Here is a 428,080-nt window from a genome sequence, read left to right on the forward strand (position 1 = left end):
AGATAGATTTCAAAGTTCATATTTATGTACGTTAGGACAAAAAAGGGCCAAAGTCAATTTTTTTAAGTGCCAGGAAAAGCAATTTAAGTTTAAGAATTTTTACAAATCTTACTTCGGATTTGTGTAGCATTAGAACATTTTAGAAACTTTTAGTTCATTCTGGGAACTACATGTAAAAAGCAAAACAATATGGTCTCGAACATTCGAGAAGTAGAGATCACACATTTTCGCATATTCCACGCAGCCAAAATGATACGAACGTTTTCGTTTCAATTAAACCGGCACACTCGTAGAATTTCTAGAATGGTCTCGATAAGAATAATATGGTAATGAGCTTTGCATATGGCCTGGCACACGTATGTTGTGTCTGTGCTGTGCCACTTGTGAAAACTATCATGAAAATAACATAGCCTACCCATTTTCTCCCATAAGCTAAGGATTAAACATATTTATCCGCCTCTTGCATTAAGGATTGCAGTTATCAGAAAATATTCTGGTAATATTTAGAAGGTTAACAACTATTTTTAACGGGCTTGATATTGTAACCACTAAGGGAGAATGTTTTTTTTCAGTCCTACTTTTTCTATCCCTCGTAGTTCGTATCAAAATTTACTACTGAAAAAAGTATAGACGGTATTTAAGAGGTTTACAATAACTTTGAACGGATTTGATACTATGTTTACTAAGGGAATTTTAAAAGTTTTTGTTCTTTAACCCCTAATTTTTCCAATCCTGGTAGTAATGGTTGGCCGTATGAATAATTATTTCAGACAAAATAATCATATGATATTTAAAAGGCTTATTATATCTATGAATGGATTTGTTAATGTGTTTACTAAGGGAGTTATTAATTTATTTTTTGTCCTTCAACCCCAACTTTTCCAGTCCTTGAGCTAGTGGTTGGTGTTTTAAAAAACCTTAGGATGTATCAATGGAGTTAAAGTGATTTTTCTGTTTTTCGAAAAAAAACCTTTTCCAGTTTTGTCTATCAACCACCTTAACTGAGATTTTATAGCTTCGCTGGGTTTTATTGTTGGTTCATCTGTGCAGGTTTTTTTTTTTTTTTTCAACCTCTAATATAGAAGACGTACATCAAAAGAAACGTTATTCCTCTGTCTGATTATCTCTGCTCCGTTGAAAAATTTCTCGTAGCAGCGCTAGACTTCATTTATTCTTCGGATTCATTTTTCCACGTCATATTTTGTCTTTGCGATACTACACGGAATCGCGAAAATTCTCTCTTACGCGTTGGAATTTTGTCTCTATATTTTCAATTCTCACACTTCACTGTTCCCTTTTCACTTCCTACTTCTCAATTTTCTTCTTTTATCCATGCCCTTTTATTTATAAGAAAGGCAACTGATGCATGCACATCACGCTTCGCCTTATATATATAGTAGTCATCCCCACCACCCACACATACGGGGTATCCCTAGTAGCATCAAAAGTTAGTGAAAACTTTATTTTTTGGAAAACGATAGCACATTATTCATCGACGCTACGAATCTGAAAAAACCTTTCTCCCACGAAAATAAACTACGACAATTGTGCGTTTAATTTTATGTATCAATTTTTTTTTTTTTTTTAAATTATCAACTACTTAAATTTGGGGTCAATTTTGTACTGTTTGGGAGAATGAAAGAAATATTGTTAAACTATAGGCAGAAGGTTAATATTTTTTCTGGGGAAAAAAAATGGTTTATTAAAAACCTACAGTCATCGCTTTGAATTCCGAGATTTCTTTTCCGCTGTTTATGTAATATATGAGTAGCTTTCCACACGTATTATGCTGCAGCTTTGAGAAGCGGGGCGACGGAATACTACCATATCGGAAGACTACCATAATGGCAGTATTCCGCCTGGCCTCTTCGAAAAAGGCGGAAAAGTACCATACGTCCAAAGGACGAAACGTAATTCTGCCATATTTTCTTACACACTCCATGGAATGAGTAGTGTATAGAATACTCGGTAGGTAGCGCTGTCAACCCTCTAGCTGTTTCTCAGGTTAACTTTAAAGATTGCACATAGAGCTTTAGACGGTGATATCTTCAATAACAAATCACTTCCAGAACGAGAAGAAAGAAATGTTTTTCAAAAATTTATTATAGGTAGCACTCTATTCTTATTACGACGAATTAAAAAAAATACATGTTGTACCTAGTATTCCATTCTACCAAAATCTTATACATTCTACGGAATGAGGAAAACGGCCTTACTCATAAAATTATAAGGTAACTAGCTTCATAGAATTTACATTTCTGCACACTGGAATAATTGAACGCAATTCAAGGGTTTTCTTATGTAAAGTTTTCATTATTAGGGTAACTGAACACAAACTCAGATATTAAGGTTTTTATTGTTTATAATAAATTATTTAAAGTCTCCATAATGTGTTTTTAAGATGCTGAAATGCGAGGGAAATATTTTTGTTTAGTGTAGTTTGTTGGCACAGGGCAGGCAGCACAGGCGCTCTAAGGGAGACATAGGCTCGTACATCGAATGTTGATGGGCTTTGCACAGGCTTGCAGTCTTTCAAAAATAAACTCTGCTGACATTTAAGTTTTTTTTATATTATAAAATAAAAATATATTATTATGCGTAGCATATTATCCTGCTTCATTAAAATTGTCAGATCAAATTGAAATTCAGTTTTTTTGTGCCTTACAGCATATTAACACAAGACATACACTGATACATATCAATGCGACAAAACACGAAACAACACTACACACAGATATATGAAGATTGATAAAGTTCATGTTAACCAATTGGTTAGTTTGGTTTTCACAAAAATCTTAAACCGAAACTAAAATGGCGTATACAAAATAAATATGTAGATTACATTAGTTTAACCAATGAATATGTGTACCTACATTATTCAAAGGAGTTATAATATTTTACACATTTTATAGTTACTTATGGTTTTAAAAGTGTCACTAATTCTGAAATTGCAAGTTGGAATTCTTAATCCAAACCGAGTCATTAGTCTTAACCAACAAAAATGGTAATAAAATGTATATACTAAAAAGTGCATCACTGACTCAGAGACGTTTGTTAACTTGAAAATCAGATCCGGACAGCTGAAATATCTTGCTGAATAGTTTCACAAACATATTTCCCAATTATATATTTTTTTCATCAGCATCTTTTCTTGATCAATTCTGGTTACAGTTGGAAAAACATTTATCAACTATTAAAGAGTATTTGAGATAAACTACTAGATACTTTGCGGAAAACCTAATTCCATGAAATTGCATTTACAAATTTGACTGAAAAGAGTCTATTTGTAAGATAATAATAAGATTATGTTGGAAAGTATCAAAGGCTTTGCTCATTTTGAAATAAATAAAATATTTTATTTACATCTGGATTTATACTAGTACACGCACATATGTTAAAAAAAAAGCGTGTGTTAAAGCCGATATTCCTGACTTAAAACTATGTGGTTTTACAGAAATAATATTTCTAGGAATAAAAGTCATGTGCCTACAAATATTTTTGTCAAAAACTTCTAAAATAATACAATAATTCTTCAAGAAAATATATACCGATAAATGGTTGAACACGCAACATCGGTATACAACCACTCATTGACTGATACACACTTAATTTAAATATTTTATGTACAAAAGTAATTTTTTAAAAAAAAATTGTTTTGAATTTTTGTTTAAGCTTTATTTATAACATTGTGGAATGATAATGCTACAGTTACTAAAAACTAAAACGCTACAAAACTACAAAAAATATTTTTGCAAAACTCCGTTCCCCCGGAGAAACCCCCGGAATGGCCACCGCATGGGGAGCCCAAGAAAAGAAACGGGCTCCCCATTTGGAAGCCACCTGGTAGGTTTTTTTCTGTTCCACCCACCAGTAGGTGTATTTGGTTCATCCTGGGGCAGGGGAGGAGGGAGGGGGATCCGGGGATCCGATCCAGACACCTTAAGGCTTCGCTTCATCACCCATGTTGGATTACGTCACTTCCGCCGGCCATACACGCACGAAAAAGTGTCCCGTTACGTTCATCAGCCATGTACGCACGAAAAAATGTCCCGTTACGTTCATCAGCCATGTACGCACGAAAAAATGTCCCGTTACGACGGACAGACCAGCTCGCCAGGACGTCTCGCTATGAAAAGTATTAGGCGGTAATAAACAGCCAGGAGGTAACGAATATAAGCCTACTTCTACACGTGTTATGAACGCCGGATACATACGGCCAGGCAACCGTGTGTTTTGGCGCGCTCTACTTCCACGACGCGCAACGGCACCGGCAAGTTTTTATTACTACCTCCTCTCAAGTTCTGATCTCCTAATACTTCACAGCAGAGAAGCGCTGTTGGTCGGAGCCCGTAGGTACTTCCTTCGCACGCCTAACCTAACCTAACCTAACCTAAACTAACCTCACCTAACCTAATCCATATGCTAATCTATGCTAACCTAACCTAAACTAAACTAAACTAAACTAAACTAACCACACCTAACCTAATCCATATGCTAATCTATGCTAACCTAACCTAACCTAACCTAACCTAACCTAACATAACCTAACCTAACCTAACCTAACCTAACCTAACCTAATCCATATGCTAATATATGCTAACCTAACCTAACCTAAACTAAACTAAAATAAACTAAACTAAACCTAACCTAACCTAATCCATATGCTAATCTATGCTAACCTAACCTAACCTAATCCATATGCTAATCTATGCAAACCTAACCTAACCTAAACTAAACTAAACTAACCTAACCTAACCTAATCCATATGCTAATCTATGCTAACCTAACCTAACCTAACCTAACCTAACCTAACCTAAACTAAACTAAACTAAACTAAACTAAATAAACTAAACTAAACTAAACTAAACTAAACTAAACTAAACTAAACCTAACCTAACCTAACCTAACCTAACCTAACCTAACCTAACCTAACCTAACCTAACCTAAACTAAACTAAACTAAACTAACCTAACCTAATCCATATGCTAATCTATGCTAACCTAACCTAACCTAAACTAAACTAAACTAAACTAAACCTAACCTAACCTAACCTAACCTACCCTACCCAAACCTAACCTAACCTAACCTAACCTAATCCATATGCTAATCTATGCTAACCTAACCTAACCTAATCCATATGCTAATCTATGCTAACCTAACCTAATCCATGCCAATCTATGCTAATCCATATGCTAATCTATGCTAACCTAACCTAACCTAACCTAATCCATATGCAAATCTATGCTAACATAACCTAATCCATGCCAATCTATGCTAATCCATGTCAATCTATGCCAATCCGTATGCCAATCTATGCTAATTCGTATACCAATCTATGCTAACCTGTATGCCAATCTATGCTAATCCGTATGCCAATCTATGCTAATCCATATGTTAATCCATGCTAATCCATTTGCCATTTTGTATTTCTAGTAATTTCCACCAACTTCGAATCGTGACGTCACCGTTGCAATTTTCGTTACGGTCGCCATCTTGAAAATCCGCAATTTTTTGTTAGAAAATCGGGAAAATTTTTAAAAATCATTTAAAAAATTAAATAATCGAATTAAATAAAAATCTTAAAAACCACTGTTGCAGTTATTGTTACGGTCGACATCTTGGATTATATAAATGTTGCATATTTCGTTACACCCGCCATCTTGGTTGAGTACCATATCATTCTTACACTTTTCGTTAAGACCGCCATATTGGGTCCTATTAATGTTACAATTATCGTTATGGTCGCCATCTTTAAATTTAGACACCATCTTGAAAATCTTTATTTATTATCCGATTTTAATGAAAAAAAAGTTCAAAATTCATCAAAAAATTAACTTAATAGAATTCTGTTTATATCGATTCCCGTCCTTGATTCGAAACCGGCGAGGGCAAAAAATATAAAATCAACAGATCCTTCCTCCACAGAAGCCACCTTCAGACTGACCTACCTCCACCAATAACAAGGTATTTACCATCAGCTGGTATGACGTCACCACACCTTTGACCTTGACCTTTGACCTTAACCTTGAAATTTGACCTTGACCTTGAAATTTGACCTTGACCTTGAAATTTAACCTTAACCTTGAAATTTGACCTCGACATTGATCTTTGACTTTGACCTTGATGTCCATCACGGATCCGTCATTTTATGTTCAGTACATGCTAGTGGTCATTGCCACCATCATGTTTTCGTCTGCTGGAGGTCACCATATTGTGTGTACTTGTCTTACCATCATGCAAATTCTATTCTAACATGCTACAGTGCAGTAATAATTTATTATTGCTGAGGTGCCCACCATCTTGAAATTTGACCGCCATGTTGAAATCATGTAATTATTTAGTTAGAAATGCGGGAAAAATTCCAATAGTCTCCGAAAAAATCAATTATTAATTTACAAATTGAATCGATGGATCCATGTCCACGGTTCGATTCTTGACCAGTGACAGTTGTAACTAATTATTAAATAAATTTTAAATTCTTTTTTCCGTTACCTTTCGCGGAGTTTATTAATCATAAGTCAATATACCTAACCAAAGAATTAATACAGTGACGATAAGCCTATCATGAAAGTCTAATTTTTGAATAATCTGAATAACCTATAAGCCGTTCATGTACAAAACCGCACATAAAGAACAATTGTCTTCAGTCCATGAGACCGAGTCATGTCATTATCAGACGTATAGGCTAGTCATTTCAGGACCACATGACCTTCGTCGTTAGCTAATGATATTCAATTAATCCATCGTGACATTTTTATACATTCTAAAGGAGCAAGTAACCTTGAAAAATATTTTAGTAACACCAAGAGGTGATAAACTAGTAAATATTCAATCACTACATTTTGTACTACGCGCAATCAACAAAAAGGAAGCACCATCAACGAAAAGACAGCACCGCCAACGAAAAGGCAGCTCCGCCAACGAAAAGGCAGCACATTTGGAAGCAACGACAACGAAAAGGCAGCAAAGACAGCAGCGACAACGAAAAGACAGAACATTTGGAAGCACCGACAACGAAAAGGCACCACATTTTGGAAGCACCGACCACGAAAAGTCAGCACCGCCAACGAAAAGGCAGCTCATTTGGAAGCACCGCTTTCGAAAAGACAGCACATTTGGAAGCACCGTCAACGAAAAGGCACGGACCGCAAGACCGGGCCATGAACAATGTCAGTCATATAGTCCATGAACACAGTACACACAGAAAAACGAAATGTACACCCAGTACACACAGGAAAACGTAATTTACACACAGGAAAACGGAATGTACACACAGTACACACAGGAAAACGGAATGAACACACAGTACACACAGGAAAACGGAATGTACACACAGTAAACACAAGAAAACGGAATGTACACACAGTAAACACAAGAAAACGGAATGTACACACAGTACACACAGAAAACGGAACGTACACACAGTACACACAGGAAACGGTACGTACACACAGTACACACAAGAAACGGAACGTACACACAGTACACACAGGAAACGGAACGTATACACACAGTACACACAGGAAACGGAACGTACACACAGTACACACAGGAAACGGAACGTACACACAGTACACACAGGAAACGGAACGTATACACACAGTACACACAGGAAACGGAACGTACACACAGTACACACAGGAAACGAAACGTACACACAGTACACACAGGAAACTAAACGTACACACAGTACACACAGGAAACGGAACGTATACACACAGTACACACAGGAAACGGAACGTACACACAGTACACACAGGAAACGGAACGTACACACAGTACACACAGGAAACTAAACGTACACACAGTACACACAGGAAACGAAACGTATACACAGTACACACAGGAAACGGAACGTACACACAGTACACACAGGAAACGAAACGTATACACAGTACACACAGGAAACGGAACGTACACACAGTACACACAGGAAACAGAACGTACACACAGTACACACAGGAAACGAAACGTACACACAGTACACACTGGAAACGTATACACACAGTACACACAGGAAACGGAATGATCACACATACAGTAGCGGAAACACACAGGCTTAGTTGGAAATCAGAATACAAGAAATAAAAACATTAAATTTTTACTTTCAATATTTAATTACTTCTCAACATTACACAAATACAAGTAAAAGAAGCCATTATTGTATGTAGCCTGCTTTCCTCAGTTCTTTGAGTATGAAGGATATTTCTTTGATGCACGAATAGTTTCCTTCACAAAGCGAGCCATGTAGAAGTCTTAGCCGGTCAACCATTATGTTTGGATCTTTCCATGATGTGTAATCAATCTCTTCTACCACCATCTTACTTGCTTGTTTATTATAAATACTGTCAATATCACAATCATCCCAGTGATCATAATAAGCATTATCAGATTTATTTATTATAACACGACGTTTCCAACGTTTCGGTCTCAGGACATCGCCACATTCTTCGATCTTGTCAGCTCTAGGTGCTTCATCACAGTCTATACCTTTGTCAACAGCCTCAGAGTCACTGTAACAATCACTGTAGAAGACATCCTCTTCACCCAGATTACCGTATGAATTCGCTATCGATGATGTCGAAGTGTCTTCATCGCCTTCATGCTTCCTTTTTAGGAGTCCATCATTTTTACAAAGAATGGAGGATCTACTGAATATAGGCTTGAATGTATTCTCACTTTTCACGGTGTTGATACTGCCATTAGTTTCAGTCTTCCCGAAGCCATTAGCATCCTTCAATTTATGTTCTTTCTCACGATCGGGTGAGCTAATACCATCACGCTCAGGACAAGGAAAATTATTGTCGTAATGCAGATCACTCTTCTTTAGTCTAGTGGATCCATCAGTGTCCTCTATGCCGTAAGTAGTCTTGACTTTACATGTTCTACCATGTCTTTTTAAGCTGTCAATTCGTGTTAACAACCTGCTACAACGATTACAGCTTAACATGTTGCGTAGTGGGTTTCTAGCACAATAATTCTTCCCATGACGTCTAGCATTCCTTCTCATGGCAAAATCCTTGCCACATAACTACAGCGGCTTCCTTTCGATTCAGCTGCAGATAACAAACCACGATCCATGGTAGCTTCTGTGACTAATGCCAGATGCAAACTAAGAGTTTTAAATTAGATCCAATACTTAAATAGAAATTTTTTCATATTTCATCAGCGAGAGTTAATTTATCTCATACAAAAGTACTTGCTGCAACTAGTTCTGCTTTTCAACAACTGATGACGTCACGTATTGCTTGCAGGTAAATAATATTTAGTTCTTTAATGCAGGATGTGGGATGCTCACTAACGATCGCAAAAGAAAGATGGCTTCGCTAGACTCCAAGGAAAAGGAAGTTCGTCTTGCATGTTGGTGCTCCACAGATGTCTCATGGAGTAATATTAATTTGACTGAGTAATGATATTTTTTAATTCCACCTGATAAAAATATTGCAAGTTTTGATTTAGTAGCAGAAATTATCGAATTAAATGTAACTCCAAATAAAATGACATGTCTCATTAAGAGTAAAACTCCTTCATGGAGAGATCGGTTTCTCAGAATAGTCAGATACACTTGAAGAAACCACAGGAATGATTGCAAGAACACGGGAAAAACCATCAAAATATTGATAAGAATAATCAGGAGCACACGGAGAAAAACCATCATAATATTGACAAGAATTATCGGGAGCACACGGAGAAAAACCATCATAATATTGACAAGAATTATCGGGAGCACACGGAGAAAACCGACATAATATTGACAAAAATTATCGGGAGCACACGGAGAAAACCACCACACATTTTCTTGGATATCATTAAATTTAAAAAAAAAATTAAAAATAAAAATAAATTAATAAAAAATTTAAAACAAAAAAAATCTACAAAAAAAAAATACACAAAATTCTGGCTTGTACTAAAACTCTATCTTTGCTCATCAATGATAGAGTTTTAGTACAAGCCAGAATTTTGTGTATTTTTTTTTGTAGATTTTTTTTGTTTTAAATTTTTTATTAATTTATTTTTATTTTTAATTTTTTTTTTAAATTTAATGATATCCAAGAAAATGTGTGGTGGTTTTCTCCGTGTGCTCCCGATAATTTTTGTCAATATTATGTCGGTTTTCTCCGTGTGCTCCCGATAATTCTTGTCAATATTATGATGGTTTTTCTCCGTGTGCTCCCGATAATTCTTGTCAATATTATGATGGTTTTTCTCCGTGTGCTCCTGATTATTCTTATCAATATTTTGATGGTTTTTCCCGTGTTCTTGCAATCATTCCTGTGGTTTCTTCAAGTGTATCTGACTATTCTGAGAAACCGATCTCTCCATGAAGGAGTTTTACTCTTAATGAGACATGTCATTTTATTTGGAGTTACATTTAATTCGATAATTTCTGCTACTAAATCAAAACTTGCAATATTTTTATCAGGTGGAATTAAAAAATATCATTACTCAGTCAAATTAATATTACTCCATGAGACATCTGTGGAGCACCAACATGCAAGACGAACTTCCTTTTCCTTGGAGTCTAGCGAAGCCATCTTTCTTTTGCGATCGTTAGTGAGCATCCCACATCCTGCATTAAAGAACTAAATATTATTTACCTGCAAGCAATACGTGACGTCATCAGTTGTTGAAAAGCAGAACTAGTTGCAGCAAGTACTTTTGTATGAGATAAATTAACTCTCGCTGATGAAATATGAAAAAATTTCTATTTAAGTATTGGATCTAATTTAAAACTCTTAGTTTGCATCTGGCATTAGTCACAGAAGCTACCATGGATCGTGGTTTGTTATCTGCAGCTGAATCGGAAGGAAGCCGCTGTAGTTATGTGGCAAGGATTTTGCCATGAGAAGGAATGCTAGACGTCATGGGAAGAATTATTGTGCTAGAAACCCACTACGCAACATGTTAAGCTGTAATCGTTGTAGCAGGTTGTTAACACGAATTGACAGCTTAAAAAGACATGGTAGAACATGTAAAGTCAAGACTACTTACGGCATAGAGGACACTGATGGATCCACTAGACTAAAGAAGAGTGATCTGCATTACGACAATAATTTTCCTTGTCCTGAGCGTGATGGTATTAGCTCACCCGATCGTGAGAAAGAACATAAATTGAAGGATGCTAATGGCTTCGGGAAGACTGAAACTAATGGCAGTATCAACACCGTGAAAAGTGAGAATACATTCAAGCCTATATTCAGTAGATCCTCCATTCTTTGTAAAAATGATGGACTCCTAAAAAGGAAGCATGAAGGCGATGAAGACACTTCGACATCATCGATAGCGAATTCATACGGTAATCTGGGTGAAGAGGATGTCTTCTACAGTGATTGTTACAGTGACTCTGAGGCTGTTGACAAAGGTATAGACTGTGATGAAGCACCTAGAGCTGACAAGATCGAAGAATGTGGCGATGTCCTGAGACCGAAACGTTGGAAACGTCGTGTTATAATAAATAAATCTGATAATGCTTATTATGATCACTGGGATGATTGTGATATTGACAGTATTTATAATAAACAAGCAAGTAAGATGGTGGTAGAAGAGATTGATTACACATCATGGAAAGATCCAAACATAATGGTTGACCGGCTAAGACTTCTACATGGCTCGCTTTGTGAAGGAAACTATTCGTGCATCAAAGAAATATCCTTCATACTCAAAGAACTGAGGAAAGCAGGCTACATACAATAATGGCTTCTTTTACTTGTATTTGTGTAATGTTGAGAAGTAATTAAATATTGAAAGTAAAAATTTAATGTTTTTATTTCTTGTATTCTGATTTCCAACTAAGCCTGTGTGTTTCCGCTACTGTATGTGTGATCATTCCGTTTCCTGTGTGTACTGTGTGTATACGTTTCCAGTGTGTACTGTGTGTACGTTTCGTTTCCTGTGTGTACTGTGTGTACGTTCTGTTTCCTGTGTGTACTGTGTGTACGTTCCGTTTCCTGTGTGTACTGTGTATACGTTTCGTTTCCTGTGTGTACTGTGTGTACGTTCCGTTTCCTGTGTGTACTGTGTATACGTTTCGTTTCCTGTGTGTACTGTGTGTACGTTTAGTTTCCTGTGTGTACTGTGTGTACGTTCCGTTTCCTGTGTGTACTGTGTGTACGTTCCGTTTCCTGTGTGTACTGTGTGTATACGTTCCGTTTCCTGTGTGTACTGTGTGTACGTTTAGTTTCCTGTGTGTACTGTGTGTACGTTTCGTTTCCTGTGTGTACTGTGTGTACGTTCCGTTTCCTGTGTGTACTGTGTGTATACGTTCCGTTTCCTGTGTGTACTGTGTGTACGTTCCGTTTCCTGTGTGTACTGTGTGTACGTTCCGTTTCCTGTGTGTACTGTGTGTATACGTTCCGTTTCCTGTGTGTACTGTGTGTACGTTCCGTTTCTTGTGTGTACTGTGTGTACGTACCGTTTCCTGTGTGTACTGTGTGTACGTTCCGTTTTCTGTGTGTACTGTGTGTACATTCCGTTTTCTTGTGTTTACTGTGTGTACATTCCGTTTTCTTGTGTTTACTGTGTGTACATTCCGTTTTCCTGTGTGTACTGTGTGTTCATTCCGTTTTCCTGTGTGTACTGTGTGTACATTCCGTTTTCCTGTGTGTAAATTACGTTTTCCTGTGTGTACTGGGTGTACATTTCGTTTTTCTGTGTGTACTGTGTTCATGGACTATATGACTGACATTGTTCATGGCCCGGTCTTGCGGTCCGTGCCTTTTCGTTGACGGTGCTTCCAAATGTGCTGTCTTTTCGAAAGCGGTGCTTCCAAATGAGCTGCCTTTTCGTTGGCGGTGCTGACTTTTCGTGGTCGGTGCTTCCAAAATGTGGTGCCTTTTCGTTGTCGGTGCTTCCAAATGTTCTGTCTTTTCGTTGTCGCTGCTGTCTTTGCTGCCTTTTCGTTGTCGTTGCTTCCAAATGTGCTGCCTTTTCGTTGGCGGAGCTGCCTTTTCGTTGGCGGTGCTGTCTTTTCGTTGATGGTGCTTCCTTTTTGTTGATTGCGCGTAGTACAAAATGTAGTGATTGAATATTTACTAGTTTATCACCTCTTGGTGTTACTAAAATATTTTTCAAGGTTACTTGCTCCTTTAGAATGTATAAAAATGTCACGATGGATTAATTGAATATCATTAGCTAACGACGAAGGTCATGTGGTCCTGAAATGACTAGCCTATACGTCTGATAATGACATGACTCGGTCTCATGGACTGAAGACAATTGTTCTTTATGTGCGGTTTTGTACATGAACGGCTTATAGGTTATTCAGATTATTCAAAAATTAGACTTTCATGATAGGCTTATCGTCACTGTATTAATTCTTTGGTTAGGTATATTGACTTATGATTAATAAACTCCGCGAAAGGTAACGGAAAAAAGAATTTAAAATTTATTTAATAATTAGTTACAACTGTCACTGGTCAAGAATCGAACCGTGGACATGGATCCATCGATTCAATTTGTAAATTAATAATTGATTTTTTCGGAGACTATTGGAATTTTTCCCGCATTTCTAACTAAATAATTACATGATTTCAACATGGCGGTCAAATTTCAAGATGGTGGGCACCTCAGCAATAATAAATTATTACTGCACTGTAGCATGTTAGAATAGAATTTGCATGATGGTAAGACAAGTACACACAATATGGTGACCTCCAGCAGACGAAAACATGATGGTGGCAATGACCACTAGCATGTACTGAACATAAAATGACGGATCCGTGATGGACATCAAGGTCAAAGTCAAAGATCAATGTCGAGGTCAAATTTCAAGGTTAAGGTTAAATTTCAAGGTCAAGGTCAAATTTCAAGGTCAAGGTCAAATTTCAAGGTTAAGGTCAAAGGTCAAGGTCAAAGGTGTGGTGACGTCATACCAGCTGATGGTAAATACCTTGTTATTGGTGGAGGTAGGTCAGTCTGAAGGTGGCTTCTGTGGAGGAAGGATCTGTTGATTTTATATTTTTTGCCCTCGCCGGTTTCGAATCAAGGACGGGAATCGATATAAACAGAATTCTATTAAGTTAATTTTTTGATGAATTTTGAACTTTTTTTTCATTAAAATCGGATAATAAATAAAGATTTTCAAGATGGTGTCTAAATTTAAAGATGGCGACCATAACGATAATTGTAACATTAATAGGACCCAATATGGCGGTCTTAACGAAAAGTGTAAGAATGATATGGTACTCAACCAAGATGGCGGGTGTAACGAAATATGCAACATTTATATAATCCAAGATGTCGACCGTAACAATAACTGCAACAGTGGTTTTTAAGATTTTTATTTAATTCGATTATTTAATTTTTTAAATGATTTTTAAAAATTTTCCCGATTTTCTAACAAAAAATTGCGGATTTTCAAGATGGCGACCGTAACGAAAATTGCAACGGTGACGTCACGATTCGAAGTTGGTGGAAATTACTAGAAATACAAAATGGCAAATGGATTAGCATGGATTAACATATGGATTAGCATAGATTGGCATACGGATTAGCATAGATTGGCATACAGGTTAGCATAGATTGGTATACGAATTAGCATAGATTGGCATACGGATTGGCATAGATTGACATGGATTAGCATAGATTGGCATGGATTAGGTTATGTTAGCATAGATTTGCATATGGATTAGGTTAGGTTAGGTTAGGTTAGCATAGATTAGCATATGGATTAGCATAGATTGGCATGGATTAGGTTAGGTTAGCATAGATTAGCATATGGATTAGGTTAGGTTAGGTTAGCATAGATTAGCATATGGATTAGGTTAGGTTAGGTTAGGTTAGGTTTGGGTAGGGTAGGTTAGGTTAGGTTAGGTTAGGTTTAGTTTAGTTTAGTTTAGTTTAGGTTAGGTTAGGTTAGCATAGATTAGCATATGGATTAGGTTAGGTTAGTTTAGTTTAGTTTAGTTTAGGTTAGGTTAGGTTAGGTTAGGTTAGGTTAGGTTAGGTTAGGTTAGGTTAGGTTAGGTTTAGTTTAGTTTAGTTTAGTTTAGTTTAGTTTAGTTTATTTAGTTTAGTTTAGTTTAGTTTAGTTTAGTTTAGGTTAGGTTAGGTTAGGTTAGGTTAGGTTAGGTTAGCATAGATTAGCATATGGATTAGGTTAGGTTAGGTTAGTTTAGTTTAGTTTAGGTTAGGTTAGGTTTGCATAGATTAGCATATGGATTAGGTTAGGTTAGGTTAGCATAGATTAGCATATGGATTAGGTTAGGTTAGGTTTAGTTTAGTTTATTTTAGTTTAGTTTAGGTTAGGTTAGGTTAGCATATATTAGCATATGGATTAGGTTAGGTTAGGTTAGGTTAGGTTAGGTTAGGTTATGTTAGGTTAGGTTAGGTTAGGTTAGGTTAGGTTAGCATAGATTAGCATATGGATTAGGTTAGGTGTGGTTAGTTTAGTTTAGTTTAGTTTAGTTTAGGTTAGGTTAGCATAGATTAGCATATGGATTAGGTTAGGTGAGGTTAGTTTAGGTTAGGTTAGGTTAGGTTAGGCGTGCGAAGGAAGTACCTACGGGCTCCGACCAACAGCGCTTCTCTGCTGTGAAGTATTAGGAGATCAGAACTTGAGAGGAGGTAGTAATAAAAACTTGCCGGTGCCGTTGCGCGTCGTGGAAGTAGAGCGCGCCAAAACACACGGTTGCCTGGCCGTATGTATCCGGCGTTCATAACACGTGTAGAAGTAGGCTTATATTCGTTACCTCCTGGCTGTTTATTACCGCCTAATACTTTTCATAGCGAGACGTCCTGGCGAGCTGGTCTGTCCGTCGTAACGGGACATTTTTTCGTGCGTACATGGCTGATGAACGTAACGGGACATTTTTTCGTGCGTACATGGCTGATGAACGTAACGGGACACTTTTTCGTGCGTGTATGGCCGGCGGAAGTGACGTAATCCAACATGGGTGATGAAGCGAAGCCTTAAGGTGTCTGGATCGGATCCCCGGATCCCCCTCCCTCCTCCCCTGCCCCAGGATGAACCAAATACACCTACTCCCACCGTTTCTTTTGGTAGCCTGACTTGTTGCAAGGGATTGTATTCCTACTAGAGAAAATGCCACCATTTTATCTGGGCAATCCGCCTTGGAGGAGCCGGGGCGCGAACCCGGGTCCTACAAGTCACAAGGCAGGCGCTCTACCACCAGAACCAGAGTGGTAGAGCAGATACCAGCAGTCTTCTTAACACTGATATGTTATTACACGAGTTTACTGTAGTTTCGTGTGTCATTAACACGTGCAGTACGTGCAGTAACATCTAACCTCGGTAACGAACAAATTTATGTGTTCTTATGTTGTTCGTTCAGCATGAATTATGTAATTTCATAACAGTGATATATAATTTGTATAACTAGTCTGGCAATTTTTTAGTTACTTTACTGTAAACAAACTTACAATCCCGCTGACAATAATTGTATAAAATATAGACTAGTAAAAACATATGTAAGAGCTTGCACTGTCGATGGTAAAGTTATTTTGAAATAGATATTAGATATTAAAAGAGTGTGTTTAGTTAAAATATGCGTGTGCTTACAAGCATGAAGTTATTGTATAAACATGTTACTGATTTGGTTTTAAAGCCACAGAAAAGTTAACCTTTTTATATTACTTATGGCTTCATTTTTTTACCGTGCTTAACTTGCGCAGCTAATACTGTAAAGCTATTCAAACAACTGTTTGCAAATAACTAAATATTGGCGGTACTGGGGCAACACACAGCATAACTGATAACACTATTTGAAGTGATACATTTATTTTCATGTTAATGTACAAAGTAACAAATATGTAATTTTACATGAATATTTCTGTTCCATTTACAAACAAAATTTACGGTACACAACGGCAAACAGAATAACTCAACGATGAAACTTTACAGATAAAAATTGTAAAAACAACGGCTATACAGAGACGCACTGCTGAACCCAGCTATGTGAATAAACAGTGATGCCAGTACAGACGAACACCGTGAGCAACAGTTGAGCGACAAAACAGATATTTTGAAAACCACAACGATGATAGCGCAGACTAACACAGTATATGATTCCTAAGAGAACAGTTGCGACGTTTCGGGAAAGAGATCTTACGGCACAACCAGACTGATGTTTGTCATGACATATAGTTTAATTAGTAATGGCGTTTGTCCGAAACTACATCTTGAATTAATTTACCTATTATTTAAAATGTTATTTGTCCGTGGAAATTTTATTTGATGTACTATACTGAATTTGTTGATATTCACATAGATACTGACTTTTTTAAAACAGATTTGTGTTTTGTTTGTTTTATGTGTACACTTCTGTTAACAAGGCACAGGTATTAGTGCAGAGAAGCCTATTCAAAAGAGGAACCTATTTCTGTAATAACAAGTGTCAAGAGCGTAGTAAAAAAAAAGGGGGGGGGGGAAGTAGGGTTGCCAGATTTATTTAGACAAAGAATTTTATTTTACAAAAATTACAATGGCAGGAATTTCAAAAACTAACCTAAAAATGTATTTTCAAGCGTTATCTTTGTAAAAGAGTTTCCGGAGGAGGGACTGGCTTCTGTCCTCCTCTTTCACAAATACTGGCTACACCCATGGTAAATGTGTAAAAAAAAAATCACCTGTAGTTACACGCACTAGTACACGATATACTCAAAAGATGAGAATTAAAATTTTGGAGATCGTAGTTTTTTTTTTAGTTGTACTTATAATATTAGATGTCAATAGTTTTTAAAGACATGTGATGATAGCCTACATTTTGTACTATAGTCTGAAACTATGTATTTGTACTTTTATGCAATAATCGTACTCTCACGCCTGTAGCATAAGGAATCACTACAAGACAATCTGAAGACGAGAAAAGATACACTATCGAAGTTTATGGACCGAGTCGTAAGACACTATATTCGTATTCCAGAGAACATAGGTTCAAATCCCGACTGGTGATTGTCAGATCAATTTGACGTGAAACGTCTTAAAAATCATAGCGAAACATATGGGTACCAGAAAAAGTCTGACGAAAAGGCCTGTATCATCTTGATTAAATATTTTCCCAACTATATAGGCTTCAGCCTGAGACGCACTTAAGTCTTACTTACCTAGACCTCCCAAATACATTTAGTTTTAATTTAGGTTCGGGTAAATAAATTTCTGTTCAGTATAGCTCACGACTCAGATGTGATAGCGCGGTGATTCGTGTGATTGTGTTTAGAGAACTGACAACACTGGGCAATACAGATTGTACGTTCACCAAAAAACTTTAATTTTGATATTATTCCTTCGGTATCTCATTTATCATATCACAGGCCAATGTTAAACAAAATTTTCGTCGAATATTAAATGAAATTAATAGTAAGCTACCATTTAAAGTGTCTGTTTTGAATTAAAATTTATTGTACGTAGTCAATTTCTCGTTTTTATTGCTTTTATTTTAAACCATTACACAGGACCGCAACGCGCGTCAGGTTCGGAGCGGGCTGGCGGCCACGCACGGCCGCTGACGTCACGCGTCGTCCAATGACGTAAGACATGCCAACCTTGCCTGGCCGGATTAGAAGGGTCCTCGCTACCTACCCCCCCTTTTCCCCTCTGCTCCCCGCGCATCGTCCCTCCTCGGGCTATTGTCATCTTTAGCGGCCTGGGAATTCCGGGCCTACAGAGGCCGCCGCGTGGAGTGGCGTGAATAAACGTCGCCATTCTCGATGTTTCGGGCGTCGGGTCGGCCCGGGATGACGTGACTCGTCACGGCCGCTCTCATCGGTTCGAGAAGGGCGCCACGGGACAGAGTTTCTACAACGGCACGCAGACGGATTAGCTCGGCAATGCTGAGCTCTTCCGTTTACGTCGTTCCGTTTGCGACCATTAGAAGCCGAGTCCTTGGCTGCAGTGGTAGTCAGGTTTGTTTATGTTCTAAATACGTTAATAATTGTTTCAGGTACTACAATTCTATTCGTTAATGTTTATTATTTATTTAAATTCTGCCCGTGCTATGATTTATAAGTATAATATATTTTTAAATTACGTTATTTTTTTGGTAACATTGAAAAGCAATCTCATTGGTCCCATTCGTTACGTTTCCGTGCATCGAGGAAGCAGCAGACGCAGGGGGCTTAAAGGATCCCTCGGTGTAGGTGAGACGTTAGTTCCAGTTTCATTCGTGCATCATCGCGGTTGCGAGGCGAGGCGAGAGTCTAATCGAGAATCCCCCCCTCCCCCCTTCCATTCGTATAGTTCGAACCGCGCCTGGCGAGTCGGTTAAACGAAGACTCGAATAGCGTTGATGGTCGGGCCGTCTCGGCAATCTCCGGTCCCCGCCGCTCCTCGCGATGACCGGTCGGAAATTAGCTTCCCTTTCCTTTCCCCCCGTTCAAACCTTCCGCAACGGCCGGGCAAAAAAAACAAATTAGGATCCTAAATTAGTTGGCTCCATAATTTCGTGAATATGCTCATTTTTTTTAAATGAATTTATAATATTGTGAATTGCTTATAAAGTGTTTTATAAATTTAATACGTATTTAAGTAATAAGTTTTAAACAATTAAAGCAAAATTTTCATTGGAGGCTTGTAGATGCGAACTTTAAGCCTATTTGCGGAATTTTGGTTCTTTCTAAGCCAAATACTTTTGAGGTTTTTTGAATTCCTAATTTTTGAATTTTTGAGAAATTAAACGGGAAATTTTCCCTCAAAAACGGAACTTTTTCCCTCGAAGTAGAGAAATTTTTTATTTTCAAATATTTTTGAGATTTGTGGGAGAAATTTTTTTTCCTAAAAAAAAACTGGAAATTTTGGCGGATTTAGGGCAAAATTTGGGTAATTTTTGACAAATTTTGAAGGTCAACGTCATCCAAGATGGCCGCCGTGACGTCACAATCCACAGCCTGAACCCCGGCACAAGCACCGCAGCCGGAAGCCAGTCCTCGGAAATACTTTACTATACTACTCACGCGCGTATTAGAATGCAACGCCGTGTCAAAAATTCCAGAGCAATCGGTGAAGAACTTTCGGAGGTTTAAGATTTCGAACGAACATTTACATCAATGGCGGCTTCAGGATGACTTTTCGGGAGGGGCTATCGCACAAAGAAAGGTCGCAGTTGCAAAAAATGAAAGTGGTCATATATTGGCTTTGGAATGTTATTTAAAAGTTATACAGGTTTCAAATACAGAACCTTAGTAGCTCCATGCAACTTTTGATGAGATAAAAGTTCAACATATGAAATTAAATATTTAAGTAAACATAAATATACACTAATCAATAAAATTGGTCTCGGGAGGGGCTATAGCTTCTGGAGCCGCGCTTGATTTACATTTTTATTTATGGACAGAATGTGCAAAAATACGCAATTGTGGGAGCAAAATAACTCCTCCACCCGACACCGCCGACGTCTGTAAGCAGTGGTACCCGCCCGGGGCTTGCATTGATCTGCCGGTGGTTCGAAGCGTGGGCGGACTCCTTCACGGGGAGGGGGAAGTGTTGTTACCTGAATGCTTCAGTGGTCCGCGGACAAAGGGGGTCGCAACTGAATAGGCGGAATATGACAAATAAAACAACCGTGCTGTTGAGTAATGCCGACATCAAAAATTAAGCTTTAAACATAAAGAAACCATAGAAATTTCTTGAACACAATTACTTAAAAAAAAAAAAACCTTTCGGTACAGTCTGCAGGCGTATGTAGATTTCGAAGAATCTATTTATTCTGGAAATATTTTGGAAACTTCTATATCTTAAAACGTGGCATCTGCATATTTAAATGAATTTAATGAAAGGATAAAGTATGGTTTAGAACATTTTATTAATGCAACTGCAGCTTAAAAGTAATCTATAACATCTCACTGGTTGTAAATCTATACTATTTTAAAACTGTAACTGTCTGTTTGTATGTTTGTTCGAGAATCACACAAAAACTTCTTGATCGTTTTTGATGAACCTTCTTGTATTTAAAAATGTATGATATATTAAAAAATAAAATAAAAAATAAAAACTGGTATACATGTTATCTCGATACGATGACGGGTGCAGGAGATATAACAATAAAAACACCTTTAACCAAGTGTAACGAATATAAGGTGAGCTTCCATTTCAAATTAGTTCGTGTTTAAAGGAGATCAGGATTACAAATTTAAACTTTATATGGTTTTTTTATGAGTGAAATGTGAATATTTCTTATATTTTATGTTGTGTTTTTCTTTGGTTAAAAGTATTGGAACTGTTCACGAAAAAAAATCGTGACAGTGGTGCAATATCAGCATTATCCTGAAGTCGCCACGAGCGAAGTCGCATGTTATTGGCTAGTATCTAGTAAATGCGTCTCGCCAATGCCACCCAATGCGTTGTGGAGAAACAGAGACCATATCGATACTGTTAATGCAATAGGTCGTACGAAAAATTTACCGTTTATATATACATTTTTTATTTATGAATTTAATGCTTTAAAAGTTAAATTATTAGTTAACATGGCAACAGCGGAGGGGGGCAATATTAATAGTATAATAATAAAACATAAGGAAATAATTTTTGACGTGACAACGTCTAATAAATCGATGAACGCCGGCTGCACACACAAAAAAGTGTCCCTATACGCACATTGTTCCGTTACACTGTGTCCCGTTACGCTCATTGTACGCTTGCGCCGCATCTATCTCTCTTCCACTCGACTGTTTATAAAGTGAAGTGAAAAGTTAATGTGGTTTTCATTGCTTATTACAACAACAATTTCGGCAATAAAAGTTAATTATTCTTGGATTTAAAAAATCTGATTACTAGTATAATTTCAAGTTTTTATTCTTTAATTATTTAAAAAAATGATTCAATTTTATTCATAAAGTATGCAATCATTTCATCAATGTTTTGTTATGACGTCACGTTAAACTATCGTCCGTAAACCGACTTTACAGACAACCAATTTTTAAAAAAAAAAATAAGACTGTACTTAGATATAAAATAATGCATCGCAGTGTCGGCCGGGAGACTTAAACATGTTATGATTTTTTAAATGCTCTTATACATACAGGGATGTAGCCCGGGGCGGGGGGGGGGGGGGGGGTCCGTGGGTTACGGACTCATCCCATAAAGAATTTAAATATGTATAATTTATTTGCTTTAAAAATTATAAAATCTTATTTTACTATTAATATTAATAAAATAGAATAAATATTTAGCATATGTATTGATTTTCATTATTAATTAAAATTTATCTCGATTATTTTAATAAATTAAGTAATTAATTTTATACACGTGTTTATATTAATATTGAATCATTTGTATTTTTTTTATTTTATTGAATTTATAGTTTATCAACCGTATTTATAATATCACTCCACATCTTTTATTATTTTATTTATATTAATTATTTGTATACAAAATTTATATATATTTATATATATATAACTAGCCAACCTCACTGTTTTACAAAATTTAAATGTAGCTAACCTAAATTAACCAACCATCCACGCGACTTTAAAGTAATTATTTCAGAACAGAGCCTCCATTTTGAACAAATCGGAGTTCCAGAGAACAACAAACTCTCAAATCTCTATCGGAATTGTGATTCCGCCAGGAAAGGATGTGGCGTAATCAGGGGCTTAGCCAGGGGGGGGGGGGGGTTAGGGGTTCAACCCCCCCCCCTTAGCACCGAATCTTTAATTAATTTCTTATTCATCACTCAAACAAATGTCATATTAAAATTAATAATTTTTTTACCATTATAATATTTAAATTTAAGTACCGAAAACTGCTAAAATAGCACTATTTTACACCTTAAAAACCAAATTTTCCCGGGGGAGGATCCCCGGACCCCCCGCTTTAATACGGGGGGGGGGGGGGGGCATGCTTCTTATCAACACCCCCCATACACAAATCCTGGCTACGCCACTGGGCGGAATACTTCAGACAGTTTGTGACGTCATTCCGATACCTACCTACTTAATTCCGCTAGCGAGTGTTCAAAAATAAGGTTTAGCAAATCTCTGTTGGAATTAAGCCATTCCGCTAGTCAGATTATTCCGACAGCGTCAGGAATAGGCCCCCTGAACGCAGGGCCTTATTAACCCTTAGGCTAATTAGGCGGCAGCCTAGGGTGTGAAGATCTTGGTGGGGGGGGGGGGGAAGGGGGCGGGCTGAAATCGTGTCTTCGCATGCACTATTAATCCAGCATCATTGCATCTACCCTAAATATTTCAAGTAGACCGAGACAAAACACTAAAACTAAATGCGCTGTGAACTGAAAAAAGCTCGGGACTCCCTGGTTTTAACAATAAATTTTGAAATTTTAAAAAGCGCGCGTAAAACAAACACTGGCTTGTAACCTGGCGGGGGCGCGTCCTCATAATTAGCTTAGGGCGGTAAGAACTCTTGATCAGTCACTGCCTGAACGTTAAAGATGTGACGTATTGAACTCGTCTGAATTTATTGTTGCTTGTGATGTGATTGTTGGTATGCCGACTTCCGTGGCGTAGTCGGATTCGGATGCACACCGGCTTACGGTGCGAGGGGATGTGGGTTCGAGTCCCGGGTAAGGCATGGGTGTTAATCTATGTTCGGACATTTGATTGATAATATGATAATAAAAACAGTTCACTGCGACTAAGAAAAGGCATTGAGTGCAGGTCGTGGGCGGAAGCTGATTACCATTCGAACAATTAAAAAAAAAAAAAAAAAAAAAAAATGTTGGAATAGAATATATGCACCGTTCATCGATCGTCGTTCAATAGTCAATCATAATTTCATATGAGTGAAAGTGCTTTTGTTTGAAAACCTGATTGTGTAAGCTCATTGTTGCGCAGTTCACTCCAGTGTCGTCGACCTTGTGTGCATCTTGTACTGGATGTTGGGAGCCAATAAGCATTCAACCATTAAAAAAAAAAAAAAAAAAAAAAAAAAAAAAAAAAAAAAAAAAAAAAAAAAAAAAAAAAAAAAAAGTACGGTGGTTGGGTTGCGTGTGCCGTGTAGCGACTGACTTCAAGCAGCGAGCGACCCATAGTATAGCCAAGAATGGGGGTATATTTGGATGTAAACGCCACAACACCGTGTGAAAAATCTGTTATAGATGCAATAACAATTACTGCAGCAGAGAACTGGGCAAATCCTAGTTCCAGTAATGCGTTTGGCAAACTTGCACAAGATGTTATCAACAACTCGAGAAATTATATTGCAGAAATGATCCATGGAAATCCTGAGGATATAATTTTTACTTCTGGTGGAACAGAGGTTTGTATTGTTGCTTTTAATATTAACCTTAACATCTAGCAAATTGGAACTTTTAACTTATGAAATGTTAGTTTATCTAGGAAAGGGCCTTATCCGTAAAACAGTAGATAAGAATACCTATACGATAATGCATTTGTTACTTCCTGACATTTTATAATCATTCTATTAAACTGGATTGCTAGTTAAGTACCTAGTTTACTGATGTAATTTTTGGTTAGGTTGAACAGTAATTCTGTAGCAGAGTAACTTTGTAATAAAAATAAATTGAACATTATTATCTTCCGGACATATTTTCCAATCATTCTCTAAGGAGGTGTGATAGTTCAAGTAGGTAGTTCATAATTTTAATGTGTGGTTAAGTTAGGTTATCTACATTAGAATACTGTAAAATTGTAAGAATAGTTGGTTAGGTTAGCAACATTAAAAGTACTATAATTGATAATTTCTTTATAAGTTACACCTAAAAGATAAAAATAAAATTCATGAATGAAATATCCTAACATGTTATCTAATGATTCTGAAGAAGATAACTGCGATATTTAAAGTAGTTCACTGGTAGTTTACAGTTGTAACAATTACGTTAGCTAGGTCAAATCTAGAACGTGATTCCGGCAAGTGCAGAAACAAAATGTGTAGCAAAAAAAAATTGGGAAAATGAATGATGTCATAAGAGTAGGTGATAGAATCAAATCTAGTAGCTTTTTTGGGGATCAGAGAAGTAGAGAATAATGATGTTTGATTGTTTGGTTCATAGTGGTGGAACATTGCTGTGCAGTTTATAAAGTGTTTGTGCTGTAAATGTGAAATTAATTAATTTTTTTTTGTTTGAATGTGTTGTGCAAAAGGGATGGTGAGATGAGAATTGCTAAATGCTTTGCAGTAAAAGGGGTAATTGTTTATAGTGTGGATGTGAAAGGTGAGTGTTGCAAACATAGAAAAATAATTAATAAGTAAAAAAATGTAATTAATGTACGTTTGCAGGTCATCAGAGTACGAAGTACCTACTTTTCACCGTAACCCAAGCGTCAACCCTTTACAGGGATTTTTTTTTTTAGCATGGAATGAGATGTGGAGCACTGATTTATGTGCTTTAGCATGTAACCTGACATAAAAATGTAATTTTGATTACATTTGATACATGTGTGCGAAGACATTACTATGCGTACGTTCATATGGGCCAAGCGGGTTTTTGGGTATCAAATTGTAGACAATTGTCCCACCTGGTCTAATGTATATTGTGATACCTATACATACTTAAACTAAAAAAATTACAAAGTTTCTTGACAAACATTTTTTTTTTTAATATCTTAAAAGTAGACTACAGTCCCAACCAGTCTACTTTATTTTGCGATACTGGTATTTAACTTGTTTAAAATTGGACTTTTTGAGATAATTTTATTTTTTTTGTATCATTAATTAGACTACAGTCCCACTCGGTATAGTCTATTTTGCTAGTGGAAACGATGCTGCCAAAAGTTTAAAGCTACACAGACATAATTTCTTTGTTAATGAAATATTGGTATTGCTAAATACACCCTCTGGGGTGGGGGGTAGGATTATAATCTGGGTTATGTATGAACAGAGAAAGCATTATATTAAAAAAATGAAATACGTGAAAAATAGTGTGCTTATTGTTCCCCACCCAAAACCCCCCCATTTTCCATGCTTGTCCCACACAAGAATGTAGGGGTAGTAACAGTAGCGTAGCCAGGATTTGTGTATGGGGGGGGGGGGTGTTTAAGAAGCATGGTTCCCTCCCCCCCCTTCCCAATTAAAGCAGGTGGTCCAGGGGTCCTCCCCCGGAAAAATTTTGATTTTAAGGTGTAAAATAGTGCTATTTGAGCAGTTTTCGGTACTTAACTTTAAATATTGTAGGTAATGGTAAAAATATTATTAATTTTTTAATAAAAAAATTATTTGAGTGATGAAGTAAGAAATTAATTAAAGATATTTTAATCAATCCAAGTGCCCTGTCCACGTCCACTCAAAATCATAAATCATGCTCGAAGCTTGACAATACAAAAAAAAAAAGAATAAAAATTGTTGGGTTTTGGCAGAACTGGCCTATTCCTGGACACAATTACTTTAGCTGGAAGAGTTACCCAGTCACCACCTGCTTATAATTACTGCGCTGGTTAAATACAATAGGTGTAAGATATTTGAAAGCTTAGGACCCGTCACGGCATCACAACCTTATAGCTTCTGCTCGCGACAGGTGTAGGGGAAGGGAAGGAGAATCGGTAGGGCTCGCTTACTCTTCCCCTCCAGTGCAGTGGCCGGTGATAGCAGTAAGACACCCAGGCTTTTAGCTAACCGGCTTTCAGATAAAAAAAAAATAATGGCAAGGGGGATGGGGGGGTTAGAACCCCTAACCCCCCCCCTGACTACGCCCTGGGTAGTAATAATGTAAGCAATACCATATTGGGGATATCATCAATAATGTCATGGAATCAGGATTTAGTATAGTTAAATTATGGTGAAATAGGGGGAACAGTTGATTGAGTTGGTAGATGTTGCATGTCTGTAAATCTAGTAAATTCAAATTATGCATTATTTTCTTTACTCCTAATGTTACCCCTTTACACTCCTTAGGGGATGAATTTTGCAATTAAGTAAAATAATATTTTTTAGTTTATTTTTACCATTTAGTTTACATAGAACTTAATTAGTTTCGGAGGTTAGATTTTTTAAAATAAATTAAAACTTACCGCTTTTTCATCCCGTTAAAAGATGAATTTTTATAAATTCAAAAAATAAGCAATACGTAACTTTAGATGCAGGTTTTTTAGTATCTTACTTCTAGTTCTAATTGAATTGGAAGTGTTCCATTTTTTGGTTTCAAAAACACCTGCCTCTTCTACCAGAGTTTGAATAAAGAAAAATGGTAGAACAGTGGTTGGTAATTTTTGTATGTGTATATTAGTACCCAATGTTTTTTTATTGTGCTTGATTAAAATCAAAGTTTAAATAATTTATCTTAAAACAATATTCACCCCTTTTTCACACATTATGACTGGAATTTCGCAAAATGGTAAAATTGTAGATGGTAGTTTTTGCATATTTATTATTGGTAGACAAAATATTTTACTGTGCTTAATAATTTAATTCAGAGATATAAACATTAATCAAAATATAAGTTACTTACCATTTTTTCATTTATAACAGGTTGATTTTAACAAAATATAAAAATTTTGGTTAGAAGTTGTATTAAATAGTGAGATATAATTATTAATCTTAAAAAACATACTTATCTATTCCTTTTTCACACCTTAAGGGTTGAATTTTTCAAAATATAAAAATTATGATTGGTAGTTTTTGATACAAAAAATCATTAATTACACTTAATTAAATACGGAGTTATAATTATTAAACTTTAGATCATACTTACCCCTTATTCATCCCTTAGGGATTAAATTTAAAAAATACAAAAATTTTGGTTGGAAGTTTTTGTATGGTCATTATTGGTTCCCAAAATCATTAATTAAACTTTATAAAATTCGGAGATATAATTATTAATTTTTAAAATATACTTACTCCTTTTTCACCACTTAGGGGTTGAATTTCACAAAATAAAAAATTATGGATGGAAGTCTTTGATGGTCTTTATTGGTACCCAAAATTTTATTATTCATTACTCCTAATTAATTTTGGAGATATAATTATTTCCTTTTAAAACATACTTACCCCTTTTTCACATCTTCAGTCTATATTTTTGTGTAAATAACCATTTGCAATAGTTTTTCCATAATGTCATCCAATATACAGACTTTTTGCCTCAGACAGTTTTATTATTAGTATAGATATTATTCAAAGATTTTGGTACCAACGGGAGGGTTTTCCACATATTTGCAGTGACCATTTTGTCATTTGTACTTTGTTATTTTGTAATTGTCATTGTATTTTGCCTTTTTTCATAAGCGTCGTGCACATAGCGTTTGGTGGGCATGGACAAATATATAAATAAAATAAATAAATATTGTTGATTATAATTAAAAATGAGTCTGTGATATAAAAAAAAGGTTGTAAGTTAATTTGATTCAAGCGAATCAGTCAAAGCCCTTATTTAATATTCAAATTGACTTCACCAGGAAATTTTATATATTCGTTTTATTTGGAGCTTCGCTTGTGATGCAAAGTTAAAACTGATGAAAATATTTAATTTTTTTTTTCTGTGTTGTATATTTTTTGCTTGAATAAAGTTGGTTACTTAAAAAAAAAAAATCAAAAGAAAGTACTCAGTATGAAACTTCAAGAATGTTTTAAACATTTGATTTGATATATTCGATTCGCAGTATCCAAACAGGTCTATTTGAGTCCTAAAAATTGGTTTACCAGCAGTGGCGTAGCAAGCGGCTGGCAGGGGTGCCCCCCCCTCCCCCCCCCCGCCAAGGGCGCCGGCGCAGGGAAGGAGGGGTGGGAGGGGGGGTTTGCCGCCACGACGGTTTCGCGGTTACTGAACCCTCCCTCCACCCCTCTCTTTTAATCCAGAAAGGGCCGCCATTTTCAAGTCCGGCCAGGGACGCCAGTAACCTTAGCCACGCCACTGTTTACCAGGTGTTTGCGAACGCCCTGCAGTGAGCGGGACCTGTGGCATGGTGCACCTGCTTGCCACCCTCCTGGGTCCCCACACGGTCGTCAGGCCGCAGAGGGACGAGCTACGTTCAGTCAGGTGTGATTGCGTGCCGTGTGACAGCCGCCCGTGTGATCTCTCTCCCTCCCAGGCGAACAACACGGTGGTGAAGGGCGTGGTGGAGTACCACAGGGACTGGCGCGCGCGCTCGGGAACGTCGAGCGGCCGGCCGCACGTCATCACCACGAACGTGGAGCACGACTCTGTCGCTCTGCCCATCAGGAACCTCGAGAAGAACGAGCTCATTGGTAGGTGTCCGCCCAGGTTTGCGATGGCGCTTGCAGCATTAGGCCGAGTTTATGAAGTACAGATAATACGACTTCAAAGAAACTGAGGCAATTCAGCAGTTGAAGCGAAGAAAATAAGAAATGACTTTTGCGAATATCTCAACAATTCAGTTTCCTGGAAAAAAATATCTGTTTACATTAGTATAAAATGAAGTTTGTTATCGTCCTTGATATTACTAAGCTTTTCTCATGTTTGTATCTGGCTAATCGTTATTATTATTTTTGTTAATCCCCTCAGAAAAATAAAAGAGGTTTTACTAAAATTTAATATGAATAGAATAAGTACTTGGAAGCTTTTCACTCACCTCCGAACTTTGAGCTTTTGCTGTCTCCAACTGATCTTTAATAAACATCAGATCGCTGTAGTACCCAAACGTTGGGTTGTGGAATGTCTTCCGCCGATACACTTGACCATTTTCGTACTTTCGTTATGTTTGTAGTCCTTGTTGAAGTTGGTGCGTAAAGTGTTATCTTTTTTTTAATTGTTCAACTGAAAAGTTTGGTTTACATTGTTTCAATGCTTTTTTAATAATTCAAGCTTACAAATTCTTATTAATACAATTTAAATTTTAGTATTTGCTTTAACTGCAAAAGTTTAACAAGTGAAAACACAATGTGTTTATAATAAAATCAATATTGTAGCCTTCTAAGTGTCTTTCAAATTTTTGGGAATACTTTGCTCAAAAGATGGACGGCCGAAACTCAAGCAGAAAGTAAAAAAAGTTGTAAGTTTGAGAAATGTTTGCATTGCATTTTTACAGCTAGCATAATTCATAAAGGTTTTTTTTCTAAATTTGGTTATTTAACTAGTTTTTGTCTTGTGCTCATGGTGATTATACCAAGTTTATAGACTTGGCCTTAAGCCACACCATCTTGAATGTTTTAGAACCTTGTCACGCGACTAACAGCTTTGACAGCATGACTACTTTCCCTTAAAAATCGGGGAGGCGTTCATGTAGCCTAGCCTACCAATATTAACACAGCTCTACATTTAAAGGTCAGCTTTGCCAGGCTGGTTAATACTACAAAATTTCCAAGAGTCTCTGTAGGGAAATTGCATGCTGCTTTCTGATTGGTTATAAAAAATATTTCCAATTAAAATGATTACTTTTAACATGGTACTTGTACCTGCTGGATTTCCCAAGTCTTAAGTTTCTAACAAACTGATGAAATACACCCTTGGCAGCAGGAAAACTATTTCACAACTTCCCCTCCCCTCTTCCCTCCCGGTCTGTTTGTGTGTGAGAAATTTCTTCACATTACTGCTGAGCCATAAGTATTTTTAGAATTATTCTAGAAGAAACATTCAGTACCAATGAGAAATGACAATGACCTACAGACAAATATAATGCAAAAATGTATATTAAACCTTATGGTGACCTTTCAACAATTTTACAAAATGAATGCAGACTTTTTAGAATAAGCAAAAAAAAATACCTCGCGGTGCAGATGTGCCTGATGTTAGACGAAACAGGATTATAAAAATATTTCCATTCAGAACCAAGCATACAAACAGAGCAATAAAAGGGCAGAGGTTATGGAATATTACAGTTTTTCTAGCAATTTGGCTAGTTGAAGTGATCTGTATTTAGTTACAAGCAAATTAAACCCAAGTTTTTTTTTATTTTTTTTTATTTTTTAAAAAAAGCAGTTCTTCCAAAAAAAATTGTAATTCATGTTTCAGATGCGACCTTTGTTCCTGTTGGTAGGGACGGATGTCTGAAGGTGGAGGATCTCGTTGAGCAGATAAGACCCACAACCTGTCTTGTGTCTGTGATGATGGCCAACAATGAGACTGGTGTCATCATGCCCGTAGAAACTATAGGCAGGTAACATGTGTACACAATTTCTAAATTTTTTATGATAAAAATTTTTTCACCATCATAAACTTTAAAAAAATTATTTTCTAGGCTTTATAACAAGTAGCGCATGTGTAACACTGAAAAATGCCTTTTATTTATTATCATATCAGTTTTAATTACAGTAGCAGGGTCTCACACATTATATAAAAAAAAATTTTGTTTGTATTATGGTAAACATTTTTCTTTGTATTTTTTTCGTGAAACGTACATTTATGTATTACGAGAAAACTGCCCCAGCTATGCAGGTAAAATAACAATTATTTGCTGAGTGCATAACTTAGCATTTTAATGTATGTATGTTGATGTTGGTTATGTGACGTAACTCATTACAGGTATGTACATCAGTGTTAATGTAAATTTTCGAAGACTGGTACAAAAGAAAATTCCTTGTCTTCTGCTGTTTTTGCAGCGTAAACACCATAATGTTTGTAATAAATTGATTCCTGTTGCAGGTACCAGCTTTTTTTTCCCTATAAAATATAAATGGTAAATAGTAGTTATTTAAAGAATAGAACCGGAAATTACTTAGGTTTTCTTGCCAGATAAAAATGAATGTGTTAGTGAGAAGTATGTACTACAAGAGCTAGTACTTGTACCCTGTATGTACTGAATTTCATAAACATTTCATTTAATGTAGTAGTTTGTCGAAATTTATGGTAAAGAAAAATAAGCAATACCATGAAGTCTGTATTGTGGAACTTGTTTTAAATTTGACAGCTCTCAAAAGTTTCATCCATCACATTGAACATCAATATAGGTTTAGCAGGAACACCAAAGAAAAATTATTATAATACATCATTATTTAAAACGATCTGTAATAAGCTGTCTGTAGAAAAAAAAAAATACAGATGACCTTTATGTTCAAAAAAATGTATGCCATCACGTTGCACTTTGGTTGTTATCTCTTAAAAAAAATCATTATGGATAATTAGCTCCCAAGTGGGCCTGTGCAGATATTAGTTTTTTGATGTGAAGCGAATAATCAAGTTGAATGTTTAAACTATTTGCAAAGTCGAATAAATTTGTGAATATAATTCTTAGCGAAGCTGTATTACACTTATTTGATAAAATGCAGGATTTGAGTAAAAACAAAAAAATTAAATATTTATAATGTTGAAATTAACCGATTGGGCCCTGTCTATAATATTTAATAAAAATTATAAAATAACCTTGCATAATATTATTATTGAACATTCATAAAATTAAATGGAGTGCCATCTTTTAATTTTTTTAAAGTTTTTTTACTTTATTGAAGCAAAATATATATACAACAACAAAAAAACAATATTTTCATGAGCGAATCTTAGGCTTCCAATGATTTAAAGTTTTGCAAGAAAAGCAAAGCTTCATATCAGACATGAAGCTTTTCATCGCAATCAAATAAAACAATTAGCGAACTTCCTGGTGAAGTCAAATCTGATATTGAAAAGAGCTTTGATTGATTCACTTAGTCGAAGCTTCGCTTTAATGAAAACTGACAGTCGCTGTTGACTCTGAGTGAACTTAAAATGCCGGCAGCACATTAAGTGACCTAGCAGGCAAGGTCAACAGCCAGAATCCACCTGGAAACAATCAATCGGAATGTGAGCGGCTTGATTGGTGCCGGATTACAAAATGTGTGTGCGCGTGTGTGCACACGCACATGTTCAATACACATTTGCACGCACGTACATGCTCAATATGTGTAGTTGTCTGGAATTGCACAGTACCATCATGTGTGTATTTCAGACGGATATTCGAGGTGAACAACGAAAGGAAGTCGAAAGACCTCATTCCTATACTTTTCCACTCGGATGCGGCTCAGGCAGTCGGCAAGATTCCCGTTGATGTCCAAGTTTTGAATGTGGATTACTTGACAATTGTTGGTCACAAGGTATCTGATGTGTTATTTAAATGTGTCTAGTTACTACCTGTTTTTTTTTTTAGATTAGAGTAGTTAAAAGATATTCTACATTACAAAACTAAAAATTGAAATGTATGTTTAGTGTTTTGTTCCATGGTTAAAGAGGAATGAGATATAATTCCTTTAAAATGTTTCTTTGTTTTTTTACTTAATTTTTAATATCATTGATGTGATTTATCTCTTTCCTATGCCCCTCGATGAAGAGTAATTACACAGTTTATCTCTATCTGTCCTATCTTATCAAAAGAGTGTAACAGTGACAGAATATAATGCTGGTGAACAACAGTGTCTGGAAAAAAAAATCAGCTGACTCATGACAATATCTGCTTTGTATCTTACCCACAAACAGACAAAGGAGTAAATCTTCCAGGATTAGTACCTGAGCTGTCTCATTTCTTACCTGCTGTGGCCCAGGTGCTTGCAGGCTGGGAAAATCTTCAAAACCTCTAAAACACAGGGAATATGACATCTTAGTTGCAAGATATTATCAGTAATTTTTCATGGTATTTAGTATTCTATAGTTTTAAAATCAGTAGGCCTATATATTCCAATCATGAATTTGTGTGCCATTAAACATCTGTATCACTTAACATTTAGCCTACAGACCAGAGTGTATTAATTATAAGCACAGTTAGTTAAATATGTACTCAAGTCTTTACGTCAGATCACGGTCAATATAGTATTTGTTTCATACTTTCATGTGACACATACATTCGTTTTTTTTTCCTTCCCTCAGACTGGCATTGTTGATGGAAATGATAACAGTGAAAACTGTATATTATACAGGAAAATATTTTTAAGTGAATTCTGGATGTTATGTGTGTTTGTTGAAATGTGTTTCGATAATAATGTGTACAGTAGTGTATCTGTTATCTTGCAAGATGGCCCACCGAAACAGGGGAAATAATGTTGGGTGAAACAGGTAAAACCCGGGGAGATTGGATAAAGAAAGAGTGAAAACCCTGATGGTAGCTGTGTTAATTAATAGCTTTATTAAAAGTGTATTGGTGCCAAATGCAGGGCCATCATGAAAAACCAACGTCCGGGCAAATTATATTGTTGCTCCCATCCCCATTACTTAGTGTAAAACTTTTAAACTTTTTTAACCCCACTATTTAAAAAAAAAATAACGCATGTAACTCTGTACTTGTGATAGAAGTGAAATTTCTTTGGCAATTCAAACCTCAACTTGTAAGTAAATCTTAAGGGGTAAAACAGCCGAGAGAGAGAGAGAGAGAAAGAAGGCAGTTTTTTTTTTTAAATAACACAGACCGGAGTTTTTTGGCTTTCATTTCTTTTTCAAGTATTTAAGAAACCTAACTTTTTTTTTGTATTTAATATAAATTTGATCAAAATAAAAATAAATTAATAAACATGAATTAAAATTATTACTCCAAAATAACTGCTCAGCATATCGATAATTATTGATTAATAATGATTAATTAACAATAAATATTACTCACTGTTGAAATACTGTGCTTGTTACTGTTTCTTCAAACAATTCTGCCATTTGGAACATGTCAAATCTCTGAGCAATATATAAAATTCATAACAGGTAGTGCTAGAATAGTCTAAACAGTGCTATCTACGCTGCTGGTTGAACAAGGAGGAACGCGAGCGCTCTGGTAGCATTAAATTCAAGGCATTCACAGCTGACTGTATAAGATACCTATATCGATTTTCTGAAAAAAAAAACACATGCTCACACTCTCTGACTAATTCTTTCGTTCAACTATCTTTCTCGATTCTATTTTTTTTTTTTTTTTTTTTTGGATGGGGGATGAATCATTGCGCATATAGGAAAACAAAAACAAGCCTAGCAACGTATATAGCATAGTACTCTTTACATATCTCTTGGGCCAAGTAAATACCTATTCTCTGTCCTTTTCGCTTCAGAACAATTAATGTTTCACGAAAAAGTTGCATTAAAATTTGGCCTTGAAATTTTACTCTCACCGTACCGAAAAAAGAATTTACTTCAAAAATATAACTACTGTGAACATTACTATGGCCATTATTGTAAGATTGACATGCGCAATATGTAATGCGACAACTAGCAAAAGAACCTGTGCAGACATCTATTTCAATAATCCGAGAAGGCTCCTTTTGTTTCTTGTGACATTGTAGCATAACTTGTAAGGTTTCCAGTGAAATGTATCAGTACATAATAATCAGTGGCGTAGCCAGGATTTGTGTATGGGGGGTGTTAAAGCAGGTGGTCCGGGGATCCTCCCCCGGGAGAATTTGGATTTTAAGGTGTAAAGTAGTGCTATTTTTTAGCAGTTTTCGGTACTTAAATTTAAATATTGTAATGGTAATAATATTTTATTAATTTTAATATGAAATTTGTTTGAGTGATGAATAAGATATTAATTAATGATTTGGTGCTAAGCAGGGGGGAGGGGGGGGGGAGGGTTGAACCCCTGATAATACGCCCCTGATAATAGACTTGAAAGAGTGTTGAGTTGTTTCTCCCGCGCTGCAGTTCTACGGGCCTCGCATCGGGTGCCTGTATGCGCGCGGGCTGGGCGCGCGCACGCCCGTCTACCCCCTGATGCATGGCGGAGGCCAGGAGGGCGGCTACCGGCCGGGCACGGAGAACACCCCCATGGTCGCCGGGCTCGGCGAGGCGGCGAGGCTGGTCCGGCTGCGTCTCGGGGACCACTCCCGGGCCATGGCGAGCGCCAGGGACTACCTGGAGGGGAGACTGACCGCAAGTGAACACTCGAACTTGCAGTAGAGCCGCGTTTAACCGAGCTTCGACTAGCTGAGGTTCCGTATTTTTCAAGCCCATTTAAAGCCGGTAAAGACTGTCAAAACTTTTGCTGGAAGATTTATAAAATAATATGACCATTGTCGAAAGCCTAAGGAAAGATTAACCTCAAAGAGGCCATTTACTAGTTGGGAAAAAGCAGAATAAAAGCTGGAAAAACACCACCTCAAAAATGATACCACTAGGACAGTTGATCTGTGTTATACGAGACACTGCTGTATTTGTAAGTTGAGCTAATAGTTCCTTTTGGTAGAAGGTACCATACCTTTCTTTTATATATATATTTTTTTTAAATATTGAAGATATTACTTTACATACACACAAAATTAAAGTGTCCAGAACTAATGGTGGTTTAAGTTTTGACCCTTTTGTATTATCGACGGCAAATGTTGCAGTGAGACTGTAAGTTTTCTCAGGGGACTCCTGTTCCCCGAAACCCACTCACGATTAACAGGATGTTAAGCCTTAATGCATCCATCCATTCATTCATTCTAAATCAAGTCCAAATAAATCCAGAAAGAAAATGTTGTAGTCGAGCTCCGGAAAGTTAGATTACATTCGCGGCAATTTTAAGGTTGATTCAATGTTTTAATTGATAAAATCAATTTTGATTTTTTTTTTAATTATTTTTTTTTTATGTGACAATGTGTAACAAATCAATGAAAGCCGGCTGCACGCACAAAAAAGTGTCCCGTTATGCACATAGTCCCATTACACACATAGTCCCATTTCACTGTGTCCCGTTACGCTCATTTTATATTGCTCTTTGCTAACCTGAACCTCCTAGCATTGCGACTGAGTCCGTGGCATAATTCTGTTTTCATGCATTTCAATGTAACATTTTCATTGCTCTTTGCTAACCCGTTCCTACTAGCATTGCTGCAGAGTCCGTGGCACAAATATATTATTTTTGACTGCATCTTGGTGTTGGGTAAGCCATTTTCCTACACATCATCCTTGAAACACTCCCATTCATTTCCTACTTTTCCTACCATCGTCCTATCCTTAACAGAATAACACAGATTGGAAGAAGTTAAATAGCAAACATGTATAAAATTTATAGTTAAAATAATCTGTTTGTTAAAGTAATAAACATATTTGAATTAATGAGTGCAAATAAAAGTAAATTAATAATTAAATTGCAGATTTCATTTCAATAAAAATGTTTCAATTTTATTCATAAAAGTATGCAATCATTTCATCAATTTTTTTTGCTATGACGTCGTCACGTTAAACTATTGTCCGTAAACCGACTTTGCAGGCAACCAATTTTTTTTTTTTTTTGAAACGTCATTGTGAAGGTAGCGACGCGGCGTCGACGGGGAGTGTTTGTTCGGCAGGAGGTGTTCGGGGCGGGGCAGGTGCGGTTCAACTGTTCGTCGGCCGGCAGGCTGCCCAACACCTGCAGCGTGTCGTTTGTCAGCAGCGCCCTGCCCGGCCACCAGATCCTCGCCGGCTGCCCGGAGGTGACGGCCAGCGTGGGGGCGGCCTGCCACACCCAGGACAAGCCCTCGGGTGAGCGTTCGACACGGCTCCCGCATGCGTGTGTGCATGGACGGTCTCCGGGTAAAAGGCAACAGGTCAAGAATTCACTTTTTTTTGCAGGAGAAACAAAAAAAAAACTCTTAGATTAAAAATTGAATTTAAATACTTAAATTTTTATTGCATCATTCTTTTATTTACCAACATAGTTGCCAATGATTCAAAATGCATTACATATTCTAAGTATACTTAAGAGTTTAAGTGACTTGTTGACTAAAAATCACCAAAAATGTGACTTGTTACCTTTTACCCGGAGACCGTCCATATATATATATATTTATTTATTTATTTGTTTATTTACTTCAATGAATTTTCAAATCAAATGTATTATAAAGCTATTCATGAATATTTTTTTATCAGTTTTTTTTATCACACTTCACAGAAATTCAAGAAAAAATTGATACCAAGTACAGGAAAAGAACATGAGATAAATGTATACATGGAACCATAATAAAGCTGTGTAAAATTAAAAAAAAAAAAAAAAAAAAATGCATGGCAATTAATTTGCACTTAAACCAGTAAAATCTTAAAGTTTATTATTAGAAATTTTAAACCATATTACATATAAAAGAAAAGTATTTATAATGTTTGCAGAAATTAAATCTAAATTTCTTAGTAAATCGTATTAGGTTCATATGTGTTACATTTTTTTTTTTTCAATTAATTTCTTTGTGGGCAAGTCCCACTTGGTATATCTATTGGTAGAGATGTACGAACCTGCAAATTTTTAAGTCGAGTCGAGTCGAGTCGAATTATACAATAATTAGTTCGAGTCGATTCGAGTCGAGTTTGTAGATCATAAATTCAAGTCGAGTCGATTCGAGTCTGAATTTTTATTTGAATCTTTGACACTTAAGTTGAGCTTAAATATTTTCACTTTACTGCTAAGAGTCCTTAGACTGGCCCACGTAATCAAATATATTTAAAATACAAGTATTAATACAAATAATTCATTTAGAATAAATTCTTGACTGATATAATACAATTCAATAATTGAGGTATAGAGCATAGAAAAAAGTATTTTTTGAATTTTTAAATTTTATTTAACAAATATTGCCCAACTATGAAAATTAAAAAAATTTGATATCTCCTAAAGTATTTGGAATTTCTTATATCTGCCGGCTTTAATGAAAAGAGGAATTTTAAGAGCATATAATTAAAGTATTTTCAGAATTTTTAAATTTTATTTAACAAATATCGCCCAACTATGAAAATTAAAAAATTCGATATCTCATAAAGTATTTGGAATTTCTTATATCTGCCGGCTTTAATGAAAAGAGGAATTTAAAGAGCATATAATTAAAGTATTTTCAGAATTTTTAAATTTTATTTAACAAATATCGCCCAACTATGAAAATTAAAAAATTCGATATCTCATAAAGTATTTGGAATTTCTTATATCTGCCGGCTTTAATGAAAAGAGGAATTTAAAGAGCATATAATTAAAGTATTTTAAGTTTTTAACATTTTTTTTCGCAAATACCGCTCAACTACATATTTACCTTATTTTGGACCGAACGAGTTAGCTGCGGCCTGCAGCATTCAGGAGTCAATAAAAAAATGAATATAATTTAGGCTTGTTGGCGCGAAGGTTAGGTTACGTTTCACACAATCATTAGAACATTTTTGAAAACTTTCACTTATGGGAAGTGTAAGGCCGTGCTACAATTAACGCAACATTACAATAAACGTTCCCATAACAAATATAATACATTTAAAGATTATTGCTACAACACTAACGCCGTTACGTTGCCGGCCAATCGCAAGCTGGCACTTCCAACCAATCCATGCTTTTGTATTTGTATTAAATAGTTACACTTTATAAAATACTTTATACTTCATAATTAATTTTAACTTGCCACTTAATTTGGATAGCAAACAATTATACAAAATGCACTCTCGCCGAACGTAATAGTGTAAACAAACACGGAAAAAAAATTCATGTTCGCCACCCTACACTTCCTAAAATTAGTGGAGCACAGTTGTTTTTTTTAACTGCCATTTCGTGATTGGTGGCGTATCAGTCGCAAACATGCGCTCTGTAACACAAATATAACGCTACCGTTAATTTATTATTGTAACGTTGCGCCGATTGTAGCACGGATTTACTAAAAAAAAAAGTAATATTTGGGCCGATATTAAGATTATAAAATTTAATTTGTGTTTTGTTTATTAAAAATGTGTTCGTCTTCTTTGCTATGTGGTCACACCTGTTAAGTTGGCAATATGTAAAACTAAAATATAAATAATATGGCAGATTGTCGTCATTGTTTTTAAGTACGTGTTTCGGTCTTACGTACGTATTTTTAGTGTCGGCTGAAGTCACGTAAGGAGATATTAAGAATTGTAATTCAATTTTATTATATTTTATCATCGAGTTTTATCCAATTTCCTTTCGAGTTTCGCCCCGTCGAGTAAAATAAACTCGAATGCCGAGCCGAGCCGAGCTGATGCTACTCGCTCGACTCGACTCGACTTTTCGAGTCTCGGCCCATCACTATCTATTGGTAATGGGAATAAAGAATGGCTTGACTGATATTTATGGACACCGAGTTGATAGCCAAGAGGTTTGGAGCCTACTATAATCTTGAAGGATCCCTCACCTTAAGTCTTCGGTTAATATTTTTGTGCATTATGTTTGTTTATAAAATATAACGACAGTGTGTTTTTCAACAAATACGAAATTAAATTTTTTTTGTACTTATTTTACTTAAATACCGTAACAGTCTAATTTCTATTCCCCAGACATATTGATTGCTTCTGGAGTGTCACCCAGTGTGGCTAGAAGCACAATTCGTCTAAGCGTGGGAAGAACTACCTCCAAAGGAGACGTAGATACTGCTGTTTCTGCCTTGAAGAGAGCCATGGATCAGTTGGTCACAAGGCCGCTAGGAGCATAGCATAAAATGGCCGAATCCTAATCTCTTGTTCCTATGCATTAACAAACTATCCTTTTTTTCCATCCTGCCTGGAGACTCTGCCATTTCCCACAAGATCACTTCCAAACAAAAACCACGCTGTACTTTGCAAATAGAAGAACATGGCTTTGAAATAAAGTACGTGTTTCTAAGTTGGTAACATATCTACACTTTTAAAAAACTCAGAAACACATACATACAGAACAACTTTCCCATGATTCTTTTATAGTCATGTTCTTTTCCTTGCAGTGCATAGTGCTGTTTTTTAAAGAAATATTGTGAGAAATCACTGAATCGTGTCAAATGGTTGATCTTCATGTAAGAGTGACTTTTAGCAATTTATTAAGTTAAATACTCAATGAAAGATAACGCTTACAATGAGCGGAGGATTTTAAGTCTGGCCTTAGTAATTTCAGTATTTCAAGGTTTCTTAAAATCACTCCATGCAAATGCTTATTGACTTCTATGTTTGTGTTTTTTACATCTCTTTCGTGGAACTGAAAAGTTTTGTTTCAAAAAAATGTTTACCCAGTAAAAAATAATTTTAAAAAAACAGCAGTAAAGTTTTTTTTATATTTCATATCAAAGACATTATTATGTTACCTTATTTGCTACTGTGATTATTTATGTTGGAATTTTTTTTTTACGTTATACTTTGGAATTATATTAATGATTTGAAAGATCTTTTGTTTTACATGTTCTAGACTACAGCCATGTTGAATTAGCAATTTTATAACTTTATTGAACATCAATTTAGTTTTAACTCAATACCTGAGAAAACTTAACATTTTATGCAATGGTTTTAAAACAAGATTTAATAAGCTGCTCTACACCTACTTAAAATAAATGTGTGCGCAGAGTCCACATAATAACATAAGAATGCAGGTATGATCGTAAATTGAAAGAAAAAGATTCAAAGTTAATGTTTTCAAATATATTTTACAAGAAATTTGTTACTTAATTGGACAAAAACATGATTCAATTATGGTAACTAATTTCTCAGAACTGTCGGTGTCTATCATAATGACAATTGGCTTATGCTAGCTAAAATATGACACAAACATTTAGGATGTTTTACGTTATAAATTCCTATAAAATGCAGCATCAATTGTTGTACCCAACCTTGTGGCTGGGGTATTAAGTTAATTGCACAAATAAATAAATTCTAGATACTTTAAATAAAATGACAGATATATGGTAGTGTCAATCGTTAGCCGTTACGGAAACTTAGGAGTAGACAAACACAAGCAGCATTACGAGATTTCCATAGTTTATCACCGCTGCCGTCTCCCCTTCCTGCCGTTACAACTAGCATAATCCTTAAAAAAAAATGTTTGTAATATTTGATGTTTCATGGCATTCTAGTTCTTGATATATTCTAGAATCCAGAACAGTATTTTTTATGGCATTTATGTTAAAAAATTTTTGTCAAAATGTGTATATGTATGCAATGGAAACAAACTGTTACCTAATTTTGCTTACTTGAATGATGAATTGGTATTGCCAGGTTTGTGATTTTGGTTCCTAGGCTTGTGTGTAGTCCCTAATTACATGCAGGCCTTGTAAGTTAACTACTGATGTACCTACAACTATGTAGTAGTTACCTAAATAGGTTTTGCATTGTTATTTATTTTTATCCTTTTGTACTCCTGCACAAATTCTTTCTAGTCAGAAGAAATGCATTTTCAGTAAGTCACTATTTACTGTATATTTCTATTTTTTGTTGGTCTTCTTCAGGTTCAATTAAGCTCTTTCTCTAGGGTTTCTAAAAATTCTTGTTTTATGGGACCAGACTTTACTAACTTGTATATAGACTGATTTTCAATAAAAACAGCTTTGAGTAACAAATTTTTTATTGTAAATTATTTAATAACAATATTAAAACATGTTTTGAAATTGTTTGTGAAATAAAGTAAAAAAATAAAAGACAATTTTTCAAGTTTTTGTGTTTTTTCTTTAATCACCAATTTTATAGGTCATGTTCCTATTGTAGGCTTACCTCAAAACAAACAGTTGACACCAAATGCAAGTATATTTATTAACGAGTGTGAATTATATTGATTGTCCTTTGTTTAATTTGCCAGACGTAATGTTTTGAGCAGTTACTAGGCTGATGCAATATGTAATTAAATGATGATTGGGTCAAATTTATTTTTCCTCAAATCCTAATCTCGAATTGAACTCTTAAAAGAGTGCCTCAAATCTAGAGCCGGGAATAAAATGATATATATGAACAAAACACAGAAATGGAAGTTTTCTAAAAATGTTAAACACATAAATTTTTAAAATTAAAATAAGCATTTTTTTTTTATATTTAGTAGTCAAACAATTTTTTTTGTAAAAAGTATTCCCAGCAGTTCTAAACAAACATTCCCAGAGCATTGCAGCTGGTGACAAACATTGTATTGTTAGCTTCTGTGACTAGCGAAAGGGAAATGGAAAACCTGGAAAGGTGTGGGAATTTCTCAGGTATTCAGAGAATATTTTGAGTGACTAGGTTAATAAAAAAAAAGTTAAAAGTTATTGAGCCAGTTTCTTCACCCTTTCCAACCCATACCTATGTGATACAAGATATTTCCTCCCATTCCGTTTTGCTCCTAAGTATGCACGTATATCGGCACTTTGACCACGCGCATTGACTTCAGTGATATCGACGGTAGTGCGATAAAAATATTTATAGTTGCCAGTTTCAATAGTGAAGTGTGAACTTAACTACTAATCACCATTTGATATTTGAATTTTTTATAGTTATTGGCAACTAAATAGTACTACGTAATGGTTAGGGGAATTTATTTTTCCAAACCTGGAATCTTCAGGAAATTTTTTTCTCAGGTTGGCTAGCCACCTTGGTAATGATGGGTGCTTATTTTTAAATTTCTGTATTTACTTGCCTAAATTATTTTTATTCAAATCTTTATCCTAAAATATCAAATCTCTTGAACAGTGAATATTTTTGGTGGGATTAAAGTATTTTACTGGCCCATCCCTAGTATTAACTCCGGTATCTATCCCTGAAACTACTCTTCAATGCTAAGTGGCCAGCTAAAGCAAAGTTGACAACTTCTAGGCTTAAGGGTTACCGTGAGCAGTCTATTAATTTATACAAAGTGTAAAAAAGCAATATTCAAGAAGCATGTGAAAATATTTGAGTCAAAATTTCTCACTCACTTTTAACTAGATGGCATCATTATAATATCTGCAATTATTAAAGTGTTAATATGTACACCACTGTTTCCTCTTTCTGTTCTGTAATTCCCATTAATAAAAAACCTGTGAAAATGTTTAGAAATGTAGGAGTGTATGTTCAAGATAATGTTACATAAATAAGATTGTGAGTCATTGCAATAACTACTGTTAGTAAGGGGTTGCATTATGTACCCCTTTGAATTTAAATCCCATTGAGCCTGTGTACTTGTCTATTGTTCACATGTTTAAACAGACATTTTTTTTGTATTTATTTGAGTTTCTGAACATAACTATACCTCAGATCTCTTACATCAATATTGTGATTTTTTTTTACCCCATTTAAGCAGTAGGTGACATAAGTGATGGCTACTGCATCCTTTCACTTTTTTTTTTTTTTTTCACAGAGATGCTATTTTTGAACCTTTCAAGGTTGTCTAAATTTGAACTGGTTTAAAACTTTGCAAGTCCCCACATTGGAGAGAAGCAGCACAGAGTCTTGGATTCCTAGCTCCAGGTAGAGTGTGATAAACATATTCTTAAACCACATTAGCGAAAGACTGATATACGCACGGTATACATTAAACGTACTGTACCTCAGATGAAGTGATGAAAACAACACAGGGTCATGTTTGACATCATGTTGTTCAACCCAGAAATAGGTTATGTGTAGGAACAAGATTTTATGGTACAATTAGTAGGGCAAATTCATTTTTGAAACGTGATTTCGGGGTTATTGTTTTTATTTTTATATATTGGCTTTATTTGTTAAAAAAAACAACATATTATTCAACAAATATGAAACTAAAAATATTTCTTAGTATTTATTTCACCAAAATATTTTCATTTTGATTGACACGTGGTGCACTTTGAAAGTAAACGCGCAAGTATTAAGCATGTTTTGTACAGTATATACTAAGAAAAATAACAATAGATCAGCAAAGTTTTGTGGGTTTTAAATATGTTTCATCATTAATGTAAAAACATGTTACTAATGTAAGTGATGTAAGATTAAACAATTTAATATTAATTTTTTTTTCTTACTCCATTGAGCATCATATATTCTGATACAAAATTCATGCTAAATAAATTACATTCAATGAGTTTAACATGTTAAATGATAAATGTTTTGTCAAATTGCTCATTGATTTCATGTTTTTAGTTACAATTTGGTGCTGCTAAATGGTATATTAACTTTCATTTGACATGCTGCACGGTATTATTGCGATTTTATCGTAATTAACCATATAATCTTGTCCCTAATTAATGTGAGCTGATTGTGGTTAAGACTGGGTGATAATGCTGTGTGTGAAAAATGTGATTTCTTTGCAGAAAATGGAATTGCGGACTGTTGTGATCTCAAAGTTGATGATACAGTGAAATGTCCTTTAATTTGGCGTTCCGTATCCCGGCACCAATCAAGCAGCTTGTGTTTAAAAAATTTTTCCAGTTTGAATTTTGGCATCACTATGCTGCCTGTGATTTTAGTTTGCACAAAGAATATCATTACTGTCAGTTTTCGTTTCAGTATAGTTATTCCTGTTTTATAGTGGGTTAGCCACGATGGAAATTATAAATTAAGCTCCATTTGGTCAACAAAAAAAAACTTTCATGAAAAAGTTTTGATTGACAATTTTAGTTTTAGTTTATTACATATCTACTTCAAATTTTCACATAATCTCCATTCAGTTCCAAACGCTTTTCACAATGCTGCACCAGTTTCTTTAACTCCTTAGTATAGAAGTTAGCCGCCTGGGAATGGAATTGTTGCCCTGGCCATAAGCATCATGGACTTTGAATACGCAATGCATGTAGTCTAAGTACAGGTACAGGAGCTTAGTGAAAACGTTTAAGCAATCTCCGCACTCAAGTCGAAAAATGACGGCTAATGTTTTTTGGGTCGAAAAGGGCATCATTTTGGTTGAGTCAATGAAATGAGGGTCAATAATTAACAGCAAAAATTACAAAATTACTATTCTGAACCAGTTTAATTTCCAGGCGGCGAACTTCTATGCAAAGGGGTTAAAGATACTGGTGCAGCATTGTGAAAAATGCTTGTAACCTAATAGTGAATATGTGAAAATGTAAAGTAGGTCTGTAGTAAACTAAAACTGTCAATACCATAGTAATAACAATCTTAATACTTCTTTTTCCCACTAATGTCAAAAAACATGAAAAGGGGCGGTGTGAGACTCCGGGATGGTTGCCCCTTTCTTTAGGATTCCCACAACAGTTGGATCATTTTCTAGGTCCTCAAGAAAATGTTTCGACAGCGTTTGCCGCAAACGGTGATTTAGGTCGGCTCAGATAATAGGTAGAGACCTGTAAAATTCACGGATTCATTTTGTAATATGCTACAATTCAAATAATTATACCTTAGCGCTGCTTCTGCAATTGGTTCACTGTTAATCTGGAGGACTGAGGGCCAATTAGAGACCCTCGCTCAAAGAAGTGTCGAATCACAGACACTCAGTCGAGACGACTCACAAGTCAGCAGCCAATGAACAGGTGGCATTTGCCCGAGTGTGTAGAATGTAGTAGAGTCTATCCTGGAGGTCATTGAATCCGCGAATTTTGCAGGTCTCTAATAATAGGGAACCTCTGTTAATCGAAACTCTACTGTAACTGTTCTCACAGATGGTTCGACAGCTAGCCTACGCACTTAACCCCTCAGCTGCAGCTTTTCAGCTGGAGAATAATGTTTGCCAGTCATAAACTGCGTATTTGCGTTGGAGATAGTGTGGGCTGTGTCAAGGAAGGTAGGTAAGTGAATTGGGTTTTTTTTTTCTTTTCGTCTGGCTGATCTGTTCTTTAAAATTGCTTGCTTACATAACACTGTTATCTGGCAGTGGAAGTATATATCATCCTAATCTCTCGACGGTTATCAGGTTATTGATTCATTCTGTGGGTGAACTGACAGATGTCTGGGGGGTTTTCGTCACTCACTGTGGGAGGAACGTTTTGTAGAACATCGCGGCGAGTGTACGGTGTTGGGGGGAAAAATTAAAGGTATGCTTCCATTTATTTTGTTTTATTTTATTCACAATATACATTTCACATTTCAATATTTTTATAATTTTTTTTTAAGTTTGTGTTTAGTAGTTTTATTCAGTGTTATGAATATGTTACATAATAACTGATCTTAAATAAATGATGTAATGTAATAATAATTTGAATCAATTGTGAGGAATAGTTTAATTATTTTTAAATAAATGATGATAAATATAACTTCTTACTACAAAAAACATTCTTCTAATAAGCTTTTGTTATGAAATAATTTCATACTGATTTTAAACTTAACATCGAACAATTTTAATGAACTTTTCTTTGCAGATGTAGCCCTGAATGTTTCAATGATTAAAAAGCAGTAGATTATGACTGTAGTGTATAAGTTAAAAAGTAGTACTATGTAGTTAATTGCATATTTAGATAGTACTATTTCTAAACAGAAATTAAAATTAATTATTCTGGAGAGTAATTTTTTTATATTAAGTATATTTTTTTATTGTTGTATGTAAATACACAAATTTAATTATAAATAGAAACACAATTGTTCATCACAGGTTAATATTTAAATTACGTTTAGCAATATGGAAGTGTATGTTTATTTTTTTATTTTTTATTTCCAAAATTCGTTCAACAGATTCTTAAAAGAATATAGAACATGTCAATAAAGTCAACAAAAATGAACAATACAAACAATCAAATTAATTAAATCATAATATCACATCAAATTAGTACTAATTAAAACAAAAATATTAAATACATCAATATACAAACAAATCATCATAAGTTATTCTAAACATTATTATAATATTCATTTAATGTATAAAATGAATTTTCTAATAAATAGTTTTTGAGTAGAACTTTAAATAGTCTTGGGTTGCAATGGGAGATTGCTTTTAGTTTATGAGGGAGTGCATTGAAAAGTTTTATGCCAGAGTACAGTGCACCTTTTTGATACCTTGATGTATTATTACTTGGCACATGCAAGTCGGATTTATTTCTGGTGTCATAAGTGTGTATTGCACTGTTATTATCAAAACTATCATTATTTTTAACTACAAAATTAATTAATGAGTATATATACTGACACATCATAGTAAGTATCCTTCGATTCTTAAACAATGGTCTACAAGAATCATAGTGATTAACATTAGACATTATTCTAATAATTTTTTTTTGTAGTAAAAAAACATCATTAGCATAGGGTGATGATGCCCAAAAAATGATCCCATATGACATTACAGAATGAAAAAACGAAAAATATATTTGTTTTAAATAAAAAACAGATACAGTTGCTGATAACGATTGAAGTGTGAAACAAGCTGAACATAGTTTAGGTATCATTTTAACTATATGTTCCTTGCCACACAAGGTATTGTTTACATGCAAGCCTAAAAATTTAACACTATTTGCTTCTGTAATTTTAGTATCACTATAATTCAATTGAACTACAGGGTTAGACTGTTTATGTAAGTGAAATTTTAAGATACTTGTTTTATCAATATTTTGAGTAAGATTATTAGCATTAAACCATTGATTTAATTTATCACATACACTATTTAATGTTTGAATTAATTCTTGATTTTTAATGTTATGACACAATATGCTAGTGTCATCTGCAAATAAAATTACTTCAGACTGATCAGTTATAAAAGAAGGAAGATCATTTATATAAATCAAAAATAATAATGGTCCCAGGATCGACCCCTGAGGCACACCAAGATTAATTAACCCTTTATTTGAGTGAACTGTACTATGTCTATTATCAGAAATTTTTACTAGTTGATACCTATTTGACAAATAAGATGTAAACCAGTGGAGCGCAGTATTTCTAATACCATAAAATTGAAGTTTATTTAGCAAAATTTTGTGGTCAACACAATCAAAAGCTTTAGCTAAGTCACAAAAAATACCTGCCACATTCTCTTTATTATCTAGTGCTTTAAGAATAGTAGAGGAAAATTTGAAAAAAGCTTCATTAACAAAACATCTACGTAGTTGTCCTTGCAGTTATTTCTCTTGCTAGTTTTATACTATACAACTTTGCATTTCTAATGCAAATTTTAATTCTAGGAGCAAAAACTGCAGTGTTTGTCATCCCCGCTAGCCCGAGATGAAGACCGCAAAAGATTATGATAAACCAAGAAGTAATGGAGTACAGGTTGTTAACGTTAAGAGCCTGGACGATGAATTCGAGCCAGCGAAGAAGAAAGGAGACTCTTTGGATGTGTGAGTGTTCGTGTTGAAGCTACATTTTAACCGACCTCTTAGGCCCGTTCTGCAATGGCACGGAAATGGAGCCGGAACTCCCTGAACATTACACTATCGCGTCTGCTGCTTCCATAATGCACGAAAACATAAAATTTTTAGTGACTACAACTTGTTTGACTTAAATAAAATTTGGCAGTCAAGTTTTACGAACAAGTTTTAACTTGTCCATGCATGGTTTACTATACTAAACTGTAACATAATAAAAAAATACATGCATTTTGTTTCTCATTGGTGAAAATTGCTTTTAAGCATACCAAAATGCAGTATTTTTTTTTTATAAGAAATAGGGTATCACAAAATTAATTTTAATGGTTGTGTTATGAGTTACATAATATATTGTGTTACATGATGCCAAGTGTTATATAATAAATATGTTATGTAACATTTTTATTACAGAAGAAAAAAATGATGTAGAACATCTAATTATTTCTTTAAAGAATGCAGGTAATTTTATTAGTTAATATGTTAGTTTTTTCTAACTATCTGATTTTGAATATTAATTATCTAGCATGCAGTTGGGTCTATCATGAATAGCTGCGCACTAACGTGTCCTCTCAAGTAAAAATTTAACATTCCCCAGAAATGGAATACTTTTTTTTAAAAATATTTATCTCCTGATATATCTGCATGATATCATTTAAATGTAGAACTTTTTTGTGTAGAATAAATAAGCAATATGAGTAACTTTATGATCAAATAATTTTACTGAAGTGTAGTTCATACTGTAGAGTGCATCTCATCTGTTTAAAAGTTCTAAGTTTATTCCCATGATTTATTTTCAGTTAAAGCGATGATGAAATACATAATTTTTAACGTCTTGTCCATGTTAGTGAGTGTACTCGTAATTATAGGGTGTTATGTCACTTGGAAAATCAATTCACATAATTTATTTATGAACATTGATTTTTTCCTATGGTAACACTCTCATCTTGACCACCTATAGTTCTAAGGAAGTGTGCTCTTAAGGTGGATTATATAGGGGCCTTTTCTGTTTATTTCAACACAAAACTATGTGAGTAATGTGTGAAAATTTTATTGTGGTATCACATTTGAGTTTAGATATTAGTAGGGACAATATTTTGTGATATTATTTTTAGGTCAATTTCATTTTTAAAATAGAATATTTTAGTGTTTTTGTTTATAATTTTATACATTGCATTTATTCATAAAAATGTATTATTTGACAAATATGAAACTAAAATATTTCTTAATACATATTTCACCAAAATATTCTGATATTGATTGACATATGATTAATTTATAGAATAAAATAATTTGTAATAAGCATGTCTCAAAAAGAACTACTCGGAAAACAAAAAATTAAATGGCATATTTTTGAGTGTTTGAAAAATGTGCCAATGTGTTTAATGTAAAAATTTGTAACTAATAAGATACCTATTCAATATCAAACAACATGATATTAATTTTTTTTTTCAATCCATTTAGTTTATACATTTGGTACAAAATTCATGCAAAATAATTACACTCAATTAATTTATGGTAATAAAAGACAACATTTTTTGTGGTTTGAGTTTGTCAAATTGCTATTGATTTCATGGTTTTAGTTACAGTTTGGTGCTAAATGGTGTAGGTATCAACTTAAATTTCGGTGTTGTTTGTTGAATCAACATGATTTGCGGTGTTATTTAGGTTTTACCACATTTCACCATATAGGTAATTGTGTCCCAAGTCATTAGACCAACATTTCTTGTGGTTGGTTTTAGAAATCATATTACATGTAGGCCTTTGTAATGAATATTCTAAATTTCAAATACCAAAGCAAAATATATGTTATTAATATTCAATTCCAAACATGGATACTTTGAAATAACGAAGATTATAAGTGTAGTGAAGCTGTTGCATATCACCTCGTGTAACTATCGACGTTGAGGTTAATAATCGTTGTAGGATATAAATGTGCACCTTCACAGTAATGAACAAATGGCTAGTGTTCTGATGACAGGACTGTGCAATCAGGAATGTTTTTAATAAATTTGGAAACAATAAAACAGTTTGCTACAGCTGTGAGAAAAAAAAAACTTTAAATAAAAATTTTAAAGCATACGTTTTACAGTTGTAATTTTTCATTTATATATGACCATTAACGTGAAATATCTGTTGTGGTTTAATAAAAGTATGTACAGGTTGTTAAAATATGACTTAGAAACTATTATTTCTAAAAGGTTTGTAATACTTTCCCCAGTCTTGCTATCCAAATTCAATGTTCATAGTTTAGAACATTTATATAAATTTTATTCAAAATTCAAAAAATTGATATCACACTGGCTTGATTATCATCAGAGAATGGTTTTATGACTTCTTAATCTACAATTGTTTAAAAAAAAAAATTAAAATTTTATGAAATCAGGCCATTGTGATATCAGTTCTTTTTTTTTTTTAATTTAATTTTGAATAAAATTTGTATATAAAAAAAAAATGTTCTAAACTATGAACATTGAATTTGAATAGCAAAAGACTGGGGATATTTTTAATTTAGTAGTTTTGTTTCCGGATTAAGTTAACTGTATTTTTAGAAGACATGTATTCAGAGTAATTTTTAGGCATAAAACAATCGTTGCAGATTACTGAAAGCATTTTAAGGGACTTGCATTACACCTTTATCTTCATTTCTCCACCATATAATTTCACGGTCACCGCTCAGATTTCATAGTTATTCTATGCACGACGAGAAGACTGCACACTAGTTCAGTGGCGATACCGTGCTAGAAACACCAGCGAACATCACGCTTAATCATCCCGCCTTGCTGACTAGGCGGGCCCCTTGAAATGGAAGTATTCAATAGTAATATGATTTTGTAAATAAAACTCTCTCAAGTTAGCCTGTGTTATCTTTCAGGCAATTCACCAAAACCAAAGATGGGACGCCAACAGATGAGGGACCTCCGCCTGTGGCTTTCTTCAAGCTCGTAAGTGTCTGTCGATTTATTCCATCTTGGCAAGTGGCATTAAATTATCTGTTTAATTTATAATTATAATAATTGACATATCTTTTTAGTTTTCAGAGCAAGGGGTTGTCTTAAACACTTGTTCCCTAAAAAAAAACCACATTATAGAACTCGTTTGATTCGCTGCAGAAAAGTATTTCATTGAATTACCCTCCACTATTTTGACAGTTGACAGCAAACCCTGTTGTGTGAATAACTGTCAAGTCTTCCATATATGCACTTAGATGCTCCTCGTATACCTTTCCCGTAGCCTTGGTTGGAGTTAGTGTGTTGCTGAGCTGTCCTGGTTTTGGCAGATCACATGTCGGCCAAACTGCCACACATTCTTTAATTCATTTCATGATTCATGCAATGGAGAATTTTGATCGAATACACAATTGCAGTTTTGCACTGTTTGTCACGGAAAAAATTGAAGAATGCAAACTTTACGCACACACACATGCACACGTGCGCACTCATGCACACACGCACGCATACACATAGGCAGGCACTACGGCAGCATCGGCTCAAGAACCTAGAGGGGGTAACCCGTTTGTAGTCAAACCTTTTATTCCTTCCTCCTTGCATAGTTGCTGATGGTCATCATCTCAAGAAAGAATTATCATTTTGCAAATGTGTTAGATCTATAATTATATCTGAATAGCTTCATTAGCTTTCATAGTCTCTCTTCCACAAAATAATAGAGTTGATGGTTTTATTTTAACACTTTCGTATCCATCAATGATGGGTTTTTAAGTGCAGTCCAGCTGATATGATTGATTTCGGAAATGGCTTCTGACAATCAGTTTTGTCAAGAGCTGCATAATTTGAGCCTAAACATGGCCTGTTTTACACCTCTTCAAACTGAAGGCATATTGGGACAAGTAATTGAATATTACAAAGCCTTTTTGATTGAAATAAAACACTTAGAAGGAGTTCAAAAAGATTTCATGATATGTAGTTAAGATCCACTATAGATTTTAATTTCAAACCATTGCAACCTAATGCACTTTATCATAGAGTGATTTTTAGTCTTCATTGTCTTTGTTTCATTTTTACTTTCATGAAACAAAGGTTGGTTTTTGCAGCTAAAATTAAATTGAAGTAAACAGTGTGAGAGTATCTTATCTTTCTGATAACGTAGTGAATTAATATATTAATGCTTGTGTTAATTACCAAGATAGGATTGCTAGTGAAAGATGATAATATTTTTAAATGACTGCATTAATTCTGAAACTAAAAGTAAATTTTCATTCCTAATGATGGACAGACAAATTTGTCTGAGAAAAAAAAAACAACGTTTATACTTGGTTTTGTTTTGACGTCGACCAGGGGCATCCCCTCGCCCGTGACCCGCCAACACGCCTGATTCCCGGTGCTTGTGGCGTCACAATCCCACCCCGCTAGAGGCATGTGTAACTTCAGTGCCGTGTACCCCCCCTCGTAAGTAATCATAAAATAAATAATAACAGTGTAATTTTTACTTTATCATTTCACGCCCCAAGTGTTTTTGTTAGTTTTGGGTTTAAAATATTAATAAGGACGGAGTGGCGCTGTGCATTATGCACATACCCCGCAGTCATCATGGTTCAATATAATTGTAATATTATAATTATATAGATAAATATAGTGAAATTTATAGAGGGTCATATATTTTGAGATGGAGAGAGAGATGCTTTGTATATGTGAACCTACTTCAGAAAAATTAAAAAAACGTTTGAAAGAGCCATAGCATTGCATAGTGGTCATTAGCTAGTTGGTAGTAAAGTTTGGCAGGTACAAATTAATGAACTATTATATTGCCGTCTGCAGTACAGATTCGCCAGCTCGTCGGATGTACTCCTGCTGACTGTCGGGCTTCTGGCGGGCGTGGGGTGTGGTATCTGCACGCCCGCCAACTCCCTCCTCTTCGGCGACCTGACGGGCAGCATGGTCCACTTCGGGGCGTCCCGGCCGGCGGGCCCGGGCAACCCCGTCCCCAACGCCACCGCGTCCGGCGAAGACCCCGTGCAGGCGTTCGTCGACGCCGTCAGCACCTACGCCATCGGCATGTCTGTGATCGGGGTCGTGATGCTCGCCTGCACGTACGTTTCCATCACGACCTTCAACTACGCGGCGCGGAAGCAGGTAAGCCTCTTCAACTTCTCTTTAAAAAAAAAGATACTGTATTACACTGCTCTCCGAGATGATAAACATTTAAACATGTATCTGTTAATTGTTTTTCGAGTGGGACAGGGTTCAACAAGTACAGAATAAAATATTACATTTTTAGGCTCAGCCTGATTGGCACTGTCAAATTTAATAATTTTTAGTTTGTAAAGGAGGGGCTTGCGTTCAGAAAACTAAATTATTTCACTTCCCCCCATTCCAAAAAGAAGTAGGTAATTTTATCCAGTGCAAGTAATTGTCAGAAAATATGAGGAGGAAGCAGCAGCCCTTTAGCTCTTCAGACATTTACTCTTCCTCCCCATCCTTCGTGGATTTACCAATGAATTTGCCCTTTCTTACAGTTTGTAGCAGCCTTTTGCTGACTTGTATCTCACTGCACTCCAGTAGAATCCCGCTAGTCTGAACCCCGCTCGTCCGGAAATTCGGTTAATAATCCGGACGGGATTTAAAAAAAAGTATTATTTAATACACTGTCATTCAATAAATTTTGAATTTTTTTCATAAAGATGTTAAGTTTTGTTAGTCCTACATCAGTTTATAATTTAAAAACTTAGGCCTGTGTTCTTTAATTAACTAAATTCAAGCTGTAGGAAAAGTTTTATTTATTACGAGCATCTTAAAGCAAATTTCTGTTAATCCGCACTTTTGGTGATCCATCTAGTCTGGATTAGCATTTAGCAGGCTGTACTGTAGTTAATAGTTACACATTAAATATGAATAGTTAGAGACTATCCACTTAAATCATATTTTAAATAACTCTGAATAGGTTTTATTAGCTTTCTAAAATTCTACTTGTTATTATCTTTGAAAGATTTGTGCAATGGGAGTGCATGACTTGATGTAAGCTTTTGGACATACGCCATTGCTTAGCACATGTATATCTGTAGAAGAAAACTACAAAAAAAACCTAATGACAAAAACACAAATTAAGCAAAAAATTGCTGTTGTCAGGATTTAACGCCACACAATACTCCACAACAGGAATATGGTCAACAAACAAAGTCGCACCTGTGTTTCCGTACCATGTGCGTCTCTGCCCGAGGACGGGAGCAGATAGCAGTTCCCGAAACGTCGCTTGTTTCTGTTTTAGAAAACTGTTGTGTTTATTTCGTCTTTTCGTTTGGTCGTGTTTTTGTCTCGTTTTGACTGTTGTGCTGAATTTTTTTGGGTTCAATATTTTTGTGCTGTCATCATTTGTGGGGTTTTATTTCATTTCTTTTTTGTTTTTGGAAAACTATTGTGTTTGTTTCGTCTTTTCGTTTTGCTGTGTTTTTGTCTTGTTTCAACTGTTGTGCTGAATTTTTTGGGTTTGCTATTTTTGTGCTGTCATCATTTGTGGGTTTTTTTTCGTTCTGTTAGTCCTTTTTTCTTTGTTTTTCTTTGTTTGTTGACCATATTCCTGTTGTGGAGTATTGTGTGGCGTTAAATCCTGACAACAGCAATTTTTTGCTTAATTTGTGTTTTTGTCATTTGTGTTTTTTTTTGTAGATTTCTTCTACAGACATACATGTGCTAAGCAATGGCGTATGTCCAAAAGCTTACATCAACACCCTGGTTTTATGGTGTGTGTGCAATAAAGGGTGGAATTATTTGATGTAAGTAAAATAAAACAAGGAACTGTAATCTTCAAAACAGTGATATCTGGGCGTAACATGTTTTGCAGGTTTTCCGTATCCGCACTTTGTTCCTGCAGTCGGTGCTTCACCAGGAAGTCAGCTGGTTTGACGTGAATGATACGGGAGATTTCGCAAGTCGAATGGCTGAGTGAGTTCAATCATCATATATTTTGGCTTCCTTACCATTGATTTTTTTTTAAATTATTATTCTAATACAATTATTATGTCAACCTAAAAAGCAATGCTTTTTATAGCTGCTCAAGAGCATCAAGTTGGGCTACAGAACATTGTGAGTTGTGTCGTGTAACACTTCCTGAGGCTAGCTAGTGGATAGCAGTCACTGGAACCAATGTCTTTTGGTGCTGCCCTCTACGATTTGATAAGGTGGCTATATATCAATGTCTATAGCTTCCTATCTACATCTTTATCTTTACAACACAAAAGGCAAACACACAAACATTCATTTATATATTATTTTTACCTATTTATATTTTTATTTATTTTTTACCTGGCACAGGTGTGACATGAGTAAATAAAAAAAAATACTTGTATTTGCATCATTTTGTCAAAATTTCAAATCAATCGGTGAAGAACTTTAGAAGATTTAACATTTCGAACGAACAAACAAACATTTACATTTTTATTTATATTAATTTATTTGTATCATGCCTATCAGCAGTTAAGTGCGTTAACTTTAAATATAGGCACAAAACATATACAGATACACAATAGACAAAACATAAGACTTACAGGTAAAAGAAAACGAGACTATGTGACAGTCACTGTAATGTAGGGCAGGCACTTCATACAGGCAGGCACTACCCACAAGAGAGGCACCACCCAAAAGACAGGAATCACCAACTAACAATACAAAAAAGACACAAGAGGCCACAATTAAGACAATTGACAAACTAACACATAGACACATGAAAACAAAATATACTCATGTAATGTGTAATATTACAGAAAATAAATTAAAGAATAACAATAATAATACACCGTTAACACAATAAGTACTAGGGAATAATGCATAAGTCATAAATATATACAATTTACCTAACTATTTACGTGCCAGGGAATATGCAGTGGTTGGAGGTTCGGCTAATCTACATATTAAAGTTAGTAATTATTCTATATAATTTTGATTGTGTATTGTACATAATGGAGACGTCATTATAGTTTTAACTGGAATACCAAAGAAAAAATTAATATACAGTTTAATGGTATTTTTAAAAAAAATTTCAAATAATAAGCTACTCTGAAGAAAGAAAATAAAATACAGATGAGCGCTGGTTTTCTTCTAAAGATCATTACGGAAACGTACCTGTGGAAAGTGATATGTGAAAACAGGAAAACACTGTATTGAAATGAAAACCAACAGTAAGGATAAACTGCAATCAGGAAGGCAAGGTCAACAGCCGGGAATCAACACAAAGCGTTGAAGCGGCTAGATTGGTTCCAGGTTACAGAGTGTGCGGAACTATAGACTGCTGTGTTAAAGGAACCTTCCAGTGTGCCGTGGTGAGTGTTACTTTCTGATTCCAGGGACATCAGCAAACTGGAAGATGGAATCGGAGAAAAAGTTGGGATGTGCGAAGTGTACTTGACTGCGTTTCTCGGCAGTCTAGGCCTCGCGTTCTACAGAGGCTGGGAACTGACTCTGATCTGCCTGATCTCGCTGCCCGTCACATTGCTGTCTGTGGGAATCGTTGCGAGGGTACGCATGAATCAAACTGTGCAAAAAAAATTTATTATAGTTTTTTTTATTTTGTGTGTAGGATCTTAGGGGAAGAGTGTTAAATAAAATATTTTTGCAGGATGTACCATTACTAGGAACCTGAAGGGAAAAAAAATAGCAAATGCTATAATGCTCATTTCAGCATTTTCAACAGTAAAATGCTAATTTTGCATTTTCGATTGAAAACATCTATGTATTTATATTGCATTTGACCCATCATAAAAAAAAATTCAGAACAAAATCAGACGTACCAATCACAACGCTTGTTACTTGCCAGACGTAGACAAGCTTTCGAAAGCGATGCAAGGTCACCATTCCAACTAAGTAATAAATTTTGCAGGTGCTTTATTATTTTAATAGTTAATTAATTAAAATAATTAAGGTTTTCTTGTTTTAACAGCAGAGCTCTACTAATGACTGTCATATTTTTACATTTATGTGTATTTTTTCCCTATGTAACCATTATTATTAATTTGTTTAATTTGTGAGCAAAATATTTTAATTTTATAAATTTTTTTTAACAACTTAAAATTCCATGTAGATGCAAAGAAAATACATGTTGCGGCTCTCTAAAAAAACTTATATTTTACTTAATATTTGGCTCATCTCAGTGGAAAGTCCACCGACCCCTGACCTGGTGCAATACATTTCTCACAGATGACTGGGGTGCTGGCGAAGAAGGAACTCCAGTTGTACGGGAGGGCAGGATCAATAGCTGAAGAGGTCCTGGGTTCGATCAGAACTGTCGTAGCTTTTGGCGGCGAATCGAAGGAAGTCGATAGGTATGTCCAGGGCGATGTTTCCCAGATTTTTGTCAGTAAAATGCAACTTGTCTAGGATTTAACTAACATGCATTATACAGTAGAACCCCCTATTATAATGTTCCTGCTTGTAGCAGCATAAGTTTTTAAGTTCCAATATTTCCCCCCCCCCCCCCCCCCCCCATTAGAACAAAGTATTTTTATTTCCTTTGTATAACGTTTCAGAATAGTGCATTTCCTGCTTATAATGTTTGCTTTCTTAAATTCAATAAATCTAAAAACTAATTATTCCAACACTCATCCCATCTGTGAAGTTAAACTGTTTACATTGCAATTTACATACTTTTTTTTTTCCAGTCATGGTATACAGTAGATGTAGAGTGTTCAAACAGGATTGTGTGCAAAAAAACAAAATTTAAGTTCCAGAACACATTAGTGCTAGCTAATGCTGTGTGTTCGATATATCGAAGGTACGTAACGTACATAGTTGTGTGTCTGTGGGTATCCTTGTCTTAAAAAAAAAATTCTTCTTTTACTTGCCATTCTGGTGTGTTTTTAGTTTACCAACTTTCTGTAATAGCTGATAGAGTTGAATTTATTTTATTCATAGCGAGGAATTCCAAAAAATCACATATTCAAGTGGCAAAGTAATTGGACATAGCCATTTCCACACTAACCATGATTGTCACGAATCGTGAGACAGTTTTACAGAAATATGGCAGTGTTTTTTTTCAAAGACCTATAAAATATAGTATGCTAGAAGCATGACGAATTTGCTTGGTTAAGCAAATCTGAGCATCAAGTATAACATTATATTTGTTTACATAGCTTGATGAGTCCATTGGTAAAAAGTTCAAACACTGACAGATGCTAAACTTATCTTTCCTGCTCATAATGTTTTCCTTTTGCTCCCCCTTTAAAATGTTTTAACAGGGTTCTACTGTAGTACCATTTAAATTGATTACTACAAGTTCCTTGTCTAAGCTGTTGCAATTTTATGGTATTTTGGTTATTCATATTAACTTTTATTTGTAGCTTAATTGGAATTGTATCTCAAGAGAAAGATTGATTTATAAGTCAAGAAACTTTACATTTAAGATCTTTTTACATGTAAATATATGTATGATGTGTAATTACAAAACTATACAATACATTTCCATATACATAATACATTTCATTCCTTCACATAACCATTAAACTTAAGGATAGTCACAACTTTAAGCAACTTCTTAACCCTTTCAGTTTATTTGTTAACTGAAATGGACAATTTATTGTAACTACATAAAACATAAAAAAATAGTTTGTTAAAATTAAAAGAAATTAATATGATTTCTTTGGAAGAGACATAGTGAGACTGAAAGGGGATAACTACAGTCAAATTAAACCATTTGTAGACAAACACTTGAATAAACTAGTTCGTGCTAGTTATTTCTTTGAAATATAGAAAATTGTACATAGCAGTGAAATATTGTATTTTAAGCCTTGGGCAAAACATTTACTTTTAATTATGGCCCTTAACTCTTTATTTATTCCATAATAAATTTATGGTTGTATGAATGTTATCAAAACTATTGCTTGTTATAAATTTGCGTTAGTGAGAAGTGTTACTGAATTCGCAGGTACCAGATGAATCTGGGAGCTGCCAAAGATAACAACGTGAAGCGCGGCCTGTTCTCTGGCTTGGGTTTCGGACTCCTTTGGTTCTGTATTTACTCATCCTACGCTCTTTCGTTCTGGTACGGTGTCGGATTGATTCTGGACGAGAAGTACGACGTATCAACCATGGTGACGGTACGTAAACACTCTTAGTACAGCCACTTATAAATTGTTACTGACAAAAAGGTAACTACTGGAGCCAAGTTTAATTTTTTTTTTCTGGATAAATCAACTTTTCAGCAAATTTTAGCAACCACGCGTAAAAGCTTGCTAAGGAGGTAAACGGATGTGGGTGAAAATATTATGTATTGCACTATTCTGTGCCCCTCAGAGCTTTGCTTAAAATATCCAGAAATTTTGGGCAGTGAAGTTAGTTCAAGGTGTAGGATTGGTAAAGGTACCTTGCCTAAGAAAGAATTCTCAGTGGCCACGGTTGCTGATGTGTTATACCAATGTGAGGGAGGCGAGTCTTATTTCAGTCGCATTCACGAGCATCGATTTGGTAACTAAGTGGGTTGGATTCCTCTTCTTGTCCTCAATTTTAAACATCTGTACTTGACCATCTGACATAAAAACCCCTTTTACATTCAACCTGTGCAAAGACTAGTTTTTGGGTGCGAAGTGGAATATCAAATGGAATATTTTAAATATTCATAAATATTGTTCTCAGCGAAGCTGTATTAAACTTATTTTGTAAAATACAGGATTAAAGAAAACAATAATAATTGTTTAGCATTTTTAATGTTTAACTGATAAAGTGATTAACCAATTTGGCCCTATGTACAACATCATTCAATTAAAAAAATATAAAATAACTATCCATAGTATTAATGTTGAGCATTCTTTAAAGCAAACGAAGTGACACCTTTTGATTTTTACAAGTAACCAACTTTATCCAAGAAAAACATGTAGAACAAAAAAAAACTAAATATTTTAGGCTTCCGGTGTTTTAAAGCTTTACAACAAATGCAAAGCTTCACATCATATGTTGTTACATTCTAGGTTGGCCCGGCTAAGCAACCCAGAATAGTAACAAGACACTTTAATCAATGAAGAGTTTGTATTTTTATATGATGATTTTGAAGGTATGTTTTTAAGTTTGTCTTGTTGCCAACATTGAGGATGAAGTATTCCCTTAAGATAAAAGTTTGTATTTGGTTGTATTTACAATGAAAGAGTTTTTTTAAGCAGTCTTTTGTTTTATTTTAACTTCTAAAAAAAGAGCAGATCCAGATGATGTTTCCATATTCACTGTAGGCTTAGCTGATCACTTGATTAAAAAAAATGTCCCGGGAGGGTGATGACTGTCGCCTTGGGCCAATGCCAAAGCATGAGGTCAAATTTATATTTAAAAAAATATCCAAGAATAAATGGCTGGCCCCGACCAGGTGTGAAATAGTCTGTCCGTTAAACATCACTTCATTTTTCTGAGCTGCTGATGCGCGACCAAACGTGGCGACAATCGAGTGACAACTATTTGAACAACGAAGTTGTCTTCCCTTACAGAGATGAAAACAAAGGGGAGGCAACCCCATGTTTCAACGGAGCAATCACAAAACAGAACCAGGCACATGACCATATAGGAAAGTGCGTTTCAAACATTTGTTCCCTTAAAATTTGGAAAGTAACATCACACCACAGCATGGTTCGTTCTGATTGGCTGGCGAGACAGCGTCCACAGCTGTGCACTGGGTTTTCCCACTAACTTGAGGTGTGAAAAATAATAACTTATTGGCGACAGAATGTCGCGTTCGTGTCTCCCCTGTTTTTTCCTCTTTTTTTTTTTTTTTTTTTTTTACTTCTAGAATGTTACAGTCTCACTAACCAGAAGATGCTTTAAAATTGTAAAAACTTAATTAATACTCATTCATTTTAATGGACCGAGCAAAATAGAGAAAATAATAATAAAAACAATTCATCTTTATGTAGACCTAACCGAAAATAATAATAATTAGTATTGAAGCACAATCAAAATACCTTAAATGACTATTAATAATTTAAAAAATAAGAGTATGAATTAGTTATGAAACAATAAGAAAACAACAACATAACACATACTCAGTTAATTTTTATTAGTAGCAGGGAGCAGCAGTAATTATTATGTTACAATGTGAAGCTTTGCATCACAACGAAGCTTCAAATAAAACAAATAGCAACTTTTCTGGCGAAGTCAAATTATATACGTATTGAAAAGAGCTTCGATTGATTCGCGTAGCAGAAGTTTCGCCCTACTAAAACATATTCTATCCAGTAATTGAAGCTTCTTAATTACCTTTTAATCATGCATAATTGGCACTTCAAAATTATGTTTAGATAAAGAAGATAGTTTACAATACAGAAACTGACTGTGAATTAATTTCGCTTTGATAATGATTAATATAATTGAACTACAATCTGTATTCCACGTGGTGTCATGTGAAACCTGTTTGATTTTGAAATAACTTAAACAAATTTTTGCCCACTTCTGTTTTTCAGGTGTTCTTCAGTGTCATGATGGGCTCCATGAACATAGGCATTGCTTCCCCGTACTTCGAAGCTTTCGGCATAGCAAAAGGTGCCGCGGCCAAGGTGTTCTCTGTGATCGACCGGAAGTCGCTCATCAACAGCATGTCCGCCGAGGGCAAACAGCCTTCGTCCATCGAGGGGCGTATTCAGTTCAAGGACGTCCACTTCCAGTATCCATCACGGCCAGAAGTTAAGGTGATTGTCTTTCAGCCAAGTTGGATCTTTACCAAGTTTCACTTGTTTTGAGTGTAAATTTTTTTTAATGATGTAGTAAATTTTTAATGTGGGGGGTTTACTATAGGTAAAGACAATATTACATCATGAATTGCAATAAAACCGGGATAACGCTGCAAAGCATATCTATACATAACACCTGAATACAAGTTAGTAAACTATTCAGCATTAAAATGTAACTGAATACCTGAAACCAATCATTAATTTAAAAAAATTTAATTCACATTACAATCTTATTTCTTATATTATGATAAATTCACTGATTGTAATTTATTTAGCATAAATTTTGTACCAAAATGTAAAAATGAATTGGATTGGAAAAAAAATTATATTTCATTTTTCGATCTTGCATCTCTTGTTAGTAACATATTTTTACATTAACGACATTGGCACATTTTTAAGAGACACAAACATTTGCCAATTTATTTTTAAGTAGTTCTGTTCTAGATATACTTATTACTAATTATTTTATTCCATAAGAGCATCACGTGTCAGTCAAAATGAGACTACCTATTTAGGTGAAATGTTGTAGTTCAAATTTTTTAATAATACACTATTTTTATGAATAATCATTGTATATAAAAATATTTAAAAAAAAAAAACTCTAAAAACCTCCTGTTTTAATAACTTAATTGCCCTCAAAATTAAAAATTAAATCATAAAATTTTGTCCCTAACTGCAGGTGACTGAGTTCCCCCCCCCCCCCCCCGAAGGATCAATACTGGTACCGGTATTTACTGTTTATGTTTATGTGAGGCATCAGGTTCGTGCGGTAAGTCTCTGTGGTTTAAACAGGTTGACTGGATATAAGAGTAATCAGTTGACGTCCAAGTCATAATTGAGCCCATTTTAAATGTCGGAGTCTCTGTCACATTGCCACGCGCGGAAATCCTGCCTGAACTTGGCTCTGCCTCGGCCCGGGCTTGCCCGTGGTGTGTCGCGGAGTCCTCCCGAGACGGGGCGGGCGAGACCCCCCCAGCGGTGCGTGGTGTGCACAGAGGAACCCTGCCTCAGCCCGGGCTCGCCCGTGGTGAGTCGCGGAGTCCTCCCGAGACGGGGCGGGCAAGACCCCCCCAGCGGTGCGTGGTGTGCACAGAGGAACCCTGCCTCAGCCCGGGCTCGCCCGTGGTGTGTCGCGGAGTCCTCCCGAGACGGGGCGGGCGAGACCCCCCCAGCGGTGCGTGGTGTGCACAGAGGAACCCTGCCTCAGCCCGGGCTCGCCCGTGGTGTGTCGCGGAGTCCTCCCGAGACGGGGCGGACGAGACCCCCCCAGCGGTGCGTGGTGTGCACAGAGGAACCCTGCCTCAGCCCGGGCTCGCACGTGGTGTGTCGCGGAGTGCTCCCGAGACGGGGCGGGCGAGACCCCCCCAGCGGTGCGTGGTGTGCACAGAGGAACCCTGCCTCAGCCCGGGCTCGCCCGTGGTGTGTCGCGGAGTCCTCCCGAGACGGGGCGGGCGAGACCCCCCCAGCGGTGCGTGGTGTGCACAGAGGAACCCTGCCTCAGCCCGGGCTCGCACGTGGTGTGTCGCGGAGTGCTCCCGAGACGGGGCGGGCGAGACCCCCCCAGCGGTGCGTGGTGTGCACAGAGGAACCCTGCCTCAGCCCGGGCTCGCACGTGGTGTGTCGCGGAGTCCTCCCGAGACGGGGCGGGCGAGACCCCCCCAGCGGTGCGTGGTGTGCACAGAGGAACCCTGCCTCAGCCCGGGCTCGCACGTGGTGTGTCGCGGAGTCCTCCCGAGACGGGGCGGGCGAGACCCCCCCAGCGGTGCGTGGTGTGCACAGAGGAACCCTGCCTCAGCCCGGGCTCGCCCGTGGTGAGTCGCGGAGTCCTCCCGAGACGGGGCGGGCGAGACCCCCCCAGCGGTGCGTGGTGTGCACAGAGGAACCCTGCCTCAGCCCAGGCTCGCCCGTGGTGTGTCGCGGAGTCCTCCCGAGACGGGGCGGGCGAGACCCCCCCAGCGGTGCGTGGTGTGCACAGAGGAACCCTGCCTCAGCCCGGGCTCGCCCGTGGTGTGTCGCGGAGTCCTCCCGAGACGGGGCGGGCGAGACCCCCCCAGCGGTGCGTGGTGTGCACAGAGGAACCCTGCCTCAGCCCGGGCTCGCCCGTGGTGAGTCGCGGAGTCCTCCCGAGACGGGGCGGGCGAGACCCCCCCAGCGGTGCGTGGTGTGCACAGAGGAACCCTGCCTCAGCCCGGGCTCGCCCGTGGTGAGTCGCGGAGTCCTCCCGAGACGGGGCGGGCGAGACCCCCCCAGCGGTGCGTGGTGTGCACAGAGGAACCCTGCCTCAGCCCGGGCTCGCCCGTGGTGAGTCGCGGAGTCCTCCCGAGACGGGGCGGACGAGACCCCCCCAGCGGTGCGTGGTGTGCACAGAGGAACCCTGCCTCAGCCCGGGCTCGCCCGTGGTGAGTCGCGGAGTCCTCCCGAGACGGGGCGGGCGAGACCCCCCCAGCGGTGCGTGGTGTGCACAGAGGAACCCTGCCTCAGCCCGGGCTCGCCCGTGGTGAGTCGCGGAGTCCTCCCGAGACGGGGCGGGCGAGACCCCCCCAGCGGTGCGTGGTGTGCACAGAGGAACCCTGCCTCAGCCCGGGCTCGCCCGTGGTGTGTCGCGGAGTCCTCCCGAGACGGGGCGGGCGAGACGCCCCCAGCGGTGCGTGGTGTGCACAGTGGAACCCTGCCTCAGCCCGGGCTCGCCCGTGGTGTGTCGCGGAGTCCTCCCGAGACGGGGCGGACGAGACCCCCCCAGCGGTGCGTGGTGTGCACAGAGGAACCCTGCCTCAGCCCGGGCTCGCCCGTGGTGTGTCGCGGAGTCCTCCCGAGACGGGGCGGACGAGACCCCCCCAGCGATGCGTGGTGTGCACAGAGGAACCCTGCCTCAGCCCGGGCTCGCCCGTGGTGTGTCGCGGAGTCCTCCCGAGACGGGGCGGACGAGACCCCCCCAGCGGTGCGTGGTGTGCACAGAGGAACCCTGCCTCAGCCCGGGCTCGCCCGTGGTGAGTCGCGGAGTCCTCCCGAGACGGGGCGGGCGAGACCCCCCCAGCGGTGCGTGGTGTGCACAGAGGAACCCTGCCTCAGCCCGGGCTCGCACGTGGTGTGTCGCGGAGTGCTCCCGAGACGGGGCGGGCGAGACCCCCCCAGCGGTGCGTGGTGTGCACAGAGGAACCCTGCCTCAGCCCGGGCTCGCCCGTGGTGTGTCGCGGAGTCCTCCCGAGACGGGGCGGACGAGACCCCCCCAGCGGTGCGTGGTGTGCACAGAGGAACCCTGTCTCAGCCCGGGCTCGCCCGTGGTGTGTCGCGGAGTCCTCCCGAGACGGGGCGGGCGAGACCCCCCCAGCGGTGCGTGGTGTGCGCAGGTACTGCGGGGCCTGGACCTGAGCATCGAGGCCGGCGAGACGGTGGCGCTGGTCGGCAACTCGGGCTGCGGCAAGTCCACCTGCGTCCAGCTGATCCAGCGGCTGTACGACCCGGCGGCGGGCAGCGTGAGTACCGCGACGGCCTCGCAGAGTCCTGCCGTCATCCGCCGCAAAGCCATTGGCCTCGCCGGGAAGGAACATTCCATACGTAGCGTTCAACACTGAAAATCAATGATAGGGTAGAAACATAAAGTACCCCGAGAAAACCCTCCACATCAAAATTGCTTACCTATTTGTAATCCAAGATTGCCCATAAAAAGAACGTCCCAGTTTGAATGGAATTTAACGGCAGTTTTAATTTAGATTATTTTCAACAAATGATACATAAAAACTGAAGGTAAACTAACCTAGTTTTCCTTGCGAATGTCCCAACATGTGCCACCTTTAGTCATGCGGCACACATCCGACCTTAAAGTCCGATTCTTCCCACCACTTTGGTTAAACACGTCCGGAATAATGGAGGCAACAGCTTCTTCAGTTTCGTGTCTCGACTCTTGGCAAATCATTAGGTGCCGGCGGAACGTAGACACAATCTTTTATACGGCAACGAAGGAAAAAAAAATTGCTTAAGCGTTGTGTCAGTTGAACATGGAGTCCAGCGGAAAAGAGCTCTGTCGTCTCGACCTTTTATCTATTTTCTGAAACAAGCGCATGAGCACACTCTCTGTCTTATTATTTCATTTATGTATCTCTCTCGATTCTATTTTTTTTTTGGGGGGGGGGGGGGGACAAATAATTGCACAAAAAAGAGAATAAAAACGAGCCCAGCAACGTAGGCTATATAGCATAGTGTTCTCTTTATGTCTGTTTGGCCAAGTACCTATTCTCATGCCTTTTTCGCATCAGAAACATTTTACAAAAATGTTTCACCAAAATGTTGCATTAAAATTCAGCCTTGAAATTTTACTCTCATCGCGCTCAAAGAAGGTTCACTTAAAAAATAAAATAACACCAAAATCTTCTAATTAAAAACAAAATTTCTTGTAAATAAAACCATGAGATCTTGTCTCTAGTTGCGACTTTCAACTGTCCCTCAGGTGCAACTAGACGGAGAAGATATCCGAAACCTGAACGTCGCTTGGTTGAGACGCAACATCGGGATAGTCGGGCAGGAACCGGTGCTCTTCCAGACCTCCGTGGCAGAGAACATACGGTTCGGCAACGAGATGGCGTCCATGGACGACATCATAGAGGCTGCCAAGGAAGCGAATGCTCACGAGTTCATCAAGCAATTACCACAGGTACTAGTTTACTGGTTTGCTGAACTTAAAATGCTCAGGGAATACCTGGAAACGTCAAGGAACGTAAAATGGTCGGAAGAATGTCTGGAAAAGACAGGGAAATCACCAAATATTTCTGGAATTTTTTTATTGTGACAGCAAAATGAAATGGAAAATGCTGCTTCCACCAACATTTAGGCATTACTCACTATGCTGTTTATTAATACCTACTTCAGTTCTACTGATTTTTCACTATTACATTGAATTTTTATTGCCTTTTGTCTGATCTCAGTGCCTATAATAGATAGTTTTTTATAGATTTTTTTTAAAATTTACATTTCTTCCCTTTTTTGAAAGTTATAAAACACTAATTGTTTGATTCTTCCAACTCTTTCACATAGTCTCTTTCAGAACTATGATAACTGAACAAGTGCGTGGATGTTAACCGTCTTTCATATTTATTTTTAATGTGTTTTTTTTTTTTCATGTAAATCAAAGGTTACTGTATTGAATAAAAAATTTCAGCAGAGTGAGCTTTACAGAGTAAAATCATATCATATGTGCAGGTGAAGTCCGTTGCTTGTGTTTTATTCCAAGAAAAGAAATTTATCATGTAGATATTAATTGGTTTTGGCGGGCATTAAGATAAAATTACTCATTGGAATGGCATATACAACCAAAAATCACCTATTGGGTTGCAGGAATATTTTTGTTCGGGAGGTCAGGGCAACTTGTCAATTCAGATCTAGAAGATCGGGAAAAGTCAAGGAATTTTGGAATCCTATGCTTGCAGCAACCCTGAATGACATAACTTTCTTAAAGTGTTCTTATTTTTAAAAGAAATAAAATTGAATGCCAGTCATTGGTAGTAATTGGGGGTTTGCGTAATCTGAATGTGCAGATCTTCTATTATTTGGATTAATATTATCCTTCTTTAACTGTTCTCTGCTTGTTACATATATTAAATATATATAATAAATTTATATATTAAATTTTTAGTTCCAAGTTTTATTTTGAATAGTGTTTTTTTTATATTATTCTAAGATTTTATTTTTAGCTTTTTAATACTTTCGGCCATTTAATTTTCAGGTAGCCACAATTTTTTTTTTACTATTTGCGCTTTACATTTACTTAGCTAATTTATTTTTAAGTGTATAATTTTTTTCATAATTTTTTTTTTATCTTTTTTAAAATATTTTTGGTGAAGGCCATTCATTCCTTTCTTTTACCCTGTGTATAATACTACCAATACACACTTATTTTGAGGTATTAAAAAAAATCAGCAATTAGTAAAATGTAATATGAAAGTGATGAATGTAATTGTTGAAGTGATTTTTTCTCCGGGTGCCCTCGAGTATCATCATTTTACGTTACATAATAGTAACTAAACGCTCATAGAGATGTATTTTAATACATACCGTTGCATTACTCTCATATATTCTGGTAATCTGAACAGGTCTCGGCCATACTTGGTTAGAATTAGCGGCACTCTACAGTGGCGTGTGTTTGTGGTGCAAGCGGCCTTGAACAAGGCAAGGCTCGGGCGAGCTGCTCTGTGGTGTTCCGAGGAAGTACCATATGCACCCAAAAAAATAAATGCAATGATTTTTTTTATTCAAAACAGCTGAAACTGGAAAGTGCGAGTCACGTTATAATCGCAGAGCTGGGCCGAGGGGTCGTGGCGGCGGCGGCACTTGACGGGGGGCTGGGCTCGGTGTCTCGGCAGGGCTACGACACCTTGGTGGGGGAGAGGGGCACGCAGATCTCCGGCGGCCAGAAGCAGAGGATAGCCATCGCGCGAGCCCTGGTCCGCCGGCCGCGCATCCTGCTGCTAGACGAGGCGACGTCCGCCCTCGACACGGGCAGCGAGGCCAAGGTGCAGGCGGCCTTGGACAAGGTGAGGCCTGGGGGCGTGGAAGCTCGGTGGAATCCCGCCAATCGAAACCACACTTATCCGAAAAACCTGGCTAATCCAAATGAGCTTGCGGTTACCAACATATTTCCAAAAAAAAAGGTGTTCATGTACTTAGGTACGCACGTTATAAGTCATACTTACGTACTGGACATAGTAAAAATAATAAAAGGACTGTAGCGATATTATAAATACGGTTGGTAAAGTATAAATTATATAAAATTGAAATTTTTTTAATAAATACTTAGTATTCAATATTTATATAAACTCATGTATAAAATTAATCATTTAATTTAATAAAATAATATAGATAAATTTAATTAATAATTAAAATCAATATAAATTTATTGTTTATTCTAATTTATTTATTTGATTTATGTATTGATTTATAATATAATTACAATTTATAATTTAAAAAAAATATACGTATATAACCTCACTTATATAAATATTTGAAAATACACTTGAAAAAGTTTATAAACACAATTTATATTACCAATATTCACATTAAAATTTTTTTTTAAAGATATGGAGTAGTAGGCCTACATATATAAAAGTTTTAAAAGTATATATATAATTTTCATTTCTGTGCTGCCTTTTTTTCATCCTGTGAAAAATTTGTTGCATGTTGTGTAAGCATCGTAAAAATTAAATCTCATAATTTTTTTCATAACGTAACTAAAGAAGTATAATTTCAAAAAAAATATTTTTTTCATGCTTGAATTATCAAAATTTTTAGAGTTTTTGTGCTTGTAAAATTGTTGTAAGCTGTGTTAGATAATAACTAAACAGTTATAGAGTTGTATTTTACTACTTTATTACTCTAATTTTTCTGCTAATCCGAAAATATGGTAATCCGAACAGGTCTCGGCCCTACTTAGTTAGGATTAACGGAACTCCACAGTGTTGTGTGTTTGTGGTGCAAGCGGCCTTGAACAAGTCAAGGCTTGCGCTAGCTACTGAGAGGCGTCCCAGGAAGTATTGTATGCATGCAAAAATAAAGCAATGATTTTTACCAAAACCGCTGAAACTAAAAGTGTGAATCGCATTATATTCACAGACTCGTATCTTGCCACTGGAAGAACGTGATTTAACAGCAATGGGAACAGCTTAGTTGAAAAACTACATGCTCGGTGTCGGAACTGTGTCACTTAAGCCACTGTAGTCCGTTGGTAATTACCAACATGCTGAGACCCGCTTGCCTCATTTTGAACCTCCGAGTTGTTAAAAAAAAAACTACAAGTTCTGCCTGAGGCGTCACTTATGCCACTTAAGTCCGCTCTTGTTTACAGCTTCCTGAACCTTGAGGTAGTGGGGAGGTTTCAAAAGGAGTGGTAGTGACATGAGATAGGATAACACTTTGGAATGCCATGAAGAGGTTGGGAAGTGCGTTCAAATAGAGTTTATCGCTAAGTTCCTTCCACTTCCTTCTGCTTCTCTTTACTGTGGCTGCTAGCCTCTTTCACTCTTCCGGGCGACCCCCTCTTATCACAGCATTCTTTGCTTTCTGATCGAAGGATTTTGAACTACAGACATAAAACATAATTTATTTTAATCTAATTGCATCTTTTTGTTTAAAAACAAGACCATGTAAATAACTGTGCTCATGAAAGTGACACCAGGAAAACTCTAGTAAATACAGTGGCGTAGCCAGGATTTGTGTATGGAGGATGTTAAGAAGCATGCCCCCCGCCGTCGTATTAAAGCGGGGGGTCCGGGAAAATTAGGATTTTAAGGTGTAAAATAGTGCTATTTTAGCAGTTTTCGGTTCTTAAATTTAAATATTGTAATGGTAAAATTTTTAATAATTTTAATATGAAATTTGTTTGAGTGATGAATAAGTAATTAATTAAAGATTTGGTGCTAAGGGGGGGGGGGGGGGGGGGTTGAACCCCTAACCCCCCCCCCCCCCCCCTACGCCCCTGAGTAAATATCATATATATATTTACTAGTTTTAATAATTTTTTAATTTCTATGTGTTTTTTTTTATTTCCACTCCAACTCTAGTCAAAAAGTTTGGGGTCGCATTGTACCGAAAGTGGCGTTTACGTTCGGGCAAACGCAGTAGTAGCTCGGGTCCCAGCGGGGTTGTCGTAATGTGTGGCGCAGGCGAGTCGGGGCCGCACCACCATCATCGTCGCCCACCGCCTGTCCACCATCCGGCAGGCCAACAAGATCGTGGCGCTGGCGGAAGGCCGCGTGGTGGAGCAGGGCACCCACGAAGAGCTGATGGGGCTGGGGGGCCACTACCACGCCCTGGTCACCGCCCAGGTCGGCATGGTGGACGAGGCCAGCGCCCGCAGCGAGGGTGAGTGCAGTGCCCGCAGCGGATCCGCTTGGGAGATTGTGTCGGACTAGCCGGGGTCTAGACCACCTCCTTGCACTCTGTGCAATTCGGGGTAATCAATCACAACCTGTGGTAAGGAACTATGGAAAATTAAATCATGATAGCTGGTCCAAGAGTCGGACCCAAGACTCCTCCCAAACGCCAGTATAATATTTTGCAGTCACAAATGTTCATAATGTCTTAAAAATAGTTCTAAGAGGCTAATTAGTGAGGACTGGAAAAATTAGCATCTGTTAATGTGGCTTATTTGGGGTGGAGAATACTCGAATACTCTTAGTTTCAAAAACTTTGCAAGACCAGTTGCAGTTTATTATGTTGAAAACCCAAAATAATTTAAACACCACAAGCTTCCAAGCGTAGCTTTCTTTGTGGCCTCGGCTTAATACGCAAATCAAATGGACTGATTGGGTGGGGCTTGTATTTTGAAGTCATGTCGAATGCATGTAACTTGGCTATGTCACAGACACATGGTAATAATATCAGGAAGCATGTTTGTCACAAAAACTAATGTGAAGAATGGCCAAGCGAAACATTTGGGGGAACACCAAGTACCTGTAGTACTGGAGTGGCTTGCTTCACACTCGTTAAAGCATGCTGCAGGAGAAAAAAAAAATCCGTGTCAAAGATGGTGGATGGGTTGTGCCTCTGTTTTTACTGAAGCGTTGCTGAAAGTATTAAGTGACAAAAATATATTTTAAAAAATTGGGCTGGGTATGTGTCCCAGACAAACTGCAAATTATGAATATTGAACATAAGTTAAGTCAAGTCACTGAATAAGTTAAGTCAAGTCACTGAAAGTCTAGACTGGGTTGTTTATTTCCGAGTGTGAATGGATACATTTTGTATAACAATTTTGAAAACTGTCTAAAATATGTTGAAGTTATGTGGCATTTTATAAAAGAAATATATATATTTTTTAATGAATGACATTTTGAACTAATTTTAAAATGAGATAAAATAGCATTTGTGTCGGAAAGTAGCAAAAAAAATAGTATCTAAAGTGTAAATAAGCAAATAAATAGCATCTATGGCAATATGCTTATTTTTCCGGCCCCTGCTAATCGGGGGTTGCGTGCCCTTGTGACTTCGTTGTTAACTGGCACTTGTTCTACTAAGCTTGTAACTGCTTGTGCACAGACAAAAGCCACGAAGCCCTGGAGCGCACGGTGAGCGTGCGAAGTACCGCCTCCAGTAACGCAGAAAGCATCGCGCCCGTCCCGTCGAAGGAACCAGACGAGGCGGAAGACGTGAAGGAGCTCTCTTCCATAATGCGACTGCTGCGACTCAACAAACCGGAATGGCACTGGATCTGCGTTGCGTGCTTGACGTCCATCGTCGTGGGCTGTGCTTTCCCGGTGTTTGCCATTCTTTTTGGTGACATAATTGGGGTAAGTAAGTCACTGCTAATCAAAACTTCACACTGTTTTTTAGACTCTGTGTGTTTGAGGTCAGATAGCTCCCACACGCGAGCGCGCGGGGGTGTGTGACATGTGCTTTCATGTTGAAATTTTTTAAGTGAAACTTCTTTGCTGAGGGGGTAACAATTTTTGAGCGTTATGAAAATTACGATTGCATGAGAGGAAATATGTGGTAGAGGAACCGGGAAATGGTAGGTACGTGGTGGGGGAGGCGTCCGTCTCGGCCGGCTGAAGAAGGAGACTGAGGCGAGCCAAGGCTTGCGGCGGGAAACATGGCGTCCTTCGCGCCAAACACAATTACCGTTATCATTTGTAAGACTGCGTGCCCCGGGTTATTAGAAAGAATAACATGAACCTCTTACAAAATTAATACATACATACCCACGACCAGACTGTCTGTAATAATTACTTGTACATGGAAAACAGTTTAAATAAAGTTCTATATTAGTTCCGTCGTCGCCCGCTAGGGAGCGTCATTGGCCATGCTTGCACTTACTTTACTGAAATTATCTAATTAAGAAACAAAAGAACACTCACTCGGCTGACCTGTCGTAACATTGTTTAGTGGTTAAAAGAAAAAGGTTTGCAATATTAATTTAGGTGTTTTAGTGGTACAAAGCACTGAAGCTAAGTGCTCTCTTGCGGCAGTTCGTGGCACGCAATTCAAACACCCACACGACTACGTACATATCGGTACAAATGCCGGGCAGGATAGGGATGGGAAGGGAAACGGAGGATGACCAGGCTATTGGGGCGAAGCCCCGGCTGATATCAGTCAATGCCATGCCTCAGACTACACATGTCCACATGGACAATTAGTTAAGCTGCATAAACTACCTAATTATTGGTTAGCTTCAAGTTTAAAAATTATTTTAAATCGAAGTTTGTTTTAAAATGTACGAGAAAAAATTTTTAGTACTTTTTTTTTTAATTCAAAGAATCAACAATTTATTTATTTGTGTGGAAAAGAGTTATTTCATCTGAGATCATACCCATGTCCTTACTATTATCAATTATTATCTCTTGTTCTATTAAAATATATTAGTGAATTATCTCTGTCTATAACATAACTAATAAACAAGAAGTTTCACTTCTGTCCCGTGTGGACTCCACGCACACATTTTTTTTTTTTTATTTGTTGCAGATCCTGGCCCTAAGTGATAAGGATGCTGTGCGAGAGAAGACCAACATGCACTGTGTGTACTTTGTTGTGACAGGGGCGGTCGTTGGCCTTGCCACTTTCGTGCAGGTAAAGGAGATATTTGACAGTGTTAAATAGAACATAGAAGTATATATGTTTACTGGCAGGAGCATACGTAGAATTTCATTTCTGGAGAAGGAAGGGGGGGGGGGGGGAAGAGAGAGAGAGAGAGAGAGAGAGATGATGGATTTGTTAGGATTTCTGGTGGGGGGGGATACATCCCTCCATCCCCTCCTTATATACACCCCTTGCTTTATGTCCAGCAAACCACATGCTTCAGCAAGGAGCAGGTGTAAGGCCATAGATTCACAATTTTTTTCTGTATTCAAAAAATAATAATTTAAAGTTCTTGGAACAAAATTCCAAACTAAACTAGTTGGAGATATTGCAGAGAAATGCCTCTGTATCAGACTTCAAAGACACATATTATCGTCCTTTGTAAGAAGAAGAAACATATAGGCAGGATGCAGAGCGAACTAAAAAGAGAGCCCGCAATGTATTTGGTGCCTGCATAGCGTATGGGTAATTCCCATAGAGCTTAGGAGCCTACAGATAATGTCCACAAAGCCCACTAATCACTAATCTCCCATAGTCAAGCTAGCCTGTGAAATCCAGTGAGTTTTTTTAACTGTGCAGAAAGGCGCATTAAATTCCAAAACATTAGGAAATGACCAGGAATTATCTATCTCCATCATCTCCAGTTTTAAGATTGATTTCTGTCTTTTAAGATAATCAGAAATTTTCATCCTTGCTTTACCCAAAGAATGAACATGAAAATGATCAGTTATGCTCATGACCATGAGTAACCAAAAATAAACATTTCTGTTATTTTTTATTTTTATATTTTAAATTATCTTCACGTGCTTAAAATATTAAGAAAATCATTTCACCTGCTTCCAAATGCATGAAAATATATATACCTTCCTAGATTCGATAAAATAAAAGTACCAAATGGAAGTATCGAGAATAGTGAAAAAAAATTTTCAGTGTAATACACTTTAATTGAAGGTGATAGTCTTAGAAAAATGGTTGAAAAGAATAGATCAATAATTATGGCCATTATGGCTGATCCAACTTTTTTTTCACGTAAGAACATTAAATAATGGTAGCTATAATTTAAGATTAATTATTAATTCTGTGGTTTTAGTTTTATTTAAAAAAAAGTCAGTTATTTCAACTCTTTTAGTCAAGAAACATCACTTAAAAGTCAATCATTTAGATTAGAAGTTTTCACTGGAAATGCTAAAATACATAGTTTGGTTGGTTTCTTGCAGATCTTCCTGTTCACGCTGGCGGGTGAGATACTGACCATGCGACTGCGGAAGGTGATGTTCGGCGCCTTGGTCCGGCAGGAGATCGCCTGGTTCGACGACAGGGCCAACAACACGGGGGCGTTGTGTGCCAAGCTCTCCGGGGACACCTCCAGCGTCCAAGGGGTACAGTAAATAAATTTATTCAAAATTTAAACTACCTTACATGTGTGTTTGTGTGTGTCAGAACTTGTTTATGACTACCTTTTATTGGATGTGTTAAACCTGGTCTCTCTCAGTATACGGCATTTGGTAGGAGCAATTTCGTGAATGCGTAATCACGTTGCTGCCATCTGGGACAGATGGCGTGAATCAAAGTTCACAAAGCCAAAGGGAAATGTTAGAGTAATAACTGTTTATAGTGAATTTTAACAAGATTGGCAGTATTTTAATAAAATTCCCTGTCAAAAAAAATCGAAAATCAGGCCCAAAGCTGGTGTTAAACATTTTTTCGAGTCTCTTTTTTTTGCTTTTATCAGAGCTTAACATTTCGCTCTGCAAATCGAATAATTTTGATATTCGGCATAGCTAAATCAGATGATTCAATAGTTGACGTAATCAGCAAATTATAGCGGCAGGTGCTGAGATATGTGATTATCGTCGGGAAACAAGGGCGTCGCCGGGGGGGGGGGGGGGGGTTATAGGGGGGGGCAGTTCCCCCACCCGTCCCAGAGCCCTAGAGATTCAAAAAAAAAGTAGCCAAATGCAAAAAACTACATACTTTTACCACAACTTGCCCACTCCCCATCCAGGCCATCAGCTGGCGACGCCCTTGTCAGGAAATGTAGTTGAAAACACAAGTTGCATATACTGATCAGTGATCACACTCAGCATTATTTTAAAGACTTATATATTATATTTTGTGTCCAATATTTCATATTATAAGTGTATTTGCAGCATGAGAATAAATGAATTTTCTCGTTATTCAGGTTGGATGTTACACATGTCTAATGAGTACTGAAACTTATTTACATTGTTTTTTTTTATATGTACTTCTTTTTTGACGACCAAACCTTGTGTAATGCTCTGACAATGTGCAGCTGATTGTTTTAATAATGTTTGTGGCATTCTGAATATCACTTGAATTTTCATTAGTTCAGTTAAAAATGATCATATACATATCCTATATATTTACTCTCTTATTTCTTGCACTTGTATGACTTCAGGTTACACCATAAAAATTAGTGTTCTGAGATTATGTAATGGAGTCATCTTGGAAAAATAAATTTTAATGAAAGGTTTTTAATTCAACAATCTATGATTCAGCAAATTTTGTAATTTGGCACTTATTGAGTCGCTTACATTCAGATATTTTTCGGGTGAATTTTGACTGTTGAACTTGCCCGCCAGGTTGCAGTACTGTGTTCCCTGTTTTCTAGCAGGTTACATTTCACATTTTCACATTGGTGTTCCTGTCATGGGTGTTAAGACTATATTAACATCTGATAATGCAGTGAAATCACTAATCGGGTAGGGACAAGATTATATGGTTGATAGCGATAAAATCGAAATAACACCGAGAAGGATGTCGAACACCGTGTAACACTGAAATGCAAGTTATATGATTGGAATTCAGTAGCATTTAACCAAAACGTAACTCCAATCTTAAAAAAAGGGATGTTATAATGTTCGGAATTCAAGGAATGTCATTATTTCTGGACAGAATATTGTTTTTACCAAAGTGCAGGGGCGCAACAACAGGGAGGGGCAAGGGTATTTTGCCCCCCCCCCCCTTCTGAAACCTTGAAGTGGGGGCAAACGGGGCAAAGAAAGTGCTGTGTAATTAATTTTTAGATAATAAAACTGCTTAAATAGCACCATTTTCTACCTTGAAATACAAATTTTCCAGGGGGAGGACCCCCGGACCGCCCGCTTCAATAGGGGGGGATCGATGATTCTTTATAAAAAGGTATATTCCCCCCCCCCCCCCTCCTTTGGAAATTTAGTTGTTGCCCCCCTGCCAAAGTGCATGTAAAATCATAAAAAAAGGAATGTTATAATGTTCGGAATTCAAGGAATGAATTATTCCCAGTACTTTCAGGACCAGGATTTCGTGGTTCTGCACCCTGTTTGCAGCCTTTTATAACTTAAATTTATAAACTATATGTTTTTTGTGGTGCAGGCGACCGGCCAGAGGATTGGCACGATATTCCAGTCCTTGGCGACGGTCGCGCTCGGGGTGGGCCTGGCGATGTTCTACGAGTGGCGGCTGGGTCTGACTGCTCTGGCCTTCACCCCAGTCATTCTGATCTCCTTCGTCGCCTTCGGCTCCATGATGAATAGTGGCCAGAAAAGCAATCAGGAGTCTCTCGAAAATGCTACAAAGGTAAGCAACAGTGTAACATCCCCACCGACAGTGATAAGAACTTGTTTGGTGGACACGACATAAAGAACACAGATACACAACACCCACAAAACAACACATATACAAACACATTAACATATAAAAGACATGATATACAAAACAAAGAATAATATGTAATATGCAATATAATAGTATTTGAACAAGTAGACACTGATTGCAGAAATTTAAAACAATTAAGGATAGAAAAATTAATTAAAATATAAAATATTAATGTTTTATTAAAATTAGAAATTAATCCATAAATATATCATAATTAATAACGTACAAAAAATATATTTTAGGCAAGTATTAATCAGGGGAGCTCTGATACCAATACGTGTTATCAAATAAATATCTACAATTCAGCTTTGAACTATGAAACAATGTTTTCATAATGTTCAATTTGATCCTAGGATAAAACAGTAAGTTCAAAGTAAGTTTTGTTTCTTAGACATACTTACAAGTCTAAACTTAACAATGCTTATTAAACTGATCCTGATTTATAATAACCTTAATGTTATTTTACTACATTAATTATAAATTCACAATACAGTAAGTCCTCTATTTACGTCGTACTGATTTACGTCGTTTCGGATTAACGTCGCTAATGTTTGAGTACTCATGTTTCAATTAAAGTTGTCGCCGATTCACAATAACGTCGTTTACAATGACCGTAAATCTTTATTTTAACCAAAACACCGTATATAATTCGTTTATAATTCTTTGTTTCCTTCGGTAGTTAATTTATGCTATTTAGCGTAAGCTACACGTTCACCGCCTTATCTTATCATACATCATGAGGGACGCTTCCTGCTCTCCGCTGCTCTCCGCGCGGTGATGCAATACTACCAGCCTGCCCGCTCGGTCACCCACGTATCTCGCACGTAGAAGTGTTATCTACTTCCCGCAACGACACAGCATTTTCTCCTACCCCTTTTCGTCCAACTCCTTGGCACTTCAGTAGAGGTGTAAAAGTAACTAAAAAAAGTGTACCCGTATGTATTCGTTACTATAACAATTAGTACTCGTTACTTTCGTATCGTTACTTCTGATACCGCATAACATGCTATGTTATATAACAGCAACGAATCGAGTCGTATTTCGTACGCGTACAGTATGACGTCGCGTAAATAATAATAAATCGAATATAAACAATTAAAAGTATTTGATAATTAACAGCTTTTGTTAACCAAGAAACAATAAAATCTCATTAGAGCAGCTTTATTATAATATCTCTTTTAAGATAAGAACAAAAAACGTGAAAATACGCGATAATAAAAAACAAAAACATACATATTTATAATTTGTAAAAAATACTTTTTTACGTTGTTTCTGTTCCAATCTCAAACTTTGTCTACACACACAATATCTTTAATAAACAGTAAAAAACTTGGACGACGAATTTCCAAATTATACTTTTCTTAATAAACAAACATCGTTCTTTGTAACGAATAAGCGCGCGCATGCGTAAAACATACGAAAAATGCGAGTAACGAAATGCATTCGTGTGTAACGTTTCGTTACTCGTTACTAGATGCCGCACCCGTTACTCAGTAACGAATACATACGGTTTGCTACAGCTCTACACTTCAGTCGCTATGATATCATTGAGTTGGCCGGAGTTTTAAACGTGCCGTTGTTAACTTTATCGTGATTAAATGCGTTTGTAGTAGGCCTACAGTATCAGCTCACTGCAATTTATGATTTTTTCTTCATAAGATGTCTTCCAAACGACTATATATCTGTTTTTATATTTCAACCAATAAAGGTAATAAAGCAGCTGGTTAAATAACCATTCTATAAAGCTGAGAAGTACTAGTTGGACTTGTTTCCCACGCTGTCGGTTGTATATGCTGATAAAATTGCCCGTTGTCACGTCTGTATGCCAGCGCTTCCGGCCGACCTTGGGCCGTGGTCGGCCAGTGGCATGAAACATGGCTCATTTTGCGTCGTTTCTATTTACGTCGCGGTTTTCAGGAACGTAACCCCGACGTAAACCGAGGACTTACTGTAATTGTAAATGAAAAGGTTGTGTTTACCATTGGGGATTTATGTGTGTTGCAAATGTTGACTTTTTTTTTAGTTCGGAATGTGTTAACTAACTCTGATTATAATAGAATTTAAAATGTCCAGAAAAAGGTTCTTGTATATATGAAAAATTTCAGTCTTTTGACAGTCCTTTTGAATATATGCTACTTAACATATCTAAATTTAATATGCATTCTCTGTTCATTAGACATTAAACCTGTGATTGCTCAGAACAACTTCAACTTACCGTGATTCCAACTTACAATCATAGAATTAGGGATACTTTTAAAACCACTTGTTGAATATATGTGTAAAAAAAATCATAACTCTTTTTTTTAATAATCTAAAACCATTCATTGGTAAAAAAAACTTAATTACAAAGGTAATTTAAAACTTTTATAATCTACTTATTTAATTTTATTTACACCATTTAATATTCTGTTAAATATTTTTATGAAAACCAAAGTATCAAAATAGTTCATATGAACTTTGTAAAATTTACATCTATCTGCGTGTAGTGTTTTTTTCATGTTTTGTCATAATGTAATTCATGTGTATCAGTGTACATTGTTTTCTGTTGTTTTCATGTATTTATGTTTTGCCTGTAGTTTTTATACGTATGTGTCATTTTACAGCTGTTGTATGGCACAAAAACTAAATATAAAAATAATTAAATATAAAAAAATAAACATATAAAAATATTCAAAAAACTCACGTATCCAGGAGGAGGGGGGGTGGCCACGATGAAGGACTGGATAATTTCACTAACCAACCTTGGTCAACCTGATACTCTATCCACTCCTGAGTGCAGGCTTGATGCACCAGCTCGCGAAAAAGCACGATTAAATTAAAGCTACCAACTAAACATATATTTTAAATGTTTATTTCTATGTTAATTTAATGTTTCTTTACATTAGCTTAAATTCAACAGCGTACACAAATTTTTCCCCTTCTTAACTTAGTCTAGGCTGGCTGGCAGCCTGGTGGGAAACGACAAAGTCGCCCCCGAAACAGCCAGTGCCACCATACAAAATGCGGACAAAATGTCCAAGCTCCCGCCCATTTGCATAGTAGTCTTTCTACTCTGTCCAACTTCTGTTTCCTGTAACCAACCTGCTTGTAATTAATGCATGAAATTTTGCATCCCGCATGTCAATGCCCAGGGTTTTCCCCTTTGTCTATGCAGGTTTTACCTGGGCCCAACTGATCTAGTTTTAACTTAGAATAGTCAGTGAGGGGAGTTAGTCATGGCTAAAACGTTGCCATGGCTGGCCAATCCCCTCCTAGCACATGATGCATGCTTCCTCTCCTGCATGGTTCATAACCTGCATGCTGAGAGCGTATAGGCTTCGGCCTGAGACGCACTTAGAGTCTCTCCCTAACCCAGACCCCTCCCAAATACACTTGGTAATTAGTTAGGTTTGGAAGAAAAAAAAATATCCAAGGGCATTCACCCTCGCACCGGCAGTGGAACGCGCTCATGTGTTCAATCCAGCTGGCGGTGGAAGCGGTCGGCAACATCCGCACCGTCGCTGGCCTCGGGAGAGAGAGGGGCTTCCACGAGGACTACACGCGGGAGCTGGTCCCCGGGATGAAGCGGACGCTGCGCGAGACTCACTACCGCGGCATCGTGTTCGCGATCGCCCGCAGCATCACGTTCTTCGCGTTTGCGGCCACCATGTACTACGGGGGGCAGCTGGTCAGGAACGGCGAGATGGTGTTCTCAGACGTGTTCAAGTGAGTGCCAGGCAGTGTTGCAGGGAACTGATGTCTGTCAGTAGTTGCGTACATGAAATGTGTCAATTGTAACTAGCAATGGAGTACATATATATATATATATATAAAAATTAATCAATCATTTCCATTGCAAAACCCAATAAAAGAACGTAAAGCATGTTGTATTTACTCAACTCTATTATACTACTTTTCTTGCAAGTTTTTTAAACTCAGAAAATTTGTTAGGTCTTACAATTGATAGCTTTGTGATTCACTGAATTTATTTGATTCTAATATCCAATTATTTATTGAGTTTTTTTTTTTACATTTGAAAATATGCTGCGGCTTACAATATTGATGATTTATCAGAATTGCAGGCAAAATCATCATCATATAATAGCTAAAGAAAGTCCTCTTTGAATACACCATTAGTTTTAACATAGGCTGGCATTCCCTGAAGTAAAGGAGTGAGGTATATCGTTATTTATGAGTACCTGCTACATTGCCCAAGTTATTATAATTAAGTGTCGTAAAAATTAATAAAAAAATGCTTAAGTGGAGTGTGACATTTGTGTGTTATTTTTCTTTTTAGGATTGCAAATGCATTGATAATGGGCACATCTTCAATAGCAAATGCAATAGCATTTTCACCCAATTTCGAAAAAGGCATTGCTGCAGCGGGCAGAATTTTCAAGCTTCTAGACAGGAAACCAAGGATTATGGATCCAGTCGTACATAGTACAGGAAAGTGGGTTAGTTTGTGTTCTTTTTTTCTTTTCATTTTGCAATATTGTTATCTTAACTGTTAAAATATTAGCATTAAACATTATTTTAAAACTTATGTTTTGATTTAACACATTACGACATTAGTTTCATAATTATCTAGCTGTGTTGTGAATTTTTACGTGTGTAAAAAAAAATTTTGTTACACAATACACCTTGTATTTGTCACCATAATTGGCATCTATTGACCAGCAAGTTAGTTAGCAACTCTGAACATCTGACCATCATAAATGCACAGTGTTCAATTGCAGATCTCTCTCTCTCTCTCTCTCTCTCTCTCTCTCTCTCTCTCTCTCTCTCTCTCTCTCTCTCTCTCTCTCTCTCTCTCTCTCTCACACACACACAAACACAAACACACACACACTCAGCATCTACAGAGGCCTTGAAAAACTTCCGCCCAAAAGCTGCGATAAAATTCTCCATGAAATTGTATTTATCCTTAATTTCATGTCCCCTATATTTCTTCTGGGTGTCTCACTCACTCTGTGCATGCCGAAATTCATTTTGGTTTTACCCTTGCTTTTTATGCATTCACTTGTTGAAAGGCCAGTTGAGGCAGGCACAATTTGGGGATGCTACCAGAATGAAAGTACATACTAGGGGTGGTATTTATATTCACGTCTTGAGCAATTCCTTCGTCAAGAAATTCTTATATGCATTCTTATTTAACCTTTGTGTGCCATAGAGGTTGCTTGAGATGATCTCAAGTGATCGCAAACAAGACAATCTTGATGAAGACCATCTTATGATAGTCCCATATTTCTTATTTCTGAGAGGGCATTCTCCTGTCTCATAGTCGTTGCTTGAGAACACCATCGTAGAAGCATGTTTCATAGTCGCTGAGACCGTGCTTAAGAACACGAATAAGATCGTCTTTGCCAAGACCACTGCAGGCATGTCTCAAGCAATTGCTTGTTCTGATCGCAATGTAGAAAATGGCGGATTCTCGTGAACCTCGTATTTTTAAACTTAAATAAATCCTGTATGAAGTGCTGAAGCAATTTTATATGTATTTTAAATGAGTTTAGTGCTTGTTTGTGACCAGTGATTACATTTTCAAGTGCTAAACAGACACGTTTATTTACATATCAATCACAGAACGAGTACAATGGATGTGGAAAACGATGCGTTTAATGATGGTTGATGGTACATATCACAATCAGAAAATTTAATTCTACATTCGTGACACCCAGAATACATTAAAAATAATTTAAGAAAAAGTGGCAGTACACTGTTGATTTAAAATAATTTTCCACAATATTTCATTAAAAGTTTGGTAGTGTAATGGTTAGGGAGTTGGATTTCAAGTCCATTAATAGAGGAAACAATATGAATGTGGTTCAAATCCTGGCACTGACAGAACTTTTTTTTATAGTTACAGTTAATGAAAAATGCAAATATAGCTTTAAGAGAAATTTTATTAGATTATTTTTTTTAAATCTAATTGTTATAATATATTTAAATACATAGCTCAGTTTATTGATTTGGATATTTCATACGCAGCAGGCTTTGAGAGATACTGTAGTCTATATATTTTACTTATAATACAATTAAATTATAGAATCACAAGTAACTTGAACAAGAAAAATTAACCTATTATATGAGGAAATTAATGTCTTATATTATTGATGAACAAACACTTTATAAAGGGTTTTACAAATTTTAAGTTTCTTACTATGTACTCTTATCAGATTCGTTCAAACTTACTGTTATAATTCTAAACACACATTTTTCTTACTTAAATTAAAAATTTTCTTTTACTGTGTAGTTAAATATTATATTTTTATTAAACTAACATTTACTGTACGTTATCCTGAAGCTGAAGCAGAGTGACATTTTCTCAACAAAAAAAAGTTTTTCACTACCTGAAATATTTTTTGATAATTCTGTAAAGACAAGTAGCTTTTAAACAAGTAGTAATACAGTATTAACAGTTCTGCAGATGCAAACTTAATTTTATTATTTTTTAAAAGGGTATTATTAAATCATTAGATACATAATTTCTTAATGTTAAACTTACATAGGAAAGACAAAAGTTTATAAAGTTCTTAATTTCATTCATCTCAAGTGACACAAGTTGAGATGTACTAGAAGGTGTGCATATTTGTGGTCGCAAAACATCAATTTTTTCCATGTGTGATTCAAGAGTATTAAAACAATAAACAAATTTTTCACATCAACGTACAAACGCACTTCGAATGTAGTGATATATACTTACTAAATCTTGTTACTATAAATAGCATCAAATTCTGGGGTTTCAGGGCTTGGTGTGAATAGTACCAGAATATTTAACGAAAACAGTTCAATCGGCAAAGTTCGTGTATGCTCATGTCTTTTCGGCTGTCTCAAGTAAGTGCTTAGTCAAGCCGTAAGTACGGCAAACAAGCTCTTGCTTGAGCATGCAGTCTTCATGAAGCTCGTCTTGTTCGCGGACTATGAAACATGGAGATTGAAATCACTGCCTTGAGAAACAAGTCCTTCTTCGTCAAGACGGTCTCAAGACATTGCTCAAGATGTGACTATAAATACCAGCCTAGAACCATGTTTTATCCGGCAGAGAATGCAGTACATAGAAAAATTTCTCACTTGGAAGTCTGCAGTAAGCTGTCCGAACAGGAAAAAAATATGTAATCACTAATGTGTGTGACTTGTGTTCGCAGACCACGGAAGGCAACGTTCAGTACTCGAAGGTGGAATTCTGCTACCCGTCTCGCGAGAGCGCTCGCGTGTTGCGGGGCCTGAACCTGGAAGTGAAGCAAGGCCAGACGGTGGCCCTCGTGGGCCCCAGCGGGTGTGGCAAGTCCACCTGCATCCAGCTGCTGGAGCGCTTCTACGACCCTTTGTCAGGAGCCGTGGTGCGTGTTTGCTCGGCGAAGTCTTGCTAGTCCAGAGTTTCATAGGAACCTGTGAAGTGAATTATAAGTGCACCTGTGGGCAAGCCCTCACGGTAGGGAACCGCCGCTTGCGCTTTAAAAATCATAACTGTGTAAAGGATATTATAAACATTAAGTCTGAGGGTCCCCCTGGGAAGTATCTACAATTTATTTAATCGTATGGAAAAGAGCTACTGATTTGTGCAGTTAACTTGCAAGTATAATTCATTTTCATGCAAATAGTGTGATTGAAAAGAAAAAAAGAAGAAGAAAAACAATAGCGACTTCTAGCTCGCTGTAGGAGATTAAAAACTGACGAAAACTAGCTTCTACTTCTTAGCGATAGAGAATTTCCGTCACTCCCCTCTATGTCGCAAAGAAGGGAGGGGGGAAACCTAATCTGCGCGGTAGAAGCTAGTTTTCGTCAGTTTTTAATCTCCATCAAAACCTTTCCTACAGCGAGCCAGTAGTAAGAGGTTTGCTATTAGTGTCCTTACTGCTGTGCATTATTTTAGTAGGCTTTGCTCGCTCGTACTGAGCCGAGAGCAACGCTCAGCACCTGCAGCTCTTGAACCAGGCACTTGTGAACCGTTGCAGTCCATGGACGGCAGAGACGTCTCGTCCCTGACCCTGGAGAACCTGCGGTCCCAGCTGGGGCTGGTGTCGCAGGAGCCCGTGCTCTTCAACCGCACCATCGCCGAGAACATCGCCTACGGGGACAACTCGAGGAGCGTCCCCATGGACGAGATCATCAGCGCCGCCAGCAAGGCCAACATCCACAGCTTCATCAAGTCCCTGCCTACCGTGAGCATCCCACGCTACAACTCCGACCATCCTCGCATATGACTTCTAGCACACACTTCAAAGCACTCACGTCCTTTATGGCAAAGTTCCTGTTTTAAGATGATTATTATTAAAATATCACTTAGTTCGTGTCCAAAACTTGTGAGGCCTCTGTGTTGGTGAATCATTTCTTGGCAATGGGTGAAATTTATTTTTGCGATTGAAAGTTTCACATTTTGTAAAAATGTACAGTAATTTTTTTCTCAATGATTTTGCTCCACTTTTTACATTATTTCGATTTCTTTCTGCTCGTCTCTCTTTTTGCCCTTTTCTCTTATTTATTCTCGAACTTTTTTGTGCCAAGTACATAGTATATATAGGTTGTGGAAGTACTTTTAATGCTGGCTGCTTCCAGGGCTACGAGACGTCCATGGGTGAGAAAGGGACACAGCTTTCTGGAGGCCAGAAGCAGAGAGTAGCTATCGCGAGGGCACTTGTCAGGAACCCTAGAGTGCTACTGCTTGATGAAGCAACATCTGCTTTGGATACGGAGAGCGAGAGGGTAAGTTTACACCCAATATTCTACTTCTCAGGTTTGATTTTCCCCAGACCCCAGATTTCTCTGGTGAATTTCTCTGAATAATATAAAATTGTATTTATATATGTAGAGAGAGAGCTAGCCTAAGTTAATCCAAGTGTGCGGGAGGGTTCCAGGTTAGGGGAGGACATAAGTGTGTCTCAGGCTTAAAGCCTGTTCATTCTACCATGCTGGGTTTTAACCATGCAGAACAAGGGCGCGTGCATCATGTGCTTTTTGAGGTTTATTGGCCAGTCATTGCAGCAATTGGCGCCATGGCTGACGCCCCATAGGTTGCTTAGCCTAAAGCTAACTAATGTCACCCAGGTAAAACCTGCATAAACACATGGAAAACCCTGGGCCGGGTCATGCTGGGATCAATTAATCATGCATTAATGCAAGCAAGAAAGAAGGAAAAAGATCCAGGTAAAAATAGGTAGTTGGACGGGGCAGAAAGAATAATCCAAACAGGTTTTGGGCTCTTGGGCCTTGCGGCCCAAGTTTAATAATGGGCACACCTGAGTTGTATTTACCAGGGGCACATGTGCCCCCAGTGGCGGGCGTCTTCACTCGCCAGCCCAGCCCAGCCCAGCCCAGTTGGGCAGCTGTAAATATTCCCGTTCTCTGAAGTGGTTGGCTCGTCTGAGCTACTTATAGGACTATGTTGTATACTTACACAACACACATACATAAAGGATTTCAGCATCGTACATGTTTACACAAATATAAAACATATACATACAACAAATACACGTTGTGAAAAAATTATCTCATTACTCCGCCGACAGAAGATCTAATGTGTGGGATAATGATGTGATCCTGCAGATAGTCCAGGAGGCCCTGGACCAGGCGAAGCAAGGGCGCACGTGCATCACGATAGCCCACCGGCTGTCGACGGTCCAGGACGCGGACGTGATCTGCGTCGTGGACAAGGGGCGGGTGGTGGAGTCGGGCTCGCACGGCCAGCTGCTGGCTCTGCGCGGGAGGTACCACAAGCTGTGCAGCCTGCAGGGGGGCTCCAAGTAGGCGTGCTGCGCCGCCGGGAGCCGAGCGAGGAGCTCCGTCTGCCTGAAGCCCGGCGTCCAGTGTCCCATCACTAGGGACACCCGTATTTCGCGATTTCATTTCACGTCGAGGTATTTCACAAAACACTGTAGCTTTTCCTAAGAGTCATCGTGGCAAAATTGTGAAGGTGCAGCAGTACGGTGACCACATTCTCACTGGCCCCGGTCAAGAGCGGGACGTCACCTCTCACCGACCTCAGTCAATAACCACAGGAGAAAAGCTACAGTATTTTGTAAAATACCTCGACACGAAATGTAGGTATCGCGAAATACAGGTGTCTCTGCCCATCACATCCGCACTAGCATGAAGTCTTTGCAGCGTTCTGCATGCAACTATGGGACATTTAAGTGCTGGTTCTGTAATATTGTAAAGTTATAATCTGAGGCAAGGTTTTATGGTTTTATTTTGAGACTAATTATGTATGTTTTGAAAACAGTAGATTTCGGTATTTTTGTTTAAAGAATTATTTTTAACTCAAAAAGATGGTTATTATTCAACAAATATGACACTTAAATTTTTCATGGTACTTATTTATACAAAACAGGGTCGTTTTGACTAATAAATTATGTACTTTTACAATAAAATAATCTGTGATTTGTAGGACAGAACTACTACTTATAGTTCAGCCATATCAAAGTTTCTAATGCTGATTAAAATCAGAAGGAAAAATTGATTAAAAACTGAGAGATGACAAAACAGTGCTAAAAGTATACCAATATTGAGAGCCTCATTGGATTATTTAAAATGTCATATTTAAAAATCTCATGTAACATCATACCTCATTTAGCTGATAGAACATTGCAAACACTTGCTTGAATTTACAATGGAGCTTTATATACCAGAAAGCCTCTCTGAGCCACAGCAGTATATAACTTCTAGACGTCACCTTACTAAAAAATATGTGAGAGATGATCTTGATTTTGATTTGTACATAAAATAATTAATGAGTTACTAATGCCAATGACCTTAATTTAATTCTAAAAACTCTCTTTAGTTGCAAAGACAAAGTACCACTAGTACAAAATAAAAATTTTTAGACTGGCACTCAAAACCCTTTATTAAGCAAAAACTTGCGTTGGGTCGATTCCAAGCACATGCCAATTCCGATTCCAGTTTGGATTCTCATATTTGGTATTTGATTTGATTCCAACAGATTCATTACTATTTACAATAATGTTTTATAGGTTGTCACACTATTCCTGATTTGTTTAGTACTTGTATACAAAAACATGTTTGTTATTTACAAATGTAACTAGAAGTATATTATGATATTTATTGTATACATACTTACAACTTATCAATGTTACCATGTTAAGAGAACAAACCTCTTTTTAAATCAAATAATATTTCTGGTAAATTGGCTTATTACTCTGATAAGTCAGTAAAAAAAAAAAATTGGTTAATCAAAGAATGCAATTGTAAAATCCTAATTAATCAGACTAGTTGATTAGTCAGAAATTGCCACATTAGTACAATAGGGTACCTCAGATTAGTGGGGTATCAGCCAACAATCATAGAATGGGCTGATTAATGGGGAATTGCTTGATCAGTCAAACAAAATCTTTTATGTCAAATAGTGTTTGTAAATCAAGTTTAATGTCCCTATGAAAAAATAAAAATACAAATATCAAATTTTGTGCTGTAAGGGAACAATCAACCAGCTTTGATTCTAAAACCTTTGAACTCTGGATCCTTTGATATGATTGGAATTGATGAAATCGAGCTATTCCAGAATCGTAATTAACCCAACACTAACAAATATCTCATCCTTATATGCGATGCCAGTGAAACAGAAGTTAACCAGGCTATTTTGAAGTTCAATTTTTTTTCCCCTCACTTTTTTATCCATACGAATGGCTGTCAGAAACCAATTTCATAGAGATTCAGAACATTTCATGCAATGTGAAATATTTTCCAACCTCCCTCCACAGTAACATAATTCGGAAAGGAAAATAAGAAATTTTTCTTTACCTAAAATTAAATGGGACCAAAGACAGCTGGAGGGTAAGAGATTGTATAAATAAATGAACTTGTAGTTTTATAGAATGTTGTCAGTTTTATGTAATATAATTAAAATATTTCATACGTGACTGTAATTATGTGAATATATTTTGTATTAAATAAATTATTTTTCTGTATGAAGCTATGAATAATTTATTTTCCCATCAGCTATGATCCTCACACTTATTAAATTCAAGAATGACTGTTAAAGACCCAGAATTTAACTTAACTACCCATGTTGGATTAAATAAGAAATTTGTATATGCGTACTTCTGTATAAATTTTTATTATAAACCTAATTATGGTTACACGTACACTCTTTATTTGCATCAGTCACTAAGGAGGACTCCAGCAAATTCTTCAATTCCACTCAACAACTTCAATTTCTGTATTGCTACAACCCACTTAATTAACCAAGTAGCATTGTCTACTTTACACAGTTATTCCTTACTTATCAAAGAGGTCTCAAAACCTTATTTATTTTCCATTCAGAGTAAGGTTGCAGAAAGATGAGAACATCCCCTTAAATCACTGCCCTTGCTAAAATATTTTCTCCACGACCACTTATCGCAGACCAATGAACAGTCAGGCCACATGTCATGCTTATGGGCAGATGTGTTTCTCAATAATGTATGTTATTTTTATAGAAGAAAAAGTTATTTTTCTGCTTCAAAAACTCATTTTTTGAAAGTGAAAAATTCCACCTATAACACAAAAACTTAAGTTATCTAACTGAAAAATTTTTGAAACATATTTCCACACCGTTCTGTTTTTTTTTTTTCTGCCAAGAGATCTTTGTGAAAGCACCTAGAAATTGTGCTCATCACCAAAGCTATTTTTTATTATTATTAATTTTAACTGGGAACACTTGCACAGTTATACGGCACATTTTTCAGTGGTACCACAACTGTAGCACACAGCAACATAAGCGTAACAGTTTCATGACAGATATTGTTATAACACAGGCTGTAGTAATAATATTGACTAGACCATTACCTTAAACATTCTGGTAGAGTAGTGGGTAATAGTTCATTACCAAAGCTGTCTTTCCAATGCTTCAGGGCGCCTGTTGAAAAATAGTAGAACCTGGCCATCGCTGATAATAATGTCCGTTAAGGTTCACAGTTTTGGTTACTTTTAATTTCATCACCTTTTTATGTTCAAAAAGGACTGTGATATACCTAAAAATGTTGTAACAATATTTCCTTAAAATGTCCTTTAAAGTTCTGAAAATTGTTTACAGTGTATCTTTCGACACCTGAACAAACAAAAACTGGCTTCAAGTCTATATGTTGCTTTAAATATAGGTACTCTAAAGAATTTTCATATGTAAAAATTAATTGTCAAAACAATTAATCTCATGATAATATGTGTTAAGGTAAAGAAAACTATACTGACATTCAGAAAGTTTCTTAAATGTTATTCGACATGAGCTGTCACTACACAATTTTTAGCAGTTTGGAAATAAAGAATTCTTCAGAAAACTTTGAACATTTGACTCTTCAGAAACATGGCAGCCTGATGAAGTAATTTATTAAGCAACATCAGTTCCTGATATCACATTTACGGTGTCAGTCCTTTGATGTAGCAGTTTCACCGAGATGTATTATTTCTTTACAACCAACTATCAGTCAATAACACAATTGAATTGTTGACCCTAGTTATAACTCATGAGTCATGACTGACTGATGCTGTATAATGTACATTTTCTCGTATAAAAAAAATCTTCTAAAATATGCATTTCAATTTTTTAACACTCATTTGTATATACTTTATTTACAGATCTTTACAAATACTGCAAAAATGTTTTTTTTTCCAGTACCGTAATATGTAGATATATTTTCTATAGCCTTAGTGCTACATGTAGGCAGCCCACTTAGGCAAACCTGAAAGGACCATAATGCTAGCAAACTACTACTGTACAATTCATTTTAATAAGCAGTCCACTTGATCTCACACCTCACATTTCCTATCCACTGGATCCACGACAGGAATATAGAAGACCCCTAGCCATGCAGGAAGCGCTTGAAGCCCTGAAAAAGGCACTGCCACCTTCTGTCATGCATCAATCTGTAACAGGTGCTCTATGTGCAGATGGGCGCAGAGCCGGCGCGTCCGTATAGGCGAACTAGGCAACCGCCTAGGGCGCCAAGTAGCTGGGGGCGGCGCAGCACGACACATAACAGCTGATGTAATATGTTTGACGATTATTGAAACTAGATGAAAATGGATTTTTGTAACAGTTTGGAATGTTTATATTGATATAAGTAATTATTTCAAATCCACGGTCACCTGTTTATGATTTGTAATAAGTAAAAAAGTAAAAAAAAAAACACCAGCCTGCTTACATTTGATTGTTGACAAAATCTTAGGCTTACGTGATGTATTTTGAGGCAAGGAAAATTTTTTTTGGGGCGGACCCGGGGGAAGGGGGGGGGGGGGTATTAAGCTTTTTCGCCTAGGGCGCCAATTTACCTTGCATCGGCCCTGGATGGATGCAAGCAAATATGGAATGGGGGCAGCGCTCTACCAGATGGGCGATAATAGGTGCCACCTGATCATAGATTACACCAGCGCGAAGTTCGGACAGTACGAAAAGAACCATGAGTGAAGGTAGTATGGGCATTAAGGAAGTACAGTTCGCACCTGGGAGGGAAGCCATTTGTGCTCAGAATAGATAACCAGTGTTTGACGTGGTTGTGCATCCTTTAAGGGCTTATGAGTAAGCTAGTTATGTGGGCACTCTTTCTCCAATTGCTTTACTTTATGGTGGAGCATGTCCCGGGCATAGAGAATCACTTGCCTAATGCACTCTCCCGGGAACCAGACGAGAATATGAACTTTTTGGAAATTGATTACCATGTCATGGCCAACCAGCTGATCCCACCTGCAGTCTATTGATGATTGACATAGACGATGACCCACCCTCGGCGGACCCCATAGTATTGAAACAGCATGTGCAGCACATGCATAATAGGTCTCGGGATGCAGAAAGCAGACGGGCTCAATGCATAAATGCACCAAGTGGACTCGGGCAGGAGCAAGAATGGCACATGTATGTGCTACCAGAGGCACAAGAGGTGGTGTTAAGCTACATGTACGACCGCAACGTAGTGGAGCACCCAAGAGGCGACTATGCAGAGAGCCATCAGCCAGCATTACCACATTACCACTGATCAGTAATGACCCGTGACTTGCAAGAGTATGTGTGCATGTGTGAGACTTGCTAGGCCCAAAGGGGTGAAGAGATGGAGTAACAACATTCCTGTCTTCCCACCACTCAATTCCAGGTGATCGTCCTGGACATCATGGGGTCGTACCCTCGCACATCCAACTGGAAGTCTTTCCTAATGGTGGTAAATAGACCTTCGTATGTTAGATGAAGGCCTACTCTGTCAGGATTTTGACAGTAGGTACCATTGACGAAGTGCTCCAGCAAATTCTTCTCCAGTTTATTGTATCCACAAGATATTTTAACAGTCAATGTCAGTCAATCAAGAGAAGGTGGCAGGAGTAGTGCGCGGCTTGACGTCGAACACCAGACAACATCGGCCTACCAAGCTTGCGCCAACTCAAATGAACCATAAAATCAAGAACTGAATGTGACACAGCTTCGAAGAAGACCACACAAAATGAGATGAACAGCTGGCCAAAATGCTCTTCTTCATCTGCCATTGTACGAATGTGAGCACTGGTATGACCCCGACAGAGATGGTCCAGGGTCATAACCTGACCCTCCAGGCGAGTTTACAGTGCACAGTGTGATGGATGAGGAAATGGACCCAGAGAAAATTCAGAGAAGGTGCGATGCAGAGATAATAGCCACCCACGATCATCTGTGGTAGTTTGTGCAACAAATCATGCCACAAACAATCAGGCTGCCCCCAGAGCTGTAACCCAGTGATCACATATGCAATGTGTAGCGAAATTACTGTGCAGGACTGAGCCCATCGTGGACAGGACTGCTTATCATATTGTGTCGGCTGAGTTGTAGTATGTACTGACGTCGTCCGGCCGGAGGCCGATTCAAGCCCGACTTGCAACCGCCCGCCAGTAAACCCACCTCTTTCCGGAACAGACCCTTGTCTGAAAGACATTGTACATGTCTCCGACCTGGTGCTTCTATGGAATGTTAGTTCAGCCAGCGCCCATAGATGGCAACTATAATTTATACACATACAGACTAAACAATGGTGTGTCTTGGCCTCTATTAAACTGTGGCACCAATTAGCATTCATGTGTATTATAGTAATGTTGTAAAGTATTTGTTAAATTAGGGAAGTGTGCCGAGATCTTATGGGTAACTGTATTTTGCCACTGTATGCCACTGACCATTGTACCAGGCTGGGGGATATATTACTCCAGCAATGTTGGCTTGGCAGGATCATTATCTCAGAGAAATCTGGGGATCTATTGTAGTAATATATATAACTGGAGTGGCCTTCAGGATTTCACTCTAGTCTCTCTTTCCCACCACGGAGCGGCCCTTCGGGGATTTCTCTTTAGGCTTCTGGTTCCACCCCCCCCCCCCCTCTCCGCTATCTTCGCTCATGCATAGCAAGAGGGCAGGGCAATCACCAGCTGGACATGAAGGAACTCTTCGGTAGCGCCCGAACCCCACCTTAAGGGGATTGGTGCACCAGCATCGTATTAAAAAAACAATATATTTGTTAATGATTCAGCTGCTAGAGAAAATTTGAACCATTCTGGTGTAAACAATTTTTTTAATTTTTTTATTTTAATTTAGTTATTGCTGATTTTCGGGAATTTTTTAAATTCAAGCTTTATTAAAAAACTATAAAGAATTCAGTGGTAAAACTTTCGCAGATAAATTTTCAGACACGGGAGATATGACTGTGACCATTATTTTATCTGTAATCATTATTATTTTAATGTATTTACAATTTGAATTTTAATAACTGAGCTGCTACGAAATTGCGTGATATTCATTTGCGAATTTAATAACATTCGCGTTTTCATTTTTAATTCAAACGCCAACATATCTGTCGGCTGAATGATTGACTTTATTTTAGTCTTTAGTTTATTGCAGTCGGACCTAAAGTAAAAACGTAGCTGTAGAAGTTTGAGCAGCGTGCAAGCTCGGATACGAGAAATTATGGAGCGCGCTGGACAGTAGTGACACCTTGCGACTGTTTCCCCAACTTTTTGCAGCCAGCCCACCCTGCCACAGCTGTCTGCTGTTTACGAAGGGGAGACGGGATTTCGCGCGAAACTGATATGAAGGCCAACGTACTCATTTTCAGTAGATAAGAGAACGTGCTTGGTCTAGCTCGGCGTATAATTGAATGGTTATTCTCTGTTATTATTTAGCACAGTGATTTAGCCAGATGTTTTTTTGTTGTAAGCGTGAGATTTATTCAGGAATAAAATGCCGAAGAAACTCCACCAAGCAGAGTACACAAAAGAACAAAACTATCGAAAGCCATTAGAGCGCTTAGAAAAAAGAATAAAGAAAGATAAGAGATTATTTTATTATAGCTTTTTTTTACCATACATTTATTTTTCAGAGTTGCGTATGTACAACGCGATGGACGCGATGCGACAACAAAAAGATGTGTAAAATTGTAAACATGATTTTTTTTTTCCAGCAATGCGTGAACCGTTCATAAACTATATTCAACATGTATCCGTATAATTACGTTTGAATTTTTTTATGACAGGCATCAATGTTAACAAGTTTATTAAGCCACAATAGGCTTTTTTCAGAAAAATAAGTGTAGCAGTAAACACTCAACATAGTCTCACACAAAATCAGTTTACATGAATGCAGTTTTAAGAAGTAAGCTACGTAAATAATAGTTAAACATTATTTAATATCTGCTGGTAACGTTTCCAAAGTATCAGCTTCGCCTTCATTCACAAACAATTTTCGTGAGCTTATTAATTTATTTTGCTGGCGTTTCGTTGGTGACTGTTAGGACTGCAAAATTAGTAAACATTTTTCACCCTATCCTGAGTTAAATCTAAGTGTGCGCGGTTAGATGAGGACCTGTGTCTCATGCTTACGCCTTTACACTCTACTCATGCGGGGTATTAACCATGCGCGTAAGGGCGCGTTGCCAATGACTTGTACGATAGTCTCAACAATCCCCTACGGACTCGAAAAATGTCACCTGCTCATTGGCTACTTGACTTGTGACAACTGTTTGTTGTAATGCCTGTGATTCATCGTTGATTTTGTTGAGGAGTTTTTAGTGATTCAGAGCCTCCCATTTAACTGTGGCCGAATTGAAGAAGCAGTACAAATGTTACATGCTTGAATCCATAGCGAATGGAAACCACAAATATTTACTGATGTAGTGGTTGGTAAAAAAAATATATATTATTCGTTTCGCGTCCATCGCTTCGCGCCATGTTGGCTCCTATATTATATGGATTTACAAAATATAACGATTCATTTACGACACTTAAGATAAGGTGTTTAGGATTTTAAGAATTCACTTGAATTAATATTTAAGAACATATTTCAGGATAACTTGTGAAGACGCTCGTACAGACGGCACCGGTTGTGATGACTCATTGTTACCAGAGCAGGGGCCACGCATGTGAAACCTCAACACAACTCGAAAATCAGTAAGTGTTACATTGAAATGTGTCCGCTACAAATGTTCAGGAATTATAATTTTGAAATCGAGTAGAAATATTCCTGCAATTAGCATTAGGTATATTTTAATAGACATTGAAAGCGAATCATTAAGTAGCTTCAAAATCCAAATACCAGAATACAGATAGTCTGTAACAATACAGACCTCTCCGACTAGATATGGTCTAGATTTTTAATAGTAACACATTTGAAAAAAAACTGACTAGTTACTGAATATGTTGAAATTATGGTAAACCTGTTACTTTAGATGATTGGTGATGTAATAATGTCTCTTGGAAACTACATAAAATTTTAACTGCTTTTATTTCGCAAATCACCATGGCGGCCATTTTACGATCACGATTTAGTTCTTAAATTTTAAATTAGTTTATTTGTTGAGAGCCTGGTACAATGTGTCTGACCACTAAAGCGATCCGAGCCGCGTAGTGTATACTACTGCGAGGTTGCCGAAGTAGGCTCGGGTCGGGACGAATTTCGCTGTGAAAAAACAAAGGTTTTTAATACATGGAAAATTATCCCAAAGCCGAAAATTTGTACAGTAGTAGAATGAACATTTCTTAGTAACACGTCAAAAGTTTAAGTACTGCCGCAAACCTTGTGCGTCACACCAAAAACGAGCAGTTAAGTCCAAAATGACATTTTTTTGCTACGATCCACAATAATGGATATTGCAAATGCAGTTTATGGATTAGACCGTCAGTATGGAACCCAAAATAATCTAGAAACATTGCCCTATCTGAGGATAGTGATAAAAAGCACAAAGTTTAAACATGTTTCTATAAAATAGACCATTTAAATCATTAAAGTTAACGAATTCACTTTCATTCAATTTTAAGGAAATATAAATACATCTTACATAAACTTAAAGATCCCAACGTGGAAATCGCTTAAAGTAAACGTTGTTGCATATTTATTCATCTTTAAATTGGTATATTTTTTAAGTGTCTCATACAATTAGTCTGACCACTAAAGCGATCCGAGCCGCGTAGTGTATACTACTGCGAGATAGCCGAAGTAGGCTCGGGTTGGGACGAATTTCGCTGTTAGGAAACAAAAAATTTTAATACATGGAAAATTATCCCAAAGCAAAAATTTTGTACGTTAGTAGAATGAACATTTCTTAGTAACACGTCAAAAGTTTACCGATGAAACCTTGTGATCACACCAATAATGAGCAGTTGAGTCCTTAATTATAATTTCTACAATGATCCACAAAAATGTTTCGTAAATTTAATAACTTTAATACTTTTTTAAGTCGGTTCTCATTATGGCACCAAAGTAATATAAAAGAATGTCCTACATGGTAATTGTGATAAACACCTCAAAGTTTAAACGTCCTATTATTAAATTGGTAATTTTAATCATAAAAAGTAAGAAAAAAATATTTTTTTTATAGAAATTTGACTACATGTTACACAAATATGTTGTGCGTAGCGTCAAAATCACTTCATAAATATTGTCTGTTTTTTTTTTTTTTTTTAAGTTTTAAATGTGTATATTTTGAGTGTCTGGTACAATAGTCTGACCACTGATGTATTTCAAGCTGCGTAGTGTGTTTGCAGCAGTGTTAAAGTCGCTTGTGCTGGGACGTTTTTTGCTCCAGAAAACTAAGGTTTTTAATGTATGGTAATTCCAGACTGAATTTTACTCTGAAAGAATAAACGTTTCCTAACTACAAGTGATTTTTTCTGCAAACGTAGATAAAAATCTTCCAGGATGCGATTTGCTTAGGTAAAAATGTTAGTATGATGGACTCTTTAATTTCTAAATTATAAATAAATCACAACAATAGAACTTCCTAGAAAGTTGTGATAAACTGACGATATTGCGCGAGTAGCAGACCCGTACGTGACTACAGAGAAAGGCTATTTTCCTTGACCGTTAGGATTTATGGGACGAACACCCTCTCACAGCTAGAGTCATAAAATACGGTCAAACTCTTGCAAAAACATCCACCACCACTCTTTGCCACTAGCAATTCAACGAAGTCAGCTAGGTGCAGCACTCCAATAAATTAACTTAGAAAAAAATACTAAATATGTAATTCTATCAATACATTTTACAACACAACTTATGTTTTATTTATTTTCTGGGAAAAATAATATTATCATACGAATTATGTTATAAAAGTGACAAAACTCACATTTACGGTGTATCGTTTTCTTCAATTGTTATGTAGTAAACTAATTTTATACAATTAAATATATATATATTTTATAATATAGGCTACATTAAAATTTTGCGTAGTTCTGATCGAAAATAATATAATGTATTAGAAATAAAAAAATAATTATATTTTTTGGTATTAAAATAATTTTTAATAATTAAATTTTTATAACAAAATACGAACACACATATATAAAACCAGAGGTCCTCTAAAATTTTGATTTACAAGTTCCAAGCAGAAATTGTTTATTGTTAATTTTAATGTATCAAAAATCATTCATATAAGAAAAAAGAATATGTAGTATATCTCAATAGATGTAAAATGAATACACCCTATCATATGCATTAAATATATTTTAAGTAATCCTTAAATAAGACCAAGTTTATTGAGTGTCGCAGTACGCAGCGTGTTTCTAAGCACGCCGGCCGCGAAAGATCAGTACGGCCGCAGTACACTGCAACGCTCGGGCAGCTTTCATGAGGCAACTAATTATGCTAGACTCTTTATAAATATACTATCTTAAAGCTAAAAGTATAATTATAACCATTTATTTAGACATTTTTATCGCATTGGGCTCTTCAAATCGGTGTAAATCGTATTTTTATCTGGGTGGCAAAGATAAAAAAAAATATATGTCGTGAATTAATCGCTTTATATCATATCTTAAATATTAAAAATTTAATTTTTTTTCTTACATTAATGGGTGTATTACAGTTTCTAGATTATTTTGGTAGGTTTACGGACAGTCAAAATTAAAAACTGTATACTTGGGTAGCATTTTAATGGACTGATGTAAGTTGCTGTCACCTAGGACTTAAATGCAAATTTTCGGTGATAACGCACAAGGTCTACAGCGGTAAACTTTCGGTATATTATTAAGCATAGTCAACTCTACCACAGTACAAAAATCCAGCTTTGGACAAATTTTTCGCAGGTTTGTGCCTTTTTAAGTCTTGGTTTCCTGGAGTAACACGAAAGTCTACGCGGGGAAGGGCGGCTACCTGATCCGAGAATGAAGGATAGGGCGAGATGGGAAGCGAAGATAAGATCTGGTTTCGTGGTTCGCTTTCCGTCCGTGTTGGAGAGAGAGAGAGAGAGAGAGAGAGAGAGAGAGAAAGGCGATATTGTGGAAGACCTTCGAAAGATTCCCGCTAGATGGCAGGCCTCAGAGCTGCAACCTCCGACAACCTCCCCTCACAGAAGCTCTCTCGCCACTAACTTGCCAAATCTAAGCCGCTAGCTTATATACGTGCTGGCTGGCCTTACAGTAGTAATAAACAAGCATTTATGAAACACTTAAGCTCATTTCCAACAAATTCTGACGAATGACTGTTTTTTGTCCTGCACCAATCCCCTTAAAACCCTCTATCACCCATGGTCTCTGGCTGGGACACATCAGTACTGGATAACTAGCTCTACGAAAACCCCTCTTAAATTCAATCACAGCCGAAGGCCTAGTGGGCAACGCCGGGGCAGAAAGTATCCACGCCCAAAACCATTAGTTAGCGACTGTGGTAGCCTGGCGCCCACCGGAACATACCCACACACCACCACTTCCCACTAGGCCCCGCCCAGGTCTCGAAGCCAAGACCGTGGGTGACGGCATTATTAATTTGGTTGTTTTGAGTTAAAATAATAATTTACTGATTTTGTTTAGCGCATTGCCACACCCGGCCGGGCACTGTAATCGACTTGGCATTCGTCGCGGTGCACTTACACTCACTCGGCGGACATCACGCTCGGGCGTGTTCGATACACTTAAGAGTAAGTGTTGTGACATAACGGTCTTAGCGGACCAGAGGGAGCACCGGCGGTTGGCGTCATATTATTTTTAATATCTTTTATTATTTCTGGAGCTCCATACTTTTTGAGCAGGGGACTTAGACCCTTTATATAGTTCTTCAGTTCACACTGTAGGACACGTGAACTAGTGATGGGCAGAACGGTTCTTTTGACCGAACCGGTACTTTCGGATCAGTTCCGTGAAAGATTCGTTCAGAACGATTCGTTCATCTCGGTCATTTCGTTCTTTTCTGTGAATAGGATCTGGCTCTTTTATCAGGTGTCGTAACTCGTTCATCCTTTAGAGTATTGGCTACGTGTTTGCTTCCAGCCTCCCCTCGTTATCGCGTGACCCGATAACGAGAGGAGGCTGGATCGCGTGGGTGGTTATCTTTATCTACTCTGCATGGGTAAATGAAATTTCAAACGTCTAGTTGTATACTGACTGTTATAAAATTATTGACTGTTGATCGCTGCAAATGCTTCATGCAGTGATTCTATATAATACGGGAGCATTAAATCTAAGAATGTTAGGTACGAAAGTGATCTTTCTTAACTTTAATTTGTAATCGCACTATTATAGCTAGTACTTGAACATTGCTTTTCGTAGCCAGTGAATCACAGTTGCGTATATGAAACAAGATTATTTATATTGTATTACTTTTTAAGTTACAAATATTAATATACAGGCTATTTACACTCCAGAGAGAGTAAAGTGTTTACATGTAGACCAACACATTTAGAGAAAAAAAAAGGCAAAAATTGAATACTACTACTGCGATTCAGTATGAAGAGAGAAAAATGAAGTAGGTACATTAATTAACACCTAAATGGTAAGTGTGAACATTTGTAGTTACTTTCCCTGTTATTTTTAATTCATGTTTTTTCCCCCCCCAAATTTGTGTATGTGAATGTGAAAACGCAATTTTAAACCACTACTTAACAGTTGACATTTTCAGGTATAGATACTTTTCATGTTACCCTATTTTATTTGATCAGTTATCGTTTGCTCTTATGAACATGCTCACGCTGTGATTACTAATTCTTCAGACTCCTGACGTCATGAATCATTTCACGAACGAATCAGACCGGGCGCGTGGCCGGTTCTCTCATCTCGTTCTCTCGTTCTCTCCGCGTTTTCGTTCTTCCGAATCTTTCAAGGTACCGGCTCTCAAAGAGCCGGTTGGTTCTCTCGTTCTCTCCGCATTTTCGTTCTACCGAATCTTTCAAGGTACCGGCTCTCAAAGAGCCGGTTCTTTACATCGCGAACGAATCGCAAGATTTCGTTCTCTCAAAGATTCGTTCTTTTTGAACGAATCGTTAACGAACGACCCATCACTAACGTGAACAGGCTTATTGACCCAGCAGATTCCAGCGTTTTTTTTCAAGTAAATAACAGGCACATAAATGTACCGGCCACAGAGCAAGTGTCATCATTATCATCCAAATTACCATCATAAAGAAAAATGAGGAATGTTTGTGCAGTTTTAATTGTAAATACATGTGGTCGCTGCATTAAAATAAAACATAACTAATACCTGATGTGTGAGTATTGTTTTCATACACTTAATTATACAGTCTCAGTGCGTGTCAACAAGAGTTAGCTAGGGGTGTACACAAGGGCTCGAAAAATGTGGGTTGGCAAATGTTCAGGCTAGGTTGCATAGCATCGTTCTCTAGCGCATGTGACATCCATCGGTTGAATGGTCCTTGACCAAAGTTCCTGTGGGAGGTTGCTCTTCTTGTGAGAGATGGCGCTGGGCAACGTATTTCAGCAACACTATCGTGAGATGTCTGTCATGTCTCCACTACTCTGTCTGAATCTTGTACGCATTCAATGCTAGATTCCTTATGTCTATATATTTACAACATGTCTGATGTGTCATTACCAATGTATTCAATTGAATTCTGAATGCTAGGTGGGCGTACACTAGAGGAATCGATACTTATGCGTGCAAGTTAACGATTGTTAACCAATTTTAAAAAGTTTTAAATAGTTGCAAAACTCTTTCTGGGGTGAAATTTTTGTTAAGTGATTTGAAGTGCGTTAAAATTATACTGACTTTTATAGATATTAAAAATAAACAGTAATGAATGCAAACACCGAAATAATAAACCATATAATGTGTTACTTATTTTATAATGATGATTAAAAAACCTGTTGCTGTTTTATTCTAAATTATATTTATTTGATGAAAATGTTGGAATTTAAGGTTAATATAAATTTAGTATTTTAGTACCATCCCGCCGGGCTTTTGTGGGAGGGAGAGAGTCGAAACTTACTTATTTGTACAAGAGTGCAACTTATGCGTGCTTATTTTCGCTCTATGCTTCAATCGCAATGTTTTGAACGTTGAATTAATATCCTTCATTTTAATTTTGAAGTTTGTGGTTTAGTTTTCGTTAACTTCTGTATAGCTAGGTTCCTATTTGTTTATAAAATTGAATGATGTATCTAAGGGCTGCTTGTTAGTTATTTTTGAAAGCATCTATTATTAAAGGCCCTTGTTAACATCTCTAGTTGCAAATTTCTCAATACTCTAAGAAAATCTTCTGTGTGTTAACGAAGTATTAGAAATACAGCATTTTTAAAGTTTAATTTTTCGCCTCGGTGGTGAAACAATAACATCGCAAATGGGTAACTAACACGAGGTAAGTTCTAAATTAATACTGAACTGTATTTATACAGTCATATATGTGTTGCGTCTTGACATATTTGTAAATATACACATACAGATCATTCATGTTATTGTGTTTGATGGGTTTTTCAAATTCCCATTTGATTCTGAAATAGTGGGTAGGGCGATGAAGTCACAGTAAAATTGTGCTGTATGAAACATTGTAAATTACAAGGGTCGCGGCTTTTCCATTAAAAAAAATTATAAATTTACTAGTGTTGATTTTTGAATGAAAATTACAGACTTTCCTCAACTTAGTGGGTCCAGTAATGTAACCTTGCTCGACTATTCCATTCACACAGAAAACAGGTGTGCATTGTTTAACCCTCTTGTAAACCTAACAGAATACCTACAACTTGCAAATTCCCACACGCTTACCATTTGTGTTCCTGGTACTTCATTTCATACATCATCAAGATTTCCATATGTTTCTCGCATAATAACTGAATGAATGAAGGAAACGGACGCAGGTTTTCATTGTGAAGAAGGATCACTTAAAACTATGCTTGGAGTAATCGATAAAAAGTTTCCAGTGAATACGGTCATACTATGGTAACCAGAGTTTCAGCATAACCTCCAGAATGTTGCTGCAGTAAACCAAAGCTCCATCTTCAGAAAAGAAGGGTATAAATTCTTGCTCGCCATGTCTGTACCAATAGTATGTCGTCCCTGGTGCCAACATGTTCCTTTCACGAAGTCTAGACTCGAGTATCTCGGCAGACTCACTTGTAAGGCCAAGATTTCGAACAAGGTCATTTAATGAACTTTGCTTGAAAAGTTTCGGTTTTTTTTTTCAACATCTTCAGGCGAGAAATCCCAATCAGAAGTAGGACCGGCCATTTCTGCATCGCATTTAGATTCAAAAGAGAGCCAATCGTGTAAATGTTTGGACGCTGTGGTACTGGTACATCAGGGCCATGAGGAATGGGTAAAATTGCAGATGGAATATTGCTTGGACACACGATGTTATTTTTGTTCCTGCTGTTAAATCCCTTCATATTCACAGTACAGAAGTAGTAGTGAGTACTGTGATCTGTATGAAAATCTGTCGTGGTTCATGGATTCCGAATGGCAACTCTGTTCGCTCACCGTTCACCCATTTTCGTAACTGTTCTATCCAGGTTCTACAAGTCCTGTGTGGTGCCCAAGGCTTGTCCTAGTCTCCTAGTTTGATGCTGAAGTAGGCATAGGCTCTTCTCACGAACTTAGTTATATTGTGCTGCTTTCTTATTGGCACGAAACTTTCACACACGTAGCAGAATTTAAGTGGACTGTTCTTGCAGCCACGACGTGACATGTTGATATACACTGAGAAATAAAAACTATGTCAGCGCCAAATCACAATAGCATCAGCATTGCTATTAAACACTTTAAACAAATAATATAATGTATTTTTATTATACATTTTCATTTGATTAATTATAATAAGTTGTAAAAAAGTGTCATAAAATTACGTAACAGTTTTTCCCCAAATATGCCGTATACAAGTAAATGATAAAAGTTTTAAGTCTATTTGAGGGTATTGCAACTTACTTTCAATTTAAAAAAAATGAAATTTTATGTAAAATGAGTTTAGTGTCAATTTATTAGATAGTGATAGTAGGTTATTTTGATTTGAATCAGATTTTTATGAAAATAAGAACAGTACATTGATTACAATTTATATAATCGTATGTGTTATCGTATTACCTATAAACCAATACATAATAATTCACAATTTATTATTATAAGACATGAAGAATAAAACTAATTTTGAAAGTTGGTATGTAGGCTATACAATTTTTTTGAAGTGACATAATAAATCGTCTGACATTCAAACGAGTCACATGTCACAGTTTAAGACAGAACTTTAAACATTTCTGAACTTTTTAAGACTTCTAACATGCATAGCCATTGAATACTTATTTCATAATAATAGTTTAGTATCCTTACTATCATTTTTGATGATCCTGTATTGTTACGAGTCATTACATAGCTCTGTTTAAACTATTGTAAAAATTTCTTATTCCACCTTCAATATTGCAACCACTTTTTCTTCCCCACACCTCCACAGATCCTTTTTTTTTTTTTTATGTAGTTATTAATAATGTTTGGTTTGTTTTCAGGATATACTTTTTATCACACTTGCTCAAGAATCAGCAAGATTTACTTGTGAATTGAATTATCATGAAAGTAAGTTCATAGTCAAGATAAGTAGTTTTATATACCTAAATAAATCTTAATGAGGTGTATCTTCACATTAATATCTCTGCTGATAGTTGGTGTAAATTTTCTGTGTTGTAGACAATAACAGTAACAGTAACATTTTAATACAACTTTGGTAAATGTATCTTGTTAGTCTGTTCCTTTTTGTTATTATCATGTAGCTGAAAAATTTTAAGGTTCTTAATATTAAACATGTGATGCTATTAAGTACGTACGTACTGTCAAGGAACCAAAAATGGGCTGTTAGTACTTGAATTTCTTAGCACACGTAGAAAAATTTGATGGCTTAAAGTAAACAAATACATTTATCAAAGCAGTTTTATGAATGAATTTTCTGTAGAGCTAGACATATTAAAATTACACATACATATTACTTCTTTATAAATTATAAATTGGAACTATATTATAACTTAAATTCACCCCTCTTGGAACTACGGTGGTCAAGAAATCAGGTAATACTCTACCACCAATTAAGTCTGGGTTTGATTCCCAGTAGGGTCACACCGGGATTATTTGCAAGTGGGAAACATGTCTGACATTCCCAGTGGGTTGTCCCAGGGTACTTCTGTTTCCCTCGCCCATGTGTTCTGTCACTTCTCCGCTCTCATCTCGGCATCTCTCACTGTCTCTGTGGGCCCTGGTGTCTGTGAGACGTCAAAACCAATATTCAGTGCGTTCCTAGGGCTAGCACTTGCGTTAGAAGTTCTCGTTTCCAATTTGATAATCAAGGGTCCTTTGAAGTCCTTATTTTGTTCAATGGCTTTAAAAAAAAAATTTTTAATTTTTTTTTGACGTGACGTCTAATAAATTGATGAATGCCGGCTGCATGCACGAAAAAGTGTCCCGTTATGCACATTGTCCCATTACACTGTGTCCCGTTACGCTCGTACGCTTGCGCCACATCTATCTCTCTTCCACTCGATTGGAACAACCATCGATTTGACTTTTTCGAGGCACATTAAACTTGAAACACTCCCATTCGTATCCTAATTTTCCTATCATCGTCCTATTGTTAACAGAATAACACAGATTGGAAGAAGTTAAATAGCAAACATGTATAAAAGTATAAAAGTTATAGTTCAACTAATCTTTTCGTTAAAGTAATAAAAATATTTGAATTTATGAGCGCAAATAAAAGTAAATTTATCAATTAAATTGTAGATTTCATTTCACTCCTTCTTGCTATCCATACAAAATAGTGATAGTTCAATAACAATGATTCAATTTTATTCATAAAAGTATGCAATCATTTCATCAATTTTTTGTTATGACGTCACGTTAAACTATCGTCCGTAAACCGATTCTATAGACAACCAATTTTTTTTATGTTTTGTTAACTATTGCAGTTGAGGGATAAATTGTGGTTATATAAGGCAGGTTTTATTAACTTTGGGGTGTTTATCAAGTGTAATGCAATTTGAAAGTCAAATTGTCAAGCAAGTGAAGTTAAAAATGAACATAATGACCAGTTTTACAATAGTGGTTTTAAATTTGAATATTTTCAGTGTTCACTGCAGTTGCCATTTTGTGACAATTCGGCATAATTGATGGAAATTTTCTTAATTACCAAACTATCAACTGTAAAAACAAATTTTCATTTTTTTTTAGTGTATTATTTCTTCAGAAAGAGTGTAACTTAGTATGTTAAATTCATTGTGTTCTACTTAAAATTATGTGGTTTTATTATACAGTCACCATTCTTTAGATCGTTACATTCTGTAATCCGCCACCAAGGGAGTCACTATTTTACAATTTTTCTGGCGGATTCCTGTATTCTAGCACATGATTTTTATGCCTACTTAATATCCTCAAAAGTTTTTAATTTACCCTTTATTGAATAAGGGCCCTTAAAAGTCCTTACGTTTCACAAAGGATCCTTAAAAACTCTTTAATAAAGACTGATAGCATGCAAGTAATGGGTAAATGTGGACATTTTAATGTTCTTTTGTTTTCAAACGTGCCAGAAAACAAGGCTTTGCACATGTTCATTACAGTTGGCAAATTTTTGGCTATGTGATTAGATTATATGCATAAAAAAAACATTCTGAATTCATTATTTGTATTTTGTATCTCACCTTTAAACTGAAAACTTGTGTTTTACTGTCTTACTTTGAACTTCTGAAGTATTTATGTAATTGTGATAATATTAAATGTTAGGGCCAAAAATTTAGGCTGGATACCATGCTTGGGTTAGATATGTTCCAGAGATAATTATGGACAGTAGGGCGTATCTGTAAGAATTGAAAAAACAAAGGAAATTAATTTTTGTGCATTAACTATTTAAAATTGTTATTTTCTTAAGGGGTTTTGTGGTATTTTAAATATTTTTCTACCTGATAGTGGTGAAGGCAATGAAGTAAAGGGGTCCTTATTAAAGTCCTTAATTTTTTGATTGCACAAGATGGTACGAACCATGTAGCAGGCTACACATCACGTTAGCGCAATATTCCAACTGTATATTCAGTGTACAGCCATAGAGCACTCATTACAACTTGTTTTAGATATCATTGCACTGTATAGTAATTTTTTTTGTCATTTAAACTGTGTGGTATTCAATAATTTTGCAAAATCGCTTATCCGGCACAACTGTGGTCCCGAATGCGCCAGATTAAGACCTGCACCTACCTGGGCACACACACGGTGTGCATATTGTTTGAGTAAACCACATAATTTAAAAACTGATCAAGATTTCATAGTGGAATACACTGAGGGTGGATGAGTGGTTAGTTCTTTTTCCGTATTTAGTTTTCAAACTGTATTTTTATTAGAGGGATCATGGGTAAAACACGTATTTTCAAAATAATATTTGGGCATGAAACAAACATCTGGTACAAATTTTTGAAAGAACTCAAGGGTCTTGTATTACACCTTTTCTTCATTTCTATGCCATAAAATGTTTTGGTCACCGCTCAAATCTTACGGTTGCTCGGTGCAAGACGTGATTGCGTACTACTAGTTCAGAGCTTTGCGCTTGAGGAGATATATTGCATTAGAAGCACCAGTGAGCATCGTACATCCGGCTTCACTAAAGACTATGCTGACTTTAGCTGTATTTAACTTTTTTATTGCAGGGGTTGGATTAGTTATAAAAATTTCTTCAATAAACAATAAGTGATTTGAAGTCCTTAATTTTTTGATTGAACAAGACGGTACGAACCATTGCAGCAGGCTGCACATCGCGTTAGCGCAATATCCCAAATGTACATTCAGTGTACAGCCATAGAGCACTCATTACAACTGGTTTTAGATATCATTACTCTGTGTAGTATTTTTTTTTTGTGCCCATTTAAACTGTATTGGTATTCAATCGTGGTGACAAGGCAGCACGTATATTTATTCTTTTTTTTCTTCTGTTTTTATGGCTTTGTTTCTTTGAGGAGTGTGGGAACGGCTCCGACCGATGCATGAGGCGGACGGAGGGGATATATGTCAAGTCCTGAAACGCTAGTGGGGCCCGGATGCTCTCGCAGGTGGGGGTGTACCACCGGGAGTTCGGCTGAAGGGCGAGCGAGCGGCAGGATGTTCGAGAGCATCCCGCGGCGGGCTCTCAGCGGCTCGAGCGGCACGTACAACGTGCGGGCGTCGGAGCTGGCGCGCGACCGCCGCCTTAAGACGCTGGGCGTGGCCGTGCACTTCCTCGACGACACGCAGCACACCTTCCAGGTCGAGGTGAGCGCGTCCGCGCGAGGTTTTTTTCTTCGACGTGACGACGTCTAATAGTTAGATGAACGCCGGCTGCACGCACGAAAAAAGTGTCCCGTTATGCACGTTGTCCCATTATGCACATTGTCCCGTTGCGCGCATTGTCCTGTTACGCTCATTATACGCTTGCGCCGCATCTATCTCTCTTCCACTCCATTGGAACAACCATCAATTTGACTTTTTTTGAGGCACATTAAACTTGAAACACTCCCATTCGTTTCCTACTTTTTCCTACCGTCGTCCTATCCTTAAAAGAACAACACAGATTGGAAGAAGTTAAATAGCAAACATGTATGAAAGTTATAGTTTAAAATAATCTGTTCGTTAAAGTAATAAACATATTTGAATTAATGAGTGCAAATAAAAGTAAGTTTATCAGTTAAATTGTAGATTACATTTCACTCCTTCTTTGTATCCAATACTAAAAAGTGATAGTTCAATTAAAAATGATTCAATTTTATTCATAAAAGTATGCAATCATTTCATCAATGTTTTGTTATGACGTCACGTTAAACTATCGTCCGTAAACCGACTTTACAGACAACCAATTTTTTTTATAATAGTCTCTGGTATTTCAGAAATGTCATTCAACTATATTTTTACTGGATTTCATATTGTTGATGAGGTACAGTTTGTGCAGTCATGTTTTAATGTTTTATTTCGCTCAAATGTAGTTTTTATGATATTTTTCAAGTATTTTCAGTACGTGCAAGGAACAGTCTTAGCCAGGCACGTTTGTGACATTTTCAGGATTTTGTGCATGTAAATGTGTTTTTCGTCAACTAACTTACGGGACAGATCACCGCCAAAGACCTAACTTGATTACTGTAAATTTGAATTCCATTACATATGAGCACTACTTAGCAATCAAGGTTAATTATTTTCTACGTGAATTTGGTTTCAATTAGTGTCCTGAAGCTTTTTCAAAATTTATTTTTTTACCTCACAGATCATTCTAGATAGTTACCTTTCGAGATATCATATGTATCTACCTAAATCTTGATACCAACAACCCAAATAACCTTCTAGAATCATTTTAAAAAAATAATAAAAATGTATAAAAACAACTATATGTATCACTTTAAGAAATAATAAACTATAAACTCATTACTTTAAATCCTCATGTTTTCACCTAATCGTTTTTATTTATATTTTACATTTCAGAAATAATAATTACTGACTTAACATGCAGTCTCAAGATACTGACTGTTCCAAAATTCCAGCGTCCAAAACTTAAGTAATTACGTTTATTCATATACATAGAATACTGATGTACGGCTGGAAAACATTTGCAATGTTAAAGTTACTTAACAGTAAATAATTTTAACAAAATGCAGTTATGCAGGCAAACCATGAGGCAATGATAGCTTTGTTTTAGATGACAAGAATCAGTCTTTATCATATCAGCTTTTTTTTTTTTGATACTGCGATTATGGATGTGTTCTGAAGTATTGGAAATTCAGTTACAAGTGGTGTGTGTTTGTTTGTGTGCATTTGCATGTTAACACACAGACACACAGATACACACTAGGTTGAAGAACTCCATGTCACAAAATTTTAATTTTACAGAAGAGCAAGTTTTCTTGTCATGTCCACGTAGTGTTCTTTACTTCTAAACATAGTGTTGGAGTAGAGCATTTTGTTTTAAAAATTGTGTAATCTTTTTTTATTATTTATTTAATTTTTTATGTTATTTTGAAGCTACATGTGTTAACTTGACTTCCTCTACTGTCACATGAAATATTGTGTAACTAGTCTTAAAATCACAAATTGTGTAGACCAGTGATTCAGAATTGGAATCGAAGGAAGAATCAATATTAGCATCGGAATCAATGAAATGTCTATTTTTGACATCTCTAACTTAAATATCTAAGAAAAAATTTAATTAAAATGCTGACATTTCTGATTCAGAAATACTTATTAACTACTGTTTGCATGATAGTGTGTTCAATACATCAGAATTGTTAAGAAGTTTATAAAGAAAAATTAAAATGTATTTTGTAAGTAGGAAAACTTCTTTAAAGGATTAAATTACTTTATCTTTATAGTGCAAGTTGAAATTTTAAACTTATTAGGCAGAAAACCCTTTTAAGTGGGAACTCCTGAAAGTGGTTGTACTGTACTTAAATAAGGTCAGTATAGAGTGTTCATTTGGAATAGTTTAAATAGTATCATGGGTGTAATGATTTACTAAGCCATCTGTAGAAGAGAAAGGGACATTTCCTGTTTGAAACGTTGTGGGAATTTTTTCCAGAAACGGGCCAAAGGACATGCGTTACTGGAAATGGTGTTCCAACACTTGGAGCTGATAGAAAAGGATTACTTTGGGCTGCAGTTCTCCGACAACGGTGTGGCTCCGAACCCTGCAAACTCGGACAACATGGTAATTCTTTGAGCGTTCTCTTGTGAATATTGAATACAGTAGCCTCAATAAACTGAGCTTTGATTAACCGATGTTCCTAATTGTCCGAGCTGACCTAAAAGCGACATTACCGGCAAAGACTGTTCAAAAATAATCTTAACTGTTGTCGCAAGCCTAAAGAAAATTAACCTCAAAGATGCCATTTACTGGTTGGCGATTCATGAAGTCATGTAAAATAATCCACGCTGAAGAAAAACTGTAAAAACTTCACCCTGAAAAACGTTACCACTGGTTCGGCTGAGAACCGAGCAATTTTCTTATTAAATCCGCGTTATTCAAAATTTTGCTTATTTAAGGTTGCTGCAGACCACATTAACTCGGTTAATCAAGACTCTAGTGTATTGTCATTATCAGCCACAGAATAATAGACATGAATGAATTATTCATTGCTTCGTGTATCACCATAATCTGGTTTATTGTTTGATCCCAACACTCCAGCATGAATCAAATTCATGAGCAATGATTTGGAACCCAAGTTGTTTAGAAAACCACCATAATCTTGGAGGTCCCATTGCCTTAGGCTGGTGTCTCACATGCCATTTTGATTTTTTTTTCTTATATTCTTATCATTACTATTAGTTAAGGGCTATTTCTGTAAATTTAACATTTGTTGTTGTCACACATGTTTTCAAGAGGTATTTTCTAAGTTGGGTATAATTGCTGCTGATAAGGTTGTACAAGTGATAATAAACTCTTGCACAACATTTTACAACCATTACCTATCACTAATTAATATCTGTTGAAAATATTTAATTGCTTATTAGAGACAGGCTTCTTGCATTTTCTTGGCCTTCGAGAAAGGCTGGGCGGGATCTTTATTATTATTATTGTTGTTGTTGTTGTTGATTTATTTATTTGAAGTAGGAACGTATCATTCTCAAAAATCAGGCAGAAATTTGCTTTGTATTCAGTTTCTCGATTTTATTGCGGTGGTATACTTGTTTATTAATTCTTTGTATTCAGTTTCTCGATTTTATTGCGGTGGTATACTTGTTTATTAAAGAGTGGAATAAAAAGGCGGGGGGAGGGATTTTTTTAAAATCCAATGTGCGGAAAAGTTGCCTTTCCTAGTGGTTATGAACCTGTGAAACTTTGGAGCCAATCAAAGAATGCTTTGAGGTGCCGCAAGTTACTTAAAATTTGCATTATTCCATTTATTTTCTGCTATATTGCTTGAGCGATAAACAGTATTTTTTTATTTTTTTTATTCTTATAGCATGGAAAACATTCTTTTTGTATTGCTTTAGAATTCTGCTGGATTTGTTTCGGTAAGTTGCCTGTGATGACTCAGTAAAAGGTACGACGCGAGGCCGCGCTTGAGTGCCGAAGCGCACGGGAGTGACATCCGACCCGCTGGCTGGCTCCGTGGGGAGAATCGCACCATCGTGAAGCTGCCTGGCGTGTTGGACAGTCTGGTCCACGGACCTAGCTGGCAGCTTTTGAAACACAGGCTGCTAGTAAATAATGTGGACTACATACCTGTTCCTTCCCTCTCCTCGTTAGCTCCCCCTGCCCTACAAGTGTCACGTCTTTGTGCTGAAGTGCTCATGCTTCTCGCGACATGAAAACAAATTAGTCTGAGGCAAGCTAATTTCATACAGTAGTGATGGTGGGCAGTAGGCTAGTTGAAATAGTGATTATATTAATATTAATAATTTTCTTATATCTTTGGTATTAGATAGTTTTGCCAGATCTCAGTATGTCCTAAGATTCATTTTTTTTTAAATTATTCGTTATGTTTGTTTATTGTAACATTTGAACTTGTTTTGTTTTGTATTTTGATGTGAAAATTCAGTGGATATTTTTTTTTTTTACTTCTTGTTAAATACCTTAATTTTTTTTAAATTTAATTTTGATACAGTACCTCCAGGTGATTTCTCTTGACAGTCAGTTGCCAAATATTTTTCTTCTGATTATGGTATGAATAATATATGTATTCTGAATCTGTTCGACTGGTTTATAGTATGATTTATTTTTAGGCCTCAGCCTTTGATGGAGGAAGTAGTCTATTGTCTAGTGTAGCAGCTACATGTGTCATCATAATTGCAGTAGCCTACAAAAACTACAATTCGTCTGTTCTTTGAAGCCATTAAAAGTAAAGTTAAAGCTGTTTTGTAGTTTTGAATTGTGCATGTTCGACTAATGCTGATCTGAACTGTGTCATCATTTAGTTTTATTTCTTCGCTCTAACCATTTGTGCGTCTGTTGCATTATTATATTCATAACTATAGGCCAGCCCATGGGTTTTCAAGCACACAATACGTTAAGTCACTTTTAACAATTCTGTGTATGAATTGAATATATAACTTTGAACTTAAGTGAGCTGTGGATAATCTTGCATTCGTTTTGGTTGCAGCGCTGGCTTGATCCATCAAAACTAGTAAAGAAGCAGCTGAGAGGTAAGCTTTTTTTTAATAATTATGTGGATTATAAAATCTTTCACCATTGGAATATAATTTCAATACACTTTGTGATAGAAAAATAAAGGCCCTTCTCTCTGATGATGAAATATTGAAGTAATTTTGGTACCATAGTTAGAACACCCTTAAATGATTTATTTAAAACATTGCTGGGGAAAAGGGTCCATTGCACAATAGGGTCATTTTACTCAGACCTTAAAAAGTATTAAATTCTGATTTTGTACTGTTTTAGTTGCTTGTAGTCCACTTGTCATCTTGGTGTATCTCAGGCCTTAAGGGCCCCTTCTACAGGTAGAAGAATATGTTGACGTCGGAAACGTATTTGTGTTTCTATATGTATTTCATTTTTAGTTTGTATTTTTGGGAGAGAGAATGGCTGTGAACTGATGTTTTCAGAATAATGTTTAAGAATTAAATTCTCGGTAAAGATTCTTGAAATCATCATAGGTACACTGCCATAGTCAGTAGTTATATTTGAGTTATAGTAACTGTTTCCAACAACAGTGTTGTGCAAACTGTGATGCTTCATAGCGATGGCAGTGGCTGCAGTAGCAACCAGATTGCTTGCAGTGTGTCCGGTGGCACATTGAAAATATGTGATGGATAAATAAGTTCTTGGTATTCTTATGTATGTACATTAAAGTTCATGCATAGCCTTTTAAAATTGGCTGAATCATTTATGAATACACCGTATGGTTTGTGTTAGGGTCATCGAGAGAAATCAAGGATTAGGGGACAAATAATTTTGTCCCCATTATTTAATGTACATCTTTTAAAACCCCACAATTAAAAAAAAAAAAAACTCAAGATTGTAAATGTTACTGTAGTCACAACTGTAAACATTTATCTGTGCATGTTGACATTTCTTGTAAGGTGGTCTGTGATCCGATGCAAAATGTCTTGTCATTTTCTTCCTGTCGGGGTTCTATTTTCGTGCTGTAATCTCTAAACTGAGCCAGGGCCTACCAGGTGCCTGGGGCCCCGAAACTGAGCCAGGTGCCTGGGCCCCCTGGGATTTTGCCCCTCTCACTCCCAGATCCTCCCTTTTAATGGTCCTGTGTGCGTGTGGCACAATATTGTTAGGAGGTAGTGGATGGATAAAAACTATGTCAGCGCCAAATCACGATAACATCAGCATTGCTATTAAATACTTTTAACAATTAATATAATGTATTTATATTATACATAGTAAGTTGTAAAAAAGTGTCATAAAATTACACAACAGTTTTTTTTTCCCCAAATATGCCGTATACAAGTAAATGATAAAAAAATTTATGTCTATTTGAGGGTATTGCAACTGTCTTTCAATTAAAAAAAAAAGATATTTTACGTAAAAATGAGTTCAGTGTCGATTTATTAGATAGTGATAGTAGGTTATTTTGATTCGAATAAGATTTTTTATGAAAATAAGAACAGTACATTGATTATAATTATGTAATATTATAAGACGTGTGGTTCCGACAGGGAGCCAGTTGTACTTCCGGGTGAAGTTCTACGTGTCGGACCCCAGCAAGCTGCAGGAGGAGTACACGCGCTACCACTTCTACCTGCAGGTGCGGAGGGACATCCTTCAGGGCCGGCTGCAGCTGCCCCCGAGCACGGCCTGCCTCCTCTCCAGCTACGTGGCCCAGTGTAAGACCTCCTCGGTCGTCGTAGTGTGTCGCGTTCGTGTGGCGAGGCCCACTCGCAGGTCGTGTTTGGTCTTGTAAATATTGCGTGTAATTTTAGTGTATAGTGTTATACAAATTCATGTTCCACGAGGCGAAAAGTTCCGGAGGACCACGCGCGCCTACACCACCAATTGTCGGCCATCTTGATGCACTGAATCACACACCAGGTTTTTGTTTTTGTTTGTTACGTCTGGCCAGGGTGGCCACACCACAGAAGTTAGAAAACGAAATTTCTTAACATACAATATCAAACATATAGTGTTTGGAAACATTTGAATTTTGAACATCCCGCGCTGCTCGCTAGCAGCGCCGAGTTTTTTCAAGTTGGCTGCCCGCCGAGGCGGGCGGCCCTGCAGCTTCCGGCAACGAAGCAACAGTTGTTGTTCAACCGTCATGTGCGGTAAGCTGTGCTATCGTGCACGCTTGCTGCCAATCGAGTGGTTCGCGAGTGCATCTTAATTGATTGTGTCGTTTTTATCTGGATTTTACAGTCTCGTACGTCTCGTAGACGAAACATTTGGTCCTCCGGGCCGGATAGTTCCGGTTTTTTTTTTCTGGTGTTGTTTGAAACGTGATTCGTGTGCACGTGGTAAACAGTCACACTTTGTTCATGTTTCCAAACACTATGCACTAAATTACACACAATATTTACAAGACCAAACAGGTTGTGTGACGTAAAACCTTTGAACCCTACCAAACAAAAATGTCTTCTTGCTCGACACTTTCCAGCAGAGTTCTGCACGTGGATTTTGTAACTTCAGAATCTTTCTGTATGTGAGTCTTGGAAATCCACCACTATTGAAATACCAGTTACAGTAGTGTCTCGATTAACTGAGATTCCGTATTATCGGAGCTGACCTAAGGCGCCATTACCGGCAAAGACAGTTGAAACATGTGCTTGGGGACCTAGAAAATGATTAACTGTTCTCGGAAGCCTAATAAAAATTAACCTTCAAAGATGCCATTTACTGGTTGAGCAAATCGTGGAGTAGATGTGTAAGAATCTACCCTGTAGTTAAGCTGCAAAAACATCACCACAAAAAAAATTAAACATGGTTCAGCTGAAAACCAAGATGGTTTTCTTATTGTATCCAAGTTATCCTAAATTTTGCTTATCCAATATCCGAGGTTGCTGCGGTCCGCATTAAATCCGTTAATCAAGGCTACTGTACAAAATATTGCTACCGATTGCCTAGTATTATCAGGTAAGACTGAGTGTTTGTACTGATTATCACCAGTGTATAAAATGGCATACCTGAAAAAATTGTTTTGTGAAATTGAAGTCTTAAAAAAATTCATTTTGATTTGATTCCAGAATAAAAACTCACAAATACTAATTATTTATCATTAGCAATATCTGCCAATTTTGATAAATGCACATTAAAATAGGTACTTCCATTGATTTTGCAGATGAAATGTGAAAGTTTGAACAGTAAATAAGAAAAAGTTTTACAAACAAAATGAATATATAAATAAATGAGTCAGAAGTTTTGTGTAATGTGTAGTTAAAAGAAAAGAGAGACTTTATAGAGCAATGTATACACTAATTAAATACAAGAGGTTCTGTGTAGAATCCTTGATCAGTGGTGATTTCTGTGTTTTGTGGGTTTATTAATCACTTAAGGCATTTACTGGGTGGTTCCTTACTTTAGTCCATATTGATTCCGTTAAATTTCGGGGAGACTTTTTTTTTTTTTAATTCGAGAAAAAAAGATTCCATTGCAATAATTTTACCTTTGTCATAAATCACGTAATTGTGAAAGTTGCTTATATTTAAGCACGTGATCCACTGAACGATGATATGACCGTAGCTGCCCGTGATGACTCAGTAAAAGGTACGACGCGAGGCAGTGTTAGAGTGCCGAAGCACACTGGAGTGACATCCAACCCGCTGGCTGGCTCCGTGGGGAGAATAGCACCATCGTGAAGCTGCCTGGCATGTTGGACAGTCTGGTCCACTAGCACTACCGGCAGCTGTGATGAGACATTGGCTGCTGGTGAATTCTGTGGACTACATACCTATTCCTTTCCTCTTCACCCAACCAAATGTCACGTCTTTTGTGCTGGAGTGCTCGCGCTCCTCGCGACATGAATACAAATCAGTCTGAGGCAAGCCGATTTTATACCTTAGAGGTGGTGGAAGAAATTGTTGTTTGTGATGCCTCTTTTAATACATGAAAAAAAACTATCTCGGTTTTTTCCTACAGCTGAAATTTTCTGATTTTTATTAGGAATGATTATTTTTCTGTTTTACATTCATTGGTATGTATGAAATCATGATTAAATTTTAACATATGGTGGATTTAATGGTGATGTATGTATGATTTAGGTGCATTATTATAGGCTGTGGAGACCATAAATTAATCATTTTTAGGTTTGGTTAAATTTTATATGTATATGTTTTGTTTGTTTTTATTTTTTTATTTATATAGAAAATTACTAATTTGTTAAGCGTAATTTATTATAGCCAACACATTTTCAGGTTTGAATTAAGTTGGACAAAATTGATTGTAGTTTTTTAATAAGCCTGCATAACATTTTTTTTCCTGAATTAAATGCTAATTTAATTCACGCTATATCCGAGACTGTTCATTACTTTGGTTGGAGAATATTACTTCATCAATTATCTTAAGCCTAAAAAAATCTAAAGCATTGTACTAAGCATTGCATATTGATATGATGGGTTTACCTTAGTGTAAATAAGCTCATCCCGGCTCAAATTAATGATATGACCGCATGACTGACAGATGTGCAAATGACCTCCAACACCATTAATGATATATTTTAGGGTAGATTTTAGTTTTTGACCTTAGATACCAGGTCACATTTTTAGTTTGTCCAGAGTTTATTGTTACTGATGTTTTTTTTTTTTTTTTCCCATTTCATTTCAGTATGGTGTTTCCTTTTCTCTAGCAGTTGAATTTTACTGTTACATTTTCATGATTTTTTTTTTTTTTTGACGTTACAGCATCTAATAAATCGATGAACGCCTGCTGCACGCACGAAAAAGTGTCCCGTTACACACATTGTCCTGTTTTTTACGCTGTGTTCCGTTGCGCTCATTTTACACTTGCGCCGATTTCGTCAATGTTTTGTTGTCACGTTAAACTATCGTCCGTATACCGACTTTACAGACAACCACTTTTTGAAGAAGGCTAGTATTCATTTGTATGTTTTCTCTCTGCAGAGCAGCTCATTACAGCTGTTGGTTTTTCTTTGTTATTCCTGTTAAAACTAAACTGATGTCCGACAGTCCGGTGAGATCGCCGATCCGGCGTGGCTGTGTGCTCCCAAGACCTTGTCACTGCGTGTTTGCTCTCCCAGCAGTTGCGGGAACTGTTGCTCCCACTCGAGCTCTAAGTCGGAAACGCGTGTGGTTTGTCCAGCGGAGCTGGGGGACTTCAACCCGGACGAGCACGGCCCGGGCTACCTGTCGGCACTCCAGCTGTTCCCCGGGCAGAACGACGAGATGGAGAAGAAAATTGCCGAGCTTCACAAGCTGCACAAGTGAGTAGCCGGCCCGTGTCCTGATCGTCTTGATATTCGTTTCTCCTTTTTTTTTTTTTGTGCACCCATGATAGGAAATAGTTGATTAAATCAGGGGTGCCCGCAAGGGGGGGGGGGGGGGTAACGGCGCAGACTGCGTCATTAAAATTTCAGGGGGGGGGGGGGGGTTAAAAGATGAGAAAAATGTATATATTATTTACATAATTATAGCTTCCAATGTGAAGATACGTTTCTGGTGCTTTGATAATTGAAAGGGATCTTGTAAATGAAATTGGCAACCCCGCACTTTCCTCAACAAAGGCAGTTTGGCATCTGTCGGTTCACGATGGAAATATTACCTGATATGACCAAAATTATCATTAGAAAATCAGTTTTAATTAATGCAAAATGTGATAAAATATAATACTAAAAAAGTATAATATTATAAAATAATTGAGTAAATCATTGAGAAGATGGCATAAAAAATTTGGGGGGGGGGGGCATCATAGGTTAGGGGGGGGGGGTGAGTCATAGTGTTTGGGGGGGGGGGGGGCACCTCTGATTAATTTGCTTATTGAATTATTGTATCCACTTATAGAGCATTAGGTTGTATGAATGTGATAAAAAATATGTAATGATTAGTTTCCCAGTTTCGAGGGGTTATTGATTACTGCTTACATTTTGGATGATGTGCTGAATATTAGAATGTTGCTTAAGAGGGTATTCTTATGAATAATTTTATGTTAATTTTTGTTTGTAGGATTTTTTCCTAGCATAAAAAGTTGATAGTTGTTAATGATTACTTTCACTGCATTTACAGAAATGCTTAAGTTTATATGTAGTAAAAAAAAAAAATTATGTGCAGTATTGTCACTGGTTGTGTGTGTATTTTTAGGGGCCAGACTCCAGCGGATGCAGAATTCAATTTTTTAGATCATGCTAAGAGGCTGGACATGTATGGTGTGGACTTGCATCGCGCCAGGGTAAGGGTAAGCACCTAATTAGATATTTCTTGGTTTTGTGTTGTGCAGTTTTGCCTTATCCAGTTGCTGTGTCACATGTTTTTTGTCCGTTTGAGCATCCAGCCACTATCCTAAATGTTTGTTGTATGCCTGTGTGAATTTTAGTTCAGGATGCAAAGTAAAAATATTTACTCAAATGTTAAAAATATTCACAAAGTCGAACTGAATCGTGAATATTTTTTCTCAGCACATCTGTATTACAATGTTTTATCTTTAAAGGTATCTAACTGAAACCTAATTAAGTACCTAATTAACTTTACTTTTAATTAACTTAAACATGTAACATAATATAATGAAAACAAAATTTTTATATTTTAGACAATAAGAAAATTTTTTTTGCTTTAATCACTTAAATTCGTGTTTGTTTTACTAAAAGAAAACCAATTTACGTCACCATTAATATTCATTGTGTGTTAAAGGGAAGGCAAGGATTGTTGTGCCTCAACTGACGGCATAAATGTTAGGCTACCGGTGCTTTAAAAAGCTTCACATTATGTTCGAAGGTTTGCATCACATTCGAAGCTTCATATGAAATAAGAAATTTTCTTGTAAAGTTGAATTGAACATCTAAAAGAGATTCAATTTGATTCGCTTAGTGGAAGCTTCGCACAGTTCTAGTTTGTTGCAGTTGGTTTTTAGGGTTCAGTGTCAAATTTATAATTTTGGTTATTTCTAAAGTTCAAAGCTGAATTTTTTATGTTACTAGGTATACAACAAAATTTAATTTTTTTTTACAAACTTATTATTTTTAAAAAGTTATGTGTGTGTGTGTCATGTATATAAAGATATGTATGTGTGGGGAAAAAAGTAAGTAAAGAAAAATTGCATAACTGTATAACAGAAAATAAAACTATATGAGTAAAGAACCCTCTTCAAAAGTCTGTTTCTGGGAAAGTAGGCACTGTATTATTGAATTATTAATTTTAAAGATAATCAGTTTTATTTGCACTAGAAACTTTTTGGCACATTTCTAATGAAGGGCAAAGTTAATTTAAGGTTTTTACTTTGATTTTAAGAAATACTTCCTTTAAAGAAATTATTAACAGTTCTTGCGTGCCGAAAATAACCATGCAAGATAAAATACCAAGCAGCCATCTTTTAAGGGAAGCAAACTTGTACAGTCAGCCAAATGTCCAAGCTTTCATCAATACATAATATGCATCATTGTACATTTTAAATACTCTCTGGGAGGAGCATACTTTTGTATACAAGACTGATTGGTGATTGTACATACCTAATTTTGCCTTACGATTACGTGCAGTTTGTATCGTTTTATTTTGTTAGCAGCATGCACTCACCAAGTGTTTATTGCCACCAGGACTCCACGAACAAGGAAATACAACTGGGTGTCACATTTGTCGGCCTTGTTGTGTTCCAAAACAACATGCGCATCAACACTTTCTCGTGGTCGAAGATAGTGAAGATCTCCTTCAAGCGGAAGCAGTTCTTCATCCAACTTCGGAGAGAACTGGTTAGTATAATCATTGCTTGCCATGGTAGACAATATTCAACATTGTACTTGAAACATTGATGGTTAAGACATGGGCTAGATGCTCGGGAGTAGAGATGTGTGTGTGTGTGTGTTTCAAACCGCGTCGCAGAGCGAGGACTACGACACGCTGCTGGGGTTCAACATGGCGACGTACCGCTCGTCCAAGAACCTGTGGAAGTCGTGCGTGGAGCACCACACCTTCTTCCGCCTTCACTCCCCGCACACTCGGGGTCGCCGCTTCCCCCTCTCCCTTGGCTCCCGCTTCACCTTCTCCGGCCGCACGGAGTTCCAGACCGTGGAGGACGGCCGTCAGCGGGCCCGCCTCGAGAGGACCTTTATCAGGTGAAGGGGCGAACGTGATTGGCTCATTTCCTCCGCCTCCTGAATTGCATGTCACTGATAACATGTTATTGCTAGAGACCTGCAAAATTCACGGATTCATTTGGTGATAGGCTAGAATTCAAACACATATACCTCTTAGTAGGGATGTGCGAATCCTTGATTTACAGTTCTGTTCGAATCCGATTCGAATCCCTGGCAATATTTGAGATATGAATCCGATTCCGAATATTAAGCACATAATAATTAAAAATAACATTAATTTAAAAATAATTTGCGTTCTCTTTGTCTAACTGTAACTACTGGCAATTATTTATTACACTGAGATTGAAACATTTATAATTATGTAAACTTAATTAATAAACACTTTAAAATCTGAAAACCAAAACATATTCGATTCTCCAACTCATTCGTAATAAATTGCATGCCACAGGGAAATCTCAGTTTTATAAACGTTTCAGCAAACGAAACCATTTTTTCTCCAACATACAGCCAAGATGTTTTTTTCTTGTAGGTATGTAATTGTTTTTAGTTTATAGTTTGCTATACGAGGAAATTCGTAATTATTGTTTAAGCTCTCGAAATCTTGAAATTCTTTTAATGTCACTGTGTTAAATTATTTAATTTACATATCTTTCTTGGATACATCATATTATAAATACTTACGTAATAGTAGCCTAATTTTATTTTTCACTGCTAGTATTTTTGAGCCGTATTAAATTAATTTATAACTTTTGTGAATATTCGTAATACTGTTCGAATCCATGTACGTACAACAATTCAGGGTTCGGGTAATTGTGGATTCGAACCTTATCCGAAAATATCGGGTACTCGCACATCCCTACCTCTTAGATAATTTTGCTATTGGCTTACTGTTCATCTGGACGAATCTCAACCAGTTATAAAGCCTCAACCAAAGAAGGACCGAATCACAGACAAACCAGCTGTGACGACTTACAAGTTGGCAGCCAGTGAACTTGCGTTTTTTGCCAGAGTGTACAGGGGTATGTGCAGTCTATCCTGAAGGTCATCTAAACCGCGAATTTTGCAGGTCTCTAGTTATTGCCAGTTTAGTGGATATGTTTATGTATAATGATAATAGTTAAAAAATGAATTAACGTATTTCTAAACCAGTTTAAAGTTTGGAATATATTTAAATTCTCTGTATCCTAACGAAAATTCTTTGAAAGGGTTGCAAGGAATTTCAAATATTTTTTACATAAATTTTGAAAGCATTGAATATTTATTTAAAAAAATTTTTTAAAAGGTCACCAAGCAGACGGATTGTTGCACCTGCGATTGAAGAGAAAGCGAAGCTCGTACCTGCACCCACGCGACCTCCGCGGCCATACGACAATAAAGTGACGTCGCTGGGGGCGAGGCAGCCCCGCGTCGCCTGGGGAGAAGGCCCTCCACTTCCTTCAGATGAGTAAGTAGCCGTGCGCTTCTGTTCAGATGCGCTACCATCACTGTGTGTTACAGTCCTAGGTCACATTCAGGACCATGTCCGTGCCGAATTAACGATTTGGCCACATCATCAAACGTCAATATAGTTTTAATTAAGAGAAATTTCATTTTTTTTAACTAGGTTTTTAGATTTAAATAGGTTTTTTTTATTACGTTAGTTATTTTGGTTCTCAGCCTGTTCAAATGAAAGCCATGCGATATCCCGCTTTCTGCCAGTCAAGTTGAACCAGAAAAAAATTATAAACATCAAATAACTGAAGTCCAGAAAATCTGCACATCTGACGGAGACTTAAACCACAGGGAAGGTATGAATGAATGTTTGACATAATGATTACCAAATGAGCATTCTTGTAATTGAATCAAATGCAGCATATAAATTTTACCACTATTTTTGGTGGAGCAAGTCCGTATTACAAAACAGATTCTATAAAAATGAAAACAATTGTACCAAAATCCTGTATTTTAAAAATAAAATTGGACTAAGAATAAAACCATAAAATCTTGTCTCTATTATATTTTAATTAAATATGACTATACAGTCAAACCTCTATCTATCGAACTCGCATGTATCGATTGTCCGTGTTTATCGTATACTTTCTACGGTCCCGGCAAAATTGCCATACAACTAAGGTTAAAAAAGTCCGCTTGTACCGATGTTCGAATTATCGTTTTGTCCGCATTCATCGTACAAAATATGTGGTCCCGTCACTATAAATTATAATAGATGATCGTTTAACCTTAAAGATTTTGCAGAAATAACCATTTCTTAGAAAGAAACCGTCATAAAAACAGTAACGATAGTATACAATGGTAAATATCACCTTGAATCTGCAGCCAAGTAATGGAGCACGTAAATATGAAGAAAAGACAAATGAACTTACGAAGAAATATGGATAATGTACCATAACTACAGTACAAACCCAATTGTTATCCTAAGATAATTACCATAAAAGGAACTAAAGATTCTTTGTCTATACCATAATTACTAAAGAAGCACGATAGCTACCACATTTGCACTACAGTTACCGTAACAACCGAGATGTCTATTTACTGTGACGGTGATGTATTTATTTATGACATATTAAAATTAAAGAACATTATTGAAAAAAAGGATGTTAAATTTATATATGTACGTTTGGCACATGTTGCGAAGAAATAATGTGATCTGAAAGAATGCAGTACTACTACGAAAACTGAAAAGGGTACTCGTGGATTTTTAGGTTATGGCAGTCTCTCTCGTTTTTCAGTAATATCGGCCGAAAATTAACAAGCGTATCGGAAGTCGGCAGAAATGCTGATTCAATTAAATATTGGCAAAATCGGCTTCTTCAGTACAGCTCTACATTTGATGACATGAGTAAACATATTTCAGACTTCAGGATATTGAAAATGACTAATTTCCATGTAGATTTATTGTGCTTATGTTTTTTTTTGCAAGTGTAAATTGAATTAAGTAAAATACCTCCATTTTTATTTATTTTTCAAATGATTTAACTTTAAAGACAAGTAACTGATATATTTCTGACACTAATTTTGAGGTTGAAATATTTTTTAAAAATTCTTAGGTTGAAGTCCACATCTATTGAATGTCCGCATCTACTGAATTTTTTTGTTGGTCCCCTGAAAAACGATAGATAGAGGTTTGACTGTATTATTGTGAAAGATGTATTCTTTTATTCAGAATAAAAAATTAATCAGCCAGCAATTGTTTGTTTGAAAAACTTGTCCATAACAGAAATTTAAAAAAAGGAATTTGTGAAAGGTACATAATTGAACAATATTTAAAATTAATGTTTTGATCCATTTGGTCTGTAGAATTTGGTACAAACGTTAGGCAAAATTTTTGTATATTAAAATTTTTATTATTTTATTTAAGTTTACTTTGAATTCTCATATTATCAAGACTGACGTTGCACTTCTGTGCTATGTGGTGGACTAACTAATCGTTGCTGTTACTGCAAAAGGTTGTATGTCAAAAATTGGCATTTTTAAATTTTTGGCCGTTTGTGTATTTCGGAAGGCAACTTATGTTGTGGAAAAAAGTCGTTTGTCAATAACTGTAAAGTAAGAAGCATAATTCTAAGAATACTACCAAAATTTCATAACATAATATGATAACCCTGATTAATGAAACAGTTTTTTTGATCTCCTGGAAAGTGAGACATTTTGACATACAACCTGTTGCAGTAACAGCGACGTAATGTTTAGGTGTTAAGTGTGTTAACCTGCGTCGTAATGTCATCTTGGTTTCGTCTCAATCGACCGTGAAATCTCGCCCCTGCTCGTTGCGAGCGCTGAACCGGTCGTGCGACCTGCTTGCAGTGAAGGAGGGTTCGTCGAGAGGGGTGACGAGCTGCCTCCCTTCTCCCCCGCCCTGCAGACGCGGGGGCTGAGCTACATGGACGACGAGCTGGGCTCGGACCGGACCGGCAGCGCCGCGGACTACGACATTACCCTCGCCCAGGTGACCTTGCTGCTCGTTCCCGTGTGGCCGCGTGTGTCCTCGCCTGGATCCCCTGCGGGCCGCGCAAAACTTGCCGTTCCCTCGAACAAATACAGTGAAACCCTGTTAAGAAGTTTTTCAAGGGACTGGATGCTTAAAACTTCTTAACAGGGAAAACTTCTTAAAAGGGAAAAGTAATTTCCAACGTGAAAATCCATTTTACTCAAATGACATGTGCTGTGTTCACACAAAAATACACTTACTATCATTGGCATGCTGGAATAACGGAATAACTAATGACATATTTTTTATCGGTAAATTGAATTATTAAAACTGTATTTAATTTAATAGGCACATTAAAATTAGTATTATCAAAACACTAGCAAAAAAAAGCAATAACTAACATTTATTGTTTTAAAAAATATACGCAAATAATTTAAAGAAAGTAATAGCTGGCGGTATATGGTTTACTTTGTTTTCGTCACGTGACTTGAATTGGAAAATTGGTGTACTGATGGAACAGCATCTAGTCCCTGAGAATGCAAGCAGGTGATTGGTCGTGTGGCGTGCGGCACAGGTTTCGAAGATCCTTGGTGTTGCTCATTTGTCAGTTAAGCCACGAATGGGGAAAATGTTCTGCAGGTGGAACAGCCTCTAAAGCCTGCCGCACACGGTACAATATTCCTTACAATATTGTAAGCAAGGAGTCGTACTGGCTCTACTACTAGTTTCTTCACTCGAATTCAAACTGGATTCTAGTAGCTGTACGAGCTGGGCTACTGAGTTTTGCGTAATAGACTGCGTCCTATTTTCGTCGCTTGGTGTGTTCCAATATTTAAGGAGTGGCCAATCAGAACTCACGAAAACAGCATGAGAGGGGTTGTTTACACCTTTAAGCGCGCATGTCTTGATAAACATGGACGGAAAGAAGTGGAATAGTGACCAACTCCTCGTTTTAATAAATGCATACAAAGAAGAGCCTTGTTTGTATGCAGTAAAAAAAATGTGAATTATCATAATAAAAATTTTTTGTGGAGAATATTCTCTTAACAAAACTAGTAAGGCAGCTAGAATCGTGTGCAGCAGAAACTTGTAGTGCACCTAGTGTTTCAGCTTGTAGCCTACACAGTACAGAAACCAGTAAGCATTCTAGTAAGCAAACTAGTAGAAAATATTGTACCGTGTGCGGTGGGCTTAAGTGTGTGCATTGTCACTGTGCGTGTTTGGGGTTAAAATTCTCGGATAGTACAAATTATGTATTAATCTGAAACTGAAAAATAGTTTCACTTCAAAACCTGCAGAGTCTTAACAGTTGTCCGAGTGTCTACATTATTCTTTACTCGCTAAGCCTTTCCTCTTTCTTCTGATCCTTATTCTTCCAATTCACTTTTCCATTGCGCTCTAAATACGACATTACCTCGACTTACGCAACCGGCTGTTAAGAAGTTTCACTTCAAAAATTAGCGAAAGGAAGTGATGGTTGTCAACTTTTCATGGCCTGTAGTAGTTGTAATCTGAATCATGTATTTACTCTCTGTTTGTTCTTGCACAATGCATCCCCAACTGAAGTCTCTCAAGACATTGTCTTCCTGCATCTGTGATTTTGCAGTGTATATTTTTTTTGTTTAGCTTTTTTCACTTTGAATGTGAGATTCTACATTTGTACCTTTTTTTGAATCGCGACTACCAGGTTATTCGAGACTATCTTGTAAGTCATCTAAATCACTTGTTTACGATTTTTATACATAGCTGAAACTAATTTCAAATGCTTACACTAAAATCCTTTTAGGAAGTTTGCAATTAATTAAAATTAAATGCCCACTAATTTTGTATAGTTTTTTTTTTCCCTTGTACAATGAACACTAGTTAAAGTTATCAAACCTGAAATTTCATTCAAAGTAATTTTAATATTTGTAATTACCTGTGGTGATGTGAGAATTTTCTTTTTTTGTGAGTAGGTTTCAGAGGTTTGTATCACACTGGTGTAATATCCAACCACATGTCTGCCTTCATAGGTAGTGCTGCCATTGCGAGGCAGACTGACTGGTTGGACAGCAGAGTCCATTGTAATAGCCAGCAGCTGTGAGATATTGAGCTGTTTGGTAAACCCTGTAGACTACAGTCAGTTTCATCATAGTGATGCCTCATTAATACAAGATGAAGAGGTCATAGTTTTAACGAAACAAATGCAGAAAGTATATGATAAATTTTATTCTTTGTTACTTTTATTATGCTGACAAAACATGTAAATTCAGCATCTCAAGATATTTAAAAATATTTACACCACATGAAATAAAAAAGTATAAACATTAATTTGTGTTTATATCTGCTTCATTTTGTTTATTGTGTAAAAGTGTGAACAGTACAGTGAATACTGAGAATTGATGTTATTTGAGGATTTGACTGGCCCAATCCCTAGAATCTGTGAAATTAAATAAAAAAACTTTTGCAGAGGTCAGCAGTTTAACAGCTTGTGTTTCAAATATTAGGGCACTGACGAAAACGTGGTTGTGATACGAATCCTGCCGGATGAACATGGCCGGTTCGGCTTCAATGTGAAGGGAGGCGCGGATCTCAACATGCCCATCTTCGTGTCGCGGGTTGCGGCCAACACGCCTGCGGACCGCTGCTACCCCAGGCTCAGTGAAGGCGATCAGGCAAGTGCAACAACGTAAAACAACAAAACATTTGTGTTTGTGATCATCTATAATGTTCAGCAATTCACAAGAGATGCAGGGGGGGGGGTGAATAAAAATTATTGCTCTTTCAGATATTTTAGTATGTAATTTTTAAAATATAATTGAAATATTCCAATGAATTCCAAAAAAGTACCTAGAGATTTATCAGTTTCAATGTCCATTTGTTCAGATCGGCTGGTATGGCTATGTTTGTGGACATTATGTAGGCTATAGACAAAAAAGGGCCCCTGATAAAATTACAATTTTGTAAAATAAAATTTTTAATTAAACAATTTAGATGTTGAGAACAAAATATAATTTTTTTTTTCATTTGGTACAATAATGATAAAATTTTAAAATATTAATAAAAGAATTTCAACGTTAATTAAAAAAATTGTTATTGTACTTTCAACTCTTGGTGCTTTTGGTCAAAGAGCATGTTTGATAATTAGTAATCATTTGTTAACTTTTGGTAGACAGGACTACGTGTCGAGAATATAAATGTACTAAATTACAAATGCTGTAACTGTGTGGTGGAGGTGAGAGTTCAACTATTTTCACGTTAAATTCTCTTCAAGGTGGTGTTGATCAATGGCCACGAGGTCATCGGGCTTCTACACGAGCAAGTCGTCAACCTGATTCGAGCTTCTCGGGATTCCGGAGCTGGGGAACTGGTGCTGTCTGTCAGGCCTAATGGTTAGTAGAGCTATACCACCCTCTCAGTGATCAGTTTCAGGGAACGCTCGTGTATTCGCTGCACCTGCATAACCATAGTGTTGCGGAGAGCTTGTTTATCATGTATTTTATATTATTTATGGGAGTGTTAATGTTTACGGAGAGATGATGTCAAGAGTCAACAACTAATCATTGCTAGTTTTATATATAAAAAAAGATTGTGTAACAAGTACATTAATGGGTTACATGAGTCTGAAGTGCGAGGAGAGCATAGACGACATATTACCGTATTCACCAGCATGTGGGCAGCACTTTTCATGGCGATTTATTTGTTTAATAAGATGTACTGCGATCTGTACGCGAGTTTTTAATTTTGGGAGGTAAAATAAATTAACATTGCACTTTTGTGGTCGACTTGGCGCTTAAATAACTAGACTGTGTTGATTTTTTTTTTATAAATATGCTACAGGTAAGTATAGATAGTTTAATTAAATTATCTCGGCAATTTTTGTGAAGTATCGTGAACTTTGCTGACGGGTTGCGTCTGCCGCCGGGCTGGCACTCGGCAAAAAAAAGGGGGGGGGGGGGGGAATCTAAAAATAAACCGGCCAGAGAGTGAGAAAGAGGGCCGGGGGGGGGGGGGCTGTTTGTGTGTGTGCGTGTGTAAGTTAGTCAAAAGCATAATGTGTATTGTGCTGCCCACTAAATTTATGCAAAAAAAAAAAAACTTTTTTTTTTTCGTGTACGAAAAACCATTTTCATAAAGAATTAAAGAAGGTACGTACTTATTTCTCACAAATTCCTGGAGACTTGCACTCACTGCAATTATTCACGGAAAGGTTTGACGCTGTGTTGTGTTGGTCGTGGGAGATGTTAAAAGAAATGTGTGAGTGTTTCACGGGTGTCGCCTGTCACTTGTCGTTTGACGCTGTGTTGTGTTGGTTGTGGGAGATGTTGAAAGAGACATGCGAGTGTTTCGTGGGTGTCGCCCATCACTTGTCGTTTGACGCTGTGTTGTGTTGGTCGTCGGAGATGTTGAAAGAGACGTGCGATTGTTTCACGGGTGTCGCCCGTCACTTGTCGTTTGACGCTGTGTTGTGTTGGTCGTGGGAGATGTTGAAAGCGACGTGTAAGTGTTTCATGGGTGTCGCCCGTCACTTGTCGTTTGACGCTGTGTTGTGTTGGTCGTGGGAGATGTTGAAAGAGACGTGCGATTGTTTCACGGGTGTCGCCCGTCACTTGTCGTTTGACTCTGTGTTGTGTTGGTGGTGGGAGATGTTGAAAGCGACGTGTGAGTGTTTCGTGGGTGTCGCCCGTCACTTGTCGTTTGACGCTGTGTTGTGTTGGTCGTGGGAGATGTTGAAAGAGACGTGCTAGTGTTTCACGGGTGTCGCGCGTGCAGCCGTGTACGAGGCGCACCAGGAGGAGGAGGAGGAGGAGGAGCCGCCGTACCAGTACGTGCCAGACCTGCCCCTCGCGGGGGATCGCGAGGGGCGGCTCGCAGAGTCCATGCTGCTGCTGGCGGACGGGCTGGCCGGCGGCGCCCTCGTCGCCCAGTTCGAGCAGCTCTACCGCAAGAAGCCAGGGCTCAGCTTCGACGAGGCCAGGAAGCCCCTCAACCAGGCCAAGAACCGATACCACGACATCTGGCCCTGTGAGTAGCCTCCTGCCGCTGGCGCCCGGCCGTCCGCCGTGCTGATACACGAGTCGTGGCCATCTCCCTCACAACAGTTTTGCGTTCAATCGAGGAAAACCGTTTACTCAATTACATTGATGCGACATTCAAGACGGTTGATTAAACGAACATGGCCGCTTTTGTAATTAACTGCTCCTTGTTCACGGCGGTTTACCGTGGAATTTGATTTTCTAGAACAAAACCATTTTTTTTTTTTTTTTTTTTTGTGGAGATGGCCGGTTTTGGAAATTATTCATGTCGTGAATCATACGATACTGGATTCGACATTTCACATAAAATTTTATTTTTTCAATTGGTAATTTTCATTATACACACCAAGTGGGACTTAATTCACAAAAAAATTTAAGTAAAAAAAAAAGTGAGATGTTTGAAGTTAAAGTTATTTATTGAGAAATGAAGATTTTTTTTTTCCTCTTGCAAAATTATACATACATTGTTACATGTAACAAATGATCTGCGGATATGATTTGAAATTTCCAATAACGATAGCTTGTTAAGTGTGCGATTGCTTAGCACGTAGTTCGGAATCTAAGAGTTACTGGTGCATCGCTCCGCTGAATATTTTCAGATGATGCCACAAGGGTGGTGCTGGTTGCTGGGACTTCTGGGGACTACATCAATGCCAACTACGTCAACATGGAAATCCCTGGTTCTGGGATCATCAACAGATACATTGCCACACAAGGTGAAGTTGGTTTCTAGTAGTGATGTACCGACATGATCATTTCAGTATCTGGATCAGCTGATGTTTAAAATTTTTGGGTTTTCCGATATAATGGTTTCCAACCGATATTTAAAAATCTAATACACATGAAAAAAGTACAATTTCATTCATTCAGGTTTCGCCCATCTTTTCTATTCACCTGTTATAGTTCTGCACGTATCTTTTACTCCAATTTTTCTGTAATATAACACTATACGTGAATGTTATGTTTTTTTAATATACGAAGGCATAATGTCTCTTGCAAAACACAAATTATATGCTGTAAAATACTTTTTTTTGTCATCTAACGAAAGTCTTGCCTAGAGAATTTTATTGAGGTACTGCCTTATTACAAACAAATATTGAATTTCTGAAGACTAGGACAGTGATTATTTACAAAAGGTATTGAATCGGTTTTGTATATGTTTTGCAGATCTGTTAAAGAAATGTATCGTTAATTGGATTGGCATTGGTTTTTATCCGTAAAACCCATCACTACTATCAAGCATTAAGATGTTAAATGTTATTTTATAATTGTGTGTTTAGTGTATTTGAAGTTAATATTAATACAAAACATATTTGAGGTTGCATTTCTTTACGGATGTCATTTGTTTGAGAAATCTCATTGTTTGAAGTCTTCTTAAACATTGAAACACTGCTAAGAAGTTTCCTAAAGTACAGTGAAACTTTAATAAGCTGTCACTTGTTTAGCTGCCAGTTTCTGTTATCCGTCATTCTCTAAAAAAAAGTGTGAATATCAACAAGCAAAAATCATTAAAATAGGTTAATACAGTGGAATCTCAGTACTAAGTACTTACAGGGACCTCAAGTTTTTGTACTTAGTACTGAAAGTACTTAGTACTGAAACATACATACATATCATCTTTACAAAGAGAAAAAAAAAAAATTAAAAAATACAAAAATAGCGATATTGTAAGATACATTATTTTTTAGCCAACATCTGACTTCAGTTTAAACATTGGTGTGTATGTATAATTTAAGTTTAGTTACTTTAAAAAAATGTGTTATTTCAGTTTGTTTTTGAGCTTGAATGATGCTCTGTTGAACTAAATGTTCTATCTCATATTATGTCTTCGCAACTGCGACTTGCTTTTTTCCTTTGTCTAGTTCTCTGAGTATTTCCACTTTTTCCTTAAGCGTGAATTGCTTTCGTTTCTTTTTATCTCCATTTATCTCATTTTGCAGCACAAATACAATGCGGTGTCTAAATAACGTAACCTGAAAATAAACTCAACAATAACAATAAAATATCCCGGCACAGACGTCAAACAGTATATTAGCGTAGCATAACACTATTGTCTAAATAATTAATACTACTCTCAAAATTCCATGTTTCGATGTATCGAATGGTGTTGTGTTGCTCACGTCGCATACTACGTATGGTATAATCTATGGTAGTGCGCGCAACTGTTTGTAACTTTGTTTTCAGGGTTTAGAGGTTAGATAATACGTTGTGGTGGTATTTGTGTATGTTTGTTCTACAACATTAATCATTTAGCTGGAAATTTATTTACCAGTTTAAGTAAATTTTGGTGTAGTAATGCCACGCTACGAGTAGAATTTATACGTTATAGTGAAAATATGATACTTTAAACTGAAACCATTTTGCATGGTGAAGATACGATTTTTGGCGGGGACTTAAAAAAAATACGTTAAAGTGAAATATACTTTATAATGAGGTACGTTGTACCGGTATTCTACTGTAGTAGTACATTATTATGTACATACAATATAATTCTGTACTTAACTACTTTTATATTTACCTATTGAAGTTTATATTAGTGTTGGGTTTGATTATGATTCTGGAATCGGATGAGTCCATTAATTCTACTGGTATCTAAGGATGCAGAGTCAAGTGGCTTTTTAATCTAAGCTCGTTGATTCTTTTGCAGAACAATTTTGAAGTTTAGATTTTTATTTTTGATTGGGATATAAAACTCTATTAGTACCTGCAATAATCTAGCAATTGCCCATTAATCTGCCAATACCGAACCAATACCTCACTAATCCATCAATACCCCACTAACTTGCCGATAACTTCTAATCAGCTGATACCCCACTAATCTGGGGATACTGAATACAGTAATCTGATGAACCCCAGAAATCAGATTATTTCTGACTAATCAGATTAGTTCCATTAATCAGTTGTGTTGCTGAATGTATAAGCAGAATTTTGTCATGTTTTTAGTTTAACTTAAACATGTATTATAAAATGTTAAAAAAAAAAAAAAATTTGGAATTTTACATCTAATTTACTAATTTACTCCGCCACTGATTTAAACTATACGTTGATTCTCAGGCTTGTGGTTTTTAAGCCAGTAAAATTTTAAGGATAGGAAAAATTTTTGTTGATCCAAATTATTATAAACTTAAAAAAATCATAAATCACAGATCATTTGTGACACACAAAAAAAAATGTATGTATTTAAGTTGCAGAGGGAGAGAAAAAAATAATTTCTCTTTTAATCTCCTAAGCTTCATACGTGTTACCCCCCTTTTTTTTATTAATTTTTTTAGTAGCAAATAATAAAAAAAAAGTTTTTTTGATTTGAAATGTTGAATAAAATTTCTAATAATTCACGAGTGTAAATTATTTTTAGAATACTCGCAGACCGCTGTTTATTTGGTAAGAAAATGTACCCTATATACCCGAATCTAAGATGACCTCGAATCTAAGACGACCCCCAAACTACAGCCTCATGTTTTCAGGGAAAACATTAAACATTTTTTATTGTATTAAACACATGCCAACAAATTAGATATAAAATTGAAAATATGAATGTTACAAAGGATTTCAACCACCACTTTTGAAATACTGTTAACAGTTTATGTACAAACAGAAATAAATACACTAGAGTCCCGTTATAGCGAGGTGTCACGGTTCCGGGTTTGATCCTCGCTATAACCGTGTCCTCGTTATAACCGAATTGGACAAATTTTGACCCCCAAAAAATAAAAATAAACCGAAAATAGCATAAAAATTGTGTTTAAACCTGTATAATTGGAAAATAACAGGTTATATTAACGAAATCTTAATTTCTGTGAGCAGATGTGTGAATTCTCTTTAAAACGATACCCCGTAAGTACGGATGCGATCACCGATTGCGTCAAAATAACCAGAATGGAATACCCTACCACGCCAGGTAAGTACAGTAGAACCTCGATGATACGTTCCCGTGTCATACGCCGATTAATTTTGGTCCCGCCGAAAGTACTATGTTTACAATGGTTTACTTTCCCGGAACATACACTTATAAAATCATTAATTTCCCGTTTCATACGTTTTTACGAAGCGTAAAAGCCCAAAATTCACAAATTTTTTTGTTATATTCCTCCTGATAAACTACGTTTTAATGCTTTTATTTTGAAAAACGTTCATTGTTTACATTTGCAAACGTAAGAAAATAAATTTATCCCACCATAGATATTGATAGTATCAGGAAGACTGTGCACTTCGCTAGTAGCATCTATGGCCAGCACCAAGCGAGACTAGTGGCGCAAACTAGCAATGATTATGAAAATGGTGCACGCGCTTTACCAAGGCACGGATTTCGTATTTTGTGCATTCATTAATCTTTGAACTGAATATACCCGTTTGTTATTGTTTTCTTACGATCGGAGTGTTTTGTATTTTACGTTTCTCAAGTTAAAAATATTATTGAAAATTATTCTGTTGCATAAAGTTGTTTGTAAAAAGAAACAAACAAGCATACATTTCTGATTTTCTTTTTACAATAGCCTAATTTTTTTAATTTCTAATTTAGGCTTGGTGACTTTTCCTGCCCTCCAAGAAAGGACTTCATAACATTTTGTAAGGCCACTGTTTCTCATGTCAGCTTTACTTGATTATGGACTGTATTTTACATTTCTGGTGGTTTTATTATATGTATATATAATTATGAATTCATATCTTTCATATAATGCAATTATTTACACATTATGTATTTAAGTTTAATCTGACATTGTGCTTGTATGCTAGATTGAAAAAAAAAATTATTTTTGCCATTCCCTTTTCATACACTTTCCCGCATCATACACCATTTTTGTGCCCTCCGTTGAAAAGTGTATGACAGGGGTTCTACTGTATAGCATCTCAGCCCGCGGCCGACGCAGCATTGTCCTGCTATCTATTGTCGACGCGGGCTGTCTGCTGACGGCCATGTTGGTTCGGGATGTTGCTAACAGGTGGTGCTAGTGTAGCGCGACGATTTAATTCCTTACAAAAAAGCAGGAGTGTGGCAACACACGTACGCCTCAAACGAAATAGTCGCTGGAAAACTATACTTTTTTCATTTAAAGAAACATGTCAACTTTTTTAGAAAATAAATTTGGGATAAAACTCAAACCATTACCACCCCTTTCCCGGACAGATACCCCAACAACTGACCGAAACAAAAGTTACAAGAAAACTGTCCTAGCGATTCGGAAATAAATACGGTAGTGCCTACTAGAGGTGTAAAGGTTACGAAAAAATGTGTACCTGTATGTATTCATTACTATAACAATTAGTACTCGTTACTATCGTTACGTTACTCGTTACTTCTGAAACCGCATAACATGCTATGTTATGTTGCAGCAACGAATCCAGTCGTATTGCGTACGTGTACAGTATGACGTCGCGTAAATAATAATAAATAGAATATAAACAATTAACAATATTTGATAATTAATAGTTTTTGTTAACCAAGAAACGATTAAATCTCATTAGAGCTGCTTTTTAATATTATCTCTTTTAAGATAACCAAAAAAAAACATGAAAATACATGATTATAAAAACAAAAACATACATAAACTTGGACGACGAATTTCCAAATTATAATTTACTTAATAAACAAACCTCGTTCTTTGTAACGTTAATTCATCTAATATGCGCGCGCATGCGTGAAACATACGAAAAATGTGAGTAACGAGATGCAGCCGTGTGTAACGTTTCATTACTCGGTACTAGATGGCGCACCCGTTTCTCAGTACCGAATACATACGGTTTGCTACAGCTCTAGTGCCGACGGAAGTTTGATAAAAGAAAGAAAGGACGGGATTCTATTTTTAAAGCCACTCACTTAGGTGGCGACTGTAAGGCTGAAGAATGTGACAGGCGTCTACGGCAAGATGTCTAGTGGCGAGTGAAAGGGGTGGAGATAAAGCAGACAAATAACAAAAGCTCGCTTCAAGCGATTTCGCCGTAAATTCCTCAAAAATACCTCGTTTTAGCCGTGTTCTCGCTATTACCGTGCTCGCTATAACGAGATTCTACTGTACCTATATGGCTGGTACTGAAACTGTTAAGACTTAAGAGTTTCATTATGCTGATGCATCATTTTCATTGTTGTCAATAAAATAATCACAGCAAGGAAGTATACTGTATATATAACCTACATTAATGTTTTTTGTACAAGAGACTAGTCTATAAGATAGTCAGCCATCTTGTGCTATAGAACATTCCAAAAACATCGGTTGTAACATGTGCAGCCAATAAACTACTGCACAACCCGAAAACATTTGACCCCCAAAATAGGTATGTTTGCCTAAAAATCAGTGTATCTGGATCTAAGGCGACCCCTTTGTTTTGAATTATAAATTATGGTAAAAAAAAGTCGTCTTATATTCGGGTAAATATGGTATGTATTTAAGTTGCAGAGGGAGGGAAAAAAAAATTTTCTCTTTTAATCTTCTTAGCTTCATACCTGTTTCCCTTTTTTTTTATTAATTTTTTTTAGTAACAAATAAAAAAAGTTTTTTTTTTTTTTTTTTTTTTTTTTGAAATGTTGAATAAAATGTCTAATAATTCACGAGTATAAATAATTTTTAGAATACTCGCAGACTGCTGTTTGTTTGGTAAGAAGATGTAACCGGGAGGTGGTGGGGAGGCGGGTGACGTCGGCTCACTCGGGGTGGTTTGCCCCCCGTGCGCGCAGGCCCGCTGCCCGGGACGGTGGCGGACTTCTGGCAGATGGTGCTGGAGGCGCAGAGCACGCTGGTGGTGATGGTGACGCCGCTGGCCGAGCGCGGCCGCTCCAAGTGCCACAAGTACTGGCCGCAGCCCGGTGAGGCGGGCGAGTTCGGCCACCTGCGCGTCGCCTGCCTCAAGGAGGAGGCCGACGAGACGGGCAGCTTCGTGTTCCGCGAGTTCCGCCTCACCTGCCCCGAGGTAGGAGCAAGTTTGTCGCTCGGCCGAACGCCTATTCCCTCCATCCTGTTCACCGTTACAAACGTTCCATTTCACACGTCGGCATCGAAGTTTTAAATCTCGTCGCGCCCAAAGACGTTTCAATTCAAAAAGCACCCTACAATTGTTGTTATCTCACTGATATTTGGACGTAGTTATGCAAAAAAGGAACCAACCCACAATTTGGCTATATTTTATTTGAAAAAAAAAATTAAAATAGTAAAAGGTTGATCGTGCCGTCGTTGCTATTAATCATATCAGTATTTATACTGGACTATTGAAATTATACCCACATTATGTTATCAATACGATAATTACAATTTATAATTGACTTTAGCTTCAAAATACTCAGAATGGGTTTAATGTGGGTTGGTTCCTTTTTGCAATAACTACGTCCATTTATAGTTTTAAGGTGTCATCTTAAGATTCCATAGCTACGTTTTGCTATAAACAATTGATGCCCCCTACGTTGTAAACCTCGTTTTTATACTGAAAACGGGGTTTCGTAGTTTATTGGATGTTTATCCCCAGATTTAAAAAAAAAACCTGTGCGTGTTACTGTTTTTTCAAACAATTCTGCCTTTTTGGCTCACGCCAAATCTCTGAACGAAATATGAAATTCATAACAGGTAGCGCTATCTATGCGGGAAATGCAGGGACTGTCTCAGCATCGCTCTCTGCGCTGCTGTTTGAACAAGGAGGAACGCGAGCCCGCTGGTGGCAAATATGAAATTCAAGGCACTCACAGCTACTGTATAGGATACCTGTATCTATTTTCTCAAACAAGCGCATGCGCACACACACTGTCTTATTCTTTCGTCCATCTGTCTCTCTCTGTTCGCTGTTACTGCAAAAGGTCGTATGTCAAAACGTCTCACTTTCCAGGAGATCAAAAAATCTTGTTTCATTCATCAGGGTTATCATATTATGTTATGAAATTTGGTAGTGTTCTTAGAATTATGCTTCTTACTTTACAGTCATTGACAAAACGACTTTTGGCCGCAACATAGGTTGCCTTCCGAAATACACAAACAGGCAAAAAATTTAAAAAATGCCAATTTTTCGACACGCAGTAACAGCAACGATGTATGACCTTTCGGCATCGTGAAACGTTTTACGAAGTTTCATTGAAACGGTTGCGATTCATTTCAAAAGTTTTTTTACGAATAAAAAAAAAATGAACCCACGGAAGTTCAGTCTGCAGACACGCTGTGTTATGTTTGGCGTGGCGTGGCGTTGCAGACGCAGGAGGAGCGCCACATCAGCCACATGCAGTACCTGGCGTGGCCCGACCACGGCGTGCCGGAGGACTCGACCCGGTTCCTGCAGTTCGCGCGGCGGGTGAGGCAGGCCCGGGCCGGCATGGTGGAGCCCACCGTGGTGCACTGCTCGGCGGGCATCGGCCGCACGGGAGTGCTGGTGCTCATGGAGACAGCCATGTGCCTGGTGGAGGCCAACGAGCCCGTCTACCCGCTGGACATCGTCCGGGCCATGCGCGACCAGCGCCCCATGATGATACAGACGCCCGTGAGTACCACTTCCCTCGCCGGTGGCCGTAGCCCCAGGACTTGTGTATGGGGGGGGGGGGGGGTGTTGAGAAGCATGCCCTTCCCCCCTCCCACCGTATTAGGGGGGTCCTGCCCCGGGAGAATTTGGATTTTAGCAGTTTTCGGTTCTTAAATTTAATTATTGTAATGTTAAAAAATTTTATTAATTTTAATACGAAATTTGTTTGAGTGATGAATAAGAAATTTAATTAAAGATTTGGGTGCTAAGGGGTGGTGGGGTGATGTGTTTGAACCCCTAAAAAACCTCCCCCGCCCTGGCTACGCCCCTTGCTCCTCACACTCTTACTTATAATTGTGATAAGTGATCCTACCTTGTTGTAATCCATCTTATTTTTTATCTTCAGTTCGACACTGATCTCCTTATTTCTACTTAAGTTTGAATTAATGTTTACTTTTTTTTTTTTTTACATCAAACGCCAGTAATTTTGTCTTACACTTGTTAATCATTTGTTTTTGTACCAGTGTATTTCCTTTGTTTTCTGGTTTTTTGTGTGTTACGTGTTTGTGTAAATCTTGGTTGTCACTTTTGTCTTGTAGTGTGGTGTGTTGTCCCCTACTAGGTGACGCCTACACATGGTGTACATACTAGTGTCTATCCTGTGTGCAGTTGTCCTTCGTATTATCCCTTTTGTGTTGGTTGGCGTGTAAAAAACTAATAAAGAAATAAAACATTTGGTCAACATAGCCTGAAACTGAACTCTCTATAATTAAAAAGATTTTTTAGAATTATCAGAGCTAGAGTTTTCTGTGTTATTGGTTTCATTTATCACACTTTGTTTATTTATGAAGGTAGTGTTTTGCATACCAGATATTATTTTACACCATATATATTTAATGTAGTTTAATCTTGACTTCTATTTACACTAAAATAATTTGTATAAATCATGTCTTCAAGAAATTTGCTGTAGAAAAATAAAAATAAATTGATAAACGTTCGCAGTTGGTTCGAAAATGTACCAACATCAGTAATGATAAAATTTGTTGATAAGAAATACAAAATCACACATGTAAATTTCTTTCCAATTTATTTTGGTTCAAACCTGGAATCAAACAATTTATTCTTTAGCTGTAAGGGCTTTTACCATATAACTAATGATATCATAGTTAGAACGATAGGTAGAACTGTAATTTCTTTGTATGTAAAATAGATTCACATAAAACAATTGCTGTATTTGCCGGCTAGTGAGCTCACAACGTTTATGCAACTCACGTTTTACTAATACACAAAATATGTAAATTACTTGAGGGTTAGATGTCTGTACTTGCAGGGAAAACATTGTAATATTGTAATCTCACTATAATATGATTTTATTTCATAAATACAGCATAATTGTAACTTTTTTGTCCATTTGTAAACATAATTTCTTTCACTTCCAGCATTGACAAGAAATCATGATGTCATTATAAAGTAAATAATTTAAAGCAGGCGGGGCACAACTGTGTTATTCACATATTTGTTTTTTTAGAATTAGTAAAATGAAAATTGTTCAAGGTTTCAAGATAGAACGGACAATTCCAAGATAAATCTATATTAGTATATATTCGTTTTAAGTCTTAGTCTATATTAATTACCTTATTATTTTGTAACTAAGAAATTTTATTAACGCCTCCTTAGGAATGTCGATCTCAAACCCGGGTGCCCGGGTACTTAAGCAGCGACGCCGGCCTCTGCGTTAGAGAGTCCCACGACGTGTGCCGCGTGAGTGTTGAGTTCCGAGTGAGTCCCGCGACAGTTCCGGGTAGATTCCGAGCGAAGGGAAGTGTGGCATCGGCCAAGAGGGTGGGGGACAAACACACACACTCCTATCCCCCTTCCCCCCTCCTCCCTCCGCCTGAGAGTGGCACGACGCGGTATTCGACTTGATCGTGAGAGTGCAGCGACTGTGTGTGTGTGTGTGTGTGTGTGTGTGGACAGGCGTGAGGTAAGGGGGCGAACCACTGTTGAGTCTAGCTCCAGTGAGGATTGCGAACTGCGGAACTTGACAGACATTGAGCGACTTGAGAATAAACGTTTTTAAGTGCGAGTAATTGGTAACTAGGCAGTTTTAAGTAGGATTATTTATTAATGATGTAAATATTAGTAATCAATAAAACTTAATTGGGCTATCCCTTACGAACCCAGTTCTCCCCACATTATAAATTATGACAATATTATAATTTGTTATAGAGTGATATAGAGCTAGAGATGTATATATATAGGTATATAAATGAGAGACACACAGATACAGAGCGGTAGACGAATTAGAGAGTTGCTTTGTATATGTGCTCTTAACATACATTACAAAAAAAAATTATTGAGGCATTGCAACACATGCTGGGCATTAGCTATTTTGAAATAAGAGCGTTTTACATGTGTGCAATGTTCACACATGATTGTTTTATTATTATATAAAGAAATGGATGTAAATTATCTATAAAAAAAAATTTGTACACATTGTTGATAAAACCCTGGTTTTGCCCCAACAGATCCAGTATCGCTTTGTTTGTGAGAGCGTTCATCGAGCCTATAGTGAAGGTATAGTACGTCCATTGCCAGAGTTTTGCAGCTGAAGTAAAATTTGAACAAACTGTTTTCTCTATGAAAAGGAAATGCACCATTTATACCCTATAAAAATTTTTTTATAAAATACTTTTATACAATGCTACATAATTTATGAAAATATCTTATGAATAGAAGTGCAGATTATTTATTTTGTATCGTATTCATTGGTGTACATCAAGACTGAATTTTTAAAAGGTAGAAATTTTTTGATTGTAAATCAAACTTTTTACTCTGTAATGTATTGTTTATGTGGTACACAGGGGTGCACCCAGTTCATTTATTATGAACTATAGGCTTGTGCGAATGCTGCTAGTCTTTAATAAAACAAAAGTAAAATAATAGTAAGCTCATTTTTGTGAAAATGAAATTAAATTAAAAAATTGTCATTAAAGTTTACTTCTTTATCAAAATTGTTGATTTAATGAGAATTTCTTTATTATTTCAGAATATATGACGTCATAGTCAAAGTTATGTTAGCTGTTGTACCAAAAATATTTAATATTTAAATTTGGAATTTATAGCTAAAATTAGGAATGATTCAGTTGACTTTTTTTTAGAAAAATATATATAGTATATATTAATAAAATCATTTCAGTTAAATAAAAAAACCTAAATTTGGCACTAAAATATTCATGTAAGACAAACAAACATTTTATTATAATTTTCTTTAAAAGGATTTCTATTAGAAACAAAAGTGAATCATTCCTGTTTTCACTTAATGGATAACAACATACTGAGTACTCGCACTCCCCTAATGCACTTATAAGAGGGGGTGAATCTCATGCTTTATGGCAGCTAATAATGCAACTGCACTAATGCATCACTCCTCTATCAATGACATTATTTTGATGGAACCTTTTAGGTTGGCTTGTTTCTACCATCAGAAATCTGTACTGGTAATGGTATCCATAAGTGGTAATTCATGAATTCATTATCTGAGGTTCTAGTTCTGCAGATCTAGTCTGCTTAAAGCACATCTGTGCATAGTCTTGTGCAGTGAAACTTTTGCTTCAACCTTTTTTTGATTCAGTCATTACTAGAGACATGCAGTTTTGGGGTTTATTTTATAGCAAAATTCGTTGTTATTTACCCTTAAAAGTGGTGTTATCATACATCAAAAGCGGTGTTATTTTTTAAATAGTTTTAGCACTATAAATTAAAAAAATTAAGCTAAGCATACCTTGAAATTTTGGACACATTCTTGCATTGTACAGTTGCACTAGCAGCAGTAATTTACAATCGAATTTACACATCACTTTTTACATACAGTAATTGAAAATATTTTAGTACCTAAACCAGCAAAAATAAATATGAAGTCTCTAAAATAGTGACATAAACACATGGAACAAAATCCTCAAACTTTAGCTCTCGAAAGCAAAAGTAGCCATGATACACAAATTAGCCTCACTTAAATTTGTCCTGCGGTCTGTTAAGACTGTGTTATATGAGGACAAAAATCGTTCACAGTCAACGTTTGCAGAAGGCATCCAGATGGCTTCAAGGCAGCTGGAAGCAAACAATGGCTGTGACAGCTTTACTACATTCAATGACTTCACTACGTCCACTGAATTGTCTGTTTCCATTTGTTTTGTAACAATGTCCTGAAGCTGACCAAAACCAGCTGTTAATTCTTCAGTGCTTATGGAGTAGAGACTATGGACAGTTTTCAGTTTCTGCACCATTTCTGGGTTTAATTTAGCAAGCAACAAACTTTCCTGACTAAAAATTTGAATTGCTTCAAATCTCTTTCTACTTGGGTCAGTTGTCATGAGAGAGTTCAGTTTGGAAAGGGCTTGTGTTGCTGTTCTTGTGATGGACACTTTAGCTTCAGCAGCTTTAGCGGGGGGCATGTTAGACAAAGCTCTACTGGTTGCCTCAAAATAAATGCCACGAGTGATGTTTTCAAATTTTTTTTTTATACCTTGCAAGTCCCCATATAGTGAATGGGCAGTTGGATACAAAGAACCTTCAAGTTTCTGTATTAGCTCTACAAGGCTCTTGGCATGCTCTTTCACAAAGACAGCTTGACAAAGAATGAGAGAAATGTCATTTTCTGTGAGTGAACACAGAAACTCAACCCCTGAATTTTGTGTTGCCTTTAGTTCATCTGTTTTGCAGAAATCAACAATGTCATGTATGTAGTCTGCTACATAAAAAACGCTGTTGAACCAGGAATTCCATCTAGTAACAACAGGAAGTGGGAACAATGGACGTTTCTCTCCATGCTTTTCTTCAAGAAAGCTAGCATACAGGTGCCTTCTTTTCCTGGTGTTGTTGAACACATTTTTTATTTTGCTCATAGCATTGTTCAACTCAGGCAACTCTTTCACCCAGACATTGCCAACTAGATTTAACTTATGTGCCCAGCACTGGACATGCGTTAACTGGTCTCCAAGGATTACTTCGAGAGTACTAACAGCCTTGGTCATATAACGAGCAGCATCGGTTACTACTGAGAGCACATCACCATACTGTACATTGTACATTTTGAGTGAATCTAAAATTGCCCTCACACAGTTTGTGGCATTAGCAGCTTCAAGAAAGTGAACTCCTGCAACAAATATTTCTGGTTTATCCTGTTGAAGATTCAGAATTCTAAATAAAACAACAAATACACACCTACCCATTTTATCTGTTGTTTCGTCGCACAGTATGTCAATTTTTTTGTCCTTTAATGCAGTTTTGGCATCTTCAATTCTGCATTTGGCTATGTCCCCTACATATTTCTCACGGACTGTTCTCGCAAGTGGCATGTCTCCAGCACCTTCGATGTATTTGTTCAGCCATGCCCTGATATTAGGATCATCAAGCTTTTCAAGGGGTATATTTGCCTTTATAAAGGTCTCTGCTGTTTCCTTTATAAATTCCAACTTTTTGTCTTTTTGGACATTATTTTTTGCTGTCTGAAACGCTGAAGATATTGACGACTGGCGTTCAGACGCACTAGATGAGCCTTGCAATGAAGAGAGACGCTTCTTGTGTTTTTCACTGCCTACATGTTTTTCACATGAGTCTTTCCTATCCCAAGAGACGGTGACATTACAGTGACGACAAAAAAGTGTGGTTGAATCACTAGCATAAAGTCCGTGTTGAGAAAATTCAGAGGCTCGCTGTTTTGCAGTTACCGGCACTTTAGGCATTTTAATAGGCCTAATGTTTTAGCCGACCTTTAAATTGTACACCTTTAATTTATTTCACAGACGTTGAAAACTATCTGTAACAAAATTCGACCCGTTAAACTTTAACTTGCGCACAACAGAATGTTACGAATCGTCACCGTGTTTGCATTTTAAATTTGGTATTTGGTTAATAAAAATGGACGCAATGGACAAACAACGCCAAAGACTATATAAGAGAACAACGCTTCGAGAAACAACCTGCTGTAAACACCGTGATAATCGACTGTCCAGGCGAGCCGAATATCAAAATACAGCAAAACCCCTTATTTGCACTTTTCATGGGGACAAAGTAAAAAAGTGTAAAAAGCGGGAAAGTGTAAATAAAGGGAAAAGTAAGAAATACGTTAAAGTTAATTAAAATACAGTCGCATCCTGCCGCGTTCAGAACGGGCTACATTACACAGTAAAAATAAATAAAAAAGGGGCGCAAATTGATGAAAATTTACCGTCAATTGCGCGCCTTGCGCGGAGAAAGGTCATTGTACTCGATCATCTGTTGTTACAGTGCGGCCCAGTGCGGCGTCTGTTCTCTGAGCTGCGCATGCGCAGTATAACTCATTCAATGCTCCGCCCAGACTCGTGACCTTCCATCAGCAGCCAGCCAATAGAAGCGAGCCTAGCGGAAAAAAAATATAAGCTCCACCTCCCGTGTACCAGTTTTGTCCAGTTCTAATACCAGTTTATTGGTATACGCACCCGCTTACTCGCTGCCGTGACATGTTCAAGTTTACGTTCATCTTGATGTCTTGATACCAATAATTAATAATTTACGATCCCCACAAATAAATGGTTAGTTTAAAAAATATGCGTCAACAGTATAATACTTCCGAAATTATATAATACGTATAAAACAGTTACCAAGATTCCACTCATTTTATCTTGTGAAGTTCATGTCTCGTACCAGTATTTCGGCTAAGTTGTGACATAAATACAGTATCAGCACTTACAATGTTACGATCAGCCACGTAATATTTCCGACATTTCCGACATTTCCGTTACGTTTCTATATTCGTGAGTTTACGTTTTTCCCTAGTACATTTTAGATTGTCTCCTGCTGTAATTACTCGGACTTTTACACGCCTAGGCTTAAATTGTTACATGTTTAGAAATAAAAGCAACTTTTCATGTTATAAAATACACTGTGTGGGTAGTTATCTTTGGTTTTTTGTTGTTTCACGTTTGTTACTGTATTTACAAATTGAATTGCCGTGTTCGAATGAGGAAAATGTTCTGACTGTTCGCCGAAAATTCAAGGATTTCGCGTTATTATCCAAAATGTGAGAAATTCGCGTTATTCTTAAAAATGTACTCAAATTCGCGTAAAAATTCGTTTTATCGCAATCGCGAAATATGCATGTCTCTAGTCATTACCTACTACAGTTTTAAAAAAAAATCAAATTATGATACTATAAAATCAACATTTATTCTACAGAAAAACATTTATGAAATATTTAGGGCTATTATGTCATTTTTGAATATATCTAGTAAGAATTAATGTAGACAGTATCAAAATGTGGAATGATTTTTTAATTAGTAATATAAAAACAGCTCAGTAACCTCAGTTAAGTTCTTTTCTTAATATTTGTGTTAGTTTTTATAGAAAATTTAATCTCAAAGATTTATTTTGTATTCATCATTAACGATACTGCAATAATTTCGTGATATAAAATCATACACCTTGCTTTTATTCTATACTTTAACTGATTTTCAAAACATTAGCCTTTTCTGTTGTTTATTCAGTTAGGGACATGTTTAAACTGCCGTTACTGGTACAGGTTTTGTCTCGATCCGATATAAACAACTCGGCTCATCAAGTATTGTATAAACTTGAAGTAGAAAACTGATTTTCATTCTTATTGGAATATCTTGTTTTAATAACTAATTGGTGCCTCAAATTGTGCAGCACTTTGTACAAATAAAAGTTTTTTGTTTTATTATATAAAACCTATTAAAAAGATACACTATATTTAAAGCCACGTAGAGAAATAAAATTATTTATGTTCTTATATTTGTGTGAAAATGTATATGATGTGTAGTTATTACACTGTTACTTTCTTCTGTGAAGTTAATTGTTTCAAGTGTTTGTAATAGTATTATCAATGCAAATATGTATTTATTTTTGTGTTTATGTGTTTCGAATTGTGCCTTGTGTTTTGAAGCCCTGTGTTGCAAGTCGATGACGAGTGAAAGATGTAAGCTTAAAAAATTTTTTTTTGTTACGTACAAAAATTTGTTCCGCTAATTTTGTTTAGTATATTTTTGTATAGAGTAGAATTAATCTGAAACAATTTTTATTTAGATGGCTTTTAATGTTGGAGAGTATCTCATACAAATCTTAAAAACCAAATAATTTACTGTTCATGTTAACAGAGGTGACTATGTACTGACATGCCATTAGATGCTTCTGTGAAGTTCTTAGCATCAAACTGAGGCATTGATCTGCAGTACAGGTGTGATCCAGTCCGTCATGAAATCAGGAAAAATGCAAGTTTCTTTTAATTTGTAATGCATATAATGTGAGTTTAACGCTTTGACGCAATTATTACATTCAGTTTGGAAGGGTTTCATTGTTATGTTGTACTGTATGTTTAAGTGGTCCAAAGCTAAAACATATAACATATCTTCATTATTCCCGTTATTATCCGACAGTGGTGCCTTGCCTGCCAAATGTAATCAGAGAAGAGTGTGCCCTCTGTCTCGATGTAGGATTCACTGTTATTCTGGAAATTTTAAATTGATATCTCATAACTGAGACTTTTTAGTACTGACTGCTATTGATTGTATTGTATTGTATTGTATTCACTCGTACCCATTTGCTCTATGAATTCTACCTCTAGAATGTATTATAGTAATATTAAAATTTGAAGTATTTTTATTCACCGATTTGTTTTTCGTAATATATGTAGTTTGTTTGTGTTATTTATTAAATTCAATGTGTTTTATATTTCTTACAAAGACAGCCGTATGTCATTTTTTTTATTTTGTTTGAAGTGTCAAATTTTTGTGGGGTTTGTAGCTACTCACACATTATTTACATTGAAAGTACATACCCGGTACGTTAGATGATAATAATAATAATGTGTAATGCATTAATTTTACAAGCGGGCTTTTAACAGTTTTAACTTCTTTGTTTAAGCCTGTTTTGTACTATGGTAGTATAAAGGTTTCCATAGTGTGAACACAATTTTTCTCTGCCACCGCCTTGTTTTCTGCTATGTACTGTATGTAGTAACAGCAGAAGAGGTTATGGTAAAATATTAACCATTTTAAAACAAGTTTCCGTACTGATTAGAAGATTCATGCATGAGTATGGGTAGAACATAAATTTATTGGTTTACTTTTTTGTTTATGAAATTGTTAAACTATTATGCACTAGAATTTGTTGGCTTTAGTTCCATTTTTTATTATTACAAAAAAAGTTTGTTTTTTATGAATGGAAATTTTGCTTGGATACGTTCAGTTAACGTCTGTGAATTGTAGAGCATTAGATAGGTGTGTTGGGGAAAATGTAGTTTCAGTTAATGAAAACATAATTAAACTCAATTCTTAATCCTTGTTCATTATTTTTCATTTTGTGAACAACTTACTAAAATGGTGCCTGTCTGCATGCTTTTTTCCTTTTATAATTTTTAAATTCTAGCTTTGTGCATTGTGCGAGTTTGGAATCTTGATAAGAGCAAGCTGGTTTTTACGCAAAGTTAACATCCTTTTTGGGTGTAGGTTATTTTTTTTAATTATGTATGTTTATTTTATCAGGTTATAGTGATTGAAAGACTTGGTGCTGTTTAACTTGCCATAAAGAGTCATTGTTCGACAATAATGACATTCCCTCCTGTGAATGCAGACTCACTGAGATAATGCATGAACGCATCCAAGCTTATGACTAAGAAGGTGATTTTGTGGATGTGTGCTGTACAAAAGTTGGTTGCAGTCTGTAGTGTAAAGCCTGTAAACTACAATGAATGGTTTCATACAGTCTGCAATGAAATATTTAATGAAACCTTAGATGTGGCCTTGCATGCACTCTGCGGTAGATGTTTCAATGGAAGAAATTATCACGTGTTGAATATGTTTGCTGCAGGCATAGCACAAATGCTAAAATATGCATCATACTCTACAGAAATTACTGTTAAATGTGGCAGCAATAATTATCACAGAAAAAGAGGTAAAACTGCGTAAAGAAGGGCTTAGCAAGTTTTGATTTAACCTCCGAGACTTTTCCTTTTGCACTTAACGCACATATTTTGCTGTATCTGACAGAGCACTATTTCAAAGGTTTTACAATGGTAGTTTTCCGAATAATCTCCATGTTTATCGCAAAACACCGTAACAGTTTCAGAAGTCCACACATTTCTTCCTTTAATTGGTATAAAATACAATTTGTATGAAATATAACTACCACTACTTGCTTCATTAAAAGTGCTCTACTGCTACCACCTGATAGGCTCACGAAACAAACCTTCCACAAAAAAGTTTCGCCTGACCATTGTACCAAACCTTGCTTCAAAACGGCCAGCAGTATGCTAAAACTTTCTCGGCAGCTGACACCGCTGTCCAAGTATATTTTTGCACCGTAACTTCCATGAAATTTCCCTTTGACTGATAGGGCCTTAACTGTATATGTTACCAGTGAACACTTATGCTTTGTGCTTCAACTAGTTTCCGCTCAGATTATCCCTCCTGCCCCTTCCGACCTGCTTACCCCTCACAGCTCACGAGAGGTTTGGCCCGTACTGTTTTCGTTTTTAACCGAACACGTACTTTCTTTGTAAGGTTACAAATTTGGAGCTATCCCGAAATTTAAATTACCAAAGCCACAAGTGGAAAGCTGGTGAGGGGGGGTGAAAATACCTGAAAATAGTGGTATCTTTTTTAATTTTTGAAATTTTGATTTTTTTATGACGGTAACTGGAGTCTTTAGACTGAAGTGAGTAAATTTCAGTGCTTCCCTATCAAAATTTGTGATTTTAAAGTGCTAATGTGTACTCTCACTAGCAATTTAGAAGAAAAATACTAACAGAAAAGCATTACTTTTATAAAATCAATTTTTTCACTTTGATTATACAGAAATCCACCTCAGTTGTCTCCAATCAACAAGTTATATTTTTTACTGCTTTTTTTTTATCTCTAGAATTGCCATACTTGGGTACTTACACCTTTCGAACATGTATGGCTAATGTGATAGTACAGAAGAAATTATTTCCTAATTATTATATGTAAATAATTTTTTTTTTGTGTGTGTGGTTCTTCAGAACCTTGATATTTTGGATAGGTAGTGAGATCTAGTATGTACGTGGTGCGATAATTTAGCCGTGCATGTGTATTAGGACCAATTGTGGGGATTGGTTGGATCCAAGCCCATTCATTCTCAAAATTCAGGCGTGCAAATAAAAATAGTGCATGTTTCATTAAACTTGAACAAAAACAAATGAAAATAAATAATATCCAGGACCATAGTTGGCTTACAGTTTACAAGATTGTAACAATGCATCATTGGCTAACTATTGTGTTATTTAATTTGATTAAACTTGAATTCCTAAACTGTCTTGTGTTTCTTGGATTCAACTATTCCATCCCTAACATTATGTGACCTGCACTACAGTTATGTAGATAAGGAACATGATGAGGACTTTGTGATAACAAAAGATGCTGCTGTTTTTGTCAGTATTATACTTGCAAAAAAAAATATAATAACCTCTATAAGCATAACTTTTGATTCTGTATATAAATGTATTTTGATGTTCATAAATGTCATGTATTTCTAAATTGTATGTAATTTTATGTACATAATTTTTGTTGGATGCTCATGACCATTCGCCCTGATTGTCCGCAACGTCCATAAAGTTACGATACAGAATCCCTCCATGAAAAATTTTCATTTAATGGAATAATAATAATAAAATAAACTGTGATAAATTATTTTTCCAGTTATTGCAAATGTTGCACATTGCAGAAAAATAATTTTTTATAGATGTGGTTATCCTGAATTAATCAAAATTCTGTCTTGATAAGAAACAATTTATTTAGAGTGCATAAAATTGTTGGAAATGTGATTTACCATTTGCATCTTAAAACATGTAGTCTTTATGTTTTACAAGCCATTTATGCTTGATGACCATGTTCATTTTTTTTTTTAAATGTCCATTTCAAAATTTCTAAGTTAATTCATTATTTGATTAAAATTTTAATAACTTGTAAGCATTTTAACTATCTGCAATTTAATAGCCATAAAATTATGTGAGTTATTTGCCTAATTTTTATCATATTCAAGATATATATTCATAATAATCATGGTTGTCAATTTTTAAATGTTATCTGCCCTATGTACTACACTTGCATAATTTTACTCCTATTTTGTTCATACAAATTGTACTTAATTCAAAAAGGTGTCTAATGAAGTCCAGTAGAAGAGACCTGCTAATCCAGACCTGATGGGATTGGACTCTGTCCGAATCACCTAAAGTCCAGAAAAAATTAAATTTTCCTTTAAATGCATGTTATACATGTTTTAGGTAAGTAAAATTATATAAATGATGTTTTTTCTACAAATGTAACTTCTGCTACAGCTTAATTTTATTTTAAATACTACTATATATGTATACCTAAGTTTTTAACCTACGAATCCTGCTTTTTTTTAATCCCCTTCACGATTAACCAAATGTCTGGATGAGCAGTGTCATGATTAGCGGTACTTTGCCGTGTTGTGTGTTTGTTCCGGAAATATGACTGTCAGATCATAGAATGCATTAATTACTCATGTACTTTTCATGTCCAACACCAATACTTGCTTTAAATTTATTAAAACTTTCTTAACCAACTTGATTATGTATTTGCAAGTTATTGTGAATGTGATATGTTGTTTAAAATAACACTGATGTTACTTCTGCAAAAGCTTTTTCAGGTTATTTATAACAAATATTGTTTCAATTTTTTTTTTTCACCTGTGATTGGGTTATGTTTTAATGTAGTCACACCTTATGTTCCTTAAATTTTTATTTTCCTACTGGTTGTAAAATTTATGTTAACCCATATACTTGTAATGTATTGCTAGTTAGATGTGAGTACAAAACCCTAACATAGTTTTAGCTTTGGTTAAATATTTGTTCACAGTCTATAAAGGATTGTTACTTTAAAATAAGATATGACTTTCAGTCGAATGACAGTGTGTGCATGTGTTTGCTAAGTGTATACCTACCTGCTGAGGTTTTTAACTGCTTTTGCTATTACACTATATTATCATGTTTACGATAATAAGTGTTAAAGATGGAATTGTACTGTGTTTACCTATGCACCACCAAGTGTGTAAAACTAATAATTTATGTTTTATTTTTAATTTAGTGCTTAGAAAGGAAAATATTATCTGGAAAAAAGTTCCATTATCTATATTAAATATCAATACAAATTAATTTGTAGTTTTATGTAAAAAAAATTCTATTACCATTTTGTGATTTTACACAGTAATAAATACTGTGTGTTTATATTATATATATGTGCTTCTTTTTCCATATTCCAAAATAACGGGACTTTTTCAAAATTCTGGGGGGTTGGGGGGGGGATTGTCATTTAGACCTTTACACATAGTTGAATTTGTTAAATCAAAGGAGTATTTGTACAACATTCTTATTTATTGTATGGTAGCAATTCTTTAGACAAGTGGGTGATTTTCTAAAAATTCCAAAATTCCATTTGGCAATTAAGAGTTAAACATTTTTGTAATCTAAATAAAATTGGACCTTTTTATCAAGTTAATAAATATTTCAGACTTATAAAGCACATTTTCATCCTAGCACGACTTGGGTTTCTCCTAATTCGGTAGCAAATGAAATGTGCACGTGTTGAGTAAATACAGTACATTTTTTTTTTCTTCTTTTTCAAGCAACAAAATTTCAGCCATGTGAATGGAATGGAGTCTCCTTTCGCTTGAGGATCACCACGGTGGTGTCACCATAACAATGTGAGGTGTAACGATGGTGTGGCGACAGTGGTGCGCATAATCCGTCGCAACCGACGAACATGTTGCAGACCACGGGCCGATCCTCGAATGGGGAAAGTGCATGTGTTCAGCATTTCATTTGAACACTGTGGTTGCCCTTATGAAGCAGAGCGTGCTGGACAGGCGATGGGTGCATAGAATGTCGACCAATTTGTTTTCTGGTCAAGGTTACGGAACTACCTGGAAAGGTTTGTGTGTTCGGATGTTCCACATTCATTTAAGGCTTAGTCAGTTAAATGATTACCACCATTGTTGAAGTACATACATCTTCACCCTGAATAGGTCTTAATGACTAAAAAGTGATTTTAAATCAATGCAAATTAATGTTTTGCGAGAGTTAATTTGTAAAGGGGTTTCTTTAGTTATTAGCCAGTGTCTGCGCGTATTGTAAATATATTGTATGTTTGCTCCTGTCTCGAATGCAGAATATTTATTACTGCAACATGGTCTATAAACATGCCTACATATTTCATCAAGCGCCAAGTTTAACCGGACTTAACTACTTGATTGCCATACACGTTCAGACATTCAGCATGAGGGCCAGACTTGCAGCCGCCCAGCAGTCATACGCTCTGTCGCCGCTAGAAACAGCCTGTATCGCTGCGTCACCGCGACTTCTCTGGCCGGCACACCGTACGTGGCACATGATCGCAAAGAAATCTACAGACTAGAAATAAAAAAACTATTTGAACAGAAATAATTTCTCATCTACGTGTACATTAGAACCCTGTTATAACGTATTTCAAGAGGGCTAAAGAAAAGGGGGAGGGGGAAACGTTATAAGCCGGAAATATCAATTTAACACTTGTCAGTGTTTGAACTTGCTTATCAGTATGAAATATATATATATTTTTTTTGATTGGTCTGCATTTGTTCTCTACCACATGTCGGCTACTTCTTGACTGATACTTGCCGCAAATCACTGTGCTTTCTACCACGAGTCACGTGAAATGCTTCTTAAAGTTGTGCGATGTGGTGGCCAGTGTAATAGTGCCTTGTCGCCGCCACATTTCTCACGGCTCGTGTGAAACGCCTCGTTGAAACATGTAATTTTACGTTTTGGTGACGGCGTGGTGGCCCTGTGTGAAAAGAGCTTGAAACAAATACCCTAGAAAACAATATTGGACAGCTTTGTGCTAGATCAGCACAACCGAGCGTGCAGCACGCAACCTAGCTGCAATGTGGGACACTACAGTAATATTTTGGAAATAAATATTTACAATGTCAATTCTGTTACCTTGTTGCATACAAGTATTTTTCACTCATGTTGGAAAACTTGAAACACTGAAGGTTTATTTAACCCGAAATTATTATAAACATTAAAAAGTGTTTTAATGCGAAAATAAAAAGTAGTTTTGCTTTCATGTTACTATTATCAATTCCAATCAAATGCAGTGTTGATACTGAAAACATCTTTTGAACAGGTGTGACCACAATGCCAGGTTTTCACAATCTTGAAGCTGTCCTGTATTATTCTCTAGCATATTTGCCTAAAATACAAATACATGTGTTACTGAGGTGTCATTAATTTTAAATGAAGTAACTTATACTGCCAAAAAAAATGAGCCTTAATTATTGTGACTTTTACATGTCTCGATACAGATAAATAACTCAAATGTTAATTTTAATCTCATTAAACAAGTGTGCAAGTTTTTCAATTTTTTTTCTGGATTGTGTGTGTTTCAAAGTTGCATAGATCTTGGTGTACCGGTTCTTTCTGTGTGTGTATGTGTGTATTAATGTTTATAGAAAGATGAAACATTCATAGTGAGTAAAATAAATTTTTGACACTGGAACTGAAGAAATTTTTTTGCTTTTGTCTACCATCCTGCAGTATTTTTTATTCAAGTACCTATTAAAACTGATGGCATACATGCCAACCTACAGATTAAAAAAATCTTGAGGTTAGTGAAAGATAACCTCTAACTTCAGAAACTTTTTTTGCAAGACAGTAAAATAAGTTAAATGCAAATTAAAGTTAGTAATAGCAGCAACACTAAGGTATGCAGTTGCCGACTTGGAATGGGGCGGGGCCTATTAGTTCAAGTAACCGCCGATGGAAACACCACCGTCAACTGTGCGACACCAAAAATAAAGTTACTGAAATAATTTGAGTTGAAGAGTTGTCATGAGCAAAATCCTTATAGAATTTGAATTCATTCAATGCTGATCATTTTTAGCTGTATCGAGGACTTGGATAGTAAGATGCTTTCTAAAAAAGAGTATAGTTTACTTGTTTTTCGCATTATAATGATGTGTGGATAGGTACTTGCGGGAAGGATGTTGCTGAAAGTCTATTGCTATCCATGGGGGGGGGAAGCCAGATTTATGTATATTTGTGGAGAGAACCTATTGGTTTTAAAATCACTCACACCTACTGTGCGTTAAAAGCAGGGTAAATAGTTATCATATTTACATCGTGTGTGAAAAATGTAGTGTTTGTGTGTCTTACCTTTATGATACCTGTTGGCTGGTAACTAAAAAAAAAAGTAGTTTACAGCAAATTTAAATTCCTATATGCTTGTAACTTACAACAATGAAGTTATCTTAAAAACTATCGTACATTTTGAAGTTGCTTTGATTCTGGGTTGTAGCCATATTGAAGGCGAAGATTTCGCAAACTTTTCGTTCGACGTTGCATTCGCCATCATCAGGGTAGCAGTTACATACTGAAGTTCTCTTGCCTTTAAATACTCTTGCCTAAGCTGAAGTTAAAAAGATTAGAAAATTGCTAACTGTACCACCAAGCTTAAATTGATGACAACCAGAAAAAATATGTTTTAATTAATAGTTAGTTTGTCAGTTATATTATGAAACCCTTCTCTTATCACTATTTTCTTACAATTAAAAATACATACTGCACCATTCGCAATAATTTGCAAAAATTACAAGACATTTATTGTACATCAGTAAGATCTGACACTGGAAAAGTAGCTTTCATATTAACATAATCACTGTTTAATGATTTGTGTGCCAGCATGAATGTTCATTTGGACAATACGATACAATAAAGGAAGGGTTCTCATTCATTTTGCTACTCCTGTCATATGCTTTGTGAAAATCATGTGAAGTTGTTCTAAAGAAACAAATACAAAACAAAATTTCAACAAGGGCAAATTTATTCGTCAGTAAATAAAGGACCGGATTGTGCAGGGAGTCTTCTATCAGGATACTGGCTTCCTGTACTTGGCCTGTACCCACACCCTGTACATGGTCAACCTCTTTCCCCTGTTCACTTGCAGTCGTCTGTCCACCAGATTCTGTTCTTCTACGAAGCCCGCGCTCGTGAACAGCTCCCGTAGCTCTTCTGGAAAGAAAATTTCTCGCGGTCATCCACTTGGGTTCCCCAAATCATCTCAACGCAAATTCACCCCCATAAACCTAGATCATTTATGGAGCATAATTTTTTGAGAAATTAAGTAACTCACAGCGGAGTTAAGCATAACACTGCTTTTCACAGAGGCTCAATGGTTAATTGATCTATGGTGCTCTTGAATTGAGTCATTTGCCACGCAAGCATCCAGCTTTGGTAATCATGGCCTCTGAAGACCTGGCAGAATGACTTGCCTTGGGCTAAAATAGTTTATATGAAATCCAGCTACATGTTTGAAAATGCATTTGAATTTCCTCCCCTGGTTTTTCAATAAAATCCAACTAGCCTGTACCTCCGTCTACCTTTTTAAAAACTACATTCCCTTTCAAATTTTTTGTTGCACTGGCTAATAGACCGTATTCCCGGCATACGTGAAGAGTTTTTAAACATTCACTTGTCTTATATGAAGGTACTTATGTCGCTTTTGTATGGAATACACACACAATGTGGAACATTTTTTGGTTTGCATGGAGGACAATGGGAAATACTATTGGAGCCGGTGTGTTTAGTCAGAAGGGGACTATTCTGAAGGAGTTCCATCACAGCAGCTTGTAAGTAATGCCATTTTGAAATTACATGCAGAGTCTTAAAACTTAAAAATAAAAAAAACTTTTATTACTGCATCACACCTGTTAAACGTAATAAAATGCTGTTTCTAACCTTGGGTGAAGAAATACACGCACGTGCCGTCGCCACGGGCGTAGAAGTTGCCGGCGACGCAGCGGCCCTTCTTGAAACGAAGCTGCGCCATGTCGTAGCGACCGTAGTCGCGGAAGACAACCAGCCCTCCCGGACGCGCGTAGCGGAAGATCTGGCGCACAACGTGTTGCATTCTGGAACGCACACAGCCTCTGCTTCACCTTTGAATATATATACTGTATAGAAGTCGCCAGCCCAGGTTAAAATTTCTAATATGGTTTTGAGGTAGTTGGTTAATTCACCGCCGCAATCGCCACCATCTCTAGGGCATCGACTTGTGGTGGTCCCTAGCGGACAAGTGTCGAACTCTTCAAACACCCCTTCCCCCTCCCATTGAACGACCTTGAGCTGCAGTGAATGTTGGGTGGGGGGTGCGGGGAATGACAGCGGGCGACAGTGCTGCGCTCTAACTTGCAAATAACAACTAAGACGATACAGGGCGTTACGGCAGCGCCCTGCAGCGGTGAAGTTCCCAAGCTGCTCATCATACGCTCCTGAAAAACGTAGAGTAAATCCTATCCACTCGCGACTTCTATACAGTATATATATTCAATGGCTTCACTGCCTCGTGCAGCAGCAACACAAAGGTTACTTTTAAATAGGTATCCTCATATACCATTTAATACTTGCAGGTTTTTTCACTCAAATCTGTGATAAAAATCCCTGTCCCAAATTCAAAATTTCCCTCTTTTTTTTTAATTTTTTTTTTTTTTTTGAAATTTTCTGAAATAAAGAAAAATCAACCTCCACCTACCCCGTCTTTGACCAGTGTTCTTTCTTTTTTTATATTAATAAAACCTTGCAAATGCTGTTTTGTAGTGTGTACGACTCTGTACTAAAATACCATCTGGGCAATTTCCATGACTTTTCCAGAATTTCAAGTAAATTCCCTGACTTTCCTTGGCCAAATCCAACTTAACTGAATTTTTCATGACTTTCCAGAATGTGAACACACTGGCTATTCAAATGATATGATATTCAAGGATTAAAGATTCTTAGAAAATTGTTGAAAGGAAGATCCAAAACCTATCACGAAAATTTTTGTATTTGCTTAAAGTTTTAATGCTCAGCAGTGCAGCAAACATTTTTAACAAAAAAAAAAAATTCTTAACATAAAAATGAGTTGGTGTTTTAATGAAAATCTAGATATTTTCTTTAAAGCATAATTTTTACCCCCTTGAGCATTTTATTTCAGTCTGAGATCTCATGAGGTAGATTCAAATAACTTCTTGAGAATAGAATTCAAAATCAGATTTGAGAAAAATGATATTTGACCCATCTTTTTTCTTTCTTTTTTTTTTAGAAAAAATTACTGAAATAATTAAGACTGTTTCCAGCACAACCACAAAGTTCAGTCAGCAAAAATATAAATGTGGGCAACCTTAATAATTCTTCCCAACGCAGAGCCAAGTACAAGTCGTTTGGTTACATGCCAGATGTAAGTACGAAATTGATTAATTTTTTCCTTGACTAAGCCACGTAGATTCCATAAAGGAACACATTATTAACTCACTTTGATGGATGTATTGCAGAGAGGACAAATACTAGTGTAATGACATCTAAACTTTGAGGTTCAAATGGCACCTCCCAATGCGTGCTTGTTACATCGCACACAAATGCAGCACACCTGAAACATACAACATCATGTCCACTATTATTTCACAGTTTAAGTACAGCCATGTGGCTGTCATTCAATTCTTTCACTTAATGGAAACTAACTTTACAAAACATTAGTTAAAAATTACCTGTTTGTGTCGTATTCAGGGCTTTCCTTCAAAATTTCCACTGCTTTTGATGAGAAATCACAACAGTGCACAAACAGATGTGGATCTTTGCTGTACTGCAGTATTGGGAAAACAGTGTTGCCAACACCGCATCCGATTTCAAGAACAGTATGTTTGAGTTCACGAGCTTTCCCACAAGAAACTGACGCAAGTTTGTCCGTCACTTCCTCGATGGAACTGCCGTCTCGTGGCGCTGGTGTGGAAACAGACTTCTGGAGCTCTGCGACTCTGTCTTCCACTCTGTTGCTTTCAGGACTTGAACCCGTTCCTTCAGGAGCGAGCGCGGTGGTTCCTCCATTAGTCGGTTCGCACGGCAAGATCTCCGGGAATTCCGTGAAGAGCCAGTGTCTGTCTTTGAAGAACCTGCACCAGGTAATTTTTACATGCAACATTAAAATCTTTATTTTCTGCAGTAATTCTGGTTTTATGTATGACACTAACCTCTAAATCTAGAGCAACAATCAGGACCACACATCTTATTGCTCCGTTATTCTTCTAAAAACGGAAGTTAAAATAGTAAATATTATTACTAACCTATTTTGATGGATTCCATAGAATTTGTCCCAGAATTTGTCACCATTACTCTCATATAACTGTTGTTGTTCTTCTGAAACAAGAATGCTGGAATTTTCTTCAACCTTTGTTCTTGCATCCGCTTCCTGTGTTGCATCCCACTCTACATTGTCCCTAAAATTAATTCATCAATGTCATGCAGATCAAGATCAACAATTTAAATTACAAGACTTTATGCTTCATGCTGAAAATTAGGTACTTTAAGAATATTTTTCCGTTCGTCGGCAGATCTGGATGTAAACTAAAATTTTAATGCTTATTTTAACTTTTTTGTAGGTGTACGATTGATTGACACAATTCTCATAGGAGTACTAGTTTATTGCGATCCCCTATTTTTTCATCCATGAAGGCTACGTAAGTTAGCAGTGGTCTCTGAATTAGGTTGGTCAGATAGGTTAAATACGGTATCTTGATGTTTCATCTGACTATGAAGTCTTTTACTAATGTATTTACTGATTAGAAATAGATGTTAAATTTCGCTAATGTGAATGGGAGATTTATAAGGTTTTTTTTTTTTCCACTACTTGAAAGTTATATGCTGCAATAGTTTACCCAAGCTGGAAATTTCAGAAACATTTCTTAATTGTATTACTTCACGATTACAGTGTACCAAATGTGATGCACTACCACTATGGAACAAAAAGTAATTTTAGTATATAGTTTTGAAATTTATTTATAGGGCAGACAGACCAAAGTGCTCAATAATTCGTATTATATGTATCTACGCACCACAAATTAAAATCAATAATTGTTGTCAAGTCTTTCAAATATCTGGAACCAAACTGCGGTTGTGTGACCTCTATCTAGCGCGGCCAGGAAACCTGCAGTGACCTTTAACATACTGTGGCTTACGCGCGTCATTTACGCACAATCTCGTGAATTCACACAATAAGTATCTAACAGCATTCATACCAGGCATTATGGTGGAAAACATCACAATTTTCTGTCAAGAATCTGGTCCCGAATTGTGGCCTCGAAGTGTCATCGATGGGTTCAGTGTCAGCCATATTTGCAAACAAAACACGCACGTATGTTTGCGTAATTTTTTTTCTCTCTTTTTTTTTCTTCCAGGTTCAGTAACGTTAGCCAAACGTCGATACCGAAATGTACCTCAGTGCCGTAGCCTTGCTCTAGGAAGCCGTGAAGACCGTGGCCGTGATAATAGTTTTCCCACAAGATGGCGTTTATAGTGCCTTGAAAGAAAAAGTAATGTCCACGCCCACTAAAAGCCTTCAGTGGTAATTTCGAGGCGTACTTAACACTAAACCGGTTGCAAATAGCGTTGTAGCCTAATACGAAATGAGAGAATTTGTGGTGAGTATGTGTGTTACAGTAGAGCGCGATATGTTGGCAACTTAGTGAACTGTCAAATACAGCTGCTGTACTGGCAGACGATCTGTCAAACAGCTGGTGGATGAAGGAGTGGTCAATAAGTGTATCGTTAGAGTAAGTTCGCAGTATAGTAGTAATTTGTAAATTTTATGCTTTATTTTGAATTGCGTGAAATGTTCATTTTAGTTGATTCAAGATGAAGTAATTCACCTTTAATTATAATGAAATAAAATTATAGTAATTAATCATAATGAATACTGTTAAGACATGTAAGTGAATAATTGATTACACCAGTTGTTTATAATAACCTCATAAGTCATCTGCTGATAGTTGATATAGAATTCAAAAGGGTAAAATTAATTAAATAACTCCATTAAACTGGTGTTAAGTTACATAATTTTTACTAAAATTATTAAAAAAAATTTTGGGTTGGCAGGGGGGCAGGGGGAGACAATATTTTTTTTTAACCTAGTACCAAGCATATGGAAAAATATTACATTTAAAGATGCTAAGACCTATGTTTCGTGTAAGCCTAATTGCAAGTATAAAAAATCAAATCATAAGCAAAAAATTTGAATTTTATTTATTTTTAATTTTGGTTTTTGCATAGGGTCCCTACAGATTGAAACTGCTGCTTAACTAATAAAACTATTGAAATAATTCCAACAATGTTACTCATGTTTGGCAAAACTTTGAAAAATAATGTAATTTTCCTGTGACCATTTTTTATTCATCAGACTTTTTTTTTACCCTTTTATACATTTCTTAATTAGGTCCTTTGTTTTTTTCTTTCCATAGTGTAATAAATTTTTTGACTTCTTAATAACAAACACAGTACCAGTACCATTTTTTTTTTTTCAGTCAGTTGTTCTGTTTGTGGTACTTTGTAATTTCATTTATATAAGGGAAATAAAATTATTTTATATTAATACCTATTTAAAATACACATTTCCTGTAATTTTTTTTCAATTTGAATTTTTGAATCTTTTCTTTTTAATGATTTTTGAGTGACCGTAGTTTTTAACTCTATTGTTACAGATATGGCAGCTCAACGTAGTGGAATATTAAAAGAATTTAAGTGTGTCTAGTTCCTTGGTGACTTCCTGATTACTGTGTCTGAAGTATCTATGCTTGGTTTTGTAAGTATTTCTGTACAAAAATTTCTAATTTCATTGTTGTGTTTCTTTGTCGTTTTGTGATATTTTTTTTAATGACTTGTTACAATACATCATCGAACTTACTAAGTACGAGATTAGTTTTTTTATTATTAACATTATGTTTATGACAATTGTTCTGCGATAAATTTTTGTTGGTGTAACAATCTTAGCACTAAACATTTACTGCCTCCTGTCACAGTGATTGTTGCAATTAAATTTTGCTGAAAATAAAATTGTTAATAACTAATTAAAACCATTTTTATGTTAACTGTTGCTGGTGATATGCAAGGCATATTTCATTAATCATACATTTAAGCAATTTCATGCTGTAAAAATGGTAAAGATGATAGTCTCCATCTATTAACTAAAACGTAAAATTTAAGGGCTCTGCCAACCTGGGAGCTGATATAATGTGCATGGGTCAGAAAAAAACTACACAATTTAAAAACTGTTCAATATATTATAGTGGGATTTGTTTATTAAAAGTACTTAAGTTAATACACTGAGGGCATTTTTTTGTTTTTAATTTTGTTTTTAGGAGGGTTAAAATGGCTAAAACGTGTGTTTTCAGAATAATTTTTTAGGCATGAAAAATCCCTGTACAGATTCTTGAAAGCACCCTAGGGCCTTGCATTACTCCTTTATCTTCATTTCTCTGCCATCTAATGTTATGGTTGCTGCTCATATTTCATAGTTGCCCTATGCATGATGAGAAGACTGCGCGCCAGTTCATAGGAGATACTGAGCTAGAAGCACTAGCGAGTGTCGCACTACCATCCCACCTCACTAGCATTAATACACCCCTGAATTAGTTAGCACCTAATACTTCACTGGAAAATTCAGTTAGTCCCTGAATAACTAAATATAGTAAGGGAATTAAATAGTAATTAACTAGTGTTTTAATTTATTGTCAACATTAAGGTTATTAGAGATGTTACGTCAGCAACAGAATGTGTTGGTGGAAGAAACTTCATGCAATGGGAGAGTAGAGTAGCGGGGAGAATAACTTGCCACCGGGCGAAAGCCCAGTTGCAAGTGTATTGTTGAATTGAATTGAAATAGGAGTATAGGAGGAAACGTATCGGCTGGCTGATACATCCACCATGTTTCCCACGTGTTGATAACCCGGGATCAACTCTAGCGAGAATCGAAACCCAAGTGCCTTGATTGGAGGCGAGCCGCCATGGCCCAGATCTAGTAATTCTGGTCGCCAGTTTCAACATGTTAATAATTCACCAAACACTTAATTTTCAATTGCATGTGTCTATTTTTGATTGATTATAACTCTAGAATTAATTGAAAGATTATAAAGATGACCAACTAGGAAATATTATATTTATTTTTAAAGTGCTCTCTGTTTGAAAAAGATGTTTCTTGTAAGTAGTTAGGCACCTTGTTGTCTAACTGGTTTGCTAAGTAATAAAGGGCCTTTTTATTATTTTACAAAAGACAAGTTTACGAGTTTAACATTTAAATAATTGAATGCTTGTTTGCTGGTCGCTGATTGTGAGATTATTTATAAAGCCATCTCTGAAATGCTGTGGATTTTTGGGAAGTGGTGAATGTCGGGCTTCATGCCTGTGCTCAACGTGTGCCCATCATTATTCACAGCAACGTAGTCCCGAGATGGAATTCTTGGGACAAGATCTGTGTTTGTTACTACATTTTATTACTGAGCGAGGTGACACAATTTTTAAACCATGTGCCCAGTAGTGGCCCTGGACTTTGTGAGGCCCTGGGCTATTTACTTTTACGGAAAATTTGGAAAGTTTTACTCCTTCAAACAACATTAGTATTAACCCAATAAGTAACTTAACTATGGCAATGGTTTTGCTAATTTATTAAAAAAAAAATATTTTGATATTCTTTCCTAACTAATTATCCTCGAGTCAGTTTCATAAATGCTTATGATCAAATTTCCAGTCGATTCCCGTCTTTATACGTGGCAATAAAATCTTTGAATGTTTTTTTTTCTAACACATAATCATGAATTGAAATAGGTATTGAGTTATTGACCAGCACGTTAAGTTACAAGATATTAAAAATTTTAATTTTACTTTTCCCATTAATGTCCCCATTTTTTAACAACACTAAACAAAAAAGTTATTAAAAGCGCCGGCACGGGGTCCCGATAGGCGATTTCCCGGCTTTCCCTGCGCTGGAAACGCCCCTGACTGTACCAGCATTCCAGAGGAGCTGTGTTTGAATCCCTGTACAGCCATTCCAGTTCTGGTGTTTCCACAGTTTCCAGGAATGACTCCAGTCTAGTGTTGGGATGTTTTATTATTACAGGCTGTGATCAGTCCCTCCCCAAATACCCCTGTTCTGTGTGGTTTTCGCAATAACGCAAGGTGGCACACTGGACTCGAATTCCAAGGGAACTTGATTTTAAAACCCAGTCTTAGCATTCTGTTATTTTTCCCCATATATTCCTTGAATCGCTACGTTCAAATGTTGGGGAAGTTGTTTACTACTTGTCGAGGCTGTTTTCCTAGCAGCGGACCTAGATGTTGCAGGGCTCTAGCCCGTTTACTTTTGCGGGGTTCTAATTTTTTTGGAGAAGGTCTTTACCAGGGGGCTTGAGGGATTGTGCTATGAAATAGCCACCCTACTCCAGAAAGTTTGAAATTTATGCACTTTAAAATATTGTTTTTAAGCCAACCTGGAACTTGAAATTTCGACAATGGTTTTGCTAATTTATCTCAAGAAATTTTTTTACTTCTTCCAAATAAATTATTTTCTGGTTAGTTTTACAAGTTCTAGCGATAAAATTCCAGTGAAATCACGTCATTTTACAGACAGTAAAATCTTTGAAATAAATATTTTTTAGCGCAGAATCATGAAAACTCAGTTGAAATCCTAAGGGTATTGTTGACCAGCGGTTTAAATTACATTCTTAAAGCAATTCTTTTTTCCCATAAATGTCCATATTATTCGCAGGAAACTAGACAAACGAGAATAATAATAATGAAAACGGCAGGTGCAGGGTCCTGTTTTCCCGGCCCTGGAGTCACCCATGCCATTTCCTTTCCCGATATTCCTTATCTGTGTTGAGTGATACCTTCCTTAGCGATTTCACTGTCAATATTAAGCCCAAATATTAGGTGTGTGGGAGTGTTAAGTAAATATTAGATATTCGCGAGTATTTGTATTTTCGATTCGACATTTCAAATCAAATATATTGTTTAGTTATTACTTACTAATATCTTCAACATGTGGAACTGATTCACATAAAATTTTAATGAAAACAGTGTAAGATGTAAGACAACAAGAAGATTTATTAATAATTTAGAATTTGTTTTCTACAACATAGCACATACATGATTTTTACATGTAACAAATAATATGTGATTGTGATTAAAATTTATTTAAAATATTCAGTTTTTATGTACATGATCGTAACAATTTATATAGCGTACTTAAAATAATATTGGTCTAAGAAAATGCATTGCCAGGTTTCATGGTTCCTGGCATTTTACATTACTCTGTTATGGTTCCATTCATATTTCTCTCTTTTTTTCATCTTAATGTATTTTTCATCAATTTTTCTTAGACTTTTGTGAAGTGTGAAAATGAAAGGTATTCTGAAAATATTTAAATTCAAGTTGTTGGAATGATGAACACACAGGTATACTACAGGTGACACTGTGACCTTCATCCTTAATACTTACACGCTCGAGTGGCAAGGGTTCATTCAGTCCCTATCCCCATTGCTGTCGAGAGAAACTAAGAAACCAATGCGCAAATACTTTTGTTGGGCCCCTCCTCCTTACTTCATCTAAAATTCTTAAAACACCACACATTTTATTTTAAAAATTTAAAACACCGTAAAAGTTGCACAACTTGTAAGGTTTCCAATTAATTAATTCTATTTGCAAAATAATTGTGATGCTATCCTACACTCAGGGTAAACTCTCACACTGAAAAAAAATTCTTGTGCCCCAACCGTGCCCCCTTGTTACCCAGGTCTCGGAGATTTTGCTGCACATGCCCTCTCTCCCCACCTCTTCACCCCCCCCTTGCTCCCCTCTCTCGATGGTCCAGCTTAACCCCTGCATGGCTCGCTTTACAAGCACCGCGTGGTCGGGAGCCCTGGCCCATCACCCCAAGCCTTTGTGCGGAAACAGTCCAACTGTGAAACGTTTACCCGTGTCCAAAATCTTTCCATCTTGTTTCCTGCAGCATTTACGTTGCTGAGGCCCAGCTTAATCCGCCGTGTTTAGTTATTGCATTTTCATGCCATTATTTTTTTTTATCCAAGACAGTTGATATTCCACTACATAAAACATTAGATGTTATGTTCTGGAGCAAATATTTGTTGCCAGATAGCCAGATTACCTGCTATTTGTAAAGAAAGTGGTGGATGCAAGGGGGGGGGGGGTATTGGGGGGATATTTAGCCCCCCCTCCTTCAATTATTTTGTGTTGCAGGGTGATATATCACAATGTGTGGAACAAAAAGCAGTGACTCATGTTGAAATTGATAATGCAGCATTCCAAAACCCCTTGTTATTGACATAAGTGAGTTCTATTTTTTTTTTTAACTTTCCCCTGAAAAAATTTCCTGTATCCACCACTGTGCAAAGAGTCAGGCAAATATTTATAATTAAAATTTTTTACCAATAGCATTGCCGTCACACACTATAAGTTATTTATTTATTTTTTTAAATTTCAGATTCCCCATTCAACCAGCCAAAAACATTCTGTTATTCTCCTTCCCCCCTCCCCCTCCCTCGATACGAAGCTGGGTTCTCAGTACTGAACCCAGGAGGGATATTTCCATGAGTGTAAAAACTTTTACTCTGTCGGTAATCAAACTCACCACTGTATTAATTCTATATGCTTCCAGCCAAATTTCTAGGGACTAAAAGTCACGGATTAGCTTGCCAACACTCATCTCCGTTGGGACAGTAATTTTTTAATTTCTTTTTTCTCTTGGGTTTACTGTGACTGATTGGACAGTGGGTGAAGAATTATTTATTTGGGGTATTTCCATTTTCTCCCAAGTACTTTATTCCTGTTTCCTCTCTCCCCTTGTCCACTACCGTTCCTCGTCAACCAACCCGTTTGAATCTTCGGGCTGAAAAGAATGACAATTTTTTTTCTCATGCAAAGATGTTGACTCTACTAGACCCTGCTCCTGGTGGGAATGTCATTTTCACTTAGAACATTGCTTGGTGGTTTTGAGTGGACCTCTGATATTACATTGGGACCCAAATTGCTTGGATTCCATCTCGTTAGGTCTGTGTGAAGATTTTACCAAGGGAATCAGTCAAATTTATTTTTAATATTCAGTTCGGACTTTGCCAGAAAAATTTTTATCCGTTTTATTTGAAGCTTTGGTTGTGATGCAAAGCTTCGCGTCTGATGTGAAGCTTCGTGTATTTGTTACAAAGCTTTAGAACATTGGAACCCTAAGATTCACTCATGAAACTTTTTTTTGTGGTTGTAAATTATTTGCTTGAATAAAGTTGGTTATGTAAAAATAAAAAAGAAGGCATTCTATTTGCTTTTATGATTCATGTTATATGTAGAGCCCAATTAGTTAATCACATAATCACTCAGTTAAAATATTACAATTGTTAAACAATTTTTTTTTTAAATTTCAGTCATGTATTTTAAAAATAAGGGTCATTCAGCTTTGCAGAGAACAATATTAGCAATTCAATTTGACTTTGTGAAAATAGTAAACATTTGATTTTATGTTCGCTTCCCATCAAAAAACTAACATTTGCACAGGCCTACATCTTGTAACTTATAGATTAGAACTTAAGTCATGATAGTTTGAGTCAATCATCCACATTCACTTCACCAAGAATGTGGTACCTTAGCGATTATGGCTGCCTGGAGCAGATGTGGACTGGTCTCAACTGTTTGAAGTGCAATATTTAACCAGGAGTTTCTGATTATTTTTTTAGTAAAATAAATTTTACTTAATGGGAGTGATAGAAACCAAAAGATGTCATTGTTGATTACATTATTTACAAGTCGTAACAATTTATTTTAGTTCATTATTTAAGGTTTGTTTTCGTTAAGGTAGAGAGCACACATTTTCGAGATGATAAAACTGTCACTACTGATAAATAATGTTTAATGTATGTAATTCTTTGAAATGGATTAAATTCTTAACTTCCAATGATTTCACAGAGCAAAGTATTTGCTACAGTCAATAATTGTCGCTTCTAGCTTTCCATTATAGTATATTCTGTACTTTTACACAATCATATTTTCAATAATTAACATTAGTAAATTGTGATCAAAATAATGAAGAATCCAAGATGACACTTTTTTGTTTCTTTTTCTTCCTCTTAAATTATGTGAACTGATTTGGACAGTTCTTTGATTTTATGAGTACTAGTTCAAAAAATCTTAAAATATTATTCATCATGATACAATCTGGCCCTTTTCATGCCATGTAGATTGAACATTGGAGCCCTCATTATCATGACAATGTTAGGCCTAGTGTTAATTTATAGTCTAAATGATATCTTGCATTACAAAATTTACTGCTACCTTAATGACAAATTCCACACTACTTTTTCATGCTGTAGGCTTACTGACCTTAGTAAGGTCAGTATTGATTTATACTAGTGATGGATCACATTCAAGTTTTCTCGAATTTGAATCTAGGTCTCAAGGGTCAAAAATAAAAACATGCACAAGAAAGGAAAAATATTGACTATGGTCCCTACTGTAACATTGAACCCTTTAAATGTTTGTTCGACAAACTAATTTTCCAGAATCAATAATATTGTAATTTTATTCATATAATTTCATGTTAAAGGTAAAATGTCTTGGGAAATGGTAACAGGATAGGTATGAAGAAAAATATTGACCTAGTAAAAATTCAGAGTTTGTGTGTTGAATTGTTTAATTTACTTTATTTCCTCTGATATTTCTCTTAGAATTTTTTTCCTCAAATATTGACTCCAAATACTAGAGATTTGATGATTCAAAATTTGATTGGCCCCCTCAATTTATAGATTTATCAGCACATCATCAGAAGGAATCAGTTTGGCCTTGTGGGGATGTGATCCTATTCCATGTGGTGGTGTGTGCCATTTTTCTGCAGGGTCGATCCATGCACTGGGTAGCTTCGGTGATAAGGAATACGCTGTGTGTTTCCAGTGCAGATGTTTGTTGGCCGTGCGATGAGGAAACAGGAAGCAGTCGTTGCTGCGTTGATTGGTTGGCGCCGTGGGTACTTGCGGCCTTGGCAGTCCGGGTGTCGGTCCTCCGTTTACTAGCGTTGGTCTCCTCTCGTTTATATTGCCCTGGAAAAATGTGTTTGAAGACTGTTCTACTTGCATATCATTTCATGTTTCTGTGCATTCCTGTTTAACTTAAAAGTTATAGTTAAAAATCTGTGGCTTAATGCAAGAACAGCCAATGTCAATAAAGTTTGACTTCGGTTGTGCTAGCATATAAAAGTTGGGAACTATTGTAGCAGATTACGTAATCTATCTCATTTTCTTGAAATTGTTAGGTATTTCTTATTTGTAAGGAGAGAACTTGTACACAATTAACACTTCATTTAACATTTTTGTAATTTTAAAATACATGTTCACAATTTTTTTTGTACTATTGCTTTATCTCTCATCCTTGTGTTCACTATCATGGCTTTTGACAGCTATTTAGTCTACTGATAGTTTTTAAAGGAGATGTAAATAACTGTTTATAAGGATACTCAGGATTACCATGTAAAAATAAAATTGCAAATCTGTATTTAAATTATTATTTTTTTATCAATAAATATTTTACCTACTGGGATGGATGACAAGCTTTGTTAATGTCTCTAATTAAGGAAGGGAAGTGAATTAAACTGCGAGTTGAGACACTGTCTAGGCGTGGCAGCCAAATTTGTGATTAGGAAAGAATGGGTTTTTGGCCCCTTAGGAGCAGGAAGTTTTCATAAGTTGCTTCTGGTCTGGTTTCATTAAATTTTTAAGAGTAAGTTAGCATGTAAGCAATCACCTGCTAAGCAAGCCCAAAAAAAAAAAAAAAAATCAAACTTGTATGTTCTGGTAAGTAAGTTAACACATATGTGTATGTGAAATTTGAGATATCATCATTATAACTGACAAAAGAACAACATAACTCTGTTGAACTACTGTAGTATAAACTGTTAGAAACACGGAAATTTCGCAGATTTGTCTGGCCTCAGGGTATAATTCAAATTCACAGGTATACTCAACCCATGTTTCCTTTCCTGTTGGTTGATTTTTTTAGCAAGAACATTTTTATCCTTTTAATTAGCACTACCTGATTCACTTAATTCTCTCCTAGCTGGACATCGTTGGCTCACGGTCGCAGAGGGGCATGTCAAAATAGCTGCTGTCCAATCACGAACACAGTGCGAGAGTGTGAAGGTTTGCATTCTAACTTGTGACTTGATGAATGTGCGAAATTTACCTATCTCTATCAGTTGTTATTGCATCAGTCAAATTGTATCTCTCCTTTTTTTTATGCTCTTTGAGTTTTTAGACTTCCTTTCAGCTGCGAAGCCTGGGTGTGTTTCTAGGATAAAGTAAGGCATTTATTTTAAGTGTAGAGGAATTGAAAGGTACGATTGAGGGTTGAGAGAGTGCTCATTGGACTTGCAGGAGATGCAGCAGTCTATATGCAACGTGTACAGCTATGCCCAGCCAGCTGCCCTACACGCTAATGTAAGTGAAAGTTCTCTACACCACTTTGTGTCTTCTGTGTGCCACCACCACACTTGTGTGATGCTATGTGATTTCAAGTAAATGCACCAGTGTTTTTCAGCCAATAAGCTATTCCTAGAATAATTACATATGTAATTAAAAAAAAATATTACCTTAATGGTTGCATTTTTATGGCCATAATTAGGATCCTCGTGTATGATTTCTCAAAGTTGGATTTCGTTAATTTTTAGGGCATGATGAAGTAAGGAACAATCGAGAAACTGCAGTGCCCGTATTAGTTGAGGTTAGAAGGTTTAGTTTTCAGAGTGATATGTTGATCAGTTTGACAACCTGTAGTCCGGTTGGCAGACATCTCGAGGAGTCCCACATTGACAGACTATGGTAGATGTAAAACTGCTCAAAGTACCGCCGGAGAGACAGGAAAAATTTGTGAACTTAATTCAGGACAGGATAAGATTCAAACAGAACTTGTTTGATTCATTTTCTATCGGCATACAGTTTTCTTTTGTTATTTTGTTTGGTTTTAATGTCTTTTTAACATGAGGTCGTAAGATACGGAAGCCCAGAACAACACAAACCAGTGGTATTAGGAAAGGAAACGCCTATGGCCTTCGAGTAAGGAAACATCCATGCATTTGCCAGGAGTGATTTTGTGAACCATTGAAGACATATTATTAGGGGTGGACCGAGTTTCAAACCAGGGTCCTCTGGAATGGAAGTATAGTGTTACCACTGATCTACTTGGCTGTGCACCCCACAGTTCTTTGTGAGACATTTGCACCACTTTCCTCTGAAGTGCAGAATCGCAAGCAACCCAGCAAGACTCTCACAAGCTTAGCAGTCAATTAGCAGACTGCATCGCCTCGAGTGTATAGAATACTATGGAATCCATCCTGTCTTATGCCTGTCATTGAACCTGCAATTTTTTTCCGGTCTGTATCAATATTGATCAGTGGTGATGCTAGCATTCACACCTAGTCACCCTGAAACTTGTGCACTGCAGTTCTTGATCGACCTGTACTTTGCGCTGGTCGCTCATGCGTGCAGTTATCTGTGCATGTGAACTGCTACACAACTTGACTTGACTTGCATGCTCACATTTAGCTGGGCTGCCTACTTGTCTTGCAGCATGTGTTTGTGTTGGCCTCAAGGATCATAGTTTGTCTGTGATTTATTATTTGTTTCGATAATAAACATTTTTTTGCAGTTATTCGTTTTGTTTTCTTTTTTTTTCTCTCTCTCTTCTTTTGGTCGAGCGTGCTAAAATGTCCAAGTTACAGAGAAAGTTTTTTCTCGCAAAATATGAGGCAAAAAGTAATTTGGATATTTGGCATCAGTATGAAAAAAATAGACTTAAATGTAGTATTTGATTAAACTGACAAATTGTGCATCTGAAAATCTCTGTTGAATATTTTTCCTGTAAACAACTTAGATTTATTACTATATATATATAAAAAATGTGTGTGTGGGTTTGTGTATGTGTATGTATATATATATATATACATACACATACATACATATACATACATACATACATACACACACATGCATACACACATACATACACACACACAAACACACACACACACAAACACACAAACACCTACCCCTTCCTCCCTCTTCTCAGTTTCAGAAACAGTTATTTGTGCATTTAAAAGATTTTCTAGTAGTTGTATTTGTATGTAAAAATATAAGAGACTTTATACAGTAGTTGTTAATTTTTAATGTTTTTAATAATGCCCAAACATAGTTATGTATTTAGATAAGGAACACACATTTAATTCCAGGACTTATATTGTAATAAAACCAAAGAAATTAAAACTATAAACAATTTCAATCCAGAGAATTCAAAGAGTATTTTGAATAAAAAGTGGTTCTTTTAAAATACCACAATGTTACCTGGTACTATATATTACATACATGAATACTTCACACTATTTTTGTTACACTAAAAACTTAATTTTGTGATAGTTTGATAAGAAATTTAGGAAGATTTATAATAATGAGAGGTATTGTGATTGGGTTCTATGCATCACTACAAGAAAATTTATTTTTGAATAGTATAAATAATTTCGAGATAGAGATATTTCAATAAGAGTAGATTAAGGTATTAATTTTATAGATGCACCTATTCATTTCTACTAAAATAATGGAATAAATATCAAAACCTTTGTATTTTATTGTAGTTGTTCAAACTATCATATTGTAGAGATCTTTTGGTATAAACTTAATTTTTTTTTCTTTGAAAGGTAATGCATGTGAAATTTTGTTCAATCTTTTATCAGTGATATATAAGTTGTACGTAATTAACAATTTTCTTCATAAATTATATCTTCCTGTTTGATAAGAAACATGCAGAGTAATTTTGCATGTCCTTACAGAAAATTTTAGTGTTGAGAGCAAAATCATAGGAAACTGGAGAACGGTCACATGACCAATGATAAGTTATTTGCACCATAGCTTGCTCCCTTGCCCACCCTCCCTATTTGGCAGGCCTGTGAAGCTTTCTGATTGGTAGTGAATACTGGCGGAGGCTAGTGGCACAACTGGCAAGGTATGAGAGATGTGATTGGTTGCCAAGAGCATCTAAAATTGAGTGAAGGCAGAGACAGCTGGTGTTGACCGGCTGGAACAGCGGGACAGCTGGCCATGGTGAGTTTTAACGAATAGCAAGAATGAGAAGCATAACGTTTTCTTAGTACTGCATAAGTTGTAAAGACTTGAGAATAGAACTCATGTACATGTTTTTTTTTTGCACATTAAAAGTTGATCAATGATTCCAATTGCTCTGAATATACAACAATTATTTTGAAGAAAAACTCTTTTCTGCTGATTGAATCGTATACAATGAGTTAAATAAATTTTTATGGAAGGAGAATGGGAACCTTTTCACCTATACCATATAAGAATACTTTGTAAAGGTTTGTTAATTTCAAAATACATTTTGTAAATAAATTCACACATGGATTAATTAGTCTGTGACTACCATGTAGTTGAAATTAGATTATTTTTATCTTACAATGAATTAGATCAAAAAATATATTTGAAAGAGAATTAATTTTAATCATGTCTATTTAATCAAATATCTCATGACTGTACATTATAATGCCTATATGCCATTTAAGGGAGCCCTAACTTACCCAAATTAAAATTAATAATCAAAACTATTTTGCATGTTTAGATGCTCTCTCTCTTATTGAATTAGTAAAATCATCTAAAAAATTTTTAATCATATTTTTATACAGTTCGGGTTTTCTCAGGTCTCCTTTTAGAATATTATGGGACACAAAAATGGTGATTAAAATAGTAATAAGTTTCTTTTCCCAATTGTCTAAGGAAGGTATGGTGCTGAAGAGCATACTGTTAAAGGATGCCTTGCTTTCTAGCAAAATGTAAAAAAAGCAAATTGTTAAGGATTCATATAATTGAAACAATTCTATGTGTACATTTTGTGATGGAATCTCCTAACTAAATGCTGTTTTGCCTTACCAAACATATGAAAGAATTAATGGAAAACAGTTGTTAAGAAAAATGCACCATTTGTTTTGCGCAAGGTTCTGATATAGCAATATTTGTGAATTGTATCGTACAATATAGTTCAGGATAATAATAGAATTACACAATGTATTAATGAGGAATATTTATAGGGCAGATTTTTTTTCCACAGAAAGTTATAAGGGTTTCGGTGGGTTGAATTTTTATGTTTACAAAAAAATATTGATTAGAATAAGAATTTTTTATTTATTTATATGTAAACATCTTAGCTCTCTGTGTACGGCATTTAGTAGATGGATTAGAAGTGTGTAACCACGGTGCTGACATTCCTGGCGGAAGGGCGCTAACCAAAGCTCACAAAGACAAAGGGGAAACTCTATAGTATAATCTGTTAAATGAATTTTAACTAGATGAGCAGTTTTTTTTATAAAATTGTGTGCTGAAAATCAGGTCAGTAGCTTTTATCGGAGCTGTTTCATTATTCTGCGCATCGAATGATTCGGTGGTCGACGTAGCTGCTACGGCAGCGAATTCTGGTGGCGGGTGTGGAAACTGCTTGAGATTCGCGTCAATAAATGTATTTGAAAACACAATTTTCGTACATATTATCACGCTCGGCATTATTTTTAAAGGATTCTATGTTAGATTTTGTGTCAAGAGTGTTGTATTGTAAGTTTATTTGCAACATGAGAAACATTAGATTTTCTCTTTACGGAGGTTAGATGTTTTAACTGGCGAGTATTGAAAGACTCGCACACATTTTTTTTTTTTTTTTCCAGTGGGCTTTGGTAACAAGCAGGGGCGCAACAACAGAGGGGGGAGGGCAAGGGTATTTTGCCCTCCCTCTGAAACCTTGAAGTGGGGGCAAACGGGGGCAAAGAAAGTGCTGTGTAATCAATTTTTAGATAATAAAACTGCTTAAATAGCACCATTTTCCACCTTGAAATACAAATTTTTCCTGGGGGAGGATCCCCGAACCCCCCCCCGCTTCAATAGGTGGGTTCGATGATTCTTTATAAAAAGGTATATTGCCCCTTTGGAAATTTAGTTGTTGCGCCCCTGGTAAGAAGTAAGGTGGGCGCTACGCTTCTCGTGCTCGAAGGCGTGCCGGCAAATCGGGGAACCGCTCAGGCGCCGGGCCCGCGAGAGGGCAGCGACTGTTGGTTTGAGGGGGGTGGGGGTGGGCACGAGGTGGTCGCGTGACGCGCCCCTGGGAGGTAGGCGACGCGCGTGGCTCGCGCGCCGTGCGCTTAGCGGACCGCAGCGGTGTTGTCCGGGAAGCACGGTGTGGCGAGTTCACGACAAGTGCGTCTCATCCTTAATATCGCAGCGTGTGTTTGTTTACTCTCTCTCTTTCTCTCTTTCTCTTCCTATCTCTCTCTCCCTATCATTCTTTCTCTCTCGTGCACCATATCTTCTATCGCTGTCCTTGTTTCCGCCAAGAACACACACATTTTACACACAACTCTATAATTTATTGAAATTTTTTTTTAAAATGAACTTGAAAAAAAATTTTAAAAGAAAAATTGCAAGAAACAGGCCATCTTGTTTACAAGCGTGTTTTGTCAGATTATTTTATGTGTTTTAATATTCAAATTTTTGGTCTATTTGACCAAAAATGAAATTCCTTATAGTTACAAACCAACTGCTACGGTTTTTTTTGCTCCTGTAACATAACAAAAATTGATGTTTAGAATTTATTTATTTTTTTATTTCAGAATGTTTTCGACGGTAATAATAATGCCAAAAAAAACACTATTCCATGGTCTCAAAAAAGGTAAAATTAAAAATATACTATAACGTATTATAACTATCCATGGGAGTCGCAAGGATATTTTTTGGGGGGGGGGGGACTTCAATTGATTTAGTTGTTTGAGGAATATCCATCCCCTGGGGGGGGGAAAAAAGCGGGGGGGGGGGGGGGGGGGTCCGGGGGGTCCTCCCCCGGGAAAATTTGGAGTTTGAAGGTGCAAAAAGGTGGTTTTTAGGTGTTTTTCTTTCCTAAATATTCTAATTATAGTTGGTTGCAATATATAATTTATTTTTTATAAAAAATATTTTCAGAGAACAAATTTGTAAAAACACAGTTAACACATCTGCTGGTGCTATATCCACACAAAATCATTAATTTAAACATCAGGAGAAACTACGAAACTAAATATATTATTGGAGGGAACGAAATTGAAGACTTTTATTATTGGGGGGGCGTGTCCCCCCCCCCCGTCCCCCCCGGTTGCGACGCCCATGTAACTATCAATAGTATACAATATACGAATTGTAATGTTAACAATCTGGCTAGTAATCAACGCGTGAGACAAGACTACAGCTACTCGACTCGGAATTCACTCGTTGCCTACCGCTTAGCTCGGGTTGATCGTGCCGGTTTGTTAACTCGCCGGTCGCTTGCGATTAGTTGTGTTTTTGATCGTTAACATTGCTGTCGCCATCATCAGGGAGCAGTTACCTACCTACAGTAGGTAACTGCTCCCTGGTGATGGCGACTGCAATGTCGACCGAAACGTCGGTGAATTATTCGCCAAGGACGCGGCTACAATCCAGAAGCCAAGCTACTTCAGAAAATGGCCGTGAAAGCCTGCGAACATTATTTTTGATCGTTAGTTGAAGCAAGTTTTTTTTTTAAAATAAACAAATATTTTAGTTAAAATAATCGAAAACGTGTTGGATTTAGAATGTAAACATAACCTCGAGCGAAACATGTTGTCAAATAGTTGACAAGTCATACCTGCTCTGGAGAAACTTGACACTGGCTGGGCTAACGTCACGCTCAAACGCGCGATTTATCCGGTGACCCTTACGATCTAAACAGTTGCAGTTTTCGCTAAAAGAAAAAAAAATCATTTCTATGCTCGTAGCTTCTGTGAGCTTCTGAAATTTCGAGATTTGTTTTTTTTTTTTTTTTGCGACGCGCCGACAAACCGTCTTTCTCACATCCCGCCGATACCAAGCGCGGCTCCAGAAGGGGGGCGGTGGGGCCGATAGCCCCTCCCGAGACCAATTTTATTGATTATTGTATATTTATGTTTACTTAAATATTTAATTTCATATGTTAAACTTTTATCTCATAAAAAATTGCATGGAACTACTAAGGTTCTGTATTTGAAACCTGTAATTTGTAAATAATATTCCAAGGCCAATATCTGACCACTTTTAATTTTTTGCAACTACGACCTTTCTTTGTGCGATAGCCCCTCCCGAAAAGTCATCCTGAAGCCGCCATTGGCCGATAGATTAAGGCCCCAGCTCACCCGGGCACACACATGGTGCGCAGAGCTTCAGGAAAAACAACGCGATTTCAAAACTACTCTAGATACTCAAGTGGGTCTGTTTACGAAAGGCATTTAAAGAGTTCCCCGAGGGCCGAAAAGTACTTTTGATTTCGGATTGAATTTTTAAACTGTATATTTTTAGAAGAGTTAAAAAGGCTAAAAACGCATGTTTTCAGAGTAATATTTAGGCGTAGAACAACCGGTACAGATTCTTGAAATCACTTAAGGGACTTGCATTACACCTTCATCTTCATTTCTCGGTCGTATGCTGTCACGGTCACCGCACAAATCTCACAGTTGTCCTGTGCACGACGAGAAGACTACGCGCCAGTCCGAGCGTCGCGCTTATCATTCCGCCTCACTGACACAGATGCACATTTGACTAGCGCCTCGTCAGGGGTGTATGTGTGTTAGTGAGACGGGATGATAAGCGCGAAACTTGCTGGTATTTCTAGCACGGTATAGACTCTAAGCGCAAGGCTTTGAACTGGCGCGCAGTTTTCTCGTAATCACAGGATAACTGTGAAATTTGAGCGGTGACCGTAACATTATATGGCGGAGAAATGAAGATAAAGGTGTTATGCAAGTCCCTTAAGTGCTTTCAAGAATCTGTACTGATTGTTTTATGCCTAAAAATTACAATGAAAACACGCGTTTTAGCCATTTTAACGCTTCTAAAAATACAGTTTAAAAACTTAATCCAAAATTAAAAGTACTTTTCGGCCCTCGGCGAACTCTTAAACGCTATTCGTAAATCTTCGGATATCTTGAGTAGTTTTGAAATCGCGTTGTTTTTCCTGAAGCTCTGCGCACCGTATGTGTGCCCGGGTAGACTGGGCCCTTGATGTGACGCTCTGTATGAACCGTGCTTCTGCCCGGAATGAACAGAGGTCGCTACTGGGACGCGGCAGGGTTGTCTTCCTGTCGAGCGACCGCACATTCAGTTCCAGCCGGCCTCGGGATGTTTTCGCAAGCGACTCGCGGATAGCCTTGAACTTTGTGCAGCGCGCTCTTGCTTGTGTGCAACAAGGCGACAAGGGAAGTAGTCGCTCCTGTGTTCTTCCCTGGGATGGAAACAAGTCTTTGCGGTACATATTTAAGGGGGGTGCCTCCCATTTCAGGTCATGATTTTATATTTGTATTAATCACTGATCAACTTTTAGACTTCTTCAATTGTTTAACTTTCACGGAATGAAAATATATATACACCGCATACTTTTTTTGCATTATTATCTGCCAAAGTTACATTTTTTTTAACATATTCGGGTTGTAAAAACAAGGAGAATTCAATTTATTTAATAACTGAAACTTTTCAGGTTTAATTGCAATGCCACTGGCTACTTCATGATATATGGTTTTTCATTTCTATCACAATAACTCATTTCATGTTTCTTGGCTGTCAAAATCATAACAAATTTGAGAATTTTTAAATGCCAGGTAAAATTAATTAATATTATCTTAAAGAAATCCAAATAATTTCTTGAAGTAGCCAATGGCATTGAAGTTAAACCTAAAAAGTTTCAGTTATGCAATAAATTAACTTCTCCTTATTTGTACAACCCAAAAACGTTAAAAATGTAACTTTGGCAGATAATTATGCAAAAAGTATACGCTGTATATATTTTTCATTACGTGAAAGTTAAACAATTGAAAAAGTCTACAAGTTTACCTGTAATTACTGTAAATATAAAGTCTTGACCTGAAATGGGAGGCACCCCCTTAACCTCGCATTTAAGTTTCGATGTCACGCCAATGTTTTATTTGTCAATTTAAGGGATGTTTCGAAATTTTAACCTTACACCTCCCTTGTATTTGTTTTTCTGCCACTAAGATTTTTTAACAGATATTCACGTAACACCAAGTACTTTTCCAATTTGATGTTGTCCGCTTACTATAAGGCTTAAATAGTGGCGAAACTTATCTTGCACAGGAATATTGGACTGCGAGAATTGGAGTTACAGTGGGTAATATATACCATCATATTCAACATTTTCGCTGTGATATTTATTAAAATATTTTATGCCTTGTTATTTATGGTGATAGTCTGCTACAACTATTTCTCCTGTAAAACATCTAACATTGATTTTATTTTTATTTTTTTCAGAATGACAAAAATGTAATGATACTGAATATACAAAATGGTTTGGTCTCAGAAGATTAAAAAAAAAGTATAATTAACGATGATATACACAAGAAGATTTTTAATGTTAACAAGCTTGGCAGTATCAAACTGGCAACAGTAGGCACCATTTACTTTGTACTGCAATCTAAGCGTGATAGACACTGTAGTACTTAATAAGGCACATAGTCCAGTGTTTCACTAACCTTTCTTGCCCACGGTGTAGTAATGGGGTTGGTGGAGGGGGGAGGTATTGCGGTAGAGTAACACGCCGGCCATGAACCGCTTCCTTCATTTTCTTCTCCTCAATCGTGCCTCTGCAACTGTCTCTCTCTCTCTATCTCTATCATCCTCTCTTCCTAATCCAATAATTTCGACATCCCCAGCCATCTTCTCCGAGAACCACATTCTGTGCGGCTTTGTGCTGCGTGTTTCCTTTGCCTTAATCGCTTGTTTACCAGTGCCTTCTTTCACGCGTGTCACACGACTTTTCTACTTTTGTATAAATTTACGAACTCTATCTAAATAAAAATATTAATTTTTTTCGTTTGTTCGAAATCTTGAATTCCCGAAAGTTCTTCGCCGATTGCTTTTGAAATTTTGACTAAACGTTGCATTCGAATACGCGCGTATTTTAATATACCTATGTCACACCTTTGACAGATAAAAAGATGGATAAAATATAGCTAGGTAAAAATGTATATGTAAATGAATGTTTTGTGTGTTCGTGTTGTGTTTTGTAAAGATAGTTATAGACAGGAAGATATAAACACAGAGAGATAAAGAGATGGAGATATAAGGGGAAGTGCCGTAACGCCGGATGGCACCTAGCGTTGGACACTCGTACTATCTCGGCAAGTCAAAACGCATTCGATTCAAAAAAACGGTTGAAAGCGTCGCTGGAGAGCGTAACGATACAGGGTCTTGGGACGCAGTTTCCCTGTGATGCAAAAGGCCACGGCAGGAGCAGTCCATTGCTGTTTTTTGGCAGGAAAACACTGCGTCACTTAGATCCAGGTGAGTTTTAACTGCCAAGTGTTTGTTTTTAAATGTTTATGGTAACAGTTGATAAAGGTAGTGTTACATTGTCATTTGAAGACTGTGAAAGATTTTGTTTATTTCCAACAGTTTTGGTATGGAACACATGATTTTGGCGATTTCCTGCCCAGTAGTACCGAACACAAAGTTGTCCCTCAACACCGGACAGTGAAAAAGTTATTTATTCTCGTAAGTATTTAAACTTATTATAATAATTGTTTTGCGTTGTTTTTGAAAATAGAAGAACGGAGAGAGAGAGAAATAATTGTTGTACGTTGTTTTAGAGAATAGAAGAACGGAGAGATATCGAAATGAAAGAGGCGGAAAAGGAAAATTTGACCAACAGTTTAAAAACTGCGATAGATAAGGTTTTGTCAAAAAAAATTAGTTTGAGAGAAGCGTCGTCGCGCTATAACATCCCTAAAAGGCATTCTACCATGATAAGATATGTATTGGCAATAAATCGTGGAGAAGAAATGAAGTTCCAACCAAAGATCGGCAGATTCACTAACACCTACTCAACCGAGTAGGAACAAATTATAGTGGACCACGTAAATAACAATTATCCAAAAGATGTCTGCCGCTGATTGAACGGGAGATTTTTTGAAGTTAGCTTTCGACTTGGCAGAAACTATGAAGATCCATCATCGTTTTAATAAAGAGAAAGGTGCTGCTGGGAAGCATTTTTTTTTTCTAAATTTTGCGCCTTTTCTCTGGGACGGTATGGTGAAGCCCCGCTTATCAGAGCCTCGCTAAAGTAAAAGGTCCAGAGCGCCGCTTATCCTGGGGCCACCAACCACTGTTTGTGAACGACCGTTGTTTTCTTGCGTCTTTTGTGTTCCTCGCGAGAATTCGTCAAGTCCAGTCCACGTCTCAGTGCATACAACCCCCGTGTTCCACACAAAACCGTATCAAATTAAAATCGAACTCTTGCGTCACAGGCCTGAATATGCACGTTCACGCAATCGTTCTCTCTCGCGTATGATTAATTTGACGGTACACGTTCGTACACGACAGTACGTCATCCCTAGTGCAGTGTCATAATGTTCTACGGCTTTTTTTTTAATTCTCATGCTTAAGTTCGTCGAAAACGACACGGGGGATTGGGCGATGCACGGAAAAGGTTTTAACGCGCTGATTAGCGTGGCAGTATCGGGAAACCAATTACGATTCCGCGTCACGGAATTTTAAATGAGAACCTCGTTTTATTCCAATAAAATATTTAGTTGGCATTGCCAGTGTCTTTTTTTTTCCCCACCCCCGTTTGCATGTCATTTATTTCGCTCTCTGCTCGTAACAAACTTGTTTTTTCACCGTCACAGTTAAAATTCGTGTGCTGGCTGCCGTGGGAGTCTACTGAAATCTGCTCCCTTCACCACTGATGTAGAAGTTATCGTTTTTATTTGTTAGTTAATTTCGCTACATTTAATATTTTTTTTTAATTTAGTGATCATTTTCTAGACACAACTGTGTATCTCAAGTTAATGTTAAAACTGGGCTCATATGCAAGACACTTATAGGAAGTAGACATGTCAATGAACGTTTGTCCGGAGATGTTTCTATTCACCGCCAGAGCCGTAACATTCTTTGATAATAAACTGGATCCGTGTTACGCCATATCGGCCATCGTGTACACGACACGCCATGCGTTAGCAAGTGTTTGTTGCCGGTATTGCATTCCACATAACTAGGATGGCGTGCCTTTGTGTACACGACTTTGATAACGATAACTACTACCACCACCACTACGACAAATACCATTACCTCTACAACTAGCACCACTACGACAACTACCACTACCTCTACAATTAGCACTACTACGACAACTATTAATACCACTACAACTATCACCACTACGACACCTATTAATACCACTATAACTATCACCACTACGACAACTATCACTACAACTACCACTACAACTACCACTACAACTACCACTACCTCTACAACTACCACTACCTCTACAACTACCACTACCTCTACAACTACCACTACCTCTACAACTACCACTACAACTACAACTACCACTACCTCTACAACTACCACTACCTCTACAACTACCACTACCTCTGCAACTACCACTACCTCTGCAACTACCACTACCTCTGCAACTACCACTACCTCTGCAACTACCACTACCTCTGCAACTACCACTACCTCTGCAACTACCACTACCTCTGCAACTACCACTACCTCTGCAACTACCACTACCTCTGCAACTACCACTACCTCTGCAACTACCACTACCTCTACAACTACCACTACCTCTACAACTACCACTACCTCTACAACTACAACTACCACTACCTCTACAACTACAACTACCACTACCTCTACAACTACAACTAGCACCACTGCGACAACTACCACTACCTCTACAACTAGCACCACTACAACTACTACTGCCTGTACAACTAGCACCACTACAACTACTACTGCCTCTACAACTATCACCACGACTACCACTCTTACGATTACTACTACCACCTTTACAACTATTTCTGCCACTACTACAACAACTTCTGTGTCGATAAACAGAAGCATATTCCAGAATTGTTTTCATTGTGACTTTCTGCCTGCGCTTCATGGCTTGTATCAGAGGCGCAGTGGCTGAGATGCTGGACTCGCGTTACAGGAAACGAGGATCGCCTAACCATCCATGCGGATTTATGTTTTTCGCACGGTTTCCCTGAATCACTCTAGGCGAATGCTGGGATCGATGTGCTTCCGTTTGGAAAGTTTTCTGGGAAAATATAACTATATATTTTTTGTGTAGAATTCTCCCTTTTTTTTCTATTAAAAACCTTATATTTCCATAATTCAAGGTGGGTTGATACCTATACGTTGTAGGTATGATAATTTTTACATGCAGATTGCTATGTACTGTTCAAACAACAATATTTGGTTTCTGTTAGTTGGTTCAGGCATTAAACACCCGGTACTGACTGTCATCGGGCGTGGTCAAGCAATGTTTTTTTTGGTGTTGCGATAAGGTGATGGTGTGACATGGCATCTCATGACTATTCCGAGAGCGGCCCAATCGCGTTTCTCGTTGCGTGGCATGCCGCGCAGCCGTAGGAAGCCGCACAAGTTGTTTCTTGACGCGACTCTTGCAGCTCAAACAGCAGACGCTACACGCGCTGTAGGTTTTGTTTTTGTGACAAACAACGAAAGAAGCATTAATGCTTTGCTTTTTTGTGTGTATTTGTGAGTTTCACATTCTGCGATGCCTAGTTTTCTCCGAATTTCCCTTTCCTGCACCAATTTGTTTTTTTGCGACGAACGGATTAGCACTGAAAAGAATTGGGAACATGAAAACTAAAGTTACGCGAGAAGCAGACAATTGGTATAACGGAATTTACCGAAAAGGCTTCAACAAAAATGATCCTCGAAACTATCATAGTTTTCCCGGGATGAATATTTCACTAGTTCTTGAGCCTTTTAAGATTGGAAAGAAAAAGATACTTATGAGAGAGGCAATAATTGCTGAACAGCGATTGCCGGCTGTGACATCGAGGCGGAGTGCAAAAATTGGCGTCGGACAGTGGGGGTACAGCTCGCTTCTGTGTCGGTCTGCGTGCACAGACATCCGCGCTCTGTGAGGCCCCGCAGCCTGCGCGAGACCCCGCCCTTCTTGGATCCAAAGCTAAAACAGAATTAGAAAATAACAGCCAATGGCGGCTTCAGGATGACTTTTCGGGAGGGGCTATCGCACAGAGAAAGATCGTAGTTGCAAAAAAAATGAAAGTGGTCAGATATTGGCCTTGGAATATTATTTACAAATTACAGGTTTCAAATACAGAACCTTAGTAGCTCCATGCAACTTTTGATGAGATAAAAGTTTAACGTATGAAATTAAATATTTAAGTAAACATAAATACACACTAATCAATAAAATTGATTTCTGGAGGGGCTATCGCCCCCACCGCACCCCCCCCCCCTTCCTTCTGGAGCCGCGCTTGATAACAGCAATTTAGCCACATAAGCTTACAAACACATCATTATTGTAATCCTTAGTGGGCGACATTAGTGTGCTTCCTCCATATTACAGCCCTCGTGCACAGAAACTGCCGGAATTCTGTTCCCAAGTAGTCTGCATAATATGTGCAAGTATGTGTATTCATATACAAACTTTACATGTGTGTTTCACGTATTTATTAACATTAATGACCTATATTTATGACTTGTCTTTAAAAAATATCAAACAATTGAGTTAAGAACAAAGTATTAAAACAAATAAATAAAAATAAATAAAATATAAATAATCAAATTTTGTTTTCTCAAGCAAAACCACTACTTAAAAATTATTTGTGTAGACGTTGGAGATTTTAGTGTGAAAAATTTATTTTTAAAATTCCTAAATTTCCGTTATAAAGAATACTTGCTCGTAAAAAATGAGATAATGGTTATAGTGGACCTCCTTCACAAAATCCTAGCTACGGTCATTGCCTGGTTTATAAACTACGCAAGAACGTAAGGCGCAAAATGTTCAGCAACCACATTATAGAGATACGTACCGGTTTATAAACCACGCAAGGCGCAATTACGCAACGCAAGTACTGTTCAACTTCCAACTTATTTGCTGTATGGCGTGCGTTTTCGACGACCATATTTGAAGAGACGTTGCACCAAAAAAAAAAGGTTAAGCCTCAGACGTTATGTACATACAAGCCCATGGTGTTATTTTTTTAATATATAAATCATGTTTCCACACGTGTGAAACTTTCACACAATGAAACATAATAATACATTTTGATCAAATTATTTACTACTACTTTTGTTTTCATGAAAACTATGGATTGTCAGACGAAGCCCGGGGTATAGATTAGTTTCATACCACAAATGTAAACATAAATGTCAATTACATGTTTACATAGCTACTACATGCTTTTCCCGTGTGCTAAAAAAATAACAACAATGATTGTTTGAAAGTGTTCAAAAAACATTAAAAAAACTAATACATCAAACAATTCAGACCAAAAAGGTTTATACAAAGGCTAAATAAAATAAATGGAATTTCATCTGAGTTCCTTAGTAAAAAAAAAAATTAAATAGATCCACAAAAATGCACAAATAAACTTTTATTTTTTTCAAGTTCATTATGTAGTCGAGCCAGATTTAACTATGTTCTGTCAAAACGAAAATAAGAATCTTCCAAGACCATGTTCGGAGCCTGTCCCGGCGGGCCATGTTAAAGAGTTGGTAACGTCGTGGCGATTTGCTTGTTTTTGCAAATGACTGTGGTTATCTTGCGTTGGTTGCGCAGTTGCACAATTTATAAACCCAGCCTGAGAATCAGCGGTGGAACCGCGGGGAAGCCTTCTTTTCACAGACGAGAGAAATCAAACGCCCGATCGTGCATCTTCGGTTGTTTTTTTTTTGTTCATTATAACTCATGATAACTAATGGTCAATTAGGTTAGGTTAGGTTAGCTACATTATAAATACTTTAAAAACATTGTGGACGGTTGATCTGGTTAGGATAGCTACATTAAAGATACTGTGAAATCATGTAAACGGTTTACTAGTCCTGGATAGCTACATATTAAAAAGTTATTTGCTAAGCAACCATAAAATGATTTTTACAGTTTTTTTTTTTTAATCAAGCTATACTTACCTAATATGACCAACCATCCACAATGTTTTTTAAAGTATTTATAATGTAGCTAACCTATCCTAATCGAGCGCAAAATTTAATGCCACACCGGTCTATACAATGAGATAGAACGGCGTATGACGTATGAGTAAGCTACATCCCAAATAAATACACCTGTTGTGGTACGGAAAAAAAAAGCGAGCATGAACTTCGGGAAACTTCGAGTATGGCTCTCTCGTCTGTGAAATGAAGGCTTCCCGGAACCGCGTCGCACAGTTTCCCCGGTCTTGGCGAAGGGAAGAAAGAGGGGGGGGGGAGAGATAGAGAGAGATAGAGAGATAGAGAGATAGAGAGATAGAGAGAGGTCGGCCCTGCCGCTGAAGACGGTGCCGGCAGCCGTCCGCACGCGAAGGCCGAAGGGAAACCCGACAACGGCGCGCGAACAAATGCGATTTTCCTTCCCATGGGGTTGTCCCTGTCACGTGAAAAAAGGGGGGGGGAGGGGGTTGTTACGCCGCCATGCGGAGGTATTAATTAGCTCACGGAACGGGTATGCATGTTCTTGCAGTTGGAAGTCACTCCGGTCGGCACAAAAAACCGTGCACGCTCAGTTTATATCTGCCTGTGAACTGCGGCGCGCTGTCTTCTCGTCGTGCACGGGACAACTATGGAGGGTTTCGAAAGTACACGATGACGACGAATGTGTAATGCAAATCCCGTTACCGGGCGTTTCATGTCCTAAAGACCATTCTGAAAACACGCGTTTCGTAAATTTTCGATCTCTTAATACCGTTCGTCACGTTTCCTGCTAGCGAAATAATTTGGGTGTGGCCTCAAAAGGATTATATATCCTGAATCGTCTTGGTGGGAGACGAGTTATCCGGGAAGAAATACACACACACACGCGTATGTATTTATGTATGTATATATATGTGTGTGTGTGTGTGTATTTCTTCCTGAAAAATGACTTGGCCCAGCTCCCTGCTGCGGGGGAGACGATGGTTTTTTTTGCACGTAATCAACTCCTAGTCAAGTGGGAGTCCGAAATTTTGTAAAATTACAGCTTTTAAAAGCCATTTTTAACGCGTTTCTGACGTCTTAATGGGTCCGGCTAGTCAAATGTGTATCTGTGTCGGTGAGGCGGGATGATAAGCGCGACGCTCGCTGGTGCTTCCAGCGCGGTGTCTGGCTCTGGACTGGCGCGCAGTCTTCTCGTCGGGCACAGGACAACTGTGACATTTGAGCGGTGACCGTAACATTATATGACCGAGAAATGAAGATAAAGGTGTAATGCAAGTCCCCTAAGTGCTTTCAAGAATCTGTACATGTTTTACGCCTAAAAATTACCCTGAAAATACCCGTTTTAGCCATTTTAACTATTCTAAAAAATACTGTTTAAAAACTTAATCCAAAATCAAAAGTACTTTTCGGCCCTCAGCGAAATCTTAAATGCTTTTCGTAAGCAGACCCCACTCGGATATCTTGAGTAGTTTTGAAATCGCGTTGGTTTTATTGAAGCTCAGCGCACAGTGTGTGTGCCCGGGTAGGCGGGGACCTTAAAACTTTATTAACAACACAGTAGTTCTAACTAAGGATTAAAAAAAAATACATTAGCAGGAATAAATAAAATTAATCATTTTAAAATAATTGAACCAACTATATCGGTCAGCTTTGAACTGGAATGGATAATTTTATTGTGATCCCTCCCGTTTTTGATATGTAACATCTTAGTTGGCATACGCCATTTGGTAGGAGTAATTTCGTAAACGAAATGGAAGTCGCATGGAACGGAAATGCGTAACCACGGTGCTGTCATATGTGGCGGATGGCGCGAACCAAAGTTCACAAAGCCAAAGGGAAACTTAATAGTATTAACTGTCCAATGAATGTTAACAATATGGGCAACATTTTAATAAAATTCCTTGTCGAAAACCATTTCCAAAACCCGGGTTTATTACGTTTTCAAGTCTTTTAACTATTATCAGATCCGATTCATTATATGGTTTAAATTTTCAGTCTGCTAATGAAATGGTTCAATAGTCGACGTAGCTGCTCTCCGGCAACGAATTCTAGCGGCGGGTGCGGATACTACGTGTGATTCGCCCCCAGAAATGTAGTTGAAAACACGCATTGCGTATATATTTATCACGCTTAGCATTATTTTTGACAATTCTACGTTAAATTTTCGTGTCCGAGTTTCGTATTATAAGTGTATTTGCAACATGAGAACACACGAATTTGTTCGTTACCGAGGTCAGATGTTTACATATCTCTGGTGAGTACTGAAAAACTCACTCACAATTTTTTTTTTTGTGTTTGTGTTTTGTGGAAGGGGGAAGGGGATTTTAATCGTTTTTGGACTGAACCTCTGGTAAAAAAAAAGGGGGGGGGGTTAAGTCGAAGTCAGACATTTTGCGACATTGTGTTGCCACGTTTGGCGCCCGACTACATCCTTGTGTTCGTGGCTGGAGAAAACTTTTTTTTTTAAAGAGAAGCTTGTGTTACACGAACCAGTCCCGTCGCAGTGCAAAAGTCATCTGGCGGAGGACGTGTAATGAAGGGTAATAAGCTAATTGCGCGTGGCGGGCTTTTGGTATGGTTCGCGAATATATATTTTTTCTTCTTCTCCCAACTAGCCCCGGGGTCGTTAGTTATCGCCGTCGGAAAGCTCCGGTGCTCGGGATGTTCGAGTTAATTAACGCAGGGCGGGGCCGATGTCCCGCGTGGGGAAGCCTTCTGTTCACAGACGAGAGAGCCAAAACCCGAAGAACCCCGAAGTTCGTGTTTTTTTTTTTTTTTTTTTCCGTATCTTCAATGTAGCTATCCTAACCAGGGGCGCAACAACAAGGGGGGCAAGGGTATTTTGCCCCCCCCCCCTCTGAAACCTTGAAGTGGGGGCAAACGGGGGCAAAGAAAGTGCTGTGTAATCAATTTTTAGATAATAGAACTGCTTAAATAGCACCATTTTCCACCTTGAAATACAAATTTTCCCGGGGGAGAACCCCCGGACAATAGGGGGGATCGATGATTCTTTATAAAAAGGTATATTACCCCCACCCCCCTCTCTGGAAATTTAGTTGTTGCTCCCCTGATCCTAACCAAATCAACCGTCCACAAAATGTTTTAAAGTATTTATAATGTAGCTAGCCTAACCTAATTGACAATTAGTATCCTTTTATCAACACCGCCATATTTATTTACAATGAAAACCCCGAAGATGCACGATCGGGAGTTTGGCTCTCTCGTCTGTGAAAAGAAGGCTTCCCGTTTCCGCGCGGGTGTGCTCCGGAGACTGAACCCAGGACCTCCAGACTTGCCTCGCGTTCGGAGGTGCGGTCCGTGTGAGGCGCCAGACAGTCCACGGGTTGGTTGGTATTCATATATCTCCAACATCATCACAGTTGGACCCCATGTTTGGTTTTGGTTTGATAAATTATGTTTATTCAACTGAATAGTAGTTACGAATAGCAGATGCCAAAATAAAAATAATAATATTAGTACACCAGATATATACAATTTACAATATAACAATGTGCACACGCTGTGATACCAGACTTTTTTATATATAAATTCTGTTTATTCAACTGAATAGTAGTACAAATAGCAGATGCCAAAATAAAAATAATAATATTAGTACACCAGATATATACAATTTACAATATAACAATATGCACACGCTGTGATACCAGACGTTTTTTATATAAATTATGTTTATTCAACTGAATAGTAGTACGAATAGCAGATGCCAAAATAAAAATAATAATATTAGTACACCAGATATATACAATTTACAATATAACAATATGCACACGCTGTGATACCAGACGTTTTTTATATATAAATTATGTTTATTCAAATGAATAGTAGTACAAATAGCAGATGCCAAAATAAAATAAAAATTACACCAGTTATATACAATTTACAATATAACAATATGCACACGCTGTGATACCAGACGTTTTTTATATAAATTATGTTTATTCAACTGAATAGTAGTACGAATAGCAGATGCCAAAATAAAAATAATAATATTAGTACACCAGATATATACAATTACAATATAACAATATGCACACGCTGTGATACCAGACGTTTTTTATATATAAATTATGTTTATTCAAATGAATAGTAGTACAAATAGCAGATGCCAAAATAAAAATAATAATATTAGTACACCAGATATATACAATTTACAATATAACAATATGCACACGCTGTGATACCAGACTTTTTTATATATAAATTCTGTTTATTCAAATGAATAGTAGTACAAATAGCAGATGCCAAAATAAAATAAAAATTACACCAGTTATATACAATTTACAATATAACAATATGCACACGCTGTGATACCAGACGTTTTTTATATAAATTATGTTTATTCAACTGAATAGTAGTAGAAATAGCAGATGCCAAAATAAAAAAAAACATTAGCACACCAGATATATACAATATACAATATAACAATATGCACACGCTGTGATACCAGACTTTTTTTATATATATTAAATTATGTTTATTCAACCGAATAGTAGTTACAAATGTCAGATGCCAAAATAAAAATAATAACATTAGTACACCAGATATATACAATTTACAATGTAACAATATGTACACGTTGTGATACCAGACTTTTTTTATATAAATTATGTTTATTCAACTGAATAGTAGTACAAATAGCAGATGCCAAAATAAAAAAAAAACATTAGCACACCAGATATATACAATATACAATATAACAATATATACACGCTGCGATACCAGACGTTTTTCCTCTAGTCTGTTCTCACAGTCCATGATGTTAATAAACATAAAAAGTACACCATGGCACACAACTACAACAATACACGATAAAAAAAATACATAAGAGCACAGGGGAAAATAGTATTAAAAAAACCCACAAATGAACGAATTTATTTACATATGATTAAAATGTAAGCCAAAGGCAGAATAAGTTCACTTTAAATTACCCTTGTACTCGCCACTGACAGGATGATATAGACCATTGCAATCATCATTACGGTCGCCATCTGAAAATCCATATTTTTATTTTAGAAAATCGGGAAAAAAAATTCCAAACAGAAATTTAAAAAAAATGCAACTAATGTACTGATTTATTCGATCTATTCCTGTCCTTTGTTCGATACTTGATCGATGTCTGGCGCATAGGTGGCGGTTCCTATATCACGCCACTCGCTGACTAATCCTGGTACTGAAAGGACGACTTTGCGAGGTTTTTAGCTTTATTTAATGCTAGAAGAAGTTGAATATAAATAAATTCTACTGCAACTGTGCGAGGGGAATGTTTAAAAACAACACTGATTTTCCAAATAAGGGCTATTTAAACATAAAAAAAATATATATTATTTAATTGAATCACAATCTTAAATTTTCTAATAAGGTAAAATAATAAGTGTGGTTTTTTTTGACGATCGATCTCCAAAAACATTTTCCCTCTAATTATTATAAGTTTATGAAATTTCACTTAGCGTATTGTTTGTTGTGATCATTATAAATAACAAGTGACACTGCGGCTGAAAATAGACTAATAAACACGTGACCGAACTGAGAACACAAACCTTATCTATCCACAAATAACGCTTTTTTTTTTTATCTCCAAGCGTTTCCCCTACACGGTTTGATCCTTTAAGCGGTAAAGAAACATGCAAGAAAATTGGGGAATTTCTGATCAGTTCCTCATGTTGCCCAACTGTTGGTAGCGCCTCTCCTTCGGCCGTGCTGGGGCGCGGCTGTATCTACGTTGCCCCAACGGGGGTCGTTACCACAACTTCGAAATACCACAACTTCGAAATACCACAACGCCGAATACCATAACGCCGAATGCCATAACGCCGAATGCCAAACTGACCGCAACGCCGACAGCTAGAAAACTGCTGTGTACCACAACGCCGAAATACAGTAACGCCGAAAAATGTACCACAACCTAACCTAACCTTACCTTATCTTACCTTACCTAACCTAACCTTTGTGGCAGTCCTGCAATGACATTTTTCGGCGTTAATGTATTTCGGCGTTAATGTATTTCGGCGTTGTGGTACACATCCGTTTTCTAGCTGTCGGCGTTGTAGTCAATTTGGCATTCGGCGTTAAGGTTTTCGGCGTTATTGTACGTTCGGCGTTGTGGTACGTCCCCCCTACCCCCCCCCCCCCCCCCATGCGGCTGCTGCAGCAGCGCTCCGCGTCAGACGCCGCACGGGGACCAAGCCTCAAAGGGGCGAAGCGCAGGGAAGGACTGTCAGGGCTTCTCCCGGGCCACACTCGCAGGGTGCAGGGTGGTGATGTGGCGAATGTCAGTTTCTAGGAATTCGGGAACGCGAATGCGAATATCTTGTCGCCCATATTCAGTTTCCAAATACTGGGTTGACACGGATTGTTGGCGCGACTGACTTTTTCCACTGAAGAGTTGATCACCTTTTTTTACCTTTTACCTAATGCTAAAGTGAATGCTGGTAAAATATATAACTGCAAGATCTCCTTAATGAAAAAACTTAAGTATTTTTTTTTCAAACGAAGTAAGATTTTTTTAATAAAAATGCTAAAATTCTTTTGTTTCATTTAATATTAATTTCACATTTTGAATTTTTTTATTTTCATGTCCGCATGAATTTTGCGAATATCAAGAAATATGTTAACATTCGTTACATTACTAGGTACTGCAGTGGTTCAGAGGAAAAACCACGTGATTTGAAAACTGCTCAGGATATCAGATCGGTTAGTTGTTTACGAAAAGCATTGGGTAGGTATGTTCCCGAAGTTTCGTATTCAAACTGCAGTTTTAGAAGAGTGAAAATGGCTAAAAACGGCGTGTTTTCAGAATAATTATTTTAATCCCGGTACAGATTCGTGAAAGCAATCAGGGGACTTGCATTACACCTTTGTCTTCGTTTCTCCGCACATATCTCGTAGTTGCCCTGTGCACGACGAGAAGACTGCGCGCCAGGTCAGAGGCGACACCGCGGTAGAAGCACCAGCTTGGCGGATCACGGTCATGCCGGATTATCGGACGTCAATATAGTTGTTAACGGGAATATCAAAAAAATAATAATAATCAGTTCGTTAGTATTTAAACGAAGCTGTAATTTCTTTCTCGGAAGAAAGAAAAAAAAAATTACAGATGAGCGTTGGTCTTGAAAAAATTCATTTCGGAAAAGTACCTGTGGAACGTGACCCGCTGAAGACAGGATAAACTGTACTGTAAGGCCCCTTTCAGACGAAGCTGTTTGGTTGATTCACCTAAGTTCATTTAGTTGACTGTCGAGTGAAGACTCTTTTTTTTTGAGCAAGTTTCACACTAGGCAACTTGTGGAATCAATTTATCTTCCCGACGACGGGAGGTCAGTTCGATTTTAGAACCCGAGAAAGAAGGAAGGAGGTATTCTTGTGTTTACTCTCCTGCAAGAAGAGAAGCAAAAAAAAAATTGCTTCACGCTGTTAGAATCTGCGTGGCATATAATCGTGTGACTTCCCTCGAAGCTTCACTGCTGTATTCCTCGCGCCTCACGGGACTGCTGAGAACTGCTCCACGTTGCAGCCGACATCGACAGGTGGGGACGCCTTCGGCAGACTCGACGAGGCGACTGTGTGAAGGACGAGTGCCGAGCAGTGAGAGACACACGGGTGCCTATTGGCCGATGGACTGCGTGTGAAGGGGTTCCGGCGGTTCCCATCGTTCGCTGCGTCGCTGCACTCAACACGCCCGTCCAACCAGTCGCCTCGACTGAAAGGGAAGCTTTCTTTTCACAGACGAGAGAGCCAAAACCCGAAGTTCCCCGAAGTTCATGCTTTTTTTTTCCCCCTGTTATCTTTAATGTAGCTATCCTAACCAAATCAACCATCCACAATGTTTTAAAGTATTTATAATGTAGCTAACCTAACCTAATTGACCATTCGTATCCTTTTATCAACACCGCCATATTTATTTACAATTAACAAAAAAAAAAAACCGAAGATGCACGATCGGGCGTTTGGCGCTCTCGTCTGTGAAAAGAAGGCTTCCTCGACTGAAAGGGGTCTTGACGATGAACTCTAGGCGAACCAGAAGCGCCGGCAGAACCCGTACGGCCAAGGTAAACAGCCAGAACACACTCGGAACGGCTCGATCGGTACGCGAATAACGGGACGTAGGCGTGACGACATTTGACTTAACGTAACTCAAAGACGCTGTATTGGACTCAACAGGTTTTTTAACTTTCAAGGCCATAATCACCAGACTACTTCTTGGCTTGCGAGTTGAAGCTACGTCCGTGGAGATGATTTTGTGCCTGGCGTTTCGGAATGTATTTTTTTTTGCAGCCATTACGTTCACAGTCTTTAGAGATGGCTGCAAAAAGTCATGCGGAAACCTCGGGAACTCTCTTAATTTTCATAGACGTTGACTTAGAATCCAATATGTCGTTTTTTTTAATGGTCATGACAATTTATTACCTTTTTTAATAGACTTCAATATCTCAGAGCTTACACATAAGCATGTTTTCTGAAACTGCTGCATGGCTATTATGGTAACGTCATACTATTATTATAGTCATTACAAATAATTCAATCGTAATCGCCAGCGATAGCACAAAAAGGGGGTGGGGGATAGTTGTTGCAGCCAATCTTAAGTCGACTTCCAGCATTCGGCTATACGATGTGCTATGTCTTAATAAAAAAAATTCTATACTTTTTGATTTAAAAAAATGTGTTACATGAAACTTTTGAATCAAGGTGTTGTTTGTCCTTCACCACCAATAACTCCATCTGCTTGGTAAACCATAACATTATATGTCGGAAAATGAAGGTAAAGGTGTAATCAAGTTCGTTGACTGCTTCCACAAAATCTCTACCTAGAGTTTCTTGACTAATAATTGTTAGTAAAACACGCGTTTTTACCATTTTCACTCTTCTAAAAACACAGTTTAGAAACGAAATACGGAACAAAACAACTCATCCCTCCTCAACGTACTCGTAACTTTTCTTTTTTGTGTAAAACGGATATCTTTAGCTCTTTTCAAATCGCGTGGTTTTTGTTTTCTGGAACATTTGCATACTGCATGTGTGTCCGGGTGGGCGTCGTACGAAGTTTCTGCTTAGATTTCACCTGCCTGTCTTCACGCGCTCCTAAAGGTCAAACGTGCTTGACAAACATGGTTTGTCAGCCGCTCTTGCCAAACATGTTTGATCATGTGTGGACTCAAGTTTGAAGGTTTTAATGTTGGAGAGCATGCTTGTGGGTTTTCAGTCTCTGCCAGAAAACGTGTTCACGAACCTGAGGTTTGACGAGCAAGTTTGATCGTGTGGGGGAGCGTCAAACCGTCAAACCTTCAAACCATCAAACCATCAGGCAAATGTGGGTAGTGGGGGTAGTTTTTCTGTTTTTATTATTGGAGCAACTGCAGGGGGCAAGACTTGAGGAGCTCACCTCAGCTCATTCAATAGATTCACGTGGCAATAAGTGCCTACCTGTGTTTCCCTAAAAGGCGGCGGTTTGAAAAGTGGTAGAGTCGTTGCGATTGTGGATGGCTCCGTCGTATGGCGACCCAACCATTGGGGGGAGGCCTCTTTTCATCAGCCACTGTTTGGTCCATCACGTGAACCTCGTTTTCAGTCTGCGGGCTCGCTCTTTCTTGGCTGCTTCACTCCTCGTCAGCCAATAAACATCAACCAACTCAACTCAACCAACAACTATTTGAAACTGAAGCTTGTTGGACAGAAGTTCGAGAGTCGGGTTTGAACGTGTGGTTGCAACGTCAAACCAGTTTTCACAAGCACATGGTTGACAAACCCATGTCTGTCAAACCAGGTTTGACAAGCACAGTTGACGAAACCATGTTTGTCAAGCATGTTTGATGGTGTGTGGGGGGGTCCCTAAGACTGGATATAAGACTTCGCGCCAGAGCTGTGCAGTAACAAAACACCTTGCTTAACTTTTAATGGAAGTGTCAACCTGCGCATGGCAGAACGCAGCTGTTATGATTAAGGTTATGAAATCCCGTATCTCTTTGCATGTCCGAGTTTTCAATGCAATGAATGCTAATTTACGATTGAGTACTGAAGAATTAACAGTAATAATCTATCCAGTCCTTAAACTATGACTGTGTGCGCGAACGTATTGGTCTATGATAGACAATCGTAAACCATTTACACACGTATACACAGTCATACTTTATGGACAGGGCAAGTTATTATTGTTAATTCTTTACCACTTGATACGTCAAACGTAAACCAGCCTTTATTATGTGTAACATCCTAGCTCTGGGTATACGGAATTTGATAGAAGTTTAGGAATAATTTCATGAACGTAACGAAATTCGCGTAACGGAGAGGTGCAACCACGGTGCTGCCATCTGTGACTGATGGCGCAAACGTAAGTTCACAAAGCCAAAAGGAAACTTTATAGTATAAACTGTTCAATGAATTTTAACAAGATGAGCAGTGTTTTAGTAAAACTCATTGTCGAAAATCAGGTACAAAGCCGGGGTTTGGTTTTTTTATTCCAAGCCTTTCTCGCTTTTATCGGAGCCGTTTCATTACATAGTTTAACCTTTCACTCTGCAATTCAATAGTTGACGTAGCTGCTCCGGCAGCGCATTCTAGCGGCGGGTGCAGAAACTACGTGTGATTCGCGTCCAGAAATGTAGTCAAAAACACAATTTGCTGTGTATTTTTCAATCTTTGCATTATTTTAAAGAAATCTACGTTAATTTCGTGTCCGAGTTTCTATTGTAAGTGTATTTGCAACATAACACATTAATTTGCTCCTTACCGAGGTTAGATGTTCATACATCACTGGCTAGTACTGAAAGACTAGCTCTTTATATATATATATATATATAAATGACTAGTGCATTATAATAGGTACTGCGTCAATGCAGGCGATATCCTTATTCAGATATTTTTATGTGCTTTTAAGATTTTCCCAGTATAAGTACACACATAATATCTGGAATCCAGGTGTTAAACATGCCAATTTGCTGGTAGCTTGCGGTCCCGGTTTTTCCTGTAGTGGATTTTCCACTATAAATTTTTTTTTAGTTTTTTTTCCCCCGTCCTCGCTTCTTGAAAGTTGTACCGCGGCTACTCGTGATGTGCCATAGCATTCCCCCCCTCCCCCTCATTTTCTTCCCCCCTCCTCCTAACACGGTTTATGAGCAGGGACGCTTTCCTTTCTTCGCGCGTTGGAGCGAGGGAAAAAAACGCGGATGGGGTGCAACGTTGTTTCATCACCACGCGCGCGCATGCATTGCCCCGGGCAAGGGGCAACTGGGAGAAACTTGTTCCAAGAAAGTCTCACTGATGCATGTTAACGTGTACTAGAAGCTTCTGCAGTCGTTTTGCGTTGCAATGATTGGTTGGTCGCCTGCGGGAAGATTCCTTGGCCTTGGTGTACACAGACTCAAGTGCCAAAATTGTAAAAAAAAAAAAATCTCACCAATCTCACCAATAAAAATAAATAAATTGTAAGCAAAACAGCGGGCAAAATGGTTTTCTCTCTCCCTCTCCTCATCCCTCTCCTCCTCCCTCTCCTCCTCCCTCTCCTCCTCCTTCTCCTCATCCCTCTCCTCCTCCCTCTCCTCCTCCCTCTCCTCATCCCTCTCCTCATCCCTCTCCTCCTCCCTCTCCTCCTCCCTCTCCTCCTCCCTCTCCTCCTCCCTCTCCTCCTCCCTCTCCTCCTCCCTCTCCTCCTCATTCTCCTCCTCCCTCTCCTCCTCCCTCTCCTCCTCCTTCTCCTCATCCCTCTCCTCCTCCCTCTCCTCCTCCCTCTCCTCCTCCCTCTCCTCCTCCCTCTCCTCCTCCCTCTCCTCCTCCCTCTCCTCCTCCCTCTCCTCCCCCTCCCCCTCCCCCTCCCCCTGCGTACGTTCTTTCACAGAGAATAAGAAGCTTGCCCTGAGACGCACTTAGTCTTCCCTACCTAGACCCCTCCCTTACACACTTAGTTTTAACTTAGGTTAAGAAAAAAAAACGAGAATAGGTTTTGTCCGATACGAAAAAACGATTGTTTGTACATGGCGAAACAAATATTTACTTGCTGTAACAAAATATTTTGTTGGCCCAACCAAATTTTATGTGGAAATAAATTTATTGTGTACACGTAAGAAAATATACATCTGTGCTGACGAAACCATTTTATGTTTTGTGTCAACAAAATCTTCAGTTTTTTTTGTTTGTTTCGCCAGTAACAAACAATTATATTTTTCACAATGTACCGGAAGAAAGGACAAAACAAGACTTTGTCCTGGCAGAGTGATGGTAAAAAGGGGTGAGGGGGGGGGGGGGAAATAAACCCTGGTAGAGTTCCGACAATTTTTTTAATGAAATATTCAGGCAATTTTCAAATTAGCCCAGCGGGCAATCAGATCAACATAATTTTATTTTTGTCAATTTTGTGTCATATTTTCAATACAAATTGATACAAAATTAGAATTTTCTATTTATTATTTTTGTTTTACATTTTTGAACATTTACAATTAAAAGCGATATTAGGGTCGCTAGTCCAACATGAAATGTAAGTTTAGTTTCCGTGCTTTATCAAATATTTTTTCAATATTGTAATTAAATAATGTAATAGTATTAAAGCTATGTGCGTTTCATCATTTGAACCTTAAAAACTCTTCCTTATATGATGGTACGTGAAATAAAACATACGCTGATACACTGGTGAGTACACGATTTTTTTAAATATATTTAATAATTTTGCATATAATGATTTCGGATGCAAAAAATATATATGAGCGATTCATTAAGTACTCGCCAAGATGTGTAATTTATAACCTCGGTAATGGGCAAATTCGTGTGTTCTCATGTTGCAAATACACTTACAATACGAAACACGGACACGAAATTTTACTTAAAATTCTTCAAAATAATGCCGAGCGTAATAAATATACGCAAAATGTATTTGCAGCTACATTTCTTGACGCGAATCACACGTAGTTTTCGCACCCGCCGCTAGAATTCGCTGCCGGAGCAGCTGCGTCGACTATCGAATCATTCGATTAGCAGAGAGAAATCTTCAACTGCGTAGGCTAAATAAAATTGCTTCGATAAAAGCGATAAATACTTGGGGGAAAAAAATTAAACCCCGACTATGAGCTGATTTTCGACACATACTCGTTACATTTAAGTAAATAGTTGATGCTATAAAGTTTCCCTTTGGCTTTGCGAACCTTAGTTCGCGCCATCCGCACAGATGGCAGCAGCGTGTTCGTTACACATTTCCTTTCCTTGACTACCGTCGCATTCACGGAATTGCTCCCACCAAATGCCGTGTGACAAGATAAGATGTTGCACATAAAAAAAATTCAAAGCAGTCATGAGGGCTGCCGGCAGAAGTGAAAACTTAAAACTATAAACAAACAGTTGTTATTTTTGGATATCCAAATTAATTGTTTAGGCCAGCTGTGAATGTGTGTGTATGTGTGTGTAATTATATATATATACATATATATACATACACACTCAGTGGTGCGCGCGCAGCCAGTACACACAACACAGGTCGACAAGTAATGCACACGACATATACCAATATGTACATATCTTATTGATAAGCGTCTTCAGTCCCTGTACATCAGTGCTGCGCATATGTGAATCGAATGTGTGTATACAGTGTTCAAATTGTGGTTTTTGTTCAATTTTTATTTGAAAACTTAAGTATACGATTACTGTGCAGTAAAAAGCGAGTAAAAAATATATTAATATTCTCATATATAGTTTGAATAACGAAGAAAACCGAGTCTTTGTTGCAATGCACCCTAAATATTAAGAACATCATTATTTATTTTTTTAATACCTACAATTAGTATGCAATGCGTATTTTATAGTAATTTAGGAGTTATTTTACTAACGTGATAAAGCAAATTTGTTGTGTGATAATATTTTTTCGTAAAAATTGCGACAAAGTCTCTGATTTATATATAAAAAAAATATTTTCTTATGTTACACATTTATATTTTACAAAGTTAGTATTTCTTATTTCAAATTATATTTGTATTTTCTTAATTATATTGTTTATATTAATAATAGTTACTTCTATAAGTTATACTAATAGGAACAGATATAGTGTTATCGTTAACACGTCACGTGACCATGTCGATGACGACTTACATGAATTTACTCCCTATGAAAACCTTCCTATAGAAGTTTTCACTTATGCGTGGTACGTTTATTGCTTGTTAGTTGGGATGTGAAGCCTAGATCCGTCCCAGCATCTGACGTGCTACTTTCCAACGGACAAGGGAGCCGTCGGCAAAAAAAAAATTTTCTCTCGAAACCCGGCCGCGTTGTACAGTCTGTGCAGGAGTAGGAGGTGGCGACAGATCGGAAAAGCTAGCGCCCGACTTTTAACAATACCTGCCGCTCGGAGCAGGTATCTTATCTGCATTGTGTCGACACGGCCCGTCCGTTGCTAGGGGGGAAGCCGTAGAGAGCGCCGCGGGCTATTTCCGAGAATCCCGCCGGCCCCAGCATGTGCTCTTCTTGGAAGCAACGCACACGCATGTAACGCGTTCGTGCTTATCTCATTTTTTTTTTCATTTTGGTGCGTCACGTTTTATCTGAGCAGTTCGGAACAAACTCATGGCCACAAGTGCACAAAAATCCATGGGGAGTTTTTGGAATTGTCAGGAAACGGAATGCTGTGACCAGAACTATCGAGAGAAAACAAGGGCCTGCGGACAAATAATTTGGTGTTGCCTCCGCCCCAGTACCGAATGTAACATTTTCCAAACCCCACGATTATATATATATATATACATACATACATACATACATACATACATACATACATACATACATACATACATACATACATACATACATACGTGAGCGAGTCTTTCAGTAATCGTCAGTGATGTGTAAACATCTAACCTCAGTAACGAGCAAAATCTTTATGTTCTCATGTTGTTCATGTTGCACATAAACTTAGTAATACGAAACTCGGACACAAACTTTAACGTAGAATTCTTTAAAATAATAACCTAGCGTGATGGATAATACACACCCGAAATCGTGTTTTAATCTACATTTCTTCACGAGAATCACGCGTAGGTTTCGTAACCGCTGCTAGAATTCGTTTCCGTAGCAGCTCCGTTTGATTAGCAGACAGAAATTTTCAACTATATAATAAAAGCTAAAAAAGACTTGGAAAAAATACTCCACCCCGGGTTTGGACCTGATTTTCGACAAGTAACTTCATTAAAATACTGCCCATCGCATTAGAATTCATTACAGACATTTCTATAACGTTTCCCTTTGGCTTCCGTTCTATTCGCGAAATTATTCCTACCAAATGTCGTGTACCGACAATTACACATCACAAAACAGCTAACTGGAACCATGCCACATTAAAAGAGGCATCGTACTTCAAATATCACCAAAGATCATTTACAAGAGTCAGTACATATGTTAATTTTTTTTAAGTATTTTAACTTTGTTACTTTATTTTTTATTAAAGGTTTTCATTACTTAAAAAAAAAACATCAAGTATCTCTGAGTGCAAATTAAAATCGGCATGTATTTTCCCGCCTGAGGCAGGATCTATACTGATGGAAAAAGGGAATTAATTACTCCCAAGGAATATCCACATTCGACGGCAACGTCTGCTACTTTTCCCCACTTGCGAAAAATCCGGGCGATAAATCGACCGTCGTGCCTCAAGTTGGATTTTTATAGTGTGGTTTAAAAAAATTTCAGTATTAAATTAAAAACACGAAAAAAAATTTTTTTTAACCCGCTTAATGCTGAATTTTGGATATATATATATATATATATATATATATATATATATATAATGTTCGCAGGCTTTCGCGGCCATTGTCTGAAGTAGCTTGGCTTCTGGGTTGTAGCCGCGTCCTCGGCGAATAATTCGCCGACGTTTCGGTCGACATTGCAGTCGCCATCATCAGGGAGCAGTTACCCTGCTGAGGTTATTACACTAACAGGATAACTTTGTAGGAACCTCAGTAGGTAACTAACTGCTCCCTGATGATGGTGGACTGCAATGTCGACCGAAACGTCGTTGAAATATTCGCCAAGGACGCGGATACAACCCAGAAGCGTGTATGTGTGTGTGTTATGCGTTAAGACCTGATTGGTTACGTTCCGCAGATATGACCTTTTGTCGTCTCGGGCGAGTGAGGACGGAGCAGAGGGCACTGACCACTCTCCCTCAGCTCGTGGCCCCCTTTTCTTGTCCGTATTGATCACCTTCCGCACCCTCCACTCCTTCACGTAACCCCCCCCCCCCCCGCTTCCCCCCTACAACCCCTTACCCCCTGGGCGTCTCTCTCGAGGACCCGCAGTCGCTTCGTCTGAGCGCAGCATCCCTATCCCTCCTCTTTCTCCACCCGAAAACTCGCGCAATTCCAAAACACGCCTCCTTGAAGGGGTGTTGAGGGGGGGTGCGGGGGGTCCCTTCGTCAGGGCGTGGCATCTCGCGTGGTTCCTGTGTTTCCGGTGTCCAAACAGGACATAACCTGCAGCACGTGAGTTTGTGTGTTTCGAAACATACTAGACCTATTTCGACTTTCTATTTTTTTTTTTTTGGAAGTTAGCCCTCTTTTGGCGCGTTGTGAAAAAATATATATATTACTGAATTTTTACGATGCGCGCGCACCATGCTACGAAATTTTCACATGATGACACAAAAGGTTACGTACAAACAAAAATTATATATGTCCCTTTTTTAATCTCCTACTTCAGTGATTTATATTGAACACTGGTCGAAAATCATTAAAAAATAACATTTATTTATTGTGAATATTAGTGTTATAAATTGGGTTTATAAACTTTTTTTCAAGTGTATTTATATAAAGTTTATGTTCCCGTATGTATAATTCAATTATAAATTATAACATTATTAGTTAATAAATAAATTAGAATAAACATTCAGCATATTCATTTATTTCATTATTGATTAAAATTTATATCGACAATTTTACTAAATTAAAACATTAATTTTAAACGCGTGTTTATAATAATATTGAATACTGAGTATTTATTAAAAATTGTAATTTAATTGTATATTTACTTTTATACCAACCGTATTTATAGTATCACTCCAGTCATTTTAGTTTATTTATATTAAATATTTGTATGCATAAATAGTCTGTTTTTTTATGCCAAGAAAGTATAATTTCTTAAGAGCTTTCATAAGTACACGTACCCATATAATATATATAGGGGAGAGTAGGGTATAACGGGGTACTTAGTATAAATCGCTTTAATTTATTGTTTTAATATTGCGGCATCTGTCTGAAACCATCAGCATGCGTAGATTAGAATGTGAGTTTAATTCTGCAACTAGTACTGTGTCTTCTGAAATATTATTATTGCAGAGATTTTTCATTATTTGAATGTATGCACACTACCCTGTTTTACCCAACTGGTTGGGTAAAACGGGGTACAGAAAGCAGATTTTTAAATGATTACGTATGTGCATTATAAAAAATTCTGAACATCATGTAATATGACAAATAAATACAATTGTCAGTAAAAATATGAGAATTAAAAAAAATTTAATTATAAGCCTTCACCTTACATGTTCCTCTGTATTTGCAGTAAAACTTCACAAAACATTGGTTTGCGGAAAATCACAAACATTGTTTGAACAACAATAACATAACACTGTTAATTTTGAGGAAGTGGTTAGTCTAATAGCATAATCTAATTATCTATAACACAACCTTGCATATGCGGTTAACCCAAATATCTGACAAAACATATGATTGTTTAATTAGCCTAATATGTCTTAGTAGGCCCGTCAGAACACAAAATAAGGTCAGAGTCTATATTCAAAACTGGCAGAAATCACATTCAAATGGCCTATAGTCATCTGTGTCTACACCAGCACATCCTGCATGGCTCCAAGAATGACACTTTAAGCATTGCACCCAACTTTCGGCTGATTTTGAAGTGGAGAACTGTTCAGCGCAATACATGCAAGGAACGTCATCATCATCAGACACACGCAAAGTTACTGTTGGTATGGATTTGTTGCTGTCTTCTTTATTCTTATGTTTTTTAGAACTGTTTTGAGATTTAGACACACCAGCATTTTTCCTTTTTAAAGATTTTGGTGAAGCTGACTGAATAATAATTAGTTCGTTCTTATATGGCGAGTCGGTCAGCACAGCTGCCTTGCCACGTCGTCGTCCTCTTCCTTATGCAGGTTTCTTTTGGCATGGGGAATCGGCATCACTGTAGTCGGTGGAATTGTGAAGCTACTGTTTGATGAAGCATTACGATTGTTTTTATCAGATAGGCCTAAACGAGATTCAGTTGGTGAAGATACCAAACCAGATGTCCCAGGAATATTACCAACACTGACATTTCCATGGGACTCTGAAGGCCTTGTGTAAGCTCGGTCAGTTGTTGCAGCAGTCACTGGAATATCACCTGCACTGTCATTTCCACTCAGTTCTGAAGGCCTAGAGTTAGCTCGGTCAGTTGTTGCAGCAGTCAGTGGAATATTACCGACAGTGTCATTTCCACTCGGTTCTGAAGGCCTGGAGTTAGCTCGGTCAGTTGTTGCAGCAGTCAGTGGAATATCACTGACAGTGTCATTTCCACTCGGTTCTGAAGGCCTGGAGTTAGCTCGGTCAGTTGTTGCAGCAGTTAGTGGAATATCACCGACAGTGTCATTTCCACTCGGTTCTGAAGGCCTGGAGTTAGCTCGGTCAGTTGTTGCAGCAGTTAGTGGAATATCACCGACAGTGTCATTTCCACTCGGTTCTGAAGGTCTGGGGTTAGCTCGGTCAGTTGTTGTCTTTTGGGTGACTGTATAAATGTACTGTAGGTAACTCTGTATAACATTTAGTATCCATAAAAAAACTGTTTTTAATTTTAAAAGTCATTTGCACAATTGATCGAAAAAATGGTTAAAACAGGAAACTGGTTGGGCAGAACGGGGTACTACCCCGTTTTACCCATTACCTGTGTACCCTGTTTTACCCTACATGCAGGTTCTCAAGCAAAAACGACAACAGAAAATCTTAACACCCGTCAATTACATCGGTTACTATGGCACAACATAGCAAATATAATACTTTACTTGAATACAACTTACCATAAAATATATCTGCAACCACTGATTAAATATTGTATAGCCAATACACGCTAAACATTTTAGTGAAACATCATAAATTTGTAATTTCCATTATTACGCACGAAATAATACTGTGCGACACTTCATACTACCTCACTCTAGTGACGACGTGTAGAGGAGTAACTTACCAAACGTACACACAGATAGCAGCACGTGTACGGAAAATAACAGTGGTACCCCGTTCTACCCAACTACCCTGTTTTACCCAACTCTCCCCTATGTATATGAGAGAGAGAGAGAGTTAAGTCGCGGGTACGTAAAGGATAGCTCAATTAAAGATTTTACTACCAAACAGTTTGATTTATTGCCACTATTTACTTCACTAACAAATAATCTAAAAATGCCACTTAAAAAAATGTTTCTTCCCCAGTCACTCGTTTTCACAATCCACACACCTCGCTGGGCCGCACCTCTGGCGCAACTCTCGCCGCAGCGCCCCTCGTGGATCTCTTCCGCGGGACTCCGTCGCCGCACTCCGCCGCCGCCGCCGACGCACTTGCCTTCGCCGAGGATCCACTCGACGCCTCGCTCGGAACTTCACTCGGGAAACCGCCGCGCCCGCGACACTATCGCCCGGAACTGAACTCTCTGCCCTGGAACCTTCGTCCAGAGACTTCGCCGCTCTGTCGCCCGGAAACTCTGCCGCGGGAAAACTCCCGACTCCACTCACTCACTCACTCTCTCACTCTCTCACTCTCTCACTCACTCACTCACTCACTCACTCCCTGCCCTGGAACCTTCGTCCAAGGCCTTCGCCACTCTGCCGCATACGCGGCACTATCGCCCCGAAAACATCTCCGCGGGAGAAATCCCGACTGAACTCCGACTGACTCTGAGGCCGGCGTCCTTGGCTTAAATATCAGTCCAGGCGCCTTCCAGAATTCACGAGCGCGGCTGGTGCCAGTCGCGTCATTCCGCGCCGACCCGACGGCAGAAATCTCTCGAAACACGTTGTCGGCAGCTTCCAGGTGGCGCGCGAGACTACCCAGCTGTCAGGTGTCAGATATCAAGCTATCAGCGCCGCGCGAGGAGCGGGGAAAGGAGGGGGGAAAGCGGCACTCCTTGTAATCTACCGCGCGCGGCACATCTCATGTTGCGGCATCCATGTGACGTCAGTGGCCATGTGGGGCTGCCAGCCAGCTCTGCACCTGCACGTGTCGCGGCCTTGCTCACGTTCGTAATATATATATATATATAATGTGTGTGTATATGTATATATATACACACACCTATACCTATTAGGCCTGTATAAAGCCACGTTAATCCAGATTGACGTAGGTGCATTTAAAGTGAAACTTCACAGATAGAGGAATAGGAAATTTGTACGATGTACAAATATTTTAAACACGTGTACGATATCGTGCAAGTATACGAGTATACAGGTATGCGGGTGTACAAAAATCTATGCAAGTATGAGAGAGTGAAAGTATGCGAGAGTGCCACAATGCAAACCTGTCACCAGGCGCTGCTGCTGTCAATTGTAGTTTTTTTTTCTTTGCATTTAATTTTATAGCTAAAATGTTATGCATAAAATCATCTTCAGTAAAGTGCACAATGAAGGTTTACACTAGAGGTTCACAATTGTAGCAAACTTGGCAACGGGAAGCCTGCAAAGTGTCTTGCAGTTGTCATACTCTACTTTTAACCCCTCGCCCTTATCCCCTCCCTCATTGAGCACACCACTCCTGTTCTGTTCGTTGCACTTTTAGTTTCTCGATACGCTCTGCTAAACAAAAAAGTTTGTGTAAGATATAGTAATATTTGTAACGTAATCGTAGAGAAACCAACCAAATTTACTGTTTTCTTTACTTAACGTTGAATAAGGCGTTACAGATCCAACGACCTACGATTACATGTCGTTATAATTCACGGCTACACGGACTGCAATAGCGATTGCAATAGGGATTAGTCTATTTATTACCCGTAGATTTTCAATAAACATTTAATTTGTATTATTGTTTAGTTTAAATTGTTCAATAAAAAGAGATTAATTAACATATTTTATTTTTTCCTTTAACTTTATGATTATGATACTTCTGATAATCGTTATTCTTATGAAGATTAGAATATACCGAATGAATGTTAGTTTTATATGAAATTATTGTACTAGTTGGTGATCAATTATATTATTCTTTTAGGCAGGGGTGCCCACAAGGGGGGCTAACGACGCAGAATGCATCATTAAAATTTCAGGGGGGGGGGGGGGGTGGTTGGTTAAAAGACGAGAAAAATGTATATATTATTTACATAATTATAGCTTCCAATGTGAAAATACGTTTCTGGTGCTTTGATAATTGAAAGGGATCTTGTAAATCAAATTGGCAACCCCGCACTTTCCTCAACAAAAGCAGTTTGGCATCTGTCGGTTCAGGATGGAAATATTACCTGATATGACCAAAATTGGTATTAGAAAATCAGTTTTAATTAATGCAAAATGTGATAAAATATAATACTAAAAAAGTATAGTATTATAAAATCATTGAGTAAATCATTGAGAAAATGGCATAAAAATTTTGGGGGGGGGGATGATGCATAATTAGGTTAGGGGGGGTGAGTCATAGTGTTTGGGGGGGGGGCACCTCTGTTTTAGGGGGGAAAAATGAGACAGTCTCCATCCTACTTTGCTGTCAAGTTTCAATACCTCGGTTCCTTAAATGGTAAAGACACACGTTCTCTGAGAAATGTCTCTTGCTCATTTCCACAACATAAGACGACAACAACATATGCTAAATATTTTCCTGTGACTACTGTACTAGAATGAAAAACCCAAGTCATTCAGGTTTCAAAATTCACTTTCAATTTTTAAGAAATAAATCACGATTCAGTTTCTTACAAACTCCCATGCCCATGTTTGTGTGGTATCATTGATGTTTGTGGTTGAATTTGTGTGAAAGCTTGTATGTGTAAACTATTATTAGAAGATGTATAGTATATTTAGAATAGTTTATGTTTTTGTCGGTTTTATAGAAGTTATATAAGAATACAATTTTCTGCAGTTATAATTATATTAGGTAAATTAAAATAAATATTTTTTCTTGGTTATTTTATGAATTTAGTCTGTAATAGTGTGAGTTATTTTTGTATTTTAATTTCTCATATGCTACGTCAAATCACTTTTAAAATATTTTGTTTTTTAATTATAATATTTTTCTTTACTTGCTAGTATTTTTTCATTTAGTTTGTATTTTATTTGTAAGTTTGTTGTAATTTTCTTGGTTATTGTAGTTTATTTAGGTCAACTTAGTTTTATAATTTTTGTTTTATTAACAATTTTTCTTAACTTCGCCACATAAAATAAGCCAATGAAATAAAAATAAATAAGAGCCCCAAATCATTTGTAACGTCTTAACGTATCAGAATTGTGGTATGACTGGAAGAAAAAAAGAAGATAAATTTAAGATTGTTACTTTCGGTTTTTCCTTATCTCCCCAGTCCCCAGTAATCATAACGGTCGTTAATTATTGTCACGTCGCGTTGTTTGCGGTAAACAGAACATTCACGATATCACGTACGTGGCCTGCTAATCGCAGCTTGAGCTGCACACAAAGAAGGAAATTTTACGCGTTTCTGCTGAATCGCTATCGCTTTTATCGGAGAGCTGAGTACTTGATCATGAACTTGTAATCACAGAAGAGATAAATTCAGAACTTTTTTTTTTATTATTGTAACGCTGACTGGTTATTGTGATCTTAAAGAATGTCTGATATTGATAATGATTGGCAGTTGAGTCATAACGATAAATAAAATCTTGATTGCTGAAAGGTAGATATTTATTTTTAATTATTTATTTATTCCCATCGATCTTTCACGGAGTCGAAGATTCTGGGATATGAAACGCGTCAATAATCACATAACGTACATACAAATATTTACTTTAATTTAAGTTTACATAGTCATCTATCTTATTAAAAATGCAAAACAAAGAAGGGACCACATTTCTTAGACCTCATCTGTACCGCGAATACATAATAAAGATACATTTAAATAAAGTAATTTTAAGTGCATTGTAAAATAGTTGTAATAGCTATTATAGGCTAAATTTTGAAAATCATGTCTGTTTAACCACAGTCCTATTTCTCTATCTTGTATTAAATGAAAGATTATAATCCTTTAGAGCAGTGTTAACAAACTTTTTGAAGTCGGGGTGTAATTAAAATCCCAAACAAAATAGCGGGTGCACCATATAAAAATTTCTGTGAAATGTGTTAAAATAATTATGTCACCGTTCGAGAAAAACCTGTAGAGTCGTTCAAATAACACATAATGATAATGAGTTAATGAAAAAGAGCAGTATGTCCGTAATGAAATATTGTAAATTTGTACAACACATGGCTAAAGTAATTTTTTGCATATATAAAATACGTTTTTAGAGATAATACTGAGTTTTTCTTACGAAATTTGGCACAAAATTTTATATTTTAATTGGCTTCATTCAAGCATTTTTTTTTGTAATCGAATATCCAACAATTTGACTTTATTTTGTTTTATTATGCTTATTAATATGCGCAATTAATGCTGGAAAGCTACTCAAGGAAATACAAATAACTTTAACTATTGGAAGCATTGGGACAACAAAAATCATAAATGCCCTGGTGAGAATCCGATGTCAAATTTGAGACAAGTTTCATGAAATTTTGACAATGGTTTTGCTAATTTTTCTTCTGAAAAGTTAAAATCTTATTAAACTTGGAATGAATTATGTTCACGTTATAAAGTGAATATGGGTCTACAATTTAATGACCAACATTTGCATATTGTGACACCGACCTACGTACCTCGCTGTGGAATATTTCGATGGTGAGGGAAAAAAATCTACCGGTGGTGGAGTATTGGAAATTTCAACTTGACGCCAAATAAGTTTGTCGAAATCCTCACATCTTTGATTATAGTTGTCTCTGCTGGAATACTGAGTCTGTGTTTATGATCTTGCTTGGCTTTCACAGCCACGACACATTTGTTTGTAACTGGGGATTCTTCCGTTTAGATTATGATGATGGTAGTGGCGGAAACATGAACTAAAAAAAAAAAAAAAAAAACTTGTAAAAAGTTAAAATTAGATTGTGTATTAAAAAAAAATACTTTGTCAACAACAAGGGGTTTGAACTGTTAACATCATTAATTCTCAACATGCGTCATTTCCTGTGAAGTGTAATAGGTGTTAGTTCCAGGTGTTGTTACAAGCTCGCTTTCTTTCACCCAAAATAACTTTACGCATTCGCCGAAACCTCGCAAATTTTTTCATAACTTTGGCGGGGTAACATGTAAACCGCCCCCCCCCCCCTCCCCTGAATGACTCGATAGGCCCTAAGTCTTTTTATTTTTATCCTCGGCCGTCGCCACGTATTTGACGTCAATGGCGAGACGTGGACTAACTAGACATGATTCTACTAAGGGTTGCCATCGCCTTTCGCAGTATAAGGTCAGAAGTAGAACATGGCACCCAGTCCTATACATTTATTTATTTATCACCATTCCGGTCGGGAATTGAGTGAGTTACTTTTGGTTTACCAGCCGGAAGTCCTAACCACGGAGCCAACTAGTTGGAAATTTTATGGGAGATTTTAGAAATGAATACAGTACAAACAATTTTTTTTTAAAATTGTAATTTAGAAAACTATGTCTAAGCCTCAAGGCTGGTTTGCACCAAGCCGGTAATTTAGTCGAGTGGCGAATGGACGAGAAATGCAATGCAAGAAGAGTGTTTATAGTATCTCTCACGCTTACATTGCAATACGAAGTAAGCGGACACCACGTTGCCAGATTGTATCAGGCTTGTTAACATTAAAAATATTTTTTCGTATACTTTAATTATAAGAAGTTTTAGTATGTATGTTATTTTACTATTTGTGAATTTTTCTAAGGCCTTAAATTAGTGTCTGTTGTCAGTATTATTGCAGTTGTATTCATTCTTGCAACAACAAAAAGATTCCTTGCTGGACACACATTATTATTTCACAGGGAAAATTTTTGTAGCAGCCGGGTTATTATTAATAACAAAACATTCCATAAAATGAATTGCTATGCTTACTTAAAAGAGCAAAAAAATTACTGATATATATATATATATATTGTTGTCAAAAACAGTTGAAACCAAAATGGCGTCTTTCGATTATGACTCCTTAGAAATGAAACAAAATGAATATTATTAGATGATGCTTGTGATGAAATGCAACATGACCAATTTAGCTGAGAAACTATTTGTAGATTATTATTATTTATCGACCATTTAACTGAAAAACTATTTGCGGATTATTATTATTTATCGCCGCAGTTTTTTGTTCATGAGTGTACTGTAGCTCCTGGGTATATACTTTATTATGTGTGTACGTTCTATAGGTGCTATTTTCCCCTTGAAAAATAAACGCATAATAAAATAACATTATTTTGTTTGATACAACCGTTCATAAATATGATGTTAATTCGGCACATTTGTATTGATTATGCTAATTACTAGCTGCCCGACCCGGCTTCGCACGGCTATACTAATGGAACAAAATTAAGCCACATCTCCCATTTACAGTAATGGTAAATAAAAAAAAATCAGTGAAAATTTATTACAATGCTGTATAATGTACCGGAGAGAAAATGAATACCACCGATGGTTTCCCGACTCGTGCACGCAACGTACAACTGATGTACCCGTACTTCGCTACGGCAGTCTACAGGCAGATCACTCTTGCGCCGCTCATAATACATGCCCCTCGTGGGTACGCCACTGCCGCGCGATGCCCGTTGCCATGGAGACGGAGAAGGCATGAACAATGCAAAATCCTGTTCTCATGCAGACAAAGTACCCACTGTTGCCTGGTTTTAACCACCCATGGGATCTAATTTTCGGAAAATGTCATCCTGCGTAACATAAGGTACATTACTGTGAAGTTTCAAGTCTGTAAAATATATATACTTGAAAAAAAAGGGCAATTTTTGATATTTAAAGTACCCGCCAAAATTTCAACGGTGATGAGGACTGCACTAACAATGAAATAGTCGTTGCCATAGAGACGAATGAATCATCAACAAAGCAACAGCCGTTGTCATGGTGATTTCCTACCAAAAACTGGAAATTTTGATATATTACGCCCCCGAAACTACCCTTGGGATCGGATTTCCGCAGAATCCGTTCTTAGTGAGTTTCCACATCACAAAATGAGTAACTATGCTAAATTTCAAGTCAATTGGGTGTATAGTTTTAGAGATCTCGTGATGAGTGAGTCAGTGAGTGGTATCTTATCCCCTTGGGGGTAGAATTAATCAAAATCCTTTCTTAGCGGATGCCTACGTCATAACATCTACCTGCATGCCAAATTTCATCCCGATCCGTCCAGTGGTTTGGGGTGTGCGTTGATAGATCACTATGTCAGTCAGTCAGTCACCTTTGAGTTATATATATTTAGATATACCTAGCAAAATTTTAAAAACAAAAATCTTTGAAAGAGTAAATTGTATTTTCCGAACAAATGCCCGTATTTTGTAAACATCCATAGAGGTTGAAGGAACGCTGCACGGGGGTTTTAAAAGTCTGCTTCACCCCCACCCCTCACCGCCCCATGGGGCGTGTCCCACGCCTCGGGCCGGCCAGACAGAATATGAGAAGGGGAAGTGAAGAGGGGAGAGAGAGAGCGAGAGAGAGAGACGCAGACAGCGCTCAGCTGATTGGAGCGTACCTACGTCACCGCTGACGTGATCAGCTGGTCTTGGGAGGCCGCGCTCGGGTGCACTCGGGTGTGCTCGGGTGTGCTCGGGTGCCGGCCTTCGGGCGCGCTCGTGGAGTGGCGGAGCGGTACAGCTGTGGCCAAGAGTCTCCCGCCCCGGCGCCGGCGCGTGGTTCCTGTGATCTCCATGGGCGTCTCCAGAGGGGTGGGGGGGGGGAGGCGGCATAGCGGCATGGCCCCTACTCCTGAACCATGAATAATTTTTGATTTTCCTCATCATAGTTTTCCAAAATTACTAAAATATTATTGTACTGCAGAAATCAAATGCACGCGACTAAATTAACACTACAAAATTATTATTCAGCTTCCAACCCACTGTTAAATAGATAAGCAAGCTAATTAAGACCATGCTAAACTTACTGTTCGGTATTTCAATTTTTAAATAAACTAAAAATTTATTAGAAGAATTATTTTGTCCCCTCCCTGAGCCTCATTCTGGACCCGCCACTGGTTCTCTCGCGGTGGAATACAAAAACGACCGACTGCGCGCAACGCCGGAATTAGACGAGGAATAACACATCGCCATCTTGGATTGTTAAAATGTTCATCCGCAGCTCACGGTAAGGATTTATTAATTTATATTTTATAATCTGCACGCAAATGTGCAATTCAAACGTACATTGACAGTCTCCCGCCTACCTGTGCACATATTCGATTTGCAGAGATTCAGGAAAAAAAATATCCGATTGAGCTCTGCTTATAAAAAGTATTTCAGAATACGCTGAGGGAGTATGGGTAGTCTGTTTCCGTATTTGGTTTCAGAATAATTTTCAGACACGAAACTTCCGGTAGAGATTCTTGAAAGCACTTCGAGGGACATCTTTTTCATTTCTCCTTCGTATAATATTACGGCCACCCGCTCAAATCTCGTAGTTTTGCCTGTGCACGACAAGGAGACCGTGTGCCAGTTTCACAGCCTTGCGCTTAGAGGCGATACCGCGCTTCAAGCGCCAGTGAGCGTCGCACTTATCATTCCGCCTCGCTAACGAAAATGCACATGATGGTAATCATGGGCGTCGCAAGGATATATATATATTTTTTTTTTTGGGGGGGGGGGGGGGACTTCAATTGATTAAGTTGTTGAAGAATATCCATCCCCTGGGGGGGAAAAAAGCGGGGGGTCCCGGGAAAATTTGGGGTTTGAAGGTGCAAAAAGGTGGTTTTTAGGCATTTTTCTTTCCTAAATATTCTAATTATAGTTGGTTGCAATATATAATTTATTTGATCAGATCGGCTTTCTGCTATCGGCGCGCTTCAGTATCAGACCTGGTTTTGATTTTACACGAAGATAGAATTAAAAAGTGCTCACATTACCACGATTGGACTAAATGCACCATGCGCAACATATGGGTTTATGTATATCACAGAAATCATATTTTTAATATAACTACGAAACTAAATATATTATTGGAGGGGACGAAATTGAAGACTTTTATTATTGGGGAGGGGGGGGACGTGTCCCCCCCCTGTCCCCCCCCCCCCCCCGGTTGCGACGCCCATGTGGTAATGAATAAAGCGAGGGAAAGAAAAGCCACAATCTGCGAGGAGCTGCAAATGGGTCCTGCGCGCAGCTAACCCGAGGTGGTCTTCATGTGGGTCGATGCGGCGAAAAGAGACTTTAGGTCAGCAGGCCAGTGCGTAGAATTTATTTCCGGAGAATCCCCAGGTTTGAAAGTCGAGTTTATGTAGTGAAAATATCTCATTGTGAATTTGTCATGAAAGTGTAGTCACGCCAAAATGAACACTTCTGAAAATATTTTTTTTTTTGGTGATATTACTGTGTATTAACTCAAATGGACTGGACAAAAGCCCCAGTAAAGTGTGATATTTTGGAATATGCCCAGGCAAAAATCTGTAGAATTCAGGGAGTGTGGCCACCCAAGGAATTGCGTTTACCATTCCCGTTTCAAGTACGATTTTGTAAGCGCAAGCGGGCCCCCTCAGTGAGGGGCTTTTTGATTCCAGGGGGACCGAGCCCCCTGGCCCCCTCCCTCTATCTACGCTGATAGTATGCCCAAAAGTTAAATGGAAAATCTTTGGAAACCATATTCTTTGAATCTTACTGATGAAGTTAATTTTTTTCTTCACATTATTGCTGTGCATACTTCGGATTGGAGTCTTTCTTATAAGCTGATGATTTATTTAAGTTGATTGCATTTTTTTTTTTGGTGGGGGGGGGGGGCATTGTCCAATAAACCTATCAAGGATTTCGAGGTTGAACGGCGTCGAAGTGGCAGATTTCACCAACGTTTCGCTCTGCACTGCAACAGACATCTTCAGGGTTGAGGAATCATTGTACTCATTTGTTGCTTTTGCAACGGAAGAATCCCAGACAAGAGAAGTTAAATGACATAGAATCATCCAGAGACTAAATCTTTCTGAGATCCGAGCCCTCTGTTTCTGTTGCTTTGTGACCAAGATATTTAAAAATAGGTAAATATGTATGGTATTTATTAAGTAAAATAAATTGTGTGCGTGGAGTCCACGTACGACAGAAGTGAAACTTATTGCTTATTAGGTACATATATAGATAAATTACTAGTATTTTTGTTTGGAACAAGAGATAATATTTGAGACTAGTAAGGATGCGGGTATGATCTGAAATGAAAAAAAAAAAACTTTTTCCGCGCCCTATTTTTGCATCCGTTTACTAACACTTTTTTGCGGTTTATTCCCACGTTACTTTTGATAATACCTTTTATCTGCTTCTGCCTTTTTATTATTTTTATACATGATCTTAAATCAAGATCTCCAGCTAAATAAAATGAAAGAACAAAAAATAAAATAAAATACACTCCAATCGAACATAAATCACACTTATAAAGTCTCTCTTACTAGTCTATAAGTCCTTTTGACATTTAAAATCACTGTGTTCACATACCGAAAATAAAATACACTTAAAAAGCTAACCTCTTAAGTTTATACGTCTTTTTTTTTTTTAAATTTCAGTAACACTATTCACATAAAAATTAATCATACTTATAAAGTTTGTTGCACAATAACAATAACTCTTTTTCCAAGCGAATAAATTGTTTTAGATATTTTTAAATAAAATAAATATGGTAGTGTCAATCGTCAGCCGTTACGGAAACTGAGGAGTAGAAACTCAAAAGAAGCGTTACGAAAATTTCGTAGCGTCACTGCTGCGTTATTTATACCTCTCCCCTGCCCGTCTCCGCTTCCGACGTTACAACTAGCATACAGCATGTACCTATCTCCCTCCCCCCCCCCCCCAATCCGGAACGACTTGCCGTGTTCCCATTCGACCGCTAGTGTATGCGTTGGAGTGGCGTCGCCGCTGACGCACTCTTCATTCTTTCCCGGGTCACCAACCACGTACCTAACAACTCTCATGCGATCTGAATTTTCTAAACTCTCTAAAATTGTAGCCCCCTCGGCAAAGAAGTTTCACTTCAAAAATTCATATTAAATGTCTTTAATCATAAGTTAATTCTGTTTTTTTTTTACTCGCATGAATTTTAGATGTACTCAAAATAATTCATTCGTAATCATTATCTGTAACTGGTTCCGTTAGAAAAGTTTTATGTAGTAGAAATGCGCATTCTCTCTCTCTCTCTCTCTCTCTCTCTCTCTCTCTCTCTCTCTCTCTCTCTCTCTCTCCCTCCCTCCCCCCCCCCGGGCGACTCTCGACCTAGGCTTGAATTTTTTTTCTAACCTAACTTGAACTAAGTTTATTGGGGTCCAGGTTAGGAAAGACTAAAAGCGTCTCAGGCCGAAGCTTATACGCCTTATCATCCATGCAGAGAGAGAGAGAGAGTAATCGGTGATTGGCCAGCCATGGCAGCGATTTGTTCCAGTACTAACTCGCCTTTCTTAAGGAAAGGCAGTTATAGTACTGGACGTCTTGGAATACCGCCCTGCGAGTTACTACAACCTCACCTCCGGAGCAGTACATAGTAAAGGAGGGTGGGGAGGGGGATCCCAGGACTGTCCAAAACCATGTCCAAGCTGCCCAACCCTCGCACGGCAGAAAATTTTCCTGCCCAGCTCAAAAATTCTTCCGAACCATCCTCTTGCCCCGTACTTTAACCTGCTCGCTTGATACATGCCCTATTTCAACCCGTATGGCTGAGACAGGGTTTTCACCTGGACCCTAAGTTAAACCAGTTATGGTATAGAGCTATTTATCACAATTTTCGGCATGTCGAGTCATGAATCACGTGTTCCGGACCTTCCACGCCTTGTTGCAACCACACATCTACTAACGGGCTCTGGTCTGTCAGAACCGCGAAGAAATAACCTATTACTTCACGCGGGCGACTAGCCACACCGGTTCACAAGTGTTGACTTCAAACAAGTAGCCAAAACTAAGTTCTATGCCATGTCAAACCAAAATATTTAGCACGGCAGCTTTACTGAAAAAAGGTATAAAAATATTTAAAAACTGCGAGATGATCACGAAAGTTACTATATAACGAGTTAATGGCGCCATCTGGACGAATACCCGGAAAAAGTGAGCTCTGGGCATGCGATGAAGTTTGGGCAACAGATAGGTCACGGATTAGGACACCAAAATCTGTTCCGTAAAAATAAGGGACTGGCCGTGATCTATCTTAAGGGTTCGGGTACATGTAAAACATATTTAACACCCGAACCCTTATTTCTGTCTTGGGAAACCGGCTGTTGTGAAGGAAGAGCGAGGGGGCCGCAGTCAGTGTTGGCAAGAATGCCAATTTCCGCCCCCCCCCCCCCCCCCTCAATCCACCAACACCACATTGCCGCATCTGCCCCTAGCCCTTAGCCCTTAGCCAAGTGCCGTAACTACCGTTAATCACATGTGTACCAATTTTCTTCTGTGCTCCGGTGCGTGCCGAGACTTGCTCGGATGCGCACGCCGTGAAGGAAAAAAACGCGCAGTTGCAGAGAAAAAGCTTCTTTTTTTTCCCTTCAGAAACTATTCGTCAAAAATGTCCTAGTGACACCGTGAGTAAACAGAAATAAAATAACAAGGACCATTATATGATGGTTCGATCATTTTATAGCCATACCTGTGTTTTATTTAACGAATTCTAATATCGTCCCTCAAAGTGCAAAATGTCATGTGTCTATAAGCTGCATAAAACCATCTCCTTACAACTCGTTGACGTTTGGTTGAATTCCTTTAGTTGTACCAGCTGATTATATGTGTTATTTTGCTTGTAGGTGGCAATCAAAAAAATTTCACGTTTAGCAATAATCAAAGCAAAAAAAAAATTAAATTTTTGGCATTGCGACCTTTTGACCTTTGAGCGAAGATACACTATTAGATTTTATTTCTCTATCCGCTGACAGTTTGGTAGAAGGAGAGTGACAAAAAATAATTCATAATCAAGTGTTACTAATAATTTATGCTTTAACTTGAGGAAACTAACATTCTTCATCAGGGTGTCCACAGTCTGGAAAGTGAGGGAAAAGTTAGGTAAGTTTAAATTGATCAAGGAATTTACCTCAAAGCCTGGAAAAGTCGAAATTCCTCAGTGGTAGAAATTAGGGGAGGGGGGGGGGGATGAATGTCATGCTCCGGTGTAACATCACCCAGACTTTAAACATTTTTTTCCCAGATGGTGTTTTAATGCATATTATAAACACTGTAAAATTGCGTATGCAAGGTTTTGTTTGAAATAATACATCTATAGGGATAATGGAGGCTGGATTGTCTGTATTTTTTTCAGTTAATGGAAAAATAGGTAATTTTTTTTTTTAATTGGTCAGAGAAATTTAATAATTTTGATCATGGAAAAGTCAGAGGAAATGTTATAAAGATTTGTGTGGACACCATGTTTACATATTTTCACACTTTATCAAAAATTGCTCTTTGGATTAGTCTGGCTGCCAACTTTGAGCATATTTTCCTGGTGAAAAAGTCCTTCAAAACAGGAAAACGGAATTTACAGAACGATATTATACAAGGGTTTATCCAATTCAAAAAGCATATTGAGAAGTGGTACTCTTAAAAAAAAGGGGGGGGGGGGTTGTTCGTAATTCAACCTTTTTCCTGTTGCTGGAGGTTCTAACTATAGCTGCTTGTAGTTCTTATGACTTGTCGAAGATGACGCGGTGTCTCCTTTTCGTAAGTAAGTTTCTATAAAAGTGTGAAAATAACAGCCAACCTGTTAATAAATTTTCAACTGTTTTTAAAAAGTTTGCCAGGTCTTCCGAGTATTCTTCAGTAATTTGTGTGAAAATTTTTACTTAATGTTTGGATAGCATGGTTAATAACGGCTATTCATTCTTGGGGCTGTAGTAATAGACTATACCGGTTCCCTAATTCATGCCTTATGAAGGTCTTTATTGACCGCAAACAAACTCCGATTGAGATTGAATATTTCTAGGGCGAAGTCAATGTGGCTCTGTCCCGAACCTGTTAATGGAAGTTAGGTTTTTTTTGTAGAGTCATTCCCAAGATTGCTATTAAAAATGTCTATTTTCACCATGTATGCGTTTTTCTTCTTCGTTGCCTTTTGAGATTCGTTATGAATTTTAATAAAATTTTCCGGGTAATTTTAAACTTTTTTTCGTATTCTTACTGAATTCTGTATACTGCTCAGTACTGGTTACGTCATTAATTATTTTTAGGAAGGAGAAAGAAAATGAAGGGGAATACGAAGGTCGTGAAAGTTGTTGTGACAACTGTCAACTTTTATTTTCTTTTTCAGAAACGCTTCCTTTTGTGTGTGTGTGTGTGTGTGTGTGTGTGTGTGTGTGTGTGTGTGTGTAGGTTTACTCGCGGTTATCTCCGTTTTCCTCGGGATCCCTCTATCGGTATTCAAGATTAATGAACTTCCACCCGCCCCGTGACACACTGTATGTGACGAAACGCTTGGTGAATGCTGTACCGCATTCAGCGACTGCGCCGGCCTGCCTGCGATTTCTCCCTTCCCCCCCTCCTTTTAATTCCCCCTCCCAAGCTACTTCGTGCCGCGCCCCTCCCCAGTGACGTCACACGCCACGCGCACCTAGCGGCCGCCGCGCGTAACTACACTGACAGTGCCAAGATGGTGGCTAGTCCGGTGGATAGATGTGTTTCCTACATAGACAACTAATGCTTAGTAAAAAGTAATTGCTAATGTATATAATTTGTTAACCTCCAGCACTTCGTACCTAAGCAGAAAGATTCGTAGTGAATAAATTTTTATACTCGTTTGTGATCAATCCTACGTGGCCTTTTTTTTTATATACGGAAATCAGCTGTGGAAGTGTGTGTGTATGTGCGATGTTTATATGCTAAAGGCAGAAGGCACACCCCTACATACTTGTCAACGGACAGTAACCTTGAAAACATGGCAGTTCGTATGGAAAATGCAGCGGCGCCGAGAAAAATGAATTACAAAATGATGGTATGTGGTTTATTTCTTTATGTGATTATTTTTGATTGCAGATGCATAATGTAAGGTGATCTCGAAATACATAAAAACATTTTGGGTTGCTCGGTTCCGGTTGTATCTGGCAAGCCCCACCCATTTGGGACTTTTCAGATTTGCGTGTGTCATGCGGCTGTTGAATGCTTTTTCCGCGTTGCAGTTACGTAGTTGCGTAGTACTGTTTCTCGCGTTCTATTTGTGTAGTTTTAAATCTAGTGCATTAATTAATGACATTTGAAAACCCAACTAGCTGTATCATATAGCATTAAAAAAAATTGCTAACGTTCTTTCGTTATTCGTATCGTATTGCTGAGTGATTTCCAAAACTTATTTTTGTTATAATTTTTGGTGCCCATTATAAGTTTATTTTACGAGAAATTATTTATTTAGTTAATTACTACTAGATAATAATTAAAGGCTCTGTCTTGTTGGGTGTGCTGTACACGCGAAAAACATCTAATTCATGTGATAAACAAACCAAACAATGCAACATTTATAGATTGAATAACTTTTGAAAAGCAGTACGTAATATGTCAGAAACTATCTGGAATTTAAAATCGCCGAAATGTGGGATTATCGATTTTATTTATTCATTGATACATTAAGTAGACATGTTTGACGTGAACTAGATTTAGTCGAAGATTTATATAAGAAATAAAATTTAAAAAAAAACTAAGAATGCCATGGTATTTCGAAGGAAAAAAAAAATCACGGAAAAGTCGTACCTTAAGAAATTACCATATTTTCGTGGATTCCACTCTTGTTACTGCTACTTCAATGGAAAAAAAAATTTGCAGCCTTTAAAAATCATTCTGCCTGGCATAAATGCGTTTTGACGTGGCGTTGCGGTCATCTTTTGAGTTTATATGTATGTAAGAAAAATTGTTGAAGTAAAAAGTAATATATTCCACTTGAACATGAAATTGCTGTAATGCCAACTTCAGTAGTTTGCCGTTCTTTTTCGTTCACTGTATATTCTTTTTTATATAAAATACTGTGGAAATTTTTATTTCGGTCATCCGGAGTGGAGTTGACAATTGAGACGCTGGTAGCGAAGATTCACTATTTTGATGGGCAGCAACGACCATATATCCTAAAAGACTAGAATTTGAACGTTGTTTTTTTGTACCCGCAGACTTGTATCTATGCCGAATACTATTACCGACTACCAGTGGCGTAGCCAGGATTTGTGTATGGGGGGTGTTCAGAAGCATGCGCCTCCCCCCCCCCCCAATTAAAGCGGTGGGTCCGGGGGTCCTCCCCCGGAAAAATTTGGATTTTAAGGTGTAAAATAGTGCTATTTTAGCAGTTTTTGGTTCTTAAATTTAAATTTTGTAATGGTAAAATTTTATTAATTTTAATATGAAATTTGTTTGAGTGATGAATAAGAAATTAATTAAAGATTTGGTGCTAGGGGGGGGGGGTTGGAACCCCTAACCCCCCCCCCCCTTGCCGACTACACTGCCATCTATAAATCTACAAATGAAGTAACGTGATAAAAGTGCGTGACGATAGAATGTATTGAAAAAAAAATTTCGACTTTTTTTTAAGCCTCGAACGGTGTCACTAGCATAGAGTATTATTATTAATAATAATCGCCTCCAGACTTTGTAATTGCTAGACTTCTCGATACAATTTAAGAAAAATGAAAGTTATATATATATATATATATATATATATATATATATATATATATATATATATAAACATATCTTTACATTTTGGTCCATATTATACCTGCTAATTTCATTTTATTAATTCCTAAAAGTGATTAGGTACCACATTACCGTAATAAAAACATTATAAACAAATATATATTTGTTGTTCATACTTTTTATTAGTTAATTCATACATTTAATTAACGTCATATACATGTCAAATATATTTTAATTACAAGTATTAACGCTCTTTCTCTGATTGTACAAAATAACTAGCTAGCTGTAGTAACGCTATCTATCGTGTCGATTTTAAATACTTCTTGGGTACATATCGGGCTATTTGATTGGCAGTAACTAAAGATACGTTGTCCGATAGCAAGGGCGTAAATATGTAGGGTTCGCACGGAATGCCAGCGGAATCTGTGGACAAGGGATTTGCGTGTGGCGTGTGACGATACAGTTGCACTAGGCCTGCATACATGCCATACTAGGGGAAATTTGATAATATCCAAAAAGGTTTTCCTTGAAGCATTGTTTTAGCATTATTACGTTCTATCATCGTGGTGTCACAGTAAAGCTGGAGTCACGATGCCACGACAAACACGACATGACACGACAAGCCCGACAAACCGTCGTGCAGGCTTCTAGCACGACAGAGTTAACAGTGTAGTGTCACAATACCACGAAAACATTAACCCGACAATTTTCTGATTTGGCTGTCGGCAAATCGTTTCAAGGAAAAAAAAGTCCATAAAATGCAGTATAGAATGTACTAAAAACAGCGTATAAGAGTAAAAGAACGTGCTATTTTTTTCTTGCTTTTTTTTTCTGATTCTGTAGTCCGTTAACCCAATGTCACAGAATACCATGAGCCTGAACTTAATTAATTAAAAAGTTCTTCGCTGAACGCGTCCGTTCTTAAATTCTTCACTACTCTACAATAAAACATTGACCATAAACACGATGATATCCGTTTATATAAACAGATCTACAAATATTAAAGTGTATGTACCTACATGGAAAACGAAATTTAATTTTTCCGCATGAAGATTTACCAAGTAGTTAAATTTTTTTTAAAAGGTTTTCTCCTGTAACGTTTACGTTTTCGTTTTGCCTTCTGTCGGGCAGAACGGCACGATAAAATAAGAAATAGAATATATTCTTTTGGGGCCGTCAGGGGTCGCGTATTTTGTCGTGACGTCACAGCGACCGTGTATTTCATTGGCTACTGAGCGTGTCGTGACATTGTGACTTCAGCTTTACGACGGTTCGTTACCACAACGCCGAAATACCACAACGCCGAACGTACAATAACGCCGAATACCATAACGCCGAATGCCAAATTGACCGCAACGCCGACAGCTAGAAAACTGCTGTGTACCACAACGCCGAAATACAGTAACGCCGAAAAATGTTGCTGCGCGGATGGTGGGGGGGGGGGGGGGGGGGGTTAGGAGCAAAATGAAAAACAACTGAATGAATTTGTGTGTGTTTCTTTAATGTATCTTAACGCCGAAATACCAGAACCTAACCTAACTTAGACTAGCCTAACCTAGCCTAACCTAACCTAGCCTAACCTAACCTAACCTTACCTAACCTAACCTAACCTAACCTTTGTGGCAGTCCTGCAATGACATTTTTCGGCGTTAATGTATTTCGGCGTTGTGGTACACAGCAGTTTTCTAGCTGTCGGCGTTGTAGTCAATTTGGCATTCGGAGTTATGGTTTTCGGCGTTATTGTACGTTCGGCGTTGTGGTGCGTCCCCCTTTACGACTGCCTCCAGCACAAAAAGGGAGTTTTTTTTTTAGGTAATTTTTCCTATCACGTATCCACGTTCCTCCCTAGATCCTAATGGCATGTTGCTGTATATATTTATCATGTGTTACATGATGCTTGCTGTTTTAATTTAAAACGTCCAAATATCCGGACCAAACAAAGACTACTATCCGAATACAAACAAATAAAGAATGTCAGGTGTTGTGGGATGTATTTTTATTTTTGTATTCTGCTTACGATCAGAATTCAGTTATCACAAGTTTTTTTTTCTTGTACAGGATCTTTCGACTTTACTCAGTTGAAACAGCAAACATCATGTGCCACGGTATCAAATTAACAGGATCATGTCATAAAGATAGTGGGATGAACTTCGATACGTGATACGGAACTTGTGTCTTTATAATTCTGGGGTCTCCCCCCCCCCCCCCCCTTTTATCATTCGCCGCATAACTTCCCATAGGCTATCTACACACATGCCCGACAGGGGCGAAGCGACGAGGGGGAGGTTTTAGGGGTTCAACCCCCCTCCCCCTTAGCCCAAATCTTTAATTAATTTCTTATTCATCATTCAAACAATTTTCATATTAAAATTAATAAAAAAAATTACCATTACAATATTTAAATTTAAGTACTGAAAACTGCTAAAATAGCACTATTTTACACCTTAAAATCCAAACTTTCCCGGGGGAGGACCCCCCCACCCCCCGCTTTAATACGGGATGGGGGGGGGGGGCATGCTTCTTAACACCCCCATACACAAATCCTGGCTACGCCACTGATGCCCGATAGTCTGTGTAGCAAAGTATCAATTTGCAGCGATTGTGTGTAGAAAACTATTCCTAGTTTGTTGAATTAATATATTTTTTGTGGGAATCTTCCCCACTTTTTTTCCCTTTTCTCTTCCTCACACTTTTTATGTACCTAGTCTAAATCTCTTTCAGCAAAGATCTCCAGGTTTCACTGACATCATGTAATCAGGATTATCTCTAACTTACTCAGATACTACAAAGTAACAAATTTACTTTAATAATTTGATATAAAATTCATTGATAGAAGCAATTTTTTCCGGCGTATTTTTTTAACTCGGATAATGTTAGAATACAAAAAAAAAGGGAGGGGGGGGGGGGCAAATATCAACCGCGGATTCCCTACAAATAACATTTAATTTTTTTTGACATTAAGTGTCATTGGTGGCTGTCTAAGTGGAAAAAAAAATTCTTCATAATACAGGTGTGGTGCATCGTTAAAGGGGAGAACGCAGGGGCGTAGCCAGGGGGGGGGGTTAGGGGTTCAAACACCCCCCCCCCCTTTGCACCAAATCTTTAATTAATTTCTTATTCATCACTCAAACAAATTTCATATTAAAATTAAAAAAATTTTACCATTACAATATTTAAATTTAAGTACCGAAACTGCTAAAATAGCACTATTTTACGCCTTAAAATCCGAATTTTCCCGGGGGAGAACCCCCGGACCCCCCGCTTTAATAACGGGGGGGGGGGGGGGCATGCTTCTTAACACCCCTCATACACAAATCCGGGCTACGCCACTGGGAGAACGGATGCATATATCTCGTCCCCTTTTCCATTTAATATAAATCTTGATTTTATTCGAACAAGAGAAGAAAAACGATTGACAACGTATGTCAAATATAAATGTAATACACAGGAATTTAATTCTTTTAGTTGACTATGTATATATTTTTTCACGTTTAGTGTTATCAAACATTGTTTAACACAATTTACAGAAAATAGTTTATCTTAATACAGATTTATTTTTTAATACAGAGGTAATACATATGGTAAAATAGGTTTTAAACATAAGATTATGGCTTCCTTCCCCCCTTTTTTTTTCTTCACCAGTAAAAATGCAACCGCCACTCCAAACACGTAAAAGCACAACTATCTACATCAGTGGTTCCCGAATTATGGTATGGAGTGAGGGGGTAGTGGATAGAAGTTTTGAGAATATGTGAACCTTTGGGAACAATTACAAATATTATTGAACATTATATTTATTTTTGATACAAATTGTTCATTATTGAGTATCTAGTTTATTCATATTTTCAAAATCAAATGTATAATGGTTATGTTACAGTTTTTCATTACAAACACATTTAACTGCTTACTTTATTTGAATATATTACGTTGAAATACATTTTGATGAGTTTTACGGAAAAATTGCTCTCTGTGCCAAATCACAAACAAAATCAATTGCTTATTTTATTTAAATATTTTAATTTTAAAATACAACTGGATACACAAAAATAATTCTTTTTTTCACTATATATTGTAAATATGTTGCGGGGAAATAATGGTAATGAAAATAACTATTTAATTTAACCATTTTACTTTAATTTGCTCTTAAAATATGTTTTCCTTGTTAAGTAAGATTGTTTCCGTTTCTCCCTGCCGACGTGAATAAAATTGACTTGGCACATCTCTAAAATGAGATTAGGGGGGAGAAGTATCAGCTGGAAAAGTATGTCGCGTCCTCGAAACAGCGAAATGTCATTTTATGACATTATTTTTCTCTAAAGGCTATTTCAATAAATTTACCACCATAACTCCTTTGAATATGGTGTTCGGAAGAATAATTATAATTAGTTACTATATAAATACGTAATATTTTTGCTGCTACTAGGACTACAGTTAGTAAATATCTGTTAACCATATTTATGAACAAACAGCAAATGAAGAGAGATCTGTCGGGACAGATTTACAGAAGGGGTGTATTTGCGTTAGTGAGTCGGGATGATAAGTGCGAAGCTCGCTGGTGCTTCCAGCGCGGTTATCGACCCTAAGCGCAAAGGCTCTGGAACTGGCGCGCAGATTTCTCGTCGTGCATGGGGCAGCTATGAGATTAGAGAGGCGACCGTAACATTATATGACGGAGGAATGAAGATGAAGGCTAAATGCGAGTCCCATTTAAGTTCTTTCGAGAATCTGTACCAATTTGTTTTGTGCCTTTTAGCCATTTTCACTCTTCTAAAAATACAGTTTGAAATCTTTTAAGTCCGGGAACAAAACTACTTATCGGCCCTCCGCGAAATCTCTTAATGATTAATCGTAAACAGAACCCCGTTCGGATAGATTGAGTAGATTTCGAACCGCGTTGTTTTTGACGTGACAACGTCTAATAAATCAATGAACGCCGGCTGCACGCACGAAAAAGTGTCCCGTTATGCTCATTGTACGCTTGCGCCGCATCTATCTCTCTTCCACTCGATTGGAACAACCATCGATTTGACTTTTTCGAGGCACATTAAACTTGAAACACTCCCATTCGTTTCCTACTTTTCCTATCATCGTCCTATCCTTAACAGAATAACACAGATAGCAAACATGTATAAAAGTTATAGTTAAAATAATCTCTTCGTTAAAGTAATAAACATATTTGAATTAATGAGTGCAAATAAAAGTAAATTTATCAATTAAATTTGTAGATTTCATTCCACTCTTTCTTTGTATCCATAAAAAATAGTGATTATTCAATAAAAATGATTCAATTTTATTCATAAAAGTATGCAATCATTTCATCAATGTTTTGTTATGACGTTGTCACGTTAAACTATCGTCCGTAAACCGACTTTACAGACAACCAATTTTTTTCCCGAAGCTCTGCGCACCGTGTGTGTGCGCCCGGACAGGCGCAAGGGGGAGGGAGGTGTCCCAAAGTGCGGAAGAACACCTCTAACTGACTGCAGCGAGCATGCTGATCATCTGAAGGAATTCCTCCCCCGTGCTGTTCCCTGCCAGCAGCTGCGACGCCTGAAAGCCGCCGCCGATAACGCAGGCTGCGCGCTATCTGCGCGGCAGATTGCAGTCCGCGGCTATCTGTGCCGAGCGTTCGGCCGGCAGACTCCGGGTCGAAGGTCGCCCGATTACTGAAATTTTAGGGGGGGGGGGTGGGGAGGGAGGGGTGTTTGTGATTTGTAACGGCGCCGGCTCAGCCCCGGAGCAACGGGGAATTTTTGATTATTCCTAATTTTATTCTGTTGCGGTTGTTTGTCAGGAGTTGTTGGTGGCTGTTTGAAACGTACACTGTAAAAAAAAATTATCGTAAAATTTACATTATCAAAGAATTAATAATTTTTATAATTTGGTCGTGTAACTGTTAGTCAGTGGCGGATCCAAGGGGGGGCACCAGGGGCAAGTGCCCCCCCCCCCCTCCCGAAAAACCAGTTGTATGCTACAGTAATATTGCCGACATAAATGATTTTTTCTGAAACCAATAAAATATTTTAATATAATTAATGAATTTCTCGTAGAATCATAAAATCTGGTGGTTGGATGTTATGTGTAGTGTGAGTAGATTAAATACAAATTTAGTGATTTTAAGACATTATTTCTCTGGCTTCTCTGAACCTCTGGATCCGCCACTGGTTACAGTTGGTGTTATTTTACACTGATGTTTATAGAAAACCAAAGTATGTTCTAAAATAAATGTGAGCTAGTCTTTTCAGCACTCGCCAGAGATGTGTAACATCTAACCTTAGCTAACGAGAAAATTAATTTGTTCTCATGTTGCAAATTCACTTATTATGCGAAAATTGGGACACTGAAATTTAACGCGGAATTCTCTAAATTAACGCCGAGCGTGGTAAATATATGCAAATCGTGTGTTCAACTATCTTGACGCGAATCTAACATAAGTTTCCACACCCGCCGTTAGAATTCGTTGCCGCAGCTACGTCGGCTTTTGATTCGTTCTATTTTCAGAGCAAAATTTTAAACTACACAAGGAAGTTTCTTCGGTAAAATCGTAAAAGACCTTTTAAAAAAATACAAAACCCCGGCTTTGAACCTGAATTTCTATAAGAAATGTTATTAATCTACTGCCCGTAATGTTAAAAGTCATTAAACAGTTAATACCATAGTTTCCCTTTGGCTTTGCGAACTCCGGTTCGCGCCATTCGCCACGGATGGCAGCATAGTGGTTACAAAATTCCGTTCCATGCGACTTCCATTCACGAAATAACCCCTACAAAATGCTGTTTAGCGAGAGCTAAGATGTTACATATCAATAACTAACGTGTTAAGTTAAACATTTTTGGAACTATAGATGAAAGTGCTAAATTAAACAATTTTTTTTCCCAGTATACTGTTCTTATAAGTATATGTACTTTGTAAAAGTGCCAAATATTTGTCAGTAAATTTACTACTATAGGCAAAGTTACTGCAAACAAATATAATGTATTTTGCAATAAATTTTTGTTAGTGAGGCGGGATGATAAGGGCGAAGCTCGCCGGTGCTTCTAGCGCTGTATCGCCTCTAAATACTAGGCTGTGAACTGGCGCGCAGTTTTCTCGTCGTGCGCAGTGCAACTATGATATCTGAAAGGTAACCATAACATTATATGGCGGAGAAACAAGTTGAAGGTGTAACGCAGGTCCTTTGTGTGCTTCGTGTCTAAAAAGTTAGTTTGAAAAAAAAATACGGGTGTTTTCCATTTACACTCTAATGAAATTACAGTTTGAAAACAAAATGAGGAAGCAACTACTACCAATCCGACCTCGGCGAATTCTTAAATGGTTTTTCGCAAACAGATTCCACTCGGATATCTTGAGCATTTATTTAAATTTTGCACACAGATTGTGTACTCAGGTAGGCGGGAACATTTAGCCCCTGCGATGTTTAAGCCTATAAAAAAAAAATTGGTTGTCTGTAAAGTCGGGTTACGGACGATAGTTTAACGTGACGTCATAACAAAACATTGATGAAATGATTGCATACTTTTATGAATAAAATTGAATCATTTTTATTGAATTATCACTATTTTGTATGGATACAAAGAAGTAGTGAAATGAAATCTACAATATAATTTATAAATTTACTCTTATTTGCACTCATTCATTCAAATATGTTTATTACTTTAACGAAGAGATTCTTTTAACCATAACTTTTATACATGTGTGCTATTTAACTTCTTCCAATCTGTGTTATTCTGTTAAGGATAGGGCGATGATAGGAAAAGTAGGAAACGAATGAGTGTTTCAAGGACGATGTGAAGGAAAATGGCTTACCCAACACCAAGCTGCAGTCAAAAATAATATATTTGCGCCACGGACTCTGCAGCAATGCTAGGAGGAACGGGTTAGCAAAGAGCAATGAAAATGTTACATTGAAATGCATGAAAACAGAATTACGCCACGGACTCGGTCGCAATGCTAGGAGATTCAGGTTAGCAAAGAGCAATATAAAATGAGCGTAACGGGACACAGCGAAACGGGACAATGTGCGTAACGGGACACTTTTTCGTGCGTGCAGCCGGCGTTCGTCGATTTATTAGATGTCACGTAAAAAAATATTTTTTTTATGTATAGATTTTTGATTTTATTTATCAACTAGTCTCGTAATATCGTTCTACCTTGGCGTCGAGGATGACATTCACCGTCGTGCAGCATGACTGGCAGTTCGTGGCTCTTTCATGCGGCCTTGTCACGTCATGCATCGATCATGGGGCTGACACGGAAGCCATCTTGAATTAATCTTTTTTTTTTAACTATAACCATTTTGAACTACCAATGATTAATACATCATAATGTACTGTCCCATGTCAATAGCGATTGACAGTAGTGATGTAATTTGCAAATATAATAGTTGGGTAATGAGTATTGTTTATAAGGGTAACTACAATCGTTATCATGTACCTACAGCTATGGTTAGAGCAAACCTCTAATTTACTTTTTTTTTAATAATCGTTGAATTTTTATGAAGTAATTTCTCGAAGCCAGTGGTACATATGTCTCTTTATTTAATTTATTTCGTGAAGTTGTAGTGTTTTAATGTGGCACTTTTTTTTTTTTTACTTAAATGCTCGCGACTAAAATACTTCTAGAGCTACATCTGATCGCAAACCACTAGCGTATTCATCGAACCATTGCCAGTTCTTCCTTTCCCCCAGATGTTCCAGACTCTTTCCAGATATCCTTTCCAAAGCCGCGTCGGAAAGATTCTCGTAGCCGTTGCAACGAAATTGTTTTAATGAAACGTGTATCAAAGCCGGCGGTTGATAGGCCGAGGCGATGTCTTCACGGTACAACCTTTGAATATATATACTGTATAGAAGTCGCGAGTGCATAGGATTTACTCTACGTTTTTCAAAAGCGTAAGATGAGCAGCTTGGGAACTTCACCGCTGCAGTGCGCTGCCGTAACGCCCTGTATCGTCTTAGTTGTTATTTACACGTTAGAGCGCAGCCCTGTCGCCCGCTGTCATTCCCCGCACCCCCCACCTTTCATTCAATGCAGCTCAAGTTCGTTCAGGGGGAGGGGGAAGGGGTGTTTGAAGAGTTCGACACTTGTCCGCTAGGGACCACCACAAGTCGATGCCCTAAAGATGGTGGCGATTGCGGCGGTGGATTAACCAACTACCTCAAAACCGTATTATAAATTTTAACCTGGGCTGGCGACTTCTATACAGTATATATATTCAAAGGTACAACGGAAGTGCGACGCTCAGAGGATTACGAAAAGTGCAACGACCAGTGTGTGGTGCATGCAGGCATGATTTTGCATTATAGTCTACCTTGCGTACTTGCTCACGTGCATACTTAATTCAATTGCTTTCTCGCGTACTTATTCACTTGCTCACTTGCATACTTATTCAGTTGATCACTCGCATACTTACTTGCTCACTCCTATACTTACTTGCTCTTTCCTATACTTACTTGCTCACGCACATACTTGTTCACTTGAATACTCGCATACTTACTTGCTCACGCACATACTTATTTACTTGCATACTTATTCACTTGCATATTTATTCATTTGCACACTTGCGGACTTAATTCATTTGCTCATTTACATACTTGCATTCTTATTCACTTGCATACTTGCATACTTATTCACTCGCATACTTGCATACTTATTCACTCGCATATATTGCTCACTTGCATGCATTGCTCACTCGCATGCTTGCACACATTCTCATGTTGCGCTTCTAACACGCATAGCGGCCACTTACTTGTCAGCCGTGCCATGGGTAAGCCTAGTGTGTGTGTGTGTGTGTGTGTGTGTGTGTGTGTATAGTGCGTCCAAGTGGGGCGGTCGGATGCGTAGCGGACGCGCCGAGCCGGGTCGGATGCGTAGCGTGTGTCATATTGCGTGCGGAGAAAGTGCGCCCCGTGTCGGTGAACTCCACAGCTGGTCACTGACTCTGTTTCCCCCCTACCCCCTCCTTCTCCTTTATCCTCCCAGTCGCTAGCGTTGCTGTGCGTGTTCATGAGAGGCTTCGCCAGTGTCGGGGTTTTTGGTTTATTTAAAGTGAAACTTCCATAGTGTCTGTGCGTGTTTACCTGTTTTCGGAACGAAACACACATACATACATACATACATTCATACATTTAGGAAGTCGAACTACGGCGTAGTTTTTGTTAGGATTCAGTTATTTTAAATTACGAAGAATTTTTCGTTAATTTGAGTTAGGTTCTTCCTTGAAAAGTCCCTAAATTTACTGTAATTTCTGACAGTGCAGAGACGTACAGAGAAAGTTTACTGTAACTCAGAAACTGTGCTAGTGACATTTAAACCATATCTCTGCTTCAAGTTATCCCACCAAAACCAACCAGCCATCTGCTTATCTGAATAGAAAGGGTGGTTGCCCGAATTTAATAATGACTAGTTGCTACAACTAGTTTCGCGTGTGAAGTTGTTGTATTGAATTAATTTTTGGGGTGATTTCGCCTGTGATAATATTGCCAATAGTCACTATGTAATGGTCATTGAATATATCTTGAAGTGTGATATCTGCCTTAACGAAAATAAAATTCAATATCAATGATAAAAAAACGTTGTTAATTTTTATTTATTATTATTTATTAGGTTTTATGTGCCATCCAACAGCTGAAGGTCATTAACATAATGACACAAATCAAACACATGAAACACGCAATAACATACAAAACACACTTAAATAAAAAAAAACACAATCTCACACACAAAAAAAATTAAACTATACATAGTGACATTACATTTTACATCACAATACACGGACAAGCACATAAATGTGAAAAAAAGATCATAACTATTTTTTTTTTTTTCATTTTTACAGCTCAACCAATGACAAGAAGGCAAATATATATTTTTATTTTAACAACGATTACAAACTAAAACTATATAATAGTTTTAAAAATTGGTTGTCTGTAAAGTCGGTTTACAAACGATAGTTTAACGTGACAACGTCATAACAAAACATTGATGAAATGATTGCATACATTTATGAATAAAATTGAATCATTTTTATTGAATTATCACTATTTTGTATGGATACAAAGGAGTGAAATGAAATCTACAATAATTTTATTGATAAATTTACTTTTATTTGCACTCATTAATTCAAATATGTTTATTACTTTAACGAAGAGATTATTTTAACTATAAATTTTATACAAGTTTGCTATTTAACTTCTTCCAATTTGTGTTATTCTGTTAAGGATAGGACGATGATAGGAAAAGTAGGAAACGAATGGGAGTGTGTCTAGTTTAATGTGCCTCGAAAAAGTCAAATCGATGGTTGTTCCAACTAGTGGGAGAGAGATAGATGCGGCGCAAGCGTACAATGAGCGTAACGGGACACTTTTTCGTGCGTGCAGCCGGCGTTCATCGATTTATTAGACGTTTTCATTTCAAAAAAAAAAAATTATACCATTTTGTTATGTCGGATCTAATATGCGATCTTTAGGTCCCTTTATCTCCTTCGTGTGCAAATACACGTGCGTAGTCGTGACGTCAGTCCAGCTTTCAGCCTGTCTGCTCCGGCTGCGAGATTAGACACTAGCCTGGTTTCATTACAGGCGCCCTGACCGCCTGGACGGAGGTGATCAGAGGAATGACGTAGTTAATGGCGTAATGTTATCGGGTATCGATCCGCGTACCACAAGGGGCTGAAAAAGGGTTGAGGGGGGGGGGGTGAAGCAACTAGGTTGTGGGCGTCTGCAAGGCGGGAGAAAAAAACAAAACAAGGATGCCTGTACTTGGGGTGACCTTTTAAGAATTCCACGCAAATCCGGCGCCAGCAACCCTGAGTTCGGAAATAAACTGACTTTCCTTCAATTGGTTGCCTAGCGTTATGGGGATTATTGTGACAGTGAGGCAGAATGATAAGAGCGACGCTAGCTGGTGCTTCTAGTGCGGTATCGCCTCTAAGCGCAAGGCTGTGGGCTGTATGCGCAGTCTTCTCGTCGTGCATTGGGACGTCTGTGAGATTCGAACGGAGAAATGAAGGTAAATGTGTATTACAAATCCCATACGTGCTTTCAAGAATTTGTACTTTGGCTGTTTCATTATTTATATTCTGAAAAAAACACATTTTTATCAATTTTCACTCGGTAAAAGTTCCGTATCACGTATCCAAGTTTATCCCTTGATCCTGATGGCATTATACTGTACATTTTGATCGTGGGCTACATTATGATTGCTGTTTCAAATTAGTACGTCGGAAAATCCTGCACGTAACAAAAACTTGTGATATAACGAATAATTATGATCTTTTAAGTTGGATAAAAATTAAAAATCTATTTTGTTTCGATCATACATTGTTATATCACGATTTTTGTTGGGCCAGGATCTTTAGACGTACTGAATTTAAACAGCAATGTTTGTACCACAGGATCAATGCATACGGGATCATGTCATCGGGATGAAGATACGTGATACGGAACTTTTACCTTTCACTCTTCTAAAAAAATATTACCAAAAAAATTATTGAGGCATTACAACGCATGCCGGACAATAGCTAGTAATTATATAAAAATCCGTGCTCTTCTATACAAATCGTGGGCGTACAAGGAAAACCATTTAAGTCCATATAATGAAATTATGAGAAAAATTGATTTTTAAATATTCATATGGGTTTGTAGAATATTGTAAAATATATACGGTACTGAAACATGTTTAATCTAACATTATAATATACTTATATCATATACTTGTCATGAAACACATTAAACTGGACTTTGTCATATGAATATCTCATGGACTTAGTTGGTTTTCCTTGTACGCCCACGAAATAACGTCTGCGGCTTTTCAAAATAATAATAATAATAATAATAATGTTTTCGGAACACTTTTAACCTCGGAATACGGCAGGCGGAAACGGAAAGCCGAGGCGCTGTAAGCGGAATGTTGTCTGATGCTCACGTTGTGTTTTTTTTTTTTTTGCGTGTAGCGTAGTTTTATGAACATCGTCGTCGGGGAGTTTTTTTGCGTGTGTGCGTTTCTCGCGTGGACTGCAAGGGGTCGTTACCACAACGCCGAAAAATGATTTTGCGGGGAATTTGGGGGGGGGGGGCGGCAAAGGAACAACATGAAAAACAACTGAATGAATTTGTGTGCTAACCTTACCTAACAAAACCTTTTGTGGCAGTCCTGCAATGACAATTTTTCGGCGTTAATGTATTTCGGCGTTGTGGTGCACAGCAGTTTTCTAGCTGTCGGCGTTGTGGTCAATTTTGACATTCGGCGTTATTGTACGTTCGGCGTTGTGGTGCGTCCCCGACTGCAAGCCAGGGCCCGTGTTGGGTGGGGATGGCCCGTGTTGGGTGGGGATGGCCTGGGTGGGGGGGGGGGAGGGGGAATGGTTGTGCACTCGGCCAAAGTAACTGCAGCTGGCGAGCTTCCCGGAACGCTGATGATGGGCGGCAGAAGTCCCCTGGCGCGCCGACGACGGCCCCCCCCCCCCCACCCCGCCAGCCTGCGTGACGTCACTCGGGCGAGGTCGCGGCACAGCTGGTCCTAAGGGGAGGCACACCTGCGCCGTGGACCCGTGGACCCGGGATGACCGTCAGGAGCAGTGGCGGATCCAAGGGGGGGGGGGCCACCAGGGGCAAGTGCCCCCCCCCCCGGCCCAACCCGGTAAAACCCAGTTGTCTGCTACATTAATATTGCCGACAAAAAAATGATTGTTTCTGAAACCAACAAAATATTTTAATATAATTGATGAATTTCTTGTGGAATCATATAAAATCTGGTGGTTGGATATGTTAATGTGTAGTGTGAGTAGCTTAAATACAAATTTAGTAATTTTAAGACATTTTTTTTCTTTTTCTCTGGCTACTCTGAAAACTAAGAGTGAACCTCTGGATCCGCCGCTGGTCAGGAGACGGCTCGAAACATCGCGCAAGTGGCGACAGACCACCACTTCTGATTGATGGCTCAGCGAGTACGAATTTACAAATCCCCGTCGTTGAACACAAGGTAGTTCATTAAAAAAAAATTGGTTGTCTGTAAAGTCGGTTTACGGACGATAGTTGAACGTGACAACGTCATAGCAAAACATTGATGAAATGATTGCATACTTTCATGAATAAAATTGAATCATTTTTATTGAATTATCACTATTTTGTATGGATACAAAGGAGTGAAATGAAATCTACAATTTAATTGATAAATTTACTTTTATTTGCACTCATTAATTCAAATATGTTTATTACTTTAACGAACAGATTATTTTTTAACTATAACTTTTATACATGTTTGCTATTTAACTTCTTCCAATCTGTGTTATTCTGTTAAAGGATAGGACGATGATAGGAAAAGTAGGAAACGAATGGGAGTGTTTCAAGTTTAATGTGCCTCGAAAAAGTCAAATCGATGGTTGTTCCAATCGAGTGTAAGAGAGATAGATGCGGCGCAAGCGTACAATTATCGTAACGGGACACCGCGTAACGGGACAAAATGCGTAATGGGACACTTTTTCGTGCGTGCAGCCGGCGTTCATCGATTTATTAGCCGTTGTCACGTGAAAAAAAATAAAGTTAGCTAGTCTTTTCAGTACTCGCTATCTGACGTCGGTAATGAGCAATACGAAACTTGGACACGAAATGTAGCGTAGAATCCGTTAAAATAATGCCGCGCGTGATAAATGTGTTTTTTTAACTAACTTTCTGGAGGACGCTAATCACACGTGCTTTCCGCACCCGCCGCTAGAATTCGTTGCCGGAGCAGCTACGTCGACTGTCGAATCGTTCCATTCGCAGACCGAAATCGCGTCGTACTGCGTCTGATTCTGTGTGCATTGCTTGTATATAAATACATGAGAGTAGAACTATCAGACAAAAATGTTGTTTTACAAGAACGCCTGGCATGTAGGCCACCACCGGGTCCTTGCTGATTGAGGGGTGGTGGTTGCGTAGGCGTGAGGAAGAAGGCGAAGATGCGGCTGACGTCATCGTGTGTTCTCGTCATCCCCGGGAGTGGAGCGACACGCGGCGGCAGCTCCGGGAACTAACGGATTTTGTGTCTTCGCGTGCGTCAGCAGTTGGAAGCATAGTAGCTTCAGTACAACTCCACCACTCCCCAAGTTCTACGCCACTACACGTACATTTTTAACATTGAACATCGACTAACGTTTGGGATCTGCTGATTTCGGCTTGTCTTCTGTGTATGTGTGTGTGTGTGTGTGTTCATCTTTCTTTGTTGTTCTTCGAGTTTTCTCTGTGGCATTCAGTGAAAACCAGCAATGGCGTAATTCCAAAATACTGATTTATGTTGAGTTAAACTCAAACATTTTGCGGCTGTTTCCGCTATTTCTACAATGCCTGCTAATGCTACCCCGTACTAGTAGAATGAAACAGGAATTATCTCGTGCGGTTTAGCACGTCTTAACGATATCAGACATCAAGCATTATCACGACGTGTGTTCAGATACTTAAAAAGTGACGTAATGTGCTGCCGGCTGGTTGTTGGACAGCTCGTCACCGGCTTACAGGTGGGACATCGTAAGAAAGCGTTTGGGGACGTTTTGGAGTTCAGCCTGGCGCGAGATGGGGACATACCGAAGTAGGGCCTACCACAGTTATTGCGCATTGGCACGCAGTGCAGTCCCCCCCCCTTTTTTTTTTTTTACCTCCCCCCAATCCAACCCAACCGTCGCGAAAAAATTAACTCTCTCTTGGTTCACATTTGTTTTGCACCGTTTTAAGAGCGATTGAATTCTTCCACCCGTTCTCATAGCTGGAAGCTCGGGTCGCTTGACTTCTAAGATTAACACTAGTAGCTACTGTAACCTTCACATCCGGTATTCCGTCGTCTCTCTCCCCCTCCTCTCTCCCCCCCTCCTCTTTCTCCCCCTTTCCCAAACCCCCATTTTTTTTCTTCCCAGCGAGTTATGAAATATCAGTAAATACTGTCTTAAATATATTCCTGTCATTCCTTAATGACTGAGCATAGCTCATAATTTAATGGAATGCATTGTTTCTAATAATTACCGACTACTACAAATGGTTTTTCCTGTGAAACAATAATTCGTGTTTATCATTAATACTGTCATAAGACACTACTTTTTTTTTGTCTTGGAAAAACCAACATATAGTAAAATTAAAGTAATTAAAAAACCTGTCATAATTAATTATGATATAAAAATATTTGTAATGTTAACAAGCCTGGGTAAGTATCAATCTGGCAACAATGGGTGTCATTTACTCTGCACTGCAAACTAAGCGTGTGACACTATAGAACTTGGCCTCTTAACAACAAATAAATCATTTGATCTTGGTAGTTCAATCGTCTGTGCTTTGACCGCGCTACGTAAACACTCCATTCCCCCTCCCCATCACAAATCAAGCTAACATGGCAGTAACTTGGCCAATAACGTTGTCATACCAGTCTGGCAACACTGGCAGTTGGGCTGCAAGGATAGCCGACCCGGTGCCGCGAGGCAGGAAGCGATAGCGCGTGTCCTGAAGATGGCAGCGGAAGTTGAATCAGCGACGGCAGATAACGTGTTCGCGGCGTACGTATCCTTTTCTGGAGAAGGGTTGGAAAAGGGAAAAGTCTTGGGAGGGAAAAGGGAAAAGTCTTGGGAGGGAAAAGGGAAAAGTCTTGGGAGTCTTGGGTGCAGGGTGTCCACTGTTAGTACTTTCGTACTAGATCTAGTACTTTTGTAAGTTTTTTAGTGGTCTAGTACATTTTTTACGCTCAGATCTAGTACATTTTTCTTTAATATAATAATATTATAGTAACTCCAATATGTTTTATTACTAAGCGTAATTATTTTTTAAAAAACTATGGAATGTATGTGTGTGGTGTGATATTTAAGTTAGAGCATTGCTGCAATGTCATAATAACTTCCTAAATTGTTAAAAACCATAAATTATAATTTAGTACTTTTTTTTTTTCAAATCTAGTACTTTTTTCTCGCTTAAGTTGGTACGAAATATTTTTTCCTTGTGGACACCCTGCTTGGGAGTTCTTCTTCTCGCCTTCTAGCGGTCGGCGGTCACGCAGCAGCGCTCCACGATTATTTTATTTCATTTGTTCACTGCCGACTTTATGGCGAAGCCCGGGGTGATAAGAGCGGTGTCTGGCTATGGACTGGTGTGCGCATGAACGACTATGAGATCTGAGCTTTAAACATAACATTGCATGGTGGAGAAATGAAGATAAAGGTGCTTTCAAGAATATCTGCCGAGAGTTTCGTGCCTAAAAAAGGTTATTCTGAAAACAGTTTAAAAGCGAAATACGGAAACAGAACTACTCATTCGCCCTCAGCGTATTCTTTACTCTTCGTAAAAAAAAAAGGCGTTACTCGGACATCTTGAACAGTTTCCAAATTGAGTGATGGTTTTTTGGCTCTGCACGCGGTCCTTTTAAGACTCAATCCATTTGGCCAATTTCATTACAGTTACGTTACCAGTACAAAAATTTACTTGTCTAACCTAATTATGCAGACGTAAGTTACTACAGAACATAAACTGAAGTTCGTCCGAGATACAGAGGAGTTGGGGCTCCAAGGGCGACGTTTAATGGCGCGTCAAATACTGCCTCATTATTGTTGTTATTACAGTTTTTCCCCGAATACGTTAATTTATCCCGTTTTATTGCGATTGGCTGGGTATATCTAGGATGGTTCTGCATAATTTCCTAATTATTTTTTAGGCAAATTATATATAACCCCATAATGGCATACAGAATACTACACAGTTTTTTTTCTTATTCCGGTACAGATCGAGTGACCTTATTTAATATTTTTGACAGGTAAAATAATCAAATGCTTTTGATTATAGGTCTGCACCTTGGATTCATAAGACACTATGTCACATAAACAACATTTTTCATGAGAGCAGTTCAAAGTATTTCAAATAGTGCCTCGCTTATTTGCTCAACTGTTTTCTACCCAAAACGTGTGAATTTTTGTCATATCGTAGTTCGTAGTGTTGTGTGCCAATAGAAAGAACTACAGTTTATGGTTAAAAGTGCAATTGGCCCAAAAGTGGACATAGTGTCTTATGCCTCTGAGGTACTGAGATAACAGATGTGACAAAATAACTGAAGCTAAGTATGTTGAATTTCAAAGGAACATTCTTAATATAACTAGACCTGATGTAGCCATTAAAAAAAAATCCAACTATAAAATAAAGTTACGAAGAAATTTATAAAAATCTCATAACACAGTGTTAATTAAATAAATTTGAATTTTAAAAGTTGGATACGATACACATTAATTGGAACTTTTCATTAATTTTGATTTTTAACCACGACTGGTTGATTGATTATGACAAATAGTATCAGTAAAGATACGTTTAAAATAGTTGTGGATACCGGAATTTTTCGGGGGAGGGAGTAAATTAAATACATATACACATATTAAAAATTTAAAATTTGGACACGTAGCCTATAAAAACTTAAATTACTTTTGACACTTTGATACTAACATATGTGCAAGTTTTAAATTTAATTATGTTTTTTTGTATTTTAATTGCCGATACTAGTCAAACATATCACTTTCGAAATCAAGTCAAACTGATAAGAACAGGGATGAGGTCAATGAGAAAAAACGCGTGGCATTATTATACAAAAATGGACAAAGACAACTCCACAAATGCTCACTGTGGTCTGATGGTCTAAAAATCAGTAAAGGATCTTACAAATGTTTAAAAACACATCTTAGAACAAAGCACTCCATTGATCTTAAGTATTATAACATTTTATTCTCCCTAATGCTTCCCTTTCAATTTTGTTCTAAAACCAAAGAGCAAGCGTGCTAAGACAAATACTGGATGAGTTGCAAACCAACTGAATTAGATATATTCCTTTATGTATCAGGGAAAAATATATATATATTTTTAAATATAAGTTAATAGAAAAATCAAACATAAGAATAAATATATTAAATACCTGATGCACAAGGAATTAAATAGAAGATAAAAATTAAATGAACTAACTGTGATGTAGTGTTGCTCCTTATCTAACTGCCCCAATATATCTGATTTTACATAATTTTCTCAATAAAAAAAGTACAAATAACAATACGGTAAGAATTTCTCATTATTACAATACACTCACGTAGACATCTTTTATAGAGTTGATATTGGAACCAAAAGAAAAATCGTTTTTATGTGACCAATCCGTCCGAATTGATGGGGATCCGAGCGGATTGAAACTGGTGCCGGATTGCAGTCCCTATTTGCGACGCATATTGCATCAGGTCGGTGTGCCGAACTTCCTCTATCCCTGGCAGTTGCCGATCTGAAATCAGCTCGGAAGAATAAAATGAACGTCGATGGAGGTATCGCACGGCCGGAAGTTAAATCAACAGGTCTGTTCGAGCTAGCCAGCGGTTTAGCTTTTATCGGCTTTTATCGGAGCGATCAAACCTATACGACGAGAAAAACAGGGCAAAATCAATCATGATGTAATAAAAAAGTTTTAATTAGAATTTTTTTTGGTGGGTGGGGACGGGATGAAAAGATGGTTTTGGGTGGAATGGAACACTCCCGGTCAAATAAGAAGTGACATTTAGAAAAATAATAGTCCCTTAAAATGCTATTTTAATCCTTTCAGCCACACTTTTTCATTTCCCAAGATATTTTTTTAAAATTTTAACTGCAATTTTATTTTATGTGGTAATAGTGTTAAGCTCTGATATTTATACATAGTTTTTATATAATTACATATAACATTTTTATAGACCTAAAGAATGATGACTAGAATTTAGGCTACACCATGACCCACACTTTCAAAGTTTAATTATAATTGATCCATGTAGCATTAAGATATAAATTGTCCACTTCAGTTGACGAATGGAGTGAAAGAGTTAACGCATTACCGACGTCTTGAAAGTTCATCAGATGCTTTGTTTTACATGATTTGCTGTATTTAACACTGAAGTTTTAAAAATATTAAATTCAACTCATTAGAGCTAAAAAAAAAAGTGTGTGTGGAGTCTGCGCGCAACAGAAGTGAAATTTATTGCTTATTCGGTATAGAGATAAATTATGTTCCACACGAATAAATAAATTGCAGTTTCTTTAAATAAAAAAAAATTGCACTAAATTTTTTACTCGTACATTTAAAACAAACTTGCGCACAGTACAATAATTTAATTTTATTTTAAGTAATTCTTAGACTTGAAGCTTGCCGATAATGAGGTAGTTTATGCAGCTTAACTAATTGTCTATATGGACGTGTGGGGTATCTGGCATGTGAAAGTGACAATATGGCGTACGAACCGGACCTAGCTCAATGCTGCATTGTTGAGCTACACTCCGCTCGTGGGCTCGTAACTGTAATACGGTGTGTGATTTAGTTCATTAAATAATAATTCGTGACAAATAATTACCCATGTCAAACTAAAGCGTGAAAAGCGTTATACCAGCAAAAATATTTAGTATCTAGTAGTTACACAGCTAAAACAGTACTCGAATAACACTGTTTTAACAATGCTGATTTACACAAGTAATTTAAATAATAATACGTACATTAAAGAACACCATTTTCTTGCGAATATGGCCCGTGGCGCGGTGCACAATAAGCCTAAAGCAATTACGTTAAGTTACGTTTTACAGCATCGTAAGGTTGCAAAGATTTCTGTCCTGTATAGTACATAAGTACGTTCGGGTTATCTGCGGAAAATCACGGCAATCGGGCGGGAAATTGCCTAGTTGGTTGTAACGGCTTGTGGATATGCGTGTGCTATGTCCCCAGCCACGATGACTGCGGTGACAAGGATCGGGTTATGCTGACGTCACAGTTACGCGATGCGAGGAAAACCAGCTAACCACGTTCGAACATATTTCCAACGCCAGCGCGATACAAATTCTCGGACGCGACAGACTTAATAATGAGAAATATTTTATAATTCCTTTGCGTCGCCAGCACGACGTTAATGAAATTAACGTCAAAATTTGGTTTTTCAAAAAATGACTGGATGGATGCATCATTACTACAATTATTCGTGTAGTTTTTGATGTGTAACACCTTTGTATACGTTATTTGGCAGGAGTATAAAATCAAGCAGTTTAATTGTATAGTTTAAAATTGTTAGCGCTAATAAATAGATTCAGTAGTCGACGCAGCTGCTCCGGCAGCGAATTCTAGCGGCGGGTACGGAAACTACGTGTGATTCGCGTCAAGAAATGTTGTTGAAAATACAATTTTCGTATATTTATCGCGCCCGGCATTATGTTAAGGAATTTCTACGTTAAATTTCGTGTCCCGAGTTTCTAAGTGTATTTGCGACATGATAACACGTTAAACTTCATTAAAACCAATTTTTGACGTGACAACGTCTAATAAATCGATGAACGCCGGATGCACGCACGAAAAGGTGTCCCGTATCGCACATTGTCCCGTTACGCTGTGTTCCGTTACGCTCATTGTACGCTTGCGCCGCACATATCTCTTCCACTCGATTGGAACAACCATCGATTTGACTTTTTCGAGACACATTAAACTTGAAACACTCCCATTCGTTTCCTACTTTTCCTATCATCGTCCTATCCTTAACAGAATAACACAGATTGGAAGATGTTAAATAGCAAACATGTATAAAAGTTATAGTTAAAATAATCTCCTCGTTAAAGTACTTAATAAACATATTTGAATTAATGAGTGCAAATAAAAGTAAATTTATCAATTAAATTGTAGATTTCATTTCACTCCTTCTTTGTATCCATACAAAATAGTGATAATTCAATAAAAATGATTCAATTTTATTCATAAAAGTATGCAATCATTTCGTCGATTTTTTTTTATGACGTCACGTTAAAGTAGGCTCCGTAAACCGACTTTACAGACAACCAATTTTTTTTTTCTATGCAGATATTAAAGGGGGTTTGAGGGAGGTTCTCGTATTGACTTCAAGTATCAACATGACAAAAGATCGTACGCACCGTTTCCCTTCACTTGTTACCTCTGTGCTGCGATGTAAGCATAAGACGGACTATAGGACCCCTGCGGTTGAAGCAACCTCTTTACTGTGGCCTCGAGAGCCAGCGATACTTATTTTTTTTTTTGACGTGACAACGTCTAATAAATCGATGAACGCCGGCTGCACGCACGAAAAAGTGTCCCGTTTCGCACATTGTTCCGTTACGCTGTGTCCCGTTATGCTCATTGTACGCTTGCGCCGCATCTATCTCTCTCTCTCTTCCACTCGATTGGCCTATGCGTCCGAGGAGAAGAAAGACAGCGGCAGCACACAACTTACATCTACACGTGAACTGTTTCGTCGACTGTTTATGAAGTGCTTATTACAACAACAATTTCGGCAATAAAGGTTAATTATTCTTGCATTTTAAAAATCTGAATACTAGTATAATTTCAAGTATTTATTCTTTTATTATTAAAAAAATTAAAATAATTCAATTTTATTCATAAAGTATGCAATAATTTCATAAATGTTTTGTTATGACGTCACGTTAAACTATCGTCCGTAAACCGACTTTACAGACAACCAAATTTTTTTTTTTTTTTTTTCGTTTTTTTCGAGAGTTGTCGGGCGAAGCTGTCAGCTCGCGGGACCGGCGTTGTGGCCGAAGGGCGTGGTAGGGCGCGCGGAAGGATCGATGTCGGCGCGTCTGAGAGCACGCAGTGCGCATGCGCTACTCCCCCCCCCTCCCCTTACTCCTCCTCTTCTACGCCCACTCGTACACGCGTCCGGCGCGCCATTCATAAAGCGGCGCACGTCAGTGTCCGCCGGCCTCCCCTGGCGTGTTCGTCTTTAAGGTCGATATCAAGAAGAAAATGTGGGCCGGTATTTCAGTACATACTCACCACAGATGTGTAACATCTAACCTCGGTTAACTAGCAAAATCACGAGTTCTCAACTTGCAAATATACTTAAAATACTAAACTAGTACACGAAATTTCATCGCAGGTTTTTTTTTTAACGTGACGTCTAATAAATCGATGAACGCCGGCTGCACACACGAAAAAAAGTGTCCCGTAACGTACATTGTCCCGTTACGCTCATTGTACGCTTGCGCCGCATCTATCTCTCTTCCACTCGATTGGAACAACCATCGATTTGACTTTTTCGAGGCACATTAAACTTGAAACACTCCCATTCGTTTCCTACTTTTCCTATCATCGTCCTATCCTTAACAGAATAACACAGATTGGAAGAAGTTAAATAGCAAACATGTATAAAAGTTATAGTTAAAATAATCTCTTCGTTAAAGTAATAAACATATTTGAATTAATGAGTGGAAATGAAAGTAAATTTATCAATTAAACTGTAGATTACATTCCACTCCTTTGTATCCATACAAAATAGTGATAATTCAATAAAAATGATTCAAATATATTCATAAAAGTATGCAATCATTTCGTCAATGTTTTGTTAAGACGTTGTCACGTTAAACTATCGTCCGTAAACCGACTTTACAGACAACCAATTTTTTTTTACAATAATGCCGAGTGTTATAAATATGTACACAATTTTTGTGTTCAACTACATTTCTTGACGCTAATCACACGTAGTTTCCGCACCCGCCCCTAGAAATCTTTTCCGGAGTAGCTACGTCAATTGAACAATTTGATTAGCAGGCTGAAATTTTAAACTGTAAAATGCAACGCTCGACTTGGAAAATAAAAATACCCAAACCCCTGCTTCGGACCTGATTTTTGACAAGGAATTTTAATAAAATACTGGTTAAATTTCATTAAACAGGTGAAACTATAAAGTTTCCCATGGGCTTTGCGAACTTTAGTTCGCCCTATCCGCCACAGATTTCCGTTCCATTCACGAAATTACTCCCACCACATGCCGTATACCGAGAACTAAGATGTTGCATATTAATAAATATATTGTTACTAGCTATGTGGGGAGAACTGGGTTCGTAAGGGAGAGTCCAATTAAGTTTTTTGTTACGTTGTTATTAATTACTGCTATTTGAATTACTAATAAATAATTGTACTTAATGTCCGATCACCGATCACTGGCACCTAAAAAATGCTTATTCTCAAGTCACTCAATGTCTGTCAAGATCCGCAGTTCGCACTCCTCACTGGAGCTAGGCTCGACAGTGGTTCGCCCCTTACCTCGCGCCTGTCCACACACACACACACATAGCCTCGCGCCACTCAGTCGCCGCACTGTCCCGTCGCTCCTCGTCGCGCCGCTCTCGAGTGGGGTCTCTCACCCTCTTCGCCGATGTCGCACTTCCCTTCACTCGCGGAACTCTCCCGGAACTCTCGGTAGCGACGACCCTTGTAATCCGGCCGGGCGCACGCGACAACGCCTTATGCTGGAAGCACAATGCCCCGACGGCCCCGACACGACAGGCCCGACAAGTCCAACAGCCAATGAAAATACAAGCTCGCCGTGACGTCAGCCCGACAAAATACGCACCCCGACGGCCCGCAAGCAGGGCCTAAACTAGGGGGGGGGGGGGGTGGTTTCAAGCGGGGCACATACGCCCCGAGCGCAAAGCTGTGGGTGCGCCGAAATCTCTTACATTGTAATTCCTACTACAACTGGTAACTGGTAAAACGTTTTTTTTTTTTTTAACTTGCACGCCAGGAATGTCTAATCTGATTTACAATATAACGTCTCAACATATTTAATGAACAAGTCTGGTGATTATGCGGACTACTTTATGGACATAGTGGGTTCATGCGTGGAAGTTACAGTAGCACAGAAACTGTTACATGTAGGTATGGAAAATGCTTAAATAGCACCATTTTTCCGTGGGAGGGCCCCCGTACCCCCCGCTTTATTGGTGTGGTATGTGCAAAAAGAGAGGGGGGGGGGGCGCATGAATCCATTCATGCCCCGGGTGCCAGAGACTCTAGTTGCGACCCTGCCCGCAAGGAATAGATTCTATTTCTAATTTCGTCGTGTCGGGCTGCCCGACAGAAAAGAAATTCGGCAACGGAAAGGAAACAGTACAGAACTAAATTTCAAAAATATTTACCTACTTGGTAAATCTTTTTGCTGAAAAGTGAAATTTCGTCTCCAAAAATTTGTCTTTCAGCAAAAATTGGCCTTACCCACCATCTTTTAACATTTCGTTTCTTATTTAATTTCTCACACAGCTAACATCAGGTGTATTTTTCTGTCCCTCACTGACGTATCTTTATCTTGTTTCCTTGTAACTACAATAAACTACTCTTTGTTTTACGAATCAACTTAACCTTACTTCGTATCGCAGACGACTAAATGTTTTTTTTTTTGCACTTAAACTGTCAATAATAAATAAAATAGCCTACTTTGTTTTTGCGCATTCTATAATGCATTTTAATTTAAGTATTTAGCTTGGCACGATTTGCCGAAGGCCAAATTGAAAATCGTCGGGTTATTTTTTGTCGTGGTATTGTGACCCTATACGCTTTTAAATCTGTCGTGCTGAGATGCTGCACGACAGTTTGTCGGGCCTGTCGTGTCGGACCCGTCGGGGCATTGTGATTCCAGGCCTTACGTCAGCTGACGGCGCGTGACGTCAATAACCGTGCAGGGGCCGCCAACCAGCCCCGAACCTGGCATCGCTGTCTTGTCTTTCTCGCTCGTAACAATATACACTACACAGTGCATCGATAGTCAACCCGTCATTTGTCGCGCTGTGAGAATTTATCTCGCACTAAAAAATATATATATTTATTTAAATTTTTGAAGACTAACCTGAGCAGCCTTGCCCTTTCGTCAGCTGAACTTCAACTTTAATTGGCCGACACCCAATTTTGTTGCGACGGATGTTCCATTGTGAAACTTTTAAAACAGTTCTCTGTTCAATGACGTGCGTAGTATGTGAGAACTTATCTCACGGAGCGACCTGTCGCGTTTGCGAAACCGAAGAATGGTTGTGAATATGATCACACAAGGTGACAACTACATATGTAGATTTTTTTTTCCTTTTTTTTTTCTTCAGTGATGTTGGAACTTTGTAAACCGTTCCCTGGACAGCTTTCCACTCTATTAACTGCGCACATTAATAAGCGTGAAACAGAATAAAGTGCAAGCATTGAATATGCTTGAATCAAACATCAGTTAAAATATAAAATTATGCGCCAATTTTCATAATATATAGAAAAAGTTTTTTTTTCTTCGTATATGCAAAAATAACCGTAGCCATGTATCGCACAAATATACAATATCTTTCACAAGCTATTTCTCGGTAAATGTTGTTTCCGAAAGATTTTTTTTTGGTAAAAATACAGAACTTTTTCCCCACCCCTGTGTATTGCCATCCAAGCGTGGGACGGAGTGTAGTCGCGCCGTCCTCAAGTCGGGGACACAAGGATGCTCTCGGCAGCCTCTCTGCTGCAGACGTGGAGGACACGCCGGCTCGTCCTGCAGGGTCGCGAAGGGCCCCTTGCTTCGTTGTGGCGCGGGGTCGCGTCTTCAAGTTCCCCCCCCCCCCCCTCTCCATCCACGACCCTTATCCGTCCTCGGGGCTATAGCACGTTTCATCCTTAGATGCCAGCTGGGTTGGCTGATTTCAACCACGGTTGAGATCAAGCCTTTTTTTTAACAATGTTTTTTTTTTAATTATTTAAAATATATATCTTAGGCCTAATAAATTTTAATGAAAGGTCTGATTCTACGTTAATAACAATAGTTTGTTCATTAATGTTTCTTTTGATTTACGGGAACGATCAATTATATACTAATCAAGATCTTATTTAAATTATCTGAATGATTCGTAAATTATACTCAACTAATACTACTCTAAAAATTAAATTAGTTGGTTTATTGTAGTAAAAAGTGTAAAAAAATATATTAAAAAAATAATCCTATTTTGTGGGAAATCCCTGACTGTACTGTAAATCCCAATTCTTTGGGGAACACCCATTCTATGGAGAATCTTCCTCCTCCTGTGGGGAAATACCCCTCTCTGTGGTCAAGTTAGATGCGCAGATTTGCTGGACTTCAGTTCTTTGATGTTATAACTTCTCTGGTTCAACGTGAGTAGTAGAAAGCGGGATGTTGTATGGCTTTCATTTGAACGTGCTGAGAACCAAAATAACTAATGTAATAAAAAAATAAGCTTTTTTTAAAAAAAAACCAGATGTTTTTAAAAAAATTATATTTTTAGCCCTGGGTTGCAGTTGTGCATTTTAATGAGCATTTATTTCTATTTACAATTTCTGCTATTAGCGCTGTCCTTGTTTAGGCTTGGCTCTGTTGCCAGATGCACGCCATAGAGCGCAAAAGATTCAGACACAACTTTTTAATGATATCAAAATTTGTTTTGATTAAAGTTTCTGGAAAGAAAAAAAAATTGGAAAATAGAATTGTGGAAATACATTTTTCTCGTGCATTTCATCAAGATCATAATCTGATTATTAATTTTTTTTATTTCTATGGAAATGTGATTGAAAGTCGCCATCTGGGTTTCAATCGTTTTTTTGTCAACATTTTGTTTGTATCATTTAATATGCAAACGTTTTGGCTCTTTGATGAAATGCCATTTTATTGATAGTGACTGACTGTTACAAATAGTTTCTTCTGTGAAATTATAATTGGTGTCCAATAATTGGTCCATTTTGTTTGTTTTATGCTGGTTTGATTTAATCGTCCAGGGGTACCATCAATTTTAACTCCTTTTAAAGGAAAAGTTCTTGAATGAATAACTTTTGATTGCGTAACAATTATTTGTATAAGTGTGTTAGATATTAAGACTATTAAATTATCAATATTTAATAACCGAAGATTATAATTATCAACGTTAATTATATGGGAGTCGAATTCTTTGTTGTCTAAAGTCTGGATTTTAATAAGTCCAACATCATTACTGTCCAATTGCTTTACTAATTTCATGTAATCATCAAATGAAGTCCAACATAGTACGTTTGAACAAAATTTAAAGTTTTTTTTTTAGAAAAAATTCCCATGGGTCACATAAGTGTAATTAATTGTGCATGGTAACTCTGAATATGTTTAAATTGATACTAAGAGTAAAATTAAGTTGAGTTTAACGAATTATAAGTGCATAACTTAAATGATTGTCAAACTACTATAATTATACAAGTTACCCCCCCCCCCACCCCAACAATATATAAGTTTCTTCAAACAGTTTGCAGCGTTGAAATGGAAAGAAATAATTTAAAAAATTGGTTGTCTGTAAAGTCGGTTTACGGACGACAGTTTAACGTGACAGCGTCATAAAAAAACATTGATGAAATGATTGCATACTTTTATGAATAAAATTGAATCATTTTTATTGAATTGTCACTATTTTGTATGGATACAAAGAAGGAGTGAAATGAAATCTACAATTTAATTGATAAATTTACTTTTATTTGCACTCATTAATTCAAATATGTTTATTACTTTAACGGAGAGATTATTTTAACTATAGCTTTTATACATGTTTGCTATTAAACTTCTTCCAATCTGTGTTATTCTGTTAAGGATAGGACGATAATGGGAAAAGTAGTAAGCGAATGGGAGTGTTTCAACTTTAATGTGCCTCGAAAAAGTCAAATCGATGGTTGTTCCAATCGAGTGGAAGAGAGATAGATGCGGCGCAAGCGTACAATGAGCGTAACGGGACAATGTGAGTAACGGGACAATGAGTCATCCTTTTTTCGTGCGTGCAGCCGGCGTTCATCGATTTATTAGACGTTGTCACGTCAAAAAAAATGTTACGGCGGATGAACGGAGTGTTGTAAATCGTTCGACGTACGGACGGATGGGTCGGACGGGCGACGGACTATTATAATCTCCGTCTTGGCGGCGTGCGAAGATGTGTATTAGCGTCGGAACCCGCTGGCCCTGTCATCAGCGCCATCGGCGGCGGACCTGTGAACCTCGCCGTTCGAGGCAGCTAGGAGATACATAGCTGTGTGGCAACTTACGTGCGGACAAAAAAAAAATTCCACCAGTAGTTAACAGTGAAGAAACATGCAACCTCAAGGTTATTTCGAGCTCCGCAAGAAGTGTACAGCGTTAAATAAATAAAAAAAAAACCACGTCCATAAGATTTTATTCGAGAATTATCTGGTGGAAACGCAAATCAATGAAAGTATAATTCCGTGTAAATCATTAGAAATCGTCCGTTTCGTAACTTAAATGAACATTAGAGTTATTTAGTGACCATTTTACTGGCATTACTGTAACTTGCAAGTTAATAACGATTATTATATATATATTTTAGTGTATGGTAATGTCATAGACATACGCCAATGCTGATATACAAAGGACGTCATACGAAAACCTCAAGAATGGACAGCAAAAATGAGTACGTTAACACGCGGAGAACAAACCTCGTTATAACCAATTCGTTCGAAGCAGGCCGTAATCTTAGGGTGGTATCCGCACTCGTTACATATGTGATCATTACTGGCAACAGGTATTACTTATCCTCCAAGTATGAACTATGGCTTCCCCAGGTAATTCCGGTCCAGGTTTATCTTATCAGTTCATAGTCGTTAGTAAGCCATGCCAAATTACCGATAAGCCACAGTCACTGAATCACCGTGTACTTATTGTCAATATAGTACAGACCATTGTTGGCATAAAACCATATATTAATACACGTTACATTAGCACTGTTGGATGTATACCATAGTGGTAAGACTTTATGGAGTAGGTGAGTACAATATGTTCCACGTTAACACCTAATTAAAGTCAAAATGAGAACAATTACATACTTCCCCCTCTCCACATTTCACATCTGGAGCGCAACAGTTTTGTTGTAACGAAGTAACTGTAATTCCTTGCTGACGTGTTGTTAAAATCTCTATTTAACAATACTCAGCGACATCAATTTTTATTATTCTTCCTAGAGAGTTAGTTTAAAACTGTTAAACTTCTACCATTAGCCTTCATACAGCAATGGTTTGTTTTGCTAACCAATTGCTAGCCAGAGTGCTTCAAATTAAGAAAAGACACTTCCTACATATAGACTAATACAGCCACGGCGCATATATTATCAATACTCATAGTACTTACAGTGGTGGTCAGTGGTGGTTGAGTGATTATTGCCTTTGCTCGCAAAAAAATCTGCTTGTTTTTGTTCATGAAAACCGTATTTTGGTGTTGACCTGCAGTAAGTTCCGAAATCAAATTCTGAAGTTATACTAGTTTCATATCAAATCAATCCAAGTAAAACTGTACTCAAACTATCTACTAAATGGTTTTATATTTCATGCGTTTATAAAAATGTAAAGATAAGCAATGAACTGAATTGGTAATTTTTAAATAACCGACAAAAAAGTGTCATAATTTGGAGTGAGGGAGTAATGTGAGGAATTTTAATATTAATAGCTCGAGAGAAATCTCAAGAAGGAAGGAGATAATATAACAGTAGAGAATTTGGTTGGACTTAAAGACTTATAAACTTTGTTGTTATTACTGTCAACACGGGTTAAAAAAAAAAAAAAAAAAACCTCACATTTTGGTTTGTACGTCCCACCTCTAGATCGCAGGAGTAGACATCAGGGCAGGTGTTTTTCGCGAGAAAAATAAATATATATTTGATCGCTTACTATAGACTGCAATAAGGTTATGCCTGCGCTAGCGATAGTTCCCTTGTGATTGGCGGCCGTCTGTCAAGAGAAGCCATTGCCCTGTTCGGCCGGGCCATTCAGGAACGCGTTTGCTTCCGCACAGTATTGGGCAGGTACTCGAGTGAAACTCCACCAGTCACGAATAGGTAGAGACCGGAAAAATTCGCGGATTCATTTCACGACAGCCTGAAATTCAAATAGTTATACCTCAGTGCTGCCTCTGCTATTGGCTCACAACTCACCTGGACGACTCTGGGCCAGTGAGAAACACTCAATCGAAGCTGTATCGAATCACAGGCCGCTACGTTGGGACACCTTCACAAGACAGCAGCCAATGAGAGGGTGACATTTGACCGAGTGTACGTAGAACTATAAAGTTCATCCTAGAGGTCATTAAACCCGCGATTTCTTCCGGTCCCTACGAATAGGTGACGATAGTGTTTTAACACCACGCAGCTTTTCTTCAGATGTTTCCTAGATGGCATGTTACATGAGGTATTTCATGCCAAACTTTTAACTGCTGTTTACTTATTTATTTGCATTGAAGTCGTTAGTCCATCCAGCTCTTCGATCAAATTTTCATATTTCAAAGCTTTTTTTTATTATACATGTTCGCACTATACAGTTTTGTTTTGGTTACATGGGCATACCAGCAGTCATTGCTCCTTTGCCAACAAAAAATAAAAGTGGTTGCATAATTTAATTGACATTTCAAAACACATTGAACTAAAATAAAAGGAGAAGTTTAAAAACAACCTTTTCGTCATTGTGGGCATTTTCCTTGTCTTGTGTCCTGAATATGCCGCTGGATGAACGGAGACGCGTGTATTTATTTCCCTTGGACGTGGGTGGGATGAAGACAGCTGGACGGCATTTAGGGTCCATCTCCCCCCTTTCCCTCCTCTTCAACCTTTTTTCCCACGCCCTTCTCTCACCGCAGGCCCCGCCCACTACCGTACAGACCGGGCTATTGATCGCGTCTGCCGGCCACGTGGGCAAGTAGCACGCCGCATGCCGCCTCCGTTGCAGTGTTGCCAACTTAGCTCGCCGGTCTCATCTGGCTTCAACATTGTTCAGCGGAGAAATCGGGCAGCGAAATGTTTTGTCAAATTAAATTTTTTTTTGGCGTAATTGACAATTGTTCTAAGAAAAAAAATTGTAAATATGTTTTAAAACTTGGGTTTAGCATGCTTTTTTTTATATATTATCGTTACTAATATTAGTTAAGGACCCCGCCTATCTAGGCGCACATACGGTGCGCAGAGTTTCAGGAAAAACAGCGCGATTTGAAAACTGTTTTTAAGATATCCGAATGAAGTCTGTCTTCGAAAAAAGTATTTAAGAATTCCCTGAGGGTGGATAAGTGGTTTTGTTTCCGGATTACGTTTTTAAAACGGTATTTTTTTTTAGAAGAGTTAAAAATTGTTAAAACGCATGTTCGTAGAGTAATTTTTAATGCCTGAAACAACCAGTTCAGATTCTTGAAAACACTTAGTAAGGGACGTGCATTACTCCTTTATCATCATTTCTCCGCCGTATAATGTTATGGTTACCGCGCAGATCTCTTAGTTGCCCTATACACGACGAGAACACGGCCTTGCGCTTAGAGGCGATACCGCGCTGGAAGCACCAGCGAGCGTAGCACTTACCATCCCGCCTCACTAACACACACGCACGCACGCACGCACGCACACGCGCGCGCGCACCTCAGCCACATAAATGGAAAATTTCGAAGGACTGTGTACGTTCGTATTGTATTTCCTTTATTTCTTTTGAGTTAACAATACTATTTAAATTATTAAAGCTGATGTTGTTGGAACGTAACTCAGTACTTACGCGTGATACAAATGAAAAAGTTTGTTTTACATTATCTGAGTAAACAAGTAAAAGGAATAGTGTTAAAGTCATGATATCAACAATTTGCAATATTTACTCATTTATTACAAATTGGAAACTTTGTTTTAACGAATATTCACTAAAACTTTTTTTTAATCTCAGTAGTATAGATACGTGTTTTCATCTGTAAAAAAAAAATTACTTTAGCTTTCATTGTTACCCGGTGAAATTCCGAGTTTAAATTTCATACGTTTGAAGTGTATTGCAGGCGCGCGCAGAATTAATTGCAGGGCGCGTTCATAAATTATTTACGACTTGCCATCAGGAGAGGTGCGATATTTAAGTTCACATATCTCTTACTTGTCTGCCTTCTCATTGGTTGTTGGGAAGAGCTTTTCCATGAAGATGGGCCTGATGTGATTGGTTGCAGCTTGTGTAGGTTCCATACATATTTCTGAACGTGTCCGTGCGTGACCGGGCCAGAGTTTTAAATTTCGTTACCTGTCTTCCAGTCCAGTCCGGAAGAGTCGGAGGCAGTCTTTGATGGGTCCGACCTTTGGTAAATGTTTATTCGGAGCCTTTACAGCATGGCCAAAAATGTCCTCGTTGAAACGAAAGTGTTCGTAATTCCAGATGATTGGGATCCTCGTAGAAACTACACCGTATTTTGACTTCCGAACGAGTGTTTTGCAGTAACTTGATGTAAGCTTTTGGACATACGCCATTGCTAAGCACTTTTTCTGTAGAAGAAAACTAAAAAAATACCCAAAAGACAAAAAAACAGAAATCAAGCAAAAAATTGCTGTTCTCAACAGGAAATAAACACCACATAATATCCAATAACAGGAATATGGTCAACAAACAAAGAGAAAACAAAGAAAAATGAACTAAGAGAACTAAAAAAAAACCTACAAATGATGACAGCACACAAATATTGAACCCAAAAAAATTCAGCAGAACAGTTGAAACGAGACAAAAACACGACAAAACGAAAAGACAAAACAAACACAATAGTTTTCCAAAACAGAAGAGAACGAAAAAAAAAAAAAAAAAAAACACAAATTATGACAGCACAAAATATTGAACCTAAAAAAAAAAATCAGCACAACTGTTGAAACGAGACAAGAACACGACAAAACGAAAAGACGAGACAAACACAATAGTTTTTCCGAAACAGAAAGATAATATAATGTTTTGCAGTAGTCTTGACAAGTTATATAGTGGTAATTACCTCCACGGTTAGGGCTTTTTTTTTTTTTTAGTTCCAAGTAAGTCCAAGTAAGACCCTTCTCCCCTTGTATTTACGCCCGTGCTCGCGAGAACCTCTGGTGTCCGACGAGGATCCCTGGTTCTTGTCGCCGATGATCGTGGTTGTCTTCAACAGGGTGTGCGGTTGCAGCTTCTGTCTAGATATGGACTGAAGAGCAGGGCCGGCGCGTCCACACAAGCGGACTAGGCAACCGCCCAGGGCGCCAAGTAGCTTGGGGTGGCGCAGCACGACACATAACAGCTCATATGATATGTTTTAACGATCATCGAAACTAGACGAAACTGGATTTTTGTAACAGTTTGGAATGTTTATATTGATATAAGTAATTATTTCAAATCCACGGTGACCTGTTTATGATTTGTAATAAGTAAAAGAGTAAAAAAAAAAAAAAAACAAGCCTGCTTACATTTGATTGTTGACAAAATCTTAGGCTTACGTGATGTATTTTGACGCAAGGAAAATTTTTTTTTGGGGTGTCCGGCGGGCGGGGGGGGGGGGGGGGCATTAAGGTTTTTCGCCTAGGGCGCCAATTTACCTTGCACCGGCCCTGCTGTGGAGGTCCCCGTACTAGCACTAGAGCCGCGGTGTGATGCGACCCGACACGGAGCTCTTCACACACGGCCTGACCTTTGAATATATATACTGTATAGAAGTCGCCAGCCCAGGTTAAAATTTCTAATACGGTTTTGAGGTAGTTGGTTAATTCACCGCCGCAATCGCCACCATCTCTAGGGGCATCGACTTGTGGTGGTCCCTAGCGGACAAGTGTCGAACTCTTCAAACACCCCCTCCCGCTCCCGGTGAACGACCTAGAGCTGCAGTGAATGATGGGTGGGGGGGTGCGGGGAATGACAGCGGGCGACAGTGCTGCGCTCTAACGTGTAAATAACAACCTAAGACGATACATGGCGTTACGGCAGCGCACTGCAGCGGTGAAGTTCCCAAGCTGCTCATCATACGCTCCTGAAAAACGTAGAGTAAATCCTATCCACTCGCGACTTCTATACAGTATATATATTCAAAGGCCTGACCGACTCCCAGCTCGGACTGCTCAGCCCGAACCTGATAGTCTGGACTGAACTGAAGCCCCCCCCCCCCCCACACACGATCAGACTTGGTGTTGCTGTTGCTGTATCGTTTCATCGTAGAATGTGGAAGAAACTTTGGATGTTGCAGTTGCACATTTAGTTTTTTTTTTTAAGTAAAAAAACATTTAGCAAAGTAACTAAAGAGTATAAACTAAGATGCCTGCGATGACACGTCAGTTGATGGACTGATTGTTTTGTCTAACAGTTTTTGACTGGTGAGACGACGATATTCCCACACACGTCAGTTCAAACTGTGTGTGTGGGTGTGTGGGGGGGCTTTGAAGATTAGAACAGACCTCTGTCCCAACCCAAGCGGCTCCCATGAACTCAACTCTGTGGAGTGCTTGCTTGTGTTTCGCGCCTACAGCATGTGATTGGAAGGAGCGTTATCTCATTGTAGTCATGAGATACACGACCCTCGTTGCTTTTACTGTCGTACAGTTGAGCATTTCAGGGGACCAAGTATTTTGTACTGGTTAGGGACTGGAAAAAAATTCGTGGTTTCAGTGATCTCTAGGATATATATACTCCACGATGCTGTATGTACTCGGGTAAATTAACACCTGCTCATTGGCTACTGACTCGTGACAACTGCTAACTGGGGTGCTTGTGATTATATGCTTCTATTGTTAATGTTTATTTCTTTGGCTCAGCGTTCCTCAGGTAAATTGTGGTCTAATCACTGAAGCAGCACGAAGATGAACGAGTTTGGATTCTAGCCCATCGGAAAATGAATCCGAGAATTCTTCCTGTATCTGTGTTTGAACACATGGGTGGTAGCGAAAAAGGAAAGTGGGAAAATTACTATGATTCCTTTTGTCATCGTATATTTAATCATGCGTTAGAAACACTATTGGTGATAACAGAAGTGGAAAAAAAAAAACGGCCTTTCCGTTTAGTGTTTATTTATTTAATGGCACCGTGTAGCATCTTCCCCATGAAAGAGTTTGGTTGCCAAAAAATTCCACCTCCCTCCCTGTCCCCTCTATTGACTTCCAATTCAGTGTTTGGCAATGTATTGTCTTCCTTTCCGGTGTTTGGCAGTGTAATGCATTTAATTTCGCTGTTATTTCTGTTTTTATCGCTACCAACCACACAATCTTGCCTCTACCTGCACACCTTAAACATGCCGAGTTTTAACCATGCGGAAAAGGTCACGTGATTCTTGTGCTGCTGGTGGGGGGGGGGGGGTAACGGCTGATCTGCGCCCTAGCGTCTACGGAGCAAACCAATCGCTCTCGGCGCTTTCCTGTTTCTTCGACGTCCAACTTTCCTCGTGAGCCTGTCCGCTGATTGTTTAATGGGGCACAACAATAAACTGAGGTTTTTTTTTTTTTTTTGGGCGTTGGGTTTGGATGCTGGTCACGCACCCCGACGAACGGCCGGGCACGCGGACATGTTGGGACATGTTGCCGGAACGTGTTGGGCCGTTCAGTCGCGGCGTGGCCTTGGAAAGGTCGTGCAACTCTCCGCGTCGTCTTCCCTCCCCCTGCCCCATGACCAGCGGCCTCCTTAAGGGGGTCCGCCTCGTCAGGAGTGTATGTGTGTTGGTGAGGCGGGATGATAAGCGCGACGCTCGCTGGTATTTCCAGCGCGGTATCGCCTCTAAGCGCAAGGCTCTGAACTGGCGCGCATTCGTCTCGTCGTCACAGGATAACTGTGAAATTTGAGCGGTGACCGTAACATTATATGGCGGAGAAATGAAGATAAAGGTGTAATGCAAGTCCCTTAAGTGCTTTTAATAATCTGTGCCGATTGTTTAACGCCTTAAAATTACTTTGAAAACATGCGTTTTAGCCATTTTAACTATTCTAAAAATACAGTTTAAAAACTTAATCCAAAATCAAAAGTACTTTTCGGCCCTCAGCGAACTTTTAAATGCTTTTCGTATGCATACCCCACTCGGATATCTTGAGTAGTTATCAAATCGCGTTGTTTTTCCCAAAGCTCTGCGCACCGTATGTGTGCCCGGGTAGGCGCCTGCCCGCAACCACAGGCGGATACATAAAAAAAACGGGGAGGGGTCAAAGTGACATGCCCCTCCTTCCTTCCCCCCTGACCACACTGAATAATTTTTAATTTTTCTTTTTAATTCACTAAACTTAAGTATTTTACTGCAGAGATGTAGATAACATGACGTTTATGAACCGCAATTTGAAATTTACTTAATATTTAAGTTCTAAACGTATTACAATTTTTACAGAAAATTTAAATTTTGGTGCCCTCCCCTGACCCGTCATTCCGGACCAGCCTGCAAAACATGCGGTATTTCGAGCTAGGGAAAAACCAAGCGATGTGAAAACTGCTCAAGATGTCGGTGGTAGATATAGGATCTTGAAGGCGCACGAGTAGATCTGTTTCCGTACTTCTTTTTCAAACTGTATTTTTAGCAGAGTGTAAAATGGCTAAAATAACATGTTTTCAGAATAATGTTTGGGCATGAAACACCCGATACGGATTCTCGAAAACTTCCTTCATTTCTCCGCCATATAATGTTATGGTAACCGCTCAGATATCATAGATGCCCTATGCACGCAATTGAAACCAAAGTGGCGTCCTTAAATTATGTCTACTTAGAAATAAAAAATATATAATCAGATGCTCTTGATGAAATACTACAGGAAAATGTTTTATTTCTTTTCAAAATTCTTATTCGAAATTTTATTTAAAAAGAAATACAATAAGTTGTGTCTAAAACTGTTGTACGTGGGGTATATCTGGCTACAGAGCACGCCGAAACAATGACAGCGCTAATGACAGAAACCCTGCATTGGAAGGAAAGAGTGAATGCCCATTAGAATGCACACTGCAAGCTAAGGATGAGATACGCTAAGGAACAATCCTAGAATTTGCCGGAAATATTTCTGTAAACCAGGGAAACTAAAATTGGCATGAAAAAAAAAAACCGTCATTCGAACCCAGGTCATCCACAATACAAGTCCTTCCTTTTATTTTATGTTTTAATTTAACCTTTGCACCACTCATTTTTTTTCCTACTAGAGTTCCTGTAGTGCTGAAGTCAAAATAGCGCAACGCCAAACATCTGCGACGTCAGCGCGGCGAAATTTGCGGACGCGATAGACTTCCAGACTAGATTTTTTTTCTTTTTTTTTTCGATTTCTACAGCGTCGTGGGCATTGTGCTACTGAAATATTGCATCGGAATTTCTGTTTTAAAATTATAGTTAAATCGGTGCATTTGGTAATAACAATTATATTTTGTGTATATTCGAGTCTTTTGTCTACTAAATTAGTTAAGTGATATGTTTTAAATACGTTCACTGTGATGATTTTGACGTCGCTTCGCTAGGTCCCGGTAGCGCCGCCATGTTTTTTTTTTTGGGGGGGGGGGGGTGCCTGAGGAAGGGGGACCAAAGGTGACAGATAAGCCCCAGGGGTCAGCGGCCGACAAGCCCCCCCTCCCCCCTCCTTTCAACTTGTCAAATCTTGGCTGGACCAACACGTCTCTCTCTCTCTCTCTCTCTTTCTCTCGATCTCTCTCCCCCCCCCCCCCCCAAGCCCCACCCAGCCGCACCTACACGCCTCGTCGAATTCCCCGGGAACGAGTCGCAGGGCCCAATAAAAAGTAGAACTTGATGGTGGTCTGTCTGTCGGTTCACGGTTAATCGGGCACTTCTGAACCCCGACAAACTAAATAAAATAAAAACTACAGGCATTTGATTCGTGGTCAAATTGGAATTTTTTTTTCCCCTCAATATCGCGGTGTTTCTTTCATCAATATAACGAAGAGGCGCTCAAAATATTCGCTGTGAAATTTGCTGAACATTCTGCTGTAGGGGTCCTTGGTTTTGGAAAATTATTCCTTTAATTCATGTAATTATACAGGCAGTTTTTTTAAGTGTTCTCGAAATGTGATTTTTTGTGAATTTTAAAGTGACCATTATGTGTTCCAGTAAATCTTACATTGTACTTTTGTAAAAAAAAAAAAATAATTGGTGCATGGCCGTCATGCGCGAACAGAGCCATACCTATTGCCGGTGCTAGTCCTCGCCGGTAGAGCAAACCTCAGCGGGTAGTCCCAGTATCGGCGGGATTTTTCCACACACTTTGCGGTCTTGTACAGTCGAGCCCGTGAGCTGACACGGCAACTGCCTCGGTCATGGACGCAGAAGACACATCGTGGAACTGGTCCCTCAGGGTCAGCCGCTCGGATACTCCACCGGCTCCGGTGCCCCACAGAAATTAACAGAATTCTTGCGCGCCCTATTCCGCAGCAGAAGCCGCACCCATGCCGGTCTTTTGTCACTGCGCCATTGGTTCTTAGCGATGAGCCCGAGGTGTTTAGAACCCGACAGCCCGAGGGTCCCGGGGATAGTTCCCGAACCTTCAGCCGTTGCCTGCAGCACAGCTTTGTGGTTTCCCGTGTGCTATCGAGTCATGCCACAGCCATGGCCAGAATTTTTTCTTTGACTTTCCGACAGCTTGGTGACGCATACGATGTAGATTCTCCATCCTTCTTTTTTTTTTTTTTTTTAATAATTCCGCATGGAATTCCGAAATTTGTAAAAAAAAAAAAAAAAAAAAAAAACCTGACACCACTCGGATAACTTGAGCAGTTTTCAAATTGCTGTTTTTATTTTCCTGAAGCTCTGCGCACTGCATGTAGGAGCGGGCCTTACATCGCATCGGAAACAGCTGTAGATGAGGCGCTAACGTTTTTTTATATATATACTTGTTTGCTTGAGCCTCCGAGAATGCACTCTGAGTGCCTCCCTAAGACCCTTTGCAGTTTGCTTTGGAGTACCTGGTCCACTGGACTGCATAGGGGGGGATAGATTTGATACCTATGATGGATTGTGGCTTATTGCCCTGCTTATTTAGGTGATGAAGTCGAAATAACGGTTTTCAGTTGCAGTTGAAAAAGTGACGGGTCGCCAGACTGGTCGGGCGCGACTCTCCCACTGGCAGGGAGAGAGGGAGAGGGAGAGAGAGAGAGTTGCATATCCGGCGGATAGATCCGGGTGTAGTGTTCCCGTTGCTCGCGGCCGCTCCGTGTGTCCGGTACACTCTCCGCCGTGATGGTCACTAATGGCCGCGGTTGTTCTCGCACGGCGCGTCGCCCCTGCGACCGGGTCACGTGGTTCGAGGCGATGGAGCTGGCATCTATCTCATCTTTGAATATATATACTGTATAGAAGTCGCGAGTGGATAGGATTTACTCTACGTTTTTTCAGGAGCGCATGATGAGCAGCTTGGGAACTTCACCGCTGCAGTGCGCTGCCGTAACGCCCTGTATCGTCTTAGTTGTTATTTGCACGTTAGAGCGCAGAACTGTCGCTCGCTGTCATTCCCCGCACCCCTCTCCCATCATTCACTGCAGCTCTAGGTCGTTCAACGAGAGGGGGAAGGGGTGTTTGAAGAGTTCGACACTTGTCCGCTAGGGACCACCACAAGTCGATGCCCTAGAGATGGTGGCGATTGCGGCGGTGAATTAACCAACTACCTCAAAACCGTATTAGAAATTTTAACCTGGGCTGGCGACTTCTATACAGTATATATATTCAGAGATCTCATTTGGCAGTCTGTCGTAGTTTCTGATGTGTAACATCTCAGCTCTCCCGTGTACAGCATTTGGTGGGCCTAATTGGTAAGCCTACAACTCAACGTAGTTTCGGTTCCCTGCAAGAATTTCAGAAGATTTCCGAAGTTTTGCGTTTTGGTATTAAACGCCCATTTCAGCCGCTAAATCAGAAGTTTCCAATGAAACCAAGCATGTTGTGACTGACCTAACCTAACCTAACCTAACCCTTAGATTTTTTTTAATTTCAATTTTCGAGAGAAATCCGAAGTTGCACGAACGTGGCAGGGAACCGAAACTACGTGAGTTGTAGGCTTCCCGGCCTAATTATGTGAACACATGGAACGGAAATGTGTAACCACGGTGCTGCCATCTGTGGCGGATTGCGCGAAACGAAAGTTTATAAACCCAAAGGTAAACAGTATACTATTAACTGTTTGATAAATTTTAATAAGATGGGCAGTATTTGAGTAAAACGCCTTGTCGAAAATCAGGTCAAAACTTTGTTGAGTACTTTTTAAGTTATTTTTTTCATTTTTGTCGGAGCGTTTCATTAGGGTAATTCCAGGAGAGACGCCGCACATTTTGAAGATAATAAATATGTAGAAAAAAAATTATTCTATAAAAATGACACACAATGTTACATATGCTACATTTGGTGTTTTATCAGAAAAAAAATTCATAAACTTATTAAAATAACAAAATATCTCGAAATAACTTAACAATTTCTAGGGCTTTTTTTCCCTTCAGTATAATGTTACCAATAGGAGCGATGCCGCACTAATGAGGGCAGATCCCGCGCTTTGTATATTTGTTTGAGAGTTAAGTTTTCTCTTTTCTTCTCTTCCAAGTTCATTATACAATGGGCCGTAAAAAGTATGTTTCATGAAGAAACTTTGCACACATGCTGCACTGAATCCAGTCCACCTTGGAAGTAATATTGTATTAGTTCTCCCAAAATTCACAACAAATATTGCCAGTGTCAATACCAGTTTGAGTACATTTTACCTTAATAACTTCAGTTGAGTAAAAGTTATGACACATTTAGTTTTTCCAACACGTTTTCCACTACGGAAGAGTGAAATTGCATCCGATACATCTACGTTGTGTTAGAAAGAAATGGAAGGGGGAAATAACTAAAACCCTGAACTGGATTGGGAAATTATTTACTTAAGTGGGAAACGTGGCAGACGTTGCCTTGAACCCGTGTGGTTTCTCGGAGTGCTTCTGCTTTTTCAAACGGTGCATTCTGTAGCTTCTCCGCCTCGCTTCATCACCCTTCTGATGACGTAGGTGTCGACGATGCACGTTAAACCTTTACTCATTTTCTTACCCCCCATTATTCATTAGCTTATCCAGCTTAGAATTTTGGTAAAGGCGGTTTTAAGTGTTATTGAATACCTCTAGGATAAAGTCAGAAATTTCTAAAAAAAAAAAAACCCTTAAAGAACTATTTTAACGCATTTCTGATGTCATGTCAAGTTAAAGTATCACTAAATAATGTGTCCAACACAATATAATGACACTAATTCGAATCCCGCTTCGCTTATCAGAAAATACGCTTAATCCGAACGAATTTTGGAGTGAAAAAATTATTCTATATATATTGTATTTTAAAAATTATATTTGATGTATTCACCTAATTATAAACATGATTAGTGATTTTGTGCTTGTTAAAATGTTGTAGACTGGGTTACATGATAAATAGATGATTGTGGGGATGTATTGACGTCACGCTATTGTATTAAGGCAATTATTCTGCTGATTATAAAATTAGGTAATTCGACCAGGTCTGGGGCACAATCAGTTCGGATTAACTGGACTCCGCTGTGATGCATTTTTACAATGAAGCTACTTGAAAGGTCGGGTGCTGCGTGGAGTGGATTGTTTTTTTTTGTCATCACTCCCTCGCCCCTCCAATAGGACTGCCCCTGCTCTTACCCCCCCCCCCCCCCCCACGCGTGTTGTTGTATGACGGATTAATGAGTTCAATGAATTAATTATTGGGGGTTTAACGTCTCGTCGACGTGGCGATGAGGGACGGATAGTTGAGGGTTGGAGAATCGACGGAATGAAATGTTCCCGGGGACGGGAGCACATCGACAAAACCCACCGAATCACGTTTATTTTTTTTTTCTCTCTCCCCCTGGTTTGACCTCGCCGGGAATCGAATCCAGAAATCGATTTTGCGGGAGGCAAGTGGTCAGTTGCGGTCATATAAGGACGATGCCCGCCCCCCCCCCCCTTCTTCACCAAATTATAAAATGACTTTAAAAAAACGTCATAAATGCTTTTAAAAAAAAGCTTATAATTTTTCAAAATTTCGGACTCCTTTCTTTTGCAATACCTACCACCCAATACCCTCCAGCCATTCGCTCCCCCCACCCCCTTCTCTCTCTTTTTATAACACTCTTCTTTCTCTCTCTCTCCCCCCCCCCCCCCATCACAAAAAAACTCACCTCTTCAATACTTCACTATCAGAAGCTGGACTGTGCACCGGCCTGGTCCTATCTTCCCGAAGACTGGTTTGTTGTTTTCACAGCAAAGGGGGCGTCTTCGACTCTCGAGTCAAAATGAGGCCGTTATGTGCAGCGAGGGGGTGAGAACCGTTAGCCATTGGACGGATACGACTAACAACGTCCTTCGGAAGTGTCAAATTTCCACCTTCCCCCCCTTTTTTTCCGGCGAGAGGCGAAAGAATACAGTAGGTCCGGCAGAAGGCGAGCGGCGGCTTTTTAAAAGAAAGCGCGCGCGATGAACCGTGAACAACTCCCACCACCCCCACCCCCACCCTCTGCCTGTTCGGACTTTGTCCCTGGTTCCCGTGCACGAACGGAGGTGTTTCGACCCATGTCGAAGCCCGCGTGACACGGGACCAGGCGCGCACGCCCGTGCAGATAGATGCTCCCCTGCTCAGACCAGTCGCACAATCTGACAACACCGCGGCAGCGCAGGGCAGGGCCTGCGCAGCAATCTGTGTCGCGTCAGTCGCTGGTTTGGTAGTCTGGGACTCACCCTCTCAAAAAAAAATATCCGATAGAAATTTTTAAAATGTTAACGTGCGAATACGTTTTTTCAGCCTCATTAATACTTTTAGAGATGTGAGCTAGTTTTTCAGTACTCGTCTTTGATGTGTACCATCGAACCTCAGTAACGAGAAAATATCACGAAACTCGTGACGAGAAATTTAACGTAGAATCCTTCGAAATAATTCTGGGCGTGATATATATATATATATATATATATATATATATATATATATATATATATGTATGTATATTCGCTGCCGATACGTCGACTATCGAATAATTTCATGTGCAGACAGAAATTTTAAACTGTATAATGAAACGGCTCCAATTAAAGCGAAAAAAAGACTTGAGATAATGGTAACCCCCAGTTTTGGACCTGATTTTCGAGACAATACAGCTGCTCATCCTGTCAAAATAAATTAAAAAGTTAATATACTTCAAACTTTACCTTTTTTGTTTGTGAACTTTGGTTTTTGCCATCTGCCATCAGATAGCAGCACCGTTGTTAACACATTTCCGTTCCTGCACTTAATCGCATTCACGAAATTTCTCCAACCAAATGCCGTATACCGAGTTCTAGTAAAAACTGGTTAGGACATCAATAAATCGTACAACAAAATAACAGTTTAGAGATTTCCCGATATTCAACTTAAATACTGTATATCTACATACTAATAACTAAGTACAGGTATCATACCCAGAATAAGTTAATAGCAATATTGCATTCATCTTTGATAAGTATTAAATAAAAAATAACCAAAATATGTTTTTCAGAAGCACAGGGTGTCCATAAAATAATGCCCCAGTTTCAATGGTATATTATAACCGTTTAATTTATACTATTTACAATAAATCATACATCAAATTAAAGCTAAGAAATTACGCTGGTGCTATAGTTTCAAAAGTTCAAAGGCTGGTTATAATTGTCCATGAATTAATTTAATTAACATCATGCGCTTGATGTTAGTTCTTAATTCTCAGGGTTCAAACAAAAGAATTAGGACAATTTAATCCTCAGTCGGTTAGAAGAAGAGGTCTTTTAACAACGCCCATTACATTACTTCTGGATTTAGGTTTTAAGTATTGCATACTAAATTTCTGATCAAAGCTCGCTGGTTCATCAATCGAGGTTCAAGGCAGCCAAAAACAGTTGTATAATTTCAATTGGTGAACAGTTAAAATTAACCCAGAAGATACCAGAATGGCCATGGCCATTTACTATATCAACCACAGATTTTTATATACTTGAATATCTTCGGAGTAATACTTCTACAGCACAAGCTAAATATGAGAAATACTTTAGGTTGTTTTGGCTTTAAATTTAAACAGTCTTCAACTCAGATAGAAGCCTGGTATATACTTAAAGCCATAAAAAAAGGTCAAGCCAAATTATATACATCCTCCATAATGGTAGAAGAGCCCTTAAATTTTTAATCTCCACCTCCTGGTGTACTATCACATAATTTTTAAAACTGTTCCAGCCAATAATATGAGTTAACATACAATTTGACTATATTACGCCAAACAAGCTGACAACCAATCCGGTTGCACTGGAGGCTAAAAAGGGTTTTCCATATCAGAGCTAGTATTTTGTAGTACAACGTGAACGTCAAAACTATGTTTTATGGAAAAAACTTTCTGTATAATTTTTAAAGTTTTCTGCTTGCATGCATGCATGCAGGTCCAGCGTATGGGCGGTGCACGACGTGCAAGAACCACATCCAGATATGACTTGTGTCTGTTTAAAAAAAAAAAAAAAACCACGCGCAAAATTTCTCCTGCAGACTTTTGCGGCCCTTGCAACTAAACGTCAGAGAATTGTTAAATCGTGGACTAACGGAAGGGATGCAGGCTTCACCACCACGGGATCAGGAGGATTGTGGGTTTGATGGTAGGAGGTGGGGAGGGGGCAGGGGCACCGCGACGAAAGCCCGCACATTTCTGCACGTACAGGCGGTCAGAGGGTCGTCGACCTCATGTCGACGCCTTCTCCCCGGTGTAGCCGCCTGGTTGGCTCAGGGAGGGTTTGGGGGGGGGGGGGGGGAACTAGGAGGAACCGCACCGGAGGCCCTCTGGGGTGGCAGTTACCTCCACCTCGCCCCGCCGTCGACGATTATCCTCGCCAGCAATTTGACGGTGGCCAAACTTGCCAGTGGGTGCAGACTTGAGCCGTATCCGAAGGGAATCCTTCTTTTCACAAACGAGAGAGCCAAACCTCCGATCGTGCATCTTCGGTTTTTTTTTTTTTTGGTTCATTGTAAATAAATATGGCGGTGTTGATAAAAGGCTACTAATGGTCAATTAGGTTAGGTTAGCTACATTATAAATACTTTAAAAACATTGTGGACGGTTGATTTGGTTAGGATAGCTACATTACAGATACGGGGAAAAAAAGCATGAACTTCGGGGAACTTCGGGTTTTGGCTCTTTCGTCTGTGAATAGAAGGCTTCTCGTATCTGTATGCATAGGGCTGCGTCCACACACCACACATCCCCTGCATCCCTCGAGGAAAATGCAGCCACAATGTAGAGGACGCGTTTCTGATTGACGGGACAACATCCGAATACTTTTTTACTGCTGGCCCCACATGTTGACAGTTTGGTCGTACTGATGTGCACGTTGTCATTTCGAGTCCAGATGTATACGAATATTCAGCAAAACATAAATAACAACCACCGGTTTAAGAAGTTGATGTAGCGTGGATGTTGTAAATGTTAGTGATCAAAATATAAATGAACATCTAAATATTAAAAATACGTAAAATTAGCGTTAAATAACTATATAAGTTTAAGTTCGCCTTTGGGTAATTTTTATTCACATTTATGTATTGTTTTACTTACATTTATAACGTTTTAAACAAATCTGATGCAAAGTAATATTGTATACAAACAGAATAAAACACTTCCAATGCTAAGATAGATGTAGTGACGCATCTGTTAATGCGAGTGTCGCATCCATGGAAATGGTGGATTTTAGTGGAAGCATGAAGGGCTGTATCGGCATCCCTTGTTAGAATCCGGAAGCAACGTAAATATGGCCGCGTCGATGCACTTGTAGTGGATCCCTTAGCTAAGGGATCCAGTAGGCTAGTATTCGGATGCAGCTGTGGAACATTGTTGAATTAACTGTTTAACCTCGCCAACGCCATGTCTTTCTCAAAAAATATTGTGAAAATGGTGCTTCATAAGATCAGATGATTGTTGGTTAGTAAGTATGAATTAGAATCTCCGTCGTTAACAAAAAAATAACCACTTTTATACATATAGTCTTTTAAAACTGTTTTCACAATGCAAATTCTACACTTCAGCCAATGAAGTTTGGGCGTCTTAATATGGCGTAAAAATTAGCTGAAGCAAAAAAAAAAGCTTCACACTACCATGAATAATCAAGCGGACGTGTCCACCCCCTAAGTGGGTAGCTTCGGTCACCAACCACAGAGCATTTCTTTTTAAACTGTCTGATTACAAAAAAGAATTTAATAGCCATCGCACTTGTCTGTGCATGTTTCGTTTCACGGTTTCGTCTTTAACTTGTATTTTTTGGACAAGTGTTTCCCACGGACGTTTTTAGGTATAACTAATTTTGAACATACATATTTTTGTGGCTAAGTCTACCTGATGATGGCAGCTGCAACTGCCGAAACGTCGCGAGACAAATTACCTGACTCGGCCTATACCCAGAAGCCAAGAAAATGCAGACAATGGCCATAAAAGCCTGCGATCTTGATTAATTCTGAACCTAGTATTGTTAGTGGTGTAGGGAACATTTTTTCTCTCTTTAAAATTCCGCATTAAAGTCCATAGAGGCATGTTTGCCGACGCAAAAACGACAGGAACGACAGTTCGGTGCCTGGCGCGTAGAGGCGAAGCAACGTGTGATGCGCGAGCCATTGTCGTCCTTAGCGCCCCCGTGCGTTTGGAGCTATCGTGATAACACAGGCTATTCGGTCTCACGCGCCATGTTGGTTTTATAATCTCACTATCTTCTTTGTCTTCTTATCTTACATATAAAAATGAATGTTTTGTGTGTTCGTCTTTCATACGCTCACGCATCTTTCATCCGACTGAGTTGAAACTTTGCACACTTGACCTTCGAAACAAGGGGAAGGTCACTCACTGTCCAGGTGAGATTTAGATTAAACAAAAACCTTAAAGCAGAATTTAATTAATTTTTGGTGAAATCTCGCCATCCCATCGTCGTAGTACAGACTAACCACGAAAGAATGCGGGCTGTTGAATGTAGTTCACTCTGCACGAGATAAGAACGTGCTCGTTGCATGCAATCGGCGAGCTATCGATATCGATATTTGACTATGCGAGCGCACTATATTCAGTAATCAACTTAACCGAATATGAATGCGCTGCAGATTAAGACTATAAGATTGAAAACTTATTTGAAAGAAAAATTACACATCGCCAACTTCGTATTTCTGTTAATAAGTAACCGGTAATATCGTATTTCTGTTAATGTAAGTAACCGGTAATATCATAACAAATAATGGGTTTCCACTTTAAAATACGTTGTTTTACTGCAAGGAAAAAAGTTTTTGGGCAACATCTTATCTGAAAATAATAATAATTACCTATATGTTATTGGCGGAACGAAACATTTGATCGTATTGGACGGAAAATCGTTTTAATGGTAACTACCATATTGTGTAGGTGATATTCTGATAAAACCAATCTTTAAAGCAGAATTGATTTATTCTTTGATAAAATTTCGTCATTGCATTGATGTCTCATCGTTAATCCGATCTCTGTGAAATTTTGCATATTTGACATTTGAAACCATAGAAGTATAAGTCTATGAAATGATTGTTCTGAAGTACCTGATATAGTATGTGCAAGGTGCAGCACATTGTGCTGTTCCGTGTATATACATCCATTCAGAAGAGCCTGAAAATTTAAATTTGGCCCAAGTTCATATTTTAGCCTCCAAGTAAGTTCCAAAACGTTATTTTTTTTATCTCTAACCCCGAAAACAATTCAAGCCAATTTCGAAGAAACCCATAAAAGGAAATGTAAGTTAATGCAATTTGAACTAGGTAGTCTTTTGTTTAATAGGATTTATAATAGCTAAAAGAATAAAAAAAAGGCTGCAGTCGGCCATGATTGTGTGCCCAGCCCCATCTCGTTAATGGGTTGTGAACACGACACAGCGAGATCTTACAAAGCTTGAAGACGAATCCACACTTCAGGTTAAATTTTGCCACAACAAACTTCGGAGGTAGAAAGCTGTGGTACTACAATAAGTAAGAAGACTTTGGCCCACTAACAAATTAGCTTGACTTAATAGCGCGTTACGGAATACCTTAAAAAACTTGTTACGCTAACACAGCGATAACGGAGACCAACCCCCATGCAACCCTTGCTCCGTGCTTTCCCTCTTTTTACCCGAGAGGAAACAAAGAACTGCGTATCTCAGATTCGGTTTTTAGTTTTAGAAAATTAAGAAAACTCCTGTCGCAGCGATCTAATTTTTTTTTTAGGCTTCCGCCACGCGACACTTCACTGCGGCTCTCGTCGGTTCGGGAAGGGCGCTACAAGTACTTAAGCGAGTTCTGAGAGTTCTGCGAGTTCTGCGAGTTCTGTGATAGGCTCTGTGAGAGTTCCGCGAGTGAAGGGAAGTGCGACATCGGCGAAGAGGCTGAGAGACCCCACTCGAGAGTGGCGCGACGCGGAGCGACGGGACCGAGAGAGTGCGACTGAGTGGCGCGAGGCTGTGTGTGTGTGTGTGTGTGTGTGGACAGGCGCGAGGTAAGGGGCGAACCACTGTCGAGCCTAGCTCCAGTGAGGAGTGCGAACTGCGGAACTTGACAATACATTGAGTGACTCGCGAATAAACATTTTTAAGTGCCAGTGATCGGTGATCAAAATTTTTTTAAGTACAATTATTCAATAATAAAACTGTAATAAAATTTAATTTGGCTATCTATCCCCTACGAACTTAGTTCTACCCACATTATGAACAGTAACAGTAGGATCTTGTTAAACGGATTAAATAGTTAGGTTTTAAAAAAGGTAGGGGAAATTTCGCTGTTTTCCCATAAAATGAATACGTATATTTATCCCACTCGGCATTATTTTAAAGAATTTTGTGTTAAAATTTCGTGTCTCTTGAGTTTCGTATTCCAAGTTTATTAGCAACGTGAGAACACGTGGATTTGCTCGTTACCGAGGTTGGATGTTTACACATCACGGGCGAGTACTGAAAGACTATCTCACATTTTTGACGTGACAACGTCTAATAAATCGATGAACGCCGGCTGCACGCACGAAAAAGTGTCCCGTTACGCACATTGTTCCGTTACGCTGTGTCCCGTCACGCTCATTGTACGCTTGCGCCGCATCTATCTCTCTCCCACTCGACTTTTTATAAAGTGAAGTGAAGTTAATGTGGTTTTCATTGCTTATTACAACAACAACTTCGGCAATAAAGGTTAATAATTATTCTTGCATTTTAAAAATCTGATTACTAGTAGAATTTCAAGTATTTATTCTTTTATTATGAAAATAAAAATGATACAATTTTATTCATAAAAGTATGCAATCATTTCATCAATGTTTTGTAAATGACGTTGTCACGTTAAACTATCAATAATAAAACTGTTATAAAACTTAATTTCGCTATCTATCCCCTACGAACTTAGTTCTACCCACATTATGAACAGTAACAGTAGAATCTTGTTAAACAGATTAAATAGTTAGGTTTTAAAAAAGGTGGGAAAATTTCATTGTTTTTCCATAAAATGAATACGTACAGACAACCAATTTTTTTTTGTTAGTTTGTGGAGTTTGAAATGTTGAATATTAAATGATAAAGTAAGTGGCACGACAAAATTCTTTGCTCCCAAGGCCCTGTGGTTCTCTTGTCGTTGGCCTTCCATGCGCATGCGCATGTGCTGTGCTCGTGCTACTGCGAGTGGACTCGTGAGGCATGTGACACGTGCTGGCGAAAGCCGACGCCACCCCCGCGCGATCCCACCTCTTCTGCCCCCCTCCCCTCTACACTCCTCACGAGCGGATCGCAAGTACTATCGGGAATCCTTATCGCCGCGTTATCGGCACATCTATAGACCGCACTGACGCGGTCTTCTGTAGTCATTGTGCCCATGGAGCAACACAGTCCCAGCACCGATGGGGGTCCAGTAAGTATTTCTTCAATTTTTAACATAGGGGTATTATTGAGTTCAAAGGTTGTCTGATCTAAAGTCAGTCACTCTGGTTAGCAATTGGATAGCTAAAAAAAATAAAACTGTGAGGTAGTCTTTGGTATTACTGAGTTCAAAGGTTGTCTGATCTAAAGTCAGTCACTCTGGTTAGCAATTGGATAGCTAAAAAAAAAAAATTAAACAGTGAGGGAGTCTTTCAGTAGTCGCCAGAAATGTGTAACATCTTAACTTCGTTAACGAGCAAATTCACGTGTTCTCAAGTTGCAACTGCACTTACAATACGAAACCCGGACACCATATTTAACGTAGAATTCTTTAAAAATAATGCCGAGCGTGATAAATATACGCAAATTGTGTTTTCGACTAAATTACTGGACGCGAATCTCGCGTAGTTTCCGCATCCGCCGCTAGAATTCGTTGCCAGAGCAGCTACGTCAACTATTGAATCTTTTTATTAGCAGGCGGTTTTACTTGGAAAAAATACTAAACCCTGGCCGTGGTACTGATTGAAATTTTATTAAAATACTGCCCATCTTGTTGAAAATCATTAATCAGTTATAAAGTTTCCCTATGGCTTTGTGAACTTTGGTTCGTGCCATCCGTCACAGATGTTAGCACCGTGGTTAGACATTTCCGTTCCATGTGACCTCCGTTCCATTCGCGAAATCACTCCTACCAAGTGGCGCATGTCGAGAGCATGGTTATATATCAACATAATCGTAGCTTTATAAAGGCTAGAAGTTAATTTCAATAGCTTGAAAGGAGTTTGCTATGAACAATTGTCAGAATGCTATTATAAAGTGAGTATTGTTTAACAAAGATGTTAACAAAACATCAGCAATGAATTAAAGCTCATAAGTACCAAAAAATGTTTTGGTATCCACATCGACTACTGAACTTTTTAGCTCCATGATTTTTAATGAATGTTTTGTAAAAAAATATTCTATACGCAGTTTTGTTGTGCGTAGCCGTCTCTAAATCTGAATTGTTGATTTAAACGTGTGAAATGACTGTACCTAACCGAAAGTTGTGCTAGCAGGCTTATTCCTGCTCATAAAACTTTGCAATTCACTGCTAATCACTGTGAAATCAGTGGAAGTAACATATGAATTACTGATCTGGAGTTGCTGGAATGAACCTTTGACATTTACATATTGAAGTGGAGCAGTTTTAACAAATTTTTTTGGAATTAAAATGTCACTATTTTTAATTTATTCCCGAAATTTTAGTTCTAGTGTAGTTGTTGTGCCGAAAGCTGTGCCTTCAAACTGCGTTTGTACTTAGGTCCTGCAGGTGTTGAATGTTAACTTAAATATTTTACTCGTATTTCTTGTCACCAAAAATTGCTAAATAGACCACAATGTTTGAAATTATATTATACATTCAGGCGTTAGCGCTGTTGTTGACGTTCTAAACATTCTTCACTGGAATCACGTTTTACAATCGCGTGAAGCTGATAGCCGATAAGAATTAAGGAAAAAAACAATACACTAGTGCAGTCTGCAGATAACCTTCTAATAGACCCATCTATTCAAAACCCAACTAAGAAAATTCAGCAAGAGCAAATATTCTAATACTTGGGTTCAGTTTAAAAATACATGTCGGTTGTTTAAATTTATTGTTAGTGCTATAATTTAGGGATATTTCTGGAAATTTATCACGATATCCCTTTGCATTTGTTGTTTAATCTTGTGTTTTGTCACCAAATATTTACTAACCATAATTGGCGGGATGTAAATATGTCTCCCAAGTGATCGGACCTATAAACACTTCTGTGTATTTGGACCTTTTTCACTGATATAAAATAACGCTTGGCAATAAGCAAAACTGTGTGTGTAATAAAATCTTTAATTGGACTATCCTTTACGAACCCGCGATCATAACAAAAATTTAAAAAAATTGGGCGTGGGATAAATTTTAAAATAAGTATAATGCGGTATTAAAATATTTATGATGGAAGGAATATTAAAAGTTGTATTTTTGTCAACAGAATGGAGTGTCGGTAAAATTTATTTTTCTTTTTACAACTGTCATGAACTGGTTTAGGTACTGCATTAAAATAAAAGCTTCGTTATTGATAGGAGGTAAAGTACAGAATCTCAGGGATGCGGGCTCAGGTTCAGTTTCGAGATTTTTTTTTTAATTCTTGGGTTTGCCCTGAAAGAACGAAAATTGCAAGTATCCTATATATCTATATATCTATATGCTAATATATATTATGCTCATCACTGACTTGGTGATCGCGTAACGCCAAAGAGATGTGTATACCTTGTAGACAGGCGTACCTTGAAGCACTAATATTAGCATTCTCCATAGAGATGTGTATAAAATATAATGTAAGTGTAACAATATATTAACGTTTGAAATACAGCTACATAAGTGGAACACGCCTTAATTATTATATTAGTGTTTTTATATTAATCATTTATCATTATGCGCATTACAACTAACTATGCTTATTATTATTAAAAAGGTTTAAATCTCAGAAAGTTTAGCTCTAAACAAAAACTGTGAATTGTTCTTCTTTTTGGAAATCTTAAGTTTGCGTCACTGGGAATTTTTAATGATATTTTGAATTTTTTACGTATGCCCTTTCGAAAATCTTTTTTTTAAATTTTATTAATATGCTTATATGTATGAAGTTTATTATTTTATTAAAAAGTTTTTTTTATATTTGTTTTTTATGTATAAATAATTATTAGGTATATAGTATATATTATATTCAAATATATTATGTATTATATATTATGATTTTATATTATATAATTCTATATTTTATAATATATTAATGTTTGTATTACCAAAAGTTTTTGTTAGCAGATTTGCATTTTTGTAGTTACTCCCTTTTGGATTTTTATATTATATTATTTTGTGGTCACTGAATTTCTTGCTGCTAAAATTATAAATAAATAGCACAGATGCACGCTATATATGTGTGTATATATATATATGTATATATATATATACATACACCATTTTTTAAAAATATTTTTGTATCATTTATATCAGAAATAATTTTCATTTGCAAACTTTAAAAGGAATTGACTATTAAACAAACATTTCGTGTATATTAAATCAAAGTGTTTTGTTGTATTCATCATTTTTCAACGGGCGCCTTAGACCATACAAGTAATGCGTTACACACAGATTACGTTTACAGTTGTGGCCATAGTAACGTGTAAAGTATTTATGATTTTATTTTATTTTTAAATTTGTGGTTTAAGTTGTGCATTTAAAAGGGGGGGGGGGGGGGTGGAATAAAAAAGCCCTTAGCCAATGGGGCCTGCCTGCACTTGCAAGAGCGTGACTGAGAAACGGGTTTGATGTCAAAACGATGTCGTATGGAAAACTTTCTGTATATTTTAAAGTTTTCCTGCTTATTGCGTGCACGAAGTCCCAAAATAATGGGCAGTATACGACACACAAGCACCGTATCCAAGGATGGTGTGCCCTAGATAATCCTACAGATTTTCGCCCACTGGCGGAACCAGAGGTTCACCTCGGAGGGGGCATTCTAGGATTTCAGAATAGCCAAAGATAAAATGTCTTCAAATTACTAAATTTGTATTTAATCTACTCACTACACATAACATCCAACCACCAGATTGTATGATTCTACAAGAAATGCATTAATTATATTAAAATATTTTATTGGTTGCAGAAACAATCATTTTTGTCGGCAATATTAATGTAGCAGACAACTGGTTTATCGGGGGCGGGGGGAGGGGGCACTTGCCCCTGGTGCCCCCCCTTGGATCCGCCACTGTTTGCGCCCCTTGATGCTGGCGGTGACAGCCAACCAGGGTATAGGCCAGGATGGAAATCTTGTGTGTTGTTTCGAGACTGCCGACGTAGTTTCCTCGTGGGTACAGCAGGGGGCAGCACAAGCGCTCGTCGGGAGGTTGGCGATCGTAAGTGGGTGTGCTGGCTAGCGAGAGAGAGAGAGAGAGAGAGAGAGAGAGAGAGAGAGAGAGAGAAAGGATTTAGTAGGAAAGGGGAGAGGGGGAGAAAAGCTGGCTTAAAGGGGGGGAGTGTCATTGAGGGGGGGGGGGGAGGCATCTCGACATTCCTGGAGGCTCTGCGTGGGTTCCAGACGCTCGTAAATTTTTGTTGGAGACTATTCCGTATCGTGGTCGCAGGGTGCCCCAACGCGGCTCGCTTCCTCCAGCGGCGATGTTGCCTTGAAGTGCAGTATTCCAGTTGATCTGAACACACGGCGTGAAGAGCTTCAGAAGAAACCACGTGTTTTTTTAAAACTACTCAAGATATATCCGAGTGACGTCTATTAAAAAAAAAAAGTAGTGCGTGGAGTCCCTCCGCGCGGAAGAAGTGAAACTTCGTAATGTGGAAATGAAAATAGGAAGGGGTAGAAATTGATTTTTAGTGAAATCATATTGTATCAAATCAAACTAAAAAAACAAGTAAATGAAATAATGAATATTATAAATTAAAATAGAACAATAAAATAGAACAAGTACGTATTTAAGCTAATTTCACGACGCTCACACTGTTTACTTCGCTGTAGCTATGGCAAGAATACCACGCGCATGTGCTTGGAATATTGGACGCTACTCGTTGCTAACGCTCGCGCTGGCCTGTAACAGGTATATACTACGCGCATGCGTTCGAGTGCCACGCATTCACTCTCGCTCTGTCTCTTTCTATTCCCCCTAACCCAGGAGCTTTGAACTTTTAACGCAACAGTGCTTTCATACCCCCTCCATGGTAGCGTCAAACGTTTAACGCAACCTTGTTGGAAGTCGCATTAGAAGTTTCACTTCAAAAATCATTTAAAAATACGCCGAGGGCGAATTAGAAATTCTGTTTCTGTGTTTCGTTTTTTTACTTTATTGTATTTACGTGAGTGGAAATGGCTAAAGCGTGTGATTTCAGACTGATTTTTTAGGTATGGAAATCCCGGTGTAGAGACTCGTGAAAGCACTCGTGTGACTTGCATTACAATGGCATGGTCATCGCTCAAATTCCCTTGGTTGCCCTCCGCGCGCCAGTTCAGAGCAGGAGGCGGACACCGTTGCTAGAAGCACCAGCGAGCGTCGCACATAATCGTCCCGCCTCACTTACCAGGGGCGTGCCCGTTCCTTGGGGGGGGGGACGAGCGGGACCGCCCCCCCCCCCCCCAGGGCTAAAAATATTTTAATATTAAATTCATAAAATGAAAAAAATAAATATTTAGTATGATATTTAAATAAATTCAATGACACAAGCATAAATTTTTAATCAAACTTAGTTCACTTTCCATTTCGAGCGTTACTAAACTACTGTAAACGGATATATACGAAGCATCCCTCCCGACAAGCTCATAAATAATGGACTCACCCGAACTGACTTTTGTGAAGTTACGGCCAGTATTTTTAGATAGCCTAAATCAGCAATATTGAACACGTATTTTTCAAAATTTTCCCGGGGGAGGACCCCCGGACCCCCCGACCCCCCGCCTAGCTGGGGGATATTCCATACCCCCCAGGCCCCCCGGAAAGGCCCTAGCCTTCTGCCTGACCCCCCCCCCCCCCCCGAGCAAAATCCTGGGCACGCCACTGTCACTTACACAGATGCAACTATGACTGGGCGGGTCTCTTTAATATTATCTCAACTGTGCGCTGATACTAGAAAGGCTTTGACGGCGCGTCAACACACACACACACGCACAAAAACACATACGGAGACGCGTCGATGCCCGCCCATCGTTGAAGGTATTGATCAGGGGCGGATGGAAGGGTTGGGGTTGTGTGTGTGTGGGGGGGATGGGGGTGTCAGGATTATATCCCCCCTCCTAAAGTTAGGAAAAAAATAGCGAATTATTAGGTAAGGCAGTATCTACCTTAGTTTGGGTGATTTCAAAATGAGTTGTAAAAAACTTCCGTTTTAAATACACGTGTTATTTTTTTTTTAATTTGATTTCAACCCTTTCCTCTTCCCTTTAAATAATTCCTGTGTCCGCCACTGGTATCGATCCGATTGGAATGTGACTAACACGGATGTCGTCGCTCCGTCGCACAGACGTGATGAAGGGCGTCCACGCCTCTACCCCCCTCCCCCCTCCAAACAAAAAAAAAACTACACTCCATACTACCGCCCAAACTCGAGGGAGCAGTATCTTTTTTTTTTGTTTACTCCCCCGCGGGCACTAGGCAAAACAAAAAAAAAATGTTTGGGAAAAGGGGGTGTGGGGAGCGTAAATCCGTGATTGGTCCGTCCGCAAACACGGGGCGGAATCGAAGGGCGAAAGCGGCTTTCTGCATGGAAATCGAGTTCCCCCTCTCTTGCGTTAAACTGAACGCGTTTTTTTAAATTTTAAATCGGTATTTTTGGTGGATGCAGTCAGTATCCCTATCACTAAAATGCGCATGGCGTGTGGGCAGTCGGAACGAGGTTCGTCGAATTCGGGATGTCATTGAATGTCACATTTATTTCTTGTTGAGGGTTGCTGTGCGTTGTCGTGCTCGTTTATTGCAGCAGAAATCGGAATGACACCTGCCTTATCTCGAGTGGTGTGTATTCTAGCCAGTATTATCATGTTAAATTCCTTTTTATTAGTGTGGGCTGTCAGAAAGAGGTGCGTTGTTAAATATTTTACGAGGTCATTTCGAGAATGTACTTAATTAATTAATATTCCCTCTGTACGAATGTATGGAGATAATTTGCAACTTAAACTAGTACGCAAGTGAATTTATTTGTAAATGACACAAATTACACGGAATTATGAGCTTGAAAATTTATACTTTTAAAAAGAATATTCTTAATTTGTGGATTTTTGTTTTGTTACACCTTCACAAGTAAACTTAATTTGGATAAAAGTTTTACAACGTATTTATTTCTGCTATAATAGTATATCATAATCTAAATATTTTTTTTCTAATAATGTTGAACATATTGTTGGAAATATATCAGGCATGAGTAAAGTGTACCTATTAAAGCCCTGGTTGAGATATTTTATGTATCCGAATTATATCCCTTGGACATTTGAAGAAAAAAAAACATTCGTCTTGGGCCACGTGTGTTTGCACTTTTACGTCAATATTTTGAAAATTTTAACGTCTAGAAAAAAACAGTTGCGAGTACACCAGTTTTTTTTGTTTCTGAAGCTCGGCCAATCGTTATGTGAGCCCAGGTTGGAAAAGCTCTTTGAAGCTCGTCCAAGACGAGGTAATTATAGAATGATTTAGGGTGAATAGATAATATAGCACAACTACGGAATATGTTGAAAAAAAAAAATTCGTTTTTGAACCAGCCGGTATTCGAACACCCAGTGAGTGACATGGCCACTCAAACAATTTTTTAACTCACACAATTGTTTTTTTTTTTTTAAATCGCAGTTAAGTTTTTATTTTCTCTCTCGAAGTGTTCAGATCACTCTCCTTCGACTAGGGGGCGGTTGTGGTTCGTTTCCCGACGTACTGGTACTGCGCAAGTCGAACAGCCAGAGGTTTTTTTTTGTCGGGTTACTCCTGTTTCTCCAACTCCCGGGGGGTGGGGAGGGGTAGGTGGGATCCCCCTACTGGAGGGCACACCCAGGATACCAAACAAAATGAGCAGATATATTTGGAAAACCATTTCCGAACAGAATCTTTCGGCATGTATGGTTAACAGGAAAAAGTCATTTCACCGAGAGTTCGGTCCGGAGAAGGAGGGGGGGGGGGTTGTAAAAAATTATAAATGCCACAAAAAATATCAGATTTTAATAGTTAATATAAAAAAATCTGGCTGTTAAAAATTTTTATCCGTGAAGTGGGTACCACAGCTGGAAGCCGGGACGTAGCCGTGGTGGTTTGGAGGGGGGGGGGGTTCTGGTGGTCCGGACCCCCTCCCCCTCCTCACCCCTTACCACGAAAAAAAAAGCTAAACCCCGAAGAAAATACAGAAGATTAGCTTAGGCATTGAATATATATAATGTTATAATAAGTTATAATAAGTTATATATATTCAATGCTTTTACTCAACTTTCCTCGATCTCAAGATTTCAAAGACGGCAGTATTTTGTTTTCCCACGTATTCTATTTTTAATATCAGTTCGCGCTTGAACGGGCAAAATTTCCTCAGTCAGTCGCACTCGCATGTCTGACAAAACATGGACAAGTTTGTAACGCGGTCACGTGTGATTGTGTACTTATGTATTTATTACTTGTCTGATGATTTCATTGAAAAACTTGTTACAAGAACAATATATTTTAAAATTATAAATATTTAATCAAATTATATAATTATTTTTTAAATATTTTTTATTTCATTAATATTAAATTAATCTTAGTGTGATACCTACTCACCTTTTTTAAATTTTATTATAAAAAGCCAGGCCACATACAAAAAAATTGGACCCCCCCCCCCCCCCTTTGCAAAATCCTGGCTACGGCCTGCTGGGAGGGTAATTTGGGGTAAATCGGTGGTGAACTAAATGAGAGGTACAATTTCAATTGGTTTCATACTTTTATATTACTTAAAATGTTGCTTACACATTTTGCAACATTAAAAAAAAAAGTCTGTTGAAATAGTTCTGCAAATTTAACAAAAATTAAATCTAATGTTTTAAAATTCCAGATTATACATTTCAAATTGTTTATAAATATTGTGTATGATTTCTTACCGTGAAAATTCGTTTCATACAAATATTTATGTTGTTTTGAGTTCCAGTATGTAAATACGATATGGAGATTTTTTTTAGGTTAAAAATTTTAATAAATTTCTATATACATTAATGTACTCTCTTGTTACAAAATAAAAATTTCAAAAGTGTGAGCATTATTTAAAAGAAAAACTACATTGTCTTCCAATTTACCCCCGTCTTACCTACATGATGGCAAACTAGAAACTGACGCTATCTCTTCTTTTCGTTCACACAAAGCAAAAACAAGTTGTTCGTCCGCGCGTCGGGGTCGCCTTTAGGAGGTCGGTCGACGTCACGGCAGTTGGAAGGCCCGGGACCTCGGCGGACTGCAGGTGGTGATGGTGGTGATGGTTGGTGATTGCGTCAATAGGGAAGAGCGAGGGGACAGCGGAAGGTGTGTTTATTTTTTTTTCACGTGTGCACAATCGAGCGACCTTCGCTCCGCAGCTGCGAGAGGCCTCGCCGCCAGGGCTGGCCTGTGCGCCAGGGGGGAAGGGGAGGGGGGACAGGGGCGCCCGACCGCGCGCGGCTGTGCGGACCAGCGGGTCGTTACCACAACGCCGAATGTCAAAATTGACCACAACGCCGACAGCTAGAAAACTGCTGTGTAGCACAACGCCGAAATAACAACTGAATGAATTTGTGTGTGTTTCTTAAATGTATCTTCACGCCGGAATACCACAATCAAACCTAACCTTACCTAACCTAACCTAGTCTAACCTAACCTAGTCTAACCTAACCTAATCTAACCTAACCTAGTCTAACCTAACCTAGTCTAACCTAACCTAGTCAAACCTAACCTATCCTAACCTAACGTAACCTTTGTGGCAGTCCTGCAATGACTTTTGTTCGGCGTTGTGGTATTTCGGCGTTGTGGTGCGTCCCCCGGACCAGCGGGCGAGGTCGTGCGATTGGTCCGTGTCCATAAACCAGTGGTTCCCAAACTGTTTCAGCTGGCGACCCACCTTTCCTTATAGGAATACCTCCACGGTGTATCGGTCCATGGTGGAGTAAAAAACCTTATTTGTATCGTATCCCTTCCTTATGTATATATAATTTACCATCAAATATTGCATATATATATATATATATATATATATATATATACACACACACGTATATATGCTTTTTTTAAAGATACCTATTGATTATTGATAAACAATTTTGTGTTCCGATTTGAAAATGGTTGACAAAATATAAGCACTTTGTAGCAAAAACAGTTATTTATTCAACGATGGATATGTATTTGCACACAATTTGATTTGTTTCGCTATTTTTTAAATTTTCCTGATGGTTTATTCGATGGGTTTCTGATAGTTTTAGGATCGAGTCGCGACCCACCCGTAACCCTTCCCGCGGCCCCGGCTAGTGGGAACCGCTGGGCCGTGAACAACACAAGGGGTCCCAGTGACGGCCTCCGAAGTCTGGGGCTGGACTGTCCCCCCCCCCCCCCCCCGCCAGCAGAGTGTCTTCTCGTACGACATCTCGCTCATGTCTTACCATTCGTTGCCAAAACGTTCCACAAACATGGGCGTCGCAACCGGGGGAGGACGGGGGGCGGGGGGGGGGGGGCGCCCCCCCCCCAATAATAAAAGTATTCAATTTCGTCCCCTCCAATAATATATTTAGTTTCGTAGTTATATTAAATATATGATTTCTGTGATACAACCCATATGTTGCGCATGGTGTATTTAGTCCAATCGTGGTAATGTGAGCAATTTTTAATTCGATCTTCGTGTAAAATCAAAATCAGCTCCGATACCGAATACAGATATGTTAACCGTGTTTTTACAAATTTGTTCTCTGAAAATATTTTTTTATAAAAAGTAAATTATATATTGCAACCAACTATAATTAGAATATTTAGGAAAGAAAAATGCCTAAAAACCACCTTTTTGCACCTTCAAACCCCAAAAATCCTTGCGACGCCCATGCCACAAATATCGCAGTAACAATCAACCTACGCCCCCACACGCCTGGCATAAGAGAGCGCAGGACAGACAGCTCCTCTGGGATTCGAACCCACGAACCCCAATAACATGCACGCGTATTCTCCCGCCATGCTTTTGAAATCGCCCTCAGCACATATATAAATAAATATATATATATATATATATATATGTAAACATACATTAATTTGTCATAGAGCACAGTCGAACACAGCGGGCCGACGACGAGGAGACAGTTGCAACAACAGCGAATGCAGAAATGACAACCTCTCGGAAAACACATCGATGCACATACGAACCCAACGATGATAACCAAACGGATAATCTGGACAACGCGGCAACTACTGCACGGATGAAAACATTCAAAGAACGATTAACTTTTAACGAAATAATTCATTTTTTTGAATCCCACTTTTTCGTGCTATGTATATATTTTTTAAAATCCAGAACAATTCCTACTGATGCCCCACTATTTTAAGCACTGCATCTTGTTTTTGTAACAAAATTTTAATTTCAAGCAAGAATAGCACCATAAAAAATTATGCCATGTTCTTAAATGATTTAGAAACTGGGATTTTTCCAATTAAAAGTAGACGTAATCAGTACTTTGCAGCAGCACGGCAGAGCTCTCAACAAAGCAGGAAGTTCATTCACCTCATTTTAATTTTATGAACAGAAAATTAGAGTAGTTAGTTCTGCCTCGGATGGTACAGAAATTATACGACGCAACAATGATTACAGTGTTGTTACATGTATGGAAAACAAGTACTCATGCAATCTCACCGCTATGAAATGAAATTTCCTTCATCCGTTATCGTTTGTGGGTATGTGAACTCAAAATGGATTTTAATTGGCGTATTTTGGATATGTTACATTTACATGTCATCGCTGAATCATTATTGCGTCTCTATAATGCACTAGGTAGTCGTAGGCGTCTAAGAATAATATTTTTTAAAAATTAATTCAATTAATACGAAATATTTATTAATATTTCAACATTTAAAATGTGACGCTATGCGCCCATGCGTATTATCTTTGCGCTACGGACTCTGCGGCAATGCTAGGAGGAACAGGTTAACAAAGAGCAATGAAAATGTTGCTCTGTAAGCACATGAAAACAGAATTAATACATCGTTACTCAGTCAGTCAGTCAGTGATGAGCGTATTTATATTAATTACTAGCTGAAATACCAGACGTTGCCCGAGCTAAACACATCATAATATAAGGAACGTCACTACTGAATATCAAGTCTGTAGGATATACATTTTAAATACGGGAAATTTTGGTTTTAAAGTCTCGATGATTCCACAGTCTCGCTGCATCAAAGCTACCCTTCAGCAAGACGTGACGGACGCACCAAACGACAGCGCATTACGAATCAAAGGCAACGCCATCTATTTGACGAAGTTTGAAACTAAACTGTTATAAACGCTTTTATTTCGCTAGCAGCCGCGATCTTCACTAAGCGGATGGGTTTCGCCCAGGAGAAGGATAGGAAGTTACCAGACCTTACTATATGACCGTGTGGCGAACATAGAGAGATGACAGACTCACTTTTTGCGTCTATGACCGTTGTCCTATGATTTTGTATTATAAAACTGAATTTACTCTCTTTTCACTACCCATGAGATTGAAATTTCATAATGAAATTTGGTCTATGTCACTCTCCAGCCCATAAACTATCTATAAACATTAAATTAAACCCGCCTCGAAACTGGAAACACCGTACTGAAACGTAAACGGGTAGTAACTCTGAGCGAACCATAGAGGTATAATAGGTAGAGGGAGCGTTGGCTATACCATGACATGTATAACTGTGTGGTCAACACCTATCACGTGACTTAAGGATAATTTGCGCGGGAATTCAAAGTTTGTTTCAGATTCGTAATTACAAAAGCATGAACGTAACGATTCTGTAGGCGTTCGCTGATCATTAAATGAGAGTATTTATACCTTTGGGAGTGTTAGATGTGCTATTCAGAGAAAATATTTTACCAAACATGGATTTTCTCTAAATAAGGCTGGAAAAGACTTGAGTGAAAAATTCAGCAATGTAGTTAAACAGTTGCTTAAGAAGGAAGATGATGTTCCTCTTTATTTTAATGATAATTTAATGATTGTTCCAAAAAACTTGTAAACGTACATGTGTTATTTGTTGTTAAATTGTAATACATACTATACAAAAAAATATAACTTTTAAATAGGTTAGTGAGTAACTAGTTTGATTCTACAAAAAAAAATTCAAATAGAAACCACTTTTGATTATAATTTTGAAATTATGAGTAAAATAAATAGTTCCTAAGATAAGTTAAATAATATTACTCTTAATTTAATTAATCAAAATGTTAGAGGTGCTGTCACCCACCTCTCTGTGAGGGATAGCTGGGAGCACCTAGCAGGGTTACTGGCAAATAAATGTAATTTTTTTTTCAGTTAACTTTTATTTTATTTTGTGAGGTGATTTAATGTGAATTATATGGTGGAAAGTACTCACAAAAAATTGCTAAATTTTCTTTTCTTAACGTACAGTATGATCAATGTGGTAATTTTCCAAATAGAATAACATTCTCAACAGCAACAGCTATTGGTAATATATTTAAGAATAACTAAAAATTATCATTCATTTAGTACAGGGGCTATTTTAAATGGTCAGTCTGAACATGATCCACAGGTTTTGAACATAAATTATAATTTAAGTAATGTAAATAAGTCTATAACAAAAGTTAGATATAAACAAATATATGACAGCTCTCTTAAATTACTATAATTTTCTTTAGTCAAAATCTTGGGAGCCTTTAATGTTTGAATCTGATTCTTACAACTTTATAACAATTTTCAAAAGATTTTATTATTTAATTTCAATGCTTGTTGCCCCATAAAATACTGTAGTACTCCCAAAAAATCTATATATCAAAATGCATGGCAGGGCCGTAGCCAGGATTTTGTGAAGGGGGGGGGGGGTGTCCCATTTTGTGAAATGGGAGGGGGGTCCAGTTTTTTATGAAAAGGGGGGTGGGTGGGTTAAGTTTTGTTTACATATTTTTCATTGAGTTAAATAAAACTCTGTCACACTAACATCTTAGGAAACAATTCACTTATATAAGTCCATTACTTACACACATAAATTAAAGTAGTGATTTTGCTAGAGAAAAGACAGATAAACATTTTATATTTTGGATTTGTGTGGGAAGAGGGGGGAGGGATGCATTGTTGTAGGCCACTATGAGGATTACAATAATACTTTCAAATTAATCCCTGTGTAACCTTGTGTATTGCTTATAATTTTCTTATTTTGATTTCACTGGCTCTTATTGTTTTAAAACCCTGAAGGGAAAAAGGGGGGGGGGGGTTTCCGTAACACCCCCCCCCCCCCGGTTACATCACTGTCCAAGGTTAACAAAGGGTATAGCTAAATCTTGTCAAGTTAAAAGAGACATATCTAAAATCTAGAAATACGGGTCTCCTTGAAGATAAAATTTATTATAAAAAATATAGTAAAAATTAAAAAAAATTAAATATATAAATTAAAATGAAAAAAGTAAAAACATTAACAACTCTTCAAATAAAATCAAGACTTTGTGAAATATAGTAAGATCTTAAAAATATACTTTTCATATACAAATGAAACTCTGTCTTACCTGATGTGTTGTGTGTGTGTGTGTATATATAAAAATAATTTATTGTTAATTAATTTATTTATTTTCGTCCATCTGAACATACAGACATTTGCACAAATGGTATAGGACACATCAAGAAATATAATTTAACATACAAACAGTAAAAGTTAAAAATACCAAAAATCCAGTCATGGGAAAAAAATAATAAAACTGGTGTTACAGGTACATATACAGCTTCTAAAGATAAAATTTTAAATTTGACAGTTGACACAAGTTTAACACAAAATGGTTGCAGAAACATTAATACAAGTAGAAGTATAGGCTTGATACAATAATACAATTGTATACAGTTAGGCCCTACAATTTAAACAGTAGTAGTACAGTTACAATTACATATTTTACAATACAATTAAAACATATCTTAACATAACTACATGCATAAAGTTAAAGTAGTAATACAGTAGAGACAAATATTGTACAAGATATGAATTACGAATTACAGTAAACTCCCTATTATCCGCGCATGCTACGAAACAAATACAGTACATATGTAAATCTGTATTTTATTACAAGTGAGCAAATTTGAACTCTACTGACGAGTGTATGGTGTGCAGTATACAGTAAACCACCACAGGCGAGCTCAGTGCGAAGGCGCAGATGACTCACGAAGCGGCTTGGCAACACATCGTCGCATTGCTTCACTATTTAGAGGAACAAGACGACGATGCGCAGTTGGCTGAAAAACTTATGTTGCGGAAATTCAATCAAGAATTAAGAAAAGATGTTTCCAAAGCAAGATACAAAAGCAACTGACTGATTTTTTTTTCCAAAAAGTTGTAAATTTTAAGAGTTGTGCTTTTTAATGTCTAATGAAGTGTCTGAGTACGTACAGTATGTACTGTATCCTTGTTACGAAGTAAGTACCGAGCACTTTTATGTTTATATCAGTGAAATTTATTGTATGTTAATTATTCAGTTAAATACTACAATTTTAGCATTATTTTATAATTTTTTCTGTAAATTGTAACTTTTACTGTAAATAAATTTTTAATATATTAAGTTGAAATTAATATTTCCTTTTTTGTTTCCCTTTTTCGGCTCTTTTGCGGATTATCCGCGATTTTCACTATCCGCTGTGGCCCCGCCACTTAATTTCGCGGATAATCGGGAGTGTACTGTATCTCGTAAACATTGAAATTGTATTTATAAATAATCAAAAATAAAGTAGGTATAAAGTGGAAGTTAATGTTGTTCTATTTAGATAGTCTGCTGTGGAGTAGTAGCATTCTTGAAGTAGCAAGTTAAAAACTTTTTTTTTTAAATTGTTGAAAAATTTTTATTTCCTTAATGTTCTGCGGTAGGTTATTGAATAATTTTGCTCCTTTAAAATGCACTGTAATAAATACAAGGGCGCCCATACCTATGGTCAGGCGAGGGCCATGCCCCCCTCACCATAGCTTTCAGGAAAAGAAAAAAAATTAGGTGTTTTTGAAGATTTTTGGCAAATTTTAGTAATTTTTGGCACTTTTTGAAGGTCTGCTCACCCCCCCCCCCCTTTTCATCCTATGGGCGCCCTTGAATAGATGTGATAGCGCAGTTCACCATTTCCACGTGTACGTTTTGTTTATGCCTTGTATTGTGTGTGTGAATCTGTGAATTAGTTTTGTATGAATTGTGCATAATTTTATAATTGATTTATTCTACATCTAGTGAGACTTGTACTACAAATAGATTTATGGAAAGTAATACAAATAAATAAAATAATATTGCTTTGTGTAACTGTTGCATTACTGTGATGCAAAAGTTATATTATGACTTTAGACCGAACTTACTGATTAATGTAAAGGCTAGTGCTTAATGCATTGCAATTTCGTAGTGGTTTTAATTATAAACTTCTTCACAAGTCTTTTTTTCTCATCCTCAGTGCATTACACTTATTTCTGTGGTTCTTTAGTCCATTTTTCACAATAGCAAGAAACTTCTTGGCCTTCCTCGGAGACTGAATATCCTGTTCATTTAAGTCACCAATGTATTGGTATCTTGGAGAAACATAACTGGTGCCACCTGTTGAGAGCACAACTAATGAAAAAATATTCAACACACAATTTGAACACAAAACTCACATCTCGATCAAATAACACAAAACAGACACTACACAGAAGTGACATAAATTAAATAAATTTTTTTATATGATAGTTGACACCATCTAGTAAAACATTACAGGGGTTAAATTGACTAATTTTCATTCATTGTAGCAAGGACAGATAGAATTTATTATATAATGATAATCATGAATTTAGCACACAAGTTTAGAACGCCATTAGTGGACATAATAAAGGATAATGTACTGTGAAGGAGGATAGAGTGGGAGAAGAGGGGATGGCAACCAGGCAGTCCACAACCCAATTGCGTGCCACAGATAGAAATTTTTTTATGCATAATTCTACAAAACATATCAAGTCACACTCTATGAAATCAGTATAGGCTAACGTGTGTGCATTAAAACACTACTATCATAAGCCTACTCATAAAGAAAGTCATCAATAAAATACTATAGTGCACCAGTTTTGTTAAACATTTTCACTGTATCAATCGTGGATGTAATACTAATTGATAAGCATAGTATGGTATTTACTCTAGGTGTAAAGTCATAATGAAAGTTAAAATGCCCTCAGAAATTTACAACTGCAACTTCCAAGGCTCACTTAAACCAAGGATGTAGTAGTAGTGGGTATCCTACATCAGCACCAACTGAAATTTGAGTCACATGTCAATAACGAAGTTAAACAAAAACAGTAAGTTAAATTAATTTGTGGTACCTAGTTATAGTAATGTTGGTTTGGTGGATGTATTGGAATTTGAGAGAAAATACTTTACCAAACATGGCTGGAAAAAACTTGTTAATCGAAAAAATCTGCAAAGTAGTTACACAGTTACTTAAGAAGGAATATATTTATTTTAAGGTTAATTTAATTAATGTTCCAAAAACTTGTAAATGTATGTTCTTTGTTTTTAAATTGTAACACATTTGTTCCTTGAGTCCACCAGACTTTTAAAACCTATAATGCATTATAATACTTTAACTGTGTCTTAATTAGGCTTTGAAAAGAATAAATCTACTGATAATGCAATATTTAAACTAACCACGGAAATCTTAGCTCTAAATAATCATTAAGATGTTATTAAAATTTTTATGACCTACCTAAGGCTTTATTGTGTAAATCATGAAATCCTTATTTAAAAACTGGAATACTATAGAATAAGAAATAATTTCAAAAATTTACTTAAATCTTGCCTTAATTCTAGAATACAAAGTGTAATTACAAAAGATAACATGACATGAACAAATTCAACTTCTAATACTCGGATCATTTACCATGGAGTTCTCAAAGGATCTGTTCGTGTCTGTTTATTTATATAATTATTACTCTTTTATGTACATTTGTACTAATTTATCCTTTACATCTTTAGGTATACTCTTATATTGTTTTGTATGTTGTATCTTTTACTTATCTGTCTTACCTATTTGATGTTATATATATAAAATTTTATTATTATTATTGACTTATTTTACATCCAATGAGACTTGTACTCCAAATTTATTTAGGAATTTAATAAAAATAAATATAAAAAAATATTGCTTTGTGTAGGCCTATAACTTACTAAAATAGAATAGCTAGGTTACAACATTGTGTTGCATATTATATCAATGTATAACAATGATGCATTCAATTAACTATCTGGAGATCACTAGCCGAAATGATTACACACCAAGTGGATGCAATACTTTGTTGCACATTTAGGTGAAATATGATTATAACTTTGTTAAGTGATGTATTTCTTTACCTTCTGCCTCTGTTGACACATACGTTTCGGACGAGTATGTCGCCTTTGTCGTATCTCGGACATAACCTTGTTTACTTCTCTTTCCATTAGTGTCGTGACATTCCTCTACAACACAACTGTTTGACTGGTTTCCTCGGGTTTAGAGTGGTAAGCAAATGCGGAGGGAAATCGAAAATTGTGGGAACAGCAGTGTTCGTTAGCCATGTACCACCAAACTTCACTATATCGAAGCACTCCTCTTCGAAATGTTTGGAACATATTTTTGTCGCCGAAGTTGCTTTGAAATCTTGTCGTCTTACTTTGATTTCCCACAACCTTCTACGGTTTTCATCCTTCGGAAAACTGAAAAAGATTAAAACTGAGAGATAAAAAGCCAATTATAGCTCTCAAGTACCAAACACCAGCGTATTTTAATGCTAATATTCACGTAAATAAGCATATTTACTTGTGAAAACTTAGCTGGCTTCCTTTATGATGTATTGACTTGCATCCAAACGCACAGCAATACAGAACCATTTTCAAAAATTAGCACATAACACGTATTTTCGCCCCGATGCGATATGTCAACAACAGCAATCGTCCTTAAGTCACGTGTTTTTCGAGCCAACCATGTTGAACACGCATTTGTGACGTCACGCTCTCTCTACCCATATTACCTCTATGGAGCGAACTGAAATACTCCGGCCACGCAGTAACGTGACCTGCCGTCAAGGTCAACTGCCGGAATGCAACCCGGAAAAAAGCATCAGAACGGGAACGGCTCGATTTGATGCTGGATCAGAGAACGTGCCTGATTAAAGAAGTCGTTTTATTCGGAAACAGCCGGTACTATAGTCTGTCTCACTCTTAGATTGCAGTACAGAATTAATGGCGACCACTGTTGCTAGATCGACGCTACCCGGCTTGTTAACATTAATAATATTATTTTGTGTAGCATACAAAATTAGTAGGCCTATAAATTTTAATATTTTTTAATTTACTATTTGTTGATTTTTCTAAAACTTATAGTGTATAACTGACAGTATTGTTACAGTAGTCACTTGTGAAAAAAAATTCAATGCTAAACACCCAAATATTATTTGACAGGAGAAACTATATTTATAGCAGCCAGTCAGTATTGAATACCAATCGTGCCTTTATAGTGTGTTGCTGTGCACAAACAGAGCCAAATGTTTAATATTATATTATTCAAAACATCGGTTAAAAAAAAAGTTGAAACGGAGATGGCTCATTTCAGTTACGCCGCCTTAGAAGTAATAATGGAACATTATCTGATAATGATTTTGAAGTATTTCAGAAATTCTCATTCAAAAATTTCCTTTACAAGATAAAAAGTTTGATACATTTTAATTTTTTTTCATATATTATAAATGCGCACATTATTCGTAATTATCATCACTTGCGCGACTTTTTTTTTACACTCATGATATTACACTGTGAATATCGGTCAAAATACAGTGTGTCCATAAAAGAATATTCCTGTTAAATATTTTAATAGTATCAACTGTAAGCGTTGTAGATTTTTGGTTCAAGGTATTAATTAAAGAGTAACTCAAACATTCTTAGATAAGCGCATGCGGGAATACTGCTTTGTTTTCTCTCTTGCAGCGCGAAATAATGGCTGTTTTCCCAATTAGTAGAGGGTGAACCTGTAAACTGTATTTGGTAAAAAGGATGGAGCCCCCATCCCCATTGGAATCTCTTCTTACGAGACTGGTTGAACGCCGAATTCACTGACCGTTGGATCGGTCGTAATAGTCGAGACGAAAGACCTTTTTTTCGCTGGCCTCCACGTTCACCTGACACTACACCGTGCGATTATTATTTCCCCTTTGGGGCTTTATAAAATATCGTGTCTACGTTTCGACGCTACCTAATGATTTGTTAAGAGTTGAGACGCATAATTTAAGATGCTTCCATTACTCCGGACTTATTAAAAACCAAAGTGTTGGGAAGAATTGTACTTTAGGTTGGATGTGTGCCGTATAACTAAAGGTGCATATATTGAACATTTGTAGGGAAAACTAGGTTAGTTTATCTTAAATGTATTTCTGGTTTGTTGTAAATAGTCCAAATTAAACTGTTATAAATATACCATTGAAACTGAGAAATTCTTTTATGAATATCTTATACTTGAGGCATAGCAACAAATGCGAGGATCGAGTTGAAATTTTAGGAACAGCTGTTAAGGGCTCCGCCCACCCGGGCACACACGCGGTGCGCAGAGCTTCAGGAAAAACAACGCGATTTCAAAACTACTCAAGATATCCAGAGTGGGGTCTGCTTACGAAAAGCAATTAATAGTTCGCGGTGGGCCGAAAACTACTTTCGATTTCGGATTAAGTTTTTAAAATGTATTTTTATAAGAGTTAAAATGGCTAAAACGCATGTTTTCAGAGTAATTTTTAAGGCGTAAAACAACCAGTACAGATTCTTGAATTACACCTTCATCTTCATTTCTCGGCCATATAATGCTACGGTCACCGCTCAAATTTCACAGTTGCCCTGTGACGACGAGAAAAACAGCGCGTCAGTTCAGAGCCTTGCGCTTAGAGGCTATACCGCGCTAGAAATACCATCGAACGTCGCGCTTATCATCCCGCCTCACCAAAACACCCCTGACGAGCCGGGACCCTTAAAGAAAACAGTGAAGGAATAGCGAAGGGCGATGAAGACGGCTTGTAAGACTGGGCGTGGCGTGTGAGCCACTGGCTTCCCGTTCGTGCTTCGCGCGGCGCGCATCGTAATGTGTCCGTTCTGGTTTCAAGGCCACGCTCTACATACCGCTGTCACCTGACTAACCGGTGACTCTGTGAAACGGGTTGTTCCGTGCCAGTGGCGACTAGTTTTCGAACAGTCGGTAGGGCAAGTCGAGATCCGAGCACGAAGGAAAAAAAAAACCTCGAAGTGCCAACTTGATTTAAAAACATTATTTATGAACATGCACTGTCAATTTTTTTATAATTAAGTACTGTTTGGTAATATAAAAAAACCAGTAGATTATAACTAACAATTTTATTTTTACATGAAAAATCTGTATCTTATTGTGCTTTTATACGTAATTTCCACCAGTATTATGAAACTTATCATAACGTACAAACAGCTTTTGAATCATATCCCTCACAGAAGTCTGCCGCCTGATTTAACAGCCACTGCTGAATGTCAGATAACGGAAGAAATCGTTAAAAACATCTGTTCTATTTCAGTTTTTCCGTCAGGATTCTGCGCCAAATCTTCAGTGTTGACGAAAGGTCGGCCACTTCGTTCCTCATCAGGAACATTCGCGAAGCCATCTTCAAAAAGCTCTTGCCCATTTCCGTACCATCCCATCGGTCGTAATGATTCCTCCATACACACTTGTCTGGTCTGACGATGAATTTCAGCCGCTTTCACGCCTCCAGCACGCGAGAAAACGAACCACAGCGCGTATTTCACAGTCGCCGGAGCCATTTCAAATACTCGCAAACAAACTTGAACTCGGTCGGATGTTTCCGTAGTGGCGTCTGTGGCTCGCCAACAGATGTAGGTAGTACACAGTACGCACGCGCGGAATGCCGACCGCAGCGCTGCAGTGGCAGAATTTCGAAACGGTACTCAATTTAAAACATACCCCTCGGTACGAACTCAATGATGGTACTAAACAGGCGAATCCAGCGATGAGATTAAATAGGTATTGTGGACACTATATGCTTCTTGAGACGAAACAGTTCTGCACGATACCCCATTTCCTTAGCAGTTTTCACTACCTATTTTCTGTTAGCTCGCCTGCTCTCGTGTGTGTAAACATTTCAGCACCCTTCAAAGGGTATATAAAAGTTTTCATCCCTGAAGTCTTAGAACATGTTCTTACGGTTTTGGCTATTTTTCTGCTATACCCACGAGCCAAATTCGTCAAGATGGCGGACCCACATGTAGCCAGGTATTGGGGGAGGGGGGAGAGATAAATAATAAAGTAGACCGTCGCTTTGCAGATTTGTCGCCGCCATGTTTGTTGCGCAATAACTGCGAATTCCCTGTGTACTTTATTTATGATCATATAGCTGTTTGCATTGTAGCACACTTGCGCACTTGTGTACTTGTGCACTTGCGTAGTAAAATGGCTTTTAAGGGGCCCGCCTCGTCAGGGGTGTATGTGTGTTAGTGAGGCGGGATGATAAGCGCGACGCTCGCTGGTGCTTCTAGCACGGTATCGCCTCTAAGCGCAAGTCTCTGAACTGGCGCGCATTCGTCTCGTCGTCACAGGATAACTGTGAAATTTGAGCGGTGACCGTAACATTATATGGCGGGAGAAATGAAGATAAAGGTGTTATGCAAGCCCCTTAAGCGCTTTCAAGAATCTGTACTGATTGTTTTTTGCCTAAAAATTACTCTGAAAACACGCGTTTTAGCCATTTTAACGCTTCTAAAAATACAGTTTAAAAACTTAATCCGAAATCAAAAGTACTTTTCGGCCCTCAGCGAACTCTTAAATGCTATTCGTAAATAGGCCCCACTCGGATATCTTGAGTAGTTTTGAAATCGCCCGGGTAGGCGGGCCCCTTAATACGGTATTACATGACCATGCTTGTTCAGAAATGTAGTTGAATCATAGAGTGTCATATTAGTTTTAATAGGACTACTGAAATGTGAACTGTATGTAACCTGCCAGAAAACATGACACGACTGGAACCGACAGTAGAGATAATAAAAGTCCGAGCGCAGCACGGTGATAGCGACCTGGCAGCCAAGGGTCAACAGCCGGAACACACCCGGTTGCCGGTGTCGGATCACAGAATGTGCCGAACCGTAAGTGCCGTGTTTGAATCCATTTCCGTGTAAGTATTCGAGGGATGTGAACGACCCATCCCGCGCTCAGCCTTGACCGGGGCGGCGAACGTGGATGGACGAGGGGTCCTGCGGGGAAAGTGGTGCGAGCATCCGGGAGAGAGGAAACCACGTGACCTGCCTCGCACCGGCGCGGCGCCATGGAGGGCTCTTCTCAGGGAGCGGGAAGCCTACAACTCACGTGGTTTCGGATTTTTTTTCCCTAACCTAACTAAAACCTTTGAATACATATACTGTATAGAAGTCGCGAGTGGAAAGGATTTACTCTACGTTTTTCAGGAGCGTATGATGAGCAGCTTGGGAACTTCACCGCTGCAGTGCGCTGCCGTAACGCCCTGTATCGTCTTAGTTGTTATTTACACGTTAGAGCGCAGCACTGTCGCCCGCTGTCATTCCCCGCACCCCTCATCCATCATTCACTGCAGCTCAACGTCGTTCAACAGGAGGGGGAAGGGGTGTCTGAAGAGTTGGACACTTGTCCGCTAGGGACCACCACAAGTCGATGCCCTAGAGATGGTGGCGATTGCGGCGGTGAATTAACCAACTACCTCAAAACCGTATTAGAATTTTTAACCTGGGCTGGCGACTTCTATACAGTATATACAAAGCTAAAACTAAGTGTATTTTGGAGGGGTCCGGGTTAGGGAGGGACCTAGGTGCGTCTCAGGCCGAAGCCTATACGCCTAGTCATGCTGGGATTAGCCATGCAGGGAGAGGGTCGCATGCATCATGTGCTAGGAGGGGATTGGCCAGCCATGGCAGTTATTGGCGCCATGACTAACTCCCCTCACTCTTAAATCTAGACTATAACTGGAGATAGGTTGGGCCCAGGTAAAACCTGCATAGACACAGGGAAAACCCTGGGCACATTCATGCGGGATGCAAATTGGCATGCATTACGTGTAGGAATTTACAGGAGACAGAGGATGGTCTGGATGAAGTGTTGGACAGAGTATGGTAGCCGTGATCGTATAGTGGTTAGTACATTGCGTTGTGGTTTCGGTTCCCTGTAAGAATTTCCGAAGATTTCCGAAGTTTTGCGTTTTGGTACTAACGCCACTTCAGCCGCTAAATCAGAAGTTCAAGCATGTTGTGACTGACCTAACCTAACCTAAGCCTTCGATTTTTTTTTTTTTAAATTTCAATTTTTGAGAGAAATCCGAAGTTGCACGAACGTGGTAGGGAACCGAAACTAGGTGAGTTGTAGGCTACCGGTGAGGGAGGCCACCAGGGGCGCAAATCTGTAGGATCCTCAAGAGGGCCCGCGGAAATTTCCCGTAAGGAGCAGGGGGGGGGGTCTCACCGCTCGAGAGTTTGTGTGTGTGTTTGTTTGTTTGTTTGTTTGTTTATCGTCTTTATTGGTGGCGAACCAATTTTCTGCAATTACATCAAAGATTTGAATATTAAAAACTAAGCATGATATAGACTAAATATTAAGAGAACAAATTAAAATTTTAACTTAATGTTAAAATATTAACTATTACAAAAGATTCAACCATAACTAATTATAAAGTAATTAAAAACTAAGCATAGACATACATAAAAAGGAAAGTAATTAAACATACAGCAAATAGTATCAAAACCGAAAGAAAAAAAAAACATTAGGTGCTACTACATTACATTGTGTTGTATCCCGCCCAAATTCTGGCCTCTGTGCAGAAAGCATTAGGGGTCTCACTGCCAGGGGCGTAGTCAGGGGGGGGGGGGGGTTAGGGGTTCAACCCCCCCCCCCCCCCCAGCACCAAATCTTTAAGTAATTTCTTATTCATCACTCAAACAAATTTCATATTAAAATTAATAAAATTTTTACCATTACATTATTTAAATTTAAGTACCGAAAACTGCTAAAATAGCACTTATTACACCTTAAAATCCAAATTTTCCCGGGGGAGGACCCCCGGACCTCCCGCTTTATTACGGGGGAGGGGGGGGGGCGGCGGCATGCTTCTTAACACCCCCCCATACACAAATCCTGGCTACGCCACTGCTCAAAGCCCCGATAGTTTGTGTGTTGTATCCTTCCCAAATTCTAGCCTCTGTGCAGAAAACATTTTTGAAGTGTACCGAAAGCGTTACACAAAACATAAGTTTTGACATTTTATGTTTTTTTCAAACCCGTTTCACAGTCTCGTATTTTCCGAGAACAAGCGTGATGACAACCCCTGGCATCCCTATGCTTCCCGAGGCAGTATGATTCTGCGATGGTTTACCATTGCCTTCCGCGGATGGTAGGTAAAAACATTTCACATATATTTTGCTAGTAGAATTCGTTGGAAATCTTAACCAGTTAATGCTGTGCGTGCTGATCAAGATTACAGTCACGGCCACGGTAGCGTTTATTCTTTAAGATTGTTTGTTTACGTCGTGGGGGTTTGAAAAGTGAGGAATGGGCCCGACATATTGAATTCGTTGCCCCGGGACAAGCTGTTTCTCTCGACGGCCCGATGAGTTGTTTTCGATAATTGTTGTAGTGAAATCTCTGCATTCCGCCGCCAAGCGCTGACCTTGAATCTTCACGACCTCTGCAGCGATCCCACGAGGGGTCAACATATTTTACTCGTGTTTACTAATGAGATGTTGCAAGAAGTTCAGATTAAATAAGCGGAGCTGTTTATCAAAGAAATAGCAAGTCAGTGAGTTTAGGATAGTGAGTAGTTTTTTTTTATTGGTTAGTTAAATACCGCACAACAAAGATAGCTCCTCGCTAAAGCAATTTTTTTAAGAACTCGCCAAAGCAAATATTGTCTTATTATTTTCTGTAAGTGAAATAGTTCTGACATCTATCGAAATGTGTGCGTTAATATACATATTTGTATTTTCCCTTTGCCTAGAAAAAAAGATTTTGCCTTTGTGTTTAAGCCTTTGTAGTAGTATCCGATTCAGTTAAACTAGTTTATATGTAAGCAATTTTTTTTTTAGTAACATATACAATTTCAACCCACTTGTCTGTTGTTTTTAATGCTAAGTGATTTATTACAGCATACTTAGTTAAATGTTATTATGACGCGTAGTAAAATATAATATGCATCGAGCAGCAAATTTGAGGCAAGTTTAACTCTGGAATGTCTATAATCATATGAGGTATCTAGCAGTAATGACAACAGTTGGTGGGCGGAAACAAATGGTTCTCTTACACACGATCGCATGTTATTTTTCAGTAGTGTAAATTATATACATAATATTTATATTGGTGGAGACTAGTAAATATTTAAAAATCTTCTCGTTAAAAAATTAAAAGAAATTCGAACGAATATTTTGTTTTTTTAAAATTGAATATAGAAAAATCTGTTACACTTATTTTCTTGTGATTCAACAATGATTTTAAAGGTAACTATCAATATTAGTTTGCTTTGCATTGTAACTCTAGTGATTTCTAATGATTCAAATAACTTATTTCCAAGGTTAGGTCTGTCCTTTGTTCGGTATGGTCAGTGCACTCGCCTGGGGCGACTCTTTGCTATTCAGCGCGGGGAGGCGGCTCCGGTGCCTAGTAAGGTTGTCGCGCGGGGTAGCGCGCCGGCGACGCTGCCATCGAAGGCGGGCGGCGGGAGTAGCGTCCCGGGTGCGGGGAATGCGAGTGTCGTCACATCCTGCGCGCGGCTCGCGGAAGCCGGACCGGATCGGCGGCGCGCCTCACCTGACTTGGCGCGCGGCGTTGCCAGATCGCTTCCCTGCGATCCCCGCTACAGTCGGTCTCGCGCTCAGATTGCAGTACACACATGGGGAAGAAAAACGCTGTTCAAAAATTTCAAGAATTCAAAGCGATGTTTGTTTACGAAAACCATTCAAGAATACATCGAGGACTGTTGTGGTAGTTCTGTTAACGTATTCCGTTTTTAAACTGTATTTTTTAGAAGAGTGTAAATGCAAAAAAAAAATAAAAAATAGTGTATTCAGAATTTTTTTTTTGCCATGAAAAATCAGGTACAGTTTCTTGAACGCACTTGGGGTTTTGCATTTAACCTTCAACTTCATTCATCCGCCATATAAAGTTGTGATACCTATCAAATCTCACAGTTGCCGTATGGACGACGAGAAGACTGCACTCCAGTTGATATCACGATATAAGCACCAGCTAGCGTCGCGCGCATCGTCCCGCCTCATTAACACACAAACACACACACGTGCGCGTTCTTAGCATACAGCATTTAAAGCTCTGTTCAATACTCAATTTGAAGCCATGATATGGTATTAGAAAACGTTTAAAATGTATCGGAAGACTTCGTAAAACTAACCAGAGGATAATTTATTAAAAAATAAAAACTATCAAAAATATTAATGATAAATTAGCAAAAACATCGTTAAAATTGAAGTTCCAGATTTGTTTGAAAACGTTGTATGAAAATAGTAGGGATGGGTTGAGTACACATTTTTATCGATTCCGATACCGGTACCGATTCCTAAATTTCGATTCTCGATTCCGAGTCATTCCAGTTTTCGATTCCTGGTAATTCTGGTCACATAATTAAAACTACTTAAGAATTGAATGCATTACATAATGATAATGACATGTATAAAGGATAATTATAAACTTAGGATTAAATGTTGAGGTTTTTTTCTTCAATTACCAGTGAAGAAGCATCTTCACATAAAGTTTGTTTGCTAGTAAGTACTAGGCTGTGCACAAAGAAGTTCAACATTTAGACAGGGTTCTTTAACAGGCGATAACGCCGATAACATAACATCTTTGTTCAAAATGGGTTCAAAGGTAGCACTACTTTTTTCTGTGGTACCTTTTGACTTAGTTGGTGACAGTGCTGTAAACAAAAGTTTGTTTTTCTTCAAAGACTATTTTTTCTGGTAGTAATGTGTGCCGGGATTTCAAATGCTTCATTAAATTGGTTGTAGATTTGTACGTACCGCTCCCTGAAATTTGCGCACTACCATAATTACAAATTGCATATTTGTCATTTTCACTATTGATGCGAAAATGTTCCCAAACTTTAGACATGTTGATACAATATCAGACCATTCGCATCGTAATTTGAAACAACAGTCGGCGAACATTTTTCTACTAACAAACTAGCAAAACACCTGAAAATAGTTTTAGCAAAACAATATTTGTGCCAAATAAATAGCATAAATGCGCAACAATTCACAGTAACCTCAATAGCACGACGGTGAATTACGCCGTAATTAACCGTCGTGCTATTGAGATTACTGTGAATTGTTTCGCATTTATGCTCTTTATTTGGCACAAATATTGTTTTGCTAAAACTATTTTAAAGTGTTTTTCTAGTAATTATTACGGTTTTCCTTTGCAAGAAATAAACACGAGCCTCTGTTGGCGGTATGGCCAAAGAATGTTTTAAAATCGATTGTTGCTTTCATTATACAATTTGTCCCGTACGCAACGAATCGATACGTTTCGACTTGACTTTATATTTTATGGCCACCAGAGATTTTGTGGAGGCCATCATCCTTGAATGGCTCACAACTAAAATGGTGACGACATGTGATGTGATCTCGTTTCATAACCGTCACTTTCTTCACAAAAAAAATGGACTTTTCTTAACTGCAAATAAAATTAATAAGTCTTTTTACAATTTATTTACGTCTAATACATGCGTGAGGAATAATGTTCTTCGATCGTGGAGTTTTAATTAGAGGTTAAACATGCCCGGTAACATTGTTTTTATTTATTTTTATTCGTATAAAATTAATATTTAATAATAATGAGCATTATTAAGAATTTTATGAGCATACGGCAGGTAATATATGTATATTAAAATAAGTAAGTAAAGTTCAGACGAAAATATATTACTACTGTATTTTCTTAACTTAACCGATTCCTAACCTACCTTGCCCTTTTTTAGTACCCGATACTGAGTACCCAAATTTTTTAATAATCGGTGGTATCGAGGAATCGGAGAATCGAATCGACCCATCCCTAGAAAATAGTTAATGTTTCAAATTTTCTGAGGGAGTGCCTGGGTTATATTCCATGCTCCCTTCTCCCCTCCCCTGAGGTGGAGGGGGGGGGGGGGTTTGGATTGTTTGTTCTTAAAATTATTATGTCGCCGTAAATGGTCCTCGGCCCAGCGGCGGCCACTTTCTGCAACAGTAATGACAGACTGACTTCCCGAAGCTGCTATTGGGCTGTAAGATGATGGAGCTCTCTGACGTTGCTATACGTGCGGCAGTCCAGCAGAATTACGTCACTACTATTCGAGTTGAACTCCGCGGTTAATGGCAGGCGCGATGGAAGCGTGTTTTTTCCCTCACCCTTTCCTCATACTTTTCCACTCATCTCATACATATTCACGTACCTACACAAAATTTCCACGAAGAGTTGTTGGCGGAAGCTGGCTTAGGTATATCTTGTTCCTTTTTTAAAAAAAAAGTTATGCACCAATTAATACTTTATTTGAATAATTAATAGCATATTCCGTATTCGTCACAATTTAATCGTAACCGGACTTAACGTAGAATCTTTTATGTTCGCGTTGCGTTGCATCTGCATTTTACGAGGGTTTATTTGCAACATATTGTTACGAACTAATATGGGGGAGAACTGGGTTCGTAAGGGATAGCCCAATTAAGTTATTGCAGTTTTATTACTAGTATTTACGTTACTTATAAATAATTATACTTAAAACTGTCTTATCACCAATTACTCGCACATAAAAATGTTTATTCTCAGGTCACTCGATGTCTGTCAAGTTCCGCAGTTCGCTCTCCTCACTGGAGCTGGGCTCAACAGTGGTTCGCCCCTTACCTCGCGCCACTCAGTCGCACTCTCTCGATCCCGTCGCTCCTCGTCGCGCCACTCTCGAGGGGGTCTCTCACCCTCTTCGCCGATGTCGCACTTCCCTTCACTCGCGGAACTCTCGGAACTCGCGGTATCCGTCGCGGGAATCCCGCGGAGGCCGGCGTCGCTGCTTAAATACCTGTGGCGCCCTTCTCGAACCGACGAGAGCGGGCGTGACGAGTCGCGTCATCCCGGGCCGACCCGACGCCCGAAACATCGAGAATGGCGATGCTTATTCACGCCACTCCACGCACGCGGTGGCCTCTGCAAGCCCGGAATTCCTGGGCTGCTAAAGGTGATAATAGCCCGACGTGGGACGTTGCGCGGGTGGAGGGAGGTAGCGAGGACCCTTGTAATCCGTCCAGGCACGCGTGGTACGACTTGCGTCATTTGCCGGCGCGAGACTTCAGTGGCCGTGCGTGGCCGAACCAGGGGCGCATCGCGGTCTTGTCTCTCGCGTTCGTAACAATAATTGACAATCGCTCCGGAGTAATCTACCTCTTGATAGTGAATTACACATACCTTTGTGGGGTCTGAGCGAACAATCAACAATTGTTATTGTTGTGTTACTAGGACAGCGTGTGAAAGGCAGCATTTTGCGTAGGTAGTCTTATAATTTCGAAATAAAGTTTACAACTTTCATTCATTACTTCATACATACAATCACACGTTCATATGTACATACATTCAAGCATAAATGCATACATAATTGCATGAATATGGTGTATGTGTTTGTAAGTCAATCGTTTTCCCTGCTGTATTTACCTGCTAGTCTGGTGCTACATAAAACATTATCAAACAACGATTCTGTTGAGAAGTTTTCACTTGTATTTTCTAAAAAATATAGACTATATATAAACTTTGGCTTGCTTCTGTGATTGGCCTGAGTCTACTGTTCTTCTTGGCCCAACTACTCGAGGATTCTCTTACTGCATAGCCTCGGATCACTCCTTTCTATTGGGATTCAAAACCTACGTTTCCTAATTTTTAAAGAAAAAAAATTTCACTTTTTTTTTTTTTAAATTACACTCATACTCAGCTGCAAAATGTCACACAATCTCTCTTATTACTACCGTACAAAACTTAATTTCTACAATTTCTCCGTGGAGGTAGCGGACACGCGGTTCGATGCCCGGATGCGGCAGTCTGACAACTTCCGTAACACAATTTGCGACACACCCTGTGCCAGGAACTGGTCTTGAGATCGGATTACTTCGCTAAGGGGGGGGGGGGGGACACACACAAGCCGGGTTCTCCTGTCACTCTTGTCGGGGTAGCGCACTCGACGACGCCACTTCCTCGGGTTCCTCCGCGCATACTGATGAGGACTCCGTTGCAGGACAGGGACTCTGGAAGGAACACGTCTGGGGTCGATCTCCTCAGGAGCCGTCGACTGCAGGCGGCGCGCGGGCCTCGTGTTGCCCGGGAGACGTTTCCAGATCGATCCCGAGGGGTCGTGCGTGTCAAAGCTTAAGTGCGGGGGAGGTTCTCTGTACGTACAGTGACACGCCCCAGTCGGGAGTGTGTGTGTGTTAGCTTTGAATATATATATACTGTATAGAAGTCGCCAGCCCGGGTTAAAATTTCTAATACGGTTTTGAGGTAGTTGGTTAATTCACCGCCGCAATCGCCACCATCTCTAGGGCATCGACTTGTGGTGGTCCCTAGCGGACAAGTGTCTAACTCTTCAAACACCCCTTCCCCTCCAGTTGAACGACCTTGAGCTGCAGTGAATGATGGATGGGGGGGTGCGGGGAATGACAGCGGGCGACAGTGCTGCGCTCTAACGTGTAAATAACAACTAGGACGATACAGGGAGTTACGGCAGCGCACTGCAGCGGTGAAGTTGCCAAGCTGCTCATCATACGCTCCTGAAAAACGTAGAGTAAATCCTATCCACTCGCGACTTCTATACAGTTTGTATATATATGTGTGTATATATATATATATATATATATATATATATATATATATTCAAAGGTGTTAGTGAGGCCGGGTGAGTGCGTCTCTCGCTGGCGCTTCTGGCGCGGTGTCTCTGTGGACTGGCGCGCAGTCTTCTCGTCGTGCGTGGGCAGTGGCGGATCAAAAACCAGTTGTCTGCTACATTAATATTGCCGACAAAAATGATTGATTCTGAAACCAACAAAATATTTTAATATAATTAATTAATTTCTTGTAGAATCATAAAATTTGGTGGTTGGATGTTATGTGTAGTGTGAGTAGATTAAATACAAATTTAGTAATTTTAAGACTTTTATCTCAGGCTATTCTGAAATCCTAGAGTGCCCCCCCCCCCCCTTTTCCGAGGTGAACCTCTGGATCCGCCACTGTGCGTGGGTCGACGAACTATGAGATCCGAGTGGTGCCCGCAACACAAAATGACGGAGAAATGAATATAAAAATGTAATGCAAGTCCTTTTAGCGTTTAAAAAAAAAAATCCGTACTGTGTGTTTTGTGGCTTTAAAGTTACTCTGAAAAATCCTAATCACTACAAAAAAATCGTTCATAAACAAAGTCAACTTACATAAACAAATCCGCCCTCAATGTATTATTAAATCGATTTTATTTTTGCAGTTGTTTAATCGCGTTTTTTTCTGGAGCTCTGCAGGATTTGTGTGTTCCTAGTTACACGAGGGCCTTAATCCGGCCTATCAACGACAGTAAAACCTTAGCGGGAATGCCAAAGAAAAAATAATATTCAGTACTATCTAATGCCGGCGTGCGTTGCAATGCCTCAATCAATTATTTTGTGTAATTTTTTTTTAAGTTGTTACTCATATACAAAACGTTATCTATATTTACCTAATTCTTTATCTCATCACTGTTGCAATGAAAAATATTAAAAATCTTAATGTTTTTAACCTATCTATATTTTTATTTATCTTTTTACCTGTCACAGGTGTGACATAGGTACCAATATAAAACAAGAGAGTATTCGAATGCAACGATGTGACAATATTTCATAGCGATCTGTGAAGAACTTGTAGAGATTTAAGATTTTTACAGAATGTTAATTATATATATATGTATATATATATATATATAAATATATATATATATATATATATATATATATAATGGTACTAAAAAATGTAATGATATGTTCTGTAGAAAGAAGGTCCCGCTAGAAAACATGAAAAGCTATATTGAAATTGAAACCGAGAGTATCGATAAACTCTGGCCGAGTTAAAAAAAAAAAAAAAAAAACGCGGGCAGCGCAGTAACGGGACCTGGCGGCCGAGGTCATCAGCCGAAATCCTCCTGGGAAAAAAAAACCGAATGCGAGTGGTAAAAAACTGAATGCTAGTGGTTAGTGGTTCTATTGGTGCTGGATTACATTGTGTGTTCAACCAAGAGTTCCAGATTAAAGACATTTTACTGTACCAGATTTCTCTTATTTCGTTTCCTGGCTTCTCTAGGTCTTTCATGATTTTTCACGTAACGATACGTTAATGCTTCCATCGAAAACAAGTGACGGCGTCAGATCACGTTATGAACGCCATTCACGGTTCCTAAATTATTGTTAAAATTAGTTTTCTTTAAAGCATAACCCATTATTCAGCGGAATGCATATAGTTAATGGTGTTTTACGATTAGTATTCAGTTTTTTTTTAATGAATTAGAAATGTAGCAATACTGACAATACACAGTATGTTTGAAAACACTTTGTGTTATCTCTGCCTTAGCGAAAGCAAATTTCGGTTCCATCTCCAGACACTATAGAGGGGCAAAAAATCCCGGGGCCCGGAAATTCGAAAAAGGGGGGGGGGGGGGGGAAGTGAGAGAGGTCGTTGGGTTCCGAAATTTTGTTTCTCTGATTTTGCTCTGATAGTATGACGAAAATTACGACTGTTTCAGACAGAATTTACTGGAAACCTTACAAGTTAAATGATACGCGCATATCATGTTTACAGTTATAGCCATGATAATTTTACAGTATGTAGATTTTTTTTTAATTGTGGTGTTTGAAAATTCGTACATTAAGGGCCTTTTTATTTTCTCTCGATAACCCTGCCTATAGGGCCGTAGCCAGGGTTTTGTGAAGGAAGTTGTCCAGTTTAACCAATAAAGCCTTTTTTTTTTACGTTTGAGTTTTCTTTTTAATTGAGTTTTTAAAGATAATTGTCACACGTGAATCTGAAGGAACAGCAGACTTTTAGAAACCCATCGTTTACACATATATATTTTGAGTAATTATTTTTCTTGAGAAAAGAAAACTGAACATTTTATAATTTGGTTTTTATTTAATTGTCTTTAACACTTTTTCGTGAGTCATTTGTTTTTATGTTTTCGTTAAAACGAGTCATAAATACGTATGCATTAATGTTATTTAATACACACACATGTCAATTTTGTAGTAAAGACGTGTTCACAAACTAACACCGCTTCTGTGTATGAGGCATGTTGGGCTATAGATGTGGGAGGGAATAATGCATCTATTGAAGCTCACCATAAGGATAAAAATTTGCTGTAATTTTCATTTTTCTGTCGTCACAAGTCTTGTTTTATGTTATTTGAAACGCTTGAAGGGATGGGTCCGTACCCCACTTACCTTCCCCCTGGCTAAGTCCCTGCTGCTTATATATCTCTCTCTCTCTCTCTCTCTCTCTCTCTCTCTCTCTCCCTCTCCCTCCCTCCCTCCCTCCCCCCCTCCCCCCTTCTCTGTCTTTCCCCTCTCCCAAATTCTTACAAAAAGCTGTTAGTGGTAATGAGAGTAGTTTATGTAAGGCTTCGGGCAGGGCACAGGAAAAAAAAATACGGCAGTACCGTATCGTGCCTCTAAGGCCTGCCTAAGTAGGTAGGAGGCCATCTTGGCGCGGGGCTCACGCGATCGTGTGACGTCACCGCGACAATAATCAATAAAAAAAAAATTACATGTCCCGCGACGTCCGGGTCATCGTTCATTTGGCGCGACGCGGCACGTGTCCGCGCCTTTCCCCTCGCTTCGCGCCCGCCGCTGTTGTTGGGACGTTTACGACGACACCTTCTTCAGACGAGGCGACTGGTTGGCCCTACTGGTTGGACGGGCGAGTGTCAGGGAGTGCAGCGACGCAGCGAACGATGGGAACCGCCGGAACCCCTTCACACGCAGTCCATCTCGTCCTTTCTGGCGGGCGGCCAATAGGCACCCGTGTCTCTCACAGGGGCGTAGCCAGGGGGAGGGGGGTTTAGGGGTTCTAACCCCCCCCCCCCCATTTTTAACCATTATTTTTTTCTTATCTGAAAGCAGGTTAGCTAAAAGCCTGTGTGTCTTACTGCTATCACCGGCCACTGCACTGGAGGGGAAGAGTAAGCGAGCCCTACCGATTCTCCTTCCCTTCCCCTTCCCCTGTCGCGAGCAGAAGCTATAAGGTTGTGACGCCGTGACGGGCCCCAAGTTTTCAAAAATCTTACACCTATTGTATTTAACCAGCGCGGTAATTATAAGCAGGTGGTGACTGGGTAATTCTTCAAGCTAAAGCTAATTGTTTCCAGGAATAGGCCAGTTCTGCCGAAACCCAACCATTTTTATTCTTTTTTTTTTTTGTATTGTCGAGCTTCGAGCATGATTTATGATTTTGAGTGGGGCGTGGACAAGGCACTTGGATTGATTAAAATATCTTTAATTAATTTCTAACTTCATCACTCAAGCAATTGTTTTATTAAAAAATTAATAATATTTTTACCATTACAATATTTAAAGTTAAGTACCGAAAACTGCTCAAATAGCACTATTTTACACCTTAAAATCCAAATTTTTCCGGGGGAGTACCCCCCGAACCCCCCGCTTTAATAGGGATGGGGGTAGGGTTACCAGACACTGATAACAAAAAAGGAGGACATTCACCTCGCAAAAGGAGGACATTTCACTAAAAAGGAGGACAATATATTTTTTTAAAAAAGCCATGAATTAGTTACAATGGAGTACGATATTTTACAATGTTTTGGCATTTAATACAGTTTCAGTATAAAGAATCAAACAAACTACGCATATACAGCATATTAAAAACACGTGCTTCTGCATGTGCTGCTACCTGTCGAGCTGTCATAGAACTACTTACTAGTGGGGTGACTGCGGACAGCGCGCGCTTTGCCCAGAGTGTAACTGCAGGAATTATCTCACTTTATAAAAAAGCCGGACATTTTGGAGCATTAAGGAAAATCCGGCCGGACGCAAAAAAATACATAAAAAGGAGGACATGTCCTCCTTTTGCCGGACGTCTGGTAACCCTAGATGGGGGGGAACAATCCTTCTTAACCCCCCCCCCCCATACACAAATCCTGGCTACGCCACTGGTCTCTCACGTCCTCGACCCCGCCGGGAGACTCGGCACGAGACACTGCCCGACACTCGTCCTTTGAAAAGGGCCCTCGCCTACCCGGTGTGCAGAACTCCAGGAAAAAAAAAAAAAATCACGCGATCCGAGTGGCTTCTGCTTACGAAAAGCTTTTAAAAATATACGTCATGCGGATGAGTAGTTCTATTTCCGTGTTTCGTTTTTAGTATTTTTTTTTTTGTTGTCAGAGAATAGGACTAAAACGCGTGCTTTCAGAATGATATTTCAAGTCCCCGCCTACACACACTGTGTGCAGAGCTTCAGAAAAAAAAAACACGTGATTTGATAACTGCTGAACATTTCCAAATGGTGTCTTGTTTACGAACAGAATTAAAAGTGCGCTGTGGGCGGATGGGTAGTTCGTTTTTTTTTTAATTTCATTTTTAAACTGTATTTTTAGGAGAGTGGGAACTAAAACTGTTGTTTTCGGAATAATTATTAGACATGAAAAATGTATGAAAGTAATCCTATGATGATGTTGGTTATAATTATTACAAATAATGAAATATAAATAAGAGTTCCTTTAATTTTATTAATGATTAGTAGTATTTTGAATTCATTATTTATGGTTTTATTATAACTATTTTAAACTGGTTAAGTATTGTTCTTAATCAGTTTATTTCTTTAATTAATAATTCTTGTTAATGGATAAAAAAACAGAGAATAGGTTTTTTTATCATTTTTATAATTAATTTATTTTAAAAAAATTTATTATCTTATTAAAATAAATTATGTTTTCAGAATAATTATTAGACATGAAACGCCCGGTGAAGATTCTTGAAAGCAGCCAAAAGTACTTACACTGCACATTTACCTTCATTTCTCCGCCGTATATTGTGGTCACCGCGCGCATTACTCTAAGTTCCCCCGTGCACGACGAGTAGAACCAGCGAGCGACGCGCCAACCCCTGGCTGGGCCGAGGGTCTGTCTGACAACCTCCTGCGACGAAACGTCCTTTAGAGCCACGTATTCGCGCCCGTCGCGCAGTGACCCCGCCTGGTATGTGGGTCAGCCGAGGTCACCGGCGCCTGGCGAGGGGGGGGGGGGGGACGACGCCTCTTCCCCGCTCCCCTCCTCCTCACGGGTGGTCGTCAGCTGACAGCTCGGGAGGAGAGCCTGTCCGCCCCGCTGCTATAGTCTGCGCGAGCCCGCGGAACCGCCCGGTCGACGACGTCTTGTGTGTTCCTCTCCGTCGACGTCTGCGTCTGCGTCTGCTCCCGTGTCCGTCCACGTCCTCGGATCCTCGAGTTCTCTCCCCGGCAAGGTGGGTGCCTGCTGATCCCCCTTCGACCTGGTGGTCCTCGGGGGCCGAAGATCGGGGTCCGTCTGCGCTCCTTGGCGAAGCTTCCCAACGCACCGGACCAGCGCGGGCTTGTTTCTTCTTCAGCGACTCGAGTTAAATCCGTGTTGCTCGAGGTCGAAACTCCACGTGACTTGTTAAAAAAAATGGTTTGTCTGTAAAGTTGGTTTACGGACGATAGTTTAACGTGACAACGTCATGACAAAACACTGATGAAATGATTGCATACTTTTATGAATAAAATTGAATCATTTTTATTGAGTTATCACTATATTTTATGGATACAAAGGAGGAGTGAAATGAAATCTACAATTTAATTGATACATTTACTTTTATTTGCACTCATTAATTCAAATATGTTTATTACTTTAACGAAGAGATTATTTTAACTATAATTTTTATACATGTTTGCTATTTAACTTCTTCCAATCTGTGTTATTCTGTTAAGGATAGGACGATGATAGGAAAAGTAGGAAACGAATGGGAGTGTTTCAAGTTTAATGTGCCTCGAAAAAGTGAAATCGATGGTTGTTCCAATCGAGTGGAAGAGAGATAGATGCGGCGCAAGCGTACAATGAAAGTAACGGGACACAGCGTAACGGGACAATGTGCATTACGGGACACTTGTTCGTGCGTGCAGCCAGCTTTCATCGATTTATTAGACGTTGTCACGTCAAAAACTGCTAACGATATCCAAGTGGTGCCTGGTCATGGAAAATACATTTAAGAGAACCCTTAGGTTTTTTTCTTCAGATTTCCTTTATTAAACTGTATTTTCAGGATAGTGAAAATGTTATAAATGTAGATATTCTTAAAAGCACTCAAAGCATTATTCCCCGTTTATCTTCATTGCTCCGCCATATAATGTTACGGTTACCGTTCAGATTTCACAGTTGCCCTATGCACGACAAGACTGCGCACCAGTACTCAGCTTTGAGCGTAGAGGCGATACCGCGCTATAAGCACCAGCGAGCTTCGCATTTATCATCCCGCCTACATCATGTACATTATTTTACTTCTATAGACTATTTCGTGTTTTTTTTTTAAATTTTTTTTTTTAACATGTTTGCTTTGCACGCACCTTTTAACGTTTAAAAACAATGGTAGTTTTTAATACTCCTCCAACGTTAATTGACCAACTTTACTGGAAGGTGTTGGAAGTTTGACAGTGGACAGGGCCTTCGCAGAAACTTTGCCATCCGAGGCAGATTAGCGCAGTTTCAGTGTGACATTCGAGTGACCTTCCGTTTTGCATCGCGTGTGTGGTTGGTCCACTCAACCGGAAGTTGTGGGCTTTTTTTCTGGTACGAAGTCCTTCGGGATGATTTGTTTGAGTCATTGTAAAAAAACAAAGTTTGTAAAGTGGCTTTTGTTAGTACATACAATTAAACCCACTTCCAGTTAAACCCTGAAATACAGCTGGCTGGAAGGCATATTCCCACTGCGAATTAAAAATACACTCCTTTAATTTTTTGTGATCCGGCCTCTTAAACAAAAATACTATTAATTGCATTTCGTTTGCGGCGAAAGTACTTTGAACATTTGGCAAAGACAGTATAACAACCCTAAGGAGGAAAAAAACATATCGCCGAATAAATACCTTTCTTGACGTAGGCAAACTGTATACTGAAAACTTGCTTGGAAACTTATATCAAAATAATATAATGTATAAAAATGGGCAGTGGACAGTTAGTTGTGTTTACTTGTCTTCATACGTGTGCTTTTTTTTTTGCTCGCAGTTTAACGGAAGACTGTCGGCCGTCCGTATTTTCTTCCGAAACAAATTGTGGGAGTTCATTCGTGGCTTGTAGCGAGTAACGAAATGAGTAAAGGTTGGTGGAAAAAAAACAAGAAGGGGGGGGGGGGTGAAAAGTGTTGCCAGCCATAGTACACACAATTAGGGTAAACTCGCCTCTACATTCAGGTACAATAAGTTCTCGGTTCGTGTGTCATTCAGGTACATAAACAAAGTATAAAAACATATTGCTGTCTAAATACAAATATCACTTACACAGTTCTGTTAAATCTCATAACGGCATGACAGCATAAAATTTTGTAGTTTTAATGCAATATGCGCTTTGGGTTTTTGTGAAGGAAAAAGAAGAGGGTGGAGAGAGAGACAGAGAACCGTAAACTTTGAATACTACTGTTCCAGCCACATGAGAAATTTGGTATTTTCAGGTTTAATGTTGGTGTAAAATTATTGTAAATACTGCCTGTAATATAAGTGTCGACTTAAATTTGTGTTTTGCGTTAATAGTGTAGCCGAGACTGTTTTCAATGAGATAATTTTATCTATGTTCCTGGTGTCGCCACCCTACTGTTTACTTGATACTTGCTGCAACTTCATCCTGTGGTTCTCCAGAGATCCTTGGGAATACAGCGTAGCCGAAGCTATTTTAAAAAAAAAAAGGGAAGTTTAATGTCATTGCGTCACGCCGGGGCAAAGACTGTTTTACGCCCTAATTGGTTTTCCATTCCAAGTTAATATTGTTCAATATATATTTTAACTATTAGTTTTTCCTTCTTTTTTTCTAAAATTCGGTACATTTGGTTACCCGAGCAAATGTTCTCGGGTACATACATGGTAATTTGGGTACGTGTGCCCGTATTCGGGTACATCTGGCAACGCTGGACTGTGTTGGAAGGGGGGGGGGGAAGAAAATTGTGGGTGGAGTGGGAGTCTCCTATCGCGTATGAACCCAACTTTGATAACTCCCCGACGAGTCGGCGAGTTTTTTTTTTTTTTTTTTACCAGTGGTCGGCAGTCCTTGAGCTGACCTTCACGGTGATTCGCGAGACATAGTGCGTCCGTTGATAGCGAGGACTGGCTGGGGAATCCAGCATTTTATGCGTGTCCATAGATTAAAGTACACACTATTACAGAGTTGACACTCGGTGCGTATTTTCCGTCGTAATTATGCTACAAGATCGCAAACTTGACAAAACATAATGCGGTTCTGTCATGCTTTTAATTTATAATGGCAGGTCAAGAAATGTGTTTTATTTACATACTGTATGTCTAAACGCTACCCTTCTATGTAGGTATACAATAAATAGTCCAAAATATGTGTGAGGAAACAACAAATTTTTTTTTGTTAGCATGTGGACTAGCAGCCCTAGCAATTTTTTTTCTCGAGCTGTATAACGTTTTATTTAAATGATATAACGATGGGAGAGTGAAGGAGAGCATATCAATGTTGTTTGGTCTTCTGTCCTTGTAGTATAACGCACATGATCAAATTCTCACATATTTCACAAAAAAAAATTATATCACCGAATGATATTCCTTGCAGCTCTAGCACACCGATTACTTTCACAATGCCATGTTGTGTTTGTTTTGCCAAGAACCACCACGTGCAACACATTATGAGAAATAATTCAAATTTGGTTTCTTAAAAGTTGTAAATAATTTTAAATAAAATGCTTAGCGTCTTAAACATAAGTGAAACACGAGAGTTTATTGGCTTCTGGACTGTAGCCGCGTCGAAGACGAAGATATCACCGACGTTGCAGTCGCCATCATCACGGAGCAGTTACCTGATGATGCCGAAACGTCGGTGATATTTTCTCCTTCGACGCGGCTACAATCCCAGAAGCCAAGCAACTCCGGACAGTGGCTGCGAAAGTCTGCGATCTTTGAAACACAATAGCTCGAAAGTTTTATTTGTTTTTCCGAGGTTCGATTTTGCGTTGAGCTGTTATAAAAACTGGATCTCTATAGTGTGCGTGGCGTGTGCCCTCGCCCAAAGGAAAGAAGGTTGAGGCGCCTAGGCCGACTATAGCCGGGCAGGGAAAATCCCAGCGAAACTAATTAGGTCAATCCAGAGATTAGGGAAATATACAGACGGAGCATAAGTCCGATTCCAGACGAAGGGAATGATGCAGCCGAAAGGGGAGGGCGATTTCAGTGCACTTCACGTACCAATATGGCGGCCGTTTGTTTACGAATTTATCAGCTGTACCTGTATTGGTGGTTAAAATGAAGAACAAAATATGTCGGCCCTCATTATTACATTTGTATTATTAAGATTCGTTTCGTACTTTCAATGTGTATATTCATATTAATTAGTAATTTTTTTTAATCTAATTTTCTTCCGAACAGCTTAACTACAGCCGTTAATAAAAGCAGACTAGAACAGCTGATACGAATATTTTAAAAAAAGTTCGCCATATTGGTATGTGAAAATAAGAAAAAAAAACGGATTCACGTCGAACGGCTAATTCTCCTTCTGTATCCTTTCCTAATCTCCGGGTTAATCATAATAGTATCCTATCCTCAAATCACAGTCTTGCATATCTGCATTCTTTCTTAACTATTTCTGCAGTAATAATTGAAAGTCAAAAATCTCTACCGTTATATATTTAATGCTCTTAAAATTAATTTCACTAATCCAAATTAAAGGAAAGAGATAAGAATTGAAAGGCAAAAAAAAAGAGCTTTTTTTTTCTTTCAATTTAACGTGGATTTCTTAAAAATAATGCCGAGCGTAATAAATAAATAAAATAGTCGCTTTTCAAATACCGAAATTTCTGGATGCGAGTCACACATACTTTCTGCGCTCGCCGCTAGAATACTTTGCCTGAATCGTAAACATTACTTGCCACCATCAAACGCAGATAGCAATTAGCACGAAAAAAAAAGTAAATTTTAAACGTTTTAGACACGGCTCTGATAAAACCACGGCTGTGAACCTAATTTTCGACAAGATATTTCATTGAAATACTGCCCATATTATTAAAATTCACTAAACCGTTAATACTATGAAGTTTAAGCACACGTCAGAAGTCATACTTCTATGGCATTACGATAATACTGACCTGAATCATTTTAACACTAAGTTAATGTTTGTAATTTGTTTTTGCTTAAAACTGAAAATCACACGAAATTACTCCTACCGAATGCCGTATACCGATGTTACACACCAAAAATCATGTTGGTTTCAACAGTTTATATGCTGCCGTCAGTCCAGAGATATCACTTTAAAAAAATTTTAAGACAATAAAATATACATTCTGTGACAGTATTTTAAATCTCGGAAAGTTCTTCACCAATTGCTATTAAATTTTGACACAACGTTGCATTCGAATACGCGCATGTTTTTATATACCTGTCACACGTGACGTGTGACAGGTAAAAAGTTACATAAAATATAGATAAATAAAACATGGATTTGTTAATATTTTCATTGCTATATTCTTACACACACATTTATATATGAGAGAGGAGAAAGATAGAGTGGTTATATATATATCTTTAGAGAGATTTAGAATGCAGTACTAAATTCCTATGATCTCACAGGGGAAATTATTTGTATTATTCAGTCACTATTAACTTCATACATTCCAGTAAACTATAAACTGTGAAAATCAAGAATAATGCAATTTTTATGGCCATAAAAATGTTGAAACCTAGGAGCAGTCATTTGTTATAAAATTATTTCGGAGAAAATAGCTAAATGATAACATAGAATAGAGATCTTGAATGGCGTCCTCACTTTTGTTCAGTCATACACGCTGTAAGTCTAGGTTTTTTTTCTACATTAGTCAGATTATTTAAAATTATACAGTCGTTTCATTGAATATTCGTATTGTTTTTTTTCTACATTACTTCTGAAATAAAACAGTAATGCAATAATATTCTTACAATTTTATAATTTTCTACAAATTTATAATTTTCAACAAAACTTATAAAGTTTTGCTGGCGTAAAGTTGGACCATAATTTCTACTTATTAACGTATTATGGAACTTGTGTTGGCTAAGTTGGTGGCCTCTGTGTTCTTATCTGCATTGAAGCGGTAACTCGTGACCTAAATACTTCAAAGTTTCGTGTAATTTATGTGTGTGTCGTTAGGCCCGTTTTTGTTTTGAGTGTGTTAGTGAGGCGGGATGATAAGTGCGACTCTCGCTGGTGCTTCTAGCGCGGTGTCGCCTCTAAGCGCTAGGCTCTGAACTGGCTTCTCGTCGAGCATCGCGCAGCTATTGCGTTAGAATGATAACCGTAACATATGGCAGAGAAATGAAGATAAAAGTGTAATGCACGGCGCTTTGGGTGCTTTCCAAAATCTTTACCCGGGCACGCAGTGTGCAGAACTTAAGAAGAAAAAGAAACCATGCGATTTAAAAAAACTGCTCAAGATTTCCGAGTGTGTTCGGTTTACGAAAAGCAATTATGAATAGCTGGGGGCGGATTGGGGAGTTCTGTTATCGAATTTCGTTTTTAGGATCATGAAAGGCCTTAAAACGCGTGTCTTCAGAATAGTTTTCAAACATGAAACGCCCGGTAAAGATTTCTGAAAGCACCCTAGGGCCTTGCATTACACCTCTTGTCTTCATTTCTCCGCCATATAATGTTATAGTTACCGCTCAAATCTCATACTTGCCCTAAAACTGCGTGTCAGTCCACAGTCTTGCGTTTACAGGAGACACCGCAAGCGTCGACCAACACACATACAGATATTTGTTAAACATTAACTTCGATCTGTGCTTGATTAAATTATGAACACCGTCGTGAATTATTACTCATATACTGGATAATCCTTATAAATATCTGTTAAAGATTAGTTGAGATAAGACCAAAAAAAAATGCAAGATAGCTATTGTGATAAATTTGCGGGAAAAGCCCTTAACTAAAAGCGATGATCAGAAAATGAGATCACCAACATAGCGTGTAGACGTGGCCTTATGTCTTTGGCTGAACGCTGAAGGCAGTAACTTCCACTTGCAACAGTGCATTCTCGGCGTGTGCGGTCCCGAAGGCAAATTTCAACTGGGATGGCTGCTTCCTCCGCGGTGGGAACTGTTTGTGTTTAATGCTTTTTTTTTGTGCAGTTGTTTAATTTCCGTTTATTGCAGTGCTGCCAATCTCGGGATTTTTTTTTCTCCCCTCGCCCTGTTGCGTCATCCCCGCCGCGTAACATCTGTTGACATTGCCGTCCACCCAGCGCAATCTACCAGTGCTTTTTCCGTCCGCTCGCAGATGTCGCGCGTTGAAAATCAACTTCAAGAAGGGGTCCGCACACCTTGTTGATATTTTCCCCCTCATAATTGCTGGTAGTTAACGGTAATTACTGTAAATTTAACACTATACCTCTTGCGTTTCTTGTTTATCACAAATATTTTCAACATGTAGTTTCGAATTGCTATATAATGGGTCTAAAAAGTCGCGCAAATGTGCGACTTTTTACAGAAATTGTCACATTTAGTGTGTGTATATATAATATATGACATATCTTCAAAAAATTTATAACCGAACAAAGAATGCGAGAAAGGTATAGTGTTAAATCTACAGTAATTGCCCTAAAAAATCAGAAAATGAAAAAAAAATCAACATGCCGTGTGAAGCCTTCCCTCTTGTGATACCTCACAAGTGAGATTCTTTGTTGCTTGGTTGAAGGAAAAAAAAAACTAAAATAAAGAATGTCTCAAAAATATTGTTTTCTAAATTGGCATGACAGCAATTGAACATGAACATTTTTAACAGTAAATATTTTAATGATTTTCTTTCCTTAAATTTTTAATAGTTAATGGTCAATTCATTTTTGTATGTACCACTGATTCAAAAGTTGTTTGCATTAATTTACGGTTATTTTACTCTTCCTCCCCTCCTCTTCCCCCTCACCCATCCTCTTCCTCCATCTACACTGCTCTTCTCTCATCCCCCCCTCCCTTCTCCCCCCTTCTTCAACCTTCCTCCTCGTCGCTGCCCAATCTATGTAGGCCATAATACGTTAAGAATTAGCTGTAGCGTGGATTTTGTTTGTGTGAAGAGCACAGCACACTATTTTCTGAAATTTTCAGCCCTTTGATCATGTTTGAGCATGTTCGCTCCAAAAAAATTACGAATTTGAACCTTCCCAGTATTTTGTTTTAAATTTCAAATTAAGGAGTGTATGTGCTAAAATAAAACATAAAATTATCTTACTGAATATTTTTTCAGTCTAAAGATTGGTAAATAATACTAATTGTTTGGATGGATACTAAAAAGAATTTCGGAAAGAAATGTAATGTGTTTAAAAAATTTCGAAAATATCCACGAATTCCAATCCACATTGCAAACAAGACACCTCAGCTTGTAAGTGAGATAATTTTATGCCTTGGGTTAAAATTAATCTCTCTCTCTCTCTCTCTCTCTCTCTCTCTCTCTCTCTCTCTCTCTCCCCCACCAATAACAATATAAAAATGAGTTTTTCAGGGTTTCAGACAGACCTAATATTCTATTGGTGTTAGAATTATGTGCTAAACATAAAGAGTTTTAAGACGAAAGGCTACATATATATGAACGGTTAATCCAACACTGTATTTCATGCTTCCAGTGCATGCAAGAACTGGCATGGAAATTTGTATTTTAAGTTCATGATCACTTGTAAATTAGATAGTCTTTTTTTAAAAAAACTTAAATGTGGTTGTATTATAAATTTATTAAAATGAACGTGTAAACAGATAAAATATTATAACCAAAATAATTTAGTACGTAATCCCTTTAAGCCTCAATTAAAAAAAAAAAAAAAAAGTTGCTTGGACGTGAAGTTGGATAAGTTTCGAGCTTCGTTCTCCAACCAGGTCATATTCGAGGTTGGTATTTGTTCAAAAGCCCGTGAGCCGCTTCGTTGTGTGCAGTAAACACCCCCCCCCCCCCCTTCCCCACCCCTTCAAAAGTCGTTAACGCTCTCCGCTGAAGTAACATGATCGTTCTCTCTCCATCGCCGCCTCATTAAAACCACTCACTCCAGCTGGACTTAAAGGAACTGCAGAGAAGAGAGCTGCCATTATGCCGCGCACGTAACCTGTGTCCTTGGAACGACTCCCCTTCCCCCCTCTCCCTCCTCCTTTTTTAATCCTTTTTTCTTGCGAGCTACCGACAGCCTTTTTTTATATGTACTCTTTGTCGGCTGGGGCTAAGACGGAAATGTTAGGGATAAAGGGGGGTGCTCACCAGCGACATACATGTGCGTTGACATGCACGACATTAAGAGCATACGTATGCTCTACCCGTGAAGTAATTATTCTCTGAACTGGGTTCGCTTAAGCTGCCGTGTGTTCCGTGTGCGTGAACTCGCAAAGCTTCCTTGGGTGTGTGAATACATCCCCACATCGCAGTTAGTTTTTCAAGTCTTTCAAGTTCGTGTTCTATAAGTACACCCCAGATTGACGTAGGTCCTTAGATTGCCGTGTGGATTTAAATGGGCATTCACTTTCTCTTTCCGATGCACGGTTTCTGCTATTAGCGCTGTCCTTGTTTAGGCTTGGCTCTGTGGCCAGATGCACGCCGCATAGAGCGCAAAAGTTTCAGACACAACTTTGTAATGTAATGGAAATTTGTTTAATGTATCTGAAATAAGTGTATTTTTTGTCGGGTAAAATTTGGAATGAGAATTACGGAAATAAATCTTCTTGGTGTATTTCACCCACAGCATCATTTGATATTTTTCATTTTTATTTTATTTCTAAGGAGATGCAATTGAAACACGCCTTCTTGATTTCAAACGTTTTTGTTGACATTATTTAATTTTAAGAAGTTTGGCTCTTTTCAGCACTGCACATACTTTCATGGAATGCCTTGTTATTACTAGTGACTTACAAAAAGGTTTCTCCTGTTGCATAACAATTGGTGTTTAACACCATTTTATGGTCGAAGAAAAGTCAAGAAGCAGTGTAGTTAAAATAAATATTAAAACTTATTACGAATAACGATGGTATACAAAATAGACTTTTAAATTTTAATAACCTGGGTGGTTATCCGGCAAGTGTTCGCAATTTACTCTGCACTGCAATGTAAGCGTGAAACAGACTATAGCTAGATATTTATAATTTTGTTGTTAGTGATACTGACTTAGAATATTATTTAGATGTGTGTTTATGATCGTTAGCCTAAAGATCAGTTGACTTATAAACAGTGCTGAAATCATTTGCTTCCCCACCCCGCTCTTTTAGTCCACGGTATTGGTTAATGACAATTTAATTAATCAGTAATCACGCAATATTAAGGTACAGTTTACACTCCAATTATAATGTCATTTGACATTGATAGATTGGTGAAAGTGAAATAAAAAGGGGGGGGGGGTGGCTAGGGACACGGGGAAAGTATCGATGATTTTTTGGTGTTTAGTAGTTTGCTTTCGATACTGATACTTTTGTACTCGAGCCTTTTTAACCGATTATTTTACCTAAATAAGTCCTTTTTGGTATGCGTAGCGAATAATTTAGGTATAATAATTAATACATATAATAAAATTTGTTCGAACCTATCTAAAATCTGACTACATGAATAGGTTCAACCTAGAGGAAGGAAGAATTTGCGTAATCAAAACTCGTTCACCTTCATGCTGCTTCAGTGATTGGATCACAGTTTACCTGAAGAACGCAGATCCAATGAAGTAAACCTCAACAATAGAAGTATAGAATCACAAGCATCCCAGTTAACAGTTCTCGAGTCAGTAGCCAATGAGCAGGTGTTATTTACCCGAGTACATAGAGGGTCATGGAGTCTATCCGAGAAGTCATTGAAACCACGAATTTTTTCCAGTCGTTAGTTCGACCATGTTAATTGTCGTTTAAAAAAATATTATTTTACAATTGATTGAGCGAGATAGCAAAACATTAACGATGCGTCGTTTGCTCGCGTTCGTTTCATTGTAGAGATCTTGTATGGGTTTTCAACTTATTTTCTTAGTTCTATTTAAAATTAGTTTATCACTATTTTTGTCAACATAATATTTAATGAGAAAATTTAACACTTGAGCATCTAGGAACAATACTTAACTTTTCGATACTACTCGTGAGTACGGTATCGATACTTTGCATTCGATACCTTGTCCCTATGTACGGTTATTCCTCCCCCTCCAAACTTGTCTCCTGTATTGTCATCATAGCAGTTGCGGGCCTCGTGGTCCGTATGCCAGAACAAAGCATCGAACCAAGGGCCCGCGAAGAGTTCCAGGCCGCGGATTGCCGCCCACTACCTCTTGTTTTAAAATAGAGTTTATGTGTGGATGTCTGTGAAAATATGATGCTGAGTTACTTCTATAGTGTTGTTTAACTTGTATCCTTTGGTGGGGGCGGTCGGGGCTTTAAAAACCTTCCCCCTGCTGGGGGCTATTTGTGGATAAGAAAGTGGGAAGAGGGAAAAAAAAAAAAAAAAAAAAAAAAAAAAAGGAATGAGCTTTAGAAACGGGTTCGAGTCCCAATGTGAGCAGTTTCAGTCATACTGCCTGCCCGGTGCTCTAGTTGCCAGAGTTAACAGCCTGGATATGCAGAGAGCGTGTATGTGTGTCAGCGTTGAAAGATTGTGTAGTTTTGTCATTTTAGATTTTTTCTTTTCTTTCCCTCCTCCTCCCCTCCCTTTCCCCTTCCCTCTCCCTTCCTTCCTCTTTTCTTTTTCTTTTACTTTTGAGTCTTTCATTTCTGGGCTCTCAGAATGTGGTGATGATGTTGATGATCGGTTTCGGCGCGCGGGAGTGAAAGGCCCAGCCCCTGCTTCCAGGTATGCTTCCCGCTACTGATGTGAATTATTGTGGAGATGAGTGAAGTGACACACTGCACAGGGCGACAGCCCCGCTCAATACGACCCCTGGGAGCTCTCCCCGCGACAGGCCGCCACTCGAGTCCCTCGCACGCTCCAGGAGACCGCCGGCCATGTGGTAGCACAGCCAGTGCTCTGGCTCGCCGCTGTAGCGCACAGACTCGCGGCCGGGTTTCCCGATACGAGAGGTTAGAGTAGGCACCACCGTCCCGCCTCCCCCTGCACTCGTTGCGGTCAATGCCAGAGTCGAGGGTTCGCACACCGGTGACCCCAGATGTTCCTTTCTCGCCTTGCACTACCGGCTTGGAGCCCCCTGTTTCCCACACATCTGAAGCGTAAGACGGCTTAACATCAGACGTGTCCTGCGTCGGAGAGCTTATCTTCAGTTTGTGTCGCCCAGTTGTGGTCGTGATGGGTGGAACCGGTTCTTTCTTTCTTTTTCTTTTTTCGAAAAAAAAAAAAAAAGTATACCGAGAACGAGCCGAGGTCAGCCGTGGTCAGAGCTTATACCGGATGGTTCAAAACACTACAGGCAGGTGATTCCTTATGGGAAATCAACACGAAATCCTTTTCAGAACTTTACTCCTCAAGTTATTTCTAAAGGAGTTATCCGTTACTAATAAACATATTAAAGAACTGCTAAGTATTGCAATCAAATATAGGCAATCTCGTTGATACTGTAATCATAGGACTTCTTGCCAACAGTTGTAGTAAATATTTTGTTTGTTTGAAGTATGGCACCGCATGTGGTACAGACTGACGTAATATTATGTTCTTAAAAGTATGTGCCTGTAATTAGAACATTTATATAATATAAAAAGCCTATCAAAGAAATCGATTGTTTATTTTGTTTAATATATTTGCAGCTAAGCAACAAATTGGCGAATGTTTCTTGAGATCTTACACCTGTAAAATCTTGGTCAACAATACTATTCCCCTTCATTAACAAAATAGGCGTTACCATGCATGAAATTAAATTTTATAGTATAGTACATGATTGTTAAAAATGATTGTTTTGTTAAAGTGCATTTTGTATTAGTCAAAATGACTGCTTTGGTGAAGTAATTATCATTGAACAAGTGTCGTATTTGTTGAAAATTGTGCTGTATTTATTAATAAACAGAGTTTTCAAACATGAAAAAAAAAACAATGCCACCGAAGTATCTTGTTTTAAAAACGAAATTGGCCTAAAAGTAAAATCACAGAATCTTGTCTCTTTTAAGTATAATTATTTGTTATGGCTTTGGAACAGATGACTCCGAAATTGCTTGAGCCTCTCATTTTGAGTCAACTGTTATGCTTTTGCAAGTAGGAAATTGCAGTGGCGCAGGATTGAAAAATGCGTGTGTGTGTGTGTGTGTGTGTGTGTGTGTGTGTGTGTGTGTGTGTGTGTGTGTGCGTGTGCGTTCGTGCGTGCGCGTTCGTGCGTGCGTGCGTGCACACTTCTGCATTATTTTCAAAGCCGTCGTTTCACAGTCTCCAGCACAATATAACTGCCGGAGTTTTAACGGTCGATTTCGACGCACCTAAACGGGTAGTTTGGAATGACGAATCGGGATTCTAACAGCGCACTTAGTGGGGGCGAGTTCCATTTCCGCAGTCGCGTAACGATATCGCGCTCGAAGCGAATGCGACCGCCGGAACGCGAGTGCACCAACCACACTGCTTGGTTTTGTTTCCCCGGTGAAGGCTTCTGCCAGGGTGGGTGAAAAGGAAAGGTCTTAGGCTGGGTTCACAATTAAAAAAATTAAGCGAGTGCATAGCAAGCCATGCACACGACCTGTGCACACGACCTGTGCGAACTGCGAAATCGGTTCACAATTGAATTCTTACTGTTAATTTCAACCAATGAAATTTCGCGAACTATGCGACATCTGTTAACGGTGTTAGTAAATAAACATATTAACTTTCAAAATAACGATAATACTATTATTATCTCGACATTTTCTTACCACAATATGGTTAGTAAATATAAACATATTTCTAGTCCCGCCAAAAAAGCACCCTGCTCTTCTCTCATTGGCTGTTGTGCCATGCGTACGCGACCGAAATAAAAAATATTCATTTCACTCCCATGCACACGACCAACTTTCTGCTATTGTGAATCGTTAGGTTAGGAAACATGGCATTCATATCCTATGCACACGACCTACTGTTACTGTTATTTTTTCAATTGTGAACCCAGCCTTAGGCCATGCACGCTTATCTAAGATTAATGAAGAAAAGAAAAATCGCTGCATCTTGCAGTTTTCGCCGTGAAACTTGTTTTAACTTGCTCTCCCGTTGTTTCCATAACAGTGTGCAAAATTCGAATTACTAAACTATTACTACAATTTTTTTTTCTCTTTCGATTATCATTCGATTATCAGGGATTGAACGCGCCAGGGGACTACGCTCAAAAGATTTTTTCTTTCTTCTTTTTTCGTTCAGGTAAGACCAGTGACGCAAATTTGTAGTATGACGTGTACTGCCCATATTTCCCTCCATATGCATGCAATAAGCAGAAAACTTTAAAATAGTCGGAAATTTTTTCATGAAACATAGTCTTGTCGTTTACGTTTACCAACCCCGTTGCACAGTCACGTTTTTGCAAGCGTATAAACAGGCCCATTCATTTTGAGGCTTCTAATTCCAGGGGAAGCGGGGGGGGAGGGGGGGGGGGAGCTGGCCCCCTGGGATCTAAGCCCAAGGTTATGACCAACAAGTATACAGGAAGTGGAAAATTTTGCGAGAGTTATTTGATAACAGAAGAGACTGGGAACGTTGCTCTGGTTGTTATACCTAAAGGGCATATCGCAGAGGAGCAGTACACTAGCCGAGTACACGTCACTGAGCCTAAAATTTTTCAGTCTAAAATTAGGCTGGATGTATTTTAGGCTGAGTGACTGTAGGCTAAGTGACTGTAGGCTAAGTGACTATAGGCTATGTTACTTTAGGCTTAGTGATTTTAGGCTGAATGACTTTAGGCTGTACGACTTTAGGCTGAGTGACTTTAGGCTGAACGATTTTAGGCTGTGTGACTGTAGGCTGAGTTATTTTAGGCTGAATGACTTTAGGCTGTACGACTTTAGGCAGTGACTTTAGGCTGAACGATTTTAGGCTGTGTGACTTTAGGCTGAACGACTTTAGGCTGAATGACTAGGCTGAATGACTTTTCGCTGAATGACTTTTCGCTGAATGACTTTTCGCTGAATGACTTTTCGCTGAATGACTTTAGGCTGAGTGATTTTAGGCTTAATGACTTTAGGCTGTGTGACTTTAGGCTGAATAGTGTTTCAGAGAGGGTATTAGGCTGAACGATTTTAGGCTAAGTGGTGACAGTCCCACTAGCCAACTGTAAAACTGCAAGACGGAGCTTTGTACCATTTGTAATTTTACAACTCTCTGTCTTGCAGTTTTACAAGAAGTGATATCATTGGCACCTGACTTTCCAAGGATTTTCCTCGTAAAGTAAAAAAAAAAAAAAAAAAAACAGTTTTACAGTGATGCTGGTTTGTATGGGACGTAAATGAACAGTGATTGTTTTGAACAGTGTACACACGAGCAGTGGGCGTACCCAGGTAGTGCTTAAAATAGACACGATAGATAGCGCTGCTAAGGCCAGCTAATTCTTTTATAAATGCATAGAGATCATTAATACTTATGAACATTTCAATTATTATTTAATATTGTTTGTTAAATGTAAGGTTTTTTTACTTGGTGTCTTACTACCTGATCGCTTCTATAATAACTGAAAAAAATTAATTTAGCAGGTATAAATAAAGTACATAATGTAAATAACGGAAAAAAAAAAATTTTGTTTTCAGAGTTCTCAAATAGTTTTGAGCATCCTGGCAATAATCTAGTGATCTAGTGTTGAGGCGTTTTTTTATTATTACTACTCTATTATGCGAGACTGATATCTAGTGGCTCTGTTCGAGAATTAAAAAAAAAACCGTTGACAATAGATTTTTTTTTCCGATACAATCCATCTCGCCACGCAGTTAGGTCGCGTTACTGAATCGTGTAGGTCGATAAGTATAGCAGGTGCAGTCGGTGACTGTAACGAACGAGCAGGAGAGGAACAGCGCTGAGTCGCCCAATGACGGCTCCAGGAAGACCTCGCGGGCAGGGCTTTCACACAGGAGGATGCAGTTAATAATCATGACATTGCCCATTGGGATATTCACAAGATATATGGTCTCAAATACTGAAATTTAGTATTTTCGTACAAATTTTGAAATTTTGATTGGAAGAAGAAGTTTAGCACATCAACGAAAGTATTTAAGTTAAACATTAATATTCCCTACAAAGAAATAAGAAGTAAAATTTGGGCTCGGAAGGGACCATTGGTGTAGCTGTGTTCGTAAAGTTTGGGGGGGGGGGGGACAAATAATGATTTTGATGTCATGTAAACCCATTCCCCTCTTACTAAGACGGGGGGGGGGGGGGTGTCCGGGGGTCCTCCACCGGAAAATTTTGATTTTAAAAGTGCAAAATAGCGCTTTTTAAGCAGTTTTTGTATCTAACCATTGGATACATCGATGTTAAGAACTGTCATAACTTAGAAAACTTGGAAAAATCCACGTAACTTAGAAACACACAACTTAGAAAGATCATAACTTAGAAACACGCAACTTAGAAACACGCAACGCAGAACCACACAACTTAGAAACGTCGTAACGTAGAAAGTCACAACTTAGAACTGTCATAACTTAGAAAATTCTAAGTTATGTGTTTCTAAGCTATGTGTTTCTAAGCTATGTGTTTCTAAGCTATGTGTTTCTAAGTTATGTGTTTCTAAGTTATGTGTTTCTAAGTTGCGTGTTTCTAAGTTGTGTGTTTCTAAGTTATGACAGCACCCCGAGACACAGGGGTACTGTCCGGGGCAGCGGCCTCGCGGATCGCGCGGAGATGGCGCGCAGGTGCGGAGAGCGACAGGGTGGGGGAAGAGCTGCGGAATGCCGGCTTGGAGGAATGACCTCGGCCGGGCGAGCGAGGCACCGTTAGCGAACCCCAAGAGCAGCCGGGGCCCGCAGAACAGCGGAAGGCTCAGAGGCGCAGCGAGGAACGCTGAAGGCTGAAGGCTGGTAACAAGGCCTCGCCATCTTGCAATTTCAACCATTTTGATCCCCATTTGCAATATGGCTTCCGTGCTCATTTTTTTTAAAATACTATTTGCTGTATGTTTAATCACTTTCCTTTTTATGAACGTCCATGCTTAATTTTTAATTACTTTAAATTAGTTATGGTTGAATCTTTTGTAATAGTTAGTATTTGAACATTAAGTTAAAATTTTAATTTTTTCTCTAAATATTTAGTCAACATCTTCTTATATCATGCTTAATTTTTAATATTCGACTATTTGATGTAATTGCAGAAAAGTGGTTAAGTGTAAGAAATGGCGTGCCGCCTTAACTTCGCCACCAATAAAGACGATAAATAAATAAATAAATAAATAAAATAGGCATCGTAAATAGTTTTGGCTACTTGTTGAAGTCGACACTTGTGATTATCACGCTAGCTTGTAGTCGCCCGCGTGAAGTAATAAGTTATTACCTCGCGGCGCTTACAGACTAGAGCCTGTTGGTAAATACTTGATCGCAACGAGGTATAAGAAGGATTGGTGGAGATATGTCTTTGGCCTTGACATGCCAAAATAAAATTGGGATAGTTAGAATTAGAATTATGGCAAAAATATGGAATAATCCACGGAGGCAGGACCTTATCTCGCATGAGTCCTCCCGCCTACACCCGTAAACACACACACACACACACGGCGGGCAGAACTTCAGAAGAAAACAACGCGATTGTATAACTGCCCGGGTTATATCCGAGCGGTGTCTGTTTATTAAAATAATACGCAGAGGTAGAATCTGTACTTCTGTTTCCGTAGCTATTTTTTTATAAGAGTGTAAAATAGCTAAAAACCCGTTTTTTTTTTCCGAAATAATTTTCAGGCGTGAAAGCACCCGGTAGAGATTCTTGCAAGAGCTCAATAAACGTGCATTGTACCTTTCATGGTGCAATGGATACCGCTCAAATGACAGTTGCGCTGTGCGCGCCAGTCCAGAGGCGACACCGCGCTAGAAAATGGATGACGCAGTTGCAGTAACGCAACTAGGCCCTCCTGACGCCCGGGGCAAAAAAATTTTTGCGCACTTCCCCCCCCCCCCTTTTTTTTTTTTACCCAACCTATGAATCCACTAATTATTCTTACAGTTTATGTAAAATACTAAGTTCAGTTTTATCAATCCCCGTATCATTATTGATAATGAGTAAATTCAGAATCTTTGTAGATATAGTAAATTTTTATTCTCTTATTTCACAGTTTTTGCTGTCACTAAAATTATTTGTCAATCCTTCCATGCGCAGTAGCAAACAATTTAATTAAATAATTCAGAGATTGGTCATGGAATTTTTACAGAATTTATGGTCAAAAATATATTAACTTTGGTTTTTTTCGCTAAATACCATCACAAAAAAGTTACGGTTTTTATAAAGCACCTAAAAACTTAGAAACGTAAAATATTAGAAAATAATTTTGACACCGGTCCTTATTCATCAAGAAAACAAAATAATTTGTCAATATTTGTTTTTAAAAAGTGATTTTGTTTGCATCACCGAAAGTTTTACAAGTGTAAACATGACGCGTATAATAAAAATATCGTGGACATCCATAAACGAAATCTGTGCTCTTTAAAAGTTTTTGGAACGCTTCTTTTGAAATATGGCCGTCGGAAACTCCAAGCCCAAACTCAAGAAAGTCGGGAAGTTAAAACAACCAGTACTTGCGTTGCTCTGTTGGGCCTTGCGTAGTCTATAAACCGCGGGTACGTACTTTAAATTGTGATCTCTGAACATTCATTGCGTCTTGGCGTTTCTCGCGCTCTCGGGTGTTTACGAACCCTACCCGTCCTAACGGTCGGACCACGTTCGTGTTGCGGTAAAGACGGCTTGGAATCTTGCCGGGCGCGAGTTTTCCCTTCTCTTCGACCCACTGCGGGCTCATCGCCCCGCGTCGGCGTGACCTTGGCCGCCGCTACAGTCGCTGAACGGTCTGTGCAGTTTCCACCGAGCGCGCGATCCTTGCTTGCTTGATTGGGCGTACAGGCGTATGTCCGAGACGTAAGGTTCGGGTAGCGAATGAGCTCTGCCTCTTGCTGGGACACAAGCCCGTAACACGGCTCGCGGACCGTATTCCAGAACGTCTCGGAAGCAGAATCCCAGCAAGGGGAACGAATCGAGAACCGTTCTAATAAACGTGTGCCCCCCACGAGGCTAGAAACTGGTTTCAACACTTTCCAGCTTGCTTTAGCAACCACCGATGTAATTGTTGCGGCAAAACAAACTATAGAGTTGGCAGAATCATCGCACAAAAGTAGAACCGCCTTTTTAATTTTCTGAAGTGCTTTTTTTTTTTTTTTTTTTTTTTAAGATGCGATAATTTCTTGTTATGACCATTAAAGTGTACAGTATGTATTCTGGGATAATTTCGCTATCATAAAGTTTAATTCGGCACACCAACACACTTGGCACGTTCCCCTATGATAAAAAAAAAGACTATACACGAGTTAATGGCACCTGACGCGGGTCCGCCATCTGGACGAAATCAACTAAAAAGTGAGGCTCTGCGCATGCGCGGAAATTGGGAAACTGACCGGCAACGGATGAGACACAAACATACGAGTATATTCCTTAAAAATAAGGGACTGGCAGCGCCCTGTCGTGCACTAGGAATACGGTTAGGGTACAGGTGTAGCATATTCAACAAGTATACCCTTATTATTGTGTCTTGGAATATCGGCCTCAGTCTTAACCTAACCAAGATCCCTCCCAAACCAATACACTTACATTAAGATGGTCGCCAGGTGTTCAGGTGCCATTTACAAACCGCTCAACATTGATTAAAGGTGTCTGTCTACGAATAGCAATTCAGAACTGTGGCATGTTTCGTCTATAACGTATTTTTTTTTTGTACAGTGGAAAATATGCTAAAACAGGTTGTTTACGGACATTTTTAAGTTTGAAAAATTCATCACACTGTATTGTAAGTGGTATAGGGACGTGCAGATGCCTTTATATTTAATATTCCACCATAAAATGATAGCGTCGCCACCATAAGTTCCACAGACGCACGTTAGCGATGCTAGTTTGGTGCCTGGCGCGTAGAGGCGAAATTGCGTGTGATTTGCGAGCCAGTGTCGACCTTAGCGCCCCGGGAGTCGAACCCGGATTTTTTTTTTACGGACGTAGTCGGTGGGTTTTCTCTGGGTACTCCAGTTTCCCTGGTGAATCATCTCATTGTTTCCAAGCTCGTTCAGACGTTCGAATTCAGGTCCAAACACCCTCACAAGTCTCGCTTATCCTACATAAAAGGGTTGCCTAATAAAGGGAAGTGTTAAGGGCACACAAATGTGTGCAGAGTTCCAGGAAAAAACGACGCGAATTGAAAACTGTTAAATATATCCGAGTGATCTCTTTTTACGAAAAGCATTCGCGGATGAGTAATTCTGTTTCCGGATGTCGTTTTCAAAACGGTAATTATTGGAGAATGAAAAATGCGTTTCCAATATAATTTTTAGAAACGAAACACCCAGTGAAGATACTCGAAAAACACCCAAGGGCCTTGTATCAAACCTTTATCTTCATTTCTCCGCCATCTGAAGCTACGGTCACCGCTCAAATATCTCTAGTTGCCCTGTGCACGACGAGAAGACTGCGCGCCAGTCCACAGCGTTGCGCTTAGAGGCGACACCGCGCTAGAAGCACCAGCGAGCGTCGCACTTATCATCCCGTCTCACCTAGACAGATACGCCCCTGACTAGGCGGACAGTTTCCGCAGCCTCTCTGTGCGAATCCTACATTTTTTTCGTCCGTGACGGTGAGACATGCCGGATTGTTGACTATAGTGAGCCTTACTCTTAGATTGCAGTTCAGAGTAACACTGTTGCCGGATTTACACTGTTCGACTTGTTAGTATTGACAATCCTCTATTTTGATTACCATAGTTATTTATAATAATTTTCAATATATTTTAATTTTTACTCTGTTGATTTTTGAAGACGACATTCTGTCAAAAAATAATTCAATAATAAATATCAATTATTATTTCACAAGAGAAAAACTTTGCAGCAGTTGGGTCACTATTAAATGATAATCTATTCTATTAAAGTACGTGCTAAGTCCAAATGAGAGAAACAAAAGTAACTTTTTATCGATAAAAAATATCGACGTTAACAATTTAAACCATCATGACAAATTTCACGTGCGTGTTTCTAAATTTTTCTTGCGAAAACACAAAAGTTTTAGATACATTTAATTTTTTTTTTCATTACACTACAAAGTCGTATCCAAATAGTTTGTGCTCTAAAGCGTATGTCTGGCAACAAGGATCACACCGTAACAATGACAGCGCCAATGACGTAAGTGGTGCATTGGAGAGAGAGCGAGAGAGATAGAGAGAGAGTCCATTTGAAAAGCACACTGCGATCTAAGGATGAGACTTGCTATGGGAGTGGCCCCCCGTGTACGGCGCTCTGCGTCGCGGAAGACAATGGTTACGTAACTTCGGAGAGGAAAGAAGGATAAAAGAGAAGGGGAGAGAGAGATAGAGAGAGAGACAGACAGACAGTCCCGTGACGCCGTAGGTCGCGGTTGTTTGCCCGCGGCGAGACAGACCCCACCAGGCGGCGTCATTAGCCTTCATCCGCGCTGTCGTTGCGATGTCCGGGATATCTGTTTGGTATCATCGTTTGGTTCCGTCTGTCGCCGCGTTGTCCTAGGTCGTGTTGGATGTGCACAACAGCTTGGCTCTCGGTATTCAGGCGTCATGGTGGGAGTAATTTGCCGGAATGCGACGGAAATGTGTAACAGGAAGTAGGGGGTAGCGCGCGCAATTTAAATTTTTTCGGCGCGGCGTACAGTTGGCGCTTGTGCTGTGGCGTGACAGCGAACATTTCCATTGGCACTTGTAAAAGAGAGAGACGATACAGCTGCTTACCGTTCGTTCCGCTAACATTAATCTTGAACAGCGCGACGCATTGTCGCGTGGATTTTCTAATACGTTATAAATACGGTGTGAAAATTAATGCATAATATATAATACCAGTTCAATATAAATGTTGTCTTAAAACACATACTTTGATGCGATAGGTTAGATGTTTCACATCACTGATGAGTTCTGAGAAACTCGCTTACTTTTTTTTGAAGTTATACATCTTTAGGCGCCTTATGAAAAATAAATTATGAAAGTGAATTTGACGATGCGCGCGCACCATGTAACGAAATTTTCACAGGATGCAAAAAAAAAAAGCCTACATATTAAAAAAGGCTATTGACAAATAACTTTTATATATGTGCTTTTAAATCATATACTTTGGTGATTGACATCGAATATTGGTTCTTATTATTTATTGTGAATATTTTGATAGAAATTGTATTTTTAAACTTTTTCAAGTGTATTTATATAAGTGATGTGTTTCCATATGTTCAATTTATTTGCATTACTTATTAATACATTATTTAATAAAAAATGTATCTTTATTATTTTACTAAATAATATAATTAATGTCGTACACATATTTATATTAATATTGAATATTATTTGTTTAATTTTTTTTATTGATTGAATTCATACTTTACCAGCTGTATTTACGATATCACTCCAGTGTTTAATTTATATTAATTATCTGCTTACAACATTAAAATTTGTTTTTTTATCAGGCCAAGTTAGTATAACTTCTAACGCGCGCACATAAGTACACGCACACTTTTTTTTTTCTTTATTCTGTTTGCAACCGTCTCTTCATCGTCAGCCCAATGCGCACGTTCGTGCTGATGCCTTTCACGTATTTTCCGGTGCTCTCTGTACATTCAACATATTCGTCTTATTTGTCCGTTATTGAGGTTTATTGTGAAATGCAGAGTAACCGTCAATGGCGTGTGTCCAAAGAGAAAAAAATTCTTAAATCAATCTTCCTCACTGCAAAGAGCATTAAAAAAAAAAGGCGTCGTTAGCATCGAACCCGCGGCCCACGGCCACGGAGGATTGTCGACTCGACATTGACAGCAGGGAATTTCTTTTTCTATTGCGCGCTAAGGTTGCCACCACTGGATGCTCTCCTATGGTGAGGGGGGAGCCTTCATTTCACAGACGAGAGAGCCACACTCGAAGTTCATGCTCGCTTTCCTCCCCCCCCCCCTCCACCAAGGGTTCTATCTCATTGTATAAACCGGTGTGGCATTAAATTTTGCGGTCGATTAGGATAGGTTAGCTACATTATAAAATACTTTAAAACATTGTGGATGGTTGGTTATATTAGGTAAGTATAGCTACATTAAAAATACTGTAAAATCATTTTATGGTTGCTTAGCAAATAACTTTTTAATATGTAGCTATCCAGGGCTAGGAAACCGTTTACATGATTTCACAGTATCTTTAATGTAGCGATCCTAACCAAATCAACCGTCCACAATGTTTTAAAGTATTTATAATGTAGCTAACCTAACCTAATTGACCATTAGTTATCATGAGTTGTCCAAAATAAACATTTACGGACACACGGCAAACGTAAAATATGGCGGCGTACAAATAAATACCGTTGCCTTGTTTATGGTCTGTCCTTTTATCTACACCGCCATATGTATTTACAATGAACCAAAAAAAACAAACGAAGATGCACGATCGGGCGTTTGGCTTTCTCGTCTGTGAAAAGAAGGCTTCACACTAGACACCTGCGAGTACTCGAAATTCGAGTTTCGAGTCGAGTTTTTTAGTAATACTCGAACTCGAGCTCGTGGCTTTTCAACAACTCGAAATTCGAGCGAGCTTTTCTTGCACTGTACCTATAAAAAAAAAAAAGACTCTCATTATATCGGAATAAAAGTCTTACAACACTATTATCCTTTACTTTATAATGTAACATGATCGACCGTTTACATGAACACATCATTTTTACGTACCCGGGATTTACGAATTTCCGTGATTAATTTTTTTTACTTTAATTTTCCGCATAGCATTAATGTATCACTTTCCTGCTTTATGCGGAAGTATTTCCCGCTTTATGCGGAAACATTTCCCGCATTTTACTGTAAAAAGCGTTTAAATTGTCCGGGGTCTCATCATTTACGCCATTAAATGTGTGATATAAAGTCCCGTTTAAAATTTTTTATGAAAGTTCCTGCCAGTTATGGCGCACGTAAATATAAATATGAAGAAAAGACAAATGAACAACAACTTACGAAGAAATATGGATGATGTACCATAACTACAGTACAATTCCAATAGTTATCTTAAGATAATTACCATAAAAAGAACTAAAGATTCTTTGTAGATACCATAACTACTGCAGAAGCATGATAGTTACCACATTTGCACTATAGTTACCGTAATAACCGAGATGTGTATTTACCGTGATGGTAATGTATTTATTTAGGACATATTAAAATTAAAGAACATTATTGAAAAAAAAAAGATGTTAAATCTTGATTTGTACGGTTGGCACATGTTGCTAAAAAAATAATGTGATCTGAAAGAATGCAGTACTACTACGAAAAGTGAAAGGGGTACTCGTGGATTTTTAGGTTATGGCAGTCTCTTTCGTTTTTCAGTAATATCGGCCGAAAATTAACAAGAGTATTGGAAGTTGGCAGAAATGCCGATTCAACTAAATATTGGCAAAATCGGCTTCTTCAGTACAGCTCTACATTTGATGATATGAGTAAACATATTTCAGACTACAGTACATTGAAAAAGACTTTAATTTCCATGTAAGTTTTCTTGTGCGTAAGTTTTTTTTGCATGTGTAAATTGAATTAAGTAAAATGCTTCTATTTTTATTACTTTAAATTGATTAAACTTAATGACAAGTTACAAATATTTGACACTAATTTTGAGGTTAAACAATTTGGTAAATATGTAGAGTAACGGTATATGCGGAAAAAAAATGCTAAAAATCCGAAAATACTTTTATTCTATGCTCTTTCACTTCCTCTTTTCAAATCAACCGGCGGTGATAAGAAATTCCAAATACTTTAGGAGATATCCAATTTTTTAATTTTGAACATGTAGAGTAGCGGTATTTGCGAAAAAAAAAAAATTCTAAAAATCCGAAATTACTTTTATTATATGCTATTTCACTTCCTCTTTTCATTAAAACCGGCGGAGATAAGAAATTCCAAATACTTTAGGAGATATAGAATTTTTTAATTTTGCAATACAACACCTGTACAACCATTAGACTGACGCCATTTTTGTTAATTTGCCATGTGTTCGTGAATGCGTAATACATAAAATGGTCGATTAGGTCAGGTCAGTTACATTATTAATACTTTCAAACTAAGCGGACATAAAAAATAATGTGAATTAATTTCAATGGTTCTTTAGTTTTAAAGTATTTATAATGTAACTGACCTGACCTAACAAACCCGGACAAATGATGAACATTAACAACTCACGTAAAATATTTTTGTTACTTATTACTTGCGCAACAATATCCAAATAAATAAGACTTTAAAATTAGAAACGTTAAAAACCCACCTAAGTTGGAGGCGGGTACATTTCCTTTGCCATTAGAAGGAAATGATGTAGTCGTTCACCTACGTCGCGATACCTCCGACGGAACATTAATAAATAAATAAATAATCACGTATTGGTTCATTTGAATACTGGCCAATCACGGAACTGTCACGTGACAAAATTGTCCAATAAGAAACATAATAGATACTCGTAAACCAGAAACAACGTTGATCGCCGCATGAATACCCAGGTATTGTGATGAAAATTAAAAAATTCGATATTCCTAAAGTATTTGGAATTTTTTATCTCCGCCGGTTGATTTGAAAAGAGGAAGTGAAAGAGCATAGAATAAAAGTATTTTCGGAATTTTAGCATTTTTTTCCCGCTTATACCGCGACTCTACATATTTACCAAGAATTTTACTAAAGCATTCCAGCCACACAGGTTGCCAGCGAGAGACGCTTCTCTTCTGCTGTAAACACCATCTCCAATCGTAGAGCTAATTTAACTCCTGAACGTGCAGAACAAATTATTTTTCTGCATGATAGATTGAAGAACAGAATTTAATACTCTATGACAATCTCTCTCAGAATTTTTGTGCCGAAAAGTGGAAATGTTGAAACAATGTGAATGTACTTTTCAAACAACATGATTTTTGGTGCTCAGTTAGTTGAAGCTCAGTAAGGACTCCAGAAAAATTGACAAGGATGAAATTATTCCAAAGATATGTTACATTTACACAAACATATACGTACTTGTAAACTGTGGTTATGTTAGTTGGATGATATCAGTTACTAATGAACCAATGGAAACAGGTTAGATTCAATGGAAAACATGTTTTTTTTCCTAGCAGTGCAAATTATAAAAGCACTCTGTAAATAGTTACCCAAAATTAATAAGCCCACTTCATTTTAATACTTTATTCAAACATTATACCTACTAAGTTTAAGGTAAAAATAATTTCCCAAAAGTGTAACTGTATCACAAAAGCTCAAGCTTCGAGAACTTTCAAGTAGGCTCGCTCGAGCTTGGCTCAAAGTAAAATTCTTAGGCTCGCAGACCTCTAATGTAGGTCTATCTATTTAGTAGGCTAACAATGATAATGGTTTCTTTTTTTATTTCCATATTTTTCTCAAAAGTTCTCACATTTTATTACTTCATCACAGTAAATTTATGTGCAATAAACTTAAAAAAAAAAACTCGAACTCGACTCGATACTCGCGAGTATTTTAGCAAACTCGTTCGAGCTCGACTTGAAGTGAAAATCTTCTGCTCGCAGACGCCTACTTCTCACACATCACGAAGTTGCACGAACGTGAGTATTCGGGTATGTCAGGAAGGACGAGTGAATCGTAGGCTTCCCATATGGCGAGGGGAGTGAGTCTGTGCTCTCAGTCGCCAGTCCGTGTCCGGACTGCTGTGACCGTGGTTGGTCAAACCAGTGTTCCTTACGTAAACATATATTTTATTTCAAGTTTGGAATATATTTTTTTAATTTTAAGTTAATAATTCTGGGATTTTTCTAGGCTTAAAAAGATTGTTTTAATTCCCCCCCCCCCCCCCCCAAAGTTAAAGATTGCGAGTAAGACTGAGAATAAAGTGATTTGTTCACGTTCAATATTGTAATTTTTTAATCATTCGAAACCAACTTTTTACTTACTTCAGTCACCGTTTGCTGCACCATTGTCAAAAAAAAAAAAACTAATCTAGTAACAGAAGTACCTGGAATTCTCGTTTCCTTTGAAGACTAGTATCGAAATTTCCGGCTCTGATAATCGGTTGCAGTTCCGGATACTACTAGTCGGCGCGCGCCTCCTTCTCGGTGGGGTGTAAAGGGGAAGGGGGAAAGGGGGGTAGCGACTTGTCTGGGCGACTCCGCTAACGAGCGCGCGCGAAGGCTACTTTCTGCTGAAGTGGTTGCTTCCGGCGTTCCGTCCTGCTGCCGACTGCAACCCTCCATCAAGGCCCGGTCCCTCGTGTCATTACTTTCGTTCCACGGAAATAACTCCGCATTTTTTTTCATTGCATCGCGGGTTTTTTTTTTTTGACGTTACAACGTCTAATAAATCGATGAAAGCCGGCTGCACGCAATAAAAAGTGTCCCGTTACGCAAATTGTACCGTTACGATGTGTCCCGTTACGCTCATTGTACGCTTGCGCGGCATCTATCTCTCTTCCACTCGATTGGAACAACCATCGATTTGACTTTTTCGAAGGCACATTAAACTTGAAACACTCCCATTCGTTTCCCTACTTTCCCTATCATCGTCCTATCCTTAACAGAATAACACAGATTGGAAGAAGTTAAATATCAAACATGTATAAACGTTGTAGTTAAAATAATCTGTACGTTAAAGTAATAAACATGTTTGAATTAATGAGTGCAAATAAAAGTAAATTTATGAATTAAATTGTAGATTTCATTTCACTCCTCCTTTGTATCCATACTAAATAGTGATAATTCAATAAAAATTATTCAATTTTATTCATAAAAGTATGCAATAATTTCATCAATGTTTTGTTATGACGTTGTCACGTTAAACTATCGTCCGTAAACCGTCTTTACAGACACGCCAATCACAAGCCATTCGGTGCAGGAAGCGAACAAGTCCTGAACGGTCCCGGTCAAATATGGGCAATGGCTTCTCTTGCAGATGGCCGCCGATTACAAGAATATTCCATTGTAGAGACCCGGAAATTTCGCGGATTCATTTAGTTCGCAAGCTAGAATGCAAACCTTCACACTCTCGCACTGTGTTCATGATTCGCACGCAGTTGTTTGGACACGCCCCTCTACGACCGTGAGCCAACGATGTCCAGCTAGGAGAGAAGTAAGCGAATCAGGTAGTGCCAAATAACAAGGATAAAAATGTTCTCGCTAAGAAATCAACCAATGGGAAAGTAAACATGGGTCGAGCACACCTATAACTTTGTATTCTATCCTGAGGCCAGAAGAATCCGCGAAATTTCCGGGTCTCTACCATTAGATATAACATACTTCTGGGTATGTGGGTTAGAATCTTGCTGGAAAGATTTAGTCTGTTGCTGAACTGAGTGAAGTTGTTATTAATGATTCAAATTCGCGGTAGAATCAACATTATAAATTTTTTTTTTGATTGTATGTGTGTGTGTGTTATATATATATATATATATAACTGCATTATTAAACAATATTACTTTCCCCACCCACCTGCCATCTACTCGTTTCAGGGTGAAATAGTTTAATAATTAATGGTAAAACGTATTTTCATTAGCGTGTGGTAACGGTCAAACAGATGAAATAGGCTTGTTTGTTTTATTACCATGTTTTTTTTTTCTCTCGCAACAGTTGCTGAGCATTGTAGAACGGGGGCATCCCACTTCAATTTCACATTAAATTGTTCCTTGTTTCAAGTGCATTTGTTTGATAATGTGTTCGTGGGAGTTATGGTTCACTCATTTGCCAAACACACAGGACTCTTCTTGCATATGTGATTGTTGTTTAAGGCTTGCTTTAATTTTCTTATAACTGTTGGTACTATAAAAATAATTGCAGCAATTAGCGGGAGACATCTTTAGGTTTTATTAACAGAAAACCATAATTTTTTTGTAAAGTTTCAATAATTTAAATTATAAATGAGACTTATTGGATGTTAAACAACTTTTTTTTTTTTTTAAATTTTGCTGACAAAGTTTGGTGAAATTTACCATTTGTGATTTTATTTTTTAAAAAAGTAGTATTTTTTTTAAAACTATCTACGTTAAAAATTAGTTCCTGTAATATTGAAGATGATGTACCTATCCCATTTTGCTGTGTACAATATGTTTCATTTAAGTTACTTTTTTTAAAAAATAAATGCAATGTTTATGTTATTTTATTTGTATTCGATACAATTTTCATGTAATATATATTGTAGCAATTATGAAGAAATAATAATTAAAAAATTAAGTATTAATGATGAAACGGGTAAACACGTCAGTGTGTTTGTGGGTTCATCACGGTCTCGCCGACCTCACCTCGGGTATTAAGGGTTTAAGTATAGTATATTAAATAAATTGTTATACTTGGGTTTGGTATTCATTTCAAGTGAAAGTTTATCCTTCATTTTTTGCGGGATCCAATAAACTTTGCAGACTTCGACACGAATGCAATTTTTATTCGCGTCGCCGAGGAGACGGGCACATTCTCTGTGCTCTGGAAACCCAGTGCCGCGTTACGGAATTGAGATAAATAGATGCGAGAGAGAGAGAGAGAGAGAGAGAGAGAATAGTCAGGTGGTTACCTGGAAAGAAGCCAGGCATTGTGAACAGAGTGTGGTTAATCTCCTTGGCGATAAGGATCGACATTCGCCGTGGTTATGTCACCTTCTGTATAATGCCGGGCCAGGTGTTTCACTTAGAGCACGGCTTTGCAATTTAAAAGCTCTCAAAGATCTACCACAGATTGAAACCATTGAAAATGAAGATTTTTAACGGATTTACTTAAAGCCGATTAATTTTTAAAGGTGAGGTTCCAGTAGATGATTCCCCCCACCCCTTTCCCCCCGTGATACCAAGAAATGTTTAAATTCTACAAAATACACGGAAATTTGTGTTTCTACTTTATTCCTGTCACTTTGTATGAACCCGACATGCAAAAAAAAGTACAGGTTTTTGTCTTACCAAAAAATTAATAAGTCGCATCTCATTATGGTCTTGGTAGACCAAACACCGCAAGAAATATGAAATTATTCAGCTTTATTTGCTTGATTCCTTTGAGAATCACCAATTGCTTCTAGTGCGACAAAGTTTATTGTTAAAGCAGATGCTCTTGAAGATTCTAAGAACCCTTTTAGTGTAGAAAATCGCTGTTAAATGTAGCCCCTTAGGGATAACCATTGAAGGAGTATATATTTTACAGTTGAGATTGAAACTGCCGAAATTTCACCTTACCAAGCGAGAAACAGTATAATTTGTGCGACATAATTATTTTGTAACTTTGTGAAACTTTTATTTTCCTTCATCGCGGTAGTCTTAGGTTAAAGCATAAAAAAACCGACTTCACATAATAAATATTTCAGTGAACAAAAGTCAAAAAGCCCAGGCCTTTTAATATGTCACTGTGTGCCAGTTAAGCCACATCGCGATGCCAGAGAAGTGTACGTATGTCTTTTCAGGAGTAGACCGGTTATAATTAGTGGACATGGCCTTGACGGCTGACAGACAGTGTTTGTTGTTGCGTAACGTGTACAGTCAACGCAGGAACTGAGTAAGCACTTTGCGCAGTATTGTGTTGCAATATTCTAAGACAGGCTTGCACGGTCATGTATGATGTATAGAGACCTGTAAAATTCGCGATTTAAAATCCCTAAAGGATAGACTCCATGATCCTCTATGCACTCGTGCAAATTACATCTGCTGATTGGTTACCGACTCGTAACACCTGTTGATTAGAATGATCGTGATTCACTAATTTTCTGTTAAAGATTTTTCATTGGCCCAGAGTCCTTCAGATAAACTGTGGCCCAATCACTGAAGCAAACTTAATGTCAAAAGTATTTGGACTCTATCCTATCGCGAAATGAATCGGCGAATTTTATAGGTCTATCTATGATGTATCTAATGACAAAATGTGCCACATGTTAAGCAAATATATAGTTATTCTTTCTTTTACCTAGAATCAAGACAGGTTGTTCCAAGTTATCTTAATTTTAACCACACGGTTGATTATTTACTTGAACGCGTAAGTTCCTGTGAAGTTTAGTGTTGAATTATATGTAGCTTCTTGGCTTTGCGTATGTTTTTCACTTAGGCACGCGCTAATAATTTCCCACGCCGCATGCCACTTAAGGCCAAACTCAATTCTTTGTATAAACATCAATTATTTTATTTTTCCCATAAGTATCCTTGCTCAATCTTATTCGTCAGCATAATTTACCTTTTTAATGCCTATTTGTGAGTTTCATACGCCTTTGTTGTTTTCAACTGATTTTTGTATGAACACATTTCTTTCAGCACCACACCACAATAGTTTGCTTAGTACGCCAGGTTTTATTCTTCTTTATTTTTTCATGTGCAGTTAAATTTTTGAGCTAAGAGTAGAAGTAAAACATTCAGTTTTAATCAAATATTTTTTTTTTAGTTTCAACGTTCTTGTTTGAACACGGTTTTAACTACCGAGGAAAAAAAAAAAAAGAAGTTTAACTTTACTACAATTTATGCTCGATTAAAATTTATTCTTCTTTGAGATCTTAAAGGGAAAAAAAATTGAGTTGGGTTGCCGTAGAAATGCTAATTATATTATTTTTAAGTTCTAGATTTATTGGAATTATTTATCATATCTCTAGCATGTGTGTGTGTGTGTGTATATATATATATATATAATTAGACTTGAAAGTTTGATAAATGGTCTCATTATTTGGTATTTAATAATTAATCTGTATGTCTGGTGTTTCCAGGGCGGGTTAATAGTCGAAAACACCGGCTTTCCGAGTCTGTTGTCTGTTAACCACACGATTATCGTTATTCCGCTAGGAAAAAAGATTCTAATCCACTGGAATCGCGGCAGTACGGTGATAATCTTGCCCTTCATCCCCTTTACATATTCAGGCAGTTAATGTACTCGTCCGCTATTGAGTGGTATCCTGTCAGAGTCGGGCTTACACGAGTATTACCACGCAGCTTCACGCAAACACATGCCACATGCAAGTAGACTTAAGCTGGGTTTACGATTGATTTCCTTAAGAATTATAACTTAACATCGAGCACACGATTAAGTCAAAACTACATTTTCCAGTTTATGATTAACATAGAAGTCGTTAATTCTAACCAATCACAGCACAAAACACATGTTCGGCAATTGTTCGAAACGGAGAAGCAGTTTTGAAATAGGTTATTGACAAATGGGATATCTATTTTTCGAAATGGATGATGATTACAAATGACAAATATACGAATTCTAACCAAAAATACTGCCTCGCTCGGTCCAATAATAAGACATAACTTCCGGTTGAAAGGTTCCGGTTTGTTGTGATTGGTCGCTTCCCTTAAGTCTTAACGAAAAATATAAAATATAACCATTTCTGTTAAGTCTTAAGTCATCATATGGTTCGCACACGACCCGTCAAAATTCACACACGACAATCATAAACCATTCCACTAGTTTACATACTCATATGGTAAGTACACGACTAAGTCTTAAGTCTTAATTCATAATTTTCAATCGTAAACCCACCTTTAGGCAGCGCCGCAGGTTGTAAAGGGTCGGTCCACGCCACGGAGTTTTCAGGTACTTTTCGGCCCTCGGAGAATTATTCCTAAATTTTGTGAACAGGCACCACACGGATGGATATCTTGAGTAGTTTTAAATTCGCGTTGTTTTCCCTGAAGCTCTGCACACCGTATGTGTGCCCAGGCATTCTATGGTACGACACTTTTTTTTTTTTTTTTTTTAATCCTGTCCGCTTACGTTCATAATTTTTTCGGTAGGATTTCGGTCGTTGCCCTTGGCCGTCAGGTCGCATCACTTCGCTTCCGGTGTTTTCAGTCCGTTCAGAGTTTTTTTTTACAACTTACAAACCGTCGAAAATTACGGACATTTTCGTAAATTTACTAGGAAATAATTTACATAATTAGTAACTAAAATAATGTGTGTTCGTATAAGAAGTACTTTGCAAATAAATAAGTGGAAGGCAGATTCTAGATTTTATTTTTATTCTTTGGGAGGCGGGAGAGAAAAAAAGAGAGGAATCTAATGACGCCATCTTGGTTTCTAAATTTTTTTGGTCACTTTTCATGTAGTTTTAAATTTTAGTTACGTTAAGAGCATAGTATATAATTTAATTGAAGGTCGAAAGTTAATAGTGATTTGCTGCTACAAAATTTCTCCTGTGAAGTCAAGTCGGTAAAGAATTCCAAATATTTATAACACTGTCAACACATACTACGTTTTGGTATTTGTAATTTTTCTCGCTGTGTAAGCTCTGCTTTAACGAAGATAAAACGTACAATACGAAGGAAGAACTACTCGTTTGTTTGAAGGTCTTCTTCGAAAAGTCATGATTTTTTTTTATAGCTTTACTTTACAAACACTTGTGGGGAATTAAACTTGTTTAGTTTTTTCTTGTTGCGGTTAAGCACGGAAGATGGAGCGACGGGACGTAGCCGGGGCTCGAACCCAGCCGCGCGGCTCGGTCCAGCGACGGAGGGGAGGTCAGTGCCGGGTCGTCAGGCTGGAGCAAGCCGGTTCCACGGTCAGGGTGTCCGCAAGGAAAAAAAAAATTTCGTACCAACTTAAACGAGAAAAAAGTACTAGATTAAAAAAATAGTACTAAATTATAAATTTTTTATGGTTTTTAACAATTTAGGAAGTTATTATGACATTGCAATGCTCAAACTTAAATACCACACCTCACACACACATGCATTCCATAGTTTTTAAAAATAATAACGCTTAATAATAAAACATATTGGAGTTACTATAATATTATTATATTAAAGAAAAAAGTACTAGATCTGAGAGTAAATGTACTAGACCACTAAAAAAGTTATAAAAGTACTAGATCTAGTACGAAAGTACTAACTGTGGACACACTGGCCTCTGTGGCTGGTCATACAGACACTGTCCCCTCGACTACACTCTAGGCCTCGTAGACTAGTAATGTGGTACACTCTGTGTCTCGTAGACTAATTAATGGTGTGATACACTCTGTGTCTCGTAGACTAATTAATGGTGTGATACACTCGCTGTCTCGTCGACTAATGGCGTGATGCACTCGCTGTCTCGTCGACTAATGGCGTGATGCACTCGCTGTCTAGTCGACTAATGGCGTGATGCACTCGCTGTCTAGTCGACTAATGGCGTGATGCACTCGCTGTCTAGTCGACTAATGGTGTGATGCACTCGCTGTCTAGTCGACTAATGGTGTGATGCACTCGCTGTCTAGTCGACTAATGGCGTGATGCACTCGCTGTCTAGTCGACTAATGGCGTGATGCACTCGCTGTCTAGTCGACTAATGGCGTGATACACTCGCTGTCTCGTCGACTAATGGTGTGATACACTCGCTGTCTCGTCGACTAATGGTGTGATGCACTCGCTGTCTCGTCGACTAATGGCGTGATGCACTCGCTGTCTAGTCGACTAATGGTGTGATGCACTCGCTGTCTCGTCGACTAATGGCGTGATGCACTCGCTGTCTAGTCGACTAATGGCGTGATGCACTCGCTGTCTAGTCGACTAATGGCGTGATGCACTCGCTGTCTAGTCGACTAATGGCGTGATGCACTCGCTGTCTAGTCGACTAATGGCGTGATGCACTCGCTGTCTAGTCGACTAATGGCGTGATGCACTCGCTGTCTAGTCGACTAATGGCGTGATGCACTCGCTGTCTAGTCGACTAATGGCGTGATGCACTCGCTGTCTAGTCGACTAATGGCGTGATACACTCGGTGTCTCGTCGTTTAATGGTGTGATACACTCGCTGTCTCGTAGTTTAATGGTGTGATACACTCGCTGTCTCGTAGACTAATGATGTGATACACCCTGTTCTCATAGACTAATTATGTGATATACAAAAAAAACTCCCATTTTAATTATTTTTTTTGTGGTGAAGTCATTTCAAATGTCGGTATTTTTCAGCTTTTCGCCACCTTGCCGTATTAAAAAAAAACGCGTATAACCGCACACGAACTGAGGTGCAATAAATGCCGTTGCACAGTTTTGAAAGGGTGTCGGACATTCTCGACTCCGCGAACGCGGAAGGATCTGCAACAACAGCCTGTGGTCGGACGAGTCGAGCAGCTCGCGGGGAGGGAGGGAGGGGGAGCGGGGTTCGTTCCCCACGGCTGACCCGGTCGAGTTCCGCGAGAACAACTGTGGAACCTTCAAGAACATACTGGAATAGCACGTTCGGAAGGGTCGTTACCACAACGCCGAAATACCACAACGCTGAACGTACAATAACGCCGAATACCATAACGCCGAATGTCAAAATTGACCACAACGCCGACAGCTGGAAAACTGCTGTGTACCACAACGCCGAAAAATGATTTTGCGGGGAAGGAGGGCCACAGGAGCAAAATGAAAAACAACTGAATGAATTTGTGTGCTAACCTTACCTAACGTAACCTTTGTGGCAGTCCTGCAATGGCATTTTACGGCGTTAATGTATTTCGGCGTTGTGGTACACAGCAGTTTTCTAGCTGTCGGCGTTGTGGTCAGTTTTGACATTCGGCGTTATGGTATTTGGCGTTATTGTACGTTCGGCGTTGTGGTGCCTGCCCCATTCGGAACCACCTGCTTAGCGTCGCCATTCGCTGCTTACTTTCTGCGTAGACTTGTGTGTACGACAGGTGTTAATGCAATGCAATTTCTTCTTCTTGGATTGGCAATGCGCCATCCTTTTACCCTCTTATTTTATAGCAGCAGCCTATACTTAACGTACAAGAATATTTAAATCGTGTTTGTCTTTCGTGTTTGCAATGAGTGACTGTTATATTCGAACCTTAAATTGTCGCTTAATATATATATATATTCAGCATGTTACCGGTATTAACGCCAACTCAGTGTTAAATTGTTGTGAATAGATAATGCAAAAAAGGAGTTAGTTTGCAAATGTGTTCTCAGTGTTTAATAGAGAGCGTGTCGTCGTAACTTACTACAAATACGTATAAATACTAACTTAATTACAAATACTTGCATGAAGGGTGGATACGTTAGTACATACCTTCGTACTACCTGCAAACTAATAGCTTGTTTTAGTATGCAGTAGTACGTCTCATACGCGGATTATCTGCCAACCAATACGCTGCAGGTAATTGGGGGAGGTTAATTAAAAAAAACTTTGTGGCAGAGAGAGATAGAGATATATGAATATATATAAATAGAGATAGGCAGAGATAGATTGAGAGTGATAGACATGGATTGAGAGTGACTGGTTGTTGCAAATAGTTTCCCTGTAAAATAATTGGCTTTTACTATTAAATTGAATTTTGGAAATGACAACTGTAATAATATTGTCAATATACATTATGTTGTTGTATGTGAAAACATCTCACTATGTGATCACTTTAAATTTTCAATTCTAAACGATAAAACACTGTGATTGCATTAAAGCTGCTATTAAAACCAATGTGACTTATTTATGTTCTTAATCTCTCCCCTTGAGTGCTATACTATCTTTAAGCGTGTTTGGTTCGATACACCAAGTCTCATAACTAATTACCTATAGGCTGTGCTGCTGAGACATACCTGTTATGTATATTGTATAGTTTCCGTGTAAATAGACCATGGACATTATAAACATTGTTGGCATTGGTCAACACACTTGAGTTTTGAATCTCGCGCGCCGCGCTGCTGGCGATAGTGGCGCTGCTACTTGGCTGCTGTGAGTTGGCTGCCCTGCTTCCTCCGGAAGTCAGTTGTTCTACAAAGGCATGGTGGTAAGTGGTGCTATCGGGTACTCTTGCTATCTGGCGACATCGGTCGCCAAATTAAATAGTTTTGTGCAATTCGCTGTTTTATAGTCCATTAATGAACAATACCATTTAAGAAAAAAAAATTGGTTGTGTGTAAAGTCGGTTACGGACGATAGTTTAACATGAAAACGTCATAACAAAACATTTATGAAATGATTGCATTCTTTTATGAATAAAATTGAATAATTTTTATTGAATTATCACTATTTCGTATGGATACAAAGGAGTGAAATGAAATCTACAATTTAATTGATAAATTTACTTTTATTTGAACTCATTAATTCAAATATGTTTATTACTTTAACGAAGAGATTATTTTAACTATAATTTTTATACATGTTTGCTATTTAACTTCCAATCTGTGTTATTCTGTTAAGGATAGGACGATGATAGGAAAAGAAGGAAACGAATGGGAGTGTTTCAAGTTTAATGTGCCTCGAAAAAGTCAAATCGATGGTTGTTCCAATCGTGTGGAAGAGAGATAGATGCGGCGCAAGCGTACAATGAGCGTAACGGGACACCGCGTGACGGGACAATGTGCGTAACGGGACACTTTCGTGCGTGCAGCCGGCGTTCTTCGATTTATTAGTCTTTTTCACGTCAAAAAATACTTTCGACTTGTATAAATTGCACCTAGCACATTTTCAATTTCAAACTACCGTTTGTTGTGTGTTACGCCTCGCGGTTTCGCGTTTTGTTGCTTGTAGTTTATAAACCTAGCCTTACTATTCCGTTCGTGTTTTGAAGGCCCTTGGACCGTTCTTCAACAGAACGCAAGTATGATGGGGTTTCGCCCCGTAGATGTCTACTCCATCCACTTAGGTTGTTAGGAAGGCAGGGCAGTTTCCAGATATACAAGGCGGACCCCCAGCTATCTTCCCGTTGACACTTATACCGCACGTGGCCTTCTAAAAATAATCTGTTTCTTTGGGAGGAGGTTGGAGAAGGGAAATGGGTTTGGAGGTTGTTGACAGTTTTACCGTGGGGCAGTGTGGACGAAAACCGCCCGTCTTTTGGCGTCCGGTGTCGAGAAACAAGTGACTGTGGAGGTCATGGTTTGCAGCCAGCGGCGTTGGGCGACATTTTATCTTCGGAGGGGCATGCGGTTAGCCAATCATCTTGCCGAGCTTCAAAACTAAAGGCGCCATTTAACGCTGGGCAAACGATTTCTGAAAGGCGTCTCGTTACAAATTTCTTGTTACAAACTACGCTATATAACGACGCTACTGTGCAACCAACGGAAGAAAATAACGTTAGTTTATAATACATGAAAGTCGCAAGACGTTACCAACCTTACAAAAAAAAGTATAAAACAATGTTCTTCACGGACTTATTTCGATAGATTGTTTTTTTTATGAAATATATATATGGAATTATCTATAAGTTAATTTAAAAGCGTTATTTTCTTTTCATTATACGACCTTTATACAAATTAAAACGTCATGTATATAATAAAAACTATATCGTTGCCTCCTATGCACATAACGTTCGTGTCTTAAAAGTATCTAGAACATTTTCAGTTAAAATATGGAAGGCGGAAAAGCAAGAGGTTGAAAGTTGACTGATTCTTGCGTAGAGTTTTTGTGTCTCGCGTGGTTTATAAGCAAGTATTTGCAAACGTTGCTATCGTACTTTTTGCGTCTTGCGTCTTGTATAAACCGGGTTTTTAAGAGAATAGGATATGTTGTATCGTGCATGAATGACGAGAATTTAAAAACAATCATAGAAACTGAACGATATAACAGAATTCGATGGTGTTTTTTTTTGTCTAGATATTTTCATTACGGAGACATGATGTACAGACTTGAAAAATTAAAATTTTAATATACAATATGGACTTGAAATCAAAAAAAGGAAACAAAAAATACGAAAAAAAAATTTGGCTGTAAAATTATTAAAATCACATTTTAAAAAAGCCTTCGTGAATACTAAATCCTGAAACGTAAAATATATTACAGTTTTGAGTTAATTTGAACTTATTAAAACATTATATTATGCAATTATAAAAGATAATCATTGAAATATATTTCTTTCTAACATTTATTAATTATTGAGGATTTTCTTAAGTGATTTTTAATAATTTTAAACCAATCATTTTAATATTTGCGGGATTTTTTGTTTCACGCCCCTATTTTATAAAAAACTGCTTGCATTATTTTTTTAAACCATCTACTGTATTGCTATTTCTGTACATTCAGATCTCCTTAACGAAATGTATTTAGCCGGCAAAACCAACCCCATCGAATTCTGTGAAGTCGTTAAGATTCCGTTATTGTTTTTATATTGTCGTCATTAATGCAAGGTGTGAGACCTTTCCTATCCGCTTGCCTTAAGGGCCATTACTTGAGCTTGTGCGAGTTTTAATAGTTTTAATTGTTGTTTCCAACGTTTATGTTTATGCGTCAGAAATGCTGAAACGAGTTTTTCACAAAGGTTTAAAACTGCGATCTTCTACTCGCGACCTGCTGGGGTTGGTTTATGCGATCCTGCAAACAATGTTTCACTGAGCATTATTTTTGCTTATAACCACCTCAAACTACGAGGTAAACTACATCTCAAGTCTGGCAGTGCTTTTCGTGCTGTCAGCGGAAACCCTGAGAGTCACAGACCCCTAGTCAATGCCGCCGTATATCTGAAGTTGGCTGCTAACTGCTTGGTCAAATTCTATTTTTTTTTTTCAAGATTTCGTACAGTTTTAATAATTACAATTTTTAAATGTCTCTGAACTAACTTAACGAATCATTAATTTCAGTTACGATTATCTAGACGTGACGATAAACCTACCCTACCGGGAAAAAAATTACATCTTTACGTGAATTTTAATATTTGAAAACTATTAATCGATTTCAGTAATAGACCTAACTTTACCATCCATTAACTTTCACAGAAAAAAAATATACACATACTTATGTACGTACAAGCAGTAGAAGTTATACTTTTTTTTTGTAGACTGCAACCTTTAGCCTGAAAAATACATTTAAAAAAATTAGCGCAGCGTTCATATTATTAAAGGGAATCAACAAAATTATAAATATCTTTCAAACCATGTTTTTTTCCCCGATACATTTCTTGGATAATAAATTATAGGTACTTTTAAAGTTGCGGTTATGTCAAGTTATGACTATTAAAGCTTACGAAGTGTATTACAAGACATTTAATATCAAAAAGTTTCCATGATGTTCACGAAAGTTAATATATACACGGGTGAATGTTGCCTAACGCGGGTCCGCCATCTTTAAAACTACGAATGGTTAACTTAATTTATTAATTTAATTTTTTTAATGTTATAATTTATAATACAAATAAATTATACATACGGGAACATAACCTCACTTATATAAATACGCTCGAAAACGATTGTAAACAGAGTTTCCACCAAAAAAAATAATGTTTTCAATTATATGAACGAATATTCAATATCAGTCACTAAAGTATAAGATTTAGAAGCACATATATAATTTTTTTTTTTATTTGTATGTAGCCTTATTTTATCCTTTAAAAATTTCGTTTTAAGGTAACGCGTGCATCGTAAAAATTCACTCTCATTTTTTTTTTCCATAACGTACCTAAAGAAGTATAACATACGAAATTGAAAAAAAAAATTTAATTTGAACACTTGTAATCAAAAAACTTAACTATTAACACTAACGCATTGGCATATGGGCCCAAAGGAGTAGCCATAGTAGACGCGGCTTATCACGCAGTTGAAATTGCTCACCTTGCATGATCCAAAATAAAATAACTTCTGTTTTCACTAATAACTCAAATTTTCTCATAAGCCGAAAAAGGGGAGGGGGAGGTTATATCCCCCCCTCCTCTATATCTCCATCCTTCTTCCGTCACTGAGCTAAACACGGAGATGGGGAAGTGGATGCTTTGTTCGGGTGTTCATTTTAGTTCATTTTATCCGGCCAACGTATCCATGACTTCAAATAAAAATCCGTAATTCGATTGTTGCCGTGATGGTTTTATATATATATATAAACATTTATATATATATAAACATTTATATATATATATATATATATATATATATATATATATAAATCCTTTGCTGGAGTGAGGAGGTGGCCGACGCGATATGAGGTGTATTGGCTCATTTTTGACACTTTTTTCACTTTCATTTTCCACGCCTTTGTCCGTTAAATGAATTACGGAATTAATCAAAATTCCCTTTCGTGCACGAGAAGTGAGATAGGTAACGCAAAGTCAGAGACAGCTACACAGTCATCCATTAAGGGGTGGAAGGGGGTGAACACAATTTTGACATTACATAACCATAAACGCGCGTTCACAGTTATACGCGTGTGCATACGTATCACCATCGATATTTGTCTGCTATATTGACTGTGCGATACCTGTTGAATGCAGCAAAGTCAATAAAAAATAAATAACTTCGAGGTGTCTGTTGTATTAGAACTACTATTACGTAATACTTTTTTTTGTGAGTTTGCAAATGAGATACCTAAACTAATAATAATATCAAAGGAAGATTAATTTGTGCTTTTTTATGAATATATACCATGTGATAACTTACGTGTTATACGTTTATATATTATTTTTAAGTTTAAAATTTTTTTTAATCTTTTTCAGTGTTTGCAACATGAATTAAGTTAATTATCAGGTGTAGATATGTAGCATGTTTACGAGTTAGTGATTCTACTTAGGTCTAATTGCCTGTATCTGTTGTGCTTTTGGCGCTTAAGCAGTGATTGCTTTAGAAAGGTTAGTTTGAAAAGCGATTGGGTCTGGCCAAGACAGTGAGAAACGTGGTGGACATTGCCGTTAGGTTTTTTTGGGAAAAGGGGGGGGGGGGCACTACCGTTCCCCCCTCCAATCCACCCATTCCTACAATTCTCCATTCTCACCTCGCCAACCCTCGTCTCATAATGATACAGATCTCTATGTCAACGAGACATCTATCTGTCACACACACACACACACGCGGTTTGCAGAGCTCCAGAAGAAACCGCGCGATTTGAAAACTGGCTCTAGATATCCGAGCGCTGTCTGTTTACGAAAAAAAAAAAAAAAAAAAAAAAAGAACACGATGATGCCCTGAGGGCCAATGGTTAGTTCTGCTGACGAAAATGTCCTAAACGATATTTTTTTTTTTTAGAATAATTTTTTTCAGGCGTTGAAGGAACTTGCGGTTCATTTCTCCGCCGTATAAATTTGGAAAGACACCACTCATAGCTGATAGCTGCCGCATTGTACGACGGGTAATTCTGCGTGCCAGTTCAGGGAATGGTCCTCCGCGGGAAAGCTGAGCGAGTGGTTGGTGAACTGCCCGCGCGCAGGGTGTCCACGAGGAAAATATTATATTTCGTACCAACTTAGACGAGAAAAAAGTACTAGATTTAAAAAAAAAGTACTAAATTATAATTTGTTATGGTTTTTAACAATTTAGGAAGCTATAATGAAATTGCAATGCTCTAACTTAAATGTCACACACACATACATTCCATAGTTATTAAAAATAATTAAGCTTAGATAATAATAAAACATTTTGGAGTTACCGTAATATTGTTATATTAAAGGAAAAAAAGTACTAGATCTGAGCGTGAATGTACTAGACCACTAAAAAAAAGTTATAAAAGTACTAGATCTAGTACGAAACAGTGGCGTAGCCAGGATTTGTGTATGGGGGGGTGTTAAGAAGCACCTCCCCCCCCCAACCCCGTATTAAAGCGGGTGGTTCGGGGGGGACCTCCCCCAGGAAAATTTGGATTTTAAGGTGTAAAATAGTGCTATTTTAGAAGTTTTCGGAACATAAATTTAAATATTGTAATGGTAAAAATCTTATTAATTTTAATATGAAATTTGTTTGAGTGATGAATAAGAAACTAACTAAAGATGTGGTGCTAGGGGGGGGGGGGGGGTTGAACCCCTAAACCCCTCCCCCCCTGGCTACGTCCCTGGTACGAAAGTACTGACTGTGGACACCCCGGCCGCGCGCGGCGCTGGTGAAAGTGCCCCGGCTCGACCCCGTGGTGGAGAGGGGTAGGGGAGGGGTAGGGGGAACGGCGTCCCACTGTCTGGGTCGCTCACCTGCCAGGCCGCGGCCCCGGAGCCCTCCAAGGTCAAGGTGTCGGCCGGCGACCTCAGCACCGCCGAACCGGTTACGGCCGCCGAAATACCTCGCACGTTCATTCATCCCGCCGCGCCCCGACCCCTGCAGCGCGGGGCGACAAACGGCGAACGTGCAGCTTGAAACATCGTTTAGGAGGGGGACGGGTCGTTACCAAAACGCAGAAATACCATAACTCCGAATGTCAAAATTGACCACAGCGCCGAAATACCATAACGCCGAATGTCAAAATTGACCACAACGCAGAAATACCTCAACGCCGAATGTCAAAATTGACCACAGCGCCGAAATACCACAACGCAGAAATACCTCAACGTTGAATGTCAAAATTGACCACAACGCAGAAATACCTCAACGCCGAATGTCAAAATTGACCACAGCGCCGAAATACCATAACGCCGAATGTCAAAATTGACCACAATGCCAAAATACCATAACGCCGAATGTCAAAATTGACCTCAACGCAGAAATACCATAACGCCGAATGTCAAAATTGACCACAGCGCCGAAATACCATAACGCCGAATGTCAAAATAGACCACAACGCCGAAATACCATAACGCCGAATGTCAAAATTGACCACAGCGCCGAAATACCATAACGCCGAATGTAAAAATTGACCACAACGCAGAAATACCTCAACGCCGAATGTCAAAATTGACCACAGCGCCGAAATACCACAACGCAGAAATACCTCAACGCCGAATGTCAAAATTGACCACAACGCAGAAATACCTCAACGCCGAATGTCAAAATTGACCACAGCGCCGAAATACCATAACGCCGAATGTCAAAATTGACCACAATGCCAAAATACCATAACGCCGAATGTCAAAATTGACCTCAACGCAGAAATACCATAACGCCGAATGTCAAAATTGACCACAGCGCCGAAATACCATAACGCCGAATGTCAAAATAGACCACAACGCCGAAATACCATAACGCCGAATGTCAAAATTGACCACAGCGCCGAAATACCATAACGCCGAATGTCAAAATAGACCACAACGCCGAAATACCATAACGCCGAATGTCAAAATTGACCTCAACGCAGAAATACCATAACGCCGAATGTCAAAATTGACCTCAACGCAGAAATACGATAACGCCGAATGTCGAAATTGACCACAACGCCGAAATACCATAACGCCGAATGTAAAAATTGACCACAACGCCGAAATACCATAACGCCGAATGTCAAAATTGACCACAACGCCGAATATCAAAATTGACCACAATGACGACAGCTAGAAAACTGCTGTGTACCACAACGTCGAAATAACAACTGAATGAATTTGTGTGTGTTTCTTAAATGTACCTTAACGCCGAAATACCACAATCAAACCTAACCTTAACTAACCTAATCTAGCGTAATATAACCTAACCTAGCCTAACCTAACCTAACCTAACCTAACCTAACCTAACCTAACCTAACCTAGCCTAACCTAACCTAACCTTTGTGGCAGTCCTCCAATGACATTTTTCGGCCTTAGTGTGTTTCGGCGTTGTGGTACACAGCAGTTTCTAGCTGTCGGCGTTGCGGTCAATTTGGCATTTCGGAGTTGTGGTGCGTCCCCGAGGGGGATTAACTCTTTCTTGTTTGGGAGGAGGTACCATGGTGTCATGCAATGATAAACTTCTTGACGTGATAACGTCTTATAAACCGATGAACGCCGGCTGCGCGCACGAAAAATTGTCACGTTTCCGCCTGAGCCGAGCGTGTAAGAACCGGCCAACCACCGTGCGAGAAAATCTTCTATAATATCAAACAGGTTAAGGCAGGCTTTTTAACTAATTGTTCGTGATTATATTCAAACAAATTATTTAAATTAAATATGCAAAAACTTTAAATAATAATTGAAAAATTAAAAGTAGGTAATTTTTCATCAATGGTTTTCTTATGACGTTATAACGTAAAATTATCGTCCGTAAACCGACTTTACAGACAAACACCCCCCCCCCCCCCCCTTATTTTAAATTTAAGTTTTTGAGGTCATACATTTTTAGGTGCGTTATGAAAATATGATGACGGTTAATGTTTTACGATGCGCGCGCACCATGCAACGAAATGTTTAACAGGATGAAAAAAAAAATACAAATACAAATTATATATGTGCTTTTAAATCTTAATCTCTAGTGATTGATAGTGAATGCTGGTTATTTATTGTGAATATTAGTGATATAAATTGGGGTTGTAAACTTTTTCAAGTGTGTCAATGTAAGTGAGGTCATGTTCCCGTATGTACAACGATGTCAGGTTGCTTGTAAGCTTCCACTGTTGCTGGCAGAAAGTGTCTGTGGAAGGTTTAGTAATCTCCTAACTGTTTTCATGGGAGTGTTTGTGATGTTATGTTCCCGTATGTATAATTATTTGCATTATTATTTAATAAATAATTAAAATTAATTAGAATAATTATTCAGTGCTTTATTTAAATACATTATTAATTAAAATTATCTATTATTTTACTAAATTAAAATAATTTTCTACGCGTGTTTATATTAATATTGAATACTGAGTATTTATTAATTATTTAATTTGATTGAATTTATCCGTTGCCAACCGTATTTATAATATCACTCCTGTCATTTTATTATTTTATTCATTTTGATTATTTGCATGCAAAATTAAAGTTTTTTTTATTGCGGCAAGTAAGTTGAACTTCTAACGCGCACACATAAATTGACGCACCAAATTTTTTTTAACAGTAATTTCTGAAGGGGATGGCCACGTGTGCATGGTGTCATGGTGACCAGGTAAAGCCGGGACTTCATCAACTGATGGCTTGAGTCATGTTTGCTGAACGCCCAAAACATTGACTGAAGTGTAGTGTTTTAAATGATTGCGTTTTATGGAAGTGACCGTTTAAGGTCGGAGATTCTAATTCATTCATACTTAACCATCATGAGACGTGTTCACGCACCACATCCGCAATGTTTCTGGGTGGAACAATAAAAATCTTGCAATCGTTTCAGTACCAGCCATATTTTAGCGAACTTAATAGCTACCCTGTCACACTATCAAACACTTTCGCTTACATCACCTTCCAGTATAGTTGGACAAAAAAATGGTCGGGGGTTGTGATGACATCGTAAACTTCACACTAGCGCAGTTATATTTGTTTGACAAGTTGTATGGCCTGAGTTCCCATAAATTGTGTTTGTATATAGGAGGGGACTGGTTAAAAAAATATGTCGAATCTTTAACGGAATCAGCCAATCAGAATCGTGCCAGCGTAAACGGAATTGTCTTGAGTTTGTCTCGACGAATTTTTAAAATGGCGAGGGACACGTCGTATTTTAAAGAGATTATGATAAATAAAATAACTTACATGATATTAACATCAACATCGCATGGAAAGTAATTTATCTGTGGAAAAGCGACCAAGGTTCTATTATTTTGAAAGTTCGCAAAACATTAATTTTACCATGCAACTGGTACTAATATGATTTTTCATCCGTAAGTTTGCTCTCGAGTGTCATCCAAAATTTTTGGTTAAAAATAGGCTCCTGGATTTTAACACAATATTGGTTTTGTTTTCAGGCTATTAACATTTGTTTATTCACCCGCGTTATGGCAGAGAATACAAGAATAGAGATAAGTGTCGATGATTGACAGGTTATTACAGTTTTCGTCATTCTTAAAAATTAATTCAATAGTAATTTAAACAAAAAGGAACTTTGGTAGCAGTTCGTCACTGTTCAATTCAGGCACTCCAATAAATATGTGCTATACTTTAGCGAAGCCAAATTTCCTATTACCACATTTAAAAAGAATTTGATATTGCTTGAAAAAAATGTTGACACTAACATGGTGGCTTTCCGTTTATATCGCCCTCTTTGGAATTTGATTAGAACTTTATGACTTGTAGCTAGTCTAATTGTGTAGTCGTTTATGTTACAGTTTTTTTTTCTCTCGAGGTACACAATGCTTCTGCAAAGCAGTTTACGAGTAAAAAAGAGGTATTGCTATTGCAAAACATGGCGACAGAAATGAGACAACTTTCCAGAACTTTTAAACTTCGTAAAATGCGATTCTTCAGTTTTTCTTAACTGTATTTAATAACTCTTCCTTTAAGAAGTTTACGATATGAGAAAGAAGGGAAACAAATTCACTACGTTATTATTTGCGTCGCTACTTTTCCACGATGTAGACTCCAATAGCTTAATTAACTACACTAATGAATCCTCGCTTTGTGGAGAACGCGCATAGTAGCGGTTTTTATAATTAAGTTTCACAGGACGTGTTCAGTATAACGGGACTCTTCAGGAAGTTAGCCATTAAGTTGTGTGGCTGTGTGTAACCAAACCGCAGGGAACGTTATGTGAAATAGTTGTACATGGATAGTTCTTGCATTTTAATTTTGAGTATTCTTCTTAATTAGTGGTTGGTGTTTTTAAACACCATTGTTTGAATATTAATCAAGCGGATAATAACTCGTATATTTCAGGATATTTTTGAGCTCGCGTTTATATGATCTCTTGTAATTAACTTTCGCCAAATATGATGTTCAACCTTTACAGTTAACACTTTAAAAAGAGTGATTTTTTTTTATACTTTTCAGCGACGAAATTGCTTTTGATACGTTGGTACTCCGTGGAATGAGAACGTGTTGTCGATAAGACCTCTGAAGTATCCGCGAGGCTTTCGTAGTTTTATCTCAAAACGAAATTGCAGTCTTGGATGACTTTCTTGGGTTATTCCACCTCTTTCCCCCCTCTCTTTCTCTTTATTTCCTCTTTATCTCTTCCTCTTTCATTCCAGTCATCTCTTGCATCCCATAGCTACTTCTTCTAGCCAGAGTTCCGTTACTATAGCGGTTCGCATCGTTATTGTGCAGAGCTAAAGCTTCAGAAGAAACCGCGCGGTTTGAAAACTAACTGTTAAAGTAGGGACGCTTCCAGGTTTTATTTTTGAATAGGCCTGGAACGTACCGCAGGGGCGTATGCACAGTCTTGGGAGCTCGGACTCTACGCGAGGTCTGGCCCTCATATCAGAGGGGGATCCGGGGAGTTTTCAAAATTCAGATGCAAAAAAGGTTAGTTTCGTGGCTTTCTGCAACCCTCTTAGTGTACGTTAAGAATTTCCCTAGCTGATATTAGCTAACATGCACGCGAGACTCAATCCCATTTAGCTTACCGGTAGGTAGTTGAAGCTATCCTATAACATGCGATCATCATGCGTATCTCACTTTGCCATAATTTTTTTTGTGACACTTGAGGCCCTTTTAGCATGTGCTGATCCATGTATAAATTTGTGGATCCAGCTTTTGTTGGGAAGCCTACGATGTAGGCTACATTCTGTATTGCACAGACCCGAACAAGCCCGAATATCTACCTTCGGCCAACGTCTGCATTAAAATGATTTGACAGTATTTTTAATGTAGCTATACTAACCTAACATAACCAACCATCCACGATTTTGTAAAGTAATAAACAAAAAAAAACCGACTAAGTTGGTCGAAGGTGGTAGATATTCGGGCTTATTCGGGTCTGTGCAATACAGAATGCTACATCGTAGGCTCTTCGCTTTTGTTTAGGTTCGTTATGACTGTGGGTCAGTGAAGCGACGTGTGGCGGTACAGCCGGCGGCCATATTCCCGGGCGCAGCTGGACCGTCATTGTCCGTGCGCCTCTAAGGCAGAGGGGTGGAGGGGGAGCGATAAACAAGGCGCGTGGTAAGCTCCAGGCGCGGCGGTCCGGGCGATAAGCGAGAGACACACACGCACACGTGGCGCGCTGCTGACTCGCGCAAGTGGCGTGGTTGCTGCGACACTCCGTCTCTTACCCCCACTCCAACCCACTCCCCACCCCCACTACTTCATCCATCACCCCGTGTTCTGTTTCCTGCCGCGCCGTGTGTGGTCTCCGCGGCAGGGTGTCCACAGTCAGTACTTTCGTACTAGATCTAGTACTTTTATAAGTTTTTTAATAATTTACTTGATGTAAGTTTTTGTACATACGCCATTGCTAAGAACTTTTTCTGTTGAAGAAAAACTAATAAATAAAATAAATAAAAATACACAAGAAAGACAAAAAAAAACACAAAATTAAGCAAACAATTGCTGTTGTCAACAAGAATATAAACACCACAAAATATTCCGAAACAGAAATATGGTCAACAAACAAAGAAAAAACAAAGAAAAAAGTACTAAGTGAACAAAAAAACACAAATGATGACAACACAAAAATACTGAAACCAAAATAATTCAGCACATCAGTTGAATTTACATTTCACAGTTAGGATTTTGCAAACGTAACCCCCCCCCCCCCCTTCCCCTCAAGAGATGGGCTTAGTTCAAGCAAGTATTCATAATTATGGCATTTTTTCAGCTAGAAAAAGAAACACCTCGATTATATATCTGGTGATAAACTTTGTGACCAAATTACAAAGAACAATAGGCAGTAAATTTAAAGGGAAATAACCCCTTTATATATGGCAATTACAAGAACATGAAATATCAAATACGTAATTTCTGAAATATTAATAGGCAAACGTAACGTATAATAAACAGATAAAACCATTGTGAACGAATTATGGACCCAATAACGGATGAAAACAAAATTGAATTTGAGGAAATAAATGTAGTTTGACAAATTTTAGCGAAGTGAGATCATTTATCTTGATGTGCGGCAGACTGAAAAAAATTTGTTAATAGGCGCATTTTGACTAAAATCAGGGCCGGTGCAAGGCAAATTGGCGCCCTAGGCGAAAAACCTTAATCCAACATCACAAAAAAATTTTCCTTGCCTCAAAATACGTCACGTAAGCCTAAGATTTTGTCAACAATCAAATGTAAGCAGGCTTGTGTTTTTTTTTTTTTTTTTTACTTTTTTACTTATTACAAATCATAAACAGGTGACCGTGGATTTGAAATAATTACTTATATCAATATAAACATTCCAAACTGTTACAAAAATCCATTTTCATCTAGTTTCAATAATCGTTAAACATATTATATGAGCTGTTCTGTGTCGTGCTGCGCCGCCCCCAGCTACTTGGTGCCCTAGGCGGTTGCCTAGTTCGCCTATATGGACGCGCCGGCCCTGACTAAAATAGGCCTAAGTGTATGAAAACATGCGCTGAGTTCTGTAGAGTGTAGAGCAAAAACGCTCTACATAAAAAAAAGCAGTGAGATGTAGTGGTGGAGGAACTGGGTGTGCAATCCTGTGTCCTGCCAGTCCTGATTGTAGTTTTCCATCGTTACCCTTTGTATTAACTATGGGTATAAAACTGTGTGCGTGTGTGTGTGTGGGGGGGGGGGGATTTTTTCTGGAATTTAGAAGCCCCTTACCGAGTGAAAATCGCTGCTGTGAAACGAAAATGGTAAAAATCATTCCGTAGCAGCCTCTCTTCGCGTCTTCCCTGCAAATCCTACAGATTTTCGCCATTCGTCACTACAGGAATCGTTTTTTATTTTACTTTTAGGCCACAGCCAATTTTTCTGGCCAAATTCCAGCGTATGTGTGCGTTTTTTTTCCTCCCGGTTTTCCGTCTGTAATAACATTTTTGTCAAGACGAATTGCGTGGTCTGAAATTAAGCTACGTCCATTGGCGGATAAAGGTTTCTCATTTAACATTTCTCGGAGTATGACAGCTATCACTCCGGCACAAATTTCCCAACTGTCGCTTGCAAAGCAACACACTATGTTTGTTTCTATGACAACCACGTGAAGTCCCAAACGCAGTCCATTAGTACTACTAGTACGTGAGAGGTTACATGACACAGACTATACCAAACTTGTGAAGGGGAAAATGCCTGTGTTCAGAAATGTCCCCGTCCCTTCCTTTCCAGATGTTACTCTTCATCTATGTCCCAGAAAACGTCTTGCTACTCAGTGTAAAGTGTAAGTCGGAAGAAAAAAAAATTGGGTTCAGAATGATTTTGTTCTTCCAAATCCGAGTTCTTTGTCTACTCCGTGTTCCAAAAGCGACAGATGTTAACTGGCGCTTGTTTTCTATTTTTTCATTAAAAAAAAAAGACGGCCTCGCCATAAAGTAGTTCAGCGACAGGTCATTCCCTCCCCTCTTCTTTTTCTTCTTTAGGCCCTCTCTGTCTACAAGGACCTCGACCCTTCACGAATTCCACGCGAACCACAAATCATTCCGGACAACCCAAGGCTTGGTTCTTGCCATAGAGGTTGGAAAGGTTGTCTGTGCTGAAGTTGAAGTCACTATTGGTTAGCAAGTGCAGGACCTTCGTGAGAAGGGGCAAATAATTTAGTCGGGCCAGGGGCGCAGCCGGGGGGGGGGGGGGGGTGTTTAGGGGTTCAACCCCCCCCCCCCTTAGCCCCAAATCTTTAATTTCTTATTCATTACTCAAACAAATTTCATATTAAAATTAATAAAAATTTTACCATTACAATATTTAAATTTAAGAACATTAAACTGCTAAAATAGCACTATTTTACACCTTAAAATCCAAAGTTTCCCGGGGGAGGACCCCCCCCCCCACCCCCCGCTTTAATACGGGGGGGGGGGAGGTGCCTCCTAACACCCCCCATACACAAATCCTGGCTACGCCACTGAATCGGGCCCCCTGTATATTAAATATACAACTTTTAAACATTCATAATTAAAAAAAAAAAAAACAGTGAGCGAGTCTTCCACTACTCACCCGTAAACTCAATGATGAGAATCGTAAACTAATTCCATCATCTAGTGTATATTTTTAAAACAGATATGTTGACAGCACATCAGCAAGAATTACCTTTAAACTTTATTATAACTAAAATATATATTTTACTATCTAGATGGGGAAGGGAGGTTTTTGCACGCAATCTGTAAAAAAAAAAAGGGGGGGGGGGGTGGGAAGGGAAAAAAAGGGGGAGGGGCAGACTTATGTTTCTGTGAGAAAATGTTCTTATCGTAACCATGTTACCTGAGCTTGTAGGTCGGTGAGGTAGTGTAAAGAATTTCTTTACGATTTAAGTACGTACCTACATTATTCGCAGATTTCGTTCGGCCTCCCGGTCATATCACACATTGAAATAAATATATCCACGTTTCGATGTGGGCAGTGTTTGTAAATATTTGTACAAAACGTTTGAAAACACTCGATTATTAAGGTACTTTAGGCACACTGTAAAATATATTTTAGTAATATTTTTAAACATATAGGTAATGGAAATCACCAACCGTAAAATTGTACGGAAAAATTACTGTTCAAATATGGTACATTTCATATGCATACCACATTTGTATGGTAAATTTCTAATACAATGGTTGGGCAAATAACTTATATTACGTGTTTAGGAACTTTACCAGAAAATGTTTAATAGCACAGGTACACCTAAAAATATTCTGTAAATTGTGTTCTCAGTCTATAATTCTTATTTTTATTTTAATATTTATGTATATTATCCCCATACAACTTTACCCAAAGGACTTAATAATATTGTTGTCAATCATGTGTATCATTTATTGTAAATTTGCAGCGTATTAAAAGAAAAATCGTGCACATACAAGCATGCATTCATTATGTATCGTTGGTTTTCCGTTGAGCACTAACATAACTTTAATTAGTATTTCATTTTAGTCGTGAAGGCATTGACTTAGAAGCTACATTTATTAAGGTTTTATTTTATGGAACTGCCTTATACATGCTTGTTTTAAGAGAAGCCTAAATTTCGTTATTTTGCAGGGACTTTTTATTTTATTTCATTAAATTTTAAAATAGTTTTATTTATGTCTTTAATTGTTTTAAAAGTTTGTTTAACAAGCATATTTAGATGAGGACTGTAGGTTTTACTGTGGTGGTTATTGATAGCTAGTAAAATCATCGTGTGGGCGCGTGAGGACGACAAAAAAAAAAAGGTAGAGGAAGTAAATAAAGAAGAATGATTAACTATCTTGAGTTTTTTTTAAACGTAGTTATTACCATCCAGTTATTCTCCGGAGACCAGAATGACGCATAACGACCTCTCACACTATGGTCTGAACAACGCTCTCCCAGCGGACCATACACTGCAGTTTTATGGTGAAATGTTTGACGGCCTGGTTTATGAACTTCGCGAGAAACTCAGCTCAAGGACGCAGCACGAAACAAGACTCAGGAAAACTGCCGTCGTTTATGAAACACGTAAGTCGCGAGACACAACCAACCCTACAGCTTAAAACTTTTAAAACTATTAGTATAAAAAAAATATTGGCGCTTCCCCCTCCACAACGCGCGCGATGCGTCACAGTTCTCACCTAGCATAAAGAATTATTTGATCCTTTAGCTATAGAGTGGTGTAATTAAATTTTGGATGGAGATGATGGATATTTAGCTGCAAAACCAAACTGTATCCCCCGATTTTGTTATCATACGTGTTTTGAATTGCCTCCCACTATGGAAGCAATTTTTAAGACGTATTCATGTCGAAATAAAAGTTATTTTCTTTGTTTCCTTAAAGTAAGAGCATTTAATATCAGATGATGTTCTTAATGAAATGCAACAAGAAAACTTATTTCCAAAATTCTCACTCCTTATTTTCCTTTTAACCCTTTGTAAATTCCTAAGATATACCTAATTTTACTTTTTTTTAATTGTAACTTACCTATTTTTTTTGTGTGTCGTATTAACCTTACGCTAAAAATTATAATAATTATGTGTGAACTATTTTATGATTAATAAAAGTTAAATGAAATTTATTTACTTCATAGCCATAAAGTATGATGTCCACTAGAATGTAGGTACACATTATCCCACACATTCGCGGTATCGTAGAGATACAAATAGTCCACTTTAAAAAATAAATTTGGTTCAAGAACATTAAAAAAACGCGAGTGCTCAATGGCGTATATCTGGCAACAGCGCCGATAGCAGATGCGGTGCATTGGAAAGAGACAGTACGCCGTGGAGTTAAAGGAGTTGTCAGAAGACGGAAGTTGAAGTCGCTTTATAACCTCACCATCGTCCAAAACGGCGCTCGATAACGTCTGAAGACACGTGGATTAGAATCTCCCAACATTAAAAACGGAGTAAAACACTCGATATGAAATGGTTTCTACGCTGCAAGAACGATGATACTACTTGGAATGTTTGGAGCGTCCAGCCGACACGGCGCAACAATGAGCTAGAGCGGTGGTTCCCAAACGTTTTCAGCTGGCGACCCACCTTTCTTTATAGGAATACCTCCACGGCCTGTGGGTCCATGGTGGAGTAGAAACACCTTATTAGTATCGCATCCCTTCCTTATGTATATATAATTTACCATCAAATATTGCATATATAGATATGCTTTTTTTAAGATGCCGATAGATTATTGATAAACAATTTGTGTTCTGATCTGAAAATGGTTGACGAAATATAAGCACTTTGTTGCAAAACAACGTTATTTATTTAACAATAGGTATGTGTTTGCACACAATTAAGATTAGTTTTCGATTTTTCTTATCTCTTCTGATGGTTTATTCTATGGTTTCGGATAGTTTTAGGATCGAGTCGCGACCCACCGTTTGGGAACCGCTGAGCCAGAGGAAAGAACGGCTTCGACGCAACAATGAGTCGGAGGAAAGACTGACCGCAGGCCTCGCTCCGTGTTGCAGGGGACCAATGGCCCGCGGCCCTCGTACGCGCTGGGCGGCGGCAAGGCGGGGGCGGCGCGCGGCCTAGGGGCCGGCGGCGGCGCTGCCATGGCGCAGACCCAGCCCGCCAACTCCACCACCTACCGGGGCGGCGGGGGCGGCTCGTGGGGCGGCGCGCCCGCCCCCTACGCCTCGCTCAGGTACCCCGCGCCCGTGGGTCCCGCCGCCAATGCCTACACCGCTTCCTACTCGCATCACCAGTCGGTAAGTGCCGGTCACACACTGCCCCACCTCATCCTCTCCTCCACAGTCAGGCGTTCCCGCTCGACATCATACTTTATGGCTTTCAAATATTAGAACTATAGCTTAAGATCATTTATAAATAAAATATAGCGTAGAAAGAAAAAAAAACATGTGAGCGGGTCTTACAGTCCTCAACATCTAACCTCGGTTCCCCACCTCTCCGCTAGAATTCGCTGCTTGAAAATTGAACGATGATTGCCCGCCACCATCATTCGCAGATGGCGGCACGAAACAGATATGAAGTTTCTACGTGAGTTACTTGATTATAAATTATAACGCAGTATAAAAGTATAGTTGTACTGTTATAAAGTTTTTTTTTTTAAATACTAATGCGAATTCGTGGACATTCATTTCATAATAAGGGATATAGGCCTGCCTGGTATGAATCCAAAGGACTGAGCTTATGCATTTATTATTGTAGCAGTAATAAAAACAAATTTTATTCATATATACTTGCTTAAAGTACGATTATTATAATCCAGTAAATTTTTATTTAAAAAGTAAAAAAGGAAAAAATAGTTTTTCCAGTGACGAGGTCTGAACGACGTAAAAAATTACCGCTTTAGCTTATAAACCACCGTGCGTTCTACCATTGCGCTGTATGAACAATTGGAGTTATCAACAGTGTAATGCTTTGTATTATCAACTTTATAATGCCAGTTTTCTTATGTATTTTAAAACTTGGGATTACTTTTTTACTATGAATATTTTATTTTACCAAATATCTTTCAGGGTAGTTCACAATCATAAAGTTTTAATTTGGCACACCAATACGTTTGGCTATGTACCCTAATGTTTGCGAAAGTGACTCTATACGGATTTATGTTGCTACACGTGGGTCCGCCATCTTAGTGTCACATTCCCGTTAGTCGACTTCTGTTCCATTTTCACGAATTTACTCCCACCAAATGCCGAATATCGCGAGTTAAGATGTTTACACATAAGTAATAATAATTTTAGGAATTGACCGTGTGGCTGAAACGGTTAACATGTACACCCTGTGCTAGATGGGTAATCAGTAGAGACCGGAAAAAAATTCGTGAATTCATTTCGCGATAGGCTAAAATACAAATAGTTATACCTCAGTGCTGCCTCTGCTATTGGCTCACAACTCACCTGGATGACTCTGGGCCAATGAGAAACGCCCAACCAAAGCTTTATCGAATCACAGGCTGCTACGTTGGGACGTCTCGCAAGACAGCAGCCAATGAGTGGGTGGCTTTTGCCTGAGTGTACGTAGAACTATGGTGTTCATCTTGGAGGTCATTGAACCCGCGAATTTTTCAGGTCCCTAGTAAACAGCAATCGGGAACTGATAAGGTTGGATTACACACCAAACCAAACCAAGAATAACGCACAGCTACTTTAGCCAGCTAAGATGGTTTAACATTTACTGCTACTGAGATTCGCAGTAAACTATTATAAATTACAATTACTTAAAACAAGCTCGTGTTGATTTATTATACGTGCACATTAGAAGATTCACATTCAAACTTTCTTGAACGTCCTGTTGAATATGTAATTAAACTTCGTTCGTTCTGTAGCTCTCTTGGTTGAGAGAAAACACCTCGGAATTATTCAGAAGTACTCTGGTTAGCTGGAGTAAACTATATTAATATTAACTTTGAAATATGTAGGTAAATTTTAAATTTACTTATTGGTGTCAATTTACTATGTGTATATTGGTCTTCCAATGGTTTATCTTAAAACTAACCTAGCTAATGCAAATCAGTTTCATTTCTACATGCGTGTAAAAAAATGGTACTGTGCTGTTTGGAATTTTTTTTTTTAACTTTATGTTTTGATAAATACTTTTCTAAACTTAAACTAAAAATGCATGGATGCAGCATTTCGAAGAACTGTTATTATTATTATTATTATTATTTTATTTTATTTATTTATTTAATTTCGGACTCTGCCTTCCTTAAAATTATTAGCTGAGTCCGCCATGGTTTTAATTTTATGTTTTGATAAAGACTTTTCTAAACTTAAACTAAAAAGCATGGATGCAGCATTTCGAAGAACTGTTATTATTATTATTATTTTATTTATTTATTTAATTTCGGACTCAGCCTTCCTTAAAATTATTAGCTGAGTCCGCCATGGCTTTAATTTTATGTTTTGATGAAGACTTTTCTATAAACTTTAACTAAAAATGCATGGATGCAGCATTTCGAGAGGTACTTATATTATTATTATTATTTATTTAATTTCAGACTCCGCCTTCCTAAAAATTATGAGCTGAGTCCGCCATGGCACACCCCTCCCGCCTTTTCATTCCCCAAGGTCACCAACTACTAGAGTGTTTGTTTTTATCACTCGAGGTGGTGGTCGACTTTATAATAGTGCGACGTAAATGACTGTATGGTTATGGGGTGGGTGTTACGGGTGCTAAGTCAGCGGAATGGGTCGACGCCGCGTGGTTTGCCGGTGGGGCGGCCGGCCGGGAAACAAAGGCACGCCTTGTGCTGCGTGTCTCCCGGGGTCCTAGCTGCTGTCACGGGACCTCCGTCTTGTTTATGTCTGGACGAGACCGTGGCGACCTCAGCGCTGTGCGGGCCGTTTTTCGTTAACGACCCTCCCCCCCCCCCCCCCCCCCACTACTCTGTGCCATTACTTTGGTCGCCACGTCACTGTCGGTGATATCGTAACTCAACCTTCCGGGACCTTCTTTTTTTTAGTTCAGTTTAGTTTTACCCCTTGGACCTATAAGACGGAATTCGAAACCCAACCACCAGTGTGACAGTTTTGTTTTTTCTTCTGTAAGTTTGGGGAATAAAAAACAGGGGAGGGGGGGGGGGGTGGGCGGTCACAGTGGTTGTGGCCCCTACCGGATTTCATCCATTTTAATATAAATAAGTTAGAAAAAATTAACACGTCAAAAAAAAACTTTTCTCTGGACAAGAAAATTCTTTCGGAAATCACGGTGTCTTCTTTAGTAAGTGCCATTCTCAAGTACACTTCAATGGATGGCAACTTGATATGCGTGCCGCAATCAGAACTTGATGGCTCATAAAGTCATGTCACGGGCTATCCTCCGTACGGGGTGAAAAAAAAGACGTAGGTTCAATAAGAGTTATAGATAGATAGCGGAAATTTCGCGGTTTCAATGACCTCTAGGATAGACTCCATGATACTCTATGTACTGGGACAAATTGCACCTGCTCATTGGATACTGGCTCGTGAAACGCGTCAACTGGGATGCTTGTGATTTGATACGTCTTTTGCTGAAGGTTTTTCATTGGCTTAGAGTCCTTCAGATAAACGGTGGTCCATTCGCTGACTCAGCATAAAGGTGTACGAGTTTGGAGTCTAGCCTATCGCGAAATGAACCCGCGAAATTTTCCGGTCTCTAGTTATAGAATATTTTTTGGTAAATACTTATAATGTATAAATTTCAGCTGAGTACGCAAACCGTTGACAGTCGTTCGCGTTAAAAAAAAAAAAGGGAAGCCACACCCGAACATTTCCGAAGTTCCTCGAAGTGTGTCGATCGCTCATAGCCGGGAGGGGGGATGGGAAACACATTGCAAAGATTTTAATATTTTACTGTCTAAGAGCATTTTAAATAACCCTTACCAACATTTAATTTTAGTTACGATAACCTAACCTAATCTCCCCTCTCGGAAAGAAAAAAAAAATAACTTAACGTATTACACTGACCGAACCTAACCAAACTTTTTACTTCGGTAAACTTCGGAATGGTTCGGGTTGTGGTTGTGGCATTCATCCGAACTGTGGGATGTCCTTGAGAAATTATGGCATTGAATTTTTTTTTCCTTTTTGTTAACAATGCAGTCCCTCCCTCCCTCCCAAGCCATCGCTGGATCGATCGCCTCTGGTTCTCGATGGCTTTGCGTCGTAGCTGCCTATGCCTCGCGAAGGCGCGGTCTTTCCCCGACGATCGGTAATGCGATCGCGATAGCCTCGTTATCTCTCTCTCTCTCTCTCTCTCTCTCTCTCCCCCCCCCCCCACCCCTTACCATCTCTCGTGCAGCGCGTTTGAACCGAACTGGTGGGCTCTGTGTTGCTTTTTTCGATACTGGTAATGGGCAATTATACCGTGTTTTCTTGCCATTAAAATTAATAGGATGGATGTACACGATTTAAAAACTTTTTGTTTTTAATTATCTGTACGTACGCGTTTAAACGCGAGGTTGCGAAATACAAAAGTTAAATGTTGCCCAATGATTCCTGAACCACAGCTGGAATTAATCTTATTTGCAGACCTTCGTATGTACGTGTATCTACATTTATGTTTCGGATTAAGGGTTAGGCAGTAACATGTTCTTTTTTAGTTTCAAAATTTTGCTTCTTTAAAACATTATACATGGAAATTAAATGCAATTTCTGAAGTTAATAGTGACTGGTTTATACAAATAGTTTACCCTGTGAAATCATTAGCGGTTCTCGTTGAATTTTTTTTTTTTAAATGATTACAACATAAATAGTGTAATTAGGAAAACCCTACGTCAAAATCTTTAACCCGTAACCCAGGAGGTGCGGGGTATATGTGACCCCATGGTTATTAAATTTTATACGATATGAACGTTCCCAGCTGAGACAGTCTTAGTAATTTCGCTCAAAACGTTATAAGCAAAAAAAAAAAAAATCGGGTCAGACAGACCACACCTCTGTTTCAAAAACAACACCTCCCAGTTTAAGGGTTAAAAAGCTTTTAATGTGTGGTCCCTGCGATAACGACGGCAAATTTTCAATATTAAACGTTACAAAATTAATATGACATAAAAACTATTGAAACTTAATACTTATTAGGTCTTTCGGCTTTCCATCCCCCACACTTAAGTTTAGTATCGTCGTAAGTTTATGTGTGACGTAATGGTTAAGAGTAAGAGAAGGCTTAAAGATGTAACGTCGCAATAAGTTGGTTATAATTTAATAAAATAAATAAATTTTCCTGGACATGTCAGCAGATGCTCAGGGGAGTGATGTGTACGAGTTACGTGTCTGACCCTGAAGTTATTTTTTAAGTTAATAGCCTCAGACCTTATGGCATGTTTTGCTACTTTAATCCTTGGAAGAAAAAAAACCGTTAATATCGTGTTAACTGCAAATGAACGTATACCGACGACTCGTACTGCTTTATTGTTATAAATGAAGTAACGTAAGGTAGCTGACTTTTCCGGAACTATAAAATACTTGTTTTGCTATTGGCGACGTGTGTTCGATAATTGTTTCGGAGTTCAGTTTCTGAAAATACGACCAGTCTTTATATTGTGGAAAACAGTTTCTTATAAATTTTTTTTTTTCAATAAAAGACTGAGAAATAGGTTGCATTTTTGGATACACTGGCTAAGTATTTGGATACGGGCTAAGTATTTGGATACGGGCTAAGTATTTTTAGATCTTCGAAAACTACGGGATAAAAAATAATTAAAAGTAACTTGTAATTGGACGGTGTTATGTAAAAATGGCTCAACCCACAAACATTTTCAACTGAGTAAATTGAGCTAAAAGTTGAACACACAATAATCGGTATTGTGGCAGTGCGTTGAATGTTTGGTCGCAAGATGGCATAGTAGCAAGGAATGTCGGTTAAATTTTTTTAGCTCAATTAAAAGTGTCATTTTACCTAACAAATTATTTCAATAACTTTTTTTTTCCTTTTGTTGGTTAACTCATTTGTACATAACACCATCCAATTATAAGAGCTGGGAACGGATCCGACGGACATGCCTCGTGATCGGAATGCAATATCTGCCAATTCTGTTGTCGCCTTCACCGATAATAGACGTTCACGGATGCTCGTCGCATGGCCACGCGGCTCACATCCTCGCAAAAGTGTGGCATTTAGTATGCAAAGCATCTCTGGCATCGGCATGCACATCAACGAAAGTTCACTTTCTGTCTTCTGTGTATACTAAACGCAGTCTTCAACCAGTTAGTGTTGAGCTTATGTTACATTTCAGTAACAGCTGTGAATAAATTATTTAAATACGTTTATTTAAATATGAAATTACCAATATGATGTGAAAGAGAAATTGTGATTAGATTCTCTTCTAGTAAATGAAATCTATCAGGAAGCCTGAAACATTTCGCTGATACTCTGTTAAAAAAAAAATTCATTTAGAATTCACTGGAAACACTGGCTTCAAAATTTCCAAACGCTCCTCCAAAATTCCGGTCATCCTTATGAAGTTCCAAGAATTATCTGGGAGTAGGTACTACCTGGAAATTTTTGATAGTCTTCATTTAGATCTCAGTCTACCCGGGCGACCATAGTGATGTGTAGAACTTCATAAAAATACCACGCGATTTTAAAAACTGCTCAAGGTATCAAGAGTGGTGTTTGTATATGTATACGAAAAGAACTTGAAGAATACGCTGTGGGCAGATAAGTAGTTCTGTCCCCTATTTCGGCTTTAAACTGTATTTTTTAATGAGCGAAAATGGCCAAAAGGCGTGTTTAATAATAATCCTTAAGCATTAAATACAAGGGACAGAATATTGAAGGTACTCAGGGGAAGTTTATTCTAAATGTGTTTTTTCGCCATATAATGTTATGGTAACCTCTCAGACATTACAGTTGCCGTATGCACGACGAGAAGACCGTGACCGCTTAAAAGAAATACCGTGCTATAGCTAGAGACTGGAAGAATTCGCGGATAGATCTTCCGATGGGCTAGAATCAGAACTCGATCTTCATGCTGCTTCAGTGATTGGATCACAGTTTACCTGAGGAACTCTGAGCCGGTGAAATTAACCTCGACAAAAGAAGTATCGAATCAAAAGCATCCCAGTTAACAGTTGTCACGTCAGTAGCTAATGAGTAGAGACCGGAAAAAATCGCGGATTCATTTCACGATATGCTAGAATCCAAAGAACTGTACATTTATATTGCTTCTGTGATTGGCTTACAGTTTATCTGAAGTACTTTTAGCCAATGGGAAACCTTCAACCAAAAAAGTATCGAATCGCAAGCGTTCCAGTTGACAAGTGTCACGAGTCAATAGCCAATGAGCAAGTGGCATTTCCCTGAGTATGTAGAGGATTGTGGAGTCTATCCTAGAGGTCATCGAAAGCGCGAATTTTTCCAGTCTCTACTAATGAGCAGGTGTAATTTACCCGTGTACACAGAGGCTTGTGGAGTCTATCCTGGAGGTCGCTCACTGGAACCGCGAATTTTTCCAAACCCTAGCTATAGCGCGTCTCATACCGTGCTACCGTGATACCGTGCTAGAAGCACCAGCGAGAGTCGCGCTTATCATCCCGCCTCACACACACCGCGACCAGACGGCGCCCTTAAATGCTATCAATCGGATAACGTTCCTGCATCTTTGAAGGCCTTTTGGCGATTCACAGTGAAGAACCCCGTTTCGTGGGCACTGCAAAATACTTTAGTCAACGTGGGCCTCATCAAATATTTCTTCACTACCTAATTAGCCACTTAGTGGGCATCACAAATGTTTGTTTAAAAAAATGCAAATGGGTAGATGTGTAGCTGATAGAGGCAATGACGAGTGTGCTTTAGGAGGTGCGCCTGAAGATGCTAGCAAACGTCAAACTTAGGAGCAGGGCGGACGAGGTCCGTACTAAAGCGAACTGGAGCGACTTAGGTTTGCATCCGAGGCATTTAGTGTGTGCGAGGCCAGGAACCGAAGTTTTCATGACAAGGTTAAGTGCATAGTAAATCAAGATGCACCCCACACTTCTGTTAGAATCACTTGGGATCAACGGGCGGGGCGCGTTGTCTCGTGGGGGATATGTTAGGCTCTCGGGCCTGTGTGTGCGCTGGCTTGTAGTGCGATGCTAAAGAAAGTCACATGTATCTGTCGTCGGCGAGGGGAGGGAAGCTCCCCACCACTCAGATCGGCTAACTGGCGTGATGTGATGCCAGTGTTGGTGAGCATTAGAGGCTTTGCAAGTGTGCTGGATTGCAAGCGACCTATATTTAAACTCGGGTGCGGCGTGTAAGTGTTGAGCTGTGCGAGCCGCTCCATACGGAATACCTCGGGAACTGCATGGACATGCGTGGGTAGTTAGCCGACACTCGCACAGGCAAAATTAATTAGAGCCACGGAATTTTCGCGCATGCATTTAGTCGCAAGCTAGAATGCAAACCTCCACACTGTCGCACTGTGTTCATGATTGGACCGCAGTTATCTGGACACGCCCCTTTACGACCGTGAGCCAACGATGCCCAGCTAGGAGAGAAGTAAGCGAATCAGGTAGTGCCAAATAACAAGGATAAAAATGTTCTCGCTAAGAAATCAACCAATGGGAAAGTAAACGTGGGTCGAGCCAGTGGCGAGGCGTGAGGTTTACATGAGGGGAAGCAACAACTCCGTTCACCCCAAAACATGTCGGGGGGGGGGGGGGGGAAGGGGATCCGGGTGCCCTCCCCCGGGAAAATATGGATTTCAAGGTACAAAAGGGTGCTATTTATGTAGTTTTCTTACTGAACATTGACTATTCCACAGGTAGAAAAACTGACATTTTTTTAATTATAAATTATTTTTGAAAAATAATAATTTTTGACTTACATTATTCTGATAATAAAATACCCACTCTACATTATTTATATACTAATTGGGAGTGTAGTATCATCGATATCTGGTACAAAATATATAAACAGACAACACATGGCAAAGTAAGTACTTAAAATAAAGAGAAGAACCTCATAAAAATGTACTTCTTACCTTAAATTTTATATTTGAGCTCAATTCTGCGGTTTTTAGTTGCGAAGATATCGATCACATCATCATTAAAAGATGATCCACGACGTAGTTTCTGCAGAAGTTTTTTTTCAATGCTGAGTAGTGCAAGGGCAGACAATCTTTCCTGACGCTGGCTGTTCCGCAAGTAGTCTTTAATTCGCTTCAAAGCTGAGAATGATCTCTCAGCTGAAGCACTTGTAGCTGGCATTGTCAAGATAAGCTTTGACAGTTTTAGTGTTTCTGGAAATACGTCACTTAGTTCGGATGCTACCAAATACAATTGGAAATCTGACACAGTACATTTGTGCATGTCACTGTCCGTGAATAAAACGTACAACTCACTTCTTAAGCTTGGTAAATCAAAGAATTTCCCGTAGTTTTTCTTCAGAGATACGAAAGCTTCTTCTGGGAAGTTTTGTGAATGCTGAAGGAAAAGTTTGCTATCCAACAAGCTTACGAATTTTAGCTTGGGTACTTCTGAAAATCTTTGATTTACATGCACAATAATGGCATCCACAATTTGAAAAAAAAGTCTTCTGTAAATAACTTTTCTATCCTCACCCGAGGAAAAATCTACACGAGCGCGTTTTGCTGTTGGGAGAGTATTTTCACACTCTGAGCAAACATTTCCCCACACTCGGTCAAAATCGTTTCTCAAATCGTTTAGAAAGGTTTTAAAGTTTTCAATCTTCTTCATACAGAAATTTATGTCACTGATTTTAGTTTGAAGTATTTGGAAAATTGAATCAGAATGCGGGAAAATGTACGAAAATATGACAAGAAAGAAATTAAAATCGAAATCATTCAAATGTGATAAAAGACCACGGGCAGAACATAATGTTTCGGAATCCCACTTGTCAGCATTTTCTATCATAGCTCTTAGAAGATCTGCTATATTTTCCTTGTGTTCGTTCACAGTTTCTACAAGCTTACTATTGTAATTCCAGCGAGTTGGAGCAAGCGCGGGAAACCTCTTTTTCACCTCTGCATCTAGAGCCTGCATCCTCTTCGTTGATTTTCCAAAAAAACTGCCAAACGCTGTTAGAGAGATGAAAAATACCTTGCACTGTTTGATGTAACTTACAGACTGCGAAAGAACAAGATTTAACTTGTGGGCGTAACAGTGAACAAAAAAAGCTTGATCACAGACTGCTCTAAGTTTTGTTTGTAGTCCACCATGCTCTCCAGCCATCACTGCAGCTCCATCATATGTCTGCGCTACTAATTTATCGACACATTTAAAGTCTTCTAAAATTTGTATGGCATGTTGGTAAAGTCCATTAGCTGTTCTATCATCACTGACATCCACGAACTTTAAAAATCTTTCCTCAACATCCCCATTTCTTGTAACATATCGTAGTACTGAGGATAATTGAGATTTGACTGATATGTCGGTTGTCTCATCCAAAATCAGTGCCACAAAAGGTGACTCCGATATTTCTTTTTTTACTTCACGTATCAGTAAGTCAGACAGAGAAAACAGAATATCATTCTGGATGTCACTCGATAAACCTGTGAAAACTGTTGAGTTCTCAAGGTGAGCTTTGAGCTCATTGTCATATTCAGCCAATTCATTAAGAAATTCTATATGATTACCCTTGTTAAGTGACAAAGTAGACTCATCGTGACCACGAAAGGCCAGTTCTTGTTTAGCCAAAAAACAAGTTGCTCTTATCAGATGGCTCACGATCCGTCTGTTTTTCCGCACTTTCTCATTATGCATCTCAATGCCTAGCCGATACTGACTGCTTACCGCGAATTCAATACGTGTTTTACCGAACTGTTTGAGTTCTTTCAAACACATAATATGGCTGTGGGATAATTTGTGCCGTTTTTCTGCTTTCTGAAGATTATTTAAATCGCAAAAACCGGAAGTACTCCACACTGAATTTTCTTTTGAAAAGAGTAAGCAAGGCCAACAAAAAAGTTTCATCAGTTTCTTGCAGCCACATAACCAGGTTATATGTTCGTAAGTGCGTGGATGAAAATGCCTAGTAAATGCTTTTACTTTTGTCTCCAGAGCTAACGGAGGTATAGGTCTGCCACTGAGGATTATTTCATTTTTTTGTTCAAAAGTTAAAGCACTAAACGGACTGTTTATTAGTTTTTCTATAATACATTTACAATTATTGACGCATGATTCCTCTGAGTCCAACAAAAAAGCATTACCTGAAAATCCAGGTTGAGAAACCTCACTACTCGCCATTATTCTGGCGTGGAAGCTCTCTTCACCACAGCTTCCAGCCCGCTATAGCCCGCCACACTACGCATGCATATCGCAGCTCGTGTATTGAAAGAAAAGTTTACGGTTTATTTATAGACCACAACTATTCACTTTAACAAAACAAAACGTTTAAGCATATTTTAAGATAATCGATACTCATTAGTTAACGTTAAAACATACGTATAATGTTTTATCCTTTATATTTCACACGTGGTTCTTATACTGTTTTTGCACAACTGGAAGCTGCAGGCGAGGCCGCTTCCAGGCCAACGGCAACTCCCGCAGGCCCAGTTCGTAGTTCCTTTCATCCCTCCTAGATAGAAGCACCAGTCCAGCTGCGCGCGCAGATAGCAGCTGGTCGTTGTTAGTATGGGCGGACTGCTCGTACGGTTAGATTGTGACATGCATCTACACTGCCCATGATTTTTTTTGTTACTTATTACATTTTCTAGATAATATAAAAATTAAATATTTTTATTGTTGTTTACTGGTTAATGGAAGGGAAGCGCCGCTTCCACAGCTTCCATGGACGCCTCGCCTCTGGGTCGAGCACACCTATAACTTTGAATTCTATCCTGAGGCCAGAGGAATCCGCGAAATTTCCGGGACCCTATATATTATCTATCGTTAGAGACTGGAAAAATTCGCACGTTGGATGACCTCCAGGATAGACTCCACCATCCCCTACACACTCGGGCAAATAAATCCACCTGCTCATTGGCTACTGACTCGTGTCACCTGTCAACTGGGACGCTTGCGATTCGATACTTTTTTTTGGTTGAAGGTTTTTCATTGGCTCAAGAGTCCTTCAGATAAACTGTGAGCCAATCAGAGAAGCAATTTAAAGGTACAGTTGTTTGGATTCCATCATATCGTGAAATGAATCCGCGAATTTTTCCGGTCTCTATCCATCGTGTGATCGTGTTGGTGAACGGAAATAGAATTCATCGGGTTAGTACACTACTGACCAGGGGCGCAACAACTAAATTTCCAAAGGGAGGGCAATATACCTTTTTATAAGGAATCATCGATACCCCCTCCCCCCCCCTATTGAAGCGGGGGGTGGGGGGGTCCTCCCCCGGGAAAATTTGTATTTCTAGGTGGAAAATGGTGCTATTTAAGCAGTTTTAGTATCTAAAAATTGATTACACAGCACTTTCTTTGCCCCCGTTTGCCCCCACTTCAAGGTTTCAGAGAGAGAGAGGGGGGGGGGGCAAAATACCCTTCCCCCCCCCCCCTGTAGTTGCGCCCCTGCTACTGACCGCACTCGGGACCAAGCTGTTTGCGCTTTCGAGCGACCGTGACAGTTGTTTATGTTCGGACCCCGCGCGGGTGTCGGCGACCGACCACGTCATTGGGCGAGCCGCGGCGGCCAATGGCGTGGAGCGGGAGGCCGCACGTGGGCCGGCCAGCTCCTCCCCCCTCCCCTCTTCACTAAGAAAAAACAAACAAACAACCCCCCCTCACTCAGAAGATTAGTGTCGCGTGCGTAACGCCAGACGGCGGGGTGGACGTTCCTCCGATGTGTAGTGGCGATCGCGGAAGGAGTGTCCGGGCGATAAGGCGGTTGCGAGGACCACGGGAAGTGTGCCAGCCGCCTCCTGGTGGTGCCACGTAACACTGCAGACTGATAACAGGACAGCTCTGTTCTAGCACAGCCTAGAGTTACCCTAGCGGCAAGAGGTGCATAGAAAGGTTTTAAATTACCTATTTATCATTTTATCTGGCGTCTAACGTAATTTATTTTTAAAAAATAAATAAATTCGAAGCACTAAAGTTTTACCCAAAAATCTCGAGAGAAAATACAACCGTTTGTCGGCGAGATTTGACAGCGGAGTCGGAGCTGCCCGGTGTTGGTCTGCAGTGTGGTAGTCGGAGGAACACGTGTGCTGGTGTCGCGATGGCCGGCTGTGCCGTGGAGGCGGCGCCGGGCGGGGGGCAGATCCGCCGCCACGCCGCCCCCTGCTGCCTGCACCCCTGCCGCCTGCCCCGCTGCTGCTGCTGCGTCGCCCCGCGCATGCGCGGCCGCCGCGCCAAGGTGTGTCCGCGCCTGTCTGCAGCAGGGTCACCAGGGTGTCCACAAGGAAAAAAAAAATATGTTTCGTACCAACTTAGGCGAGAAAAAAAGTACTAGATTTAAAAAAAAAAGTACTTTTTTTTTTTTTTTTAAAACAATTTAGGAAGTTGTTATGACATTGCAATGCTCCAACTTAAATATCACACCACGCACACGCATACATTCCATAGTTTTTAAAAATAATTACGCTTAATAATAAAACATATTGGAGTTACTATAATATGATTATATTAAAGAAAAATGTGCTAGATCTGAGCGTAAATGTACTTGACCACTAAAAAAAGTACTAGATCTAGTACGAAAGTACTAACTGTGGACACCCTGGTCTGCAGCTCTTCCGACACGAGCGATCGTTCGGTTCTTTTAAGAGTCGATTACTCGAGAGCTGAACGCGATTCGGAGAAATACAAAACGCTGTAGAGAAGCGAGGAGAGTAGAGGTGTAAAAGTAACTGGAAAAAAAAAAAAGCGTAACCGTATGTATTCGTTACTATAACAATTAGTACTCGTTACTATCGTATCGTCACGTTACTCGTCACTGCTGATACCGCATAACATGCTATGTTATGTTGCAGCAACGAATCCAGTCTTATTGCGTACGCGTACAATATGACGTCAAGTAAATAATAAATAGAATTAACAATATTTGTTAATTTACAGTTTTTGTTAACCAAGAAACAATTAAATCTCATTAGAGCGGCTATATTATATTATCTCTTTTAAGATAAGAGCAATAAAAACGTGAAAAATAAAATAGTAAAAAACAAAAACATACATATTTCTAATTTGTAAAAAAAATATTTCTTGCGTTGTTTCTGTTCCAATCTCAAACTTTGTCTACACACACAATATCTTTAATAAACAGTAAAAAAACTTGGACGACGTATTTCCAAATTATACTTTACTTAATAAACAAACGTCGTTCTTTGTAACGTAAATTCTTGGAATATGCGGGCGCATGCGTAAAACATACGAAAAATGCGAGTTTCGAAATGCATTCGTGTGTAACGTTTTGTTACTCGGTACTATATGGCGCACCCGTTACTCAGTACCGAATACATACGGTTTGCTACAGCTCTAGAGGAGAGTGAACCGGCCAGTCTTGGTTTGTTCGTCGTGACGTCGGGAGTCATTGCAATCATTGTAATCTCAAGCGAGAGCTAACGATAACTTAACGAAGAAACAAGGGTGACATTGGGGATTAACCGACACAAGTATCGCGGTTCGGTTGTATTGTATAGGTTTTGTTTTTTAAATTTATCCGTGAGAACTCTTGAAATGTGTTCGCACACACAATTTTTTTTTGTAACAGCATACAGCTCGACATCTGGAATTTCAGCTATCCGAGCCGACCACGTTGCGATAACCTGCCAGCAGCCCTGGACGTAACGATTCATTTGAATCGTTCAAAAGATTCGTTCATTTTGTTCTTGTAGTCCTGACCACCGACAACGGGATCCAACACATCCCAAGGGTCATAACTAGAGACCTGCAAAATTCGCGGATTCATTCGGTGATAGGCTAGAATTAAAACACACATACCTCTTCGATAATATTGCTATTGGCTTACTGTTCATCTGGACGAATCTCAACCAGTTATAAACCCTCAACCAAAGAAGGATCGAATCACAGACAAACCAGCTGAGACGACTTACAATGCGGCAGCCAATGAACTTGCGTTATTTGCCCGAGTGTACAGGGGTATGTGCAGTCTATCATGAAGGCCATCGAAACCGCGAATTTTGCAGGTCTCTAGTCATAACTTGTTCACCAATTCCAGTATTCTTTAACGTCCGGGCGGCTGACGGGTTATCATCGCCATCTGGGCGTCTCGGATAGCTGACATTCCAAATGTCTAGCAGCAGCACACTGTTAAACAAAAATGTGCGTGAACACATTTCGAAGTTCTCGCCGAATAATTTTGTAATGAAAACCAGACCAGCGGTTCCCAAAAGGTGTGTGTTCCCGCGAGTCAGGACGAATGTCGTATGAAGCAGGCACAATTACTGTCAAATAACTTTCTTTGAAGGAGTTGGGGTTCCGATCACAGGGTTTCCTTGGCCGGAAAAAAAAATTGTTTGTCTGTAAAGTCGGTTTACGGACGATAGTTTAACGTGACAACGTCATAACAAAACATTGATGAAATGATTGCATACTTTTATGAATAAAATTGAATCATATTTATTGAATTCACTATTTTGTATGGATACAAAGTAGGAGTGAAATGAAATTTACAATTTAATTGATAAACTTACTTTTATTTGCACTCATTAATTCAAATATGATTATTACTTTAACGAAGATATTATTTTAACTATAACTTTTATACATGTTTGCTATATTAACTTCTTCCAATCTGTGTTATTCTGTTAAGGATAGGACGATGATAGGAAAAGTAGGAAACGAATGGGAGTGTTTCAAGTTTAATGTGCCTCGAAAAAGTCAAATCGATGGTTGCTCCAATCGAGTGGAAGAGAGATAGATGCGGCGCAAGCGTACAATGAGCGTAACGGGATACTTTTTCGTGCGTGCAGCCGGCGTTCATCGATTTATTAGACGTTGTCACGTCAAAAAAATTGGGAACCGCTGACCTAGACAGCAATACGTAAATAGTCCTAATTGTAACGCGATACTTGTGTCGCTGACCTCAACTTCCACCCCCTCTTGTTCTTTGATAAGGTGTCGTTCTGCTCTCGTGATCTCGCGCACGTCACGAGTCATTTGACGAATAAGGCTGGCCTGTTATTCTCTCGTTCTCTCGGCATTTTATATTCACGAAACGTGTTCGGTTTGCGAGAAATCAACTCCTGCGTCGCCGGGGGGGGGGGGGGGGCAACTGCCCCCCTGCCCCCCCCCCTGGCGACACCCTTGTAAAGAACCTATTCCTGTACACAGCGAACGAATCATGTGCTTTCGTTAGATCAAGTATTAGTTAATTTTGAACAAAATGTTCTCGAACGAGACATCACCACTGTAGTGTGCGGCGTGGCAGTCGCTGAAGTGTCAGGTCGTGATCGTGGGCAAATCTGTTTACTTGTTAGTTACAAAGAGAAGGCTGCGGAACATGGGTATAATTAAGTACGTGTATGTAATTCATTTGTCAACAGTTGTATTTCATGAAGGTGCATTTCCAGTGGTTTAACAATAATTTAACTTGAATCTTAAAATCATCTAAATATTAAAAAAAAAAAAAAAGTGAAGTGTCTGATTCTCCCCCAACCTCAATTTTGCACCGCAACCATAACTGGTTGTTATAGAGGACGTCCATTTGGAGTGCCATACATTTGGCATACCCTTTGTTCCATATATTTACCATTATATATATTTGTGGGTTTTGGTTTTACACCAAACCAAAAAAAAACCCCCACATCATTATGAAGTGCAGAATGATTAACCCCAGCTTGCCCACCTCCTCTTAGGAAAAATGGGGGAAGGGGGGGAGGGGCTGGCGTACGTACACATGCAAGGAGTTGTAGGATCAGTTCGCAGAGTTGTAGGTGTATCTGATTAAATCCGTCTCTTTACTATCCAGTCATCACTGAGTGTATTAGACTAATCTAACGTACGGTTTACAACTAAGATGGAGTCTCGTGATACCCATTCTTTTCTGTTTTGTGATCGGTTAGTAGGAAACAAAGATGCAAATCTGTAAAATTTTGAAAAATATAAGTGTGTGTAAGGGGGGGGGGGGGGGTAATTTGGCTTTTATCATCTCCATTTAACATTTTAACTATTTTGCAAGCGTAAGTGGACCCTCACAACGATAGGCTTTTTAATTTTAGGTTGGGGGGGGGGGGGGGGGTTTAGATTTATGCCCATGGATTAAAAAATTTACAAACCAAAGTAATGCAGACAGCAGTTTTTCACTGCACGGCGAACATCGCTGCGACATCCACGAGATGATTGTAGAAAGGGACTTGTTGTGCATGACGTCACCGCTCTCGGACGTGGTGCAGGTTCCATGCCCTCCACTAACATGGCGGAGGTTCCAAAGAAAAATGATTGAATACTTTCCTGTTGCAGCGTGTAATTTTACTCGAGTACGAAATGTTTTTTACTCAAGTTTTAAGCTGTCGGTGAAACTGAGAAAGTTAGCAATCTTCGTAACCCCTTCATGTTTTTATGCACGATAATCTGAACTTGTTGAAACCATCAAACAAAATCACGGTTCTTAAACGTTCCTAATGAATGAAAGTGTCCCATGGTTTGGCGAACAAACCAGTTACCATACTAGACAGCGAACTAATTTTTATTTATTGATGAATTCTGTAGAACTGTTTTTTTTGCATTGTACCTAGTTGTTTGGGATATAGCCTACGGGTTGTTTTGGAAATTCAGAATTATTTAGTTAAGTAGTTCCTATGAGTATTCAGGTAAGAATTTGTACACCATCTAGAGCCGAGCCCAATTCCCTGAAACCCCTGTTACACGGGCACAAAATATGTAAAATCCGTCTTTTTACTTCCGACTCCCATATTCTTACCGTTAAATCCTATCAAGTGGTGGCGGTTGGTTAAAAGCTCAGCAACGTAACGATACGAAACTGCCCCAAAATTAATAGGTAGCAAAGAAATTCATTTTGGTTAACCAAAATCATGTCATATGGACATACATATTTCAATGCATGGCTTCGTATTAGAAAAAAAAAATCCAAAAGATTTTATTGCCACGTATGACACGTGTCTACAGGAAATTTGATCGTAAGCACTTAAAAAACTGACCTCAGGAATATTTTCCAGGAAAGAATTAAAAAATATCCTTAAATAAATTAGTGAAACCATGACCAAATTTAAGTTAACTGATTGGGTTAATAATGTTGTTTTAAGGAGTAAACTTTCCATAATTTTCTGGGGGAGGGCCTCCGTAAAAGTGTCCAGGGCCTTGCAAAGTCCAGGGCTAAATCGTGAGACATTCATTAGACAGACTTGTACTATAGAGCAAGTCACCTCTTCGCTACGCTTGCTAATTTTGCTTAATTCACTCTGTTGCTTGCAAATATTTCTCTTATGTCACTGTTGCACTGCTTTCATCAATGTATTTTTCCCCACAGCTATTGCCAACTTTAATTACATCGCAGCTTGAAAGCAAAGTGGTTCTTAAATAATTTACAGACCAAGGAAATGAGCTATTAGTTAATCTAATGGGATGTAAATAACAATAATGCATTTACTGTTATTTACTAGGCAGTGATAACTTGAAATAATTAAGGTTTGCTGGCAATGCCACATACATACAGCACACAATATTTCACATTTCAGAAATTTAACTTTAATTTACTAAAACATTGTAACAAATACTGCAGCATCACATGAAACATTTGTAGTGTACATAGTCATCTTTTACCAGGACTTGTATTTTTTGTAGCCTCATTAAGAGTTGGGGGTGGGTTTTCTAACAAACTAGCAAGTAGCAAGTGTCCTTGTTATCTTAAGAAGAAAACAAATGTATAAAACAATCCAAAACAGTTATTGTAAGAGCAATTTACTGAGAAATACATGAGTCTGTTGCATTTTAGAGCTTGTTTTTGCAGATCACTTGGTTTCAATTACATTAGTTTTATTTTTTTTTATTTTGAAATTAATTTCCTGTTGTGTAAACTCTGAATACTAAACCATGACTGTTTTATCTCTTGGCTAGTTTGCGAAAAACATTTGTGCTCGGCATAAAATTCTTAACATTACATGATCAATTAAGTATTATCTATCTTCTTTTTTGCTGTCATTTGCTTTTAAGTGCTTGTTTTTTTGTGCTTCTCACCGGCAGTGCTGTCGAGAGAACCAGGGTCGGGGGGCAAATGTTGTTTGGTCCCCTCTCCATGTCTTAGTGTACAGCTTTCAAACACCACAATTTAAAAACAAAAACTTACCGTAGCCATATAATTTGTGAGGTTTCCAATGAATTCTGTTAGAAATTGACTTGCACGTTCTTTGAATGATTATTTCACTGGGGAAGATTGAATTGAATCATTATTTTGGACATTCGCCATTGCTAGATTGAATAGTATATGGCATAGAGAAAAACCCGAAGGACGGACCCAGAAAGAGGAAAAAAAAAAAAAACACAGAAAACCAGCCCAAATCAGTTGATGTCAAGTGTTAAATGTGAAGACAACACAGGAAAATATGCGAAAGGAATTAGAAATTCATCACAGGATGGATGAACAAAGTGGACTGACAACCATGAGACAGTGGAAGCTAAAAACAGTAAATACAAACAACTTGGGACAACTCAGCGACAGACAGAGGAACCTGTGTGACAGTAAACAGATAATCTGGAGGGGAAAAAAAAATCCAGCAGACAATACAGTCACGCACATGCGAACCCAGCAATGAAATAAAAACAGGTATTCTAATAACACAACGATGACACCATAAATGAACACAATAGGCTTTCCAATACACTACAGTTGCGATTCGGGAACTGCAGTCTGTTCCTGTCATCAGGCACAGACAGACTTGGTACTTTTCGTCCTGTCAGAGTAAACTCGGGCAGATAAAAGTGAGCGAGCCTTTCAGTACTTGCCAGTAATGTGTAAACATCTAACCGTGGTAGCGAGCAAAATCTTATGTTCTCATGTTTTGTTCACGTTGCGAATAAACTGTTCGACAAGGAAGTTTATTAAAATACTGTCCAACTTGTTAAAATTCATTAAACAGTCAATACTTTAAAGTTTCTGCATATGTTATAAGTTAAACTTGTATGGCATTGCTAAAATATTAACCTCAAACATTTTAAAATGCATATCATAACAGTAAGTATATGTTTATTGAGCTTATTCAACATTATTATAATATAATTTTATTAAAAAAATAAAAAAAAAATTCCCAGCATCAAGATTTGAACCACATCCATTTAGGTTAACAAGTGTATGCTCTACTGCTGTGCTATGTACCGAGTCTGTTCACGTATTGGAAAGAGAATATGTTATATAATCATTGTAATGCAAGTTCTCTTAGGTATTTTAAAACTTAAGATGACTATTTTAGTTTAAACCAAATATATTCAGGGTTAGTTTTTTTTTTTTTTTTTTTTTCATTTGGCACACTAATTGTTTGGTACGTTATACGGAACGGACTATGTACGGGTTTATGTTGCTACACGTGAGTCTGCCATCTCTGTGCGACGTTCCCGTTGATCACTCCTGTTCCCGTTCCGTACTGAAGCGATCCCTCCCGGTGCAACTGTACAGGTTGTGTTGCGGTGTGTTGTGTTGTGCTGTAGCTGTGTTGTGTTGTGCTGTAGCTGTGTGGCTTGTCGCGGAGCGCCGAGCTTGGCTTCCCGCCCCGACGCTTGCGGTGCGATGAGGCGTGTGGCGGCGGCTTGTTGCAGTACGGCCCCCAGCGCGTCCCCACCGCGACCTCCCCCTCCAACACGAACAGCAGCTCAAGTTCCAACACTGGTTCACAGAGCGGCACCCACAGCACCAGCCTGAGCAACAACCTGGGCCCGGGCCAGCCGGGCCTGGCCGGCGGGGAGCAGCTCAGCAAGACCAACCTGTACATCCGCGGCCTCAACCAGAACACCACCGACAAGGACCTCGTCAACATGTGCATGAGGTCAGTTGCCCCCGGGGGGTCCGGTCCGTCGGTCGAAGGGGGGCAGGGCTTCCGCACCTCGCCTCACAAACCTGCTCAGTGCTGGGAGCACAGGCCCATCCAGAGAGTAAACATATCAAACCGCAAAACTCAAAGAAAAAAAAAAATCACAATACGGAAAATGTTTCTGTGGCTACAACCATGAACAGGATCAATGTAAGGTTGCTATGAATTGTATTAACAGTAGATGTGTATTTTTTGTCCTGTCAGGGTAAACCTAAGCATTAAAAAAAAAAAAAATTGGTTGTCTGTAAAGTCGGTTTACGGACGATAGTTTGTGACAACGTCATAACAAAACATTGATGAAATGATTGCATACTTTTATGAATAAAATTGAATCATTTTTAATGAATTACCACTATTTTGTATGGATACAAAGAAGGAGCGAAATGAAATCTACAATTTAATTGATAAATGTACTTTTATTTGCACTCATTAATTCAAATATGGTTATTACTTTAACGAAGAGATTATTTTAACTATAACTTTTATACATGTTTCCTATTTAACTTCTTCCAATCTGTGTTATTCTGTTAAGTATAGGACAATGATAGGAAAAGTAGGAAACGAATGGGAGTGTTTCAAGTTTAATGTCCCTCAAAAAAGTCAAATCGATGTTGTTCCAATCGAGTGGAAGAGAGATAGATACGGCGCAAGCGTACAATGAGCGTAACGGGACAAAGCATAACGGGACACTTTTTCGTGTGTGCAGCCTGCGTTCGATTTATTAGACGTTGTCACATCAAAAATCTCAATTTAACTGTAGTCGAAATTCAACCCGGAGGGTGACAGCTCTGATGTGGAGAACAGAAAAGGGAAAATAAACTCATTTTTAGTGAGGCAGCCCTAGGATTTGCAGGGCCCTAATATTTTTGAAGAGGAACTTTCCTCGGGGTGGGGGGGCATAATTGGAATGGCACCCATTTAAAAGGGGAGGTTTTTCCATTGGCGTAGCTGTGTTCATAAAGTTGGGGGGGACAAATAATGATTTGGATGTCATGTAAACCCATTCCCCTCTTACTGAGACCGGGGGTGACCCCCCGGAAAATTTTGATTTTAAAATTGCAAAATAGCATTTTTTAAGCAGTTTTTGTATCCAACCATTGGATACTTCGCTGTTAAAATTATTATTGTTTCCTTAAGATAAAATTTGATGAGTGAAGAAATTATAAATAAAGTTGGGCAGAATAATATTATAAAATAAAAATATCACGGTCTAGAAAGTTGGGGGGGACATTCCCCTCCACCCAAAAAGTTCAGGGGGACACGTCCCCCCTGTCCCCCCCCCCCCCCTCTTTCCTACGCCCCTGGGTTTTTCTTATTTATTAAAAGTAAAATGAACAATTAAAGTTTTTTAATGACACATGTTTGTGTTTCATTATACATGGGATTCTACAACTAAATAGGTAACTAATATTTTGTGTGTCTGTGGTGTATGTAGTAAGATGTGAACACTGGAACCTGCCAGTCCTGTGACATCACTTCAGGGGAGGGTGTGTGCTGAAAGTGAGGGGTTATTAAGGTGTTAGTTTTAGGTGAGGAAGAATTAAGGACGACTCCTTGCCGCTTCGTGAAAACCCAGATGATTCAAACAGTAATGTTCTATTTGTGACACGTCGTAAAAAATTCACTATCGGTACTTCTTATCCAACTTTATTGAAACAAGGTTTTTTCTTTGTAACACAGTACAAATGGTTCACTTGTACATACAAAGTTCACGTTTGGTATTCTTTAACATTTATCGCACCCTCCCTTGTATACAACACTTGTATGGGGACTTTGTACATTCAGTGATCAAACAAATAACGGGTGTATACAATTTTTTTTTGGTGTGGAAATTTTTTAAATATATTGCCACAAATATCTTTATTCAAATGTAAATATGTATTATTTAATTACGTATTACATACTAATTCAAAAACAGTTTCATGATAAATGAAATTACTTCTCAAAAAAAAAAAATCTTGTTCCTCATTCATTATTAACCAAACCTTGGAAACTTCACTACAAAAAGTAACTATTTCCAGTTCAATCAGAGCGAAAAAGAGGGGGGGGGGATAGTGGAATTCCCCCCCCTCCCTCCCTCACTGAACTTTGTTATCAAAACTTACTAAAGTATTATTTTACTGCAGTGCTATGATTAATAGGATGTTTTTTAAACCGCAAATAAAATGTACTAAATATTTTAATTGTAAATGTTCTAAAATAGTGTTAGAAAATTTAATTTGGCCCTCCCCTGACCATCAATCTGGATCAGCCCAGGAGTGAAGTTCATCAAAAAAAGGAACTCTCAAGTTTCATGGAAGTTCGATTTGCACTTAATTTTAAAAATTATTTTTACCAGTTTTTGGCACAAAGCTTGTCTTTGTAATGTATTATTTCTCTCAGACTGTATACGCTTTTAAATTATTTATATATAAGCTACGAAAACAACGATTGAAGTAAAATCTGTACTTTTGTACTTCACAGTGTTTGATGGTGATGGTATTGATACACACACACCTCAAGATATATAAGTTTACTGTTACGTATAAAATTTCCACCTGCACTGAACATATATATAATAAACATGCACACATTTTTGCTAGGCTAGGCATACTTAACTCACAAAATTAAGTATCTGCATTCATAATGAGGCACTTACTGAGCAGGTAATGACCACTCAGAATAGACAAAAATAATAAGCAAATAATTTTTATATGTATTTAATTATTTAAACATTTGTCAAAGACTGAAATAATTGAAAAACATTATATAGTTATAAAGCTATGGGACAATTGCATAGCAGCAGTAATGCAAACATACTGCAAAGACTATTATTTTAACTTTAATTCATATAGTTTGTCAATGCAATTTCATTTTATTTTCTCATTGTTCATGTTAACTGTTTTAATGTTACTATTAACAAGCAATGCAAAAGTCTTATGTCTGTAGACTTCCACAAAGAAACACGGGTAGGTACACGAGGTAGTTAATTATATTTTCGCGGTCAAAACATGAATGTAATTTATTAAAATTCTAATTTAAAAAAATTTCTTAATATAAATTAGCAAAACAATTATTGAAAATAAAATTAAGTTCCAGTTTGGCCTAAAAACATTAATTTAAAAACTGTTTTCTCTTAATTATTTTGGAATATTAATTTTGAGGGCCCCTGAATCCCATTTTTATCTGATAGTAATTGTAGACACCTTAGATTCCCCAGTGGGTAGTGCCCCAGAATATCAGGACCCTGAAAAAAAAACGGGCTAGTCTAGGGTCGCCACTGTGTTTTATTCAGAGTTTTGTCTTTATATAGTTCATAAATTACTACAAGTGAGAAAATTTTTTATTTATATAAAGAATGGCCATTAACAAACCTATTTTAACTTGCTCATTGAAACATTCTCGACACTACATAGTGATAAGCATTTATGTTAATTTTGTTTATTGAAAACATGCTAAATAAAGTGAAAAAGATTAATGATACAAATACAAATTCACAAAAACATGGATCAGACAATATTATATTTATATACAGTTGTTTCCATTTATTTTTAGATACTAATAATACTGGCAAATGTTTTGCTTCAGTAAATAAAGATTTTCGAATATCTCATCGGTGAGAGAATGCCTTCTATTCGACATAACATTCTGAACAGCCACACAATTGCTGCACCGGAAGGCATGCCGGTATTTAATTCACTAAGTCTTTGGGGAAAAGTAAGAGGAATTTAATTTCCCTGCTGCTTGACTTCAGATATTGCAGAACTTCATTACCAGGTCTCTTATTTCTGAGAATGGAGAAGTCTTCATCTTCAGCTACTTCTTATACTCTTCGGATACTTTAGAATTTTTTCCCGGCCTGCATTTCATACTTTTTATCTAAAACTCTGGCTGTAACCTTTTAACCTTTCAATCAATCCAACCTGAATCTTGGATGCAAACATGCTCCAATGACAAAGCTTCTTTTCCTCAAAGTACCACCAAACCGCTTTTTATTCCCGACCTAACGGCTTGAAGAAGAGGTAAACAGTACTTCAGAGGCTTTCTTTCCCTCTTGCTAGTTTCTTGTCAAGGACATATTAAGGTTGGTAGTAAATACCCCATATACATGCCAGCTTTTCTTTAGAGGATATTGAGTGAGTTAGCTAACAAACCCATTATCTCACAAAACTCTTGTTATGGACTGAACCTCTTGATGATAGAACCTCTCCCGGATCAGCAGGTGTTAAAGTATCCCGTCATGTTACCATTCAAATGTTCCGGACTGCGACAATCAAGCGACTGTTAACTGTGCAACTAAGTTACCATCTCTTACAAAGGGAAGCAACCCTGTGTGTCAACCGACCAATCGCAATACTGAACCAGGTACATGACCGTATGGAAAAATTTGTTCTTCACATCACACAACCGCATGGTTTGTCCTGATTGGCTGGTGAGACTGCACCCAGCGAAACTTCAACTGCTGCGCAGCCATGTGCCTACTTGCTGGGTGTTGTTCCCAACACACTAACTTGAGGCGGAAAGATAACTTGCTGGTGCTGGAATGACGCACTTCTATCTTTCTTTATGCTTTTAGAATTCTACAGCATAGTAAACCAGAAGATGCTTTGAAAATGTAAAAGACATAATTAATACACATGTTAACTTTGACTGACCAAGCAAAAAAAAAAAGTTGTGCTAAAAAAATACATTCAATTTTATGGAAAACCTATACCAAATTAATAATAATTAACAAAAATAAGAACAAACAAAATATCTTAAGTGCCTATGCATTATAAGTGAAAAATAGTTATGAAACCTTAAGAAAACATCAAAACATAACACATTCTTTGTTAAAGGGCTATTACTACCAGAAACAGGAGTTATGCTATGCTACAACATACCTATGTCATAAGATAATAGTAGTAATATTAACATTTTCTTAAAAAGGTTTTAAATAAAATTAGGTATGAAATACAAATGAAAAGGGCATATGGTACAGACATACCAATGCAATAGATTTATAATAACTTTATTAGGGTCTATGTTGAAAGACATTTTGCTTTAAGTTTATATAATAATTTTTATTTAAACCTATTTTTTATTAAAGGAATTCTGAGTGCAGTTTATGCATATAAATTTTGACATTAGTGGGTTTTGGCATGTTTTCTGTGTGTTTGTGTATTCGTCTTTTTTTTGTCAGTTGTTGAGGTTTATTTATGACCTACTGTGTAACCGGGAATGGTGTGTTTCAGAGAAAAATATTTTAAATCAGGCTTCCTCTTCGCAAGACTCATCCAAAGAACGTATTATAGATTTTGTTGTAACATTAGCTTCCTGCTGAATGGGATCAGTAACCTGATGCTCATTTTAAGCATGTTATTGTGCAATGGCAAGTGCAGCAAAGAAGTACAAATGTTGCAATAATTCTTGTTTGCAATTTGTTGTGTCCATCTGTATCTTATTTGTCTTCTGTGTTTGTTTATTCGTCACCCACCTGAAAATTCTTATAATCTTTACTCATATATAGTTTTTTCAAACCTTCACAAATACCTGGTGAACCAATTCCATGACTTTATAATGACCTTTAAATAAAAAATTTCTAACTACTTTTTTGTCCCATGGTAATATTTTATGCAAACATGCAAATGGCAAATTGGGAAATTTTTTTCTTGACTTTCGTTACAATTCCTGTAGTTTCGTTATTTGTAATAACCTATGGAAACCTTGTCAGCTGTTCTACATGTTAGTTTTGGTTGTTAAATCTTGTAAATTCAGTTTAATTTGTGCCCTTGTTTAATTGAATGAACATTGATCTAACTTACATAATTTAATTACTGATTTATTATTATTGGTATACCTACACAGCACTTCAATGATAACATATGTATTTAAATCCTGGAAAATTGATAGACAGTAATTTGTTAAAGAGAGGGAGAACAAAACTCATTATTAGCCTGTAGATTTATGTAATTGACTAATGAAACTTTGTTTTTTTCTTTCTCTTTTCAGTTATGGAACAATAATCTCGACGAAGGCAATTTTGGATAAAAACACAAATAAGTGTAAAGGTAATGTATTTTGAACTGTATAAATAACCGAATTGTGAGGAAAACTATTTTACTTCAGTGCCTAAAAACAATTAAATTATTATTGCAAATGGTTTTAAAATTGTTTGATAGGCATTATTCAGTGTGCAAGATTTTTTGTTTATAATTTAATTGGAAAAAAAATGTATTCAGTGCAGGACGTTGATGCCTGCATCCATAATTTAGGCCTTTCGATACAGCATGACCAAAAATTTCCAGTTATTCCAAAGTATATTGCCTAGTACCCTTTCAAAATGGCGTGCTTGTACATAGGAAAGGTAATAACCAAGTTTTATGTCGGATCAGGGCTTTGCCCCTTTAAGCCTGGTCAGACTTTGCTCCCTTTGCCGTCTGATGGCATCCCTAACCACTCCTTCCTGGCATTTGCACCACTGACACGACGTGTGTTTGAATGGCGGGCCACAGACTCCCGCGAGAGGGCGCCGTAGCTTCAGTGCTCCGTCCCCTTACACAATTATAAATAAAATTGTAAACCTTTATTTTTTTTATCCTAAGTATTTTGTGGCACAGCAGATTGGCCGAGAAAGTTTTGTTCGATGAATCTTATATTTAATTTTGCATAAAATAAAAGACTGCACCGGACATTTCCCAGGCAAACCCCGAGTCTGGTTGAAGCTAAACTTTTCTCGTGGAACTCTTGAGCTCTCACAGTGGCCGGCATCGTCCCTTATATACCCGTGGCGTCCTTCTCGAAGGAACGAGAGTGTCTGTGACGTGTCGGGCCGACCGGACGCCCGAAACACCCCAGAAACAGCGACGCTCATTCACACCACTCCTCGAGGCGGCCTTGGGAAACCTGTAGTATTCCCCGGCCGCTAAAAGGGTCATTGACGATGGCCTGAGGTGTGGCGTTGCGAGGGGGTCGGAAGGGGTAGGGGGTAGGGAGGGCACTTATAATGCATCCAGGCACGCGTGGCATGCCTTATGTGAGTGGACAGCGCGGGCATCAGTGGCCGCCAGCTAGCTCCAAACCTGGCTTGCATCGCCGTCCTGTCTGCGTTTGTAACATTATTTTTAGAATCATTATTCAGATCTTTCGGTGTGACATGGAATATAAAATATTTTATAGGAAGAAATAGGTAGTTATTTTGAATGATTATGCATAATAGTTGGAGTAGTTTTTAAACACAAACTTCAAACAATTTCCAAAGTTATATCTTAAGTTTTGTGGGGACCAAGTCCCGATAACCTTGCCGTAAAGTTGTGGAGGGGGCTACAGTGTTTAGAGGTCAGATCATTAAGTCTCCCACCTTGAGTAATCCGGGTTCAATTCCTGGCGAGAACAAACTCCATATTTTTTTTTGCAAGTGGAGGAAAAGTGGCAGATGTTGCAGTGACCCAGTGGGTTTTCTTGGGGTCTTCCCGTTACTCCCGTCCATTAATTCCGCCAATGCTACATTCTTATTCCATCACCCCTCACTGTGTCTAATGGTCCAGACGGCAGAGAGACGTTAGGCTGGTTTGTAATTGTGTGGCGAGGGCAGCACGGCCGGTGACGCGGCGCGCTTGCGGGCTGTTGCAGGGTATGGCTTCGTCGACTTCGACAGCCCCGTGTCTGCGGAGGCGGCTGTGAAGGCCCTACAGGCCAAGGGCATACAAGCGCAGATGGCGAAAGTGGGTATCTCGTGGACGCGTAGCCGTAGACTGCCCACTGTACGTTGCATGCCACAAAGCAAGGGAGAGTACTTAGCTTACTGTGACTATTTAACCTTAACGACCACTTTTTCTGTGTGAGCCCGCTCTTTGAATGTTTTGGGTTGCCGTGTTTGTCTGCGGCGAACTGAATCGCAACTGAAAACCATCCCAATCTATTCGGCTCCTGACTTCATTGTTATTCAGTGAAATTTCCAGGTTAAGTTGCAGATACTGTCAGTTCCTGCATTATTAATGTAGTTGATTATCTGCAGCTGGATAAAACATGGGCAGAAAATCTTTGCCTCTGATAAGTACCAGGGTTTCTCGAGCATGTGGTACAGCATGTGTTGGTCTGGTGTCCCCATGTTTGTTCTTATTTTCTTGCATTATTTATCACATAAAAAATATCCAGTTGGTAATCCATCACATTTTTAAGAAGCTTTTGTTACAAATTTTTTAGCAGTTGTTATAATGGACAGATACGGAATGTTTTGGTGTTAGAATTAATATTTTTCATTTTTAAAAAAAAAAAAATTATGACTTTTTTAACTTGTAAAAAATCTTCGCAAAGATACCCTAACGAAAGTTATTTTGATTTTCAAACTATATGTATTACTGGGAAGCTTCAAGTGTATCCTTGTTTAATGACTAAATTTCAAGCTAGAAAGCAATTGTTTGAATAGATTTGTAAAAAATAGTAAACCCAAAACATTCAAGCAAGTGCTCAATATGCTGAAACTCAATTCAAATACAGAATTTTGTGTGATGTGTTTATGGGGAAGCAATCCGCTGAAACTTTTGGGGTCGCAAATTACTCAGTACAAGTATCAGAAGTGTAGCAGTTGTGACTCAATGCTCTTGCATCCAAATGTACATTTTGTTGGATGATCATTATTGTATCCCAACACTTGGAGCAGTTGAGTTTCTTCAAAAACTTTGTTGCTTGTATGCTGAGAAGCAATTTAATACGAATGGAACTGATGTGGATCAGCAGACAAAATTACAATGTAGATTATGTGCACTACTACTACAGTCTTGAATGAGCTTGTAGAGCGAGTTGACTCGGTGTGAAGTCACTATGTATCGTTTCTAGAGAACCCTGGTCCATCTATCCTGATTTCAGTTTCACAGAAGGTGCTCCAGGAAAATGCTGGGATAGTTTCTCCCCATAGGTCATGGCCAAGTCCTTTCTCACTTTCCTCGAACTTTGATGCGGAGTTTACCCATCTCTAATGCCTCACTGCCGATGTGAGGTTAAGGCCCCTGCGTACCCGAGCGCACACACGGTCGACAGGGGTTCAGGAAGGACCACATGATTTGAAAAATTTGCGGTGTCTGTGTACGAAAAACATTCAAGAATACGTTATGGTCGGATAATAAACAGTATTATGATACAATTCAAATCTCATAGTTTCCCTGTGCATGACGAGAAGACTGCATGCCAGTTCAGAGCCTTGTGCTTAGAGAAGATACCACGCTATAATCACCAGCGAGCTTTGTGTGCTTATCTGCTCTTATCTGCTACTACTCAGGTACACCCCAGATTTGGGGAGCCTTTTAAACACCAAATCATTATTAAAAAAAATAAAAATTGCAATGATCTATGCTATGCCCCACTAACAGGCTGAGTTCATAAGTTGCACTTCATTGGGTGGTCAACCCAACACTCTTACACAATTTTTTTTAAATTTTAATAATAACTAACTTATAAAACTGTTAATTGTTTATGATAAACCTAAAAGCGTGTTTTTTAGCATATCGTATGACTTGCCTAATTCTTAGTTCTGGTTTGGGATCAAGTCTAGCATAACCATGCATGAAATCATAATCCTCACTGAAAACACTCTGTGTACAACTAAAGTGGGGCTAGCCGCCAATACGCTGGACTCAGATAGCAGGGTAGATTTTAACAGTCTGTATTCGAGTTGAGTCTCAACTTTACCTGTGCATTGTGTTTTGTGAAATTAAAACTATATATTGTAGTTACTCTGTGTTCCATAATATCAACCTGTTCTTTCCTACTTAGTGTCCCAATATGTGTTCAAATAAATTTGTGGCCTTGTGATTCTCTGTGCTATGTGTGTTTTCACAATAATATTATATCAAAGGTGAAATAAAATATGAGAGTTGCTGCTTCGGTATGTCTCCATTAAAATTATTGTAGCCAGTGCTACTTGTAGAACTAAAACTTGTTCTGTGTCTACTTCTTTGTTCTCTGTTATTTGTGTAGTTGCACTTCTTTCCGAAATTTATTCAGTATCCGTTAACCTTCTTTTCATGTAGTGGTGAACATGACACTTGTAAATTGTGTGTTTTTCCAGTCTCTCTTTCATTGTGTGTTTTAAATTTCAGTTTATTAAGTTTCAAACTGTGTTTTAAATTTATCATAAAAATGTCTGATTTTGATTGAAGCTTTGGATTTACTAAATATAAATCTTAATAGTTTAGAATTAATATTCAGTTAAAGAAAGAAAAATTAGCTTTTTTTACTAAGTCAGATAACAACAGTAAATCCTTTTTAAGAAAATCCCCCTTAAAAAAGTTTATTGTATAATAAATTTACAAAATTTAGCACTGGACCTATAAATACATAAATTTGTACCCTTTTAGTAAATTTTCCCTCTTAATTAAGTCCAAATATTTAAGTCTTAAGAATTTTCTGAAGAGGGATTTGCTGCTTGTCTTTGTTACTAGTTTTGAAATTTTTTACTTAAAAAATAGTATCTTGCTTATAGTAGTTGAATTTGGTAACTTCTTAATGTTCAAATAATTACTTCACAATTGCAGGTTTGTTTTGAATGAGAAGTGAGATCATTTGCAAGCAATGTGCAATACATGACTCTTTCTTTGAAATATTTGTACAATTAAATATCTGTTATTCAATAAATGTATATTAAAAGTTCAGAGCTCACAGGAAAAAAAAAGTACGTGCCAGATTCTATCAAGTTGGTATTATTGAAGGGCTAGTCGAACAACGCTCTGTATTTAAATGTCTCAGCGCTGAACCTGTGACATTTCCCCCTGGACCGGAATTATTAGCGCCTGCATTTTTAGAGGCATGTTGATAGTGAAATTTTAGTATGCACAAAATACAATGAAATAAGCACACATTTCACAACAGGAGTTTAACAGGTTGTAAGTCAAATGCGCAGGCATGCAGAGACTGCTATAGCTACGAGCCGAAGTCATCAAGATGGTGGATCCACATGCGGCACAAGCGCACAAACTTTCGTTAACATCAGTGGATGTACTAAGGGTATTGGTGTGCCAAAGAAAACTGTCCTGTAATATATTTTATAAACTTGAATAGTCCTAGCAAGCTATAACAACTACTTTGAAAATACTTATAATTTTAGTCAGGAAAATTATGTACTAACAAACATGGCATCAAAGATATGAAACATTTATTTGGTTCACTAAAGCATTATGAACGCGGCACTATCATTTCAAACTAAAAGTTGCAGGTAGATACAGTAAAACAAAAGTTACCTAAAACATTTGAAAACTCATAACAATAAGTATATTTACGTGTATTTTTTTTTGCATATATGACTGAAATAAGTCTGTGAATACTTCCTACAAACTGTAACCCTATCAAGCTGAATCAACAGTAAAAATATTTTATCTCTAAATTCTTTTATTTAACATGGCGTCAAATATATGTAGGCTAACAATTTATTTTGTGTCTACCGAATGATGAACGCCGTACTCTCTCTACTTTAATGTTAACAAAGCATTGTCAAAATTGAAATGTGTAATTTTTAAGCTGTCATTATTTCTTTTTATGATTACAACATAAACTATTATAGTATTAAATAATAGTTATACTATATAAAAGTTAAACTTTGGCACACGTATACGCTGTACATCCTCCGATGTTTGTGAAAGTTAATATATCCAGTTAATCATGCGGATCCACCATATTTTCGAGATTTCTGTGACCAAAGATGGCAGCACTGTTCCATTCAAGAAATTTTTTCTACCAAATGCCTGATACTGAGAGCTAAGATGTTTAATTGTTAAACACCTTAATTTAATTACTTAAAGGCTACATCTCATACTGCAAAAGGTTATTCCTTGTGGAAATATTCGGTATTATTTTATAAATGAATTCTTAAAAATATGTGGCCCCAGAAACAGCGGAGTTGATACAGTACTAAATATTAATCATCTACGTACATTCCAAACATTAACATTTGATTTGCCAGTAACTTTCAAAATCATGTGCTGTCAAGAACTGAAGTTAATATCTACTTACATGTAGAAAACCAACAGTTCTACTTATGTGGCTCAGTTCACACTTTAAGTGTATCTAATGAACCATCAACCACGCTTAGATTTAAAACTTAGATGGTTGATGACATTTGGTTTTCACAATCTGAGTGATGTGCAAACTGCCATTCTACATGAAATGTGTTAATGGTTTTAATAGGAAACAGTTCAGTGTTTTAGGACCACTAATTCCCTATGGCACAATCAGGTTTCTTCATTGGGTAAAAAATTTGTCGCTGACATAAAATTAATTTCTTTATATAATTCTGGGTAACACCTTAAATTTGCTTTGGCACCTCTGATTCCTAATTATTTATAAAAAAAAATAAAATAATTTTACAGCAGCGACAAATTTTGCAGTGGTTGTACGAATTAGTTTAATCAAACATTATCTAGATGCTGAGTGAGTGATCCATCCTAAAATAGAACAAACGAGTTACAAACTGGTTTGCTAGATATTTAAAATTTCTGCAACTGCGCTCGCTGGCTAGAGGCATGCCACCTTTTCCTTAGGCCAGTGGTTCTCAAATCTACAAATAATTCTAGATGCACACTACATAAAAAATTTCTAAGAAATATGTTCTAACAATTGAGTCAAATATTAAAATAATTAAATAATGCAGTAAAAAAAAAATAAAACGAGACACACCACAAGTTTATTCATACTTGTGTTGTGAGAAACATGGGCCTGTTGAATCGCCAACTAACGCAATGATGCGTTCGTAAAAAAAAAGATGGGTGTAGCTGTGGTGAAATGGTTTAATAGAGTAACTGTGTTCATTTGTGAATCTCTGGAGTGCCCCAGTGCACACTTTGAGAACCGCTGGCGTAGGCTGAGAGCTCAGCTCGCGGGGGATGCGAGAGAGTGTTCCCGGGCTGACCGCCCGGCCCGTGTGCGTAGCAACAAGAGCAGGACCCCACCAACCTGTACATCGCCAACCTGCCGCTCAACTTCAAGGAGACTGACCTGGACCAGCTGCTCAACAAGTACGGCCAGGTGGTGTCCACCAGGGTGCTGCGAGACACCAGCGGCCAGAGCAAGGGCGTCGGCTTCGCCAGGTGAGGCGCCGGCTGGATCACCGACTCCCAGTCGCGAGTCCAGTCTGAACTGTGTTGTGTTTACGAATAATTTCAAGGTAGTAGGCAATGGTCTGTTATGTAAAAGCCATTTTAATGTTATTAAATAGGTAGGGACCGGAAACATTCACGGATTCAATGACCTCTAGGATAGCCTCCATTATCCTCTGCGTTTCTCAAGTAAACACGCGTGTTCATCGGGTTACTAAATTGCGAGGCGTCTCCACTGGGTAGCTTGTGATTCGACGCTTCTTTGGTCGATGGTCTCTCATCGGCCCAGATAGCTCCAGTTTAACCGCGAGCCAATAGCAGAACCAGCAGAATTATATACACATGTTTGAATTTTAGCCTATTGTGAAATGAATCCGCGAATATTTTTCCGGTCTCTATAAATAGGTAACAAATTTGGTATAACCCTTCTTTGATATTAATTCATGAATCATTTAGTTTGTTTGATGTTTCAATAAAAAAAATGCCCTGTATAGGCAAAATTTATTTTTCACTTGCCCCCTTGAAAATTATTATTACAGGTATTCTGATGTACTTAATTACAAGCGGTAGTAATTTAACAACAATATTCTGTGGCCCACCCAAGAAAGACAAGGTCAACATAGTTCTGTTCACACAAGACAACGACCACAGTGAGGGTGGAATAGCGGCAGAAAAACAGCCGCTGGGACACCGAGAGAAATATTCAGGCTAGATACACTTCCAAAAACCTGAATATCTCTTTTCAGAGGCAATCCAGGCTCAAGCATGGAAGTTTTGCCACTGTGGAGAACCCACAGATTAATATCTTCAGTGCTCCATATTTATCCAATCACTTTTTAAAGTCTTGAATAATGAATGAATGAATGAATGCATTATGGCACAGTGTCTTGTAAACATTTGAGGTCAATAAGAGATGATGATGGGTGAAGCAATGCGAGTGGAGCTATGATTGAATGTGTTTTGTGGGGGAAACAGGAGTACGCAGAGAAAACTTACCAGCTCGTTGCCTCAGGATTGAAACCCCAAGGTTGTCTCTGCGAGATGGGTGGTCTGAGCACCTGTTCACTCGACAACCACCTATCCGAAGCCCGCAGGCGGGAACAGATCTCAGTTCCCGAAACGTTGCAACTTTTTGTGCTTGGAAGCCTACTTATTTTGTCTGTGCTGTGTAGTCATTGTAATAATCAGAATATTTGTTCAGCCATTCTTTTTTTTTTACTGTATCGTTATCACTCCACCGTGTCTGTGAGCTTTTAATATTTTTTCTGACTAAATCCTTTCATAGAATTCTTTGTGCTGTCTATTTAACAGCAGCTGATTGTGGCTTTGTTTTCTGTGGGTTTGTGTGTCTTATCATTCGGGTTTTCTATATTTATTTTTTTATTTATTTATTTGGAATTTGTCACATGCCCACCAACAGTCAGACTTTAGTGGTGGGCACTACATGTAACAACAAGAGCACAGTTATCACTACCAGTGTATGGACTCCCACCTCCGTCGGTTCCATAGGAGGAAAACATCTACAGATGGCCAGCAAACGAGAGCAAGAGTACCACACACTAGCAGTGATAATAACAATATAGACAAAACACTAACAAAGGTTAAAGAACCATAACACACAAAACATATATGAAGGTAAAATCATATCATTAAGTGTTAAGAGAACAATTGAAGGAAAAATAATATAGATATGACATACATACGTTCAAAATGACCGAGATGGTGTGCTAAAGCCACGGTGGGTGTGGGCACGTTCCAGGATGGACTCGAAGGAGAGGTGCGAGCACATCATCACGATGCTGAACGGCAAGATGATCCCCGGCTCCAAGGAGCCGCTGCTGGTCAAGTTTGCGGACGGCGGCAACAAGAAGCGCAGCCTGTACAAGAGTAGTCCGGACCAGCGCATGTGGCGGGACCTGAACGATGTGAGTGGCCGTGAGCCGTTCGCCGGGGTGGGGGGGGGGGGGAGAGGGGGCGGGGCGAGCACTGCTGCCATAGACTAGCGATGGACACAGACTGCGATAACCAGCACTAAACTACGTACTTGCCATTTTATTCCTGGTGCATTTTAACATGGACTCTGATCAATTAATGCTAGATACCCAGAAATTGTGCGGATGAATTTTGTCAGGGTTAAAATTCACAGTACTATGAATACTCTACCCACGTTTGCTTTCATACTTACTCCAGTACTTGTCCTTTTGAGTATATAGATGCGATTGTCTCTTCTACTGCTACTGCTAGCTGGTAGTTAACTAGCTGCAATCATGGAGGGGGAGTGGCGGAAATGTTACGAACGTATCGTCAAAGCAATGCTAATGCATAGAAAGTTTGAAGTACAACTGGTAACCAAAAGGATCCGCAAAACTTCCCGGTCTCTAATTTCACTACTTTACAGTTTTACGTATGGCGGCGGTAGTAGTAGTAATAATAATAATACAGATCGGTCACTGGAAAGATACAAAACCCCCCCAAATTACCGATTACAAAGTGGCCTCGAGTGTACTCCTGATTACCACCATTAAATCAAAAATTTTTAATGTTTTTTATCATGTTTATTTTGTATCCTGCCGGGTTTTTTTAATCAATAATTAATTTCAATACCCCATTGGTATTTCTGAAACATACTTTACGTGTTATAAATCTTAACAAAACCAAAACGCGGCTGCTGCAGTAGAGGACAGGTCTGGGCCCGTCGCTGGTCTATGGTGCGGAGGGAGAGTGGACTCCTCCACCTGCCCTGCCCCAGTCGGTGGTGTTCCAGCCGGGCGGGGGCTACGACCCGAGCGGCATGGCGCAGAACGGCGTGGCGAGCCAGCACGTGCTGCCGGCGGCGCTGGCGGCGCAGTACGGCCGTCACTTCGGAGCCCAGGCTGTGCAGGGCTACTCGCTGCCGGGCGCCCCCTGGCCCGTGCCCCAGTACGTCATGCCCGCCACCCACATGGCCCAGGTCGAGGTGAGTCCCGTTCCAGGGCACCCAGGCTCTACTGGGTGCATCTATATAAAGCCCGCCGCACACTGCACAATATTTTCTACTAGTTTGCTTACTAGAATGCTTACTGGTTTCTGTACTGTGTAGGCTACAAGCTGAAACACTAGGTTCAGAAGTTTGGTTTTGGCTCTACTGGGTGCATCTAAATAAAGCCCGCCGCACACGGTACAATATTCCTTACTATATTGTAAGCTAGGAGTCATACCGGCTCCACTACCAGTTTCTTCATTCGAATTCAAACTGGATACTAGCAGCTGTATGAGCTGGGCTACTGGGTTTTGCGTGATAGACAGTGTCCTATTTTCGTTGCTTGGTGTGATCCAACATTTCAGTGGCCAATCAGAACTCAACGAAAACTGCATGAGGGGTTGTTTACACCTTTAAGCGCGTATGTCTTGATAAACATGGACGGAAAGAAGTGGACTAGTGACCGACTCCTCGTTTTAATAAATGCATTCAAAGAAGAGCCTTGTTTGTATGCAGTAAAAAAATGTGAATTATCATAATAAAAATTTGTAGTGGAGAATATTCTCTTAACAAAACTAGTAAGGCAGCTAGAATAGTGTGCAGCAGAAACTTGTAGCGCATCTAGTGTTTCAGCTTGTAGCCTACACAGTACAGAAACCAGTAAGCATTCTAGTAAGCAAACTAGTAGAAAATATTGTACGGTGTGCGGTGGGCTTAATTCAAGGCAGTCGTTTGGCAAGGGGGAGGGGGTTGGGGCACTGTCAGTTCTATTTTTCATTTGAATATATACAAGTATTCTGAGTATAAAATGTGTGAGATTTTATACAAAGAATTTTTGACGTGACGTCTAATAAATCGATGAACGCCGGCTGCACGCACGAGAAAGTGTCCCGTAATGCACATTGTCCCACTACGGATGTCTCCTGTTATGCTCATTGTACGCATGCGTGGCATCTCTCTTCCACTCGATTGGAACAACCATCGATTTGACTTTTCAATCATGTTTTCGTCGTTTGAATTAATAATATTATGTAATTTAACGATGGTCCACCGATTTTCAGCACAATCGGTACGGTTATTTAAAAGTAATGTTGAATATTCAAATATGTTTTTAACCAATAATGGTGTTTTACAGTTACACGTAATAATTCAAATTACACCCGGGATCTTTTTCCCAATGTTCTAAAAAATATTGTAACACATTATAAATGAGTTTGGTGTATTTAGGATGCGTATTTGTTATAAAATCGTATTATAAAAACAAAATAATATTATTTGCCTACGGTGCTGCCATCTACGGTGACGGACGCAAACCGAACGATTCGCGCTTGTCTATCCGCTAAAGTGAAAAGTTAATGTGGTTTTCTTTGCTTATTACAACAACAATTTAGGCAATAAAGGTTAATTATTTTTGCATTTTAAAAATCTGATTACTAGTATAATTTCAAGTATTTATTCTTTTATTATTAAAATTAAAATGATTCAATTTTATTCATAAAAGTATGCAATTATTTCAACGTTTTGTTATGACGTCACGTTAAACTATCGTCCGTAAACCAACTTTACAGACAACCAATATTTTTTTAAACTGACATTAAATACAGGAGTTTTAATGACTGTTAATTTAGAAACAAACTTTTAAATACAAATAAAGTTGCTAGTATCTGAAAATGCTGAATGCTACAATTCCATCTTTCACCACGTTGAATTTTTTTTTCTAATTCAAGAATTTAATGGTTATTACTTAAAAATGAAGATCTGTTTAGTGATCAGGACACCATTGGGCAAGCTTTTGGATACATGCCAGACTTTGGACTAACAGCCACTAGTTCATAATTTTTAGTGTATGGCTGGCAGAAGAAGCTAAAATTATACCAAGAAATTTTTAAAACCCAACGTGGTGAGAGAGGTCAGATTAAACTTACTGGTGGTCATCGATGCAACATTCTTAGGAATACACAATATCTTTATCGGAATTCCAGCAGCAAAGGGCTAGAGCTCGAATATTGACATATCCTTTGCTCATGTGCTCAATTTAATGCGACTCCAGCGAAATGAGCCAGATTTGTTTTTTATATTTATTAGAGAATCTTTTTTGACGTGACGTCTAATAAATCGATGAACGACGGCTGCACGCACTTAAGTGTCCCGTTACACGCATTGTCCCGTTCGGCTCTTTTGTACGCTTGCGCCACATCTATCTCTCTTCCAATCGATTGGAACAACCATCGATTTGACTTTTTTGAGGCACATTAAACTTTAAACACTCCCATTCGTTTCCTATCATTGTCCTATCCTTAACAGAATAACACAGATTGGAAGAAGTTAAATAGCAAACATGTATAAAAGTTATAGTTAAAATAATCTGTTCGTTAAAGTAATTAACATATTTGAATTAATGAGTGCAAATAAAAGTAAATTTATCAATTAAATTATAGATTTCATTTCACTCCTTCTTTGTATCCATACAAAATAGCGATAATTCAATAAAAATGTTTCAATTTTATTCATAAAAGTGTGTAATCATTTCATCAATGTTTTGTTATGACGTCACGTTAAACTATCGTCCGTAAACAGACTTTACAGACAACCATGTTTTTGTTTATGTAAGATGAAACCTTTCAGTATGTTTATCTTACGCCTCAAATTGTATTTATTTTACACGTTTGGCTAACTTAAAATTGATAAAATTAAATCCTTCGAAAGAGAGAGTTAGTATTGCGTGTGGCTGTTGTGTTCCAGATGATGCCGTCAGCGGACCCCAGCTCGGTTCAGTACGGCCAGATGATTCCGCAGCTTGCGACACACATGTCGGCGTTGCAGCTCGGCACGACTGGTTCAGTGAGTGTTCCAACAGTGAGCTCAACGACGTGCTTAGAGAGTGGGTTCTCGGGGACCTCAAAACTACTTTTCATACCTCAGAAACATCAGCGGTTTATTTCCAATTGATTTGCAATACAAATACAAAAATTATTTCATAATAAGAAAGGGATAATACACGCCCCTTGAAGTAACGCTGTTCGATTAGTGTATTAGATATAATCAATATATAATGGACATATAGTGGAATGTGTGTGTGTGTATATATATATATCATGGTAATTAGTTTGCTGGGCTGTGGAAGCACCTGACTTGAACCCTTATCCGGATGTGGCTCCACCTGGGGATTTCAGTCTCCAGGTTCCTGTGAAGCCACTCTTCTAGCCCAGCGGGTGCTGTAGTGGTGGAGGGGACATGTTTTCTGGATCTGGTAGCTTCAGTAAGGCGGGGCTCTGGACTATACAGATCTGCAAGCAGACTCCCAATCTACCCTTAAAGGGCGCACATTTTGGAGGGGCGGAAGGAGGGTGCGTTGGCCTTCGGGCCTCCGAAAATATGTTCGATTAGTGAGCTTTTGAGGTAGGGATGGGACGAAATTCAAACTCGAAAACTCGAACACAGTCGAGTGGGTAGCCAAAGCTCGACTTAACTTGAAAGTAGAGTTAAATGTACTTTATAAGATGTGCCTCAACATCTTTTTCTTAATACCTGTTACATATTTGACATGTGCATTTATTATAAAATTATGTTACCATTATTATACAATCGCTTAACAGGGCAATCTCATGTTTACATTTGTACAGATTTCTTAAAGTGCGTAACTACACTGTCTGAAAAACTTAAAATGGTATTTATTATGCCATCTTGCAAGTCTGCAAACTCTGCAACAGCTGAGGTGAGAAAAGCAAGAAGCTTTCAGGGCTAGTTTATTTACCCCAAGTCAACCAGATCTATTAGTAGCAACTCATGTGGTTAGTGTTTCACAGCAGACATGCATTTAGCTAACAACAGTGTCAAGAATTACATTAACAAGTTGAATAGTCTTATTTGTTTATAGGAGTTAATGGATCTTTAAACTTTCCTGTATGTAAATTACATACATAGTTATCTTGTAACCCATTAATGTTATTAGTACCAGCTTAGAGAGCAAATATATATTGAGAATTAAACTATTTGATTTATGTGCCATTTACTTTGACATACCCATAAAAGCAGTAAGTACATACCAGGTCTCAATCTTCACTAGAATGATAGGAAAATGAGAAGAAGAAAGCAGTGCCATAGCAGAATGATGTATTGCAATGTTCTCGAGCTGACGGTGATTGGCCACTTGTTCGCAGTACATCGCAAGTCCACACCCGTACTCATTCTACCCCGGGGCTGGTGCGTCGATAATACACACGATGCCAATAGCAGACGCCGAGCCGGTCTCCACGGCCGCTTCGCCAGACGACACGTACCAACAGTACGCCCAGAGCCAGCCTCCAAAGTAGGCACGGCTGCGTGCAAGGTGAGTTCGGCAGGGTTGGCGCCCTCGCCCCAGACCTCTGCCGCTCCGTGGAATCACTCGGTTTACAGTGGAACCGACCTGAAGTGTTACCAGGTGTGTGCTTGCAGGTTCTAACGGAGAAGCCCATTTCAAACCAAATTTCTGAAATGTTGACGACGTGCAGAATCTTGGAGAGCCTTTGTAGCGAAAAAGGATTCCCAACCTCAGACACCAAAGGAAACCAAAGTTCGAGGAATATTTTGAAGATTAGGAATAATGATGAATCCACAAGGACTTGCCACCATCCTGTCCTACAGTTGTGTATTATATCTAATAAGTATAGTTTATTATTTTTTTACATTAGTGAAAATAATTGTTTAGCTGTCTACATATTGTTTTCATATAGTTTGTGATAAAAAAAATGCTTTATGATGTTGTTTTTTAGATTTGTAAAGTCATACGTTATTTATTTTGCTACAATTCACACAGTTGTACAGTGCAGCAATTATTATTTTAAGTTGACCAAACGGCCCGGCTTCCAGCAGCACTGTCACGATGACTGTTGACGCAGGTTGGAAGCAGTTCTGGAGTTTCAAGGAAATTTCATGTTCCCACTGCATGTTTTTGTACAGTAGAAAGATATTTCTAATTCCCTTCACGATGCTCAGTTGTGTAAATGATTGATACTTGAGCAAAATATTTCTTCCAGTCACAAATTTATACATTTTATAAAATAACCTTTTTACAAATTATTGGATTTTGACCATTTTTTTTAATTTTAAGTTTTGTAATTGTTTTTTTACAAACTACTAACACTGTAAAATTCCCAATCGTCAAAAGCTGCAAATAGTTTTACTCTTTTAATTGCTTACAATTTTTGTATTTACTGTTGGATTACAAAACAGTAAAATGAGAATTCATATTTTTTTGTTGTTGTTGGCTGTGTGCTTATAGAAGCTTGAAAAAGCAGACAAAATTAAATTTTCCAGAAGTTTCTTATCCCTGGAATGTCGTAGCCGCAAGTTTGAACGAACTGCTGAGGCATCACAGATAGGAGACTGCAAGTAGTGTTTACGACATATCAAGCAGTGGTTTTGTGGAGTCTGTTGTTAGTTTCCACCCTGTCGCACGTTCACGGAACTGACTGCAGTGGGAGAGGGGGGGTGCTTTCGTAGAACATAAGTTTCACCAAAGCGCCAGATATTTTTGATACAATATGTCACATGCAGCATCTAAATTATGTCAACAAAACCAGTTTCGTGACGGGATGTACGTGACTTAGACCAGTGCCTACCAAGTAATTTTGATTTCTAGCCATTGGTACAGTGTTCACTCAAAAAGAGTGTCTTCTCAACATAATTTTCAATATGCAGCATTAAGCATGATCATGTGTAAGGATCAATGATTCCTTTAGATCAATTTGTTTTTTGATACTGTTGTTAGATGTTCCGTGGTGTTGATTGCAACTCTCGCATATCTGTTGCTCCATTTTCCATCACTAGTTAAAAAAGTGTGTCTTTTAAAAAGTACTTGTTTTTTTGTACATCTGAAATGGTATGTAGGTCAAATGTAAGTGTAAAATGCAATTGGTTTCAAGCGTTAGGTTTGTTACTTTCTGTTGGTGCTACATATTAACATTCGCTGTTTTGATACAGTTAAGTTCTTACAAAATGTTTTTGTGTGACTTATAACTAGAAGAGGAGTGGGAGATAGTGCATGTGTACATATACATATTAGAAAATTTTAAAACTGAGCAGAATGCATGGATTACAAGGTTTTTTTTTTATCTGGCACTATGAACTGGTTTTTTTTACATTCCAATGGATGAAGGCAGTGCTAACGTGTAGTATTTTTCAGCTAAACAGTAATGTTTGTTCTTAGATGGCCATGGACAGTCAGAATAATTCACTTGTGAAAAAGGAGTTGCATGTTTTAGGAGTAAATTTGTTTGTAAAAAGTATACTTTTCTGTTCAGATATTATGTGCCTTTCCAAAATATTCAAACAGGGAAAAATACTTATAAAACAAATTACATAGCCAAATTGGTCTTCTAGGTCTTTTTTCAATGTTGTAGAAATCGGGATGTGCCACAGGTTTTTTATCACCTAGAGCAGATAGCAGGTGCATGCTTGCCAGATGTAATGTTAGTGTCACTTTTTTAAATTCTGATAGCCAATAAGATGTTAGCTCAGTTTAAAAATTTGTTACATTATTATTTATGTTTTATTTACAACTGTTTCTTAATTGTAGAGACAAGTACCTATTTGCTCGTGGAGAGACTATTAGACCATAGCAAGAAAAGATCGGAAGGCAAAGATGCTGAAACTGGCATCTACTATTATGTAGCTATATGTAGTTGGAAGGGAAAGATGATGTTTAAGTTATTAGATAATTTTGTTAAAAATGAACTACGCAGCAAGATATTTACTGTCGAGATGTTGATTTCTTTCCAAGAATACACGGTACCAAAGAGGGTTCCACTGACTAACTTAGCCGTAGTGAATGTTGCATTTTTTAATTGTAAAAGAGGATTATTACTCAAGTAAGATTTTACGCTGTTGAAAACTTATATGACGTAATATATTTAGTTTATTTTGGTACATCTGAATTTGATGGTGAAATGGTAAAAGAACTATTTTTTAATGATCACGTTAAAAGACGGAGTCCATGATTGTGCATTTTTTTTTCCAAGTGCGCATGAAGCAAGATTACTGCTCACCAAACACGTGGGAAAAGACATTGTAAATATTCATGTTAGGAGCTAAAAGAAGATTTAACTACTACTGTAATTTATTGGTTGTGGTGGGGTTTCCTTGGAACAAGCACCATGCCACGTTGGTGCAAGCGTCTTAGCTTAGACCTTAGTGTGTAGATACAGTGTGGTTTCAAATTAACATAGCATAGTCTCCATGTTTTATGAACTTGCCAGTCGTGGAACTTGGGTATCGCTCGCTGCTTCTATTTCTCTAGGCTAGATGAATAAATAATTGTTGATATTTTTTAGGGTAACCCGTACTGCTTTTTCACAATGCGCAGTGTTGTGCTTGTATTGAGATATCCAAGTTTCAACAGGGGTTCACCTTGTCTCTAGTTCGTAAGTCTGATGTCTCTTTGTTCTTAGTTTTTAACATGAGAAAAAAAATCTATTATAATTTTTGAGGTACTGTTTTTTCTAAATTAAATGTGTTTTTGTTGTGTTGATAAATGTAAAATGTTACAAAAAAAAAAGATAAACTATCTGTTGTGTCTGTCCGAATGTGTTGGTTTTATGTGGTTTTTGTGTAAAAGAAAACTATAATATATAAATCAAGTAGTTGCTAGGAAAAAAAAATTGTAGTTGTTTGGAATGAAGATTTGTAGTTAGTAGTTTTAGGATGAATAGTTGATAATTTAAGGTGGTTTGGAGGCTGAGTCATAGCAAGAGACTGTTCTCACACGCTCGGTCCAAGCCAATTGCTCGATCACAGATGGAACTAAAGGCCAGTTAGGGCAGATTGACAGGTTTTAAGTGTCCTTAGTTCATTCTTCCTCTATTTACCTAGTCTTTCCAAAAAATTTACCTGTATTTATACTGTACTTTAACTGCACTATCTTTTGTTAGTTTGTGCATGACATTAAGTTACAAAAAAATTGTTGGTGTTTTTTCAAATCAAAATATATTTGTACTGTATAAATTAAGTTTGTACTAAAGTGTCAGTCAACAAAATTTTTTTAATTATGTATAATTAAAGTCTGTAGCTCAGTGGTTTTATAAAGTATGGTTATTTTTTTTGTCAGATGTAGTAAATGTTCCAAAAGAAAACATGTTAGTCTGTGTAAACATAGTTTTTGTGACTATCTGTGCAGAATTTTTTATCATAATGTGTTCTATACTCATAACTCAAATGCAAAAAAAAGCCTGACTAAAACTATTGTTTTTTAAAAAAAAAACTAGGTTTTGTGCATTATTAGTGGGAGTAAAATCCTGCAAATGTAGCAAGGACAATTTACATATAAAAGGAAAACATATTAATGACAATGAAATGAAAAGTTTATTTTGTTACAGAAGTTTTTGTGAAGAAAAAAATAGATTTTTCTTGTTGTGTCTAATAAGAGTTGTGGTGTTTGATATAATAGCATAGGCTTAATTTTCTTCGCCTTTTGAGTGGTTTTGTGAAAATGCTCGGACCAGAATGTGGAAGCAGCAAGCTAGACCGATGTAGAGAAGTAAAGTTTTTTCTGTTGGGATGTTTTCAAACAGAATGTTTCACGACGTAGTTCCTCGTAGATGTCAAAGACAGAAAGGAAAAAAAAAAAAAAAGCACAGCTATGTTTCAGCCTCGGAAATATAAGGTTAAGAATTAGTCGCAGAGTTCATTTAGAAAATAAAATAAAAAAAGGTTTTGAAAAAGTTTTTATTTGCATTCCGGTCTTCCTGCAGTGTGTGTTTAGGTGTGAACTAAGTCGGAGCCCCGCGAGTGGGCCACAAACATTTGACAGTGATACGTGCGCCCCCGGGAAACGTGGTTTAGTATTTCTTTTCTCCAGTTAGCAGTTTGTGAGACGGATAGCGTGCGTGTTCGTCGCTGTGCGAAGGCTGTGCTGAGTATCTTGTGAACGCTACTCGTGGAGGCGGGGAAGAAGTTCGGTGATCCGCGGGCTTGTTGCTTGGCAGAGACATTCCTGTTTTTTGTACATAACACGGCAGGTAGTTGTATTTATTGTTTTTTTTTGATAAAACTAATGTTGCAAGTTGAATGGCCACAAGAGATTCAGCCCCCAAGGAGGAAAAGCTGCAGTTGTACTTGCGATGGGAAAAGATTTCAACTTTGTAAGTGTCTGTTGTTTGGCTTTGTGAATCATTGTAGATGCAACTATTTTTTTGTTGCCTACAAGTGGATCCATTTTGTGATCAATAAAACGATCCATGTAAGAAAATCCTTGCCTTTTTAATCTTTTACCAATTATCTATCTGTTTAAAGAAATCATGCTTTCTGGGGGTCAACGTGTACTTCGTTCTGTAATAGTATGGTTGCTCACCTGCTTCAAATTTTTTTGTTAGTCATACTAAGATGACTCTACTTCTGGCTAGACTAATCAGGTGAGTCCACAGATAAGCTGGCAGTATAGGAATTCGTAGTACCAAGGAATAAATTATCATTAGTGTACGATTTTCATTTGATACCTAATTCTTTCTTCAATGACTTGATATATTAGTATCCATAATACCTTACATAATACTTCACTGTCATTGACTGCCAGTGCTATATATATAGCCAAACTTAGTCGATATATAAATTTGTGTGTTAAAGGGCGCCTTGAAACTACTGACTTATAAATCAGACAAACCGAAAAGGATTCATTCGTGCAATTAGGATTTAATCATCACAGTAATTACCATATAGTTGAAACTATTAATTTATATTTCTATTATAATTTAATATTACTGTGAGAGTCATAACTTCTTTTAGTACGCAAGAGTAAAGCCTTTCCTAAATAATAGTATTTACAAAACTGTTTTGTGGGTTTAGTATTGTCTAAAATCACGTCAGCAGTTTACCGACTACACTATTGTCTTGGAGAGCATGAGTGATAAACTAGGACTCCTGGATTCGAACTGAAAAGAGGGTTCAAAACTACGGCGAATTCGTCGTCTCGTTCTTTCGGCTCTGGAAAGTGGTAAAATCAGAAATGGATGGACCTCACCAACAGTCTGTTCACTGAAGAAACTGCAGTCACATCTATAGACAGTGGGATGTCGCCCCGGCAAAGACTCGTCCTTCGGATGTTCGGGATCGGCATCGCCAAACGCTAGGAACGCCTGGTGGTTTTCCTCTGGAGCTCTTGCGAAGATTTTAAATGTCTTTCTCGAGCATAATCCCTAACAAATGAAACTACTGACGCGGTTGTGTAGTTTACTTGAAGTTCGGAAATTTCCCTAATTCCGTCACTGAAAGTGCAGAAGTGTCACTTGTCGTTGGCAGCTAAATAACAAACTCCGTGTTTGTCCCGGATCAATTTATAGATAGTATTACAGGTGAAAATAGTGAATCGACCCGAAAACAAAACCAGTAAGGAAAAGAAGATAACAGTGCTAAATTTGAAATATTAAAATTTATAAATTCCATAGAAGACATGAATGACTAATCAATACTTCCAAAACTGTTTTCCCCTCCGTAAACCATAAAATAAATAAAATGTAGGCTTCACTCGTACGTCTTCCAGAACTATAACTCTCGCACATAATTTGTTACATTAATTATATCAAGTTAGTTATCTATAAACGAATTGAGCGTTTATAATAGATAACATGTTATTGTGCAGTGGAGATAAAAAACCTATAGAATTCCCGGGAGGGAGCCTTGTTTTCATATTATATTTAAAAAAAATAAAAATTGTTAACAACTCTAATGGGTAGCCCACTGTAAAGTATTATTTACACACAAATGAAAAATCAATTCAATATTTAATGAACAAAAGTTGCTTTATAAATAAATTTAACCTACTACACAGAAACTTCAACAGAGGATATGATAACCACTATTTGCACACTCCTAGAAAGCACTAAAGAAACTATGAATTTATTTAATGCTCAATTAATTGATAACCTGGTAAATTAGCAAAGAATAAATCAACAGACTTCAATTTGTCTCATTAGGCAATAATATTTATGTACCCCACTGCAAATTATCTTTAAATATAAAATAAAACTGCAAGTTTTGAATTTTTTTTATTGCTGATTAGGAATAAATAAATTTCATTTAGCAATAGCATGTGTAGCTCTAAAAATTCTTACAGTATTATCAGCTCCACCTGACACCATAAAGTCAGGCTCTGACCAATCACAGCACAACACTTTGTCTTCATGTCCACTGAGGTCATATAATGCAGCTTTAGGGCTGAAAAATAATTGCAGCACATTACAAATCAATCAACACACAAATATTAGGGCAATAATTTATTACTACTGCAGATAATTATGTACAGTCCTGATAAACTTGATACTGAAATGAATTTCTGTATTTACCTGCATAGGGTTGCTTATTTAATGCTGATTATATTGTGGTGTTGCAAGTTTTTCCTTTAAGTAGAATATTTATCAGTGTGGTTAAATAACTAGCCTGTGTAAGTTTAAATCACCAAGTGCTGCTGTGCTGGCTGTAAGGAGGGCAAATAATAGCCTGAGTTAATGCCTACATAGCATAGACAGTTCTTCCCTCCCCCACAAAGCGTGGATGCTGGCACCTTTCCTCTCTCGTGGGAATGGATAAAGAAAAATACATTTAAATAGACAGGAAGGGAAGCACTGGTATAAGAACATTCAGTATCTCTTATTTTTTTTTTTTAATGTAGTGTGTGTGTTTAACGGGGAAAACGGGGGGGGGGGGGGGGGGTGTTTACTATGAATAGCAAATATATGGTGCAATCCATATCATCCAATGCAGAGACTTACAGTGAAAATATTACAATTTTATGGCCCATAAATATAGGCGACACAAAGGGGTAAATAATGTGTTTTCTCACATAATCATTGCACATTTTATTCTAAAATCAAGTTTGAAAAGAAGGGGTGCGACGATTATGCGGGGGGGGGGGGGGGGGGGGGGGGGGGGGAGATTTTTTATCAGGTAAAGTTATTCATAAAAACAAAACCTGTTCATTTAAAAAAAAGGTGGATTATACAAGAGCACGCCAAACAATTTATATTAAAAATTCATTAAACAAAAACCTTTCTTCAACTTTAAATAGAAAAACTCTGTGACCCCAACGCAAGCAACTTGAATCTGTGACGTGAACTAACGCGTAACTACTGTTGTAGTATACTCTTACAACGAAAGAGTGTGGGCTATCAATTGTAGTTCACTCGACAGAGAGCGCGCGTTGCATGCAATCAGTGAGATATCGATATTTGACTACGTGCATGCACTCTATACGGGAAGCAACATAACCAAACATGAATGGCGCCTACTAGCGCTGGCTACATTTTTATAAGCGGTACACCGCGGCGACGCAGACGATTAGATAAAGGAAATAACGTTTAAAAGAAAATTTAAAAGTCAGGCAACTTCGTACTTACGTTAATTAAAATAAGTAAATAGTAATGATCGAATTAAATTTTAGATTTCTACTGTAATATACATCATTTTATACGGAAAAGATACCTACACAAAGCGCTCGGCATCTAATAACGGGACCAAAAACAACATGCGACGTTTAAAAGAGATGTTTTCTTATCCCAATTTTGACAGCCTAAAGTACAGGTGCCACGATTATGCGATCAAAGAGGGTATGACAACCTCTACCATAATTATGTTAAAACAATCCAATCAATTAAAATATGGCAAGGAAGCATTGCTCAAGATGTAAAAAATTTTTTTTTTTCACAATTAGTATCTTTCGACTGATGGCTGTTAATCCCAGTGGCGCTCACCTGCGAGTGTCCCAGAACTTGACCTTGTGGTCATACGCCCCAGAGATGAAGTGGTGCTGGTGGGTCGCCGACCACCGCACGGACTGTACCCACTGCGTGTGCGAGGTGCAGGTCAGCTTCACCAGGGACCCTTCTGCAAGTCGGAGGACAAACACACACACACACCCGTCAACTGCTGGGTCCGCCTCCCGCACACCCTACTTGCACATCAAATACAGGATCAGAACAATCTGGCAGTGCAAATTCTTAAGCCAGGAAAATTATTAATAATAATAATAAAAAAACTGTTTATACAGAATGAGTCTAAATTGATCGACAAACTTTGGCTTCATAACTACAAAATAGGTTGAAGACCTCTTTACCACTTTTAATCTAAAGTAGGTCTGTGCAGTCACTAATTTTTTTCGTTCTGCTGTACCTGATTTGTAACAGACTTTTAAAATCTTCAGTTTCAGTTCCGAAGTATTTTTTTGTATTTCTCTGTTACCTCAAGTAGTTAGAGTTACTACTATCATGTTACCAAAGTCTCATGATGAAATAATGCATTTTGAGTTTCATAGAGTATAGTTTACAATGAATTTTGGAAGGGATAGGAACAGAAAGAAGTCATCTTATTTACAATTTATGGGCAAAAATTTCTTTGGTACATTTTTGCCTTCTAAATATTTAAATATAATTCTTGAAACTCATAATGACTGGCTGCTTCAATCATTTTTTTTTTTGTGTGTGTGTGAACTCCTTAAACAAAGAAAACAGAATCAACACAAAACATCATGGCATCTTTCAGTTACTTTCATATTAGTGATACTGTTTTTTTGCCGTTTGGAAGTTAAGAAATCCTGGACATTCGTACGTTACAGGTCAATTACAATCTGAACATTACTGTGTTATCTTCACATTGTTCTCGAGTGATACTGAAAAATTACAGAAATCTATTACCACCCGGAAGGATTCAACTGAATATCATTTCGTCACTCAACCTCCATATAGTCGAAGGCAATGCCAACGTGTAGACATTTATTGAATAATCTTGCATGAAGTTGGTATTTAATAGATAAAAGTTATCTCGTTACGAGTGACCAAGTTCCGTCGTAAATATTTGTTGATAAGCTAGTGATCCTCTCACAAAACACAAACAATTATTATTGGGAAGAGAAAAAAATACGTTGTTAGTTTTCCATCAGTGGTATTCCAGTTAAAACTGAATTGAAACACGGCGAGCGTGACTCTCTGCAGCAGCGGGAGCCACGGACCTGTAGACCTGGGGTCGTAGATCCGGACGTGGCGGTCCGCGGAGGCGGAGGCCAGCAGGTTGGAGAGGGGCGACCAGGCGGCGTCGAAGAAGGGCTTGTTGCCGACCACGTCGGCCTTGAGACCGCCGGTCTCCGCGTCCCACAGCCGGAGCGTGTGGTCCCAGGAGGCGGTGCACAGCTCCCCCACGCCCGTCCAGGCCACCGCAGACACCGCCTCCTTGTGGCCGGCGAGGGTCATCACCGGCGTCTGCGCCAGCAACAACCAGCACCCGGGGGTCCATTCTGCGACTGCGTTTCAGTACATACGTCATTCACACTACAGTACAACCCTGTTATAATGTTTTTCAAGGGAGCACAAGAAAAAAACATTATAAGCAGGAAATCTCAATTTAGCACTTAACAATGTTCGAGCTTTGTACCAATGGACTCACCAAGCTATGTAAACAACTTTAATGTTAAAACCAAAGATAGTATACTTGATACATGAATTTTCTGAAACAAGCCAACAATTTTTCAACTTTGTCTTGTTCCCTGGTTAAATTTTGTTTGTCTTTAACGATACACTGCTACATTGTTTTGTAAAATTGTCTCACGATTCATGATGACAACATTAAGAGTGAGAACGTTTACTCCTTCGCCACCTGAAAATGTTTAATTTTGGGATTCCTACATATGAATGAAAAAAAAAAATTATTTGTAAGCAATAGAAAACACTTAAATATCGTAGGACTATGTACGTGCATCTGAATACCCACTGGAATGGCAAGGAAGAGAAGAGTTTTGACTAAGGGTACCAACTGACATGTAACTATGAACATTTTCTACCTTCAGTATATTGCATAAAATTGTATTTTAACAAACTTCATGTATTGTATGGCAGTGATTGTAAACATAAACATACATAAAGGAAACTTTTTATCGTAGTGTTGGAATAATTTGGTTTTAAAACATTTTTTCCCCATTTATTGAATGTTAGAAAGCAAACATTATAAGCAGGAAATTACACTATTACTTTATGAACATTATATGCAGGAAATAAATACACTGTCCTTATGGGGGAAATATTGGGACTTTAAATATATGACATTATAAGCAGGAAAACATTATATGCAGGAACATTATAACAGGGTTCTACTGTATAAAATTTACTAGCGGGGTCCGGATTAGCGGGACTCTACTGTAACTTTAATTTTTCCCAAGTTATTTTCTAAGGAAGCCAAAATAGCCTGGCAGTGCCAGCACGGCAGTAACAAAACTATGTTTAATTTTAATACCGTATTTAGTCGCATATAGGTCGCACCCATAAATTGAGGTCTTAAATTTGGTATTTAAGATTCCCCCCATATAGGTCACACAGGTAATTTAATCAGCGATGTTTATTTTGACAGCTCAAGCAATTATCTTTTCCACGACCCTTCACAGCGTAAAAAAAAGAGAAGAAAAAAAACAGGCTAGACACTGCTACCTGGACAGTCTAGAGGGGTGGTATCTATTTTTAGCTGTCTTTTGTATGCCTGCCTGCTGCCTGCTTAGTGCTTACAGTACAGCTCTCGCCAAGATAAATGTGAACACACAGCGCCCAGCAAAGTGTAACAGACTTGTTTTTCAGCCGATATTACTCAAATTTTCGACTTTCTCTGCTCAAATTTTTCAGTTTCTCAAAAAACGGTCGTATAAACGGAATGGAAGCATCAAGAGGGGTCACATCGGCGGGATTCTACTGTATTGCAAAAAAAATTCCTCAAAAATTAAAAAAAAATTTTTCTTCACATTTAGGTCGCACTTTATTTTTCCATCAAATCTGGTAAAATTGCCGCGACCTATATGCGAGTAAATACGGTACATACAAACACAGTGCAGTAGAAATTTAGTTGATGCAAAGCACCAAATTTTGTTAAATTTTTTAAGAGACTGTTTTATCATTTATGTATACACACTAACTAGTTGAATAAACTGTGATTGCAAAGTTCAAACAACCGTTATAAATATTAAAATAAACAGCTGTAAGTAATAACTCTTACCCTAACTTGGAACTTCCCGTGGTCTGTCTTCAATCTTTTAGACGATGACTCTCCTTCGGCAGACTCTGGAAGCCTCATTTCTGCAAAATAAATTATGGAAGTAAAGAAAATCATTAAGGTGATAAATTAATATAGAAAAATGTGAGTGAGTGTTTCAGTACTGTTGTTTATTAACAATTTACTCACACTTGTTTTCTTATATATTTCTATTGGTATGTTCTAACTGGATAAGCGGGAGAAAATGTGGATCATGGCGAAAGAACTGTTGGTGCAATATTTTACGCATATTTCATTGTATATTATGGGTTTAGGCTGTCGTAATGAAGAATGAAAAGCTACCTGGTGTAGTTTGGTTTCAGATTCTGGCATTTCATTATGTGAAATAGAGAAATTTCAAGATAAATATTTCTAGGTATCGAAAAGTAGACTACCGTCCCAACTGGTCTAGTAAATTTTGTGAAAGTGAGATGTTTCGACATATTTTCTCGGTATCGTGAAGTAGACCACAGTCTTACCTGGTCTAGTCTATTTTGCGATACTGGTAATTTATTCCTCAAAATTTACAACTTTTTTTCTCTTCAAAATTATGAACTTTTGTGATAAATAGAGCACAGTGTTATATTTCACAATACCGCCATAAGTTTTAACATCTACAGACATAATTTTGTTTATTATAAAATACTGGTATTGCAAAATAGACTATAATGGGAGGAACTATAGTCTAGTTTACGATACCAAAAAAAGCATAGTATTCAAACAATGAAATACGTAAAAAATAATGTGTTTAATGTTCCCCCACACAAAACTCCCATATTCCTGCGCTTCTCCCGTTAAGAATGTAGGAGTGGTAGTGATGTAAATGACACCATCAATATTGTTATGGAATCGTAAAAAAGACTACTCCCAAATTACATTTTACTCCGCTATTAACACGGAGAAATGAACGATGGTGAACAACTCCCATCATGCGTGGCACCATGACACTTCCAAGCTTTATATCAACAGAACAAAAACATTTACCCAAAGGTACCTTTGTACAGCCATATCTATAGCTGTTAGGTAAATGTTTTTGGTATGGTGAAATATCAGAATTGTCATCACGGTACTCTGTTTTTAAATTATTTGAAATTTGAATTTTCAACCTTTTTATCGTTTAAATAAGTTTATATGACTTCAGATGTGTTACGATGGAGAAAAACATCATCGCCAAATTAATCTTTAAAAGAAATCAAGGAAATGTATTGGCCTGAAGAAACATTACCAAGTTGCTTGCTGTACACTTGAAATATTACAAGTGTTTTTTTTACCTATGAACGTTGTAGTCTCACGGCTTCCAGGAAATAAGTCAAACAGAAACAAAATAAAAGGTTGGTTAAGTTCGGTAAGCTACATCGACTTGTCACTTTTATTAAAATTTTAATTTACGTATTAATGTACCTTACCGAACCTAGTCAACATTTCACTACAGTTACTATTGGACTTCATTTCCGAAAGCCGAAAGTCAACGACCTCCAAGTAAAAAAAAAGTGTTGTAATATTTTTAACACCCACTCAGAAAAGAAAAGAAAAGAAAGAAAAACAAACCACATTATTTAAGCCTGAACATGAAAAAAATATGTTTAATTATTTTTATCTCAGTTTCAATAAGCCCGTACTGTCAACATTTATCGCTATGATTTTACTTCGTAGAGTTGAATTTAGATTTTGAATAATACAGGTTTTTTTTTTTTTTTTTTTTTAATTTGTTACATGCCTACCGACGGCATAAGGCCATGGGTGGCAGGCACGATAAACATAAAAAAAAAAATACATAGACAAAACAAATACATGAAACAAAATTAATAACATTGAGAACAATACTATAATAACACATACACAAGACAACACAGCAAGCAACTAACAGATGAACAAGAACAAGTTTCATAATGCTACGAAAAGGGAAAATGTCTTGGGGGCAGGCCTGATACCTGCGGGCCATATCTTGAGCATGGTGTCCCAGCCACCCGTGGCCAGGAGGGCGGCGCTGGAGTTGACCCCCACGCACTCGAGCCCTCGCTCGTGGCCGCGGCACACGTGCACACACTCCACCTCGTTGCTGCGCACGTTCCACTCCCACAGCATGGCCGTCTGGTCGTGCGACGCGCTGCCCGGCACACGAACACAATACCTCCCTCACTGCCTTCACTGCCGGCAAGGAGAAACTAAACACCCGGGGGGAGGTCTGCCTTTTGAGATACAGTCCATTTTGTAATAAAGGATGCAGATGATACATGAAACATCAGTCATGTTTAATAATTCTGTTTATAACCATACAAACCATTCTAGATATAGCGTAATTTGGTGACGAAATTCGAATTCTCCAGAGAATTTCACACAAGGAAAAGTGTTCTTATTCTGAAATATCGGTATTCACAGTGAAATACAAAGCAAGGAAACACAGATACTAACCAAATTTATGCTGTCAACACAACCCGTTTTAGGCCAAAAAATGATCGCAAAGGAACCTTCGATTTCTCAGGAAGTATTCGAGATAAAAAATCTAAAATTTTAGATTTTACAAGTGGCCTTTTGTCACCTAACAATTGAACCAATTTTTATTAAAAAAAAAAAAAAAAAAAACATGGGTTACATGCCCTGGATGAACTGACATGGAATGACCCCATACTCAATGAGCAATTTTTCAAATCCCACAATTAAAAAAAAGAAATCCTATGAAAGTTACAGTGGCCATAAGTTATACATGTGATTTGCAGATATTGCATAAGTTGTATCATTTACAATGGATTCTATTAGGCAACAGGCAACAGATTTGTCATTTCATCCAACTATCTGGTAAACTCGTGCTTGAAAACCATTATGAATCTCAACCCCCCCCCCCCCCCCCCCCACCGGTTCTTATGCCCCATGGATTTTGCTCTCACTGTCCCCTTCCCCCCTCCTTGACGCCCTGCCCACACATACCTAGAGCACCAAGGAAGACCAAGTCACTGCGAATCCCATTTACACTACATTCGTGCAAGCCTTGCCAACTCAGGCTGGGGAATGGGAGCAGTTTATTAAAACTACATCAGACATGACATGTCGCTGAACAAGCAGCATGAGTCTACGCTCACGGCCTCACGAGGCCACGAGCACCCACTAAGATGGCTGGATGCAGGTGACCTGGTAGGCTGCCCTGCCTGTGACAAGTCCAAGAAGATGGCCGCAACTCGTTCATCATTTCAACCCTGAGGCGATGACCGGTTCAATCTTAATATACAGTCAAACCTCTCTGAAACGACCCCTCACGGTTCCCAGGAATAGGGTCGTAATAGATGTTTTCCGAAATTTTCAGTTCATTTCAACCCCCCTCCCCCTCCTACACCCCTACTCGCTAAGAAACCAGCCGTACAATGGCAGGATGCTGTCACTCACAATGCTAGACGGCTTTGCTTTAAACCCACTTCAACCTTCATGACAAGTCCCTCGCCCTACAGGCCACCTCTAAAGAAAATATATCTAAAGACAGTTTATTTTTACTGGTTAGTTTACATGTACGTATTCTGCTTGCCGTAGTTAAATACACTAGAACCCAGATGTCACAAACCCCGGATTTAACGAAGCAGTGATTTTACGAATACATTCTCGGGAACCGTCAAAAAATTGGACATTCTGACCAAAATGTGAAAATCAGAAAAAATAAAAAAACGAAATGAAAGATCATTAAAATCTGATAATTTTAACACACAGCGTATTTTTGTGCCGGCTTTAATACTTCCAATAATGTTCATGTAAGAATAACAAAAAAATAATGGGACATTTCCTTTAAAAATATGGCAGCTGTAGGTTCTGCAACGCGAGTGGGCGCATACGAAGCTCGCCCGGCTGGCTGGCGGCAGCGGCTTCATGACGCATAAGCTCACCCCTCCCTCCCTCCCATCGTTAAAATTCTTCAAGGCTAGCTCATCCCTCCCAGAAACACAAACCATCTAGTGTCCTCCCAACTTCGCTTCCTTTGGAAAACCTTCAGTGAGAAAATGCTCATTTCACCCTCCCTTCTCCCGTAAAATTGGGCTATTATGAATGGTGTACTAAAGCGGTGAGGGAGGGGTCAAAATATGTCACTTTTCACACCAAGTTCGAGTTCAGTCATCTCTGGCAAGGAATTTACAAGCTTTCAAACTTAAATAAAAATGTATTTTAATAGCAAAGGTCCTATGAAAAGGAATATACCGAATAAAATCAAGCTGCTGTCACCAAACAAAGCATAAAACGGCCCAATGCGTGGTCGCTTCGTTATTGCTCGCGCAAGAGGCGAGACGTGGAATGTTAGAAGAAAGATAAATGTGGGGGAGACAGACGGCAGCCAGTGTGTTTCCTGCTTGGGGAATAAGTGGCGTAGCCTTTTTTTAATGCTGGGTGAAGCAACCTTTTTCTATCAACCCACGGGAAAAGATAATTGCTTGAGCTCTCAAAATAAACATCGCTGCGGCAGTTAAAACAAGTCGAGGCGGGCGTGCATCCAGTCGGTCGCTGTGTATTGTCAACCGATAGTAATGAAAATCACGAGAAATCCAGCAGGTAGCTTTGCCTTAACTGCATACCACACTAGACACTCGCAAAAAGCTAAATGTAAACACGTTGCCACAAAAAACCTTTATCTGCACGCTGCCGGCAAAGGGACGTGGAATGGGGGTTGTCAAGCGCTGACAGCGGTCAACAGGAAGTGGGTATCTATTTTTAGATATGCGCTGCCTACGGCAGTAGGTACAGCACTCGGCAAGAGAAACGCAGTAACACGCTACTCACGACAAGAAACTTATTTTCTGTCCGATTTTCTTCAAATTTTCGTCAATTTTTTCACGGTTCCTCGAAATCAGGTTGTAATAGAGAGGTGGTCACAATAAATGGGGTCGCAACAAAAAGGTTTTACTGTATTTGGTATTTAATTTGTATGTGTTGCTCATCATTCACTTATCCCTCTGTTTTTGTATCTGTATTTTATACATTGCAATCTGGCCTGCTTTTTATCTATAATTTAGTTATCCCTTCTTATTTTTCCCAAAGTAATTCTACCATCAGAATATTGCCATGCAAACAGTATCTTCAAACACATAATAACAAAAAACATAAGTGGTGGAGGCGCCGGGTTTAGAATCTGGTATGGAACCCCCAGATCTTTCTGACAGGATCTACAAAGCACCACACATTTTTGGCCTGTGAACAAGTACAGTAGAATCCCGCCGATGCGACCCCCCTCTGATGCGTCCATTCCGTTTATACAACCGTTTTTTGAGAAACCGTGAAAAATTTGAGCAGAGAAAGTCGAAAATTTTAGTATAATCAGCTGAAAAACAAGTCTGTTACACTTTGTTGAGCGCTATGTGTTTATCTTGGCGAGCGCTGTACTGCAATCAGGCAGGCATACAAAAGACGGCTAAAAATAGATACCACCCCTCTAGACTGTCCACGCTAGCCAGTACTGGCGCGCATCACCTGATACCATCTACGCGCGCGTCTATTGCCGTCCCGGTCCCGTGCCTTTGTCTTGCGACTGGTTAGTATGATGTGATCTTGCCAGCTGTCACTGGCCACACAAAGCTGTGTTCACTGTGTTAACGACGTTGCCAGGTGTTTGGTTCTCGGCTATTTTTCTATAACATCGCAGACTTCGCACATGCGCAGCTAAACAAAAAAAAAAAAAAAAAAGTGTGGAATTATGCTATACACCTCGGACTCGCATACCCCGAACAATCGCGCTAAGTGAACTCGCGTCACGCGAGTTCGGCTATGTTAGCCAGTTGGTGGTTATTATCGTTCAAAACGTGGCGAAGGAACTTGTGTGCATCAGGCAGAAAACATTCGGCAATAAATGAAAGATATAAGAACAATGCTATCCTGAAATACTGTGACATGTTTTTGGAGTAGACAATCACAGCGACAGACCGACAGGATGCGCTCCTGACCTTGCCGTCAGCGATGTTTATTTTGACAGCTCAAGCAATTATCTTTTCCACGGCCCTTCACAGCGTAAAAAAAGGAAAAAAAAAAAACACCTTGGAATGCAGATGGAAAAGTAACTACGCAGTAAAATAAATATATTTACGGCACTGCTAAATTTTTCTATTCAATAAAATTTGAGGTATTAGTGATTTTTGCCAGCTCTTAGATCTCGGTTCATAACTAAATAAAAGTGATAAGCCACCATTGTATGCAGCATTCTGATCGACTGGCTGTCATACCACATTCTCAGACTTCAAAGTCACAACAAAGGTGTCTCTTTACTAGTAAATTCAGCAAATGGGGTGCAATGTACAACCAATGCAGGTTATTTAGCGATTTTAGCAAGGTGGTAACGCATAGTCGCAACAAAAAAAAAAAAAAAGACAGAGAGCATCTTAAAAATTTGGTAATTTTTGAATGAGAAATATATCTGTCAAATCCTAACACACAGGCATAGAAATAAAATAAAATTTTTCAATTCGGGGAAATTCTTTCAAAGTGATGTAAAATAAAACAAAACTCAGACGCATCATATGTTACATAGAACATTTCTACTTTACAACTCATATGCCACACATTTAACATCTAACTCATCTTCTACTACATATGTTTACAGAACTAATCAACATTTAATTAAATATTACTGTGAAATTACCTGACAAATGTTCCAATATTCTCGTTGAGTGAAATCCATGAAACAGCTTTGACTGGGCCGGAGTGACCTGGGATGGTGAGGATGTGTTTTCCCTTTGTGGTCCAGATGTGGATGGTGTTGTCGTAACAGCCACACAAGATCCTGAGAGAGGAAAATTTAACTAAAATTAAAAAAAATATATTTGTACATACGCAGTAACAGAATGCATTTGGGAATATCTGGGAAAAATTCATTAGCTGGAAAAAAAAAGAAGTTTGTCTCCATTCAGGAATCAACCCGGGTTTGCCTTGGTAAGAGGCAAAATATGTGATCACAGGGTCTCCCTTGTCCTTGCATCATTACATCTACATAGTCATTATTCACATGTAGTTTTTCTTTGCTGAATGCATGTTCCTTGAATAATTGGACAAATTTCATTAGAGATTCAATTAACTTAACAAGCACTGGTAATGTGATAAGCATAACCTAAACACCTGTTATACATAATATGTAGATTAATAGGGTGGTTTTCAATCATTGGGATTTTAAAAAAAATTTAGTATAGCTCACAGTTGTAAGGGGAGATTAATATAAAAACTGTGGACTACAGTACAACATAATTTTTCCTTCAATATCAGGGTCAAAAATTTATATATATATATATATATATATATATATATATATATATATATATATATATATATATATATATATATATATATATATATATATATATATATATATATATATATATATATATATATATATATATATATATTCTTTTCAGTTTTCCATGATAAAAAAAAATTGTTATTTTTGCAGTTTACAGGGTTGTATAGTTCGACAAGATTTACTTAGTTAACACAGTTTTTCAGATTTAAAATTACAACCTTAGTCACTGTTTTCCTCAATAATTGAACATTTCTTCTGACCACTTTCAAATACTCTTTACTTCTCTAGGTTTCCCGAATCACCTTCAAATCCTCAGACATTTACAGTTTTCCCAGAACACATTCAAATTCTGTGACATTTACAAGTCTTTTCAGATCACATTCAAATTCCCTGGCATTGAAAACTCGCCGACTGCCCCAGACGACGGCCCGACAGCCCGACTCACCAGCGACCCCGCACGTGCACCGCAGACACCCAGTCGTCGTGCAGCAGGCAGTCCAGAGGCTCCGGGGGGGGCGTGTGCTCCACGTACTCCACGTCCAGGACGGTCTCCGTCGACAGGCCGTGCTCCTGCACGTGCTCCAGCAACTGCGTCCTCAGCACCACGTCGTGGACGAGGAAGTCGAACACCACCTCCTTCCTCTCCCCATCGCCCGCCTCCGCTCCTGTGGACACGACTGTCCGTCAGCCGGCGGGCACGCTGCCACTACAGTGGAGTCAGGGGCGCAACAACTACATTTCCAAGGGGGGGGGGGGGGGGGGGGAGAATATACCTTTTTATAAAGAATCATCGATCCCCCCTATTGAAGCAGGGGGGTCCGGGGGTACTCCCCCGGGAAAGTTTGTATTTCAAGGTGGAAAATGGTGCTATTTAAGCAGTTTTTTTATCTAAAAATTGATTACACAGCACTTTCTTTGCCCCCGTTTAACCCCACTTCAAGGTTTCAGAAAAAGGAGGGGGGGGGGAATACCCTTGTCCCCCCTATTTGCGCCCCTGAGTGGAGTCCTGCTAGCCATAACCAAGGCAGGGCAAGGCGAGCAAACTCCCAGAACCCCGTCAATGTGTTTTTATTTTTATTTTAGTGTCCTTTAAAAAAAAGAGAGCATTAACGGGAAAAGGAAGATTAAAATTTCATTAGCATGTAAATTAAAATGCTGGCCAATAAAAATTTCAATTCATGATTTGACCGTGAGCATTTATAAAACTGGCCCGAAGATCATTTATCTGGAAAAATAACTATCAACATTTTTTTTAAAAGATAAATCAACTAAATCCATCATCAAAATTAAAGTTCCATTCGATTCCCTTAAAATTTGTTTTAAAAAGTTAATTTTTCAAATTTTCCAGGGAAAGTTCTCCACACAAGAGTCTAAGGCTGCCACTGGTCATAATAAAACTTAGTGAGGATTAAAATTTGAAGGCACCATCACCCAGCTTTTGTAAAGGCAAAATGAGAAGTTCTGTGACAAGGATTCTACAGGATGAGGACAGCTGCTTTATTTGTTGGTGAAGGTGGCAAATATCAATCAGCTCAATGTCCATGGTTATCATAATTATCTTAAAAATTTTGGAATCCAAACTAGACTAATTTGAAAGTGCTATCTGAGCCTTCTACACAGACAGCCTTGAAGATATATTACCTGTTAAATGGAAATTCAACAATAACATTAGGTGAAGTTGAGTATTTCAAAGTTTAAAATGCAAACGTTGAATTATATAACAGGTCTGTAGAAAAAACACGACAAACCTTTGAGGATTTCATTGATCATAGAACTCAGCTCTTGGGAAGCAAGGGTTGAGGGCACTGCAAATGTTGTACTGGGCACAGCATACCTGAATGAAAAAACATTCAACTTTTGATAAAGAGTAACAGTTAATACCTAATCATTCACAGTAAATTTATTATTGTAATTCACATGCAAAGCACAAGTGAAACATACTTTAATGCAAGCCAGTAGGTAATATTTTTTAAAGGCTTAGTTAGTACTACGACTTATAATAATTGTGAATTTAGGGACTTAAAAAAAAAATACAGAGGTAAAATTCAGCCAAAATTTTAAAAAACACTCATTTTGAACATTTGAAACAAAACGTTTGCATGTTGTTAGTAGTTTTAAATACCCAATTGAAAATGTGAGGTTTTTTTCCTCTGCCATTTTTTTATTACTTCATTAATATATATATTTCCGAAGTGAAATTTAAAACAAATAAATAAATATGTAATGTAGTTAACCTAACCTAACATAACCAACTGTTCACAGTTTTATAATATCTAAACATTTAAGTAACATAACCTAACAGTGTCTACAAAAATGTATGGCATTTTAAATGTAAATAAACATTAAAACGGTAAAGTACTTAAAACATTGCAATACCGTTTATAGAATTAGCCCTTCTGTTAGGTAACCACCCGACAGTCCCTGAATAAAAAAGTTCAGTGTTTATTTTATGTCAATAAGCAAATATACACAAATGTTGTTCACTCATATAACCACTTAAATATGTAAGAAATAGCAATTACAAATTTAATTTAAGTTAATACTTACTTAGGCTGTTTGGTGAAAAATCGTATTTGCAGCTGATGAGCACTTATTTTCTCATCCATTTTTATTTTTGATTATTTTAAAATACCTAACAGCCAACTTCCTCGTGGTCGTGTTGTATGTTTACAAGTTACGTCATTACAAAGATAACATTAACACTTACCCGGCTGTTTTCCAATACCTTAAAACGTTACGTGTTTTTAAATTGAATATTTTATATTATTATTCATTTATAAAATAATACAGTAAGTATTTGTAAGCTCTTAAAATGTGAATATATAAAATAATAATGAAGAAACAAAAAAATCGCAAATAACTCTAATAATTGTTATCAACTTGAATCCAATATGGCGTCATTTGAAAACACCATTTTTGTAAAAAGTAGTAATAAAAAATTATTGTTTATATCTGGAAGTTTGCGTTCAAGGCAGGTATGGGTCCGTCCATTAATCACGTGATGTTTTTTTTAGCAAATTTTTAACCCACCCTCCACCCTAGTGCTTTGTGGTGAGGTTTTGGACTCCCCCCCACCACCCAAAAAAAAACATGTGTATTTTTTTGATACAAATAGTTTTAAAAATTTCAGAATATTATCTTTAAAATAGGTGTAATATAATTTAATTCTGGAAAATTAAACACGTTGATAAAAATGTCCACACACACATTAAGGTTGCAGGTTTATTCTCACTGGCATAAAAATAATAAAGGAAAGGCTTTTATGTGATTTACGCATGTATTCGGCGCCAAAATCACAGTCTTACTGGCGACTGGCAAGCCGAGCCGGGTGGTTCATGTTGCGGCGGGCGGAGATATTGGTGCCTGGCTAGGGCGAGTCAAGTTCACACGTCGCTTTTCGGTTTAGTAGAAATCGGGCGAAAAAATAAATACACGTGATATCTCTCTACTCTACCCCCCCCCCCCCGTGATATTTTGAGATTTTTCCCGACCCCCTATCCCCCCTTTCGAGCCTCACGTGATTAATGGACGATCCCTATCATAATTAAAACATCGCCTAAGACTGAATTAATATAGTTAATTATTATTGTTGCAGTTGCAGTTTACAGCATAATTGAGTTCAGTAAACCAAAAAATAAATTTTGGGAGCAGTCAGAACAAATTTAAAAAAGAAATCAGCAATCAGCACTTGACCTAAAAATCCTTCAACTTTACTATTTTAACTTTCTAAGAGGATTTCAGAATACATTTCCTTCTGAAGTTCTGTGGAAAAAATATTCATTGGTTTTTTCACCCGGAAACAATAGTAAAAGAATTATATAAACACAAGTTTCACCTTTTTCATTCATAAAATAAAAGTCTAGAATCAACATATCAATAGCATTCTCAACTTAGCCTAGCATATTATAAATTTTTTCCATCCTTGTTTGTTACTAAAATTGACAGGAAATAAATACCCTTTCCAGTTCTACATAAAAGCAAATTGGTCATATTGTTCTTACAAAAACTTTCTGCCTGCGGTGATCTTCCCAGACAAAGCTAAAGCATGACGCCGCCGTCGGTGCTCCCTCTGAGAGCACAGGCTGTTATGTGACCTCAACACCTGAGCCAGTGTCAGTGCGCCGAACATGCCCGCGCGTGTAGCTTAGTGCAGTGCCTCGAACGGCGTGACGTCAGTCACGGCTGGCTAGGTGTACAAAGCGCCCGGTCGGGTGTGGCAATGCGCATATGTAATCATGTGCATATGTAATTCAATTAACAAACACAAACTGAAACTTTTAATGAGCCTAATAATTCTTGATAATTAATTAATGATATTGTAAAGTATTTCCGCTCACATAGCTGGCCGGCATCGCCTTCCCGCACTCCGTCATTTTCCCGCGGGTTTTCCTCCCCTCCCTGGCCCGGTCACCAGGGAGAGTCGTCAGTAGCCATCCAGCACTCGCCAGGGCCGGCAGCCCAGCGCACGGGGAGCATCCAACTTTCGTGCCAATAACCACGTTTAGCATCAATAGGTAATTATCTCCGAATCATCTTTCTTCAGCTCCCCGGTCGGCCCTAACCGGCCGTACGAATTGTCGTGCGGTCCTTAATTAAAGTGTGTGACCTGACTACGGGTCTTTAACGTAGTACGTAGTTTGTATTTCAAGGCAGCCCGCCGAGGTGCCTGCGCCTCACACTGTAAGACCTCCCCACGGGGAGTTTGAACATTGCCCGCGCAGGGCGGCATTGCGCCAAACGCGCACCACCAGTGTACGAACGCATCAATCCCTGGGACGTGCAACGGACGTGAACGAGAGACCACGCCGGGTCCCGTCGCGCCCATTCCCAGTTTCAACGTGGCCCACGCTACTGCAAAATCAGCCTCGCATCACGAGATCATTAGGAGTCCAGGGACCGAACCCACCTCAAGTCCGGGACGTACTCTTAATCGTTAGTGTTGATGGCAGTGTTAAGATTAGTGTGTAACGTCCTCATCGTGTCTATGTACCAGTCAG

At 38.2% G+C, this 428,080-nt stretch overlaps 7 protein-coding genes and 2 long non-coding RNA genes across 24 annotated transcripts; 5 read left to right on the forward strand and 4 right to left on the reverse strand.

The window, feature by feature from the left end:
- Positions 1-23,757: 23,757 nt before the first annotated feature.
- On the forward strand, positions 23,758-43,762 carry LOC134536926 (selenocysteine lyase-like). Of its 4 annotated transcripts, none has more exons than XM_063377024.1 (7): positions 23,758-24,169; positions 28,891-29,047; positions 30,771-30,915; positions 32,677-32,821; positions 35,337-35,568; positions 36,965-37,139; positions 39,912-42,026. In XM_063377024.1, exons 1-7 carry the CDS (start codon positions 23,954-23,956, stop codon positions 39,949-39,951), a joined length of 1,110 nt encoding a protein of 369 aa, XP_063233094.1. In that variant the 5' UTR covers positions 23,758-23,953; the 3' UTR covers positions 39,952-42,026. The 4 variants fall into 4 exon arrangements, with proteins under 4 accessions (XP_063233094.1, XP_063233093.1, XP_063233092.1 ...); XM_063377023.1 differs by lacking the exon at positions 39,912-42,026 and adding an exon at positions 43,675-43,762 and having other exon boundaries at positions 23,892-24,169; XM_063377022.1 differs by lacking the exon at positions 39,912-42,026 and adding an exon at positions 43,675-43,762 and having other exon boundaries at positions 23,892-24,169; positions 35,337-35,564.
- A 2,184-nt stretch (positions 43,763-45,946) lies between these two features.
- Positions 45,947-89,297, forward strand: LOC134536920 (ATP-dependent translocase ABCB1-like). 3 transcript variants are annotated; one of them, XM_063377004.1, is made up of 23 exons: positions 45,947-46,030; positions 48,347-48,502; positions 51,402-51,471; positions 53,302-53,616; positions 55,322-55,422; positions 56,820-56,991; positions 57,670-57,794; positions 59,393-59,564; positions 61,905-62,129; positions 65,519-65,644; positions 66,616-66,819; positions 68,525-68,695; positions 70,820-71,018; positions 72,195-72,445; positions 73,620-73,724; positions 74,951-75,112; positions 77,109-77,312; positions 80,854-81,095; positions 81,667-81,826; positions 84,518-84,712; positions 85,328-85,534; positions 85,929-86,075; positions 86,916-89,297. In XM_063377004.1, the coding sequence occupies exons 2-23, from the start codon at positions 48,387-48,389 to the stop codon at positions 87,114-87,116; spliced, it is 3,870 nt and encodes a 1,289-aa protein (XP_063233074.1). In that variant the 5' UTR covers positions 45,947-46,030; positions 48,347-48,386; the 3' UTR covers positions 87,117-89,297. The 3 variants fall into 3 exon arrangements, with proteins under 3 accessions (XP_063233074.1, XP_063233073.1, XP_063233075.1); XM_063377003.1 differs by lacking the exon at positions 45,947-46,030 and adding an exon at positions 46,197-46,276; XM_063377005.1 differs by lacking the exon at positions 45,947-46,030 and having other exon boundaries at positions 48,429-48,502; positions 53,307-53,616.
- On the reverse strand, positions 80,226-91,220 carry LOC134536929 (uncharacterized). The gene is made up of 2 exons (XR_010075899.1): positions 90,153-91,220; positions 80,226-87,158 (listed from the first exon to the last, which is right to left on the reverse strand). It is a non-coding gene; the product is annotated as an uncharacterized LOC134536929 (long non-coding RNA).
- Positions 91,221-102,054: 10,834 nt separating this feature from the next.
- Positions 102,055-154,093, forward strand: LOC134536921 (tyrosine-protein phosphatase non-receptor type 4). Of its 4 annotated transcripts, none has more exons than XM_063377008.1 (19): positions 102,056-102,382; positions 104,514-104,580; positions 108,084-108,282; positions 110,570-110,698; positions 113,094-113,136; positions 114,622-114,789; positions 118,214-118,334; positions 119,209-119,302; positions 120,654-120,806; positions 120,937-121,169; positions 122,434-122,595; positions 124,956-125,097; positions 127,566-127,733; positions 128,333-128,450; positions 129,832-130,083; positions 130,694-130,810; positions 136,765-136,997; positions 138,258-138,542; positions 141,050-154,093. In XM_063377008.1, the coding sequence occupies exons 3-19, from the start codon at positions 108,133-108,135 to the stop codon at positions 141,131-141,133; spliced, it is 2,652 nt and encodes an 883-aa protein (XP_063233078.1). In that variant the 5' UTR covers positions 102,056-102,382; positions 104,514-104,580; positions 108,084-108,132; the 3' UTR covers positions 141,134-154,093. The 4 variants fall into 4 exon arrangements, with proteins under 4 accessions (XP_063233076.1, XP_063233078.1, XP_063233079.1 ...); XM_063377009.1 differs by having other exon boundaries at positions 102,074-102,382; positions 119,209-119,296; XM_063377006.1 differs by lacking the exon at positions 141,050-154,093 and having other exon boundaries at positions 102,055-102,382; positions 138,258-139,582.
- A 1,305-nt stretch (positions 154,094-155,398) lies between these two features.
- On the reverse strand, positions 155,399-159,812 carry LOC134536928 (tRNA N(3)-methylcytidine methyltransferase METTL2). Its single transcript, XM_063377025.1, has 6 exons — positions 159,639-159,812; positions 158,688-158,840; positions 158,115-158,516; positions 157,883-157,996; positions 156,331-156,503; positions 155,399-155,604 (listed from the first exon to the last, which is right to left on the reverse strand). Exons 1-6 carry the CDS (start codon positions 159,731-159,733, stop codon positions 155,462-155,464), a joined length of 1,080 nt encoding a protein of 359 aa, XP_063233095.1. The 5' UTR covers positions 159,734-159,812; the 3' UTR covers positions 155,399-155,461.
- A 23-nt stretch (positions 159,813-159,835) lies between these two features.
- Positions 159,836-409,028, forward strand: LOC134536923 (protein alan shepard). Of its 8 annotated transcripts, none has more exons than XM_063377013.1 (13): positions 159,836-160,040; positions 161,097-161,197; positions 169,818-169,880; positions 362,940-363,182; positions 383,529-383,755; positions 389,771-389,829; positions 391,391-391,521; positions 396,677-396,834; positions 398,603-398,768; positions 399,593-399,799; positions 402,545-402,643; positions 403,963-404,132; positions 404,226-409,028. In XM_063377013.1, exons 2-12 carry the CDS (start codon positions 161,186-161,188, stop codon positions 404,113-404,115), a joined length of 1,518 nt encoding a protein of 505 aa, XP_063233083.1. In that variant the 5' UTR covers positions 159,836-160,040; positions 161,097-161,185; the 3' UTR covers positions 404,116-404,132; positions 404,226-409,028. The 8 variants fall into 8 exon arrangements, with proteins under 8 accessions (XP_063233083.1, XP_063233086.1, XP_063233080.1 ...); XM_063377016.1 differs by having other exon boundaries at positions 383,607-383,755; positions 404,240-409,028; XM_063377010.1 differs by having other exon boundaries at positions 159,837-160,040; positions 404,240-409,028.
- On the forward strand, positions 179,010-182,515 carry LOC134536527 (uncharacterized). The gene is made up of 2 exons (XM_063376258.1): positions 179,010-179,031; positions 181,511-182,515. Exons 1-2 carry the CDS (start codon positions 179,010-179,012, stop codon positions 182,434-182,436), a joined length of 948 nt encoding a protein of 315 aa, XP_063232328.1. The 3' UTR covers positions 182,437-182,515.
- On the reverse strand, positions 286,020-290,316 carry LOC134536917 (uncharacterized). Its single transcript, XR_010075898.1, has 3 exons — positions 290,112-290,316; positions 289,667-290,024; positions 286,020-287,884 (listed from the first exon to the last, which is right to left on the reverse strand). It is a non-coding gene; the product is annotated as an uncharacterized LOC134536917 (long non-coding RNA).
- A 1,773-nt stretch (positions 409,029-410,801) lies between the features above and the next one.
- Positions 410,802-425,781, reverse strand: LOC134536924 (ribosome biogenesis protein WDR12 homolog). Its single transcript, XM_063377019.1, has 9 exons — positions 425,631-425,781; positions 424,832-424,917; positions 423,529-423,748; positions 422,433-422,573; positions 417,763-417,938; positions 415,796-415,875; positions 413,775-414,021; positions 412,522-412,654; positions 410,802-410,989 (listed from the first exon to the last, which is right to left on the reverse strand). Exons 1-9 carry the CDS (start codon positions 425,687-425,689, stop codon positions 410,848-410,850), a joined length of 1,284 nt encoding a protein of 427 aa, XP_063233089.1. The 5' UTR covers positions 425,690-425,781; the 3' UTR covers positions 410,802-410,847.
- Between the last annotated feature and the right edge of the window lie 2,299 nt (positions 425,782-428,080).

The sequence above is a fragment of the Bacillus rossius genome, chromosome 11 (assembly GCF_032445375.1).
Source record: "Bacillus rossius redtenbacheri isolate Brsri chromosome 11, Brsri_v3, whole genome shotgun sequence".
Lineage (NCBI taxonomy): Eukaryota > Metazoa > Arthropoda > Insecta > Phasmatodea > Bacillidae > Bacillus > Bacillus rossius.

Excerpts from the sequence above, each read along its gene's own strand:
- LOC134536924 (XM_063377019.1), bottom strand. The coding sequence starts at position 425,689 with ATGGATGAGAAAATAAGTGCTCATCAGCTGCAAATACGATTTTTCACC. Across the intron at positions 423,749-424,831 it reads GATCAATGAAATCCTCAAAG|GAGCGGAGGCGGGCGATGGG; the intron begins GTTTGTCGTGTT and ends TCGTGTCCACAG. Across the intron at positions 415,876-417,762 it reads GCTCAAGATATGGCCCGCAG|AAATGAGGCTTCCAGAGTCT; the intron begins GTATCAGGCCTG and ends TTTATTTTGCAG.
- LOC134536527 (XM_063376258.1), top strand. The coding sequence starts at position 179,010 with ATGGGGTTGGTGGAGGGGGGAG. Across the intron at positions 179,032-181,510 it reads GGGGTTGGTGGAGGGGGGAG|GATGGCGTGCCTTTGTGTAC; the intron begins GTATTGCGGTAG and ends CCACATAACTAG.
- LOC134536928 (XM_063377025.1), bottom strand. The coding sequence starts at position 159,733 with ATGGCTGACACTGAACCCATCGATGACACTTCGAGGCCACAATTCGGG. Across the intron at positions 158,841-159,638 it reads GTTTTCCACCATAATGCCTG|GGACAATGTAGAGTGGGATG; the intron begins GTATGAATGCTG and ends AATTAATTTTAG. Across the intron at positions 158,517-158,687 it reads TATGGAATCCATCAAAATAG|GTTCTTCAAAGACAGACACT; the intron begins GTTAGTAATAAT and ends TACCTGGTGCAG.
- LOC134536920 (XM_063377004.1), top strand. The coding sequence starts at position 48,387 with ATGAAGACCGCAAAAGATTATGATAAACCAAGAAGTAATGGAGTACAG. Across the intron at positions 56,992-57,669 it reads CTGTGGGAATCGTTGCGAGG|ATGACTGGGGTGCTGGCGAA; the intron begins GTACGCATGAAT and ends CATTTCTCACAG. Across the intron at positions 66,820-68,524 it reads TCATCAAGCAATTACCACAG|GGCTACGACACCTTGGTGGG; the intron begins GTACTAGTTTAC and ends GTGTCTCGGCAG.
- LOC134536921 (XM_063377006.1), top strand. The coding sequence starts at position 108,133 with ATGTTCGAGAGCATCCCGCGGCGGGCTCTCAGCGGCTCGAGCGGCACG. Across the intron at positions 119,303-120,653 it reads TGCATCGCGCCAGGGTAAGG|GACTCCACGAACAAGGAAAT; the intron begins GTAAGCACCTAA and ends TATTGCCACCAG. Across the intron at positions 128,451-129,831 it reads GCTGTCTGTCAGGCCTAATG|CCGTGTACGAGGCGCACCAG; the intron begins GTTAGTAGAGCT and ends TCGCGCGTGCAG.
- LOC134536923 (XM_063377013.1), top strand. Across the intron at positions 363,183-383,528 it reads CCTACTCGCATCACCAGTCG|TACGGCCCCCAGCGCGTCCC; the intron begins GTAAGTGCCGGT and ends GGCTTGTTGCAG. Across the intron at positions 398,769-399,592 it reads TGTGGCGGGACCTGAACGAT|TCGGTGGTGTTCCAGCCGGG; the intron begins GTGAGTGGCCGT and ends GCCCTGCCCCAG.
- LOC134536926 (XM_063377021.1), top strand. The coding sequence starts at position 23,954 with ATGGGGGTATATTTGGATGTAAACGCCACAACACCGTGTGAAAAATCT. Across the intron at positions 32,822-35,336 it reads TGACAATTGTTGGTCACAAG|TTCTACGGGCCTCGCATCGG; the intron begins GTATCTGATGTG and ends CCCGCGCTGCAG. Across the intron at positions 37,140-39,911 it reads CACCCAGGACAAGCCCTCGG|ACATATTGATTGCTTCTGGA; the intron begins GTGAGCGTTCGA and ends TCTATTCCCCAG.